This window comes from Misgurnus anguillicaudatus, chromosome 21, assembly GCF_027580225.2.
Source record: "Misgurnus anguillicaudatus chromosome 21, ASM2758022v2, whole genome shotgun sequence".
NCBI lineage: Eukaryota > Metazoa > Chordata > Actinopteri > Cypriniformes > Cobitidae > Misgurnus > Misgurnus anguillicaudatus.
Genome location: NC_073357.2, coordinates 24,104,477 through 24,549,713, shown reverse-complemented (window position 1 = coordinate 24,549,713; position 445,237 = coordinate 24,104,477). Strand labels below are relative to the sequence as shown.

The following is a 445,237-nucleotide window of genomic DNA, read 5'->3' as shown; positions in this document are numbered from 1 at the left end:
AGGTTGTGCGTGTTGTGGCTTCACACATGCTTTGCTGCATACCTCGGTTCTAACGAGTGGTTATTTTAGTCCAAGTTGCTTTTCTATCAGCTTGAATCAGTCGGCCCATTCTCCTCTGACCTCTAGCATCAACTAACCATTTTCGCCCACAGGACTGCTGCATACTGGATGTTTTTCCCTTTTCACACCATTCTTTGTAAATCCTAGAAATGGTTGTGCATGAAAATCCCAGTAACAGAGCAGATTGTGAAAAAAAAAGAAAGCCCCGTCTGGCACCAAAAAACAAGCCACACAAAAAAATGCTTAAATAACTTTTCTTTCCCATTCTGACATTCAGTTTGGAGTTCAGGAGATTGTATTGACCAGGACCACACCCCTACATGCATTGAAGGAACTGCCATGTGATTGGTTGATTAGATAATTGCACAAATGAGAAATTAAACAGGTGTTCCTAATAATCCTTTAGGTGAGTGTAAATTGCCACTTTGTAGGGGTGAGCAAAAATGTGCGGTTTTTGGGTGTGTCCTTTTAAATGTAAATGAGCTGATCTCTGCACTAAATGGCAGTGCTGTGGTTGGATAGTGCAGATTAAGGAGTGGTATTATCCCCTTCTGACATTACAAGAGGAACCAAATTTGGTTTACCAAAACTAAGTTACCGAGTTGATCTTTATCATATTTTCTAGGTTGATAGAAGCACTGGTGATCCAATTATAGCACAAAACCAAGCTTCTGCTATAGCCATTCTAGACCTCTGACCTGAACCCTACAGAAAATGAGAGGAGTGAACTGAAGAGGAGAAGCACCAACATGGAGCTGGGAATCTAAAGGATGAAGGGATGGTCTACGATCTCTTGTCAGGTGTTTTTTAACCTCATCAGACAATATAGGAAAAAAATTTAGACCTGTTAAACTGGCAAATAGAGGTTTCAAAAAAGTGAATGAAAGGGTGCCAATAATTGTGACCAATGTATATTAGAAAAAAACATTCATTTCATAATGATATTTCCCCCCATTTTAAATACTTATTATCCAATGAAAGGATACATTCTTTTAAATAAAAGATCAAAAGGATTACAGTTTTTTACAGACGCTAGGACACATTTCTCAATACTTAGGTCACTTTTGCAAAACTCTTCACACAGTGAGCACAACAGAAGTCTATGTGGGCTAAACTGAGGACCAATTATCATTGCTTTGGCACAAAATGCATGAAATGACTACATCTCTCAAATTTCATTAATTATTTTCTCACTCAGACACAACAACTGCCAAAACTCTTTGTACATACAGACCAATTTTCAAATGCTTACATACTGTTTTCAATGTTAAACTTATTTTCAAAGCAATAACATGATACAAATCTGAATAAGACATCAATTTGCTACATTTCTACAGTAATATTTAATGAAATATATTTTAAATCTTAAAATTAAATGCTATTAAAACAATTGGACCAGCCACAGCTGTCCACAGCCGAGTAGATTAGCATTACTATTGTATCTGTATCAGTGGATGGTGTGTAGACAAATTCTTGTATTTTGGAATTACGCAGTGGAAAAACATAATAATAATTAAACAACATAAAATATTGACGAATTCTGCATCATGTCTGATTCATTCCAGTAACATATATTGCAGTGAATTATAAATAGAGATCATGTATAAGGTATAATGTTGTTAGTGTTTTTTAGGTAATTGTTTTGTGGCTGACAAAGTGTGTTTGTCGGCTGTCAACCATTACTAGTGTTCTGGAAGAATGAGTTGATTTGAGACCTGAATAAAGTGTTTTGGTAGTTGTAGTGAATTTTGAATGTGAAATGAACTGCTCTGCCAAGCTGAAAGTTGGTTAGGAGAACTGTGTGAAGAGTTTTGCAAAAGTGACCTAAGTATTGAGAAATGTGTCCTAGTGTCTGTAAAAAACTGTAACAATGCAGATGAATTTTCACAGCCTTATTTGATCCTATTTATCAAGGGTGCCAATATTCTTGGGTAAACCTCGTTTTTTAACTCTATTTAATTGTTGAAGATTAGACACACACCATTGGAGCTTTGTAACTCAAGTATGCAGAGGCATACAGTAGGCTAACAACACAGACAATCAGGTTATCTCTAAAGGAGATGCAGAAAATTTGGCAAAGAATGCTGGCTGCAATGGCTTTAGAAAATTGTACATAGCCCTTAGAAACTAGAGATGTGACGTTTGCGAACGAACCGATTCTTTTGAACAGCTCATAAACATGAACGATGGGAGCCGAGTCGCGGCTGGAGGGGAGCCGTTCTTTCTGTCATTCTTTTTTTCCTATGCGTGTTTCACACAGATGCACATGCATGTTATTGTTCATTTAATACTTGAAGGGGCTGATGTCCTATTTGCAAAGTTTACAGTAGTAATAGTGGATTGAATGTAGACATTTCCATTTTATTTATTCTAATTTGTGGAAGTGTTTTTTTTTAGTAAAAGCTGTTTTGCACAGAAATTCATTGCAGCCGGCTTCGTTTTTGATGTTTATTTGTGAGTAGGTATTGTATGAATAACATAAGTCAACGTAGCTTTACACATACATACACTTAAAGGTAAATCCAAAATAATGATGTCACTGTCTAAGCAGAGGGATGTTGTGCAACCCTATGGAGTATAGTCTCACATGACAAATGAGGTAATAATCAATATTTCAGAATAATTCAAACTCAGATATTGGTGTGTGATATCTGAGTTTTAATGATTTGACTACAAATCTCATCTCATCATTCCTCAAAATGATTATTTCCAGGATAAACTGAGATGCCCCCAAGCTTGCTTCTTAAAACTGACTAAATATTTAAAAAGAGCAAAAGAGCCGTTCTGTTGAACAGATCGCAAAGATCTGGATCCCCTCAAAGAGCCATAATTCCCACCACTTTTAGAAACAATGACATTAACAATAGATTTTTTATGATGCGTTAGGATGTAGGGGGTTAAAGTGAGCTTTAATTTTGGTTACTATTAAATGTCAATTTCATAAAAAAACATCTTTGACACACTCTATGCATGGATAAAGAATGATAACAAAAAAGCAATTAGCTTTTGAGATGATTTGGCTGGAATTTGTTGCACTTATAAACAAAATAATTATAAATTACTTCCTATTTAATTAGTGCTAAATATTGTCTGCCTATTACTACTTGTAAATATAAAGGGAAAAACACATCTAATAATAAACAGAGACTAGCAATTGCAGATCCTACCCATGGTGTAATATCACACTCTTAATCTTGCTGTTATAACTGTACATAAGCACACTGCGATTACCTGTCGTGAGACATTGTTGTACTGATATACAGCCATAACACTCTTGATCAAGTAATCTCATTTATTATGATATCAGATGTGATATAAGTGTGATGAATGTGCACAGTTTTGTGAAGCTGAGACATTGCACCCAAGTCATTATAAATTCTGGGCTAGCCACTTTACACAAACCCTCGTATCTATTACAATTTGGAGGAATCAACTTATAACTTTTTGTCAGGAGCATTTCTAGATGCTACATTCACTGTAAATGTCTTAAAAGGGCTAACTTTTATTAAAGCAATAGTTCACCAAAAAAAAAAAAAAAAAAAAAATCTGTCATCATTTCCTCACTCTTATGTTGTTATAAACCTGTTTAGATTTCCTTGTTTTGATGAACACAAAGAAAGATATTTTGAGGAATGTTTGTAAACAAACGTTTATGAGCCCCATTCACTTCCATAGTATTCTTTTATCCTATTATGGAGATAAATGGGGCTCATGATCGGTTTGGATACAAACATTCCTTAATATATCTTCAAAACAATGAAATTTATACAGGTTTGTAACAATATGATAGTAGGAAAATGATACCTGGGTATACTATCCCAGGTAAAAAGTAGTATACTTTAGTGTATTAGAAATATGATGGAAGTACATGAAGTATAAAACAATTATGCTTCTACTTGTTGTGCTTTATTTTAAAGTATATAATATGTACTTTTTAAACGTATACTTTTAGTGTATGCACAAAATGTACTTAAACACAACTATAATTTGCGCTGCAATGCTTTTTTAAAGTGTATTTCCATTAGAATGGCGATAAAATGCAATTGTACTGTAAGGGTGCTTCATTGCTCATGAATCTTGATTTTCTGTAGTGTATTTTAGTGCACTATTTACACTGGTAAAGTGTAGTCAAATAGATGTTAAGTTGAAGTTAATACATAATTGAATACATTAAACTATACTTGGATTTGACGAAAATAGTATAAAATGAAGATAATATGCTTAGTACACTTTTTTAAAAGTACGGTATATTTTTAATAGAATTATTTTGCACCTGGGATCCCCTTAAGGCACACCCAAGGATTTTAATACGGTATATGTCGAACGTCACATGACCAAACCGGAAAACTGTGTTGATCCCTTCCGGATGCCGGTATGTGCTATCGTAGCTTGTTATTGTTATTCATAGTATTATTATTTGTGTTATGTTCTTTTTTATTCTAGTATGTGAGAAGAAAATGCCTTTGTCAAATGCTATAAATGATAAAAAGTTAGTAAATTTTCTTTTACTTAGGTTTAAGATGTTACCGGGCATATCCATGGCCATTGGTTATTCTCGTCTTTGGTAGCTCCTAAAGGCTTCATGTTTGAAAACAGCACCATGTCAGTGTACAGCATACAGAAGCGATCTACTATGATTAAGAGGAATGTGGAAGTAAGTTGTGCATATACTCTATTATAGAAGCCTAAAAGGCTTATTATAAACTGTAGTGCCACCTTGTGGCCTCTTTTAGACATTTAAAAAATTCTGTCTCAATTTTCTCATCCTCAAGTTGTTTACATTTCTTTGTTCTGCTGAACACAAATGAAGATATTTTGAAATTTTTTTGCAACCAAGCAGATCTGGGGCACCATTGACTTCCATAGTAGGAATAAAGAATACTATGGAAGTGAATAGTGCCACAGATATGTTTGGTTATTTAAGTTTTTCAAAATATCTTTCTTTCCTTTGATCTGTAATACAAGATGTATGTGAACATGAACATTTATGTGAAAATGCAGTTTTAGTTCTTTATTAAGCATCTCCATTAAAACATTTGAATAAATTCACAGTTCCTCAAGTTTATACGATTCAGCTCGGGTTTAAGCACATATTCTCTTTTTAAATAACATATAATCTAACTGGTGAAAGAACTCACCAGGGTTGTATGGTCTAACATTAGAAATGCTTTAAATAAGCAGTAAACCCTTAAGGTGTGTGTGTGTATTTTAGTTATCAAGACTCATGAGCAGAGCTGTTCCTCTCCTGATCCAGTGATCATACGGCACAGCTCCCGACTTCAGATCGACAGCCACCACAAATGATGGACGGCCGCTTCCGCCAGACCGCACGGGGTAATAGTAGCAAGGACAGGTGTACATATCTACACACAGAAGAAAGGCAGGATTAATAGACAAGCTTGGACACAGACAGATACAGTAGGACATTGAACGTGTGCTCACTCTTTGCGAGCCTCTTGCGGCTCTCCACAGGTTTGAAGTGGATGGTGGGCATAGGGCAGACCAGCTGCATGGGCTCTGCCTCCACCAAACAAGAGCCTTTCTTATCCCAGCCTGCCCCCTCTAGATACAGGCCCTGGATGAGCACTCCATCCTGGAGGAGAGAGGGAAAAAATAGCTAAAGTACAATGAGAAACACACACACAGCCATTGAGAGAAGGCATAGCTTTGGATTCATGCCACAGGAGGCAGCAGTGAGTGAGCAAGCTAGAGAGAGAGAGAGAGAGAGAGATGCAAATGTCAGGTGCATCAGCCTTTTTTGGACAGGGGATGGCAGCAGTTACTCACCTTGGGAGGGATAAGCAGATTGTTGTCATCTACTGTGGTGACAGTGAACTCCCAGGAAAGAGTGTCTACAGATACCTGCACAACAAACACAACACAGCTATCAGGAGCACTGGCCGGTGTACAGGGAACTGACTGACAGCTATTAAAAACTGTCCACACACACATTTACAGAAGTGTCATGGTTTGGACACTGAGGGCATCCTACCGGGCCACCTGTTGGTGTGTAGAAATGTATTTTCTGTCTTTTGATCAGTTCTTCCTTTTGCTTCAGTGTTATTTGGGTGATTGTGTAAAAACAGCTGTTTGCAGATCACAAAAGGAGTTATGAATAAACATCATCAGTGGGGCATTAGAAAGGTAATGGAGCGATACTGTGCTGCATCCCTGCCGACTGTAAGTAACTGCAGAGTGTGAGAGTATTTTACTTTGAGTCCGAGTAAAACCCTATTAAACATGTGAGTCCATGTAAGATGTGTAACACCACCTTTCTCTGTTGGGAAGTTCTTATGAATTAGAAAACACACAAATACAGCAATTTCATATTTTCCTCATATTTTCTGTATGGCTACGCTGCAAAGAATGATTTTCAAGAAAAAAATTCTTAGTATTTTTGTCTTGTTTTTTTAGTAAAAATATCTACAAATTCTTAAATTAAGATGCTTTTTCTTGATAAGCAAAACGACCCAAGAAGATAAGTCTAGTTTTTAAACCGAAAATATAAAATTTAAGTGATTTTGTGCATAAAACAAGCAAAAAAAATCTGCCAATGGGGTAAGCAAAAAAATCTTGAACATTTTTCTTAAACACTAAATTCAAGAAAAAATCAAGAAAAATTTGCTTATTTTCTTGGGTCGATTTGCTTATCAAGAAAAAGCATCTTTATTTAAGAATTTTTAGATATTTTTACTGAAAACAAGACAAAAATACTAAGAATATTTTTTTGAAAATCATTTTTTGCAGTGTAGGGATGCAACAATTATAGATTTTGTTGATATGACTACAGTCTGAAGAATAATCATGATTGTATGATTATTACAATTATTATGGATTCATTAATTTTAAAACATTAATGTATAGAATCACACAAACACAATTTTGAACAATTGTTTAATTATTTTGTATTTTTAGTTTGTGTATTTTTTCTTTTTTAAAAATAAAATAAAGAAATAACCTAGCTGGCTGCTTTTTGAAACCTGTAGTCTTTCTAATGATTTGCTTTAAAGGTGCAGTGTGTAATTTTTAGAAGGATCTCTTGAAAGAAATGCAAAATAATATACAAAACTATATTATCAGGGGTGTATAAAGACCTTTCATAATGAACCGTTATGTTTTTATTACCTTAGAATGAAACATTTTTATCTACATACACAGAGGGTCCCCTTTACTAGGTTGTCTCCCCAACGATGACATGTTTGTCCGGTGGTGGCTACCATAGCTTCTCTATGCGTTTTAAAAGCAAGGGGCGAGCAGTGAACTAAGCCGTTGCTTGCAATTCGCAATCTCACCACTAGATGCCGCTAAAACACACTGCACCTTTAATAAATGTAATTTTACATGTGGACTGAGAAAATATTACTATTATTTTGATTTAAGTTTTAGTAAAAATGATAAGACTTGCTTAACGAATAATAACACAGGGTCATCCTGGGCCAAGTAATGCAAGTCATTTTGACTGGTGTAGCTTAATATTACACAAAAATCTAATCTAAATATTAGGGCTGGCAGTGTTAAAGTGTAAACTCATGCTGTTAATTCATTAATCATTACTTGCAGTCAGTCAGAGTTATCACGTCAATTTAGAGAAAACGCTTGCCTGCCAATGACGTTTCCTGATGAGTTTTTACGGCAATCAATTTTTTCGCTATTATTCACTAGGTGGCGAGCTTACCCAACTTATAAAACCCTTAAACACCCACTGATTTAAAAACAGTAAAGACTGTGTATGTTTTGATCATTGTTCTGATTCTGATCGCTAACAAAGTGCTTTACAAAAATGCCAAAATTTTGTATTTTTAAAGAAACCCATATTTGAGAGGTGATAAAAGAGAACCAATAAAGATAGGATGCAACTTTTTTCCTGTTTTTTGTTTGTTTGTTTGAAAGCAGAGGAGAGGGTCTGTTCTTTCATTTGATGTATTGCATGTTTATATATTTATACATTTTCTGGAAGCCATATGTTTTTCAAATATTTTTATTCATGAAGGAAATTACAAGACACTGACTTTTATTGATTATTCAGTGTATTAAGCTATTTCTTGTAATTGTTGAAATAAAATATGTATAGAAATGACTAGGGATGTCCCAATCCAATATTCTGGATCGGATATCGGATCGAGGACCGACAACATGTATTTACACGATACAGTGCGTTTTTAGTGACAAGCTATTAAAAGGACAAAGTATTATAAAAGCACCATAAACGTTGTATGCACTATATTCAAAGTCTTTTAATACACTCAATAGCTTCATGTGAAGGAACAAACACACTAGGGATGCACCGATATGGAAATTTTGGCCGATAAATCTTTATATTTGGGGGCCGATAACCGATATATATAGGCCGATAAATATTCATATTATTTTCACAATGAAAAACTCCCAGACCGCGGACATCTTGTCTTTGCGCTAGACTAGCTTACTCTTCTTAAGCCCGCAACACGTGTCATCTTCGTGCTATGTCACAGAAAGCGCCAATCAAAACTTCACATGGCCAGCAATGAGCAAGTGAAGTGGTTCAACAAACCAAAATAATCCATCATTTATCGGCTTTCATTTATCGGCCTAATTTTGCTATCAGACCGATAACCGATAATATTAAAAATAAGCAGTTATCGGCCAATAACGATATATCGGCCGATATATCGTGCATCCCTAAAACACACATTTGAAAATATTTAAGTTCACGGAAACACTGTAACTTACTCGCAAACTGAGTTAATCCACTGGTGAAGCGGACAGATGAACACGTCATTCACACACGCACACACAAGATAACTTCAAGCTATTTTAAAGATTTTACAAAGTCTCAGTAAGCCATTGGATGGATGCAATTTACTTTGTGCTGAGCACACGATGCATCTATATTCTTTTTGTTTTAACAGGTATGAACTTTCCATAGAGGTGCGAAGAATCTCATTTGAGGATGATTCAAGGGCTCAGAAAGCCCATAAACATAGCATATATATGACTAGGCGTTTATATAAAAAGTCTGGTCAAACGCATAATTCCCAAAATAACCATCTGCACACTAAAGCTTTTTTACAATGACAGTTTTACGCAATCAAGGAAAAATATTTTGCCTTCTTAATTGATCAAACGTACCTATTATTTGTTCTCCTAAACACTGCCATGATTAATAATCACTGTTTCCTGTAAGTTGTAAATCATTTTAAATGATTGATTTTTACATTTAAAATTATACTAGATGTAGCAGAAAGCACTATACACATTTAATTACAGTACTATCGGGCGGGTATAGGTATCGGTATGGGCTGATATTCGGAATTCTGGTATCGGAAAAATGAAAAAGTGGTATCGGGACATCCCTAGAAATGACTAGTCCTACTCGCACCCACCCTGATCGGGATTTGAACCAGTCTGGCATTATAGTCGGACGCTCTAACTGTCTGTTCACACCGCCACCGGCGACAGCGTCAAAGTGGACAGAAGTAATTCATTTTCAATGAGAGCCGACTGCGAACTCCATTGAGCAGTGGCGTGTTTTGGACAGTGTGAGCGTCGAGAAGATTTGAAATCAGCTCAACTTCATGGTAATGAGCTATGAGCCAGAAACGTTTGGCAGCGACCAATCAGAAGGCGGAAACCCATAGAAGTCTTCCGCTTGAGAGGATTCCAGAGAATCCATTCGAGTGTCAGATCGCCCACTACTCTTTTTCTATAGCGTCGTTGGCAGGGCAGCCAGAGTGTTTTTTGATGCTCTCGCAGGTGGCGGTGTGAACGCACAGTAACAAGGAGGCTAAAGGCCGGCCTCTGGTACAGAAATTTTAAAAAACAATTTACGGAACCTGAACTTTAAATGCCAGAATGCATTCCTTTTTTATGCTTGGCTTCAGACATGCAAAACACTTGTTAATAATCATAACATTTAATACTCTCAATATAACATTAAAGAGGCTTTATATGCCTACTTAGACTAAGAAAATAGCCTGCTTTGATTACGAGCTTATGACTTCTTTTTTGCTTTTCTGTGTCATCCTGGGAATTCCCCTCAATCTTAATGACGTAAGTTTCTGCTGTCTCATTCTCAATGGTAACATTTTTTGGATTTGTTTTGTGACAGTCCTGTAAAATATGATGATAATATGCTGCTTGGAATCCTTTTTTTATTATTTGGCTGTTTTCATGTTGAAATAGACTGTGCTTGGTGACGTTTGGAAAATCCAGGCATGGATTAAACAAGGATCATGACATAACCTAGACGAGCTGTCACCTATTGTCACCGGAGTGGAATCGCTGACATTAATACTTTATTCCTGATTTTACTGCCCTATTACGTAGCAGCGTTTTTACTTATATTAAATAAATATCTTTATTTTAGGCCGTTTATTTGGCCGTTTGATGACCATTATTCACAATTAGGGGGGAATTCATCAGAGCCAGGAATGTAAAGACCAGATGGGGGGATTCTGCACCCCTCTCTTAATTAATGTCATTAAACTTTATTTCTATGCATTTACACTTACAACAGAATGCAGCAGATACACTTACCTACCTGAGTGAAACATTAACATTGCAAATAACATCATAAGTAACAATTAATTTACGTACACATATCCTAAAAATGTATTTTGTGTGACTGATACGCTGTAAACCATAGATATGTATAAAGGCTAGATGTCTTACGGCGGAGTCTCTAACGTCCTCACCTGGCGGCCATCTTACCTCAGACAGTTCGCTCACTCTAAGCATTGAGTTTAATGGTGTGGGTACTTTTAAATGACCACAACCTGCCCAATCTTCCACCAAATTTCAAACGGGCTGGTTTCTTACAAACGTTATTAACATGGCTATAATTCTGGATGCTTTAACATTTTTAATGAATTTTTTCTATTTTTTTAGTATAAGCAAGCAGTGTCATAGGTACATCTTTGACGTTTATAACAAACCAAACCGTTTGAATATCGGTAAAAAATTAAGCAAGTTATGGTCATTTAAAAGTACCTGTACCATTAAAACTCAATGCTACGAGTGAGCGAGCGTCATGTGGTAAGATGGCCGCCAAAATGCGGACGTTCCACTCAATTGGCCAGCAGCGCAGACGAAACATCTAGCCTTTATACATATCTATGCTGTAAACCAGGTTCATTTAGATAATAATTTTAAATGTAATTCAATGACGCCCTCTGCTGGTTGGGCATAGCAGGATGGCCGCTCAAACTCTTCTGGTGGCTTATATACATATATAAAATAAATTAGTCAGACCCCCTTATTATGCTTATTATGGCATTCCAGTACGTGTAAGTGTGTTTGAATATGTATGAGCCTGATGTTGTTTTGTTGTGGGTGCGCATTAAGGCTCACATTGTGCTGGCGTGCCGAGCTCTGTAACACTGCGGTGAGGAAGCCCGTGGGGAAAGTAAATCCCGAAAGCCAGAAGAGGACAGGAGGGTGAGCCGTCTCCGCCCAACGAGCGAACTGCTCCACGCGCTGGCACAAGTCCCGCGTCCAAGATGCCAAGGGCTTCAGTGATGGGTAAGCCTGAGAGAGAAAACAGAGCTTCTCTATTGATATGTGCTTTGTACTTAATGCTTGTGCAGTGGTGTAATTAATGATCTTACCATTCTCCTTAAGGGAGGAAACGTTTTCTACTTTCATTTTCTTTCTATATAGTAATTTAACACAGGATAAATGAAATGTGGTAAAAGGCACAAGATCAACTTTAAATGCCAGGAAATAACTTACTGAAATCTATCTCTGCCTACAGTAAGGTCTTCTATTCAGTATTGTGTATTTCAGAGTTCAGCCGGTTTATGATAAGTGCCGCCCAAGGCCACAGAAGTGAAACACACACAAAGAAAGAGTTTCTGTGGGTTTGGATGAGACACATTACTGTCTGTCAAGAAGAATATCTTGGGTAGCTGAACTGCAGAATTCAATATTACTATTGGACTTGAAAGAGATTTGGACAAATCTTACATAAGCAATTCAAATTGTGCAATTAAACACACATAAAACTGTCACGGCAAAACAGTGTGGTGCAATGTTTTCTAGATGTTTTTATGAGTCATTCATTTGGTGTCATTTTAATGTTCAAAGAACAAAGATATTTGAGTTTGATAAAAAAAAATCAAAAGTAAATGTGGCTTGTGCCAAAAGAATTAGCATTTCAAACGCAGCGACTGCCACCGAGCACTAGGAAAATACTCATGATTAGTTTCATTTCACGCCGTGCCATAAACCCCTTTGTGCGTTTAGGTTCTCGCTGGCATGAAAATTTGTGTTTTTTTATTTTCCAGACGGAATTAAACTGGGGCATCACAGAGAGATAAATGATGTTAAGAGAAGGAATAGTTACAAATAACAGACATGTTTTCAACATCATGAGTTTAGAGTAATATTCATATAAACAATCATTTAAAATTTTGGGGTCACTTGGATGAACTGTTTCTCTTTGTAGACAAATTATTATTTTAGTGATCTTGTATAGCTCAGCGGTATAGCATTGTATTAGCAGCACAAAAAGTAAAGGGTTCGAACCCAAGGGACACACATACAGAGAAAATATATACCATGTAATGCACTGTAAGTTACTTTGGATAAAAGCGTCTGCCAAATGCATAATTGTAAAAGTAGACAAAAATATAATATCAAAACTTACATTTATTTAATAAATTTTTTTAAAATAAAGGATTAGAGCCAATATAAAAAACTAAGTGCCACGTTTACTATCATTCTAAAATGTAAAACAAATGTGACCCAAGACCCAAAACCAGTTTTTGAAATAAGTACTTCGACTCGCCTGAAAAATCCGCTCCCCTTCTCCCTCTCATTATGGGAGAGAGAGGGTGTTACTGCGCCGAGTCGAAGTACTCCCAAAAGTGCTGTTGCGCCATACGATGTGGTTCCTCTTTTGGATCCGCTTAGAAAAGTGCTACGTTTTATTTTGTACCATCAAACTTGCTCGTATAACTACTCGTCTTAAATAGGAAAAACGTTGATGTGTTTGGTCACTTCTAACTGTATCTCTAAATGGTACCATTGAATGAATGGGGCTAAGCTAAATGCTATCGAAGCGTCGCAGCGCGCTCCAGCGCTTACGTGCACGCACACAGATGATAGAGGGATGTATCAACAATTCTTAGTTAAGGTAATAACATATTTTAATATTGAAAATGAGTAGACTATTCCTTTAATCTCCTAATGATTTCTGGGATAAAAAAAGTATACAATGTATTGTCTACTGCTACAAATATACCCATGCGACTTATGACTGGTTTTGTGGTCCAGGGTCACAAATGTGACTGTAACCTTAACATTTTTACCATTTAACCCTTTGTGGTCTAAGGGGTTTTTAGGGCCCTCTGAAAGTTTTGACCAGCATTGACATTTGCCCTTTTGGTAACACTTTACTTGAAGGGGTGTCCATAAGACTGACATGACAGTCATAATCATGACATGACTTGTTATAAACATGAAGGAGATTTTATGCACGTTTTTGACAACTGTCATTAAGGGTCATTTGTTCAATTATGTCATTTTTAATGGAAAGATGCCATTGTTTGAGATGTCTTGACATAAGCCAACCTTGTCCTAACACCTTGACATTAGAGGTCTTCACGGGTCCACTTAGATCCGAAACCTGAGTTCCAATAATAGCGGCATCGCGTCTCGGGTAATTTCTTAAAAAAAAAATTTATGCACGTCGGGTTCGGGTATAAAGTGATTCGGGTCAATTCGGGTCGGGTACATTTCTTTGGACCCGAGAAGACCTCTACTTGACATTACCAAGACAACATAACTGACCACTTTTTACCAGTGATACAAACTAAATTTGTCATTAAAATGTTATTAAGTGTTATACTCTTTCAAATAGTTTCATAACAACATCATAAATATTCTTCCGTTCATATGTTTTTTTAAGTTTCCTCCATGTGTTTAACAAATAAAATCATTCATTCAATAATAATAATAATAATAATTATATAATATATTATTATTAATAATAATAATAATATTATTATATATAATATTTAAATGAAAATTAAATGTTATGTTAACCCATAAAGCTAGGTAGTTTCTTAAGTTTGATAATTATTCTGCTGTGTCGTGTTTATGAATTATTATTTAATAAAAAATAAAAAGGATTCCAAACAGCATATTATCACCGTATTTTACAGGACCGTCACAAAACAAATCCAAGAAATATTACCATTTGTCATAAATGTGCATAAAATCTCCTTCATGTTCATAATGTGTCATGATTATGAAGGTGTCATGTCAGCCTTATGAACACCCCTTCAAGTAAAGTGTTACCATGCTTTATTTCAGGAGAGAGAACAGAACGCGCATCACGTTAATTTCTCAATTTTACGAAAAGCACAACAACTAGACACTTTAACATTTTAAAGGACGTATAAATCATATCATAATAAGTCTTTTTCAGAGTGATTGAAAAATAAAGAGTTTGCGACATCCTTCAACCATTTTTAAATGCCATATGGTAATACTCATGCATGTTCCAAATACATGGCAAAAGGGAGCACATCTAACCCGACAGGACGCAAACTTGGCAAACTTATGAAAAACAGTAAATGTCCACACGGCGTTATTAATGCTCCAAAACTTTATTAATCCACTGCAATGTTTTAACCTCTAGATCTTCAACGGGAAAACAGTGTTATCTTTTAATAGCCTTTAAGGTTACGAGGGGTTATATCAACAGTGTCAAAGTGACATACGAGGCCGACGTCCTCACCACTCACGGGCCAGCAGTTATAAAGAGCACGAAAGAGGCAAGATGGGAGTAAAAAGAGAAATGACAAGAGTCAGTGGCAAATGAAAGTCGTACATCTCAGAGCAGAGATACGAGTCGCTGCCAAAACATAGCGCTGGACAGAGAGACGAAGTGAGCGCTTGGTATTAAAGGTAAGCTGATGGAGTGAAAGAGAGACAGAGAGACGTAATGAGGGACTGCAGACGGCAGAAGGAGAGTCCCAGCTGGAGAGAAAGTCTTAATGGATGCTCTCCACTTGTTTCGTGAAAGGATGGATGGATGCCGGTTGGATCAGTAATAGGTTGTGGGCTTTCTGTAGTTTTCCAAGTAAACATGGCTGTGTTTGTTCAGCTTATTACAGTGCAATTACCCTTAGCAGCGACCCAAGAAGCCTACACACACACTACCTGATGACCAACACATACGCGCACACACAAATCTACAAATCAGTATAATGAGGCTGTATCAGACAAGGTCTGACATACACATATTGCCCTTGCTGACCTGAACAGACACGCATACACCGGCATTACTAAAGCAGAGGTCTGTAAGCGGTGTGCTTTTGGCATGAACTGAGCAGCTCTCAGTCAATAATAAATGAGAAGTGTTTAAAAACAAGCTGAGAATGTGTGTGCGTTTAATCTTCTTGTATCCTTCACCTCATCTTTTACAGAGCAATCCTCTCACAAGCCATTCACATGCACACTTACACCTCCTACATCCCACTTTCACATACACTCACTCACACAGGGCTTTATTACAACTGCAACATGATCTGGTATGTGTGTGTGATTCATCAGAGTTATACGCTCTGTTACAAGACCCACTGAGCTGCCTGCTTAAACAGCATTAGCAGGTGTCGACATGATGGTTGGTAGAAGTAGTATAATTATGCTACCCTCTATGATACCTTGCTTTGGCCAAATTCTAAGACAAAAGCGAATATACCGGATATACTGTATTCATGGCTAACAAAGATAATCACAGAATGTGACGAACTCAAATTAATCCGAAATGGTTGATAAATTATGAAAATGTTGACTGATCCTTTAGCTTAGTTGGTAGAGCAATGCAAAGGTCATCGGTTCGACCCACAGGGAATACACATACCGATAAAAAGGTGTTTAGAAGCGTCTCACAGATCCTTTTAACAGATCCTTTTAAAAGTTACACAATGCACCTTTAACAGTTTTATCAAAAAAATTTACACGGATGAATTATCCGTGTAAAATTTTTTGATTTTTGATAAAACTGTTAAAGGTGCATTGTGTAACTTTTAAAAGGATCTGTTGACAGACTTGCAATATAATATATATATATATATATATATATATATATATATATATATATATATATATATATATATATATATATATATATATATATATATATATAACTACATTATCAGTGTTGTATAAAGACCTTACATAATAAACTATATTGTTTTTATTACCTTAGAATGAGCCGTTTTTATCTACATATACGGCGGGTTCGCTTAGATATCACAATTTTGCCCTGCCATGTTTCTACAGCAAGGCTGAACGGACAAACTGATCTATAGATCGCATTTTGTCACTGTGTTGTCTCAGACGATGACATGTTTGTCCTGTGGCGGCTACCGTCTCAATGCTAGATGCAGCTAAAAATATACATACTGGTCCTTAAATAAAACTAGTAATAAATGAGGAGCTAAGATGCAAAAGCTGCTAAACATCACCTACGTCAAAAATGAGATAATGATATTGACCAAATGCTCTCTGCAGGTATTTTATGGTCTTTAAATACCTTTACTTCAAATGGTTTGTTGACATAATCTACCAAACACCAGATTGATTTTTCAGTGAAGTCCTCTAAGGGCAAGAAAGATGACTTGGATGAACGACAGTGCGCAAAACGCACAAAAATCTTGCATGCACTTAGAGGGTTTTGCAGCGAAAGACAGTAAAATTTCTTGGAAAGAGGTAGAAAGAGTAATAACATATTCTACTCAAGTAAAAGTACATTTTTTACTTTTTTTAAAAAAATAATTAAATTTTACTAATTTAATAATATTTTACTTGGAAGATAATTTTTTTTACAAGAAAAGCTACTGGTCCAAAAGTAAAAAGTAAGTAATTGTAACTTTACTTTTTACAGCGAGGTGAGGTACAGGGTTATATTATAGTTAAAAAAGACAATATATAAATCACAAACTATTGTTGTGCATGTGAGTTATGCACTTCTGAAGCAAAAAAAAAAAAAAAAAAAATATATATATATATATATATATGTATATATATATATATATTTGTAGGCTATCTTTGTACGCAAGACCGGGAAAACGGCCATCTTTGAACCTCTCTAACTGTACGACGTAGGACCACCGATGAAGAGCCACGATAATAGAAATCGCGACAATTGTTTCACGATAGCAATTTTTCGTCTGGGACAGCCAATAATCGTCCAGTGTATCCCGGGCTTTAGACCCAGGGCTCGACCTAATTTCTCAATGGTGCGACTTAAAAAAATATCAGTGCAACCAGTGCAAAAAGTTAGTCTAGAGCCCTGTTTAGACCTCTCTCTCTCTCTTTCTCTCTCTCCTTGATTGGCCAGCTAATCTGTACGCTGTGACGCTCCTTACCATGTTTGAAAGATTCGCTCACAATTCAATGCTAACAGAAGTTAACTTACAGGCCGTGAGTCCGAAAGTGGGAGGAATTATGATAATGTCGGCCTTGTCTACATCACCAATCCCAGGAAGTAAACTTTTGTCTACAATCCGTGTGTTTGTTGTAGTCCAAGAAAAGAGATTTACATTGGAGACGATAACTCACGTCATCGTTTACTTTGGGGTTTTTACCTTTTGCATATCGTTAACACGTACTAATACACACTTACACACCAAAGGAAATTAAAAAATATGAATCGGACAATAGGTGCTCTTTAAGTTGTGTTTGACTGTTAGACCTCGGTAGATAATGTGCTGCGCATGGTGTGAAAAATTATTGACGCGCTGTGCAAATGAGCAGTTAAAAACCCGGTCGCCAATTCCATACTCACGAGCGTATAGCCTACCTTACATAGGAATTAAATACTCACGTCGCGTCAGTGGAAAGCGGCCGCCTAAATATGGCCTTTTTTCATCCTTGGCGCACCTTTATCACCTTGCATGTTTTTATTTATTTTTTAAATATTGATTTAAGTTGTGACGAAGTACAATACTTTAAACAAAACATACTTAAAGGAACAGTATGTAAGAAATGTATATAAATTAATCATAAAATGGCCCTGATATGTCACTAGACATTAAGAAATCATTTTCATTTCAAATACTTATATCACTGACAACAGTGGTCCGGCAAAGATATTGTCATTTAAAAAGTGGAGTTGCAGACCTCAACTGATGTTTATGTTATCATGTTGTGTATTGGCCACCAGTTATGTGATTGCAGTACCAGTTTTAGCCACAATCCTACATACTGTTCCTTTAAGTAAAAGTAAAATTAAAGATTTTAAATGTACACAAAAAAAAAACTACTCAATTAAAGTAACGTGAGTAAATGTAATTCGTTACTTTCCACCTCTGCTAATAAAAAGAAATTATTTATTATCATTTGCACTTAGAGGGTTTTGCATCTGAACTTCTTAAATTTTCAACTTAAAAAGTAATATGTATGTCTTTATGTATTTTATGATTTATTACAATATTAACAACATGTTAACAATACATAATAAACAATATTATTATGTTATGCTAACACCATAATGTACTGAAATGAATGAAGTTTTGTGCTTTACATTAGTAGAATTATCCAATTCAGTCATACAGGTTTCAGTTCGGTTTAAATGCTACTACAGCGTTGTCTCTTACCTTCTCCCAGAGAGGTGGCACACGAGCATCATGGATACATTGAAATATCTCCTCTAGACTGCTGGACATAACAACCAGACCTTTAATGCCTTTCGCCAACTCTAAGAGAGATGATCTGCATACAGATACAAAACATTATAATAGACTGACAATGTTAATATTCATAATCACATACCTGACCATTACACAGACCTGATTGTGTGTAGCAGAGTGTTGTATCTCTGGATCTCTTGCAGTAATACTACATTAAGAGGCGAAAGGTCATTTTTCAGCAACTTCCTGGTACCTTCATAATCTATCTGAGCAGGAATCTTTTGAAGCACATCAGCGGAGAGCTCCAATACCTGGACAAATAGACAAACATCATCAAGACATAATGAAAAGATTGTTCGGCCTGTTTTCTGTCTTGTTAAATTAACTTTCTATTTAAACAGGAGGTTTGGGTAGGATCTATCGAATGACTCATGGCTTTGGCCCATATGCTTTAGTTACAGTCCGTTCTCCATCTAGAGAGCATTTGATTGGTGCAACATGAGTCATCATGGACTACAAAACTCTAACTTAGGGCCCTTAAATTATAGTTGTCGTATATACTACATGCAGATCTAACGTCTTTACAGAAACACACAGACCTTGTTCTCCCTGCTGCTTGCAGTGTTGGTGGAGTCAGTGCTTGTGACCTGTGGTTGTAAAGACAGCAGCGTTTGAAAGAGGGTTCGAGTCTCTGTGATCTGGCTGGCAATGTCAGCATTGGGGTGTTGTCCAAAGAGTTCTGGGTGCTCCTGAGCCGGCAACTGACCAATGCACTCCACATATGAGGACTGAGGTCCATCACGGGGAACATAGTAAGAGGGAAGTGAGGACAGCCTATACACACACACACACACACACACACACACACACACACACGAACAACCACCAAAAACAAATTAACAGGTTTATTGCATCAAGTCAATTCTGCACGAAAAATGCAATTATCTTAAAACAAAACATCTTTATGAACTCTTTCACATTGGGATTGAAATATTATGACAATTTAATGCTAAACAACTTATTTTGTTATACCTATACTCAGGGGTTAAAATGGGACGTAACGAACCGGAACGGTGTTCCTGCACCTTTGTTGGAAGGGGAAAACAACCCACATATATAACAAAAAAATATAGGACTAATGTAAATCTTTTCATTGTTCTTGTAGTCTGAACCAGTGGCAAGGCTACATGAAGGCCAGTCTTGATGACAGGACCCAATTATAGCACCGATTTTCATTAAATGCCCCCTTTAAACAATTTGAGTGCAAGAAAATGCTAAAGTGAGCTGTTTTATGTGCCCAGACCAAAATGGACACAGTTAAAAGCGCATGCACAGAGAGGCGCATTTTAAAAAGCACGTGAACACAGAATCTCTCTTCGCATGACAGGACACATACACAACATTATCTCAAATACCACAGACTTGACAAGTATTCTCATAAAAAATGTAAAGAGTTCAGAAAGTAATCAGCTGTGTGTCAGTAGGCTACTGTTTCTGGGTCCGTGCTTATCCGGTCTTAAATAGACGGTACATAAATCTTAAATCTGCTTATGTTTGTGTCTTTATGGTAAATAAATAACAGAAGACAAATGGAACATCACTTGTGTTGCTTTAAAAAGATTAAATATTTAAGGAATAATTGACGATGTGCCGTTGAAATATTCGAAAATAATGCACACCCAAGGTGGTAATGCGGATTTATTTTTAATTATTCAAAAGACCGGAGTGAATTATTCTGCTTATACAACGGTTAACACAGACATTTGACAGGTTAGGTGTGCATTTTAAAGAAAAATAATCAACACATGTAGAACATTTCTCAACCAATTAGAATAAAGCATTCAACAGCCCCGTGGTATAAATTAAAATGATAAAAGACAGCGTTATTATTCATTTGATTCTACTTCTTCTGTTAGACCTTACTTTAGTTTTTACTTTGCTCTTTTCTATTTTTTTATACACTGCAAAAAATATTTTCAAGAAAAAATGTTTTTAGTATTTTTGTCTTTGTTTTTAGGAAAAATATTGAAAAATTCTTAAATTAAGATGCTTTTTCTTGATGAGTGTTTTAATAATAGTTTTTAATAATTTAAGAACGACCCAAGAAAATAACTTTAGTTTTTAGACCAAACATATCAAATTTAAGTGATTTTGTGCATAAAACAAGCAAAAAGGCAAATTTTTCTTGAATTTTTCTTGAATTTAGTGTTTAAGAAAAATGTTCAAAAAATTTTTGCTTACCCCATTGGCAGATTTTTTTTGCTTGTTTAATGCACAAAATCACTTAAATTTGATATTGTTGCTTGATCCACTGTAAAAAATGACTTTCTTACTTAGTATTTTTGTCTTATTTTCAGTATAAAAATTTGACAATTCTTAAATTAAGATGTATTTTCTTCATGAGCAAAATGACCTAAGAAAATACATCTAGTTTTTAGACAAAAATATACAATTTAAGTGAATTTGTGCTTAAAACAAGCAAAAATATCTGCCAATGGGGTGAGAAAATTTCTTAAGTGTTTCTTAAGAAAGTAAACTTATTTTAAGATTTGCTTTCGTATCCCATTGGCAGATCCCATTGGCAGATTTGCTTGTTTTAACCACAAATGTACTTAAATTTTATATTTTTTTGTCTAAAAACTAGATTTCATCTTAGGGCATTTTGCTTATCAAGAAAATCTTAATTTAATAATTTTTAGATATTTATACTGAAAACAAGACAAAAATACTAAGTATGAAAGTAATGTTTTGCAGTGTCTGCTTTTATTTTATTTTATTTTCCCCCACCCCTTTTTTTGCTGATCAGAAAATAATTTGCTCCGTGACTCAAAACCCATGATGTAATTTGTTAACCATATTGTAAAATGATCACCCTGATATTAGGCTGACATCTCACCCGTTTTATTTCAAGAGTTCCCTTATGTCATGCCTATACCCATTTCAGGGGCGGAGCCAGAGGGTGGCCAGTGGTGGCCACGGCCACCATGGACTAGGGATGGGCACGAGTACTCCATTGCTCGAGTTCTCGAACGTGGCATCGATGATCCATCACAAAAACGATGATCATGTGGGTTTATTTATTTATTTATTGTGGATATGGCGGCATTTGGATGTCTGGTTAGCGTTATAAGCGCATGTGGTAGTAAAGACTGGGTCTGGAGATGCGTGTTTGTAACGTGTTGAGCTACGCAGACTGGCGTATGATATCAGTTACATTGCCATGCATGATTCATAAACAAACAGATAAATCCGTGCACCCGCGCCGCAGCAACCCGCCGATCCGCGCCATGCGCGGCAGCCCGCCGATCGCGTGAAGCCGGTCACACCTCACATCACTGAGGCACTATGGTTTAAAGGATGCCGTGATTTTCAGAAATACAGTCAGTCAGGTGCAAAATGTACAGCGCCGTCAAAAGTTCAATGGGTTATCATCTCATATTTAAACATCAAATGTCAAGAGATACCAGAGAGCCATACGAGCATTAACATTACATCTTGACTGAGGTAAGAGGACAACACGACACAGCTAATCGCTAAAATGATAGCAAAAGACTTAAAGCTGCTTACTGTTATGAAGCTTGTGCTTTGACTGGACGTGTTTAAAAGTTTGCTGTTTATTGTGCACATCCACAATGGGAGTCAAACTTTCTGTACATAACTTAGTTGAAGTCTTGCATTTTATGCAGATAGATGCACGTTGTACATTTATGTTGTATAAAGGCTTAATATTATGCAGAGTGCGTCATATAGAAAGCGCTTCGGTTTGTGTTTAGTTTCTCTTCATCACGCAGCTATTCCTGTAAGAGGTTTCTGTTAAAAACATTTAATTCATTAATAATCTAGTATGCGTTAATTTTTCTGTCATAGTTTCTTCAAAAACATTATTTGAGTGTTTTTAATAAAAATATTTTCATTTTCACCATGACGTGCCCCTTTGATTGCCCCGCCCCCAATTAATTGAGTACTCGTTCTTCAGACCTATGAATTAATCAAAATGAAAAAATGACATAAATGCACATCCCTACCATGGACGTTATCATGGCCACCCCACTGGCCACCCTGCTCGTAATGGCATTTTTAAAACACGAAGATAACTTTTCAAACACTAAAGAAACTAAAGAAAGCCGATCATGTCAACGATAATGTTTGAACCGCGAATCTCTCGCGAAGCTCACATGCACTGATACATCGTGAGATTCCAGAAAAGGGCGGTGTTCCATAAAAAGTGTTTTGTAAAAAGTGGGAGATAAGGAGGTACAGTGCAGCCTCGGTCCCTGAATCAACATCGAGTGTTTGAGCACAACACCTTATCAGGTCAGTTAACCCTTTCACGCATAGGTTTTAAAAATCCTATATGTCCCCATGGTGAGTTATTTTAACGTCTGTTTTGGTTTTAATAGCGACGCATCAAGCTCTTCACCATGTGCACACTTTCCTACATAGCCTACTGCCCAAAACGCAAGGTTTCCTTTTCATTAAAAACATTCTTATTTGCTGAGATGGACAAAACCATAATAAAATATTATAAACATTAACTTTCAAAAGGTTTATGCTAGTTTGTACTGTAATTCATTTTAGTAAACATTTTTATAATATCAGCATCAGTACATACAATAAACTTTCCAAATTCAAACATTTTTACTCCGAATGTGCAGTAACTTATTAGCTTTTGTTTACTGTATTTATTGTTTATTTGCAAATGCTTTGAAAAGTGTTGTTTAAAACAGGATCACTGTTTTCATTGATAGTTTGCCATTTATGAACTCTACATTTTATTGTGTTGTTTGTGATGCAAAACAGAACCATCTCATGCCTTAAAACACTGTATGAAAATCTGTTTTAGTGAATATAAATGACAGGCACTTCAACTGCGTTTTGATCACAGTGTGTCAAAAAAGCAGATTTAAGTCCATATTTTTTTCTCTTCTAAAGTTCGATAAAAACACATAATGGGCTTAAAATCTTGTTTAAGAATCTGTTTTATAATGAGAATCTCTTCCAGTGCGCCTATGTGTGTGTGCGGTGCGCCGCGCGACAGCCGAATCCCACACAAACATTATAGTGTGAATGCTAGGATTAAGATTGATTTTATATATAACACATAATGTAGATACATTTTTTTAAAACATGGTAATGTTTTAATGTCAGACAATCATTGAAATGTGGGGAAAATGAAGAGAAAGGCAGCAGATATAGCATCCTTCTTCAGAAAGAGTAGCAAGAAGCAGCCAAATAAATCTTAGTACATACATTTCAGTGGCCTACAAAATTGGCATGATTTTCTGGTCTCTATAGTTTTTTTTTTAGCAATGGGAGATATAAATTCTGGTTTTAAAGTAAATTTCAAAAGTTTTATTTGATTAAATAGTTTTAAAAAACATGAGGTTGAATTATGACTATAAATTGTATGTTAATCTCAATTCATTTTAATTCAAATTAAAGTATTGTAGCAATTGTATGTTATAAATCATTGTGATTAACGCACCTATAATCCTTAAAAAAGTATTTTAAGGTTAAATGATAGAGATTTTATGTGCCACCCCAGAGTAACCGCTGGCCCCTGCCAGGCCACCCCTATGAATAATCCCTTGCTCCGCCCCTGACCTATTTTAGAAAATGAAAATATAGTTTTGACATTGGATTCTTTCAGAGAAGAGGTGCAAAGACATGCGTAAGTTTGCTTTACTTTTTTCTTGGCACTGTATTTTGTGTGAAGAATTTAGGTCCAGAAAAAATTCTGGTTTGCATTTTTTTAATTTAAGTGACAGTCATATCAGACTCAATCAAGCTTTATATTGAGTCATCCGAAAATTAGATGTTATAAAATACAAAAAATGATAAAAAAAGGCTCCATTGGATTCCTCTTGAGTGCCACTGAAATGACTGATAGTTTGTTTAAAGTATCTGAACTGTTCATCACTTCATCTTCATACTATAATTACTGGCAATTTCTGTTTCACTTCCAAGTCAACAAATCCAGGCAATTTCCTTTCTACTGCTGCCTAAAACTTTATAGCTGTCTCTGCTGTGCACTTAAGTCACCATGGAGGCACCGATTGAAAGTAATTATAGGATGTGGTTGCTATAGTAACAGATGTTCTTTAACTTCATATGTGGTGTTGCTGGGTCCTGCAAGACCAACAGACCCAGAGGAACGGGAACACATTTAAGTCTTTTTTAAGTTTATTTATCTCTCTGGAGGTTGCAAGATTCAACATTCTGCACCAAGGGGGAGCTGTTGCTCTTTACTAGAGGAGGGCCGTGGTGTAAGATTTACTGGCTGAAGGGGACACTGGGGAATCCTCACAGCAGGGCAAAAAGGGGTGTCAGGGATCAAAGGGTACGTGTGTGTGATGAGCTGACATATATCTAACGGAAAGGTATGTGTGTGTGGAATGAAATGATCTTTTTGAATTGTGTGTGAATTTTCTCCGATTGTGCAGGCAGGAAAACATATTTTGGCCATTTGGGGGCGCTCTATCACTTCGTAATGCATAGCAAACAGGAAAAAGATGAATAGTCATATAAAGGCTATAGTTATTGTTCAGTGTTCGGACTAAATGGAGAGTTTACTCACTTATAAAATGGTGTATCTATAACAGCAGGACAGAAGTAGTGGTTGCTGTAGGTGGTAAGCAGACGCCGATCCCAGTCGTCAGTCACATGACCACCATAGTTAATCCCAGCAATCAGGAATTTTAGAGCATCCCAAGGGATTTCCTCATACTCATTCAGATAGAGACTCAGAAGACTTTCGCTCACCTGAGAACCAGATGCAAATATGTAAATGTAATGAGAAACCATAAGAGTTTAACCCTTGATGGTCCCTCTCTCTTTACCTCAAAGTCCGAGTCATTGAAGCTGTAGACGATGTTCCAGCCGAGCTGTAGGAACTTCCTCCTCTCAAGTATGACGCTGTGGAAGAAGCAAAGAGAGAAGAGCAGCTTACGGTACAGCAGAGGCCTCGAGCAGCGTGCGAACTGAGTCTCAGACACCAGCTGATAGAGACGCTTTATATTCCACTTCACCCCCTACAGAAACACACATTCACACACGCAAAGACCACCTAAGTATTAGCACGCCAGACTTTAGAACAATGACAGTACTGTGTGTTAAGCATGTGTGCGTACCCTGGGTGGCTCCGTGGTGATTTTGATGCCCGTCTGCAGGATGGCAATAGGGAATTCTGGGTGAGGGGAGGAGCTCAGCCACAGACGGAAATCTGGATGAGATTCTTGGACCTGTAACTCATCCACCAGTTTATCCAGCTCACACATCCAAGAGAGAGATAGATGACAGTTCGCCAGGAATACCCAGTGGCCTGCCAGAGAGAAACAGGGAGATTGATTATTAAAGTAAACTAGATTTTTTACAGGAAAAGAAATGTCTTGAGATATTTGATATTTACAGAGCCCCTAAGGTGACATTGGAGTAAAAAAATCTTAAGTTTAGTTTCATGTGCTCACGTGAAACTATCGCGCGAGCACGTGAAACTTTCATGTGGTCACGTGAAACTATCGCGCGAGCATGTGAAACTAAGGTAGATATTTGTAAGGACACTGCAAAAAATGACTTTCTTACATTGCAAAAAATTATTTTCAGTAAAAAAAATAATTCTTAAATCAAGATGTATTTTTTTGATGAGCAAAATGACCTAGGAAAAGAAGTCTAGTTTTTAGACAAAAAATATAAAATGTAAGCGAATTTGTGCTTTAAACAAGCAAAGAAAAAAAATATCTGCCAATGGAATAAGAATTTTTTTCTTGAATTAAGTGTTTATGAAAAAAATGAATTTTTCTTGAATTTAGTGTTTAAGAAAATGTTCAAGATTTTTTGCTCACCCCATGGGCAATTTTTTTTTTTTGCTTGTTTTATGCACAAAATCACTTAAATTTGATATATAGACAAAAGTATTAAGAATTTTTTTAGTAAAACAAAATATAAAATGTATTTTCTTGATGACCAAAATGACCTAGGAAAATAAATCTAGTTTTTAAACAAATATATAAAGTTTAAGCGAATTTAAGCAACAAAAAAAAAATAAAAATTTTTTTTTTCTTGAATTAAGTGTTTATGAAAAAAGTAAACTTATTTCAAGAAAATTTTTCTTATTCCATTGGCATTTTTTTCCTTGTTTGAAGCACTAATTTACTTAAAGTAGATTTTTTTTGTCTAAAAACAAGACTTATTTTCGTAGGTCATTTTGCTTATAAAGAAAATACATCTTAATTAAAGTTTTTTTTTGATATTTACTGAAAACAAGACAAAAATACTAAGTAAGAAAGTCATTATTTGCAGTGGACAAACATGTAATAAACACTATCATGTTTGTATTTGATATTTAGTTTAGTATTTTGCCTAAGTTTGCAAAAGACTTTCAGCACATCCTAATTATACGGTCTGCTTCATATAAAACTGGATTTTGCTGCTTTTGGTGCCTAAATTTTAAGTGAATTTAAATGGGAAAATAGGAAATGCTGTTACACAGATAAAAATATCTGAAAATATCTAAAACAAACAAAAAATCTGCCAATGGGGTAAGCAATTTTTTCTATAATTTTTCTTGAATTTAGCGTTTAAGAAAAATGTTCAAGATTTTGTTGCTTACCCCATTGGCAGATTTTTTGGCTTGTTTTATGCACAAAATCACTTAAATTTGATATTTTTGGTCTACAAACTAGACTTTTTTATTTTCTTGGGTCGTTTCGCTCATAAAGAAAAAGCATCTCAATTTAGGAATTTTTCGATATTTTTACTGAAAACAAGACAAAAAATACCAAAAATTTTTTTTCTTAAAAATCATTTTTTGCAGAGTAGAAAATGTCCTGTTAAAGAAGAATATAAAAACATGCACATGGAGTAAAAAGTCATGTGTGTACCTAACCAAAATGTGATGCAATGACGTCTAAGGTAAAGTTTTCTTTTGCTCATGTGGTGAGAATAAATTCTCTTTTCAACAACTATAGCTGCTGACCTTTTGTGCTTTAACTTCTAATTATAAATCTAATTGACAAAGATATCTACCTAAAGAAGAACTTCTAGGAGATTTCAGATAAGGAGAATAATACAATGACAATAACTGAGGCATAGAAAAAGAGAGAGAGAAAGATAGAGAGAGAGATCACTTCACCATTCTTGACTCCCTCTTTGATCAGACGTGTTGCAATAGGCGCCTGGCCCTGACCCAGTGAGAGGGCAAAAAAGCGTTGACCCATGCCTGACGTCTCTGCCAGCTGGACCAGGGCTGCCGTTGGGTCCACACCAGGAGACAACACAAAGATCAGAGGAGTCCTTGTGGTGCTGTCCGCTAAAACCTGACACACAACGAGTAAATGTGTTTTAGTAGGACTATATAGGACTATTTATTGTTTCTAAACAACAAAGAAAAAATCCAAACATTAACAAAAGAAAAACAGAATTTGGTTACGTCTGAAACCCGTCTAGATGGAGAAGCATGTGTTGGTAAATTGTGTTGCTATGCTCCAGAGATCCATTAAGATAAGAAGCATTTCATTTAAGACATTTCATGCAATTTTATTTTGAAGTGAGTCACTGAGTTTCACCTCAGTGCACTAAACAAATGTGTTGCGTTTTATCCAAGAGCCACGTGATACAAATAAAGAAATTTAAAACAATATCATTTCTTAACATATTTTGTTATTTGCTTAGATTTAAAGATGGCCATAGCAACAAGCTAAGGTGAGCAACTCTGTATGTGTGTGTATGTTTGGTGTGTGTGTTGGTCTCTCACGGCCTTCATATCGAGGATGGGCGGCTCGATGAACTGAGAGCCGAGGTTTTTGATGATGAAGCCTGTGACGCAGAAAGAAATGCGATCCTGTCGGAGAGAGCGTACAATCAACATCCTCTGCATCTCATTACAGCTGTTTTCCCATTCTCCTGCTCAGAAAAAGAGAGAGAGAGACAGAGAGAGAGAGAGAGAGAGAGAGAGAGACAGAGAGAGAATCATCAACATAACCATGATTATATTATAACAGACCTGTTTACTGAATAATTGTTTTAATTTAAAAGAAATGAGAGACGCAAAATATGGATACAAATAAATCATCAATTTCTGATTTTATTATTCGAAAACACAATCACAAAAAAAGAAACAGACAATGCAGGCAAAGTCAGATCTACGCATACACATTACCAGGTAATGCTGCTTTCTCTGGTTCTGGATTTGTGTACCAGAGATGCCAGTCTCGAGGGTACTGCTCGAACGAGGTCATGAGCCCATGAAAATTAGTCAGTTTATCCAGTTCTGTTATGTTGTCCCAGTTCGAGTCAGACAGCCAGCTAGAGCAGGGGTTATCCATCTGTTCCTCCTTATCCAAGACCTAACCCACACAAACAGAAAATATCTTTATGTAACTTGAGGACTTTTTCCTTTTTTAAACAACTCAAGATGATCCTTTCCCATAATCCACAGCATGCACGCTCCACCGGCATCCCTCACCAGTCCACCGCGGAGAAAGAAGCTGTATTCGTCCATGTTGAGTTTGCCGGTTGCCTCCAGGATCTTGGCACACATGTGGAAACTGAACAGAAGCTTGTGACACTCAAACAGTCCTCGGCACGTATATCTGCAAACAGATCAGACACACAGACATCACTCTCAAAGTCATTTTAATATGATTAAAAAAACACGACATGCATGATGGCAGAGCACTGCACTGGAAGCGCAAAGGTCATGGGCTTGAATCCACGGGAATGCACATACTGATAAAAAGTATACCTTGCATGCACTTTAAGTCACTTTGGATAAAAGCATATAGTTATAGGTATTAACTCTTTCACTGCCAGCTTTTTAAAAAAGAGTTGCCAGCCAATGCCAGCATTTTTTATGATTTTCACAAAAGTTTAATGCCTTCCAGAAAATGTTCTTCTTTAAATATATAAACATACAATATATTAAATATATTTGTATTTTACAAAAAATATGGGTAGGTTTCTTAAAAAATACAACCAAAAGCTGAGATAATTGCATTTTTGTAAAGGATTTTTGTTAGAGATCCGATTCAGAACGATGATCAAACATTCACTGAGTTTTTATTGCACTGCACAAAATGACTTTCTCACCTAGTATTTTTGTCTTTTTTGTAGAAATATCTAAAAATTCTTAAATCAAGATGTATTTTCTTGATGAGCTAATTACCCAAGAAAATAAGTCTAGTTTTTAGACAAAACATATAAAATTTAAGCGAATTTGTGCTTAAAACAAGACATTTTTGCTGAATTTTTCTTGTATTAAGTAAATTTAAGAAAAAAAAATAATTCCATTGCCAGATTTTTTGGCTTGTTTTAAGCACAAATTCACTTACATTTGATATGTTTTGTCTAAAAGCTTTATTTTTTTAGATATTTCTACTGAAATCAAGACAAAAATACTAAGTATTGTTTTTGGATCAGTGTGTTTTATAAGTTGGATAAGAGCGCCACCTAGTGGATAATAGCAGAAATATGGATTGCCGTAAAAACTCGTCATTGGCAGGGAAGCAATTTCTTTAAATTGACAAGATATCTTATCAATGGCGGGAAAAGAGTTCAACTAGAAATCAATAGCAGTTCTCACACTGCAAAAATTTTTAAAAAAAAAATCAGTAAAAATATACCCAAGAAAATAAGTCTAGTTTTTAGACCAAAAATATCAAATTTAAGTGATTTTGTGCATAAAAAAGCAAAAAAAATTGCCAATGGAATAAGAAATTTTTGCTGAATTTTTCTTGTATTATGTAAATTTAAGAAAAAAAATTCCATTGGCAGATTTTTTGGCTTGTTTTAAGCACACATTCACTTAAATTTTATATGTTTTGTCTAAATGCTTTAATTTTTAGAATAATTTTTAGATATTTCTACTGAAATCAAGACAAAAATACTAAGTAAGAAGATCATTTTTTTTTAGTGTGTTTTTGGATCAGTGGATGCTTTAGTGTTTTATAGACGGGTTGCACGGCGACGTCACTAACTGGTTGCGCGCGCAACCGAGGGGCAGAAAGAAGAGAAGTGCATTGTGTTGTATGCTCGTAGCGGTGTCTGTAAGTCAAAATGCCAAGGAATTGTTGCGTGGAAAATAGTACCAACAGAGTCAGTGCTGGGTGCCTGATGTTAACATACCAGTAGATGCGACTATTACGTTACTAGCATTATAATTATAAAATTATAATTCATACATGTATCACAGTAAAACTGCAAAAATAAAGACAGAAAAACAGATCCAACTAAAATCAAGTCTTATTTATATACAAACAATAAAGAACGCTTCAATAATTAAGGTTGTTGCAGTAGCAGATCAGCTCACCAATCGGGCTTTCTGCCCCCTGGATGCGCGCGCACCCTGCAATGTTTGTAAACTTGCAACCCCTCTATAAGTTGGATAAGAGTGCCAACTAGTGGATAATAGCAGAAATCTGGATTGCCGTAAAAACTCGTCATTGGCAGGGAAGCATTTTCTTTAAATTGATAAGATATCTTATCAATGGGGGGAAAAGAGTTCAACAAGAAATCAATAGCAGTTCTCACACTGCAAAAATTTTTAGTATTTTTCAATAAAAATACTTAAAAATTCTTAAATTAAGATGCTTTTTCTTGATGAGCAAAACGACCCAAGAAAATAAGTCTAGTTTTTAGACCAAAAATATAAAATTTAAGTGATTTTGTGCATAAAACAAGCAAAAAAAATCTGCCAATGGGTAAGCAAAAAATATTCTAAACACTAAATTCAAGAAAAATTCAAGAAAAATTTGCTTACCCCATTGGCAGATTTTTTTTTTGCTTGTTTTATCCACAAAATCACTTAAATTTGATATTTTTGGTCTAAAAACTAGAGTTATTTTCTTAGGTCATTTTGCTTATCAAGAAAAAGCATCTTAATTTAAGAATTTTTAGATATTTTGAAAACAAGACACAAATACTAAGAAAATATTTCTGGAAAAGATTTTTTTGTAGGGATGCACCGATACCGATACTGGTATCGGTTATCGGCCTCGATACCACATTTTCTAAAGTACTCGTACTACCGGGCATCGATACCACGGTCTGAGAAATTTATGTTTGAGCGGCGTGTAAGGGGTTAATGCCTCTTCTGTTTTCCAGAGAGGCAGAGTTTACAACTAAATGAAAAAAATACTTGAGTTGCACTGTCACCGTTTAATTTTTTTATAATTATTTATTCTGTAATATGTTGCATACAACATGCTTTTCATTTTAAATAAATGTTCTTAATTCCAAACTAGTCCCTTGTTTTTTTGCTAAATTATATGACTAAAGCTGTTACCTGTACATTTAAATCATGTTTTTTTTTTTATTAAGTACTCGGTACTGAAATACAAGTACTCGTACTCGTATTCCAAAAAAGCGGTGCATCCCTAATTTTTTGCAGTGCACTTCTATTCTAAATGGCATACAAGTCTGAAGTGTATGTATAAGTTTGGGTTTTAGACCTGTAGACGGCATAAGTGTGATGTCTGTTAAGGTTGTTTATCCTCTCCTCCAGTTTGTGGCTACGGGGGCTGCTCTCTATACTCTGGGTGAACAGGGTGATGTAGGCGTCCAGAGAGAACTGATACATAGGATCTATACAGCCCAAATCATTCAGCACGAAGAACAAGATGGACGCCCTCTTGGCACATGGGCGATAGGCCTAAACACACACACACAAACAAACAAAAACACACAGGTGCCTCAACTATTATCAACAACCACATCTCAGCAGTCTTTTTATCTCTCTCCCTTATTCAGAGCTGCAATCTTTAATCCAATCTGGCAACCCTTTCAGCACCTCCCTCGCGCCATCCATCTCTCCTTGACCTCCCCTCATGCCTCTCTCTCTCTTTTTCTCTCACCTCTCTGGCAGTATCGATTTGGCTCTCGGTCAGTTCGCTGATCTCCAGTTGTTCTGCGACCTCGGTGGCCGTGACTTTGGAGGTCTGCAGGGTGTTCACTAACTGAACGTCATCCAAAAGAGAACCGGTTGCCTCGTTCAGCAACCTATACACAGAGGAGTGCAAAAAGCAAATCTTTTCGTATAAATACATACACATTGATGTGTTAGTAGCACTTGTTTTAAGGTGTTAATGCAGGGCTGTGGCATGTGTGAGCACGTGTGCCACCCACCGCAAGATCTCGTCCTCCAGCTCTTGTAGTTTCCTCCTGCCTGAGGCGATGTTGATCACCAGAGAGTCCTTCTGCTCCTCTAGTTCAGGACGCTCCTTTCTCACCACAATCCCCAACAGCTGGGCCTCTAGACCCTTATGCATGCAAACGCACACAGTTATCCTCGAGTGCAAGTTTTAATACACAAAGGTGTGCTCTGCTGAAACACATGCATACCTGTTCTTTAACAGCAAAGTTGACAATGGTGGTTTTAGAGGAGATCTCAGGGGTGTAATGTGGATTGGACAGTTTGGTGGTCATGTAGAAGCGAAATTCAGGACTGTATTCCAGCTCTTTATCTCCTAGTTTTATCAAGAACCGTCCACCTGCAGATACGCATACGTAAGGAATAATTGAAGACGGACCGTTGAATTATTTGAAAATAATGCTCACCCAAGGTTGTGACGTGTGAAGCGTATTTTTTCAAATAATTCAAATGACAGGAGTCAATTATTCCTCTTATATCACAAACATTACTCTGGTGCCCATTTTTAAGACATTTAAAAGGTTAGGTGTGCGGTTTACCGAACAATAATCAACATCCAATAATCAACATTTCTCAGCCAATCAGAATAAAGCATTCTACAGGCCCGTGGTATAAGTAAGGAATAATTGACAACGGGCTGTTGAATTATTTGAAAATAATGCACACCTAAGGTGGTAATGCACCGCAGGTGTGCATTATTTTTAAATAATTCAAAGGACCAGATTCAATTATTTTTGCTTATATCGCTTATATTCACTACACCCCCTCCCTTCTGGGTTTCTTCTAAATCCACGTCCCCAAAACACATGAACGCGCAACGCTGACACAAGCATTTATCTCAGACGAGCGGAGAGGAAGGAGCGTGGTGCATGTAGTAACATCATGCCACAATCACATGTAATAATACACCTAACTTTATCACTATGAATATAAACAAATAGGATGGCTTTTAGTACTCAATATCAAGCTAGCATATCGATACTGGTAAAATTTTAAATATATTTAGTTTGATTTGGTAACAAACGAGCTAGTTATATTTATAAGACAAAGCTAAAAACAGATTGCATTGATACAAGTTTTTTTATTACCTTCAGTTACACTGATTGTTGACTCTGATGAGGACTACACTCCCGAGACAATACCGCTACCGCGTCGTCGACTCGAGGAAAAGCCACGCTATATTTACTCTCATTTGATTTCTTCGTTTATTTTTTTTGCCTCCGCTGACTGCATATGCAGGTACTGTGAGTTCTGAATGCTCTTTCTCTGCCGTACTTTTGCTCTTCCTAGATTTTGTGCCTCGTGTACGTTCAAATCAATCGGGTGTGCGCATGTCTGGCAGATCCCATAGCAACAGGGGTGGTGCCATGGTCGTGACAGAGAGTGATAGTCGCGCAAGACAATAATTTGTTTCGTCCCGAATGGAAATAATTAGCTGTCGTGAGAGGTCTACAGACACTCGAGTCCTATACTCTCCCCCTCAGAGCACCCACACTTTAATCATGTATTGGTATATAAAGACAGTTTAAACAAATTTGTAAAAAAGTCCTTTAGATAATTCCTGCCTATCCTGCCTTTAAGCACTAATTTACTTAAAGTTTATATTTTTTGTCTAAAAACTAGACTTATTTTCCTAGGTCATTTTGCTTATTAAGAAAATACATCTTAATTTAAGATTTCTTAGATATTTTTACTGAAAACAAAACAAAAATACTAAGTAAGAAAGTCGTTTTTCGAAGTGTATTAATAAAAAAAAGAAAAAGAAAAATACAACCTCGTATTCCACCACACTTTCTCCACACATCCGATTTTGCCTTTAAAGACTTCACTCGACAAATTTACTTTTACTTCATCCATAGCTAAGTTGCTCCTGCAACGCTCGGTCCAACTAGGCTAATGGAAGCATCAACAAAAGTTGCCCTGTCGGTGACGTGATGGGTGAAATGTCATATCGTTGTTGCGTATGTGTAATGGTAATTTAGACACAAATATTGCACATATTTTTCATCCGCGCTGCTACCCGCCCGCAAGGAGTTAATTATCCACACGCTTCCCTTCCCGTGAATTTTGGGAATGTCACAATTCACCCGTTTTAGCCACTTTTATGCAGGTACCCGTTCTCCTGCAGGACTCTGTTGTGTGTACTGTATGCATAGACGGTAAAAAAAGTTGGACGACCCCATTCGCTCTCTTCCATTGGTAAAAAGTGAAGCCGCCAGTGTCCTGATAAGGCACTGACATCTTGGCAGATGCGCAGTAGCGATTTCAGGACCAGTGCTGCGCGATAGTGAGCAGGAAGTAAAGCCGTGAAAGCAAGGCCCCGCCCTCGCAGAATGCGCATGTCACAGCTGTCAATCATGAGGTGACAACACCATTTTTATAGCATTAAATAACAAACTAAAAACAAACTTATTTTAAAAACAAACACTTGAATTTACATCAGCGTGATAAAAACTACAGTAAATGATAGAAACCAGCTTCGGGAAAAAGATAATTGAAGTCCCATTGAATAACATGGGGAGGCGGGGTTTATGATCTACACTGGGACCAGTCAATGGGGAGCGATCGAGATGTTTTGGCTTCACTTTTAAGGGCTTGTACGGCACGCTTGACTGTATGTAGGACCTGTGACTTACCAACTCGTGTGAGGGACTTGTTGAGGATGGGGGCCAGTGCTGGATCCAGTTCCTCTTGGATGTTCTGCAGGAGAACTGGGTAACCAAACTGCACCGCATTTTCCAGGATGCGCAAAAAATCTGGCATCTGCAGGTCGATGACCTTCAACCCCTGGAACCGAGAAAGTGCGAGTGAGGGCATGAAAGAAAGAAAGAGAGCATATGAGGACATGAAGGACACACAGAGGATAAAAGAATGCTATCAACTAAAGTGGCAAAAGAAGAGAGCAGAGAGGATAAATATGATTCAGAAGTGATAAATGGATGTTGAAGCAAGAAAATGGGATGTGATAGAGAAGGAGGAGGCAGAAAAAAGGCTCCGGCTCTGTCATTTCGTTATTGTTCGTAAATGTCAGCATTTAACTATAGCGTGTGAACGGCACTCGCCGCTCCAGACACTCGCCACTACAGATGAGAAAAGCGAACCTGCGAAGAAGAGGAAAAGGTCAAAGAGTGACAGAAAAAGAGAGAGAGAGAGTGAGGACAGAAGACTGAAGCTGCACAGCAAATTATTCTGAGAGATGAGAGACTGCACGCAGGTGTGCGTGTACTGCCATAGGTCCTTCTGAAGTTGCACACACCTGAGAGCCATTTCTTGCACTCAAAACACTTTTCACGCTCAAGATCTGTCTGTCTGCCTGTCTGTCCGTCCTCAGTAAAGCAAACAAAATAACCACCCGGCACAGAGGACAGAGAGCGAGTGCATTAATGTGCATCTGCGCTCGGCAGGAGTGATAAATGAAAGGTGTGTTTGCAGGTGAGGAGATGGGATCTCAGAGGAGCGGCAGTTTTCAAGTCACTGGAGGATCGAGTTTGGAGTTTTTGTACTCCAATTAAAGCTTCTGAAAACGGCTCATCTGCACATTATACTGTGAGTCATGACGAGGTTTCATTATGCTATATAATACTCTCGGCTGCCAAATAAAAAATAATGCAGCAAAATAATGCAGTCTATTTTCAATGCTCTATGAACACTTATAATGGGAAGGAAGTCAAGTGTGTGTGTGTGTGTGTTAAATATTCACTCTTTTAAGCTCCATGTTCTTAATCCACTTTTGCGCTTGTCCTTGAGGGTCCACCATTAGTGGCCATCTGTGAGGAAGGACAGCGAGAGAGAGAAAGAATACATTAGCTCCAACTATAAATGCATGTCACATCCATAAATATGCCTTTTCATAACAATCTATAATCTCAAAACACCATTACTCTGTTTGGTGCGTGTGTGTGTGCAGGAAAGAAATTCGCATTAGCGTATAAATGAACAGTCAGAAAAAACTGAGCTTACTATTATCTTTAGCTAATTATTCTCCAATCACTATTCATTACCGCCCATTATTCATTAGATATCATCATTATTCTAATTAGTGTTAGGGGATTGGCTCTCTGTGCCTGACCGGTTGCCACGGGTGACGATGACTCCGTTCTCTGTGGAGAAGGCGTCTGACGGGAGACCTTGGATGTTCCATTCACGCACCGCTGTGGGTTTAGACAGGAAGGCTGCGAAACTGAACCCTGGAGAGCATGGCACCTCCAATTCTCTCACCTAGAGATGAAAATGATGTGGAGGGTTGGGGAAAGGGCATTTTAATAAGCAGTGCAAGAGTTTTTATCTGCATAACAGATCTAGTTATCATCTGTAATAATGAGACAATAAAAAGATTTACTGTAAAATAACAGGTGGGCGACTCTCGCGAAATTAGACTTATGAGGTGTCATGAAAAGTAAATGAAAAGTAAGAGTATCAAAATAAGAACCATACAGTTACAAACATCTCTTCATGTACTATTTTGCACATGATTTCAAATGACAGCATACAAACCAATTTTTTCACATTTAAGAGGAACATTTTCATTACCGCAATGTGTCCATGACTGGATTTGGGTTCTTTGACATGGAAATGTTTATCATTTAAAAATCTAACAAATAAAAGCTTCAGTGCACGTTATACTATAAACATTTACAGTAAAGAAACGTGTGCCTTTTATCATCCTCCGCAACAATTTTCAGTCATGGCTTAAGCTCTCAAGGAACTAACATTTTCACACAAAAAAAATTAGTTGGAAGGGACATAATTGACTGTGACACTTAAGATGGCTACCAGGTAAGCAGTTCTTATTTTTTCTCTCCAGATAAAAGTTGACATTTTGTTTGTCATAGTACCTAAACAACTTTTTAGTTCTCATTACCAAAACATGACTTTGTAAATGCATATATTTAATGTAATATCATGCGGTAATGATAATTTTTATAATGATAATCTAAAAAATGTAAATAATTTTATAGGAAATATTTTTTAAGTCCTCTAAAAATAATGGTTAAAGTAAGTTCAGACCTTAATCTTATATGTGCAAATAAAAACTGGCTTCAAGGGCTTTTTAAAAATTCTGATGCTGGACATGGATTTCGTGAGAATGGACACTGGATTTCGTGAGAATCACCCAGGTGTTTTTTTTTTGTTCTTTTGAACAAAAAATGTTGGAGGGCCCTCACATCCCTCTTATTTTCAGAATAATGTGAGAAAGTGTAATATAGGGTTTTTTCCAACATTGTAAGAAATTGTTTAAGCACTACAAACATGTTTTTTTACATAACTTTTCTTTATTTGTCAAGTTAAAGAGACACTCTACTTTTTTGGAAAATATGCTCATTTTCCAGCTCCCCTATTTAAACATGTGATTTTTACCATTTTGGAATCCATTCAGCTGATCTCCGGGTCTGGCGCTACCACTTTTAGCATAGCTTAGCATAATCCATTGAATCTGATTAGACCATTAGCATTGTGCTAAAAATAATCAAAGAGTTATATATTTTTCCTTTTTAAAACTTTTGAGACTCTTCTGTAGTTACATCATGTACTAAGACAGACAGAAAATTAAAAGTTAAGATTTTCTAGGCAGATATGGCTATACTCTCATTCTGGCGTAATAATCAAGGACTTTGCTGCTGTAACATGGCTGCAGCAGGCGTAGTGATATTACGCAATGCCCAAAAATAGTCCCCTACTATTGAAAGTTACTAAAGGGACTATTTTCGGCTGCTGAGTAATATCATTGAGCCTCCTGCCTTAAACCTTGTTGTGGTGGTTGCAGTAATTTAATTAAAAACCCACCCAGTTTTTGGGATATCACAGGATTTGGGTTTTGCTTTCTCCATAGTGTAAAATCAAAAAGACAACACTACACTGCAAACAAAAAAACTACAAACATTAAATGAGCATCAGTATATTTTATTATTTTTTATTTTAGCAGGATATGAACAAGATTCCCCTTACTGAATCAATATACAGTATACAGTTATCTATTACAGACTATGGATACTGTATATTCATATTAGCCTTTGTATTGAAATACCTTATATTTAACTTAAATATCCATATACACACACACAAATCAGCTGCTACTGAAAGTTAAACAGTATAACATAAACTACTGAGCAGAATAATTAAATTGTTGGATCATTTAAAAAACTAAAATTAAGTGTAGAAGACTTCATAACATAACTTACAAGATATATAGACAGTTTAATAACTCCAGTTTTGTGTGCTGTTTTACTTTGAATACAAAGCTCAGCTCCCCACGCGATGCTATCGTGCACACGCATTCAAAGTGTCTGAACAGAGTCAGCAGCGCTCAAGTTTAATCTGCCCTCAAATGACGTTGATACACAAAACAAAGCCAAGATTATTTTTACAATGCATTACAATCCTTTCAAAATACCTGCATCATGTGCTGCATTGTCTTTGCATGCCGGTTTTGCTAAGCAGGAAACAAAGGACGTGATAGCTGCTTTCAGCATCACTTAAAGTCAACTGCAGAGTTTTGAATGTCATTCATCATATATAGACTTCTATGACTTCATGCGGTGCCACAGAACCGACAGGCGGATCATCAAATTACTGCGAGAGTGATTTTGAGAAATTATACAGAGGAGTCAGTCGTCTTATCAGTTGTTCACGTCATCCGCCTGTGTTTCTTTTGGCGCTGCATGAAGTCGTACTCACATTATAACGTTGTCTATTGCTGTCAGTATTGGTGGACGTGGACTAGCGCACAAGGATTTAGCGGATATGGAGTCCCCACCTAGGACCCTAGGCATTTGCCTACTCTGCCCAAAAGTAGCGCAGGCCCTGCACTTTTATACCTAAAGAGTACATACTGGTACCTCAAATGTACATATTTGTACCAAAGTAGTGCATACATTATTAGGACCTTTTTAAAAGGTACTGTCCGAGTGACAACCTTTTTCTTAACTAGGACATCCTAGTAACCATGCGGTATTGCCATGGCAATCACCTAGCATGGAGTTAAAACCTAAATTCCTGCAAAAATGCATGAGGGAGCAGACAGACGCATTATCACCTGTTTCATCCAGATATCAGTGACCAGCTCATCTCTATAGTTAGACAGGAAAGGGCCCATATAAGACAGGAAGGCAGCGGCCAGCAGGCAGTCTCCCACCAGACAGGACATGTTCATCTCCAGACCCTAAACATTCACACACAATACAATCACATATGAGGGCTCACATCTTCATATCTACGGTGTGACTAGAGTCTGGACACTGAGCGTGTGTATTTGTGTTCATACAGCTACTGTCTCTTCCCAACGGACTCTTTCTCCTGCCAATCCAGACACCAGCTTTCCGGCTCTGTCCAGCTTGAGCTCCATATCCTCTGATTTCCTGCGTAGCTCCTCTTTCTGGGCCAGCTTTTCATCATACTGTCCCTTTAGATGATCCAGCTTCTCTCCAACCTACACACACAAACAGAAACTCAAATCCACACCCAAATACATCTATGCACACATAGATAGCTCTGTCCCAAAATCTAATGAGCTGTTTCTAAGGCAGGCTCCTAATGGTAATGGAACCGTGGTGAATGATTTGGAACACTCGACATATGCAGCAACTCTGTAGGCTATAAAAAGAGCACTCCTGGCGTGAAGCACGAGAGACTGGACGATAGTTTTTCAAAGTACGCTGATAAGCACAAATTAAGTTTTGAACGTAAGCGTTTTATGGGCAAATACTTCAATGTCGGTGATAAGTTTTCTGGCATCCCTCCTTACTACATTCTGGGGATGTTGTGGGATGGAGTGGCAGAATGTAATGGGCAAAGTGGAAATTGGCATTTAAGCCCCGTAGTATTTGAAATGATTATATGAAAGTGAACCTGTTAAATATACATGCCAAATGCATATTATTTGACGTCTTTAATAAGACGGAAGTATATTTATAAATAGTCAACCATCTAACATCTTGATTTTTTGATTACTGTGCCAGTCACAATGCATTCTGGGATTGGCATAACTACATTTATCACTGTTGTCAAAATTGGCCGAATAGACAGATTAAGATTTCTAACTTGAAAGAGCTGTTGTGTTGGGAGCTTGCCTTAAAATGTTGTCTTATTTGGTCTGAGGAACAGATTGCTGGACACAATGACACAAAGCACACCCACTAACCTCTCTCAGTTTGCCCTGAGCCTCAGCCAGTGCGGCCTGCTTTTCAGCCAGCTGTGTCGTTGCCGTATGCAACCTGGCTCTCTTTGGCTCCACCACCCTGTAGATTCGACCGTAAACCTGACAAAAACACGCACACGTAGTATGTGGTATGAAAACATTAAAACCCACAACATTTCAATGTCTTTCTCTATTAACTGGGTTCCCACACCTTAGTTACGTAACTTCAAATTCAAGGACCATTCAAGGACTTTCCAGGTCCAATACCCTCAAATTCAAGGCCAAAATGTGGGAACACACTTCAAGTGAGAGCAAGGTTACATTGTGTTACCTTTTAAGATACATTGTTACAGTTCCCTTTGAGGGAACTTGTGCTGCGTCACTGCGGTGACACTTTGGGGACGCTTCCAGTGGTAAGTGCGTCTGAATGTGTATATTGAATTTAACCAATGAGGCTTAACGACAAAGACTGGGTGACGCGGGTGCCAGGAAGTATATCGCTATCTGAAATATTGCCAAAGATGACGTTACAGGGATGCAGGAAGTATGGCGAGGGAGACACAGCATCTCGTTCCCTTTTCAGGGAACAACAGTTACATACGTAACCCGAGACGTTTTCATGTGTCAAACACAACTATGCAAAAAAGCATTTTGGTATGAATCAACATTCGCATACAGAAGATATAAGCATTTAAAGCGAACAGTTTAGCATATGTGTGTATACAAGGCTAGAATTGTTATTATTTTATCCTACACTTCACATTGAATAATATGGATTTTTTCCCCAGAAAACTTTTTGCATAAATAGATTCAAGCACTTTCAATGACCTGTATCTATGCATGTATATTTTCAAAACTTCCCAGGGCCTTGAATTATTACCCCCAGATTCACAAACTTTCAAGGATTTCAAGGACCTGTGGGAACCCTGTATTAGAGGGATAGTTCGGCCAAAAACGATATTGGGCCCATGATTTGCTCGCCCCCGGGCTGTCCGAGTTGCATGTGTCCATCATTTTTCAGACAAACACATTTTCGGATATTTTAGAAAATATTTTAGATCTTTCTGTTGATTAAATGTAATGTTACGGGGTCCAGCAATAGTCCACGACCTTCAAGTCCAAAAAAAGTGCGTCCATCCTTCACAAATTAAATCCAAACGGCTCCAGGATGATAAACAAAGGTCTTCTGAGGGTAATCCGTGCGGTGTTGTTGTAGAAATATCCATATTTAAAATTGTATTAACGTAATTAACTACCTTCCGGTAGCGCCGCCATCTTAGAGTCATCCGCATTCAGGATGAGCGCTTACGCAGCATACAGCGGTTTCTCTGTTGCTGCTCTGTCCCCCGCCCTCCGAATTTGTCATACGTCACTAAGAAAAGTGCGTACACTACGCTACTACTCTCTCCTGAGTCTAAGATGGCGGCACTACCGAAAGCTAGTTAATTACGTTAATACAATTTTAAATATGGATATTTCTACAACAACACCGCACGGATTACCCACAGAAGACCTTTGTTTATCATCCTGGAGCCGTTTGGATTTAATTTGTGAAGGATGGACGCCCTTTTTTTGGACTTGAAGGTCGTGGACTATGGCTGGACCCCGTAACATTACATTTAATCAACAGAAAGATCTAAAATATTTTCTAAAATATTCGAAAATGTGTTTGGCTGAAAAACGATGGACATATGCAACTTGGACAGCTTGGGGGTGAGTAAATAATGGGTTTAATATCGTTTTTGGCCGAACTATCCCTTTAATGTTTTGTAAGCAATCAGAGGGACAGTAGAATACTATTTTCATGTCAATTGTTAATGCACATATATTGTAAAGGTCAATGCATATGTACCTCCATGGCCCTGACCCACATGCAGAGGGACTTTGCGGCGAGCGAGACCCGTCCAATGATCTCGGGCTGGAAGTCGGGCTGCGTGCAGTACTGCCCAATGGTCTTCAACATACGATCAGAGATGTTGTCCTTATCAAAATTCACCAACTGCTTAATGAAGTTGCCCTCTCCTAAAACAAATGGCTCGAATTCAGCCTCAGGCAAGCACATATTTCATTTTCTGAGCAATCAGCTCTGTGGTTCTATGCTTTCCGCTGCATTGTGCTGACCTTTTTAAATATAGTCGAGCATGCTAATGAATCAACCGACCTCTCCTTGCCTGAGTCTTTCTCTATTTGGCTCATGTGATTGTAGTTATACAGAGGTCTAGTATGGATTTCAAGCCTAAATCCATGTGTGACATCAGTGTAATAAAGTGATTTAATAAAGATCTGGATGTACCCAGTTGTCTTTTGGCCTCTGCCCAGGTTGGTTCACATCCTCGGAGGATCATTACAGCCTGCATGACAGTTTCCACCAGAGCTGGGGGTCTGCCGTAAGACTTGATCTCTGTCATGTCTTTCTTATTCAGAGACTCCAGAGCCTGTAAACAGACCAACAAGATCATTTATTGACGAGAACATTATAAGTCCACTCAGAGTCTAGGTGGAGTCTGGGGGGCAGGGGGCCATTGCCCCCCCAGACCAGAGTCAATTATGATTTTGTCTAAGCTATTAATGACATATAAATATAAGAATTCATAATTTATTTGTACATTACAAAATGTAATATTTTAATAAGTGGACTGAGTAACTTAAGTCTAAAATAGTTTTAATTCATTTAAACTATATTTAAAGTGACACTTTGTAGTTTTTCAACCTTCCTAATATATTTTCAAGACTGCTTTACGGCATACGTCACTTCCTCCACTTCCTCAAATACGGACGTGAGAGCGCAACCATTTTTTTACTGATGAAAAAGAAAAGAAAAAGAAACGTAAGGTTTTGTCGGAGGAGACCATAAAGAGAAAACGGGAGAGTGAGAGAATGAAAGGAAGGATGAGATCATGAGGATTAATATTGGGCCAGCGTTCGCTGGCTGCCGTGAACTAAAGGAGGAGGAGGGGTTCCTGACGGATGCTGACTTGGCCGTCATGCTTTTGGACTAACATTAGTAAGTAATGTTATATTGCTTGCATATAAGTCCTGTCTGGCGCCCGAACAAAAAATGTTTTGAATGTAAATTTTGCTGGAGGCTACTTGAGGAGTGTAGAGAGTGACCTGTAGCATGTGACCCTGTGGGGCCGTGGTATTGTCATGGACCTATGACACGGGTGACCTTGGTTCGATTCCCCTTTAAGACAATGTTTATTTTTATATAAACTTTAACAAAGCGACCACCATTACAACTGGCTTGTAAACCTGAGTGACGCGATCTTTTGGCCTTTGAAAAAAATAAAACCCATGAAATTATATTCATATGACATGCTGGAAGGCACACCGGACTTTGTGACCTAAAGAGTTTTCTTTTTTTCTTTTTTTTGTGACTTGTGGCCTCTAGGGGCGCTAGACGTGAAAAATACATGTCTAGCGCCCCCTAGTGGCCAAAAAGTTCTGCGGTGTGCCTTTAAAAACAATGAAGTCACACTCTCTCGCTAATCTCAAAGTATTGCAGTACCCTTGTTTGCCGGTAGTTTCCCGCCCAAGAACATATGTGAAACTCGACCTATATGCATTCATTTAATAAATATGTTTATATACATTTGTTTTACAAATTGTAATTTTTAACAAGTAAGATGTTGTGTTTTTATATACGGTTTCATCGTACGCAAGTGCGGTGACACGATACGCGTCTGGTCCGAACTTTACTTCCGGTTTCAGTTTTTTAATGGTCTGACTAGTTGCTAAACTGAACTCTTGAACAAATACCTTGTCGAAAATAACACATGTTTTGGTTTCCTAGGTCAGTGTTTCCCAATCCTGGTCCTCGAGGCCCACCTCCCAGAATGTTTTAGATGTCTCCTTATTAAACACACCTGATTTAACTCATCAGCTTGTTAGGAAGACATGTTTACCCTTTTGGGAGAAGACTGATAAGTTGAATCAGGTGTTTTAAATAAGGAAACATCTAAAATTTTCTGGGAGGGGGGCCTCGAGGACTGTCCTAGGATTGGGAAGCACTGTCCTAGGTTCTCTATGTGTTGTTTATTTTGCTTTGTTATATAAATAAACTACGTTTAAAGTACTTTGTTGTTATTTATTCTTAGCGGAGTTTACCGGAAATTACGTGTTGACCACGAAAGCCGCTCGTTTATGTTGTTACTGCTGAAACCGTCTATATACACACATATATTTAGGAATATTTAAAGGGGAAAATCGGACTTTTTCCATGTTTAAGTGCTATAATTGGGTCCCCAGTGCTTCTATCAATCTAGAAAATGTGAAAAAGATCAACCCAATAACTTAGTTTTGGTAAACCATTCTCTGTAAGCATGTGAAAAAACAGGTAATTGAAATTTGGCTCCCCTTGTGATGCCATAAGGGGATAATACCACCCTTTAATGTGCACTATCCAAGCATGGTACTGCCATTTAGTGCAGATATCAGCTCATTTGCATTTAAAAGGACACACCCAAAATGACACATTTTTGTTCACACATACAAAGTGGCAATTTTAACATGTTATAATAAATTATCTGTGGGGTATTTTGAGCTAAAACTTCACATGCGTACTCTGGGGACACCAATGTTTTATGTGGCATCTTAAAAAAGTTTTGAGAAATTAGATTGTATTTGCATTCGGAAGCTGTGGCTGTGAATCCACATCATGTGGTTCAAAAAGATCTCCATTCAAAACATACAGACCATATTAGGGTTTCAAAAACACAATCAGTATATCAGTCAGATAGGAGAAACTTTACTAGTGGCCAGATCAACAATTTGGTAAAAGCTGAGAGTGTGCACTGTCAGCTGTTACTGGAATAAATGTTGTTAAACAGTTTAAACAACACAAAATGTGCCTCTGTTCTATATTTATGGAGCTTAGTATACATATAAGTCACAAACCTGATAATGACACAATACAATGAAAGTCATATGAATGTAGCTTCACACCTTCATTGCTTCCTCTAAAGCAGGTAGAGCTTCATCCAGGTCTCTCTGAGCGTTCTCTGCCATGGCCTTACATTTGATTTCCTCCGCTTCTATTTTCTCACTGTGAGCGCCCACCGCCTACACACACAAACAAATATGTTAACAAACACAGTGCTGACAATCCTAGAGGGTTATAAATATCACAAAAATGCAACCCCACCAAACACACATCAAGAATAAAAACCACACACAAACACATGTGCAGAAACCCAACACGCCAGATGCTCTGAAACATCAGGACACACAGCTAACAATCAAGTACGTATACATAACACAGACAAACAAACAAACACAAAAACATACCTTCTGCTGTTCATCCGCCTCTCTCTTCTGCTGAACAATGACAACCAGATATTCCTCACACTGTTTCTGGAACTCGGCCACTTTCTTCTTGGAATCTTCCAGCTCCACGGACATGGCCTCCACCTTAATACGAGTGTCGTCAATCTTAAACAAACCGTTTCTCAGCTTAGACACCTGCTCTCCAAGCTCAGCACGCTTCTCAGACAACAACCTGAAAGAAGAAAATATGTAAATGGACTTTATTTAACTTAGTTTATAAGATTTACCAAGAACAAACAAGAGTGAATGGAAACAGGAAAGAATGTTCTTTAAATCTTCACAAAACCAGGAAGGAGAAACTGAAAGATTCCTACTTCTTGTATCCAGATACCAACTCCAGGTAGTTGGTGGGGGTGACGTAATTGTGTCTCTTCAGTTCTACTTTCATCCTGTGCGAGAACTGGGCCACGGACTGATGCACGGTCACAAAGATACTGGCGACGTTAGTCTGGATCTGCAAAGCCACCAGAGAAATGACTTGGGACAAGTTGTGCTAGTCTTAGTTTATAACAAACCTCGCACAAAGTCACGACAGAAGTACGCTAAATCCACATTAATCCTAACAACAGACTAAAACGTATTACTAAAAAAAGCTCACTGATTAGTATGGTAGATCAGTGAGCAAAAAGAAAAAAAATGGTTCACAATGGCAACAATAGATTCTTACAGTGCTGAAGGATACTGTAAGAGAGCAAAAGAGACTCCTGATAAATCGCATCACTTGAAATTTAATTAACCTTCATGAATGATTCAATATTTAATAGCCACTTAAACATGCAGCACCTCGCAAAGACTACAAATAAGTGAGTGTCGCTGACACCAGAAGCATATACAATGTTAGCAAAATGTTGGGTCAGGTACTGATGCCATTCAAAAATTCTTCAGTCTGTATTTTGTCTCCATGTAGCCGATAATTGTATCACTTTAAACTCATCTTTGAGCATCGTACTAGTAAGTTTTAGAGACTGATAAAGACAATAATTTCTACATGCTTAAAAGTAATTCTCTCATTTAGTATAAACAGATCTATAAATATTTAAATTAGACTCCGCCTCCACTCAACCACACAGCTCGAACCATAGATATGAATATGCTAATTAGTTTACGCCTTCAAATAGATGCTAAATTCTGTATTTTCAGACACATAACTGCCGAGTCCGTTTCACAGTGCATATGTGACCTGCGTGTTTGCAGCACTAAGGACCCTATTTTAACAATCTAAGCGCATTGTTTAAATCGCACGATGCACAGTCTAAACGGGCGTGTCCGAATCCACTTTTGCTAATTTAACGACGGGAAAAATGGTTTGTGTGCCAAGCGCACAGTCTAAGGGTTGTTTCTTTTCTCGTAATGAGTAATGGGTGTGTTTTGGGCATAACGTTCAATAAACCAATGAGAGCCAGTTACGCTCACGCCATGCCGATACCTATTTAGATGGCGGATTTGTAAACTGAAAAACTAAGCAGAGGAAGAAGACCCCCATTTAAGATTGATGTAAAAAAATGCGTTGTTTTTATTTGTATTGAAATTTATATTTTTTTGTATTAAAACCTTTTAAAGTAGTTTTCTTTCAGTCATGGAAGTAAAAAAAGCAGGCTTTTATTTGCTTTAAATGTATTGATAGCCTACATGATCAATGTAATCTCAAAAAATTATTTACAAATATGCAACAAAAGGTTTGTACCCTAAAAATATTAATTTGTAACAAACAGGAGATAAAGAATTTACAAGCGAGCCGAAACGTTTCAGCTCTCGGACAGTGGCATGAGTTTTTTGAAAAGCATTTACTTAAAAATTGTTCTCATCTCATCATATCCACAGGTACAAGGTCATCTTATACAATAAATCTGTGGGGTAGCATAAAAAAAAAAAAAACATTACCAGGCTACAGGGGAAGCAACTCTTTACACCTTCTAACGTCTTGTAATTGGTCCTCATTTATGTCTAAGAGACTCAACAATAATCTTTTACATTTGAATCCTTTGATTTTTCATATTTAAAAAGCGTTTTTTGTGCTGCTGCGCATCCATGTGATAAGCGCGGGTTGTGGTCCCATTTACAGGCGCATACTAGTAGCGCGCTCATTAAATAACAAAAAAAATATTGCGGCAATGACTTTTTACTTTAGACCAGGTTTTTAGTTTGTCAACGGCGTAGTCTATTTTAGTTGCCTCAAAATAGCAACGTGCCAACAATGCGCACACCACGTTTTCAGACCAGAAAGCCCACGGACGCAAAATTGGGCGCAAATGCATTTGCTATTTAAACAACGTGGCACTAAACGTGAAAATGATCACTGCGCCAAGATGAAACTAGCAAAAGACACTTGCATTGCCCTGCATTGTGCCATGTGTATGATAGGTCCCTAACTGTTTTTAACGCTGATGCTAACAGGTTAGACTATTACACATGCACGTAAGTTCAGATGTAATTATGTGATTGGTTACGTGTGACGTAGCAAACCAAGAATATTTTTAACTACAGGAATGAGATATCTTTGATAAACTCAGATATTATGGATAAAATACTAAGAAATGGTGTTGAATGATGAACTTGCACGTGGTTCATCTTAAAGCATATTAAAAACATCACAAAGACATATAAACAACAATAAAAACCACAGTAGGATTTTAAGGTATCTCACCTTGTCTTCATTCCCCAGAGAAATGCCATCCAAGCATCTTTCGGCCACTTCCAACAGAGCATCACGTGGCCATTCGCAGAACCAGTCTATAGTGGTGCAGTTCACCAGTGCTGGGTACTGCCGAATACGATTCCTAAATACACACAAATGTGGGGTATTTTTCAAATAGAAGCTATTTCATTCAAACTGCGTTTCATCTATATTGAAACATTTATGTCCTGAAATAAAAATTGAATCATGGTTAGACTTTAAAGGGGACATATCACGAAAATCTGACTTTTTTCATGTTTAAGTGCTATAATTGGGTCCCCAGTGCTTCTATCATTCTAGAAAATGTGAAAAAGATCAACCCAGTAACTTAGTTTTGGTAAATCATTCTTTGCAAGCATGTGAAAAAATAGGTCATTGAAATTTGGCTCCCCTTGTGATGTGTTCCGTTAAGGGCTTCTATAGAAACATGGCGGCACAAAATGGCGACTTCCATGTAAGGGGACCCTCTGTGTATGTAGATAAAAACGTCTCATTCTAAGGTTATAGAAACATAATGGTTAATTTTAAAAGGTCTTTTAACAGCACTGATAATATAGTTTTGTATATTATTTTGCATTTCTTTCAAGAGATCCTTCTAAAAATTACACGCTACATCTTTGAAGGATAATTCCAGTATTTAACACTTTGAGTCTCATTTCTGGTTTGTTTTGGATGAACTACAGTGATGGACACAGAAATTTTGACAATGGGTCGTGTCTTGACTTTTCGACTCATTTAGAAGCGTCTCTTGACTGCTTCAGAATGGAAGTCAATGACCATGCACAAAATGTCATTAAAACAACACTTAACGTTCATTTTCAAAACCGTACTACTCACCGAGGGGTTCGTGGTGTTCGTTGATGATTAAAAACAAATATATTGGCGCAATGTATGATTTCAATCCGTGTTATTTGCTATAGTGGAACTATTTTTTTAGATACCTTACAACCGCGTATATACTTCCGCTCTATATTTGAGTCTGAAGCATGAATGAGCGTAGTCCAACAAACTGTAATAAAACGGTAGCATACTTTCAAAATCAAGTTTATTTATAACACTTACACCATCCAATATGTTTTTTTCATCAGCAGAACAATAGAGAAGATATTTTGCAGAAACCCCGGTGCTCCGTCATGCAAGTCAACAGATCCGCACACTTTAAGAGCTAAAGCATATATATCCAATACAACAGTAATCCCCAATAACTGCGTGTGACATATTGACGTCTTGTGAAGCAAATCAATCAGTTTTTGCAAGAAACTGAACGTTATTTACAACATTATTAGCGTGAATGCCAAAGCAGGAAGTGCGTTTTCCGTTTGAGGCGATCTTCCACTGGTGCCGTTTGGTGGCTGTTGGCTATGGATGTTGGTCTCTCTGCGCCACCTATAGAGCGGGAACGTGAAGCGCACTTCCTGCTTGGCAAAAGCTCTGCATTAACGCTGTAAAATATTTATATATATATTCGAATCTCAACACTGAAAATCGAATGTCAACCCACGGAACGAATATTTGAATATTCTGGTCCAGCCCTACAAATATGGGAACAATTTCTTTCGAGAGAAACCTAGCGAAAAAACTACAACCACATGTAAACAGTCCCTTTTCTGTTTCCCGGCGGCGGAGTGATATATCAGCGAGCAAAGAGTCTTCCAAGAGAAGTCAATGGAATTTTACAAAATCACAAATAAAACACGACAGAAACTGTATTTCGCTACACAACTTGTTTTTAATCATCAACGAACACCACGAACCACTCGGTGAGTAGCACAGTTTTGAAAATGAACGTTAAGTGTTGTTTTAATGACATGTTTGTGCATGGTCATTGACTTCCATACTGAAGCAGTCAAGAGACGCTTCTAAACAAGTCAAAAACTCAAGACACGACCCATTGTCAAAATTTCTGTGTCAATCATTGTAGTTCATCCAAAACAAACCAGAAATGAGACTCAAAGTGTTAAATACCGGAATTATCCTTTAAGTTTCTTTTCGATGTGGCGTGATGGTAATGATATGTAACATTTACCACCTGGCATACAAGTCAAATAACTTAATGAAATTTACAAAATCATCATTATATACAAATACATGACTTAGTCTACCCAGGCTTATTAAAGTTACACCCATGTCAGACCAATCACAGATAGGGCTTAGTTGATTCGGATTGTCACATTTAATGACTCAAAGCCCTGCAGGTCACGTTACACACAACCGCCGCCTCTTTAAAAGTGACAGCAGATGCAAATGAGCGATTAACAAGAACATTCCCATGCATGTTTCTCTAGCGCTAGAAGTGCGACAGGCGTGAACACAGAGGGAATATGCTTTCGCATGCTATTATCTGGGGGCCAATGAGCAATTTACCACGTCTAGGTTTTGCTATTTTTATTGCCATTTTTATCACTATTGATTTGGCCAAAAATTGCAGCAAACATGCTATTGCTTTGGCAATACAAGCGCACTGTTGTCCGTCAAGCCAATAAACCTACTAAAGCTGAAATTGAGTGAGACACAGCAAGCCGAAGACAGAGAGGTAAACAGAAGGAGAGGGAGAGAAATAAGCCTAATTTACCGCATTCATTATACAAACATTTGAAAATAACTTTCCAACAGCATGCAGTAAAGGGATTGCAGATGCGGAGCAGAGCTTTGTCTTTCTGATGTGTGCGAAATGACACAAGAAGAAAGGTTTACTCCTGTCGTTCCCTCTAATTTCACACAGCTGTAACTCTCATCCACTCTGAACTGAGTCATCAGTTGATTCATGAGCAATTATATTGTGTGCGAGCCTGTTTCTTTAAACCGTATGTTGGCGTTCGCGGCGCTCGCTGTGAAACAAGCCTTCAGAGAGACTTCTTAAGCCTTATAAGAAGCCACAGGATGGATCTCAGACTTGGTATGAAAATCAAGACCGACTGAGAAATTTGAGCATGTTAGATTAAAAGCAGTAGGCGTGCATGTGAGCTGTATTACCGACAGCTATATTAAATCTATGCACATGAGATTTTATTTGTGGAGACACTGACTACTGAAGCAACGGCAGGGTACTAACATGTCGGATTTGTATTTCTATTAAATATATATCTGACACAGACAAGCAGAAAGAAAGAGATGAAACACAGTAAGGCTTCAAAAATATATTTTCTGCTAAAATATGACTGAGTCATTTTTTTCTAAAGTTTTAGCATTTTAATAATATTTTTTATCTTTCCTTTACACTTAATGACTTGTTTAATGGGACTCTTTTCATTTATTCTTTTCTAAATGAATTCATACAGTAGTATACGTGTGAACTACTGTATTTTAGTTTACGCACTGCTAACTGATATAGATTACCTTATTTTACCCAATTTCTTTACTGCAAGCTTACACTAGTACAAATGCAATTTTTGGTTACGTTAATAAAGCAGACCAAACTGAAATGAAAAGTTAATGGAGCACCTGAATGTATCTCCCACAGGGCTCATGCACAGCACAATGTGCAGGTTGTTTCGAACTCGCTCGATCAGGTAGTTAAACATGGCGTCTGGAGTCTCCAGGATATTGTCCTTCCTGGCAGAGTCTGCGAGAGCGTTCTGGATCTATACAAACAAAACAGATCCACTGTGACTATCATTTATTATTACACACATGACACACGTGCCTACAGTCAGATCCATTACAAATGTATAACATGCACAAACCTCATCAAGTTCATCTGGTTTATAAAGATTAGGTACTTCTCCTGAGCTCAGGATGTTGTTAATATCTTCAAGAAAGGACTCATCTACGATCTGTGTGTCATTAAATAGGAACACAGTTGGCTTGTTTTCCACTCCGGTCAATCGATAGAGCTTTTTAATATCTGCGTGGGGAGAGGAAAGGATCACAAAGGATGCATTTACAGCAGTGCACTTTTTTGAATGGTTTCTAAAGGCAGTGAGCGTTATGCAGGGTTCCCACACCTTAGTTAACTTCAAATTCAAGGACTTTCCATGTCCAATACCCTCAAATTCAAGGACTAAATGTGGGGACACATTTCAAGTGAGAGCAAGGTTACATCGTGTTCCTTTTAAGATACATTGTTACAGTTCCCTTTTGAGGGAACTTGTACTGCGTCACTGCGGTGACACTTTGGGGACGCCTCCAGGGGTAGGTGCGTCTGAATGTGTGTATCAAATACAACCAATGGTGAGGCTTAACAACAAAGACAGGGTGACGTGGGTGCCAGGTAGTATATTGCTATCTGAAATATTGCCAAAGACGGCGTTACAGGGACGCAGGAAGTATGGCAAGGGAGACGCAGCGTTTCGTTCCCTTCTCAGGGAACAACAGTTGGGTGATTCTCACGAAATCTTGATTTTAAAAATGTCAAGCATGAAAATGTAAAAATTGCTTAAATTTATTTTTTTTCTACCAGACATTGAAAAACAAAGTCTGGAGTAAATGGGAACATAAATTTAAAAACTTTTACTTATCATTACTTTTTGTAACATAATTAAAAAAATTAGTCCTAAAAAATCTCATTACCGCAACAGTCAGAAAACATCAACACTGACACATTTTCAAAATGACATGACAAACCTGAAAGAACATAATTTGGAGATTCTGCACATGCATTTAAAATCAAAGTATTATGCTTCTATTAATTAAATTAACATTTAATAAGCATCTGTTGCGGTGATGATAATCAAAATGTCGTGTAAGCATTCTGACAAGACAATATTTCAAATTAACTGTAAAAAAATTATCTTTTACTGGTCCATGTGCTTGGGCACTCAAAATCAAACTTTATTAAAATTCTGTAACTGTTCTCAAAAAGTGTTGCGGAAGATGAGAACATCAGGCATGGACACATCATTTTCCTAATTTTTCTTCAATATTATTATACATGAATATTCAGTAAATATTTTTTCTGTCATCTAAAGTAGTCTAGCAAAACATCCATTTATTTTTTTTCTTAATATTTTTGTGTTAATTTGATTAAATTACAACATAACGCATGTTCAAACACAGCCGGACACATTGCGGTAATGAGAATTTCAGCAGTAAATTCTTATGTTGAAATCACACATTGTGCAAGGTAGAACACAGTATTGTGTTAATTCTGATGCTTTTTAATGTTACTATATTACACATTTAAAAGCTAAAATCATTAGTGCCATGGTGTTTCAATGGTTTCGTGAGAATCACCCAGTTACATATGTAACCCGAGACGTTTTCATGTGTCAAACACGAATGTGCAAAAAGGTATTTGGTATCAACATTCGCATACAGAAGATATAAGCATTTAAAGCGAACGGTTTAGCACGTGTGCTTAAAAAGTCTAGAATTTGTATGATATTATCCTACACTACACAGAGAATATGGATTTTTTTTCCAGAAAACTTCTTGCATAAAATAGATTCAAGCACTTTCAATGTCCTCTATCTATGTATGTATATTTTCAAAAAATTCACAGGGTCTTGAATTTTTCCCCCAGATTCACAAACTTTCAAGGATTTCCAGGACCTGTGGAAACCCTTGTTATGAGCGCTGTTTATCTACACCCAACGCCTCCTGGCCGCCTCCTGCCGTACGTTTTTGCAGGAGCGCCTTGAGCAGAAAAGCACCTGCAGTAATTTTTCAATGGTTTTTTCATTGGCCTATGGAATGAAGGGAGAGGCGCGCCTTACATTGGCTATGTTTACATGCACAAAACTTTGTCAATCTGACTGAATTTAATCTGATTGAACATTGCAATCGGATTAAAATGTTCGTTTACATATAAATTCTATATAATCCGAACCGAATGTCTGCGCAAGCGCACCGCTAGGGTTGCCAGATTCGTGTATCAAAACCATCCCAATTGACATTCAAAACTAGCCCAAAAGCATCCCAATGACTATTTACAGCCCAAATACCTATAACTAAATCAACGAAATAATTTCATATTTAACCTGCAGAAAAAAACAACTGGTGGAGTTTAAACAGTAGCCCAAATCTAAACTCGAAAAAACTTGGCAACACCACACTGCGGACAGTATCTCTCATCGAGTTCACGCTTTATCTTCGAATAAATGTACACAGCTGAGTTGAAGAAAGTTGTTCTTAAGAAGTTTTCAGATAAAGGTAATAAAAACACATTTTTTGAAAGGCACAACACTATTTTATTACTATCCCTTTAATAGAAATCATATGTGTCAGTAGTGATAACAAGGATATTTTGGGAGGTTTTTGATTTGATTTTTTTCCAAGAGTTAAAGGAACAGTATGTAAGAAATTTATATCAATTAATCATAAAATGGCCCTGATATCTCACTAGACATTAAGAAATCATTTTCATTCCAAATACTTATATCACTGACAACAGTGGTCTGGCCAGGATATTGTCATTTAAAAAGTGGAGTTGCAGCCCTCAACTGATGTTTATGTTGTCATTTTGTGTATTGGCCACCAGTTGTTTGACTGCAGTACCAGTTTTAGCCACAAGTTTTGTGATTGCAATACCAGTTTTGACCACAATCCTACATACTGTTCCTTTAACTTGTAAACCCTAGTGCTTGCAATACCAAGGTAATGGGTTTCATACCCAGTGGACAGACATACTGATAAAATGTACACACTGAATGTACTGTAAGTGGCTTTGAAAGGTGTCATGAAGAGCGTCTAGTGTAAACCTTTGCAGAACTCACCGTCTCTGAACTCTTGTTTGCGGTACTGCTTGGTGACCTCCACCTGGAAGACTGTAAACTTGCAGATGAAGGCAGCAAGCCTAGTTAAACTCTGCCTGCCTGAGCCTCCGATGCCAACCAGCAACATGTTTCCTCTGAGCTGACTGATCACACGTACCACCCGTGATACTGAGGGGGCAGAAAAAGGGCATTGTTTCCATCATTAATTACCACCATTATGCATGAATTATGCCTTTGGTCAATGCAACAATTACAAACATGTTGAAATGTTAATGCACATAAAAACACACACATGCACATGAACATCATTTCTGAGGGCAAACTTACAGTCAGTGACACAAGATTATGATTAGTCAATGCTTATGCTCATAAATATATACATTATACTTGCTCATTTCGTAATCAATCAGTTACGCACAGCAGCGTGTCATTGAGCTAAGGGTTTGTGACGTGTGGGATGCATTCACCTAACTGAATAAGAGACTGATTTAATGCCAAAGAGAGGTGTGTGTGTGTGTGATAGAGGATGGAAATAAAGCATTCTTATATGCGTGTTTGACAGTAAATGCGTGTATGCAGCTGACTGACATATAGGCTGTGGGACCAGCCGCCTAATTATTCTCCCCACTGAGGGGTTTGTAATGCGCCCGAGTTCTTCTTTGTGGGAATGAGAGGCGTAATTATTCATGCTAGTGGGGGATCCGAGGACTGAAGTGCATGTGATTTCGAGAAAAGTTGTATTTTTATGAGTACTGAATGGGAACTGTAGTTTGACTGAGCAGCAGATTGGTCAGTGAATTATGGGACTTGAGAGTGTGCATTGAATTATGGGTATTGTTATGTGTTGGTAACCAAGCGATGAGAGCAACTGTGCCATGAATATGAATGACTTCGATAGAATAGAACCTTTATTTATCACCGCACAACCAGGGCCGTGGAATTTGTTTCTTTTATGAAACTTTATACAGCATCACCAAAGAATGGCAACATGTTGAGTTGGAAGAGACAGCGCCTCTCGAGCACTCTGAGGTTAGGTTCCTTGTTCAAGAGCACAATGGAGATATCTTGAGGATTACAGATCCGTAACCTCTAAACCGCACAACGGCAACCCCAAATGTCTGCCTTTGGCCATGCTCTTACCGTGCACTATTGCATCTCTAAAGACAAACTGCTTCATGGGAACTACACCAGGTGTGAGGTTATAGTCCTCCAGCTGAATCTCCATATACGCCTTGAGAGCCTTGAAGTCCATTAGGTCCTCATACACATGTGGCTCCCTCAGGAAGTCCCCTACAGCAAACACACACAAATTTGAGATAGAAGATTCAGGGTGGTTATTTCAGATGTGTGCACACACACACACACACACACACAAGTGATGCGCGGGTCAATGTATAAACAACCCGCACCCGACCGTCATTTTCAACTAACCCGCCTGCAACTCGAACCGCAAAAAATTTTTTACCCGACCCGTATTTTTTAAAAGTAGTAATTGTTTAAAATAGTTAATTGGCATCTTAATTTCAAACGACCCGACAGACCGTGACCTGAATATCATAAAAAATATTTTTTTATAGACACCCGCTCATTTTGGATCAACCCGCGCATCACTGACACACAATTGCTGAGATACATTCAGTAAAAGTCAATGGTAGGTTGTTCATGTGGAATTAACCAATGCACTTTGCACTCCATTGTAATGCTGCGTTTACACCAGCCGCGATAGAGGCGGCATGCGCGGATGATTTACATGTTAAGTCAATGCAAAGACGCGATTAGGCATCCGATTAGGAAGGCGCGGCACGTTACGCGCGAATTGAGCATTACCGCGGGAAACGCGTGAGTTCAAAAATCTGAACTTCCGCGGATTTGCGCGCCGCGTTAACCAATCAAGACCTTGCTGTAGTAGTGACGTCATTACAGGAAGCGAGCGGAGTCTCAGCAGAGTCGCAGAAGCCCCTCCCATGACGCGAATTTCCGCGTAAATGTATCGAATGACTAGAATTTTACGTGCGGCTTTCACGCGTGAACGAAGCAAGTAAACTCAAATGTTCAAGCGTCCAACTATGCGGGGATAGCGCGTTTTTGCCGCCTCTACCGCGGCTGGTGTAAACATAAGAACTAAACCATTTAAAATACGTCATACTATGGCACTTCATACTATGTACTGTATATGCCGTACTATAAATTAAATTAATTAAGGTCAAAACAATTAACTCATTCCCCGCCAGCCATTTTTTTGAAAAGTTTCCCGCCAGCATTTTCTGTGATTTTTACAAAGATTTCCCAAAATGCCTTCCAGGAAATTTTTCTGAAAATATATAAACATACAAATATATCAAATAAAAGAACAGACCCTCTGCTTTCAAAAAACAAACAAACAAACAAAACCTTTCATCCTATCTATAATTTTTCTCTGCCTATATTCTCTTTAATATGGGTATTTTCCTTTAAAAATATATTTTTTAACAAAAAGCTGAAATAATTGCATTTTTGTGAAGGAATTTTGTTAGAGATCATATTCAGATGATTATGAAAACATACACAGAGTTTAAAATGAGTAAATAAATTTTTTGCTTCAGTTTTTTTATAAATTGGGTCTAGTGGATAATCACGGTATTACAGATTAACATAAAACCTCATCTGGAACATGTTTTTTTAATGCAAATGTTTTCTCTTAATTGACGAGATAACTTGTCAATGGCGGGAAAGAGTTAAACATGAATTAGCAGTGCATGTGCATATATGTACCAAAAATGGGGGGCTGTTTGTTGGGGCAGATGGTGTGGTAAGGAACATCAAAGTGTGAAGCCAGTTTTTCTGACAAAAGTCCCACAAATGTCTCCATATCTCCATGATCCACCAATCGGTCAGAGAAGACCCTAAAACACACACACGAAACCTGTGTCTTTCAATTATTCAACACACTTACAGTCAGTGGCGGCTCGTGACTGCTCATCGAGGAGATGTTAATTCAAAATAAGCGTTCGGATTGTCACGTGTGTGGTTCCCTTTTCCAAAATATGTGTTCTGCGTGTCGAGAGATCATGTGTGCATCACGTGTTTTGTCAAAATAAGTGCCTGCTGCACATGCGTCAAAACCGTTTATGATAAAAGAGATGCTCAAGTTCACAAAATACACGCAAGACACTCACTTAACACTAAACTTTGATTACACATGATATTATTCGAGTATCTGGCAAACGTGAGCGTCTCTTTTATCATAAACCCTTTAAACGCATCTGCAGCAGGCTTGTATTTTGACAAGACATGTGATGCACATAGGATCTCTCAATGCGCAGAACACATATTTTGAAAAAAGGAACCACACACATGACGGGCTACATACATGTTGTGACGAAAGTCACCGGCCGCCACTGCTTACAGTATATGTGCATGTGTGTCTATGCCTTGTACCTGAAGCACTCGTGAATCCAAAGGCGTGTGATGCTCTGCTTGGTGTCGTGGAAGTCTCTGTGTGCTCGTAATAAACCTTGGCATACCTGCAGAGCAAAAAGTGAGAAAGAAGAGAGATAAGATTGAACATGTATACATGTAAAGCCCTTGCTGCAATTTCCAGCAAGACATTAGAAAAAAATTTTTTTTTTTCATTTCTAATCAATCTAGAAGAAAAACTTCAATTGTCCTTCCTGTTTGCATGCTTTCAAATTATGTTTTGAACGATGCTATTTTTGTTTATGTTTCAAAAATTGTGGATATGTAATGCTGGGCAGTCCAAGAAAAATAATTGACATAATCTACTTCAGCCTCCACAGCTCAGTGCTCAAAACCAGCCAGCAAGATGGAGTATTGAGCCATGCAAATTTCATTCAGCAACAATGCTGTAGGCACACTGGGGTTGTTACCTGATCTCCGTGATTCTTTTATTGAATCAGAATTGTATTAAATAAAAAAGACATTCTTATTATAAAACACATGCCAAAACAATGTGGTGCATAAACTGGAACCATCACCTGGTACAATTCTTTCTTAATTTCCACAATCCGCTTAATTTCTAGCTGAGAAACACAATCACCTATGATGTTTTTTTACCTTAGAGATGTCCCTGAGGTTGAAGAGATAGTGTATCTTCGCGGGTGTGGGTAAGAAACGGGCAGTGATGGCGTGGTACAGATCTATAGTGGCCTGGGTCAAAACCCCACCAATGGGCTTCACCTCCTCATCAAACTCCTGCAGCTTCTGACTGATCATGGTGCCATAGATGCGTGAGATCTGAGACTCCTGGAGACAGACGAAAAGAATATGGGGGAGAGGGACTTAACAGAAAATTGAACAAACTGACAAAATATTAGTTAATGTGATACATAAAAACAGAGAAACATACAAAGGTTATTCAAGAAAACAAAATAAAGACATTTATGTAAGATAGAGTGAAAAAAATGCAGCAATTGATTTAAAGATGCAATGTGACACTTTTAGAAGGATCTCTTGACAGAAATGCAATACAATATACATAACTATATTGTCAGTGGTGTATAATGGCCTTACATAATAAACTGTATTGTTTTTATTACCTTACTGTGGGTTCACTCCAGACGCGAGTTCAACGATTTGCGCGAGTAGATTACATACAAAGTCAATGCAAAGACACGATCAGATGCGTCCTCGCGTGGGGCGATGCGAATGACGCGATATGGGTGGCCCGTTAGTCGCAAAAACATGCGCTATTCGCCTCAAGCGCTTCTTCACCCAAGTAGAAAATATTGAACTAGAGGAAAAAATTTGCACAAGTTAAATCTCGAGAGTAATCTAGAGTGAATAACTCAATGTCCCGCGTTTGGTGTGTACGTAGCATTAGAATGAGCCCTTTTAATCTACATATGCCGCTGGTCCCCTTACACGGAATTCGTTGTCTTGTTTCTACAGTAGCCCTAAATGGACAAATTGTTCAACAGAACGCGCTTTGTCCCTACATTGTTTCAGACAATGACGTTTGTTCTGTGGCAGGTACTGTAGCTTCTCTTTGCGTTTCGAAATTGAGGTTGACTGCAATTAGCAATCTCACCACAAAAAAAAATATTGTTTGCCAAGCCGTGTTATTTTTTTATTTGCTGAAGTAAATTACTAGGAGAAGTCACACAATACCAGAAGTTTCAAAACCTTAATTTTTTTGTCCTGTAGTTCTTTTCAGTGTACTTCTTTGGCTTTATTAGCTGGGATTACACAACCCTGAATTTTCTGCTCTGATGTCCATGGTGCTGAACTCAAGATCAGCTCTGCTTATTTGTGACCCCGAACTACCGCATTTTCCAGACTATAAGCCGTGTTTTTTCATAATTTGGCTGGTGATGCGCGATCGGGTTTTAAACACTCATTTGCATGACGCGTATATAGTTTTATGTCACCATGAGCTCAGTTGATTGTACCGATGGGTCTATGCAGCCCGGGTAAAGTGAGAGACAAAGAGAGCGGGAGAACTTTTAGCCTACATTAACACCAACAACATTATAGATGAGGATAAAGGTGTCAGACATCAGTGCCAAACCGGATAAAAGATGAGAAACGTGTAAATGATACAAGTATGTAGATTGCTATATAACTTACTGTATATGTATGTATCTTATGCCTAGTGAAGGGGGTTGTATGATTATTTGGTTCATAAGTTCCTATTCTTAAAGTTTCATCAATTGTGCATAATGACATGTGCAGCAACTTCATAGAGTTAAGTTTATTTAGTATTATTCAGTAATGCAGTTATTTTGGGAAAAATGTGAATAATTGCATTGCAGGCTGATTTAATGTCAATCTGGTTTAAACTGTTAAAGGGTATTGAGCTGTACTCACTGTAGGAAATGTCATGTTGATGAGATTAAAGCGGCTCTGCAGGCGTCCAGATACATGAGTCCTCCCTCCACCAGGAGGCCCCATCGCGGCCAGGAGAAAAATGTCCTTTATATGTGACACAGTGAGATGAAAAGACATACATGTACATAAATATACGATGTATTAACAAAAAAAATTACTTACCTTTATAGATTTGACGATCTGTTTCTGGCGGTCGTACCAGAAGCCGTAATCAATCCAGAGGCGGAGCAGCTCCAGTGGAGGCTGGGAGCCAAAGTCGTCCATAGCGGGCATGTTGAGATCATCCAGGAAAACAAGCATCCTCTTTCCACCAACCGGCACATATACACCTTTAATCCTCTTCTCTACTCGAGACTCGATGATCTCCTGTACGTTATTAGAACTAGTCTGAAAGAAAGAAAAGATAATCAGTGACACCATTATAAAGAGCCAGACAGAAACAGAAAAGGATAAAAAGCTCACTTATCATAAGAGACGGTTTAAAGAATAAGTGAAAAACTCCTCATTTTAATAACCATTGATGATGATGACGGCTGGAGAATGATGATGATACTGATCTCACCACCTTCTGTAAAATTGCTTATCAGACTGGGCCATCTGACCAATGACTCTTGTTAGAGATATGAGACTAAACTATTAAAATATCAGTCTTGCTGTTCTAATCTACCACACACTGTTCAGAGTCCATGTAAAAAGATGGGAATACTGTAAAAGGTCGTGTTTAAAGATCTATAGGACGTGCCAAGCGAATTTTGTCATTCTCAAAAATTTATTTTAAGAGCACTTGGAATATACTGTAGCACCTTTATGATATTAAATGGCCCTTTCTGCACCTTTTCTTGAAAAATCGTATCCCAATTCATTGTAACTGTATGTAAAAAACAGTAAGCAGCAGAATTTGCCTTTTTGTCTTCCACAAAAAAGTCACAGAGTTTTGAATGACATGGCAGTGAGTATATAATGACCAATTTTTTTGGGTCAACTATCCCAACAGATCATTGCTGAACCATCCAAACATTTATTTTTTATGACTAATGCTAACAGTGATCCTTGTCACCTGTGAGGACATGTTGATGGTGAGCGTAGCCCAAGTGACTGCGTCCAGGCTCTGCAGGACACTTTGGGCCACTGAAGTCTTTCCTGTTCCCACTGGACCTGTCAGTAGCACAGGGTGCTGAGCATTCACCAGAGCCTTGACCAGATAATGATAGCGCACCGTGTCCACTGTGGGGACCATGATCTTATAGAACGGAGCACTGCGGAGACACAAAATAATTCGAAAGAAGACAGTTGAAAAGTGGGACGTATGAAGTGGGCTTTAAAAGCAGGGCGAAAATGAGGAAAAAGGGAGGTAGGGGTGGGAGAGCTGAATGAATGAGCACCTGGAAGAGGAAGAGGAGGTGAAAAGTCCTGATTGAAAGACTGAAAATTGAAAGATGTAGCGAAACATTTCAAATAAAGAGAGAGATAAAAAAGAGTCAGGTAGAAAAGGCCAGAAAAGAAATGGACGGCTGACAAAGAGGGAGCAGAAAGAGCAGAGAGGACAAAGGACAATGAAGGTGAAAGAGTTGGACTGACATGACAAATGAGAGCAGGAGAGAAAAGAGAGAGAGATGAAGACGGATAAAAAGATGAAATGTATGAATAGATGAGGAATTCAAAAGTCTGGGAGGAAGCCAGGCGAGGGGCCGTTGACTGAGCCTGCGGGCGCACACACACACATCTTACTTGGAAGTGTAGCGCCAGCCCTTGGGCAGCTTGTCCTCAAATGACGCCCACGTTTTGTTCTTGGTGTCCACGTAGTATTCGTAGACGGTGTCCTGAGGATTCATAAAAGTGATTATTACTCTGATAATATAGTTGTTTACAGAGGCAGAACGGATTGAAGATATTGCTTTACCTTTGTATGCAGAGCATCAGCAAATGCACGCATATTAAACAGCACCTATTTCATTGCTAAAAACAACGTTATTTTGTGTATTTTGTATAATACAATGTGTTTGCGTGGTTTATGTTTAAAAAATTTTTTTCCACATACTGTACATTTTTGTAGCTCCAGATATACTGTCTTCCTAAAACGCACAAATTTTAACTCATCGATCTGAAAAGCTCTGTATCCCTGATTGGCCAGCTAATCTGTACGTTGTGATTGGTCCGAATATCTCTGACTTCAGCTGGAAATATGACGCTCCTTACCATGTTTGAAAGATTCGCTCAAAATGCAATGCTGACAGGAGTTAATTTACAAGTTGAAGCGTGGAGGAATTATGATAATATCGGTCTTGTCTACATCACCAATCCCAGGAAGTAAACTGTTGCCTACAATCTGTGTGTTTATTGTAGTCAAAGAAAAGAGATTTACGTTGGAGATGATAACTCGTGTCTTCGTTTACTTTGGTGTTTGTACCTTTTGCATATCGTTAACATGTACTAATTCACACTCACACAACAAAGGAAATTTAAAATTGTGAATATACATGACTATGTCTATACATGACTCAGCCTGTGAAAACCCAGTTAAGATTTTTTTTCTTCATTTTTCGCAGGTAATAATAATAATAACTTTGTAAAATACTACTGATAAAAACTATAAAACAGATGGAAAATAATAATAAAAAACATGCAAATTAGCTATTGATTATTGAAATATTTACATAAAGGGCACATATCATGCAAAATCTTCATTTTTCGCAGGTAATAATAATAATAACTTTGTAAAATACTACTGATAAAAACTATAAAACAGATGGAAAATAATAATAAAAAACATGCAAATTTGCTATTGATTATTGAAATATTTACATAAAGGGCACATATCATGCAAAATCCACTTTTAAAAGGTGTTTGGACATAAAAGTGTGTTGGCAGTTAAAGATAGCGTATCACATTTTGAAAAATGCTAACGGTAGCCGACTAGCAATGAAATCACAAGCCCACCCTCCATTCAAATCGCAATCCAAAGTCACGCCTCTTTCAAAACACATGAACACGCACAGATCAGGCGGTCACATCTCGTCTCATTCACCAGTGAGAAAACTTTGCAGTACTAATTGAAAAACATTATAATAACCAACATAAACAACTGGTTTACATCAGAATTAGTTAAAGCACACTTTCAGTTGTGCAGCCGTAGTAACTTTATCGTTACGCTTATCCGTAAACGAACACAAATTTCATAAGCAATGTTTCATCAAAGTAGAATATCTTAATTTATCTCAAAACAAACATATCGCGTACCTACCTTACCAAAATAAACAGTGCAACGACCCTTTCAGACCCTTTCCCTACTGCAGCTGTTTGCATCTCGTGGTAAAGCAGTAAAGTTACCGATATTAATTTTTGCTCTTTGCTGATCCAGGCAGTTTTTTTCTGTTGTTGTTTTAAAATATGTCTTTCGTTTTGTGGCTCCTGTGCAGGTTGTCTATTCAGCAGGAAAGTTTGCCATTCTCGCTGTTTTCAGACGGGAGGTGAGTGCACGTGAACGCGCCGATGACATATGGTGTCTGCGTGAACAAGCTGCACGGTGGCATTCAAATTACACTTACGGATGAGGGACAAAACAGGCAACGTCCGTTCGGACCGATTGGTTGAAAATTTTTTTGGTCCTACGCCTTTCACAGATGACATAAATTTCTACAGATACATTTAAACAACTTAACATAGTGATTGTTATCAGGATGTAAGGAGACTTTTAACCAGCATAACAAAAACATTTCTGAATCAAATTAGATACCCTTCCTTTAAGACAACAACTCTACAATGAAAAAAGGCAGTCACTATTTCTTTTTATTCCCTCTTAAATCAAAGCAGTCTCATTAACATGCTATTTTGATTCTCTTGTTAATGTGACTCCACAAAAACAAATCCCTGCCCACGGCCTCTGAACGAATGGTTAATTTTACCAAAAGCTTTTCTAAATGTGATTGTAGCACTAATGCGGCTAAATATACTATTGTCCCAGACAGTATTCACAGAATCAGATCTATTTTAACTAAATTGCCAAGTAGGGCTTTTCACACCGGAAAAAGTTAACTCTGTCTGTTGGTATAGGCGCGAGTAGCTCATTTGCATTTAAAGGTACACACATGAAAACAGTGCTTTTTTGCTCACACCCAAACATGCTATAACAAATGATCTGTGGGGTATTATGAGCTAAAACTTCACATTCTAGGCACACCTGAGACAGTTTATATTGTTAAAATGGACATAATATGTGCCCTTTCACAGGGGGTACATAATTTATGTCAAAAGGGTTCGGCTGACAAAAAGATTTAAAACCGCTGATCCAGTGCAATTAAATGTTCTTTAATAAGTATACCTTGTTAGGGAATGTTCCTTCTAGTTCACGTAGGAAGGTGTCAATCTTCTTGCGTCCATCCTCATCTACGGAGGCGCACACAGACCATATGAGACTAAAGATGAACCAGAGCTCCACCATACGGCCAAAGTGTTCAGAGTCCGCTGGGTTTACCTGACCCACCAAAGAGAATGAAAGCAACGATTAGCCACTCTGAACAAATACCAAACTAGATATTACGTTTAATTAAGCTTAACGTTTTTATTATTCAAACATTGACCTGAAAGATCTTAAACAAAACCAGGAATAATTATTCTAAATTGTCCACATACCCTGAGTGTACCCAAAACCATCCTTTAAAAGTTTAACCAAATACATTTCCTGTATGACTTTCGTTGGTTAGAACAGCTTTCTTCACATTGTTGTTCATCCATATAGTGAAAAATGTGTTAGCATCCTTAAAAATCAAATAAACGCTTGAGGATGGAATAACAAAGGTGAGTAAATAGGGATTAATTTGTAATATGGCTCCTCACATCTTTAGTCATAACATGGGATGTAATAATCAATGCGTTGTGAGTCTACTCACCCCATTCTCTGGAGTAGCCAGTGAGTCGTAGAGTCTACAGAGCGATGACACTCCGTTCAGTTCAGTGATGGTCACAAGCTCCTTACAGTGGACCTTTTTAAAAGTCAGGGTCTTCTCCATGTACCGCTCAAACAGCTGCTTTAGATGATCCATTTCAATCTAAAAGAGCAAAAGAGAGGAACTATTAAAAACGCAAGCACTTTGCAAATCTAATTACATGGATGCTTGAGTTTAACAATGTGTCTCTAACCTTCTGCCGTTTATCCATCCAGGACTGAACAGAGGGCTTCCAGCTTAAATCGGAGTAGTCGTTGTAAACCATACCACAGCGGGACACGGTAGCAGGGGACGCCACAGCTAAATCCTCCACTTCGAACAATAATGACACCTGCAACACATACCATCATTAACAGTTACAACCCAACCGAACATACACTTTAATTCTCATTAGTGAATTGCTTATGTATGGTAACCTATAGTTGGAATGTGACCTCTGCATTTAACCCATCCCGTGAGAGGTGAGCACACGCACTGGAAGTCGTTAAGACACACACACACACACACACACACACACACACACACACACACACACACACACCCACACCCAAAGCAGTTAACAGATATAACTGCACTGCCCGGGGAGCAATTTGGGGGAAAGGTGCTTGCTCAAGGGCATGTCAGTCGTGTCCTGCCAGGCGTAAGAATCCAAACGATGACTCTCTAACTACAAGGCCATGACTGCCCCCTTAATATAGTGATGCAAAACATACCACATACGGTCATATCTTGCAAATCTTTTTTTTACAGTAGATAACAATATTAAAAAAAAAACGAAGGTGGTCCAAAACTGCTATCTAATAACAGTTCTAATGCTGCGTTCACAGCAGCATAGGGGCGTTAAGTGTGAGTGCTTTCAATGTTAAGTCAATGCGAAGACGCGTTGATGCGCGTCTAGTGGTGCGAGATGGTGCTAATTGAGCGTTGCTGCGGGAAATGGGCGAGTTGAAAAATGTTAACTTTGGCGGAAAAATGCGCCGCATTAACCAGGAGCTTGCTCTAGTAGTGACGTGATTACAGGAAGCGAGCGGAATCGCAGAAGCCCCTCCCATGACACGAATTCATGCGTAAATGTCTCAATGACTAGAATTTCATGCGCAAATAAAGCGAGTAAACTCAAAATGTTTCAGCGGCAAACTACACGTGGTAGAAATGAATTTGACACCTCAAACACGGCTGGTGTGAACCCACGGTAATAATTTACTTTTAATTTTCTATGTAATTTTACTTTTAGTGTTCTATCAAAACACCAATATAAATTCTTATTTTGGGGTGAAATTTCTTCATTAAACGTTACGTTCTTTCTGATCCCATTTTTGAAACCCTAGTTAGTGTGAAATGCTGCTATAATAGCATAAATAATACCTGTAAAATGATAAAGGTCGAAGTTCACTGCCAGGCGATATATTTTCTTTAACAGAATTCGCCTTTTTAAGCCTACAGCGAACGGCCGGTTTGGACTACAGCCCTTTACTTCCTGCTTTAATGACATCACTAGAACAGTTTTTTGACTAAACTCCGCCCACAGGAATACGTCAGTCGCCAGCTAAGCTAACGACAAGCTAAGCTGCTATCGAATCACAATGCACTAAACAAACTACACAATCAGAATGTATTTCTGAAGGAGGGACTAAACAGAACAAGGAACACATCAGACCATTTTTAGGACAGTGAAAGCAGCGCTATATATATATATATATATATATATATATATATATATATATATATATATATAAGTAAATTAAAAAATACCATGTTTTTTTTACACGTGAAACATGAACACGTAATATTGCGCGCTGTAAACACAATCAAAGCTTCAAAAACACAGAAAGAACGGGACCGTTAACATCCCAAATATCTGATGCAAATAGGCTGAAATATCTAAAAAGATAAATCCCAGTTGATCCGCTGTGCATTTGTTACTCTTGTACTACACACAGTACTACAAAATGGTGTTGAGTTTGTTAAACTGGATAAACGGCATCATATCTGGATTATGTCTGGAATAAGGAGTAAATCCTGAGTGGTAGTACGCGTTTAAAAATGTATCATCTATCAAGAGTACCTGTTCAGGCATGGAGATTCTTTCTCCATTGATGAGTGTGAGGACTTTGTTGTCGTCCATTACGGAGTTCATGCTCTCGATCCACAGCGTGTCCACTGGCCCGTCAAACACAATCCACTTCTCATCAGGCTTTTCATCTGAGCTCGTCCACACAGACAAGAAGTGTTAGTGTTACACACACACACACACACACACACACACACACACACACACACACACACACACACACACACACACACACACACACACACACACACACACACACACACACACACACACAGCCCATTTATGTGTCATTTACTAAACTTAAATCTATAAAAACATCATAGTAGTCTACATGTCCCATCTATCTGAATCACAAACACACACAGCTAACACCAGACCTGTTACACAAAGCAATAGAAAGTGTCACATGTCCTCTAGGCCACCTTCCCTTTATGATTTGGGAGGTGGGGACCCAGGTAACAAAAACAAACTATACTGGGCCACTATTTATAATCCATATCACCTGTATCCACACATATCACCTTAAGCCCAATTCAAGGCCCCTAGTGACAAGCTCCGAAATACAGGGAAGGACAAAACAATCTCTGGGCATGCAGAGAGCCCAAATGATTGGTCGGATTTAATGACTGGCAGGTGTCAAGAGCAATCACAGGTGGTCTTAGTTGCACACATTGCCATGGAAACCTGTGCAGGCATGTTGCCTTGGTCAAAGCGGTCGTCAGCACAGTCAGAGAGACTGATTGAAAACCCTTGTGTATGTGATGGAGAGAGCTACTGCTGAGTTTAGCATAAAGAGAGAGACGAAAAAGCTCTAAAAATAAGGGACAAGTATGGGCGAGGAGCGAGTACAAACAAGAAAAATTAAATCACAGAGGAGGCCAGAAGAAAGACATAAGAGAATTCGAAGCAAAATCAAGAAAACAAACAGCTTGAGGTGTTAGAACGACTAGTAAGATGATAGAAATTCATTAGATCTCTGTATTACCTAGCAGGAGAGTCAAGACAAAATGAAAATGTTAAAAATCAAACTCACTAGAGGTAAATGTACTAAATTTCTGTTTGATCTCCAATGGCTATTCAATAGGGCAGCAGAATCAGGTATAAAAATGACCATAATAATGACTGAAGATTATGTGTGAGCAGTAACCGATGAAGGCTGTTTTGTAGCGATCAATTTTAGATTCTCAGAATTCTTCATAAAGCACAGTTTATCAGAACAAAATCATTACATTTTTTTCCAATACATTTTTCTGCCAAAAAGCATCAATGGTATTTACCTGCCAGTAATAGTTATAGAGTAAGGAATAAGAGTTTATAAATGCTACACTTAAAAATAAAAGCACTAAAAGTGATTCACTGGCTCGTAATAATGGTAAAAACACTTTAAATTCTATATAGCTCCTATATGTAGAACCATAAGTGGTGCTATTGCATGACAAAAGAGGATTTCAACAGCAACAACATAAACATAAACAAACAGCTTTTGTGGACCATACTTAAGAGTCCCTCTAGAGTGGGTGATTTCTGATAATAAGCAAAATAAATAATAAGTAAATTATCACAGTTAAAATCATAGCTGAAGCATATCAACTACTACAATGAACTAACATTACTGTGTAAAATCAATTTAAACCATGTTAGCTACAGATCCTTGAATACTTGCGTGGCTGCCAAACCTCTCTTTTGGCCACACAGTTGTGATCCATGCTTGTCAAAAATAACAACGTAAAGACAAGGGTAGATGGCGAACATGGATCACCGCCATGTGAAGGGAGGTTTGGAAGCCGATCGGTAGTTTACATTGCATACGTTATATAGCCTAGTAATGTTACACAGTTTTCACCGTAACATAGCTCAGAGTAGTTTTTGATAAAGGAACTTTAATTAAATGAGTAAAAAATTAGTGAACCACTTTAAGTGCTATTTAGCACCATTTTTTAGGGTGTATAGGGTTGAGTGTAAAAACTTGTCCAATATTTGCTTATATATGGGTCAGTGACAAAAATGGTTTGGCAAGATGAGAAATTCAAAAATCTTTTTAAAAAGCTTGTTTTAAAAGCATGCATCAGGTTTATTTCAATTTACATGGTGTATTTATGTTGATTTTATGCAATAAAAATTACATTTGCACCATTTTTATGAAAGTTAAAGGAATAGTCTACTCATTTTCAATATTAAAATATGTTATTACCTTAACTAAGAATTGTTGAATCATCCCTCTATCATCTGTGTGCGTGCACGTAAGCGCTGGAGCGCGCTGCGATGCTTCGATAGCATTTAGCTTAGCCCCATTCATTCAATGCTACCATTTAGAGATAAAGTTAGAAGTGACCAAACACATCAACGTTTTTCCTATTTAAGACGAGTAGTTATACGAGCAACTTTGGTGGTACAAAATAAAACGTAGCACTTTTCTAAGCGGATTTAAAAGAGGAACTATATTTTATGGCGTAATAGCACTTTTGGGAGTACTTCGACTCGCCTGAAAAGTCCGCTCCCCTTCTCACTCTCATAATGGGAGAGGGAGGGTGTTACTGCGCCGAGTCCAAGTACTCCCAAAAGTGCTATTACGCCATAAAATATAGTTCCTCTTTTAAATCCGCTTAGAAAAGCGCTACGTTTTATTTTGTACCACCAAACTTGCTCGTATAACTACTCGTCTTAAATAGGAAAAACGTTGATGTGTTTGGTCACTTCTAACTTTATCTCTAAATGGTACAATTGAATGAATGGGGCTAAGCTAAATGCTATCGAAGCGTCGCAGCGCGCTCCAGCGCTTACGTGCACGCACACAGATGATAGAGGGATGTATCAACAGTTCTTAGTTAAGGTAATAACATAATATTGAAAATGAGTAGACTATTCCTTTAAGACTGAATGGACCTTAAAATGTCAAATGGTGTAACTGTCAATTGCGCCAAAGGATGAGAAATATGAAATATTTTATCCACCTTGAAGGTATGTAAGCGTAATCATCAAAAAAAATTAATATAATTTATTAGTTATTTCTTAATATAAATTTGAATGCGTTTTTGTAATATTTGTCCTGACATATGCTGAAAACAGCTCTGTTTTGTAAAATGTATGTAAAAAAAACATATTACACTGAACTATGTAAGGAATAATTGACAATGGGCCATTGAATTATTAGAAAAATAATGGTGGTAATGCGGCCATGACGTGAAGCGGAGTTACACCTCGGGTGTGCATTATTTTTCTATAATTCAATGGCCCGGAGTTAATTATTCTGCTTATACTACGGTTACCACACCTCAAGACATCGATAACATGATATATTTAAAGGGATTCGTCCGGTTTTTGTACTTAAATCGCTATTGTAAGTAGGACTATTTCTTCCACGTCTCATCCAACGGCTCTTTTGCAAAATGTCATTTTAAAGCTGGCAATGGAGGCTTGAGCCGTTGATAGCATTCTAATGCAGTTATTAATGAAGTTATTAGAAAGAAAGCGTGAGCGACAGAGACACAGAGAGAAATAGAGAGAGAGAGAGAGAGAGAGAGAGAGAGAGAAAGAGAGAGAGAGAGAAAGAGAGAGAGAGAGAGAGAGAAAGAGAGAGAGAGAGAGAGAGAGAGAGAGAGAGAGAGAGAGAGAGGGCGAGCGAGAGAGAGATTGTGAGAAAGATGCTACCTCTGTGCGTCTCTAAACAGCGCTGTTATTACCTCGGAAAATCGTCTGTCATGTTGTTTTTGTTAGTCCGTTATTACAGTTAACTATGCGAAGTGATATGGAACTGTAATCCGGTCAAGCGAGCTGCCTAGAACTACATTCGCTGTGCGTTTCCCATAAAATAATTGCACACCTCATTGACATTTTTGCAATTATCCCCCAAATATTCTTTCAAAATGAAATAAAACCAAAAATTTTAGACTTGGTCCTCAAAAAAGAGAATGTATGCAAGTGATCTGCAAATTTATTTTGAAATTTTAAACCTTTTACATTTAATTGAACCATACAGACACAAAATAATTAAAGGAACAGTGTGTAAGAAATTTATATCAATTAATCATAAAATGGCCCTGATATGTCACTAGACATTAAGAAATCATTTTCATTTCAAATACTTCACTGACAACAGTGGTCTGGCCAGGATATTGTCATTTAAAAAGTGGAGTTGCAGCCCTCAACTGATGTTTATGTTGTCATTTTCTGTATTGGCCACCAGTTGTGTGATTGCAGTACCAGTTTTAGCCACAATCCTACATACTGTTCCTTTAACGTCACGTCATTGACCCATATATAAGTATTAGGGCCGGGACTCGATTAAAAAAATTAATCTAATTAATTAGAGGCTTTGTAATTAATTAATCTAAATTAATCGCATTTTAATCTCATATAAATATTTGACCTGAGAACATTAAGAAGTATTTTTACATGGATTTTTATGAATAATGACTGAAACCATAAGCTTAACAAAATATTGTTTATTTTTTTTCAACCAAGTTGTTGTACCCGGAGTCGGGCTAATGTCCACGCTAGCTGCTGTATGTTTTGCATTGAGATTATACTTGAGGCTCGATGTGCTGCGGTGATATGTGAATTCCTTGTTGCATATCTTACACACAACCACACTCTAAAAAACGTTGGGTTGTTTTTTCAACCCAACTGCTGGGTTGAGCCAGTTGGGTTATTTTGTTGGGTTGTTTTATCAGTGTTGGGTAGTTTTTGTGTAACCCAACTTGTTGGGTTATATGTTGGGTAATTTTGAAGCAGAGCCAACTTAATAGATACATATAGCTGTTTCTCAATATTACTTTCTCTAGTCCACAAAATGTATTTTAAACATAAGTTCAGGCGAGAATATATATGTGTAATGTTCAAATTTGCAGTCGGTTTGTAAAGTGAACGCCAATTTTAAAGTTTAATTTCAAAAAGTCGGAATGTTACCGGCCACTGTTACCGGCCACCGGGTGTCACTGTTGTTCTTCCCCAGAGAGAACTTCTCCCTTCCCCCACACAGACACGCCAGACTCCTCCTGCCACAGCACGCTACCTGACGCGGGAATTTACCATCACCTCAGGATTCATAAACGGGTTTTCATCGACTTATCTTTGATTTATTTGAAGGAAAAGGTTTGTGTCATTGTTTTTAATCATTTAAACTATTTCTGAATGCAAAAGTATGCAAAATGATGGTTTACAAGACATAACTCTTATTAAAAGTTTTATTAGCGTCCGTTGGCTAGTCTGTAATGCTCAGTAAATCAATATGCTTGCTTTTAAATGATTTAAATATTTCGTTTGATCAAACGTTTTATGAAATATGTCTAAAACATGGCTTGTTTTAATAATTTTAGAAACGTTAGAATGTAACGTATTCTAATGGTTTAGAAATTCAGTTTAAAACAGATAACGTTAATATGAGGAAGAAACGTGTACGTTTTAAATAAATAATCGTTTGTTGTAAAAGTTGAAATCAAACTGATGTTTTTAATCTCATGTTTAGATTATGAAACTTTAACCTTGAGTTAACAGACACGGTCACATATTGTGAAGTCTCATTTGGTCTGTGTAAGTAACAGACATTTTTGTCTTTTTCAGATGTTTTTGATGATGCCCACTTAAATCAGAGTTTTGTCTCTTTTCCTCAGACCCTGATGGATAAAAGATGGATATTTTTTTCCTGGAGAAGCTTTTACAAAGTTATTTACAGGTAACATGAAAATGCACTTGTTTTTTATTATTTAAAGTGATATGTTGATAATACAATGAGGCATATCAAAGCATTTCTTTATTAAGAATCTCTGCTTATTTTGCTGTGAGTATGTCATTTTCAAAAGTGGTATGTAAGGTTGCACGATTAAAGGAATAGTTCACCCAAAAGTTATATTAAACTCATGATTTACTCACCCCCAAGCCATTTGAGATGCATATGTCTATCCTTTTTTAGACAAACACATTTTGAGATATTTTAGAAAATGTCTTAGATCTTTCAGTTAATCAAATGTAATGTTACAGGGTCCACTCCTTCACGTCCAAAAAATGTGCACCCATCCTTCACAAAAGAAATCCAAATGGCTCCACGATGATAAACAAAGGTCTTCTGAGGGTAATCCGTGCCGTTTTTTGTAGAAATATCTATATTTAAACTTTATAAACAAAAATAACTAGCTTCCAGTAATACCGCCATCTTAGACTCCTCTGTATTCAGGACAGCTCTCATCTTAAATGCGGACGCGACCAAGATGGCGCCATTAGCAGAAGCTAGTTATTTTTGTTATAATTCTACAACAACACTGCACGGATTACCCTCAGAAGGCCTTTGTTTATTATCGTGGAGCCATATGAATTTATTTTGTGAAGGATGGATGCAAATATTTTTGGACTTGAAGGAGTGGACCCCATAACTTTACATTTGATTAACTGAAAGATCTAAAACATTTTCTAAAATAACTGAAAATGTGTTAGTCTGAAAAATGATGGACGTATGCATCTTGGATGGCTTGGAGGTGAGTAATCATGGGTTTAATATCATTTTTGGCCCAACTATCTCTTTAATTGTATACAATTGTCAAGCCCATCTCATCGGTAAAGCCGGTGTTATGGATCAACTGGGGATCGTGTTATCTGGGGACATGCGCGTGCACGCACGTAAATTTACCTGATATATCAGCAGATGTTAGACGGCGACAGATTCGTCCCTTTGATTATCCAAAGGAGCCCTTATGAAAACCTTTATTAGAGCACCTATAAATGTTGTTATTATTATTTGAGACTGTCTTTTTCTCGTTGTCTGTTTTCATGTATTAAATGCCGTTCATAAGCGGGTTTTAAAAAGTTTTAATGTTAAGCCCCGCCCATATTATTTTGAGACTAATCAATTTAAATTGGTTAGACGTGTGAGCGAATAAAGTCTGCAGTCTGTGACGCAATAATATACTAAGTTAGCGTTGTGGAGCCATAGCCTCGTGGACAGTGCTCGTCACTTCAATTCAAACCACCAGAGTTCGAACCTCACTTCTGGGCATGCTGACTTGCTAGTCCTTCTTCATTTGTTTAAGTTTATTTTCTTACAAGTGAAAACCCAGCGTTTATATATTTTTAAGTGATCATAACTGATTTAACTAATTAGTATTCAAAAGAAGTTCTTATATGAAACAACACCTATGAAACATATTCTTATAATTAAAAGCACCAACCATATGTCCTTGTGATAACTTGTAAATAAATGGGAATATACAAAATACTAATTTCATAATCAGAAACGACTGCCAAAGAAGAACAACCAATTCGATAAATATAAAAATATTTTTATATTTTTCATATTTTTTTTTTTTTTGCTAAATTACCAGTTCCCTATGCACTCAGTTACTGTACAACCTGTAACATTTTAAATTCATTTTCAAATACAATACTACCACATTATGTATAAGAGAGGATTGTAGAGCCTGCCAATCAACCTCAGGCTGATTTGCCTAAGGACACTGAACATCTGGCAAAAGTGTTCTTTATATGTTGAGTTATCTGAATGTAAACCAAATAGTTTTATAACCCAAAAAAAATAAAAATAAAAATTAGCACCAGCCGCCAGTGTTAAAGACAACTTTGTTTGCAAATAGTAAGTTACAGCAAAGTCCCAAATACTAGTTGATGCTTTAGATTGAGGTGCCAAATGAGTAATGATGTGTTCTGTATTTAAGAATGTCTTAAAGCATACATGCAAGAAAAATGATTAAAAATTATTATTAAATCAGAATTTATGATGAATTATTGATATGCTCTGCTTATGTGGTTACATTGAGCACTTGTCATAAAGCTTCCATAAACAGAAGGGCGGTAGGCCTGTTGAAGCTAAGAAAAATATTTTTTGAAACTTAGGATGGTAACAAAGAAATAAAATCATCATCACTGTATCATCTTTAGTAGCATTGATGGAGAAAACTGCAAGTCCCATTGTCACCTCAACATCCTACAGCATGATGAGTTTTGAATTGTAAAGACTATGGGGCGGTTTCCCGGACAGGGATTAGACTAGTCCTAGACTAAACTAAATGTGAGAGCTGTCCAAACTGAAAACAACTTGCACTGACATATCTTAAATTACATCAGTGCCATTTGTTTTGCCTCAAAGTGCACAGAAGTAATGTTTTTAGTAAGGCATGTTTGTTCAAACTAGTTATATTTCCTAATTAAAGTATGGCCTAGTCCTGGTTTAAGCTAATCCCTGTCCAGGAAACCGCCCCTATAAAGACTAAGTATGTCACAGAAAAAATAGAGACCAGTTATTTATTGAGAAAGTTTACAGAAAACAATGTATTCTCCACATATCCAATCACAGAAACAAGATACAATTTTAAAGAGTTTACTTTCAGTTTTACACTGAGTTACAAAACAATATCATTTTGTAAGCATATGTAACGTGTATGGATGTTATTTCAAAGATCAGTCCTTAGATACCTTAGATAATTCCACATTTGTCACAAATTCTGATCTGCTTGAAAAATAAAAACAGATTGATGTTTGACTGTCTTTTGCCTCTCCTAACTTCAGCCAAGTCCTACAATTAAAACATTTGTCCATTTAAGTCAGGCTAATATACTTTTCAAGCAAGTAATTTCAAATAATAAAACACTAAAACAAAACAAATGCATCTATGCTGCCTTCAACTCAAATTTATATTAAAAGAACTTTATACAATTAGACGTGTTGAATGCATTTAATTACTTGTTTATCAAAAGAAGAATGAACCATAGAAAATGCTTAGAAAAGCAATTACATTGCACTAAAAAAGTAAATGATGTTTCAATACATGTTTGCTTTAACTACTGGTTTATTTAATAAATATCCAAAATGTTTTCATTAGAACGGTACACTACAGATGCATATTTTCCTACGATACATTTGTGTTTCAAAGAAAATACTTACAAATGTACTTAAATCCGCTGGCAAGTTTAATGATAACATCGCATCGAAAAGGTAACAGCTGTCCCATTTTAACGTGGGCGTGGTGCAATTCGTTCAAGGAAAATAGGATAAAACTTAATTTAAACTGCGTCAAATAAACGGAAACAGAAGCAGAGGAAACAAAGTGGTCGAACATTGATAACAACAATTATTAATAATTTGATATACGTTTTTAATAAGGGCTTTTGAAAATCGAATTTGACGAAACTGACGCGGTCGCTGGTATGTCAGGTAAATTTACGTGCGTGCATGCGCATGTCCCCAGATAACACGATCCCCAGTTGATCCATAACACCGGTTCTGTGATTAGAAGTAAATTGCCATCATCTGAAAACAGGTGAAGCACCATTTACTACACGCAGCCGTAGTTCACTGACAAGCTAGCCCATATATCATTCATTATCGCATAAATTTACATTAAAGTTTTATTGAAAATGAATGCATGATTTGTCATTTTCAGAGTTCACAAGACTTCTCTGTGTTATTCCCTGACCATGCCGAAAAGCTATTTGAAACTTGGGCACTGCATTTTACAGACAGAATCCTGCAACTTCCCAGCCAAGAACCAAGAGCATCAACAAATCACCTCCAGGTACACTTGGGAATACAATAGTTGTTTGCTGAGTATTATGACAGTAAAGTTACTAATTTAACCTAAACATTTTTCTCTACAGAACCCCATGATGATATTCCAACTCCTGTCTACAAAAGTGGGAAGAAAATCTTAAGTTTATGTAAGTAATGGAAGTATTGCACACTTTGTTTTGCAAGCAACCTAAAACATTTAATACTTTGTTTGTGAACTAGCAAGAAGACATGTTTACAAGTAGGAATAGAGTGAAAACTCGGACAAGAAAAATTGTCTTTTACTCGCACCTCTAAAACATTAACTTTAGGGACAAACGTTACAGGAATAGTCTACTCATTTTCAATATTAAACTATGTTATTACCTTAACTAAGAATTGTTGATACATCCCTCTATCATCTGTGTGTGCGCACGCAAGCGCCGGAGCGCGCCGCGACGCCACGACAGCATCCAGCCTAGCCCCATTCATTCAATGGCACCACCCAGAGACAAAGCCAGAAGTGACCAAACACATCAACGCCTGAAAAGTCCGCTTCCCTTCTCCCTCTCATAATGGGAGAGGGAGGGTGTTACTGCGCCGAGTCGAAATACTCCCAAAAGTGCTATTACGCCATAAAATATAGTTCCTCTTTTAAATCTGCTTAGAAAAGCGCTATGTTTTATTTTGTACCACCAAACTTGCTCGTACAACTAAACGTTGATGTGTTTGGTCACTTCTACCTTTATCTCTGATTGGTACCATTGAATGAATGGGGCTAAGCTAAATGCTATCGAAGTGTCGCAGCGCGCTCCAGCGCTTACGTGCATGCACACAGATGATAGAGGGATGTATCAACTCTTCTTAGTTAAGGTAATAACATAGTTTAATATTGAAAATGAGTAGACTATTCCTTTAATGTCCAGCCCTGTATTCGTTACATAATATATGCTAATAAAGTGTTGGCTATATTAAGTAATAAGGGCAAGTGCAGGTTATTGCAAAATCTAAAAAATCGGGCTTACTGCCAGGTAAAGTGACGTGGCAGAATCTGAAATTACTGTGAATCTGAGTTATTGGCATGAACAAAGAGTATATTGTAAGGTTATTGAAATAAAACAGAAATTTATACATTTCATTACAATTAAACTAGATTACATTTGTGTGTATGAAATATGAATTGTTTGGTTTTGTATAATAATGCTGCATCATGCATTTAGAGTCTTTGCCTGCATTCTAACAAGTGTTTGTCTGTTTTCAACAGGTTGGGACCAACATGGTTGCATTCTTCTGAGAGGCTGAGTTGACAAAACCATTCCCATTTGTCCTTAGATTGGAAGATGTCGATCTCTGCCATCAAACCTTTGTTGTTTTTGACAGACAGTTACTCAAGCAATACACCCTCCTTGGTGGTGTTGACATGTTTTAAACTTTTTTAATGTTTTGGACATTAATTTTACCAAGCAATGCACACCAGTGTGGGTGTTTTTGAAGACTGTTGTTTACAAACTCCCAAGAACGGAATCCCTAAGAAGTCTGTGTAGTTATTTGTCATGCTAAGGTGATTTTTCATGTTGATCATATATTGACTGTTTGTGCAACTTAGTGTTGGTCTTATGTGTTACATTAACCATTTCTTATTACACGGTTCTCTAAAATGCTAGTTTCTGATTGGCCAGTCGTGACATTCTACTACTGCTCAAAACTAAAAAATCTGATGCTGCAAATCATTTGACAGGTACAGTTTTATATTACACAAAAATTAAATATTAATGTCTATTAATTACATATCCGACATTAAATTTACAAATGATTAAACCAATGTGTTTGTGACATTTGTTCTGAAGAATCTGTTGGGGCTTTTTTCTGTGATGACATGCTGCCAATACATTATCCCTTACTTGTACAACTTTTTACTTGATCTAATTGTAATGTTAACCGGGTATCTGTCATTTTAGATTGTGAGATATAATACTAATATATTTTTTTATTAGAAAGTTGATTGTTTGTCTAGGGCTATGTACTCTTTTATTGTTCATGTGCAATAAATATGCTTTTTCAATTAAATCTATGCTTTGTTATTTATAGACACCACAATGAAAGGTATGAAAGCAATTTAAACCACAAAATTTCAGCTTTGAACACATTAACCAAACGTTGGGTTGTTTCAACCCAACAAAAAGTTATTTCTACCCAACAGATGGGTTAAAAATCAACCCAACTGGTTGGGTTGATTGTACAACCCAACTTGTTGGGTTAAAATAACCCAGTGTTGGGTTGGTCCATATTTAACCCAACATTGGGTTGCAAAACAACCCAAGTTGGGTTAATTTTAACCCAACGTTTTTTAGAGTGCATGCTCTTATCGACGCTTACCAGTGATGCGCGGGTCAATGTATAAACAACCCGCCCGCAACTCGGACCGCAATGAAAAAAAAAATATTATACCCGACCCGCTTCCTGGCCCGCATTTCTTAAAGTAGTCATTTGTTTAATAATTGCAGGGTTCGGGACTTCTCAGGTTTTGACTGTCTGTGTTCTGGTACCTATGTGCGCGGATGCCCCACCTCGCGTATAAAAACAACAAAACATAATATACTATATAGCCTATATTAAAATTAAAATATATAAAAATGTGCATAATATATTTTTTAAGTTGCACATCGTTTATAGGTTTCTTAAGTGGGATTCGGATGTGAAAAGCGCTGCATAATGTACGCGCCTTTAGTGTTACCATTGAAACTTAACTAAATTAAAAAAAAATTAGAGGTGATATATAGCTTTAGCCTACATAAATGCTTATTGCTTTAATGTTGCGAGTTCCTCTTCAGCTTTTCTTGCTGTTATGTTTATAATAGTTCATATTGATGATCTTATAGTCAATTTAAAAATGTTCTTACAAACTGACTCTATTCGTTTAACTTTTTTCCTTTACCTGCCGTCGCTGTTCTCTGTGTGTGTTTTCCGTCAAAGTAGCCTATTAAAATTAATATGAAGTTGATTTTTAAAAGTCTTAAGCACACCGCAAATCAAACATGCTGCTACAGTATGCTCTAAATGCGCGTGTAAATTTAACTTCTGGGCACTGCCAGGCTGATTTTTTAAAAAGTAAGTGATATAGGCTACTCACTGCATGTTTTGGCATTCGGTAGCATATGCATTAATGAGATGCACGGTGTTGCTTTTAATGTTCTTTTTAATTTATATTAGCAAAACCTAACAACAAAACATTGTTTATAATTACGAGACAAATTATTTGAAACGAAATTCGTTTTAAAGTAGCAAACAAAACTTAAATTAAACTCGTAATAAACGAATTAAATTGAAACAAAACAACATTACAACAATATTTAAACTCAACAATACTCAAACATTAACATATAACAGACATTAGGATACATGTTAAAATAATCTGTAGTTTGTTGGTAGATGTTTATTGGGCAAAACCTCCGTTGCAAACCTTCATTTACCAGAATAAATCATTTTTACTTTGAAATTGATGCGTTGTCACGTTAAAATCAGCTGTTCGTTTAGGTTCCGTCTACTTTTATTTACACTGCATCACAACCCCGGAGTTCTCGAACTAAAACAGGGTCTGCAGCATTTACGAATGACTCTATTAATAAGTGCGATTAAAATGCGTTAAAATGTTTAACGCGTTATTTTTTGTGTAATTAATTAATCTTAATTAACACGTTAAAGTCCCGGCCCTAATAAGTATATATAAAAAAATTACAAAACAAATATTTAGTTTCCCTTGAAATAACGTTCTTTGAAAAACTAATTTTTTGTGGACAGAAATGCTTGGTCATTGAAAAAATATTTTAGATTCTAATGCTTGTCTGAATTCTAATGATGTCTGAATTCTGCTGAATTATTGTGATTTATTCACGTTACCTGGTCATGGTTTACAACAAAGACAATTACTACACTGTAAAAAGTGAGATCATTCTCCTACAGAGGATGTTGGAAACCTATTCCAATTATAATTGGGCTGAAAATATTACAATCAGTAATTGAGGCCATTGTCTTTACAGCAACAAGGTTGGTCCACTAACAAACCAAGAACTTGCCAAATGTGAAAAACACCCAGCTGAGACATTCAACACACCATGTAGTGAAAAAAGTGTATTGGAACATCAGAAACAATGCATGCTGAGCAGAATTAGCCCAATGTTCATTAATTATAATGACACGAACACAGGCAATTTCATTCTGGGAACACAATTTAGTGGCCACTGATCATACCACTGTGAAATCCTGAAAAATTAAGACAATAAGGAATATGCATACTGTATAAAGACATTCTACGGAAATTCTACAGACTGAGGTTACATCCTGTGAATCTAATTGGACGGAAAAACAAAGTAAACATGATTAAATCCCAGAGTAAAATGCAATGTTATTCAGCCCTGAAATGTACACCTATCTTCTGTGAATAATGAGAACCACCTTGGACTGGGTACAGACTCAGCAAACACAATTTAGCAATAAAAACAAGCAAGCGCAGAAAAACCACGGCAAAATAAACAAAGAACAAGATAAACGATTGTTCCTATATAGCAAACAAAACTAAATTGAGACAGAGGTGTATTTTATCATGACACAATGCATAAAGTTCAGCCAAATCTATGAGAAGCACTTCTTCAATATACTATACAAAGCAACAAACTATTTCCCTACTATCAGTGCAACACAACAAATGCTGATTTCTAGTACTACAGTATGTCTTCACATTATGATTATTTTTAATGCCTACTGACTCATTCTTTTCATTTGGCAAATGTACTGTTACTTGTAAAGCCCATTTAAATATTAAAAAAGAAACAGTAAAAGAAGTATAAAGAACTGCAGAAGCCAAGGGAGAAACACAATTATCTGGGGAAGGACAGAGCTTTGCCTCTGCCAGAACGCACAGACACTTATTTAGATAGTACACAAACTTATTTAAATGAGGATGTCTTAGTCTCCTATGGTTTTATATACATATAATTGTAATAGCTATATGCTAATCCAACAGCCTTTTTGTATTTTCAAAAGAATAAAAAGCATTATCTACTTAATTTTTTGTTGAAACATTAGTTGTGTTTAATTATTTTTTACCAAACATATTTGCATGCCATCAGGAAATATATGGTATGCATTAATGTCACTTTTTTGTGAGCATATTTATGTCATTTTGAAGCTTATTTAACATAAATGAGATGTTCAATTATTCCTTAAAATAATAAAATAAATAAAGATTGTTTTTTTATATTTTAATTTTGACTTTGTTACTATTATCAGGAAAGTTGGGTTATGCTGAATGACATTCGAAGGAGTTAAAAAGAGTCATGCCACTGCTTTGTCCATATACTAGATAAACAGATCATTTAAAAATATAAATGTAGTAGCTATGCAAACTAAACATTCCCTGAAAATAACCAAAAACTCAGAATAAGAGAGATAATACAGGAAGAATAGCAATTTTGGGGGTAGGTCAAGTTGATGGGCAAGACAGGAAACAGAGATGTGGACAGACAGACAAGAACAGAAAGAGAAAGGTAAGAGATACAGATAAACCTGTCAATCTCCCCAGTGTGGCAGCAGCCACACAGCACAATCAGATTGAGATACGCTGCATTAAAGACAAAAAAGTATTATTTTCCAGTTGTCTAAGCGGACGCAACAGTGTGTGGCTGGGCTGTAGAGAAGAGAGAGATTTATTCAGGAAAAATTCATGCATTAGGGTTAAACTGATGTTTTCTCATTATTCATTTTTCTTTATTTAAAAAAGTGTATTTTTGTTTAATTAAATATTCATGTTTGATTAAGTTGCACTTTTTCCATATAGCTTTGCGGGTCCTGGAACTTAAGTTCAGGTGCGATTCATACATCAAATTTATTTCATATGAACCAAGAGAAACCATTACCGTCTACAGCCGCGAGAGCACGCTTTATGCTGCTTCTGTATTTATGTAATTCAATGAATTCAGTGATGCGGAATGACTTCGGGACCTTTTTGAACTTGATTTGCCTTGTCGTGTTAATTCAGCCTTTTCCATGTACATATAGTACATATATGTACGTAACATGTACATACTTTAACATGTTCAGCCTGCTGTTCTGTGCTATTGTTTAGTCCACGTATACTCCAGTGCAACTTGCTCCAGTGCGGAGCGACTTATAGTCTGGAAAATAAGGTAACTGCTTAAAGAGTAACTAAACCCTAAACCAACTTTTTTTAGTTAATGATCTGTAAAAATGGGGCTTTATTAGTGCTGTCCATTGATTTTAGTAAGTTTTTTGACATTGGGATATTATAAAGTGTTTCAATACTACAATATATGGTGTAAAAACATCTGAGTGCTGCCCTCTTCAGGTTGAACGGTGGCTACTGCAGTTGAATTTTCCTATTGGATGTTGGGTCCAAAAAATACCTCCTGACGTAAGCTTAGTTCGTCCCCTCTATCTCCGTTGGGATCTGCCCACTTTTCTTGCATTTTTCAAATATTGCCAGTGGGTGGAGTCAGGCTCTGACCAGGGGTTTAGTTACGCTTTAACTAGGCACGCAATATAAAAATATTGATAAATTAATTAAACCGAATCGAATGGCAATTGCATTGAAGAAGTTTTTGATGTCTCAGAAAAATCGCTGGCAGAGAAAAACAATATTGTATCGCATCGTAAAGAACAGTCCGATTTACACCCCTAGGGTCAAAGGACATACAGTACAGGTCACATAGCAACAAAAAAAAAATGGCAGATGCAGTAAGTCATCATATTGCACCCACACATATGCACATATTGTTTATACGATAAGGCAGTAGGTACTTCATCTAATTCAGTACGTGCTGTCACAACGCAGCGACTGTTCCAGGAGGGGCAGACTGATAAAAGTAAAAGGCAGAAAAAGATCTCTGAATAGTGGAGCTCTATTTTCTGTGATACTCAAGATTTGGCATAGACGTGCAGAGGACACCAGGCTGGCTAAAAGCGAACAGCAGGCAAATCACAAACTTCAACCTCTTCTTTACTTCTCTTTAAATTCTCTCTTCGCATCAGGATTCAGTTTCTCATTATCTTTCTTCTGTCTCTGATGAAGTTACAAAACACCTGCTATCACCAGATGACAACAGCTGGCAGCTCAGTATTTCTAAACACAGGCTGTAAAATCAACGTGGCACGGTCCTCAAAACCCATTTTACTTCTGCAAAACGACATATTTCTGAGTAAAACAGGACATGTAACAAAAAGAAAAAGAAAGGAGCGTGCAAAGATGTTTCAGAGACAGAGCAAGTTATTTTTATGATATAACTTCTGATAAATCAAATTTTACTGAAAGTTTTTATATATATACAAACACATAATACGTATAAAAAGCAGTTTTAACTTAATAAACTAGATCAATTTTGTTTTTAACCTCCTAAGACCCGATCTTTGGTTTGGCTTGCATTTTAGATGCGAGCTAATCCAGCTATTTGGGGTTAGTAAGAACCAATAAATATAATAACCAAATATTTTTCTTTAAACATTAAGCAGGTTCCAGTTATACAGAATTATGGTGCAAACAACAAAAAATGTGATTTCCACGTATGTGGACACACCAGGTCTTAATCTTTACCTCAAATCCACAATTACACCCTCCCTCTATCTTTTTGGTCAGTACCTGCGCAGGCCACCCTCATAAGGGATGAGAGGACACCGTCCGTCCACTCGTTGGTGGAAAGGTTGTATTCTCCGTACAGCTCACCCAGGCTGACCGCCTTGGGGTTTAGGGGACACTCCTAAAGGGTCATAAACAGAGATCAAAGGTCAATGTTTAAAGGGAGTGGAGAGGAAATTAATCAACTGAGACAGGAATCAAAGGGAGATGAAATGGCTCATGCACAAGAGTATGTGTGTGTGTGTGTTATATAGAGTGGAAGTAATGAGGAAACAAGAGGAGGTGATGTGTGCATGGAGTGAAAGAGATAGACACCAGAAATAGATATGCAAAGAGGGATGTGTTGAGTCAAATATGAAAGAGGAGACAGACATCAAGAGATGGAGGATGCAAATAGAAATGGCAGCTCGAGTCGCAGAGGGAACAAGATGGACCCCCGAACTGTGAAGAATAACACACACTAGGCAGAAAGCACATTGAGACGTAAACCAACAGAGTTCACACAAGCTCATATGCAGGTACTAACACCAGGACACCAAACCCACACACACAGTTACCACAGAAACCAAAATCCACAGAGGGTTAGACAATGACAGGGGCAAAAGCACTGGAGGGGCAGAGTGAGAATGGTGTTATATTCTGAATAGCATCATGCTGCACTGCGTATTTTTTTAATAGTATGTATGTTTGAAAAGGAACATGTAGTGGGCAGTGTGCAATATAGGCCTACATTTAGCCAACATCCTCATAAATTAATTTTAAAATATAGTAAGCAGTGGCGGCTCGTGCACTGCTCGTCCGAGGGGCGCTAATTCAAAATAAGTGTTCGGATTGTCACATGTGTGATTCCCTTTTCCAAAATATGTGTTCTGTGTGCCGAGAGATCATGTGTTTTGTCAAAACAAGTGCCTGGTGCACACGCGTCAAAACCGTTTATGACAAAAGAGACGCTCAAGTTCACAAAATACACACAAGACACTCCCTTAACAGTAAACTCTGATTACGCATGAGATTATGCGAGTATCTGGCAAACGCGAGCGTCTCTTTTATCATAAACCCTTTAGACGCATCTGCAGCAGGCACATATTTTGACAAAACACATGATGCACATAGGTTCACCGGACGCGCAAAACATATATTTTGAAATTACAAACCACACACATGATTGGCCACATACATGTTGTGACGAACTTTGCATCGAGCGCCCTCGAAAAAAGAAGTCACCGGGCGCCACTGTGTAAAGCATTACTGGAAATTGAGGTTAACACAAAGTACAATGGATTTAGAGAGTATTGTGCTTTGTTTAGGCATGTACGATTGTCAATATTATCATGGTTTTGTGAACAATTTCTAGAAATGTAAAAAAAGTACTGATTTGAACGATTGATGTTCCACGGCGGCATCCATCTTTGTAATGTACAAAATCTGCCTCAACGTCATCATCGTGTAAAGCCGACCCCAACGTCTCTGCAAGTCTGGCAAAGAGCCCATTCAAGCTCACTTCTAATTCGCCGAAATCGTGGCACCAATCAGAGCAAATCTAAATTTGCCGGAAAGTTATCTGGGTTTTCCCAGGCTAGATGCAAACGAAATTTAAAACTGATTTTTCATTTGTGCACTTTTGTTCGCATAAACATAAAAAATAACATTATTCATGGCACATTTGGGGTTGCAAGATTAATGTTCATCTAGTTCAGATAAAACAAATGAGTAAATCAGATTTTCATATAAACACAGGGCAAATTAGCAAGTCATCTGTCTGCGTATGTTGTGAGAAATCTGGTGTACTTTATGACCCAGGAGTAAGCTGACTGACACCTGCTCTTACAGCAATCGCGGAAGAAACAAACAGAGTAGAAAGGAGCTTAAAACTCATCAGGTCACATCATTTAATGAAAAAGAAATAGAAAAGATGGATCGGTTTAAAAATATATTTAAACATGTATCAGTACAAACTAGATTTCCCTAAATGTGAAAATTTTTTGGATTTAAATTCAGTCAGTGGAGCACTGTCATCACAAACACATGGGAGCAGACGTGAATAAACGTGTTTGTCTCACGTTATTGCTTACATTGATTGATGCTGCACAGGGGTTTCGAGTCGTGACACTGGCACAGTTAAACGGTAAATAAAAAATAATGCGGTAATACCATGTGTGTCTCATACACAGTGTTGGGGGTAACGCATTACAAGTAACGTGCATTACATAATAATATTACTTTTTTGAAGTAACGAGTAAAGTAACGCATTACTTTATAAATGTACACATTAATATTTGAGTTTCTTTTTTAAAAAAAGTAACGCGAGTTGCTTTTCAGATTAATTAATTTGATTAAAAAACATGTACTAAATTAAACTGAGTATAGTCACATAGAATTAAGCACTATATGTGTGCGTGCCTGAGTGGGGACAGTTTGGGTCAGAAACGAAGATGGCAGGCCAGAGCTTGACATTTTTGCGATGGAAATATAATAACACAAAAGTAATTTAAAAGTAACGTAAGTATTACTTTCCATGAAAAGTAACCAAGTAACGCAATTAGTTACTTTTTTGGGGAGTAACTTAATATTGTAATGCATTACTTTTAAAAGTAACTTTCCCCAACACTACTCACACATCTTGAAAAGTGAAGTCGCTGGCTCTTTGATCGCCCCCTGGTGGCTGGCTGGAGTACATTCCATAAACCTCGGCCTCTCTATGCAAACGAACGAGACTTGACTCTAAATAAAAAATTATTTACACTTCCAATAAAATTTTCCGAAAGAAGCTTTTGGTCCTTTAAAGTAGTTGTTATCACGCTGATATATGTTCAATTGTTTATTTTTATGACAAGTTTCATTATAGCCAGTAATTTGATGCTATAGAAATGGGACGTTTCGTTATGATTGGCGTGGTTGAATTGGGCGCACAAGCGTTTTATATCGTAGCTCCGCCTCTGGCTCCACAAACGATTCCTTCTGCGCATGCCCTGGCGTTTTTTACTTAAAATAGCAGCGACCATGGTCGAACATTTTTGGCTTTAATTCATTACAATGGAAGGAAGTGACGTACTGTCGTCCATCTTTTCTTACAATCTATGGGTAATACTAACCACTGGACATTTTTATCGCGGTTAACCAGTAAACCGGTAATCGTTACATCTTTAATATGCAATGTGTATGTTTATGTTTCTGCACTCTGCTGTATACCGCACATCTTTGCAAATGTCATTCTGGTATCTTAATATAAAGTGTGCATACTGTGCACCGCATACATACCATGTATCATAGAAACACAGTAATAACAGTTGGTATGGTCATGCTGGTATGGTCTTCTGATAAACTGATTGCTAATGGATGCAGTTGGATGCAGTAAACAGGGAAACAACAGACACTAACAAAGCATAAAAGCAGTTTGTCACACCTCACATGAAACACTCTTACACATACACACACACAGTTCCAGGAAAATCATTAAAGGCAGAACACCTGTATCCCCCACCCCACTTTTCTATTTTTACCCACGTCGGGATGACACGTGTGACAGGGACTACAAAAATAATGAAAAGATATTAAAAGGAGGACAACAACAGGAGTGAAAACAAAAGATCAGAACAAACATGAACGTTGAACACGGATTCAAAGTGGCACTCATTTAGGTGCAACCAAACCGACTGTGACAACACAGAGATCATAAGCACTTGGCAATTAAAGTTAGCTGCCGTCTTGACTATGCCATCATTTGAAAAACCCACGAGCCAAGTGTGTGTAAGGGGCTTTTGATAAGTCTTAGGTTCTTGTTTTCACAAGCTCTAAACAATAAAGGGTGTTTAAGCGAAACATTGTTTTCGTAGCAGTAAGAGTATCAGACCTTGAGTTAGCGCGGCTGCTAAAGGCGGTTCATTTTCATGCTAATGAGGGACGGTAGGCTGGCGTATCCACTTATGCTCTAAAACAGCTGCTGCAAAGACATTTGTTTCAGAGGCACGATCTTTGCCCTTAAAACCATTCGTTTATGGGGGAAGTTATTTTGATAAAGCTAACGGCACTACTTTGTTACTTTTGTGCTAGCATGGTCAACTGATTGAGACTCTTTCCTTTAAAGATGAACTGGCTTAGAGGCAGTTTTTCCATTATTTTTTAACATTAAAAATGCAATTTTTGCTATGAATATTAAATGCAATTGCATGCAATGTAGGGTTGTTAAATGGATAGTTTACCCAAAAATAAAAATTGTGTCTTCATTTACTCACCCTAATGTTGTTCTAAACCTGTATGAGTTTCATTATTCTGTTGAACCGAAAAAAGATGTTATGATAAATGATGGTAAGCACAGAGTTGATGGTACTCATTGAATTCCATAGTAGGGAAAACAAAAACGATGTGCGTTCACACCAGATGCGGAAGAGGCGGCAAAAACACGCTATTCGTGCATAGTTGGACGCTTGAACATTTTGAGTTTACTCGCTTCATTTGCGTGTGAAATTCTAGTCAATCGCACGTTAATACTTACCAGATTGTTCGACCTCCTCAATCACTTTCTTCCAAACAAGATCCTTTTAATTCCTGTAAAAGTACGAAGATGTCTCGTATAGCGGTGATGATTGTCCTCCATTGTTGTTTTGTGTTCGTGCCTCCGCTCCCTTCCTGTAATCATGTTACTGCTAGATCAAGCTCCTGATTGGTTAACGCGGCGCAAAAATCCGGTCAGACTTTTCAACTCGCACGGATCACGCGGCAACGCTTAATTCGCGCGAAACAGGTCTTTCGTGCCAACTGCGCCACACCATTCGCACTTACCGGGCCGCAGGATGTAGCCTGGGTTTCCCCATGCTTCCTTGTGCGAAAATTTATTCTAGCATGGAAACATGGACCTTTTTTGCCCCTGAAATAGGGAACCAATCACAGAACGGGGAGGGGGCAGCAAGACGATGACGACATCTATGCGACACACAGAAGCAGTTTTGTTTATCCAACGCGGGAGCAGACGCGAAGTTACTTTTCAATGCAGCCTTAGATAGTGTTCAAAGTAGTTTTGCACGCAATTTTGTTTTAAAAAAGAGCAACTTTTGGCGTTAAACAATTTCATATCCAAGAAGGATGTTTGTATATGGCAAGACATGACAGCCACATTTTATAGAACAACCTGCTAGGCATCGTCGTAGACAAAGTACAATTAACTTATAAATGGTAAGTGGTATTTATTAATATCATATTGTCATTATGCCTGTACTGTGGTTGTCACAGTGACACTAAATTGTGTTGCTTTTTTAATATCAATATACAGCTACTGGTTTAGTTGCATACTGTAGCTTTTAGCTGTGTGCATAAGTACCGATAAAAGCCGTTTACATTTGAATTTATGTCGTGCTACATACGTCATCTGATATAATTGAAACGATTGGCTATGAGCTACGTACAGACACATTTGATAGACATTCGTAGCGCCCAATAAATGTCTCTGGGCATTCGTAAACCACCCCTTAAATACGACAAAATGAGCATAGGGTTCCCAGACCACATCTAATTCTCTATGAGACTAGTCTGGTGTTAGCCAGGCTACGCAGGATGCCCATTTGTGTCTTTGCATTGACTTAACATGGTAAACAATCACGCTTGCCGCCTCTTCCGCGTCTGGTGTGAACGCACCATGAAAGTCAATGAGTATGTGAATAAATTCATCTTTCTGGGCTTGTTTGTATTATATTAAAAAAATTATGTCAAATAAACAGCAAACAAACAATGAGTACTGTCAACTGTGTCCTTATCATCATTTATCAAAACATCTTTTGTGTTCAACAGAATAACAAAACTCTTACACGTTTAGAACAACATGAGGGAGAGTAAATGATGACTGAGTTTTGGTTTTTGGTTGAACTATCCTTTTAATGCAGCAGAGATGTATTTGATTTAGAGATCAAACTGTTGATTTATATCTTCAAGTGGGCCGAAATGAAAAACAAGACAAGCTTGTTACTGATCTAGAGAAAAGAAGAATGGAAAGAGAAGAAATGGAGGCCTCACACGTATAAGGTTGAACCCCGGTTCTCCTTTGTGGTGCAGGTTGCTGAGGGCGTTCTGAAGAGTTCTCCAAGTGACTGTCTTGCCGCTGCCCGTCTTTCCCACGATCATAGTGGAGTGTCTAGAATTTTTGGTTTCGTACAGTTGAATTACTTTCGTCACGGTGAAGGGGGTCACCTGGAGACCATTTTGACGAAGTTCTGCTTCTATAACCTGTTTCAGCTGAAGAGAAAAAAAGATGAAAGCGCAGTAAGACATCAAAGTCATGATGTAAAAAATAGGTGCTAATTGTTTTAGAACATTACATAAACTCTTTCTAAGATGGAAAAACAGCCCTTCGCTGTAGATGATTCCCAATGAGACACTAAAGACAAATGAACTGGCAAGAGGTGGGCGGCAATCTTAATAAAACCCCCGTTAATACTGCGCCCTTGAGTAAAGTTGCACCAAACAAAACCGCTCTAGAGGCACTAAAGCAACCGTACTAAACTCTCAGGCTAATTTAATCTCCCTATCTTAGTTCTCTCTCCACTCGTTAAACAGATGGAGAGGAGGAATGAAGGAAACGGTTCTGAAGTGTTTGTGCTGGAGTAAGTTAGAGATGGGATCCTGGATGGGTGATATAAAACAGCTATAAAAACACTGTATAATGTGTACGAGTGGAGGCAGGGAAGTAGAAAATATAGTCTTCTTTGTGTGTGTGTGTGTGTGTGTGTGTGTGTGTGTGTGTGCGTGCGTGCGTGTGTGTGTGTGTGCGTGATGTGGCTCGATTTTTGGCCCTCTCACTTTTGGTTGCAGATGGTGCAGGAAACAGCTGTGTAGATATTCAGGAGTCTGCTTTATATCTCTATACCACAAACACAGCATTCCTCCATTAGACAGTTTCAAGTCCTTGTTACCCTCTCATGCTAATCAAAGAATCATTCACTCGTCATATTTATCTATAAAGTAAAGCATTTATTCTAGCATTATATTGGCATACACTGCAAAAAAAACGACTTTCATACTTCATTTTTTGTCTTGTTTTCAGTAGAAATATCTAAAAAATGTCTTAAATCCAGATGTATTTTCTTGATAAGCAAAATGACCTAAGAAAATAAGTCTAGGTTTTAGACAAAAATAAAAAATAAACAATTTAAGTAAATTTGTGCTTAAAACAATCAAAAATATCTGCCAATGGGGTAAGGAATTTTGTTTTGTTTTCAGTAAAAATATTTAAAAATTCTTAAATTAAGATGTTTTTCAAAATGACCCAAGAAAATAAGTCTAGTTTTTAGACCAAAAATATCAAATTTAAATGATTTTGTGCATAAAACATGCAAAAAAGTCTGCCAATGGGGTAAGCAAAAAAATCTTGAAAATTTTTCTTTAACACTAAATTCAAGAAATATTCAAGAAAAATTAGCTTACCCCATTGGCAGATTTTTTTTGCTTGTTTTATGCACAAAATCACCCAAATTTGATATTTTTGGTGTAAAAACTAGACTTATTTTCTTGGGTCAGTTTGCTCATCAAGAAAAAGCATCTTAATTTACGAATTTGTAGAAATTTTTACTGAAAACAAGACAAAAATACTAAGAATTTTTTTTGAAAATCATTTTTTGCAGTGTAAGCCAATAAGTTTAAACGGACTTAACACTTTATCCGGAGCGATATTTAAACATCCAGAGTTAGTTTGTGTGTTCACAGAATCAAACTCACAACCTGCTAACGAAATGCTCTACCAACTTAGTTACAAAATATAGACGGTTCTTACATATTTTAAGAATCATACACTGTAAATCGAATGGATAAATGGATTGTTTGAAGTTGGGTCATGTTGCTAATTGCTGCAACCTTTTCCCGGACCCCGCCCACCTGGCATACCATATGACCGGAAGTAAAGAGAGATCGTTTCGAAGAGGGGAGAAGATTTGCATTTTTGATTAAAGATTATGAGGCTACATGATTTTGTAAAAAATAATGAAGCTCACAGATAAGTAATTTGTAAAAAATACCACAATATTCCTAAACAAATGACATTTCATTTCTAATTTAAACTTTTTTGACTAGTAAGGAGTTGTTATAAATTATTTTTTATTATTAACTCTTTCGCCGCCATTGACGAGATATCTCGTCAATCAAGAGAAAACGCTTCCCTGCCAATGACGAGTATTTACGGCTTTCCGCAATACCGCTATTATTACCCTTCAGCAACTTTTTAAACCCGGAAATATTGCCCAATGGCAAGCAGCTGCATGTCCGTGTCTGTTTTAAAGATCGCTCTGAATGGGATCTCTATGAAAAGCAGGCAGCAGGCTTAGTGATATTACGCACTGCCTGAAAATATTCCCCTTAGTTACTTTTAATGGCAGGGGACTATTTTCGGGCAGTGCGTAATATCACTACGCCTGCTGCAGCCATGTTACATCAGCAAAGTCCTTGATTATTACGCCAGAATCAGAGTATAGTTTCTAGCAATATCTGCCTAGAAAATCGCAACTTTTAATTTTTGGTTTGTCTTAGTAAATGATGTTACTACAGAAGAGTCAAGTTTTAAGTTTCAGTTTTTATCTAATTAGAATGGTTAATGTACAGGGATAACTAAGGGTATGTTTACACAAAAACGATGTACTAAAAACTGAAACGTTAAAACGGTGTTGTGTAAACAGGCCCTTGGTCACACTGACATTGACTGCGTTTACATGCACACTCATAATGCGATTATAATGAGATGTAGGAAATATTGCGATTACACTTAATCTCATGTAAACACAATACTTCGATCAAAATAATTCAATTACGCTCAAAATTGCAACAAGTACAATTCGTATTAAAGCATGTTGCATATGCCGATTTTAATCGCCATACACAGTCATGTAAACACTTTAATTGCATTTATACCGCACTAACTAAAGTGCACATGCGTTTTTGTCAGGCACCTTAATTTCTCTGTCAACACGACTCACTGTCAACAGTCTTGCCTTCATCCAGAAACAGCAGCGTATAAAACCATTACAGGCATTGTCATAATATTTCTGTCAACAGCGCGGCACTGAAAAACGTCTATAGGAACGTGTTTGTCATTTAATGTAAATAAATTAAAACAGTGGACAGTAACATGCCTATACTGTATGTGAGTTCATCATTTTTGCTGTGCATTGGGATATGTAAATAATAAGCACAATTATTAGCGAATAATCAGAAAATTAAAACTGCATGTAAACAGGATTGAAGAGGTCTGCTGGAGTTACGTAAACATCTTACTGCGATTAAGTCCTTACTCTGATTATTAGAAAAAAATGTATGTACGTGCAAACAAAGTCATTGACAAAAGTGTGTTTCTCTGGAGATTTCACGTTGCTCTGTTTGTCTGAGCAACACTATGTTCATTTCTGCAGAAATAACACTACACCTTAAAGAGTACAAAGTTATACAGTCAATAACCTCTGTAACCAGTACAGTAACAATTCATAGAGAGGCCTTTCTGTGCTTTAAAACGTACAATTTTTGGGGTTCCTGTCCAGATATTTATTAACCATTCCACCAATAGCACCTTTGCACCGGGCTTCATCTGTATTTAAAAAGTGGATTGTGTAAATGCAATACTATTGTGTATAGAGACAGGCAGGCAAATATCCACCAGGCTTAATGGATCTTTTGAAAGGTGTTATGGTGAAAGAAAGCCTCTAAAACCAGCGTGAGAGCACTTCTCTCACAAAATAGGATCAGTGCATTCAGAAACACACAAAAATATGCTTTTAAGGACTATGAGTCATACTCAAATACACACAGCCATTCAGCTACTTCTAGTCCATTATGAGCCCAAATGCATGCTGGGACATACTACCTTTCCATAGTCAATAGTAGGTGTCTCCACTGCAGGGAAAAGATCCTGTATGATCCCATTAAACAGTGGCAGATCGACAGAGGCCAGCTTAGCAATGTTCATGTCTTTCATAGACATCAGCAGAATCTGAGGTCAAAGGGGAAAGAGAAAAAATAAACGCATTATATTAAATTAACCCAGCATAGGAGCAGATCTTCAAAGCTAATGTGAACCGGCTTCACTTGACCAAATGTCAACCTTAATTGACAGGAAACCAGAAAAGCGGTCTAGGATACATCAGAAAACCGCCCCTCTAGCTCTTCTGTTATCAAAAGCAGTAGCTTTACATTATTTCTGAATGACATTTACTTTAACGCACATACCATTTACAGATGAGAACCTTTTAAATAAACATAGGACACCTTTTGCATATTCAGATAAGGAGGGGGTGAGCACTCATGTGGGGGTCCTTTTAACTTCTCTTTTAAGGTTTTGTCCCCTTTGATTAATTTTTAATTATAGCGAGAGAGAGGCACACATAAGTGACCCATCTCCATCCACACATATTTTGCAGTACACACACACACACACACATACTGATATGACTGGGATGTCTCCAAGATTGTAACTGGTAATGTACACTCACCTAAAGGATTATTAGGAACACCATACTAATACTGTGTTTGACCCCCTTTCACCTTCATAACTGCCTTAATTCTACGTGGCATTGATTCAACAAGGTGCTGAAAGCATTCTTTAGAAATGTTGGCCCATATTGAAAGGACAGCATCTTGCAGTTGATGGAGGTTTGTGGGATGCACATCCAGGGCACGAAGCTCCCGTTCCACCACATTCCAAAGATGCTCTATTGGGGTCATTTTAGTACAGTGAACTCGTTGTCATGTTCAAAAAACCAATTTGAAATGATTCAAACTTTGGTGCATTATCCTACTGGAAGTAGCCATCAGAGGTGGTTATAAAGGGATGGACATGGTCAGAAACAATGCTTAGGTAGGCCGTGGCATTTAAACGATGCCCAATTGGCACTAAGGGGCCTAAAGTGTGCCAAGAAAACATCCCCCACACCATTACACCAGCGGCCTGCACAGTGGTGCATGATGGATCCATGTTCTCATTCTGTTTACGCCAAATTCTGACTTTACCATCTGAATGTCTCAACAGAAATCGAGACTCATCAGACCAGACAACATTTTTCCAGTCTTCAACTGTCTAACGTTTGGTGTGCTTGTGCAAATTGTAGCCTCTTTTTCCTATTTGTAGTGGAGATGAGTGGTACTCGGTGGAGTCTTTTGCTGTTGTAGCCCATCCGCTTCAAGGTTGTGCGTCTTGTGGCTTCACAAATGCTTTGCTGCATACCTCAGTTGTAACAAGTGTTTTTTTCAGTCAAAGTTGCTCTTCTATCAGCTTGAATCAGTCGTCCCAATCTCCTCTGACCTCTAGCATCAACAAGGCATTTTCGCCCACAGGACTGCCGCATACTGGATGTTTTTCCCTTTTCACACCATTTTGTAAACTCTAGAAATGGTTGTGGTTGAAAATCCCAGTAACTGAGCAGATTGTGAAATACTCACACTGGCCTCTCTGGCACCAACAACCATGCCACTCTTAAAATTGCTTAAATGTTTCCCATTCTGACATTCAGTTTGGAGTTTAGGAGATTGTCTTGACCAGTACCACACCCCTTAATGCATTGGAGCAACTGCCATGTGAGTGGTTGATTAGATAATTGCATTAATGAGAAATTGAACAGGTGTTCCTAATAATCCTTTAGGTAAGTGTATATACAGGATGCTGCAGGTCATACAATCAGTAAAAGCAATCCGTGTGTGTCTATGTGTATCACCTCCTCATCTGCGATATCTGGCCGATCTCTACGCTTCTTTCCAGCGTAGCGTAGCAAAGAGGTGAGAGCTCTTAGGCCAAAGTCATAGTGATCCTGTTTAGACAACTGCTGCACTGCTAGAGAATACAGCGTGAAGACCTTTTTAGCCAACACCTGAAAGAGAGAGAAAGAGAGAGAGAGAGAGAGAGAGAGAGAGAGAGAGAGAGAGAGAGAGAGAGAGAGAGAGAGAGAGAGAGAGAGAGAGAGAGAGAGAGAGAGAAAGATAAATCAATGTGGTAATTAATGTAATCAAGTGTAACATAACACTTAATGTGCAAATAAGTTAATGTCACAATTAAGCAGTCTGTGTCAATAAACATAAATGCTATTTCAAATGTAGCTTCTGCCAATATCTCCACATTTTAACTTTTTTAATGTCTGTGTACATATTGCGCCGTGCACACTGTGCCCCGTTAAAAAAGTAGGGTGCATGACCCCCCTGAGGATAGTTATTACATTTTGATGAAAGATTGCGATAGGGTGCACAATAGACCAGGAACGTATATTGAGAATGTAAATAGTGTCTAAACTGTATTTCATTTCACGTTGACTTCACATTTCGGGAATCTTTTATGGAAATAGGAAACATGACCTAGAAACCATGAGATATAAGAGTCATTTATCTGTCAGGCAGACAGGTAGAGAATGAATACATGAGGGAGTGTGGGGGGTGCGAATGTACAAATTCAATAATGTTTATTGCATCATTTTTCCTTCTGTGAAAGAACAGAAGTCAAGAAATCAGTGACAGATAAACAACCTGAAGAAAAACAGAACGATAAAAAACAATAAGAGGAAATGATATGTGGGAGTTGGCTTTGACAGGTTATAGTCTTTGATACAGGATCAGATTATGGCTTTATTTGAAAACCTACAGTAGTAAGCTGCCTACTTACTGTAGCAGGGCCACCACCAAGATTGTTGCTCAATAAATTTATTTTTAGTGATTCTTTTACAACATTTGGGGCCAGATTTACGAAACAGCTTGCACCAGCGCAAACCATCATTTTGGCGTTAAATAACGACTGTCGGGATTTACTAGGCGCCAGTGGATAATTAGCGCTGAAAAGGTGTGGTATAGTTATTTTTGCGACTGACCATATTGCATATCGTCGCTGTCCGATGAAAACCATGTATGTCCATTTTGCAGATTTTGAGATTTTTCGATGGATTGAATGTCAAGTTTCATTTCCATATACAGTATGCTTCACATATCTAAATGGCCAATGAAAAGTTGTGAAATCATGTCATCTGATTTTCACGTATATCCATTTGGTATCAAAGCTGTCAATCAGGCCGCGTATCTCCCGCCCTGTGGAAGCATCTCGCCGGTCTTGTAAAGTTTCATCGAAGCTCAGCACTGGATATCCGAATAAACATAGCCTGGTGAGACAATGACTTTCCAATGGCTGTTCCCCCTCCGTTGCCTGGATGACGTCCTGGGGGGGGGGGGCGGAGGCAGCCGCCGCAGGGCGCCCTCGGCGAGGAGCAGACTGGGCAGCCAGTGCTGGTGGACGAGAGGCAGGCCTCTTGCGCTGGGGCATGATCTTGGCGATCGCTTCAGTCTGCTTCTGAGCGGCGGTGAACTGCTGGGCAAAGGACTCCACCGATTCGCCAAATAGGCCGCGGAGAGCCAGATCAGTGGCAGCCCGGAGCTCCGAGAAGACGGGTGAGTCATGTCCTCCCTCATGCTGATCACGTCACGTACGGCCTTCGCTTGGTGGACCTGCAGCAACGCCATTGCGTGCAGAGCCGAAGCCGCCTCTTCACAAGCCTGGTGGGCAGCGCCCATTAAACCGGACGACTGTCTGCAAGCCCGAGAGGGAAGGGTGGGCGGTTCTTCCAGGAGGCAGTAGTGGCCGGACACAGCTGCATTGCGACCCCCCGCTCCAAAGGAGGGATCCCCGTGTAACCCTTAGCGGCTCCGTTGGTGAGGGAGGAGGGCTGAATCGTCCGTAACCGGGTAGAGTACGGCGACTTCCAAGTCCGTGACAGCTCCTCTTGCACCTCGGGGAAGAAAGGTATTGGTGGAGAGGGCTGTGAAGCCCGGGCAGCTCCGAAGAACCAATCATCAGGCGGGACGGTTCGGGGTGAGGGGGGTTAACCCACTCTAACCCTACAGTCTCCGCCGCTCGAGCGAGCACGGCCACCATCTCCAGGTCAAACTCCGCCGTCACGACCCGACCAGAGGGAGGAAGGATGACCGAGTCAGCTTCAGAGAGAGGGGGCCCACCCTCGGCTGTTGCGGTCGAGGCGGGTCCGGGGGGAGGCGCGGCGGATTCTGCGGCCATCGTAGAACACGACGCTGCAGTCTCCAAAGGCACCTCTACCGGCTGAGGACGGAAAGGCTGAGAGCCGGAGAAGGAATCCCCCGACCGCACAGTTAGACGCAGATCGTCCTTAGAGGGCTTTGCGGCCGCGCCGTGGCACCGGTCAGAACTCACCGGATGAGGACGCCATTCCCGGAGAAACGACAACCGTCTGCGTAAATCCAAAAGGGACATCTCCTCGCAGTGAGAACATGCACCCCCAGCAAACGCAGCCTCCTCCTGCTCGAATGCCCAAGCATGAAAGACAGCGCTCGTGACCGTCCTTCGGACCCATGTACTTGCCGCATCCAAGAACACACGGACAAAAAGCCATCCTGAAAAGGACGCTGATCTCCGGATATACGAGAGAGTGGCTGTCTTTAACAAGACACAGAGCTCTCTCGTATCACTCTTTTAAGGAAATCACTCTTTGATGCTCAGTTGATGATGCGCACAGGGATCAGCAACACACTCACTAAAACTCAAAACAAAAAAGATGCAGAGTAGTGGAAAAACTGCAGTGTCCGCGGTGGTACTGCTAGTCCAACCAACGTCAGCAATTGTTTCCCCAAGAGCAGAAAGTAGCTTCTCAGGCTATGTTTACATTAATGCGTTTATGCTTTAAAACGCGTGACTTTTGCTACGTTTACGCCTTTCATCTACACTACATCACCGTTTTCGACCCTCATAAACGGATTCGTTCGCAAACGCTGAAGACCCTGTTTTAGTTTGAGAACTCAGACGTTGCTCTGAGTGTAAATGAACGTAGACGGAGTCTTATGTAAACGAACAGCTGATGTTAACGTGACAGCGCATCATTTTCAAAGTAAAAATTATTTTATTCATGTAAATATTGGTTTGCAACGGAGGTTTTGCTAAAAATAGTAAACATCTACCAACCAGCTATTATAAACGCTATATCGGATTGTTTTAACATGTATCCTTTTAGATGTCTGTTTTATATTAATGTTTGAGTATTGTTGGGTTTAATGTGTTTATGTTTTGTTTAAATTTAGTTAGCTTACGAAAGATAGACTGTAATTTAAGCGCCATAAAGGCGTTGCAAAGGCCAATATGAAGGGAGAATTGTAATGGGTCAGACATTATTTTCCAGTTTAATGTAAGTTTTGTTTGCTACTTTAAAATGAATTTCGTTTCAGTTAATTTGTCTCTTAATTTTAATCGATGTTTTGTTGATAAGTTTTGTGAATATAAATTAATAAAAACAATAAACTCAACGTCATTAATATAATGCTCGTTTTGGCGCTTGGCTTTTAGCTATTTGTGTGTTGCTAGCGGAGGACGTGCACGGACCTCGCACACTTTTAAAAATTAATGCAATAAGCATTTCTGGTAGGCTAAAGCAATACTTCACCTCTTACTATGTTTGATTGAAGTTTGCATTTGCGTACATTTATTTTTGCTTCAAGTTCGCTACTGTTTAGTACTGTTCACTTGAATGCTTTCTTTTTAAATCATAAAAACCTTTCTGTTTAGTTATAAAATTAAAATTAACCTATTAATCATATTAATATGTTGTAGGGGGAGCTAGAACAGTATAAGTGTTTATGTTTTGTTTAAATTTAGTTAGCTTACGAAAGATAGACTGTAATTTTAAATGCCATATAGGCGTTGCAAAGGCCAATATGAAGGGAGAATTGTAATGGGTCAGACATTATTTTCCAGTTTAATGTAAGTTTTGTTTGCTACTTTAAAATGAATTTCGTTTCAGTTAATTTGTCTCTTAATTTTAATCGATGTTTTGTTGATAAGTTTTGTGAATATAAATTAATAAAAACAATAAACTCAACGTCATTATTATAATGCTCGTTTAGGCGCTTGGCTTTTAGCTATTTGTGCGTTGCTAGCGGAGGACGTGCACGGACCTCGCACACTTTTAAAAATTAATGCAATAAGCATTTCTGGTAGTCTAAAGCAATACTTCACTTCTTACTTTGTTTGATTGAAGTTTGCATTTGCTACTGTTTAGTACTGTTCACTTGAATGCTTTCTTTTTAAATAATAAAGACCTTTTAATCAAAATTAACCTATTAATCATATTAATATGTTGTAGGGGGGAGCTAGAACAGTATAAGACTTTCCCAAACACATTTTTATAGGTTCAAAAATAGTGTCTGTTATAGTTGCCAGCAAAAGACCATTGTATGAATTTTTGTCAATATCGCACACCCCCTAGGCTGCGTAAACGTGCAAAGGTAAGCTATTATTAGAGTAATAAGTTATTTTACACTTTTATGCGCATGCCCAGTTACGTGATTGGTCATGTTTCATGCGTTTATGGTGGTGTATAGTGTGGATGAAGATTCTTTTTAAAATGCCAGTATAAACGAGGATCGTTTTCATTTTAAAATGCCGTTTTAAAACGCAAATGCTCTAATGTAAACATGGCCTCAGTAGCAGATACTGATGGCTTTCGAAGCGAAGAAGCTAATTTTCATATTTGCACCTGCTGCTTATATACGCACCTGGCGGGGCGGCGCCAGCATTATGCAAATATCTCAAAGCCAAGTTCATTGGCGTTTTAGTAGTAAATGAAGCAGATTGGTCTCTCTAAGCGGGTTCCCAATTCGTCGATCACGACGTGACGTCGTAGTGACTGACTGAAAGGGAACTCATTCAAATCTTTAATCTTTCTAAATAAATTATAAAGGTAACGTGATGAAAACGCTATAAGAGACACATAGAGGGAACAGACTTCGACAGAACACTGGACATCTTCTCTAATTATTTTCTATTCTAATTATTAAAAGATTTTCAGATGATTTCATCACTCCAGTCTGTCCGGTTGAGGGCTTATTGCAACCATAAACACCTATGTTTATCTTCAAATGGTGTCTTCGACGACGGTATACTATAAAAAGAAGGTCATATATTTTGGCATTCCTATTCTGACACTCAACAGCACAACAAGACATTTTCTAGTGAGTTATATTGTTCGTTGCGCGTGTGACGTAACTGTGACGTCCACTCGCAAAAGGTATAGTTTTTTTTCTATAGTTTTATGAAAACATTTGCGGTCTTTTCGGCAACATACACAATGAAGCTTTAAAGGCAATTAAATTTTTACACTTATTAAATAAATTCAAATTGTTTAGTTAATCGTTATCCATAGAATAGTTCATCCATTAATGTGCAACATGATAAACTGAATAGTTCTACTATTGATATTGACAATGATAAAATCATCAGAAAATAATTAATATATTTAATTTAATAATTTTTAAAATAGTTTTATGTATATATAGTTTATGGGTGCTTCCTGCTCTTTTTTTATTGTTAATATGATAGTTATAATAAAAAAAAATTAGAGTCAGAAGTAAAAATGTTTCAAAGCATTGAAAGTATTTGTTAGAGCCTGTGTCTTAATTTTGACATTCATTTTCATTTTTACACCAGACATATTGTTTCAAAATATCGGTTACCGGTCTACTCAATCTGTAATAACCGGTATGGACATTGGCACGGAAAAACACGTATCGTCGACCTCTACATCAGAGAGTGCATGTTACAAGGCAAAGCTTTTTTTACATGTAACAGTTTATTTGGAATGCCAGATGAACATATTACTCAAAAATATTGTTTGCCAAGCAAATTTTTTATTTGCTGAAGAAAATAAAAGTGGAGTCACTAGAAGTCACACAATACCAAAACATATTGTAAACCTTAATTTTTTGTCCTTCAGTTCTTTTCAGTGTCCTATGGCTTAGTTAGCTGTGGTGTCCGTGGTGCTGAAGGCGTTAGTAGATCACCCGCAACTCATCAACTAATTTGCGCTGCTCTTAGTAGACTGTGTTGGTCATTATGGAAATCAGCTGATGTGCCTGTATTTAATTTGGGCCTTTTTAGTAAATAACCTGCCGATATTACCACTCCCATCTGCACTTTTTTGGAGTTACGTTAATTTGCCCTGTTTAGTAAATCTGGTCCTTAATCTACTCTTATGGCAAAATTCTAAATATTTGATTGTATCCTTGCTACCTATACATCGGTCCACATGATCAGTGGTATATTTGAATGAGAGTTTGTAGAGTAAAAGTGAAGCTGTATCATAATTTTGTGTTCTCACTGGCTCCAAACCTGGTCTAACATCGCTCTATCACAAACATAAACACTACAGACCCCTAATGCAACTGCATGCCAGCAAAGCTTGCATTTGAAAGAGAAAAACATAACACGCTACCAAATATAAACAAAAAATCGTTAATAAAATATAAGTGCATTAAAAAAAATTCTTGTTTAAAAAATTAATAAATTAACTTGTTTTTAACAATAATTCTTATTCAAAACAAGATTACTTAATAATCGTGGTCCTTCTACATGTATGTAAATGTTAGGGATATTAAGTTATTTATTGAAAACCAAAGACAAAAATTTTGATATTTGGATGGGTTTGTGAGTCCAGATAGTCATGTCAGCTTCTTCTTTACACTACCAGCTAAAAGTCTTACTTAGACAGACACAAGCGCCCATGCAAACCCACACGCGGAAACACGCGCCAACGTCACGCTAGGCTGAGCAGACTATGGGCTCACAGGGGCCGGTCATCTCGCTGTCAGTTATGGCTCATAACTCCAAGACCTGCACACTCCACTGCGTCAGGGCAATACTCTCTCTCTCTCTCTTTTTCTTTTTCTCTCTCTGACATGGCCCAGCATTGATATGTCCATTTCCTTTCATTTGTGCAGGTAATAGTTCTCTCTCGGCAGCACATGATGATTCGGCTGTATTGACTGCGCAGAGTGGTCTTTGGAAGAGGGCCGAGTATGCGGGGACAATCAAATCTGTCATTGACATTCTGTGCCTGGTGCTGGTTCTCATTCCAGCTCTCTTAATCTCAAGTCCATTATTTGTAATTCTGAGTCCAATTCCCCATGCATGTATGTCTGCCAGCCCGCCGGGCCTCGGTACAGCATCAACAAATGAGGCTTCCCATTTGGAGCGTGCTCGAGGAAGAAGACGGTGAATGCAGCCAGTGGAAACTGGTGGGATTTGGTAAACCGCAGGGGTGTGTGTTTGTGGAGTTTCTGTTTGAAGAGGTTGGCATTACGCGGTGTGCCATTGAGGAGGTCGGGTGTCTCGCACGCACACGCTTGCATAAGCACACAATCGACGCGCTTGCTGAGCGTTGGCGGTAATCCGATGGCAGGATCAGACCCCTGGAGTGTCTGGAGTGTGTGTGATCGAGCCAGTTCATCTGTGTGTGCTTCTCTATCTTCAAATGGAATCAAATATCCCATAATAACCTACTCTCCCACCTCCTTCAACCATCATTCTTCATAATTCAGTTCAGCTACTTACAATGAACGTAAAGCATAAATTCATTTAAGGGGGCGTTTAAAGCTATTTATGGATTCTGACTTATTAACACTGTGATTCCTCATGCTGAACATAGGCAAAGTGTCAATAAAGCAGTTTGATGTGTAATGGAGGACTTCTGTGCCGAATGCACTTTGCCAGGGTTCCTACAAGTTCTTTAAAGTTTTTTTCAACAATCTTGTTTTATTTCTTTTATGTGCAATTTCAGTGCAGTAAGTACAGTGGAAGTCCTTATATGGGTACTTTAAAGGATTAGTCCATTTTCTTAAAAAATCCTGATAATTTACTCACCACCATGTCATCCAAAATGTTGATGTCTTTCTCAGTCGAGAATTATGTTTTTGAGGAAAACATTTCTGGATTTTTCTAATTTTAGTGGACTTTAATGGACACCAACACAGTTGTAAATTGCAGTTTCGACAGAGTTTCAAAGGACTCTAAACGATCACAAACGGGGCATAAGGGTCTTATCTAGCAAAACGATTGTCATTTTTTGGCAAGAAAAATAAAAAATATGCACTTTTAAACCATAACTTCTCTTCTTCCTCTGGTCCTGTGAAGCGCCAGTGCAACCTCACGTAATACGTCATCACGTCAAGAGGTCACAGATGACGTATGCAAAACTACGCCCCAGTGTTTACAAGTGTGGAGAAAGAGGACCATTCCGATGTTGTTGTATGTCGAAAAGTGTTGTAGTTTTTGAGACCGGTCTCAGTCTCAAGACCACTTTTTAAAGGTCTTGGTCTTGTCTTGGAATCTCAGAATTTTATTTCAAGACCGGTCAAGACCACAACTGATGGCACACTGCAAAAAATTATTTTCAAGAAAACAAATTCTTAGTATTTTTGTCTTGTTTTCAGCATCGTTTTGAGGAACAAAACGACCCAAGAAAAGAAGTCTAATTTTTAGAGCAAAAATATCAAATTTAAGTGATTTTGTGCATAAAAAAAGCAAAAAAATCTGCCAATGGGGTAAGCTAATTTTTCTTGAATTTTTCTTGAATTTACTGTTTAAGAAAAAGCTTCAAGATTTTTTTTCTTACCCCATCGGCAGATTTTTTTGCTTGTTTTATTCACAAAATCACTTAAATTTGATGTTTTTGTTCTAAAAACTAGACTTCTTTTCTTGGGTCGTTTTGTTCATCAAGAAAAAGCATCTTAATTTAAGAATTTTTAAATATTTTTACTGAAAACAAGACAAAAATACTAAGATAAAAAAAAATTTTGCAGTGCACATCACAAAAGTATTTTTTATAATTAATTGTATGCAGTTTATTCAGGTTTTGCATGTGATGTTGGCATTGTTTAAGCATTGTTTAAGTTTCTCCCAATGACAGTTTTTCTAATTTTATTACTAAAAACACCTGCATTGTGTTAAGTGGATAGCATATGGAAAGACAGTTCAGATTAAAAGTTGATTTCAGCTCTTTAGTGTTTGTTCACTTTTATTTGCTTATAGACAAAGATAAATTCACACATATCTGCAATGCCTTTGATTATTTTATCAACTTCTCTGATGGCACACACACACACACACACGCACGCACACACACAGACAAGAAGTGCCTAATCATATGCATATTCCACATTTTATCATAAGTGTTTTAATGCAGTGACTTGCACTGGTCTTGGTCTTGACTTGATCTCGGCCTGTCTTGGTCTTGTCTCGGTCTGTCTTGGTCTTGGTCATGACTTGGTCTCAGTTTAGCTGGTCTTGACTACAACACTGATGTCGAATGATACCAATTAATGTCTTTTTGTCAGTTTATTGTTTAAAATGGTCCGCAAATGCGCGTTTCATATATGTAACACGTGACCTTTCTGCATCATTACGCAATAACGTGAGGTCACACTGGCGCGTCACAGGACCGGAAAAAGCAAGAAATTGTGGTTTAAAAGTGCATATTTTTTTATTTTTTTTGCAAAAAAGGCAAATTGTTTCACTAGATAAGACCCTTATGCCTCGTTTGGGATCATTTAGAGTCCTTTGAAACTGCAATTTTAAACTGCATTAAAACTGTTAAGTGTTGGGGTCCATTAAAGTCCATTAAAATTAGAAAAATCCTGGAATGTTTTCCTCAAAAAACATAATTTCTTCTCGACTGTCTCGACCGAACCAAGAAAGACATCAACATTTTGGATGACATGGTGGTGAGTAAATTATCTTGATTTTTTTAAGAAAATGGACTAATCCTTTAACCTGAATTGAGCACGCACACACCAAGCAAGAGCCGACACAAAATCAAGGCTCTCCTGATTTTGTCAAGTGGTTGATGTCCTCCGGGCAACATTATTTTAATCATCCAATCAGATTTCAGAAATAAATGTACAGTTTGTTTCAAGTTTTTTTGTGCAATTGTGTTGGGATGGGTCCTGAGTCTCACACGGTAAGTAAACTGCATCAAATGTCTGCATTTTGTTGGAAATGGGCACGTAAGTGCATATAATGTAAACGACACAAACTTAGTGAATCTAAGTCATCCAGAGATAGTGGGATAATGTTGTGTGTGTTGCTTGCTTGTGACTCGTTCAACCCGCTGTACACTTTCAGGAGTTTGGAAAATTGGAATCGGTAGAGCTGATCTGTCTTTTATAAATCTGATAGAAGTAGACTCTTTGGATATGAAGGATGTAATACTACTCTATATGTACTCAAAATTAACATAATATAAGCACAAACAGCGTGTGTTATGAGAGCTATAAACAGTATTAAGAAGTCAGAAAGCAACAGCTGTCATTTCATCATCTAGGTTGACTAATAGACCTGGCTATAAGTAACCTACTTCTAGCCAAATATCCTTGAATTTGGTTACATGTCGTTTTTGCCAAAATAACTTGTGAGATGTATGATATTTCATCATGTAAGCAAGGTCAACAGTAATTACAAGATGTTTGCTTTCATTTACTCATTTTCTTTCATTTATATTTGGGCTATGGTTAGACGTCTATTACATTTTACTGACAGTGCAAGTTTGCCTCTTTTTAGCCAAGACATCTGGGCTGTGTTTAGACCGCTATTAGATGTCTTTTAAACGCAAAATTGATTGCTGGAAAGTGGTACTTGTGGAACGCGTCTGAACAATAAGTGAAATCATGTACATCATATTACTTTCTAAGAAACTAGACTTCTAAGCAAAGATGATTTTTACTTGTTGAAAGAGAGAGTCATATTTAGAGCATAATATTATAGAGATTCGAGGGTGAACTCATTTGGGCTTACTTAAGCCAGTGAACAACCCAGAAAACCATGAGGCTACACACTAACAACCAGTCAAAACACATTAGCAACTGCAAAGCAATGCCAAAACTTTCAAAATTGTGCAAATTTTCACCAAACATAGTTCAACCCGTTTGCCTGTTTACACTTGAAAAAGAAAAATATCATTATTAACATGTCAAGAATTTTAAACATTAGGGTAAAAAATAAATGTAGCCTCAGGTTTCGCTCTTAGGTTTTTAGCAGTTAAAAACCTCATTAGCATCTCAATGCTATAAAAAGTTCTTAAAATAGTACAAAAAGGAGTGAAAAATCACGCTTTTCATTTTCTTTTTTTAGAAATTGGTAAGTCTTGCACTGAATGAAAATGTTCGCACTATATATAGAGTTAGAAGTGGAAACTGAGATCAAAGTGTGCGTGTGTACCTTGCAGTTACTGAAACCCTCTGCAAAGAGAGTGATTTCGGCTATAAGGGTGGAATCTGGCACTACCATAGAGATCGGCCGAAACATTGACTTCAGATTATCAGGCAACTCAGTGCGGCCAGCGTAGCCTACAAAACAAACACATACGCAGGAAACTCATGAGACGAAGGCAATGAGAACCACAAACAGATATTCATTCTCACAGAAGTACATGCCAGCCTACGATTCTGGTGATAGTACCTGGGTTCATGGTGATGAAGATTCCACAAGACCACATTAAGCTGATCTGCTTTCCTTCAAAGATGAATTTGTTGACTCCTGCAGAAAGAGCAGACAGGATGGACAAGATCTGCTGGGCCACCACAGAGAGCACCTCAATGTTTATACGGTTAAACTCGTCGAAACAACCCCATGCACCTGTCTGGAATTAGAGACGGGCACATATTCAACAACACTTCATTTACTGTAAATATTAAGTTTATTAAGCGCCTGTATGATGGTTATGCTTGTGATAGATCAGGATCTGATACCTGAGCGAGACCGGAGTACATGCGGCCCATAGATTTGAAGTCCAGGCCTTCTGAGCAATTGACCACGATCACATACATGCCCAGAGCCTTGCCCAGATCTTTCACTGTTTCTGTCTTCCCAGTGCCAGCAGGACCTTTAGGAGAACCACCCCGATGTAGATGCAGCGCTGTGGTTAGAGTCATATAGCACCTGCACACAGTAAAACCACTTTATACACTATATACAATTATGACCATGTTTTCAAGTTTTTGGCCTCAGTGGATGTATGTGTGGGTAAATAAATAAAATCTGGTTTGTTGTGTTGGTTAGGAAATTGTGGGGTAACTGTACTGCCAACTGCACTGTTGTATAAAGATGCCAACAGATCAGTTGTTGAACAATGCACCAGTTGGCTGTTGCAATATTTGTCCCGCCCATCCTCCACTGTGATTGGAAGGCAGAGTGAGAAGTGACAACGATGAGCTGAACGTTCCACCCAAAGTTGAAAATTTTTCAACTCTCGTGTTGAAATAGAGATAATAGTGTAATCGATGTTATTTTAAAAGAAAAATATCCATATTGAAAACGTTGAATAATCAGCTTCTGGTAGCGGCTAATGCACATTTACCAGTGAGTTTCAGCGTAGAATGTAGCATACAATGCATAGAGATGTAGTGGCATAGTGACGAATGCAGAGAACAGAGGAAAGACTAAAACAATGCCAGTCACGAAAAAGAGGATTTTGATCAGATAGAGTGACAGAGGAATGAAGTATTTTTGTAAGCTAACCCGGAAGTTAGGAAGCGTCCAGACGCTGGTGGTATGTTTTCAATTGTTTACGATGAAAGTGCGTCGCTTTTCAAAAAAGCCAGCAGCTGACAGTTTTTGTCCGCGCTGAGCGCCAAGAGTTGAAAAATTTTCAACTTTGGGTGAAACGCTCAGCTCGTCAATGTCACTTGTCACTCGGCCGTCCAATCATAATGGAGGAGGGGCGGAACATATATTACGGCCGAGTGACAAGTGACATTGACGAGCAACCAAAACACAGTCGTCGTACACCTGCCATTTTTAGCCGTTGGTGTGAACGCCCCCTTAAAGGAAAACACCACAATTTTTCAATATTTTACCATGTTCTTACCTTAAATTAGATGAATTAATACATACTTATCTATTTTAAAGGAGCATTTCACCCGTATAAATATTAATCTTTATTAAAAGTGGATCATATTTGTAGTCGAAATGTAACATAAATTTCGAATTTGACTGAGAAAAGGAGTGTTTGTAGTCTCAGCCCCTCTACAAAGATATTGGACTTCCTTCTTTCAATGATGCAAAATGATGATTTTTACATCTTTGAAAGAAGGAAGTGCAACACTGAAATCCATATTTCTCCTGTCTCAGTGGAAACAGGGGGAATGATGCACGACCATTCAAAAACATGACTGGGTTTCTAACTATACACAGCTTAATGCAAATGGGTGAAGTGTCCCTTTAATCCGTGCACTTTTAATCTTTGTACAGCGCTTCTTGAATATGTTAGCCATTAGCCTAGCCCCATTCATTCCTATGGCTCCAAACAAAAGTTTTATTTTGTGCCACCATACTTGCTCGTGTAACTAATCATGTAACAGTCTTTAAATAGGGAAAACATGGAAGTGTTTGGTGGCTTTTAAATTCATCCCTGCTTAGATAGGGTGACCATACGTGCCATTTTTCCCGGACGCATCCCGTCCAGGATTTCGGTGCGTCTTCCGGCAGTCGTATTTGTTGACCGCATACGCCATTCAGTTAAAAACATAAGATATACAGTCGTAGTTTCATTCTTACCTTCAAATGTAACGGTTGCTTTTCTGTAGTAATAATAATAATCCTCTATGACGTATGCGGTCGACAAATACAACTTCCGGGAGACGAACACAAAATCCTGGACGGGATGCGTTCGGGAAGAATGGCACGTATGGTCACCCTAGCTTAGAGCCATAGGATTAAATGGGGCTAGGCTAAATGCTAACACATTCACAACGTGCTGTACAAAGATTAAAAGTGCATGCGTGAAAAAGATAGGTATGTATTGATTCGTCTAAGTTGAGGTAAGAACATAGTAAAATATTGAAAAACGTGGTGTTTTCCTTTAATGAAATACTGGCCCCTCGCAAAAAAGCCCATTCAACTTTTGAATTATCTTAAAAAAAAATAATCTCTGTGTTACACATTTGTCTAACAAGTTAGTCTTCACAGATAAACACAACTTTTATGAATTTTGAAGTAAAAATTCTGCGTTTTATATTTCTAGTAAACGCATTTAAACTTATTACAATTCAGAAAATTTGTATTCATCTGTGCTGATTTGTAACTTTTGTTAAACACAGAACTTATTTTTTGAGATAATCCAAAAGTCTATATGAAAAATAAATGTTTTTCTTTTGCGAGAAAACCGGTATCCTGCTAACTTCCAGGTTAGCCTACAAAAATATGTAATTCCTGCGGCACTCTATACAAGAGGATATTGAGTTGTCCCTATCTGTAGCTAAAACAACTCTTCTATAGTCTATTTTGACAAGATCTTAAGCATCGTATGCTACGCATAATCTGGATTGGCTTCTACTGGATGCTAGTTAGTTAGAAATGGATATTTTTCTTACAAAATCACATCGAATCACATAGAGACACCTGTACTTCGAATTCATGGACGATGCCGGACTTTTGTGCTGCGTATGGATGTTAGGCCTACTAGCACTATGAATTATAGTTAGAAAAAAGTAGATTTTCTTAATATCAAAACTTAAAATTTTCTGTGGACTCAATGCTAAATACATGTCTGACCGTTGGAACGACCCCCCCCCCAAAAAAAAATAGAATATCGCATTCATGACGATTTATTGTGATTTTATTTACATTACACCTTTGCCTACATTGACGCTGATGCATTAAAGAGGAGGGGCTCCCCTGATCCAAGATGGTGGCTCTATTTAACGCATTTGTTCCAATGAACTGCCGTAGCCAAGGCAACATCTAGTGCATATATCTATGAACCTCATGGAGCTGTGTGGATTATTTCTGTGAAGGATGGGTGCATTTCTTTGGGCTTGAAAGTCGTGAACCCTGTTTTATACAATTATAAAGCTTGGAAGATGATGAACATATAAATTGCGGATGGCTTGAGGGTGAGTAAATCATGGGGTAATTTTCATTTTTCGCTGAAGTTATGGATGACAATGGAGTGTTGCCTTTCCCCCAACATATAACTCTATATCTGTGTAGTACTTATGAAGAACATAATCATTTGAAAACAAAGGATGTTTTGTCAGATTTTGTTGCCATCTGATGATGACACTTTTAAGAACTTTTTGACTCCAAGGTTAGAAACCCAAATACGGTGCACACGAACATGGCAGTGAGATCAATCCAAGCGCACACATGAATAAATGAATGCATGCAGACAAGCTTCAGCGTGTTGCCCATGTCCTTGAGTGGGTTTAAGATGTCACCCTCTCATGATAATAAACCCGGATTAGATCCTTCTTTTCATTTCACTGGAGGCACGTCCTGTGCTGATTTTGAGTTCCCTCCAAAGGCACACAGCACAAAACCTTCCATTGACTCCTGACTCCACTTCCCAGCTGGAATCCCACAACTATCATCTCAGGCAGAAGAACCCTTTTGTTACATTATCACATAGAGACATCTGGAGCAACTGGAATCGGCGTCTGTTCCTCGCCACCTCTAATGCATCTCTGTCCACCTCGCTGTAGGTGCCGCTCTGCTGATGAGGCCGGCGAGATCCTGACCGATACGCTTAATGACACAATCTGTCTCTCTCGCTCATAATGACTCAGGTAACGGCTGAAGTCAGATAACAGCATCAGCACTCGTAATGATCATTATGACCCGCTGATCCCATCAGTCAAACCCAGGAGTTGACAGCGGCACGGGACAGGATATTGATATCTCTAATAATCTGTGAGTCACATAACTATATGAGCATGTCTGTGATTATATCTCAGCCGGGGGCTATATTTGTAGCAGCTACAGCAAAAGTGAGAGGCGCTAAACCGAAGCACAATTATGCCCGGCTTAAATGAATCTCTGTAAGGGTATGCAAACTGCTTATGTATTGATAAGTTTACAGGTGTGTGTAAAGTACATGTAGACTAAATGCAATGTAAGTCGCTAGATAAAAGATAAAAGCGTCTGCATAAATGTATGTCACCTGTCTGTAAGAGGTGTAATGACCAGGCGGCCAGAATTCCCCAGGTACTCGTAGCCATAGCGGAAGTGCGTGTTGGTCTGTTTGATGATGCAGTCGTCTACATCCTACACAAAGACATAAACAATTATATTAATTACCATATATTCTACAGTTTCTAGATCTATACTCTACATTTCAATCCACTCCTCTACTTTCTAACCTTGTCCCAGTACAGTCGGAGTTGGCAGAGCCAGTCAAAGGCGTTGACATCACAGCAGCCAGCCTTGGCCAGTTTGCTGATGACATCACGGGCATGGACTTCCATGGTGACCAAGGCGACGATCTTCAATCGCAGGATCTTTGATAAACTCCCCCTGATGGCTTCAGAGTACTGATTGAGCATGGACACCTGGGTAACACACCACAGTCGACCATTATTAGAAGACAAACAACATGCCACAAAACCGAACAGTTAAAGATACAGGCTATTAATCTAAAGGTCGCTGAACACTGAAAAGAGGTTTATGAACTATGAGTGCCGCCATGCTCCTGTGGGATTGTCTATATAATAAATAATATAGAAAGGCCTCTGTTTACCAAGAAGAGGTCTTCTCGGGTCCAAAAAATTACCCGAATCACTTTTTACCTGAACAAAAAGTGACAAAAAGTCACTTTTTTATTATGCTCGACAAGCATAAATAATTTTTTAAGAAAGACCCGACCCAAGACAAATTACACCTGAATCCGACCTGAACTAGTGGCATTTTTTACCCGACTGGACCCAAATGTAAACGACACCGACGTGTGTGCAGTCTGCAGCCCCACACGCACCAGTCAGACAGAAAGAAACCCCGGTGGTCTCGCAATTAATTTGGCCCTCTGCTCCATTTATTTGACTTTATTATCTGAAGACGACACCAAGGTAACCGCTAAAATGGACATTTAAATGAATTGACAGGTGTGTAACCACGAAAATTAACCTACCGGCAGCCACACAATGTCGCAAGCGCTCTTGGCAAACAAAGGTGGGGTTGGAAAAGGTCATTGGCGCACGCATGCGAGATATAGTTTTCGGATAACACCAAGTCTAATTTCCATTGTGCAATATTGTACTGCAGTCATTTGTCGTTTTTTTTACATGTAGTATGTAGAAACAAGACTTTTTAAAACAGTGCTTACTGTACGTTCGGTGACAGCATCAAAAAACGCTCTGGCTGTCCTGCCAACGACGCTATAGAAAAAGTGTTGTAGATGCTGTGACGCTCGAATGCATTCTCTGGAATCCTCTCAAGTGGAGGTTTCCGCCTTCTGATTGGTTGCTGCCGAACCGTGTCATAGCTCATTACAATGAAGTTGAGCTGATTTCAACTCTCCTCGACGCTCACACCGTCCATGACGCGCCACTGCTTGCCGCTGGCTCTCATTGAAAAATGAATGACTTCCAGCCACTTTGTGCATTCACAACGGCACTGGCTAGAGCGTCAGTTACAATCAGGTTTCTGGATGTCTTGGTAGAGAATGATGAAAACATTTTTTTTTTTACTTTTGACCAGAAAATGTGATATATATACGTTAATTAAGGACAGCAGCTCAGAAGAGTCAAAGCTCATAATCCAAACAAGTGAGACAAGGACACAACATCAGGTCTCTTTGTGTTTTAGATTGAAATTAATCTGGAACTAATTTATCAAGTTGCAGGTACTTTACAAGTGCATTCGCAGCCCACATATCACATGGTTTGTCCAGCACATTTGAAGTCTATGGGGCAGGACACACCAAAACTTTTAAACGCGGCCTTGAGGACGCCAAATGCCAGCTGTTTTTCAGCCGAGCGCTTTGGTAGCTGTGATACCTCAGCTGTGAGCCGGTTGGTTGCGGTGGTAATATCTCGCCCCTCCTCCAATGTAATTGGATGGTCGTGTGAGAATAGACATTGATGAGCGGAGCTTTTCACTCAAAGTTGAATATATTTTTGAACTCTCTGCGCTGGTTTTCAGCGCGGGAAAAAAAACGCTAGCTGCTTGCTTATTTGAAAAACGCAGAGTTTCCATTTGAATCAATTGAAAACATGTGCCGGCCGCGGGCGTAAAAGCTTTGGTGTGTCCAGCCACTATGGTTTGTTACAGAAGTTTTGATTGTAACGTAGAAGTTACAACTGTTCTCTCACCTGTTTCTTTTTCAGTGACTTGAGGGCAGCTTTATCTGTTGTCTCTTTGCAGTTAATGAGAGCTCTGGTGACATCTGCAGTCCACTGGATTTGACTAGCTGTGATTACCATCTGTAAAGACGAAGCACATTTTTTTTGTCTTGCTAAATCCAAAAAGACATAGACATGCTCATAATCGCACACACTCACCTGTCCTGGCCAGTCGCGGACCCATTTTCCCCTTTTCCCAGCACTCTTCTTGAGAGCCAAGCAACAGTTCTTCAGACAGTCCTTCAGAGTGTAGTGCATGGTCCGTTCAACATCACACAACCACGCCTGAAGACACATAATACAGAGTGTATTAAATTTTTTTATTCATCATCTTTAAAACAACTTGTTGACTGAAGTCAATTCAACCATTTTAAGTTTTGACTTGATAAGTTGACAGTAACTTATAAAAACAAGTTAAAATTGTTAAAATTGTAAAGTAACACAAATATATGTTAATTTGACCATTTTTTACAGTGTAGCTGGTTTCTAGGGTGTTATGGGCTCATTGGCACTGTCTATTTATTTATGTCTATCCACCTTATTTTCGAAAGCAGATAAGTGATGTGACGTATTTCCCTTTTTTGTGCGAGACTTTAGTTTCAATAGCCAGCGGTTAGAAGTGGGAGCATGCATAAAACATGATTTAAACAGTAATGGTAAATATTTACTACACCAGACATGTATGGTATAACCCGGTGTGAGAATGAAATTAAGAAGTAGGCTGATACATCATATGAAGATATATTCAATTATTTAGTTCTGTTGCTCGGGGGTGACGGGTCAATGCACAACAATAAAAGATCAATACTTACCAGTACCTGACTGTACAGTTGGAATGTCAGTCAAGTGTTTGTACATGAAATAGATCAAGAATTTGTGTTTTTAACCTTTTCAGACGTATGTCACAACTGTCCCCCTGGTGTGAGTTTTTTTTTAAAAAGAGTTTTTATGGCGACACATTAAACTTATCACGCGGTCCAACAGCAGTATCTTTCTCATTTAACACATTGTAAGTTATTTGAACAAACCATAATAAACATATTAAAGCCACACAGATCCAAAATCAAAAATGACCTGTATTGCAGTGTGTCATGTAGCTGTCCATCAATGTAAACAATATGCAAAGTGGTTGAACCAAAAAGTGCACGATTAATAAAGTTATTGGCTTCTTAAGTAGGGAGTCGACTCTGAATCGCTGAAATGAGTCGTCATATGGATTGAATCTCCACTTACGGTTTTGCTATAACCCGGTTAGCTTACATAAATGCTTAAATGAGTGTAAAATGTTAGTTTCTGTCGTCGTTTTTATTATTTGGAATAATGATGAATGATGTGTATTGATGTCGATAATGTCTTCTCAGTAAATCATGTTAGCAGGTTAATACATGTTGCACTATTGTTGGTCTATGCCACTGATCTGTGGTCTGTGCGGAGACTGTGTCAGTTGACCAATCAGAGCAGAGTAGGCTACTGAAAGGTGGGGTTTAGGCAGACTGAGTGGTTGAACGGCTTCACACGAATCGTTTGGGGATCTCTGAGAAATGGGGTAAATTTAAATTTATATTTTGAGAAAATTACAGTGTTTTTTGACCTTGCATGCATTTAAACCTGTTGTCTGGGACTTATAAACAGTGATATGACACTTAAAATTGGCATCTTACTGGCTCTCTAAGCAATTACATTTTTTTTATGTTCTCGTTTCATGAAAAATAGTACTACATCGCTTCTTACGCAATAGATGGAGACACAAACTTATGAATTTATTTGCTTCTTTTGAAATGATTTGCTTTTTCATTTAAAACATAACAAAATTATTCACAAACACATTAAAAACTATTATAAATATTAACTAATAAGTGGTTTTTGTTGTATATATTCTGTACTGTATTCATATTTTTGTAATAATACATAGACGGTTTCAGCAGTAACAACATAAACAAGCAGCTGTCGTGGTCCGCAGATAACTTCCGGTAAACTGCGCTAAGAATAGATAACAACAAAGTTCTTTAAACGTAGTTTATTTATATAACAAGCAAAAAAACATCACATAGATTACCTAGGAAACCAAAACATTTGTTATTTTCGACGAGGCATTTGTTCAAGAGATCAGTTTAGCAACTAGTCAGACCATTAAAAAAACGAAACCGGAAGTAAAGTTCGCGTCAGCGCACGTGTGTCCGATGAAACCGTCTATAGCAGCAGAATAAATAAACCAGCCAAATCAGCATGTTTTTATCAGCATAATAGTTGTTCCCTTTCAATACGGTTCACTTCGCATTGCGTCAGTTAGCTGACGCTATGGGGGAAACTCCTGTTTACTCCGTGACTGAAGCCTATTGGTTAACGTCTGTACAAAGTACAGACCAATGACGTTTGAACCCGCGCGCGGGAAGTACACGTCCTTATATAAGCGCGGTTCAAGCGTCAGGAGCTCATTAATTTCTCCTTCAGCGCGAACCTCTCGCTGCTCCGAAGAAGAAGAAGCCTTACCTCGCCATCGACAAAAGCCCTGCAGCGGAGTCCAGGCCTAGCGTCTTCCCTGCCCTTTCCGGCCGAGAACCGAAGACAGCAGAATCCAGGTCTAGCGTCTTCCCCTGCCGCTTTCCGGCCGAGAACCGAAGATAGCCTTCGCTTGCCGTGGTACGAGCCCTGTGCAGCGGACACATGCCTGACGAGGTCTCCCCTGCGGCCGCCCGGTAAGATCAATATTTTTAATATAAAGCTGTAAGCTAAAAGAGCAGGCGCTGTTGTAATAGCGTCCAGCACAGCGGCTTGAGTGAGCCTCCCTGCTATGAATTTCCCCGAGCGCGTCACCGGTCTGGCACCTCCCACGCCGGGACCGCGCTTATATGCTTCGGTTGTCTTATCCATGTTTCGTGCTCCCCCTGCTGTTCCTCTCTCCCCGGGATGAACACACGGCGAGCCATGAGACTAGATGGATGCATAGACCTGCACACACGGACTAACCCCCCCTGTGTTCTGTCACATCGCAACCGTTCATGCTTACAGAGTCCCTTCGCTCCTCTCACATTCAGTGGCGAAATCTCTGACACATATGAATCCCCCGAGTGCATCGGGTGATACCGTTTATATGACGCATGGCTGTTCTGTCTGTGTTGCTGCTCCCCTCTGCCGTTCCTCTCTTGTTGAGATGAACAAGCGGGGGAACCGTAAAACTAGAAAGATGCATACGACAAGCAAACACGGGCGGATCTGCCCCTGTTTCCTGTCATAGCACAGCCACTCGTGCTCCACGCTCGCGGAGTCCCTCGCTCCTTTCCCCGCAGTGGTGAGATCTCTTAACGGCGTAGTTAGCACGCAGTCTTACGGCTCGCTGCCTCTAAATGCAGCTGTCTAGTGTTCAACGATTACAGAGCTTCATGCCCCTCCCCTCCTGGAGCGGCGCGATCTCATTCGTCTGCTCAATAATGCGGATTCGCCGCTATTGGAGCATCAAGAACACTCATTATAAGAGCTAACCGGCTCACTATTCGTCTATACAGAGCTTCATGCCCCTCCCCCCTGGAGCGGCGCGATCTCATTCGTCTGCTCGATAAGGCGGACACGCCTCTATCTGAGCGCTAAAACACTTATTATAGAGCTTAACCGGCCTGAGTCTATCTCACTTCGGAAAGCTCACTACTAGTCTGCCCGGCCATTTCTCTCTGGTTTAGACGGAATCAGAGGCAGAACGAATTTGTTTAACATACTGAGGCCCGAATACCTCCCTTTATTCAGTCCCGTCCTATATCAGTGCGCTGAATATTGGTACATTCTTATATACCCGGTTTTTCTGCCCTTTTTAATAAACGGCAAAACCGCGGGCCTCACGGCAGACTTCCTCTCTGCGATGGGTTCAGTCTGACATTAAACATTATTCAGTCCCGTCCTATATCAGTGCGCTGAATATTGGTACATTCTTATATACCCGGTTTTTCTGCCCTTTTTAATAAACGGCAAAACCGCGGGCCTCACGGCAGACTTCCTCTCTGCGATGGGTTCAGTCTGACATTAAACCACCTAGACATACTGCTCTGCTCCGTGAGCTGTTCGGGTCACCGTCACTACTGAGGCTCGTGCAGCTGAACGGCCGAGCTCTGGTCTTCGCAGCACAGCTGCGTCGACATAGAACTGTCTGAAGAGGGGTTAAGTCGCGCCTCGGCTGGACTGCCCTGAAATGTTTTCTGTGTGCTGTTTATCCAAAACATACTGAGTAATACTGTTGGTTATGCGACCTCACTATAGTGGCGAACGGTATTGAATTCCTCTAAAAAGAGTAATTTCCGTGCTTACTATACTGTGTATTGACACCCCACGGTTGTACGGTGTCTCTAAACACTTTCTCGCCTTACTGACAAGCAATCAGTAATACGCACACACGGCCCGCTGTCCATAATTCTATCGACGCTTGCCGAAAAAACCCCGGTTTGGCCATATACTGTGTATTGACACCCCACGGCTGTACGGTGTCTCTAACACTTTTCTGCCAAATTCGCTCGCAGCCCACCTCAGTTTCTCCGCTACGATGCTGACGGCGCAAACGAGCACGGTCTTACGGCTGTCATTCTCTCTTCCTAGAGAGACGCAGCCTCAGACCTCTCCATGGCTCCAAGCATTTGAATCGCGCCCTCTCCGGACGGCTACCCAAACGGTTTATGACGTTTTTCGGCCATACAGCTGATTTATATCAGCGGATCCGAAGACGCTTACACCTCCGCTCTGCTCCAATACTCGGAGATATGAAGGGTAATATCAACCTGAAGTGAGCTTGCTACCCGCCACAATAAGTTTCAAAACTCAAAGCGCGCGCACAGACAGACGCGCGGCATCTCGTTTAAGACGGGCTCACGTACCCCTCTAACGACCCTCAGAAAACTGAATATCGTGGCATTCTGTTCATAAGTCCACTTCAGTTTGACTAAGCAAAGGTCCCGCCCCGAGCTGACGGCCGGGAAGCTCATGCTTAAGTTACACACAGCTGCATGAAGTGCTACCATCACGAGATCGCCAGCATCTGCTGTGGGTTGAACACGCTTTACGACGGCAATCAGCCTTCGGCGCGTGGAACGCCCGTTTGTCTCATATCAATCACCTTGTACTGTACATACGGTCCATTAAGGGGATGATTTTAGCACTGCAGCACTCTCGACCATGTTATTGTGATAATGCGGTCGGGCAAACTACGGTGGTTTCATTATTTACCGAACCAGACTGAGATCTCGCCCCCTGTACAAGCTGGCGAGTCATCTCCTTTATAAACTCATTGCATCGCTTTATAAGCTATGTTCAATCAGAGTGATACGCATCTCGTGCTTAACTACCAAGATGCAGACATATTATCCCGTTACGATGGGCGTGCAGAGATTGCATCCGTGGGACACGACCTACATTACGTGCCTTATAACACGTTGACACGAGCTGCTAGGACCCCTTTCGCGAGGCGTCCTTATGCAAAGTCTGATCTATTCTGTCTAGTGACAGCGAGAGTCTTCCCCCCGCGAATTGTAGGTGGAACAGCTTTCTCCTCACTATAGAGGCTCGTGCACGGCGGCTTTCTCCCCCTGCGTGTATATATATATATGTGGCGGTGATAACAGCGAACCACGCTTTTATGACCGACCATCCACTTTATTCATAAGTCTGTCATTTCTCAGATGCGGACGGTGCCCGAGGCGCAGCGCTCTGGAACTGTCCAAGGTCCTGTATGACAGATACGTCTGACGTACATCAGACGATCAGCTGTTCATCGGCGTCACAGATCACTCACTAGCGCACCTGTCAATACAGGTTATTTATGGATCGTTGACGTTATCACCTCCCGTGACAATGAAGTCTACTCCATGTATGGATTAGATCCTCGGGCATGGTCTTAGAAGTTTCTCATTTGACATTTGTGACACGGCCGGCTGGTCCCCTCCGTCCACGTTGTCAGTTTACAGCTTCGACATCCCTGCTTCGCGCACTAGTGAGGTTTGTTGCATTAAAGGTGCGCCGCGTAAGCTCACCTGTATGCACGATATGGGTTTTAATTATATGCGTCCACCGTGCGCTTAGAGAAGCTCACATATGCACGCTACAACATTTCGGTATACACTAAAGATGCGCTCGGAAAAGCTCATCTGTATACACGGCTGTGACACATACATACATTGTTGTTCATCTGTGTACGTTAACGGTGCGTTGAGTGCCCACCGTACGTTCATCAATCATATCTGTACACATTCACGGCGCGTTCTGTGCATTGATTTATCTATACGCATTCACGGTGCACTGAAGGGTTCACCCGTGTGCGCACAACTTATTATCAGAACACATGACGGCGCGCTTGAGAATCTTGCCGGCCTGTGCATTATAACACTCTGATTCATCTATATGCATTCACGATGTATTCAAGTGTTCACCTGTGCCCGTGCAATTTATAGTCAATACACATTTACGGCGCGCTTGGACAGCTCACCGATCTGTGCACTATAATACTACCTATATGCATCCCGATGCGCTCGAGGGCGCACCTGGGTTCACACTATTGTGGTATCTGTATAATCCCACGCTACGAACCGTTCTGCCGCATATTATAGTCAGATCGGCCGTTCGTGAGCTTCGCAGATCACTCACTATGTATGTCTGTTGCTTATAGTGGTTATTTAGATGGATCGTTGAAACCATCGCACTGGCTCACGCCCCTCTATGAGCTATGTCCTATATAGAGCCCACTCTGTGAGCGTTTGGCTTTTTCATGGACTTGGTCTACAGGGGTCTCTATTTGATATCTGCTACACGGCCGGCTGGTCTTCGCCGTCTACGTTGTCAGATTGTACAGCTTAGACGTCCCTGCCCTACGAGCGCAGGTTCTCTCGGCTCAATCATGCACGCTCATGCGTTTTATGTGTACACCACGGTGCGCTCAGCGAGCTCACCAACGTGACTCTGAATTTACTTATCTCGCACACCCGCGGCGCGCTCGGTATCTCGCCGTCTTGTGCTATGTTATGTGCCCCCGGTGCGTTTAAAACCCCACCGTGTGCGCGTCAACATTTTATATGGTGCTTACACATTGCTTAAAGCTGTGAATATGCCGGGTATAGGGCCACACGCAGTGTCTCTCCGGTAAGGCACTTCTGTACGTTGTGTATGCACGGCGTGATGGGATTACGTTCCCCCATAGCGTCAGCTAACTGACGCAATGCGAAGTGAACCGTATTGAAAGGGAACGCTTAGGTTACTCACGTAACCCCGGTTCCCTGAAATAACGGGAACGAAGCATTGCGTCACTTGCCGTGCTACAAACGTCTACGCAGCGAGTGTATTCGGCTGCGCGCTTCAGTCGAATAATAATGAGCTCCTGACGCTTGAACCGCGCTTATATAAGGACGTGTACTTCCCGCGCGCGGGTTCAAACGTCATTGGTCTGTACTTTGTACAGACGTTAACCAATAGGCTTCAGTCACGGAGTAAACAGGAGTTTCCCCCATAGCGTCAGCTAACTGACGCAATGCTTCGTTCCCGTTATTTCAGGGAACCGGGGTTACGTGAGTAACCTAAGCGTTTTTGAACAATTATTGTAGTTATTGTTTACTGGCAGTTTTTATGAAAGGTTTTACTGGATGGATGTGTGGATACAGATCATGAGGTGAAAGTACGCCACATACACATTCAGCTTTTGTGCGTGGATTATGGTCAAAACAAATGTTTTGTAGAGATTTACTGCGTTTGTACCAGCTATTATGGCAACCCCTAATGATGGCACAAATGATGTCGGTCTTCCTGGATTTCACAATAAACATTAACAAGCCGGTCAAAACGGCACACTTGTGTCCCTCACAATTCAACTACCATTAGCTGTAGTGGCTCACCGGAAGTCTTACACAAAGAAGCTCAAAGATGGCGTCGCCCACATTTAGATCAAAAATAAGGAACTGTACAAAGCCAAATGAGGGCCAACGTTTAAAATGTAGTGTTTATGCACATTTACAGATGTGGCCTTTAAAAACGCGCGTTTTCTCCCGCGGCATTCGCCAATTCGTCTCGCAGAGTCCCGCAGCATTCTGCAAGTGCTTTCGGGGGGGCTACTTTTCCCTTTCCCTTAATGTGTTTCGCTTTAAAGAATATCCACCAGGTGGCGCATAAAAACATTGTCATTGCCGTTGTTTTCAGAAGTTAATAAGGGCATTGCTGAATATTTTACATTGAATTGCTGTTTTTGAAGTGATATGTCAACCCCTTCTTGCCAGCATAACAGCGCATACAAATATTAAGATGACTGTACGTGCAATGCGCATTTATAGTAAGTGCACCAGATAATTTAGTGTGAGCCTAATAAACGCGACTCGTGATATAGGGTTGCTATTTACAATGAATATCTTAATTATTTGTGTTGTCGAATTTTGACACCGTTTCATTGTTTGTTCATAATATTTATAATTGTCAGTTTTTCAAAAAAGTATCAATATTTTAAAGAGATTAATGTGGTATAAAAAAAAGACATGTTTTAAAGTTTAAAACGTTGTAAAAAATATAGTAGTATTCTTATATTTTAAGAATGACAATATGATACATTTATACTCCGCTAAAATGCTTTACATATGGAAAGAGGAATTCTTCTCATAACAGATATTTTTATGTTATTATTAAGACGTAGGCTACATCTAATAAAATAGCGAACAGAGAAACTGTGCCTTTTGCGGACGAAAAACACCTCAGAAATATTGAGTTTATGAATATTTACACTTACAATATGTACTTTGTGAAATGTGTGTGTAATAATTTTATAACATGTGGCTGTAGAGACAAACACGCTGCGTCGCCTTTCAGATATCTTACACGTTCGCATTCAACACTTTTCAAAACGTATTTATATTAAATCTAATGAATAATTATAAATTATGACATGAGAAAATTAGAAGTGTGCAAAAGAGCACAGTTCAGATATTGTTAATTAAAGCGGTTTTATACACCTTTCTGCCTTGTTTAAATTAACAAGAATTTTATTTGCCACTGTCAACACGTTTTGTGATTGATTTAATGATTTATTACAGAAACTTCTATGAAGCAAAGCTATTGTACTAAGCATCTATATATATATGTAAATAAATGTTGTAAAAAAATATATTAGTATTCTTATATATTAAGAATAACAATATGATACATTTACATTGCGCTAAAATGCGTTACATATGGAAAGAGGAATTATTCTCAACCACCACCAATAAAGTTTAAACATTATTTTTTAGAAAAACGCCTCGGAAGTGTTGAGTTTATGAATATTTACACTTACAATATATACTTTGTGAAATGTGTGTTTAAAATAATAAATTTCATAACATGTGTATAAAGACAAACACGCCGCGTTGCATGATTTTATAAATACCGAGGTCCATATAAGTATTTTCTAGGGCATGCACCCCAGGAAAAAAACTTCTTATTTCCCTGCTCTACATATATGAATTTTAATAAATCAGAAAACCAAAGAATCAAATACCTATAGATTTCAAACCATATTAGTATGCAGAAAACTTTTGTTGGTCATTAGGAATACATTGTAATAATTATTTTACCATCCTGGGCACACTGCTGCACACTTTCTCTTCTTTTGTTATTTAATTAACTTTAATGACTTTAACAGGTAGGCCTTAGGACTAAATGCAATAAAATGTTCAAGCCAAAATATGAACATTTAAACTCCGTGCACGCGCACTACGGGTGGATGAAGCGTTGTACCGTGCACGTGATGCATCGTTTTCAAGTTCAAGCTTAGCAGCACAACACAGTGAATCTAATCATTATACAGTAAAAAAACATATCTTCAAGAATTAAAGGGTGGCGTTGAATTTTGTTAATAAACACGCTGAATAACGGAAAGTGAATTACTGAAGGGAGTAAGAGCAGCGCATTAAATCTGGACACCCATATGTGCTCAACTGCAGTAATGTTTCTTGTCCTGTCACCTTGACAGTCACTGCGGTTTCACATTTCTCGTCATTAAACTGCTGTATATAATAGTCAGCGTTTGATTACTTAGGCTACATCTTTCTTGCACTACCACTAACGGCGCATCTGACCTGTGTTGCACCTCTGTCTGACTGGTTTGATTTTATTGGTCATCTCGGTTTCATTTTGACTTCATCTTAAAACTTAATAGACCATTTAACTGTTTGTACACAATGATGACATGGCACCGTATGCGTGCGCATTTGGGCAACGGAGCTATGGCAAGAATCAGCAGCAACTGACCCATTTCACAAAAAATTCACACGGCCGCGCCGCTCCATTAGCATGCTACACTTGCTACTTTAGCGGGTTGAAATGCATATACATATTAGGCTATATATTTGGTGTGTTTGACTTTCTGCCGAACTGCGCGATCCAATCGGCATATGAAATTACTATAGCGGCGCGAAAGTGACTGGGGAGCCGACTGGTGTAGCGCTACAAAAACCCACAGCCGAGTGACAGCAAAGTACCGCGAGAGCGATTCCAGTTATCAGGTGGAGAAATCCGCTTTGAATCGCTCTCGCGGTACTTTGACATCACCAAGAGGTCTGCTTAGAGCAAACTTGTGACTTGCATAACAATGACTTTGTCCCACCTCTGCTAAGACGTCACATGCCGATCGGTCTGCGCGGTGCAGGAAGAAGCCACACGAGCGCTGAGCGTTGAGCCAAATTATAAGACGAGCGTAAGAAAATGATCGAGGTCTGGTCAGGGAATTAACCCAACACAAAGTGAAAATGATAGCAATGACTCTAAGATCTATGGACATGCACATCAGTGTTTTATTTGTGTGGAGAAAAGGACAATTTGAAATAGTGTCCAACACAATACTCTACCATTATACTCAAATAAGTAGGGCCTACATGCACTGCTCCCAAACGTGATGTGTTTTGGTGTTGCTTGTAATCTGGAACTTGGTGTATTTCAAATGTGTTTGTTAAGTGTCTCCACATGAAAACGGAATGCCCTCCCCCCGCACAGTCCTGCAATGAGAACCAGAAAAAACGGTTTCTAACCATTTTATTTACATGTGAATAGTGAGAGAGCACCCCCTCAGGAGCTGTAGGACGGTTTTTTATAAGCGTAAACCAGGACTAAGCCTTAGTTTAAATAGAATATAAAATTAGTTTTAACAAACATGCCTTACTAAAAACATTATTTGTCTGCATTTTGAGGCAAAACAAAGGGCATGGCCGTCCAGACCTCGGTAATTTTCTGACGCTTGTCTTATTTGACTCAATGCTCAGCGCTCGTTTGACGATCTTGCGGCGCCACGCAGACCGATCGGACGGCATGTGACATCTTAGCACCGCGAGACAGTAGGCCTACAGCATGCTTTTGAATAGATCTCACGGTAGTGTGATGTCACAGACCAACGGGTTTGCGCTGCGCCCCATTAGGTAAAATAAAGTGAAAATTATTCCTAGATGACCAATAAAATCATACCAGGCAGACATCAAAGGAGGACGGATACCTCAGTCAGTGGAAGTACCAGAAAGATAGGTTAAATTGGGCCGGAGCACAGCTCCGCCTCCTCGGGTCCACAACACACCTTGCCGGAGCTCCGGTCCGTCTCCTTCAGCAACAGGGTTTGGTAAAATATAAAGTGTATAAAGTGTGCAGTATACAAAAAAATGCCAACAAATATTTCTAAAAGTAGCAATATTTTAAAGAGATAAATGTGGTATAAAGAAAGACATGAGAAAAGTAGAGGTATGCAAAAGAGCACAGTTCAGATATTGTTAATTCAAGCGGTTTTATACACCTTTCAGCTTTGTTTGAATTGACAAGCATTTTATTAGGCACTGTCAAAACATTTTATGATTGATTTACTGATTTATTACAGAAACTTGTTGTCAGAAGCAAAGCTATTGTACTAAGCATCTTTATATGTATGTTTTAAATTTAAAAGTGTTGTAAAAATATATGAGTATTCTCTTATATTAAGAATAACAATATGATACATTTATATTGCGCTAAAATTATTTTGCCATATAAATTATTCTCAACCACCACCAATAAAGTTTTAACATTATTCTTTAGGAAAAAAACGGCGTTTAAACCCGTGGGGCGAACAAGAAAACATATGTTTATATGCTCATTCGGCATATCATATGTGACCTGATCCAGCAAAATGAGTCACAGTGACCCAAATTTCAAAATTGAGATTTTGGTATCAATGGAAAGAGGAGATCATAAGCTTTCAAATGATATCATAGTCAAAGTCATACCTTGAATGGTTTTAAAGATATAGACATTTGAATTAAGGTTGTCTGTCCTCTTTTTCCAACTGAAAACCTGAGAAAAACGCCTTTAAAGTTTTTTGCCCGTTTTTTGTAGATATCTTTCAAAATTTTGCATTTTTAAAGGGATAAACGATTTAATTTACAGCTTAATTTGACTAAAGACCTTAATATAAATGCTATTACAGTAAACCAGGAAACAAGCTTATAAATCAAACAGAATGATGTTGAACATGTGAAGTAACAGAAAGGTTTCTGTGATGGTTGGGATTTGAGTTAGGGGGAGGGAATAGAACATTACGTCTATGGAATGTCCCCACAAAACATGGAAACCAGAATGTGTGTGTGTGTGTGTGTGTGTGTGTGTGTGTGTGTGTGTGTGTGTGTGTGTTTGTGCGTGCGCGCTCGTGTTCGCGTGTACGTTTTCGCATGTGTGTGTGTGCGCGCGCGCGCGCCTGCGCGCGTGAGAGAAATTGAGAGAGGCAGAGAGACAAGCAAAAGGAAACAAATATTGCTTGCCTATGCAATCATATCTTTGTGTAGGTTAGTTGACAATAACAGTGTAAACAATTCAAAAAGGAGTTAAATAGGAGAGGAGAGTGCTGCGATACTGACAGGAGGATGGCTGGACCAATCGCGTGCCCCGGGGTTTCCCATTGACAAATGATCAGCGTTTATGAAGATTTCTGATTGGCTCTAAAACAACGTGTAACACCATATTTGGAGAGATAGTGACGTTTCAGGGGATTCCCCGGGAGATGCTCGGAGGTGACGAGAGGATTTGATAAAAGCAATTTCCAGCGTATTTAGTAAAACTGTTTCAACTTTAATAGTCATTTAAAAACCTTTACTCAATTATTTGGACTACGAAACTTTGGGAGATTATTTTTTAATGTCTGTTCTTTGATATTAGCTAAAAATACATTTTTTGATAATTTCATTGTTTTTCCACATTATCGGCTCATATCTTAAAATAGAACGTTGCGACTTCCGACTCATTTCGCCAGAGCGGGTCACATATGATATTTTTTATTTAGTTTTACAGTTTTAAAAGTGGCAAAAAAAGTTCTTAAAATCTAACTGGTCTCTGTAAATATAACTGCAGATGACAGCAGATTAGATTCAGTTCACCTACTAAGAAATAGGAGAAGCGATGATTTGTGATTGATTGGGGCTAATAGAATGACTGCCACACTCAAAATACACCAAACCAAATGAGCACTTTATATTACACTAAAGCAACACACAATGTGCAAGTCATGACCATGGCCGGGTTTCCCAAAAGCATCGTAAGGCTAAGTAGATCGTAAAAACGATCGTACGAATCATCTTAGAATTACGGGCTGTTTCCCAAAAGCTTCGTAACGTAAGTTGCACTTGAAAATCATCGTAGATCTACGAATGCTCTGGAGTAATCGTTCATTCATAAGTGCTTTTGGGAAACCGGGCCCAGGCCTTGACGCTTTGTGTGTTCGACTTTAAATGGTGGGGCGCTGACTGGTCGGCGTTTGACATCAGAGTACCGCGAGAGCAAAGGTAAAGTCGGACCATTTTGTAACATTTCGACTTGCTCTCGCGGTACTTTGATGTCTTCGGTGCCGAACTGTCTGCGCAGCGCCACAAAGAAACGCCCTTTGACTCTTTACAGCAGAGTACCAGCAACATGAGAAGTGGTGGCACGCAAAAGGAAGTGAAGGTACGCAGTACGCTAAAATATAAAGTGTCTGTACTGCGAGCACTGGTCTAGTTATTTACATCGTGTGTTGCTCTTTCACCATTGTGCACCCGCGCACTCGCTCTGTAGTTTGTAGCTCGCGCTCCGGCTTCTGTAGCCGTTTTTTAATACAAAGTACAGGAGAGTGGAGCAAAATAAGCCTTTATCTAGGCAACCATACAGATTTGTAGCCGTGTGACCACAAATACAGGTAGCAACCATAATTTATATTTGGCTATGTTAAGGGGAAGGACAAATTAAAGAGTTATGATTAAAGTGATTTTTTTTACAAAAAAATCCTATCATATCAAAGTAAAATTTATACATACCAGGTGGTTATGTCAAAGTAGATTTATTCAGGTCTAAATATACCATAAATATTGGTGATAGGCGAATGATTTAGCTAAAGATTAGCCTGAATTACTAAGCTAGGCAGTTTTCCCAAAATGGTGGCTGTGGGGCAAAGTGAACCACCATGAGGCACTGTCTGAAACCACTGAATATGTTTCATTAAAAAAATATCTGTGTAGTTTCGCACAACTGATTTGTTCATTTTTAAACATTTTAGAAAACATATCATGCCAAGACATTACAATATTACTACATTTTTATTTTATGCATTTGGCGTTTTGGTCCATACTGAAAAACAAACTTACCACTAAGAAACGTCCATTGACAATCTCCAAACAATAAGTTGTTCCTCAAAATCTGTATTTTCATCTGATACAGACTCAAACATGAGTGGATGACATCAGAGTACCGCGAGAGCGATTGAAACCAACCTCCTCCGCCTTATTTCTCGCGGTACTCTGATGTCATCTGCTTGTCTGCTCTTGCGGCGCTGCGTAAAGTTGACCACACCTAAAAACCGTACTGCTAAACTCGACAGGAATTCTCTGTGTATACCAGCACCTCCTTTATTAATTGTATAGCAGGAAAACTTATTTTTTACTTCTCAGTGTGAAAAATAGCTTGGTTTGGCGTGTGAACTGATTATGTCAAATTAAGTTACCCGATATCCACTTAATTTTAGTTATAGAAATTCATTTAAAATAACTTACAGCGTAGTAGGCCTAGATTTGCGTTTAAACAAAGCAACTGCAAGGTTTTCTTTTGATTCGCTCGCTGAGAGGAGATTAGAATTGGGGGTTGGCAAAGAATTGGCAGACCTGGGGGTGGGTGGTTTTTAATTTCTTGACTTTCTGTGTCAGTGGTAGCTGCTACTAGACGCATTACATTTTGGAATGAACTTCCTTCATGTCGTTTTATTTATACACTGTAAAAAATATTTTCTGAATTTGTAAGTAAAGTTAGCATTAAATATGTATTACAATTTTAAATGAATTTTTGCTTTTATTATAATTTTAAATTAAATAACTGTAAAAATATTATGTGTAATTTTTAATGTGTAATATTAAAAATAATATTACACATTTTTTTATCAAAAAGACAAATAACTTGATTCTCATTAATAATAGGCATGGAAAACAAACTTCTAATTTTCAAACCCTCATACAGCTTGTGCCTATCTGCGTTGAACTTGAGAGCGCTGTAAGCGTTTATTGTGTCTTTCAGCACATTACATATATGACCCATTCTGTCTAAATGAGTGGGATGTTTTCAAATACCCTATTAATTAAACATCTAATACGTTTTCTGAGAGTGAAATGATTAATACTAAGATGCATGTCATGTCTGACATCTTGGTTTCGGTTTAAAAACATGCAGGAATTTGAAAATAAAATCCGGAACGTGCTTGATGTTTAAAAAGTTATTAAGAGAGATAAAGTTCGGGACTGATTTATGTTAAAAAGTTATTAAGATCAACAAGACTCGTACTGACTGACAGATCCGAAACCAACGCACAGACACGCAAGTACCTGCAGACAGAATAGTAAAAAAATCTGTTTTGGCAAGAATTTAAGAAAGCATATTAAGCATTACAAAAAACTTGTCAAGCTCATTATTAAATATGTCCATAGCCTACAGCGTTTGCGCGAACAGAACGAATTGTTTAAAAAAAACTCTCTCATTAATCTTCATCTAAATTAATAAATAATCAGATATTCGTTTATAATTTTAAATAACAGTATTCTCTATTATTTAAAGTCAGTTTTAGTTCAAAACAAGCAAAATTATTTTAAACAAGGTAATTAGAAAGTTGTAATTCAAATGTTTCAGCTGTTATTTACTAACTTTTTTATGTTAATTGCAATTCATGTCATAATAATCTTCAGTATACATTTTGCTTTTAAAATGTTACATTTTCATATTTTTATCTATTTACTTGTTTATTTTATATTCACCTAGATTGACAATGAAGCTGGCTTTAACTTGAAGTAATTTAAAGATCATCTGTGACCGAAGTCACGGAGACACGGAGTTATTAACGAATATTTTATTATCAGAGTGCAGCATTTTATCAAGGTTTTCTGGTCTTGTGTAATTAAATAAAACAAAAAAACTAAAATGGTAATTTTTTACAGTTGGATTAAAAGAAGCTTGATATTAGGAGCGTTTTAAAACTAATTCCAAAACATCTCGAGTTTCTAAATAAGGGACGCGCAGAAAATGTCATTCATTCATGTAATTTTATAGATTACACTCATTCACTTAACACACATATTATGCGTGCTTTAAGGGCTTTATAATTTAGCTGTAAACACTTGATTATGTCTGGCCGAATATTTTTTCTGCTATTCGGATGAATTCGTTATTCGTTTTAAAGCCATTATCCGTGCCCTTGCGAATAACGTATTCGGCTTCGGGCACATCCCTAATATATATATTTATTTATTTATGTTTGACGAATGCTTATCAGTACATACTTTTTGGTTTCTTCAACTTTAAAGATGAATATTCTCCTTTAGAGATGGGCAATTTTTTGCAATCACGAAAAAACAAAGAACGGCACACTGCTACTATAGCTCTCAATATTTATTATTTAAAAGACAACGTTTCGACCAAAACGTTGTCTTTTAAATAATAAATATTGAGAGCTATAGTAGCAGTGTGCCGTTCTTTGTTTTTTCGTGATTTAGTGTTTTTGTGATCGAGCACCTGTCTCATAATATTTTTGGATGTGCACACTTCTTATTCAATTTTTTGCAATAGCACATTATATTCAAAATTTTGAGCTCATAAAAAAGATTTTTCGCTTATTTAAATGACATGTTCATGTTTTTATGCACGTTTAGATTTGGTGCAATTTCCCAAAGGCTTATAATTAGGAAATACACACAACACGCTTAACTTATATTTTCTTATATTCCTACTGTTCAGTAATGCAGAAAAGCGCAACACAACCATGTTAAAGCTATTAAACGTTCAGATGCAAAAATGAACTAAATGTAAAATTAGATAAATTAGTTAATGATATTGCGTAAATGCGCTCGGTCTCTTCAAAGGTCTTCGCGAGTTATTTTGTTATAAGACTCAGTTATCATACATCACGTCTCTTCTACTGTAAGTACACGGAAAAAAATAAGACAAATGATGCGCGTTTGAGTCGAAATTTTATGAAGAATATGTCACTGTTTATGTAACTGGCAAAGAAAACTTCGCCAACGAAAGGTTTGCCAAAAAAGCCTGCATTTGTATGGCATCAAAGAGTATCTCCTAAACACAGAAAATCCGTGTCATATTACTTCAATATCATAGAGTATACGCTCAGCATGAAGTTAAGCACACAAATTGTCGTCAGTATGGCCTACATGAAACACGACTGCCATCTACAGGTTTTTGTATTTCCTGCATCCCCCACCAAACCCCACTTCTGCGGGATCTCGCAGAATTTCGGAAGTCCTCGCGGCATTCTGCTCTCAGAGACGCGCATTTTTAAGGGCCACATCTGTAATATGCCTTAGCAAGCACAACTAACGTGTGTGTGACTCTGGATTGGACACAGACCTCCACTGGCCCCTCTAGAAGAACAGGATGAGTGAAGTCCACAAATTCCCCATCAGCTGAAAACATCCCACTTGCTTCCGACTTCTTGTTGTTGATCCCAATCTACACACACATACAGTATTAGAACTGATGACATTTAGGGAAAACCCGTACATTGACATTTACATTAGTGTGTGTATGTGCACCTTGTTAATGCGGAGACTTTTAATGTTGTCAAAGCACTTCTTGAGGTGTGGCTGCACTGCGTCGGGGTTGCGTGTCTGGCCCAGAATCTCCAGCAGGTCATCGTTAGACAAAAAGTAGAAGCGGGGAAAGACCTGTCTTTTTGTCTCAAGGTACATGTCCAGAGACTTCTGAATCTCCTCTAACTTAGTGTTCATGTCTGAGAGCTTTTCTAAAAGTCCTGAGAAAACAAAAACAGAAAGAGAGAGATGTGTAATTCATTACTTGTTGTTCTTCACATTTCTCTGTCTTGTTCATAAGTTGAATCTGTAGTTTTAATGAAATAAATCAGTATAAGGAGGAAGAAGAGGCAGGCCACATGTAGAAAAATCTATTGGAAAAATCGTAACACTCAATATGGCAGCTGTGTGAGAGGAAAGTCCAGTCTTTCAATTATAAGAGCCAATCGTCTTATTGGTAAAGGCATTGACTGGTCTGTGCGCTCTACAATGTGAATGCGCATTAGCTAGAACTTGATTCTGATTTGATCTAAAGATTCAAAAATGTCCATTTTCATTTTTGTTCATGATTAATAAAATATGTTATTAAATTATGCATGTCTGAGAATTTTGGTATTTCGAGTTATGCTATACTAGAAAATAACTGGGCGAATTGCACAAAACTCATCAAGGACATGTCTGGGACATATTTCTCTCTAAAATTTAAAGGAATAAAAAAGAAAAGAAAAAAATCTTTCACTTAAAAGGAAAAAAAGAATACAAAAATAATTAGTAACCCTTTAAAATAAGGTTGAATTTGTTAACTAATTCATTAGCTAACATGATCTAACACTTATTAATCTTAGTTCATGTTAATTTTGGCATTTACTACAGTAATACATTTATAAAATCAAGTGTAACATTTATTAATGCACTATGAACTCAAATAAATAATTGTATTGACAATAACTAACATAACCAAAATTAATACTGTACATGCTGAAAAACAATATTGTTCATTGTTAGTTAATGCATGTTTACAAATACAACCTTATTGTAGAATGTTACCAAATCATTAAATAAAAAAAAAACACAACAGTAAGTCATTAGATTTAAAAATAATGAAAAAATATAAAATGCTCATGTAGCTCAGTGGTAAAGCATTGCATTAGTAGCACAAAAGGTTATAGGTTCAATCCCACAGAACAAGCATACTGACAAAATGTATACTTTTTAATGCACTGTAAGTCACTAGGATAAAGTGTCTGCCAAATGTGTTCAATGAAAGTTACTGGATGCATAACACCGAATTATTCTTAAACCGAGGGTTGCGATATGGTGTCGGGGGCCCAATTTAATGATGTTTTATAAAATGCAAAAATTTTCTTATCAATTCTATGTAATTAAACCTCTGAATAATAAGGCTCATACACTGAAAAAAACTTGTGGACAGTGGTTCCACATGATTGAATTAACATTAATTAACATTAATTTCACTTTAAGAAAACTTCATTTAATCATGTGCTTTTTTCAGTATAGACGGTTTCATCATACGCATGCATGTTGTTGCGGTTACGCCCCTGAACTGAACTTCTGGTCTGTATTTATTACCGGTCTGGCTACTAGTGGGACACAAGGCTACAAGGACCTGTAGCTAACATTGTATACATTAAAGGGGACATATCATGAAAATCGGACTTTTCCATGTTTAAGTGCTGTAATTGGGTTCAAAGTGCTTGTATCAACGTAGAAAATGTGAAAAAGATCAACCCAATAACTTAGTTTTGATAAACCATTCTCTGCAATCATGTGAACAAATAGGTCATTGAAATTTGGCTCCCTTTGTGATGTCAAAAGGTGATAATACCGCCCCTTAATCTGCATTATCCAACCACGGCACTGCCATTTAGTGCAGAGTTCAACTCATTTGCTTTTTTAAAGGACACACCCAAAAACGGCACATTTTTGCTCACACCTACAAAGTGACAATTTTCAGCCTGGTCTCACTGTTAAAACATAGTATTTACATGTACAACGTAACTTAAAAAACAAAAACGTATTTTTTGTATGTTTAAATAGATGCTAAAACATACAATGTAGACGTATTTACAACATTTAAACGTAGCATTATTACATTTTACAGCTAAAAAACGTAAAACATGTACATATCTTTAATTCCATAAAGATTACTGTACAATTTCCCTTTAACCATTTTAGCTGTATGTTACCACCTTAACCCTACCCCAAACCTGACCCTAAACCCAAACCTTACCCTAAACCCAAACCCTTTTTATACAAAATGTTTAAATACGTAATGTATTATTTTTATATTATGCAACGTAATGGACAGATATGTTTAGGAACATTTTAGTAACAATTAATAGTAACAATATAGTATTCAAAAGATATTTTAAGCCACCACAGTTCTACGCAAAACAGTTTATTAAAATAATTTAACGTTACTGTTACAAAAAGCATAACAGATATACAAGCGTAATCACAACAACTTATTTATTTTGGATATTCAAATCAGGACCAAAAGTAGTTAAAATGACGATGTGCTGCAGCCAAGGTCCTCTCTGGAGTATATGAAGTAAAGTAAAGAGAAGTATTAAAGTTATTAGTCCAAGAGAACATTGATCCGGCTTCCCTTAAGGGGATCGCACACCGGCCGCGCAGCTCAGCGCCGCGCCGTTCTAAAAAAATGTAACACATTGTTTTCTATGAGTGTACGCACACCGGCGCCGACAGGTGGCGCCTGTCCGCGCCGCCCAGCCGTGACTCAGGAAGTTGTTCAAACCCCTGTCGCGCCACAGAGCGCCACTCACAAAGTGCACATTAAAGGAACAGTATGTAAGAAATGTATATCAATTAATCATAAAATGGATCTGATATGTCACTAGACATTAGGAAATCATTTTCATTTCAAATACTTATATTACTGACAATAGTGGTCTGGCCAGGATATTGTCATTTAAAAAGTGGAGTTGCAGCCCTCAACTGATGTTTATGTTGTCATTTTGTGTATTGGCCACCAGTTGTGTGATTGCAGTACCAGTTTTAGCCACATGTTTTGTGATTGCAATACCAGTTTTGACCACAATCCTACATTCTGTTCCTTTAAATAACAGCATATGTGTCCCACATCATGAATGATTAACATTGGCTGCTAACGTATATTTTACATTTTGAAGTAGACGCTATCTGACGAAGCTCGCGCTATTTAATGTGCACTTCCGGTTTACAATACCTCCGAGTTCTCCTAGGCGCGACGCGGCGCGGCGCTGAGCTGCGCGGCCGGTGCGCGATCCCCTTTAGTCATGTCGCATTTTTTAAAATTTCAAACGCACATCAACGGAAGCAAAAATGATGCAAATATGTCACGTGGCACGCAAAGAGCCAATGAGTTTTTTATATCAATGCCGTTAAGCAATGTGTTGTAAAGCTTCTTGAGGCGCGATATTTGAATTAAAATTTATATAACAAACGTGCAATCTGACTTTACAGTTGCTGATGTGAACTCGGATCAAGATCGCTGGATAAAGGGTTGAATTTGGATCTGTTCCTCGCGATCATATGAATTTTAAAGATGTGGATTACAGCAAATTAATAAAAGTAATATCTTTTGTGAATTTATGTTGTATTTTGGTGTAATTATTGCTTAGTAGTAATAATAACATATTGCACAGAAGACAGCATAGGAGAAAACGCAAACTAAATATTAAAGAATAGTTAAATACAAATTTTTTTTTTCAAATGTTTAATATTGTGAAATTCTCTGAATATCATAATCATTTCATTAGGTAAATGGGTAAACTGTCTTTAATAAGTCAGAAAATACGACTGAAAACATGTCATTAATATGAGTAAGAAATGCCAATGCCCGCAATTTTAATATTAAGAATAGGAATAACTTGCGTACAAATTTGTACGTTTGTAAAGCTGTAAATAATTTATGTATTAGTCCTGTCAAATCGTCGATATACAGTAATATGTATCAGTGTGTTTTAAAAGTAAATAAATAAGTAAAAAACACTGAAACGTAAAAATACACAAGTATTCTCATGAGATCACGTTGCAATTTTAACATGCTATGATAAATTATCTAAATTATTTTTGAGCCAAAACCTCACATACGCACTCTGGGAACACCAAAGATTTATTTGACATCTTAAAAAAGTCTTGTGAAATGTCCCCTTAAAGTTATCTGTGTAATAGTTGATACGCAAAAGGACTACTGCAATAAGTGACTGTAAAAGGTCTTTTTTTGACTGTTATTGATTCTATGTGGACATCTACAGAAGCTACATTTGTTCCACAAAAGCCGTTTGTTTATGTTGTTGCTGCTGAAATGGTCTAGAATTTAATAGGTTTGTTTAAGTTAAATTCTAAGTTTAAGATTGTTTTTGTCATTAATTTTTATTGGGAGGGGGGCACAAAGAGATTAACCCTACGCAAGGAGGGTCCACGCCAAAAGTTTCACAATGCAAAATGGTCCTAAAATAGGCTTCATTGTTCTTTCCGTAATCTTTTATTCTTTTGACTTTAAAGTGAAATGTAACCAGGACATATTTTCATAAGATATACGCTGCTGCCCAGGGGCATCACCAAGTGAAAACCGACTGCTTCAAAGTAGACTTTGTCAGACCCCTTGAGGCCAAAAATCCAGCACCATCCCTTCATTACCTGGGTGGTGTGTTCCCTTCAAAGCGTTTTTGTCCTTGTTGAGTCGATCCATGATGTTCTTCCAACTGGAGTTGACGTCATCGAATTCGGCCGTCTCACGCGGCAACTGCTTGTGTATGTCCTCGGCCTGAAATATGTTCTGAAATGAACAAAACATGGGAGTTAACAGACGGCAGAAATGGAAAAAACAGAAGGAAAGATAAAACAGTTTGGCGCTTTGTTGGAGCCATCACAGGTGTGTTTACAAACACGTGTACACATAGGAAATCCAGTCTGACAGTCACTGTTTACTCTTCTCATCAGCGACAACAAAACAGATGTGTGACTCTGAACTCAGCAGTGCGAATGTGTGTGATGCTAATCTCTTATGGTGTGTTTGTGCATCACGTACTGGCATACAGCATCCTGCATAGCTAAACCTCTGAACCTGCTGAGATCTGATGCGCTGCATTTTGGGTTGTGTTTTTTTAAAGAAAAGTCACGAGTGTTTAAAAGATGCGTGTTTATATGCCTGGATAATGTAATGTAGGCCCTTCCAAACCTTTCATAGCAAAAGTCAAGCGTTTTGGGTGAATAACGCACTGTATAAAACAGTAGGAAGTGTATACTACAGACCTTGTAAATAATGTGATGTGTGTGTGTTTACCTCTAGATACATCCACTGTCTTTGTACGGTGAGAATCATTTCAATGACTTCCAGCACCAGAGACAGGCAACGTTCCCAGTGGTCGACTTCCTTTTCAAATGCTTTGACAAAACGGGACGCTTTCATTACAGAGAGGGTCACCTGGTTATCCTCCAGAGTTTGAAACACTTCCTCGGTTCCCCTGAGTATACACATACAAAAAGACAAATAAATGAGGATTTTTGAATAGCTTCACTGCAAAAATGATTTTCAAGAAAAAAATTCTTAGAATTTTTGTCTTGTTTTCAATAAAAATATCTAAAAATTCTTAAATTAAGATGTATTTTCTTTTGATGAGCAAAATTACCTAGGAAAATAAGTCTAGTTTTTAGAAAAACAATATAAACTTTAAGTAAATTAGTGCTTAAAATAAGCGAACAAAATCTACCAATGGAATAAAATAAGAAAAACATTCTTGAAATAAGTTTACTTTTTTCATAAACACTTAATTCAAGAAAATTTTTATTTTTCCATTGGCAGATTTTTTTACTTGTTTTAAGCACAGATTGGCTTAAATTTTATATTTTTGGTGTAAAAACTAGACTTATTTTCTTGGGTTGTTTTGCTCATCAAGAAAATACATCCTAATTCAAGAACTCCTAGACATCTCTACCGAAAACAAGACAAAAATACTAAGTAAGAAAGTCATTTTTGCAGTGTTTATATTCATTTAAAAAAATGATTTTCAAGAAAAAAGAATTTTTATATTTTGTCTTGTTTTCAGTAAAAATATCAAAAAATTCTTAAAATAAGATGCATTTTCTTGATGGGCAAAATGACCCAAGAAAATAAGTCTAGTTTTTAGACCAAAATACCAAATTTAAGCCAATCTGTGCTTAAAACAAGTAAAAAAATCTGCTCATCTCCTTTCTCACACATACCATATAGTACACAGTGGTTCTTATACTAAATTATACAACAGTTCTTTCTGGTTCTCGAATCTGATTGGCTAAGAGCTATACGATATTGTGCTGATAACGGCACTGTAACCGCTTCACCTTTCGTATTATTCCCCCACCTAGTGAATGGAGGTCCTAAACAGGCTCATCTCTGAATGGAAAAACACAGACGCGCCGTTTGAATCACTCTCCGTGTGTCTTATTAGTTTACTAGCTCATAAATCAGTCTGATCAGTCAAAGATCAGCGCTCTTGTATGTTACGTTAAAGTTAATGGGAGAAATGTCTTGTCACATCGTGTGGACGATTAACACTTGGAAAGAGGAATATAAACACTTGTTTTTTTCTGGAGCTATATCTTTTATCAGAACGCGAAAACACCGTGAAACTGCAGGTAAGCACCGCAGCTTTTAAATGTGGACATTGATCATTTACTTTATCGTGACGTGACTATTAAAACATGTTATGAGATATCGCCACTGATATATTTATAAGCAGCATGCAAAAACATCTCTCTGACACTTATAAAAAACCGTTTTATATAGTACTGACAAGAACAAAGTTTAATAATAATAATCGAGTGCTCGTATCGCGTTAAGAATAAATGAGAAAGCAATAGTAACGTTACACAAGTATAGTTTTATTAACTTTTACCTCGCGCCAAAACAAAAACAACACAAAAGACACTAAATATGAATAAAAAAACAAGTACTAGTTTGATCATGACACCAAATACTGCTGATTTGATCTCATTTTGACGATCATAAACAAACAAGGCCAACATGAGAGCCAGGGAATCCCTGTCAGAGATGTAGCCCAGAGAGGGCGGTGGTCAGCGGGGCGAGTGAACACTGACGTCCGCTCATGCTTTGGTTCTCATTCGTACCGAATCTCACTAAGCAAACATTCAAACAGGCGCTATCTTTACTAATCGACTGCAGATTTAAATATAATACAGATACATTCTCGACCGAACTAATCTTAAAACTACACTTTGTGACCAAGAAACGGTAATATAAAGTAACGGCTTTTCCGTCCATTGAGTTGTTATGCGCTTCAAAGCAGCCGAAAATTTTACCTGTCATTCTGGCCGCCCTCAAATCCGTGGCGGAAGAATTAGTTCTCAAACAAAGAGGCTTTTAAAATAACTCCGTTGTTGTTTTCTAGTTTTCGTTTTTCAAACGTGTGCCGTCGAACTGTTGTATAAAAGCAATATCGCTCTCGGAGTCGTGTGATATAGCTCTATATCATCACGGCTGTGATTGCCTCCGTGATCTGGCTGTGATCTGGCCTAATCACAGCCGTGATGATATAGAGCTATATCACACTCCTACTCGAGCGATATTGCTTAACTAACATTATTTATATCACACACCCTCCCCCTAAACCTAAACTTTGTACACTGCAAAAAATGATTTTCAAGAAAAACATTTCTTAGTATTTTTGTCTTGTTTTTAGTAAAAATGTCTAAAAATTCTTGAAATTAAGATGCTTTTTCTTGATGAGCAAAACGACCCAAGAAAATAAGTCTAGTTTTTAGACCAAAATATCAAATTTAAGTGAGTTTGTGCATAAAATAAGCAAAAAAACTGCCAATGGGGTAAGGGGCATTTTTTTCTAGATTTTTTTCTTGAATTTAGTGTTTAAGAAAAATGTTCAAGATTTTTTGCTTACCCCATTGACAGATTTTTAAAACAAGCAAAAAAATCTGCCAATGGAATAAGAAAAATGTTCTTAAATTAAAGGAATAGCCATTTTCTTAAAAGAAAATCCAGATAATTTACTCACCACCATGTCATCCAAAATGTTGATGTCTTTCTTTGTTTAGTCGAGAAGAAATTATGTTTTTGAAGCAACTACGTTTCAGGATTTTTCTCATTTTAATGGACTTTAATAGAGCCCAACATTTAATACTTAACTCAACACTTAACAGTTTTTTTCCAATGGAGTTTCAAATGAGGCATAAGGGTCTTATCTAGCAAAACGATTGTCATTTCTGACAAGAAAAATAAAAAAATATGCACTTTTAGGGGGTTTTCACACCTGCCTTGTTTAGTTCGATTGAACCGTACCAGAGTTCGATTGCTCAGTTGGTGCAGTTCATTTGGGCAGGTGAGAATGCAGCAATCGAACTCCGGTCCGCACCAGAAGCGGACCAAACAAGCGGACCGAGACCAGCTTGCAGGGGTGGTCTCGGTACGCTTTCAAACGAACTCTAGAGCGGTTCGTTTGTGGTGAGAACACGATCCAAGATCGAACCGACCTAACTGCAAAAGTACTGCGCATTTTGGACTAAACCAGCTGCCGTAGTCAACTGTGCAGTGCATTATCGGATGAGGAAGTGTTTGTTGACCGTTTCTATTAGCAATTATTATCACAATGACAAATCGCGGACATACCTGGAGTTGCGAGGAGGTGCGGGCGGAGCCTCGGAAATTTTTTGTCTTCGCCGTTTTGTAGTGCATTAAACCGTTGTTTTCAAGCCGCATCCGCGATTCATTCTGAAAATGAACAGTTTGTCTAGAGTGCTGTATACAAACTATGTATAACAACCACGGAGGCATAATTACAGCGCGCAGCCGTCTGTCCATGGTGTCTGCTGTATTATCCTTCTTTTGTTTACTTCCGGGGGTTCCCCGCACGTTGATTCTGACCAATCGTGAAGCCGTTTAGGAAATACGTTCAAATACATGTGGCCAATGAGTGATGTTGATCTTATCACATGACAGAATTTTGGTTCGTTTCAATTGGTGCGGATCAGAGCAATCAGTGTGGTGTGAAATGGAACCAAATCTGCTAAAACAGTTACAATGTATCATTTTTGCTTTTGGTCCGGACCAAATGAACCGAATTACAGATGTTAAAACGCCCTTAAACCACAATTTCTCGTCTAGGTCTGGTCGTGATGCGCAAGCGTGACCCCACGCAATACGTCATGACGTCAAGAGGTCACAGAGGAAGAACGCGAAACTCCGCCCCAGTGTTTAGTTTTTGTTTAAAATCGTCCGCAAATGTGCGTTTCATATATGTAACACGTGACGTCCATACGTCACTACACATTTACGTTCGGTCGCGCTGGACCGGACCTAGACAAAAACTTGTGGTTTAAAAGAGCATATTTTTTATTTTTCTTGTCAAAAATGACAATCGTTTCGCTAGATAAGACCCTTATGCCTCGTTTGGGATCGTTTATAGTCATTTGCAACTCCGTTGAAAAAAACTGTTACGTGTTAAGTTAACTGTTAAGTCTTGATGTCCATTAAAGTCCAATAAAATGAGAAAAATCCTGCAATGTTTTCCTCAAACAACATAATTTCTTCTCGACTGAACAAAGAAAGACATCAACATTTTGGATGACATGGTGGTGAGTAAATTATCTGGATTTTTATTTTAAGAAAATTGAATATTCCTTTAAGTGTTTATGAAAAATTAAACTTATTTCAAGAATCTTTTTCTTATTCCATTGGTAGATTTTGTTTGCTTATTTTAAGCACTAATTTACTTAAATTTGATATTTTTGGTCTAAAAACTAGACTTATTTTCTTGGGTTGTTTTGCTCATCAAGAAAAAGCATCTTAATTTCAAGAATTTTTAGACATTTTTACTAAAAACAAGACAAAAATACTAAGAAATGTTTTTTCTTAAAAATCACTTTTTTGCAGTGTAGAACCTGTTGACATTTATTTATTTAAAAAGGCCAACTTATGAACCCTCAAATACAGAATAAATCAGTTTTTGACATTGCTCGCTTTATTTCTGGGGACATTTTAAAAAAAAAGACCCTTACAAGCATAGCCCAACCTATTCACACACAAACAGCTGGAAAATGAAGCAAACAAAAGAGAGGACAAAGTGAACAGCAGTGGCTCTCGACCCCCTCCTCCTTGGCATACTGCGTTACCATGGCAGCAGCCTCACGCGCTGCCGCAGCCGTCTCCATGCCAACAGTGGAGCTACAGCCTCACTGCGGGGACGAATGGTGACTGCCGGCACCTGATGTACGCGTCCACACACACTCAAATGCATTAACGCACGCACAAACCCGAATGCAAAAGCACACAAGCTCGCACAGCCGCACTAACAAATCTCTTCTGATTTTTCAAATAGAAGCCGCAGGTGTGTGTCATTTATCTCTGCTCGTCTTTGCCTCTTCGTCTCCCTGAGCTCAAACTGATGCTCGTGCATGCAGTGTGTGTGCATATGTACCATGGAGAGGCACTGCATGCACACACACTCACAAAGACGGACAAAGATGCCCCACAATGTGCACCTCCAGGATAGCAATGTCAGTTTGGTTTGTGAAGGACACAGGGACTAAGACAGCGAGAGAGAGAGAGAAATAAGTTTTTATTTTAGTGCATCAATAAAATATATAAAAAAAGATAAAGGTGAAAATGAGAGGAATAGAGGCAGGAGTAGAACCTTTGAAATTAGGAATGGAGAAAACAGGAATTACAGAGGGAACGAATGAGAGTGAGTGACAGTCGCGGGCCACCTGACCTCCAAAGCGACAGCATGAAAAGAGGCACAATCTCTCGCCTGCGGCATCTACCGCCACACACTCAGAGGAATAATCTGTCTGTTTCGAGTCCAGGCAACATGACAGACACGTATACAGCACTCTACACACATCACTGAACCACAGCCCCAGGAAAGAGGGACTTTTACACAAACACCCATAATGAGGAAAGTCTAAACCGCTTATGAGAGAAGTGTGCCGCTCTGCCTGTGTTGCTTATGCTAGTTGAACTCATGGTTCCAAATCATGAACATGTTCACGAACAAGATCATCTCAATATATCTAAAGGAAAAGCATGCACGCAGACTTGGTATTGCTTTTCCAACATTCCTGACCTTGCTCAACATCACGCTCTCTCAGTAAACATCAGCCTCAGTAAACACAATCTCAATCTTTTATGTTGCTCTTTCATAGATATGTGAGAATTTATGTTAATAATATTACAAAACTAACCACCGTATTTACAATAAAATGAACCTCGTTTTTTAGATAAAAATACGTTTTTGTACGGAACTGTGCTATAAAACTATGTTTTTTATTATTTTGCACACTATTAGACTCACATTAGTTTACTAGAGAATTTGCAAGTCATAGCAGGAACAGGCTGGTTAGCTGGGATTTGATATATTTAATGTGGTTTTAATAAAATTTAAAAAGTAACTGGTCACCAATAAACCACTGTTTTCATTCAGTCACTCCAGAAAAACGCGATTATGCGATCGCATGATTTAATGCATAATCAGCCAAAGTTCGCATATTTACGCGGGGGCGCATTTTTTTAAAAGGGTGGTTCAATGGTATTTCATGCATTCTAACTTATTAACAAAGGTATAGAGTTGTTTCCTCATTGCTAAACGTAGGCAAAGTGTCAATAAAGCAGTTGGACATGTTACAGAGTATTTCTGTGCCGAATGTACTTCGCCAGGGTTCATACAAGTTTCTGAAAGTTTTTTTCGATTACGGGTCCAGCTGACGTTTCAGGGGTTTCTATACGTATCACTCCTTTTTATGGGCACTTTCCCCGGAAAACCCCGCCCACCCATCAATCAGCGGGAGACGCTAGAACTTGCAAACATCACATAACGCGACAGCTTTGTTTAATTTCAAAACTCAACAATGGCACTAAAGAAGAAGTGTGTTTTTGGATGTAAGGAGAAGAAAGTCAGCCTTATGGAAACAATGGATATAGTTTATTATCCGGGGTAGCAGCGGAGTTTTGCGTGTGTGTTTGATGCGCTGGATTTTCCCAACCGGGTCATGAGTTGCACGCGGTAAGTAAGACTTCTGTCTTATGTTGGAAATAGGCATGTGCCTATTATATAAATGACACGACCATGTAGTAAATCATAAGTTAAACAGTGTTGTATAGTGTTGCATGACTTGTACTCGCTCCTCCTGCGGTAGTAACTCTTCCGTCTTCCATTTTTTCGTACGTTATCGGAAAGATTTGGTAAAGCCAATCTTTCTTTTATAAATCTGATTAAACTAAAGACTCTTCGGAGGATGTAAACTACTCTATAGGTACTCCAAATCAACATCAGAAATGCAAAAACAGCGTGTGTTATGTGAGCTTTAAATACACCGCACTTTTGCCGCATAAATTGCAGATTTCTGCTTGCAAAATATGTGGGGCTTGCATGATTTCATAATCCCCGCATTTTCGTAGCGAAAAGTCATATATATCTTAGGGCCTGTTTACACTGTCAAAAATAAAGGTACGAAGCTGTCACTGGGGCAGTACCCTTTAAAAAAGGTCCTAATATGTACCATTTAGGTACAAATATGTACCTTTAAAGGTACATTTTGGCAGTTCAAAGTACTAATATGCCCTCTTTGGGTACAAAGGTGTACCTTTTTGAAAGGGTACTGTCCCAGTGACAACTTTTGTACCTTTATTTCTGAGAGTGTACACGAGAACGCTCGAGGGTGAAAACGTAAAAATATTTTATTGGATGTGCCTTTCGTTTACACGGCGACGGCGTTTTGGGGCCTTAAAAACGCAAAAAAGTGAAACCACCCTTCAGATTGGAAATCTTAAAAACGATCTACCGTCGCGTTCTCGTCTAAAGAGTAAAAACGCAAAAGTCTGCTCACGGTGGCTCTCGTCGCGTACGCGTTTACGTCACAGGCATGCGCCAGTTGAGGAAAATAACAACAAACATGTCAGATTATTTCCATACGTCGAACCTTCAAGTTGCCATAGCAGCTCTGATAAGTATACAAGTCTTTCCAGCAGTTGTACGAATTATTCACAGCAAGTATTACTGATCAGAGAAGACGCATTAATTACCTCAGTGAAACCGTTGATGCTCCAATTCGTCAGAGGCAAACCAGACGGCTTTGGACGAGACCTGGGAGAACAAGGAAGAAGGTTGTACGCACATGGACTTGGTGTTGTTGTGTGTCAGTGCTTCACATTGCCTCCTAGCCACTTTGCGTGCATAATACATCGAATACACACACTTTTGCGTCACCATATGCAGGCAGATTTCCCACTCAAAATGCTCGTATAAACGCGGAATAAAAAGTGATAACGCAACGCCACTTTTGCGGTTTCTTTTCAGATCGTTTCCATGTAAACGTAGCCTTAGCAGAAAGTTGAAAAATGTTGCATTTACTTCACACATGCGCAGCCATGGAAGAATTTGTGCTTTGCATCATAAAAATACAGCACAGAACAGCTATGAGAAGACTGAGAATTAAGAAATTGTATTAAACATAATGTGGCAATACCCTGACATTTGGCAAAGCAGAGTGTTATATTAATCAGAATAAATTGCCCATGAAAAGAGAAAAACTAGGCACGGGTTCAGTGCCAAGACCCTCCTGAGAAAGTTTTAAATTATGATCAGTAAAGAAAGCAAAGAACCAAAACCAACTGATTGGCTGCCATGCACTCAACATGGCTGTAAATGATCACCTCTGCTATAAGTGAGCACATATATTCCACCCTGACGGCTGTATGCTCAAATCTCCTGTGCTCTCGAATCCCGCTCACTTTTTTATTCACACATGTGCATTTGCAGTTGGCAGGATGTTGGATGGAGACTGTACATTCTTTGCTCTCTTTCTCTTTCTCTCTCTCTCTCAAACATATACTACTGCAGCTCATGATCTGTCATATTCATCACTCTCATCCCATCATCTAACCCCAGTGTGTGTGTGTGTGTGTGTGTGTGTGCGTGTGTGTGTGTGTGTGTGTGTGTGTGTGTGTGTGTGTGTGTGTGTGTGTTCACTGCAGGCTCTGTTCTCAGAGGAGTTGCAGGTAAGAACAAGAAATGAAAATGTACTGCTGGAACAGTATTACATGGGTGTGTCTCTATACATGGGAGGACATACAGTATACTGACTAGTGATAAACCACTTTATTACACGGCTCGCTGGAATGCTTGATTCTGATTGGCCAGTCGCAACATTTGCTGGTTTGTTATTCCCAGATAACAACAGTCCAAAAGACACGGTAACCCGGATGCTTAATAAAGTTTAATAATACAGAAATAAAAAATTAATGTGCCTTTTATACATATAATGAGTCCTTTGAGCTGCTTCTTTTTTAAGTTATATTTTTTGGGGAGAGGACAGGAAAGTACAGTATAGGGAGAGAAAGGGGTATGGGATCGGCAAATGACCACGAGCCGGGAATCAAACTTGGGTCACTTAAAGTGTGAAAGCACCACATGTCGGAGCGCTGCCCACTACACTATTGGCTCCGACTTATTTGAGATTCTTCTCTTAAAACCCAAAGTAAATGTTTTTTTCATTCTTTAAAAATGTGCAAATAAAATATTTCAAATCAATATTTAATGTTCCTTCCCTTGCTCATGAGGTAAATAGCCGTGTAATAAGCAGGATTATGTACAGGTAGCCAGTTGATATCGCTAAATAAGCCCCTTCAGGGTGATACCTGACCAGTTCACACTGTCAGGGCTTATTTCTGCCATAACAACTAGCTGCCTATACATTATACCTTACTTAGGGGCTGTTCACATACTGTATCGCGTCTTTTGCTCGCTCAAGTTCGTTATTTCAAATGTAGGCTAATGGAAGCGACGCAGTCATGTTTGTTTTTTACAGGTGGTCCGCACCGCATCGAGTTAAAACAATCTCAACTTTTAAGAATGACGCAAGCGCACCACAGGTCATGTGACAAGAACCTATGCGCCTAGCGTTTTCCATGCGTTTTAAGGCATGACATGTGAACGGCCCCTTATACTACAGACCTGTTGATTGCCCTATTCTGATTGGCTGAGAAGTATTCCATGGGTGTTGATTATTTTTTTTGTAAACCACCCCTAACCTGTCAAATGTCTTAAAAATAAGCACCAGAGCAATGTTTGTGGTAACCGTGGTATAAGAGGAATAATTGACGGTCCTTTGAATTATTTTAAAATAATTCCAATAATTCAACGGCCCGTCATCAATTATTCCTTACAAATCAGCTAGGTTACAAAATCTACCAACAGTCAATAAAAAATGTATTCAAATCTTCAGTTTTTAAATGTTTTAATTAATTAACTAAGTAAATGTTTGAAAATAATTGTTAATTTAATGTCAGCAATTTTAAATATTTCCTATTAAATTAAAATGTCCTCAGCCTTTGAGATTGGTGGGACCAGAGATGCATATGGGGTATTTTTATGATATTTTTTCCATATGACTAGATCTATATATTACTTGTGCAGGTCCTCTGCTTAAAATATCATGTCAGATATTATTATGAAAAGTGGGATGCAACAGTTAAATGGGTAATTACCTAGAATAACACCTGTAAATTATGGTGTGTCACAAGGGGCTGTTTTAGGCCCCTTGCAATTTTCAAGGGATAGCAGAGGAAATAAAACCCTTGGTAATATCATTAAAAAACATGGGATTTGTTATGCTGATAACTATATATGAAGAGTTTCGTTGCAAAACGAGATAACTTCGTTTTTTTAATTTTTCAAAATCTCCGCTTCGCGGCGTGCCTAAAGGTCTTTACACACCGGGACGTTTTTCGTGCGCGTTTATCGTCGACGTTTAACGTCACGTTTTTCTGCTTTCACACCCAAACGATTTTTACTGGCGCTGAGCCGAGTGAGGTGCAATTTCACTCCCTGGACACTAGATGGCGCCTAATACAAAACAGATATATGCCGGTACACGGGGCGGCGCTGCGAGACGTTATGCGTCTGTTCTGACACTCACTTGTCACAAAGAAGAAGAGAGCCACTCGCGTGTAGTCACCATTCATAAATATACGATTTTTGGTTAACGGGCAAACAAACAAACATGGCTCTTGAATATATAATCTTTGTACAAACAATATCTCCGTGAACTTGAATACATTTTTAAATGAAATCTATTTGATTCGATTCTTTTATCATTAGTTAATATATCAGCATCTCCAGATAAAATTAACTATTTTTGATAGAACACGTTATATCAAAATTAAAACTCTTTCACAAAATATAAGGTAATGGGTGATCCGATGTGTGTACTTTTAACAAATCTTTTACAAGCATTTTCTCTGTTAACAATTTTCTCAAATTTCCTGCCAAATGTATTGTATTTTGTGATTTGGCTAAAGATTTAAGTTCTCATTTTAACCAATATACTCGTTTTATAGAGGTTGGGTGGGTAGAACAAGGAACCACCATTTTTGTTGTGCCCAAAAATTTTAATACTCCTGCAAATTGGTAAGTGTTGCCTATAAATATAATGATGCAATAATTAGGTATGTAGTTATTACAATAAGAGGTCAACAATACTGATGTACAAATATATGCATAGTGCCAAAATGTCACGTTATTTACAATTAGTTTTTTAAATCAAACATTTATTTTTGAGAATGAACTGCAGTTTGCATTAACAATCAGAGACATGACAGTTTAAATTAAATAAAACAGGATTCAGAAATGTTGGTCCACTCCAGAAAAGTCACAATGACTGTAGTGCAACTGAACGGTAGTGCAAATCAACATTTAGAAATTAGACATTTTCAAATGTATTTCTTAAATGTATAAACACTTAAAATACATAAGTAAAATGGTATATAATAAACATTATTTTGTGTGAACAAGAACTGGCAGAGCTGTAGAGCAAACAAGTCACAATGATAGAAGTCTAAGTGAACTGTGGTGCAAATAAACATATCTATGAAATGTACATGTTCAACTGTATTTCTTGAATGTATAAACATTAAAAAATAAATAAATAAAATGGTATATAATAAACATCTATAGGTGTGACTCAAAACTGCCAGAGCGCTCCTTCTGTGCTCTTCTTTCTCTCTTCTGTGCTTCGCTTTCAATTTTTTCCCTTTAGCATCTTTTGATAAGAGGTACATCTCCAGAGGTTCGTCTCGGACTGTTTTCTTTTGTTTAGATTGGACCTTGTCACGGCTGGTGCTGGATGATCCTGAAGACGTGCTTGCTGGGGCCTCCTCACTTTTCCTCACATCATTATAGCAGAAATATTGCTGTGAACACTGTAAAGATAAATTTAGTTTTCATCAGAAACAATCTTTCACACTGAGGGCCATGCCACGATATCCATGAGGTCAATATTTGATTACAAATGTAATTTAGATTCATGGTATTTTATCTGGCTGAACAAATGCAGCAGATGTTACCTAAACACAGAACACAAATTAACCTCCTAAAACCCCACCTTTGGTTTGGCTTGCATTTTAGATTTCTCCAAGCTATTTGGGGTTAGGAAGAAGCAATGAATATAATAACCAAATATTTTTCTTTGAACATGAAGCAGTGTAATTGTCCACGTTTGTGTACAACAGGTTCCAGTTACACACAATGAAATACTAGGCTATGGTGCAAACAACAAAACATGTGATATCACGGTGCACAGGGAACATGCCATGGTATGAAGTGTTCAATGTCAGTGCATTACATATCGTAATGTAATGCACCAATAATAATTTTTTATTACTTGCACAGTTAACATGTAGATTTGCACTACTGGTCTGTTTAATACACTACTGGACTGTCTATTTCATACTCCCTGTTCATTTGCACTGCAGGACTACTTGAATTGCATCGTTTGCACCCCTGTGTACTGAATATTAGAATAACTATTCACAATAACTTAAGCCATTGCACTCTTAACTGACTACAATACAAATTCATTCATGCACTACTTAAATATTAATTTCACTACTGTTCTGTTTAGTTTATTATGTACATATCCATTTGTACATTTCTGTATATTATGTTCATAGTACCACCCATACATAGTAAGTGTTTACATTGTATTACATAATCCTGCACCTATGCAATTATTATTGATACCCTGCACTTTTTATACTGCTTTTGCACTTCTGGTTAGACCTTAACTGCATTTCGTTGTCTTGTGCTTGTGTAATGACAACAAAGTTTAATCTAATCATATGGCCCACACAGCTATGTATTGTAATGTTCTAATGTATATATGTTACCTTCGAAATTCAGTCGATGATGTGAGGAACTCCGACACCTTCATAAACCTCCACAGCCTCGATGCATCTTCTTTGTGTGTTTACCTGTTCCACGTGCTCCGCAAGACCATTTTGTGCTTGAGCGCCACCAAGTCGTGTTTTACTGGAACTTCAGCAGCGCCAGGCACGTGAACAAAAGCGCCAATCTCATTGGTCGGCCAACTTTTAACGCGCCGCGTAAAACCAAAAAAACGCGTCCGAGGCGTTTTTCTGAAAATGACGCTTTTGCGCGTCGCGCTTTTCGCGTGGGTGTGCGCACTCACATTGGCGCTCGTTCTTGAGTCACGAGACGTTAAACGTCGACGATAAACGCGCCCGAAAAACGTCCCGGTGTGTAAAGACCTTAACAACGCCCTTCAGCCGTTACTTATTCACGATACAGCACAGCCTCTCGTACCTTATTGCTTATATAATAATAAACGGATTTATCTTGCAACGAAACTCTTCATATGAAGATTATATATTTCAACAAGACTAGATGAACTTTCTTTATTATCCCATCTGACAGAGTGTAAGAGATGTGAAATAATGGATGACCAGTAATTATCTTCTATTAAATTCGATAATAAGACAGAGTTATTACTTACTGGACCAAAACATGTTTACAGAAGCTCCTAAATTACAATTTGAATATTGAAGTATGTGTTTTTACTCCTCCCTATATACACTAGTTAACGACAGCAAGTTGTTATTTGATAATCATATTTCACATATTACAAAAACATACAATCTAAAATAGCACCAAGGGAGGTAAAGTAGAGCGTTTTCTGACATTTCTCCTAAAATCTGGAACAGCCTTCCTGATAATGTTCAGGGCTCCGACACTCTCACAGTTTAAATCTAGATTAATGACACATGTCTTTAGCCAAAAATTGCATCTCATAACCTTGTAGTACTCCAGATATATCAGATGAAGTGCAAATGATTATCTTTTGTCTTGAAAGTCATACGCTAATTATTCTCCATTTGCTTTTTTATTTCCAACTCGGGATGCCCTAGAGATTATGACAGCTCCAGTTAGGATGCAGATTTCAGACGACCCAACACCTGTGAAGAGATGATGCCAAGCCCTGCGAGGACTTCAGATGATGCTAACTCTGAATCAACAAACAATACTGCCAGACTCTTCTGTTTAAATGAATACATAATGTTAGCTAACTGCACAATTTATATTATCATAGACCAGGCTGTACATTTCTGCAATATGGACATTACGTTCACACAATCACTTATAATGACATTGTATTATTACTTGTAGTTTAGAAACATGAATTTTCTGTAAAGTGAATGAATGAATGAATGAATGTGTTTATTTTTAACTTACTTAATCAGGGACAATGCACAGGGAACATTAATCTAAAAAAAGAAGAGATGTCATGTGCCAGGTTATAGCAAAGAAATGCTAATTTCCACCTGCAGTCCCTAGACAGATGTTACATTACATAAGGTCATAAAATATACAGTATTATACATGGAAGTGTTATTTCACTCATCTCATTAAAAACACTCTAAGTACCCTTAAAGGGACACTTCCCCCATTTGCATTAAGCTTTGTATAGTTAGAACCCCAGTCATGTTTTTGAATGGTCATGCATCATTTTCTCAGTTGCCACTGAGACAGGAGAAATACAGATTTCAGTGTTGCACTTCCTTCTTTCAATGATGTAAAAATCATCATTTTGCATCATTGAAAGCAGGAAGTCCAATATCTTTGTTGAGGGAGTGAGACTAGAAACACCCCTTTTCTCGGTCAAAGAGGCACCAAAATTCGAAATGTATGTTACATTTTGACTACAAATATGACGCACTTTTAATACAGATTAATGTTTCTACGGGTGAAATGCTCCTTTAAAAAACACAATACGTATTCGTATTGTAAAAAGTTTATTTTAGTCTATTGTTTAACACTAAACGATGCATAAAAACATTGGTTTTAGCTTTACGTCTACACTGTCTGAATACTGTCTAAATAGGCAGTCTAGGGAATTTCGAGAACCAGACATTTTGCAACTTGGTCAAAGGTTTAGTTACACAAAACTACCTCAGACGTGAACTGGATGCAAAGGCAATTATGCAAGAATGTCATCCTAAAACAGCTGTATTGTCTTTTGCAAGCACTCTTGTTTCTGCCGCACTTGTTTTCATCAATACCAAATAACAATCCAGCTTGGCTATAACAGGAGATGGAATGCACACTTTTAAGCTATGAGGCTGTTGACACCAGGTATGCGTTTTTGTCGATCGAATCACAAGTGGACGAGAGAAACACATTCCTTTTACACCATTAAAATCCGTCTCTTTTGTTTACTTTCAGTTCCTGCTTTAATAAAAATAAGAGCCCCTGATTTAATTTTAAAGTAGACATATAGGCATTACAGTAGAAATAAAAGGAGAATATATCTAGATCTAAATAAAAAGCATCATCTGCTAGAGATTTCCTCTGCCATAGTATTTAAAGGGGACATTTTTACAACACTTTTTTAAATCTTTGGTTTTCCCTGAGTACATATGTGAAGTTTTAGCTTAAAATATCATATAGATAATTTATTATAACATGCTAAAATTGCCACTTTGTAAGTGTGAGCAAAAATGTGCCGTTTTTGGGTGTGTCCTTTAAAATGCAAATGATCTCTGCACTAAATGGCAGTGTTGGGGTTGGATAGTACAGATTAAGGGGCAGTATTATCCTCTTCTGACATCCCAAGGAATTTCAATTACCTATGTTAACGCGGTTTGCCGTTCAAAAAACACATTATTTTCCACCAGTGTTGGAAGTTACTGAAAATTAGTAATTAGTTACAGTTACTAGTTACTTCTTTTAAAAGTAATTGAGTTACTCTACCAGTTACTGTATATCAAAAGTAATTAGTTACTAGGGAAAGTAACTTTTAAGTTACTTTTATGTCTGCTTTTTAAATGTAAATATGAACAGTACTGTACAGTCAAACAATAAAATGATATGGATGGTCTATTTTTCCTGTAAGACTCTAATATATCACATACTGTAGGGGCCTATTTTGCTTTAGATTAAGCCGTTGAATATTTTTGTTAGAAATTATCTTAATATGTAAGCTGATATTCTGTATGTTTACATTGAAAATATATAGTGTGTTAAAATTGTGTATTGTCTCTTTAAGAATTTGGAGACAATTGTGTCAACATGTCATATTTTCTAAAATAAATTATAATTTTTCTGATTCCATATTTATTTTAATAAGCCAGAAACGTCTCTGATGTGTCCTGCTGACAGGCGCGATGTGCGCGTGCAGCAGCTGACGCAAATTATGGGTCCTCCGAAGATTAGACCGTCTCATTTCAGTTCTCTTCGCGAACTTCTGAGGCTTCCACCTTGAAAGACAGAGTGCTCACTTTATTAAATCGCATGCTTAGCAGGGCGCGGCCATGGAATTGGGACACAGCTTGTGAAGCTTGCGGCAGTAGTGCGCTCTTTGGTCATATATTGTTTGTATATGTTTTCTGTTGGATTTAAATGATACACAGGATTAAAGGAAGATAATTTAATCAGAAAATGGAGTATGTGAATTGTTTTGTCCGACGGACACAGAGCGAGTGGATTGTTTTGTCCGCGGGATGGAGCAAGTGAAACTGAAACTGACACTAAATGCGCACTCACACATACTATGGGGTTTTAACACGTTTTAACAGTTGTACAGCGCAGTGTGAATATTTTTCTGAAAACAACAATCGCGGATCGTTCTCTTCCATGAAAGCCGATGTAAATATCTAAGATATATATTAACATTTCTCAGATTTATTGCTTTTGTGGACTACAAATGCAAGGTAATGTCATAATGGGATTGCTTGGCAAAGATAATTTACAAACATGAGACCGGATGGATTATGACTTGCGCAAAATTTTTAAACAAAGGTATGTTGTCCCGTTTAGATTTTTCATGTTCATTCTATATGCACTGTCAGCCATGATAAAGTTTAATGATTCATTGCACCGCCCACCACAGTCATGCGACGTTAAATCAGAAATGTCTTGTCTGTGTTATTTTTTTACAAAATAGAGTAACGAGAGTAACGAACTAATTTAATTTCAGTAATTGTAATTGCGTTACTTGATTTAAAAAAATACTTCGTAACATACTCGTTACTGAAAAAAGTAGTGGAATTACAGTAACGCGTTACTCCCATCACTGTTTTCCACATACTGTACAATATTGCCCGTCTTTCTGAAACGTGTCATTTTGTACAAAGTTTGTCGCTCTGAAAAGCGCTGCATGCTCCGATTGGCCAGCTATCCAGTGCGTTGTGATTAAATGAATACATCAAGCGTGTGACAGAAATGTGACGCTCCTTACCATATTTGGAATGACTTGAGCAGAACGTAACAGATTGGTAAGGTAAAGATACTATGTAAACAAAACCATCTGCATTTGTAACCGCAGAAATGACAAACTCTCACTTCTACTCTACACTTCTCAAAACTTGTGTATAAAAAGTCAGTGGCAAATTATTTAAATATGAAAACACAGGCTACTTACAGGCTGTTTGTCAAAAGCGCCAGACTGTACTTGCAAATTTGGAATTGCCCTACATTTTACACACCAAATGCGAAGCATCGCGTTCCTCGCTCTAGATTACTCGCGGGATTGCAAATTGCAAATTTTTCGTTTCAGTTGAATATTTTCCACTTGCACAAAGATGCATTTGAGGCGAATAGCACGTGTTTTCAACGCCCAATTCGCGTCTTTGCATTGACTTTGTATGTAATCTACTTGCGCAAATTGTTGAATTTGTGTTTGGTGTGTACACCCCATTAGGCAGCCACTTCCGTTCTCTTAGACCCCAGTGCATTTTTGAGCAAGCAGAATGATGAAAATGTGTCCACGTCGACTCGTTAAGTAAACTGATCACTACAATCCTTATGTTGATTGTAGTCCATGTTGTTAACATGTACAGTACTTACACATAGTAACACACCAAAATAAATGTAAAATCACAAAAAGACAATTAAGGGCTCTTTTACTATGGTCATGGAAGACCACTATCCAGCAGAACTTGGTTCCAACTCTAATAAACTCCCCAACTTATCGTTCAAATAATTTTGATTATTTTAGCTTTCCTACCATTCCACCTACTTCCCTATTGCATGGTTAAATTAATGTGGTAAATTAGTGGTGTGTATGGACCCTGAAAAAACCTCATATGGCTTTTTTACTTCCCAGCAATTGTGAAATAGACATCGAGTGGAGACTTTTCTCTCATGAGGCCATTATATCTGAGGAGGCAGAAATTTCAAACATTTTACACTACTGAAATATGAGCCAGGCGGCTCTTTTAAGCAATATAGACGTTTACGAAGTATATTCTTTTTAGTCAACTCATTTGGCAACACCCAATTAAATTATTTTGTAGATGTTACAGTTTTAGTATAATGCGGCTTCACATAGGATGCGGTGTGCACTGCGCTTGTCGCTGGGTTCTGCGCAGCCAAGCGATTTGTGCTCTGATGGCCAGACCAAAGTAGGCAAGGTTTTCAATAAATTACTACAGTGTTTATATTTGCGTTAAATAGTCGATGAGAAAACTGATGTTGCCCGTCTCCGTTTCATGTAACTTTAAGCTGCCTACCTACAACAAGCTACTTGACCTAAAACACACCTGACATGCCAACTTGAATTGCTACGTGTTTCCATGACACGGCTTTCCTTCCGATGTCTCTGTAGGAGCATAAACTTCTATTATAAAGCTTCGGGAGTTCCGAGTATAAGCTTTTTGTCCATTTTGCTTGTTTGGATGCCCCGTTTCTATTGGCCGCGCGGGTAATCGTCACAGAGCGCAGCGCAAAAGTTAAAGTATTTTGAACTTTGAACTCCGCTGCGCTTTGCTCGACGCAACAAAAAAACTTCTCCCGTGGCGCAAGCCATTGAAATGAATGGGTTTCATAGCGCAGCCCACACCGCATCCTATGCGAAAGCCGCATAAGTCAAAGAACATACGCGGCAAAAAAATTACTTTCTACCTTAGTATTTTTGTCTTGTTTTCAGTAGAAATATCTAAAAATTCTTAAATTAGGATGCAAATCTAGTTTTTACACTAAAAATATATAAAATATTAGTAGGGCTGTCAAAAGATTAATTGCGATTAATCACATACAAAATAAAAGTTTTTACATAATTTATGTGTGTAATTATTTTATATATATATATATATATATATATATAATATATAAATACACTCATACACAAATCCCATGTTTTGTAATGATATTACCAAGGGTTTTTTTTCCTCTGCTATCCCTTGAAAATTGCAAGGGGCCTAAAACAGCCCCTTGTGACACACAATAATTTACAGGTGTTATACTAGGTAATTACCCATTTAACTGTTGCATCCCACTTTTCATAATATCTGACATGATATTTTAAGAAGAAGACCTGCACAAGTAATATATAGATATAGTCATATGGAAAAAATATCATAAAAATATATTTATGCATAATATATACTGTATATGAAGAGTTTTGTTGCAAAACGAGATAAATCCATTTTTTTACATTTTTGTCAAAACATGTTTATTATTGTTATCATGTCATTATTTTGTTTTATGGTGCTACTTAGCTGTATTTTTTAAGTTATGAAGGTTTAAATCAAAACAAATCAACTGCAGTTGAATTGAAATCAATTGGAATGCACAACCAAAAAACGAGATTTCTGAACAATTAAAAAAAAGGTGGTTATCTTGAAACTCCTCATATATATATATATATATATATATATATATATATATATATATATATATATAATGCAAACACAAACTTTTATTTTGTATGTGATTAATCCAGATGAATCTTTTGACAGCCCTAAATATAAGTCAATTCGTGCTTAAAGGTGCAGTGTGTAAATTTTAGCGGCATCTAGTGGTGAGGTTGTGAATTGCAACCAACGGCTCAGTCCACTGCTCACCTCCTGCTTTTGAAACACATAGAGAAGCTACGGTAGGTGCCACCGGACAAACATGCCATCGTTGGAGACAACTTAGTAAAAAAGTTTGTCTGTTAAGGGCTTCTGTAAAAACATGGCGGCACAAAATGGCGGCTTCCATGTAAGGGACCCTCTATAGATAAAACATCTCATTCTAAGGCAATAAACACATAACGGTTCATTAGGAAACGTCTTTATACACCCCTGATAATTTAATTTTGCATTTCTGTCAAGAGATCCTTATAAGAATAACACACTGCACCTTTAAAACAAGCAAAAATATCTGCCAATGGGGTGAGAAAATATTTCTTGAATTAAATGTATATTTTTGCTTGTTTTAAGTTTACTTCTTTCATACACATTTAATTCAAGAAATATTTCCTCACCCCACTAGAAAACCTTTTTGCTTGTTTTAAGCACACATTGACTTAAATTGTATATTTTTCTGTCTAAAAACTAGATTGTTTTTCTTATGTTATCTTGATTTAAGAATTTTTAGATATTTATACTTAAGACAAAAGTATTTCTGGGAATGTATTCATACTACATTCATAAAGGCACTCATTCAGTATATCATGCATACTGTATTAAACGTCAATAAGTGGGCACTTAAATACAGTACACTGACGCACACAATTTCAGATGCGGCTTTGATTAACTTGTTCAGGTTTTTAAATAGGGCTGAAGCTGCAGGAAAGTGGCCAACCCTTTCTTGTGTGAATCAATAACATACTCTATCTATTCATAATGAACACTATTCAATAATCTCCTCGTGGGTGTGTTATCAATGACTTTTCTATTCGCTTCACCGTTAGATGGAGAGTTCATCAGAGAATACTTCAACTCATATTTAATGCAGGGCAATAATGCTTGCAATGTCCTTTATCTCTCTTCATCTCTCTCTCTCTCTCTCTCTCTCTCTCTCTCTCAATCAGAGGGCTTGACTGTGGATGCTAATTGAATTGGACTGGAGGTCTCTTTCTAATGTGCAGCAGATGGTCCCAGCATTCCTGTTTCTTCCACCTCATCATGCAACATACACGCGTGTATACCGTACCCATAGCCCTATATGTACATATTTACACTTGTACACACACACTAGGTGGCAGTGTTGTACTACCCTGAGTCGTGCTTAAAGCCTTAAAGACATTATGCAGAAACGAATGAATGCTGAATGCTGTTTAGAAAGGGTGTCGCCTGACCATGTTCGAGTCAAAATGTGGTGCTTTAGTGAGTAAGCATTATAGATATCAAAACCTAGTGAGCTGCCTACCAGCACAGCAATGTTTGGCCATCATATACACCCTCAATCGTTAAGTTCGAGTACAGTATACCTTTTAAAACACATCCTATAAGCAGTAAATCAAAAAAACACCAACTTTAGTGTACAACACGCAGCCATACACAGGACATGACCCCTTAAAATAACTACAGTCATCAGCAAAGTTTGGCTGGGAGCATGCGTCTGCAGCTGTGTGTGTGCGCGTCTCGCTATTTGAGTCAAACGGTAGCATATGTATGATAAGGCTGAAATGTGTGCAGCAGCAAAGCGTAAACCAAACATTGCATTTATAAGGAAATATAATGAGTCTAATTTAATTACAGGAAGCAGCATATGTTAAAAGTGTTTGCACGAGCGTTTTGTCCTGCATCATTAGAGCTTTATTCACCCATTGGCTTCGCTTGCTGGATACGTTACAATGCTGCGAGTTTCCAAAGTCCTTTGGTCGAACCCTCGCTTCAGGACAGTAAATTCTGCAGAATTGTCACATTGTGGTTCTGGCCAAATGGCCGTTTATATGTACTGTATTAATATAACGCACATATGAATGTGTGCGGTATGTTCGATGTGGTAATTACAGGTGATTTGCACGCCGGCCTGCTAAATGTGTTGCAACGCTCAATTATAAGTACACCCCTGCAAACAGAAAGCCTCTTCACTGCAGGAACATTAACGCACACACGGCCCATCTGGGTGTCTGAACACTTCAGCTACTATAATGAATACTATCATCATTAATCATCTTTTCTCCTTGTGGACGGGGCTATCTGTTATTGAGAGCCTGAGTAATTTGGAATTGATTCTGTCCCCTGTATACAACCAACGCCTGAATACTAAACACACAGTATTTGTTGACGTGGCATATATCCCAAAAAACAAAAAGGGGATCACAGAGGAGTCGGAAAGCATATGTCCACCATTTAATGCAGTACTGACTGGGACAAACAATACAGGCAGGTGCTAAGAGGGAGGAGAGAGACCACATCCACGTTCTGCAGGATCCGAGCTGCTAGAAATAGGCAGGATTGGTGTGTTACCGAGACCCAACTTTTGCTCCATATACATTCTCTTTCTTTTTCTCCACATGCCTACCTGTCAGTGAGACACCGCCCCCCTGTGATTCTCTCTCTTTGTCTCTCGCTCACAGGTGGGTGTGAGACACTGATGAATATGACAGCTTGTAGCACAGAGAGCTGCCGTCTGCATGACTCTTACTATTAGTGCACCCTGCCTGAATTTCTAAATATATACACTAACGTAATCACACACAAACACACAGGCTGCGTTTCAATAAGACCAAGGAAGCCGCCAAGCTACACAGCATTTTTGGGCATCAAAGGTGCATTCAAAACACTCTCAGGGGTTTGAAATAGTTATACGCACAGCATTGAGTATGTTGAGATCTGTCATTGGGTGACAAGTCGTATCTCATTTTCAAAGCCACTGAAAACTAGACAACCATATTACTAGTATATACGGCACATTAAATCGACTGTACTTTAACTTGTTACTAAAATGTAAAAAAAACTCTGTGTTGCACTTAAATTTGTATGTTTACTTAATATTTTACTATGTTCTTACCTCAGCATACCTATCTTTTTTCGATGCATGCACTTAATATTTGTACAGCGCGTCGTGAATGTGTTAGCATTTAGCCTAGCCCCATTTATTCCTTAGGATCCAAACAGGGATAAATTTAGAAGCCAACAAACACTTCCCTGTTTTCCCTATTTAAAAACGGTCACATGTGTAGTTACACGACTAAGTATGATGGCGTAAAATAAAATGTGGCAATTTTTAGGAGAATAAAAAATGAGAACTGTATATGAGTTGAAGACTGGAAAAATGTGACTGGTATGATGAGTCATTCAGATGGTAGAGTCAGAATTTGGCGTAAACAGAATGAGAACATGGATCCTTCATGCCTTGTTACCACTATGCAGACTGGTGTTGGTGGTGTTATGGTGTGGGGGATGTTTTCTTGGCACACTTTAGGCCCCTTAGTGCCAATTGGGCATTGTTTAAATGCCACGGCCTACCTGAGCATTGTTTCTGACCATGTCCATCCCTTTATGACCACCATGTACCCATCCTCAGATGCAGTGTTGGGAAAATTCACTTTCTACATGAACTAGTTCAAAGTTCAGTTCACAAATTTTAAAATTAACTAGTTCAGTTCATAGTTCATACATCAACATTTTAAACTAGTTCACAGTTCCAAAAATGAACAAATTTATAGATCTTTTTCCCATATTATTTAAAAAAAATATTGCCATTATAGCCCATATAGAACCACAGACAGCAATTATTTTATCAGTTTTAACACTGAAGCTAAATGCGTCCGATTTCATCTTCATATCCAGGGTTTACATTAGCATTGACTGTCTTAAAATTTTTGCACATACCTTGAAAGGCTAGACGGGTGCTTCAAGGGGGTCGCACACCGGACGAGAAGCGTTGCGAGGCGTTGCGTGTAGGACAACTCACAAGTATTGCACACCGCACGTGCACGTTAAATAGCGTGAGCTTAGTCAGAGTCAATTTCAAGTTCCAGAATATGCGTTAGCAGCCTGTTAATCGTTAACGATTTAGAACAAATATGATGTTATTTAATGTTAAACTATGTGAGTGGCGTGACTTTCTGGATTTCAGCGGCATCCAGAGTCAGTGTTGTTTTGATGACGCTTGCAGCCGTGAAACACTGACTGGTGGCGGTGTTGCCAGTGTTTTTCCGCTACACATTAAGGGCTGTTTACAGTGTGTTTTAGCCGGGTTTTAGCCTGGAAGACTCTATAGAAATCTGGCACCCTATTAAACGATGTTAAACTAAGAGAGCGTGCCGTTCACAAACACCAGAATGAACGAGTTCACAGTAACGTTCATCAGGCAGTTATATAGTACGTTCAGTTCACGTTCGCCCAAAATATGAACAAGTTCATGAACTTTCTTTCAATGAACTCGTTCAGGCACAACACTGCTCTGATGGCTACTTCCAACAGGATAATGCATCATGTCACAAAGCTCGAATCATTTCAAATTGGTTTCTTGAACATGACAATGAGTTCACTGTACTAAAATGGCCCCCACAGTCACCAGATCTCAACCCAATAGAGCATCTTTGGGATGTGGTGGAATGGGAGCTTCGTGCCCTGGATGTGCATCCCACAAATCTCCATCAACTGCAGGATGCTATCCTATCAATATGGGCCAACATTTCTAAAGAATGCTTTCAGCACCTTGTTGAATCTATGCCACGTAGAATTAAGGCAGTTCTGAAGGCGAAAGGGGGTCAAACACAGTATTAGTATGGTGTATTATATACTTAGTATACTTTCTCCATTTTTACATTTTTAAATGAACAACATTTAGGGCTCTATCTTACACCCAGCGCAATGCAGCGCAATGCGCGACGCAAGTGTCTTTCGCTCGTTTCCACCCAATTCACGTTTAGCGCCGCGTTGTTTAAATAGCAAATGCATTTGCGCCCCCTTTTGCGCCCATGGGCGTTATGGTCTGAAAACGAGGTGTGTTCAGGCGCATTGTTGGCGCGTTGCTATTTTGAGGCAACTAAAATAGACTACGCCATTGACCAACAAAAACCTGGTCTAAAGTCTAAAGTCAATGGCGCAATATGTTTTATGTTATTTAAAGAGCGCATTAGTAATATACGCCTATAAACGGGAGGACAACGCGGGTTTGCTTATCACAAAGTACATAAATGCGCAGCAGCACAAAAATGCTTTTAAATATGAAAGATTAAAGGATTGAATGTAAAAGATTATTATTGAGTCTCTTGGACATAAATGAGGACTAATTATGAGACGTTAGAAGGCGCAAAGAGCTGCTTCACCTGTAGCCTGGTAAGTAAATAAATGCTTTGCTTTAAACAAAAGCATCTGTTTTTAAATGTTTTTTTTAAATGCTACCTCACGGACTTCTTGTATATGATGACTCTGTACCTGCGGATATGGTGAGATGAGAAACATTTTTAAGTAATGCTTAAAAAAATACTCTTTGCTAAAAAAAACGCTGTCCAAAGTGCTGAAAAGCACAGAGAGCCGTTTGTAAATTCTTTATCTCCTGTTTGTTACAAATAAAGTATTTTTAGAGTACAAACCTTATCTTACATACTTGTAAATTATTTTTTGGTGATATTGGATAGCCATACATTTAAAGCTAATGTAAATAACTTTGTAAATAACAATTTCAATACAAGTGAAAAACAACACAATTATTTAACATTAATCTTAAACTGGGGATCTTCTTCCTCCGCTTAGTTTTTCAGTTTACAAAGTTCGTCATCTAAATAGGGATTAGACATAGCGCCAGCGCAACTTGCTTTTAAAGGGGATGAGAGCTAAGACTCTCATTGGTTTACTGCACGTTACGCCCAAAATACTCCCATTACAATAGGACCAACCCTTTTCGACCATGCGCTCGGCGCAAAAAACATTTTTCCCGTCGTTAAATTAGCAAAAGTGGATTCGGACACGCCCATTTACACGTTGAGCTGTGCGCTTTAGACAATGCGCTTAGATCGTTAAAATAGGGCCCTTAGTTAGATTCGTAAGCTTTTTTTCATCAGGGGCACAAAAAACAATGTTAAAAATGACAGGTATTATATACACACACATTAACGTTTGACGGAAGGCTTGTCTGAAACGTGGCCAACAGCCAATCACAGTGGCCGCAACACGTGCTCTGGTCTTGCATAAATGTAATTGGCTGCAAGCGCACTAGGTTATTTGCATAAGGCGATCTGTAAATCGAATTTTGAAATGGCCTGCCCTATTTCCTGACTATCTTGATTTAAAGTCCCTGTGAACCGGAAGTTGCAACTTAAAATCCGTGTTGTGACATATTTCCGAGTGAAACAGAATAGTGGGCATGGATTGTGTTTTCCACTGCTTTGAATGGATGAAGAAAAGTGGGCGTTTTATTCAGGAACGGAACTGTCATCAGACTGACAGTTGGAGGGGGCGAAGTTAACGGATGCTCCAACCCAAGCCGTCTAGCTGCAGGCACAATTGTTTACAATTAACAATGCAATATTACATAAAAAAAGAATGGTCAGTCTCATTTCATTGGGACTTTAAGGGCATCTCCAAAGACTCAAAACTATGCAATTGCTACTTGTACAAAAAGGGCAAAGAGGTCAAGACCTTCACATATAACACAAGGCCCTTTGACCCTTTTCAAGCCACACACACATAAACTCACAAATATATGTACAACGCTTTCAGTGAATATGAACAGGCCTGGAGGCATTTTCAGCAAACTTTCAGCCCCTGGGAAAGAAGCTGCTTGTACAAATGATTCGATTAGATTACAGCTTTTGTGCGGATTCCTCGTGCACAAAGCGCGCTCTCCGCTGCTTATCTGCTTACTGTTGGACTTTACAATAGTGAGCGCTCAACATTTTGTAAAACTCCCGGATGGTCTAAATCAAACCCAAAAGGGTAGCAGCACCATTTGAGCTCATCTAAACACAGTAATGTCTTTTTCCTCCAGTATTTATCCATTCGCAGACAGTTTACGTTCTTTATTGGACCATTGACTTGTTTGCCCATAAGGCTTAAAGCAGCCATTCTGAGCCCTGCTCTATAGGGAGATTGATAGTAATTATGTTTGTGTGAGAGCTCAAGGTGCCCTGGCATTGATAAGCCATTTAGGCTGTGTATAAAAACATCTCTTTCTGTCAAACACGGATTAGATCTGGATTCTGAGAAGCCACTGCAGCCCGGCCTGTTAAATGTACTTGACAGATGTATGTCAAAACCAAGTGAGCTACCATCCTGGACAGCATTTCTAGCTGTGGTTCAAAATATGGACTTCTGCCAGTCTAAACCGCATTAGAGGCAGGTACCCTGAAAATAATGCCTGAAAAGCTAAAGAGCTTACTAGTGTTTTTCTTTGAGGTGAGTTAGCTGTGGTTGTGTCACACACAGTAATATGAAAATGTGAAGTTACTGGCTTCTCGCGCGTGCCGGTTCTCCCCTGCAGCGGGGCGCTCAATCATGTTGAGGGATGGGGTTTTTTAGGCTATGGCTTGTTTTGGCGCTAATATATTCACATTACATTGCTGTAACAGCCCAGATGAAGCCTGTAACGGTCCCTCTGTGGACGGGGAGTATGCCGCGGCCACAAAAATCACCAATTGCCCCTCACCCAGAAATGCATGAAAGTTATAGTGCAATTATGTCTCAGTAAAAATAATCTAATACATCAACTAGGCAAAGTCAATTAGGACAACTCTCCAATTAAGACTGAAAATCTGCTGGTGGAGGCCGTAGGCTGTTGCAAGCGGCTAGATAAGACAAATTGTTTCAAATTCGTGTGTATGTGCGCATACTGTTGCACAAACAACGTGTTTTTTACAAAAAGGACTACACATGAAATATTATGATCAGATAATTGTCAGATTTGTTTTGTGTGTGTGTGGATGGGTAATCATTCAATCCAGATTGATTAATCTGAATGAACAGGATATCTCAATAAGTGTTGCATCTCTGTGCATCCATGTGTGAAAAACACTGAAAACAGAATGCAGAGATAGACATATTGGCGACGAAAGCCATGGGGAATCATTTGTACCGCTTAACCAAAATGAAGTTGTTAACTACAAAAACTAATTTACAGTTTAATTATGACTTAACTGCATTAATTAAGATTAATGCTATGATGCATTCTATCAGCAAAAACAACCAGATCACAAGCCACCTGTCAAAATAAAATAAAATAAAATGTAAACAATTTTTTTTGTAATGTAATGTAATTTTATGTAATGTATATAAAGAGTTCAGATGCAAAAGCCTGCTAAACACCACCCTCAGTTAAAAAACCTACTATACATTCATCAAATATTTTTGTGTCAAATCTGCTTAATCTGGCCATTCAGAAATACCGCTTATTAGGCAGAATACACAAAGAGTCTGATAAATAATGCTATTTAACATCTGCATGCATCTGAATCCTCATATGTGTTTATTATATATTGTGTACTAAATACAACTGAAATCCAGTATTGATATTTAAAGCTAATAGTGGCTTTATCACATTAGGTCTATTTTTTAAATGTAAGAAGCAGTACATTGAAGTGATACATGGGATTATATTCATCTGAATCATTATGGTCTTTTTGAGATAATGCTTACTGTGCACCTGAGTGTCTGCAACACACTGTTATGCTGTGTTTACACCAACCGCGTTTCAGGCGTCAAAATCGCATCTACCGCGGCTAGTTTGCCGCTTGAACAGTGTGAATGCATTCACGTGTCTAAAGCGAAGTAGACGGGCGGAAAAAGCAAGCATTTGATGTGCGTCAGAGGCAAAATTCGCTTCTTGTGGGAGGGGCAAGTGTTATGCGGTTGTCTGTTTGCAGGATGGCTGATGTTGATTGTACATTTATAGAGAGAGTTACCGGTTTGTATTTGATAACCTTACTATAGGGGGAAAATAAACGACTCAAAAGTGAAATGTGTATTATAACTTAACAGGTTGCCTGATGTCCTCACTGACACTATTCCAAGCGAGGTCCTTTTTATTCCTGTCTCTAGAGAAATAAAAACTTGTGTCGTATAGCTCGGGGTGACTGCTTACGGACAATATCAAGCTTCTTTCAGGTTTAATGAGTGACTCTGGGCGGGGCTGCCACCACAGCAGCAAGCAGGCTCCTGATTGGTTAACGCAGCGTGAAATTTCACCAAAGTTAAAAATTCAATTTCAATTTCAATTCGGGTGTCAGGCGCCAATTTGCGTCAAACGCAAAATGTACAAAAAGCACCATTAGCGCGAATGAGGCAGAATTGCGTCTTCTGCGCCGCGCCAAACACCTCATCCTCGCCGCGAGACCTTCAGATGCTTGTCAACACGTCTTCACATTAACTTAACATTGAAATCACTCGCGCTTCACACCTCTACCGTGGCTGGTGTAAACGCAGCATTATAAAGGATCCTATTTTTACGACCATTTCCTCAAAATTTTTACAGTGGTTTACCATTATTTAAAATTACATTTATATTAAAACTCTGTAAAATTACAAAAATTATCTGTCAATTAACAGCTAAACTCTTATTTAAGTATAATGTAATTAATGACAAAATACAAAAAATCTATGTTTTTATACAGGAAATACTATATTATTTATACACCATTTTTTTCAGTTTTCTTAAATTACATACAAATTCATTTATATTTACAAAATCTGTAATTAAATGTGTAGTTTGTTATATTAAAAGTACATGACCATACTAACAATTTAACATAAAAACACAGAAAATGTACATTCTAAACATAATTAATTTATTGTATAAAGTGTAGGCAGTGTTGTACCTGAACGAGTTCATTGAACGAAAGTTCATTGAACGAAAGTTCATTGAACGAAAGTTCATTGAACGAAAGTTCATGAACTCGTTCATAATTTGGGCGAACGTGAACTGAACGTACTGTATTACTGCCTGATGGACGTACTGTGAGCTTGTTCATTCTGGTGTTTGTGAACGGCACGCTCTCTCAGTTTAACATCGTTCAATAGAGTGCCAGATTTCTATAGTTTCCAGGTGCAAACCCGACTAAAACCCACCGTAAACAGCCCTTAATATGTAGCGGATAAAACACCCAATCTGGCTACACCAGCCACCAGTGTTTCATCGCACACTGACTCTGAACGCTGCTAAAATCCCTGTCACCTAGTTTAACATTAAATAACATCATATTTGTCCCAAATCATTAACGATTAACAGGCTGCTAATGCATATTCTGGATCTTGAAATAGACTCTGCGAGTTGTCCTACACACAACGCCGCGCATCACTTCTCGCCCGGTGTGCGACCACCGTGAAGCACTCGGCTAGCCTTTCAAGGTATGTGCAAGCAAATACAAAAATTAAAAGACCGTCAATGCTAATGTAAATCCTGGTTGGATAAGGATTTATAGTTGGATATGAAGATGAAATCTGACGCATATAGCTTCAGTGTTGAAACTGATAAAATAATTTCTGTCTGCGGTTCTATATGGGCTACAATGGCAATAATTTTTAAAAAATAATGTGGGAAAAAAGAACTATAAATTACGTTATTTTTGGAACTGTGAACTAGTTCAAAATTTTGAAATATGAACTATGAACTGAACTAGTTAATTTTAAAATGTGTGAACTGAACTTTTGAACTGAGTGTAGGGTACACTCAATTTTTTTGAAAAAATGCTTATTTTCCAGCTCCCCTAGAGTTAAAGAATTACGTTTTACGTTTTGGAATCCATTCAGCCGATCTCCGGGTCTGGCTGTACCACTTTTAGCATAGCTTAGCACAATCCATTGAATCTGATTTGACCATTAGCATCGCGCTTAAAAATAACCGAAGAGCATTATTACGAGAGTTTTATTATGAGATATTATGCAGCGCCCAAAAATAGTCCCCTTGGAAACTTTCAATAGCTGGGGACTATTTTCAGGCAGTGTGTAATATGCACCCATGATACTGCAGCAAAGTCCTTGATCATTACGCCAGAATGAGAGTGTAGTTCCTAGCCATATCGGCCTAGAAAATCGCAACTTTTGATTTACCGTCGGCCTTAGTACATAATTTGTCACTTTATTATAGGTGTTTGATTATAAATATCTAGGGAAAATCCTTAAAATAACAGCATTTGGTTGCACAACTTTTTTTTTAAAAATCAGTAAAATTATTGGTTTTGGATTTTGACTGGTTTTTATTTTTCTACAGTGAACCTCTTGACTTTGTTGACGTCTGCCCTCTCACCTTAGTCTGTGGTGACCCTTGTCTTTGTAGGCTATGATGTCCAGAGACGTTACCTCCCATGTCTTCACAATGCCTTCCAGCGCCTGTAAATCAGAGGTCAATGTTAGGTTTTTCAGTGTTAGCACTTCTCTTTTCAGACACTTTCCACCTCAGCTCTGAATGCCAGATTTTATTAAAGTGGGAAGGGCAGTGACCCATCTGATGAGGTGACTAGTGAAAGGCAAAGCACATTGATCGGGGCCCCAGCACAACCAAGAACAAGGTCCTTCTAATAACAGCCTTGCATAGAAATGTGATAATGACACTTCCCTTTTACGTGTTTTAAAACATCTTTTAGGCATCATAGATAAAACACTAAAACTTTCAAACACCATCTGGGTTTTGCGTAAATACTTTTAAAATCCAGTGAGCGGCCTACCTATAAAAATTTTCTTGTATTAGAGCTGGAAGGGCAGCCATCAATCACAGATGTTAGTTGAAGAATTAGTAGTGATAGGGAAAAACATTGATCAGGGTTTCCCTTTAATAAACATTAGAGACAAGCTCCTTCTAGAAATAGCAGCCATGCAGTGAAATGTGACAATGACACTACTCATTTACGCTCTGACTTTCTTTCACTTTCTTCCTCTTTTTACTCTCTCCGTGGCCATGGGTCACTTTTAGGTGAACCGCTTTGTGCTTTGGGGGGTTATGAGGGCGCGCTCTCCCGTTTCTGTTCTCGAACCAAAGCGGTGTTGTTGTAACCTCTGCGAGCACAGAGCAGTGCGTCTGGGAATCTCCTTGGACTGAGAGCCAGAGGAAGAAAGAGTAAGATAGTGGGAGAGAGAGAGGGAGGAGGGAACAACCTCCCACAGTCTGACAGACCGACAGGGCCGCTCTCCTCCGCAGGGGCAGGCGAGGCTGCTCTGAAGGAAATTAAGCGCAGGGCTCATTTCCCCCGCGGCCACCACACATGACCTGCGACTGCAGCCTGGGGACACACGCCTCTGGCAGCACTGCGCTCATACTGTACTGACTGAACAGAGCCTAAGAAATTTTCCTTTTTAAGACTAAAATAGGATTATAGTCAACTTTTAAGCCTGTTTCACACGACCTCCGTTGGCTGTGCATACTGTACAGCTACAGTAGAGCTGCGACATTGGCATAGGATTGTGCTTTTACAGTGACAGTTTCTGTGGCGTAACAGAGTTGCTTCTCTCTTCAGAATAATAGTGCTTTCGGGGCTAATACATTAAGGGGGGGTTTCCCAGACAGGGCTTATCCTAGTCCCAGACTAAAATGCATGTCTGAGCTACCTTAATTTAAAAACACCTTCTAACATATCTTAACATACACTCACCTAAAGGATTATTAGGAACACCATACTAATACTGTGTTTTACCCCCTTTCGCCATCAGAACTGCCTTAATTCTATGTGGCATTGATTCAACAAGGTGCTGAAAGCATTCTTTAGAAATGTTGGCCCATATTGATAGGATAGCATCTTGCAGTTGATGGAAAGATGCTTTATTGTGTTGAGATCTGGTGACTGTGGGCGCCATTTTACTACAGTGAACTCATTGTCATGTTCAAGAAACCAATTTGAAATGATTTGAGCTTTGTGACATGGTGCATTATCCTGCTGGAAGTAGCCATCAGAGGTGGTCATAAAGGGATGGACATGGTCAGAAACAATGCTCAGGTAGGCCGTGGCATTTAAACAATGTCCAATTGGCACTAAGTGCCTAAAGTGTGCCAAGAAAACATCCCCCACACCATTACACCACCACCAGCCTGCACAGTGGTAACAAGGCATTATGGATCCATGTTCTCATTCTGTTTACCCAAATTCTGACTCTACCATCTGAATGTCTCAACAGAAATCATCAGACCAGGCAACATTTTTCCGGTCTTCAACTGTCCAATTTTGGTGAGCATGTGCAAATTGTAGCCACTTTTTCCTGGTTGTAGAGGAGATGAGTGGTACCCGGTCGGGTCTTCTGCTGTTGTAGCTCATCCTCCTCAAGGTTGTGCGTGTTGTGGCTTCACAAATGCTTTTCTGCATACCTCGATTGTAACGAGTGGTTATTTCAGTCAAAGTTGCTCTTCTATCACCTTAAATCAGTCGGCTCATTCTCCTCTGACCTCTAGCATCAACAAGGCATTTTCGCCCACAGGACTGCCCCATACTGCATGTTTTTCCCTTTTCACACCATTCTTTGTAACCCCTAGACATGGTTGTGCATGAAAATCCCAGTAACTGAGCAGATTGTGAAATACTCAGACAGGCCGTCTGGCACAAACAACCATGCCACGCTCAAAATTGCTTAAATCACCTTTCTTTCCCATTCTGATATTCAGTTTGGAGCTCAGGAGATTGTCTTGACCAGGACCACACCCCTAAATGCATTGAAGCAACTGCCATGTGATTGGTTGATTAGATAATTGCATTAATGAGAAATTGAACAGGTGTTCCTAATAATCTTTTCGGTGAGTGTATATCTGCCATTGTTCTGTCTCAAGAAAACGACTTAAATGTCCTAAGAGATCATAGATTCAAGACGCTCGTCACTATCCATGCTGAAGCAGAGATCATTCACCAGCATAACAGAACAAATGATCCCAGACAAATACCGGATGCATTTCCTTAAGAAATCTTGGAGAAACCAGTAGACCAGGGGTCACCAATCCTGGTCATGGAGGGCCGGTGTCTCTGTAGAGTTTAGCTCCAACCCTAATTAAACACACCTGAAGCCCCTAATTAGCTGCTTCAGGTGTGTTTGATTAGGGTTGGAACTAAACTCTGCAGAGACACCGGCCCTCCAGGACCAGGATTGATAACCATTGCATAGACCATCCGTGTACTTGCCTACAGCTTTTTGCGTACGGAGGTTGGCCAAAAAATAAACATGCTGCACAGATAATGAGGTATAATGTGTGAATCTAAGTAAAGTGGATTTAAAATTTAAAATTTGACTCTAAGCGGGCGTGCACACAAAGTGTTTACGCCAGCAGCTGGCATATGTTTTCAATTGTTTTCAATGGAAGCATTGCACTTTTCAAAAAAGCTAGCAGCTGGCGGTTGAGTTTTTTTCTGCGCTGAGCGCCGACGCCCAGAGTTAAAAAATATTCAACTTTGGGTGAAAAGCTCAGCTCGCCAATGTCACTGTGCCATCCAATCACAGTGGAGGAGGGGTGGGACAAATATCACAACGAACAAGCGGCGCATCATTCAAGGACTGATAAACAAAGCAGAAGTGTCATAGCAATCAAAGCACTCAGCTGAAAAAAAGCTGACAAGCGCCTACAGACGTTTTCAGCAGCGTTTAAAAGCTTTGGTGTACACGCCCCCTAACTGTAAGTATCTGATAGCTCTTTGTATGATCTTTGTTGCCTTTACATTAAAACTGTCTTGCTAATGAAAACTCCGAACAGCTGCCAGACTCTGAAACTCCTCTCTGCTGTGATTCTCTGCTGGGGCTGTCTGGTTATAGGATGTCACTCTGAGGATATCATCTTTAACCTTTTCAATATGACCTCTAACCCTAATCCTCCTGACTGAGACTCTCCCTCTCTTTTTAACATCCCAAATCTCTGAGGATCTACTGTCTTATGAGAGGAGTGGAGAGCAATGAGCCTGGCAGAGCCTAGAGTCTGCTCATCAGACAAAGGACAAAACAATAGGAAAGTGGAATGAAAATCTTTCTTTATCCTTATAAGAAAAGATTAAAAGTAATACCAATAACAAGTTTTAATACCAGCTGTTATGCGATATCATACAGTATGCTTTTTATCTTGGACATTTTTTGGGTCAATGATGGGACATTAATTATTTTGTGTCTGTATGGTTCAATTAAATTTAAAATGGTTAAAATTTCAAAAAAATATGTTGATTACTTGCATACATTCTCTTTTTTGATGACCAAATCTAAAATTTCTGGTTTTATTTCATTTTGACAGAATATTTGCAAAAATGTCAATGTGGTGTAACCAGTCTGTGTCAATTGGTGTAACTAGTTTTTTTTTAATGAAAATGTAAATATATTCACAAAAAATATAATCATCCTATTCAGTGTAACATGATTTTTTCCATACATTTTACATAATTTTTCAAAGATTATTTAAAAACAAAGTTTTTAGCATATGTCAGGACAAATATTACAAAAATGCATTAAAATTTACAATTAGAAATAACTAATAAAATTATATTTTAAAATGTTTTTTATGATTACGCTAGCATGCCATTAAGGTGGATAAAATATTTCATATTTCTCATTCTTTGGCGCAATTGGTGGTTACACCATTTGACATTTTCAGGTCCATTTAGTCTTTAGACTTTCATAAAAATGGTGCAAATGTATTTTTTATTGCATAAAATTAACATAAATACATTACACTGCAAAAAATGACTCTCTTACTTAATATTTTTTCGGTAAAAATATCAAAAAATTCTTAAATTAAGATGCTTTTTCTTGATAAGCAAAACAACCCAAGAAAATAAGTCTAGTTTTTAGACCAAAAATATAAAATTTAAGTGATTTTTTGCAATTTGAAAAATTTGCATAAACAGTAAATTAAAGAAAAATTTAAGAAAAATTTGCTTACCCCATTGGCTTATTTTTTTGATTGTTTTGCACAAAATCACTTAAATGTGATATTTTTGGTCTAAAAACTAGACTTATTTTCTTGGGTTGTTTAGCTCATCAAGAAAATGCATTTTAACCTAAGAATTTTAAGATATTTTTTACTGAAAACAAGACAAAAATACTAATTTTTTTTTTCTTGAAAATCATTTTTTGCAGTGTATAAACTTGATGCATGTTTTTTAAAAAGACTTTTGAATTTCTCATCTTGCCAAACCGTTTTTGTCACTGACCCTTTAGAATTAGATTTTTATGACTTTTTACCATTACTCTGTACCTTTTACCTTTACTTTGGCTAAAATATAGTCAATTGTTACGTGTATGCGAGGGATTTGCATCACCAGAGGAGTGTGCGCATCCTGTACGTGCACCGCTGGATTTTTAAAACCCTGCATACATTGTATGCATTGAAAAAAATACATTGTATGCATTGGTCGTGCATGCACCTACAGTACAGCTCAGGAGATGCATTGCATTTTGTGTAAATGTGCATGCGTGGAACGTCTGAGTCAAATAAACTATACTTTGTAAGGCTGTGCATTCAACCATGCACATACGTTTGCGTACACGTAGAAAAACAGACTATATGCCGGGCTTATTTAGTGCAACTTTTCTTGACGTCTTCGAGTATGATTTTGTTTTGCTGTTTCATACTTAAGCAATAGCTTATTGTCTCTAAACAGATTTCCCTCCAAGATAAGCTCATCCCCCCATCAAGCTTAATTAATTATTATAGAGACAGTTTCATCTCAGTCTCAGCCATATGGGCTTAATATCACCTGAAGGGATATTCAATCAGTTCTATTACAGAAGCGCCAGTGAGAAATCATCTCTGAGATGTGTGACCACGATTATCATTCAATAACACCTGTCTCTAGACCACCGTGTCACCCCACCGTTTGGGTGGACACACAATCAACTCTGGGAGAACAGATAGTGGTTAATTTTGTTGCTAACCTCAATTTACATCTCTCGCACTTCGTTTACATCATAGGTGGGAAAGCTGGATTGAAGGAGGAACATTATGAAATGTCAGCGCTGATATTGTTCTGTGTTTAATCTGACTCTGCTGAACCCAAAGTACTTCACGTGCCTGTCACTGCTATGCTGTAATAAACTTCTTCATTAAGATCCCAAGTCCTCATAATTGTTTCTGAGGATGTACTCATATTATGTGATCCGTATCGTACCCGTGTACGTTTGTCCCCCAAAAATAATTAGTTTGGCTAGTGTGATCACTCTGTAAAGTTCTTTTTCACATTTTTTAGGTTGATACAAGCACTGGGGCCCCACTTAAACATGGATAAAGTCAGATTTGTACACTATAACCCTTTAAATGTTCCTTTATATCAGATATGCATATATGAATATGAATTTTAGGAAAGGGGGCCCTTCTATCATAGAGTTTGAAAACCCTTGCTCTAGAGCATTGTGTAGTAGTGCAAAGGGTGTAGGTTTGGTTCCCAGAATCATCTATACTGATAAAAATATATGAAATAAAACCACTGTAAGTTGCTTTGGATAAAACTGCTGCCAAACGCATAAATTAAAATGAAGATTTTATAAGGTAAAACCTTAAAAAGGTAAGAAGGCCTAAGCCCGGACGATACACTGCAGGATTTTTGCCCTCCTATAAGATTATCACACTGTGCGACATGAATCGTTTAAACTCGAATACGACATTGAAAACTGTCATAGGCTAACTTTGGACGCAAAACCGGGAAAACGGCCGTCTTTGAACCTCTCTCACTGTACGACATAGGACCACCGATGAAGAGCCACGATCACAGAAATCGGGACGATTGTTTCCCTATGGCAATCTTTCGTCTGGGACAGCCAATAATCGTGCAGTGTATCCCGGGCTTTAAAGAGACTCTGAAGAGAATTGGACAGAGAAAACTATCAAACCTGTTCTATGGAGAGCTCTTTGCTGGCAGCTCCTGATATGTCCTTGATGCGTTCAGCATGGTGGTCCAGACCCAAAGACACAATCTTCTCAAGAGTGAAGTCTGCACTGTCTGGGTCAAAGGGTTGCTGCACTTCTTGCCTTATTTGATCCCAGTGTCTAAAATAAACAACAAAAAACTATGCAGTCAGTTGAATGATCAAACAGTTAAGAGGCTTTGACAAAGACAAGAATCTGTGCTCACAAAAGAAGAATTAACCTTGGTTGAAATTCTTTCTAAATGGTAGTAATTCATTCATGAAAATATTCAATGAAGATACAATTACATGGCAATTGTGTAATTATGACATTTTTAAGAGCTAAAGAACTGTGATGTTCAGACACAATAGTTGGCGAGATTCTGTCATAATAAACAGGTGTGACAGCGAAAGGTTTGAATTCTCCTGTGAGAGATCGCGTAGCAATGACGCGCAGCTTGTTGTCTTCTCTCACAGAAATCCTCTGAGACTGTCAGCACATCAGATCCACAACAAAACACAACAGCACCATTTCAAAAAATGTTCTGCCAGCGACCGGCCCTCCTGAGATTGAGGCTGAGCATTTTGGGACACGATCTCTCGTACTAGAGCCTGTTTTTCTCTCCCTCTTCTCTCTTCTCCCGTTATGTCGGTTCTGGACTTCTGAGGCTGGAGCTCTGTTTATTTTCATCTGCTCCCCTGATGCGCGGTGTCGGCCAGCGGGACATGCTAACAGAAATCTTTCAGAGGGTTACATTAGTGTGATTAGCCGGATGTCATCATGGGAACGTGAGGCCTGTCTCTGCCAGGGCTTCTGCAGGGTTCCTGATTGGCTGTTGTTTTGGGAATGCCAAAACATGATCTAATCGAATGACAGGGCAGAGGACAACCAGAAAGTGGAAAACGACACATTTCTCAGCAGGGTTGGCGCCGGAGTGCACAAAAGCTAGCGTGAGGGAGGAGTGAAGAGAGTTGTAACTTAGGTCTGGCTGTCAGGGTGCACAACTGCAGCTCATTGTGTAAAGGCCGAAGTATAGTCCATTTTTTAAGGGGGTCCGCGTACAGTGGGCGCGACACAGTTTTCTTTATCAGAAGAGTGCACGCTTACTGTACACGCACCACCACATTTTTAAGCCCTGCGTACATTGTACCCATAGGTCGTGCATGCGCCTCCTGGAGAATGTAGTATGTAGCCCAAGAGATCTATTGCACTTTGTCACAATGCGCATGCCTCGAACGTCTGTGTGTTACTTATGCTGGGTACACATCCAAAGTGGAAGATGATGGGAAATGAAGTCCAAGTGACAATTAAAGTGGATATAACAGGACAAACATACAGAAAAACAGTGTACTTGTACGAGTCAAATACACTATACTTTGCAAAGCTGTGCGTTGGATTGTGCGTGTACGTTCGCGTACTATACTTTCGCGTAGACTATACTTTGGGCTCAACACTACAGGTTGTATTTGTTAACATTACTTAATGCATTAGCTAACATGAACTAACAATGAAAAACTACTTCTACAACATTTATCTTAGAAATGTTAATTTCCGCATTTACTAATACATTTTTAAAATCAAAAGTTGTAGTTCCAGTTCCTTCCTGTATATCTGCACCAGCATTAGTGATTATCAACCTGATCTCAGATCAGCAGCAGCAATAAGCACGTTAACACAAATGATGATGAAAATAAAACTAAAAAGTTATATGGAAACCTCTAAAGAAAAGATGTAAAAGTTCGTAGAAAAATATGACTAAGCCTAAAAGTGTTTAGAAATAACCCAGACTGATTTCACGGAAAGTCGTGTTATAGTCACGCAAAATTTTATTAATTTATTCATGTCCATTGCACAAAATTCAGCTTTTTTCGTGCCTTGAGCATGAATGTCTTTTTCGTGACACATATTTCTATAAACAGTTTCTCGTGTCCGTGGGACAACTTTCTTTTTCGTGTCATTTTATGTATCGCTTTTTGGACTGCGTATTTTGGACTAAACCAGTTGCCGTAGTCAGCTGCGCAGTAGCTCTTATCGGATGAGAAAGTGTTTGTTGACAGTTTCTATTAGCACAATGACAAATCGCGGACATACTTGGAGTTGCGAGGCGATTTGGTGTCTTCACTGTTTGTAGTGCATTAAACCATTGTTTTCAAGCCGCATCCGCGATTCATTCTGAAAATGAACGGTTTGTCTAGAGTGTTGTATACAAACTATGTATAACAACCACAGAGACATAATTACAGCGCGCAGCCGTCTGTACATGGTGTCTGCTGTATTATTCTTCTTTTGTTTACTTCCGGGGTTTTTGTTGGAATTTCGCGCACGTTGATTCTGACCAATCGAGAAGCAGTTTAGGAAATACGTTCAAATACATGTGGCCAGTGAGTGATGTTGATTTTATCACATGACAGAATTTTGGTTCGTTTCAACTGGTGCGGATCAGAGCAATCAGTGTGGTGTGAAATTGGACCAAAACTGCTGAAAAAGTTACAATGTATTTTTTTTTGCTTTTGGTCCGGACCAAATGAACCGAACTACAGATGTGAAAACACCCTAAGAATAACTTTGTTACATTTTTAGACATCCTAACCCAACTCTAACCCCAACTCCAGGGGAGAATAGTTTTAAAAGCGGAAGACAAACATGTAGAAACCAATACATAAAAGTACATCCTAACCCCAACCGACAATGATTTAAAAATAAGAAAAAACAATGAGAAACCAATACATAAAATGAAACCAAAAGAAAGTTGTTCCTCGGACACGAAAAACTATTTATAGAAATTTGTACAAGTGTCAAGAAAAAGACATGAAAAAAGCTTAATTTCCTGCCATGGACACGAATAAATTAATCAAATTTTGCGTGACTATAACACGACTTTCCTTGATACCATCTCTAAAGGGGGTCGCACACCAGACGCGCAGCTCAGCCGCGTCGCGTCTACAACAACTCGGAGGTATCGTACACCGGAAGTGCACATTAAATAGTCAGCGTCTACTTCAAAATTAAAAATATACATTAGCAGCCAATGTTAATAGTTAATGATTGGGACAAATATGATGTTATTTAATGTTAAACTATGTGAGTGAGTCACAACTTCCTGAGTCAGACAGGACAGGCGCCACCTGTTGCGTATATATAGAAAACAATGTGTTACTTTTTTTAGAACGGCACTGCGCTGAGCTGCGCGTCTGCTGTGCGACCCCCTTAACACAGATAACTTACAAAGTGTGATTGTCAATTAAAGTGACAACAGTGTCAATAGTAAAGACGCTGTGTCATTTTGTCAGGAACCACTCTTGATGAGGAGGATTAGTGTGAGAATGACACTTCATTATGCTGAGAACACAGTTTTGTGTTGTTGGGTGCGTGAGTCCCCCACCTCTCTCTCATGGCTGGATTCCTGAGGTCTGTGATCAGTGGGACGATTTTCTTAAAGTGCTCGATCCGGCTCTTAGAGAAGTCCACAATCTCCCACTGCTTGTCCTAAAACCACACACACACACACACACACACACACACACATGAAAATTAACCTACAGTTAAAACCAAAAAAACATGACTACTACACTTTTACCACAAAGGAAACATGGTTAATTTTCATGAGGGCACACACTGCCATCACTCCATTAAGCACCTTTCTAATAGTCAGAGTCCCATTTCAGACTAAAGTGTGAAGCTGAATGTTATGCTGTGATGCACTGATCCACTGTCAGTGAAAGAGCACCCAAAGGGTCTGATTCAAGCAGGTGTTTCTAATCTGCTTAAAGCTAAATGTCAGGATAATGAGAAGCTGGTCAGAAGAGAAGCTGAATTAGCTTTAAAGGGTAATTAGAGACACAAAAGAGCTTTTATCACCGTTACAAAGAGAAACGAAAGAACAAGAGTCTCAGCTGGACTTTAATGAAGCGGCACCGGTGTGAGCATCCTACAGTAGAAGATGAGTAATGACATAACTAATATGTTACTGATGTCACTGGCTAGGATCTGAATAGTAGAGCTGAGGGGCGTCACTGCGATGTGCTTATATTGTATATGTGTGTGAAGGATCTCTTAAGGACCATGGAATTAGCTTGCAATAATTTTATTTCAACCCAAAATTTATTTTTAATGGCCTTGTACACACTGCAAACTTTCTGGAGTGACAACCACATTTAAATGTAGGAGTGAATCCCCTAAATGAACGTTCCATGTCACTCCCGAAAATGTGATATAACCATATACAGTAGCAACTTTCTGCCATGCTTATCATTCATAGCTTTGACCAAAAAAAATTACAGCATTAAGCCAGGGCCTTGTCATTTTGGAACTTAAATAACGTTTAAATGTCGGATTACAAAGCAATCAAGTTCTTGGTGTTATTAAAATGTAAAGGTGCCGGTCCCTATATTTTGATATTTGAGGTAAAGCATTTGGATTTATTTAGTTTTTTCGTGCAAGATCTGGCAACATTAGTAAGCAAACGCGTGTGCCTCTGTCATTTGGGCACCGCGCATACAGAAATGTTTTTCCCTTCTAAGCATTTATTTTTACAGAAGAGAGACCTGTCATGTCTATGATGCACATTTATAGGGTGGCCATTCGTGCCAGTTCCGCCGGACACGTCCCGAACATGTTTTTGGGTTTGTTCTCTGGAAGTCGCGTTGGTCGACCGCGTTGGTCGACCGCGTTGGTCGACCGCGTTGGTCGACCGCGTTGGTCGACCGCGTTGGTCGACACATTTAAATACTTCATCAACAACTAGTTGTTCAGTTTGGTTATGGACACACTATGCAGAGTTTCTGTAAATTATCCTGCATTTTGCGAGAGTTAATTCGGTTGTAAAATGCGGTTGTCAGTCCCGTAAATTACTGAACTATGTGTGTACAGAACAAGATTAAGCATTAAAAGACTCATTAATTCGAGTGCATACGAATTTATATGCAGTGTGTACGAGCCATTAAGTCTTTGTCTATTGCTTGTAAGTTTCAGTTTAATAAGAGCTAACAACACTCATAAATATTAATATATAGCATATAGTAGATACGTCAATCGACAGCTCCACAAATGTAGACCCATCTGCCATTTTAAAAACGGTCCAGTTGCAGATGTCACTCACAGTTTTCCAGATACCACGACACTGCACCACCTCTGGTTCATAATCCCTAGTATTCCCCAAATAATGGGCTAACCTTTCACAGGTGACAATGTTGTTTTTGTAGCCTATGTATTAACTGGAAAACACCCAAAAAAATTATTTTACTATGTTCTTACCTCAACTTATACGAATTATTACATACCTATCTTTATTCAATGCGTGCACTTAATCTTTGTACAGCGCGTCGTGCATGGGTTAGCATTTAGCCTAGCCTCATTCATTCCTTAGGATCCAAACAGGGATGAATCATAGACTGTAAAAAAAGATGGACGACGCGACGTCGCCTCCCACCATTGTAATGAATTGAATACCACGGTCGCCGCCATGTTACGTGAAAACGTCAGTTTGGAGCCATGGCATGCACAGAAGGAATCGTCCGTGGAGACAAAGGCGGGCCACGGTATCAAACTTCCGCCTAAACGCTTGTTCGACCAATTCAACCACGCCACTCATAACGACACGTCCCGTTTCTATAGCATCAAATTACTAGCTAAAATGAAACTTACCACAATAATGAACACTTGAACATATATCAGCGTGATAACAACTACCTGAAAGGACCAAAACCATCTTTTGGAAACTTTTATTGGAAGTGTAAATAATGCTTTTATTTAAGCAGAGTCCCATTAGTTTGAATGGAGAGGGCGGGGTTATGACTTGTACTGCAGCCAGCCACCAGGGGGCAAACAAAGAGCCAGAGGCTTCACTTTTCGAGGCTTATGAGGCACACCCGAGATGAATTTAGAAGCCACCAAACACTTCCATGTTTTCCCTATTTAAAGACTGTTACATGAGTAGGTACATGAGTAAGTATAGTGGCACAAAATAAAACGTAAAAAATGAGAACTATATTGTATGGCGGAAGAGCACTTCGTTTGTAGCACTTGGACCTTGGGGGTGTTTTCCTTTAATATTACAGGTTTTTATACTATAGTAACTTAATGTCGTGTTAGCAAACACGTTTGTCTTGGTGTAACTTGTTAGTTTAACAATTATACTGTTTGGGTCTACAACACTTGATCAAACATGGGTATAACTACTTTGGCGGACACACAGTCAGCTTGCTCTCGAGTGTTTAGCGACCATGGTGGCAAGGTTGCCAGATTTGCACAACAAAACCAACCAACATATAGCAGCCCATAAAAACAGCCCTAATGACGAATCTATATATATACATACATATCTATGACATCACTGAGGTGCCTCCACTCCACCTTTACACGCAGGAGATATTTATTTGGGACATATATTTGTGTTGATTACTAAAAACCTTCCCTCTCTGCCATAAGATTACATATCACATGTATAGTGTAAATTATGCTTGCTTGCCTTGAACTCCCTGCTGAGTTTGTGGAGTTTATTGAACATAGTCTGGGCGGTGTTCTCCATGACCTCGGTCTGTAGAGTGGCCAACTGACCCCCCTTCCATTCGTTCCACATGGCCTCCCACTGCTGTGAGATCTCCCACAACTGCTGCAGGTAACCCAGATCCTACAAAAACAAATAAACACCAACAATCTAACAATCAATTTGTCCAATGAATGACACAAGACAAGCGAGTCAAAGACTGAAGCAAAAGTTTTTGTAAATAAGCACCTTTTCTAGAGTCAGGATGTCTTTGGAAGGTATCTGTTCAATCTTGAAGATAGAGAGACCGTTGCATATGCTTCCCTCCTCTTCTATAAGAGCATCCAACTGGGCACGCAATGCAGACACCTGCTGCAGTGCAGAATCTGGGGTCACCCCACTGCTAAATGGACCTGCGAAAATAAGACCATACAGACATAAAGACACGGGCATAAAAAGACCACACACACATGCACGCACGCAGATGCACATAACACTTGGTAAATTAATTAGAAGAACGCATATGCGTTTGTTATTTCCCCAGAGAGGAACTCGGCTCTCTCCAAAAGCTCATCTAATCCCTATTGGACAGAATGTTAGCGAAGTGAACATGTTTTCCTCAATGTGCCGTTAATGTGTTTTCACAGTCAGGGGCTCAGCGGGTCAGTGGGTCTTTTTTCAGAACCGAGCGGGGGTTCTGGCTCGGACCCAGACACGGACTCCCACGATCCACGCGCACTTGCAACAGCTTTGATTTACGAGACATTTGATCTTTTAAAAAGCACCCCATTCATCTTACGACAGCAACAGACACTAAGTACAGTAACACACACGACACACTCACACAGACACCGTTATCTGTCCCGAACGAGACCCCTGGTGAAATGTTTACAGGCACGTCTGTTTACGTCCGTCAACGCCTATAATGGATTCCATCAAACTTAATCGCACGCCTACATCTCTACCAATTACAAAAAACACACATTTACACAATTCTGCATTAAGGCGAACCATTAAACAGCGCATGAAGATCCATCTGGGATCTCCAGTCAATATTTGCGTGAAGTCTGATTTACTGAAGCACACAACACATGCCGAAGTACGCAGCTGGAACGGAGCGAATTCACGACTGAGCGCGCTCAAAAGGTTGATGACGTCCGATTTCTCTTAGCATAGCAATGTTAAAAAGTGCTAAATTTTCAATAAATCTCCCTTGGAGCCTTCAAGCAATCATAAACATTTAATTGGCTTCGTGCTATGTACAACATAGTGCTTTTCCTCCGAGTCAGATCTGAGAGGAAATGTCACAGTGGGTCTGTGGAGAGCAGGAGATGAGATTTTTAAGGGGCACCTTGGCAGGGGCCAGTCGCATGTGTTTGGACTGAATGAGTGTGATATTACTGAAACTGTCTTTCTCTCTTGAATACAAATTGCTCTCTGTACAAAGCTGCTTCCTGGCCTCATTAACCTGAAGGAGCCTGCCATTGTTTGCAGGAACAATCCAAACAATCCTGCCATTCTCAACAAGTTGCAGCTGCCGCCCACGTTCAGAAATTCAGGGTTCGTGTGGAAATAACGACGATGAACGGCGGGCGAGTTTGCGAAGTGTTGACTTAACGCAACGTTTTCGCGTTAATCGCGTGTGCCAAAACTCTGGCTTTGTCTAAATCAAGACGGCTTTGGATTCGTACCGAGAGGGGAGGAACAGAGGAGGAGAGACACGGGAGAGATCAAACCGAAAAACAAGAGACTTCATAGAGCCATCACACAATGGAAACAAGATGCGAGAGCGAGTGAGCAAAGAAGTGTGGGGAAGAACGATGGAGGAGGGAAAAGTAGGACGAGAACTCTGTCCTATTTGATGCAGTCTGGCATAACGTGACTTTGTTGGTGGCAGCAGAAGGAAGTTTTCATTCTTGTTTTTAATAGAGCAGAGAATAAACAGCACAGAGATACCAGCAGGAGGTGCGGGCCAGAGAGAGAAGAAAACAAGATGCAGAGCGCTCAGTCAAGGGCAAGATGTCAGCGTGACGGTCACTTGTGCTGTAGGTGAGGCTCTGTGGCGTCTGAAACATTATCTCAGGGTTAATTGGTTGTGATGTGCCGTGGGGCGTGTGGGAGGTTGATGGCCCGGCTCTCCCCACCGCACAGAACACCCACAGTCCCGGCAAGCACAGGCCTGTGGTGCCGCCCATGTAGTGAACTGACCTACAGAAAACGGCATGCTGGGATGTGAAGCTCACAGTAGGGATGGAGACAGCACTAGTAGTAACCAACTGACTTTGTGTGTGCATGTGTGTATTTCCCATTTACGGCACTTTGTTTGTGTATAAAAGATTATTGGTATATTATAAATCTATGTCATGTCCCTGTCTTGTAAATGCGTGTCTGTCTGCAGGTGCAATACTTCTGACCAAACCTACGATCCCTATAAAAACATTGAAAAACGATGAATTTTTTGCAACAATGCAACAAGTTGTCTTTTACGGTTGTGGTTAAAGTATTTATGAGTGGATGAATATAAAAAACTACAGAAGTCTACATTATGCACCCATTTTGTAATTAGGGGTCAAGCCCTAAAGAGATGAGGTTAGGTTAGTTTTCTTATTATTATTATTCCGCCATTGAAGTGTACGTAGGAATATTATGAAATTTGGCACCATAGACCGTAAAAAAAGATGGACGACGCCCATTCAATTTCGAGACCAGTCCTGCGCAGTAGTGAGCAGGAAGTAAAGCCGCAAAATCAAGGGCCCGTCCTCGCTTTCGCAGAATGTGCGTCATAGTTGTCAATCATGACTTTACACCACCGTTTTTATAGCATTAATAAACTAAAAACAAACTTATTTTAAAAACAAACACTTGAATTTACATCAGCGTGATGACAGTAAATGATAGAAACCAGTGTGTTATTTTCGTCAACGATGACGATAAGGAAATGATTTCGTTGACGCACCTTTTTTATGACGATAATGCAACTATGACTAGCTAAAATGGCTCTAAGGTGACGAAAACGTGACGAAACGCTTTCGAGTTTTCGTTAACGAGACAAGAACGAAAATGATTATAAGTCTGACATTCACACTGCTTGTCATTTCTGCCTACTTTGCGTGAAATCTGTCGGTTTTTAGCTAAAAAGTATCAGCAATGCTGCCGCTTCCTATCCTTGTTTTGGGTTCGCCCACCACCCGGCTGCTGCCATGCCGCGCACCAGATTTCACACAACAACAACACACCTGCGGCTGTGGCGAGTTCGAAGGACCATTGTGCTGACGCCAATAAACGGAAACGACGAGATGATTTATGGTCATACTTTCAGTATAATCCATCAGAAAGAAAAACGGAATGCATATTGGGAGACGACGGTAAATGTGGCCACAAACTAGGTGGGAAGAATACCACCAACCTCAAGCGGCACCTGAAGGCGCCTGAAAAGATTTTTTTTTTAAAGGTAACTAACAAGTCACGCTGTTAACATATCATATACATTCAATTTTACTCGACAATCGGCTTGTGACACATTTCATGTTAAGCTTAAGGTTTCACATGTATCTTCTTGTCAAACCTAAGCCCATTTCCAATACTTTTTAACCTAAATTAATTTGTTAAAGACTACTTTTTTACTAAAATTGACTAAACTTAACTAAAACTTTTTTTTGCGTTTTCATCGACTAAAACTTGACTTAAACCTTTTTGTCAAGTTTATAAGTGATTAAAATGTGACTTAAACTAAAAAGCCAAAAGACTAAGACTAAAACTAAAAGGGCTGCCAAAAACAACACTGGTTAAGTCCCATTGAATAACATGGGGGAGGCGGGCTTTATGACTTATACTAGGACCAGTCACTGGGGGACGATCGAAGCGTTTTGGCTTCACTTTTCAGGGCTTCTTTGGCACGCTTATTTGGCATACTGAAAGAGGGCAGGCCAAAATGGTTACCACACCAAATTTTTAATCTCTATCTCATACCCGCTAGCGCCACCAACAGTCCAAAATGACACTTACTGTATGTTTTAGCTTATAACGTCTGGTGTGGAAAATCCTTGGCTCATACATCATTTTTCGTCATGACAATTTGCTCATCTAAAGACAGCTTTATTTCCTTTTGTGCCCTTCTTGGCTTGAAACCAGTATTGCTGCTTGCAGTAGTATTTATTCTTTTTAACATTTATTAGAAAATTTTAAGTAAATCTAAGTAAATTTAGTAAAAGTAAATAGCAAAAGTGTGCATGTGCGTGTGTGTTTGCTGTGGATGACTCAGTCGCAGAAAGTTGTAGGTACTTCAGGTTCATTCTATTCTGCTGTCGGTTTTGATGTATTTTCAAGCACAGATGATGAAAAGTGAAACGTTTCTGTGTGTTGTGCTCACCTATGGTGCTGAAGCTCTCTAGGGCTGCCTGTGTCTTCTTCTTAAACTCCTCGGAGGAGAGGATCAAACCGCTCTTCATCATCTCTTTGTGTTTCTTCAACATGATGTCACTGTCAATCACGACCTGCTGAAACCACACCCACTCTCCATTGAGAGCCTCCAGCAACTCCAACACCTACGGAGATGGAGCAGAATCAGATAAAACTGCAGTCAAATATGGAACGGTGAAATGAGACAAAAATGTATTTAGAAAACAATGTGATCTGAAGACCTGAGGGAGTGAACTTTTGTGTGTGTGTGTGTGTGTCTGGGGTTTGTGTTGACACTCACAGCAGAGTCGATGGTAACCTCATACTTCTTAAGGATGACAAACTGGTCATCGATGGGAGAAATTTGATTTTCAATCTTATTCAGATCTGCCTGCAGAGTTTCCAACAGTGTAAGACTATCTACCAACTCTGCCAGAGTCTGAGGAGGCCGAGATATCCTGAAAGCACACACAGGCAGAAACATTAACACACTACAAACAGAACTAGCCACATACAGATGCTCTGTAATGTTTTAAACTACTCTTGCAGTGAAACATGTTCAATAAAAACAAGACTGGTAAAAATTTAAGTGCTAGGGTGTTTTGTGTAGGTTCCCATTTTCCCAGTATTTTTGTGTGCCATGTTTTTGTGCTTACTAGATTGTTGGTTTGCTAATGCAATATAACAACTCTAAAAATTGCCCTGACTTTACCATATGAGGACAGTTTATCATGTGCTTTATGTATGGCGGGTATTAGCTGCTTATATAGACAGTAGACCATGAGGTAGCTTTGGATTTGGGGTTTGAGTGTCTATACTGTTACACTCTATTGTTTTCTTTATATACACACACACACACACACACACACACACACACACACACACACACACACACACACACCTGAGAGCGTTCTCCTGCAGGAAGCTGTGCAGTTCTTTGAGTTTTTCTGTGGCCATAAGGCTGAGCAGCTGTGTGAACTTGCTCTGCCACTCGTTACAATGCTGCAACAGAGAAAATTTGAGTGCAGAACAGTCCAGCAACACACACTGCAAACTTAACACCGTCTCTTCTTTCTGGACATTATTTGCCACTTCTGTGTATCTGAGAAAAAGAGAGAGAAATGCTAATTAAGAGAGTGATTACAACCAACATTGAATCAGAACGATGACGATTTACGATTTACTGATTAAATTATCATGATAAAATAAAGCAATAAGCCCCAAGAAGCAGTGGGTTACCAGTGCATTTTATAACAGCTAGGTTAGCTGTTATAAAATGCACTGTAACCCCACTGCTTTGCAGGGCTTATTGCTTTTATAAAACGGTTACTTCATATGCATAGCAGGATTTCATAAAATAAAACACAAATAAGTTGTAATTATATTAGTACAAATATTAGTCTTCCGCAAAGCAAAGTAGTTCCTCAGAATCAAGTGTGGCTGAAACTGAGTTCAGTTCCCAACCAACACAGACGCAGCAAAGACACAATGAAAATATGATTAAAGACTGTAATGTTTATTTTAATAAATCAACATTCATCTAATTTATACATTAAAATGTATATTGTGTAACTGTTGAAGTGATGATCAAATATGCTTGGAAGCATGCTTAACTCTTTTTTTTTAAGTTGCCACCCAGTTTTAGTTTAATGCATAGTTTAAACATAGTTTGAAACATAAAATATCAAATGAAAGGACAGACCATCCACTTTCAGAGATAATTCCATTTTGTGAATGACTTTTGTAAGAGATTAGATTCAAACACTGTGTTTTTAGTGTTGAGTGAATGCGTCAGTGTTTAAGTTGGGTACGATCGCCACCCAGCGGATAGCGGAAATATGAATTTGAGGTTGAAACTCCCCAGGGAACGTTTTCTCTTTATTGACGAGATGACTCAACAATATATATTGACATTTATCTGGATATCGCCATTAATTGTGCAATTGTAGACAAATTTAAAATATGATTAAAGACTGTGGTGTTTATTTTCATAAATCGGTACGAAGGAACAGTGGCGCAGTGATACTTATGTAATGTGGTCTGAACCGTGGGGTTACCGGGATATTTTTTCACGGCTTAGAACGCGTTTCAACCAATCAGAATGAAGAACCAGAACTGCCCGTTTTATAATTGTATTTTGAAACTTTGTTTTTAAACAAATATTACAAAGAATTTTGTTATATTTTAGATTATAAAATGTAAATAAATAATAGCTGTTAATTTACTATCAACCATAATGAGTCCAAATAAATACCACTTGATATATCAAAAACAATGGCGGCCGATGACATTTGTTTTGAGGGCACACGATGCGAAGTTTGTCAAAATATGTATTTAGCCGTCATGTGTGTAGCTCATCATATCAAAATATGTGTTCAGTGTCATGTCAACCTATGTGCCTGCTGCAGATGCTTCGAAGGGGTTTATGATAAAAAAAAGGCTCAGATATGACGTCAGAGGTATTCAGCAATCACAACGCACAGATTAGCTGGACAATCAGGGGCATACGGCTTTTCAAATCCGTGCGTTTCAGGAAGAAAGTGAAGCAACTAAAATGAAGCAACAAAATGTACGGTATGTGAAAAATTTGTTTTTTTAACAATAAACCACACAAACACATTGTTTTATAACAAATACACAAAATAACGTTGTTTTTTAGCAAAAAAATAGGTGCACTTTAAGTTAGTGTATTCCAAGTATTTTGTGAACGTGAGCGTATCTTTTATCATAAACCCTTTCAATGTGTGTGCAGCAGGCACGTATTTTGAAATGATGCATGATGCACATAAGTTGACACACACGACTCTCATGACTTCCACATATTTTGAATTTGCGGAAGACAAGTCACCGGCCGCCACTGATCACAAATCAACATTTAAAATTTTTTTATAACGTATGTTGTACCCATAGATATATACACAAAACCGCCGCCATCTTAGAACAGGGGTCTTGTCATAGGAAGTATCTAGGTAAAGCTGCTATCTTCGACTGTACTTTGAATTCATGGACGATGCCAGACTTTTGTGCTGCGTATGGATGTTAGGCCTACAAGCACTATGCATTATAGCTAGAAAAAGTAGATTTTCATAATATCAAAACTTTAATTTTTTTCTGGACTCAATGCTAAATATGTCTGACTGTTGAAACAAACCAAAAGAAAACCAACAAAATCGCATTCACGATTTATGGTGATTTTATTTTCGTTACACCATTGCCTACAATGACGCTGATGCGGGGTTCCCCTGTTTCAAGATGACGGCTCTATTTGACGCATTCGGTCCAATGAACTGCCGTAGCCAAGGCAACATCTAGTGTACATATCTATGTGTTGTACCTATGAGTGTAACGGTACACAGAAGTCATGGTTTCAGTTGTGAGGTCACGGTTCAGGTTTGGTGCAATGGAAAAAGCAGCATTTCATTATGCTTTTAATTTTCTTTTCATTCTTTTCTATTTGTTCCAGATAACGACATTTAGCGGTGGTTGCAGATAAAGGCAAGTACATCAATATGCAATGGTGTGCATGCAGTTAGGGGTGACTTACAGTACAGAGAGAAAAAACAAGGCTTTGCAATGCTGACAGACCATCCTGTCATACCTGTCATATCTACTACTCATGGATCGCCTGTGTGTTCAACGTCCTGCTGTGCAGACCCATCAGCGCAAGACAACAAAGTACTGCGAGAGCGCATCGACAACAAATTGCTCCTTATACTTTAAAATGGCTCTCACGGTACTGTGATGTCATAGGCCGATCTGTCTGCGCAGCGCCGCTTCCAGTAAAACACACTTGACTGCATGCGCCAAACCATGGTGCACAAATTAATGTACTGTTACATCCCTAGTTGTAAATATACATGTTTATAATCAAGAAAAGTTTTTTGAAATGTCATAACTAAAGATAAAAGTATATAAACTTGGTGTCCATCAACTAATTTCTTACTATTGCATCAGGTCTGGTACATTGGCAAAAAAAATGTTTTCATGTATGCATATAGCATATAATTTTATCAGAAAACCTATGCATTTTATTAGTATGTGTGTTCCCTCGGATGCAACACACAAATTTTGTGCGGCTAACACAATGCTCTTCCTGTTCAGCTAGAGCAGTGGTTGTCAAACTGGGGGGCGCAAGATGGTGCCAAGGGGGCTCGCAATTTTATGACATTTTACATAATACATGAATTTATCATAAATTCTGTGTAATTAAACCTTAGCACCACCTTGTAGAATTTTTTTTATGATTGAGAGCAGATGATGTGTGTTTAAATCCAGCTTGAACATGTTCCTTCCTGTTTCTTCTCACTATATCAACCGTTGAATAGCTAAAATTGCTAAACATTTTATTTAAAAAATATTTTTAAGCCTTTTTGACCGATGCATCAGGCAACATACATGTTTCCTTCTACATCATGATAGATCTAGACAACACAAGCATGCACAAGGTCATTAATGCACAGTCACGTACACTACAATGCATGTCCCATTGCGCACGCACGCACCAACACAAATACAGTACACAAACATCTTCTGACATTTTAATGATTTAGTGTAGATCAAATCCATACTAAATGTTGACCCTGCCCTGTAGACTTGCATCTCTGTGAAACAGACATGTCAATACACACACCCCGCTGGTGTGCTGTTATAGTTGATATAAAGTATTTTTAAATTACATAAACGTACAGGGCTTTCTAAAGCCTTGAGGGACTTTGTTCAAATAGTTCACTAAAGCAGATTTTATTTTACGTTCACAATTTAATTTTAGTTCACAAACGCCCATTTCGTACTGCTTGAATTAAGACCACAGGTGTTTAATATGGGACTAGATTCTAAGCCTATTGCATTTTTCACAAATAGGGTAAAATAGGACCATAACTTCTTTTCTAAAAATGGTCAGTAAACAGCAGTGCTCAACTTTCATAAAACTGTAAATGTCAGGATGCCAAACTAAATATTATGTTTTATAGATTTTATGTAAAGTTCAACCAAAACTTTCAACCAAAAAGTTAGCAGATTTGAAAGAGATATTAGGGTTTCATTTAATTCAGGTTTAAGAGAGTCTAGGTTCCTGCAATTGCAAAAGGAAGTCGAATGATCCCTTTTGCTGTAGAAACTGCTTTGGTAACAAAATAAAAATAGGCACCTTCCTATGTCTGCGTCAAACCCTGACACTGCAGGGTTGAGCCGCTTGTAACGTTGGATAAAGCTGTCTTTCTCAATTTCCCAAATATCTCTGTGTTTGTCCCAGGTCGTCAGGTAGGTCTGCAGGTGAGATGCATTGGTCACCATACCCGCAGCTATTGCTGCCTGGATTTTACAGATCTCTTCATCTTTCTCTAAAAAAGAAAAAGAGGAAAGAAGAGAGTACATAAAAAACCTTTTGTAAGTGCACAAACAATGATGTTAAGAATGGAAAAATGACACCTGGTATCTCACACAAGCATTACATCATTACGGTTTATTCCTCCAACCTCCGCATTCTTCAAACCAAGTATTTTGCCACAAAGAAACATGCTTAAAGGATAATTCCAGTATTTAACACTTTGAGTCTCATTTCTGGTTGGTTTTGGATGAACTACAGTGTTGGACACAGAAATTTTGACAATGGGTCATGTCTTGACTTTTCGACTCATTTAGAAGCGTCTCTTGACTGCTTCAGAATGGAAGTCAATGACCATGCACAAAATGTCATTAAAACAACATTTAACGTTCATTTTCAAAACTGTACTACTCACTGAGTGGTTCGTGGTGTTCGTTGATGATTAAAAACAAATATATTGGCGCAATGTATGATTTCAATCCGTGTTATTTGCTATAGGCGGAACTATTTTTTCAGATACCTCACAACCGCGTATATAAATGCGCTCTATATTTGAGTCTGAAGCATGAATGAACGTAGTCCAACAAACTGTAATAAAACGGTAGCATACTTTCAAAATCAAGTTTATTTATAACACTTACACCATCCAATATGTTTTTTTCATCAGCAGAACAATAAAGAAGATATTTTGCAGAAACCCCAGTGCTCCGTCATGCAAGTCAACATATCCGCACACTTTAAGAGCTAAAGCATATATATCCAATACAACAGTAATCCCCCTTAACTCCGTGTGACATATTGACTTTTTGTGAAGCAAATCAATCAGTTTTTGCAAGAAACTGAACGTTATTTACAACACTATTAGCGTGAATGCCAAAGCAGGAAGCGCACTTTACTTTCGAGGTGATCTCTTCCACTGGTGCCGTTTGGTGGCTGTTGGCTATGGATGTTGGTCTCTCTGCGCCACCTATAGAGCGGGAGCGTGAAGCGAACTTCCGGCTTGGCAAAAGCTCTGCATTAACGCTGTAAAATATTTATATATATATATTCGAATCTCAAAACTGAAAATCGAATGTCAGCCCACGGAACGAATATTTGAATATTCTGGTCCAGCCCTACAAATATGGGAAAAATTTCTTCTGAGAGAAACCGAGCGAAAAAACTACAACCACATGTAAACAGACCCTTTTCTGTTTCCCGGCGGCGGAGTGATATATCAGCGAGCAATGAGTCTTCCAAGAGAAGTCAATGGAATTTTAAAAAATGCCAAATAAAACACGACAGAAACTGTATTTCGCTACACAACTTGTTTTTAAACATCAACGAACACCACGAACCACTCGGTGAGTAGCACAGTTTTGAAAATGAACTTTAAGTGTTGTTTTAATGACATGTTTGTGCATGGCCATTGACTTCCATTCTGAAGCAGCCAAGAGACGCCCCCAAACGAGTAAAAAACTCAAGACACGACCCACTGTCAAAACCTCTGCGTCCATCACTGCAGCCCATCCAAAACAAACCAGAAACGAGACCCAAAGTGCCAAACACCGGAATTATCCTTTAAGTTTAAGTGATGCATATTTTTTGCACCATTGTTTGTTTTATTTAGATCATGGATTGGCAAATTTGGTCCTGGAGGGCCGGTGTCCTGCAGAGTTTAGCTCCAATCATAATTAAACACACCTGAAGCAGCCAATTAAGGTCTTACGAGGCATACTAGAAACTTTTAGGCAGGTGTGCTGAGGCAAGTTGGAGCTAAACTCTGTAGGACACCGGCCCTCAAGGACTGAAGTTGCCCATCCCTGATTTAGATATTATTAGTTTTATTTAGATCAATTTTTATTGTTCACAAATGTGTACTTGTACGGCGAACCAACGTTACTGTAACCAATGGGGGATGTCCATATTAATTCACAGACTTGCCTGAGCTTAAGCCTCCAGGCCCAGTGATGCTGGAGAAAGGTATTATATATTAAAATGTATCATGTAATTTACAATTTGTTGGTTGTAGAGGCAGATTACGAAATAGGCAATATAGGCAGTCCCCTGGGGGGTACCTCAAATCCCGCACACACTCCGCCTCTTAGTTACTCAGTGCCTGTTCTCACCCCTATCACTGAAAATAAATAGTGACCTCTTTGTTCAATCTTTCTGCCTGTATAAACTTTCACCTGCTCACCTTTTAGAAGCCCAAAATGAAAAGTAGCAAAAGAGCAAGAAAAAAGTATGCAGTAGCATAGGCATCTGAAGCACTGGACTAGATGACATTTTCTTGTATTCTGGTGCCTTTAAATTAAACAACTGCTTTCATAGCCTTGTTTACCTTGTTGTATTACAGGCGAAAGTAGTGAAAACACAAAATAGTGTTTAGATTATGGACTCTACATGACCCAAGAAGAATGGATTAGAGGAAGCAGCAGTGTGGAAGTCAAGGTTGTAGTTAAAACACTGAACGGAATTGAATTATTAGGGCATTCCTCTAGTGGAAAGTGAGTGGGTCCAATATCATTGGTTTTAAAAAGTGGGTGGGTATTGTCATATAATGGTTCTGACACCCATGTGCAGGGCTTCTTTTAAGAGCGCAATGCGTGACGCAAGTGTCTTTTGCTAGTTTTAACCCGGCGCAATTATCACTTTCACGTTTAGCACCACGTTGTTTAAAGAGCTAATGCATTTGCGCCCATGGCCGTTCTGGTCTGAAAATGAAGTGTGTTCAGGCAACTAAAATAGACTATGCCATTGACCAACAAAAACTTGGTTTAAAGTCTAAAGTCAATGGCGCAATATTGTTTTTGTTATTTAATGAGCGTGCAAGTAATATCGCCTATAAACGGGACGACAACGTGCGTTTGCTTAACACAGAAACATTTTAAAATATGAAAAATCAAAGGATTAAAATGTAAACAATTATTTTTGAGTCTTTTGGACATAAATGAGGACAGATTATGAGACATTAGACGGCGTAACGAGCTGCTTCACCTGTAGCCTGGTAAGTAATTTAATGTTTTGCTATAAACAAATGCAAATATTTCATCTGTTTTTTTTTATTCTACCCCACGGATTTATTGTATATGATGACTCTGTACCTGTAGATAAGAGATGAGAACCGTTTTTAAGTAATGCTTTTCAAAGCACTCAAGGCACTGTCCGAGTGCTGAAGGCTCACCAAACGTTTGTAAATTCTTGTTTTTCATACAAAAATTTGTTACAAATAGTGTATTTTTAGAGTACAAACCTTTTCTTGCATATTTGTAAATAATTTTTTGAGATAACACTGATCATGTAGGCTATCCATTCATTTACAGCAATTAAAAGCCTGTTAATTTTACTTCCATGAAAACAACGTAATTTTTTAACATCAATCTTAAACTGGTGGTCTTCTTCCTCCGCTTAGTTTTTTAGTTTACAAATTCCGCCATCTAAATAGGAAACCGGCATGGCGCCAGCGCAACTGGCTTTTAAAAGGGATGAGACCTGAGACTCTCATTGGTTTATTGCACATTTCGCCCAAAACTTCACGCATTACTCATTACGAGAATAGGAACAACCCTTTTAGGCCGTGCGCTTGGCGCACAAACCATTTTTTCCATTGTTAAAATAGCAAAATTGGCATCTGACACGCCTTTTTAGACCATGCGCGGTGCGCTTTACACAATGTGCTTAGATTGTTAAAATAGGGCCCTTAATGAGACACTGATGGCACCTTGATGGTGTTAGTGGAAAGCTGATTTATCATTGATGAAAGAATACAGAAGACAAACTTTTCCTAAGAGAAATTTGCACCATACTTGTGAATGGTATCATATGAATCATATGAATCAGATTATGGTCAAGATGTCTTCATCTGCATAAAGCAGTGTGGAGGAGCTCATACATACTTCAGACCCACATGAGGGTACACAGTCTGACAAGCAGCTGAAGAGTCAGAGAGAAAGGGATGGAGAGGGAGGGAATACATGTCAGAATAAATGACAGAAGACCACATACAGAGGTAATGAGAGGGGCGGGAGACTGAAAGTAAAGAGATGAGAATATAAAATGTTGATATATTGCAAGAATGCATGGGCAGTACTGTTTCAGGGCTGACTTTGGACACCCCCCAGCATTTGAGAGAAGAGAATTCAGTTTTTTCCAAGATTTTGATAACTTATTTATTTACTTGGTGGCTGGGTGGTTAAAAACATATTTTTCTGTGGTGTAACAAACGTCTTGGGTTAGGTATGTAACCGTTGCTCTCTGAGAAGGGAACGAGATGCTGCGTCACCCTTGCCATTTTTCCTGCGTACCTGTAAGCCGTCTTCGGCAATATTTCAGATTTTGTACGGAGCCTTTTATGCTTCCTGGCCCACCAATGACGTCACCCCCCACCATATCTTGGATTTTATATACACGTTCAGACGAATTGCTTCTCTATGGTGACACAGCTTAAGTTCCCTCATAAGGGAACTGAGAACACATTTAAAGGCACACTCCACTTTTTTTGAAAATAAGATAATTTTCCAGCTCCCCTAGAGTTAAACATTTGATTTTTATCGTTTTGGAATCCATTCAGTTGATCTCTGGGTCTGGCGTTACCACTTTTAGCATAGCTTAGTATAACCCATTGAACCTAATTAGACCTTTAGCATGACGCAAAAAATAACAAAAGAGTTTCGATATTTTTCCTATTTAAAACTTGACTCTTCGGTAGTTACATTGTGTACCATCGGAAAATTAAAAGTTGCGATTTTCTAGGCAGAAATGGCAGGAACTATACTCTCATTCTGCCGTAATAATCAAGGACTTTGCTGCAGTAACATGGCTGCAGCAGGCGTGGTGATTTTATGCAATGCCCGAAAATAGACCCCTTGGTTACTTTCAATAGCAGGGCGCTATTTTCAGGCGCTGTGTAATATCATTAATTTTCCGTCGGTCTTAGTACAAGATGTAACTACAGAAGAGTCAAGTTTTAAATAGGAAAAATATCCAAACTCTTTTTGAGCGTGATGCTAATGGTCTAATCAGATTCAATGGATTATGCTAAGCTATGCTAAAAGTGGTACCGCCAGACCTCAAGATCTGCTGAATGGATTCCAAAATGGTAAAAATCAATTATACCATGGTCTGTTTAAATACTCGATTCTGATTGGCTGGAAGGTGTGCATTAAAACCGTTTAATGCACAGGTAGTTCCAGTCAGTTTGATTACAGTTAGAAATTAATCCGCTACTATAAACATTGGCAACCATAGTAACACAGTTACACTTGCAGAGAGAGCGAGCGAGCGAGCGAGAGAGAGAGACGTAAGTGCATCTCTCTTTAAAGTGCGAAGGTTTTATTTCACACTTTACATAAATAAATAAATGACATGATTAGTTCAAATAAAGATTGCCTTGTCACTGTCAGTGTTGCCTGTCATTCATAAATTCTTTTAATAAAGTAATTAAGTTAGCTATATGCTTAAGCAGAGGGGTTTCCAGCATTGAAGGACATTCAGGGCTTAGCCCAGACCATATTAAATACAAGGATCACTCAAAGAGTGTATAAAGTGTATAATAAGAATATTAACATGATCTGTAGCATATAAAAGTGTACTCACCTGATCGCGGCAGGTCGCAGGAGTAAAATGTCATAAGAACTTTAATCTTTCCTCTCAAGAAGATTTTTGCACGTGAGTTTTACTCAGACATGACATGAATGAGCTGATGATGACATAGAACCGCCAAAATTAGGAGTGCGAGCATTAACTTAAGAAAATGACCGTCATTTTTACCCGTGTGTTAAAAAATGACACTGTAAACATAAATTACAGCTTTAACTTGGCAAATAACCATGGTATAAGCGGGATAATCCATGGCTAGCCTGCCTAGCCATGCATTAAAGGGTTTTAATGCACGACGCAGAGGCGAAGAACCACCTGACGCGTTTAACTCTAGGGGAGCTAGAAAATGAGCATATTTTCAAAAAAAAAGTAGAGTGTCCCTTTAATATTGTACTTTCCCATTACGTTAAATGTCAATCGTAATGAGTAAATGCTCTGGAAAGCAAATAAAACATTACAAAATTTAAGCCAAATAGCAAGATCATAACATGGCCCGCGTTGATATACAGCAAGTGACTTGCACGAATCAGTACCTACTAAAGATTGTGACTCGCACATCAGCAAGTATTAAAGTGTTTTTTTCCCAGAGCTACATATGGCAACAAAATCAGGATGTATCATACATCAAAAACTGATCTGCGTTGCAGTTGGTCGCACAAGTAAATGGATCTGAAGAGCAATGGGTTGTGCTGTGCGGCATAGGAAGTGATGTACTTTGCTCTGCTTTTCTGCTGTTTTTGCACTCATAACAACACATTGTAAATTACGGTACATTACTTCTATACAGTATTTTGTGCAACAAAAAAACTGTATTACCGTACATTGGAGCCGTTATAATACTTAAAATGAAAAAATAGCTCTTCATGTTAAATTTAAGGTTGCCCATCCCTGACTTAAAGAGAAAATGAAGAGATGTGGTAAATGAAGTGAAAACACAGTGTACCGATGATCCTGTGAATGGGCTTTTTTTGCAAGTTCTGATTGGTCAGAAGTTCCGGCAGACGTTTGAAACCAGAGATGGTCTGGATGAGCTGAGCGCTGATGCTGTTCACCATTTGGGCCAGTTTTGGGAGAGATGGAGAAAAATCCACCTGGAAACACACACACATAGGGAGAAAACACTAAGTTGCAGTTGGTAATGTATTTCCCTTCCCTCTGGCTCTCAGAGCTCTACGCCCTAGGCGATCTGCCTCTACGGCCCAACCAAAGCAACCATTGTCCCTAAAATAAACACAATTTAGTTCCTAAAGTCAGACTAACCATTTTGCTTTTTCTCTTTCTGTGTGTTAAGCTGACTTAGCATCATGGGACATTACCCATAGGCCTTGGTCCAAATATACCTCTGTAGAGCTCAGTGGTCGAGTAAGTGCTGAATAACGCAGCACTGCTGCAACAGCTGTGATTTATAGAGGCCGCTGTGTTCGAAATGTCCTTTGTTTGATGTATGATAGTGTCTTTATTCTTTATGTAAAACACATGGCCAGCCGCTCTCCGTGACCAACACAATGATTCGCACAGATGCACAGTTTTATGTATACTTTTTGCTCTGAAACTACAGAGGGAGGGTTTAAGAAAATTTTTGTGATGTCAGGGTCACCTCTTAACACAAACAACGTTATCAGTGACTGGTGCACGCTAGATCTTACAAAGCAAGAAGGTCTGAGCAGGTACAGCTGTAGCATCCATTATTACTCCCCAAACCCTCTTATTATTACTATTTTTACTTATATTTTAAGAGCCAAGTGAAGAAACGTGTGTAGTAGAACATGCAAAACAATAATAAGATGACGCAAAAGCCAATTTGGCCATGGAATGACTGTATGTGGTAACCTATTATGGAAGCTATTGCAAGGCTTCAGGTTCCTACAATTTGTGTGTGTGTGTATGTGTGTGTGTGCATGTACCTGAGCAGTAGATCCAGGTGTGCGTTGTTTCAGCACCACTTCTACTCTGAATAAAGGGTTTGGGGGAGTCTTGCCGTCTCCATTGATGGCTTTCGAGAGGTCCTGCAGAGAGCGCTTTACATTTGTACGAAACGCCTCCTGTACCATGCAGTCTATCTTCTCAATGTATGACACCCAGTGCTGTTGCACCTGAACACAAACATACATTTGTTTTGTTACCCAAATTACATTTGCTAAGGCTAGAAACATACTCCGATGGATGGTTTCCCAGACAGGGTTTATCCTAGTTCCAGACTAAAATGTATGTTTGAGCTGCCTAATTTCAAAACATCTTGCACTGACATCTTAACATATAGTTTTGTGTCAATATGCACAACAGCATTGTTTTTTTTTGTATGGTTTGTTTGTAAAAAAAACTACTAAGGCATATTCTTGGATTAAACTAAATCTTTGCAAACATAAATGCATGGTTTAGGGGTATTACACACTCTGCCTCAGCAACCCTGCTTGCACAATCTCAAGAAAACTTGTTGCATTTTAGAGAAGATCCTGAGACATAACAGACAGACTGACCTCTGGGCCATCTGTCTGGAAAGTCATGTAGACTCTGGCCAGGATGTTGACCATGTCCTGGTGAGCAGCCTGCAGCCGGAGCAGCTGGCTGTGCTGATGCTTCTTCTGATCCTCCTGGAATTCCAGATCTTCGTAGACAATCTTGCCATCAAGACGGACCAAAAGCAAATCACTGATCTCCGCACAATACTTGGACACTGCCAGGTTAGCTACTTTATACTCATCTACCATTAACTGCACCTGTAGGAGACAAGTGATCAAAATCAAGAAAAAGCAAGACAAACAGAAAGAGAGAGTGAGAGAGAGCAAATGTTAATCCAAAAACAGCAACTGTAAGATTCAGTTAAGCCCTTACATCAATTCTGTCTACACACCATCCTGACACGGTAATCCAGCAGCTCCACGCAAATACACTGTTGACTCTTAATCTGAATCAGTTAATGGATCTAAATCAGCCTATTAATCAGCAAAATGTGTATTTGTATGCTGTATATAGTATGATGGACCAAACCGGCATTAATAAAAAAATAAATGTAAAACAATGTAATGACAGGAAAATAAATAAATGTAAAAATGTATTCATTAAACACACAAATAATTATTTAATTAAATTTAGTACTATATTTGTTGCATTACTTTTTCCTTAAATTATTATTTTAACTGTTTTCTTTCAAATTTGTTTATTTATGCATTTATTTATTTATTTATACATTTCTTTTTACCCCAATCTATTTATTTCCATTTCTAAATAATCCAGCAATCATTTATTTCCATATTTATTTATGTATTTCTTTTTACATTTTGCATGGAAATGAGGGTGCTGGCCCTTGTGTAGCTCTAGCTCATCATTGGTTAAGGTGGCATTCACATTGACAGTTTAGTTTGTAACAATGCATAGTTCGCCTGGAAAACAGGACCCGGAAAAGAACCAGGGTACCAAAACTGAGACTACCTGTATGAGGTGATATGAGTTTGTTTAACCTGGGAATGTGGCTCCATTCTCACACGGGTAAGCACTCGTCCAGTAAGTAAAGAAACCTGCATGCATTTTAGCTGATGACAACATTATTAGTTTCCACAATGCACAATTACCATGAGTGGCAGTACTAAAATAAAAATAACAGGGTGGACAGGATGGGTGGGAGATGCAAATTAATTTCTTGCCATCAGCAGTCTCCTTATGAAATACTGTTTGCGAGCAGCGTAAAGCCACCTTACCCTGCTCAAATGATGAACTGCGCATTGCAATGCACATATGTGCAGCTATTGCTCTTTTTGCTGTACATAATAATACCAAAGAATTTATTTTGTCTAGTGTGTAAAATGTCTAAATAAAATGTCTAAATAAATAGCAAAATGTTAAAATTGAGAGATTTGGAGGATTTATTTTTTAACTGAAATAAATGTTTGTTGTTACACAAAGTTAAGTCCTGAAAAAAGGTGCGCTGGGTACCGTTATCGGATTTCAGTTAGTAATATGGGTACCGGCTCAAATGTGACATAGCCAACCCTAGTTGGTGATAACGTAAAATGAACGCAAGTGCTCCGATAGAATCAAGTGAGTGTAACACCAGACCAACGCTGTGCGGGGCGCCGGGAACAATCAAACTCAGGTTTGGACCGCAGTAAAAGGGCCCAATGTAAAAACCACATATACAGGTGCTGGTTATGTAATTAGAATATCATCAAGATATTCTCAAGAATAATTCCATTCAAAAAGTGAAACTTGTATATTCATTCATTACACAGAGACTGATATATTTCATATGTTTATTTCTTTTAACTTTGATGATTATAACTGACAACTAAGGAAAATCCCAAATTTAGTATCTCAGGAAATTAGAATATTGTGTAAAGGTTTAATATTGAAAACCCCTAGTGTACACGCTAATCAGCTGATTTACTCAAAACACCTGCAAAGGCATTTAAATGGTCTCTTCAGTCTAGTTCTGTTGGCTACACAATCATGGGGAAGACTACTGACAATTGTCCAAAAGACGACCATTGACACATTGCACAAGGAGGGCAAGACACAAAAGGTCATTGCAAAAGAGGCTGTTCACAGAGCTATTTGTCCAAGCACATTAACAGAGAGGCGAAGGGAAGGAAAAGATGTGGTAGAAAAAAAAGTGTACAAGCAAAAGGGATAACCACACCCTGGAGAGGATTGTGAAACAAAACCCATTCAAAAATGTGGGGGAGATTCACAAAGAGTGGTATGCAGCAGGAGTCAGTGCTTCAAGAACCAATACGCTTAGATGTATGCAAGATATGGGTTAGTGAAATAAATTAACTTTTTGTTGATATTCTAATTATATGACCAGCACCTGTAGAAGCATCAGATCTAAGCTATAATTAGAAAGTTAAGTACATTTTGTCTTAATATTCTGTATTGACCATGATTTTTCAGCTATAGACCCTTTTACAGCCCATGAGATCAAATAGCCTGCGCGAGCATTTTGGCAATGAAAGTGGTGTTATTCCCCAGTGGTTCTAACGTGTTAGCAACTCAGAAAGTTTATCACAACAGTTTCCCAGCATCAAAATGTCTGGTTGTTGCATTTGGTTGCACTAATATAATATACTAATATACGTATATATGTATCTGGCCACTTTATATTTGGGCATCTGCTAACGTCTTCTATCCACTCCACTATAGTATACGGATTTGGTAGCTGTGTTGAAAAAGTTGATAAAGTCAACTTTTTAAAATAAAATTATCTGTCTGTGTTGCTTCACCGCTGATTCTTACCATACTTCCGGTGCAAAAATGTGTGCTTTTTGGTATTTTTCTTATTATTATGCAGTATTTATTTATTTTTGTAATAATAATGTAGAGCATTTTGAATCAAGTCATATGTGAGATTCCATTCCAGTCAGAAAGCTTCCATTGAAGGCAGGTGCCAATGAAAACAGTAGGCAGTGTAGCAGCTGACTAGATTTCGTAACAGCGCTATCCACGAGTCACCTGTGCTGACATCAACCTGTTAACAACACTTTAGCTTTTACAGGCACCCTACTGCTTAAAGAAACACACAGGGGAGTAAACAGCATGTTTTTCATCTGTATTAAGGAGCAGCCGACAGGTTGTTTTCATTAACTGATATGAAATGAGATACCACACAAAGCCACTATTAAAAAAAGCTCCTCTATTTGGCCATTTTGTGACAAAATGTACAAGGAAAGCTAAATACAATGCCAACCGAGAGCAACCAGGAGTAAAAGTAAGCACATGGAAAAATGCAAAGCTCATTGTTTACAACTCCACTAGGTTCCTACAGTACTGTATGTTTTTGCAATTACTTGTTTGCTGGATCTTTACTACAAAGTCAGAAAAAGGTACAAAAGCTGCTACTCTGACATACCCTTTGAAAAGGTACAGGTATTAATATGTACCATTTAGGTACAGATAGGTATATCTGAGGTACCAAAATGCACATTTGGTCCCCAGTTCGAGCCCCAGCTAGGTCAGGTGGCCTTTCTGTGTGGAGTTTGCATGTTCTGCCTGTGTCAACGTGGGTTTACTCTGGGTACTCCGCTTTTCTCCAACAGGCAAAAAACATGCAAGTTAGGCAAATTGGAGATTGCAAATCTGTCTCTGGATTAATTTGTGTGAATAAACTTGTGTATGGATTAACCATTGTCGCCATGAATATAGCCATAGATACTGGAATTGCATAAAGATTAATTAAAGAAAGAAAGAAAATGGACCTTTGAGGTAAAATCCAGAGGTCTACTTTTTGACTGCCCTATGACAGATTTTAGACCTTTAACCTGCGAGTGTAAGATGTTGCCAGACGATTGCTAGGGTCATATAGGGAAGTTGCTTACAGTCTCATGTAAAAAAAAGGCCAGCCCATTTCTCATAATCTGATAATCTGACCCCTACATATGACTCAGTTCCCTCCTTCAATAAATTCAAAAGCCTGATCATCATGAAAAGTGATAGCACATCTCCCGTAACAAGGTATGAATTAGGTTTAATTCAGGTATCTGGCACAAACAAGTTAAATAGTTGCTACAAGCATGATATAAAGTTATCTTCAAGCAATTTATATGTAAACACTAAGAGCTCTATCATACACCCGGAGCAATGCAGCGCAATGCGCGACGCAAGTGTCTGTTGCTAGTTTCAACCCTGCGCAATTATCATCTTCATGTTTAGCGCCACGTTGTTTAAATAGCAAATGCATTTGCACCCACTTTTGCGCCCATGGGCGTTCTGCTCTAAATACGAGGTGTGTACGAGGTTGTTGGCGCGTTGCTATTTTAAGGCAACTAACGCAATAAGTTTTTTGTTATTTAAAGAGCGCAGTAATATGCGCCTATAAATGGGATGACAACGCGGGTTTGCTTATCACATACATGAATGCACAGCAGCACAAAAACGCTTTTAAATATGAAAGATTAAAGAATTGAAATGTAAAAGATTATTACTTAGGCTCTTGGACATAAATGAGGGCTAATTATGAGATGTTAGGAGGCATAAAGAGCTGCTTCACCTGTAGCCTGGTAAGTAAATAAATGCTTTGCTTTAAACAAATGCATCTGTTTTTAAATGTTTTTAAATGCTACCTTACGGATTTATTGTATATGATGACACTGTACCTGTGGATATGGTGAGATGAGAAACATTTTAAGTAATGCTCTGTAAAAAACCAACGGCGCTGTTCTAGTGCTAAAACGCTTCGTCTCTCCGCGCGTTTGTAAATTCTTTATCTCTTGTTTGTATTTTTAGAGTACAAACCTTTTATTGCATATTTGCAAATTATTTTATGAGATTACAATGATTATGTAGGATATCAATACATTTACCGCAATTAAAAGCCTGCTATTTGTACTTCTATGACTGAAAGAAGACATCTTTTAAAGATTTTAATCCAAAAAATTAAAATTTCAATTAAAATGAAAACAACACTTTTTTTTCAGTAGTCCGTCATCTAAATAGGGATTGACATAGCGCCAGCGCAACTGGTTTTTAAAGGGGATGAGAGATAAGACTCTCATTGGTTTATTGCACGTTACGCCCAAAACACTCCCATTACTCATTAGGAAAATTTAAACAACCCTTTTCGACCACAAACCATTTTTCCTGTCGTTAAATTAGTAAAAGTGGCATCGGACACGCCCATTTAGACAGTGCGCCATGCGCTTTAGACAATACGCTTAGATTGTTAAAATAGGGCCCTAAGTGTTAAACTTATGTAAGTTTATGTAATGGCAATTATTGCTCTATTTTAATAATAATTATTATTGTCTTCAATATTGAGCAGAAAAAGAGCAAATGAAAAAAACAAGCAAATGACAAAAATGTGATGTCAATCTTTGCTTCCCAAGGTCACAGCTGGTTCGGGTATCTGCACGGGAAAATTTTGTATCATTTGTTGCTTTATTTTGTTACGCTTTGCTTAGGACACAACATTACCTTGAAGATAAGCAGCAGTAATAGTGCAAAGACATTACGAACAGGACAAGAAAAGAGAGTAGCAAGAATTTAAATGTTCACTGTAAGAGAGGAATGTGGTGCGAGACGGGATGGAAAACACATCCAAACGGAGCAGCAGGGGTTTTCCTTTAGGATTTTCCAGCCCATATCTCCCCCTCTCTTTCTCTCTCTCTCTTCCACAGAATAAGAATGTCTGATTTTAGCCCCATCCCTGCACCTCAAATCAAAGGAGACAGATCTTATCCACAAAGCATCAGGCTTTTCTCATCCAACAGCTCCCCACTCTTTTCTGCGAAGGGCAACGTTGCCGAGACGTTTCAGGGAGTTTGCGCAGAGGTTCTCAGAAGAATCCAACAATGCCACATAATCTCACTCTTCCTCCCAGCTTTGGATCCAGCTCGCCTCTCGGCTTTTTCGCGGGATGAAGCACGTCACATGAAATAAGCCTCAAAGGGGAAGATTACTCAGTGAGCATGTGTGTGCAGAATGTATACTTGAGTTTCCAAGCGCGTGTGGGTGTGCATAAGCTCAGATGTGTTGTGTTCTCCACACGTTACCACTGAAGCTGTTGCCAGCTCTAGACTTTGGGCTCCATGGATGTTTGACATTGATTTTGATGTGAACCTGATCCACTCCCATCAGGTCTCCACAAACACAAAAGCGAGCGAGCGAGCAAGAGAGAGAGCGAGAGCGAGAGACAGCAGGGCACAGTGGTGGCACTGAATGCAGACTGGCTGGCTTTCATTGTGAAGGCTGGATCTGTTTAAACTAAGAGTTGTCCGTGTGGCCTTTATTAAAGTGGATGGGGCACTCATATTTCTGCTTTGCTGGCCTGTATGTATATGTGCGTGCGTGTCTTCACCACATAGCTAAAGGGCACCGCCAGCACTTTAATATCATATTGCCTTGTACAACCTAGGAGTGATGGACAGCCAGCAAAGGAAGTGAATGTCTTTCTGCTAAATTTCTGCTCTTTGTTGCGGGAGGCACAATTGTACTCCACTGAGTCACAATTTCATTCTGAGTGAAGCCCGCTGCCTTACGCTTGCATTACAAAAGCAATATCGGGCTGTAAAAAGGACATGGGTGTTTCTGAACAAAACATGAGCACAGCCTTCTCTTTCTAAATAACAGTAGCCAAGGTTCAAAATGAACTTTTGTTGAATCGAGTTGATTTTTTTTTACATAACTGTCAACAAGACGAAAACTGAGAACATTTACTTCCCATATTGTACGCACTAGTGTTTAAAAATGTAGCCTCACTTGACTAAAATGTTTAAAAACCGTAAACCGTGCCAAAAAATGTGTCCACTTGTGAAAAAAAGGAAAATAAAATCTCAAAAGAATGTGTAAAACCTTAAAGGGATAATTCAGACACCTTAATAACTTCCATAGTATTCTTTCTTCTACTATGGAAGTGAATGGGGCTCATAATCCATTTGGCTAAACATTCCTTAAAGGGGTCATAGTGTGAAAATTTGATTTTTTTCATGTTTAAGTACTATAATTGGGTCCCCAGTTTTTCTATCAACCTAGAAAATGTGATGAAGATCAACCCAGTAACTTAATTTGGGTAAGCCATTTTCTGCAAGAATGTGAAAAATTAGGTCGTTCAGATTTTGCCTGTTTTGTGAAGTAGTTAGCAAGGCGAATTACAATAATACAGCCCCCTTAAACTGCATTATCAAACCACAGCACTGCCATTTAGGGCAGAGAGAAAGAGGGAGAAAAGAAGGAATTGACAGCACCATTTGAGTTTTAATTACAACAAACCACCATCATTGCGATCAGTGTTTGCATTTCATCCACTCATTTGCATTTTAAACGACACACCCAAAAACGGCACACTTGTGCTCAGGCCTACAAATTAGCAATTTTAATATGCTATAATAAATTATTTGTGGGGTATTTTGAGCTAAAACTTCACATACGCAATCTGGGGACACCAAGATTTATTTTACATCTTAAAAAAATCTCATAATATGACCCCTTTAAAATATCTTCCTTTGTGTTCATCAGAACAAGGGGTGCACCGATATATCAGCCGATGATGCTTGCTATGCTTCTCAATGAATTACGGTGAAATGCCGCTACACAGCTAGAGGGCGCTCTTGTGCAAAAACTCAATATGCGCTGTAGACGAAGAACCATACACACGCAGCTTTGACACTTGAGGTGTTTCTCAATGTCAAGGAAGGATCGTCAGAAGCCAGAATTTCAAGGATGCTACATCATAGACATCTGTCAAAGGACTGTTCCAATGTCGAGGATCCTTGGAATTTCAACCGAGGACTGAGTCCTATGTTCGAGAAATATCTCATATAAAGGAAAGGATGCATATGTGTAGCCTTTGCGCTCTTCGTGCACTGAAATCACCCACAATCCTATGTGCGCAGCGCTGAAAACACACCTTTTCACTGACGTAATGACGCAATGATGTGCACTTGCTAGCCTGTTCCATTTATGTGTTCTCTGAATGCTAAAGAGGAGCCTAGCCTTGCCTCTGAAAGAAGTGACTTGGAAGGACCAGTCCTGCCAAGGAAGTATCCCCGACATTTAGAAACACCTGCAGCTATTTATAGTTCTTCAAACCTTTTTAGGTATTTTCATGATAATAAAAAATATGTATAATGCTTATATTTGACGAGTGTTGCTTTTTCAAATGAATGTTATAAACGACTCAAACCAACAGTGATTTCAGATCGATAAGAACTTACGGATCAAAAGCCATAGTACATGAAATAGCTGTGAATAATATCGGCTGTGCGATTCAGAATAGTTATCGGCCACTTATGATTAGTGTAAACATCGGCATTTATCGGTGCACCCCTAATCAGAACGAAAGACATTTATATAGGTTTGTAATGATGACAGATTTTTCATTTTTGGGTGAACTATCCTTTTAAACCGTGCCTTAGGATTTTTGTCCTCCTGTGAAAAAATGGAAAATAAAATAGCAAAAGACTTTTCAATTTTGTAAGTGCTTTTATGTATGAGTGGTTTTATGTATGAATTAAATTACGAAACAAAGCATTTATTTAAAAAATTGTTTCTTTCTGTAATGGATGACCAGGACCAAATGAAAGAAAAAAAGCATCCCAGTGTAATAACTCAAGAAGCAGCATGATAAAATGCCAAAAGTACATTTTTGCAAATTATGACAATAGCCATTTTTCTCACAGTACAAACCTTATGAGGCGGTTTCCCGGACAGGGTTTAGATTAATTCAGGATTAGGCCTTAGTTATATTAGGACATTTAAGTCGTTTTTATAAACATACTTTACAAAAAAAAAAAACATTACTGGTGTGCATCTTTAGACAAAACCTTGGTACTGATATATGTGAATATATGTCAGTGCAAGTTGTTTTTAAAAGAAAGGGGACATTTCACAAGACTTTTTTAAGATGTCCAATAAATCTTTGGGGTCCCCAGAGTGCGTATGTGAAGTTCTAGCTCAAAATATCATATAGATAATTTATTATAGCATGTTAAAATTGCCACTTTGTAGGTGTGAGCAAAAATGTGCCGTTTTGGGTGTGTCCTTTAAATGCAAATGAGATGATCTCTGCTCTAAATGGCAGTGTCGTGGTTGGATAGTGCAGATTAAGTGGTGGTATTATCCCGTTCTGACATCACAAGGGGGGCAAATTTCAATTACCTATTTTTTCACATGCTTGCAGAGAATGGTTTACCAAAATGTAGTTACTGGGTTGATCTTTTTCATATTTTCTAGGTTGATGTAAGCACTGGGGACCCAATTATAGCACGAACATGAAAAAAGTCAGATTTTTATGATATGTCCCGTTTAAGCCACCTCAAACAAAGCATTTTTGTCTGGGACTAGGATAAGCCCTGTCTGGGAAACCGCAGCGAAATTGTATAATTCTAATCATGAAATAATTAAAAGTCATCTAATTCCTTCTCCCATGCATTTAATGTTAATTAATACATCGACTGGCTCACTATAATAATCCACCAGTAGTTTATAGAGGTTCTTTAAGAGACACTAAATATACAATTCAATACCAAACACATGCTCCTCTACATACGGCACTGAAACTCCAAATGTCTCTCCTGCGAATGTCTGCTTTATGAGCTATTAAACTGTAGCAGCAAGTATACATTTGCCCTTCCTGATCTTGTTATAGTAAAAATAACACCTGCCAGTTATCTGACCACTAATTCCAATGCAGCGATTGCTGTTTGCTGTAAAAGTGCAATACTCAGACCACATCTTAACCACCAACCAGGACTCTTGCAGCCCTCACAAAAATATGTGTGCCACCAACAACTGAACTAAAAGCCTGGACTAGAATGAGAAGCAATGCTTATTTGATGTTCAAAAAATAAAAAAGTGAAGATTTTTGAAGATTTAATGGAGCTGTAAAGAAAAGTTGGTTCATCTTAAAAATTTACTTCAATTGGTAACACCTAAAAATATAAAGTTTATTCTTAACTTAACAAGTGAATCTAAAATGAAATTTAGGGCCCTATTTTAACGATCTAAACACATTGTCTAAAGTGCACGGCGCATGGTGTAAACGCGCATGTCCGATTCCACTTTTGCTAATTTAACGACGGGAAAATGGTTTGTCCGCCCAGCGCAGGGTCGAAAAGGGTTGTTCCTATTCTCCTAATGAGTAATGGGTGTGTTTTGGGTGAAGCAGCTCTTTACGCCTTCTAACGTCTCATAATCGGTCCTCATTTACATGTCTAAGAGACTCAATAATAATTTTTAACATTTTAATCCTTTAATTTTTCATATTTAAAAGCGTTTTTGTGCTGCTGTGCATCCATGTGTGTGATAAGCAAACCTGCATTGTCGTCCCGTTTATAGGCGCATATTTCTAACACGCTCATTAAATAACAAAAACAATATTGTGCCTGAACACACCTCGTTTTCAGACCAGAACGCCCAAGGGGCGCAACATTGGACGCAAATGCATTTGCTATTTAAACAACGCTAAACGTGAAAATGATAATTGTGCTGGGTTGAAACTAGCAAAAGACACTTGTGTGGCGAATTGTGCTGCATTGTGCTGGGTGTATGAGTGGGCCCTTTAAGTTGAATAAACTTTAGGTGTTACCAATTACGGTACATTCACACGGGGCATAAGTGTCAACGCTTTCCATTCACTTTTAATGGATGACGTTATGTGTTGCCGAACTGAATTGTGGATCCGTCGGCGCCGCGTCACTGCCGTTGCTTGTGGCGGAAGTTGAACATTGCTCAACTTTTGAAGCGGCAACGTGTGCGTCAGCCAATCAGATTGCCTTATGCAAATAACCTACACAGAGCCAGCCTATACCTTTTATGGAAGATCGGAGCATGTGTTGCGGCCATTGACTGGCTGTTGGTCACGCTTCAGGCAAGCCTTCCGTCAAGTGTAAACACTTTCGCCCCGTGTGAATGTACCGTCAGAGGGCTGCATTGGGTTTGGGCTCCCGCAGGACTTACAGAAGCGGACAGTTTCACATTTCCTGCAGGTGGGAGTGGGTATTATTGCAGATTGAATATCGTGCACATGCCTAATTTTAAATGCAGTCATGTTTAATTTCTTTTATTCTGGATGTCAATATTAACAAATGTTTATTCAAAGTGTGTAAAATTCGCGGGAACAGGCGGGTGTGGACACAGACATTGCGGGTGCGAGAGGAAGTGAAACACACAGGTTGCAGGTCAAAAATTCAGTGGGTGCGGGTCTAAGAAAACAGCTCCATTAACAATTGAAGTAATTTTTTTACCTTCGTTTCAACTTTTTACACACTCTCGAGCAAAAATGTGTTACAGAATCCCTGTATGGTTACATAAAGTATGTTTCTTTGTATTGAAAAAGGTAAAAAGAAACCAAGACGCCCTAGTCCAGCATCTTCACCATGCTGGTCTCTTAAGCTACCTTTTTAGGCTAGACTAGCATTAAACTGACATAAACCATCATAGAGCAGCATTAAAACTCATACTACTACAATAACAGCATGTTCAGAATGTTTCTGTCTGCATGAGAAACATACTGCAATTTTTTTCCTCCATCTCTATGTCTTTGAGTGGAAACGTGTGTGTGTATAAGGACCTACTGACCTTGTTGGCATGCACTCTGCAGTCATTAATAAAGACGTTGGCAGTTCCTTTTGTAGACCAGTGCAGTTTTGTCAGGCCTGGCTGGAATTTCTTATTTAAGAACCGAATCCTCTCCGAAAATAGTCCCATCTCTTCTGCATTTAGGGTCGTGATGATTCTGATAAACAGCGAACACAAAATCAATGAAGTGTGTCGGTGTTTGTGGTAAAGCTCTTTGCTGTTTTTCATCGTACTATCAGCCATTAACAAGTTTGTCTCGTAGCCATTTTCAGAAACAAGCAAGGCCATTTAAAAAACACAACAGAACAAGAGGGTGGTAAAAATGGATTAAAAAGTCTAAGTGGGTATATGCTTTGCCAGCCGGGGCAAGTGGCCTGTTTGGCTTGTGCCGGGTTTAAGTGTTTATTCCAACTGGCATGTGTAGAATGCACTAAATGCAGCAACAATACGCACCGAGATGACTCACTATGTCCCTCTGAGAGCTACAATGAGTCCTCCAGTCTGAAGAGCGTGTGTGTGTATGAGCAGAGAGGCTTACGTGAGAGAGGAGGAGGTTGTTATCCACTACAGAACATGAGTGTGAATTGTTTTGTTTAGTCATAGTGTGTGTGTGTATTTATTTCAAGTATTTTTCTCCAGATTGAATGTGCAAGTCTCAAATGTAAAAACTATGTTTACATGCAGCCGAATAATCTGTTTGTGATCGTGTTGATGGCTCAATCGGATTGAAAAGCCTTTATGTAAACACCTAAATCAATACAATTGAGGTCAATCGTATTGAAAGGGTTTGGTGTAGTCTGACATGTGATCATCATGAGAAAAGTACAGTATGCATGTAAAGGCATGAATCGTAGTATTTTCTCAATCGAAGGCAAAAATACAACAATTGTGCTTAAGTTCATGTCTTATACACTCACCTAAAAGTTTATTAGGAACACCATAATAATACTGTGTTTGACCCCCTTTCGCCTTCAGAACTGCCTTAATTCTACGTGGCATTACCACAATTCTACGTACCACCAGCCTGCACAGTGGTAACAAGGCATTATGGATCCATGTTCTCATTCTGTTTACGCCAAATTCTGGCTTCACCATCTGAATGTTTCAACAAAACTCATCAGACCAGGCAACATTTTTCCAGTCTTCAATTGTCCAATTTTGGTGAACTCGTGCAAATTGTAGCCTCTTTTTCCTATTTGCAGTGGAGATGAGTGGTACCCGGTGCGGTCTTCTGCTGTTGTAGCCCATCCGCCTCATGGTTGTGCGCGTTGTGGCTTCACAAATGCTTTGCTGCATACCTCGATTGTAACGAGTGGTTATTTCAATCAAAGTTGCTCTTCTATCAGCTTGAATCAGTCAGCCCATTCTCCTCTGACCTCTAGCATCAACAAGTCATTTTCGCCCACAGGACTGCCGCATACCGGACTTTTTTCCCTTTTCACATCATTCTTTGTAAACCCTAGATTGTGAAATACTCAGACCGGCCCGTTTGGCACCAACAACCATGCCACGCTCAAAATTGCTTATATCATCTTTCTTTCCCATTCTGACATTCAGTTTGAGATTCAGGAGATTGTCTTGACCAGGACCACACCCCTAAAAGCATTGAAGCAACTGCCATGTGATTGGTTGATTAGATAATTGCATTAATGAGAAATTGAACAGGTGTTCCTAATAATCCTTTAGGTGAGTGTATTTACTTCTTATTTACGTATCACATGATTCTTTTCACAGAAACTTGAGGACTACTTAATGACCAGAATTGGGAAGCACTGTCTTAGATAATAGAGACATCTTCTGTGTGCCATTGGCAAAAACATTCACTTACCGTACCTTTAATTAAAATCCAAATGGCAAAAAGTGTTTAGGTGTAGTGCTAAACTAGATACTTATAATTACAATTTCATAACAATAAATGTCTACATGTGGTTCTCACAAATGTAAGTTTGTATGCACGTGCAATGCGACCTGACCTGTTATAGTCTCTGACCACTAGCAGAACATTTTCTTTCAGGTTGAGAAGTTCCTCTCTGCGCTGATACACCTCTGTGACATAGTGAGGGATCTCAAACTGCAGCCGATCCCAGTAATGAATCTCGTTAATCATCTTTAACAGGTTCCTCAACAAACAAGCATAAAAAACATTTAATAAGAGAGTTAATCTGCCACTGTATGTGTTTGTGTGTAAGTGTGATTGTGTACTTGTTAAAGTTGACGTCCAGCAAGCCTGTCTTCTCCTGACAGCGGATCATGAGTGGTTGGTTGAGGCCGCTGAGACACTGTCTGTCCAGACTCTGACTCCAGTCTGTGAAAATCCTTCTGACCTTTTCATCCAGATTCCGACACAGCTGAGCGTAAGCCACGTGCACACCCTCTTTACCACTGACATCTGGCAAGAAGTTAGCGTTCTGGAGAACCTACACGACACATGCAAAAACAGATGTACCTGAATACAAACTAGAGCTGATAGAAGGGCAATCACTAAATATAATATTTTAAGATAACACGTTATATCGTCCATTTTAGGTATTTTTTTTAAAGAGCCCCTATTACCTTGCTAAATGAATGCTATTTTGTGTATCGTATTTTCCGGACTACAAGTCGCTCCGGAGTATAAGTCGCATCAATCAAAAATGCGTCATGAAGACGAAAAAACATATAAACATCTCAATGGACTACATGTCGCATTTATTTAGAAAATTATTTCACAAAATCCAAGCCAAAGAACAGACATTTAATCTGGAAAGGCAAGTTATTCAACTAAACATTAGCACACAGAACAGCAGGCTGAATAGATGTCTGTATGTTAACGTAACATTATCAGTTATTACACGATACACAATAGCATACAGAACATACCTGCAAGGCTGAGTAGGCTAAATGAACAGAACAAGCCAACGAGCATCAAGTTCGCAGGCTCATCATTCCACATCACTAAATGCATTGAATTACATAAATACAGGAGAAGCATATAGCGGACCCTTGCGGTTGTAGACGGTAATGTTGTCTCTTGGTTCACATATGTCAAAATTAATTCATACAGACTTACAAGTCACACCTGACTAAAAGTCGCAGGCCAAGCCAAACTATAAAAAAAGTGTGACTTATAGTCCGGAATATGGTATTTGGTGTAATGTGTTCACTATTATAAAAAAAATAATGCCAACCCAAGAAACATTTCTCAACCAAACAAAATAAAGCATTCAACAGCCCTGTGGTACAATGGCAAATTAATAAGCATTAGATGACATGTGCTGTAGTTGCACAGTTACTGTATAGTTCATGGGTCTTTACCAGGGGTCTGCCAAATGATGTTTAATCACAAGCATTTTTTGTTGTTGTTGTTAAAAATGTATAACATTTGAAGAGTTTGATTCTGTCATGACACAGAGGTGGAGTGAGGACACAAACGCAGAGTTCGGAAAATAAATAACATTTAATGATAAAACTGGAAATAATAACACGAGGAGTAACAGGTAACCAAACACAGGAACATCCAAAACGTGACACAGGGAACAGACATGGTTGCAATGACAATCTACCGGCGACAAGTGTGAAACAGACAGCAGTATAAATACACAAAGACTAAACAAGGAACAGGTGAAATGAGCAATCAGTCCGTGAATAGTCCAGATGACGTAAGTGGAGACACACACAAAACATAACACGGACTAGCCGTGACAGGTTCCAAAACACGATAAATGACATTTTTTTTAAAAATGAGTTACTGCCAAAATCAGTATTATATCAGGTCAGTATTTAAAAGTAAATTCTTAATTTTACGCAAAATACAATATCGCCGTGTTATTCTGTCGTCTTTTCTCTCTTTTTCCCAAAACGCGATAAACGGCACTCCTCCTTTTCTACAAAATGCAATAAATCTGCTCCACAAATTACAGCGCACCATTTCACACACTGTAAACAAACAATGGCGGCACGTTGAGTACACGGAATCCTAGTTTTCTTTATCTACTTTGTACTTCGTGATCAACAAACAAAACAAAATAATACTCTAATTGCATTGATAAACCTGTGATGGTTTTCTGTGACGGGAAAGAAACGTAAGCCATACGCGTGAGGCACTCGAGAGACGGTTGCTTGTTCTCTGACAGCATCAAGTTTCTCTCATGCTAACACATTGACCTCAGGGGATCTAATGAAAAACTTTACATTATTTTACTCAAAGTCAACGAAAATCGAGCAGGACCAAAACATTTTACAGCTGATCGCTGTGAAAAATGTTAAGCGACAACATCCCAAGTATAACCGCAGCAATGACAGTGTACTTAATATGACAAAGTAAGTGTTTTATTTAATGCCATTAATGTTTATTTTTAATCGGTGGATACCACTAGTCAACTAAATGAATATAAAATGGCAAAGATGAATGCATATTTATACATTGATTCAATAGATTTATAGCATTTTGGAAAAAACCTTGTCATGGATTTATTGCATTTTGTGGAAAAAATAAATAGTTTTTATAATAAATCTTTGAAAATCAAGTTATGGATTTGAATTTTTAATGTTATTATAACGTAAAGAAGCTATGTGAAAGTTTGTAACAGAAAATTGTGGTTTTCATCTTGTCACTTTCTTGGTATAGAAAACACGTTTTTGCCGAAATTTATCAAAATGGATTTATTGCGTTTTGAAACCAAACTCTTCATATGTACAAAACGTTCTAATCAATGTTCCCTTTAAGTTGCGCATGTGCATGGCCGCGTGCAGGGGAATTTTAGGCTGCGGACATAAACAAAGTATCTGAAGAAAAGTGAAGTGCCCACTCAGGAAGCAGCAGTAGCGACGGAAAAAAAACTTTACCTTATAAAAACATGTAAATCATACAGGCATGTTTGTCTTTCTTTCAGAATGCAATTTTAGAATCAGTGCGGCTTTCTGTGTTCTCATCTACTATATTTCTGAACTTATAAACTATCCAAATATTGAGTAAAACTTATTATAATTAACCACAAATATATTAATACATTTGTTGTAAAAAGCCCAAATGAATGGCCAAAATATTCATGGGCTTTTGGGTCATGGGCTTTTGTGCTCCTTTGTACATAATCACACTAAATTAACTTGTTAAACTGATGCCTCAAACGTGTACAGACGCAGAACAGCTCAGCTAGAAGTCAGAGTCTTTAGTTAAACCCACACCTAATCACTTACAAATAATATCTTGCGATCTTAAAACTTCACACACACAAGGTCACAAACTATTCAAAAACAAAGTACAACTACACTAAACACAGCGCACACAAAAACAAACGAAACAATTCTCATGTTGAAAATAGCTCATATGCGGTAAAAGTGCAAACGATGGCCAATCAAACCCTCACATATGGCTGTCATTAAGATTTCTGCCTCCCTTTGTTTCTCCGTGGGCTGTTTCACAACATAATTTGCGCGCAAATGCAGCATAATCATATCTGTGACCAATTTAAGGCTTATGCCTGTTCTTAATTGTGTTCTTAATTAAGGCGGAAAAATGAATTTAAACACAATAGAAAGGCAGTGTGCTCTGTAAGCAAACAGAAGGGAGAGAAAAAAGGAGGAAAGGAGACAGAAAAAGAGAGAAAGCAAAGACGTAGGGTTAGTGAAATGGAAAACGACAGAAAGAAAGTGCGAGCGAGTATGTGGGGGCACAGCTGGCTTTAATAGCATTAGGGCCTATGTGGCTAGATTCTGGCTGGGTTCCAGGGTCTCTGCTGAGGCCCCTCGCTGGCCTCTGACACCCAACCCTGCACTGCGCTCAACATGCTCCTCTATACAGAGAAGACCTCCTCGATGGAGTTAAGCTGCTCTGTGTAATCCTTCTGGATTCACCTCGGCAGAAGTGTCAGGCTGGAATCAGATTCGTTTGTTTGTAATGCCCAGAAGAGCTCACCTACATGGGTTGAGGAGTAAAGGGTATGGCCTGGCGCAGGCTGGGTATGGGCTGACTTGTGACCTTTCTATGGTCATATACTGTAGGCAATCTTTTAGAGCATCTTTCAGGATCCTGTGAACCTATAAGGGACACTCTAGCTCCCCTAGAGTTAAATATATGATTTTCACCGTTTTGAAATCCATTCAGCCTATCTCCGGATCTGGTGGTACCACTTTTAGCATAGCTTAGCATAATCCATTGAATCCCATTAGACCATTAGCATCGTGCTAAAAAATAACCAAAGAGCCCGAAAATAGTCCCCTTGGTTACTTTCAATAGCAAGGAACTATTTTCAGGCGCTGCATAATATCATTGCGCCTGCTGCAGCCATGTTACAGCAGCAATGTCATTGATTATTACGCCAGAATGAGAGTATAGTTCCTAGCCATTTCGGACTAGAAAATCGCAACTTTAAATTTTCCGTCGGTCTTAGTACACGATGTAACAACAGAAGAGTCAAGTTTTAAATAGAAAAAATATTGGAACTCTTCGGTTATTTTTTTTGTGCGACGCTAATGGTCTAATCAGATTCAATGGATTGTGCTAAGCTATGCTAAAATGGTACGCCAGATCCGGAGATCAGCTGAATGGATTCCAAAACTGAAAAAATGAGCTGGAAAATGAGCATATTTTCAAAAAAAGTGGAGTGTCCCTTTAACCTCTTATGGAACGGCTGAAATTCCACAAGGGGGCGTATTTGTTCCTCAGACGTTGCACAATAAACGTGACATTTGAATATATTCATTATAAATCGTGAATGAAAAGTGAGATTCGAAAGAATGTCCGTTAGTGAACTAATTGAATACAGTATTTATATCGTAATTTGGTCAAAAACACCAAGATTGTGAGATGAACAAATCGTTTTGGATTAAAAGGCTTGGATATTCAATTTTTTGAACAATTTGTTTTGGACAATTTCACAGAAGCGGATAAAGGGAAGATTTTGAAGGTATATATCCTATATATTAGTAAATATCCTAAATCGGCGCCGCCCGGTTCAGGTAACTAACAACTACATTACAGTTTTATGACTGCTAAAAATCATATTATGCTTTGTGTGTGCGCTTAATGGAATCCCGAAAGTCTAAGCTTTCCAACGATGTGCCGCATGACCGTATATTTTGAAGATTAATGCTTCAAAGTTACAATGACGTTTATGCAGCCTCACGTGCAAGGGAGGGGGTGTGCCGTGTACGGCACAGTGTTCCTTATCAGGTTAACCTTATACAGTAAACTCGACTGTGGGCACATAAGTCCATTTAATATACTTTTTTTTTTTACATATATTGTATAGTTTGATTCCAAAACGAGATAGTAATAAACATAAAATGGAGTTATGTTATCTTGTTTTTAATTGTGCTACTTAGCTGTATTTATTAAATTATGAAGGCTTGAATTAAAACAAACCAACTGCAGTCTGATTGATATTAATTTGAATGCACAATCAAAAAAGAGATTTTTGAAAAAAATAAAATAAAATAAAAAGTTCTAAAGATTTTTTTAACATTTTAATAAGTTCTAAAGATTTTTTTTAACATTTTAATGGCCCGTCACATATGATTATTTTTTACATATTTAACGACTCAAATATGACTGAAATTAATAACTTGTGGTAATTTCCTAAGGAGTAAGTTACTGTAATTCAAATAACTAGAATTATTAAAATTTTTGGAGTTTTTTTGTATTCTCTTCCCATCAGCAGAAGAACGAAGAATTTCAAAGGGAAACATCATCGAAATGTGTTTAATATTAAGTTCACACACAGAAACTCACCTCCATGGGTCTTTCTATCTGTGTGTGGAGTGCGCGAGCCAGATGGGCCTGTCCTGCATATCGAGGCATTTCGGCAGGAGTGAGAGATGATATCCTGCACAACACTTTATTTACCAGGCTCAGCTCATCATTAAACAAATTGTAAACATCAGCCATCTTCGTGTCAATGGTCCTCTTAATGGCCTGAGAGAAGGTGAAAAAAATAAAAAGAATAAGAAAAGACACACACATACTGCTTTATTATAATAAATATCCATATATAAGATAGAACTACTACTAGCATGTTATATCATTACAAAAAAGTGCAAGTGCAAGAACTTTAATGGAGCACACGGCCTATTCTAAACTAGGCCTATTCTAAAATACCCCACATACAGGTACAGTGCACTCCATTAATATTGGCACCCTTGGTAAATATGAGCAAAAGAACGCTGTGAAAATGGGAATAGAAGCAGAAGCGCTGAATATGCCCATTTCCACCATCTGGGCAATAACTAAAAAGTTTAGTTTACTGGAGATGATATGAATCAACCAGAAAAAGGACGCGTGTCCATATTGTCTCAACACACTGTGAAAAGGGTGGTTTGAGTTGTTGGAAGGGTTTCATCAAGAAAAAGCCTATAGTCTCACCCAAAAACAAACTCAAACTTCTTGAGTTTGCCAGACACTCCTGGAACTTAAAATGGGACCGGGCTCTATGGTTGGATGAAACCAAAATAGAGCTTTTGGGCAATAAGCACAGAGAGGTGGCCATATGGAAAGTATCCCATGCCCACAGTTAAAAATGGTGGTGGGTCTTTAATGTTTTGTGCCTTTTTTCGTCCAGAGAATCTGGATATGCCAATACTAGAAGAGTGGACTTTAAGCACACCAGTGACTCCAAATCAATTTAATTTCTTTATACATTTTAGTCTCTAACTACTTCTGTCACTGTTGTTATATTTAATGTGTAAGTAGGTACGTTTACATGCAACCAAATAATCCGTTTGTAATCGTATTGATGGCTCAATCATATTGAAAAGCCTTCATGTAAACACCTTTGTCAATACGATTGAGGATGATCGGATGCGAATTTGGAACGTATTGAAGGGGGTGGTGTACTCTGATCTCTGATCTGATTAGCAGGAGAAAAGTACGCATGTAAACACCTGAATCGTTGCATTTTCTAAATCGGATGCAAAAATACCTTGTGCACATGCGCAGAACATTTGTGCTCCAAGTTCACGTCTTATATTTACCTCTTATATCACATGATTCTCGTCACAGAAACACGCAATAGCATCACACATTATTAAGGTAACGATAATGGGGTCACGCGCTGTACACACGAAGTACTAAATTCTGCACCGTTAAGTATACTTTTAAAACATTAGGCTACTTAAAGTAATATAATAGCATTGTGACTTTTGAAAAGTGTGTTTTCATTACCTATATCTGAAAACTTCTTAAGAACAACTTTCTCCAACTCCGTTTTGACTTGCCTGAACTCGACGAGAGATGCTGTGCAAAGCGGAGCATTGCCAAGTCCTCTGCTTTTTTCGAGTTTAGATTTAGGCTACTGTTTAAACTGTTTACACCATTTTTTTTCCTGCGGGTTAAAGATTAAATGATTTCTTTGCTTAGTTATTGGTATTTGGGCTGCGAGTAGTCATTGGGATGCTTTTGAACGTCCATTCGGATGGTTTCGATACGCGAATCTGGCAAACCTGGCTGTGCGCTTGCGCAGACTTTCGGTTCTGATTATATATAATGTACATGTAAACGAACATTTAAATCAGATTGCTATGTTTAGGGTGCATGTAAACCTTCAATCCTATCAAATTCAGTCGGATTGACCAAATTTTGTGCATGTCAACATAGCCAGTGTAATGGAACTACTGCGTAACAGATGACAAAGGTATGCATGTGTCTGCACGTGATTTCAGACACCTTCGGCAAAAATGCTGAGTTAATAAGAGTGAAAAGGAAGTGACATCACATATCTGCGTGTGGCCTGACCTGCATGAGTCTGTTGTATTTGCAGTGTTCTGTAAGAGGAATGCTGGACTGGCAGTGTTACAGGGTTTATAGAGGGTGATTAAAGTGTGTGTGAATTGAAGGCCAAGTATGCGTGTGTGTATTAAAAAGACCTCTCGTGCAGACAGGTGCTTAAACACGTCGAGCAGCTGGACTCCTTCTTCTACACTTTTCACCGTCTCAAAGGCCGAGCTGATCAAATTCTGCATCATCACCTCCAGATCTTTTACTTCGGCGCGGAATCTAAAAACACACACAAAGAGATAAACAAGATGTGCAAAACGACAATGCATGTTTCAAACACAAATGAGTGCCCTCTATTCAAAGGCGAATTTAAAACACACATACACACGCATACACATCCATAAATGGAGGCTGGTATTGATTTGGGTGCTCTCAATGTGCTGAGACACTATGAAACACCTGCCCCGACACAAGCACAGCTGTTTGTCTTGGCAACAACATCCCAACCCTATGACCTCCCTCAGCCCTAATCCATCACAGCAATCAGACCCACATATACACACCCGCTCACTTTCCCAAGGTCCAGCATTGCCCGGGGCTAAAGGCTGGAGAAGGTAGGGGGGTGGCAGTCTCTCGAGGCCGACGGTCCAGGTTTTTAAACACATGCACGTGTGCGCACACACACATACATACTGTAGCACTGTTGACTGGTCATGATGATATTCAGATAAGCAACAAAACTGCCTGCTGTCAACGACGCTTGTGAATGGCAATCTGGAATGCAGGACTTTCACACAGAGGGAGCACTAATTCTCTCCCCACTGCACATTAGGCAGAATATTCATGGATCAACATCTATATGATCCAATATGTGGGTCGATATGTGCATATATATAAAGATATGCTAATATGACATGTATGGAAATCCCCAACAGGCCAGCAGGCCAATATAGGCAGCTTGAAACGACACTCATGAATATAAATGAGAACAGGAAGGACTGGCACGGAAACTTACACCTTGTCCACATCGAATGTGTGTGACGAGGCGAAACAAAACAAAACCTCCCCCAATTGAAGCCGATGACTGATGGACGTTTCACTTTTACATTTAAATATAGCTACTCTCGAACTAAAATAGACGTATTTATACATATTACAAATATGACTTTTTTGCTAAAATGTTATTGTTATATTGTAAGCCTGTCTCTGTGATCTGGCCTTATTTTGTCATCTTCTGTTTTTAAAAATATGCATAAACAAGTTTTCAAATATTTAACTGAATAAAACATTTTAGTTAAATGAACTATAAAGCTAGTTGAGCAAACCCATTTTTTATATTTGAGTCAAGTTTGGGCCAACTAAAACACAACAATGCAGGTAACACTTTGGAGACAGAAATTGAGTGATCAATTGTTTACTATGATTCTTACACTACTATTTTGACATGAGTATTTGTCCATTTAAGCAAAAATATCTGGGGTCTCATTTATTAAATGTGCGTGTGCACAAAACAGGTCTGGAAACGTGCGTACGCCAGTTCCCACGCAAAGGTTGTGATCTATAAAAAAACAAACTTAATGGGAGAATGGGCTTGCAGGGTGGGATCTGAGGATGATTCATGTACGCACACTTGCAGGTGATCTGTGATTTATAAAGGGAACATTGCTTTGTTGTATAAGTCTTAATATTTTTGCCGTTTGCCATTTTTGGCTTTTGTGCGTACGTAGACTTTTAGTAAGGATCCTACGCACATGAGACCCCTAAATGTGAACTCGTTTAAGCTCTAGCTGTGCATGCACGCTTATCAGTGGGTATGAAGCAAGATGCACATCGCGTTTTTATGTTCGAGGCAGCAGTCCAGTCCAACATGGTGAATCTAATAATCATACAGTATAAAGATTGATTCAACTTGGTGTTGCATTTTGTTGTAAAAGGCAAATCTAGGCTAATATTATATAAGTATAGACTTTATTCAGCCTACAATGAAATCATTATGTAGTATTTGAAGAGTATGTTACAAAAACACGATAAACGACATTTAAAAAAATAAAATTGTTACCACCAAAGTCAGTATTGTATCAGGTCACTATTAAAAAGTCAATTCTTAATTTTATGCAAAATCCGATATCCGCCGTGTTATTCTGTCATCTTTTCTTCCTTATTTTCCAAAATGCCAGTCTGCAGAATGCAATAAATCCGCTCAACAAATCACAGCGCACCATTCCACGCATTGTAAACAATAATAGCGGCCCTTTGAATACACACAGAATCCTAGTTTTCCTCATCTACTTAGTACTTTGTGATCAACAAACAAACAAAGACAAAATAATACTTTTGATGGCATTGATAAACCTGTGGTAGTTTTCTGTGGCGGGGAAGAAACGTAAGCAATTAAAATAGAATTATTTACGCGAGAGGCTGTTGCTTGTTCTCACACGACAGCATCAAGCTTCTGTCATGCTAACACACTGACCACAGGGGATCTTATGAAAAACTTTCCATTATTTTACTCGAAGTCAACAAAAATCGAGCAGGACCGAAACATTTTACAGCTGATCGCTGTCAAAAACGTTCAACGACGACGTCCCAAGAATGACGGCAGCAATGACAGTGTTATTAATATCACAAAGTAAGTGTTTTGATTAATGCCATTAATAAAGCAATAAACCCCAAGAAGCAGTGGGTTACCAGTGCATTTTATAACAGCTAAGGGGCGTTGTTAGGCACGACGTGAAGCGGAGTGCCTAAAACCCCCTTAGCTGTTTCAAAATGCACTGTAACCCCACTGCTTCAAGGGGTTTATTGCATTTATAACATGGTTACTTTATATGCAAAGTTGTAATTATATTAGTACAAATATTACTCTTCCGCAAAACAAAGTATTTCCTCTGAATCAAGTTTGACTGAAACAGAGCGCAGTTCCCAACCAACACAGACGCAGCAAAGACACAATTAAAATATGATTTAAGACTGTGGTGTTTATTTTATAAATCACCATTCATCTAATTTATATCTTAACATTTATATTGTGCAACTGTTGAAGTGATGATCAAATATGCTTGGAAGCATGCTCAACTCTTTCCCCGTCAGCGGTTTTTTGTTTTTTTTAAGTTGCCACCCAGTTTTAGTTTAATGCCTTGCAGAAAAATTATCTTCTTTAAATAAAATAAAATATCAAATGAAAGAACAGACCATCCACTTTCAAACAAAAAACGTTTCATCCTACCTTCATTTGTTCTCTTATCACCTCTCAATTTTTTTAGCTAAAAGCGGAGATAATTCCATTTTTGTGAAGAACTTTAGTAAGAGATTAGATTCAGAGCCATAAACAGTACTACACAGTGTTTTCAGTGAATGCGTCAGTGTTTAAGTTGGGTAAGATCGCCACCCAGTGGATAATAGCGGATGTATGAACTTGAGTTATAAACTCCTCAGACAACGTTTTCTCTTTATCGACGAGATGACTCAACGATATTTATTGACATTTATCTGGATATTGCCATTAATTGTGCAATTGTAGACCAATTAAAAATATGATTAAAGACTGTGGTGTTTATTTTCATAAATCAGTACGCAGCAACAGTGGAGCAGTGATACTTATGTAATGTGGTCTGAACCGTGGGGCTACCGGTGTATTTTATCACGGCTTTTTAATCAGTGGATACCACTAGTCAACTAAATGAATATAACATGACAAAGATGAATGCACATTTATATATTGATTCAATAGATTTATAGCAAAAAAATTGTCATGGATTTATTACATTTTGACCCTTAGTGGCCAGTCAGATGTCAGGGGGTCCAGTGCCACCCCGAACACCCTCTGCCTCCGCCCATAATTAAGAGCCACATGGACAAAGATTTTATGAGCTCAATTGTAGCTCTTGTAAAACCGAAGTAAGTTATTTCACAGGATCTCTCTCTCTCGCACCTGGTGTAGCCATCATGCCAAGATGTGTTCCTGACGTCCAGGATGTCCTTAACAGAGCCCAGGCCCTGCCGGTTCTTGTCAAAGGTTGCCTCTATGTGCAACAGGTTCTGAGTGACCTCCAACCCCTGACTCCCAGCAAAGCAAGGCAACTGAGCCTGCTCGCCCTCCTCACGGCGAGCAAACTGCTGCTGGCACTCACACACCTAAGAAAGAAAGGGAGAGAGACGTATATAAACCCGAGAGTGAAAGAACACGATTATAAAAACATGAAAAGTGAAACAAGGAGCACATAGTCATAACACTTTAAAAGTGCTTAAAGGGGACATTTCATAAGACTTTTTTAAGATGTCAAATATGTCAATCTTTGGTATCTCCAGAGTATGTACAGTATGTGAAGTTTTAGCTCAAAATACCCCACAGATAATTTAATATAAAATGTTAAAATTGCCACTTTGTAGGTGTGAGCAAAAATGTGATTTTTTTTAGGTGTGTCCTTTTAAATGCAAATGAGTTGATCTCTGCAATAAATGGCAGTGCTGTGGTTGCAAAAATAATGGGCTGGTATAATCCTTTTTTGACATCACAAGGGGAGCAAAATTTCAATGACCTATTTTTCCACATGCTTGCAGAGAATAGTTTTAGTTTACCAAAACTAAGTTACTGGGTTGATCTTTTTCACATTTTCTAGGTTGATAGAAGCACTGGGGACCCAATTATAGCACTTAAACATGTCCTCTTTAAATAAATATAAAAAAGACAAGTTGTATAAAAATACATATCTCAGCATAGACAGGAACGCTGTAAATATATATGAATTACTGAGGTTTTTTGCATATTAGCAATGTCAGATTCGCAAATGATTTATTCTTTTGAGTCAAGTCTCTTGAATGATTGATTCAGTCCAACTGATTTGAAAAACCTTTAGTCATCATTCAACTTTAATAAATTACTTCAGGAGTTAACCCCTAACATTTTGCAAACCCAACGGCGGGTCTAAGACTACACAAAAAAGAAAATTGTGGAACACAAAGTTTTCGGTAAAATACATTTTTATCAATTTACTCCAGACTATGTGTGTAGATGACTCATTTAAATTCAGGCATGCCCAATTGTGCACAAACTTTAAAGGATTAGTCCTAGAGGTCTACACGGGTCCAAAAATTCCTACCCGAACCCGATCAGACCCGCAAATGTGCTACACTGAACCGACCCGGACCCGTCTGTTGTTTTGAAAGCTGGAACCGTCCCGAAACCATCTATTATTTAAAAGCTGGACCCGGATCCGACGAAGACCCGTCTATTATTTAAAATCTGGACCCGAACCCGTCCGGGAAGACACAGACCCGACCGGCAAATATTCCTTAGCTAAATGTTATTAATAAGTCAATAAACAAGTTGCGAAAATCTAACTTTCTGTCTTACCCATAGAAGTTAGTCTTCTCCCTCTTTGTACCTGACTGTGTGATGCACAATCCTTATTTCCATGAAAGTTCCATCCATGTTATTCCTCTCTTGACGATTTAAATGTTTAATGCTTATTCCAGCTTTCAAAGTCCACTTTACAGTCATGGTGATTAATAACGCAGTTTTACATTTGTTGTGTATCGAGTCAACTTGCTTAATAATGTTTGCCCATTTGGATTATAATAACGATTGCTCGTTCAGTGCCATTGCTTCTTTCGTTAGCTTTACTTCTTTGCTATCATCTCTGTGCTCTTTGAGCAGAGTCGCTAAAACTTTATATATAACAGCAAGACGGTCAATTTATAATATTATTATAAAAATTAGAGAAGTCAGTGCAAAATGCGCGGTACGGCGGAATAGGTCCCGCCTTTTAAATAAAAGAGCCAATTGTCAAAGGTAAAGTCATTGCGTCTCACTGCAGAAGCTCCTGACTGGTAGCCAGAGAAACATTAAAAGAGTACATGCGCGTTAGCTGCCTGGTTGGAGCAACCAAATATAAACTTTTTAACGCAATTTTAACGTCATAGAAAAAATGTATGCGACAGTTCATCTAAGTTTTTGTTGCTGTTTTTGAAATATTTTATTTAAATGTGAGTGTGTGTTCTCCGAGTCCGATTGACCTCGGGTATTACGCACAATGTTAAACAGACCCGGGACCCGAAGTAATAGATTGAGACCCGACCTGGACCCGGCTGATCATTTAAAATATAGACCCGAACCGGTACGGGTCCCGGGTCTTCGGGTCTTCCGTGTAGACCTCTAATTAGTCCATTTAAAAAAACTTTAATTGACCCCAACACGTAACAATTTAATCCAGTTTAAAATTGCAGTTTCAACTGAGTTTCAAAGGACTCTAAACGCATAAAGGTCTTATCTAGCGAAACAATTGTCATTTTTGACAAGAAAAATATGCACTTTTAAACCACAACTTCTTGTCTATCTCTGGTCATGTGACGCGCCAGCGCGACCTCACGCAATACATCATCAAGTCAAGAGGTCACGGTTGACGTATGCGTAACTACGTCCCAGTGTTGAGAAAGAGAACTATTCCCACGTTGTTGTATGTCGAATAGGGCTGGGCCGGTTTGTATTTTTTTTAACCGCGGTCGGTAATCAACAAATTCCCGCGGTTTTGCGGTTTATTGGCAAGACAACGAGTTAAATAACATGCATGATTTATTTATCTTCAATACAAAACGCGTGCAAATTTCTTAAGGAACATGTAAAGTGAATACATTTCGCCACTTTTCTATCCTTAATTTGTGAATAGCCTGTAAATGACGCAAATTATTGCTGCCATGACGGTCTGGTAAAATAACCATTCGTATGAGAAATCACTTGTACTGCATATGTGTCCGTGCTTGAGTATAGCTGGGAAGCTGCATGGAGACGCGTGTGTGTGTGCAAGATGACGCGGTCCGTCTGTCTCGCGCGCACCCGGGCAGTCCGCCTCTGTCTCGCGTGCTCGGACAGACCACTTCTTTCTTCGACCCTTACCATAAACATCTTTCTTTTTCCACAAACAGAGAAAGAAGACGCAAAAGCAAAACTTTTTGAAATGTGTCCTGCTTTAGAAAGGGCCACTGTTGTAGGCTAGATGAAAAAGAGACAATCTAACCTCTTTGGATATTAATCCTCGGACTGATCGCGTGCTCTTTATGTTGCGTGAAAATTTGATAATGTATGAAACCTGATTCTGTTGTTGATCTGTTGCGGCTGTTTGCACGTTCAAATTAGATAAAATGTTTGTATTACTTTAAACGAGTGACAGACCACGTCACCTGTATTTCTACTCAATGACAATTTAATATTAAAATCATATCATTTAATATTCAGTTAACAAGTTGCGGTTGTTAACAAGCTGCGTGTATAACATCCCCACATATACACACAAGTGCAGGCCAATGTTTCAAGATTTTTTTTTTTTGCGGTTATGACGGTGAGGAGCTTAGAGCCGCGGCATGGGTCACGTTACCGCGGTATGGCGGTAATCCGGTTACCGCCCCAGGCCTAATGTCGAATTATACTAATTAATGTCTTTGTGTCAGTTTATTGTTTAAAACGGTCCGCAAATGTGCGTTTCATATATCTAACACGTGACCTTTCTATGTAACTACGGAATTACGTGAGGTCGCGCTGGCGGGTCCCATGACCGGAGATAGACGAGAAGTTGTGGTTTAAAAGTGCATATTTTTTATTTTTCTTGTCAAAAATGACAATCGTTTCGCTAGTTAAGATCCTTATGCCTCGTTTGGAATCGTTTAGAGTCCTTTGAAACTGCAATTTTAAACTGTGTTACGTGTTGGTGTCCATTAAAGTCTATTAAAATGAGAAAAATCCTGGAATGTTTTCCTCAAAAAACATCATTTCTTCTCGACTGAACAAAGAAAGACATCAACATTTTGGATGACATGGTGGTGAACAAATTATCTGGATTTTTTTTAAGAAAATTGACTACTCCTTTAATTATACTGCAGAGCATAAATAAACTGTGAAGTGGGAACAACGATGATGACTCAAAAGAACCAGTGAACAAACAAAAAGATTCATTGCAATGAACCACCCAAACACTGTATGTCTTTGCAATTGTAACATAATTTCTCATGTTTGCTCACCTCTATCAGATCTTTGCATCTCTGCACAAAGGCCTCCACCAGAGCAAATATGCTGGTCTCACTGAGCAACCAACCTTGGGAAGAATGCCTAACCAGAGAAAGAAAGAGAATTTTAAAAAGGAGGAGAAGTCTTTCCTCCCTAACACTTTCATTACTAAAGAGCAGAACTCTATAGACAGGAGAGAAAAATGAGAAAGTTTGCTGTGTCACTACTCCCTCGCCAAAGGTTTTCACATTTCACATGACACGCAAGCAAAACAAAACAACAGCAGTTTCGGGCTGCCACCCGGAGAGGCCGGGGATCAGGTCAGAAATGATCTGTCATAGGCATAATTGCATCCGCCAAAGTTCCATATCAGTCGGCGTGGCGTTCCTCAGATTGCTTTTCACACCTCATTCTTTTACTGATGGAAAGGTAATCCTCAACGCCGCTCACAGACAAACACCTTTAGTGGGCCAGAAAGGAAGTCAGGGTCATGGGGAGGGGAGAAGAGAGGGAGCGTGAGAGAAATATTCAGAGAAAGCAAGGGTGACTTCATTAGAGAAAGGATGTGAAAGCACACGTGAAGCGTCACAAAGAGAGACCAGATGCATAGTCTGGGTTTTAGTGGTCTTTTCTCAGAAACTCAGAAAATCACTTTAACTGGACATTTTCTTTCGAATATCCACATAAAAGTTGATGTCATGATACATTAAATTCATCATTTGAAAGAATCTGTTTCCCAGTATCTTGGTATCTCTTTTATGCACAGCCTCTATGACAAAATACATACATTTTTGAAAGGATTCGAGGTATGAAACACACATTTTTATCATTCCTACTATTTTGATTCATGCAAAAAAACTGAAGTATGCATTAGCAAATAGGAAAAAATGCCTAGCATAACGACTAAATGCGATTTTCGTCTAATGGTTATAGCACGGATATCAGATTCATCAGAGTGGAGGATATGATATAAAATTGAAATGCGGTGCCAAGCATTACCGATTGTGATTGGAAAACACATCAAAATTACAGTGAGCAGTTGGCTCACCAGCAGTCCGTTCACTTGAATCATTTACAGGACCACCCAGCACGGGGATCTCAACTTTATCTTTTAAATCCTTAATCAGCAGTTAGCCCGTGTTATTTCGAAAGGAACAGAGCTGTACCAGTCTGCTCAGTTGACTGCTAAACACTTAATATCACCGTGAATTGTGGTCAGTTTGACAGCTATGCCCTTTAACCACAGGGATAAACGAGAAATAAGAATGTTTTGGCATGTGAGAGAGCGTAAATCCGTCCAAATTGGTGGGTAATTAAAGTAGGGCTTATGGAGCCCCTCTCATGGGTAGGTGGGGGGGGATAATTATGCTTCAGTACACGAGTGTCATGCAAACGAAAGACAGTGAAGCTGAGGACGACAACTTTCGTACAACTACAGTAAGAGAGGACTCGAGAGACTGGATAGCAAACGAACATATACAAAAATGGTAGAGGGAAAACAAAAAGAGAGAAAGAGAGAGACAGAGAGCGAGAGAGTAAATGAAGAGGTGCAGGTCTCTCACAAGGTCATTGTTGGGCCTTTAGTGATAAATGTACTGTCTCAACATACAGAAGGACACAGAGGTGAATGTCAGACATAAGCCATAACAGAGATTACAGACGATAAGCTATCGTTATGTTTATTCTCTGCACATTCACGGACTCCAGGGTCGCATTATTTTAAATGACATACAGTATACAGCACACTGTGAACCATGCCAAAGTTACATTACAATTACTTTATTATGAGATAGAGATGTTGACTTAAGAGAGAAATATAAATTCTTTAGGAGAAAATAGAGATGTTGACTTAAGAGAGAAATATACATTTTTTAGGAGAAAATAAAAAAGAAGCAAAAAAAACTTTCACATAAACAGAAAAAAATTATTACAAACAAAATAATCAATTTATACCAGAGTAACCCCTATAATAGTTTCGTGTTACACCATGAAATGTTTGTGACATACTGTATGCACATTTAAAGGGCACATATTATGGAAAATCATACATTTTTGTTGTGTGTAAACACAACAACCATACAATGAAAAAAAATCAACCCTCTACTTCAGTTTTAATCCCCATTAAAGGAATAGTCTACTCATTTTCAATACTAAACCATGTTACTACCTCAACCAAGAATTGCCGACACATCCCTCCATCATCTGTGCGCGTGCACGCAAGCGCTGGAGCGCTCTGTGACACTTCAATAGCATTTAGCTTAGCCCCATTCATTCAATGGTATCAAACAGAGATAAAGTTAGAAGTTACCAAACACATCAACGCCCCTCCCATTCAAGACGAGCAGCCACACGAGCAAGTTTGGTGGCACAAAACAAAACGCAGCGCCTTTCCAAGCGGACTCAAAAGAGGAACTATATTTTATGGCATAATAGCATTTTTGGGAGTACTTCGACTCGCCTGAAAAGTCCGCTCCCCTTCTCCCTCTCATAATGGGAGAGGGAGGGTGTTACTGCGCCGAGTCGAAGTACTCCCATAAGTGCTATTACGCCATACAATATAGTTCCTCTTTTAAATCCGCTTAGAAAAGCGCTACGTTTTATTTTGTTCCACCAAACTTGCTCGTATAACTACTTGTCTTAAATAGGAAAAACATTGATGTGTTTGGTCACTTCTAACTTTATCTCTGTTTGATACCATTGAATGAATGGGGCTAAGCTAAATGCTATCGAAGTGTCACAGCGCGCTCCAGCGCTTACGTGCACGCACACAGATGATAGAGGGATGTATCAACAATTCTTAGTTAAGGTAATAACATAGTTTAATATTGAAAATGAGCAGACTATTCCTTTAAACTAAAGCAGACTCATCAGACATGCTCAGTGGCGGAGCCAGAGGGCTAGTTGGGGTGGCAATTGCTCTCGTGAACGTGCAAAACTAAGGGGTAGGGGTAAGACAGAGAAATGGGATTGGGCCAAAGTCCTTGCCACCCCTGTTGCCACCCCGCTGAAAACATTACACTGTTTGATTTTTACAAACATTTCTCAAATCTCCCAACGGACGTGTGAGCATCCTTCAAGCATGCTGTTGCTGCTACACTTTTCATTAGGCTTGTTCGACTTCATGCGGCGCCGCAAGACCCGCCAGCGGATGACGTCAAAGTGAAGTCGAACAAGCCTATTGGTTAAGCTGACACGCAGCTCCTTCGTGCTCCAAAACATAACGCGGCAGCACACACAGGACCGGTGAAGAGCGTTTTGCTGGTATGTAACGTTACATGTACGGCTTTTATTGGTGTTAAATTAAACAAAGTACTGTTTTAACGGGAAGTAAGGGAGACTTGCACTGTAGTGCTTAGCATTAAAACTTCAATGAGCATTACTAGTCTTGTGAAACTGACTAATACTGTCACGCCTGCGTGAGGATGCTTAAAACAATAAAAAAACATGTCGTTAGCAAATGTTCAGCAACAATCACAGACATTAGGTAGGCTTATTCATATTGGCACGTGTAATGCAACATATTAAACTTAATAAAACCACTGTGGAGATAGTACAGGGATGTAAACAGGGCGCTTTTCGACGCCTCGCGCTTTTTTCACGACAGTTTGGGTGACTTGGTTCTGAGAGGATTGGATTATAATTTCACAAATCATCTGAAGCCATTCCATAGCTTAATGTGAGGGACAGAAGTCAATTTACATCATTACATTAAAGTTTATGGAAACTTGTTCCCTCCTCCTTTAACATAACATGTCTAGACGTCTTTAAGCAATTTTCCTTGTGTTGTCAAATAGGCTAGACCTCATTATACTCAGATTTTGTCATAATGTATTACTTTAGTATTTGTATTATTAGTAACGGTGTGCTTATGGTAAATAATAACAAGCAAATTGTTCCAAATTTTGGTTTCTTTATGAGGTGTGTAACCAAGTTTTCATTTAGAATGAAGAGACAAGGCGATATTACCAACTACTTTCTAAAGAAGCAAAAGTCAGGTGCAGATCAGGGCCAAACAGATCCCAGTCCCAGTTGTTCTATTTTTGCTGTATACTTAATACATATATAATTGTGTACATTTTGGAAAATAAACAACTTTAATCTATATACATTTTGTGGAAAATTATTTATTTTTAGTGTATTGAACACTTTGTATATTGACCCCCCAAAATAATACCTTGCCACCCCTATTTTAAAAGTCTAGCTCCGCCACTGGACATGCTGTGTTAATTCTCTTGTTAATGTGACATCACACAAACAAAGCTCCACCCACAGCCACTGACTGGAAAATTTTCCCCCAAAAGCTTTTTTAAATGTGTTTGTTAGCACGTTGTAGCGCTAATGCGGCTTAAGATACTATTGTCTGAAGGGGGTCGCACACCGGACGTGCAGCTCAGCGCCCAGCCGCATCGAGTCGCATCTAGGACAACTTGGCGGTATTGTGAACCGGAAGTGCACATTAAATAGCACAAGCTTAGTCAGATAGTGTCTCCTTAAAAATGCTAAATATACGTTAGCAGCCAATGTTAATCGTTAATGATTTGTGACAAATATGATGTTATTTAATGTTAAACTATGTGAGTGGGCTCTGTAGCGCGAAAGGGATTTGAGCAACTTCCTGAGTCGTAGCTGGGAGCCGCGGACAGGCACCACTTGTCGGCACCGGTGTGCGTATACTCATAGAAAACAATGTGTTCGATTTTTTTAGAACAGCGCGGCGCGTCCGGTGTGCAACCCCCTTAAGACTGTGTACACAGGAATCAGATCTATTTTAACCGAAAAGGCTCAATTTTATTGTTCAATCCGAATGAAAATGCTCCATGTAATCACCTCAGTCGGAATAAAAAGAGCCAAACTGATTAAAAATCAAATTTAGGTTTATACTTTTTGTAATCCACTCAAAAGGACATTTATAAAACGGCTCGTTCTGGTTCTTCATTCTGATTGGTTGAAACGCGTTCTAAGCCGTGATAAAATACCCCGGTAAACCCACGGTTCAGACCGCATCACAAGTATCACTACGCCACTGTTGCTGCGTACTGATTTATGAAAATAAACACCACAGTCTTTAATAATTTTTTAATTTTTCTACCTTTGCACAATTATGGCGATATCCAGATAAATGTCAATAAATAAAACATTTCGTCAATAAAGAGAAAACGTTCTCTGAGGTTTTTTTGTCTTATTGATATTTCCGCTATTATCCACAAGATGGCATTCTTACCCAACTTAAACACTGAGGCATTCACTCGACACAACAGCGTTGTGGTGGATTTAGCGTGACGTGTGTTTTGATCAGGCTCTGAATCTGATCTCTTACAAAGTTCCTCACAAAAATGGAATTATCTCCGCATTTAGCTGAAAATTTGAGAGGTGATAACTGATAAGAGAACAAATTAAGGTAGGATGAAACGCTTTTTGATGTTGTTGGAAACTGTTCTTTCATTTGATATTTTATGTTTATTTAAAGAAGAAAATTTTTCTGTAAGGCATTCAACTAAAACTGGGTGGCAACTTAAAAAAAAAACGCTGACGGGGAAAGAGTTAAGAATGCTTCCAAGCATATTTGATCATCACTTCAACAGTTGCACAATATAAATGTTTATGTATATTTTAGATGAATGTTGATATATAAAAATAAACACCACAGTCTTTAATCATATTTTCATTGCGCCTTTGCTGCGTCTGTGTTGTTTGTGAACTGCGCTCTGTTGCAGCCACACTTGATTCTGAGGAACTACTTTGTTTGGCGGAAGAGTAATATTTGTACTAATATAATTACAACTTATTTGTGTTTTATTTTATAAAATCCCGCTAACGTTATGCATATGAAGTAACCGTTTTATAAACGCAATAAACCCCTCGAAGCGTTGGGTTACCAGTGCATTTTATAACAGCTAAGGGGGTTTTAGGCACTCCGCTTCGCGTCGTGCCTAACAACGCCCCTTAGCTGTTGTAAAATGCACTGGTGGCCCACTGCTTCTTGGGGTTTATTGCTTTAGTAAACACTTGATCGGATTGATAACTGAAACTGGGACGCATTGCGCATGTTCCATGATGTAGAATTGGCGTAATGACCAGGGGTGCACAGAACGGGTGCGCAGGTGCGTATGCGCGATTAAAATAAAAAATGCACACCAGACACTGCTCTAAAAGGCGCCTTTGCATACCAACGTTGCTGGAATTCTGTTACATAATTTAGTGAAACATAAGGGATTTCTCTGTGCATCATTGGTAAGAATTATTACAAACATGTTAAAATTAATGTGTGTTGTTAGCAGCGGTGCAACAGTCACTGGCCCGATTGATCAATTTAAATATTTAAGATTACAATATTTTACTCGCACGTTTTTTTTTTGCGCGCACCTCTAAAGCGGAAATCTAATTCTGGCATTGTGGCCTAAGACTTTTGCACACTACTGTATGTTATAACTTTTTGTTCTGTTATAGGTAAAATATTAAAAACATGCATTTTCAAAAAAGATGCACACTTCTTGTATCCAGCATTTTGCGTTTTAATTACTGAAATAATTTTTTTAACTTCACAAAACACATAGGACTAATATTACATCTTGTAAAAATGGGCATAATATGTGCCCTTGAATACAACAACTATTTTGTGAATGTGTATATGAGTCAGATGTTAGTTAAGTAACTGTTTAGTATTTATTAGACTCATCCAAACTCTTTATTAGATCACTTGTTCATTCTGAATCTTTTGGGTTGGTTCAGATTCAACAGCAGCGCACCAGCATCACTGAGCAGCACTGCAAAAAACACTGAATGAGACAGACCTGACCTTAAAGTAATAAAAGTGTCCAAAAGAGTCGTAAAGGGGTAAAGCAATAGATTTGTGTGACTACTCGGGACACACGTTTGTGTGCTCTGTGTGTTTAATGGTATACACAAACACACAATCGGCATACTTTACTTTCAAAACATGACTCACTGAACAGTTGGTGGCAGTGGTGGTACCATGGTAATGATTCCAGCCATGAGAGATATTTCTATGAGGTCATCTGTGCCTGAAAGGATTCATGTTCATCCATCAATATACAGAAGAGCATCTGGGTTGACCGTGAGGGTTACGATTCATACAGGGACACAGCGCTCCGCAGGCACCGCTCCGTACTGAGCAACCTTTAAATGCATTGTCTGGAAAATCTAACATGATTGACTCTGTAATTCAATAAACCTAAGGAGAAAAGGAAAGGGGGAATGGGAGCAAGAGAGGGAAGGTGGGGTGAACAGGTGAGGCAAGGAGAAAAAATAAATAGTACTGTATGTGGTAAAACCCTGAGGAAATTTCTGATGCTCTATAGACCGTTTCATCGGACGCACGTCTGGTCCGACCTTTACTTCCGATTTTTGTTTTTTAATGGTCTGACTATTTGCTAAACTGAACTCTTTAACAAATACTTAGTCGAAAATAACAAATGTTTTGGTTTCCTAGGTAACCTATGTGTTGTTTTTTTGCTTGTTATATAAATAAACTACATTTAAAGTACTTTGTTGTTATTTATTCTTAGCGGAGTTTACCGTAAGTTACGTGTAGACCACGGACGCCGCTTGTTTATGTTGTAACTGCTGAAACCTTAAGTCTATTAAAGCTTAGAATTCAAAATTTTGTTCTCAGCTATGTTTTATTTCAGCGTCAATTTGGTCTCGGATCTTTCGCTCAAAATTCCTTAGGAGGAATCAAAATGACACAAATGGGACAACTTTTGACAAAGTAAGAGCTCAAATATTTAAAGGCGCTCTAAGCGAATCTGTGTGACTTTACTTTTTGTTGATGTTTGAACTATTTTTAAACAAACGGAGCGTAGCTAACTCCTCCCCCTCCCTTCTGTGCTTTCATGAACGCGCCTAACCCCCACCCCCAAATCCTTCTTGTTGTTTATTGGCTGGAACACTTTGTTATGGTTTCTGTTTGTAGGTTTGGCCACTTTGTTTTTATTGCAGTTTGTGGAGCCTGGGTTGTCTACAGAGATCGTGTTTTTGTACAGTTTGATCAGCAGACAGGCAGCAAGCAAATAGTGAGATGATGTTTGCTGTATGTAACAAAAAAATTTTATGGTCTAAAACACGTGAATTCGCTTAGAGCACCTTTAAATCCTGAAAGTATTTAATGCGAAATTTTTACATCGAAATCCCAGACTTTTTTATAGCATTGCTAAAATGTAGGTAAAGGCATGTGACATCACAATTTGCTCTTCGTGATATCTCATGTCTGTCTAGGACAAACAACGATGGACACATTCATTTTTGACTTTTCTTTCGCATGCAAAAGCACATGAAGACAGAAGTAAAAAAAGCATGATTTGGGATGAAACATGAGATAGAAAGATTAAGTGACAGTGAAAGAGAAAAAAGAGAGGCCACTGGGAGCACGGATGAGAATGGGCCGGGCGTGCACCACCACATTTATCATGTGTCACCACACACACACAGTTATAAACACATACATATACCATGAGGTTGAGCAAACCAATTTAAGTGATCTTTGCTTACACCAGATCTTTGTAAAACAGCTGTGAAGAAAAACACAAGTGACCTTTTGATTCAAGGCTGTCCAGACTGATAAAGTTGACAGCTAGCTTCGATCAATCATTTCTTTCAAAGTATCTGACATTGAGCTAAGACACACGCAGCACTGATACACTTTCTCTTTGTGTAGAAAACAACAGGGTGACGGAAACAATGCAAGACACTAAGTGCATAGCAAAGACATGCAAAGTATTTTACAGCTCACAATGTGCTTATTATAAACACAAACGCATGATGAATAAAATCCCTCGCCCCTACCCTAACCATATCAGACACTGCCTCAAAATTGACCTCTTAAGGACTAAGATATGGAAACTGTATATGTGTGTGTTTGCATAATGGTCTCCATTTTCAAAATGAAAATAGAAAGGGGTCTTGCTTTGCTTAACACCAAACCTCAAGCATCTGGATCTCGCTTTAGCGTTACCCATTTATAACACGGTCTGCTTTACACAGACCATTCACTCCCACAGTCAATACATCGTAAAGCGGGGACAATCAAATCCTACCTCAGAGGCCTGCCGTGCCTTAAGTTTTTAGTTGCAGCTCTGTATTGAATTTACAGAGTGCAGCAATCGATTCACTTCAAGTGCCGCCACCGGCCCGGCCACAGGAGCGCAGGCTGTTATTGCTGCAGCTGGCAGGCTATTGCAACAACAAATGTCTCATAATAATAACAAAACTACAGTAGCATGCTCTTCTGCATTCGTTCTATTACACTCCAGGTTGAGTCATTCAAATAGTACCTTTTTATTCAAAGGAACTAATGATTAGTTTCTTTTTCAGTACATCAAAATACAAGGTAACATAGCACTGAAAAATAAACATGAGTATTCAGTTTTGACAAATACCTCTATTAATATGATGGTACGTCTTCATGTTTTTGTTGTTTATTGTCATTCTCAGACTTGTGAGCTTAGTTGTCTTCTATGGAAAACTCTATCAAAGCAGCTTTAAACTCTTGCTATTCTTATGCCAATCAGTTTGTGTTGCATTTTCTGTCGAGAATCATCAATCACTTTTTATGCAGTTGAACATGATACATTGTTTCCTGTCATATGTCAAACACATGCTTTTGTCACTGATTAAAAAGTCTGTTTAAACTAGAGATGGGTCAGAATTTTCATCTATTCTTAATCTTTTGTTTAGATTTGGCAGTGCTTTACAGGGGATGAACATATTAAACCTGAATTTCTGTGCTACTAGCATTGGAAATGGGAAATGGAAATGAGACACAGATTTTTTGAACCTGAGGGAGGGGTTCTAGCAAACCAATCAGAGCACTTGCAGTCCACGTAGAATTGTCACATTGTTGAATGTTTAAAGAGGTGCATGTCAGGCTACACCAGGGGTCTTCAACTACTCTTCTTCGAGGACCAGATTTTAAAATATGATGCGGGCCAAACTTTTACCCTTATTTTTACCTTTTATATATATTTTTTTACTTTTACCTATTATATATACACTCACCTAAAGGATTATTAGGAACACCTGTTCAATTTCTCATTAATGCAATTATCTAATCAACCAATCACATGGCAGTTGCTTCAATGCATTTAAGGGTGTGGTCCTGGTCAAGACAATCTCCTGAATTTCAAACTGAATGTCAGAATGGGAAAGAAAGGTGATTTAAGCAATTTTGAGCGTGGCATGGTAGTTGGTGCCAGACGGGCCAGTCTGAGTATTTCACAATTTGCTCAGTTACTGGGATTTTCACGCCCAACCATTTCTAGGGTTTACAAAAAATGGTGTGAAAAGGGGAAAAACATCCAGTATGCGGCAGTCCTGTGGGCAAAAATGCCTTGTTGATGGTCCCGACTGATTCAAGCTGATAGAAGAGCAACTTTGACTGAAATAACCACTCGTTACAACCGAGGTATGCAGCAAAGCATTTGTGAAGCCACAACACGCAAAACCTTGAGGCGGATGGGCTACAACAGCAGAAAACCCCACCGGGTACCACTACAAATAGGAAAAAGATGCTACAATTTGCACAAGCTCACCAAAATTGGACAGTTGAAGACTGGAAAAATGTTGCCTGGTCTGATGAGTCTCAATTTCTGTTGAAACATTCAGATGGTAGAGTCAGAATTTGGCGTAAACAAAATGAGAACATGGATCCATCATGCCTTGTTACCACTGTGCAGGCTGGTGGTGGTGGGTGTAATGGTGTAGGGGATGTTTTCTTGGCACAGCCCCTTAGTGCCAATTGGGCATCGTTTAAATGCCACGGCCTACCTGAGCATTGTTTCTGACCATGTCGTCCCTTTATGACCACAATGTACCCATTCTCTGGTGGCTACTTCCAGCAGGATACTGCACCATGTCACAAAGCTCGAATCATTTCAAACTGGTTTCTTAAAGGATTCAAGTATTACTGATAAAGTTCAATTAAAAAGAAGTAATAATTTTCACCTTGCACACAGCTTTTGATTGGAACGCACAAAAATACATCAGTTCCTGTCGGCATGTCACATGTGGTGTAGTTGCACAAGTCAAAAGCTCAAATCGGATCCAAAAATGATGCACCTGCAGATGTTTGGCACCCCACGCAGCCCCTTTCTGACTATCCTTCTGTACAGTGGAAAGGTAAAAGTCATCATGCTGATTTTAAATCAGACAAAAATGACCGGCGGGCCAGATATAGATGATTGGAGGGCCGCATTTGGCCCGCGGGCAGCCAGTTGACTAGCCCTGGGCTACACCATAGGCAACTAATAGTTCATATTAGTATATCAGAGGTACATACTGGTACCAAAGAGTGCATATTAGTACCTCATAGGTAGATATTAGTACCTTAGAGGAACATATTACTACCTCAAAAGGTACATACAGTATTAGCACCAATTGTGTACATATCTGTACCTAAATGATACATATTAAGACATTTTGAAGGGTTCTGCCACAGTGTCAGCTTGGGACCACTTTGACCATTTTTTCTGACAGTGTAGGTAGGTAAGTAGGTAGGTAGTCATCCAAACAGGCAGATTTTTGCTGCGCTGCTCATGCTCAATTAAAGTGCATTGTTTATGGTTTAAATGCTCGTGAATTGACGCAAAAAAGTGTCATTTTACCATAAAATCATGAATGTGATGCTAAGTGTATTTTAAACAGTCATGACTTCAATCTTCAAAAGAAACAATCTTTTCTAGAAAAAAACAATAAAAGACAATCTTCAGAGAAACAGATACATCTATAAATCTAAATCTTATACTGTTGAAGGGGAACACAATCGATTCCATCATCATGCTGTCAATCACTGAGTGAAATTTTTCATTTTATCTTAAATTTCAGAGAAACAGATTTAACAATGTGCCATGGGCATTTTATGTCTATAATTGTGTATTGTGTCTATATAGACCGTTTTAGCAGTAACAACATAAACAAGCGGCTGACGCGGTCCGCACGTAAGTTCCGGTAAACTCCGCAAATAATAAATAACAACAAAGTACTTTAAACGTAGTTTATTATATAACAAGCAAAAAAACAACACATAGATTTCGACGAGGCATTTGTTCAAGATATCAGTTTAGCAACTAGTCAGACCATTAAAAAACCGAAACCGGAAGTAAAGTTCGGATCCAGGCGTGTATCACGTGCGTCCGATGAAACGGTCTATATGTCATTACATGGACCAGAACAGCACAAAAACAATGTGGATTAAACAAATCACAGTTATATAAATTACACTGACCATCAAAAAGCGTATTGAAGAGGTTTTGCTCATAAATGCATGTAAAATAAAGTAATGTGAACTTGAGATTTTTATACTGTACTGTTACAATGGCCACGCACAGCAAACGCTCTTCTCACGTGCCGCTCACGCTTTCGGTGTAAAACCAGCGTAATGGTGCGTTCACACCAGATGCTAAAGAAGTGGCAAGCGCAAATGATATACATGTTACGTCAATACAAAGACACAAATAGATATCTTGCGGTGTGGTAAGCGCGGATGGTGCAGGCATCCTGCGGTGTGGTAAGCGCGAATGGCGCGGCGCCGCATTAAGCACTCAGGAGCATGCTCTAGCAGTGGCGTGAACACAGGAAGCAAACAGAGGCAGAAAAACAAAACAACAATGGAAGACAATTAAACGCGTGAATGAAGCGAGCAAACTCAAAATGTTCAATCGTCCAACTATGCGTGAATACATACACATACACGTTTTTGCCGCCTCTTCCGCGTCTTGTGTGAACGCACAGTAAGAGCTTGTGAACAACTTAGTAGCAGAAAGACAGTGGTCAGGTAGGTGGAAAAGTTCATCCCCATGCTTTCTAAACACTGTGTGTAATTTTGAAGATTGGGTCAGCAAAGGTAAGAATTTCAACATCTGCCGGGCAAAGCCAACTCTCATGTTCTGTCACAACAAATGAAGCCTTCTGTCATAAACAGAAACCAGTGGGCCCAGAGCGTTGATCAAACTCTCTTTATCTTATGTATAGGCTGAAAGCTGCTGAAATCTCCAGTTTTTTGAAAGCTCCAAAAAAACTGCAGGGTTGAGGTGAATCTTGAGCTACAACCCACTGAGAATATTGAGCTGTGTTTGGTTGAACGCACATTACTTTCAATGAAATATCTCTAGAGGTCCTTGCTGACTTAAAAGCTGAAAATTGAATAGCTATATCCTATAGCACGGTGAAGGCAGAGGAAGCAGGTTTGTTGCTTAACTTGCTTGGGAAATAAATGTCTCAACTACACAGCAGAATACAGTATACCTCTCAAAGAATGTGATACATTTAACTTCAACAACTCAGAACGCTACACTGTTCACATCTTTCAAAATCACAGCATTATGAGCTATACCATAGTTTACTGTGAAGTACTACGAAACAGACAGCGGATTCTGTTGCGATGTGATGAAACACCATTGCAAAGTTTCATCAAATCAAGAGACGAATCCCCACCTTAATCTAAGTGCAATAAAAAACTCCGGGGAGCTCCTCTTAAATAGATACCAGCTCAGCTCAGCCTGTCATTTGACAGTAAGTTACCATCACTTTGAAGACGAAACTCTGTCATCGCACCGTAAAATGCTGTTCTTTGGGCAGGAGGGCTGCAATCACGGCACAGCTTTGGCACTCTCATTTACAAGCGTGGCAGTATCATTTCCATTGCGAGAGAGAGAGAGACCTAGTATTGTGTGGAAAGGCCGAGATGGCTGGGTGGGTTAAGTGGAGCTAGTGATGGTGGAAAGGACAGAGAGAGGAAGGGCCAAAAAGCCAAGAGAGAGAACGAGCTGGGTGGGCGGTATATAATACAGGCTTAAAGTGTGTTCTGTATAGAAAGAAAGACTGGGGTCTCAACACTGACTGCATACAGCTGACTCAGAAGAGCACTAGAGGAGGATGGGAACACTCAGGTGTAGATGACAAGGAAGCTGAAGTGGCCAAGTAAAGTACAAATAGAGGTCCTGGTAACAACTGAGATGTCAACAACAGTAGCAGAAGCAAGACTCGTGGTGACTACTGTGGCGGTAACAATGCCAAAGGTAGCAGGTGTCCAACATTTTTGTTGTAAGGTAACAATGCTACCAATAATATCAGAGGAGAGCTTGAATGCAGCCCCCCACTAGCAGAAATTTTGCAGCTGAGATTCCCACATTTGGGGAATTCACAGTGGTCAGGACAGCTAAAGTGCAATGGCTGAGCCTCGCCCTGGGTGAACCACCTTCTTGATTGTGGTGTCTCCCCTGCAAAGTAAGTATATCTGCTACCTTACCAGGTAAATTAGGTAGTAGCAGTAATGGTTAATAATAGGGGTGGGCGATAAACTGGTTGGTATGATAAACAGGTAGAAATTAGTCGACTGGTAGAGATTTTGGTCAATCGTCTCTATTGAGGTTACGCGTCCACGTCACGTTGTTGTGCGCATGTTCACGAAAACATAATTTTCATGTATTAAGGCCAGTTCACACTGGTCAGACAACTACCAACTCCAACAGACACCAACAGATACCAACAGACACCAACAGACAACCACATTCTAAAGTCTCATTTACTTTGATCCAACAACTGCCAACAGGGGTTTCACACTGGTCAGACAGAGTCCAACAGACGCGTCTGTTGGAGTCTGTTGGAGTCTGTCTGACCAGTGTGTAGTGGCCTTTAAAAGGTACAATTTGTAGAATCCACCGCACGATCAAAACAATTACAATGCCGTAGATTAATGACGTTCTGAAGAATCGTGGAATGATGGGATTTGTTGTCTTTAACTTAACCGCTGATGGTCATCAATCAGACAGAAACTAGAAAGCATGTTAATGGATGAGGTAAAGTAATCAAGTTTTATATATGTTACGTTTGATTACAATGTTTTATTTCATTATGTATTATTCAAAACGAAATTGTTAAGTCATAGACGTTACACTATAAGTCCTTGCTCGTATAACTACTCTCCTTAAATAGGAAAAACGTTGATGTGTTTGGTCACTTCTAACTTTATCTCTGTTTGATACCATTGAATGAATGGGGCTAAGCTAAATGCTATCGAAGTGTCGCAGCGTGCTCCAGCGCTTACGTGCACGCACACAGATGACAGAGGGATGTATCAACAATTCTTAGTTAAGGTAATAACATAGTTTAATATTGAAAATGAGTAGACTATTCCTTTAAGTGTTCAGATCAACAAACTTACCATAAACAAGTGAGTAGCTCAACAGACCCTATACACTAACGTATAACTTACTTTCGCATTTGTCCGCGACACTGTTGTCATGTGGTTTCTACGTCAGTAAAGGCGTAACGTGGATATTAACGTCATTGACAGGCGACTGCACTGTCCCGTGTCACTGTTTAGAATGGCAATTTTCTCGTAATTTACAAGTAGTTAAAAATTAGAGATATTGTTAGTAATCAGCTAGACAAAATATATAACACTGGCAAAGTGGTTTTAGGATATTTTACTGCAAATAGTTTACAAATTGTACCTTTAAGCACTGCAGTTTCAAATGCGCATGCTATATCTGTGTGAGAGGATCACGCAAGCCGCGCTTCCGCTGCTCATTTAGCATTTTTTCCTCTTTATTGGCCTTAAATAAACCTATGAGTCAAAAATTATCCTCATAAACACGACGATTTAGGTCTTAAGAGAAAGTAAACAGTTGAAAAGGCAAACGCACATTTAACAGTATACTGGGTCCGGAGTGACTTTGGTCTTGAAGGGAAAGTTACCCAATTTTACTCCTGTCTGTCACTCATGTTAGTCTCTCACTGCACTTGACTAAATCAATTTTGTACTTTTTTTATAATTATTTATTATCCTTATTTCTTCACTGACTGTTTATTTTCAGTGAGCTTGAGTTTTGTTTTATGCTTGTATACGTTTTTTGAAAGAATTCTATGGAATTAAAGATTTTAAACTTATTAAACAAAAAAAATCTACAGTGATACATATTGTTATCATTACATAAAATGAATCCTACCGTGATATAAGATTTTGGTCATATCGTCCACCACTAATTAATAGTGATGCTTTTATAAGTAGTGGCAGTAATGCAAATAATCGTAGTAACGTGTATAAAGGTAAGAGAGGCAGTAGCAATGTGCCAAAACACACATATGACAACTATTCAGATTCAGATTCAAAGTTACTGATGTACCATCATATCTAAATGCACTTATCTCTATGCGGACATGGATATGTGACATAGTGATCACTAAATAAGCTCCAATATTAATTATTTTCTCTCACAATGAATGTTTTAACTATGATAACCCATATTCAAAATGTGATAATTTAACTCATTCCCCGCCATTAATGAGTTATCTCATCAATTAAGAGAAAACATTTGCATGAAAAAACGTGTTCCTGATGCCACTCTTACCCAATTTATAAAAAACTAAAGCAAAACATTATTTATTCATTTTACAGTGCGTTTATGTTTTGATAATTGTTCTGAATCTGATCTCTAACAAAATTCCTTCACAAAAATGCAATTACTTACTGTGGGTTTACACCAGATGCGAGTTCAACGATTTGCACGAGTAGATTACATACAAAGTCAATGCAAAGACGCGATCAGACGTGATATGGGCGGCGCGTTTGCCGTGAAAACACACGCTTTTTGCCTCAAGCGCGTCTTCGCCCAAGTTGAAAATATTCAACTAAAGCGAAAAATTAGCATGACACGAAGTTAAATCCCAAGAGTAATTTAGAACGAGCAACGCGATGCGATTGCACGCTTCGCATTTGGTGTAAACCCACAGTTAACGTAAGCTTTTTGCTCAAAATTTTGTATTTTTGAAAAAAACAAACATATTTAAGAGTTTATAAACAGAGAAAAAAATAAAGATAGGATGAAAGTTTTTTTCCCCCCGTTCTGTTTGTGGGTATATTTGTTTGTTTTATATATTTTTAGAAGAATTTTCCTGGAAGGCATTTTGTGAAACTTTTGTGAAAATCACAAAAAATGCTTGGGGACAACTTTTCAAAAAAAGCTGACGGGAACGAGTTAACCAATCCCAGTGAACACAAGCACTGCAAGTTATGAATACACACATACCCAAAGCTGTGGGCAGCAATCCCTGCGTCGCCCGGAGCAAGTCTGTCATTTAACTTCAGAAGACATTTATTAACCTTTTATTCCTCACTGGAGTCATTTGGATTAATGACGGCTGTACTTTATGTGCCTTTTGGAGCTTTTTGGAGTGTTTAATTGAAGAAAGTCATATAAATGACATATACATTTTTGGTAAACTATTTCTTATAGTAAGTATAGTAAAGTCAGTTCTCCTGTAGCTCATATGTTGTGTTTGATTTACTTGGAACACACATACTGTACATTTGTAAACCTTGAATGCACTGCAAGTCACTTTGAATAAAAACATCTGCCAAATGCAAAAATGTAAAGATAAATGTGGTTGTATAAGTAGTGGTATGTGGTAGCAATATAATGGTAGTAATGCAGATAACCATAGTAACGGTGCCAAATTAAGCAGTAACAGTAATGGTTATTGATATTGGTATTAGTAGATGTAGTACTGCAGAAATAGTTAAATTAGTAGTGACAGTTGCAGTGGTTATACTAAAACGCAATTTAAGCAGAGATAAATCACTCAATAAACTAAATAATTTCTGGAATAGTTATGTTACAGCTGACCGCAGTACCTCTCCGAAATATGATGAGCACAGCGGAGAGGTTCTGCGGTAACACTATACAATCACAGTGCAGCTGAAGTTGCTGCGATCCTGTTGTGTAGGGAACAGAGCACAACTCACAGAGACAAAAATGGGGATTAAATGATATAATACTTGTGGTGGAGCTGGGAGGTGTGCAGGTAGATCTCTTTCCATGCCAGACAGCACTGGATACATTCATTCAGAATCTGTTTGCTGGAGATCACGTAACCCTGGAAAATCCTGTCCAGAGAGATCTCTCTACGGCACAGACGAATGATCTCATTACTCATCTGAGAAAAAAAACAGTAAGATAAAACAAACAGCGTATGAATACCTCCAATACAAAACATCCGCTTTACACACACACACATACAGTACAGTACAGCACAGATGAACCACCCATAGATCCTTTGTGCCTATTTCTACAGCCTATCTTGATATTCGGTTTCATAACTGTGCAGATTAGCACATGAATGTTTGATGAAAGAACGGCATTGACTGAACTAAAGCAAGCACAGACAGGTGTGTAGTAATGTGCTCTGCATTCAGGTGTAGATTAACCTTGAGTATGAACTTTGCTGTGAATCAGACAGGCTTTGCTCCTGTTAAACCCTGTCTTTTGTGCGCGATGTCACTCAGACACGTACGCCTTACAAAACACAGAGGTCTGTGTATAGAAATGAGCAAAAAAAGAACGAAGAAAGAGTGACAAAGAGAGGAAGATAGTGTAATTATCGCGGAGGATGTATATAGTGGAGGATATGAAATGACAGATTCCCTTTAATTTCTATGATCAGTACTTAAATCCGACAGAAGAACATCAGACACAGAGCTGAATTAATTGTGTAATAAAAAGTGTGTGTGTGTGTGTGTGTGAGAGAGAGAGAGAAGGAGAGAGAACGATATGAGTGTGGAAAATTAAAAATATGTGTACAGTATGTTTGTAAAACCATGAGTGTGTGTGTGTGTGTGTGTGTGTGTGTGTCATGCAGCAGTAATGTGCACTACACCCTGATTACAGCGGCAGGCAAATTCCAGTTTTAATGAAGGAAGCAAAAAACAAGTGGAAATTAAATTGATATGTAAATGACTCAAAATTTTCATTTAAGCAAAAGGTTAAGAGAGCCACAGAATTAAAAAGCACACGAGTTCATAATATTTTTTCTATTACTCTCTTTATAGGAAAAAACCCTCGGTAAATGAAGACAACACATGCCTCACGCCTCGAGAGATTTCAAAGGCCTTGTGCAATCAAGAGTCTTTTTTTCTGTCACTGCAGCTCTTGAAAATCAGCACGCAGAGGCGCATGTTACCTTTGGTGCGGAGAAAAACCGTCGTCGTCATTCACTGGGGAGCTGAAAGTACGATTTTGGTGGACATGGGAGGTAAGAATAGATGACAGGCACTGAGCTTTAAGAAACCCCAGCAGATGGTGTTTCATATACAGACGGAAGCCGACAGCTTGAAGAGCCACGGATCTCACGTACGAAATAACAATGAGGATACCGGTCTTGAAATACTGGCAACAATTATTACAAATTATATTCCATTGAAGGCCATATGTTTTTGAACTTGCTCTTTCCGTCTTGTTTTTTCTTTTGGTATTAAACGGAACAGCACGCCCGAGTCAAAAGTCCGTGCCCCCTAGCGCTGGCTGATTGGAAAATGATATTAAATCCGATGTAGGCTTTACCAGCTCTGAAAAATAGGATGGAGGGAAAAGACAAAACCAAAAACAAATAAAGAAACGCCGAAGCCCTGAGGGGGAGGCAAGGGAAGGTGATCGTGACGCACATGTACAAATATACCCACGAAAACGCACAAACACAAACATTGTGACTCAGATGCCCTCTGATTGGAAATTATTAGCTGGAAACCTTTAACTGGAAACTGAATTGAGAAGGCGAGTTCTGCTCCATCTCTCTTCCTTTCATTTTCTCCTTCCTCAGTGCAGGCACATTAAAACCTTTTCCTGTTGAAATAATTATTTTTTTAGCCATGAAACGTTCTGCAAGCAAAACCTTAATCTAAAACGGAGAACAAATATTGGGGGCCGTTTCACCTTCATTAAACGCTGCTGCTACAAACTACTGCACACAGCCAATGACAACAAAGCCCCGGCTGGACTGTATGGACCATTTATATGTACGTGGACGTTGATAGAAATCACTGTAACATTCTGATTTGAGAACAGTTTTCTCAATTTAGTTTAAATTGTTTTGCTTTAAAATTGGGTTGAGGAAGTTGATCTCCCATCAGTCCTACATGAGCGCGGGCAAGCGCTGTGAACCAGATACAAAGATCCAAGTCACTGAGTATTAATGGAGCTTAGCGGGTGATTTATGCTCATAGTGCATTCATGCCACAGTGAAACTGCCATGGGAAAAACGGCACATTATTTCATAGAATAGCAATAAAAAACACAAATCTCCAGAGAGTTGCCGAAATCTTTCACTCAGGTTTACAGAAATTCAACAAAAATCTCCACGCCAGTCCATTGCAGCTAAAAAGAAGCTTTCATTCTTTTTTAAAAAAGTATATTTTAGCACAAACTAAAGTTGACAAAGGTTTTCTGTAATGTTTAAAAAACATTTAGAACTATTTAATTAGATACCTGATGTATTTGATAATGTAGCAACAAGTGCTTAGAGCTTAACTGAATGAACTGCAGGCATGTACAGGATGCCTTATTTTGTCCGCCGCCATGTTGATTCCAAAACGAGGATGTAAGGGATGGATGTCCAGAGCGTGCGCTTTAAACCTAAAGTTTTGTATCAGGATGCTGGTCATTAGAAAATACATTGTTTTACTCATTTCCACAGGACAAAGAAACTTAGAAAACATGGATTGTTAAAATTGGAAGGGACACATATATATACGTAATATCTGTTTTGCAATCGCTAATTTTTGAAGTTGTGAATATTAAATAAAAAAATAGTTATACTCATTTAAATTTATTTGAAATAATAAAAATAATTCAATAAAGTATATACTCTCTAATCAAATGTATATAAAACGTAAATGTTTTACTCTCAAAACACCACGAAAAAAGACACAAGTCTCAACTAGTTCTGAACCAAATTTCAAGTTAAAATAACAAAAAATGAAGTTTCTGTCACACTTTTAGTGCATTATCTTGTCACAAGTTAATAAATTACTGTCTCTGCATGGTTTTTAATGCAAAAAAGTTTTGAAATATGAAAACTACATTCTTAGAGCTTTCCAACGATATATAGGTTGTCAAGATTTTTTAAGATTTATAGATTCATTTTGAAGAATATTAGAATTATGAATATATATACAAATTCATAAGTACTCCTACGGGGTCAGTGACAATTAACAAAATGACTGTCGCTGCAAAATTTCCATCATCAAATGGCCTTGAAATATGAAAACTACATTACCTGAGCGTTCCAACAATATATAGTTTGTCAAGGTTATTTCAAGATATTTACAAATAAATATGTAATAACACCTCGGGCCCACCTGTTGGCCTGTGACATTTTAGAAAATAACTGAAATATAAAAACTACATTCTTAGAGCTTTAGGTTAGACTATGAAATTATTGTTTTAAATATGTTATGCCAAACGTCCCACCTGTGCGACAGTGACAGTTATAGTTAAACACCAATATAGTGCAACAATACAATGTTTTATGACAACAACCAAGTATACATCTCCAGGTTGTATAGACGGTTTCATCGGACGCACGTGCGTCGTCGCGGTTACGAATCTGGATGGAACTTAACTTGCGGTCTCTGTTTGTTTAATGGTCTGACTAGTGGCTAAACTGAATTCTGAAACAAATACCTCGTCCTAAAGACGATGGGAGACAGTGATGATGGATCACCGCTATGTGAAGGGAGGTTTGGCAGCCGATTTATAGTTAACACTGTAAACATTATATAGTACACGTTTTACACATGTTAGCTCAGTGTAGGTTTTGATAAGCTTTATTTATAATTTGAACTAATATAATCTACTTTTTGTTTATTTTTCTTGTTATCAAAAATATACTACTTTAAAAGGACTCTATTGTTATATCTTTGCAGAGCTTACCGGAAGTTACGTTTGTTCCACCAAAGCCGTTTGTTTATGTTGTTACTGCTGAAACCATTTATAGAACATAAGAGTATGTCCCATGTATTTTTTCTGTTATGTTTTTTAAAGACATAAACATGATACTTAATAACATGTGACTTAATAACAAGCTATTTGCATGATAGTTCGTTGTGCAAGTATTGTTAGATGTAAAACCCCAATATGAAACCCCAAAGTTGTGTACAGGGCTGTCAAATTAACGCGTTAACGCAAATTCATTTTAGCGCCACTAATTTTATTAATGGCAATATAGTACAGCCCATATAGTTTAATAAATTAAGACGCATCCTAGACAGTAAATGTGACCTGTGCTGTCTAGAAGAGTCGGAGGTTTTCCAATAAATAAGAACATTAAGCTCTCGTCTAGCAAATCAAATGCTCTAAATGGTCGTTGGACATCTAAAATGATCTTTATTTGTACGTTTTCTGAAAGGTGTACTGTCCTAAATGCTTAATCTAATACAAAGAGGCATCTCCATATATGCAGGAATTGCTTGATGTTACAATAGCTATTAAGAGAGATAGAGTTCAGGATCTGATTAATGTTACAATAATTATTAAGAGCGACAAGATTCAAAAGCGATCCTCACACTGACAGATCTGAAGCCCGTGCACACAGACGCGTGAGTGTGCGACCCTCGACATATAGACATCTACAAAAAATATCTGTTTTGACAAGAATTCACGCAGATATAATCTGTTATGTCTTAAGTAAATGTTTAATTGACTGTTGAAGAAAAATATCTGATGTGTAACATTAAATTAGATCTGCGTTATACAGTACATCTTAAAGCTCAAGTCTCAATGTCAATCAAACAATAAAAGAAAAAAGTTATACTGATATTGTTTTTGCTTTGTGTGTGCTATAATCTATTAGTTTTATCAGTGATTTTAAGGTATGGATGTGGTTAATTTTGCTGACTCTGTCAACCTTAAACAGGTGGAGCTCTGCATGTTTTGTCAGATTCCAACAAACCATGCATTGTTTTGAAGATTTTTAATAGAGAATGTCAAAATATAAAAAATATTTTTTGAAAATTTGCTCATTGCACAACTTGCCAGTACGGGCCACAAATGATGGAGTCAGAAAGGGAGAAAGAAATCAGAAATGGAGAAAGAAAATGGTCTTCTGAAAGGAAAATTCATATACAAAACAATGACGGATGGTTCAGTCGAAAATGTAAACAGGCTGGCGTTAACATACATTTGCATAAAACATCTATATTTGACCACACCCATGTTGATTAGAGTATTAAAAACATGAAAAGTGTTCAATTAAGGTAAATTAAGAACAGATAAAATGTGAGAATAATTTGCGATTAATCGCGAGTTAACTCATAAAATCATGCGATTAATCTAGATTAAAGCAATAAACCCCGAGAAGCAGTGGGTTACCAGTGCATTTTATAACAGCTAATGGGCGTTAGCCCCCTTAGCTGTTATAAAATGCACTGGTAACCCAACGCTTCGAGTGGTTTATTGCGTTTATAAAACGGTTACTTCATATGCATAACGTTAGCGGGATTTTATCAAATAAAACCCAAATAAGTTGTAATTATTTTAGTACAAATATTGCTCTTCCGCCAAACAAAGTAGTTCCTCAGAATCAAGTGTGACTGAAACAGAGCGCAGTTCCCAACCAACACAGACGCAGCAAAGACACAATGAAACTATGATTAAAGACTGTGGTGTTTATTTTTATAAATCAACATTCATCTAATTTATACATTAACATTTATATTAATGTATAAATTAGATGCAACTGTTGAAGTGATGATCAAATATGATTGGAAGCATGCTGAACTCTTTCCCGTCAGCGTTTTTTTTTTAAGTTGCCACCCAGTTTTAGTTTAATGCCTTGCAGAAAAATTATCTTCTTTATATAAACATAACATATCAAATGAAAGAACAGACCATCCGCTTTCAAACAAAAACAAACAAAAAACATTTCATCCTACCTTCATTTGTTCTCTTATCACCTCTCAAATTTTTTTATTAAAAGCGGAGATAATTCCATTTTTGTGAAGAACTTTAGTAAGAGATCAAATTCACATCCATGAACAGTACTACACGGTGTTTTCAGTGAATGCGTCAGTGTTTAAGTTGGGTAAGATCGCCCCCCAGTGGATAATAGCGGACGTATGAACTTGAGTTATAAAATCCTCAGACAACGTTTTCTCTTTATCGACGAGATGACTCAACAATATTTATTTACATTCATCTGGATATCGCCATTAATTGTGCAATTGTAGACAAATTAAAAATATGACTAAAGACTGATGTTTATTTTCATAAATCAGTACGCAGCAACAGTGGCGCAGTGATACTTATGTAATGTGGTCTAAACTGTGAGGTTACCGGTATATTTTATCACGGCTTAGAACGCGTTTAAACCAATCAAAATGAAGAACCAGAACTGCCCGTTTTAAAATAAATATTTTAATCCATTGACAGCCCTAGTACAAATGTTGTTTCATTAGAAATTAATCCTGCTTATGTTGATTCTGGTCAATGTGCTTAAAAACTTACCAGAGAAAAGTTTTCATATACGTATTCATGCCTTGCGTGTCATGATTCTGCCATTTTGTCCTTGTTTTAATCTAGTCTTGAGGCAGGATCATGACAGACCCATGTTCTGTGTGGGAACATGTGGTCCTAGTATTGTTTATTAGACCACGTGTTCCCAGTGTCGTGTCACTTTTACCCCGCTCCCTAGTCATCCTCTCGTCTTTATTGTTTCATCACTGTCACCTGTTCCCCTCATTAGTTTGTCCCTATTTAAAGTCCTTGTGCTCTGTGTTCTGTCTACGTTCCTTACCTTGTATTACTGCTTTGTTCCTGTCCTGTGTATTTCAAAGTCAAGTCAAGTCAAGTCAAGTCAAGTCAAGTCATTTGTATCCAAGTTTAATGTTTAGTTCATAGTCCTGTTTGTATACTTGTTAGTATTGTGTTTATATTGTTGATGTTTTGCCCCCTCGTGGGTTTTGTTTTCCTTGTTTTATTTAATAAATTCTGTTTTGTCTGCACTTGGGTTCGTCTCCGTATCTTTCATGACATCAAGCATGCTAGAAATTAGCGATTAGCCAAAAGACTAATAACAAAACAGACTTTATGTACACATTGCGCTGCTTTCATCTCAAAATTAGGACATATGTCCATTCTCATTTTAAAAATCCATGATTTCTGAGGTTCTTTGTCCTGTGGAAATTTGTAAAATGATGTATTTTCTGTATTCATCACTAACAGCCTCATTTTGGAATCAACATGGCATCATTCTGAATAAGGCGTAGCCTACTGCTAGGTTAAAGAAAGTTCACCAAAAGAGAAAATTACCTTTTTGAAAAAACATCAGTATGTGTTCGAAATGGCATGAGGGTGCGTACAAAATGACAGAAGATTTTTTTAGAGAACTACTCGATTAAGAGTGCCTAAAAAATTAAAGTGGTAAATAAACAGACGTTCAGGGACAAAGGGAAGGTTAGAAATATGCCTGTGTTTCTAGTTAGGTGGGTAGTATTGTAATCACCAGCACAGCTGTGAGAGTTTGTATTAAGTTTGACCAACAGGGAAACATTTAATTTTTCAGAGCAGATTCTCCAGAACTCTTGTGCTAATTCTGTCAAGGTGCACAGTTTGACCTCACGTAATAAAAATGGTCATTTGGAGAACAACTGCAGACCAATTGTGGGCATTTTAGTGTGCACTCACAAACTCATGTTTCAGGAAACAATTAGGCCAAATGTTTTTGTAGCAGTGCCATTTGCCTTGATGTGTTTTCAAAAAGATAATGAAAGTAAGGAAAAATGAAAAAAACTTAAAAAGAAGAAAACCAACTGTGTGATTTCTGCAAAGGAAAGGTCACAGCGTAATTACAAAAGGTTAAATGCTTTCCCTGATGCTCTTAAAGAGTGAGGGACAGAAATAAAAAGCAAGTGAGGCGATGCAAGCGTGCGGCATACAGAGGCAAGGTCCACTCCTCTGATCTGGAGAACACGTTACATGTGCTACACGACAGCGGCTGATGTCTTATCTGTGGGGCGGAGCCCGCAGGAATCCAAACTTTGATGTGCCGAAAGTGTGTGTGTGGGGGGGGGTGCTAAGGGTTTTAGCTGTGATTTAATATTACTGCATAGATTTGCTGGTTCTTCTGGGAGATGTTTGTGTGAGTGCATTGGTTTCTGAGAAACCTCTGTGTGCAAGCTCAGCTAATTCATACAAAACTATGCAAGACAGGATTGATCTTTGAGTCTAGACAGACGGCATGGGTAGTCGGTTCTGCATTATAATGTCAAGGTGTAGTGAATCGGTCTTCATTGTAGGAGTATTGCAACCCAATGTAGACATAACGTCATGCATTCTCATTTCTTTGCACAATGTCCTGTACTGCCAGTTGCAATACAATATGATAATATTAAACAAGGGTATTACACTCCGTATGTATAACATGCCATTTAATGTCTAAATATGTGTGTGTGTCTAAGGTGAATTGTAAACCTACAGCGGGGAAAATACGTATTGGACACATCAGCATTTTTATCAGTAAGGGGATTTCTAAGTGGGCTATTGACAAAAAATTTCCACCAGATGTAGCCATCAAGCCAAATATTGAAATCAAACAAAGAAATCAGAACTTTTAAGTATACAAGTTGAGTCATAATAAATAAAGGGTAATCAATAAGTATTGAACACACTTTATTTAATAGTTTGTAGAAAAGCCTTTGTTGGTGATTATAGCTTCTAGACGCCTCTTGTATGGAGAGACCAGTCGTCTGCATTGCTCAGGACTGATTCTGGCCCATTCTTCCACACAAATGGTCTTTAAATTTTGCAGGTTCCTTGGGCCTCTTTTATGAACTTTGATCTTCAGTTCTCTCACTAGGCCATTCAAGCAACTTGATTTTATTTCTTTGAAACCACTTTATTGTTTCCTTGGCCTTGTGTTTGTGATCATTGTCTTGCTGAAATGTCCACGCTCTTTTCAGTTTCAGCTTTCTGGTAGATTTCAGCAGATTTTTATCCAGAATGTCCCTGTACATTTCTCCATTCATCCTGTCTTCAATAATATAAAGTCTGCCAGTAGCCCTTGCTGAAAAGCAGCCACAAACCATGATGCTTCCACCCCAAACTTAACTTTTGGTATGGTGTTCTTGGGGTGGTGGGCAGTGCCATTTCTTCTTCAAACATGATGTGTAGAATGACTGCCAAAAAGTTCTATTTTGCTTTCATCTGACCATACTATAGTCTCCCAAAAATCCACAGGCTTCTCCAAATGCTCTTTTGCTAACTTTAACCGAGCCTCAACATGCTTTTTGTTCAGCAATGGAGTCTTGCGTGGTGAGCATGCATGGATGCCATGGCGGTTCAGTGCATTGCTTATATATATATTTTAAAACAACAGTACCTGCTCCTCTTGGAGAACTCTCCTGATTATTCTTTGAACTCCTCGGACAGGGATCTTACGTGGAGCACCTGATCGTGGCCGGTTTATGGTGAGGTGATGCTCTTTCAATTTCCGGATAATTGCCCCCACAGTGCTCACAGGAACATTTAGTAGGGGTGTAACGATACACTAAGCTCACGGTTCGATCTGTCTCTCGATGCTTGGCTCACGATACAATACACATCACGGTTTTTGGAGCAAATTAAAACAATTAAACTGTTATTTAAATTTCAGATATATTTTCATAATATTAACAACTTCAGTAACTTTTTTGTTGTTCATAAAACTTAACTAAGAATTTCAACATTTTAAGGCTTAACTGAACCTTCTGTACTGTAGGTCTGTCACTGAAAAAAGATTAATATTAATTAGAATTAGGGAACTTAGCAGGGGCGTTGTTAGATATGAAGCTGTACTGGGGCACATGTCCCCTATTTTTTTCTGACTTTTTTGAAAGCCTAACACTTCTATACAATGCCCTTTGCTTAACCCACTATTCCTACACTGCAACAAGTACTGGAAAAGATAAACATGTATTTAAAAATATTTAAGTATCATGTTCATCATACTTAACATGAACATTGTTAACATGTTTGGAGGCATAAATGGCATAAAAAGATTGAAAATAATGACAGCAGAGAACTTATTTTTTTGCACATTTGCATTTTACATTATACAATTATAACAAGGATTAATAACCATTCATTTTATGACTGCTATACTAAAATAATCTCAGTAATAGTTACTGTCATATGTGTCCTACAGCTAGTGAACTAAATATTAATTTCATATCTGAAAATACAGATTAGTATTACACATACATCTGTTGATTTTTTTCAGCAACAATGCAATTCTATAGACTTGACAGAGGTTTACTTGAGATTTTTCCTCTAATGTTTAAGACCTGACTGGGTGAGGATTAAACTACTTTAAACTCATCATCTCTCATTTCTGCTTCCCTTTCCCTGCTTTGCACAAAACATTTCTGATGTCCATCTACAGGAGCCAATAGAGATCGAGTCAAAATATTATTATTATTATTATTATTTAGAAACTTACTTTAGTTTTGTTATGTTTTCATAAGATATCTCGAGGCGTCCCCTTGCACTTTTGTATGCAGCTCCGCGCACACGGCTGAACGGACAGAAGCGCGCGTCTGGACATGTTTTTGTGCGTGCACGCGTCCGTGCGATTGATTAAGATTCCCATCGAGTGATATGAAAACAAAATGCTGCGAGACATCGGACTTAAAACATGACGGAGCATTATCTATATCAATTTCTGTTTCTACCGAAGTCATGTTGCTGATTTTCAGTTCAAGTTGCAGGTGATTCAAGCGATATCTGTGTGACTGCGGTGAAGTACAAGTGACGCTGGCGCAGAGTGTTGACCGGTCAACGAATAAAATTAAAAGAACGGCATCGTATAAATATCCCCATCATGCACAATGCAACATTGTGGCATTCTTTTTGGTATCGTGAAGTATCGTACCGCGAAGTATCGTTACATCCCTAACATTTAGCATTCTGGAAATGCGCCTATAACCATTCCCATCAAAATTTTGTGTCAATAGCCCACTTAGAAATCTCTTTACTGATAAAAATGCTGATGTGTCAAATACTTATTTTTCCCGCTGTATCTCATAGAACAGAGTATCTAAGGTGACATGCAAGCATAAAACATCACTAAAATCATGCAAAATGAAATCTGACTACATTGCAATATGTCTAATGCTCTTGCGTACACACCAGATGTGAAGCATCGCGTACCTCGCTCTAGATTACTTGTGGGATTTAACTTCGTGTCATGTGAATTTTTCACTTTAGTTGAATATAAAGATGCGTTTGAGGTGAATAACTTTTGTTTTTGCATCAATCGCGCCACCCAATTTGCGTCATTCACATCGCCCTGCGTGAATTCGTATCCATTGCATTGAGTTTGTATGTACTCTACTTGCACAAATCGTTGAATTCACATTTGGTGTGTACGCCCCATTAACCATAATCCTGCCTGAAGCCAGAGGTACCTTGCCAAACAGGGCCGTGATCCTTTCGTGGGTATTGTAGTAGCTGGAGTTGACCCATATCACACGAATGAGTTTGATAATGTGAGGGAGTTTGGGTGCAATCTCACAAGGTTTGAGCTGAGCGAGCTCCTCACATGGCTCTTTCAGCAGGGACAGGAAGGAGATGTTCGACTGGGCCTGCAAAGAAAAATCCTGGGAGAGAACCAACGAAAAAAATCATCAGCATTGATTTTCATGTCATTAATTTCTGGTTCATGAGTTCATCCGCTAATACAGATTTAGCTTGGTGCTCACAATGAAGGAACTAATGTTATTTTAAAAATAAAGGTGTAGTTAATCTAGTGAAGAAATGCAGGAAGAATAATCACAGGAGTGAGGGCAGCAACCATGTAATGTATACCCCCAATGTATGCCATTATTATAGGTCAACATTTCTAACTCAAAATTAGACAAAATACAGTAGTCTATAAAAATCCAGTCAAAGTAAGGCTTTGTACATAAATTCAACCTCCTGTAAATTATAGAAAGATAATTTTGTTACAATAAGACCTTGATATCTTTAATACTGACCAAGTTTCATGATTCCTCCCTCTTGTCCTTGTTTTACTCTAGTCTTGAGGCAGGATCATGACAGGCCCATGTTTTACATGTCTCGTCTCCTGACCCCGCCCCCTCGACTCCTTGTTAATCACCTTGTTATTGTTTAATGTTTGTCACCTGTTCCCCTCTTGATTTACTCCCTTATTTAATGCCCTTGTGTTTGCTGTCTTGTGCTGATTTATTTTGTATTTACCTTTTCACTAGCCCGTGTAAGTTTTGTCTAAAGAATATTGTAAGCAGGGCATTGGACCAGATTTTTTCCCAATTGGTTCGTTCCGAACAGAAACAGTATTTTAACGTTTCCGTTTATCAGTTCAACCCTAAAATTGATGTTCCTGAACTGGTTAGAACTAAAAAATAAAGTTCCTGAACCGGTTAATAATGTTCCATGTCAGCTGTGGGACATACAAATAAGTAGGCTGATCATTAGAACATTAAACTGAAAGGCACACCGCTGAACTTTTTGGCCACTAGGGGACGCTAGACATGTATTTTTCACGCCTAGCGCCCCTAGAGGCCACAAGCGCCTCAGCACTGTCGCAAAGAAAAAGAACTGGCCAACCTTAAAACTAAACTAAACCTTTAAAACGCTAAACGATCAACATTTTGAGGCATCTGGGAGAAACGCAGTCATGTTACAACTTTCTGATGAGGAACTCGTGGCAGAAGCCATTTCTCAATCTGAAGGTCCCAGCCTCCGGATGTCGCATTTCTAAGATGCATACGTCATCAAGACTGTCTTATTTCAGAATATTAACAATTATAAAGTTGACTATTATACTTAGTAAATCGTAAATTGTTGCAGTATGCTTATGACTTGCAAATGTAATGCTCAGTTTACCTTAAAAAAACAGGCTTGATGACGTATGCAGCCTGCATATTTGACCTCCGGAGGCTGCAGCCTTCCAATTGAGAAACGACCAGAAGTATTTCCTTGCCTTTTTCGAAACAAATATTGTTGCATCGTCTCTCTCTCCCTCGCCACCATGATTTTCCGCAAAGGCGCTCGTATTTCCTCTCTTTTGTGTGAAAATTGTCGCTCCAAATCCAAGTAAACCGATGTGTTTAGGTCTGCCGCTTTGTAATACGTCACGTGAGTGACAGCGGAACGCAGCAAATGAGGAAGAGAGAAGAGAGAAACGATCGGATCTGATTGGTGAATGAATAGGGTTTGGTTTTACACTGTGTGAGTTTGAGCAAGTTTGACTGCTATAGCATCCTGGATTGTAATGTAAATACACACAGTAAAAGAAAGGTAAAAACGTGAACACGTGAATGCAGCATCTGAATACAGTGAACTATATGCAAGATAATCGCCGTCATTTATAAAGAAGATCGCATTTATGTATGAATCGAGATCGTGAGTTTATAAACAAACTGCCTTAAAGGGGAATCGAACCCGGGTCACCCGTGTCATAGGTCCGTGACACTAACACTAACACTCGCTTTAAATTATTACTCAACTTATTACTAATTTTCCTTAAGTCTCTATCTTGTCATCAAACATTAAAAAAGGCTACATTATGTAAGCGGCATAACTGTAATTCTGACATGACTACATTTGTTTCAGCATTATACATGAATTAAAACAAGGACAATTTCTGCCATGTCGTTTATTGCCAAACAACTTAAACAAATGTTTTTATTAGGAAAAGAATACTGTGGTATTTCTAGATCATTTTGTTTGTATGTGTTCCGTCAAGAACAGAAAGAATGTTCACTTGCTATTTGAAACGCGTCTCTCCGTGTATGCACTTTTGAGTGCACTTAAACACGCGCACACACACAGACGGAGGACAAATTTCAAATGGCGCTTGCAGCATAAACAGTCGCTCCACAAAAAGTGTAAATTACGTTGTTTTTTAGTGCTTTATTCGCCAAGTGTATTTTAATTGCGTATTAATCCGCGAATCGCATGCGAGCCAAACTGTGGGTCGTGAATTGTACGGATCAACTGCGATCTGTTACACCACTAATTAGTATTACAAAAACAAACATCTTGAGATACTTGGTAGATATTTACCTCTTATGATTGAGCATTAGAGATTTGGGCTTGAGTAGGCTACTTGCTGGTGGCAAGCTTCTCATTTCTCAGATGTCAATGACGACCAAAAGTGAACTTCACCCAAGTTGCACAGAAATCTTATCGAAGAACAAAATAATTAACTGTATTACCATTATTTTAAATAAACGATTCTGTTCCGGCACATATATTTTATTAAGTTTCTGTTCCTTGCAAACCATCAAAAGTTTCTGGTTTTCGTTCCGCGAACCGGTTCAAAGCTTTGATTTTAAGTGAAGTTTTGTCAAAGTTCTTTGTTTTGTTAACCTAGCCTGTTTAGTTTTTTGTGTGTTTACCCTGTTGGGCCCCTTCGTGGGTCTTTAGTTTCTGTGTTTTGTTTAATAAAATCTGTTTGGTGCCTATCTAAGCCTGCACCTGGGTTTTCTCTTTCTTTCCTTACTGGAGATTCGTGACAAGTATTTCAAAGATCTAAAATCAATGACTGAAATCAAACTTTAATACTCCAAATCTTACAAGATTGTGAGACTTTAGCCTGGATTTCACAGACAAGGTCACTAATACAGTACCACCATGACAAAAATCTCCACTTTGGTTTCGAAGAGCAAGAGTATGGGTGTTTGAACGACACGAGGCTGAGTAAATAATGACGAAATGTTCATTTTTATATCACCTAACCCTATAGATGACACATGTCAACTTTAAAGTGGATGTACAGTACCAAAGTCGGCCATGTTCTTGTATCAATTGCCTTTGTTGAATGTTATCCTTCATAACAGTTAGGGAGCAGTGATCCGCCACGCAGCTGAGTCTATAGTTTTACTATTACAATGGGTTCTACCACAGAAGGTCAAACAGTTTAATTATTTCATCGTGTTGACATTGATTTTTCAGAGACTTTGGAAATTGTGTAAAATGAAGGACGGCAGTTACTGCAGCCCTGCAGTTTTGCACAATGTTAAGTTGGAGGTATAACTATGAAAAGGGGATGCTGTTTCTATGCTGATGCGGTAGCGGCGTCCTCCATCTAAACCCCATTATGAGAACAACCATAAAACTGGTCTAAAATCAGTGTTAAAGGGCAATGAGGGTGTGACACTGAACGCTGAAGTATGGCTGACAGACATGCTCCGTCTCCCGTTCAAATGAGAAGCCGAACCGCCTCGTAATAGCCGAGCCTGAATGCGATACGGCCTCATTTCCGAGGGGTGAGGAGAAGCCGTTCAGAAGCTGCATATAAATCATCAACAGCCAGGGAATGTTCTTGTTCAGGCCATTACCCCTCGGCTCAATTCCTGCCATGTACTGTAGCCCCACACATATTTTGGTTCGCCCATGGACACACACACATACGGATTCACACTCAGATGTACCTGGATGTGCTTGGCTAGTTCACTGAACTGTGAGGTGTAGAAAGGCGAGCAGAGCTGCAAAATTTTTAGCATGTGACAGACTCCTGGTTTCTGCAGCTGCTGACTGATGTTGGCTAGATCGGCAAAGCGGCTCTTCCAGAACGAGATCTCCTCCAGAGGGCCCGAGCTCTCCCCCATCTCTCCAATCTCTTGAGCACTCAATACCTCCTTTATTTGACGTGTCCAGTGGATTATCACCACTGAGGGAGGAAGAGAAAAAGTTTGAGGGGTGATATTATATTCTGCTAAAACAAGATCCATGATTTGACACTGAATTCAGCAGAAAACGGCACAGCTTTAAAAGCTCGTCTTTCACAAAATACAATGCATCGCTCATTCATGTTGTTTCATTAAATAATTTGATACTGCTCTCTTAAACTTGTACTTTAAACTTTATTCATCACATTTCAACGTGTTCATTTAAAGGGCACATATTAGGCAAACATCCACATTTACAAGGTGTACATAAATGTGTACATAAATGTGTGTTGGCAGTGTGTGAACACAACAACCCTAAAAAGAAAAAATCCACCCTCTTTTTTTGTAATTCCCATTAAACCAAAGCAGTCTCATTAGACATGCTGATTTGATTTTCTTGTTAATGTAACATCACAAAAACAAAGGCCCGCCCACAGTCACTAACTCACTGGTTAATTTTACACAAAAGCTTTCTAAATGTGTTTGTTAGCATGTTGCAGCGCTAAAGATACTATTTTCTCAGACTGTATTCACGGAAATCAGGTATATTTTTAACTAAAAATTGCTCACTGTCTGTCGGTAAGGAAATAAGGGCAGTAGCTCATTTGCAATTAAAGGTACACACATAAAAACATGTAGTCTCATTCACTAATAATTGTATACATTTTTCGGATTTATACGCACACTTGAACTTCTCACGAAAACTTTCTGCCTAATTCACAACACGTGCGTTCACACATGAGTTTTTTCTTATACTGGTTATTACGTGAGTAAATTTGGAGTGTTCTACATGAGCGGCCGTGTGCACAAGGTTGGTAATTTGCATAAAACACGCCCAAACCAGCTCCATATAAGGGTTTTCCGCAGCGCAGCCCTAGTCCACAAAACATTGTAGAGCAGTTTGTCAAAGAAGTAAAAGAGCTCGAAAAGAAATCCATGATCATATTTATTATCAGTAAAGGTCAGTTTTGCTTTGTATTTTTTATTTTATATAAATAAATTATTTTATTTATTTTGCTGTTGCTGGAGGAAGCCAGTGCTGTCTACCAGTCGGAGTAACATTAAATAAATATTGAATGCGTTAACAAATAAGACATTTACCGTAATTAACATGACAGAGACGCGCATCTGTATCTAAAATAAAACAGACAGAAGATCAAGTGATTGACGTTTGGACTTCTCATTACATTTACATGACGTTTACATTAGGCATTAAAGAGACACTCCACTTTTTTCGAAAATAGGCTCATTTTCCGACTCCCCTAGAGCTAAACATTTGATTTTTACCATTTTGGAATCAATTCAGCTGATCTCCGAGTCTGACGGTACCACTTTTAGAATAGCTTAGCACAATCCATTGAATCTGATTAGACCATTAGCATCGCGCTCAAAAATAATCAAAGAGTTTCGATATTTTTCCTATTTAAAACTTGACTCTTCTGTAGTTACATCGTGTACTAATATCAACGGAAAATTAAAAAAAAAATTAAAAGATTTTCTAGGCAGATATATGGCTAGGAACTATACTCTCATTCTGGCGTAATAATCAAGGACTTTGCTGCTGTAACATGGCTGCAGCAGGCGTAGTGATATTACACACTGCCTGAAAATAGTCCCCTTGGTTACTTTCAATAGCAGGGGACTTTTTTCAGGTGCTTTGTAATATCATTGCGCATGCTGCAGCCATGTTACAGCAGCAAAGTCCCTGATTATTATGCCAGAATGAAAAAAGTGGTACTGCCAGAACCGGAGATCAGCTAAATGGCTTCAAAAATGGTAAAAATCAAATGTTTAACTCTGGAAAATGAGCATATTTTTGAAAAAAGTGGATTTCCCTTTAAGCAGACGCTTTTATATAGAGATTTAAAAAGTGTGGAAGGAAAGCGTGAAGATGTCATTACGTGCATCCTCTTTATATGTGTAGTAAAAATAAGTAGGCTATAATAATGTAGCCTATAATATAATGTATATAATAATAATAATAATATATCATGCATAATAATATATAATACAGGAAATATTATAAAATAAAATATAATCATGTACATTTTATACATTATCATACACATTATAATTATAGCCTAGTATTTGATTATAGCGTACTTGATTATTGTGTACGAGTGGTTTTAGGTTTTCTTGAATTTTGCATACATTTAGAAGACTTTTTGATCCGAAAGTTTTGGTTGAATCCCAATTGGTTCGTGAAAACATCCATACGCACATCTCACGCACAAATTTGTGCGTACGTAGGCTTAGTGAATGAGACCCAGTGCTTTTTGCTCCCACCCATTTGGCATTTTGGACATGCTTATTAATAATAATAAGTGGGATATTTTGAGCTGAAATTCACATTCTAGGCACACCTGAGACTCATATTACATCTTGTAAAATATACAATAACATTTTTTTATCATGTTCCTCATGTTAACCCAAACCTGAATGACTTTTCTTCTGTGAAACCCAAGGAATCATTTCAAATGTTCAAGCTACTCTTTCATTGTTTGTTACAGAATATTGTTTTTTGAAGCCATTTTTAGTACATACTAAAAATAGAATAGAAACATGTGCTTACTCAGGTCTTTAAACTCATCACATGCAACCCAGGTTGAAGGCTGACACAAACAATATCATTTTGTTTGCAGTGGTTTTGTAGATTCAGCATTGAATAGCAGTGTAGGTAACTGCCCTTTGACACAACAAAAGCATAACCGGAGACTGACAGGCTCCCCAAAGGACAGAAAAGCACCATAACTGTTTATGGGTAAAGGTAGACCTTATGGCTGGTGCACTACTGTATAATAAAATAGCCTTTTGAAGCTATCTGGGACAAATAATAAAGTATAAATTAATTAAAGTCATAGACTAATCTCCCCTTCTAAATATTCAAATTTGATATAAGGGATAGTTAATAAGACTTTTTTCTTTCTGTGAACTACTAAGATTTTGCTCCAAAGAAGAAAAAAAAGGCTTGGAGGACAAACAGTCCTTTGGTCCACCGCCTGCTGTAAAAATCTTGAGTGGGGTATCCATCATGCGGCGTCCTGAACTTTCTTTTCAAAAAAGTTAGCTCTTTTTCACCAACACCTCTCTAGAATAAAAGTGCCCCAGGTATGTCCCTTTAACCCTGGACCCCTCCCCAACCACCAAATTTAATAAAGACTTCTTTTAAGCATGGCAGCATTGAATTGAATTAGCCCTTTATTTTTGCCCTTCAGCTGTGGTGTAAATCACGCTCGCGGGCTTGAACCACGGACTGTCGCGGCAGATGTAATTTCCTGCATACATCGTCTTATGTACTGTTCACTCCTCACAGTTTACTACATCAGCAATTATTCAAGCCCCTTTCTCTCTCTCTCTCTCTCTCACACACACACACACACACACACACACACACACACACACACACACATGCGCCTTCACACACATGACTGCAGTCTTACTTTCCAGCCTGTGTACTAGATTCTTGTTCTGGATGACTTCCTCTGGGCGGTGCTGCAGAGCCTCCAGAGGAACGTACAGCACTGTGCTGCCCAGCAATTTAAATCTGCTGTCTGTGGAAAAGAACAAAAGTTGGACATCACTAATCTAATCTGTAATGGTCATACTTACCCATGTTCCCCTTCTGCAACATCACATCAACATCAAATGTTTTATCCTAATAGTTTGGATAGTTCTGGAAATGAGACTAAATTGAAGGCAAATGAAGAGTTTGGCTTGAAGGTGCAGTGTGTACATTTAAAGGAGCAGTATGTAAGAAATGTATATCAATTAAATATAAAATGGCCCTGATATGTCACTAGACATTAAGAAATCATTTTCATTTCAAATACTTATATCACTGACAACAGTGGTCCGACCAGGATATTGTCATTTAAAAAGTGTAGTTGCAGCCCTCAACTGATGTTTATGTTATCATTTTGTATATTGGCCATCAGTTGTGTGATTGCAGTACCAGTTTTAGCCACAAGTTTTGTGATTGCAATACCAGTTTTGGCCACAATCCTACACACTGTTCCTTTAAGGAGGATCTCTTGACAGAAATGCATTATAATATACATAACTTGTTTTTAGTGATGTATAAAGACCTTACATAATGAACGATTATGTTTGTATAAACTTAAAATGAGCCGTTTTTATCTACATATACTGCGGATCCCCTAAAGGGGGTGGCACACCGGATGTGCAGCGCCTAGCCATTCTAAAAAAATCGAACACATTGTTTTCTATGAGTATACGCGGACAGGCGCCACCTGTCAGTGCCGGTGTGCCAGCGCCCAGCTTTGACTCAGGAAGTTGCTCAAATCACAGAGCGCCACTCACATAGTTTAACATTAAATAACATCATATTTGTCACAAATCATTAACGATTAACATTGGCTGCTAACGTATATTTTGCATTTTGAAGTAGACGCTATCTGACGAAGCTCGCGCTATTTAATGTGCACTTCCGGTTTACGATACCTCCGAGTTGTCTTAGATGGGACTCGATGCGGCGCTGCACGGCGGGTCCGGTGTGCGACCCCCCTTTACAGTACATGGTAGTCGCCATTTTGCGCCGCCATGTTTCTACAGTAGCCCTAAATGGACAAACTGCTTTGCAGAGTGCATTTCTTCACTATTAAAACCTCACTGCTTGACTGGCTACTCTCTGTTCTCTCAAGGGGATCATACACTGGGTGAGAAACTGGAGTGGATGTGCACATTTAATACCATGAGTTAAGTTAGACAGTCTACTTCCAGAATATGCAAAATATGCGTTAGCAGCCTATGTTAATCGTTAACGATTTGGGACAAATATGATTTTATTTAATGTTATACTATGTGAGTGACGCTCTGTGGCGCAGCAGGGATTTGAACAGCGTCCAGAGTCACAGCGGGCAGCCGCCATCAGATGGCGCCAATGTTTGTACATTTATAGAAAATAATGTCTTCGATTTTTACATACATGGGGCGATGCGACACATCGCCTCTTAACGCCTCTTATCCGATGTGCGACCCTTCACACCCACACCTTCAGATGATGAAATGTTTGTCCTGTCGCAGCCACCATGGAGTTAGCATGTTCTCCCTGGACGTTTCTCAATCCGAAGGTAGCAGCCTCCGGAGGTCGCATTTGTATGCTGCATCTGTCATCAAGACTGTCTTATTTTAAAATATTAACAATTACAAGTTGACCATTATTTTTAATTAATAGTAAATTATTGAAATATGCGTATGACTTGCGAAGAAATGCTCAGTTAACTGAAATAAACCAGACTTGATGACGTATGCATCCTGCATATGCGACCTCCAGAGGCTGTAGCTTTCGGAATGAGAAGGCCCATGTGTCAGCGTGGGTTTACTCCAGGTACTCCGGTTTCCTCCCACAGGCCAAAAACATGCAGGCTAGGCAAATTGGAAATGCCAAATTGTCCCTCCCTTAACCTGTGTCTGGATAAACTTGTCTGAATTAACTTTTGTATAAATTAACCAGTTTTCACCAAGAATACAGCCACTAGAAAGAAAGAAAGGGAGGGGTGAGCGGTGGACTAAAGCCCGATTTATAGTCGTGCGTGAGGTCGACGTCGTAGCTACGCCGTAGGTTATCCGTAGCCTGTGCGTAGCTCTGCGTAGCCTGACGTGCACCTCGCAAATTTTTAACAGCGCATCAGATCTACGCGGACCGCAAGAGCTGTGATTGGTCCACCAGAACCACTCCCGTCAGGTAAAAAAACTGTGTCATAGGTATTTCCGTTTGCGACGGTGAAAACAAAGATGAGCCGAGTTAAGGAGTGATTTAATCCAAACTGTAACAAAAGTCGTTGTTTATTTACTTCCATCATTGCTGGTCTTCTCAAAACATACACAACAAGTTGCTGTTTCTTCTTCGTTTGTGGGTTAACTTGCCAAGCTTCTTTTTCATTGACGGTCGTGCTGCTACTGTGGTTACACGCGTGGATACTGCCTACCAGCGGTCTGCGCGTGTTTGCATGGCGACGCGGACGACGACGCAAAAGTATAAATGAAAACCGACGCGGAACCTACGCCATCGCGGCTATGCCCTAGGACCTACGCACAACTATAACGAGCCCTTAAGATGTTGCTTGCAATTCATAAACTCTTCATCACTGGATGCCACTAAAATGTACACATTGCACCTTTAAGTCAAACAACAATGTCTCCAATCCAAGAGTGACGGTGCATTCACACCAGGTGCAAGTGATAATTCTCGACGGAAGGCTTGTCTGAAGCGTGTCAATCATAGTGGCCGCAACACATTATCCAGTCTTCCATAAACGTTATTGGCTGGATCTCCCTAGGTTATGTGCATAAGGCGATCCGATTGGCTGACGCACGCGGTGCTGCTTGATTAGTTGAGAAATGTTCAACTTCTTCTGCAAACAACGGCACTGACGTGGCGCAGACGGATCCACAATTCAGTTCGGCAACGCATGACGTCACCCATTAAAAGTGAATGGGAAGCATTAACACTTACGCCCCCGTGTGAATGCACCGTGAGAGAGTTTGGAATGAACCCACAATCGTCTCATAAGATTATTCATTAAGTTATTCAAATATGCAAAATTTTATATCTCTATATTTTTACTGCATTGCAAAATTAGTCTTTATTTTTATGTCTCCAAATGACTTTTAGGAGACAGATCTGAGACTAATCATACTTTAATTTAGAAAAAAAGTCTTCTGAGCTATGTAGAGCAACCTCCGAGCAATAACATTTTTCCTCTGAGGTCATCATATCACCCATCATATCTCCTCTCATTTCGTCCTGCTGTGGACAGCAAAACCAGCTCACATTACAGTGCTGTACATGACGGTGAAATTAATCAACACAGGAGCGTAAAATAGAAAGACAATAAAAGTTTACTGCTACACTTTAATGGTTGTGTGGCACATGTGAGCCGTCACAAACAATTTTACGACCGCTGTTCGTTTTCTTTGGTGCTTTGTCCAGCATCCAGCGGCCCTAAATGCTGGGCATCAAAAGACTGCAGACTTACTGCAACCACTTTAACGGCCATTTAAAGAGTGAAAGGCAGATAAAAAGATAATGGAGATCCGTCAAATAAAACCGTTGAGAAGTACAACTGTTGGAAAGAGAGTATACTGTAGAGAGAGCAAGGTGCAAAACAAAGTGCATAGCGCATAGAGAGATGAAAATATTAAATGAAGCAAGGCCAGTGTGTACGAGTGTCTGCGGTTCTGAAGACTGAAGGCTGAGCGTGGGAACACAATGACGCCTTTACAGCGAGAGCAAAGACATGCAAACGGGATACACTAGAGAGAAAATAATGAGACATCAAAAACCACAGCAGCAAGTGAATGACTCAGTTTGCTAAGATGTGAAAAATGGGTATGTGTGTGGTGTTTTGTGGGTTTGTTAATGTAAGAGATGTCTATATTTACTCAGTATGACTTCTCCCTAAAACTCCTCTGCTTTGGCTAATGAGAAAAACAAATTAGCCTTACTTTATGAGGTGTGTACTGTAAGAATCTAGAATATATAGTTTTTTTAGTACGGCTAAAATCAGGGACACTCGATCGCGCCATTCTTTATAAAAGTAAAACATCTCTGAAATACACCACTTACTAGTTGAATACATCATTAGTAGCTACTGGAGAGCTCTTAGTGACTTCATTGTGATTGCTTAGGTGAATTAAAACCAATCCAAGGAAAGTTTGCGCTTTAAATTCAGTACCATGTTTTTCTATCTCCATGGCCCTGAAATGTATTTCCTGGCCTCCGGATTTAATGCCTTGAATAACATCTACAAAATGATGCACTGAAAGAAAAGAAAGAAAGAACCGAGAGGCGAACTGTTCAAATTGCCATGCGGCTTTCTGATTACCCGGGAGCACTGCGGCAGTGCCTTTTACCAGGTACAGCAAGAAGAGCCTGTGATTGGTCGCTGTGTTATTTCTGTTTAGTCAGAGTCCTGCTGCTCAGGTTGATGTGGGTGTGCTGATTGGACTGATGAGCATAATAATTGAACCATCACGGTGCTCCACTGTGCCAGGTGATTACTTCTGAATGGCTGACAGTGGAGGGAGCTCGATATCAGGGCAAAAAAGGACTGATTTTGGATCAGCTATGCTTTGTAAGCTGATGGAGATTGAGATCGTAATGCACAAAAAGAATCTGTTCCTAGGTCAGAAAGACCTCCTGAGTGCCTAATGTGAGAAAAACACATAAGAAGTTGGACTCTGACTGCAATACTGGCAAGAGAAGACAACCGTAGCCTGAATGTGAACTGAAACGAGCTACAGAATAAAGAAACAGAAGTACATTTCCATTTCCTGGAGGAAATACTGGTGCTTGCAAGGCAGAACAAGTAAAATGTTAGTTTAAAGGTGTGGTAAATCGGGCGTTTTTATTGTTTTATACTATTGTCTGAGGTCTACTTATGGCGTTTGCGTGGTTTTTACATTCAAAACAGCAAAAGCTGTAATAGGCCTATTATAATTTTGTAGCCTGGTTTTGATGGGCATGCCGCATTGAAGACTTGGAAGTAAACACCAATCACTGCTATGATTGGATTACAGTTTTTCGTAGTAAACTAGCTTCTCCGTCATTACATGTGAGGAATTGTTTTCGATGTTGAAAAAAGGCACGAGGCCAGAAGAATTAACCCATATATCTTCAAGTCCTAAGATGTTCTATTCACAAGACATACACATAAATGACAATGTGTATGTGTGATAGGGATGGATAACGATTAATCGCGATTAATCTATAGCGGAATAAAAGTTTTTGTTTACATCATATATGGGTCATTCTACAAAAAAGGTGGAAATGCTTGTCCCTTGCTTTTGCAGACCCCTTAATCATTTAATTTGACCCAATAATCCCATAATGATATATATTTAATAAATATAGACTGTCCTTAAAATGATGAGAGAGTTTATTTATTTAAATTCCTTTTTTTAAAACTTTTTTGAAATGTCTGGTCCTGTCCCTTTGATCATACATGGAAGTTGAACTGTGTACTTATTATTTAAAACCATGTTTTTTTATAAAACAAATCTAATTTACAGTTACCTTTAACCCTGTATGAATTTACTACAACACTGAAATGGTAAAAATACACCATTAATATGAATAATATCAAATAAATATTTGTCCCCCAAATTTATGTCATTGGTGTTACCCTACCCAAAGCACTTTTATTTTGAAACAATGCATCAGCTCTTTGAAGTTTTTCATGGGTCAAGAGGTCAGTGAAAGAAGTGCAGTGGAGGAAGGCAAAAAGTTTTTGAGAGGTTTAGAGAGTCTTACTTCTAAAATATCATGATATATCTAAGAATTTTGAGATAAGATTTGTTGGATGTAAAAATACATTATACTGAATAAGTATGTGATTGTTACATCTCTGATTAAATAGCACATGGCTAATGGCATCCATTTTGTTAAAATGTTAGTTTTTTTCTGTAATTTGTCATTGATGTTACCATCATTGGTGTTACAGTCATTAGTGTTACTTCTCTAATGAGTACTTCCTAAGCACTGTTCCTTTAACTCACTTACATAAAAGCATAAAAACAAAACCAGAAGGAAAATTTTATGAAAGTTTTATGAGTTTTATCATATTCATTATCTATTATTATATTCTAATTTTGCCATTGGTGTTACATTGTGTCATTGGTGTTAAACCAAATTTTGGTGTTAGGAATGTATTTTCTTGTACTTTCTAGTAATATTTTGTTGTTGATATGGGATGTAAGAAATTGTTGATATTTCAGTCTTTGCATCAAAGCCTTTTTGGTAGAATATTTTTGTTTTTGTTGGTTTTAAAGAAAAAGTCAAACTGAGAATCAAATAATTTCATACAATACTGGGTAAAGATGAAGAATTTAATTAAACAAATATTAATAATCAATTATTTTTCTTGCTGTTATCATTCCTCTACTCAACCTTTAACTAAATACACAAGCTGTAATGAGAAAAAATATTAGTATCAACATTAATGTTGTTTAAATCACAGGTAACAACAATGACAAATAAATGACTCATGGATTCTTTATTAAAATGTATTTAAAAGTAAAAAATAGATTAAGCTCCCCGTTTTGCGGATAAGTTAATTAATGCTATTAAAGAATTTTTTGGTATGTTGAAAAAAGTTAATTTAAGCAAATTTCCATCACCCGAATTCCACCTTTTCTGTAGAATGACCCATATGTGTGTGAACTATGTATAATAACTTTGTATAGATAAATGCACACACATGCATATATATATTTAAGAAATGTTTACATGTGTATATACATTTATGTATAATTTATATTATATATAAATATAAATACTTAATATATAAATATATTTTTTTCTTAAAATTATACATGCATGTGTGCATATTTATATATATACATAATTATTATACACAGTTCACACACACATATATGATGAAAACAAAAACTTTTATTCTGCTATAGATTAATCACGATTAATCGTTATGCATTCCTGGGTGAAGTAGCAAACAACAAATCTTCAAACGTGACAGGCCTACAAATTACCATAAACAACACAGTAATTCTATGTAATTTTCACATTCCTAATATCAAATTCAGAGGGAAGGTTATGTAGCGATTGTATTCTTTCACAACCAGGCACTGCACAATATTTTGCAGTCTTCAACTACATGTTTGTTGTTTGGACGCTATCCGGTTTGCGCGAACCCGTAGGCGGGGCTACCGAGGTAGATGTTATGTGGAGGCGGTGTTTAAAAATTGACTACTACGTCATAATAGGTACATTCCAGATCCTGGCATTTTCTGGGCCTGGTGTCAATAACAGTTGATATTTCAGTAACCAGGACATTTCCAGTTCTGAAACTTACAGGATGTTCGTTGAACGATGACATCATATATAAAAAAGCTCAAGGTAAAACTGAATCCTTAATTCTCCGCTGCTTTAAGGTATGCTTAAAACTTTTAAATACTCTTTTAAATACACGATTAGTTGACTTAATTAAAAACCATAGGATACGTAAAAGTATGGAAATTGCTTTCTTAATTTTTTAGAGAGTACAGTTATGCTTTTCTTATTGATATTTAGCCCCAGTGTATCAGGAAGTGACAATTTTGTTCTCTTCAGATCACTGGATGGAAACATAATGCTATATTCCAATTATGCGCATAAGTTTAATACGCAACTTTGATGGAAACATAGCTATTGATAAGCTGTGCTGCCTGCAAAAGTTGAAATATTTTAAATTTGACGTTGCATCTTAAAACTTGTTAAAGATGGCAATCAGTACACATTTGCAAGTCCTGTACCAAAATGGTACAGTAAGAATATGTATACTAGAGGTCTACAAATAAGACCCAGGTTCCATATGGGTTTAGGTCTATATTTTAAATGATCAGCCAAGTCCGGGTCGGGTTCCAATCTATTACTTCGGGTCCTGGGTCGATCGGACTCTGAGAACACACACTCGCATTGAAAAAAATATTTCAAAAACAGCAACAAAATCTTAGATGAACTGTCACATACACTTTTTCAAATGACACTCAAATTGCGTTAAAAAGTTTTTATTTTGTTGCTCCAGCCAGGTAGCTAATGTGCATGTGCTCTCGGATTTATTCCGCCATACCGCGTTTTGCACTGTACTTTGCACTTTCTCCAATTTTTTAAATAATACTATACATTAACCGTCTTGTTGTTATATACAAGTTTAGGTCCAGCTTTTATATAATAGACGGTTCCGCTTCGGTTCTGGGTCCAACTTTCAAAATAATAGTCGGGTCCGGGTCGGCACATTTACGGGTCTCTTCAGGTACGAATTTTTGGACTCGTGTAGACCAATGCGTACGATTACACAAGGGCTGACAATTATTTAACTAACAATTTTTCCATAATCGATTAATCGGCCGATTATTTTTCCGATTAATCAAAAAATCGGTTTGATTTTTAACTTATAGCTAAATAAGGCACTAAATTAGGGTATTCACGTGTAGAAAAGTGCAACTACAGAGTTTTACAATTTTTACTAATACAATCTTTTTGATTTTAAATATTTTAAGCCTTAAATAATAAAAAGGTTTGTGCAGCTTTTAAATAGTAAAACATCTTTAAATGTCAAAAAATTAACAAACAAAATAAATTGAGTTTTTAGAGATGTGCTGATGAGGAAATTTCGCCAGAGATTAATAAACTCATTTTAATCTTCAACTTTAGACTTTGATGAGTATTAACATTATTCGTTATTAACAAAATAAATAAGATATACATGCATTGTTACAGTAATAAAATCCTTAATTTCCCCCTTACTTTAAAACAGATGCTTAGTTTGTGGTTCAATGCCCTAACAATTAAACAAATACAAACTAATTTATATTAAAGGACGAAATTAAATCTTTATTAACCAAAATTCATTTGCGCTTTTGCTTCCGTCATTGTCCTGTTAGGGTTGCCAGATCTGCGTAACAAAACCAGCCCAATGGTCAAAAAAATTTGTCCAAAAGCATCCTAATGACTATTTACAGCCCAAATAATGAACCAAATCCTTCCATCTCTAACCCACAGAAAAACATCAACCTGCAGAAACAGTTTAAAAGTAGCCCAATTCAGAACTCCGCTGAAAGGCAGAGGATCTGACAACCTGCTTGGCTTTTAAACAACCGGCTGCACGGTAAAAAGAAGCGCCTGATAAACTTGCAGCTCGCGTTGTATGAAGTAAATGTTCCTGACGTTGAGCACGCAGTTCATCCTGTATAAAGAAACAATGCCTGACTTTAACTATAAGCGCACAGCTTGCGCTGTATAAAGTAGACATGTGTCCGCCCTGTCCAACAGTGGTGCTGGAGCATGTGACACGAGCACGTTTACAACGAATTTCATTATTGATTTTTATTGGTTTTATCGATAAGTTGTTGCAGCCCTACATTACACCCAAAGTAATTGTACACACACTTGATTATTGATACGTTGTGGATGACCTTTAACAGATGGCGCTGTGACAAGCAGTCATTACCTGTAATGTTGGTAATGAAGCGGTGCAAGTTTTCACTATAGAAGTTTTTGGTGCTCTCCGGCCAGGTGGTGCTGAGCGTGACCTGAGGGGCATGAATACCATTCATGAACCTGAGGAGACCCTCTATAGCCCCTCCTTTAATAGATCCAAACTGCACAGAGCTTTCAAAACTTTCCTCTGTGATTATACTGTCCTCTACTCGAATGAAGTAGGACATCTGCTCCACGACCTGAGGGGCGAGAGAGAGAAAGAAAGAAAAAGAAGATGGATAGGTGGGGAACAGAAGCATGAGAAGGTGGTAAATCATATTTTGAGTTTTAATAGATCACCAGAGGTTTAATAATGAGATCTTTGGTATCCTGACATGTCAAGGTGCACTGGAAATGAACATTGCATAAAGAATAAACCTTTTTAGAAATGTCTGCATGTTCCTTCATTAAACTGAAGCTTAAAATGTCATTTTTATTAAAATCATTATTAAAAAACAAGCACGCTCAACCCCTGAATAATCTTTATAGTCTATATATGCTGGCGACACAAAAGCCTCTGATTGGGACGCTAAATGTCACATCTCAAAATAGACCTGTGGCATACCTGAGCTGGCATGGCGTAGTCCACGCGTGGGCTGGTGAAAGGGTCATGGTAGACAATGAGAAGCCTGATGGAAGGGTCTGAGATGAATTTATCCAAAGCTCTCTCATTTTCATCTGTCCATGACTCCTTTGATATACCACTCAGCGCTAAGTGCTTTATAAATGTTTCTTTCTAGTGGAGAAAAAAGAATAAAATACATTTTAAAAACCGCCTGATATACACAAAGGCGCTTTTCATGTAGCCAGGCATTTATATTGCTGCACAAAGGCAAAATGCGGTAACTAAAATGAGTCATGACAGAAATCATGATCTGTCCTGTGACAGAGTGATTTGATTTACCATAATGCTGATATTTAACCAACTACACAATCTACAAAAAACTAAGTGCCTTAGAAGTAGTTGAAAACTTCTGAATTTTCTTTTGACATACAATCAGTTCCAGTGTGGGTTTATAAGCAGCATCTAGTGGTGAGATTGAGAATTGCAACCAACTGCTTAGTTAATTTTGAAATGCATAGAGAAGCTACAGTAAATGCCACAGGACAAACATGTCATTGTCTGATGCTGCGTTTACACCAGCCTCGGTAGAGGCGGCAAGCGCAGGTGATTTACATGTTAAGTCAATGCAAAGACGAGATTACACGCGGATTATTATCCTGCGACGTGTTAACCAATTAGGACCTTGCTGTAGTAGTGGCGTGATTACAGAAAGCGAGCGGAGTCTCAGCGGAGTCGCAGAATCCCCTCCTATGACGCGAATTTCCGTGTGAATATCTCAAATGACTAGAATTTCACGCGCGAATGAAGCGAGTGATCTCAAATGTTCAAGCGCCCAACTACACTCGAATAGCACATTTTTGCCGCCCCTACCACGGCTGGTGTAAACGCAACATGGCCCTGCCCCAAATGGCGCATTTTATGTGGACTTTCGGTCTCGTGGCCTTAAATTGTGCATGCTCGCTTAGTCTACGAGTAAGCAGGGTGTCCCATTTTTACGCGCCGAAGTGTGCTCATCAGCACCCCATTTGCACCCTTGATGCGGTCTTCGGCGAAACCCGCACTGCAGCAGGCTTCGCGCACTTTACCAACCCAGAAGTCCTTGCAAAGAGCAATCAGACCAATCAGACAACGAAGGGAGGAGTTCACACTAATGGGCAACTTCTCTTCCTATTTTCCAGGTCTCTAAGGTCTGCACTACATGATGTCATCAAAGTGTGGGCTCTGAGGTAGTCCATAAGTCCAGAGTGTGCCTTTTGGGACAGGGCCAACGTAGGGACGAAATACGCTTTATAGCAGGGGTAGGCAACGTCGGTCCTGGAGTGCCGATGTCCTGCAGATTTTAGCTCCAACCCTGATAAAATCTCGCCTACCTGTAGTTTTCATGTGAATCGACCTTGATTTGTTGTACAGGTGTGCTTGATTAGAGCTGGAGCTAAACTCTGCAGGACATCAGCACTCCAGGGCATTGCCTACCCGTGCCTATAGTTTGGCCATTTAGGGCTACTGTAGAAACATGGTGGCGACTTCCGATGTAAGGGGACCCGGGGTGTATTTAAAAAACGACACATTCTAAGGTAATAAAAACAATACTGTTCATTATGTAAGGTCTTTATACACCACTGATAATATAGTTGCATTGCACCTTTAAAATGCATGCCTATGTTTAATTTTTAAAAAGCATTGCTAAAATATATTTACAGTACAATCTATAATAAATGGTTCCTGGGTCCAGGTTCATACATAATATATTTTGGTGTGACATTTTTTATAATGCAACCATAGCTTTAGTTTTTTGTCATTTGTACATTAAAATCATTGTTGCTATGTGCCTTTTAATATGCAGCAAGCAAGCGGATTTTGATTAGGCCAAGGACTGGCCAAACAGGATGAAACATGATATGGCGTGACATCCAATGATATGGCAAAAAAGTATTTTGCATGTCAAATGTTATGAAAATCCAAACGACTGTTCTCTCAGAAGTTGTATAGCGTGACTCTTCAAACGAATAATTAGACATATCTCGGCGATGAAAGCGTAAACATATTGATATTTGACTAAAGGGCTAATGACTGTGAATGTGCATTACTGAAACAAATGTGTCATTACAACCAGCTTACCAGCTGCTTTTTCTACAGGGTCTCCCAGCAGGGGCCGGCACGCTGAGCTACTGCATGTAAATGCCATTGCTTTTTTCCAGCCAGAGGGCTGTAATTATTTCTATTAACCTCATTGATGAAAGGACAAAAATGCTGTGAGTTCGCTGGCCTGATCTGCCCACTCGGCCCTCACTTTCTCAGTCATTTTTTCCTCCCCTGTTTCCATCAGCTTATCTATCTCGTTTAAGCCAAAGACCTCTTCATGTGTATGCATGAGCGTGCGATGGAGATCGCAGTTCAACACTACGTTTCTCTTGGTAGCAAATAGCGGTAGTTCGTTGGCGTCCGTCGGATTTGCGTGATCGATGAGGTCTAATACGTGAACGGGGCCCAAACAAGACCTTTAAACCCTCAGTGCATGAGGAGTGGATGAAATATTCACTCACATCATTAGAAGAACTCAATAATGCTGATATGAAAGCACTGATTAGTAAACCAGAACCGCAGGCGTGAGAATCAAGCGAGGGAAAAATTATAAATTGCAGATTATAATCAGATAAGAATCCCAATCATTGTGAGGTGATTTATCAGTGTCTGTGCCTAAAGGCTTGTAATTTAGCATGTATGAGTGAATTACCAGCCGTTTGGTGTAGGGATCTGCTTCCTCCGGAGTGTCTGAAATGGGCACCTGTGAAGCGGGCTTTTTTTCCATCTCCTCGACTGAAATGAACATAATGCATCTCATTCACATTAGAAAATGTTTTGCTCCACCGCGCAGGTCTACATGCAGTGCAGTAGTTCTCTTTAGGCTTTTGTGAAGGCACAAAATAATGGACTCATCCTGTTTTACTGAGTACCCAAAAAACAACTGGTCAAAAAAATTACATTTAAAAAACAATAATACTGAAATGTAAAAACAGCATGAAGTTGAAAAAATAAACCCCAACAAAACAGAGGCCGTACTATTACATTTTGGTATGAATTAATTTGCAAGTCCCTTTGTTGCTCCTTTTAATACTGGAAGGTCCACTGCTTTTACTCAATTTACTTGTAGGATTTACAGAAATTAGGAAAATGGTTTCATTCACAGTGCATTAATAAATTTATGCTAAAGTAGAAAATATGGTGTGGCTGTGTGTGTTTGAAAACACAAGGTTGCATTAGCTGCCAATTTCCAGGGTGTGCTCATAACAGCGCCTAATTGGTAAGGAAAACGAATGCTGAGTGTATTACAGTACGTTAATTTGGTGGCAAAGGGGGGTTCAGTAACAGAGCCCTCTTTCACAGTTTTCAATGTTTAATGACATTGCATAAGCATAGTGTTAGGCTGATACTTCTTCTGCACCATTTTAAACCATAATGATGTCCAAATGAATGCATCTTTTTTTAGTATAATCTAAATAAGTGGCACATCAGAGCACTAATTAGTAGCTGTTTGGAAGTTTTATTAACAAAATAGCTCACCAAAAAATTTAAATTGTCTCTTTACCATCCTGCTATGCCAGATGTATACAAAATCCTTTCTTTAGTCGAACAAAATCAAAGATTTGAATCTTCGAAAAAACATCTTGTCACATTGCATCCATCTAGATGCAAGAACCAAACGGCTCCAGTGGGTTAATAAATGCCTTCTGAAGTGAACCAATAGATGTTTTAAATTAAAGGGATAGTTCAACAAAAAAAAACTAAATTCTGTCATCATTTACTTACACTCAAGTTGTTACAAACCTGTATAAATGTATTTGTTCTGCTTAACACAAATGAAGATATTTAGAAACATGTTACAGATCTGGCGCACCATTCAATTGCATAGTATTATTTTTTCCTAATATGGAAGTCAGTGGTGACCATTATCTACTAAGTTACAAACATTCTTCAAAATATAAATATATGCATTTGGTTCCATAATGCAATAAATGCCATTTAAAAAATTTTTTACTGCCAAAATCAGATTTTTTCCAAACCGAGACAAACGCCAGTCCTCCTTCACTGCAGAATGCAATAAATCTGCTTAACCAATCACAGCGCACCATTCCATGCATTGGAAACAATAATGGCGGTGCTTTGAATACACATGGAATCCTAGTTTTCCTCATCTACTTTGTACTTCGTGATCAACAAACAAACAAAATAGTAATTTTGATTGATAAACATGTGGTGTTTTTTTTGCGGCAGGGAAGGAACGTTAGGCATCAAAATCGAATAATTTATGTCAGAGGCACTCGGGCGAAGGAAAAATGGCTGTTGTTTGTTATCACACAACAGCATGAAACTTCTGTCATGCTAACACATTGACCACAGGGGATCTTATGAAAAATGTTCCATTATTTTACTCGAAGTCAATGAAAATCATCAGATCACTGTCAAAAAAGTTCAGTGGCAATGCCAGTGTTCTTAATATGACACAGTAAGTGTTTTTTTGATTAATGCCATTAGTGTTTATTTTTTTGTGTATACCACTAGTCAACAAAATTAATATATGGCTCAGTGGTTCATGTAGGTTGTCTACAAACCGGAAGGTTGGTGGTTCGATCCCCGGCTCCACCGGACCAATTGTCGAGGTGTCCTTGAGCAAGACACCTAACACCGGCTGCGCCTGATGAGCTGGATGGCGCCTTGCATGGCTGACACCGCCGTCAGTGTATGAATGGGTGAATGTGAGGCAACATGTACAGCGCTTTGGATGACCATAGGTCTGTTAAAAGTGCTATATAAATGCAGTCCATTTACCATTTTGTGGAAAAAAATGTAAAAAAAGTTTTTATAATAAATTTTTATAATATATCAAATATAATTTGATTTGAATTTTTTATGTTATTATAACCTAAAGATGCTATGTGAAAGTTTGTAACAGAAAATTGTGGTTTTCATCTTGTCACTTTTTTTGGTATAGAAAACACGTTTTTTACCCAAATTAATCAAAATGGATTTATTGCATTTTGTAACCAAACTCTTCACATCTTCATTTGTATTTGGCAAAACAAAGAAATGTATACAACTTGAGGGTGAGTAATTTTTCCATTTTTCGGTCAACTATCCCTTTAACATTTTACACGTATTAATATTTTAAACTTATCTAGCAAAACTGAAATTAAAACAGACATTACAGTAGCACTATATCAAATGTGGTAGCACATCAAATCTCATTGGTTCGTGCATATCTCGTCACTTGTTGTCATATAATATTTTGTCACGAAACATCCATAAAACTATGAGATTTAACATAGGGTTGCATTAGCTGCGGAAATTTAAAACATTAATCTTTTTTTCACACACACCTATCGTTTCACTTTAGAAGACATTTACAAATCCAGTTTTTAGGCTTACTTTCAGGATAGACACAAAGGGGTGTTCCTGGACAGGGATTATTTTAAACCAGGACTAGGCCTTCGTTTAATTAGGAAATATAACTAGTTTTAACAACATGCCATACTAAAAACAAGGGATGCACCGATATGGAAATTTTGGCCGATACCAATAACCGATATAACTCTTTATATTTGGGGGCCGATAACCGATATATATATATATATATATATATATATATATATATATATATATATAGGCCGATAAATATTCATATTATTTTCACAATGAAAAACTCCCAGACCGCGTACATCTTGTCTTTGCGCTAGACTAGCATACTCTTCTTAAGCCCGCAACACGTGTCATCTTCGTGCTATGTCACAGAAAGCACCAATCAAAACTCCACATGGCCAGCAATGAGCAAGTGAAGTGGTTCAACAAAGCAAAATAATCCATCATTTATCGGCTTTCATTTATCGGCCTAATTTTGCTTTCAGACCGATAACCGATAATATTAAAAATAAGCAGTTATCGGCCGATAACGATATGTCGGCCGATATATCGTGCATCCCTACTAAAAACATTACTTGTGTGCATTTTAAGGCAAAACAAAGGGCACTGATGTATTTTAAGACATGTCAGTGCAAGTTGTTTTCAGTTTGGACAGCTCTTACAGTATATTTTTTAGTCTAGGACTAGTCTAATCCCTGTCCAGGAAACCGCCCCAAAGTGATGCAATATTTTATAATAACCTTTTTTGTGTTCAGCTACCATATACATCTTGGATGGGATAAGGGTAAGTAAACTATAAACTATGAAAACATTTATTTGGGAGTGAATTAATTTTTAAGACGATAGTGGCCGATGCTAACACCACAAAGGAGCTTATTTTTCTTTCATACCTGCAATCTCTGGCACTTCGAGAGATAAGTCACTGGGGGCTGGTGTGGATGATGTGTGTTTGCTCTTGGAGTGACCTTCCCCTGAAATGGACTGCTTGGACATGCTGGAAGATGAACGGTCTGTGTGTGGGGTCCCTGGGTCAGCCATCCTGAGAAGCTGATACCTCTATGGGTACTGTTACCCTTCAATAAGAAAAGGTGAGATATAATTGGCTACCTCATATAATAGTTACAATACAAATACAATACAATAGTACATATTGCATGTTTTAGAGGTGCTTAAAGGAATAGTGTATGCAAAAATGAAAAATCTCTTAAAATGTACTCCCACTCATGCCATTTCAACATGTACAATATATGAAAGTATTCTACCTTAAGTTGAACACAAAAAAATAAGGTTACATAAAAATGACATCATCTAATCTTTCAAATTGTACTCAAAAGCTTTTAAAAGCACATCCATCCATTATTAAAGTAATCCAAATTACAATTAATATTTTATGTCTATTTAGCAAAATGAAAATGAAAACAAGCAGATATGTTGAAAACTTTAAATCTCATTGGTTCTTGCACATCTAAGAAACACACAAGACAAATGAGATTTGAAGATCCCCATGCATTTAAACGTATCTCTGAGTTTTCTCTCACAAATCTATCGTTTCACTTCACAAGACATCAAACCACTGGAGTCATTTGAAATATCTAATGATGGAAGTGCTTTTTGGAGATGACAACAATTGTTGTATAAAATTATTACAGAAGTCTGTACAAAAGAATTCATATGCAGCAGGGATGGCATGAGGGTGCACAAATGCTATTTAGTGGGGTTGAACTATTCCTTTAAAGCGATACTCCAGCCAAATATCAAAATTACCCCATGATTTACTCACCCTCAACCCTCAAACACATTTGGAGTTATTTTAGTAAATGTCCTTGTTTTTCCACGCTTGCAATGGTAGAAAACAGGGATCAGGGAACAACTTCTGACTTTGAAGCCCAAAAAAGTGCATCCATCCTTCACTGAAGTAATCCACACGCCTCCCCGGTTGTTTTGCGAGTAAAAAAATCCATATTTTTAAACTTTTTAAACTGTAATAACTAGCTTCCGGTAAAGATGCCATCATGCACTCATGCGATTCACAAAAATCACTACGCAACGTAGTGGCGGCTCGTGACTGCTCTTCCGAGGATGCGCTAATTCAAAATAAGTGTTCGGATTGTCACGTGTGTGGTTCCCTTTTCCATATATGTGTCCTGCGTGTGGAGAGATCCTGTGTGCATCACGTGTTTTGTCAAAATAACTGCCTGCTGCACACACGTCAAAACCGTTTATGATAAAAGAGACGCTCACGTTCCCTAAATACACGCAAGACACTCCCTTAATAGTAAACTCTGATTACGCATGAGGTTATGCGAGTATCTGGTAAACGCTAGTGTCTCTTTTCAAGTTCAAGACAGCAGGCACTTGGAATGACACGTGATGCACACACAATCTCTCAAAGCGCAGAACACATATTTTTAAATGACGAACCACACACATGACAAGCTACATACATGTTGTGACGAACTTCGCATCGTGCGCTTCAAAAAAAGAAGTCACCAGCCGCCACTGAAGCAACATACCTATGGCTCGTTCAAACACGCCCATGCAGTTAGACGTCATACTGTTTGAACATTTTCATAACACCACCCTAATGTATACGCAAAGATAGAGGATGTAACTTTCAATCACAATGTAGTATTGTTGCTGCCACCGTATCGAGCAGATCCTGTGATTCGTTGCAAAACTACTTTGTTTGGCCTTCCAATAGAGTAAACATTACAAAACCAGGGGTTAGGTTTTATCTACAACACTGTTTCAGAATAGTTCAGCCCAAATTTTCAATTGTGTGCTGCACATTTTACGAAAATGTAAAACACGGGGGAGTACAATGCTGGATGTACACAAAGACTTCGTCTAAAAAGTGGAGAAATTCCAACTTTGCAACTACTCTGGATCTGCTGACTGACATCTTGTAAGTAGCTTTTTTCCTACTGACGATTCAAAAGTGAGTTTTGAGCAGAGGCGAGCCTGTGTTTTCATATTTAATGAATTTCCTACTGACTATTTAGGCTACGTTTACATGGAAAAGAAAACGCAAAAGTGCCGTTGCGTTATCACTTTTTATTCCGCGTTTAGATAATAAAGACGATGGTATCTACTGGCTCCCACTATTGCTTTGGGAGCTCATCTTTCAAAACATGGTAAGGAGCGTCACATTTTCGTTTACGTAATTGAGGCCCTGTTTACATGTACATGGTTATTTTTAAAAACTGAGATATTTACCTTCGTTTGTGCCCCTCGTTTACACGCAAACGGAGAACTCACCTCTGAAACCGATAGTTTCTAAAAACTCCAGCCAGAGTAGAGATCTTGAATATCTTCGGTTGCACGGTTGCATGTAAACTGAGACAAACGGATGTTTTAGGCAACTTCACAGAGTATGCGCCAGAGCTCGCACCTACGTCAAAAGTGCAACCTATGTTTACATGTGACTGCTACTCTGAACGCTTCCAAGATCACATTTATGTTCGTGCAAACTCGTTTCGGGCTATCGCCCTTCTTCAGACTTCTGACTTTGACATCATCGATCACCTACTGCATAAACTCCTATCTCCAACATGAAGAACCAGTTCGCGTCACCACCAGCGCTGTCGGTGATTGGTTTACGTGGGCTTGAGCTTCTCTTGATGGCATATGTGCACGGGTAGGTGTAAATAAACACTTTTCTGAAAACTGACATGTGTGCACGATATTACTTTTGAAACCGAAGAGGTTGAAATGTCCGTTTATGAAAATAGCCGCCCACGTGTAAACATAGCCTGAGGTATTCGGTCAATCACAACACACTCGATAGCTGGCCAGACGGTTCACACTGCGCTTTCTCAGAACGTTGAGCTTTGTACAAAACGACCTGTTACAGATGGGTGTGACTTAGAGGTGCTAAAAAATTTGAACCATAAACCACGCAAACACATTGTATTACACCAAATAAAAAAAGTAATGTGCTTTTTAGCCACAAAATATGGGCCCTGTAATCCCTTGGAGCCATGTGGAATACCACTGTGATGGATGAATGCACTTTTGGGGGGGGGTTAAAATCAGATGTTGTTCCCTGGTCCCTGTTTTCTACCATTTTAAACCTTGGAAGAGCAAGGACAATCACTAAAATAACTTGAATTGTGCTTGTCTTAAAGATATGTATCTTAGATTGCTTTAGGGTGAGTAAATCATCATGGGTTAGTTTTGATATTTTTGGCTGGAATATCCCTCTAAGAAAGCAACTGTTACTAATAGTTGATGAAGTACATAGCAAGCATCTAAAACAACCAGGCAGCCGTTTTGTTTAATGTTTGCGTATAGATCTGAGTGTAAGGCAGGTTTAATTACACAATTTTGCCAAATCTTGACAATGGCTTAATCAGTTGTGTCTTCAGTGTGATGATTTAAATCAAAGCACCAAAGCGGTAGATAAAAAGAAAGCACATACTTCTTTAATAAGTTCTTTTTAGGCAGAAAATATGGATAAATTCATCTCAGACAGACTGCCTTGCTGGTTCAGTCAGGAAGCGAGAGTAAAAATATCTAGTTCATAAACTATTTATCTTCTCCAAGCTCATGTCTCTTTTTCCATTTCCACATTTACTTGTCAACATCAGCAGATCCTCCTTTTATTGAAGCTTTGATTCAGTTCCCAACGTGTCAGTTTTGTTGAATGCTGTATGTAATAAAGGAGACAGTTTTGGAGACGAAACCACAGGATGAAAAGAGAAAACCAAGAGAGGGAGTCCGTGAATAATGGGAAAACATTTAGAGCCGAAGATTCCCATCAGATTAGATGAGATTGGAGTTGATGTTGATCAGTTAATGTCTGCCTCTGCCTGAGATGAAGTGACAATACCAACATGGTGGTTGTTTGGCAACGAAATGATTAAAAGACTTCTGAACGTGTAAACTTTTTAATCGTAAACGTTGCAGTAACCAAAATTAGATATTTTTAACAATAATCTCTGGGGGAATAGTTAACACGAAGACATAAAAATTAACGAATTAATAAATGTTGTTTATCTTTAAAACGTCAAACCTTTTCAGGTAAAGGACACTAAAAAGTAATTTCGATGTACAGCTAGTTAGTATGCAAGTATACACGCACAATCTCTCACTTACCTCAAAAATACTGTCTCAGGCAGCGTCCTCTTCTTTTTTAAACGATAGTTAAGCTAAATATTGCACTGTAAATGACTAAGGTTTATTAAACGCAAAGTTTTGAAACCGATAACAGCTGACGCTGCAACTTACCGGCGCGAAGCGTGTGGACGCATCACCATGGGAACGGAGCCTGGAGAGGGTTTGGCTAGAAGGGATACAGCCACAGCCTAAATCTCGCGAGATGTTAGGTTAAAGGTTAGGTTTTTGGTGAAAATACTGGTTCTGGCTAAATAGGATTACAGCTACAGCTTAAATCCCGCGAACTGTTCGGTTTAAAATTAGTTTTGAGAGCAAGATTTGGATAAAAACAGCAAACATTCTCTGTGATTTCGGCGTTTACTGTTTCCGGTCTAGCCACAACCTCTAGAGTGGCTACAGGTGTGTTCGACTTCATGAGGCGCCGCAAGAACCGACAGCAAGTACCGCGAGAGCGAGACGAAATTAGACTTCGTATGATTTCTCTAATTGTTCTCGCGGTACTTTGACGTCATCCGGCTGTCGTTTCTTACGCATACGCCGCCGCATAAAGTCGAACAAGCTGCTCCACCCGGATATTACGTATGTGTCAGTTTAATAACTTTGACGTCTACTAAAAGTAAATATATATTCACAATTATGTATTTTAAATACTACACATCCAAATGATAAATTATTTAATAATATATCATTATATAATAATAATTATAATACCTGCCGTTTGACAGTGAGTTTGGCTTTCAGCAGATCTGTGTAAAATAGAAATACCCACTGAAATGACAGCATGTTTATTTATTAATAAATGACCTTGGCCTGGCTTCCAGAGAAATTATAACCCTTTTGCACTGGCATAGTGCCGCACAGCTAACAGGTATTGCCTTCCTGCATTTAAACTAGCTCAAGGATGCAATAATTCACTGGAATGTAAAAAGAGACTGATCGTTACTACTGTTAGTTAGCAGAACATAAAAGAAAAGGTTTTGATCTGAAGGTCTCTTTGATAAAATGTAGCACTTTGCTTTGAACTGCATTAGGAACTAAAACATCCTCAGGCTTCATTGATGTATGAATGCATTGGCACAGACATAGCCCTATATGTGTAACTAAACGTTTAACGCCACATATTTATAATAAAGCATCAGTTATCAATTTTATCATGCACTTCAGTTTTTGAAATGGTTCAGTGTAAATGGACAACCTCTATTCATTCGGCATCAAAAAGGTGAAGAACACAGATTTTAGTAATAGGTCGTGGTGAAAGTCAAAGGTAATGGGCCTGGTCTATAATCTTTATATAAAAACGAGAGATTAAACACCAAACCATCTAAATCCGTGGGATAAAGAGGATACCTGATGTGTCTTTTAGTGTCTGATAATATCACTCACGCAGTCAACCTTCACTATCCCTTCTCACTTTTTGATTATAGGCACACAGAGACACACTCCTCACATCTCTCTCTATCTCTCATCCACACTCCACCGAGATATTCGGCATGGCAGAGCCCCTCTGAGAAACTAAGAGGTAAGTCCGACAAAATTTTCCATTTGGGACCTAAAACACACCTCATCATACCTTACCAAACAACTTTGCATAGCTTAAAAGATTGTCTTCTGCTGTATATTAAATTATAAGCTAATGCACCTTTAATCCACTTAAGAGGTGAAAAAATAGGGAAAGAATATTAAATGGGAGGAAAAAAGAAACGGCGACAGTTCTCATTTTCCATTACACACAACCGATAACAGAAATATACATTTATATATAAATAAATATATATATAGCTGAGTAGGTCTTAGCAGAGAGAGAGAACAAAATATAATGGATTTGAGTTGAAAAGAATGTGAGAATCAGCAGCGAAGCTAATGGAAGCCTGAGCTGAAATAATGCGCTCTTATATTGCACAGCCTCAGGCCCCATGCAGTTTTTCAGCATGGCGCGTTGTATGTTCACACAAACGCACATGATATATGAAGAGAATGCATTAAAACAGACGATCACGCTCGCGCACGTGTGCAGAAACAAGCTCACACACTGAGGGTTGGGTTTCACGCACACTTATAAAAGTCGAAAGGGTTATGAGAGCCAACATCTGGGTCCTTCTAAAACTTTCAGAAGTTGCAAATGAATAATGACATTCTTCTGGTGGTTTTTGAGAAGGATAATTACGTAACTCATTTTTTTTTAAACATCATCAAGCACAGACGCACATATTGTGTTCATCATTTAAAGGGCACTGTGACTGTGAGACTCTGTGAAACAGTAGCGGTAGGCAGTACTGTTCACGTCTGACATTGCGCATTCATCAAGAACAGGCTCGTCTCTGGGCCAAACATCTGATGTTGTTCATGTGGACAAATGCATTTACACTTTCCATCTAAAAGAATCCATTTCTGGCCCCCTTTAACACAGTCAGTTTGCAAAAATAATACGGTTCTCTTAAAATATGTGTATCCAGTGCGGAGAACCGAAGCATTTTGAAGTAATCAAATGAAACCCTCAAAGCTTTTAATAAAACATGGACGTGCAGGGACACTCTTTTTGCAAGATTAATGGCGGAGCAGGGATCCTCTTTTTTCCACTAGTTCATTTTATTTTTCAATAATTCATTTGTGCTGGGAAGAAACTAACAGTTTGTGTTTCTCTGTGCTGTATTGGCGGAAAGAAGCTCGGCTGAGAGGATGAGGGATCAGTCGGGCCAACGCGTTGGCCCTTAATTAGCGTCAGTGCTTAAAAGACCTCACGCTTTCGATATCACAGTTACTTATAACATCTCCGGCCCAGTCGCTCATGTAATTATTGGACGGAGGTTAGATAAGGATACAGTAGTTCGCCCATTTCTATAACAGTTATTCTCTTTCATTTTATCTGTTTTTCTGAGAGGTTTCCACTCTGGCGAATTTAAATGAATAAAGTGCTCCGTAAAACGAAAGCTGATTAATACGCTCGTTGAAACATTAAAAGCCTTATAGCCTTGTAAACCAGGCTTGTAAACAGCTTTATTGGCTTAAGATATAACTTTCTTTTTTGTTTCATTTATTTATTCATTTTTGGGTGCACTCAGTACAACATTAAATTCATGACACAATTCAAAGTTTTTCTATTAAACAATACTTTACAAAACAGAACGTGCTGTCATGTTAACCAGTCATGCACAGCTTTTCCATCAGCAATAAGTAGTCAACACAAAGTCCTGTGGTTCACAATCAACATGTAATTTTCTTGATTTATGGAAAAATTTTACAATATTTAACTGGCATGGCGGAGCAATGTGGCCATGGCCTCCATTGATTGGGACAAGCATTAAAAGATTAAAAGGTTTATCATCTGTCTGCGTTGTTGACAGCAGTCTCGAGTCATTAGCAGCATTAGCATTAAGCATGCCCCATCAATAACAGCCCGTGTGAGTGATCTTGCTCCCCGAGAGAGTGATCCCGGGGCGGGAGCGGCGCTGCCAGCTTAGCCTCTGCTTGTCTGGAGTCCCTGATCTGCTTCGGTAAGTTTGTCTGAGCGGATGAGTCAGCTAGAGAGAGAAAGCGGGAGAGGGGACCTTCCTGTGTCACTCATAGCCAAGGCTGGATGATGCCTAAAGGACATCAAAAACATCAGTGCATATAAAAATGTCAGTGTTGGATATATGAGCATGTTTACATGTTGACAATGCTTGTGATGGTAAAAGTCATTTTACATTACAGTTTAAAAGTGTGTGTGTGTGGTGTGTCTGTACCAGTATCTCAACATCAGCATTTGTCTACTTGGCACTTGTCACAGTGGTTGTTTTCCAGTACAGTAACAGGAGAGAATGAGTTGTGTCAGTGTGTCGGTATGAGTGTAGCTGACACCCAACATGCTGGCTCCAGAGCCTGACGATCCCATCGCAGTGCACGTCTATCACTCTGAGTGTTGCTGTCAGTCAGTGTCTCTGCTATGAATGGATTGCAGACATAGAAACACGTGTACTAGTCTTTTCACTAGAATTTTACACTGGCCCATCATGCATAACCAGATGGGCATCTGTAGGCCCACATGCAATTTGTACACTGATTGGGAGGGGAAATCTGCAAAATAAGGAAAAATGTGTCCTGACACTGTGTCCTAACTGGGCGCTTGGAACAAACTGTTTTAAAGGGGACATTCCATGAAAATCTGACTTTTTCCATGTTTAAGTGCTATAATCGGGTCCCCAGTGCTTCTACCACCCCAGAAAACATGAAAAATAGCAATCCTGTAACTTTATTTTGGTAAGGCTCTCTCTGCAAGCATGTAAATATATAGGTAATTCGGATTTCGCTCCCCCATGACGTAGTAAGGAGATCTTATTATAATGATACCGCCCCTTCATCTGCGCTATCCAACCATGACAATAAGCATAAATATGTTGTTTTATGTTTCTCTGAAGTTTCAAATTAATATGAGGAGTCACAAGACAGAGAGTGAGAGACTGACAGAAACGCGAATTTGTTCAATATGTGTACACACAGTGTCGCCGTCAAGGGGGGGCATTCGCGGGCCGTGCCCCCCAAACAGGTTGTTGTGCCCCCCCTACAAAGTTTTTTATTAATTTAGTATATATCAAGAATAATTAAAATAAATTAAACATTGAATGTTTCATGACTTGTAATGCAATCAAATGAGGAAAATATAGTGGATATATGTTTTCTTTAATTAAAATAGACCAGTTTCTCTGATTGGTTGTATTGCGGCGTCTCATGCGTCTTTACGTCTTTTGCATATTTATGACTTGATACTAGCAACGTGTTTTTTGCGGCATTTTATGGATCGTGTAAAATATAGATATTAGAACATTTAGAAAGAACCAGCACCGCCTGCTTTATCTGACTTCATGCAAACACCGACTGGCTCAAACTCTGAGAATAGAGGTCGAGGTGGAATTTTCAAATCTAGAGGACACTGTGTTTAAGGAAGTTTATTGTTCGTACTCACCGCCTTCAGCTATTTTAAAGGTAAGTTAGCGTTTTTAAATTAACGTAAGCTTAAATGTGACGTGTGGCACACACACAGATGATAGAGGGATGATTCAACAGTTCTTAGTTAAGGTAATAACATATTTTAATATTGAAAATGAGTAGACTATTCCTTTAACAGCATTACGACGTGATTATGGTAAAGCGGCTTTTAGGACGCGGCGTGCGCTGCGCTATGAAACCCATTCATTTCAATGGTTTGCGCCACGCGAGGGCGGTTTGTTGTTGCGCCGAGCAAAGTGCGAGCGCAACAGCTTGCGCTAACGCCGCGGTCGAGTTCAAAATAGTTTTGTGCATAGTTTGTGATCTTTTGCACTTTATACGGGAAATGAGCTGACAGTCTGTACCAGTTGTATAAGTGTGTGCTTGCACTGTATTTGTTGTTTTAATAACTTGTTTTTGCAAGTTATTGTTGCTATTACGTGCCCCCCGTTGGAAGCCACGTGCCCCCCTGTTAGTTATGGTCTGGCGCCGGCTCTGTGTACACAATAAACTTAAACATGTCAATTGATCTGTTTCTCTAAAGTTTAAGCATTAAACGTGTTGTTTTATTACAGATCATTTAAATGTGCTCGTGTGGTTGGTCAAAAAGTAAACTTCTGAGTGTTTGTGGAAGTGTATTTTATTGTAACATGCTGAAAATCATTGTGCCTGTTTAAAACACAGGTAGCATGAGACCTAAAAGTCTTTATTTTTATTCCACAATGTTCCCCATCTGCTGATAAACATGTATTTAGGATGCATAAAACAGATGATTGACTTTTTAAACTTGTTCAAACATATAATGCTGAACATCTCTTACTAACTTCTTTCGTGAGAGAATCTCCCTCTTGATGCTCAGTCTGCGTCCGAAACGCATACTGTACAGTAGGTACTGAATGAGATGAAGTACCTACTTACTTGCCGTTAAAACAGTATGTACTGTATAGTATGAATCCTGGTAGTATGAATGAGATTCGTACGTACTATATCCGCCATGTTGCTACATCACATGACATACTGGTAACTAAATAAGAAAACAAGAAGAGAAAATCTGTCTAACTAGGGTAGTGCAAGATGAGAAGTTGTGGTTAAAAAGTACCTTTTTTTATTACTTAGAGAAAATCCTGGAATGTTTTCCTCAAAAACGTAATTTCTTCTTGACTGAACAAAGACAGACAATAACATCTTGAATGACATGGGGGCGAGCAAACATCATAATTTTTATGAAAGTGGAATATTCCTTTACTCTTACCCATCCTATTTCATATCTGTTAAAAGAAAATGCTCCATGTCAACATATGAAGAGTTTGGTTCCAAAACGCAATAAATGCATTATGACTAATTTTTGTAAAAACGTGTTTTCTATACCAAGAAAGTGACAAGATGAAAACCACTATTTTCTGTTACAAACTTTCACATAGCAACTTTAGGTTATAAAAACATAAAAAATTCAAATCCATAATTTGATTTTCAAAGATTTATTATGAAAACGAATTATTTTTTCCACAAAATGCAATAAATCCATGACAAGTTTTTTTTTTACAAAATGCTATAAATCTATTCAATCAATGTATAAATGTGCATTCATCTTTGCCATGTTATATTAATTTAGTTGAACAGTGGTATACTGATAAAAAAATAAACATTAATGGCATTAATCAAAACACTTACTTTGTCATATTAAGAACACTGTCATTGCTGCGGTTATACTTGACTCCGTTGCTTAACATTTTTTAAAGTGATCCGCTGTAAAATGTTTTGGTCCTGCTCGATTTTCGTTGACTTTGAGTAAAATAATGTAAAGTTTTTCATAAGATCCCCTGGGGTCAATGTGTTAGAATCACATAAACTTCACAGATGCTGTCGGGAGAACAAGCATCCGTCTCCCGAGTGCCCTCTCGCAGAAATTATTAGTTGATGGCTTGCGTTTCTTTCCCGTCACAGAAAACAACCACAGGTTTATTAATGCCATTAAAGTATTATTTTGCCTTTGTTTGTTTGTTGATCACGAAGTACAAAGTAGATGAGGAAACCTAGGATTCCGTGTACTCAACGCGCCGCCATTGTTTGTTTAAATTTCGTGGAACGCTGTGATTTGTGGAGCGGATTTATTGCGTTCTGTAGAAAAGGAGGAGTGGCGTATATTGCGTTTTGGGAAAAAAGGGAGAAAAGATGACAGAATAACACGGCGGATATTGGATTTTGCATAAAAATTAAGAATTTACTTTTAAATACTGACCTGATATAATACTGATTTTGGCAGTAACTAATAAAAAAATAGCGTTTATCGCGTTTTGGAACCAAACTCTTCATATACAGTAATGGAATACAAATAGGTTATTAAAAGACATTTGCAGTGAACAACTGATTTATTGTTCAGTCATTTTGGCTCTACAGCTCGTCGTGAATTGCAGCACCCTCAGTCTGGTCCAAAGCACCGATCATGAGCAATGCCCCAGTACTGTTGTCCCTTACTAATATGATGAAGGAATGATCCGCATAGAAGAGTTTTGGCTTTTCCACATGCTCGTCCTCATACACGCCATCCTTGCTGCCGGACTCCTGATCCAGTTCAAGTGACGTCCACTGCAGCACAGCTGCCAAATGGAGCTTCCCCTTTCCCAGGCTTGACACTGCGGAGAAATCAGCCGATGTCTCGTTCCACACACCTTCCAGACCGAGAGAGCCTAGCTGTTTCTGTATAGAATGATGAAACAGGGGTTAAAGGTGACATAGAATGGTTGAACGGAGTATTTATCCTTGTTCTGTGATGTGACATGTAGACAAAATATTTTTAGTTTGGGTCTGTAATGCCTTAGAAGCTTCCTAAAAACCTCTCTCAGATAGCTCTATTAGGGTGGGGGATTTTAAACAAGTGGTTTTGCACCTATTTGGCTCCCCCTACTGGCTTAACTTGCAATCTCATTACTGATTGGCTGACTTTGCTGCCACTCAAAAAATGTAGCCAATTATTTTAAAGTGGAGGAGCAGTTAGATGCCTGTGATGTCATAAGCATCAGTTTTTCAGATTGGGCTGTTTTCTGGCTGACATTTCTAAAAGAGGAATTTCTATGAGACTGAGATGTTTAGCATGTTTAGCACTTTTTGTATGTTTGTGAATGTGGGTAGACTACCATTATTCAACAAAGACAAGGTAAAAATGGTTTTTCATTCTCTGTCCCCTTTAAATATATATATATATATATATATATATATATATATATATATATATTTTTTTTTTTTTTTTTTTTAAATGCGGTGCCTTTATCATAAGAAATAAAACAACAATCAAACAAACAAATGCAGAAGCCAAGTCAGCATCAGTCCTCCTCCACTCCATTCTAAAACCACCCAAGATGTTGAAAATCAATTATGCAAACTAAATAAAAGCACAGCTCAAACATGAGCCAACAGGGAACTGGAAAAATTAAACATTAATGCCCATTTATAACTCCAAAAGGAAAAAATAAACAAGGAATCCTTTCCAGCCTGTACAAATGAAGGCAAAACATAAAGAATGTCACCGTAAATCAATAACATTATTTCAAAATTCCAGTGCTCGTCCCTCTTCATTGTCTACCTTTTATTTTAAAGCCATGACAGATGCCCTTGTTGGCGGCGCGGGCGGTACAATGCGGGCGACAGGAGCTGAAGACGACGGCCGAGGGAGAGTCGCTTATGAATAATTTAAAAAAGATCTCTCTGACCTCGGCCCGCTTTTGTTTTCCTTTCAGATATGAATTTGGCAGAAAGACGCTCACTGACAGGTAGTTTATATTCCCCTCGGATGAGATCCTGGATAAACGACAGTTACCCACAAGGAGAGAGAGAGAGAGTGATGGCAAAATAAGAGAGAGGAGATAATAAGTGAACTGTTGTTGGAAGATAGAGAGACGCCCAGCATGTTTGTGAAAGCCGAGACCGAATGGCAAGTGCTCGAACTGTGAAAGATTAAGCACTCTTACCTAAATGACTTTTGTAATTAAAAAAGAATGGTTGCACGCTCTGTCTTGCTGCAAAAATAATGCAAGCTCGCAGGGAGCGGGCACAGCGATTTAAATCAGAGGAGGTTGTTAAGAGGAGAAAAAGAGATTTGGAGGAAGAGTTTGATAATAATGAGGTATGAGCTGAAGGAGGCTGTCACCTACACCTAACACTGTTCGACCCTCTGCTGCGGTTCTCTCTCGCTCTCCACACACCTGCACTAATGCACTTATATTGTCCTCATCCATTATTCGCCTTCTCCTCCCTCCTTCCTCCATCACTTCATCACTGCCTCATCCTGTCTGCTGCTCAGCCACCTTTGTGGCATCCTCATCCCTCATCTGACCATCCGCCGCTTGTTTAATTCCCTTTCCTTGCTCTCTCTGATCTGCTCTCTCCATTACTTCCTGTCTTTTTCTCACTCCGATCTAAATGTCCAGGCTTGTTCCTAAGCTTGTAGTTGTGTGATAAAGAGAAAGCCTCAAGAGACATGGGCAGACTCTCACTCTCTTTTATGTAGCGTATGTCCTTGCTATACAGCATTTGCCACATTTACTTTCCATTAATTAACGCCCTGTGCCTCTCCAGCTTTCCTTTGATGTTTTCCGGCCTTTAGACGTTCTCCTCGTGCAGCTCCAGAGCCGCGTAGCCTTGACCTGAAGCAGCTTGTTGCTCACAGCAGTGACATGGCGGCGTGTGTTTCTACGACAACGCTGCTGTCTCCGGCAATTACAGTCACTTGCTGGCATCTCCCAGCCAGCATTGTGACGGGCTCTATAAATAGCGCGGCTCTCTCTGCGTCTCTCGCTCTCTTTCTCCTTGGTATGGCGACACCTCTCGGGATTGAAGGGTGTGCTGAGGTCACTTCATTTTTAAAAACAATCAGCGTTTAAATATTCAATGCCGACGCAAGGTCTCACCTGAAAACCCCCCTCTAGGGCTGATGGTTCGGCAGCACTGCGCTTCCTGCTGATTCAGTCGCTCCAGGACACGGAGCGAGAAATGCACACATTCACTCCAGATCTCGTCTAAAAGTTCCAGAATGCTATGCAGCTATTAGCTTTGAGTCATTTGAAGCTAGTGAAGCTTGGCCTCGCTCCTACAAAATCCAACATGGCTCATGGGACCCCAGAGGAGTAGCAGGTAAACCCTCCCCAGACGCAGTCAGCCCCAAATGAATTAATGGCACGTTCACGAAGAGGAGACATGCTCAGCAGGCAGCAGAATTGAATGATGTGTGTACAGATGAGTACAGTCATTTCAGCGGTGGAAGTAGATGAAAGAAGTCTAATAAATATCATGTAATAATGTGATGTGTGCAGATTTCCAACTAATGCAGTCGATGTGATGGGCAGACGGAGAGAAAGGATATAGCAGAGAGAAGAGAGATTGAGGGTTGTTTAAACAGGGTTCGGCTCAAATGCAACTCATTGGGCGGAAATGGAGTGTCTATAATTTATAGTCTCTCCATCTCTTTCTCAAACTTAAAGCTCTTACCTAAAAGTTTCCAAGACTGGCACATTCTTACCATTTTCTGTTATCAGCAAACTCAGATTCACATTACACTTCAGCCTTATACGGTAGGATGATTCAAGTGCCTACATCAATAAACACAACTACAAAAACATACAGCTCATGAATAACGCACGAGAAACAACGGCCCTGGAGTTGGTTGCTCCGTTTTTGATACAACAGGAACACACGGTGGCTCGTGAGAATGTGGAGATGGCCCACCAGCTACACGCACAGCTTTCCCAGACTGCAGCCTTTGTGGCATCATTGTGGCAGTCACTTCGCATTGCAGAAAAACGTCTTGGGCATTATTCAGTGGCAGAGTTCTTTATCACTGTCTAATGTCTAATTTACATTCTCTGTCTCCTTTACTTTTTCCTACACTCACGCTCAATATTCTTCTTTTCGTTTATCCTTCAGATCAAATTTTGTCACAAATGACTTTTTATCAGCTTATCAAATTCACGAGATCTTAAGAAACACAGGCCTGCTGGTTCATAAATGATGCTGAGACTACGGTACGAGCCGTATCAAGGAGAGCGTTAATGCATGTGAAAATGCACGCATTAAATTGCAAGAGCTGTAATAAAAATCCTGACATAAGTGATGTGAGTGGTTTGAAATGAAATCAAAGATGCTATGCTAAAGATGTTGTGCATCATCCAGCACACAATCTCGTTGAAAAATGTCCCATCATCTAGTTGATCTTTCGTTTCACACAGAGCAGCTATCTTTAAAATTGTCAGACCAGGGATCCCCTGGAGGACAAGAGAGATTCAGGAATCTTAGTTAAATACTGCATATAACGAAGACTTGCATTTTAAACCTGGCAGATTGAGGAGAACCGGGCCGAAAATAACACGGGAATCAAGGATTTAAAACTATGACAGCATGTTCAGCACGCAACCCTTGGCGGAGCTGCCAAATATCGCTGTTTCCCGCGGGTAGGCCTTGAAAGCTTTTTTCAAGCATGAAAAGTAAATTACCGAAGTGGTATTTTTTTCTAATGACAAGATGTGTTTCTTGTTTCACATGTTACAGTACTGATCAATCTACAGGTTATTTAGTGCTGTAACACATCCTGAAGTTTTTCAGTTCAAAAGTAAATCGGGTTTAAATGTCAGGAGTTCATGTCGGGATGAAAGTAACACTTGTTACTTTGTCCCACTGCTTCACACTGTGTAGTAAATACTGTGTAGTAAATGCCGCTCCATCTGAAAGCAGGTGATAGCGATTTACTACTAATCAAGGAACCGGCTTTACTGATGAAACACGCATGAAAATCACAGGCGATTTTTTGCACAGCCCTATATTACTACTGAAATTTTTTTGAATGCCAAAACGAAATGCAACAGACACATTAAAAGATTATATTGGGCACTACGAATGTCTATCAAATGCGTCTGTACGTAGCTCATAGCCAATTGTTTCAATTATAGCAGATGACATATGTAGAGTGACATAATTTCAAATGTAAACAACTTTTATCGGGGTGGCACAGTTCACGAAAAAAATCCGAACCGTTCGGTTCGGTTGTCTCGGTTCGGTTGTCTCGGTTCGGAGCGCATGTGCGTCGCACGGTTCAACAGTTCATGGCATGCGCAATGTAGCCTCATGTCCTGTATGTAACCTCTGATAGCGTGTTTCCCTTTCGCGCGAAAGAAGAGGTGACTGGTTTGGAGTGTAAGTACTGCCGGTTTATGTTAAGTTTAGAAATGGCAAGTGGGAGAGAAAAGGATGTCTGCCCGGAGTTTGAGGATGCACCAGCGTCGTATAAGTTTGGTGTAGGGATGCACCGAAATGAAAATTCTTGGCCGAAACCGAAAACCGAAAAAAGGAAACCAAGGCCGAAAAACCAAAACACCGAAAGAAATTATTATGCCAATCATTAGTACAATTGCATTTATGGCTATCACTGTGTACTAACTTTCCTAGGGGTGTGTGATGGATCAAAAAACACAGTTTGGATCACATTACAGTTTTTGAGCCACAGATCAAATTTTTTTCGGATCAGCAAAATGCGGGTGGGAAAAATCTAATAAACAATAAAGAAATTGCAAACATTTATAAAAAAGAACAAAGTTGTACATTAATAAGGTCTGAAGTTAGCCTTAGTTACAGAAATCAAATTAAATGAATCATAACACAATAAATTTGTTTGATTAACATTAATGACACAGACTTAAGTAGGTTAATCTGACTGTAATCTATACTTAAGACATAAATGTTTTTATTAGAAAAAGAATACTGTGTAGATAATTTTGTTTATATGTGCCCTGTCAATAACAGAGAGATTTTATGTTTGCTTGTTTTTTTGTTTTTTTAACGCGTCTCTCTAGTATGTGCACTTTTGAGGGCACTTAAACACGCACACACACCGAGACTGAGGGTGAATTCCAAACAGCGCAACAGTCGCTCCAGATAAAAACGTTACGTTGCGTTTCGTTGCTTTATTCGCAAAATGTATTTTGGATTACAGTATGAGACACATTAGCGCGACTCTCTCTAAAGTTTACACATCAAGACATGCTTAATCTTTGCAGACGCGTGCAAACAGCTCGACCGTGAGTGAAACCTGCTTGAGCACAAAGGGGAGGGTTGTGTGACGACTGATCACCGTAAATGAAACCCAAGCGCTAGCGCACAGATGGGAGGGGCGCGGTTGACATTAATTTTCGGTTGACATTTTCGGCTGGATTTTTTATTTCGGCCCGAAACAGATAATGCCATTTTCGGCCGAAATTTTCGGCGCAATTTCGGTGCACCCCTAGTTTGGTGTGTGGAAACATTTTTATTTCATGTTACCTATGATGACAGCGGAAATAAAACAATAGATAGAACTGCAGTCTATGGGTTGAATGTGTTCGAACAGCCAGAGGAGACCACCTTCTCTCCGACCATTTATCTAATCTGAGGTACTGAACACAATGTTTTACGTCTTTTCGTATTCATCACTATTTTTAGCCTTTCATTGATAAAAAGAAAGCGGCTGATTTCCGCGTAGTTTCATTTTGCTAGCGTGTGAAAGTTGCGCAATCTTATTTCATAAATTGCCCCTCAAAGTAATCAGGACAGAAGTGGTCAAAAGTGAACAAAAGAGACGGACTTAAATATTACATGTCTAAAAGTTATGTTTCTCTCTCATCCACATATACTCTCTGCAGTATTTAAGCAGCCTCTCAGTGATAAATCTTAGAGCTACACTGAAGTTGGCATTTTGATAAATGCAAGTTATCTTTGTGTGCTAAAAATGCACATAAAGTTCACGTAGATGGCAATACACATTCTCTTTTTTTTCAAATAAATGTAAAGCATGTTGAAATCATCAATGTCTTCCCTCTGGCTGTATCAAAATCTCACCTGGCTTTCCTCAGAGATGGTCCCAATAATGTGCTTAAAGTCAAATTCAGTGCACGATTACATGATATAACTTTTTTAATACTGTATCCTAAATTATGGATAATTAATACATAAGATAATACATTTCTGGAGTGTTAAAAAATTAAAAGAAAGAAGAACAACAAGAACCGTACTAAACCGAGAACATAAAACCGTGATACGAACCGAACCGAGGGTTTTGTGAACCGTGCCACCCCTAGTGTGCACACAGCTGAAAGCTATGCAACTAAACCGGTATTGAAAAGCAACACAACTTAGTGGCACTACGCAGTACAGGCATAATGACAATATAATATTAATAAATACCATTTACCATTTATAAGTTAATTGTACTTCGTCTACGACGATGCCTAGCAGGTTGGTTCTATAAAACTCTGTGCCTATCATGTCTTGCCATATCCAAACATCCTTCTTGGATATGAAATTGTTTAACGCCAAAAGTTGCTCTTTTTTTAAATAAAAGTGGGTTCAAAACTACTTCGAACACTAAGACTGCATTGAAAAGTAACTTCGCGTCAGCTGCCGTGTTGGATAAACAAAACTGCTTCAGTGTGTCGCATAGACGTCGTCATAGTCTTGTTCCCCCCTTCCCATCCTGTGATTGGTTCCCTATTTCAGGGGCAAAATAGGCTTTATGCCCAGCTGCACTACTTCCTGAACTTCAGCCAGCTCCTTGTTTCCTGTCTGCCTTTATTGGACAAACTGATTAATCCAGGTGTGCCTGACCTCAGTATTCACAAACAAACTGATTAATCCAGGTGTGCCTGACCTTAGTAGTTACAACAACAATAATCAGACACACCTGGATTAATCAGTTTGTCCAATAATGGCAGAGCATAATAATGTTGTTTGTGTCACAAAACCTAAAGTGACAGTTTACTAACTTAACAACAACCATTACAAATAATAAAATCAGTATGTCACTATTTCTGTATGACTGTAAATAAGTATTTTAACATACTGTAGCATGGTATAGTTTAAAATTTTTTTTTTGTCTAAAAACAGGCTTTTCCAAAATCCTGACACACAAACTAAATCCACTTCATGACCCCATCAATGAGTGTGTGTATGTTAGCTTGACATCTTCTATCTCCCTGGCACACACAGACAACTGTGCAATCCAATTACAGCCACACTGGCATTCATAGGCCTTGGCACAATAGGAGGTTTCGGTATGTGTGTGTGTGTGTGTTTTCTGTGTATCCCTACATCAGACTCTTTAAGGTCAGCATGTTTGGCTGTGTGTGTTTGCCAGACATCAGGCAGACGGTGACCCCTCAACCCCTCATGCTTGTTATAGAGTCCAGACTCAATCTCTCGTAAGCCCCTATTGCCTGGCACTAACCATTCCTGAGAATCCGCCTGCTGCTTCACCAACAGGGCGGATATTTTTATCTGACTTACTCGCTCCCCTGCCCTTTCCATCTCTTTCTCCACCACTCAACCCTATTCCACCTCCCTCATGACCACTCACCTCTCCAGCTGCATGTCAGTCCAATTTGGGTCACCCTGCCCCATGCCTGGACACTATAGTCATTGCACGGCTACATTAGCGTGTAAGCGAGGATTGGCGGGCAACTCACACAGGATGGAAATCAAGATAATGGCAGCTCCTCCCGAGACCAAAGACGTCCCCATGAGAGAGTGACAGAAGGGCTAGAGCGAGCCGAGCTGGAGTGACAGTGTGTCTGGCAGCCATGTTGGAGACTAAAGCTCTCGGTCGAGATGACAGATAAAAGGTGGAAATGCTATTAAAGCCCTGAGATGGAGGCTGTGTTTGCTCAGCTCGACCCAATCTGTGAGGGAAGAAAGAAGCGGAACTCAACGCAGCTTTTCTGTCAAAGTTCGTATAGAAGAGGAAGAATTAAGTGTCTGTGACCTACGGTGATTTCCTCAGATACTACAAGACAGAGGCATGTTGTGTGTGTGTGTGGTATGATGAAAAGCCAGTGGAGGGCATGAAAGAGCAGAGACAGACAGCAAGACCAAAAAGACGTGGAGGGGGGGGGACAGCGGGAGATCTTGTCAGAGCAGCAATACAGCTCTATTCACATTATGCAGTCAAGGCAGGACTTTCAGGCTCTTTCTGTACACCGGGGCACCACTTATGTGAACACTGCATTCCTGTGTGCATGTCTAGTCAAAAACGGGCCATGTCTGGGCTGTCTGTGGCTTTCTTATAAAGCAAGCTTGTTGATCCCTCGTGGGCATCCTTACCGTTCATGTTAATGTCAAATTTCTTGTTCTTCTGAGCAGGACACGGCCAGCAAGAGTCTGTAGATCCTTCAATTTCTTTACAAGACTTGAACAGAATGCTGTCCCACATGATAGCAACTGGTTCGAGAGCATTCAGTTCTTTAGGCACTTTGGGAATCGTTGTTCCCAAGGCTTGACCTGTATAGTTCAACAACAGTCATTTTTATTTTACTCTACTACTAATTTTTTTTACCTCTGTTGTCCCATAATTTTATCATGTTCTGACTTGAAACTGGAAAATTTACCTTTTTCTTTGTCTTTCTTGGTTTGAACCATTTGTCCTGTGCAGAATTACCCTTAGACCAGGGGTGCCCAAACTTGATCCTGGAGGGCTGATGTCCTGCACAGTTAAACTCCAACCCTAATCAAACACACCTGAAGCAGCTAATAAAGGTCTTACTAAGCATACTTGAAACTTCCAGGCAGGTGTTCTGAAGCAAGTTGAAGTTAAACTCTTTAGGACACCGGCCCTGGACTGTGTTTTGGCACCCCTTATCACTTATGGGGCTTTTCCATTGCATAGTACCCCACAGTTTGGGTTGGGTCAGCTTACTTTTGGGGGCTTTCCATTGGGTGCAGTACATAGTACCCAAAACTTTTAAAGTACCCATTCGGGCTGGGGTTCCAAGCTGATACCAAAATGTGACGCGAAAACACTGTAAATCACTGATTGGTCTGAGAGAATTGTCACTACCAGCGTCATCGCTATAATGTAAAACATTAACTTTAACTTCTTCCTAGCTTGCGCTGTCTCGAGCATACATGATGTCATCTGTGCTCTGCAATAAGTGCCCAAACTTCATTTTAGCAATGAAAAACATCCACGGGTTGAGAATCAGGAACACCATACCAATTTTTTTTCCAGACTTGCAGTTTGTGGCGGCACATTCGCGATGCGCACGTCCGCATATATACTTAAATGGAACTCAAATGAGGCTCGGCGGAGCGTGTCAACTGACGCCACGGGTCTTTGTACAGAAACTGTGATGTGAGACAAAGGTAGTGATAAACGCTATGTGCAAACATCTATTTTTGGTGGTCAATTTAAATTTTGTGACAGACTGAGAAATAAATAAATGTATGGGAATGTACAATGACGCTCTCACTGGTATGATGTCACAGCAGTAGGCAGCGCAAATATAACGACACACCAATAATCCCTCCCTCTACAAAGTGTTACTAAACTCGATGGAAAAGCTAACCAAGCCAAAGTGAGGTGGACTGACCCGACCTAAACCATGGGGTACTAAGCAATGGAAAAGCGCCATCAGTGATTCAAGAGTGTCCCTGTAGACCTCTGGATCCAGGGATGTGTAAACCTATTTGGCATATTTCAATAATTTTTCTTACCAAAATGCATTTGTATTTAACGTATATTATACTTATCAGTATAATACCCAATAGTTCAATGAAGAAGTGGGTTGTTTAAATAAGCGCAATTGTGGACAAAACTACTTCACAGTAAAAGTAGACATATTAAAAGTGAATCGCATGTGAAATATCCCCCCTATCTGTTATAGACACACTACGTCTCTTGCACAATTCAGTTATGATATTGTGATTCATTGCATGCCTTACCCAAACAGTTTTTTCAATGGTTTTCTAAAAGTCCCATACAAAAATGATGACTATGAGTGAAATTCGCAAGACAGAAGGAAAGGGTGCTGGCATATATGAATAAGGTACAAGAAGAACGAAATCAAGTATGAGTGCAAGGGAAAAAAGGCAAACCGAAGATGAGCTGACTCCAAGCAGTCTGAAATGAGCGAGAATGAAAGGGCAGACAGAGAGATTGAGGTGCTGGATGAAGTGATGAATAAAGAAAGAGAAAGTAGGAGGAACTGGTGGACTCTGAGCAGGAGATAGATTAGCTGAGGTCAGACATTCAGAGAGGGAAGACAGAGAGAGCAAAGCCGGAGAGAGAAAAGAAAAACGAGAAGAACGGTCAAGTAGACAGGACGGATCCGAGGCAGGAAAAAGACTGATGAGGAGGAAGATGTGGAAATCCAGAAGATGTCACAAAATCATTCATCAAACTCCAAAACTCTTCACCTTTGCAATGTATGTGGAGAACACCACACAGGCGCACAGGCCTATACATTAATCTACTACTTGTTCAACACAAGAAACAAAAAACAACACCGCAAACCAAACGTGCTTCGCCATGAAGCAATTGTTTCCTTTCCTGAACCCAACAGCCCAAACAAGTCTAGTAGCTGTCATTCTGTCATCCTAATCCAGATCTGCTTAACAGTGCAGACAGCGCCATCTGTGCTTTTCTAAAACTTTGTTACTCTCTGCTATCTGACTCCAAGATCTTCTGGCAATCTTCTAACTAAGAATGACTTCTTAATGAGGGTAGGCATGTTGCGATAGTCGGTGATACACGGTGATACACAGTGCTTAGCCTCTCACCAAAGTGGATTACTTCTGGGTGCACTATTTTTGGCCTTCAAAGTCAGAAGTTGTTCCCCATTTTCTCCCATTATAAGGACATTTACTAAAATAACTGCAAATGTGCTCATCTGAAAGATGATGGACATATGTATCTCGGATTATTTGAAGGTGAGTAAATCATGGGGTCATTTTGATATTTGGCTGGAGTATCCCCTTAACCACCTGGAGTGTGGATTATTTTTATGATAGATGGATGTGCTTTTGGAGCTTCAAATCTTGGCCCCTATTCAGAGGCATTACAAAGCTTGGAAGACCCCTAGATATTATTTCATATAATTCAGACTGTGTTCAGCTGAAAGAAGGAAGTCATATACACCTGGGATGACATGAGGGTGAGTAAACTGAGAAAATTTTAATTTTCCTGATAAACGTTTTCTTAAAGATTTAAAGGACACTCCACTTTTTTAAAACTATACTCATTTTCCGTTTTGTAATCCATTCAGATGATCTTAGCGATCTTTAGCATAGCTTAGCATAATCCATTGAATCTGATTAGACCATTAGCATCGTGCTAAATGGTGGCATTTTGCCACCAAATTTTGGGAGTGCCACTGAATTTTACATCCAGTCGCACATATGCGACCAGTAAATTTGACCTTTTTTGTGATGTGACACTGAATTTGAAAACAGCACATTCTTTCTGCATCTATCATTAACGTATTTATTAGTAATAAAGTGGAAATTAGTAGAAATGTGAATATTTGGTTAGGATGTTGATTTACGGTGTGTGCCCCTAAATTTTCTGGTTGTGCCCCTAAAGTTTTCAGTTGGGGGCCAAAAAAAAGTTAGTCTGGAGTAGGGATGGGACGGTTAGCAAATTTCATATCATGATTATAGTGAACAAAGTTATCACGGTTATCAGTATTATCATGGTTTTCTTAAATTGAGATGGAAATGTTCAAAAAGAACTGATACACACACTGAAAACATTTTAACAAGTTTTATTTTTTGAAAATCAGCAAACAACAAATACAATTAGCAGCTATATGCACTTTTTTAAGCATAAACATTAAATCAGGGGTGTCCAGCCTTTTTTGTGTGGCAATCTACGTTTAAAATGATAATGCCGACAAGAACTACCTGCTAAAAATTTTTTTTTTACAAAACACTGTTACATTTTTTAATAACACTTTAAATGTGTGTTAGGAGGACTATTTCTACGTTGAATTTAGGGCTGTCACCATTACTCCATTCTTTTTGAGGAGTTAAAAAAAAATCATTGAGTACATGCCGAGTACTCCTTATAGCGGAGATGCAGTTTTGATTAAATAAACTAGAAAATGACAACATTATCAGATGCATCTCTCTCTCTCTCGTTCGGTCGGTCGGTCGCGCGCACATACAAGAATGTGCATCCACATTTCGGAAGTTAGACGACTCACCCCGGATTTCCACCGACTGCGAAACGGCTGCGGATCCGCTGCGGAACGGCGGCGGAGTCAATTGGTTTCCATTCAAGTCAATGTGTGTATTTCCACTGACTGCGCTCCGAATCCGTCACAGCTCCGGCCATCCGCAGCCCTCCGGCACAAATACGCAGAGCTTCTATTTTTGACGGATGCCGGACAGCTCCGCAAGGCGGAGCCATGACTTTATCGCGTGATCATACCTGAATTCGCGAGATCTCGTGTTGTGATCTGGGCTGGTTTGTAATAACTTCATAATTTAACGTCATAATGGGCGGAGACAGAACTAGATATCGCGCGATCTTTATGTGAATTTGCGAGAACTCACAGGTCCTCGTCACTTCAGCACGCAGCCGCTCTGCAACAAATACGGATCCGGTGGGTATTGGCGGACAGCGGAGCCGTAACGCAGCGGAGCCGATCTGCAGCCGCTCCGCAGTCGGTGGAAATCCGGGGTCAGCTGCAGCAGGCAGGCATAAGATTGATAAAAACACACTTGAGAAGAAATGCGCAGCAACTCAAAAAGACTTGTTTCTAAGACCATAATGCCAATTTGGCGCTTTGTTTTCCGAAGGTTGTGGAGGCGTGGAGCAGCATACACAGTTATTAATTTATGTGCGATCTACCGGCATTGCATTTGCGATCGACTGGTCGTATTGGACACCCCTGCATTAAATGAACATTAACATGGAGCCCGGAGATGTATGAACCTGTTTTAATGAATAGTACCTTAAATAAGAACATCAAATGCACACATAAGCAACGCATTAAAACACAGTGCACCTGTTACTGCCTTCCGCCACGCCTTCTCGTGCAAAAACCAATGTTGCACGCGTGCGTGCGTCAAGCTGATTCTGACTGGAAAGGATTTACCGCAAGTTTTCAAAATCACGGTAAACAAACACGGTTGTAATGATAATTACATTTTAAACGATAATACTAACCGCCAGGACATTTTATCATGGTTAATCGTGAAACCGGTAATTGTCCCATCCCTAGTCTGGAGCCCTGTGCTAAAAATAACCAAAGCGTTTCGGTATTTTTCCGATCTTTCTATATTTTCAGGAGGCGCAATGATATTACCCAGTGCCTGAAAATAGTCCTCTGCCATTAAAAGTTTAGACTATTTTCGGCTGCTGCATAATATCATTGCGCGTCCTGAAAATACCGAAATATCGGAAAAATATTGAAACTCTATTTTAAGCGCATGTTACGGTCCTTGATTATTACGCCAGAATGAGAGTATAGTTCCTAGCCATATTTGCCTAGAAAATCGCAACTTTTAATTTTCTGTCAGTCTTAGTACACAATGTAACTACAAAAGAGTCAAGTTTTAAATAGGAAATATATCGAAACTGTTTGGTTATTTTTAGCGAGATGCTAATGGTCTAATCAGATTCAATGGATAATGCTAAGCTATGCTAAAAGTGCTAGTGCTAGACCCAGAGATCAGCTGAATGGATTCCAAAACGGTAAAAATCAAATGTTTAATTCTAGGGGAGCTGGAAAATAAGTGGAGTGTCCCTTTAAATAAGCATGTAAACTGGCGTATTAAAACTTATTCCACTCAGTTTGTTTCCACACATGTTTATAATGTTTCTATGTCACGTGACTTGAAGAGTTGTGCTACTGCTTTTTAAAGCAATCAGATTTAGGATTATCCCTGGATGGATGGTGAAATGAGTAGAAAAACGTAACCATCTACTTAGCAACCACCCAGAACATCATAGCAACCGCACAGCAAAAACCCTTAGTTTCCAAACTTTCCTTTTATTATAAAGTATTATGAAGAACTGAAAATGTTCTGCAGTAGCATATTCTATATACCACAGTATTTAAGACCCCACCAACTGTTTGTTTTAAGCGTCTGTGGGAGGATTCAAGCTGAAAGTACCCAAATCCCTCTACTGTATAATTTAAACCTTGGTAACGGAGCAAGAAAGAAACATGCTTAATCTGCTGATGCGCAGAAAGAGAGCTGTAAAGAAGGTAATGAAAGCAACACTTATGGTGAACAACTGACGAATGTTTTAGAGAACAAAGAGCATAGCTCAATGTCTTAAGACACATAAAACTGCATTACATAAACTGATGGCAATTTCAGAGCAAATACAATTTCCATTAAAAGGAAAATAGCTCTCCCTCCGAGTGAGAATAATCTATGACCTATGGTTCGTTCTCATTATGCTAATGCCATATCTAGATATCTTCCATTAGCTTTCTAAATGACTCTTATCTACATTGTGTGTTTGGAATATTCATCTGTAATGTCTATGAGTATTTTTGAATGTGTACCACAAACTCGTAATGATTGTGTGGGAAGTTTTATGTAGAATAATTTAGACTATTACCTCTAGATTGACCATGCTACTAAGCTTGGTTTTAGGGAGGGACAGCGCCATGCTTGTGGAATTAAGTTTTTCCAGCCACTTTTCCACCTGTTCCAGTGTCAGAAGGCGGTCCAGTCGGGCTAAACTCTCCACGTGGAAGGGCAAAAGCAGCACTATGCTGGCATGCCCTTCGGACAGATCCAGCTCCAACACTTGCACCATGTTCTCCATGTCTTCAAAGTGTCTGTAAATGCCTGTGGGTAGTGTTAAAAACAGAGATTTGACAGTTTTGAGTTCTGTTCCACATCCTAGTAAGCTTTCAACCTAGATAGCATTGTAAGGCATCATGCTTCTGATATAAAGGCTTTCAGAGATACCTTCTTTTGGCAAAATTCTAAAGGCAGCATCACATATAACCTTCTGGGACATGGCAATCCCATCATGCATTAATATACAATAGTCATTTATTTCAATGTATTAAACTATATTATGCTGCATATCTTTAGATTACTGAGAATAGACACTATTCTTATGTGCCGCAATGTCTCTTTTTATTTAAATATTGTATATTATTTATTTCTAATTCTCTAAAACTTTTTCTGTAATGTTGTTGTTGCTGTTGTACACTGCAGGGTTAAGGAAACAATATTTCGAGTTTAGGTGGCCCGCCTAAGCTTGGAAACCCTACCGCCTTTACTAAATCGTCAAAAAACAAAATTTTGCTGCACAAAAGGCCGTGAGGTGCATCTCGAAGAATAGCGCGTACGCGCTTCACACCGCGAGCGGGGACGCGCGCCACACGGCCGAAATGAGAAAGACGTGGTCTGTCATGTCTGGAGGATAGCCAGTTGATAAAACGCGTGTCCGTGAGAACTGTAAGTGGACTTATGTTTTGGGGTTAGTTAAGCCTGTTATTGTATTCGTCTATAGTTCTTGCAAATTTAAAGTAAGTTAGCTGGTGATTTTGTTGTTTGAGCAACCTGCTAGCTAGGTTTCACTTGCCTGTTGATTAGATATAATTGTTGAGCGCTCTTGCTCACTTTATTTATGTGCATTATTTACATGCAGTTACACTCCTTTAAGATAATGTAATTAATAGTGGGAAATAATCAGTTTTTACCATTTTTGCGCCATCTATCATGGTTCGCCAGCGTTCTACAACATCTGCTTTAGTTTGTGTTTATTAACCCTTTAGTTTCACTTCATCATGCAGCTATTCCCATTAAAGGTATCTGTTAAAACATTTTATTCATTAATAATCTAGTATTTGTTCATTTTCTGTCATAGTTTCTTCAAAATTAAGTTTTATTTGAGTGTTTTAAATAAAAATATTTTAATTTTCAACATGACGCATACGCCCCACCCCTTTGATTGCCACGCCCTCTGCCCCGCCCACTCGCCCAACCCTACCACCTTAACTAACAAATTTTCTGTGGGAAACCCTGGTCTTGTACATAGAGACAGAGCGCAGCGCGTCATAACCTGAAAACCACGTCCACCGGGGGGGAAAGCAATCCAACCGTCTCCATTGACTTTGTATTGCGAGAAGCCGCCTCCTTGTCATTTCTGGCTTATAACAAAAAACTGAATAATGCCTAAAAGCTGCTGTGTGACAATATGTACAGCTAACAAGCCAAAGAACCCAGAAATAAGTTTTTATAAGCTGTCGAGCCGTAAAACCCAGTCTTTAAGGAGAATAAAGTGGATCGCCGACTACGTTTCCCCCTATTAGACGCAGTTTTACTAATAGGAGTACTATGAAAAGTTGCCTGTTTCCATTTCTGTGTCTTTAAACGCTCGTTTTTTTTAAGTTGAAAGCTTATAAAAACGTATTTGGTTTTTTGGGGTTGTTATGTACACCTTGTCACACAGCAGCTTTTAGGTATTAATCTGTTTTTAAGTTTAATCTGTAAATAAGTTTTTATAAGCTGTCGACCCCAAAAAAGGAGCGTTTAAAGACACAGAAATGGAAACAGGCAACTTTTCATAGTAATACTATTAGTAGAACTGCGTCCAATAGGGGGAAACGTAGTCGGCGATCCACTTTATTCTCCTTAAAGACTGTGTTTTACGGCTCGACAGCTTATAAAAACGTATTTCTGGGTTCTTTGGCTTGTTAGCTGTACATATTGTCACACAGCAGCTTTTAGGCATTATTTAGTTTTTTGTTATAAGCCAGAAATGACAAGGAGGCGGCTTCTCGCAATACAAAGTCAATGGAGACGGTTGGATCGCTTTCCCCCCCGGTGGGCATGGTTTTCAAATTTGCATAACTGCACTCTGTCTCTATTTAGCAGAATTGACAATTGAGAATTGACTTTGACTGTGAAATCCAAGTTTAACTGTCATAATCTAATTATTAAGAGCATCAAAGTTTGCTTTCAATCATTGATTCCTGACCTTACTCAGTCAATATTAAAGGGCACCTATTATGCAAAATCATAATAATAAAAAAAAGTTTGGACATAAATGTGTGTTGGCAGTGCATGCATACAACCACCCTACAATGAAAAAAATACACCTATTCCTTATTTTTAATCTATTAAACCAATCTCAATAGACATGCTGTTTTGGCTCTCTTGCTAATATGACATCACACTGATAAAGCCCCGCCCATGGCCACGGACTGACAGTCCTGCATTACCATAGTTGTATTCTGTCTGCCAGATACTATGGTCTTAGACTGTATTCATAGAAATCAGATCTATTTTAACTAAAAGCACTGACTGTGTCTTTTGGTAAGGGAGTGAGAAGCAGTAGCTCATTTGCATTTAAAGATACACACACAAATAGCGGCATATTGGACATGCTATAATAAATGATATTTGGGGTATTTTGATCTAAAACTTCACAGATACATTCTAGGCACAAATGAGACTTATATTGCATTTTGTAAAAAAAATTAATTTAATGTACAGTCTAAAAAATGCTGAGTTATTTTCAACCCAGCATTGGGCCAAAAGGGACAAACCCAGCAGTTGGGTTAAATTAACCCAGAAAATGAGTTAAAAAAACTGCATTTGGGGTTGAAACTATAAATTATAACCATTGGGGCTGTGCTTGTCCCTTTTTGACCCAATGCTGGGTTAAAAATAACCCAGCATTTTTTAGAGTTTAGAAAACAGTAAATCACAAAAAAATTACTTAAAAAAACACGCCGACTTTCTGGGACTTTAGCATATTCCCCCAGAGTTAGATAAGTACATACATACGTTTTTCATCTCCGTGCGTGCCGTAATTCTGTCTGACGCACCCACAGCTAGCCTAGCTTAGCACAAAGACTGGAAGTAAATGGCTCCAGCTAGCATACCGCTCCCAATAACTGACAAAATAACGCCATCATTTTCCTATTTATATGTTTTGATGAGACACAGCCATCTTTTAACTGTATACATACTGGGAACTATATTCTCAGAAGGCGAAGCACTGCTACTTGGGCAAAGTGATTTGCCTGCAGCACCTGAGAAGTCCGGTGGTGAGGAGCAGAGAGTTCGCTCAGAGTTGTGATTATCACTAAACATATAAATAGGAAAATGTTGGCATTATTTTTTCATTTACTGGGAGGAGTATGCTAGCTGGAGCCATTCACTTCCAGTCTTTGTGCTAAGCTAGGCTATCGGTGGGTGTGTCAGACAAAGTTACGGCACGCACAGAGATAAAAAGGGTATGTACGCAGTGTTGTGTTGTGTGCCTGATTGTGTCCCTGATTCGCCAGCTAGTCTGTACGTTGTGATTGGCCTGAATACCTCGGATATGTGATGCTCCTTACCATGATTGAAAGATTCAGTCACAATGCAATGCTAACAGGTGTTAACTTACAGGCCGAAGCGGGAGGAATTATGATAATGTCGGTCTTGTTCACATCACCAGGAAGTAAACTGTTACCTACAATCCGTGTGTTTGTTGTAAGAAAAGAGATTTACGTTGGATATGATAACTTGCGTCTATCTCTGGGGGATACGTAAATAAGTCATATAATAGTAATATAATAGTATATAACAGTTAATATAATAGTATTTTGCAAGATTTAAAAGTATGGAAACAAAAAAATCTAGCAGTCATTACATAGACACCACCACATGCTTGTAGTGGATCATGTGTCTGCAGAAACACTGTCCTCTGTTTGTGCCATGTTCTTTTTTGTAGAGTTTTGGGGGGCTCTGAATGCTTCGGATAGATCACTCAAAAATGTACTCTCCTCAGTTTGTATCAATTTCTTTGTTCTGCTGAAAGCAAAGGAAGATATTTGTATTCCTGCAGAAACACTACTGACTGCTATAGCAGGAAAAAATATTATGGTGCTTCAAAGCTGTTTGGTTACAAACATTGCTCAGAATATCTTCCATCTTCCAAAGAAATTTATACTGGTTTAGAACAACTCAAGGTGAGTAAATGATGACAGAATTTTCATTTTTGGCTAAACTATCCCTTTAATGCACAAAGGCAAAATGTCAGACAAAGCTTGTTTTGAAAGCCGAATAAATCTGGGGTTGTCTTTAACCCGCTGGCAAGCACTGACTGTTGGACAGATATTTACTGTTGTCTCAGTAGTAGCTTGCAATGTTTATACAAGCAGTTTATGTTCTGCTACTACTACTGAAGATAACCCTTGAGGTATCTACAATTGACTTTAAGTGACAGCACAAGCCTTTCCAGTGAATATGGCAGGCTGTTGGAGACTCAAAGATAGTGGTGTACATTTGTACATTTATCTTTGTAACTGTAAATTCAGTGCTGAAAGTTTACATATAGTGCTAGCTAAAGTTGTTACTTCCACCCGAGAGGAGGGGAAAAGTTTGAATGTTGAAAATCCTGCTTAGTGTGGTTTAGCTAATTATAGCAACATGCTAAACTTATTTAAATCAATTCCATGCAAATGTCAACTTTATTATAAAAGGTAACGTTTTTGCACAAAGTTTTGAACCATATTGAAAACTCAGATGTCAATATTTGGTGGTTTAAATACCTATCTCTATTAAAGTTTTTGAAATATTTTTTAGGACTGATTAATCGCATGCAAGATAAAAGTTTGTTTATGCATAATATATGTGTATGTGTGCACTGTGTGTAATTATTTTCACACATGCATGTATGTATTTAAGAAACATTTGCGCACACACACACACACACACACACACACACACACACACACACACACACACACACACACACAAACAAACACACACTTCTTTATTTAGATTTGATATATTATACATTAAAAAAAAAAAACTTTACACATGTATGTGAGTATTTATATATACATAATAATTACACACAATACACACACAAATACATTATGCAAATATTTTTTTAATTATTTATCATAGTTAAGTGCAAATTATAGAACTGTCACGTCTAACTGAAAAATTTAACGTCCATATAAATTCCTTATAAATCCGCAAACAAAGTTAAGATAAAATAAACATTTTATTTAAACATTTCCTTTTGTTGGGTATTATTTGTTATTGCTTCTAGTTTGTGCTTTTTAATTTACATAATTCGAACAAAGTATCTCCCAAAAACTTTTTTGTCCCATCCATAACGCATGCTTGTTGCCCTTATCTAAAATAGAAAACTTGTAAATAAATGTCTGAAATCTATTATCAGGGGTTTAGAAAAACAAACAGTTCAATACGGTATATTGGTAATAAATGCATTCTCTATTATATTTCAAGTTTTGACTGCAAATGTCACATCCACAATGCTGGAATTGCTCTAAAAATCAAAGGTTCTTATAAGAGACACCAATTATATTGTGTGTTGTATAAAGTTCCTGCACATATAGTGTTTTAAAATTGTTAAGATGCTGTCCTAGAAGGCAGCTGCCTTTATAGTAGCTTACTAGGTTTTGAAAGAGAGCCATTATATATTAACTGTGTTAAATTTATTTTATACTGTACACAAATAAAATAATTACCTGATCTGTGCATCAAGGGAACCTTGGTGTATTTGGTACCCAAGAAGTTGCGCAGGTCTTGGTTATCTAGGTCAAAGCCTCTATCCCAAAATCCTACAAAAAAAGAGAAAATCCTAAATGTACCTCAACACAGAATGAATGAACAAATAATAACATGACCCACAAGCATCTCAATTGAAATATGTACTAAATGAAACTTTTGAATGACACAAAATGCCATTATCTTGGTCCATCTAATGAGGTCACACTACGCTTTAATACAGCCAGACTCCTGTATGGATCTGACAGTGAGGTCTTGATGAGTCAAATCATAAGGAGGATTGTCACAGAAAAAAGAAAGAGAATAAAAGAAAGAAAAGGCAAGAGGAGGGGTGCAGAGAAGGCAGAAGCATAGGACGTATTATTACAGCCCATTACACCCATTAAATTCAGTGACAAAGATGAGATTCGATAAAGAGACTATTAGCGGTATTACAGTCACATGTGCTTTTCCACTGTGTTTTCACCTTATTGGATTAGTCAAGGGAAAGATAAAGAATGAAAGAAGAAAAAACAGCATCAAGCTAAATCAAATACTAAGGATGATTGTGAGACAATATGGGGTTAAGCCAGGTCTTGTTATTGTATTTCACTGCACCAAATACTGTAGCTCCTCAAGTAGAGAAAAGCAAGAGAGTCAGTGACGCTACAATTACATTTGAACTTTGTCATGCAAAACAAAATGCATAATATATTCGTAGATATTTAGAAAACAAATCTGTTTCTCTGAAAAACATAGCCAGTTATTGTCTTTCTTTGTGCTTTCCGTCTCGGAATGTCTTGTTTTGTTTTGGTCTGTGTGATCCCGCCCACTGCCAATTTACTCAATAGTGTATTTTGACAGCCCAGTTGCCAGTTATTACAGTTACTTAAATGAGCCCGCAATGGCCCATAAATGTGACCTCCAGAGGCGCAACCTCTAAAATACTGTAAGTCACAGTCTGAGTTATAAAAAGCCACATTAGCGGATTTGCAAACAACAAAAACATTGCCAGCATAAAATATATTAGAAAAACTTACAGGGGCGGTTTCTCAGACAGGGTTTAGATTAATTCAGGACTAGGCCTTAGTTATATTAGGAAATTTAAGTCGTTTTTACAAACATATCTTACCAAAAACATTACTGATGTGAATCATAAGACAAAACAATGGCACTGGTATATTTTAAGAAGATATGTTAGTGCAAGCCATTTAAAGTTTAGACTCAAAAAAGCATTTTAGTCTAGGACTAGCCCTAAAGGTAAAGGAGCATGGCCAGATTTTGGGAATTTAGCTTATTCACCGTATCCCCCAGAGTTAGATAAGTCCATACATACCTTTCTCATCCCCGTGCGTGCTGTAACTCTGTCTGACGCAGCCCCCGCTAGCTTAGCTTAGCACAAAGTCTGGAAGTGAATGGCTCCAGCTAGCATACTGCTCCCAATAAGTGACAAAATAAGGTGAACATTTTCCTATTATGTGTTGTGATTTGTATAGTCACACCGTGAACAAATAATAGGGTGATATGAGACACAGCGATCTTTTAACAGTATACATACTGGGAAATATATTATCAGAAGACGAGGCACTGCTACTTTGGCGGAGTGATTTGCACAACTCTGAGCGAACTCTCTGCTCCTCACCAGGGGCTTCTCGGGTGCTGCAAGCAGGTCGCTCCGCCCAGGTAGCAGTGTGTCGCCTTCTGAGAATATAGTTCTCAGTATATATATTGTTAAAAGATCGCTGTCTCATATCACCTTGTTATTTGTACACGGTGTGACTATACAAATCACAACACATAAATGGGAAAATGTTCGCGTTGTTTTGTCACTTATTGGGAGCGGTGTGCTGGCTGGGGCCATTCACTTCCAGTCTTTGTGCTAAGCTAAGCTTAGCTAGCGTTGGCTGCATCAGACAGAGTTACAGCACGAACGGAGATGAGAAAGGTATGTATGGACTTATCTAACTCTGGGGGATACGGTGAATAAGCTAAATTCCCAAAATCTGGGCGTGTTCCTTTAAACATTTGATTTTTAACGTTCTGGAATCCATTCAGCTAATCTCCGGGTCTGGCGTTATCACTTTTAGCATACGGTATCTTAGCATAATCCATTGAATCTGACCAAAAAGTTTCTACATTTTTCCTATTTAATATTAAACTCTCGTGTACTAAGACCGACGGAAAATTAAAAGTTGTGATTTTCTAGGCTGATATGGCTAGGAACTTTACTCTCATTCTGGCGAAATAATCAAGGACTTACCATACCATAGCTGCAGCAGGCGCAATATTATGCAGTGCCCAAAAATAGTCCCCTTGGTGACTTTCAATAGCCTGTAATGGCGCTTTTCCAATGCATAGTACCCCACGGTTTGGTTTAAGTCAGGTCGGGTCAGCTCACCTCACTTTGGCTTGGTTAGCTTTTCCATCGAGTTTAGTAACACTTCGGAGTGGGAGGGGTTATAGGCGTGTTGTTATATTTGCGCTTCCTACTGCTGTGACATCATACAAGTGAGAGCGTTGTTGTACATTCCCATACATTTATTTATTTCTCAGTCCACCACAAAGTTCAAATTGATCCACCACAAATAGATGTTTGCTCATTGCGTTTATCACTACCTCTGCCTCACATGACAGTTTCTGTAAAAACACCGCTGGTGTCAGACAGCACAAGCTAGCACCTTACATTAGTGTTAGATGTAAAATCCTTACATTATAGCGATTACGCTGGTAGTGACGATTCTCTCAGACCAATCAGTGATCTAGAGTGTTTTCGCCTCACGTTTTGGTATCAGTTCGGGTCGCTTGTAACCCTGACCGAGGTGGTACAAAAAAAAGTATTGGGTACTACGTACAGCACCCAGTGGAGTAGCTCCAAAAAGTAAGCTCACCCAAACCAAACCGTGGGTTTCTATGTAATGGAAAAGCGCCATAAATTAACTCCTGTGTGACCGAATCTTAAGAAGCGTCACATTTCCGGCTGACGTCAGAGGTATTCAGGCCAATCACATCGTACAGATTAGCTGGCCAATCAGGGACACAGCGCTTTTCAGATCGATGAGTTTTGTACAAAATCAACGCATTTGAGAAAGGCAGGATATCTTGAGCTACAAAAATGTACGTTATGTGGAAAATAATGTGTTTTTTAACCACAAACCACACAAACACATTGTATTATACAAAATACACAAAATAACATTGTTTTTTAGCAATGATATAGGTGCACATCAAGTTTTGCGTTTGGGTTTCCTTATATATCCTCTATGCTGTGAAACTGTATTTGTCTCCTCTTAAAACTGCCAAAAACAAAAGCAAAAGACCGCTTTGCTGCACTCGTAACATAGATTGGTTGAGAAAGACTTCTAGCCTGTACTGATTATAATCACAAATATTTACTTCATAATTTATCCTGAGCTATGCAGCAAAACACTGGTGTTCATTCACATTGAATTACAAACTGCTTAAAGTCACAGCAGTCCCTTATACTCATCATTGTAGGGCCACCATAATCATCAGACCAGGCCACTTTAAAGTGGAAAGATCAAATGGCCAGGGGTGCCAAAGTTGTTTTTGTGTAACCCAATACTAGTGGCTGTGTATATTATATCATAACTGTTAGCAAGACCTTTTGGTGTTAGTTCTGTACATTCCCATCAATCTCCTTACAGAGCCCCTGTTTTGCTTTGGCATAAAGAGGAATGTACCACCCAAGACGTAATTTTCACTTTTAAACACTCCCGTTTTTCACCAGAACCACAGCTTCAAAGTTCAGCACTGCATTCTAACATTCTTCTCCTAATGAAGTTCGCAATTGAAAACACATTCTTCATGCCATAATTATGAAATAAAATAAAAATTAACCAAACAAAAAGACAGAAACTTGGAATGAATTCTTCTTTAAAGAAAAACGTCTATTTTCATAAACCCGAGTTCCTCAACAGACATTTATTATAAGAAACACCTGATCCTGCATAGCGAAAGCAAACCTCTGCTTTCGGCCCAGTGCCAAGCTTCGCATGCGCCTCAATGGTATGCTAGCATTTCTCTTTGAGCTTGTGAATGCGAGCCAAGAGCCAGAGCAGTTGGATTTCAATAATTATACAGGGGGATGAAATTTGATCAGTGTAAAGTTCAAAACACATGGCATGCTATCTGTCACTTTTATGGGGTGGCGAGGCTCTTGGAACCGTGCACATAAAAAGGGGAATTCTGCCATGCGAGTTTCAGAAATGCCACACAAGGATTCTTGTCACTGCGGTCTTGGCTGGCAATCAAAAGAAAGAAAACATCCTGGGAGATTCTGTGACTGAAAGAGAGAAACAGAATGACCCAACAAGCATACACAAGAGAAGGACACTCATACCTCCTTCATTAATTACAGAGCATAAAAACAATGAGGCTATTGTGCGGTTCTGCATCTCAAATCCTCTCTCATGCCCGTTTTCAGTAATAACCGAGACAAACAATAAAGCTTAAATGCACTGAATTAAACCACTTTCATCTTCTCTTACCGAACCCTTTGGTGCTCCGAGGCAAGCAGAGCTGCTGTTGGTGGCGAGGGGGGGGGGGGTTAAAAGTGTGTGCTTGTTTTGGGGTTTGTTTCTCTTTCAGGTCTGTTGTACACAACACAGGCTGAGCTGCCATGACACACACTAAATGGGCCACAAATTCTCCTTTTCTTTCCATCTCTTGCTGTTTAAAGGGCACCTATTTCATTGCTAAAAACGCTATTTTGTGTATTTACAATATAACAATAATTCAATATGTTTGCATTGTTTATGGTTCAAAAAACACATTACTTTCCACATACCGTACATTTTTGTAGCTTCAGATTTCACTCTCTTCCTGAAACACATGGATTTTGTACAAAACTCATCGATTTGAAAAGCGCTGTGTCCCTGATTGGCCAGCTAGTCTGGACGTTGTTTTTGGCCTGAATACATCTGACGTCAGCCAGGAATGTGACGCTCCTTACCACAGGGTTTCCCGCGGCATATTTCAGTTAAGGCGGCTCGCCTAAGCTTGGAAACCGTACCGCCTTAACTAGATCGTCAAAAAAAAAAATCGCTGCACAAAAGGCCATCAAGTGCATCTCAGAAAATAACGCGTACGCGCATCACACCGCGAGCGAAATGAGAAAGACGTGGTCTGGACTGTCACTGTCTGGAGGATAACTAGCCAGTTGGTAAGACATCTCGGAGAATAGCGCAGACGCGCTTCACACCGGGAGCATGCACACGCACCACACAACCGAAATGAGACGTGGTCCGTCATGTCTGGAGGGTAGCCTATTTTCTGACAAAGATTTTAACTAACAAATTTTCTGTGGGAAACCCTGTTACCATGTATAAAAGATTCGCTCACAATGCAATGCTAACAGGAGTTCATTTACAGGTGGAGTCCGAAATGGGAGGAATTATGATAATGTCAGTCTTGTCCACATCATAAATCCCAGGAAGTAAACTGTTGCCTACAATCCGTGTGTTTGTTATAGTCCAAGAAAGGAGATTTACGTTGTAAACGTCAACTCGCGTCATCGTTTACTTTGGGGTTTGTACCTTTTGCATATTGTTAACATGTACAAATACACACTTACACACCAAAGGTAATGTAAAATCGTGAATCAGCCAAAAGTGCTTTTTAAAGCGGCTGTGACATTAGGAATCTTTTGACATATGGTATTGGTATCATTAAAGGGGCAATAAGTAGGATTTACCCCCATCTAGTGGTGGAATTGTATTTTGCGTTCAAACGAACATTGCTCTCTAGCGCCTCCCCTTTCCAAATGCGTGTTGCAACTACTGTAGCCGTTATGTAATCGCTGATCTCGTCCGTTGCAGCTGGTTCATGTGTTCTGAATGAAAACGCGTTGTGGAAACGCGTTGGTAGGCTAGTGCTTTTTGTCCCTCTCTGCTATTATAGTTTATCAATACGGCGGAATGAAATGGATGCCTCCTTGGACTTACCCATTCAATGTAAGTAAAGAGAAGAAATTAACAAAGAATAGTCAGATCACTGGCAGAGGTCATTTGACACCAACGAGGACATATTTATGAATAAAGACATTGATTTTGATTAATAAAACACTTAAAATCCTACTTACAGTCCCTTTAATGCATCCTGCAAGTTTCATATCTTAAAATCCCCTTCTTTTCAATTTAAAAGCATTTATGTAATCGGATAGATAAGTGAAGTACATGAATAAAATAGATTAATTTTCATATGACCTGCCCTGAAGACACAGCACATCATCATTTTGTTGGTTCCACCCACTTGCCTTCAGTCAGAGAAGCGACTCTGAAGGAATACATGCTTACAATCATGATTGTGTGGGACACGGAGCAAGGCCGAACAATCTTAAACAGTAAACACACAAATCAGACTGAAACACAGGGTGGAAATGGTCATAAATTACTTAATTTTTAATGTTTTTCTCCGAAAAAAAAAATAGTAAAGTCTTTGACTATTCCTTCAAAGGTCTATCTTCCAAAGTCTATTTTATCTTTTACCTCTGCATATATTTTCACTCTATAGCTCTGTCTCTTAATTTACTCCCTGCAATCACCTCTCTTCTTCACTAGTATTGAGGTATAGATTGTCAATACACCAGAAGACTGTAGCAAATCCTTTCAGATAGGCATATCCTCCACCTTTCTTATATAAAACATACAGAAACTTAAACTATAGAAATACATGTAAAACACACACATGCACATAGACAGATATAAAATTCTGTCACATAATTGTACATGTATGCATATTACATATACCATTGGCCAAAGTAGTATTGAACACCAAATACATGACACATTTTTCTTGGGATAACTATATGCCTATATTTTTTATAAGCAAGGACACATATATTAGATTGTATAAGTAAGTATTAGGGATGCTACTATTAAGATTTTGCAGCCGATACCCAGAACCGATTTCTTGTTGCACCGATGTTGCCTTTGTTATATTATTTAATCAGGTATATTATTGCTTTTTAGAGAGTCTTTAGAATGAAATATAGATGCATTCTTACAAAGTAAAACAATTCTTCAGTCATGAGCAGAGAGTGATTTTCTCTTTAATATTGTTGACAAATTAATTAGCTTACTGTAGCTTTAAAGAAAAACACCACCGTTTTCAATATTTTAATATGTTCTTCCATCAATTGACCTATGGTTAAGCCACGCCCCCAAATGCGATGTGCAAATCACAGTGCGCTAGCAAACCCAATACACATGGACATTCTCTGCTTACATGTCCAATAAAATGCATTGCAGTAGGTCAGTTTATTTACTTTCTTGTCATTTTAAGTTTAAAATGGTCAAACAGTGTCCATGGGGTACATGCAACCCGTATTTTTTACCTTTTTCCAAGCCACATCTTAACTGAAATAACTGTTTGCTCTGGATTAAGTTATGCGGTAGAACACACCACCAACTAAACATGGATAAAGTAAACAAGGATGTCTACATCTGTTTTAAGCTAAGTCAACAATGTATTTGAACGTTATCTTTAACATATCTAACGTAACGTTAGCCTAACATTAGAAAACGTTAACGTTAGCTTCTAGCTGCGTTGTACATCATATCACTTAGTTTCATTAACGTATCTGTAAATAATCGAAATAACAAATGTTATTTGTAATAGCATCTTGTGCTGAATGATTCATGTAAATACTGTAGCACCAAACTAACGAAAAGGTACTTGCTAAGATGGTAAAAAGGTTTGTCCTGGAAACGTATGCAACTTAGACCTGTACATATTTAATTTGATCATGATGGCAACCGAGATGCGATTTATCGCGTTTACACTGTGACCTGTAAATTTTTGCGTGGAGCTGAAGCTTTTCATCGACGTTCTCAACAGTAAAATTATTAATATAACCCCCCAATGCATAGTTCATTTCCTTTCTAGTGAATTCAGAATGATATATAGTCTTTCTGTCTCCAAAAATCATCAACTGCCTCCTGTGAAATGTCTCCTACTGTGACAGCTGCCATAGCACCTGTTACTGAATGTTGATTGTTTGTCCGAGTGAGAGGAGGGGGCGTGGCTTAGCCATAGGTCAAATAATACATACCGTATTTTCCGGACTATAAGTCGCTCCAGAGTAAAAGTCGCATCAATCAAAAATGCGTCATGAAGACAAAAAATATGGAAAGGCAAGTTATTCAACTAAACAACAGCACACAGAACAGCAGGCTGAATAGGTGTCCGTACGTTAACGTAATACAAACAGTTATTTACACGATACACAATAGCGTATAGAACATACCTGGAAAGCTGAATAGGCTAAATGAACAGAACAAGCCAACGTGCATCAAGTTCGCAGGCTCATCATTCCACATTACTGAATTTATTGAATTACATAAATACAGGAGCAGCATATAGCGGACTCTCACAGTTGTAGACGGTAATGTTGTCTCTTGGTTCATATGTGTCAAAATTAATTCATACTGACTTACAAGTCGCACCTGACTATAAGTCGCAGGACCAGCCAAACTATAAAAAAAAGTGACTTATAGTCCTGAAAATACGGTACCACTCTATTCTTAATGCTTCCCCTTAAACGTTGTACAGCGTGTTGTGAATGTTAGCATTTAGCATAGCACCATTCATTCCTTAGGATCTAAACAGGAATGAAACACTTTCATGTTTTCTGTTACATGAGTAGTTACACAAGTAAGTATGGTTGCACAAAATAAGACGTGGCGATTTTCTAAGCGGATAAAAAATGAGAACTATATTGTATGGTGGAAGAGCACTTTCGTCACTAGTTTGAGTGAGGGAGTTCTCAGGAGTGATGATGTTACTGCGCCCGAGGTAGAAGTGCTGCAAACTAAGTGCTAAATGCTAATACATTTATGTTGCGCTGTACAACGATTAAAGGAACACGCCCACATTTTGGGAATTTAGCTTATTCACCGTATCCCCCAGAGTTAGATAAGTCCATACATACCTCTCTCATCTCCGTGCGTGCTGTAACTCTGTCTGACGCAGCCCCCGCTAGCTTAGCTTAGCACAAAGACTGGAAATGCATGGCTCCAGCTATACTGCTCCCAATAAGTGACAAAATAACGCGATCATTTTCCTATTTATGTGTTGTGATTTGTATAGTCAAACCGTGTACAAATAACAAGGTGATATGAGACACAGCGATCTTTTAACAGGATACATACTGAGAACTATATTCTCTGAAGACGAAGCACTGCCGCATGGGCGGAGTGATCTGCTCGCAGCACACGAGAAGCCCCTGGTGAGGAGCAGAGAGTTCGGTCAGAGTTGTGCAAATCACTCCGCCCATGCGGCAGTGCTTCGTCTTCAGAGAATATAGTTCTCAGTATGTATACTGTTAAAAGATCGCTGTGTCTCATATCACCTTGTTATTTGTACACGGTTTGACTATACAAATCACAACACATAAATAGGAAAATGATCGCGTTATTTTGTCACTTATTGGGAGCAGTATACTAGCTGGAGCCATGCATTTCCAGTCTTTGTGCTAAGCTAAGCTAGCGGGGGCTGCGTCAGACAGAGTTACAGCACGCACGGAGATGAGAGAGGTATGTATGGACTTATCTAACTCTGGGGGATACGGTGAATAAGCTAAATTCCCAAAATGTGGGCGTGTTCCTTTAAGGGGAAGCATTGAGAAAAGATGGGTATGTACTCATTCGTCTAAGTTTAGGTAAGAACATAGTAAAAACGGTGGTGTTTTCCTTTAAGACGCAAGAGAACTTTGCTCTGTCATGCTGAATGATGTGCTGTTTCTGTGTGCGTGCGTCGAGTGTGCATACCGTAGACAAGAGCAGCTGCAAGGTCAAATGAAAGTTTAAACTGTCAAAACTTTAAAATGCATGCAAATAATAAACTTTCGGCATGAAGATGCAATGTCAGCGATAGATGTATGTTGTATAAGCTGTTTCTTGAGGATGTGAAGTCCGGAGCTGAGCATGTCCTCATAGAAAATACACATATCTCTTTATAAAGGCAGAAAAAGCAATCCAAATTCGCAAGTCACACATGAGCAACATGTTGTTAAAATGCTCACACTGTGTAAAAATGGTCTCAAATTGCACCCACATTCAGGAGCCCTATGATAAAAAAGTAAATAGAAAGATCGGTTCATGAGATTGGCAAATTTAGGGAGTACCGATCGAGTGATTTAATGCAGTGGTTCTCAAACTTTTTCAGCGTGCGGCCCCCTTTGTGTACGGTGCATACCTTCGCGGCCCAAACAAAAAAGAGTTCGAAAACTTCACATTTTAACTAAACAAAACATTAAATTATACAAAGTAGTGCTGTTGGTTAGCCTGGTAATACCATCCTCTGCTATTTTGCTTCGCTTCATAGACAGAGTCTGGCTGGGCATAACTGACAATCGTTTTCCTTCTCGTGGGAGGGGCTTGTCTGAAGTTTAAAATCATTGGTCTAAACGTAAGCCAATCACACATAACATTTGGATATGATGTGCTTTATGCGCCGGATCAGCCGCATCGAATCTCTGCTGTAAAATACACGTATGATGTGAAAACAAACCCATCGAGCGAAATACCAGAGTTAACATGGCTATGAACGACTTTTGCAGATTATGTAAAGTAAATCGGGCCAGAGCTAGTTGAACACTATCCTTATGGTGGCTTTCCACTCACGTCTAACGGGAGGAAAGCCCCTCTCTCCTCTCAAACTCTTCCACCAGACAACAATAACCATATGTAAATTAAATCTCCCTACCTTATTTTCTGGTTAATCAGGAATGTCACCAAATAATGCTTGCCCACGCGTCCTCCAACATTAACTGTGAACAATATAATTCCCTTCCATGATTTCTCGATCGTTGTGCACGTCAAGCTGTGCTGCACACAGTTTCTCGCTGACGATCGGTAAAGTTGATAAATTAAACTTTTCCAAAAACTTGTCGGGAGCAGGGCAACAACATAATCTCCATTCAAATGTTTAACAAACACTTTTCTTGTTCGGGTTTAAGTTGGCAAGTGCCGGTTCTCCACAACAGAGCTTTCTGTAGGCTTGTTCGACTTCATGCGGCGCCGCTAGAACTGACTGGCAAATGACGTTAAACTGCCGCGAGACGAAATTACACTTCGTATGATTTCTCGAATCGTTCTCGCGTCACTTTGACGTCATCCGGCTGTCGGTTCTTGCAGCGCCACGTGAAGTCGAACAAGCCTTGTGTCTTCATGTCCACAACAGACTACAACCGTGATTCGGCGTTTAGCGTCTACGTCACGGCTCTCAGCCCGCCCTCTGTTCGTTGATTGGACGGTCAATTTGAGACCGGTGGAAAACGGTTTGAATGGGAGGTATCTCAGACTGAGTACAGAAGCGTAATGAAATTTAGCGGAAGTACGAAGTCTGACGTAGTCAGGCTAGCTGTTGGTTAGTAGCCTTATTTTTTATAGGTTTAATTTCACAGAATTCATGATAAATTAATGTGTTTTATAAAATGTCATAAAACTGGGGCCCCCCTGGCACCATCTCGTGGCCCCCAGTTTGAGAACCACTGATTTAATGTGATGATGCCTAATGCGGCCGATACCTTTTTGCCCGATCGATCGGAGCATCCCTAGTAAGTATTATATATTGACAGCCAATCGACATGCACTTCTGTTGTTTAGAAAACGGCTACTTTTTGCTTCTCTCTCCTCAAAAGCACAGAACACTGCTCTTAGTTTGGCACTAATGGTACATTCACACGGGGCGAAAGCGTTAACGCTTGACAGAAGGCTTGTCTGATGCGTGGCCAACAGCCAATCACAGTGACCGCAGCACATGCTCCGGTCTTCCATAAATGTAATCGGCTGGCTCTGCAAATGTTATTTGCATAAGGCAATCTGATTGGCTGACGCACGCGTTACCGCTTGAAAAGTTGAGAAATGTTCAACTTCTGCCGCGAGCAACGGCACTGACGCGGCGCCGACGGATCCACAATTCAGTTCGGCAACGCATGACGTCACCCATTGAAAGTGAATGTTCAACGCTTACGCCCCGTGTGAATGCACCGTATGGGGGCGTGCACACCAAAGCTTTTACGCCCGCAGCGGCCGGCGTATGTTTTCAATTGTCTCTAATGGAAGTGCGGCGCTTTTCAAAAAAAGCCAGCAGCTGGCGTTTTTCTTTTCGCGCTGAAAGCCGGCACTCGGCAGTTTTTCTGCGCTGAGCGCCAAGAGTTGAAAAATATTCAACTTTAGGGGAAACACTCAGCTCGTCAATGTCAGCCATCCAATCACAATGGAGGAGGGGCAGGATAAACTTCACAACAACCAACCGACGCATCGTTCAACGACTGATAAACAAAGCAGAAGTATTATAGCCACCAAAGCGCTCAGCTGAAACAAGCTGGCAGTCGGCAGAAAAAAAGCTGTCAGTTGGCGTCCGCCTGACGTTTTCAAAGCTGTGGTGTGCACACTCCCTAAGAGTAAAAGTCCGCCAACATCCAATCAGAGAGGCGAAGAAAGCTTCGGACAGCGGTAATATAACACAGGCAACTAAATGAATTACTACAGAACCCTGAAGCGGTGCGACAACTGACTGCCTTTAAATTATAAATCCAAACTATGAATTCAATTTTCATAATCTCATTCACAGGACCCAATCTATTGTCTGATCTAATTTGTATATTTCATCGACTGAATTAATGAACCTCCACAGACTCAGGCTCCTTGACAGAGAAGGGGAAAAAATCTGTAATTAAGTCAAAACATAAAACAAAGGAATTAATTAGATTGCTTATCAACCGAAAATCAATCCAAACTTTATTTCCTGTTGCGTTTGGTAGTGGAGGGAAGCTTCCCTCCTACCGCTCCATTCCCATCGCTCTGTGTTTAAAATAGGATCAAAGCACCTGCCAGTATTACTCAGACAAAGAAATCGATGAGTAGAACAAGGCTCCAGCATGTGGGGGAGACAATGCACAAAGAGAGAGAGAGATAGCGATAGACTGATCTTTGGTGAAGTAGACATGCATAGCACGAACGTGTTTAAAACTCATTTTAAGCACCTAGATTTAATGCCTGTCCTTGAAAGTGACAGGAAACTTAAGTATTGTTGTCAGATTTGACTAAACTGTATTGTAGAGCTTCTATGTTGGATGCAGTGAATATAATATTGTTGGTATACCTCAATACTAATATGACAAGAAATCAATCCTTTCTACACTATCAAAGATTGTAACTTTCAGTGATTATGCCTGCACATGGGATCAGGGGAAAAAGCTAAATGATCAGACCCATGACTTTGTGGTTTCTGCACATGCTAGTCTGACACATTGTGCCATGATCTTAATATGGGCAACACGAGATCAATTTTAGCGTGCAACATTTCCCAAACTTTCTGTTGATGCCTTAATGCAGCCGACTCTCTTTGTGGCCCCTTTTCAACTGCTTTTTAAATAAAAAAGATAAAAACAAAGTTGGCAAATGCTGACTCAGCCTTTTGTTAACATAAACACGCTGTAGCAAACAGTCTAAAAAGCAAGAGGCTGGGCTCTGTGCCGACAAGACACACAGACTGGATACCCAGACAGTCATTACTAAATTATTTAAGATGACACATCACCCACCATGGGAAGATAAATAAGTTCTGCCTGATAAACTAAAGATCATTTCTTTTCAACTCTGTAGGCTGGTTGGGAAGAAGCCAATGTGAACTGATTTCTGAAAGAGTCAATCATTTGAAGCAATGCTTTTTTAATGATCCATTTGGACCAATTCGCAGAGCCTTTGTAAATCACACGACTATGGGGAAGAACTGTGTTTGCGACTAACAATGTAATGAAACAATAGTTACTTTTAACCAACACATTAAAAAAATCAATCGGTTAAAATGAATCGGACCTCCCAATGGGCACCCTAGCCTGGGAAAACGCAGGCAACTTCCGGCAAATTTAAATTTGCTCTGCAAGTAGTCTGGCAAAGAGGCCATTCAAGCCCATTTCTAATGCCAAGAAATCACGGCACCAATCAGAAACGTTGGGGTGGGCTTTAAACTACAACGACAGCGCAGTGACGGTGAAGAAGATTTTGTACATTACAAAGATGGATGCCGCCGTGAAACATCACTCGTCGAATCAGCTATCGCGTCTGTTTTAAGCGATTAAAACTTTTCATTTTCATTAAAACCCGAGCAAAGAACAACACTCGAAGCCTTCATATCTAAAAAAAGATGTTATCGCTGTCTTACCGAATGAATCCGGCAAAAGTCTGATATAGCTCTGCATACGTCATCTCCTTCATCACTCTTACTGGTTTTAAGTACTGTATATCCAACTGGACACAGAGGCATTTGAGAGACGTCCATTGGTGACGCCCCTTTGTAAATGATTTGTCTATGAAGCTTTGCCAGACCATTACTAAGTTACTACTGAGAATGGGCTGGTTTTAACCAGGCTAGCAGCACACACAAACTGGTGTATATATGCAGGTGCTGGTCATATAATTAGAATATCAACAAAAATGTATTTATTTTACTAATTCCATTAAAAAGGTGGAACTTGTATATTATATTCACTCATTACACACAGACTGATATGTTTTAGATGTTTGTTTCTTTTGATTTTGATGATTGTAGCTGACAACTAGGGAGAATCCCAAATTCAGTATCTCTGAAAATTAGAATATTTCTTAAGACCAATACAAAGAAAGGATTTTTAGAAATCTGGGCCAACTGAAAATTATGAACATGAAACGTATGAGCATGTACAGCACTCAATACTTAGGTGGGGCTCCTTTTGCCTGAATTACTGCAGCAATGCAGCGTGGCATGGAGTCGATCAGTCTGTGGCACTGCTCCGGTTGCCCTGATAGTGGCCTTCAGCTCTTCTGCATTGTTGCATCTGGCATCACATCTTCCTCTTCACAATACCCCATTGATTTTCTACGGGGTTAAGGTCAGACGAGCTTGCTGGCCAATTAAGAACAGGGATACCATAGTCCTTAAACCAGGTACTGGTGTGCCAAGTCCTGTTGGAAAATGAAATCTGCATCTCCATAAAGTTGGTCAGCAGCAGGAAGCTTGAAGTGCTCTAAAACTTCCTGATATATGGCTGGGTTGACCTTGGACCTCAGAAAACACAGTGGACCAACACCAGCAGATGACAAGGCACCCCAAACCATCACTGACTGTGGAGACTTTACACTGGACCTCAAGCAACATGGATTGTGTGCCTCTCCTCTCTTCCTCCAGACTCTGGAACCCTGATTTCCAAAGGAAATGCAAAATTTACTTTTTAATCAGAGAACATGGTGGGCCACTCAGCAGCAGTCCAGAAGATGCTTCTGATGCTATCTATTGTTCAAGAGTGGCTTGACACAAGGAATGCGACAGCTGAAAACCAGGTCTTGCATACGTCTGTGCATAGTGGTTCTTGAAGCACTGACTCCAGCTGCAGTCCACTCTTTGTGAATCTCCAAATTTTTGAATGGGTTTTGTTTCACAATCCTCTCCAGGGTGTGTTTATCCCTATTGCTTGTACACTTTTTTTCTTCCACATCTTTTCCTTCCCTTCGCCTCTCTATTAATGTGCTTGGACACAGAGCTCTGTGAACAGCCAGCCTCTTTTGCAGTGACCTTTTGTGTCTTGCTCTCCTTGCGCATGGTGTCAATGGTTGTCTTTTGGACAACTGTCAAGTCAGCAATCTTCCCCATGATTGTGTAGCCTACAGAACTAGACTGAGAGACCATTTAAAGGCATTTGCAGGTGTTTTGAATTAATTAGCTGATTACAGTGTGGCACAAGGTGTCTTCAAAATGTAAGCTTTTCACAATATTCTTATTTTCTGGGGTACTGAATTTGGGATTTTTCTTAGTCGTCAGTTATAATCATCAAAATTAAAAAAAATAAACATTTGAAATATATCAGTCTGTGTGTAATGAATGAATATTAAATACAAGTTTCACTTTTAGAATGAAATTAGTGAAATAAATCAACTTTTTGATGACATTCTAATTATATGACCAGCACCTGTATAACACTTGCAAATGGAGCACAAACACATTACTATATTCATGCACACATACAGCACCCCCCACAAAGTGCAAAACCTTATCATCTAAGCCAATTTTCACCTTCAGCATCAGTCGTGCAACTGCCTACAGTTCATTTATCAAGCAGAAGCACAATCTGCAGCAGTTAATTCACCAGCACGCTAGAGACCGGAAGCCCAGCGGTGCTATGACCATTCTGTCTGATCCGGTTTGCCTCAAATATCAGCTCTTTCCTCTTTTAGAGGAGATGGTCTGTATGTGTTAAACTGTTTTAACTCTCTGATGACCTTGGAATAAATAGGTACAGTAGAAAGGGAACGGTTTAAACTGCTTAAATGCTACAACCTTTTCCTAAACTTATCCAAGTGACCTTGAGTAAACTATTTGAATGTTTGGTTAGAAAATCTATTGCTTTCCATGGGCCATTTTCTTATCATGTCTAAACTTTTGAAGTATATGATTAAATCAAGGGGGTAAACTGTGACTCAGGATTGTGTCTAGTCTATTTTGGAGCTGTGCTGTCTGGATACTATCCAATAATACAAAGACCTGTGAAATAGATTAGACATAACTATCCCCATCCTGTAAGTGCAGTAGACAAGCCAGACCTTCAGTTTATCTACATATAATTCCTGTTGCTATCACATTATCGCTTAAACAAAATACAAAATATTTTGTGAATGTCTTTATATGTCATTCCTCTTTATATATCATTTGTATTAAAGGTGCAATGTGGGACTTGGATGTCTCTTGACAGAAATGCGATAGTGTAGTGGTGCCTGGAGAAGTGGGTATACTCTTAATTTTGCCCTCAATTTTTTTAAAGCGTCCCAGCAATAGAAAAAATGCCCTTTGTTATAAACAGCATGCAAATAGTAGATTACCACAAAATGGGCTAGTAGTATTTTCACACTGTGACTTCATAGAGTAAGGATCATTATGAAATCAAAGCAACAAAGAGGTGCAGATTTTTCAGAAAATGGGCCTACTGGCTCACAAACTGTAGGAATAGACAACTAATTATGAATTGTGGGAACACTTTTTTAGCCTGTTCACACATTAAAATTAGACAACTATTATCTCACCTTGCACATAGTCTGGTCTAGTAGTTTCTCTTGTAAACTATGTATTTGCATCAGATAGTTGTAGGCCAGAGTATGCCAATTTACAAGTTCCTGTTATTAAAAGTGCTCACTTTGGTTGACGTCTTCGTTGGAAACTGTAGCGGGACAGGCTTTGGTCAAGCATCCTCTCTGACTTGGGGTGTGGGAGGCGGATGGAGCGGACGAGGGCGCTTGGCAATCGTTAGCTAAGCTGCTGGCTAACAACACTGATGTTGATTACTATCGTTAGCTTGAACTACTAGCTAAAACCAGGGATGTAGCATTGCCAGGAAAGAAAAGTTTCAGTAGTTCGCTTTATCTTTCTCTTAATGATGGCAGGCAGTGAACCAGGTAGTGATTGACAGTTCTCTAATCCAATTGCGCTGGGCACTGGCAGATTGACGGCAACCTAGCCCAATGGCATTTAAGCGAATCATATTTCAAAGAAATCCAGTGCCTCGGTCCTCCTTATCGCATAAGTAACTTATTTTACTAAGTGTTTTAGGTATATTTGCGTTTATTCACATCATCATGGATTAGCTACAACAGAATTGGAAATACACTGTATACCCTGCACTAAATCATTGTTTAGAAGTGTGTATACGCAAATCCGACTGAAAAAGAAGTGGGTATAGACCAATTTCGAGTAGACGTCAAAATTACGTCACTGCAAGCTGTGCGCGCAATGTGGTTGCAGAAAAACTGTGAAAATAAATTAGACACGAGTGAAACAAGCAAGATAACTCACTAGAAAATGTCTTGTTGTGCTGTTGAGTGTCAGAATAGGAATGCCAAAAAAGATGGCCTTCATTTTTATAGAATATCGTCATCAAAGACACCATTTGAAGACAAACGTAGATGTTTATGTTTGCAATAAGCCCTTAAACGGACAGACTGAAGTTATGAAATCATCTGGAAATCAATTAATAATTAGAATAAAAATAATTAGAGAAGATGTCCTATGTTCTGTCGAAGTCTGTTCCCTCTATGTTCCCTCTATTTCTTATAGCGTTTTTACCACGTTATGTTTATAATTTTTTGGGGGGGGACTTTCAATGAAATCCAGCCCATCAAACACACGCAAAACTCTGCTGCTTCCCTGGATAATAAACTATATCTATTGTTTCCATAAGGCTGGCTTTCTTTTTCCTTTCATTCAAAAACACACTTCATCGTTTGTGCCATTGTTGAGTTTTGAAATGAAACAAAGCTGTCGCGTTATGTGATGTTTGGAAGTTCTAGCATCTCCCGCTGATTGACAGGGGGCGGGGTTTTCCGGGGGAAGTGCCCATATAAAGAAGTGAGACGTATAGAAACCCCTGAAACATCAGCTGGACCCATAATCGAAAAACTTTCCAAAAACTTGTACGAACCCTGGCGAAGTGCATTTGGCACAGAAATACTCTGTAACATGCCCAATTTTGACACATTGCCTACGTTTAGCATGAGGAAACAACTCTATAATTGTGTTAATAAGTCAGAATGCATGAAATACCATTGAACCACCCCTTTAAATTATAAAAATAACTTTGTAGCAATTAATGTAAACTGCTGAATGTAGGATGCACCTGCTCATTTTCTTCCCAATAACATAAATGTGTTATAAAACATCTTTTCAGAGATTATCTATTGCCTTAACCTTCACCTTTAAAGTGCAGTGCATTGGCCAACATCATGGCTCCAGCTTTGGTCTCCAGTCCCTGGTTAAGAGCTGCTGTCTCCTCTCCACCCATTCCAACTTTAGCCCAGGATTGTAGTGTCTCCATGACATCGTGTTTCTTTCCATCCTCCAGTGCCACATGCTGCACTCCAAACTGGGACTGAAGGTTGTCCCGAAAGATCTTCTCTAGTTTAGGGGCTTGTTTGGTAAACAGTGCAGAAGAACTGTGCAGGGTGAAGCTGGTTGCATTAGCTTTACTCACAGACTTTAAAGCATCAGTCAGAGCCTCTCTGACTGCATTCTCATCTTTGGTGATCTTCAGGAGATTGTGAAATCGGCCTGCCGTGGAACCTTTAGCACCACCACCTAGGGCCAGCAGAGAGTTGGCTAAAAGAAGAGGAGAGATAAGAGTATTGGTCTGGGAACCGTCTGCGCGGAGTGACCGGTAGAGTTCCAGCCCGAGGGTCCAGGTGGGGTGATGGAGGCTGGAGATTTCTGACTGAGGTGCGCCTGGTGCTTTAGGTTCCTGTGGAGAAGAGGACCAGACGCTATGTACAGCCAGCAGCAGTAGAAAGATGGTAAGACCAGGTGTAATCGGCAGCATTGCAGGACTAAAGGAAAGGCAGTTGAGAGAATATTATTAATCCTAAAAATCCTAAAATTTAAAGCTAATATTGCAAATATACCTTAAAAACTGATATTTGCTTAATGGCACTATAAAAAATTGATACACATGCTTATTTTATAGCGCTGTAAATGTAACAGTATTGTTTTCACAGTTGTATTGCTTATATGCGTGTAATTTGCAATATATTTTGATGTCATAAACCAATTTTTAAAATCTCGGCTGCCTATACTAATAAATATGCTGTATAGTTGCATTTCTACAATGCAAATTGAAAAGCGCTAAAAATAAATTTGAAAGTCAATATGAAATCTGATTAACCTCTATTGATTTTTAAACACATTTTTATATTGTTGTGTAGGAAAGGGACGGTATGAAAATTTCATATCATGATTATGGTGACCAAAGTTATTACGGTTATCAGTATTATCATGGTTTTGTTAAAACGAGATGGAAATGTTCAAAAAGAACTGATACACACACTGAAAACATTTGAACACACTGAAACATTTTATTTTTGAAAAGTCACACTTTAATATGTCATGTCCCTGAAATAATTTCTGTGGTATAAAATAAAATAAATCTGTCTAATAAGTTTACAGTGAAATAATACAATACATTATCCCTTAAATGCCTTCTTGTGCAAACTATGTTGCATGTGCGTGCCTGCGTCAAACTGATTCTGGCTGGACAGGATTTATCTCAAGTTTTCAAAATCACGGTAATCAAACACGGTTGTAATGATAATTAAATTTTAAACGATAATAGTAACCGTCAGGACATTTTATCGTGTTAATCGTGAAACCGATTATCATCCCATCCCTATTGTTGTGCAAGGTTTTCTTCACTATCTCTTCACTATCCAATCATATTTTAATAAAAGGCGCGTCCACATCATATCATAATTATTTACAAGATTACAGTGTGTAAAAAGCTATTTTAGTAAAAAGCGTCCACCTCTTCGTAGAGTTCGTAATTACAGCTTTTGGGCTGGGAAAATTTTTGAGTGCTGTGACATGCAACACGTGTCCGCTGCAACCTCACGCAAAAGCACTTCCAGTTTGTTATTGTTACATGACGGACTTTCTGTGTTTAGCAATATTTAGCATTAAAATGTAATTTTAGAGTTTATGGTCATGTGTTTGTCATCACAAAATACTGGTAATTTCCATTACACATGAACACAGTAAAAGGCCCACCCTAAAGCCTTGTTTCTACTCGATGCATCATCATGAGCTAGTTGGCGTGCACAGCAAAAATTATGTCAACACGAAGTGGCCGGTTGTGCGCGAGACCTCATTTCGTGTGGAGGTGAGCACTGTAATTTTTGTAACTGGGGTCACGGCTCTGCATTCGAAAATGACCGACCTCGAGGCAATTCTGCCCAGATAATTCTGCTTATTACTTATATTTTAATTAAATGTACAACTGGATGAGGAACAAAATACAAACCTTGAGATTTCTGTATTGTTTGTTTAGTAAAAATGTTAAAGGCGGGGTGCATGATTTTTAAAAAACACTATGGAAAAGGGAGTCGGGCCAGGTACCAAAACACACTTTAGCCAATCAGCAGTACGGGTCATGTCTACTAACCAAAATCGTTGCCTGGGTTGCGTATGTGTGGGGCGGGTCTATCAAAAGAAGGTCCAGATTATATTGGGGTAGGGACGTGTTTGTAGGTGATTTCAAATGTCAATTTTTCAGAGATCATGCACCCCGCCTTTAATGAAAGGATTATGTTTAATAAAGAAATATTTAGGAGATTGTTGTTTAATTCATGTTCTCATATTTATATATCAAGCTCTGATTTTACAAGTACCAGGGTTGCAGTGGCGGCAAAATATATATTTTGGGATGTTATGTGTGTGGCTCGCCATGTCAAAATATGTTCAGTGCGTCATAGAAACCTAGGTGCATCGCATATCATGTCAAAATACGTGCCTGCTCAGGACTCCAGTCTGCCACCAAATGGTGGCATTTTGCCACCACAATTTGAGAGTGTGCCACTGAATTTTATATCCAGTCGCACATGTGCGACCAGTAAATTTGACCTTATTTTTTATGATGTGACACTGAATTTGAAACAGCACATTGTACTTTCTGCATCTATCATCAAATTATTTATTATTAATACAGTGGAAATTAGTAGAAATGTGAATATTTGGTTAGCATGTTGATTTACGGTGTATGTCCCTATATTTTCTGGTTGCGCCCCTAAAATTTTCAGTTGGGGCCCACTGTGCTCCTAGTGAAAAAAGTAAGTCTGGAGCTCTGCCTGCTGCTCACTCGTGGAAAGGGTTCATGATAATAGAGACAATTACTCTTGTCTTGCAGGAGACTAAACTCTTATTACACATGAGATTAAGTGAGTAGCCTATATTAAAAACGTGGACGTCCCTTTTATCATAAACCCTTAGGAAGTGTCTGTACTGTAGCAGGCACGTATTTTGACATGATGAACAATGCACATAGGTAACACGCTCTTGTTACTAAGCACTTTTAATGTTTTGATGTTGCTAAAAAATTTGTAACAATGTTTTAATGTTACTAAATACTTTTATTGTTACTTAAAGGTCCCGTTCTTTCTGTGTTTTTAAACTTTGATTGTGTTTACAGTGCGCAATATAACATGTTTCACGTGTAAAAAAACAACGGTATTTTCCACACAATTTACTTATCTCTATAGTACTTTTTTCACTGTACTAAAACGGGCTGATGTCTTCCTTTTTCTATGAAGTCCCTCCTTTACCCGTCGTTTAGACAGCCAGCGATGTTATCGCGGTGTGTCGCCCGTCTCTTTCAATGAGGCGTGTTTAAATCTGGTTGTCATAAACAAATGAGTACCATCTACTCCAGTAACTGATGAGAGAAGGATGACGTGAACTCCACTGCTTCGTTCTCAATTGTAGTCGCTCCCGAAATTCGCTCAACATTTGCATAAAGTTAAACTTTTCTTAACTTTCTCGCGTCGCTGGACATGCCCATACGGTCGGCAACGGTCACTTTCGCTCGTGTCGCCGGAAGTCGCCAGGTTTCCATTGAAATGAATGAGATTGCGTCGCTCTGCTACTGCTGGTTGCTGTCTGTCTGAATGGGACGTTAGAAATACGTAACAAGTTCTGATTTTGTAGTTTGTTTAGTGTGTTGTGATTCAACAGCAGCATAGCTTAGCAGAGCCGTTTGAGCTTAGTTGGCGACTGATGTATTCCTGTGGGCGGAGTTTAGTCAAAAACACTTATAGAGGGTATGCATTGATGTCACTTTTCCACGTGACCACGCCGGAACTCGCCCTGTTGAGTGGCAAACGTTCAACAAAATGGCTGGTTTACATAGCGGGTGCTGCAAAAATGCCAGTAAAACTGACTATTATCAGCTTAAATTGAATTTAGTTGGACTTGACAGCAGAGGTGAACAATACTTAGTTACATTAGTTACATTTTCCAAGCATTTGTGCTTTATTAGGGTGCTTGTATTGGGAAAAAATTTACTTCACTAAAGCATAGAATCGTACTGTGTATTCTTTTATATTGCATATTAAAATTAATTTATTACCTAATTACATTTAAATTGTGTACTTTTACTTCAGTTAAAGTACGTTAATGTACTTAAATATTAAATGTAAAACAAAACTTGTATTTATGAAATGTAATAGAGTAAAAATTAAGAAAAAATGCTTTGGAATTTTTTTCCAAACAAAAACACGGATAAAATACAAATACTTGAAAAATACTAGTAAAAACTCTGCTTGATAGTGACTCTAGCAACTTGTCAACCCACCTGTGGTCTGTGGACGTTAAAATAAACGATCTATTTACATCTCCTTTCGGTGTTTTTTGGCAGTTTGTAAAACGATAGCTCCGAATTCTTATTAAGCTATTAGTACAGTCTATCGCACAACAGCTTTTTCCCATTTCGACGCGTTTTCGTCGATATCACGCTGTTCTCAAATGCTGCCGCTCTGTCTTTTGCCACTCACTGGGCGTAACCGCAGTCCCTCTCGCCGACGGTGACGTCATGTGCATACGTTCTATATTTACGTCATTCAACCGGGAAGTAGAGGGATGTAGTACAAACCGCCGTTCGCTAGGCTTTGAAAGGGGAATTCTGTTAAAGAAAATATATCGCCTGGCAGTGAACATTTTGCAGGTATTATTTATGCTCTTCAGCAACATTACACACTAACTAAAGTTTGAAAAATAAGATCAGGAAGAACGTAACTTTGAATTTAGATGAGGGGGAAAAATAAACAATTTTCATTTTTCGGCCAAAATATGTTAAGGTGTTATAATAAGTGTTGGTATCCTGGTCATCACTGTCATGAAGAAATAAAATAAAAACAATATTTTTAAAGCTTCTTAGTGTTTAAATGAGACCACATTATAAATTATGTTTTTAAGTAGTAAAAATGCATTTAACTGTAGATTACTATAGTAACTTAAAATCGTTCTCAATTGTTGTAATCCTGACGCCAAATTAATTCTGAAGACATCCATGCACTGTTGACTGTACATAACAATGGTGATCATACTCCCAACCTAACTAAAATCAGTGTTAATGTCCTATAAAATAATACAATAACCGCATCCTGTGTTAATTAAGTTACCGTTCATATCCGATAGATGATAAACTAAATGCTTCAATAACAGCATACGTCTGAGGATATACTGTCGGAACCGTAAATGATGTTTTCTGCAATTGCTGAGCTGCTGTTCCTTCTGCTCGGAGAACTGAGGAGGGCAAAACAATGTAAAAGTTTGTTTGCTTGTACCGTAAAATAATGAAAGTATCCGTCAGTCCTCCGGCTTCTTCTGTGGGCTTGGAGCTGAAAAGAACTGTCAGGGCAGGTTCAGTCGTGGTAGAGGAGGGTCTTTTCACTTTTTCTTCACTTCTCGAACTACGTCTGAATTCCATCCGGGCATCTCCCCCCTTTCCAGAAATCTCGGAACGTCGTACGCTGACGGAGGAAAGTAAACAACGCGTCCTTATGTAGTAAGTTGTGTATTTGTGCGCGCGCGAGAGAGCTTTGTCTGCAAGCACTGTTTTTGCTGCTTTAAATGTGAAAGACGCCTGTACTTGTCAGTAAAACTTTTAGTTTTTTCCATGCAACTGGTGGGTCTTTCTCTCTAGCTGTGCCTCGAGGAAAGGCTGCGGTCATTATTACAACCGAACGGGGGCGCCCGCGATCTTCAAAGTCACGGCCATATATACATTTCAAGATTTAAAACTCGTGTTTTTCACATTTTCACATGCTTTGACTTTGTAATTGTAGCAGCATCATTCTTTAAAAAACCTCAAAGAAGATCTTGTTTGAAAATGGTTAAGGTAACGCTCAAGATTAGGCAGGTTTAACTGCAAATCCATCAGTGAGCAGATAACACAGGCAGACAGAATCAATTGATGCTCAGATAGTCTTAGGGTGAAAAAGGAGGATCAGGCCTGAAAACAGATTCAGATAATGCCAAACACACTGCAATGCCAAACAGTTGGCTGAAACATGTCAGCACATAGACTCTGCCAATTACTGCTCTCCCTCTCTAATCCATATCACACTCGTCTCGCAGTGATAGGCATCTACATCACACACTGGCCCGTACGCAAGTACACACACAATCAGGCCTTTTAATATTTCTGCGCTATGTCGCACGTTGTGATGGGTAATTAGACATACATGCTGTACATATGCTTGTGATTGTAAAGCTGTCAGAGGCCTCACGCATCACATCCAGTGCATTCACCCCCGACAAACATACTGACAACACGCTGAGTGGAAAAATCTCCCTCTTTTTCACTCCGTCTCTCGCACCCGCACAGACGGACACGCGCGCACCTTTAGTAATGATTACTAATGTTAACTGGTCATGGCTGCTTGCTTTATGTGGAGGATAGCCAGGGCTTATTGGTGTAACTAGATATGTCTTAACCATCTCTCTGGGAGCTGCCTGAAGGACTCTCACAGAACATCACAGTCACTGAAGCATGTAATTAGTTGCCCTTTCATACTGGCCTAGGATCACCCCCCTTCCCAAATCAAAACTGTTAAACGAAGAACTGCTAGACCGCTCTGAGATCAGTCCGTGACAGTCAGCCGAGCCTATAACGAGAGGCTTCACAGATACCCCAGCTCAGGTGATCCATCTGCCCACCTCTGCTTCACACTTAAACGAGTCCCGCGGGATGTCATGTGGGAGATTTGCATCTTCTAAGGGTCTCACCTTTCACCGATGCAACACCTTACCCTCCCTGTGCTCCTCCTAAATCCAGCCTTTGACCTCCAAGGTGTACCTTTACATAGACTGCTGCCCTCAATGTTTCATATACCCCCAGCTCTATAGCTATGCATGGCCCTATAGATGTTCAACAAAATGCCATTGCAGGATTTTATTTAAATAGTTTCCAGGTCACCCTTAAACACAGATTTGCTACACTGTCACCCAGGTATTGTCTTTACTTAAACAACAAATTAAACACCACATCATATTTTGTGTTGGGCATACTTGAAAAAATCATTGTACATTTTTATTACATTTAAACTAAAACATTCATGTTAAATTAACTTAAAATTATCAGTATATGTTGTAAAAAATACCCATAATCCTTTGCACCTGAATATTTAGATAATTTATGCTTTATCACAGAATAAGAACTGATAAGAACTTTAATTACTTAAATATTTGTTAATAAAATGTCAAAGAGGTTTAAGCTCTTATATTTGTAATGTTGTTTTGTAAATTATAATTTTGTAAAGTCACCGTATGTGATCAGTGTTTACTTACATGAACCCTGTTCAGCACATTTCATTGTAGTTCTCTTCACAGTACAGACAATGCAGACAATGCAGTTTTTTGTTTCTGTGCAGAACTTATGTTACCATTTATATGTGACTTATGTGACTTATGTTACCATTTATAACACCAAAAGTAATAGGGGATGAGTGGGGTACAAAACGTGGGGTTAATTATAACACGGCTTCTTTACATATTTATACAGGGCCGAGCAATCTGTGCTTTTGGTCTTTATCTTTTACTCAGAAGATGATCTCCAGTGAATTTGTGAAAAGTTTTGATGTGTTTTCGTTAAGATATTGAACAAATAGTGTTTTGGAGGCATGAAAGTAAATTTCTTCATTTTATTTATTTTTCGAGTCGGGTGTGTAAGTAACCAAATCTCAACTTTATATTATTTTAATCACTCTCTTGTTACCTAAAACTAGGGCTGGGCATAGATGAATCTAGATTAATCTTATACAAAATAAAAGTAATTTTTTGCATAATATAATAATAGTCATAATATAGAGTTTGTAATGTGTGTAAATATTATGTATATTTAAACACACACACATACACACATATATATACATATATATATATATATATATATATATATATATATATATATATATATATATATATATATATATATATATATATATATATATATATATATATATATATATATATATATATATATATATATATATATATATATACATTTAAGAAATGTTTTATTTAAATATCGTTTTTTATTTATATATAATTTAGAATATATAAAAATATAAATTAATATATAGTTTCATGTACATTTCATGTAAATGTTTCAAATACATACATGAATGTGTGTGTGTGTTTATATGAAGAGTTTCGTTGCAAAACGAGATAAATCCATTTTTTAACATTTTTGTCAAAACATGTTTATTATTATGTTATCATGTTATAATTTTGTTTTATTGTGCTACTTAGCTGTATTTTTTAAGTTATGAAGGTTTAAATCAAAACAAATCAACTGCAGTTGCATTGAAATTAATTGGAATGCACAACCAAAAAACGCGATTTCTGAACAATTAACAAAACGGTGGTTATCTAGTTTTGCAACAAAACACTTCATATATACATAATAATTACACACAGCACAAACTCGTATGTTATGCAAAAAAGTATTTTTATTTAATCTAGATTAATCTATGCCCAACTCTACCTAAAACATGTCAGCAACTCCTTCAGTAGTAACTGATATCTTGGATTAAAAACATTTTTACACAGTGGGGTTAGTTGTAACACAGTGTTTTCTATCTATTTTAGGCAGATATATCCACCATTTTATTGAATTATTTGTGTTTAAGCTAAATTTTCTAGCAGGTGTTCCAACAAACCCTTTGTTTGTTACAATTAACCCCAACTATAAGTTGTGACATTTGCACTCCTGTCACTTTCGGTGTAATTGTACAATGATGGTAGGTCCCACAAACAAACTATAAGTGTTCATTTGTAGCAGAGATGTTTGTGTTGATTGATGTGTAAAAACATGATTAATCTAACTTAAATATTTTTTGAATGATATAGCCAAAGCCTTAAAGCGTTACTTTGTGCCCCGCTCTCCTCTATAAATGAATTAAAAATATAAAATCTCTTAACTCGGTTAACCGAGTGGGCATTTTAGACATGAAATAATTTGTAATATCAAAAGTTAAATCAACTTAAAATTAAGTTTACTGAGCTTGCTGAATTAAGTTGGACTTACTAGAAATTTTAGGTTCAATGTATACCTGTTTTAGTTTACATTACTTAATATTTTAGGGCAACAACTTTCCTCAAAATTTATGAAATTCCACTTTTTTGTACAGTAGTTTTACTATTTTTAAAATCTTAAAATCTTTTTTGATAGTGCACCTGCACCCATTGGTGTGTTTAAAGGTAAAGTATGAAGTAAAAGCACTATAGTAGTACAGATTAACCTAAATGTAAACATTGTGGCTTTGTGCCACGTGTAAAACATTTCTTTGTTTGAGCGCAGTCCATAATGTCAACTTTTCTTAACAATTGGCTGAACAACGGGCTTAAACAAAAACCTCTTTAGAAAACTATTATTTTTACACTTACATCACTAGTGGCACAGAAATTACACACATCACTTCTAATCTACACTGACTGTACACTATTTTTGCTACCAATTCAGATGAAAGCCCAGTGGTGGGCTATTACTGTTCTAAATTGACTTGTAAATTTTACCTGGCAGATCATAGAAATGAGAACTGAGCTTTGTTTAGGGACTAATATTGAAGAGAGGTGAAACCACCCAAAATATCTTTGCGTCAAGCTATTAAGCTTTTCATGGTTAAACACCACTCGCATATTTTTCAGAGAACGTAAAAATGAAGTTTACTCTTTACCTTATTGATTGCCCCACACAAGATCCCAGCTTAGCTTTTATTTCTTTATCAATACATGTTGGATGTTTCTATAGAGCCAGAGAAAAAATACAGGTAGAATGACATTTACAATCACACTTGATTGCCTTTCCTTATGAACACTGCCTTGTAAAACACACCCATTCACAGTTCATCTTTTGCACAAGTCCTTTCCAGAATCTTCTAGACACCTTTAATGCAAAATATTGGTGTCCGTCCAGTCTCATAACCCACAATACACTCTGCCAGCGCCAGTAGACGAGAAGCAGGGCGAGTGACATTTACAGTACAATAGTCCCCTGATTTAGAGAGTGTAGATGGTAAAGCTCAAACGCACACACATATACCGCAGGGTCTTTTGGACCCATTTCAGGACAAACAGTAGGGTGCTGCTCCCATGCACAGAGAAGATAGAATCAGTTCATCATCATCAATAACCTGCAGGTCCCTCCGGTGCTGTTTCACGCCTAGTTTCCCTTATATACTGGTTTGAGACCAGCCATTCCTACCTACATTTAAATCCCACCGTAATAAAAAAGCTGGAATACTGCTCTGAGATCAGCGATAAAAGAGAGGCTCTGTCAACACTCTGTTTTACTCGTCTGGATCCGAGTGCTGAGTGATGGGTCTGTGGCGTGTTTCCCAGTTTTGTAAATCCAAGATGACTCCACGGGTCTGACCCACAGCAGCATGCAAGCCTTAAAGGAATATATACACACATTTCCTGTGTCTCTCACCCCCTTTCACTTATCTCATTCATATCACCCAAGGGTGTATAGTCTACAGGAGCTGAGGTCTAAATAGTTATAAGAGAAAAAGCACACGTGTATATGCGAGTTAGGGGGAAGCGTGTTCGCAATTGTCAGAAATCACAGCACCATCTGTTCTCTGTCTCTGATGTTTCTAGGCAAAGGCTCTAGGAGTTTCCTGTGAGACGAGGCGAACCGGGCGGCTGACCCCTAGGGCGAGAAAAAGGGCGATCCCGAGTCAAGAGAGAGGGTCTCGGGTTAGAGGGCAGATGACAGAGATGGCATTACTGGAGTGTTTTTCCTCTAACACCGTCTGGTTACGGCACAGCTAGGTAGAGGTATGCACACGTACACCAGAACAATAAGCCGGGAAGTCTCTCGACAGTCTGAGCTAACTCAGACATGATCACATACACATGCTGCTTTAAACAGGCACACCTTCCCAGACAGATGGACAGGCGTGCACAGACTTTCTTCGGTTCTCACACTTTCTTGAACACACACGGTGATTTGCTCGAACAGATACACTCAGATACACTGTTTCTCTCTCTCTCTCTCTCTCTCTTTCTCCGCTCTATCAACAGAACGGAGGTTAACTGGAGCAGTTAATTGCTCAGAGTGAGTCAGCGATGAGTGGAGTGTTTGAAAGTGGCACACGCTCCTGTGCTGACAGCTGTCTTTATATAAACTGAACACTGCTCAACCCAGAGCGGCTTTCCGTCCAAAAAATCCCGACCGGCGCGGTTCTGCAACACGCCTTAGATCAGCGGGGAACGGAACAGACGCTGTAGTGCAGCAAACTGTACACCCCATACCCCCCAATCCCAGCTTCACATTGTCCTGCTGTGTCTCCATCTCTCCTTCTCTCTTGGATTCCCTCTCTTTTCTCCTCCTCCCTGCTCGGCTGCTGCCAGAAGCCCAGCTGGCACTGTCATGTCTGATAGCCTGGAACAGACTGGGCGTGTGGAAGTGGGGGTGTGGGGGGTGGCGGTGCGGGAATCAGCTACAGCACAATGTATAATGCATTACAGGGATACAGGAGTGCGCGTCTGTGTTTTTCCATGATGCGATAGGAGTACGTTCCCTTTGGCTCAAAGGGGTGAATAAGTACGAGCATCATCATTCTGAAATGGGAGAAAGAGAAATAGAGGGGAGAGGGACACATAATGCGCCATTTAGTCTGGCCGTAGCACAAAGGAAGTGCTTTTAATTTTTTCGAGAGTGCGACATAATGCAGCCCATCACAAACATATGAATACACACCTTATTCATATAAATATCTATGTTCGCGAGTGTATGCTCTGTGGCCAGGTTGGAGAGGAATTGTGCTGTTTTAGACTGTAGTGAGGTGACTGATGGCTCATGCCCCGCGGGCGAGGAGAGACAGTCATTTCTGGGCCCCGCACATTTCAGCCATCACTCAGGAATTAAAATGGAGAGATGAGAGAAACAGTGCTCGATGCTTTCACCCCTTTACACAGCCCTAAAAATACCAGGCCCGCGGCTGGGAAAGGAGAAGGGGGAGAGAGACAAAAGAAAGACGGTGAGAGAGAGAGAGACGTAGAGAAAGAGAGCAAGAGATATGAGCCTTCAAGGGTCTGGAGGAAATCAACAGGTGATGTCATTTATCCAAATAATGACTTCAGCTACCGTGGAGACGGATTGTAAGTGTGTTTTGGGGGCATTAGGCAAAAGCTCATAAAACAAGAAAGAAAAAGAGCGAGAGAAAAGAAAAGGTCTCCTTTTCCATCATCTCCCCATCCAGCTGTGCTGAGTAATCAGACGCAGCTAATAATGCGCCGGAGTCTTGTTCCACATCCACTACAATTAAACCCCAACATTATACCATTAACAATGGCAAGGGTCAAATCACTGTGTACATTACCCTTGGTCATGGGGGCGTCGGATTGCTCGCTTAATACGGTGGAACTTAAGTGAGAACCCACGGGTTGGATTCCCATGAAAGATGGTGTGGCAGCGGGGGTTAGTCATATAAAGTTCGAGCCTCAGGGCAGGTTAGCTGCAGAGATACTTAGTCTATGTAGTCTAATTAGTAAAGGACACTGACAGTGCTGGGTGTTAAAAAGCTCATTGTGTTAAAGTAATCTAAGGCTATCAACAGCTCATCTTTCTTGAATTCCCCTTAGGGATCTGTAAAAGGCATCCGTTCATTTGTCTGACTGGCAGCTGAACTGGTAGAGCACAGTGGTAGTCAAGTGTTCAATTCCCAGAGAATAGATTTGCTCGTAAAATGTATAGGTTGAATGCAATGACTTGCTTCGAAATGAAATCTGCAAAAGAAGACATGAGCGCTGATATTAGATCTGAATAGGTGAAAGGGGCTCAAAGAAGCCTGATCCCAAATAGTAACACTTGGAAGCCATAAACACACTGAACTGACACTGAGGACGCCATAAAAGTATTATTTTATAGTGTATCACATACAGTAAGACAAAGACATTGTTACTTTATATACACTAAACAAAATTATAAACACTTATGTTTTTGCACCATTTTCCATGATCTTAAAGGGACATTCCACTTTTTTTTGAAAATAGGCTCATTGGAGTGGCTCATGGAGGGCCACTGTCCTGCAGAGTTTAGTTCCAACCCTAATCAAACACACCTGAATTTCATTTCCAAGTGATCCTGAAGACTTGAATTTGATTTTTCATGTGTGTTTAATTCGGGTTGTAACTAAACTCTGCCGGACAGTGGCCCTCCAGGACGAGGGTTCCCCACCCCTGGCTTAGCATAATCTATTGAAACTGATTAGGCCATTAGCATCGCGCTAAAAATATCCAAAGAGTTTCGATATTTTTCCTATTTAAAACTTGACTCTTATGTAGTTACATCGTGTACTAAGACCGACAGAAAATTAAAAGTTGCGATTTTCTAGGCAGGTATGGCTAGGACTATACTCTCATTCTGGCGTAATAATCAAGGACTTTACTGCCGGACCATGGCTGCAGGAGGCGCAATGATATAACGCAGCAGCCGAAAATACTCCCCTTATAACTTTTAATGGCAGGGGACTATTTTCAGGCACTGCGTAATATCACTACGCCGGCTGCAGCCATGTTACATCAGCAAAGTCCTTGATTATTAGGCCAGAATGAGAGGATAGTTCCTAGCCATATCTGCCTAGAAAATCGCAACTTTTAATTTTCTGTCGGTCTTAGTACACGATGTAATAGGCCTATTTCTCTTAAATATTGTTTACAAATCTGTCTAAATCTGTGTTAATGAGCACTTCCTCTTCTTTGCCAAGATAATCCATCCACCTCACTGCTGTGGTATATAAAGATGCTGATTAGACAGCATGATTATTGTAAGGTGTGCCTTAGGCTGGCCACAATAAAAGGCCACACTAAAATGTTTCATTTTACTGTATTGTGGCGTCCAGGGGGGGCTGAAAACCATTCAGTATTTGGTGTGACAACTACAGTATTTGCCTCACGCAGTGCAACACATCTGCTTCGCATAGAGTTGATCACAATAAAAGGCTACTCTAAAATGTTTTATCATATGAGTGGATCCAATACCCAGTCAGTATATGGTATAACCACCATTTGCCTCATAAAGTGCAGCTCATGAAAAATAGGGGCAAATTGTGTTACTAACAAAATAAAAAAATCTCCATGTACTCCTAGATTATTTTCATAATATTGTTTGGAATGGAGCAGTGGCGGCCGGTGACTTCTTTTATCGAGGGCGCACAACGCGTAGTTTGTCACAACGTGTATGTAGCACATCATGTGTGTGGTTCGTAATTACAAAATATGTGTTCGGCGCGTCGAGGTAACCTATGTGCATCACGTGTCATGCCAAAATAAGTGCGTACTGCAGACACGTCTAAAGGGTTTATGATAAAAGAGACGCTCGTGTTTGCCAGATACTCGTATCTCACTGCGTAATCAGAGTTTACAGTTAAGGGAGTGTCTTGCGTGTATTTTTTGAACGTGAGCATCTCTTTTATCATTACCGGTTTTGATTCGTGTGCAGCAGGCACTTATTTTGACAAAACACGTGATGCACATGGTTCACAAGACGCAACAAACACATACTTTGAAAACACGAGCAACACACGACACTCTTTGTAACAATTTTTGAATTTCATCCTACCTTCATTAGTTCTCTTTTCATTACCTTTCAAATATGGGTAGGTTTCTTCAAAAACCATTAACCTGAGACAATTAAATTTTTGTGACGGACTTTTGATAGAGATCAGATGCAGAGCGATCCTCAAAAATTACACGGACTTACAGCTGTTTGCCCTAGGGCGATACTTCCGGGTTTTATAAGTAACCACCTGGTGGATAATAGCGGTATTGCGGAAAGCCGGAAATACTCGTCATTGGCAGGGAAACGTTTTTTTCTTAATTTATGGCGGGGAAAGAGTTAAATAACTCCATTTAACTTCAAATACACCATCCTAATCTATATTTTAAAACTGCCATGCTCTTGTTGTTTCTTTGTCTTTGTTTCTATTTGAACAATTGTGAAATTCGGTATATAACAAAAACAATTGAATTGAATATGAAAAATTGCCATCAACAATAATGCTGCAAGTCAACTGAAAAACTGTTTGATGTGGTGATAAAATACTAAATGTAGTATTGACTAAATACTAAAAAGTTCAGAGGAAGTTTGAACATTCGGTCCTGTTAGTTATATAAAATGCCACACTGTAAAAAATACTTTGCTGCCTTAAAATTTTTTGCTAAATCATTTCAGATTTACAAGTCATGTCAACAGAGATGAGTTGTCACAACTTATAAAATATAGTTGAGAAAAGTCAACTTAATTTTATAAGTTATAACAACTTGTCAGAATCCTGCCAGGTCCTTGTTTGTATTTAGATCTAGTTTAGCATGGCAGGGTTCTGACAGTACATATGTTCTATGTGGGAGATGCGTGGTTTTAGTATTGGTTTATTCTGACCACGCATATCCCGGGTCTCATCACTTTTTCCCCGATCCCTTTCTTGTAATGATTTCCAGGTGTATGTCATTTACTTTCTCCCTATTTAAGAGTCCTTGTGTGTGTTGCTCATTACCAGTTTGTCTGTTGTACCTTGTTGTTCAAGCCAGTCGTTGTCTTCCAGTTCCAGTTCCAGTTAAGTGTAGTGTGTTTTGGTTAATGTCTAGTGTTTTGGTTTATATGTTATGTTTAGTGTAGTTCTGAGTCTTAGTGTTTGATCTGTTTGTTTGCCCCCTCGTGGGTTTTTGTTTTCTGTTTTGTTCTTAATAAATTATTTTTTGCATTTTCGTACCCGTGTCTGCTGTTGGGTTCATCCTCCAGTCCAAATCCTGACACAACTCACCTGTAGTTATAACAACTAATCTCTAGTCAAGATAAATAATAGTAAGTTGAATCCGAGTTGATTCAACAAAAAAATTTAAGGCAGCAAAGAATTTTTACAGTGCACCTGCAGTTATGATTCTTTCAGCATCTATTCTCCACCTCATCTCCTTATTTATTGTCATTAATCAAATTTCTTGAAATTCCGGAGGGTGGGGTTGGATCAGAGTTCAAGTCAGGTCTTGGCATCGCACTTATGTGAATATATATCATATCCAAGATTTTAGAAACTATCTCATAACCACAATGAAAAAATCACCAGGGTCACTCATCAATATAGAATGACTTCATGAGGCAACCATGAACCGCATTAGAGACCGTATGCAACACACCAGTATGCCAACCATAGGAAACCAACTCAGCACAACAAACAAAGGCATATTCAGATGTCTTCCTTTTCCCAATTATATCCATTCCTGTGCAACAGTCCGTGTTCATTTAGTTGCATTACAGCAGGCTGAATGGCTTTAGAAAGCATCTTGGTCTGGGTCTGTAGGAAAGGCAAAACGCGGAAATGATTTACAGGGCTCTGGTTAGGCTAATTAGAAGTCTGATTAAAGATTTTAATTAGAGGAAACCAGCCCTCTCCAATTTGGAGAGGGCTGCGCAGGCAGGGATGAAGAGTGGATGAAGATGAGAGAGAAAAGGGAAAGAGGAGGTCATGGGGATTGGGAAAAGAGGAATGGCATGAGAGGGATGAGAGTGAAAAAGCGGCATTACAGATGTTGGTATAGGATGAGGAAAGGAGAATGAGTAAAAGAAGCAGAAAGAATGGAGACATGGGTGGAGGTAAGGAGGAATTAGATGGATCTGAAGATGGAATGGAATGAATTTGAACGGAAAAGGCGAAATGGAGATCGGAAGAATGGAGGATAGATGGAGAGATAATAAGGGGCTGTTGGAAGCAAAGAGGGTAATTTTAGCCAAACAGCAAGAGAATGGACCTTTGTCCCACAAATATAAAATAAAACATGTACTTTTGAGAGAGAGAGTCTCCTGTCCTCTCTTTTATTATTATAATCATAAGTCTCAATGGGTCTGTTCCAAAACCTAGTACTCTGGACTCTAGAGAAAGCATTTTAAGGCATCGTAGGTACATTCCTGTTGTGAAGGCTGTTCCAAAAAATCTCATTACGCTGCCTCCTAAGTTACCTCGTTCTGACCAAATTCTAATGCAGCATGCCATGTATCTTTCCCCAGGAAGACAATCCCAGAAGCACTATAATGAGTTCAGTGAAAAAATCAATCCAAGATGGCGGGCGAAGCGAGAGAAATGTTGATGCTAAATATATAATCAATAAGCCACCTGTATTGAAATAATTTGCGAGACAGGCATCCCGTGCTCTTTGCACAAGAGCAATGTTTGCATGCCACACAGAGTTCCTGCCTATGTAGCATGCTAATGTGTGCGGGCTGCCTATTAGGAGGAGGCGAGGTAGCTCACTAGATTTTGAAACAGACTATCTTTTTCCCATTGTTTCCTTTATAATTCAGTTTTATCTCCCTCCCCATGTGACCTGCACTCGTCCACTCCTGGCCTCTCCTATCATTTGTAGATGTCTCTCATCTCTCAGGCACTCTCATCTCTCTCCCTCTCCTCTCATCTTTTTCTCTTTCACCTCAATTTTCAGCTACCGCATGATTAATTAGCAACTGCGTTTACTATCGCTGCAATTATTCTTAGAGGAGACGTACGAGAGCACGAGAGATGAAAGATGGAGAGTTTTGTTCCGGGAGGAACAAACTGTATCGTATGATCTCGATTAAGTGAATAAGTGCTGCCATTACGACAAACTCTATTCCCATGCGCATTTACACAAATGACCTTAAAAGCTTTTTTTAAAAAGACGAAGACAAAAAACACTAAAGACGACTCGGTAGTGCATAGAAAAATACGTCTATACATCCAGTCGGCCTATGCGTAAAACGGCACACCGCATTAGAAAAATAAGTGTTTAAGTGACACGATGAATGAGGACGTCATTATGTGCCTTAAAATCGATCCCATAATGCACTTCCACTTCTCTTCGCCGAAAGTAAATGCTCCATTTATGACAATCAATCCGTGATTTTCAAAATTAAATCCAGGGAGTAAATTAAACATGCAGGGGTAATTGAAAAGCAGAATGGCGGCGATGCTAATTTAGAAGTAAAACAGGCTGGAGAACAAGAGATGACGGCCGACAAGAGGAAGGTAGGAGAACAATGACGGTGTGATTACAGAGAAAGCGCCCTGTGATTGAAGGATGAGTTTTGCACCCACACACCGCAGGCGCATCTGTCCGTTAATGTCGCTTGTTTCCAATCTGCCTGAAATTTCCATATGGCTTACCTGGAATACCATTATTAATGAAAAACATTTACTCGAAACCTTAATGAGAACGGCAAATACGAAAGAGTAACAGAAACACAACAATGAATAACGCACGCACACACACAGCCACATGAATGACACATTTGCCAACCTGCCAGGTGATCATAATGACTGTAAATGCATTGAGGCTGCATTGTGTGTTATTCTAGTGGGGTTTGGTCATTTGCATTAGAATAGATCCCTTGTGTTAATTGTTTACCCCTGGCTAATTACGCTGTGCCTGTAATAACTAACAACGGGTGAAAGTTTGGGCAATGACTGCACACGTACGCACACTACCATTATGCATATTCACCAATATGTATACAGAATTACAAACATAAATCTATTCAATATTCAAACGCACAGGCGGAAAAATAAGGGAGGAGATTTGCTCTAATAAGACTTTCGTGAGGGCGCCTGTGAGAACATGTGGAAATGAGTTGTGTGTACAACGTGTGCTCAGTTCAGGCAGTGAATTCTGGAGTCGTCGTATCTGATGTATTTTAATGAGAACGCCATTCCTCAGGTGAAGCTGTGTGCGTGAGGGCGGTGACTGATAGACTGATAGAATCTCAATGAGGTGAGACATTAAGAAGTGTCGTTATCGCTTTGATCAAGATGGAGGCGAACATTGCGGGAGTCACAGATCGTGCACGTTTGCGTGTGCGCGTGTGTGTTCAGTTAGACTGGCAACAGCCATTACTCTGTATGACATATTGGAGTTCTTCTATCGAGAACACATGGCAGCCCTGAGCACTCTAGTCTTAATGAACACAGACATCAATGCAGACGGCATTAAACTGATAATTTGCTCAGGTGAGAGCAGCGGCACATTTATTGTTGGGACCACGAACTGGGTACAGATAAATAAGTCGGATAGGACGGATGCAAAGTTAATCAGAATGGGAACACCGATATGGGGTTTAAACTAATAATTGCTAATAAGTTATGTGTTATCGTTCTCATTTTCTCTTCTTTTATTTCCCCCGAGTTAACTCCATATGTTTTTCCAGTCTGTTAAAGTCAAGGGTTATAAAGGTCGTGACCTTGCCAGCATCATGGGGAGGTGAGGGTGATATGGGGTAGAGGCAGTAAGTAGGCTGACCAAGTAACTGCCTGTGTGTTATGTGAGTGGATCCCATCTGTCTCCTTCAAATGACACATCACATCAGATATATCCCAGTATAGGAGTGTCACTTCCTGGACTAAAATGAAAAGTGGGAGTGCTTGCTCTTTCACCCCAATCAGCTCCAGATGGGGTGCTATCATTATCAGCAACCCTCCCACTAGTGCTGATGGACAGCCCGACGCTGCCACTCCCTGCCTTCTTTGTGTCTGATGGACAGGTAAAGTAGGTGGTAGATGGGATCATGACCCTTCCACCTGAGTCTCTCATCGGTCCCAGACTCAATAACAATGCAATTAATCAAACGAAACATTCAAAGACAATGTTCATTTACCATTTTTAAACCATACAGTCCAACCATCTGGACTAATACACAACCGTAAAAATAATGTAATTAACTTGACAATAGTTAAACCACGAATGCTATTATACATCTTTAAGTCCATCATCTCAATCTATTAAATGAATAGCTTTCTTATGGGAAAGACTTCCTATAGTGTTTTCTTCTCTACACACATCCTGTTCATCCTTGGTAATAACTTTCTCATTAATGAACACATGCACAAATCAGATAAAATTATGTCAAATTTGAAAGCCTTTTAGGGGATGTGTAATCATCTGAAAATTGTAGTAAAATTAAATGAATGTACAGATCAAATATTAGTACATTTACTGTATATAAGTCCATGAAATTGTTTTATTAATAAAGTAATTATTTTCTGATTAAAAATGTTGGCCGCACTGCTACAAAATAATTGGAGAAAGGTAAAATTGGATACAATAAGTATTTTCAATACTCCTGCAGGATCACGGGAGGGCTGAAAACAATGCTTTCAAAAAAATCATTAATGTTCTCCATAGCAAAATCCTTTCTTGTCAATTTCTTTGCATGATGAACATTAAAAACAAGGGCTGTCAAAACATTAATTGCGATTAATCACATACAAAATAAAGGTTTGTGTTTGCATAATGTGTGTGTGTGTGTGTGTGTGTGTGTGTGTGTGTGTGTGTGTGTGTGTGTGTGTGTGTGTGTGTGTGTGTGTGTGCGGTGTGGGTGTACTGTGTGTATATATTATGTATATATAGATACACACATACATGTATGAATTTAAGAAAAAAAATATTTATGTATACATTTTATTTATAAAATATATATAAATATCCATGTAAAATATATTAATATTATTTATATATATATATATATATATATATATATATATATATTAGGGCCGGAACTTTAACGCGTTAGTTAAGATTAATTAATTACACAAAAATAACGCATTAAACATTTTTAACGCATTTTAATCGCACTTATTTTTGCACCGCGGAACATTTCTCATGAGTTTCGGCGGACCGATTATACTGCAGCACCAACTAGTGTTCATGACTTCACAACAAACCACAGTGAACATGAACCAAGAGGCTGATGAGATCGCTTTGGTTGGCCCCGTGGATGGGAATTTTTTTTTATAAAAGCATGGTTGTGTGTAAGCTATGCAACAAGGAATTCGCATGTCACCGCAGCACATGATCGAGCATCTCAATGCAAAACATACAGCAGCTAAGTTAGCGTAAGTTAGACATTAGCCCGACTCCGGGCACAACGACTTATTCGGACGGGATTAGTTTTACATAGGGATGTGGGGTAAAGCAAGTTTTTATCAGAGCTTCTCGGTGATTTTAGTCCAGTCCGAATGCTCCATGTCAGTAATCATTACGGACAATGTCAGTAAAGATTACGGCGTCTTTTACCTTCTGTAAAAAGGTCCGGAGAAATTACCTCAGGTAATACAAATCAAGTGCGAATAGACCAGCTGTAAATATACACGTAAATCGCGTCATTTCCTTTTAATTTGCGGGTTTCTTTTAAATATAAAAGCGCTTAAAGAAGCATTTACTTGCGTTCTAGACGGAGAAACAAGTCAGTTACAAGTCAGTTTCTGAATAAAACACGACACAAACTTTAAAAAAAAGTCAAATTTACTTCTCAGAGGCATGGAACTGTTTATTAAACTGACGTTCTCCCCAAACTGAAATTAAACACAGTGTTTCGCGTTTTTCTTGTCTGTGTCATGTTGTTTGCACATCTGATATCAGGAAGCAAGGTAATGTGCACGTGAAGAAGAGAGAGGTGACGCGCTGCGCCAACGAGTTACCCCTCCCACTTCTGAATGTTTTACAGAGATTTCTAATCCCGTCCGAATTGACCATTAATATAACCGACGTCCTGTGGTAAAATTACATTACGCCATCTACCCCTGTAAAACTAATCCTGTCTGAATAGGGCTCAATTAAGCTTATGTATTCAGTCATTATTCATGGTACACTCTAAGAACGAATGTGTTAAAAACAACACATTAGTGTTGATTCTGGGACAACACACTAACTGCGTCGTCCTGGAATCCACCCATCTCTGTGTTATTATTGAAACAACACATTTTGTGTTACTTTTAACACAACATGTGTTATACTTGAACACAAAATCAAGACAAAATGACTCATAATGTATTAAAATTACACATAATGTGTTAAAAGCTTACAGCACAATGATTTGTATAAAATTAACACATCCTTTCTAAGAGTGTATACTAAAATCCATGTAAAAAATTACTTCTTGTTTCAGGTCAAATCTTTATATGCGATTAAAATGCGATTAATTTAGATTAATTAATTACAAAGCCTCTAATTAATTAGATTAATTTTTTTAATCGAGTCCCGGCCCTAATATATATATATATATATATATATATATATATATATAAGATGTGTGTGTATATATAAAATAATTACATATAATTAAAAAAAACAACTTTATTTTGTATATGCGATTAATCGCAATTAAAAACATATCACATGGTCTGTTACAGCATACACTCATGTTTTGACACATATCCATATGGCTGTTGTATAAACCAACGCTGTTAATATTTAACTAAAACTGGCATTTTGACAGAATGTTGAAGTGTTTGGCAATTCACATATATGGAATAGGTGTGCTACTGTATGTCCAAATAAATTTTAAAACAAGTCTTCCTAAAAAATCCAATATGTCAGAGTTAGTCTGAGTCGGATTTCTTAATCCACTGCTCCTGTCGTTCAGTCCCCTGTAGGCTCTAACAAGCTGATGAGTGAAATTACATGTGCTAGATATATATGGTATCCAAAACAGAGATTGTCAAAATGGATTGAGACTTGTTTAAAGTCTTTACCAATTCTTCCAAAACAGCCTTGAAACCGAATGCCATCCAGATGCTGACAGAAAGTGTGAGCAAGTGGGACGTGGATGTTTTTTGCACCACTCGTGACAATGTGAGCAGCATTAAAGCAACACTATGTAGTTTTTTTACCTTTAAATATTGTCTTTAAAATTATTTCAGTGATAGAACAACTTATAACTTGACAAATTGTACTGTTGCTGCAACCTGAGCAGCCTCCTAGCTGCTACAAGCACAATCTGAAAGTGGCGGTGGAGGGTAGAGCACACAGCCCCGCCCCTCCCCCTGCCTGCAGAAGAGTGTCTGATACCAATGATGAAATAGCAGTGCTGTCATCTGCTCATGGTAATTTGATGCCATATGTCACAGTGAGTGGCGTCAGCTCCGTCTTAAGTCGAACAAAATATCTAACTAACATGCCCTCAAGCCAATCTGTCTGGGCAGTGCTGCTTGAAGTCGAACACACGTTGAGTACTCATTGACAGTACAGGTAAGTGAACCTCTGTGTTAACAACTTCTCCAAAAGCTAATTGGAGTCAGGTGTTTAAATTAAGGAGATTTGAAGCGTAGTTTGCAAGTGCCTTGTACTTTAAATCAATTCAGACAAAGCCTGGCTAAAGTCAAACCTGTTCAAGAATGATTACTCAGTTATTTAAAACTGCAATAACAGTTAACAGTTTTTTTTTGTGTTTTTTTTTGTGACTTATAATATCTTTACTAACACAGTTGAGTTAAGGCTGCTCTATGCCCGCTCAAAATGTTGTGTAAAGAGTCAATACTACATAAAAGCCTAGGAACGTTTAGTCCAAGATAAAAATGCTTGTTTCAGTTAGTTGTCCTGAAATCGGCTTGCACTGATATCTTAAAATATATCACTGGAATTGTTTTGTCTCAATTTGCACTTCTTTTGTAAGGTATGTTTAAATGTCCTAATATAACTACTCTTGGATTTATCTAAACCCTGTCCAGAAAACCACCCCATATTCTCAAAGTGGAATTTTACCGAATTGCAGCCTTTGTGACAATTTCGCACTATGAAGATCAGATAACGTTATAAAAATATAATGCAGAATTCCAGGTAAATTCAAAATGTTTACTACAAACTCCACAGACTGTACAGACAAATGGAAAACAGAACATTATGAAATATAAAAAATAGATGGTTATGTATTATTGCAGCTCTTTTTAAAGGTGCAGTGTGTAAATTTTAGCGACATCTAGTGGTGAGGTTGCGAAATGCAACCAACAGCTCTGTCCACTGCCCAACCCTCACTTTTGAAATGCATAAAGAATTTACGATAGCCACCACCGGACAAACATTTCATGATTGGAGACAACTTAGGAAAAAGGTTTGTCCGTTAAGAGCTTCCGTAGAAACATGGCGGCACAAAATGGCGACTTCCATGTAAGGGGACCCTCGGTGTATGTAGATAAAAACGTCTCATTCTAAGGTTATAAAAACATAACGGTTCATTTTAAAAAGTCTTTATACACCACTGATAATATAGTTTTGTATATTATTTTGCATTTCTTTCAAGAGATCCTTCTAAAAATTACACACTGCACCTTTAAGATGTACACATGCACACTCTTCAGATGCTTTCTGCAGGCAATGAGAATTAAACCGGCAAACATAGGGTTACAAGCTCAACTCTAACATAAAATAATTGATTTGACATCATTTTTTACAGTGTAGGCCACAACTGACAGTAATTGTCTGTAGATTGTAATCAGGCTATTATATTCATATTCATGTGTATCAAATTTTACAAGATGTATAATGCTTTACAAATTTATTAAACCACCTGTTTATTGGTCTCAAATCCAGCATCGTGAAGTGATTTAATGTGGATTCTTCTTTTTATTTCAAAGAGTTTTCAATGGTTCACTATTTTGGCAGAATGTTAAATTGAATTTGAGTTTTTATATCTAATTCTGAGCCGACACATTTAACTTCTCTCCTTCAGAAATTAATGAATAACATTCAACCATTTAAACTTATTTTTCTATTAAGGACTGCAAGTAAATAACTGTAATTGGGCATACTTTCTGCCCATCTTTTAAACAGTAAATAATAATAAAAAAAAATGTATAACAAGAATTATTGGTAGGGTTGTCATGATTCTCCAAATCCTCGATTCGATTACATTTTCGATTCTAAGGTCACGATTCGATTCAATTCTCGATTTTTACTTTTTTTTGAAAGGCAAAAAAATGCTATGCCATTCATATTTATTATTATTATTATTATTATAGTTTCACATTAATATGCACATTGCGTGCTTTTCCTCGCATGGGGGTTTGTGGGCTTCACTTTATGCGAGAGAGCTTGTAGAGAGAGGATTCCTTCTTGCACGCACATGGACTTAATGCACACGTCTTGGACTAGCATCTGAAATAAATCCAGCACATCATAAGCAGCTGCGCTTCTCTTCACGTCTTACGTGCACGCGCTCACGCATCTGGCCAAAGTCTAAACATAAACTAAAGTAGTAATCCTTACGTATTTGTTAAGTTTATGCGTTTCATGCGAGCTGAGGCAAACTATCCCTTTTGTTTAAAATAGCTGCATGGCAGCATCGACAATCCCGTTTTTTAATTCGAAGTTCGAGGTTGTGACTTCATTTCGATCCCTTAGTTATTGGTGGATTGCCCATTACAGAAACAAAAAAATATTTTGGTAATCACCAATAAAAAGTGAAAAGTTGGTTCAACTTTATTTACTTCAATTGGTAACACCTAAAAAGTTGAATAAACTTACATTTTTCACCTAAAGTTAAACTAAAGTGAAATTTTAAGTTAAATAACTAAAATGATTTAGGTGTCACCAATTGAAGTAATTTTTAAGTTGATGCAACGTTTCACTTTACATTATACTGTTTTGGGCAGTTGTGTCACAAACCTTTCAGTGGGTGGTCTAATAAATTTGTTAAGCACTGTGTACTGACATTGTCTGTATAGTAATCAAAATGTTGGTTGAATTTATGACAACTTCAAACCATTTCAAGAAATCAGAAGCACCTTTAATTTCATCCGAAGGCTCATACACTAAAAAAAATGATTCATTGAATTTAATAAAAAGGCAAGTGGTTGCAATCAATTTATTTAAGCTACATTTAAACAAAAGTTTTATATTTTATTTTACTTTACTAATCTTTTTGTTTAAATGTAGCTTAAATAAATTGATTGCAACCACTTACCTTAAAAAAATTTATTAAATTCAATGAATAATTTTTTTTCAGTGTACCTGCCTCAATGCTTTATGAGCAGATAATGAGTGCGTTTACATGCACAGAATAATCGGATAAATATAAAAAAATCTGCTTATTATAGAAACCAGTTTTTATGCGTTTACATGCAAATCAATAAACCGGCTAATATGCAGACAACTACGTTTACATGGGATTTGTAGATTTGTCAGGTTTCTTGCAGGCAGTGACGTCATTGCCTATAATAGTCGTTTAAAAAGTTGTTATATATCTTCTCATGTTTGCAGAACATGGAACATGAACTTTTATTTTTGCAGTTTCTTTGCCAACTGCTTTAGTCGAGCAGAGACTTTAATGTGTTTCTTAGCGCTTCTGCTTGTTACGTTTATCTTTCACATGCGGAGACATGAGCACATGAACAAAACGCTGGTTAATGTGTTTACAACGCGATATCGGGGTAATGAGCAAAAAACTACCTGTGCCGCTTTTTTGCTTATGCCGTTTGTGGCCTTTTCGCGATAAAGAAAAACGTTTTACGTGTTAACATGACCCCACGTGTTATCAGTTTTTTAAAGGGACTGTAAGTAGGGTTTTAAGTGTTTTATTAATCAAAATCAATGTCTTTATTCATAAATATGTCCTCGTTGGTGTCAAATGACCTCAGCCAGTGATCTGACTTTTTTTCGTAAGCTTAGAATTTCTTCTCTTTACTTCTCTTTTTACGGGTAAGTCCAAGGAGGCTTCCATGTCGTTCCGCCGTATTGATAAACTATAATAGCAGAGAGGGACAAAAAGCACTAGCCTACCAACGCGTTTCCACAACGCATTTTCACTCAGAACACGTGAACTAGCTGAAACGGACAAAGAGATCAGCGATTACATAACGGCTACCGTAGCTGCAGCACGCATTTGGAAAAGGGAGGCGCTAGAGAGCACTATTCGTTTGAATGCAAAATACAATTTCACCACTAGATGGGGGTAAATCCTACTTATTGTCCCTTTAAGCATAATCGTCGTAAGACCGTCGTGCTTGTAAACCAAGGGGCAACCTTCCAATAAGGAAGTGATTTAAACTGCAATTGATCGACTGGCCGCTAGAGGCTGGAGAGTCTCTAGCGGCCAGGGCATGGCTGCTAGAGTGACGCCAAAATTAAGGGCATGGCCACTTGAGTGACAGGTGAACTGCCACTGCGGTCACTAGAGTCGAGCTAGGCGGGCGTGGTTTCAGCAACCAACCACCTCAGCTTTACCCACGTCCTGCCTCTTCACCCATTTTCGGATATCCGCGAGTGATGCGTGGTCATGCGCGGCCAAGATGGCGACGACAGGCACCACCTACTATTGGCTTCAAAAACGATCTTCAGAAACCAATGCGTGACGTTACGTGCACTATGTCCATCTTTTTTTACAGTCTAATGTATCGAGATACAGCCTAAACTAAAACATGATATACTTTTATAATGAGGGATTTTAGTTAATTATCATGATATATAATGGGCATCATATATATAACCCGAACATTTAGCTTGCATTGAAATGGACCCCCCCCAACAAATTTAGCCAGTCTCTCCTCACTTGTTCTTTTCCATTTCTTGTTGTTTCTCCGTGCTGCCCCTCGAGTCACTATGATCTTCAGTGAACCTCGCCGTTATTGAATTGGTTTACAGGGAGAGGTTCTCAGTAATGTATCAGCCCTTATCCGAGGAGCCAACGGGAACAAATATTGACATGTAATTCTTTTCTTTTTCACCTCTCCTGTACATCTTTCCCCCCTTTCTTTTCTTTTATTGTAGCCAGAGGAAGGGGATGTGTGTCGCTGGGGATGAAAATGGATCTAAATGAAATATTTTTCTGCTCATTTTTCTCTCGCCCTCTCTCATCCGCACCTCTCTCTCTCTCTTCCTTTCCCTCACACAGAGAGTATCTTTTCTTCTCGATGAGAACACTGTACCCTTTTCACCAAGGCAAATAACCATTAGCGAGAGCAGGGTGAGAGAGAAAGGCAGAGCATGAGTGATTTGAGGGTGGGGGGGATGAAATGAAAATAAGAGGTCATTTGTTTCATTTCAATTCTTTTTTTACCCTTCATCTAGGGACTGTGTTTATCTTTGCTCAGGCAGAGCATGGCTGGTGATGGGGAGCCGGAGCAAAAAGGTGTTTTTAACGGCTGTAATTTGCGGCCGGTAATATACGGCACAATGGCTTTTCTTCTCCGGCGCAAACTTTTCTCATTACTTTTCCTTATTTATCTTCCACAGAATGAGTGAGAAAGAAAAAGATTTTTATTTAAGCATAATTTCCTTTTGGTAAGCTGTCATGTTGCATGAGATAAGCCTGAAGAGGGCTCTGCCTCTTTTCTTGCTCCATTTGTCCGTTCTTTTTATTGTACAGTCGCTCTATTATTGATCAGAGATGCTCCTTGTTACCGTGAGAGACATCATGCACATCTTATTTATTTATTTATTTGATTGGGAGCCAGTGACAACCATGGCTATATAATCATATACACTCACCTAAAGGATTATTAGGAACACCATACCAATACTGTGTTTGACCCACTTTCACCTTCAGAACTGCCTAATTCTACGTGGCATTGTTGCTGAAAGCATTCTTTAGAAATGTTGGCCCATATTGATAGGATAGCATCTTGCAGTTGATGGAGATTTGTGGGATGCACATCCAGGGCACGAAGCTCCCGTTCCACCACATCCCAAAGATGCTCTATTGGGTTGAGATCTGGTGACTGTGGGGGCCATTTCAGTACAGTGAACTCATTGTCATGTTCAAGAAACCAATTTGAAATGATTCGAGCTTTGTGACATGGCGCATTATCCTGCTGGAAGTAGCCATCAGAGGACATGGTCAGAAACAATGCTCAGGTAAGCCGTGGCATTTAAACGATGCCCAATTGGCACTAAGGGGCTGTGGCAAGAAAACATCCCCCACACCATTACATCACCACCACCAGCCTGCACAGTGGTAACAAGGCATGTTCTCATTCTGTTTACACCAAATTCTGACTCTACCATCTGAATATCTCAACAGAAATCGAGACTCATCAGACCAGGCAACATTTTTTCAGTCTTCAACTGTCCAATTTTGGTGAGCCGTGCAAATTGTAGCCTCTTTTTCCTATTTGTAGTGGAGATGAGTGGTACCCGGTTGGGTATTTTGCTGTTGTAGCCCATCCACCTCAAGGTTGTGCGTGTTGTGGCTTCACAAATGCTTTGCTGCATACCTCGGTTGTAACGAGTGGTTATTTCAATCAAAGTTGCTCTTCTATCAGCTTGAATCAGTCAGCCCATTCTCCTCTGACCTCTAGCATCAACAAGGCATTTTCGCCCACAGGACTGCCGCATACTGAATGTTATTCCCTTTTCACACCATTCTTTGTAAACCTTAGAAATGGTTGTGCGTGAAAATCCCAGTAACTGAGCAGGTTGTGAAATACTCAAACCGGCCCCTCTGTCACCAACAACCATGCCACGCTCAAAATTGCTTATATCACCTTTCTTTCCCATTCTGACATTCAGTTTGGAGTTCAGGAGATTGTCTTTACCAGGACCACACCCCTAAATGCATTGAAGCAACTGCCATGTGATTGGTTGATTAGATAATTGATTAATGTGAAATTGAACAGGAGTTCCTAATAATCCTTTAGGTGAGTGTATATATACAGTATGTGTGATTTTTTTTGTGGGATTTTTGGTTAGCAAGCACGGCACCTGGGTTCAAATCACAAACTCAAACGCATTATTTTCAATAATCCAAGCCGAATCGAAACTAAATTTGACAGCCAGTGATCATCGTGGGTTTCCTTCGAAGGAAATAAATGGCTTTGACATTTTGATGAAAATCTCTTTGTGTTTCACATGGAAACAGTCAAAGGAGTTTGACGCCACTTGAAGGTGGGTAGAGAATGACAGAGCTTTAAAACCGCTGATCTTCAAAAGTGACTCAACTGCAATGACCGCATTTAGACATAAATGGATGATTTCTGTCCTTTTAGGCAGATGCTTTTACCTACAATAATTGAGCAACTTCCTTACAAAAGACACAAGTCATTTTCTATGAAAGTTTTCATAAATCCACCTCTGTTAAAAATATGATGGGGCAAGTGCCTCTGATTTGGGCTTGATGCTTTTATGTTAATACCTCTCTCTCTCTCTCTCTCTCTCTCTCTCTCTCTCTCTCTCTTTCTTTCTTTCACTCTCTCTCAAAGAGTCCCAAAGCTCTCATATCCCTCCATCTGCCAACCCTCCATCTTTCCTTCTGTTTAACTGTCATCTATTGCTCTCTGTTGCACATACCCCGATTTACTCTTTCAATCTCTCTCTCATCTGTCTCTCTCTCTCTTTCCTTCCCCGACTTGCTTTCTGAACGTGGCGCAGAATAAGTTTGTGGAAACTGGGGAAAATGGCCCCCTGGGACTCACACACACTTTCGTTTTGTGACAAGAAAATTTTGAAGAGCGAGCGAAAACAGAACAAAAAAAGAGCGAGAGAGAGAGAAGCAGATAGAGCGAGGAAAAGAAAGAATCAAGTGAAAATCAAGTTCAAACCCAATCGGCCTTGTTGAGTGCTCGCTGAGCATCTAAGCCATTTCGTTTGCCTAACTCATGAATAATTGATTAGATAATGAAAATCGTAATGAGGGCGATATTTTAAATTCAAATTCAAATCAAACACCGTCTTCGACACCCAGACACGCTTCAAGAGGGCAGTTGTTTCTAGAAGGAACCCAACTGGTTGGCAGGTTTGTCATGTGACAAGGCTGAAATGATTGTGTCTTGGGATGAGGATATTAATAATCACATATAAGCACACACACATACACACACACACACACACACACACACACACACTGCATGTTTACGAAAGAACATGCACATGGAATCATCCAAAAAAGTGACTAGAAAGCAAAAAGTTTAAAAACACATCTCAAAACCATAAATCGTCACTATGAATAATTCAGAAAGCTATTTTTCACTGAGTATGTGTGTTTGCTATGAACTACGTGTGAGGTGATCAATCTAGACCGCAAGGTATGTAAACAGGCATTCAGTTTGAAATACATGCACAACATATCTCAGTTATTTTAGTCTCATCTCTTGTTCTTTCTCTCTCTGTTGATTCATCTTTTATATCTCTTCTGTTCAGGTATGGCTTTGACAGATGCAGAGCTTTACTGCTTAGAAGTAACATTGCACTGTTATTACTGGCTGTTCACTTTTTCTCATTCACTCTCATTTTTCTCCCCAGCTACTCTCCTCTTTCTCTTTCCACTTCTCCCTCTTGTTCCTCACTCTTGGTCACTATTGACATTTAGCTGACAGTGGAGAGAGAGAGGGAGAGATGCGAGTTTTTAATTCTCGTAGATATTGGAACAGAAAGTGACATGGGAATGAGAACATCACTGCACAAATACACATACTGTTTCTTTTTTATTCCCCAATGTTTGCTGTCTCGCTTGTTTGCTCCTTGACTCTCTCTCTCGCTCAGATTTGTATTCAAGTGAACAGTCACTTCTTGAATTTCATGTTTTGGAGGTAGGAAAATGGAAAAGCGAAAAGATCACTTTGACGAGGGTCAAATAGTGATGGTTATATGTATTTATTTACACAGAAAACATGCAATTAAGAAGTAAAATATAAACCAAATGTATTCTGTTATTATTATCTTCTGCATAACTCACTTATTTAGTGGTTAAGGTCATATCAGAGTTCACTTGCATACACATGCGCTCTGATTCACTCTTATGATCATATAAACAATATCAGTAGGCCAGTCCGAATCTATCATAAACACACACACACATACACAGCAGGTCTGTTTAATTATTAACAAGCCAAATCTATTATATGAATATTTTATTGGAAGGTTTGATGTGCTGCTTTTATACAGGAGAATATAAGAGTGGGAATGTACTGTATAAGTAATGTGTGTGTGTGTGTGTGTGTGTGTGTGTGTGTGTGTGTGTGTGTGTGTGTGTGTGTGTGTGTGTGTGTGTGTGTACGCGTGCGTGTGCGTGTGACAGCATAAACAAACGGCTTCGTGGACTAAACTCAACTTCTGGTCGAGTTCCACATAATCAATAACAACAAAGTTCTTTTCCAGTAGTTTAACAAGGGAAATAAATGACAAGTAAATTACATTTGGTCATACGTATATCAACTATGATATAACACTGAGCTAATGTTACTGTGTAAAATCAATGTATAAAATGTGAGTCCTTGAATTTTTGCCTGGCTACCAAACCTCTCCGCACAGTCGTGATCCATGCTTGTCTTCTCCCCTCGTCTTTAGTAAACCAAAACATTTTATTTTGAAAAGGAAATTGTTTTAGAGATCAGTTTAGCCACTAGTCAGACCAATAAATAAACACAGACCGGAAGTTCAATTTGGTTCAGGCACGTACTGTATCCTCAACAATGCGTGTGAGTCTGATGAAACCGCCTACACCAGTGGTTCTCAAACTTTTTCCGCATGCGGCCCCTCTTGTGTACGGTGCATTCCTTTTATGACAAAAACTGTTCTAAAATGTAACATTTTAATTAAACAAAACATATTAAGTTATAAAAAGTAGTGCTGTTGGTTAGTAGCCTTATTTTTTTTAGGTTTAATTACACAGAATTCATGATAAATGAATGTATTTTATAAAATGTCATAAAACTGGGGGCCCCCTGCTACCATCTCGCGGCCCCGTTTGAGAACCACTGGCCTACACTGTATATCTTACACCTCCAATCCTAACCCATACACCAGACTGATCTCATGGAAAGTCGTGTTATAATCACAAAAAAATTGATTCATTTATTCCTGTCCAAGGCACGAAATGTAGCTTTATTTGTGCCTTGAACACAAATGTCTTTTTCATGTCAGTCGCACAAATTTCTATAAATAGTTTTTCGTGTCCGTGGCACGACTTTCTTTTCCCTGTATGAGGGTATGCACGTGACATCACCTTTGGCGAAAATGTCTGTGGTTATGCCCACTGAGTGGCAAAAGACAGAGCGGCAGCATTTTTGTACAGTGTAAAATCAGCGAAAACACAATGGGGAAAAGCTGTTGTGCGATAGACTGTACTAAAAGATTAACAAGACTTCGGAGCTATTGTTTCACAGACTGACAAAAAACACCGAAATGAGAAAAAAATTGATGGTTCATGCAGACGTCCACAGACCACAGGTGGTTTGATAACTTGCTAGGGTCATTATCATACTTAAAAGTATTTTTTTCAAGTATTTATATTTTATATGTTTTTCTTTGGAAAAAATACAATCCAAAGCATATTATCATAATTTTTACTCTAATATAAAATACTCATAATTTACTCTTTGAATTTCATAAATACAAGTTTTTGTTTTACATTTAATATTTAAGTACATTAACATACTTTAACTCAAGTAAAAGTACACAATTTAAATTTAATTAGGTATTAAATACATTTTAATATGCAATATTAAAGAATACACAGTATTATTCTATGCTTTAGAATGTAGTGAATACAAACACCCTAATAAGGCACAGATGCTTGAAAAATTTAACTTATGTAACGAAGTATTGTCCACCTCTGCTATCAAGCCCAACTAAATTTAATTTAAGCTGATAATAGTCAGTTTTACTTGCATTTTCGCAGCAGACGCTATGAAAACCAGACATTTTGTTGATCGTTTGCCACTCAACAGGGCAAGTTCCAGCGTGGTCACATGGAAAAGTGATGTCAATGCCATACCTGTTAAGTTTTGGATGGGAAAATAAGGGAAATTTTCCGGCAGCCAAAAAATATATTTATTTAAAGGCTTATTTGCATATTTTCTGTTCATTTAACATTGCTTGTCTTTACATTTACATTTTAGTTTTATTCCACACACCTTTTCATTTTATATTGCTTTTCTTTTACAGTTTTTCTTTCATTTCACATAACTTTTCTTTACTCTTTCAGTGAGGTATTGTACAAATTTGTTGCAGACTATGCATTCTTTAAGACTGTTTTGGAAAGAGTGTATTTGTGGTCTGGGCCAGAGATCTGTTGTCTAACGTCATCCTATTCCTTCCCCTGTGTGAGATGTTAAGTCGCAGTTTCTTACAAAACTTACAAAATGTGTGACTGTCCCTCATTCTGCTCCTCTTCAGAAAAGTAAATTCGCTGTCCCATTGATCGCGTTATTTACATGAGGATTTTGTTTTTTGTCAGGAGTGCCTTCTCTGTCGTAGCGGCTGTTTTTTTCCGTTGTCACTCATCATCATCTGACCTGACACACTAACCTCGCGACAACTGCCAGTTTTTAACCTGCATTATTAGAAAATAATAATACCTCGGGCGGAGACAAAAAATACATTCCCAATCTGAGCTCTGTCAGTAGCCTCGCGATAACTGCCAGTTGTCGCGAGGCTACTGACAGAGCTCAAATTGGGAATGTATTTTTTGTCTCCGCCCGAGGTATTATTATTTTCTAATAATGCAGGTTAAAATATGGGAGATTTACGGGAAAATACTAATTCGGGAGGATGGCGGGAAAAGAAGGGTAAAATACGGGACTTTCTCGGCCAAAACGGGATACTTGACAGGTATGGTCAATGCATACCTTCTATTGTTTTCTCATAGTAGTCATCTTACCATTGTCGCTTGGGGTTGGTGTTAGAATCACTTTCTGTTAAATTTTTAGACATCCTAACCCAAACCCCAAATCTAACCCCAACCCCAAGCGACAATGATTTAAAAATAGAAAAAAAAATGCATAAATGACACGTAATAGACAGTCGTACCACAGACAAGAAAAACTACTTTTATAAATACGTGCTGAATGACACGAAATAGACATTCGTGCTCAATGCATGAAATGAAGCTGAATTTCGTGCCAAATAAATCTAATTTTTCGTGACTATAACACGGATTTCCGTGAGATCATTGCCCTACACCAGTGCTTCTCAATTATTTTCTGTCACGCCCCCCCCTAGGAAGAAGTAAACATTTTGCGCACCCCCCCAACTCTCCGCCGCGACTGTAAATAGTATAATTTATCTATAAAATGTAGGGCTGTCAAAATTAACGCGTTAATAACGCGTTAACGCAAATTCATTTTAACGCCACTAATTTTATTAACGGAGATTAACGCAACGCGCAATTTCTGTTTGACCCTTGGTCCAGCCCATAGTTGAATGAACAGAGACGCAGACAAATGTGACTCTCTCTAAATGAGTAAAAGGTTTTCATAGAAATAAGAACATTAAGCAAATCGTCTACCAAATCCTATGCTCTAAATGCTCGTTGGACATCTGATATGATCTTTATTTATACGTCTGAGAGGTGTAACGTTACCGTCCTCCTAATGCTTAATCTAATACAAAAATGCGTCTCAATTCATTTTGGTTTCGCTTTTATGCATGACTTAGAAAATAGACTGCAGGACTTGCTTGATGTTAAAAGAGTCATTAAGAGAGATAAAGTTCGGTACCTGATTAATGTTAAAGAGTTATTAAGAGCGACAAGACTCAAAAGCGATCCCCTCACGCTGACTGACTGATATCTGAAGCGCGTGCACACAGACGCGCGAGTGCGCGACCCGGATATATAGACATCTACACAAAATTACAGTTTTACAAATATCTGTTTTGATAAGAATTCACGCAGGTAGGCTCTATAATCTGTTATGTTTTAAGTAAATGTTTGGTTAACTGTTGGGTAAAAATATCTGATGTGTAACATTATATTAAATCACTTAGATTTTAAGCAGTCTGTCTCAATGTCAATCAAACAAAAGGAAAAAAAGTTGAACATACATTGATGATGTTTTTGCGTTGTGTGTGCTAAATCTTATAGTTTTATCAGGGATTTTAAGGTATTGATGTGGTAATATAATGTATGGATGTGGAAATGTTTGTGGTAATTTGACTCTTTCAACTTGAAACACGTGTAGTTCTGTCATTTTTTGTTATATTTCAACAAATCATGCATTGTTCTATGTTTTAATAGAGAATGTCAAAATATGAACAACTATTTTTTTTAAATTTGCTAATTCCGACTCAACTTGCCAGCACAGGTCACAAATGATGCAGCAGCAAACAAAAATGGAGAAAGAAAAATCTTCTGAAAGGAAAATTCATATACAAAACAATGGCTGGTGATTCTGTTAAAATGTAAACAGGCTGTTGTTAACATACATTTGCGTAAAGCATCTATATATGTATATATGATTAGAATATTAAAAACCTGAAAAGTGTTAAATTAGGGTAAATTTAGAATGGATAAAAATGTGCGATTAATTTGCAATTAATCGCAGTTAACTCATGAAATCATGCGATTAATCTAGATTAATTTTTTTAATCTATTGACAGCCCTAATAAAATGACACATCTGCAAAACATTGTATCCTGATTAACATTAAAGAAAACACAAAAAAAGAAATATTGATCAACTTACAACAAAGAATAACTTTATTAACATTGTTTTTTAGTCTGTAACAGAAAAGACTTAAAATGCATCAATTTGCCTGAAAAAAAAATCAATCCTTATTTAAAGTATAATATTTTTTGACCATTTGATACTGAAAAATTAAATTAAATATAATCAATAAAAAAATAATAAAAACTCAAGCGGCTTATCAGCGTGATTGGGGTGTAATGTCTTCCTGAAAAAGTATTTTTCCTCAGGGTGTCGCTTCGAGCCCCCCCTGGGGGTCCCGCCCCACTATTTGAGAAGCACTGCCCTACACACACCTGTTCACATTAGATTTAAAGCTAAACACAATTTAGATGATTCATGTTTTATGAGCCATTTTTTCTACTAAAAATCATTTACAAAGTCAGATTTTGACATGGTTCTCCACATTTGTGAAAAACTACATTTCAAAAATATGACCTTCACAATATAGGCAAACTCACACTGAACATTGAAGAGATGATTTTACGCTATGCGTTATTTTTACCTCTGCCATCACTTATCTGGAGTCTCTCTCTCTCTCATATACTTTTGATAAATGGTTAGCGGTCGGAGACAATCACAGATCACTCAACACAAGCAATATCTGTACGGCTGTGCTGCAGTCATTAACTACAAGAGATAAAACACACTTTCTGTCTTTTACACAAAACACGCAGACATGCTCAACACACGGACTGTGGCTCAAGTACTGTATATCTGCTCATGTAGACATGGAGGTGGGAAAAATGAGAAATAACACACGCGCACATGCACGCGGGTACACACAAGCACTGTCTATTGATCAAGACAGCCTAATTGGTGGCACTTAGCTGAAAAAAAAACGAACACACTAAAATGTAGGCTGATAAAGAGAACAGAATGATGTGTCCATGTGCATTTTTTGTGTCTCTGTGTTTTCATTACCTGAGGGACAGGAAGGTTTTATTGGTGTTTTTGTGATGAAGAAGAGGGGGTTGCTTGAGGTTCATTTTAGTTGGGTGTGTGTGTTATGTGACAAGCCATCGCTATGGTAACGAAGCGACCGTCTTGTTAGCCCTGCAGGTGCTAATGGAGATAACGAACCCCCACTTACACTATTTTACCTCTCCTCTCACCTAATACCCTATTCACCACCGATCATACCCCTGCCCCCCACAACCCTTTTACCATTCACCTCCATTTTTCTAAATATCCTTTTCAAATTGCATTCCTTCCACATCTCTTATTTAGTGTTCAAGCTCTGTCTTTCTGCATTTTTCTTGCTTTTCCCCACATTTCTTTAACAAAAAGTGTGAAAATATACATTAATATAAACAGATTTTTTTTCTAATAAACTTTAAATTAATTTATTTGCAGGAGATCAGAATAGCGTATGCTATTGTCAGTTACATTTAAATTAATCTATAAAGTTTAGTTTTAATATTATATGTAGTTTTACTGTAAACAGTAATTAAAGTTGCCGTACAAATATTATCAGACATGACCTATAACTTTGAATATATGTTAGCATTTATTTTCTTCTATTTTTCTCCTGTTAAGTATGCTACAGTATGCATTGTAAAAAGAAATCTGTAGTTTTCACGGTCAAAAACTAGCTGTGCTTGTAAAAAAGCACTGTAAAAACTGTAAAAATATACAGTGGCATTTTCTTTTATATTACAGCAGAGTTTTGTATACAATTCACCTAACAATGTCTACTGTATATTAGCCATGACCTTACCGTCAGTATTTGATTAGGTTTTAGCTATTGTGTGGTTTTCTGTTTTATCGCATTTGTTATAATGGTGGTAATTAATAAAGTACTAAAGTAATCACTTTTTTCCTAAACACTTTTTTTTCAGTAGGTTGGTATGATAATAATAACATATATATCCTACTGTTTCTGTAAGTAGAGCATTAAGTTAGCAGCGTAAAAGACATGAGTTTGCGCCTGCCAAATTCATAAAGAATAATTTACATTATATAAATGTTTATGTTGTTAAATGACAATCCATTATGTCTGTATTATAGTTTTGTTCCGGTACGTTAACAGTTTGGCAACCGCAGCTTCCAGTTCTTTATAATAAATTTAACAACAAGTTTTCAGAGTGCATAAATATAAGTTTTGCACCTTTAAGTGTCTCTGTTCAATGTCATTTCCTTTTAGCAAACAAAACAGCGACTGTCCATTTTCTGCTCAAGCAACGGCTTCATTGTGGCTCTGAATTCTGCAGTCGCTTCATTGTCCTATTAAGAGGGCTGCGACTGCAATGTCTATAGAGTAGATGGCCTTCACACAACAACACACATCTGCTATTGAACAACTGCAGATTTTAAAAACACATTCAAAAGATACACACACAAATAGATTTCTTAATATAATTGTTATGCGTAAAAAATGTACAGTACACTAAGCTGAAAAAATACACTAAACTGATCAACGGTAGACCTCTTAGTAAATCACTTAACAGTATAAATTCATTTATTAGCCAATTGACAAACCCAATGTACAGTAGACTTAACAAATAAGCATTGAAATGTGAGCTACTGTATAAGGCCATTATTTGATTCTTTTCACTGTAATACAGCTTGAAGTTTTCACCTGGAACCATTCAAGATACATCTTCACTGTGAAAAAATGCAGCAGGAAGTATAAACAACAATTTGTGCATCTAAACATCTATCTTTGACTGTTTTAAACACACATCTATTTAGTATATTATGTTTTACTGTATGTAGCATGTTATTATTTTAATAACTTTGGAATGTAAACATCATAACAAAGTATGTAAATCCAGCCTTAATTTGATACATGTACTGGGATGAGACTTCAAAAGATTGAAGACCCTTGATCTACAGTAATACGTTTTTAAATCAGCTTTAAAAAGAAAAGGGCCTTTCAGGGATGGTTCATATTGCAGTAACGCAAGATTCCAAGTCTTCTCAAACCACACGACAGCTGTGAGTGAACAGGCTGAAATTCAAGTCGATTTCGACGAAAGTCTTGTTCTCCAGCACAGCTCTCAAATCTCACTGGAGTTTCCTCATGTTCAAACAATGCTGTTCAGTACCGCTGGCGTTAAACTTGACGTGTCTTGTGCACATGAGAGATGGACAGTAAATTTGAGAATTGTAGTGAAGGGTAGTTTTTTTTTAATAATGACTTAATTGTTTTTGTTGAAAAGCCATCCTATGGCTTCAATAGATTTGGACTGTAGCACAAGATTTATTTATGATGCTTTGATAGTCCCTATGCCTATTCACATTCACTGCATGAACATTTAGCTAAACGTCTGTTGTGCCCTCAGAATAAAATCACATGGGTTTAGAATGACAGGAGGGTGAGTGATGACAATCTTTTAATTTTAGGGTTAACTGTTCCTTTTACATTAAATATCCAGAAGAGAAAACCAACCCGAGACTCAGAATCTTTCTTATGACGACATAAAAACTAATTTTACTGTACAGTAATATTTTTATTACAAAATATGTTTATTAGTAGTCCATTCAAGGATAAAATTATTTCTTTGTATTGTATTGGTTGATTTATCATAAGATATGGGGTCCATTCAAGGCTAATAATACAGATCCAGACAGTGTTGAGGAACTTTCAGACTTTACAACAAAGAAAGCAATGCGGGTTTCAGTTCTTCATTTATTTCCGAGTTATCGGAAATAAATGAAGAACTGAAACCCGCATTGCTTTCTTTGTTCCTCACTCTGTCTCTCTCTCTCTCTCTCTTCCTTGGCTGTCTCTACTTCTTTATGTCTTTATTTTATGCTAATAACTTCTATATATAGTCGGTGGGCTAAACTCTCATTGTGACCATAGAGCTGTGAAGTGCAACATAACATAGCAAAGCTCGTATTGAGCCTCAGGCTACCTGTGTGCTCAGGACAGGATTAAACTGGGCCGGTGCCAGCTGGAGCGAAAACGCCAACGCGCAGACCAGTTCTGGCGGACGAGCCTTAACCTGAACCGAGATTTCACTGATTAGTAATCGAGCTAAATGAGCCGAAGGCATTATTTATACAAAGGAAAACTTTTTTGCTGCCTTAAATTTTTAAGTATAATCAAAAGTCATTTCAACTTCTTATTTTAAATCTTGACTAGTGAGAGCTTATATAACTTACATTAGCTAATATAAAAAGCTGAAAAACCTGTGACTTTACCATTGATATTTATAGGTACGGGACAGGCAGAATGAGAGGAAAAATGAGAAATGAGTGGGCAATAGTTTGCATAATTGTCAAGCAGTTCAGTGTTTAAGCTGTTAGGCCATGGCTTTAACAAATTAATCATGTTTTTCTTCGGTGTTATCCACCTTTGTAGAAGCATATTTCGCTTTTTGTACACAAAAGAATAAGAAACTCAACAAAACATTAAGAAGACAATGAAAGAAGTTCATAATGCCATTTAAAAAATGCTGGGTTACATTCAACCCAGCGTAGGTAAAAAAAAAAGGGACAAGCTGGTGTGCATCTTGAGATAAAAACTACAATATTTCTAATTTATGTTAAGATGTCAGTACAAGGTGTTTTAAAAGGGGACATATCATGAAAATCTGACTTTAAGTGCTATAATTGGGTCCTCAGTGCTTCTATCAATCTAGAACAGGGATGGGCAACTGGCGGCCCGAGGGCCGCACACGGCCCGGGATAAATTTTAATACGGCCCGCTGGACCATATTATACTCATCAAATACTTTTAAAATGATGATTTTTGTATTATGACGTAAATACTCCCAACCAGGAGGGGGAGCTAGGTCCCGCGGATTGTCACTGTAAGCATAGTCCCGTGTTTGGGCTTATGTGAAGAATAGGTCTTCACGGGGTCCGAAAACCCCATAGATATGTACACTAGATGTCGCCTTGACTACGGCAGTTCATTGGACCGAATGCGTCAAACAGAGCCGCCATCTTGAAACAGGGGAATCCCGCATCAGCGTCATTGTAGGCAATGGTGTAACCGAAATAAAATCACCATAAATCGTCAAGAACGCGATTTTCTTGGTTTTCTTTTGGTTCGTTTTAACAGTCAGACATGTATTTAGCATTTAGTCCAGGAAAAAATAAAAGTTTTGATTTTATGAAAATTTACTTTTTCTAACTGTAATGCATAGTGCTAGTAGCCCTTTCATCCATGCCAGCACAAAAGTCCGGCATCGTTCATGAATTTGAAGTACAGGCGGAGATAGCAGCTTTACCTAGATACTTTCTATGACAAGACCCCTGTTCCAAGATGGCGGCGGTTTTGACGCATGCTCAGAGCCCCAAGGCGACATCCAGTGTACATATCTATGCGAAAACCCGAGGTCCGACCCGAGACCTGATCAGGTTCGGGTCTAAAAGTTTCACACGTGCCTCGGACACGGGTCGGGTACAATAATCGGGTCTCGGGTTATTTAAAATGATTGTGTTTTTGCCGAACGGACCCGAGAAGCCCTGAACTCTCGCATGTGTGTGTCAATGTCCTTTTCAAACATCTCCTCTGTTTGCCAAGAGCGCTTGCGACATTGTGTGGCTGGCGTTAGGTTAATTTTTCTTTGAGGCAGACATGTTAGATATTTTTAAATGTACGTTTTAGCGGTTACCTTAATGTCATCGTCATATAAACAAATGGAGCAGCTCGCCACATTTGTTGCAAGGCCACCGGGGCTGCAGACTGCAAACACGTCAGTTTACATTCGGGTCCAGTCGGGTTAAAAACAATGCCACTGGTTTGGGTGACAGGTCGTACTCGGGCCAGAATTGCTCTCAGATTTGAAAGGTAAAATACATTGTTATTAACATTTTTTATATATATATTGTTTTGAATTTATGTATTACTTATTTCAAATAATTTTGTTCTTTAAGGGCGGGATGAGAAACTCAAGCAACTGAAATGCTTGTCCAATGAAAATAAAGTTATGATTTAAAAACTTAGCAATCATGCTAATTCATAGTTAAAATCTTTAAAGACAGGTTAATTGTATATGGTGTTTTCTTAATAAAGGAAATTAAGAATGATGTAAATTGTGCGTGTGGTTCTGGCCCCCTTGGTATAAAGGAGAAAAATGCTGGCCCTCGTCATTATCAAAGTTGCCCATCCCTGATCTAGAAAATGTGAAAAAGATCAACCCAGTAACTTAGTTCTGGTAAACCATTCTCTGCAAGCATGTGAACAAATAGGTCATTGAAATTTGGCTTCCCCTGTGATGTAAGAAATGTTAAAACAACCCAGCATTTTGGCTTGAAACAACCCAGTATAGGTCAAATAAGCCCATACAGGTTGATTGAACCTAAAAAATTTATGGAAACTCGTTGCCCTAAAAAAGTTGATTTTGCCTGGTTGAAATAACAATTAATTTTAAGTTTAATGTACTTAATGTTTTAATTTCTTCCAATGCACTCTTAACCCAGATTAGATGACATTACTAGAAATGTGTGAGGAAACCTGTTGCATATAACTTTAGTTTTTATCACTTTATTTTACTTTTGATGTTATAAATGGTATTATAACAAAAATTAATGACTGACTTTAAGTCAAACATTGAATAAACGTGATTCTCCACAGAAACACACAAAAAATGTGTTTTGACATACATTGTAACTACAGTGGAGAGAAATACAATAAAATGTTTTGAACAGGGTTCATGTACGGAAACACTGATCACCTGAACAGTGACTTCACAAAATTATCATTTACAACAAAACAACATCAATAATATAAGAGCTTGAACCTATATGACATTGTATTAACAAATATTTGAATAGAGAAAGTTCTTATCAGTTTTTAATTTGTGAAAAAGCAAAAAATAATCTAAATATTCAGGCGCAAAGGATTATGGGTATTCATCACAACATGAACTAATAATTTTAAGTTCATTTTACTTGAATGTTTTAGTTTAATAGATTTTGTAAGGTTAACAGTTAAATCAACTAAACTTTTTAAGCTTTGGCTTCAAAACAGAAAATATTAGTGATTTTTCCTAGATTGTTTGAGTAAAGACAATTTCTGGGTTAACAGTGTAGCGGTGTTTCAACCCATTATGGTGTAAAATATGGTAATTTTCTAAGTAAGGAATAATGTATAGGCAGCAGGTTGTTATCGCAGAAATAAGCCCAGACAGTATGATCAGGTCTTGTATCAGTCTTGTATCACACTGAAGGGGCTTATTTCACAATAACAACCAGCTGCCTTCACATTATCCAGCTAATTACATGGCTATTTACCTCATAAGTAAGGTAAGGAACATTAAACATTAATCTGAAATATTTTATTTGCTCACTAGACAATGAAATGTCATGAACACAGAATTTGGTTTTATAAATGGAATGTCATATGTTATTAAAAGACATATTTATATATAATTTGCTTTGTGTAATATTAAACGGCACTTGTCAAAGTGATTTGCAGAATCCGGGCTAGCATGTGTTATTCGTTTTAGGTGGTTGTTGTGTAAGGAATAATTGATGACGGGCCGTTGAATTATTCGGAAATAATGCACACCCAAGGTGGTAACGCGGCACGATGCGAAGCGGAGTGCTGTTACACTGCAGGTGTGCATTATTTTTAAATACTTCAAAGGACCGGAGTCAATTACTCCTCTTATACCACGGTTACCACAAACATTGCTTGGATGCCTATTTTTAAGACATTTGGCAGGTTAGGTGTGCGGTTTACAGAAAAATAATCAACCCCCATGGAACATTTCTCAACCAATCAGATTAAAGCATTGAACATGCCCGTGGTATAACTCGGAATAACCTTGATTGACCAATCAGAATCAAGCATTTTAGAGTGCTGTGTCATGCAGTAGCGGCCTGTACCTCGTCAGCAAAATATGTGTTCGGGGTTTAATGTGTGTGGCTCGCCATGTCCAAATATGTGCCTGCTGCATACACGTCGAAAGGGTTCATGATAAAAGAGATGCTCATGTCTCGCTAGACACTTAACACTAAACTGATTCCACATAAGATTAAGCGAGTATCTTACAAACACAAGCGTCTTTAGGTTCATTACACACAGTACACCATATTTTGACATGTTATGACGAGTTTTGCATTCGTACCTCGGCAGAAAAGAAGTCATGAGCCGCCACTGCTGTATTAAGCTTGTTAAAGGACAAGTTCTGTATTTTACACTTAAAGCCCTGTTTTCAGATTGTTTATGATGAAATAGAACGGTTTTGACTGATATTTGGACATATGATGCTGGCGCGAGAATTTTCGGGTGTTTGTTGTATCACCTCCCACCTCTACAATGCCGGTGCACAGGAACAATACTTTCTAAAATGCATTAAACTTTCATTTACAAAGACGTGAAACTCAGCGAGTGGTCAGGGGTGTTCACTGGTATGCTCACACAAAAATCGCAGCAAAAGATGCTTTCCAACAGGTTTTATCGTAGTTTTTGTCCAACTCCATTGACTTGTATTAGATGTGCTGTGAGGTACGGTATTACTCCGAGCCGGGAATGTTGTTTGTATTCTTGCAATTGGCAAAAATGGATTATCGCCACCAACTGGGCTGGAGTGTCTATTATTCAAGCTCTCGGCGGAAGAATGTACGGGTGTGAGGCGTTTGGAAAAATAGGTCCACAAGTTTACAACGAATGCTAAAACAACTGTTGGAAAGCATATTTTGCAGCGATTTTTGTGTGAGCATATCAGTGAACACCCCTGACCACTCGGTGAGTTTCCCGTCTTTGTAAACGAAAGTTGAATGCATTTTAGGAAGGATTGTTCCAGTGCACATATACACCCATTGTAGAGGTGGGGGCTGATACAACAGAAACCGAAAATCATATGTCCAAATTTCAGTCAAAACCGTTCTATTTCATCATAAACAATCTGAAAACAGGGCTTTAAGTGTAAAATACCGAACTTGTCACTTCCGGATCCAACCAGTGTCAGATGCCATAGGGAAAAACAAAACAATCAGGCTAACATACACTCGTATAATGCAAAACTCCCAAAAACACCTGATCCTAATTTTTTTCTCCATAACAAAATCTAAGATGACCAGACATGGTCTCATGAACATGACTTTTTTTACGAATTATTAATATATTGCTGTCTGTGATCCTGTGAGCCTGAGACTGCTGTGTACACTGTACAATTTTCTTTTACATGTGCTATAAATAAATTGTGCTCATAAACGGCTGTTTAAAAATAATATCCCCTATTGAAATAAGTGGAGGCTTGGATTTGGAAACATTTTCTTACGTGAACCCTTAACAAGCCCATAAATTAATTTAAACAGTTAAGTTTGTCCCTTATAGGGTTAAAAAATAACCCCCATCTGTTTTAAGAGTGTAGGTTTTAGTCTACAATAATTATAATTACTTCATATTTGAGAAATTTGAGAAAACTGAAGAGTATTTGGGACATACAAGTATATAGAAGCTATTTGACAGCACTTGTGTAGAGCACTCGATGTGTGTTTATGTGTGATCATAAAATTGTATTCGCTGTCTCTTCTGACTCTGCTGTTGAGACCCCTCACTGAGATCTGTGTGAATTATTCTTGCACACAATTTCCATTTCCAATACAAGACCAGACACACACAGCACCGGAGGAAAGATTGGAGGTTTAATTTCATGCTGTACGTTTAAACGTGTGTGTGTGTGTGTGCGCGCGCACGTTGTTGAATATTTAATGAGACAAAACCATAGAATGAATATTTGATGATGACATGTGTCCCATATGGAGGGTTCAAAGACCACCACGCCCACAGTTCAAGTTGTGTGAGCGAGGGAGGGGGGTGAATGAGGGAGATCACAGCAGTGTGTGTGCCTCCGTGTGTGAGAGATTACCTTGTGTGTGAGTACCGGTCTGTCTCATATCTCCTCCCTCCTCATATCTGTCTATATCTTTATTCTTCCTCCGCATTCTTATCAGTCATTTTGTCTATCGGTCTCAGAGCTCCTCCTGCTATCGTTCCATATCCGACTTCTCTTTTTATTTGTACTCTTGTTCTGTCTATCTTTTTGTCCTCTACTAGACTTGTTCTTAATGCAGTAATTTACTCACAAGAGATCTGTCATTGTGTGAATAAATTAAAACTGTGAAACTGTGAGTGTTGCATAAATACAGTGTGTTTATAAGCAGTGACATTAATTAACTTTAGTGTGCATTAGCCATTAAACGCCTTTCTCTTTCTGTTTTGGTCTCATGTAATGTCATGGCTGTTTCCAGGTCTTCGTAATGTGTCATGCTCTCTCGAGTGTTTATAAATCTGTCTGTGTTGTGTTGTCTGTGTGTTCTTCCCTGTGGACTTAGTGGATTCGATGCAATCACTCACATCTGAACCTGAACACACACACACACACACACACACACACACCCTTTCTTCCCACCACCCGGAGAGAAAATATCAGCATCTGCTGTAAAAGAGAGAGACATTAATTAACCCCGCCCCTCTGATTCTGACGTGCCCCTCTTGATCCCATTGCCTTAATCCACACCTGAGCCACACACCCAGTCAGTGGTTATATGTGTGCTAAGTAGTTGTGGTTGTAGTGTCAACTCTATGTGTGTGTGTGTGTGTGTGTGTGTGTGTGTGTGTGTGTGTGTGTGTGTGTGTGTCGCATTGGGCAAAGGCCTGCAGAGATGGAACGTTCACTGATATGGCCCAGCATGCATCTGGATTTCTCAGCTATATTCAGCTTCTCACTCTGCTCACGCCTCTTATAACAAAGCCTTGTTCCAGTATACTGTACCTTGCTGTCTACTGCCTACATACTGTCGGCATTGTTCAAACTGAAAAGGAACCTATGTGTGTTGTTATTTTAACACTCAACACTTTCGCTGCACATTTTAGCAGATGCTTTATCCAAGTTTATTCCGTGCAACTTGGAAATGAGGAACAGCACAGGCACATTGACACACAAATACAGGCAGTACCATCAAACTATTTTTACAGTATAGTCGGTAAAATTCTTTGTTGAAAAATATTTTTAATGCCTATGGAGAAAATGAATAAGAAAATGTTCCAAAAATGTCTGCGACTACAATCACACTGTGCTTAGTGAGCAAATCACTGAAAAATGTATTTGGTAAATAGTATTTATTTATTTTTTTCAGTACAAATATCTAAAAATATTTAAATCAAGATACATTTAATTGACCAGCAAAATTACCTAGATCAGCGGTTCCCAAACTTTTTTTTCTGCGCACCCCCTTCTATGTCCCAACCAGGTTGGCACACCCCCAATCCCCACTTCAAAAAAAAAAAAAAAGCAACAAAGCTTTGTTTTCTCACCATAAAGACTGACTATGTTTAATCATGCGCAAAGAAGTTGGGTGTAAGTCCTACGTCGGGCTTAGCTACGTTCGACATTGTGAAAAATATTTACGCCTGTTGCACCATTTTTCTATTTTCGGTTTCTGTTTTTGCCATAGAAAAAAGTCTCTCCATATTGGTCCCTCTCCTTCTTCGTGACTAATAACTTTATCATAAGACGTCCCACTTGACAGTTTCCCTGATTTCTGCCATATGTGAATGAATGAATCGAGTCGACGTCCAAACAAGGTCCACTATTTGGATGTCCAACCATGACCCTACTTGGACGCCATATTTACGGTCAACATTTGACCTGTGAACTGGGTATTTTTTTGGCCGTAATTTGGACTTTTATGGTATATGTATATATTACATATTAGGGGTGGCAGTGGCTCAGTGGTTCATGCAGGTTGTCTACAAACCGGAAGGTTGGTGGTTCAATCCCCGGCTCCGCCGGACCAAGTGTCGAGGTGTCCTTGAGCAAGACACCTAACCCCAGCTGCTCCCAACGAGCTGGATGGCGCCTTGTATGGCTGACACCGCCGTCGGTGTATGAATGCGTGAGTGAATGGGTGAATGTGAGGCAACTTGTAAAGCTCTTTGGATGGCATTTAGCCTGTTTAAAGCGCTATATAAATGCAGTCAGTTTATCATTTACATGATTAGGCCTATATGTGTTTATTTACAATCAGCATTGTTGTATCGACATGATTAATACATATGAATAGTCTATATTATTTATACAATTTTTTAACGCATACAAATTCATCTAAATTTACAATAAAACATTTTTTTAATTAGTTTGTTATGTTAAAAGTATATGACCATACTAAAAATGTAACATAAAAAAAACACAAATTTACAAATGTGTTGTAAAAAGGGTATAGGGTCACTTACTTAAGACTGATGTAATAGTGATTGGTGAAACAGTTATTCTTTTAAGATATTGGTGGTCTAGTGGTTAGAGATACTTGTTTGTAAACCAGAGGTTGCTGGTTCAATTTCCACAGCTGACAGGAAGTGACTGAAGTGCTTCAATGTTTCAGTGATAGTTGCCCAGTATTTGTGTCTGTGTGTGTTCATGACTTGCAGTTTATGGGTGAAATGCAGAGACAGTCATGTCTCTTTCACTTTATACCCTTAAGGCCTATGGCGTAGCCGCAATGGCGTAGGTTCTGCGTCGGTTTTCATTTATACTTTTGCGTCGTCGTCCGCGTCGATGTGCAAACACACGCGCAGACCGCTGGTAGGCAGTATCCACGCGTGTAACCACAGTAGCAGCATGACCGTCGATGAAGAAGAAGCTTGGCAAGTTAACCCATAAACGAAGAAGAAACAGCAACTGATTTGATGAGACCAGCAATGATGGAAGTAAATAAACAGCGACTTTTGTTGCAGTTTGATTTAAATCACTTCTCAACTTTGCTCATCTTTGTTCTCACCGTCGCAAACGGAAATACCTATGACGCAGTTATTTTACCTGACGGGACGGGTTCTGGTGGACCAATCACAGCGCTTGCGGTCCGCGTAGAACTGACTCGCTGTTAAAAATTTTGCGAGGTACACGTCTGGCTATGCAGAGCTATGCACAGGCTACGGATAACCTAGATACGGCCTTACGCGCGACTATAAATCGAGATCCGACATCACATTGCGCACTGGGTTAGCTAAAGCCAAGACTAGGCCTGGCGAGGCATGTGATTGTGCGTGTAATGAACTTGCTGTGCTGAGACAGACGAAAAATAAAGTTTGTAATTGCGTAATTTTTAAGAATAGCAAAGCGCATTATGTCTTGTGTGTTTGCGGATGTGTGTGGCCATCGCGTCCGACTCTTTGACAGAAGCACAAAGGAATCATTAACGTCTGGAGAGAACTTGCATTGATGACACATATGCAAGTAAATAACAGTACATTCACACGGGTCGAAATCGTTAACGCTTGACGGAAGGCTTGTCTGAAGCGTAGCCAACAGCAAATCACAGTGACCGCAACACATGCTCTGGTCTTGCATAAATGTAATTGGCTGGCTCCCACTAAGTTATTTGTTTAAGGCGATCTGATTGGCTGACGCACGTGTTGGTGCTTGAAAAGTTGAGAAATGTTCAACTTCTGCCACTAGCAATGGCAGTGACGCGACATTGACGGATCCACAATTCAGTTCGGCAACGCATGACATCACCCATTAAAAGTAAATGAGAAGCGTTAATGCTTACGCCTCGTGTGAATGTACAGTAAGAGGTCCGGTTTGCTGCACTCGGGTTAAACAACACGGATTCACAGCACTGAATTCAGAAAATGGGTGAGGCATTAACCATCCCTTGACTGTGGGGCGTGAGATATGCATGGATCATCTTAGCTCATTGACTTGTCAATATCACGGGGTGTGGCAATCTTAAACCTTAAAGGTTAAGTTTTTCCTGTGTTTTTGAAGCCTTGATTTTGTGCGCAATATAATATGTGTAAAAAATACTGTATTTTCCACAAAATTTACTTATCTCTATAGACGGTTTCATCGGACGCACGTGATACACGTCTGGATGCGAACTTTACTTCCGGTTTCGTTTTTTTAATGGTCTGACTAGTTGCTAAACTGATCTCTTCAACAAATGCCTCGTCGAAAATAACAAATGTTTTGGTTTCCTAGGTAATGTACGTGTTGTTTTTTTTGCTTGTTATATAAATAAACTACGTTTAAGTACTTTGTTGTTATTTATTATTAGCGGAGTTTACCGGAAGTTACGTGTGGACCGCGACAGCCGTTTGTTTATGTTGTTACTGCTGAAACCGTCTATAGCGCTGTTTTCTCTGTCCTAAAAACGGGCTGATATCTTCCTTGTTCTTTGAAGTCCCTTCTACAGAAATACGTAATGAGTTCTGATTTTGTAGTTTGTTAAGTGTGTTGTGATTCGACAGCAGCTTAGCTTAGCCAGAGCTGTTTGTGCTGGCAACTGACGTATTCCTGTGGGCGAAATTTAGTCAAAAACTGATTTATTGACGCCATTCAACCGGGAAGTAGAGGGCTGTAACCCAAACCGGCTGTTCGTGGTAGGCTTTGAAAAGCGAATTCTGTTAAAGAAAATATATCGCTTAAAGTTTAACATTGAGCTTTATAATTTTGCAGGTATTACTTTTGCTCTAACAGTAACCTTACACACCAACTAAAGTTTGAAAAATGGGATCACGAAAAACGTGACATTCAAGCCTTGTCTGGTAAACTCGGGGGAAAAAGTCTTGTTTTCTAAAAAGCTACAAAATAAAGTAAAAATTCTGTCTATGGGGTAAGAAAAATAAAATAGATTTAAGTTTTACCTCTTTATTTTAAAGTATACTTAATTTAGGTTTTACTTAAAGTCACAATAAAATTGAAATTAAAAACTTATATTTTTTTATATTGTGTTTTTCTTTTTTACAAATTACTTATAGACGGTTTCATTGAATGACATGCGGTGACGCGATTGCGTGTCTGAGCGGAACTTAACTTATCTTTAAGGGTGTGACTAGTTGCTAAACTGAAATCTTGAACAAATACCTCGACGACAATAACAAATGTTTTGGTTTCCTAAAGACAAAGGAAGATGGCGACCATGGATTACCGCTATTTGATGTGAGGTTTGGCACCCGATCTATAGTTTAGTTTGCATACATTATAATAGTACACATTTTACACAGTAACATTAGCTAAGTGTAGTTTTTGAAAGCTTTAGCTATGATTTAAACTAAGGTAATTTACGTGTTGCTTTGCTTGTTATCAGAAATAAATGACTTTGTTGTTATTGAATCTTTGCGGAGTTTACCGGAAGTAACGTGTGTTCCTCGAAAGCCGTTTGTTTATGTTGTTACTGCTGAAACCGTCTATATGTGAGCTTCATTATTTTAAAAAAATGCATGTGCCCTCTTAATATTTATTCAAAAACGTTAATCTCCTCCCCTCCTTGAAGCAATCTCTCTTTACTTCCGGTCCCGAGGAATGACTCTAGGGCGAGGCCCGAGATTGCAAGGACCCAATTTCCTACGATCAAATTAGTTCTCGATGGACAAAATCAAGTCCCGTACTACATATTTTCTCATTTCAGAAGCCATTTGACTCGCATATATTCACGACGGGGAAAAAAGACAATTGCTACATCTACATCATTGTGACTTTAAGTTTCTGCACCTATGCTTACAAATGGTCCAAAAAAAATATGAAAGGCTGCACACTGTTCCTGCAAGTCGATGTTTTCTTTTATTTAAAAGGAATTTAAGGACAAACATAAAGTATTGTTCACCCAAAAATAACAATTCTGTCATCTTTTACTCACCCTCATATTGTTACAAACCTGTAAAAATTCATTTGTTCACAAAGAAAGATATTTAATGAAGCAGGAAACAGAAGCGCCATTTACTTCCATTGTAGGACTAAATACTACTATGAAAGGCAATGGTCATCATAAACGTTTGGTTACAAAATGATCATTTGTGTTCAGCAGAACAAAGTAATTACAGGTTTGTGAGTATGACCGAATTTTTGTTTTTGGGTGAACTATCCCTTTAAATCTCCTGAGCTACGAAAGAGCAAACTTCCAAAAAAATAAAATGTTTCTATGAGTCTGTGTATGTTTACAGCATATATATATATATTTATACTTGCTGTCTTCTTGGAATCAAACAAAGACTGTGTCTGAAAACTAAAAAATGTTGTTTGTGGAAAGCAATATACTGTTAATCAAAAGCAATTCAATGGTCCTTAAAGACCTTGTCTACTAAGATGCCTTTATTAATATAATCATAAAAGGATAGTTCCTTATGATAACCCATAATCCTCCGTACATAATCCAAGTGGTGCTTGTATGCCTGCACACCCTTCCCCTTAGTTAAAATGCTTTTATGCAGGCAGCTCACTAGGTTTTGGCACGGAGCTCGAGTGTGCCAACCTTTGAATGACGGCTCGGCTTCACCCAAGTCTATCTGGCTCGCTCTCCCTGACTCTAATTGTTACCATCTCGGTTCTTTGTTCCCTTTCTGCTTCTGTCCGTCCAAACCACGTATCCATCCAAAACCCAAATGCCGTTTGTGTGTGTGACTGCAATTATAATCCCAGAGTTTTGGAGAGCCACCAATAAAACCACTGAAAGAAAGCCTTTTGTGGTTTCTCTCATTTTATTGTCGCTCCTTTATGAGATTTTTCTAACTAATGGCTCTCTAAACCTCTCACGCTCCTTCTACGCGTAATCCTGGCAGGATCAAGCATTGGAATACAGCTGGAAAAATGGCTGGATCCCACTGATGTAATGGTAAGAAGTGGCCATGTTTCGAGTCATATTCAGACGTCAGGCTGTTTGGGAAAACATGCAGAGTTTGATTGATCAGTGACACCAGCATTTCAGATGCAACTCACTGAGTGAGACATTCGGATAAATTTTGATGAGTTTGTTCCTTTGTTTTTTTCTATTCTCTGCTTTGACTGACAATACACATATGACTATTAAGCATGCACTTCCCAGGCCCTGCAGGCTATTAACTATAACATTTCAAATATTTGCAAATAGTGTGTGTGTGAGTGTGTTTGCCCCCTTCGCATGCAGATTAGGATACGTGCACATGTTTTAATTATGCTCATTACCTCATTTATCACAGTGTGCGTGTGTGCAAGAAAGAGCTTCTGTTTTCTATCAAATAAGCATGATTATCATGAAATGTGACATATTATGTATTATATAAAAATAGCAAATGTCTTCCGACATTTTATATAAACAAAACGTGCACTGAAAAAAATGATTCATTGAATTTTATAATTTTTTTTAAGGTAAGTGGTTGCACTTTATTTAAGCTACATATAAACAAAAAAGATTAGTAAAGTAAAAATATAAAATTTTTGTTTAAATGTAGCTTAAATAAATTGATTGCAACCACTTACCTTAAAAAAAAATATTAAATTCAATGAATCATTGTTTCAGTGTGCCCAACAAAAATAAAAATTATAAATGAGATCTCTCTATTGCTTTAATTGTTTTTCAATAAAAAAAAATATGGAAGTTTTTCAGTAGAGATCTCAACAATGTAAACCAATGTTTTTTAAATAAACGTCAGTGGCTTTAGTATTTCATAAACTTCTACGAATTATCTGAGCTAACCATGTGAATAGCTTTAACCCTTAAAGAGTCAAGAGTGGAAAAGGATGAGCAAAAATAATTTCATGACATTTTTTGTATCATCTGGACTTATGTAAAATATATTTATTGGAATTTTTAAAATATTTGATATATTCAGGATTTTATGAGTTGTATCTCCCAGGATACATTGCCCTATTAAGGTACAAAAAAGGACTAAGTCATCAATATTTATTTTTTATTTGCAGCAAAAAAATATGTGATTCTGACTTCCTCTCTTGCTCTAAATAATCATAAATATTTTTTCATCCAACTAAATAGGCCTAACTAAGAAAGAGCATTTTTTAAATGTCTTCATTGGCTTTATTGGTGCTTTTTGATGCTCCTCCATCTGCAAAAAAATAAAAAAATTTTTAGATAATAATAGTTTGGTAAATTATTTAGCAATTGATTAATTTTGCATTTTACCTGAACTACCCCTCAATGTAAACTATATGTGTTTCGTGCTGAAGCTTCTTATTGACTGCAATTCAGAGGAATGCATGCCTGGCATGAGTAAAATTTCCTAAATTTCTTGGTTCTAATACACCGCTGTACTGTCACAAAAACTTCATCTTTATCACTTTTCTCAAAATCTGAAGCTGCATTGGTATCGGGTCTATAACTCATATTCGCTCTCATTCCTTATACCATAAAATGAGCTGTTATGAAGCCGCAAAAGAAAATATGTCAACAATTTAAGAATTTTAAGAGAAACATATCAATGCCTCTTTACCCATCGGCTATATCTAAAACATTCATTAAGTCTCCAGAGCTACCAAAGAGCAAACTTCCAAGCAATAAATGTTCCTCTGAGTCTGTGTGTGTTTAATTTAAATTTTTTTCTGTGCATGAGCTTTGGACCTGTTTTTGACAGATGACATCTCAATCGTGTGGGTGCAGGTGTTCGTTGAGCGTGTGTGTGTGTGTGTTAGGGTCATACCTTGCCTCTGGCTCTTGGAAAAGTAGTCGGAATAGAGCAAGCGCTTGAATGCTGAACGGATGGGGAGGAGAACAGGAAGAGATTCACACTTCTGGAATGTCTTTACTACTGTTTGCCACTGGGAATATCCTCTGCACTCGTTTTTTCTCTGTTTCTCGTTCCTCATGCTTGCTTCTCCACTCTTTCAGACAGTGAAGAACAGATGGGGCTAGACAGGGTGTGAAGGCACACCTGGTTTTCATCTACTGAGACATTGAGAGACAGCATGAGAAAACAGACATGAAAAGGCAGAATGGAAAAGAAACAAAAAAACTGAAAAAGGCAAAAAACTTAAGAAAATGTTTTGCGATCTCTGACGATTAGAGTTCACATACACATTTAGGATCTAAGCAGATTATTGTTATTATTATTAATTTATTTTCATTATTATTATTATTATTATTATTATTATTATTATTATTATTCGAACACTTCATTAAATTTGTTCTACAAAATCCTTTGCTTTCTTTACACTTTAAAAATGACTTAAATAAAAATCACTAGGCCTACATTGTGGTGTAATTGAATCCATACTTTCTGTTGTAACAAACACAAAAAATAAGTACTATATTTTGTAATAATATAATTTTCTTTTCAATACCCAAAACATTGAATAAATATAAAAGCCATACTGCTTTTCAAGAGTAATATTATAGGGATAGCTCACTCCAAAATGAAAATTCTGTCATCATTTGTTCAACCTCATGTCGTACCAAGCCGGTATTATTATTTTTTCCATCTGTTGAACACAAAAGGAGATGGATGAGGAGTGAGGGGATGGTGATTGTAACTGTCAACATAACCGAACACATAAAGTTTTCTTAGGAGGCACCTTGATAGAAAAACATTGTCTGCTATGTCATTGACTAAGTGGACAATAAGGCAGCAAGACAGCCGCCCGTGGTTTCGGACACAGACAAAATCTTGAACCAATAAGCCCTAAATTTGGTTGCTATAGTGATTTCCCAGCAGGCTCTGTGGTAGAGCAGAGCACATAAGGAGAGGTATTGACTGATCTACGGCCAGACAAAGCTGGTTGTATTATATCTTAACCTTTAGATTATTTCTATTCATTGCTTAAATGCAGGTACGGAGCCTGCTGTTTTACCTTTAAGTTAGGTAAATGTTTCGGTTGGTCACCCATAATGTACGACATACAGTAAGATGAGACGATGAAAGTCTGGTGATCTGAAGCACTTCACACACAACAAGTGGCACAGTATTATTTAAACATTGCAAAAAACCTGTGCAGGATCCACAGAATATTATTGTTCAAAGGCTGTTCTGTGATAGCTCAGGTTAATAGTTTGCCATGAAATCAAGTTTTATTTAAGTTTAAACATCGTCTCATACTGTATGTGTCTTCTAAATGGAATAAAGTAGGGATGGGACGGTATGAAAATTTCCTATCATGATGACCAAAGTTATCACGGTTATTATCATGGTTTTGTTAAAATGAGATGGAAATGTTTAAAAAGATCTGATACACACACTGAAAACATTTTTAAAAAGTTTTGTTTTTGAAAATCACAATTTAATATTTCATGTCCCTGAAATTATTTCTGTGGTAGGAATATAAATCTGTCTAATAAGTTTACTGTGAATGAATACAATACATTATTCCTTAAATGCCTTTTTGTGCAAAAAACTATGTTGCATGTGTGCCTCTGTGTCAAACTGATTCTGGCTGGACAGGATTTACCGCGAGTTTTCAAAATCACGGAAATCAAACACGGTTGTAATGATAATTACATTTTTAACAATAATACTAATCGTCAGGACATATTGTGGTTAATCGTGAAACCGGTAATCGTCCCATTCCTAAAGAGACACAAAATAGACACAAATCAGACATATGGTAAAGGTATAATTAAAAATAAGATTAATTTGTTACACAACAGAAAAACATTACAAAACTGCTACAATACCTTTTCTGTCACTAGTACCCTAACGTTTGTTTTGTACCTTTACTAAACATAATCAAATGTAGTAACTTTTTCTTCCTTAAGGTACAGAATTGGTCTTTAATGTATAATACTGTACCCAAAAAGTACAACATTTCAATGTGTTGGTACAAAAAATTAACCTTTTAGGGTTCCACCCCAGCGACAGAAACCTTATTATTAGATGAGATGAGAATATTATATTTATTTTAAAATAACAGACTTTGAAATCTTGGCAAATCTGAGGATATTTTGTGATGGTGAGATTTATTCTGAAGCACAAACAAGAGATTTTACGGTGAAAAGTTGAATCAACTTACAAAATTGGTTTAATTGGTAACACCTAAAAAATGTAAGTTTATACAACTTAAAATTTCACTTTAAGTGAAAAACGTAAGTTAAAGTTAAACTTAAATTATGCCATTAATGACCCTCATGTCATTCCAAACTCGTAAGACCTCCGTTCATCTTCGGAAACACAGTTTAAGATGTTTTAGTCAGAGAGCTTGTTGACCCTCCATTTAAAATCTATGTACGGTATACTGTTCATGTCCAGAAAGGTAATAAAAACATCATCAAAGCAGGCCATGCGACATCAATGGGTCAGTTAGAATTTGTTGAAGCATAGAAAATAGATTTTGGTCTAAAAATAAGAAAAATTACGACTTTATTCAGCATTGTCTTCTCTTCTGGGCCTGTTGTGAATCTGCGTTCACAATACTGTGAAGCTACTGACGTACAACGCTGTTGATGTGTTATCTGGTGCGCCCGAGCTTCAATTACAGACTGTGGGAGACACAAGCTGGATTCAAACTATTCTACATTGTTTGTATTTTGGAATTGCTATATTTCATGGATATTGTCGTGGATGTCCTAATGCCTGAAACTGTAACAGACATGGACAGTATACCGTAAATAGATTTTCAATAGAGGGTCAGAAAGCTCTCGGACTACATCTTAAACCTCTTACGGGTCTTAAGGGTTTGGAACGACATGAGGATAAGTCATTAATTACATAATTTTTATTTTTGGATTAACTAACCCTTAAAATTTTTTAGATATTACCAATTAAAATATTTTTTTAAGTTGATCCAACTTTTCACTTTTTACAGTGCAGGGACCTTCATTTTAATCAAGGTTAATTTTTTATTAATACCCTATAGACCTTTTGCGTGTTTGCAAACAGAGATGGCGTTTTTTGTGGGCGGAGCCCAACTGGTGGCAGAAAGTGACGGCTCTGCAATAGAGACAGAGCGCAGCGTGTCATAACCTGAAAACCACGCCCACCGTGGGGGAAAACAATCCAACCGTCTTCATTGACTTTGTTTTGCGAGAGGACGCCTCCTTGTCATTTCTGGCTTATAACAAAAACAGAATAATGCCTAAAAGCTGCTGTGTGACAAAATGTACAGCTAACAAGCCAAATAACCCAAAAATAAGTTTTTATAAGGTATCGAGCAATAAAACCCAGCCTTTAATGAGACAAAAGTGGATCGCTGACTATGTTTCCCCCTACTGGATGCAGTTTTACTAATAGGAGTACTATGAAAAGTTGCCTGTTTCCATTTTTGTGTCTTTGGCGCTCGTTTTTTGGGGTCGACAGCTTATAAAAACTTATTTATGTTTTTTTTTTTGGCTTGTTAGATATACACCTTGTCATACAGCAGCTTTTAGGTATTATTCTGTTATTATTATTAAGTTTAATCTGTAAATACGTTTTTATAAGCTGTCGACCCCAAAAGCGAGCGTTTAAAGGCGGAGTCCACGATGTTTGAAAAACGCTTTGGAAAAGGAGACGGGCCAACTACGAAAACACACTTATAGCCAATCAGCAGTAAGGAGCGTGTCTACTAACCGACATCCTTGCCGGGTTGCGTATGTGTGGGGCGGGTCTATCAACAGAAGGTCCAGATTTTATTGGGGTAGAGGCGTGTTTGTTTAGGTGATTTCAAATATCAACATTGGCTTTCAAACATCAAGGACTCCGCCTTTAAACGCTCGTTTTTGGGGTTGACAGCTTATAAAAACTTATTTACAGATTAAACTTAATAATAATTGTGCCTTTAAAGACACAAAAGTAAAAACAGGCAACTTTTCATAGTACTCCTATTAGTAAAACTGCATCCACTAGGGGGAAACGTAGTCGGCAATCCACTTTATTCTCCTTAAAGGCTGGGTTTTACGGCTCAACAGCTTATAAAAACTTATTTCTGGGTTTTTTGGCTTGTTATCTGTACATATTGTCCCACAGCAGCTTTTAGGCATTATTCTGTTTTTTGTTATAAGCCAGAAATGACAAGGAGCCGGCATCTCGCAATACAAAGTCAATGGAGACGGTTGGATTGTTCCCCCCACGGTGGGCGTGGTTTTCAAATTTGCATAACTGCGCTCTGTCTCTATAGTGGTGTGAAGTGTTTTAGCGTTAAACTGTGATTTTTATGGATCTGGTGTTCTGTCGAGGTCTGTTTCCCCTATATTTCTCTTTAGTGTAATGTTTCTTATAGCGTTTTTACCACGTTACGTTTATTTTTTTAGATAAATTAAAAGTTTAAATGTCTTGGCTACTGGTATGTGTGCATGTATGTAATGTTATTGTATTGTTTTTTATTGTTAAATCAATTATTTTTACAGTATGAATCGCTAAAGTACATATAAGAGCAATACTATCATGTATTCTGTATAATATCATTTATTAAATATTTCATAATTTTCTATTATTTCTTCCTTATATTTATAACCTACGTATTTGCTCTATTATAAAACTATTATGTTTACATACAAATTTATTTGTATAGGCAGTTTATATATTAATAACACTTTAGTTTATATCATGTTTGTGTGTGCTATATTTATTAAAGCTCCAGTGTGTACTTTTTTTAGTTAATTCTTAGCAAAAACCCATGTTTTCTTCCAAAAGTATGTGCTCATTCATGTGTAATTACTTCCACCCCACTAATCAAAGTATTCTGGTTAGTGTAGAATCTGCTATTTAAAATACATACCGCCGTAGCGCTCTCTGGCTGAATCCATGTTGTGCCTCCATCTTTGAAATACATTTGCCGACGAGGGACATTCCTGAAATTCAAGCTCCGCCTTTCGCGCTTTCAGAGTACACTCAAGCTGGCCGCGAGATGAAGCCTACGGAGGTTGCATGTGTAGGCGGTATACGTCATCAAGACAGTCTTATTTCAGAATATTAACAATTATAAAGCTGACATTTATTCTTAGTTAATTGTAAATTGATGTAATATGCTTATGACTTGCGAATGTAATGCTCAGTTAATTTAAATAAACCAGGCTTGATGACGTATGCAGCCCGGATATGCGACCTGCGTTAGACTGAATCCTTCGGCCGCACGCCGTGATAAACCTGCAATCTAATGCTTTGATTTGAAAGCCTGTTGAAGAACTATTCTCGAGGACATTAAAACAAGTCGCCAAGGAAGCGAAACAGGGATTTTAAACGACAACGCGACAGGAAAAACATCAAGACCAAAGTCAATATTGGAGTTAGTTTTCCAAGATGGGGCTCATTGGACAATGAAGTTGCTAAGTTACTTTCTTCACCACAGGTAATTCAGCATATTTGTTTACATCTATACAGTTTATGTTGTAAACTTGAACATGGGTATGCGTAACACTTGTTAGTGTAAACATGCATGTGGTTTAATGTCTTGGAACAGCCACACGCCGTCTCTCCGCCCATTTATGTAATCTGAGGTACTGAGATAAATGTTTTTCATCTTTTCTGACCTCTAACACAAACACACGGTGTACAGCGCTATTTTTAGCCTTTCATTGATAAAAGCGTCTGATCTGCGCGTCTTTCGTTTCATTTTACAAGCGTTTGAAAGTTGAGCGATCTTATTTCACCAATATCAGAGAAAGCTCTTACATATACACGGACATGTAACGTTTACTTAAACATAAGCATTGGACTCTGACATATTAGTTCGCGTCCATTTAAACCCTTCATTAATCCAGTTCATTATTAAATGACAGAGGGACTCGTCCACAGACCATCTCCTCAGTAATCTGGAAAGAAGCGGTCGAAAATGGACAAAAAGAGACGGATTTAAACACCAAGTGTAAACGTAATGTCTCTCTCTCGTCCACTTGTGATCTGATCGACGAAAACACATCTTAATACCAAGTTTAACAGCCCCTGTGATATTTTTCCTCGCGTGGATGAAAAAGGAGTGTCTAAGCTACGTTTATGATTGCTTTTTGTAACTTATGTGATTTTAAGCGGACATATCATGACAATCAGACTTTTTACATGTTTAACATAAATCTGTGTGCTTTGACGGATCACAGGCAAAGGACAATGCAAATTGTTCATTTTTTTTCATTGCTTTTGCTTTAGCTACTGGAAGCCATGTTAACCTTGGCATGACAGGGCCACCGTACTAGTTAAAACGCGTTCCGAATGGGGGGGGCTAGAAAGTAATATTCAGTTGGTTGTCATATAGACTTTCACCGCTTGATGGGAGTAGATCCTACACAGTGGAGCTTTAAGTATGTAAACCTTATAATTTTAGAACAAACAGGAAAAAGACATACGCTAAGATATAGAGTAAAAGAAGTAATAGAAAACGGAAAAATTATTAAATATTTTATAAATGGTGATATTATTGATATTATGAACTCATTCAAATCTTTATTCTATCTAAATAAATTATAAACGTAATGTGATAAAAATGCTATAAGAAACACGTAGAGGGAACAGACTTCGACAGAACATCGGACATCTTCTCTAATTATTTTCTTTTCTAATTATTAAAAGATTTCCAAATGATTTCATTACTCCAGTCTGTCTGTTTAAGGGCTTATTGCAACCACCTACGTTTATCTTCAAATGGTGTCTTCGATGACAGTATATACTATAAAAATGAAAGTCATCTTTTTTGGCATTCCTTTTCTGACAATCAAAAGCACAACAATACATTTTCTAGTGAGTTATCTTGCTCGTTTCACTCGGGTCTAATTCATTTCCACTGTTTTTCTGCCACCACATTGCGCAGCTTGCAGTGACGTAACTGTGACGTCTACTCACAAAAGTCAATTAATGCATTTTTTGCCTAGTTTCACCCCCCTCCCAATAAAAAATACATACCTACATATATAGGTTTCAGACAATATTTTGAGGACCCCTGGTAATACAACTTGGGACACTCAAGGGCCCCTTGTCCCTCCGTTAAAGTCCCATGCTGTAGATGCATCAAATTATGCATTGACTAATGAGGTTTTAATAAAGTACTACTAATTAATATATTCATCAGTGGCTATGATAATATATGCCAAAGGTGACTGCTCTTCACACAGGCCTGAGTCACTATGACTCCAGTCGTAATTAAGGTTACCACTTTATTAATCCTCCATTAGTCAGTGGCTTTGTTTATCATTAGCACATGGACAGTACAGTGCATGAGTAATTGTGCCGCCTATAGTAAAATGTTGCTAGTAAGTATACATTTAATCAAATTACAACATAGCATAATTAAAAACATATAATGTAAAAATGTAGAACATGAACAAACAAGACAAAAAGACAAATGGAGAGTGAGGTAACAGAAAACAAATGTGGAACGAGTATGAGTGTGTGTGCATGGGTCTGGATTAACCCCACCGACCCATTACTGCTGGGGAGTCGTAACACTGTTCAAATCCCATGCTGGGAGTCAGATCAAACATCTAATCACTGTATCTATTACAGTTCCTGCTACACTGAACTTCAAACTTTGACCCTGAACTGTAAATACTGCATTGGTACTGCTCTTCCGTTATGTGTGCGTCTTTATTAAAAATGTAAAGCTGCCAAGAGAAAAACTATCTACTTTTAAAGGGGTAGTTTACCCAAAAATGAAAATTCTGTCATCATTTACTCACTCGTATGTTGTTACAAACCTGTACGAATTTCTTTGTTTTGATGAACACTAAGGAAGATATTTTGAGAATTGTTTGTAATCAAACCGTTCGTAAGCCCCATTCACTTCCATAGTATTATTTTTTCCTACTATTGAAGTCAATAAGGCTCACGTATGGATTGGTTACAAGCATTCCTCAAAATATCTTTCTTCGTATTCATCAGAACAAAGAAATTTATACAGGTTTGTAACAACCTGAGGGTGAGAAAATGCAATGTGATCTCATGAGAATAAATTTTACGTTTCAGTGTGGTTGTACCATACGTACATTTACTTATGTTTAAAACACACTGAAACGTATAATATCAATGTTTTGACAGGACTAATATGTAAATTATTTACGTATGTACAGCTTTACAAATGTACACATTTGTAAGTAACTTATTAAAAATTGCGGGCATTGGCGTTTCTTATATTAATATGAATGTTTTCAGTCATATTTTCTGACTTATTTATTCAAGACAGTTTACCCATTTACCTAATGAAATGATTATGAAATTCAGAGAATTTTACAATATTGAACACTTTAAAATGAATAACATTTCTGTATTTATTTAAAGGAACAGTATGCAAGAAATGTATATCAATTAATCATAAAATGGCCCTGATATGTCACTAGACATTAAGAAATCATTTTCATTTCAAATACTTATATCACTCACAACAGTGTTATGGCCAGGATATTGTCATTTAAAAATTGGAGTTGCAGCCCTCAACTGATGTTTATGTTATCATGTTGTGTATTGGCCACCAGTTATGTGATTGCAGTACCAGTTTTAGCCACAAGTTTTGTGATTGCAATATCAGTTTTGGCCGCAATCATACTGTTCCTTTAACTATTTTTTAATATTTAGTTTGCGTTTTCTCCTATGCTGTCTTCTATGCAATACGTTATTATTACTACTAAGCAATAATTACACCAAAATACAACATAAATTCACAAAAGATGTTACTTTTATTAATTTGGTGTGATCCACATCTTTAAAATTCATACGATTGCAAGGAAAAGATCCAAATTCAGCCCATTATCCAGCGATCTTGATCCGAGTTAGATCGCGCGTTCGTTATAAATTCAAATATCGCGCCTCAAGAAGCGTTACGACACATTGCTTTACGGCAGTGATAGCAAATGCTCATTGGCTCTTTGTGTGCCACGTGACATATTTGCATCATTTCCATTGGTGCGTTTGAAATGTAAAAAAACTGCGCCTTGATAGAGGGAAGCCAGATCAACGTTCTCTTGGATTAATAACTTTAATACTTCTCTTTACTTTACTTCATATACTCCAGAAAGGACGTTGGCTGCAACACATCGTCATTTTAACTACTTTTGGTACAGATTTTAATATTCGTGAATCACAATAAATAAGTTGTTATGATTACACTTGTCTGTCTGTTATGCTTTTTGTAACAGTAATGTTAAATGATTTTAAGAAACTTTGCGTAGGACTGTGGTGGCTTAAAATATCTTTTAAATGCTATATTGTTACTATCGGTACTAAAATGTTTTTAAACATATTTGTCCGTGATGTTGCATAATATAAAAAGAATACATTACGTATTTAAACATTTTGCATAAAAAGGGCTTGGGTTTAGGGTAAGGTTTGGGTTTAGGGTCAGGTTTGGGGTAGGGTTAAAGGACAGATTGTTTATGATGAAAAAGAACGGTTTTGACGGAAATCTGGACATATGATGCTGGCCCGAGATTTTTCGGGTGTTTGTTGTATGATCCCCCACCTCTACAATGGCTGCATAGGTGCACTGGAACAATCCTTCCTAAAATGCATTAAACTTTCGTTTACAAAGATGTGAAACTCACCGAGTGGTCAGGGGTGTTCACTGATATGCTCACACAAAAATCGCTGCAAAAGATGCTTTCCGACAGGTTTTATAGTAGTTTTTGTCCAACTCCATTGACTTGTATTAGATGTGCTGTGAGGTACGGTATTACTCCGCGCTGGGAACGTTGTTTGTATTCTTGCAATTGGCAAAGGTGGATTATCGCCACCAACTGGGCTGGAGTGTCTATTATTCAAGCTCTCAGCCGAAGAATGAGGCGTTTGGAAAAATAGGTCCACAAGTTTACAACGAATGCTAAAACACCTGTTGGAAAGCATCTTTTGCAGCGATTTTTGTGTGAGCATATCAGTGAACACTCCTGACCACTCGGTGAGTTTCACGTCTTTGTAAACGAAAGTTTAATGCATTTTAGGAAGGATTGTTCCAGTGCACCTATACAGCCATTGTAGAGGTGGGAGGTGATACAACAAACACCCGAAATTCTCGGGCCAGCATCATATTATGTCCAAATTTCAGTCAAAACTGTTCTATTTCATCATAAACAATCTGAAAACAGGGCTTTAAGTGTAAAATACCGAACTTGTCCTTTAAGGTGGTAAAATATCGCTAAAATGGTTAAAGGGAAATTATACAGCAATCTTTATGGAATGAAAGATACGTAAATGTTTGTACGTAAATTGTACGTTTTAGCATCTATTTAAACGTACAAAAAATATGTTTTTTTGTTTTGTTTTTGAAAGTTACGTGTAAATACTACGTATTAACAGTGAGACCTGATGATGACAGAATTTTCATTTTTGGGGTGAACTATCCCTTTAAGAAATGTAATAAGACAATTGTTCGCATATAGTATCAAGAATATAAAATAATAGCTAATAAGTTATTATATTATTCAGATAACAATTATTTCCATACTTAAATCTTAGACTCTTGCAGAGTGCAGAGAAATGTGAGATTACTGCAGAAGAAAATGAAGCAGTTAAAAAGACACAAAAGTCTTTGCCTGCCATCTTAATCCTGCCGCTGGCAAACAATTAAAATATTTTTCTTTCCTATTGGTAATTATCTCTGGATGACTTTATTTCATTATATGTAACTGCATGACCTTACAGTACTGGCTTAATGCTGATGTGAGCTAACGGGTTGGAGTACTGCAACTTTTGTGTATGTGTGCCAAAGAGCTGATTAGCAATCAGTGGCATTGTGTTAGATTTGGTAGGGCTTTAAAGCGCATTGTACTCCGTCTATGCGTCATAATCTCCATTGACTCATAACTGTGTGTGTTTCTTTTATGTTTTTGAGTAGCGGGAGTGTATTTTTAAAATCAGGGCTGATTTGTGTATTGCATGCACATATACCTAATGAAAATTACTGTACATTGTTGTTTGTGCATGTGTGTGTGTGTGTGATATGTGTGTATCTCTTCTATGCAGCATTTAGCTGTGGGCAGTTCTCCTCCTAAATTGCAGTGTGTGTCCGGGGAGTTTGATTTGTGATGGTGCTATTTTGGATATTCATTATTAATGGACACTGGCCTAATTCAGACCAGAGCTTTTAGCACTCCATTCTAAATGAGACTTTCTTCCTCTCTCACACACACACATTTACACTCGAGTCTAATGTCTCTCAAACAAATCGCATCTCCCTTGAAAGTAGTACTGCCCTCGAAATTTCCCTCTCCGTTCCTCTCTTTCTCCACTATTTTATACGTTTTTTTCCCTCAACCTCTCTCTATCATAAACTATCATCTCTCTCCATGCCTTCCCCCCTTCCACCTCTATCTCATCCTTCCTTCCTCTCCATGTGTGTTGCGGCATTAGCTCCGTCTCCCGGAGGAGAGCTATCTGTCCCTCTTTGCTAATAATGCCACTTCATTAAAACCAGCTCATTTCTCAGTGGGCCCATCAGAGGCGGACCTCTCCCTCAGACAGACAGCGCTGCGTCTCCATCTCTTCAGCTACCCATCAAAATGCCGCAACGTTCGAGCCTGCAAAGTCTCCAAGGTGGATGTCCAAATGCATAAAGCTTTGTTCATGGTGACAGCTAACTGCGGCAGCCAGAATTCATTCAGTTTCGATGAGAGTTGATGCTTTCTGGCGTTATGAGTGATACGGACGTTACGCCGTTGAAAAAGGGAAACTTTATGCAAATAAGGAGCAAATTACCAATAAGAGTAAGGACAGGAGCTCCTGTGATCAGTCTTTGAGACACTGTAGCTGAGATGGAGGAGAAGTTAATGTTACTGTGAACAATTTCACTGTATGATTTGTTTCTGCCCACATGCGGGGATATAATAAAAAATGATGCGTTGAAAATTGTCACTTATTTTGTTCATGACATGATATATTATATACTGCTGCAATTTATATACAAATGTTTTCCCCTGTAGAGTTCTTAGCAGCATGAAAACTAATTTTTTCTTTCTTGGCAGTATTCATATCAGATTTTAATTGTTAGAGGATGCAGCAGCATGATCGCCTACTAGAGATAAAACAGTACAATGACCTGCTGCCAACCTCCAGCCATGGGACTTTTTAAAAAAACACATAGCAAAGAAACTTGCAAGCTTTAACACATGCAATTTGGGTTGGGAATAATAAAGTGTCTGTTTTAAAGAGCACCTATTATGCAAAATCCACTCTTTCAAGGTGTTAGAAAACAAATGTGTGATGGCAGTGTATGAACACAACAACCATAAAAAATCACCCTCTCTTTCTGTTTAAAGGTGCAGTGTGTAATTTTTAAAAAGATCGCTTGACAGAAATGCAAAGTAATATATAAAACAATATTATCAGGGGTGTATAAAGATTTTTTTATAATGAACCGTTATGTTTTTATTACCTTAGAATGAGACGTTTTTATCTACATACACCTTACGTGGAAGTCGCCATTTTGTGCCGCCATGTTTCTACAGAAGCCCTTAACGGACAAACTTTTTTTACTAAGTTGTCTCCGTCTATGAAATTTTTTGGTGGTGGCTACCGTAGCTTCTCTATGCGTTTTAAAAGCGAGGGAAGACCAGTGGACTGAGCCATTGGTTGCAATTCGGAACCTTACCACTAGCGCTAAAATTTACACACTGCACCTTTAAATCCTTATTAAACCAAAGCACTCTCATTAGACATGCCATTTTGATTCTCTTGTTAATGTGATGTCACACTAACGAAGCCTCACCAACAGCCACTGACTGACTGGCTAATTTTACCCAAAACTTTTTAAATGTTTGTTAGCACATTGTAGCTCTAATGCAGCTAAATATACTTTTTTATTGCAATCAAAAAGATGTAAAGGGGGTTGCACACCGGACGTGCAGCTCAGCGCCGCGCCGTTCTAAAAAAATCTAACAAATTGTTTTCTATGAGTATACACACACCGGCGCCGACAGGTGGCCAGCTACGACTCAGGAAGTTGCTCAAATCCCTGTCACACCACAGAGCGCCACTCACATAGTTTAACATTAAATAACATCATATTTGTCCTAAATCAATAACGACTAACATTGGCTGCTAACATATATTTAGCATTTTGAAGTAGACGCTATCTGACAAAGCTCGCACTATTTAATGTGCACTTCCAGTTTACGATACCTCCGAGTTGTCCTAGACGCGACGCTGCGCTGAGCTGCGTGTCCGGTGTGCAACCACCTTAAGATACAGCAACACATAAACATTTCCCCAAGTAATACACAAGATAATAAACATTAGAAACCATCATACAACATAAGTACATGGAATGTAAATAAAGTTCGCATTAAGATCATAAGGGGAGGGGGGAAGAAATAAATAAAAGAGAGAGGGCATAAATAAATTTACAAGAATATTAAAGTAAAAGATTGAATATGTTACAAATTTTAATAGCTTTTATAGCTTTCTTATTAACAGATGTAAAAAATGTATTAAAATATAAATTCAATTCTTGTTTGAAGACATTAAAGTGGTTTATTGTTCGTACATTTATGGATATGCAACTTTCCAGTAAATAAAAGATGATTTATACAAAAGCTTGCATTGATTAATGTCTTGTCATAAACATAAAATCCAAAAAGAATGTTTCTATGTTAAATAATTTTTTTTGAATTTTGGAAAATTAGTAATTCAATATCACTCCATAAGACTTAGTTAAAGGACAGTCCCAAAACAGATGATTAATGGTCTCAGAGGAAACTTGGCAAAAGGTGCAGGATGTATCAATGTCATTTCTAAATTTAAAAAGTGCCTGACAGGATAGAATTGCGGCTAAGATACTATTGTTTTATTCACAGGAATAAGATTTATTTTTAACTCAAAAGTGCTCACTGTCTCTTTTGCACTGTAAAAAGCAACCTATGGAATATAATTGAGGTAACAATTTGCACTCACTTTGTTTGGGTAGATTCTATCATATATATTTGAGTAAAAACTACCTAAATTTAACTATGACAAACTAAAAAAATTAGGTACGGTCTAATTCCAAAAATAACACAGAGATGTGTTAAGTTAAGGACAACACACTAGATGTGTTGTCCTTAACTAGACACAAGATGTGTTAACACATTCGTTTTAAGAGTGTAGAGAAATTACATATTACATGTTCAGGGAGGGTTGAATTTAAAAACAGTCAGACACAGGATTTCATAAATTGCTTTATTTATTGGCCAAATAACATTTTGTAAACATTTAAAACTAATTTATTTGTAAGTACAAAATAGCTTTGTACAATACATTTCAAGTGAAATACAACATATCGTAGTGTTAAATAAAGCTTAATGAACATATTTCATTCAAAAATAAACCAAAGTCTTCATGAGATGTCAAAATATACATTACACACAAAATTTCTAAATACTGTTTCTTCACATTATCATTAGAAAATGAAAGCACACTGAAATAAAAGGAGAACTGATCTCATTTACCTCACTATATACAAACAAATATTTTTAACTTCATTTAAAACTAATTAAATGCAAAAAAATACAACTTAATATTACATATAACTCACAGTACATGTGCATAAAACATTGAAGCCTAACAAGAACATACTTAAATTCAATTTAAAGTGATTCAACTTCATTTACAAGTCACATTACAAAAACATATAAACCCCAAAATACTTTTTTAAACAGAAATTAAAATAAAAACGCCCATGGAAAGGCAAGTGCTTAATATAAATCCGTAAATGATAATAATAATAAAATGGCTTTATAAATTGATCCCCTCCCTTCTAACACAAAACTCAATATATCAAAAGATAAATGCAAAAAAAAAAACTTAAAAATGTATTACACTGCAAAAAAAATTTTTCAAGAAAAAAATTCCTAGTATTTTTGTTTTATTTTTAGTAAAAATATCTTAAAATTCTTAAATTAAGATGCTTTTTCTTAATGAGCAAAACGACCCAAGAAAATATGTCCAGTTTTTAGACCAAAAGTATCAAATCTAAGTGCTTTTGTGCATAAAACAAGCAAAAAAATCGGCTAGTGGGGTAGGTAAAAAAATCTTGAACATTTTTCTTAAACAAATTTAAGAAAAATTCAGATTTTTTTTTGCTTGTTTTATGCACAAAATCACTTAAATTTGATATTTTTGGTCTAGAAACTAGACTTATTTTCTTGGGTTATTTTGCTCATCAAGACAAAGCATCCTAATTTAAGAATTTTTTAATATTTTTACTTAAAACAAGACAAAAATACTAAGATTTTTTTTTGTTGAAAATCATTTTTTGCAGTGTAGTATAAAAAATTAAATAGTGAAGGTAAAATGTAACCTATACCCATTATTTTGTATTTTACTTGCTAGCATATACTTAATAATAATAATAATAATAATAATATAATAATCTTTTATTAAGGACACTCTCTTGGTCCATAAAAAACAACAACAACAAATATACACACATAGACGCATACATCAATATATTGAAGTAAACTATAACAAATTGAACAACCTCCAGAGTATTTTACAGTGTAACAGCAATGATATTGCTCCCAAATATTGGCATTTTGGACATACTATAATATAGGATCTGTTGGGTATTTTGAGCTGAAACCTCACAGACACATTATATTACTGGTAAAAATATACATAATATGTGCCCTTTAAGTGTAAGCAGGCACATTAGTTAAAGGTTAGTATAACTTTCCTGAAATTGTTCTCTCATCTCAAAAGCCATCTCACCAAAAAACATTCATACTGTATGTTTGTAGAAAGATATCATACAGTAGTACCATCCAAACAATCTAATAATGGAATTATATAAAAAAATAAAAATAAAGTTCACCTCTTTCTAAAATGTTTAGTTTGAACAAAGTATAATTTGTTGCATGAACGTGTGTTGCACCACGAATTACATTAATATGCCAAACTCCTGCCCGTCTTATAAAAATGCAGATTGCAAGAATTTAATTGGTTCCCTGGTCACAACATACCTTTATTGTATAGAAAAAACAGCGTGAACATTCTTCTAAACACTTAATCTTGTGTACCACAATAGAAAAAGCTTTAGTCTGAAACAGCATGATGGGTAAACATGCATGTTTAGAGCAGAATTGTCAGACTGCCGCATTGTGTGAGAGCGTACAAAATCATCGACCGCATGTGTGCGCTTTGTGCTGTAAAGGGAACCACAGGAGTTGGGCAGGTTGTGTTTGTGGAGGGTTAGGCGTGGATTTACCTACCTGTGACACAAAAGCTTAAGGATACAAATAAGAGGGTGCACATCTTGCGCTCACTGCATTTCCCCTCTTTTTCTCTCCTTCACTCTTCCCCCTCTCTGTCATGATTTTTCCATTTATTCGTTCCCCCTCTACACCCCTCCCGGTTTCCATTCAAATGGACTCAGTTCCCTTGACAACCTAAGTGTGTAATGATTACCAATAATGGCTACCTGTAGCTTTATGAATCATGATTCATAAAAAGCGAATGACATGGACTGACACACCATAGCAAAATCAATACGGCAGGAAATAAAAGATAAATGACATCAATCAAGGTGCCCATCACTCTGTCAAATTATGAGAGAGGGTTTTAGATGTCTACAAAATCATCAGGAAACATCAAGATGGCGCAGAGAGGTGTATATCTAAATTTAGCTACTGTTCTGTTGGGTATTCGAGTGAGCGGAAAAGCATGTACTACTAAATGATATACTGTATATTTATTTATTTAGAGTCTAAAAAGTAAATGGATTCTGTAAATACTCCCAAAAGAACCACCATACCAGATGAAACCAAACCTTCTGTCAAACTGAGCTTTGGGTTCTCTATTCAGCGTTTAAAGCAAAACCTGCTCATTAGAAATTGATTTCCGTTAACACAAATATAAATGAGAAATTGCTTAAGACACAATGATTTCTCTAGATCTAAGCTGAGGGATCTCTGCATGCGAAATAAACATGTGGTACATTCAAACAGGTGTGATGAGTACCGAGCGTCTTGGCCAAAAGCAGTTCCAATGTGAACAGATCAGGCTAATGAAAATTTAGGAAACTAAATGTCATGTGTGAATAGACACTAAGACAAATACAGTGAGGACGCTATACAAACACAAATCTTTCCAAAGTCACATAACACCAACACACAAAATTCATAAACCAAAAGAGAAAGAGGGAAAGAGACAGAGGACTGTTATCTTCACCCCTCCATTTCCCCTTCTCCTGTTTTCTCTCCACCCTCCATCACTCCACATGTGTGAGGCAAGTTGTCGTGGTAACGGTTTGCAGCGCTGTGTGTTTATAAGAGGAGGAGATGCTTGTTCGGTTTTTCTTTTTCTCTCTGCCTTTAGAAACAGAATAAAGAGGAAGAGAGAGAGAGAGAGAGAAATGGAAGAACTCAATTAATCATCTTCCTCTATGTTCTCCCTTTCATCTCTTCATATGTATCTCAGTATTTAATTTCCCTTTGTCCTAGGTTATGACCCACCCTCCCTCTCTTTTGCTTTCTCCCTCCCTGAAAATTAGTACCAGGTTGAAGGTAAAGGTCTCGTATACTCAGACATATGTAAGAGAAAGTACACACTTTTACAGTCGAACTGCAGGGTTTCATCATTTGAATCATTTGGTGTCCCCACACAACCCCATCAGTCAGGGTTGAGTAACAAAAACCTGAAATGTTTTATTTAAAACTGGATATCATTTAGAAGTATCATTTACTCATAATCATTAATGAGATTAAAATAAATATTTTACAAATGAATGAAAACTGCTTTTACCCTTTACATAAGCTTGTTTGTATTCCAGGGAATCAAATAAAGAAACTTTCTTTGAAAAAGTCGTGACCCCAGGTTTTGTTAAAATCAGATTTAACCTTTAAGAAAAGTAAAACTGTTTTGTATAATTTAAGTAATAAGAACCTCAAGTAGGCATATTACTGATGCTGAAACACACATCATTTATACAAATGTTGTAATAACATTTGAATTGCATACTGTGTATTGATATTTATAAGTGTTGTAGTTCTCGAGACCGGTCTCAAGACCACTTTTTAAAGGTTTTGGTCTCGTCTTGGAATCGACCACACTTTTACTCAGTCTCGTCTCGGTCTCAGACAAAGAGGACTCGGAATTGCATTTCAAGACCGGTCAAGACCACAACTGATGGCACATCACAAATTAATTTTTTATCATTAATTTTATGCAGTTTATTCAGGTTTGGCATATGATGATGGCATTGTTTAAGCATTGTTTAAGTTTCTCCCAATAAATTTCTTTCTAATTTTATTACTAAAAACACCTGCATTGTGTCAAGTGGATGGCAAGCAATGGAAAGACAGTTCAGAATAAATTAAGTTGATTTCAGCTCTTTTGTTCACTTTTATTTGTCTTGTCTCGGACTATCTTGGTCTTGGCCATGACTTGGTCTCGGTTTAGGTGGTCTTGACTACAACACTAATATTTATATAAGAGAAGTATCTGGTTATTCTAAAGTTGTGTCAGATAAAAAAAATAAAGATGGTATAAAGGGAACTTCACAGTGATGCAATGGAAGAACAGTTTTGGCTAAATGTTCCTAAAATAATAAATTAATTCTTCTATAGTTGTAAAACCTTTATCCACTACAGAGAAACTTAATGCAACAGAAAGGTTTTGTAAATGTTAAAGGGTTTTTATGGAACCATACAGCCAAACTAAGGTCATTTAATGCACTTTTTTTAAACTGGGGGACCTGAGATGGTGCCAGGGGGCCCCAGTTTATTCACATTTTATGAAATACGTGATTTTATCATACATTCTGTGTAATTAAACCTCAGAAGTATAAGGCTACTAACCAACAGCATTATACTTTATTATTTAATATGTTTTGTTTAATTCAAATTTTACGTTTTTGAATGTTTTATGGCATAAATTTTATTTGGGGGGGCATGAAGGGGTGCACCGTACACAAGGGGGCTGCACGCCGAAAAAGTTTGAGAACCACTGATGAGCCTTGTGTCATCTGCACACACAGGATATTATTAAGCAAAACACATACTTTTGTTTTCCTTATTTTAAGGAGACTGAAAAAACAATTCAAATTAAAAAATGAAATTGTGATTCATTATTAATCTACTGCCAGCACTTATCTTTACGGAGCAATTTATGTTTATAGGTTTAACAAAGCTCAAATGAAATCCTACCAAGTACCCATTTGGAACCAGCAGAAGGACTCCCTGGGGTACAACCCGCCCCTCCACCCCACCCTGCCTTTAACTAAAGAGATGATATAGGGGATTAAATAGATTTAGGCTTAATCGCATACACTGTAAAAAATTAAACTGATCGAATAGGAAAGTCGTGTTATAGTCAGGAAAAATTTTATTAATTTATTTGTGTTCATGGCACAAATTAAGCTTTTTTTCGTGCCTTGAGCACGAATGTCTTTTTTGTGTCACTTACACAAATTTCTATAAATAGTTATTTGTGTCCGTGGCACGACTTTCTTTTTCGTGGCATTTTATGCATTGTTTTCTCATTGTTTTTTTTTCTATTTTCTTACCACATTCTAAAAAAATAATCCGTAAAATAACGGATAATGTCCAGGCAGAAAATTACCGGTACCCTCTCCGCTATGTTTACAGACATTTCCGTTTATTCAAAAACTGAACATTCTGTAGATTTATAGAACATTGTCCGTAGATTTACAGAAAATTTTCCTTAGTCTTTAGGGACACTTCAATCCGCCTATGAAATGCAACAATGGTGACAATCAACAACAAAGCTTCATGCCGCAATGCATGCTGGGTACCAGGATTGTAGAACACTCTTTCTTAACATTTACTCTCACCATTGTTGAGATTTGGATCCAAAGTGTTGATATTTCTGAAGCAAAAACCACAGCTGACACATTTGCAGCAATCTTATTCAATACAGCGTGTTTTTAGATCAGCATAAAGTGTCACTTTTATACATTTCAGCTCACCATTTTTATTTTATCATTTCATATTTAAATGTTAGGCAGCATAACATAAAAACAACTAAGCTTATATGACATCGTAGACAATTCTCTTTCCTCAAGCAACAAGCAAGTTGCAATTGCTACAAGCAAAAACACTGTTGCAATGCTGAAAGAGCTGAGTCAGTTCTGTGAAGGTCAAGGGACAAAAGCCTAACCAAAGGGAACACTAATCACCATAGTGGTCACTTCAAATGAATCAATCTAAAACAAACACAAACTGGAGATTTAATGTGATAAATGTTGTGGTAAATATTAATTTGACTTACACGTCACGTCAGAAAGAAGATTTGTCTACTAAATCACATGTGTCGATGCTGGAATAGTTGAACACTTGTATCTTGTTCTGACAGCATTTGTTTAGAAGTTAAACATCATCCATGTTAGAAAATAACTCTGCAAGCAAGTTGTAATTTTAGGTTTCAAACAGAGATGGTGATAGAGAGGCAAATGTGAAAGATTGCAGCAGGAGTTATTGCACCCATAATGCAACATGTTATTAAAAAACAGATAAATGCCTGTAAAACATAAATACGGAAAATTCCTTCATATTTACACAGTACTTTGTCCGTTTTTTAACTGATTTTTTTTTTAGAGTGCATTGTCGCTTGGGGTTGGGGTTAGAATCACTTTCTGTTACATTTTTAGACATCCTAACCCAAACCCTAACCCCAACTCCAGGCGAGAATAGTTTTAAAGCGGAAGAAAAACATGTAGAAAACAATACATAAAATTACATCCTAACCCAAACCCCAATTATAACCCCAATCCCTAGCGACAATGATTTAAAAATAGGAAAAAAAAGAGAAAAGAATACATAAATGACATGAAAAGAAAGTCGTGTCACAGATGCAAAAAACTATTTATAGAAATGTGTGCTGAGTGACACGAAAAAGACATTCATGCTCAAGGCACAAAAAAAACTGAATTTCATGCAATGGACACAAATAAATTAATCAAGTTTTCACAGCTTTCCATGAGATCAGATTTTTTTTACATTGTATGCGATTCAGTCTAAATCTGTTTAATCCACTATATCATCTCTTTAGTTAAAGGCAGGGTGGGGTGGAGGGGCGGGCGTACCCCAGGGAGTCCTTCTGCTGGTTCCAAATGGGTACTTGGTAGGATTTCATTTGAGCATTGTTAAACCTATAAACATAAATTAAAGATAAGTGCTGGCAGTGAATTAATAATGAATCATAATTTATTTTTTTTTATTTGAAAAAATAAAATAAAATAAGGAAAACAAAAGTATGTGTTTTGTTTAATAATATTTTGTGTGTGAATGACACAAGGCTCATTAAAAGTCTTTGTCTGACTGGGTCCATAAAAACCCTTTCACATTTACACTCTCAGAAATAAAGGTACAAAGGTTGTCACTGGGACAGTACCCTTTCAAAAAGGTACACCTTTGTACCCAAAAAGTGCCTATTAGTACTTTGAACTACCAAAATGTACCTTTAAAGGTACATACTTGTACCAACATGGTACATATTAGGACCTTTTTTAAAGGGTACTGCCCCAGTGACAGCTTCGTACCTTTATTTTTGACAGTGTACAGAAACGTTTTGTTGCATTAAAGTTTAGTGCAAAAAGGTTTTACAACTATTGAAAGTTAAAGGGGCCATGGCACAAGACTTTTTTAAGATGTCAAATAAATATTTGGTGTCCCCAGAGCACATATGTGAAGTTTTAGCTCAAAATACCATATAAAAATTATTATAGTATGTTAAAATTGCCACTTTATAGGTGTGTGCAAAAATGTGCCGTTTTGGGTGTGTCCTTTAAAATGCAAATGAACGTTTTGTTGCAATTGAAACTCCATTGTGCTGTGAATTATTTTCTCTCCCTCTTTTTCTCTGCACTAAATGACAGTGCTGTGATTGGATAGTGCAGATTAAGAGGCGGTATTATTATAATAAGAGCTCCTTATGACATCATAAAGAGAGTCAAATTTCAACGACCTATTTTTTCATGTGCTTGTAGAGAATGGTTTACCAAAACTAAGTTACTGGGTTGATCTTTTTTAAGTTTTCTAGGTTGATAGAAGCACTGGGGACCCAATCATAGCACTTAAACATGGAAGAGTTAGAATTTCATGCCATGGCCCCTTTAAGAAAGAAATGATTCTTTTAGGAACATTTGGCCAAAACTATTCTTCCATTGCATCATTGGGAAGTTCCCTTTATACCATCTTTATTTTTGTATTTGTTTCACCTTTAGAATAACCAGATACTTCTCCTATAAATATCAATACAGACTATAACACGACTTGCTGTGAGATCATGTCGAAAAAATTATGCAGCATGAAATTAAAACAACTGCGTTTTACAAGTCAGTTAAACCTACTATTTTAAGTTTTGTCTTAAGTTGACATAACTTATAAAAACAAGTTAAAATTGTTTAACTTAATATGTTAAGTTAAAGTAATATACATTATTTTTAAAGGGAAACCAGGCAAGTCTGCGTAATATTTCTCTACGAGCTCCCCCTAGTGTCTGAAAGTAAATGCTTTCAAACACACTGTCGTAAAAACGAACTGTTGTCCCTCCCCCCTCGGAACCAAGTTTATCAGCTTATTTCCAATTCAGTTATGTTTCCCTTCCGTCAAGGGTTTTCGATGCTTCTTCCCCGGCTCTGCCATTTGCAACAATCGCAAGCCGTGTTTAGCTCGCCTGCCTCTGTGTTGTTTGCTGTAAAGTGATACTGCTTCTTGCGATATCTGAGACTTTGCAAGACTAAAGGACACCGGGTCGGATACAGCCAAGTCGCAAGTGGGGTATTCTTCCTACAGACGGTAGGGGCGGGCGAGAGAGACGTAATTCGTCTGGTAATGAGTCATTTAACCATATACCGACTTACGAAGATGATTTATTAACATATAAATGCTGTCTTGTGTCCCTTTAACATTGTACACATTTAGGAGACTAAATTTTTCACAGTTATGTAGGTTTGTGTAAAATCAAACCACTCAAAAGTTGCTGTTTCATAGCTCAGAAACTTGGTCTCATGATTTTCCCTTAAAAATGGAATGTGCCAGCTGTTGACATACACTAAGAGTAAAGAGCTGTAAAAATGTAGTGGATGGCACGGCTCAGATAATTAAGTTTAGGAATTGAAACCTCCGATTTTTTGATTAAGGGCTTAAAGACTTATATCGCTGTTTGATCTCGATTTAATCTTATTATTTTCAAGGAGAAAACGATTGAGATATCAAAGACATTTCATTTTTGTTTTGTTTAGGTTGGATCTTTGTTGACTGTCACACAATATTCACACGATCTTAGGCAAGTTTACTGCTACACAAAAACTAAATAAATCATGTTTAACAGCAGAGGAAAGAACGAGGGGATCACATATGTGTGTAAGTTTGTGTGACCATGTCAATGTAAACCTTCTGGCCATTGGCTTAACGTTCTGCATGATTCAAATCACTGCATACAAACCACACACTTTGGCTCATTTTACATATATGAAATAACAGATGTCTGTGTGTGTACATAGCTGTGTTTGTTCTTGGTTTGTGTTGTCCTTTAATCAAGCCTGTATGAGACCTCACTGACAACAGCAATAGATTCACCTGTCAGTGTACGTTAAACACAGTGCGTGTGCGTTTGTGTGTACATACGTTAATTATACTCTGCCTTTCTATGGCATTTTGCATTCTGACAGTTATGCCAATAAAGCGCTATTGAACTGAAACTAAAGCAAAATGCCAGAATGTGTGTTCATGTATAAGAGAGAGGGAATGAGGGAACTGAAAAACAGAGAAAGAGAAACAGGATTCTGTTTGTGTGTCAATAATGCATCAGTCTCATGAATGTAAGTAGATCAATGGAGAGTTTATTAAAGGTAATACACATTACACATGCACACACACCTTTACTCTATCGTCTGTCTCAAACCCTTGTTTCCAGCCAGCCAGACCGCCACGCTGTCGTCAAGGTTACAGCGCCATTGTGTATCCCGTTGCCAGGTAACCGGTCACCGTGGCAGTGATGGAGAATCCTAACAGTGGGGTTCTGATATAAATCTTCCCTCCTGTTTTCATTTCTTGTTTTATTCCTTCCTCTCTCACTTTCTCTCTCTATATCCCATCTGCTGTGAAAAGAGGCGTAGTGACCTGTGAGAAAACTGGACATGGTAAACAATGAGAGCGATGGACAGATGTCTTGTTTGTTTTCTTTTCCCAGTTCCCTTTACTTTCGCTCATCTACTCTCTCCGCTTTTCTCCCTGTTTTCTCTGTCTGTCCACAGCCAGGCCACTTGGCTCTCTTTTCTTATTATTATATAAGTCAAGCATCACCAGAACTATTACTCATCATTTAGAATAAGATATTTGAAGAAACACCTAACTAAAGTGCTAAACTTCTACATATAACTCATCCACTTGTGCTACATGTTATCTGTGTCAGTGTGGGTTTACTCCTGGTTTTCTGTTTCCTCCCACAGTCCAAAAACCTGTATGTGAACTGGAATTTGCCCTTTACCCCAATGTGTATATAGACCAACTTGTGTGGATTAGGATTATTTAAAAAAAAAAACATCAAAGGGTCTTTGGAGAACCAAAAATGGTTCTCTTATTTGGTATTACTGAGAAAAGCCTTTATTTACTGTAAGAGTGTACCCTACTGAGAAAACCAGCTAAAACCAACCTAAACTGGTTGGCTGGTTTTAACTGGTCTCTCAGCCTTGTTTTAGCTGATTAAGCTGTTTTTTTAAGAAGCCAATTCTAGAGGGGTTTTGGTCACTTTTTTTAGCTAGTCAAGCTGGTCTTTGTTGGTTTAAGATGGAAGCATCTGGCTTAAAGGTGACATAGAATGATTGAACGGAGTATTTATCCTTGTTCTGTGATGTGACATGTAGACAAAAATATTTTTTTTGTAATGCCTTAGAAGCTTCCTAAAAACCTCTCTCAGATAGCTCTATTAGGGTGGGGGTTTTTAAACAAGTGGTTATGCACCTATTTGGCTCCCCCTACTGGCTTAACTTGCAATCTCATTACTGATTGGCTGACTTTGCTGCCACTCAAAAAATGTAGCCAATTATTTTAAAGTGGAGGGGCAGTTAGATGCTTGTGATGTCATAAGCATCAGTTTTTTAGATTGGGCCATTTTCTGGCTGACATTTCTAAAAGAGGAATTTCTATGAGACTGAGATGTTTAGCATGTTTTGCACTTTTTGTATGTTTGTGAATGTGGGTAGACTACCATTATTCAACAAAGACAAGGTAAAAATGGTTTTTCATTCTCTGTCCCCTTTAAGCTGGTTCGTCCAAGCTGGTTAAGATGGTCAAAATCATCTCCAAGCTTTTCCGGCTAAAACTAGCTTAAAAAGTGGCCAAAACCATCTAAATCCAGCCTGCTGCCAGGCTGGGAGACCACTTACAACCTGCCAACCAGCTTGGGTTGGATTTAGCTGGTCTTTTCAGTATGGCAGGAACCAGAATATCATTAAGACTTAGGGGTGATTGCTTATACCCAAAACATTCTAGCAGCCATCCTATCCACTACCCAGGGCTATCACTAAAATCAGCATTAGAGCCTAAACTCGGTCATCAGAAATGGATCTCGTCTTAAATCAAATTTAAGGAAATGGCTTCAGGCTATATTGTATATATATATAAACCCGGCTGGTGTGCAAAATAAACATGCAAGACATTCATGCATTAAAAAACTCCATTGAACTGCTCAACAGGGACTCTAAGACAATTAAAACACCACACTGTGATTCTCTGTAAAGCTGCTTTGAAATGTGTACTGTGAAAAGCCATATGCAAATGACTTCACTCACATGTATGACCCCATAAAACAGTTCAATAAGAATACTTGACATAAATATGTGAAGAAAAATTTGCAATGTCATGTTCACCCCACATCATTCAGACACGAATCATAACTCAAATTGTGTGGCTTGTTAAAAAATGTCTGCAATTTGTTTTGTGTGGTCTGGTTTGCTAACATGATAATGCTGTTCACCTGACAGGTAATGAAACGGTTAAAAAATCACATTAAAGGGGACATATCATGAAAATCAGATTTTTTCCATGTTTAAGTGCTATAATTGGGTCCCCAGTGCTTCTATCAACTTATAAATTGTAAATAAGGATCAACCCAGTAACTTTTGGTAAACCATTCTTTGCAAGCATGTGAAATAATAATAAGTCATTGAGATGTGGCTCCCTCTGTGATGTCAGAAGGGGATAATACCACTACTTAATCTGCACTTTCCAACCACAACACTGCCATTTAGTGCAGAGATCAGCTCATTTGCATTTAAAAGGACACACCCAAAAATGGCACATTTTTGCTCAGACCTACAAAGTGGCAATTTTAACATGTTATAATAAATTATCTATATGGTATTTTGAGCTAAAACCATGTGTGCAGCAGGCGCAATGATATTATGCAGTGCTCGAAAATAGTCCCCTGCTATTGAAAGTTACCAATTGGACTATTTTTGGGCACTGCGTAATATCATTGCATGTTACGGCAGCAAAGTCCTTGATTATTACGCCAGAATGAAAGTATAGTCCTAGCCATATCGGCCTAGAACATCACAACTTTTAATTTTCAGTCGGTCTTAGTACACGATGTAACTACAGAAGAGTCAAGTTTTAAATAGGCAAAATATTGAAACTCTTTGGTAATGTTTTTAGTGCGATGCTAATGGTCTAATCAGATTCCATGGATTATGCTAAGCTAGGCTAAAAGTGGTACCACCAGACCTGGATATCGGCTGAATGGATTCCAAAATAGTAAAAATCGAATGTTTATTTTTTTTTAAAAAGTGGCGTGTCCCTTTAAGAAATAATTTAATAATAAAACACTAACCCTGGCATCGCACTGGTAAATTTTACAAGTTAAAAATTTAATTTTTTTAATGTAATGATGCCATTATAGTTAATATTAAACGCACACACAGTTTCAATCTTATTTTATTCATTCTCATAATGCTCTGGGGGGAAACCTTGGATTACTGCCTCTCTGATGTGGTTGTATCAGTAATGCCACATCTATGTATGATGATAATGATGAACCGAGCTGGCCTGCATGGTTAGAGAAGAAGAGAATGGAGTCTGAATCCAAAATCAGTGCTTGATAGAGTGTGCGTATGTGCGCGTGTGGCACAGACATCAGGAAAATGCTCCGCTGATTTGTATGGTAATACCGCCTGTTCACACAGCAGGTTCTGCTTCTTCTAACCATCAGAAATAAAGAGAGAGAGAGAGAGAGCGCAAAGGAATGAAGAGAGAAAGGGGAGTGATCAGCCGCCATTCAAACGTGTGGAGATGCGAGTGGGCCGAGGGTCACTAATGTCTACGATGAATGTATGTGTGAATGAAAGTCTGCTCACCTATATACCGCACGTGTGAGGAAAAGCATGCACTTCTATAAATCCAATCTTAGTTTCATTATTTGTGCGTTGCATGTGCGAGACAAGGTGCTATACGCTCAAATACATCAACTCCCTACGGATAACATATCTCTCTCTCTCTCTCCCTGGAGTGAGCTATTTACAAAGTTTGAGTCCCGAGGGAATATCGACTATCATCCAGCAACCAAATAAACACCTTATGGTGCCTGTCTATCTGTCTATCTGTCTGTCTCCTTCTCTCCACCTGTGAGATGAGAGCCCCCCACCTCGTTTTCATCTGCGGCGTTTGCTCTCTCTCTCTCTGTCGGTCTGGTTCTCACACTCATCTTCTCTCTCTCTTTTGCTCTCTCTTGAGGGCTGAGATTGAATCAGCGTCTTGACCCTCAGCACAGCACCTGCGCCTCTTCAAATGACTAACCTGAAGAAGAGGAGGGAGGAATTACGGGAAGAAACTGTACCTTCCTGATAAACCGTTTCGTCATCTTCTGCATTGTAACTCTTCCATTCAGTGATTTTTTACTCCTGAAACAGAACCATTCAAGCCTTACGACTCATTATGTTGAGTGAATCATCCAAACTTTTGTTCAACATTCAAACAGACGGACAGATTAAAAGATATATGCAACGCTGTCAAAAAATTGCTGAAGTTATGCAGCTGTTTGCCAGTAACTTACTGTAGATTTAAATTTATGTTATTTACTGGCAACGGTTTGTTCAAAGTTAAATGAACTTTAAACATTAACACGTCTTTGGCTGTGCCCGAAACCGCCTACTTCTATACCATATAGTAGGGGAAATGCAGTAGGCAAGGCGAGTAGTATGTCCGAATTCATATTATTCCAAAAACAGTAGGCGAAAAGAACCCGGATGGCTACTGTACTTCCGGCAAGATCCCGAAGTGTTCATTTGATGGACCCTTTGCTATCCCATGAGCCCTTGTGAGATAAGTTATCCAACGAAGAAGAAGTCGGAGGGGCGTTGTTTTATTCAAAATGTCTAAAAGCGGTAACACAGCTCTATTCAAATGCAAATACATATATTAAACAGCTGTCCCTTGTGGTTAAACTGCACTAGTTTAACGGCATTCCAGATAACGACAAACTTGTTGTTATGACAACATATGTCACGTGATGTATTCTGAATTCTTTCATATTATCTATATTCATACTATAAAGAACGTAATGTTTTAACGGTTGATGAGTAGGTACTTCATCTAATTTACTACCTACTGTCACAGTATGTGATTTCGGACGCAGCCAAAATAAAAATAAAATAACCTCCTCATGCAAAGCATTCTGGGAACCAAAAATCCTCCATTGTTTTTTTCTTCAGATATTGCTTTCCAGAATTCTTTGCATGAGGTTGTTATTTTAGTTTTACTCTGTAAAGATAAAGGCTTGTTCATGTTTAATTTTCATTTAACTTTAAACAAACTGTTGCCAGTACATAACATCAATTTAAAGACATACTATGCAGTTATTTTACCTTAATATAACAGCTTCAAAGTTATTTCAGTGGTAAACAAAGTCATAGTAGGGCGAATCATCCTCCTATTGAAGCTTAGGGAGGACGGCGCTACCAAAACCAGCAATGCAAGCTTGAGAGAACCGCCCCTGACAAATCTCGCGAGAATCACGACTTGCTTTACGGCAAAGACGTCATACACGTTAGGCTTGTTCGACTTCGTGTGGCGCTGCAAGAACCGACCGCCGGATGACATCAAAGTACCGCGAGAATGATCCGAGACGGCAATGATCAAGCCTATAACAACAACTGCACGCGCGAATTTGAAACGTGAGGCTAAACGATTTAAAAGTTAAGAAAGCGCGTTCGGAAGACAGTAGGAAAAGGAAAAGAGAATCTGACCACTTTAGAAACCGGACAAGAGTCCCACTCGGTCAGGTTTTTACTCATTGGCGTGAGCTAAAAGACAGCACTGGATGAAACAGTGATGCTGATCTGGTGATCTTGTTGATGTAATAGTAAGTAAATCTCTTATTTGTAAACTTGTTTGCGGTCTATGTTGTATGTTGTTGGGCTTGCTTGTAGTATGTCATGTTTTTATCATGACAACAGTTGTCAATATCATAATTATCAGGACATAAATAATCCTAGAGGTTGTAAATAGTGTAAACATGCACAATTTGCAAACTATTATGATAAATAGCAATAATCGTGTATAGTGACATTATAACGAACAATGTTATGAAATAATGCAACGGACACAATTAACTTTGTCATGGCATTTTGTAATGTTTACATTACAATAAAAGAACACAAATGAAATGATACAGTAGACATAGACATTACCTGGTCATTATCTTCGGAGGTGTACTAGAGTGGGAAATTACGGAGGTTGCAAGTATTCTCCAGCGACTCTAGGGGACGCTGTTTGACAAAAACGGCGAAAATGCATAGAGCGCCTTTAAATCTACAGTAAGTAACTGGAAAACAGGCCATAATACTGTAATTTCAACCGAAATTTTTAACAGTGTGGAATATCCACTACAAATGTAGGGGTGCGCGGGGCAAAAACTAACGCAGGGTTAGTTGTAACACGGACTGTTTACATTGTTGCACAAGGTTGAGCGTTTTGGTTTTCCGATTATTTTTTCACGCTGCCAAAAGATGATCTCCCGCAAATTGTTGGAAATGTAAAATGTTTTTCCAGAGAGGTATTGATGAACGAGTGTTTTGGAGGCATGCAAGTAAATTTTTTTAATATGTTTTTTTCGGTTTCTAAGTTGGGTGTGTAAGATACCAAATCCAATGCTATGTCATATTAATCAGTGTCTTGTTGACTAAAACATAGCATTGTTTTAAAATGTCTGCAGCTCTTAGCAACTTTTTTGATGGGCCTGATAATATTTTTACCCAGTGGAGTTAATTGTAACGCTGTGTTACAACTAACTTCTCAGCACGTACGATATGAAAACCCCTAATGTTAGCTTAATTCTTGCCGTTGTTTTAAATAGGCTACACACTAATGATTGCTGGCTGCAAACAAAATAAATTTGCCTGTCTTATCAAAAATCGTGTGCCAAATTTATGTTTTTAATATTGATTGAATAAGGTCACGTCAAAGATTGAAATCATAATGAAATTAATGCCTAAAATCAGTTTTTGATGCTCATTGGCCCTGTTCCAAATGGCGCACTTCATGTGAACCTTCGGTCTCATGGCCTTAAATTGCGCGTGCTCACTTAGTCTACGAGTGCGTAGGGTGTCCCATCTGTCATTTTTACGCTTTGAAGTGTGTTCATCAGTGCCTCCTTTGCTCCATTGATGCTGTCTTCAGCGAAGCCTGCACTGCAGCAGGCTACTTTACCAACCCAGAAGTCCTTGCAAAAGAGCAATCAGACCAATCAGACGACAGATGGGAAAAGTTCACACTGGTGGGCAACTTCTCTTCCTATTTCTGGCGTGACGCTCAAGTCTGTCCCAAAATACGACTCCGGTGCACCCAAGTGGACTCGCATTAAGGGTCCCTAAAGTCTGCACTACATGATGTCATCAAAGTGTGGACTCTGAGGAGGACCACAAGTCCGGAGTGTGCCATTTGGGACAGGGCCAATATCTCAGAATTTGATTTTTGAAACTGTAGTATTGTTATTACAGACTGGGTCACATATAAAAAAAAATTGTCATAATTGTGCTGCTTTTTCTCACATATTTAGTCATCTGTATCAATTCATAATTTTATTGTTAGAAAAGGGCTGGATGAATGAATACAGTGTGGATAACTGTCTATTATAGACAGATATGAACAATATCCACTTCAAGTATATAGACAAAATAGTATTGAAATATTTGCCTGCAAACTTAATATTTAGCAAGTGTTACAACAAACCCCCTGCCTGTTAAAGTTGTAACGTTTGCACTTCTGTCACGTTTGGTGTAATTGTCCAAGAATAGAAAGTACAAGAAACAAACTTCAAATGTCCATTTGTAGCAGAGATGTGTGTTGCTTGTGTAAAAATAGAATTAATCAAACTCAAATATTTTTTGAATGATTGAGCCAAAACCAAAAACTTTTAGGTTGTCCTTAAAGTTTTAGGTTAATCCTCAACTAAGCTGGCCTGACTGAAAGCAAACTGGAGCTTGATATTGTCTGTGAATGCATCATCAACACCGTTTACTTTTAAGTTGAGTCATTTTGGATCTCAGGTATTGGTTAGGTTTAACACTAACTTTTCATGTGGAATAGTTCAAAGATTTGATATTATTGGTGTACATGTGGGTATCGTGCATGCAGGGTAATGGTCCTACGAGAGTTACCTTGACAGTCAACATAGCAAAGTGTTGGCAGACTAGGTCACATTATATTTAACTCGAGTGCTTTTAAAAACTCACTCACGCCCACTCCGAGTTATCCGTTTCAGAAACGCCAGCTTCCCAGACAAGGGCATTTTAGGAAGGGCTACGGTTTGTTTATCAATGCTTTCTTATTTTCGTGATCCATCATCTGCAAGTCCACTGTCTGTCCATCACTGGCTTCATTTTTCCTCTGCTTTCTCAGTTCTCACTTATTCACTGTATTCCCCAAATCTCTCTTCGCCATCTCTCTTTCTCTCTCACCAGCTGTGGTGACCCTATTTCCTTTACTCTCAAACAGAAGGTGGTGTACTGAATCTCAGGAGACAAACCCAGAAACAATGAATGGAAATGGGACAGGGGCTGAATACATTTGCCACCGGTGATAGAGAGAGAGAGAACGAGATAAAATGATGTGTAGATAGATGGAGCTCTACATCTTTTTCTCATATAGCATGCGTGTGTGTAGTGTCACGTTCCCCCAACAGGCTTTTCCATTGATGCTTCATAATTATGACAAGGTCTCTGTTGAACATCAGTGTGTATTATGTACCGTACGTGTATTGCTGCACGCGCGCACACGTGCCGATTTATCTTTTGTGTCCCCTGGCAAGCATCGCCACATTCATCAGTGTAGGATTAGAGAGGCATCAGGCTGAAAGAGGAATCGATACTGAAATATATAAATATAAGAACTGACCCAAGCTGTGAGGCAACAAGTGGTGGCTGCAGTACCGCTCTCTGACAGTAGAGAGTGCAAAAGAGCTGCCCTTTATGATGTCAGCCTCGAAACTAAAAAGTAACAATGGATGCAAGAACACACTCGATAGTAAACATATTAAAGAAATGCACAAAAGCAAACAGTCGCACCGTTACGGTCTCGTGCAGTAAATTCTTTCGGTTCTCTGGGCATGATACCGAGCTGGCAGTCGTGTGTTTTTGTGTGTTTGTACAGATGAAACACTCCCTCTGGATGTGTGTATGTGTGTGTGTACTAGTGAAAGTCTCTGCAGCTGCTTTTGATTGTGGAGAATAAGAAAGTTGATTGGCGTTTTTATGAAGCAAAGGCACGCAGAGTAGGATGCGCAGGGCCCGGTGGTACACACACACACACACACACATTCATACAGATCACACTGCCTGCAGGCCACGGCGGCTCACCGCCATACTCAAAAGTCATATACACAAACACACACACATACAGAGTCATACAGTAGTGCATGGGCCAGAAAGGGAACAGGAAAGCTTTCCAATATTCACTTCTAATGGAAACCATATTGCTGTAGGAAAGTGTGCATGTGTGTTAGTGTGCGATTGATGGCTTTTGCATTCTGTAGCCCATGTACTTTCATACTATGTTAATTAAACAGAGTCATTTAGTAGGACTGTATGAATTAATGTCTACACACGCTCACAGAGTCATGTGGAGAAATATTAGCACTCTAGTGCTGTGATGCACGCAGCTGTAATTGGTTGAGTACACTCAGCTAACTGAACAAACTCTCTCTCTCTCTCTCTCTCTCTCCACAATGTGGTGAAATTACACAAGACGCATTTTCAGGTACATATCTGCATAATTAAAATGGCTATGATTTATTCAATTTAAGGCTTGGAATTAGATTTCACTGGTTTCCTTAATTATTTCACAGTTAAATGTAAAAAGGAACTGTTGGAAATTGCGCTTCTTAATGTTTGATCAAGCTAGCTTCGTAATTGACTTGTCAGTCGTTTGTAGCAGAGTGTATTTTAATATTCACTCCCATACATTTTTTTAGAGTTCTGCTTCTTTATTATAAAAATATTTTTGTTATTACTAAAAACATTATTATTAGATAGAATTCATTCGTTGCCCCTGATGAAAACTTTCGTCATCATTAAATATATACTAAACTAAACTAAACTAAATAATAAAATAAATAAACTTTAAAATACACAAACAGGCAACAACGAACAGGTTGCAAACAGTCTCTCTCTCCTCTCATACCCACATTTACTTATTTATCTAAATAGGGACATTAGTCATCTATTGTTTTTATAGAGCACTAGTTATAAATACTATAAAACCCAAATTCTAACCATAACAGAATACATGCTGCCATTGTACACTTACATTTTATGTACAACGTCTTAAATGGTAGGTTTTGTTTAGGTTTGTCAGGTTTTCCTCACACGCACGCACGCACGCACACACACACACTGGTTTCCATAAATGTAATGGTTTTTATAATGTACAAACTTTATATTTTATTCCCTTCCCCTAACCCAAACCCTAACATTTTGCTACTTCAGATTGTCAAGAAACATTTACATTTAGTCATTTAGCAGACGCTTTTGTCCAAAGCGACTTACAAATGAGTTAAAAAAGTAGAAGCAATTGTAGCAACACAAGAACAGCAATACATAAGTGCACTGAAAATAGTCTCATCAAGTTCAATTCAATTCAATTTTATTTATATAGCGCTTTTCACATTTGTCAATTGTTTCAGAGCAGCTTTACATGAATAGATGTAGGGGAAAACACAGAATAATCGATAGATAATATAATACAGCGGTTAAGAATAAACCGTACAATCGAGCGTCGTAATAATGTAACGTATACAGTTAAGTGCTAAGTTAAGCCAATGGCTGACTCTCCCGGGAGGCTCCTAGGAGGAGGAAAACCCTTGCGATCAACACAGTATACATAGCCATGGGTAATTTTTTTATGTATAGATAGAGATCAAGAACAAAAGGAAAAGAAAAGATAGTAAGTATTATATTAGGAGCTGAGGTAATGGTGGAAGAGATGGGTTTTTAGCCGATTCTTAAAGACAGCTACAGAGTCAGCAGATCGTGTCGCGACCGCCAGATCATTCCACATTTGTGGAACAGCTCCAGAGAAGGTACGCCATAATGTTTTTCCCCTTTTTGAGATGGCACCACCAGCCGTCGCTTCGTGACAGAGCGCAGGGATCCCATTCTGTTTGATTTATAAGCTTGTTTACTCATGGGGACCTCAAAATGTCCCCACAAGGTCAAAAATTTACTGGTATTCCTATCTTTGTGGGGACATTTGGTCCCCAAAACGTGATTATTACCAGGTACACGTGGGCATGCGCACGCGCATACACACACACACACACACACACACTGGTTTTAGCTGGTGGTCATCAGCATACCAGCACCAAAACACAACCCCGTTTTTTTAATGACCTTCCTTCGCTAACTTCCCTCAGTCTCGTACACTCTAATGTACGTCATTGCTTACGTTGTCCGAGCGCCCACTACTGGCGGTACACTTGAAGTGGGTTCAAATGAAATGCCGTAAGCCCTTGATCACATGGAAAATGGAGACCGCCCTCTCCATCATTTGAACTGTGCAAAGCGGCGAGCTGCTGAAGTGACGTCATATATGGTAAATGGAGCTGCCTGAGGTGTACATATGAAGTAGACTCGCTCCCTTGGTCAAAATCAGGGAGCGAGGGTCTGTGCATATAAACTTCCCTCGTCCACTTGACGAAGTGGAGCGCAGGGATTCCCCCAAGGGAAAGTGTTTAGGGAAGTTTGCGAGTGCGTGTCTAAAACTGGAGTGGGACGCAGCCAACATATGCTGGTCTTGCTGGTTCCTGGGTTCCTGTTTTTAATTGGCATCATTGTCTTTTTACATAAAAATATTGGATATATTTATCCAAGGTTATGTAAACTCATAATCTGAATGTGATTTTACTGTGTTTTGTCTAGTACCATAAGTAGATTTTTTTCCCACTACGTTTCAGTATAAACTTCACAGAACGTATTGTCTAGCAGTCGTTCTTCACAACGATGCACGTGAAAGCGTGCGTAAAAATATAAAAGACTCTGTAATTACTGTGAAGTGACTGAGAGCTTTGCTGTATTGACTCCCAAAGCAATCAAAAGTGTGAATTATAATAATGTATGATGACTAAAACACACTCACTCGATAACTCATCATCATCCGTGTGTGTATGTGTCAATGGTTTTCCCAGCTAGTGTGAACTTCATGGCGTCCATTGTATCCATATGGAAATATCACTCAATCAAACCACACGTAACAGAGTTTACTTAGAACAAAAAGAAAATTGGTCGAATATATACAGTACGTGTTCAACTGCACAGCCTTATATCTTTTTCCTGTCCAATTCTTTTCTTACAGAAAAATAGAGCGAGGGAGAAAGAAATACATACATACAGAGAGAAAGAAGAGGAAAAGAAAGATGGGGGATGTGTTGTAGACTCATACTAGCGCAATATTGTTCCAAATGTCAGGGATGAGACACCAACCCCACAGAGACCGCAGAAGCTGTCAGTACACGCGCACACACCTCTCATTTCTTTTCTACCTCAAATTATCCCTCCATCTTCTCTTTCCTGGATTTTCAACCCATCTCTCTTTCTCTCAGTCGCTCAACTCCTCATCCCTTCATTTTCTAGAGGTGAGAATTCTTAAAGGCCAATGATGTGCGATGGGTCTATATGTCCGATAAGGTCTGATGGGAGATTAGAGCTCCCGTCGTTATTGCTTTTCCTCCTTTCATAATGAGACCCGAGCAGCTTTAAGAGAATCACATATAGATCTCACACACACACCTGCAGTACACGCATGAACAGTCCAGCAATGAAGCTAATGACCATCTAAAAGTCACGTAAACACATGCAGTCACGCTCTCGCTTTAATTAATGCGACTGTGGTGACATCCATGAGAATTTATGTCTCTCTTCCTCTTTGTCACACCCATGCGACTGCAGATAAATGCACATGTGCGTAGCATGTGTAACGGTGGTTTAAATCAAGACGGTTGTAAATCACATTTTTGTTAATTAGACAGAAATGAAGGTTTAAGATAAATGTTCCCATGTGCTGTATATCACCGTGTGTGTGAAATGCGGCCGGCTGGTTTCCTGTTTTAAAGTGCGAGAGTGTGCGTTCGTCTAACAAGGAGGTGTGACATCAAGGGTCCGACCACAAAGCCTGGTAAACGGCGCCATCCGGACAGTAATATACCCGTAGTATGCCACTCGCATCAAGTCGCAGGATCAGGCTGTGGCCTGCCTCCTTACCAATGGATTTTAAAGGCATATAAAATGAGGCGGGGAAACTCCCAGCTAGTGAAAACCAGAAAAAGTCACACACATTCACTTACTGCACTTTAGATGTGGGGTCAGATTCATAGACTCGGGTGAGAGTGGTTTTTGCTTGGCCTAGGGCCTGGATATTAACTTTAGACTCAATCCTATAGAGGCTTAACCCCTAAACCCAGCTAACCAAACCCCCCTTTAACCTCAACAAACCTCCCCCCGTGACCTTATGCCATCAGTTTCTCTTACAATGACCTTTGACCTTCGACTCTACATCCCCCACGTGCACACACACACACACATACTCATCCTCTTGTTTTACTAGAAAAGCCCACACTGCCAACCCATCTGAAAAAACAGCGCGTTCAGATAAGCGTAATGACAGTACGCTACAGTACGTTGATTCGTAGTTGATTTAGCGTTGATACAATGCCGCAGATAGCCAGGTGCCTGCAGCGTAAGCGGAGATAAGGTAACAATTGGGCACCGGACAAATGTTTGCTTAACGTAAGGCATCACGCTGAAATCTTGCTGGTCTAAACGTTTTTTAACTAGATAAGGAAGCATAGCTGACAAAGTGGAGTGCTTTTAAAACCGGTGAACGCATTAAGGTACTGTAGCACAATGACAATGTTGCGTGTGAGCGTAAGTTTGTGCGCGCTCAGTAAAAGGAAAAACTAAAAGGAGGACTTAATGATGGCAATCACTGTAAAGAAGGTGTGAATTGAAACTGGCAGCAAGATCAAATCAGAGCAACACAGGAGGGACAGAAAAAATCAAGTCTCTGCAAAAGAAACAGTAGGACAAGTGACAATTAAGGGAAAAAAGAGAGAAATTCGCATAATCGAAAAACAAATAAGAACAAACCAAGACTGACAGAGAGAAAAGCGAAATTCAGACGAAAAGGTAGGAAGAGGTTTCAAGGGTTAGATCGCCAAAAAGAACATTAGCTCTTAATTGAATCACCCAGTTTAGTTTCTTCTTCTAAACTTCTCCTAAAGTGTCTTCTTCATGTCTTGAATACTGATCTTTACCTACTTTTCGCACAGTGGTTCTCAAACTTTTAGGTGTGCACCCCCTTCATTGTAAAAAGTGAAAAGTTGGATCAACTTAAAAAATTACTTAATTTGGTAACACAAAAGAAGTTTATTCAACTTACATTTCTCACCTAAAGTAAAACTAAAAAAAAATTGAAAGTTGAAACTATTTTTTAAAGTTGATCGAAATTGTAATTTCTTAAGGATGTCGCACATCTCAGTGTCGCGCCGCGTCGAGTCGCATCTAGGATAACTCGGAGGTATCTTAAACCGGAAGTGCACATTAAATAGCGCGAGCTTCATCAGACAGCGTCTACTTTAAAATGCAAAATGTACTTTAGCAGCCAATGTTAATCATTATGATTTGGGACAAATATGATGTTATTTAATGTTAAACTATGTAAGTGGCACTCTATGGTGCGACAGGGATTTGAGCAACTTCCTGAGTAGTAGCTGGGCGGCGCGGACAGGCGCCACCTGTTGGCGCCGGTGTGCGTATACTCATAGAAAGCAATGTGTTTAAGTTTTTTAGAACGGCCCCGCGCTACGCGGCGCTGAGCTGCGCGGCCGGTGTGCGACCTCCTTTACAGTTGTGTGCGAACAATCTTCAACTTATGCTGGGTTCACACCAGACGCATTTGAGGCGTCAAATTCGAACATTTTGAGCATAGGGGAGAGCGGGGTATGTTGTCACACTTTTCACACTGTCTAACATTTACTGAGCACCATACATCAAAATGGTATAAATCTCATACCAAATGAAAGAAGGAAGTCTTGGGCACATATGTTGTATTCATAACATCTTTATATCTTATCTCATTACAGAGTTGTAGACTGTTGAATAGTGACTGTGCACTTGTGAGAATTTGCCCCATCGGAGGGTAAGTTGTCACACTAGGGCGGGTAAGTTGTCACACTAGATTATCTAAAAATAAGAACACAACTACTTAATTGTGAATATTGATTTTAATTTTTAAACTCAAACCAAACTGGAAATATAAACATCCGTGCCTGGAGAATCTGGAAAAACAATTATTTCAATCCAAATAATGCACATTTCAATTAAGTGGCAAGACCACTTTACTTTGAACTTTGGTTCAAATGTTCTATGGCTTTCACATAAAACCAGATAACTGAATGGAACGCTGCAGATAACTTGCTTAACTTAACATGTTTAACCTCTGAACAAAACAGATGCCCTGTATGACTAATAGGACTCATCTCCAGAATCACAATTCTGACACACATAAATTGCCTGGCCTGAGGTGCAAGCATCATGGGCCCAATTGTTGCATTTTACACATTTTACCCAGGTCTCCTTTGGACGACTCTTTGAAAATGGCTCTACACAGACGAGGCAGAAGCACTCTTCATCATCTGATGATGACTCTTGCATGATTTTTCTTCTTTTAGCTGCCTTGTTTTTCATAGATCCAGATTTCTGCTTCCCTTTCTTTTGAAACAGCTTTTTGCTAGATTGAGGCTTATTCTTTTCTATATCATGTTTTCTGAGCATGTTCGATGTGTTTGTTTGTACAGGGGCAAGTTGTCAGATGTGACGACTTGCCCCAAAGTCATTGAGACAACTTGCCCCATACTTACTTGTGTGCTAATGTTGTCTAAATCTCAAGTTTAGCTCATCATATCACTTTAGCTAAAGTATCAAAAGACACTTTACGGTCTCCTCTATTTTGTGCAAAATAATAATTTTAAACATTCACACCTAACAAAGTTGTATTGCATAAAATGTAAAGTGATTTTTTTTTACTTTTTAAGCAGAAAAATAAGAAAATTGTGCTAACCTCAGATTACAGTGATCTTGACCACATGTGAACAGGAAGTTGACTATAGAAGAAGAAGTCACATAAAGTGGCTATTTGATTTTTGAGATACAGCCTCTAGTGTTGGAGTTATTAACAGTGTGACAACTTACCCGTGTGACAACTTACCCCGCTCTCCCCTACTCGCTTTATTTGCGGGTGAAGGCCGCGCGTGAAATTTTAGTCATCGAGACATTCACGTGGAAATTCGCGTCATGGGAGGGGCTTCTGCGACTCTGCTCGCTTCCTGGAATCACATCACTACTAGAGCAAGCTCATGATTGGTTAACGCGCACGTTTCTCCGTCATTCGCGCAAACTGGACGTGCAAATGAGGTAGAATCACGTTTACTGCGCCGCGCTAAATGCCTCATTCACGTCGCGAGACTTCCAGACGCGCATCAACATGTGTTTCCATTGACTTAAAGGAATAGTCTACTCATTTTCAATATTAAAATATGTTATTACCTTAACTAAGAATTGTTGATACATCCCTCTATCATCTGTGTGCGTGCACGTAAGCGCTGGAGCGCGCTGCGACACTTCGATAGCATTTAGCTAAGCCCCATTCATTCGATGGTGCCATTTAGAGATGAAGTTGGAGGTGACCAAGCACATCAACGTTTTTCCTGTTTGGGACGAGTGGTTGTACGAGCAAGTTTGGTGGTACAAAATAAAACGTAGCGCTTTTCTAAGCGGATTTAAAAGAGGAACTATATTTTATGGCGTAATAGCGCTTTTGGGAGTACTTCGACTCGCCTGAAAAGTCCGCTCCCCTTCTCACTCTCATAATGGGAGAGGGAGGGTGTTACTGCGCCGAGTCGAAGTACTCACAAGGGTGCTGTTGCGCCGTAACATGTGGTTCCTCTTTTGAATCTGCTTGGAGAAGCGCTGCGTTTTATTTTGTACCACCAAACTTGCTCGTATAACTACTCGTCTTAAATAGGAAAAACGTTGATGTGTTTGGTCACTTCTAACTTTATCTCTAAATGGTACCATTGAATGAATGGGGCTAAGCTAAATGCTATCGAAGCGTTGCAGCGCGCTCCAGCTCTTACGTGCACGCACACAGATGATAGAGGGATGTATCAACAATTCTTAGTTAAGGTAATAACATAGTTTAATATTGAAAATGAGTAGACTATTCCTTTAACATTGAAATCACTGGGTGGCGGCTGGTGTGAACGCAGCATTAAATTTTAAATTCAACAAAATGTATTAAATGATACAATGTAATGCTGTTGACTGGTAACTATATTTTTCGGAAGAATTCATAATAAATTAATGTATTTTATAAAATGTCATAGATCTGCCCCCGGCACCGTCTCATTCCCCCAAGAGGGGCTCACCCCCAGTCTGAAAACCACTGCAGGAGATGTTGGGCGAAATGTTTATGCAACTCTTTTCTCTGCAATGACACTGCAAGCTTCAAAAATGACAAAAAAGGTATCACAAGTGTAAGCAATTCAATTATATTCCAAGGCTTGCTATTGGTTTTTATGTTTGTCAAAACCAAACGGATTGCGTGAATGTCAAAGTGTGATGAAATGAGTTATTAAAGTTTTTTATCGGAGGGTGAGAAAATGATACAGAATAGTTATTTTGGGTGATCCTTTTCTTTAAACGACCAAATATTCAAAATGTATCAGACAGGAAGAGAAAGAGAGTGAAGAAAGAGTGCAAAGGAGGTTAAAGCCAAAGTCAATTGAACAACTAATGTGAATCGATCAGTTTCCTCTGGCATGCTCTTAGGGGAGGGAGTGACATTTTACTGGCATATTTTATTATTGAGAGGAAAAAGAGCAGTTCTATCTGAACTGCTGCACTCACACCACAGTGACAGCTGGGCTTTTCAGTGGATAAAGGCAGAAAGTGGGAGTGTTTGTCGACATATGTATGTGTGTGTGTGTGTCGAAGGGAATACTGGAATTATTTATTACGACTGAGTGAAATCTGGTAGCCCTCAGAGCCAGCCCGAAGCGAAGACGAGGTGGGGGGTGGTGGGTGAAGTGAAGGAGAGAGGAAGGATGGGGGTGTCTGGGAGACGGGTTGGGGGGTGAGAATAGAGCTCAATTAAAAATTAAAGCCCTTTAAAACGAGATCCACCCTGCTGCCGGGGGCATTGCTCTCAGAGGACAGGAGCGAGAGAGAGAGAGAAAGAAAGAGAAAGCAACTGTCGCATTCAGGAAGAGTAAAATTCTTCCTCGATTGGTCTCTCTCCCCTTGAACAGTATGGAAGTTCAAAGCACATGCTGCTGCAGTCTATGTCAATGTCTATGTCTATGTAAATAAGAATGAATGTTTAAGGAAAGTGCGTACTGTAAGGATGGGTCGAAGGCAAAACTGAATAGGAGAGAAATATTTTTAGTGCATATGCAAGGATGAATGCATCAAAGACAACACAGATAATAATCCTTCACACAAACTCACTTCCAGGTGCACATACATACACACACACACACACACACACACAGACACACACAGACAAAGAAAGAATGAGACGTACAAACACACCACTCATTCTCTGTCGTGTGTGTGATCAAGTGAGAAATTAAATTTTTCTGATGAAAAACTTGTCAACTTTTCCCCTCCTCCCCCATTTTAATTTATTCACTTGTTTATCAAACATTTATATGAAAGCCATACAGCCTTGTGCAATGCATCAGAAAGAAATGTAGTTTTCTATAGATGCACATGCACACACATGCAAATACCTAGAGGAACAAGAATTTTTGGGCATATTTAAAGCACAGAGCTGGTCTGTTCATCAGGTATCAGAGCCAAGACTTACTAAGAGTGTCTGTTGATGCCCACTAGGTAGGCCATTCACTAGGTTACAAAACAAAGCTGAAGGCATAAAACTTACTCATTCATGTAAATGCAGGTCTATAATAGTGTGTATTCTCTTGTACTATTTTTGTTCCTCAATAAAAGCATCTCCACAAGTTTGATTTCACACGTTGTATTCCAAAATGTCAGAATGCATAAAATTATAGCTATGTACGAAGGCTGTGACCTCCGAAAGCTGCATTACAAGACACAGCAGTGCGACGGAAGGCTAATAAGGCCATCCCAATTGAAAGGCTTCAAAAGCAAAGTGTTGGGGAAAGTTACTTTTAAAAGTAATGCATTACAATATGAAGTTACTTAGTTACTTTGTCATGGAAAGTAATACTTAAGTTACTTTTGTATTACTATTTCTTACTTGGCTGAGGCTTGATCTATTTCAGGCCTTACAGGTGTTTTTTATGAAGTTCTGCATTCAGAAATTGCATATTTCCATCACAAAAATATCAAGCTTTGGCCTGCCATCTCCGTTTTTTGACTCAAACTGGCGCGCATGCATAGAGTGTGTAATTCTACATCACTACATTGAGTTTAATTCAGTTTATTATTTTTTTAAATCAAATTTATTACTGAAAACTGAAAAGTAACTTGCATTACTTTTTTAAAAAAAGTAACTCAAATATTAATGTGTAGATTTAAATGCCTTAAGGGCGTAGGTTCTACGTCTTAGCTACGGCGTAGGCTATCCGTAGCCTGTGCGTAGCTCTGCGTAGCCTGACGCGCACCTCGCAAAAATTTTAACAGCGCGTCAGATCTATGCGGACCGCAAGCGCTGTGATTGGTCCACCAGAACCCCTCCCGTCAGGTAAAAAATGACTGCGTCATAGGTATTTCCGTTTGCGACAGTGAAAAAAAAGAATGGCTAAGTTGAGGAGTGATTTAACTCAAACTGCAACAAAAGTCGTTGTTTATTTGCATTCATCATTGCTGGTCTTCTCAAATTATACACAACAAGTTGCTGTTTCTTCTTCGTTTGTGGCTTAACTTGCAAGGTTTCTTCTTCTTTGGGGTTCGCGCTGCTACTGTGGTTACACGCATGGTTACTGCCTACCAGCGGCCTGCGCGTGTGTGTGCACATTGACGCGGACGACGACGCAAAAATATAAATGAAAACCGACGCGGAACCTACGCCATCGCGGCTACGCCGTAGGACCTATATAACGAGCCCTTTACTTTACTTTACTCGTTGCTTCAGAAAAGTAATATTATTATGTAATGCACGTTACACTGAAAAAAATAATTCATTTAATTAACGCAATTATTTTAAGGTAAGTGGTCGCAATCAATTTATTTAAGCTACATTTAAACAAAAAAATTAGAAATACAAAACAAAAAACTTTTGTTTGAATGTGGCTTAAATAAATTGATTGCAACCGCTTACCTTAAAATATTAAGTAAATTGAATGAATAATTTTTTCAGTGTACTTGTAATGCGCTACCCCCAACACTGTTTAAAAGCAGCCTCAAAATGCGTCATTTTTGGGCTGCAAAGGATAGAACGAAGAGATCTTTCAAGAGTCATTGCACGTCATTGTTACAGTTTTAGTATTTTAAATGGTGCTTTGTTTTAACATATTACTTCTGCAAAATTGTTTATGTTGCAATTTACTTTCTTGCATATTTCTAAGGTTGGTTCATTTGATGTACTGTTGGTTAGTTTAATCTACATTAACGTGCCATATTTGAAATAATAAACGTTTTTTATCTGGTTCCATATTCACTTTAACAAGTCAGAAACAACTCTGCTGTGACCCATTGACAGGCGCGGTGGGAGGGGGAACAGCAGGCGATGCAGCTATGGATACTCTGTAGGTTAGACCGTCTGATTTCAGTTCTCTTTGTGAACTTCGAAGGCTGCATCTTTTGAATTGGGAGACAGCTAATGTTATGACTAAACTTTTATGTTCAGTTTTTACTTCTAAACTTTTCCTATAGCGTCTCTTTCATGCCTTGAATACTGAATACTGAGAATACTGCATCACCACAGAAACACACACACAAGAATGTACAATGAGACTGTCTCTGCTTTCAATTCATTAGCTAAGAATTCACATTTGTTTTCACATTTCACATACACATTTTACACCATTAACTCTCTATGCTGCCATTCCATCTTTATATGCACATTTTCTTATGTAACTGCACAATTGTTTGTTAAATACGTTGAATATTGTATGTTTAATATGTGTATAGCTTATATGTAAAGTTTTTTTTATTTTGTATTCGTACAGCTAGAGTACTGCTTTTATATATAATGTATAGGATAGATTATAGTACAGATTACTGTGTTTTTTACTATATGTATAGTTATGTGTAGTTAGATCACCTACTATAGTAGCCAGGTAGACGTAAGTTTAGTATGTTTAAATTGATTAGGCATACCCGTGTTGTTTCCTCACGTCACTATTTGTTTTCCAAATAGTCTGCAGAAAGCAGTAGATGTTCTAGATATCTGTGTGCATTCACCATTAGTTTTCCATTACGAATAGTAATGTTACCCTGGTAACAGGCACCATGGCATATTTATATTTACCTGTGAGAGTTCAGTGTCCTCAAATATGAGGACTCAACTTGGTTTAGGCAACAAAGGTGTATTGCTGCAGTCTTGTGATGTTTGTATGTGTGTGTTTCGCCATCTCTCTGCAAGAAAATAGTGGATAATAAATGTTTGTTGGTCATGCACATGCCCATGTCACAGTCTAAGGGTGTTTTCAGACCTGAGCTTTTGTTTCAGAACCTGGTGCGTTTTCTTCCTTGGTTCGGTGCGTTTAGGCATATGTGAACTAGGCAATCTCGCTCTGATCCGCACCAAAACAACCACTCCGAGACCGTCTGAACAAACTGGTCTCGGCCCGATTGCAAACGAACTCTGGAGCAGTTCGCTATAGGTGTGAATGCAATCTGACCAAAGGACTGGCGAACAGGCTATCTTATTGCTTTATAAACCATGAGCATACCTGATACCTTTTTGGTGACGAATTCTGGTAAACATGTCAACACCATTTCACGAGTTCGGCCTTACATCTAATCTGATTGCCATATTTTGGCGTGCTGTCCTGGGGAGCGCTCTGGATCCGGAGTAAAGCTCGAACTCCGAACCCGGGGTACGGCCCGAACCCGGAGAACTCCCCCATCTCTTATGGTGCTTTTCCAATGCATAGTACCCCACAGTTTGGTTTGGGTCAGGTCGGGTCGCTCACCTCACTTTGGCTTGGTTACCTTTTCCATCGAGTTTAGTAACACTATGGAGTGGGAGGGATTATAGGGGTGTCGTTATATTTGCCCTACCTACTGCTGTGACATCATACAAGTGAGAGCGTCATTGTACATTCCCATACATTCATTTATTTCTCAGTCCGCCACAAAGTTAAAACTGACCACCACAAATAGAAGTTTGCACATCGCGTTTATCCCTACCTCTGTCTCACATGAGAGTTTATGTACAAACACCCGTGGCGTTAGTTGACGCGCTCCACTGAGCCTCATTGAAGTTGCATTTAAGCATAAATGGGGACGTGTGCGTGGCGAATGGGCCGCCACTAACTGCAAGTCTGGAAAAAAAACTGGTATGGTGTTCCTGATTCACAACCTGTGGATGTTTCTCATTGTTAAAAGGAAGTTTGGAAACTTACAGCAAAGCACAGATGGCAACAGGTTTACTCGAGACAGCGAAGGTAAAGCTAATCTTTTATCTTATAACGATGATGCTGGTAGTGACGATTCTCTCAGACCAATCAGTGATCTACAGTGTTTTCGGGTCACGTTTTGGTATCAGCTCGGGTCACTTGGAACCCCGACTGAGATGGTACTAAAAAAAGTTTGGGTATTTCGTACTGCACCCAGTGGAAAAGCTCCCAAAAGTAAACTGACCTAACCCAAACCGTGTGGTACTATGCAATGGAAAACCGCCATAAATGTAGTGTTTAGGCAGAATACCTAATGAGATGCACCTGTGCCGAATTAGGTACACAAGTTGTCCCGCCTAAGTTTTGCTTCCTGCTTAAAATAATGAAGTAATATAACCACAGTTACCAAAAGCCACATTAATCCCGCAAAGCTGCTGTCGACCATGCTGACGGACAACTTTGGACAATTAAACCAATTAAAGGAGAGTTTACTCACACCCCTGCTAAAAACCAATAGACACCATCACAGAAATTCTATTGGTTTTATTGGTTTTATTGGGAATTTTATTGGTTCTAATTGAATATGGCCCAAAACACACTACAGTGTATTGGTCTTTGTTGGTCTCTATTGGAATGTATTGGTTCTATGTATTGGATCTAATGGAATATGGCCCAAAACACACTACAGTGTAGTGGTTTTAATGGTAAAAGCTAATGGTTCCTATTCGTATTTTAATGGAAACAGGGGGCGTGACTGATTCAACAAAGTCTTGTCCATTTGGAAAATTGTCTTGTGAATGCAAACCGAACCAAGATGAAAGTGCAACATTGTAGACATTTAACCCCTGGTTTCGGAACAAAGCAATCAATCTACAGGTCTGAAAATACCTTAACAGTCACTGTCCCCTACCACAAAGCAAGACAGAGAGAGATTCCTCAAAAACACTGTGGATGTGTGTGAAGGCAGTTTTTATACTTTACCAGGGCCATCTATCATTCTCCAGAATAAAAAGTACTTAAGATGTATTGGAGGTTTGAGGTTTGGATGAAGATTTACAGAGAAGAAGCTGGCTCTGTAGCTTTACACCTAGATATAAAAAGACATATGGTTGGTGGCTTTTGATGTTCACGAAGTTGTACCTTCTTTTCATGTTAATAAACTAAATATTGGTGGTTCCAGAATAAAGTAAATATTGTCTGTTTATGGCTTTTAACTTTATGTCATTTGTCAAAAGTCTGGCTTTGTGAGTCAAGCTTCGAAGATGCACAAAGGTTTCTTTTTCTAAACACAGCCACTCTGTGTATCTCCTCATTTTATTTCAATAACGCTTCTTTCTGTTCTTTTCATTCTTGTCTTGCTTTAAATAAACATCATGTTGCTTTGAATACACTTCAAGCCATAACATGCTTGTCTTCCGTCCTCTTGTCTCCATTCCTTTCCATCGAACCGTCTCGCGCTCAGCCTTTCCTGCCAGACATGTGTCTATAGAGCATTCCCACGCCCACGTTCTCCCAGCATGCATCGGGTCCTGTCGGAAAGGGTGGCTCTTTAGCAAACATACGACCCCCCTGCATAGCGCCACACTTCTGACCGTGTCTCTCCGTTCTATAAACCGTGGGCAAAGAGGGGCGGGGTCTCAATTCTTGACAGACAGCTGCGTAGGTTGCGGTCAGGCCCAGACATGTTAAAGACTGCTGGGCGGCAATAGAGAGCTCGTTGACACGCTGATTGGTGTAATGTTGTCTTTAAGTGGCAGTATATGTGTGCGTGGGTGGATGGCTCCATGTCCGACATGCTGCTCCTGTTTAGCTTGGACAAGCCTATCGCCCCCAACACGCATGCCTGTCACTCTCCGCTCCCACTCCGGCCATAAGGGCTCACGGACAGGAAAGATCCCCTCCCGCTCGCTGTCAACTTTTACGTCAGGACTGATTGACGTCTTGTTTAAATGAGTTCTGCCTCATTGATCTGCAGACATATAACTACTAATCAATTGCCAGTTGTGGTGAAGTGGACGATGAGGGTTTTTTTTACCAGCTCCTTTGGTTCCTCTAAGGTCTCTAAGGTCACTCATGGAGTCATAACATCTACTTAAGCAATCAATCACATATTGATCGCCTGTTAAAAGCCCATGGCCAACTGCACCACATCACCCATTCGCTTTCTATGCTTTTGTCCCTGCTGGGATGCTCTAATGGACGTGTAATATAGGCATGATGTATGTCGGTTACAAATAGACAGATTTAAAAGGCCAATCAGTGTCCTGTCTATGTTTAATGTAAGCCAATCGGAATGATTTAGCAATCCATTACTATTCAGGTTATTAATCAGCCAACCAATCAGTGAGCAGAAATAACATACTACAGCCATTTAGTATCTTAAGGCTAACGTTCAAAATTGAATGAGCTGGTATGTATAAAAAAGAAATAGAAACACTGAGCCTCATTCGTGAAACGTCAAGGGAGGTCTTTTATGAAACCATTCTTACATAAATCGCCACGTTCAAATTACATAATTGCACTTTTTGTGCGAAATTTGTTCGTTTGTGTAGCATTTCAAAATAAACAATCATATTTAAGATGGATCTTCAACTTTGACTCTTAAAGGGGACATTTAACAAGACTTTTTTTAAGATGTCTAATAAGTCTTTGGTGTTTCCAGAGTACAAGTTTTAGCTCAAAATATCATACATAATTTATTATAGCATGTTAAAATTGCCACTTTGTAAGTGTGTCCTTTAAAATGCAAATGATCTGATCACTGCACTAAATGGCACTGCTGTGGTTGAATAGTGCAGATTAATGGGCAGTATTATCCCCTTCTGACATCACAAGGGGAGCCAAATTTCAATGACCTATTTTTTACTTTTTTCAAGTAACGAGTAAAGTAAGGGATTACAATTGCAAAAACAGTAATTAGATTACTGTTACTTCCCTGTAAGCAGGTTGCGTTACTGTGTTATTTAACCTTGATTTTGTTTCGTGAGACTGTCATGTCGTGACGTGAGTTAAGTGACAACTACAACAGTCAGTGTAGTGTTGAACATGAAGAGACAACATGGAGCGCGGAAGAGAAAAAGACCATGCAGCGTTTAATGCTTGGAAGTACCGACATTACTTTGAGTTTAACTCGGTCAAAGGTGACAAAAACATCAACGTCCGCTGTACACTCTGCGTGGGAATAAAACATCAGCATCCGCTGTACACTCTGCGTGTGAATAAAACTTTTATCTAAAGTGAAAAATTCCACCTCAATTCTGAGCAAACACCTAGCAATCCGGCACAGGAATGTAAAACTTGCTGAAAAAAACTTGAACCCCCAGCTGACATGACCGCTGCGGCTCCATCTCATACAATATTACGACGTACATAGTCCTCCGATTGTATATTCTATTCATGGATTATACGCATTTGTGGACAAAAATGGTCATTGAATGTATTCCATAAGACAGGTTTATGGGTTACTCCCACATCTGAAACAGACTGGATTTGACTCGCGATCGTTATATCAACACAAAGGTAAGAAGTCACGTTTATATTCTGCATGTTGTCATCTGGACTTCTGCCACAAAATACTACATTTATGATGCTAGAGCATCTGTATCTCAAAACAGAGACCATACACTGATGCTAAACCCGTAGACCTTTTAAACAATGTATAGTAATGTTAATATTATTAATGTTTGTAGACAGTAGGCTATATAGATATTGTTAGCAGCGTTAAAAAAAAGACGTCATCACGCCCACGAATTAGTGCGCTTCGAGAGGTTAAAACAGAGAATGTTTCATTTGATTCAATTTTAGATGATGAAATATGCAGATAGAATAGAATTAGGCCGAAATTCTGTTGCTTTACAGCATATTCAGGTTGTGCATCATGTTTTTGAAAAGTAACTTAGTAAAGTAACTAGTAAAGTAACTAATTACTTTTGAAAATAAGTAATCAGTACTGGATTACTTTCTTGGAGAAGTAATCAGTAATCAGTAACTATTCCAAGTAACTTGACCAACACTGCTTGCAGAGAATGATTTACCAAAACTAAGTAACTGGGTTTTCACATTCACATTCTCTAGGTTGATAAAAGCACTGGGGACCCAATTATAACACTTAAACATGGAAAAAGCCTGTTTTTCACCAAAATGTAAAATGTCATTTATTCACCCTCACGTTGTTCCAAACCTGTATACTGTAAGATATTTTGAGCAATGTTGTAACCAAACAGCTTTGGGGAACCATTAATGTCCATAGTATTTTTCCTACTATGGAAGTCGATGGCTACTATGGAAGTTAATTACAAATGCCTTTTTTTGTGTTCAGCAGAAAAAAGATATTTGTACAGGTTCGGAACAACTTGAGTCCGAGTAAATTCATTTTTGGGTAAACTTTCCGTTTAATTTGAAAAATTTAGGCTGAATGTTATTGAAAAAAATTAAAATAAGCTAACCAGAATTCCTGACTAATCACTGTGTTACAAGGTCAAACGGTAATTACGAATATGTCAACCTGCATGATTCACTCTTTCTCAGGATTGTACTTTAGCCCTTCATTAGTCTCTAGTTTATCTAAAAATGTGGAAAATCAACACATTTCCACCTTGTATTTTCCTCCTTGTGTGTCTCCTTGTACAGGGTTAAAAAAATATAGAGACACATTTTCTCCTCCCCAAATGTGCACAAAATATAAAGGAAAATTTACATCTTAACACAATACAAAGCAAAATCAACAGAATAACCCCCATCTTTATAATTATCTACTGCCCTAAGGCTAAACTATGAATTATTCATTTGGTGGTTAATTAAATGTATGTGTAAGTGAGTCAGTGCGTGTTTGTGTGTGCGTGACGTGTGAGGTCTGCTGTGACAGTACCTTTCAGAGACACAGCATTGATACATGACATTAAGAAAATGACGCTTTATTTCCTGCAATCAAAAGGCAGCTCCACATAATAAGAGGCATATGAAATAATATCATTGCTCACTCTCATACAATAGTACAGAATAGATATCATACTAGCTGCTAATATTATGGAAAAATTGTGGTCTATTGCCGCCAGACAAAAGGTCACTCGGGCCTATTTTAGTGGTTTAATGGTTTGGTTGAGTCTTCACCACACATATATGACATAGCGCTACTTCAACCAGTCTGCAGTGACCAATAGCATAACTCTAATTATTTTATTTTTATATAAAGAATGTGTGTGAGCACCGGGAGCTTGTTACGTTTTAATAAGTGTATGAGCGGGGTGTGCGTATGTGTCCGAAACCACAGATATCATAGTCTGCTCTGTAATATAATAACACTACAGTCCATACACTTCATTACACATTACACGGATTGCGGTTGGATTCATTTTGCCCTAATGGTATTTGGTGGGTTTACTAATCAGCCTCTAGGGAAGATCACGTCTCCAGACAAACCTTTTCTTCTAGTATATCAGCACACACAAAGCTCTGTAAAAAGTATGAAGAGCACTGATTTCACGTGTAGGAATCAACAACAGGAATCTTTGATCTAGCTGACACTTTTTTAATTTCTCTTATGGAGTTTCATGCTACTTTAGAAGTAGAAACTGACCATGTTCATGCATTTTGAACTGAGATCTAGTATTACTCATTACTTGCAAAAGTAAACGTTTTTTTTTCTACTTTTCATTTCACTCTTCTGTTCTTTGTCTGCACTGACACAGAATCTGTAGTAAAACACATGCAAATTACAGCAAAACCAACAATATGTCGATGTCCAGTGTCAAAATAAAAAAAAATATGGCAAAACAATATTGTTGCAGATTTACAATACTTGTACCAAAAAGTCGTTGAGAAAGTATCTCTTATGCAAGGTCGCTGATACATGTCTGCTTAACTATTATAAATACAACAACAACAAAAAAACAGCACAACCTCGAATAGCCTCCAAATACAAAAAAGATTTGATTTGCTATGACATGCATAACAAATCAATTCACCTGCTCTTGAGCTGGACTGTTATCTGCGGGCTGATCAATTTTTTTATAATATTTTATTTAATACTGCTTAAACATTGCCAATGGCCTTAAGCTATCTTTTCTGGAAAAGAACTGGATGGTTGAATTCAAAATTGTATAACTTGCTAACTGCCTAACACAGATGTCTAAATCAATCAAATTTATCAAGCATTATCCAAAACACATTTGTGACCCTGAACCACAAAACCAGTCATAAGTCGCAGTTATATTTGTAGCAATAGCCAACAATACATTTTATGGGTCAAAACTATTGATTTGTTGAATGCCAAAAATCTTTTGGATATAAAGTAAAGATCATGAAGATATCTTGTAAATGTATTCAAAATTCTGGGTTATTTTAAACCCAGTGTTGGGTCAAAAAGAGACTAGCTCAGCTCTCTGAGTTGTAATTTAACTCATGCTGGGTTGTTTTAACCCAAAATGCTGGATTATTTTAAGCCATTGTTGGGTCAAATATAAATATTAAGTTGTTCATTTCAATCCAGCTGCTGGGCTCGTCCCTATTTTATCCAACGCTGGGTTTTTTTAGTGTAATAAAATGTATTTAACATTAGTAATATGTGTTGCTAAGGACATCATTTGGACAGATAAAGGCAATTTTCTCAATATTTAGATTTTTTAGCACCCTTACGCAGGCCTGTCCAGGCTGAAATGCGCTGATGTTGTTTTTTTATACAGCCGTCTCTTAAAAAATAAAAGCTTTTTACCTTTATAACTATATGAGTGCCTGGGTGTGGATTTTTTTTGCCTTCCATCAGGATGCACTTATCATTACTCAGTGGCGGTTCTAGACAAATTTCACTTGGGGGGCCAAGGAGGGGCCAATGTTTTACCAGAGGGGCACATAAAAAAACGGCAAGAAATTATATTTAAAGATTATAGGGGGGTTACAGGAATTAGTTTAAAGACATGACTGGGCCTTAGTTTAATTAGGAAATATAACTAGTTTTAACAAACATGCCTTACTAAATACATTACTTGTGTGCATTTTGAAGCAAAACAAAGGGCACCGGTGTATTTTAAAATATGGCATTGCAAGTTGTTTTCAGTTTGGACAGCTCTTACATTTATTTTAGTCTAGGACTAGTCTAATCCCTTTCCGGGAAACTGCCCCATAAACTTTATCTTACTTTACAATCATATAAATCTTTATTTAATACAAGAGTGAGTGCAGGTGCAAAAGGGTAGCTTTGCTCTTTTCTAAAGCCCCCCAACCAAAAATCATGCGACCCTACTCAATAAACTTTATGAAATGCAAACTTTTATAAAGACAAACATTTGTTTTAGTTTACATATAAACACACATTGCTAGACAGTTAGGGACCACAATCTAATCAGTATTTAAAATAGTATTTATTTTAAATTGTAAACATTTTTATATGACACATTTAATTATATTCCTCCAATTTTATGCACGTATATGTAAGAGCATAATTACAGCGCTTTTTACAATGTGTAAACTTTAAAAAGTTAGCGAGATGTTGGTTTTGCCGGTTGTTGATGAGAGTAACAGCTGTGAATGATCACCGCGCTTAAGCAGCCACGTCACAGGAGAACAAGTGAACAGTGTCCCAATGTCAAGTCAGCTAGAGTCCTTACCAGTGCCCAAACCCGCATATACATTCTCAACATCGGAAAATGGGAACGAATTGAGACACTCGCTGAGCAGCACCCAGCACCCGCAGCCAGCTACAGTGGTTGGGTGCGCCGCTCTAATTTGTCCGTTTAGAACGTTATGCGTCGGATTAGTTCCGCTTTTGGCGCTCGCGTGTAAAATCAAAATAAATGTATACTTTTTTATTTGGTCAGCACGGGGTGGCCACAGGGGTGGCCAGGGACTTGTCTACAGAGGCACGGGCCACCCTTGGCCTCCGTGTAGAACCGCCACTGTCATTACTGTATTTAACATTAGTAAAATGTGTTGCTAAGGACTTCATTTGGACAACTTTAAAGGCCGTTTTCTCAATATTTACATTTTTTTGCATAGTTGTATTTTCAGCCAAATATTGTCCTTTTTTATTTAGCTTTAAGATGGTTCATTTAAAAAAATTACCTTTATGGTTTTGTGGTCAAGGGTAACATTTTTTGTTTTAAGAGTTACATGTTATAATTTTCAAAAAAAAATTAGGTACTGTAGTGTGCAGTGTACTATGCAGGATGCTGCGGTATGGATGGAATGGGAAATTTGTATTGGGCATAGCCATACAATTTGTTGCTTTACAGCATGACAACATGCAACACAAAAAAAAACACTTAAAGAATCCCTCTAAAACCAACACAATATAAAATACAAAAACAATACAATAAAATAGAAATCAACATGAAAATAATATCAACAGAGCGTTCTGAGACAAGGGAGTGGCACATGTAACAGTATAAACAACTCAATATCTATGTACTAACCATAATAATTAAATAATAAAGTTGGAATAAATGATAACTTTAGTATTTCACTTAAATGTCCCCATGAAGTTTTTTTTGGCCTTTAGTATGAATCTGTTAGCCTTATCTACTGCTCAACTAGTGCTTCAAAACATTGACAAAATTTGCATTAAGGCCCAATTTCACAGACAAGGCTAAATCCAGGATTAGTTAAATTAAGACATTTAAATAGCTTTTATTAATGTGACTTACAAAAAACATTACAGTGTGCATGTTGAGACAAAACAATATTTTAAGATATGTTAGTGCAAGTCATTTTGAGTTAAGACAAGTTCAAACGTGTATTTTAGTCTGGGACTAGGCTGAAACCGGGCTATAAGCATTCAAACTCAAAAAGGTAAAACTGATCAATGATTTTATGACATCATTCTGCACTTCAGCAGCTTCTCATCAGATTCCAGGCTGTGGTGTAAACTAAACACTTGATTTGTTTTTACTCTAACTGTTACATGCCAGACACCGAAAATGCTAAAATCTCACTGACAGTGAGTCTGGAAATTTAAGGTTTATTTGTTTGTAGTGCACCTTCTGGAAAAAAACGCATAACTTTATTAAGCACCCGTTTTGCCATAATTTACAAGAGATCATTTAGACACAATAATTAAAGCTCAGATAGTTTAGCAATTATAAATGTTTCATATAAACACAATGTCAAAGCCCTAAACATTTGCTATAAGAAAACAAGTACACAAGTGTATCTCTGCATCCGTTGGAGTCAAACACACACGCGCGCGCACACACGCAAACACAAAGGGCAACAAGCTCAAGACTCATCTCCCTTGGGTTCTTGGGTGGGCATGATGCTTAAGACAGCTAATGCTTTCGGCACTAATTCATCATTACCGATTCCACCAACACACACCCTCACAGACCTGGGTCCAGCTGGGTCTCCTGTACCGACAGACTGGCTGACTTTAACATGCCCAGGTGTCACAGGAAGCCCTGGAACTACGCCTAGCAAAACGGGCACGCACGCACAAACATTGCATTTTGCGCGTGAACCAATACTGAAGCGGCACTCCACCTTTGCGCAATTAGCGCGGCACACATTGCTTTAGGGCGCGGGAGGAAATGAGTTTTTCAGCGTTGGGAGGAGAAGGAGAGACAGAGTAAAGCGGGGTTCAGGCGGATTAAAGAGGCGGTGGGGTTATGCTTGGAGGAGGAAATATAATGTCTGGTATGGGAGTACTGAGTAAGATAATAGCCTGGCGCCCTTAAAAAACTCTATCAGGTTCGCACGCGCCCACCTGATGTTGCCCACATGTCTCGCGCTTCCAGTACTGCACTTCGCGGCGTTCGTGCTGTCAGGAAAAAAGCGTTATGATGACAAAGCAAAACGCGTTCAAAAGCGGCTGTGCTTTAACAGGCTAATTAACTACTGTCAGCATTCTCTTCCACATGCGACAAAGCGCTGCTTTAATAAGATTTAATTAAAATCTATCAAAAGGCAGTTCATTACAAACACTCTGTTTCCACATAATGAATCACACAGATCTGAACAAATAAACGCATAGCTGCCAACTCTCACGCATTCACCGTGAGACTCACACAATTGACCCCATTCTCACGCTCTCACGCCACACATCCATTTTCTCACGCAGGCTCGTGCCCACCATTGAGATTCCCACTGAGTTTAATAAAAGACATTAAATAATTGCCTAATATACCTAACTGTAAATACTGTAAAACGCCTATCTCTATCTGGC

At 38.4% G+C, this 445,237-nt stretch overlaps 2 protein-coding genes, 1 long non-coding RNA gene and 1 other non-coding gene across 6 annotated transcripts; 1 reads left to right on the top strand and 3 right to left on the bottom strand.

Annotated features, from left to right (window-relative positions):
* Positions 1-5,056: 5,056 nt before the first annotated feature.
* Positions 5,057-287,652, bottom strand: dnah2 (dynein, axonemal, heavy chain 2). The gene is made up of 88 exons (XM_055198209.2): positions 287,297-287,652; positions 283,090-283,272; positions 279,519-279,601; positions 276,785-276,955; positions 276,191-276,419; positions 266,663-266,773; positions 262,986-263,224; positions 258,993-259,184; positions 247,557-247,714; positions 229,780-229,867; positions 225,701-225,903; positions 221,919-222,048; positions 219,790-219,972; positions 214,284-214,498; positions 214,055-214,201; positions 212,082-212,238; positions 200,555-200,794; positions 199,982-200,170; positions 199,021-199,168; positions 192,321-192,513; positions 188,076-188,276; positions 187,476-187,632; positions 187,146-187,320; positions 183,026-183,189; positions 182,759-182,920; positions 179,675-179,778; positions 176,277-176,433; positions 169,747-169,829; positions 138,828-139,008; positions 138,182-138,320; positions 133,520-133,737; positions 133,335-133,436; positions 115,638-115,763; positions 115,449-115,559; positions 113,502-113,690; positions 113,303-113,406; positions 109,113-109,302; positions 108,823-109,003; positions 108,583-108,710; positions 97,256-97,408; positions 95,413-95,538; positions 91,587-91,805; positions 85,587-85,704; positions 68,447-68,583; positions 66,575-66,712; positions 66,325-66,483; positions 65,757-65,909; positions 63,167-63,258; positions 62,496-62,694; positions 61,601-61,825; positions 61,418-61,522; positions 59,666-59,854; positions 59,030-59,115; positions 58,364-58,494; positions 56,753-56,902; positions 55,613-55,780; positions 52,643-52,803; positions 52,401-52,540; positions 48,930-49,062; positions 46,600-46,739; positions 46,247-46,457; positions 45,905-46,021; positions 43,254-43,395; positions 42,813-42,982; positions 40,964-41,080; positions 40,088-40,252; positions 39,860-39,985; positions 36,896-37,044; positions 36,527-36,593; positions 35,463-35,613; positions 33,018-33,166; positions 32,802-32,935; positions 32,531-32,675; positions 32,129-32,328; positions 29,146-29,272; positions 28,840-29,026; positions 28,435-28,583; positions 27,814-27,997; positions 25,814-26,004; positions 25,523-25,714; positions 25,261-25,445; positions 19,283-19,517; positions 18,843-18,994; positions 18,651-18,765; positions 11,389-11,565; positions 5,848-5,922; positions 5,503-5,653; positions 5,057-5,423 (listed from the first exon to the last, which is right to left on the bottom strand). Exons 2-88 carry the CDS (start codon positions 283,235-283,237, stop codon positions 5,269-5,271), a joined length of 13,536 nt encoding a protein of 4,511 aa, XP_055054184.2. The 5' UTR covers positions 283,238-283,272; positions 287,297-287,652; the 3' UTR covers positions 5,057-5,268.
* LOC129440254 (uncharacterized) lies at positions 73,040-80,005 on the top strand. Its single transcript, XR_012360393.1, has 5 exons — positions 73,040-73,543; positions 74,062-74,123; positions 77,835-77,966; positions 78,049-78,108; positions 79,203-80,005. It is a non-coding gene; the product is annotated as an uncharacterized lncRNA (long non-coding RNA).
* LOC129417867 (U1 spliceosomal RNA) lies at positions 243,848-244,011 on the bottom strand. The gene has a single exon (XR_008635890.2). It is a non-coding gene; the product is annotated as a U1 spliceosomal RNA (small nuclear RNA).
* A 2,668-nt stretch (positions 287,653-290,320) lies between the features above and the next one.
* serpinh2 (serine (or cysteine) peptidase inhibitor, clade H, member 2) lies at positions 290,321-340,108 on the bottom strand. 3 transcript variants are annotated; one of them, XR_008642825.2, is made up of 7 exons: positions 339,709-340,108; positions 334,301-334,926; positions 315,541-315,633; positions 309,645-309,877; positions 294,755-294,976; positions 291,040-291,237; positions 290,321-290,898 (listed from the first exon to the last, which is right to left on the bottom strand). XR_008642825.2 is itself a non-coding variant. In XM_055198188.2 (6 exons), the coding sequence occupies exons 1-6, from the start codon at positions 339,849-339,851 to the stop codon at positions 290,872-290,874; spliced, it is 1,344 nt and encodes a 447-aa protein (XP_055054163.2). In that variant the 5' UTR covers positions 339,852-340,108; the 3' UTR covers positions 290,323-290,871. The 3 variants fall into 3 exon arrangements, 2 of the variants coding, with proteins under 2 accessions (XP_055054163.2, XP_055054153.2); XM_055198188.2 differs by lacking the exon at positions 291,040-291,237 and having other exon boundaries at positions 290,323-290,898; XM_055198178.2 differs by lacking the exons at positions 290,321-290,898; positions 291,040-291,237 and having other exon boundaries at positions 294,553-294,976; positions 339,709-340,107.
* Between the last annotated feature and the right edge of the window lie 105,129 nt (positions 340,109-445,237).

What these genes read in the sequence shown, in the direction of transcription:
- serpinh2 (XM_055198178.2), bottom strand. Translation starts at nt 339,851, where the DNA reads ATGGAATTCAGACGTAGTTCGAGAAGTGAAGAAAAAGTGAAAAGACCC. An exon ending in TCCCTTGATGCACAGATCAG is followed by an intron (nt 309,878 to 315,540) that starts GTAATTATTTTA and finishes CACTACCCACAG; the next exon opens with GCATTTACAGACACTTTGAA. An exon ending in GTAGCATGGTCAATCTAGAG is followed by an intron (nt 294,977 to 309,644) that starts GTAATAGTCTAA and finishes CATTCTATACAG; the next exon opens with AAACAGCTAGGCTCTCTCGG.
- dnah2 (XM_055198209.2), bottom strand. Translation starts at nt 283,237, where the DNA reads ATGGCTGACCCAGGGACCCCACACACAGACCGTTCATCTTCCAGCATG. An exon ending in GAAGGGAACACACCACCCAG is followed by an intron (nt 133,738 to 138,181) that starts GTAATGAAGGGA and finishes TTGTTTTCTCAG; the next exon opens with GACTTTTAGAAAAGCTCTCA. An exon ending in AGAGGCCAAAAGACAACTGG is followed by an intron (nt 42,983 to 43,253) that starts GTACATCCAGAT and finishes CATTTGTTTTAG; the next exon opens with GAGAGGGCAACTTCATTAAG.